Source organism: Lithobates pipiens, unplaced genomic scaffold, assembly GCF_037356315.1.
Source record: "Lithobates pipiens isolate NorthernLeopardFrog02 unplaced genomic scaffold, aLitPip1_a1.2 Scaffold_28, whole genome shotgun sequence".
Taxonomy (NCBI): Eukaryota; Metazoa; Chordata; class Amphibia; order Anura; family Ranidae; genus Lithobates; species Lithobates pipiens.
Window position 1 is genome coordinate 159,260,673 of NW_027507789.1, and position 576,716 is coordinate 159,837,388.

General features: G+C 42.4%; 1 protein-coding gene across 2 annotated transcripts; it reads right to left on the bottom strand.

Moving 5' to 3' along the window:
• Nucleotides 1–86,638: 86,638 nt before the first annotated feature.
• RIMS4 (regulating synaptic membrane exocytosis 4) lies at nucleotides 86,639–409,038 on the bottom strand. 2 transcript variants are annotated; one of them, XM_077459796.1, is made up of 7 exons: nucleotides 408,646–409,038; nucleotides 221,671–221,809; nucleotides 210,619–210,723; nucleotides 131,373–131,485; nucleotides 127,230–127,331; nucleotides 96,843–96,982; nucleotides 86,639–92,747 (listed from the first exon to the last, which is right to left on the bottom strand). In XM_077459796.1, the coding sequence occupies exons 1-7, from the start codon at nucleotides 408,746–408,748 to the stop codon at nucleotides 92,529–92,531; spliced, it is 921 nt and encodes a 306-aa protein (XP_077315922.1). In that variant the 5' UTR covers nucleotides 408,749–409,038; the 3' UTR covers nucleotides 86,639–92,528. The 2 variants fall into 2 exon arrangements, with proteins under 2 accessions (XP_077315922.1, XP_077315923.1); XM_077459797.1 differs by lacking the exon at nucleotides 210,619–210,723.
• Between the last annotated feature and the right edge of the window lie 167,678 nt (nucleotides 409,039–576,716).

Genomic DNA, 576,716 nt, shown 5'->3' on the forward strand with positions numbered 1-576,716 from the left:
GCTACCATCTCCTGCTTTGGTGCCAAGCTGCTTTAGTATCCTGTCCTGAGGACTGCGACCCCCAGCTTCATCCACCTAAAGAGCGGACTTCTCCAGCCAACTACGCCGGCACTTGTGCCACTCTGTGCCCTCACATTCCCAGTCTCCACCTTCAGGAGTGTTGGACAGGAGGTGCAAGAGAGGCCACCACAACATTACAGTCATCACCAAGTAAGTGATAATTAGTGTCATGGTTACTGGGAAGGGTGTTCCTTATATTTGTGGTCATTGGGAGGAATCTTCAGCTTATAGATTGAAAAAACAATATTTGCAATGGTGGTTGCTCATCTGAGAGGTAAAAAATGCTCATTGCTCATTGATCCCCTAATAACCTCTGGAGAAAGCCTAGAGTTACATGGAACCATGGATGCTCTACAGTGTTATCAGCTCTGTTTACAGTACATTACCTATGTATACTAAGTTAACAAGTCCACCTATTTTATTGAGATTGAGAGAAGGGAAGGTGTCATGATCTGGAGTCAGGCTTGGAGACCAGCAGCGAGGTACATATGGACCATCTGGATAAGTACACTGATGCCTCACCACTTCTTCTCACAACATTGACACATCACATCTGGTTGCCGCATTACCACGCTCAACGCGTTTCATCATATTTTACTTTTTCACACCATTGATCATTCCCTGCCAGTGCCATTTATACAGTGATCAGTGACTTTTTATAGCACCGGTCACTATATTGGTGTCACTGGTCACCAAAAAGTGTAATTTAGGGTCAGATTTGCCCATTGCCATATCATAGTCCCGCTCAAAATTGCTAATCTCCGCCATTACTAGTAAAAACAATAAAAAATAAAAATCCCTAAATCTTTCCCTCTATTTTTTAGATGCTATAACTTTTGCGCAGACCAATCAATATACGCTTATTGCGATTTTCTTTACCAAAAAATTGTAGCAGAATACATATTGGCCTAAACTGGTGAATACATTTTTTTTATATATTTTTTTTTGGATATGTATTATAGCAGAAAGTAAAAAAATATTGCTTTATTTTCAAAATTGTCAATCTTTTTATTCATAGCGCAAAAAATAAAAACCGCAGAGGTGATCAAATACCACCAAAAGAAAGCTCTATTTGAGGGAAAAAAAAGGACATCAATTTTGGACTTAATCATTTGTTGTATATTCTATATATATATATATATATATATATATATATATATATATATATATATATATATATTTGTTTTTGTTTTTATTATTATTTAACTATTCTGATTTTTGTATATATATATATATATATATATATATATATATATATATATATATATATATATATATATATATATATAGATATATATATATATATATATATATATATATAGATATATATATAGATATATAGATATATATTACATTACAACTTTTTTAGATTACTTTGTGCTGCTGTGAAATAATATTAGTATGCTATTGATTTTTTCACCTTTTTGTATAAGGTTTATATAGTAAGTAGCGGCACAATTATTACCACTTTTTTTTTTATCACCTTCTGTGCACGGTGGATCACATTCATTTATTGTGGAAAGAGATTGCCTGCAGAAAGGCAGCACTCACAACTTGAAAGGAGAATTTTTTAAGTAAGTTTATATTGGATTGTCAAAAACAACTATTGTTTGTATTGCTATTACAATGCTGATGTTAAATGAAAGCATATGCTATGACCACAGAGCTTCTTTAACCTCCTAGCGCCAAGAGTACAAAAATATGCGGCCTCTCGGTGAGTGGGCCATGATGCAGGGAGACCGCATATTTGCATACCAAACAAACCTGCACCGAGAGTGCACGCCCTATGTGCTCCCGACACAGTTACTGGACCCTAACTGAAAGCTTTCCGATCATGTGACCACTGTGACCGCCAATCACGGTGGGCACCTGATCATAAACCCTGGCCCGTCTACCGGCATGAGAAACCCCTTAAAGGGACGGGAAGCATTGGCATTAAGGGGTTAAATCAGGTCTTAGCACTCTGCTCTCTTACCTCTTCTTGTGCACTTGCTCCGTGTACAGATTGGTGGTGGAATGCTGGCAACTCACTGTTTGCAAGGGAAGTCCGGCTAAAGTGAGAAGGTTGGACAATCAGCTGAAAATTTTGAGATTGAATTTCTTCATGATGGTTGCGGCTACAGAGGTCAGTGAGGGCTTGTTTTAAAGCTTATTTTCTGCAAAAGGTCTGGTAAATATTTTTTCTACTTTCAAGGACTGACTCTTTTCTGGTTTTTCCCACCCTGCATAGCTTCACTTCACTTGACACTAATCATTTTTACCACAGTTTTCCATAAAATACTGCAGGGTTTTGCCTTTATATGTACAACTTTGGGGCTTAAAACATACGCTAAAATTCTGCAATTTGCAATCAAATCCCAACATAGATTGATAACTTATTGATAAACAGCTTCATATATATGGCGCTCAGTCTTCATTGTGAAGCAGCGACTAGCAGAACGAAGACTTTCCATATCAGTATATAGATGTTTGAATTTAGTGATACTATTTATTGGCAAAAGAAATGGATTGTATTGCAAACTCTCGAGAAACACTGGCCTCTCCTTCAAGCGGAGCTCCACCTTAAAAAAATTATTAAAAGCCAGCAGCTACAAATACTGCAACTGCTGACTTGGATACTTGGGCAAATGGACACTTACCTGTCCAGGGTGCCCCACGATGTCGGCAGCAGATGACGAGCAATCACTCGTCTCTCGGCTGCCCCCGCAGCCATCCTTGGTCACGGAATTAGGAAGTGAAGCGTTGCAGCTTCACTGCCCGGTTCCCTACTGCACATGCGTGAGTCGCACTGCGTGTCTTCACTGGTCCCCGTTGTGTTCTGGGAACTGTGTGTTTCCCAGAACATAACGGGGGGGGGCGCGGGCATCTGCAGATTTTCTGCGGCTACCTATGCCCAGAAGTGGGTGCAGATACCTGTATTATACAGATATCTACACCCCCTCCCTCCTGAAAGGTGCCAATTGTGGCACCGGAGGGGGGGAGGAATCCGATGAGCGGAAGTCCCACTTTAAGGTGGAGCTCCACTTTCAGTCAATATGAACTGATAACAAGAAAAACACATTTTATACATGAAGCAACAAAGAGATACAGTTGTTATCATCCTGACACACATCGAATGGCATTGGGTGCTAAACCAATATACTCTTATTGATCGCTAATGTGATACAACAATATGCTGCTGCCATTTCAGTATATAAAATGGGGATTACAACTTAAAAGTATAAATGGCCTATCAATATTGCTGACGTGTCAGAAGTAACATCATAATAAATTAGATGTTCCTACTGGTAAACTCACAGAAATGAAGGCAGAAGCGCTACTGATTTTTCTTTAGCTATTTGACCACCAACACATAAAAAAGCTACAAACCAGTAAGGAAAGAGAGGGGTTAATTTACTAAAGGCAAATAGGCCATTCACTTTGCAAAGGAAATTTTCCCTAGAGTTTAGTGAATGTGGTGAAACACTTTGCAAAGAATACCCAATCATGTGCAAGTATGATGGAAAAGCTGGAGTTCGCTTATAATTAAGCGAACTCCAGCTTCTCTTCACTTGCGAGCCAACCGCCTTCCCTTATGAGTGGATGAGCCTCCGTAATCATTCCAATGAGTACGGAAATGTTTTGATATTGCTGCACTTAGATTGGGGCTGCTGTTCTTTGTGTGAAGGGGTAGGAGAGGTGGACAACAACAGTCTTCATTTAGGAATAATTCACAACAACCTTTTCATTATAATTATGAGTCATCTCATAATTGGGAAAATAATTGTCAGTATTCAGAACCTTGTGTGAGTTATCCAAATAGAGAAAAATCACAATATTCACGAGGAGGACAAGTTCCCATTTCTAATAGGATTACACCCCTACAAAATCATGCTTCTATGAAGGGGGGGGGGGATTTTTCAGGGGCACAGAGTGGCCCAGGGAGGGGTACTCCACCATATCAGCTGAATCCGGGGGGACTGGTGGAGACAATCCCCTCAACAAACACCTCAAGAAACTGGTCAACTACACAAAAGAAAAGAAAGAGAAGAGGTAGGGGAACACAAAAGACCAAAACACCAGTAGGTTAGGAACAGGTATTTTTAATTTGAGTAGTAGAATGACGATGAGATGCGTCTTTTGGATAGAGGGCTTACATTTGCCCCCACACAGAACCTCAATAAATTGCAGACATATGTGAATATACACAAATACATAAGGAGCTTAAACATCAAAAAATACTTTCTCTCTAAACCTATTAGAAGCTCTGTGGTTGATGTAGGTGTTAATTCAAACCTCTGCAAAAAATCTAGCTTCAATTCCCTTAACACTGACAATAAATACTTGGAGGTTTTCAAGAACATAGTGTTTAATGATTTGGAGGGTATATTAGGAATCGTATGGAGTCACTGGGGAAATGGAAGAAAATCCTCATGCACCCTGCTGACAAGGGGGGCATTTAGTCGTCTTGGATAAAGCAACCTGGACACTTGACCTGGAGTAGAGAGACATCGCTGTTTCTATTCACTAGAAACAGCAGATCTCTCCTCTCCCTGACAAAACGGGAGATCTGTCTGCTTAAATTAACAGATCCCCTGTTCTCTCTGTCTCAGGAGCGATCGCGGGTGTCGGGTATATGCATCAGCTCCTACGTCACCTCCAGCGGCACATGCATCTCTGCTAAGACAATTTAAAGTGCCGACATACAGCTACATTGATTTTCCCAGGAGAGGCTAGTGGTTAAAGATACAAAGCATATCATACAGATACAAGAAGTTCTTAGGTGTACATCATCGAATATCCTTGTTACAGCTGACCTAAGCTCATTTTCTACTAGTATTGGACATGAGGATGCTATGGCATGAGTTCAGTGAGCGTTATCATCTTCATATCTCTCTAGGAAACACAAAAAGTTTCCTTTAAATAGTTTGAGCTTCTGTCTATCCAGAAATTATTTCTGATATGACAGACAGTTAGTTCTACTTACAGACTAGAGGGGTGGTGATGGGGGCCCCGTTTTGCTCCCAGTGTGGCCAACCTTTTTATGACGCACTTGGAGGAGGACGTCATAAAAAGTACGCCTGTGCACGGTGTACTGCCTGCAGGCATTCAAAAGTTAATACCAAAAAGCAGAAGGAGGTTTGGGCTTCAGTGACAAATACAAAGTATAAGATACAACAATTAATAACTTGGGCTACAATTGGTGTTGTTTACATGCTTGAATATGATTGTGGTCTGCAATATATTGGCAGGACCACCAGAACCCGCCATGTCCATTCAGGGGAACATGTTAACCACATCAAGAAAGGACTGAAGACCCATAATGTCTCTAGGCATTTTAGATTATTTCATAATCAGAACCCTAGGGGTTTGAGATTTTGGGGCATTAAGAGAGTCAGGAAACATTGGAGAGGAGGCAATTTAATCCATCAACTAAGCTGTAGGGAATCTTTTTGGATACATGAGACTAACGTTTTGGTATCGGCGGGCTTGAATATTGATTTTGATGTTAATTTCTGATCGATATGTTATTTTAATGTGGATGCAGTTCATGTTGGTTTTAATGTGGATGCATTTATTTTGTTATATTAAGGATCAATGATGGCCGCAGTTTGACATTTAGTAACTTAAGGACTTTAATTGATTTTAACAGTTTTTTTCGGTTTTTATTATTTAAGGAAAATTATATTATTTTTTATTTTTTTATGATTAACATTGGACATTTGTCTGTGGCTGGGAGATATAATGAATAACTTAAGCTGCTTTAAAGACTTCAACGTCCATATACAAGTGTGTAATATGCACTTTATTAGTCCTGTCAGGCTATGTTGCTGCAGACCTTTTTGTTTTTGTTTTTCTACAGGGCTAATACTTATGGTCACTGGCTGGTTTCGGGAGAGTGCAGGGTTAACATAGTGATATATCATGTGAAAGGTCTTTCTGCTTCCATAGTTACCAGCCTACACTATAAAAAGCGGGTGCATTGCGTCATTCCATATCCACTGATGAGGTCCCGCCGCCTGGGACGTAACGCACACAGAAGGAACTAAGTGAATAGCGTCACGTCACCCGCGTCCATCGTTGATCCTCGCGGATTTATTTTTTACATGCCCTTTCACTAAGCACTGGGTTTCAGTGCTATGCTTGTAAGTGGATTTTTTTCTTATCAATAAATGAATGTATATACAGAGAGCACTATATACTCCCGTTTTAATTACATGTATACTGTGAATCAGAGTTTTTGTGCAGAGCGTGTGATCATCTTTTACCAGCCCAGATCAGTGAATACTTTCTCTCAGTGGCTATTGCATCCATTGATCCAACATCTTATACCCTTAAGAGGGAAAAGCTTTTGTGACCTATCTGTTAAATCAGGGGTCCACACATCGAGGTGAGCTGCTAGCATCTTCATTGGTGGAGGTTGACATGGAATCACCATATTTTTTAGCATAGAAGCACCTTTTTGGCCACTTTTTGTTTCTATGCACATGTGTTCTGTCACATATCAACTTTACTAACTTTATGAACTTTTATTTTATTTTGTTTCTATTGTTACATTTGTATATTGTGCTGCACTACCTTTTATTTTATTCATGTTTAGGATGTGATATTTTTGACTCTTAGCGTTTACCGTAGTTGAATTGCGCTGATTGATTTTTCTTTTTATATAATACTTCATACTATCACATACCACATACCATCATATATAGTGGAGTAGATGATGACAGAAGAATACAAAACTGGGACCAGTTTACTTTATTCACAAGTGCACAGAGACCCTAGTATTTAGATTCAACATCAGCTAGTGAGTGATGACACATAGGAGGGGAGCATATATATATATTACTATACAGAATTTATATAACATCAACATACATTATATATATATATATATTGTAACATTGGGGTGTTTAGCTCAAATGGTTAGATGCATTTTCAGTCCACATCAGGCAGGCATTTATAGTTAAGGGCCTGGTAGCCCACGTTTATTAAAGGAAAAACAAAACAATAGTTCATCCAGGAATCCCGCGCAGGGGTTTAACTTCATTCAGCACATAAATGAAAACATACCAAGCCACCTGGCTCTCAATTGTCAGCAGTTCCTCTGCTTGCTCCCAACAGATTTATCAATTCTTTCCAGCCCCCTGGACTCACTGGCTTCCTTAGTCTTCCTGACCCTCAAGGCTGTCAGCCTTTCCCAGTCCCTTACACGGACTACAGTCTCCCACAGGGCAGACCACTCTCCAAACACAGACTTGTCTTCAAACAGCAGCAGAAAGCTGCTCACACTCCACCATCCTCCACACTCTACTCCCAACAGCCCCCTTGTTATATGGGCTGTGTGCAGCTGGGCACACACCCTGCTCGTCAAGAGCATGTATCGTCAAGACCCGGACACAGGGTTGGAGATCCCGTCCCACCCATGACTCTCAGGGATCTCCAAACTACAGAATCCCATCCGGAGCTAGCAAAACCTGGAGAAAACTGACAGAGCAGTTTACTCCATTTAAACACTACACTCTGTAGTCTTGCAGTCCGCAGATATGCAAACTCTGTGTCTGTGACTCTTTTTCCTCCAATTTCATAAGGACAGAGCCTCGCTCTGTCACAATATATATATATATATATATATATATATATATATATATATACACACATCATCTCACTAAAGTGAGTACACCCCTCACATTTTTGTACATATTTTATATCTTTTCATGTGACAACACTGCAGAAATGACACTTTGCTACAATGTAAAGTAGTGAGTGTACAGCTTATATAACAGTGTATATTTACTGTCCCCTCAAAATAACTCAACACACAGCCATTAATGTCTAAATAGATGGCAGCTTACCAGATTCAAAGATCCTAAAAGGATCTATAGGATCTATATGCGCATGTCTTCACAATGGGAAACCACTGTTAATGTTAATGATCACTTCACTTCAGTAGCAGGGGGCGTCTGTGTTCAGCCTGAGTTCCAGTCAGGCTGAACACAGACGCCCCCTGCTACTGAAGACATTCCAACAGGATCTTTATGTGTGTGTGTGTCCACCAGGGTAATTCAACTAATTATGATCAGTCGCTGGGATTCACATTAGACACCTGCTCGAAGTGCTCAAAAATAAGCATTTTGGAGAGGTAGAAAAAAGCTCACAGTGCATTCACTTTTTAAATAGATAAAAGTTTAATAAAAAGTTGCACTTACAAAAGATTTGATAAAATAGCATAAAAGTGTGAGCATAACTGCCTTTAGTACAGTATGTGCTCTAAAATGCCACACTGCTAGCTTCTTGTCCAGCGCGTTTCCCCTGAATAGGCATCAACTGGGATTGTAGGCTCCAGCTTCTTTAGCAAGGCAATGGTCGTCTTGGAAGTGTGTTTGGGATCATTATCATGTTGGAATACTGCCCTGCGGACCAGTCTCTGGAAGGGGGGGAACATGCCCTGCTTCAGTATGTCACAGTACATGTTGGTATTCATGGTTCCCTCACTGAACTGTAGCTCCCCAGTGCTGGCAGCACTCATGCAGCCCCAGACCATGACAATCCCAACACCATGCTTGACTGTAAGCAAGACACACTTGTCTTTGTACTCCTCACCTGGTTGCTGCCACACACACCATCTGAACCAAATAAGTTTACCTTGGTCTCATCAGACCACAGGACATGGTCTCAGTAATCCATGTTCTTAGACTGCTTTCTTCAGAAAACTGTTTACAGTCTTTCTTGTACATTATGCTTAGAAGAGGCTTCCTTCTGGGATGACAGCCATGCAGACCAATTTGATACAGTGTGCAGCGTATGGTCTGAGCACAGACAGGCTCACTCTCCGCCCCTTCAATCTCCCCAGTAATGCTGGCACCATTCATATGTCTATTTCCCAAAGACAACCTCTGGATATGACGCTGAGCATGTGCACTTAACTTCTGTGGTCGATCATGGCAAGGCCTGTTCTGAGTGGAACCTGTCCTAGTAAACCGCTGTATGGTCTTGGCCACCGTGCTGCAGCTTCGTTTCTGGGTCTTGGCAATCGTCTTATAGCCTAGGCCATTTTTATGTAGAGCAACAATTCTTTTTTTCAGGTCCTCAGGGAGTTCTTTTCCATGAGGTGCCATGTTGACTTTCCAGTGACCAGTATGAGAGAGCGAGAGCGATAACACCAAATGTAACACACCTCCTCCCCATTCACACCTGAGACCTTGTAACACTAACGAATCACATGACCCCGGGGAAGGGAAAATGGCTAATTGGGCCCACTTCAGACATTTTCACTTAGGGGTGTACTCACTTTTGTTGTTTAGACATTAATGGCTGTGTGTTGAGTTGTTTTGAGGGGACAGCACATTTACACTGTTATACAAGCTGTACACTCACTACTTTACATTGTAGAAAAGTGTCATTTCTTCAGTGTTGTCACATTCATAAATAAATATAATAAAATATTTACAAAAATGTGAGAGATGTACTCACTTTTGTGAGATACTGTCTGTATATATATATATATATATATATATATATATATATATATATATATATATAGCTTGTATTTATTTATATATACAGTTTGTATTATATTCTATTGATTTTTGTATTCACTTAAATTGCCATAGTGTGGGTAAAGATTAATTATTTAGAAGTAGCAATACAGGTTGTTCAACATCCACAGAAGGTTACACAATATATACAGAGATGACACCATTGACAAGAGTCACCAATGACAAAACATTGCTCTTGTTAAGGGTGTCATCTTTGTAAACATTCTGTAGCCTCCTGGGAATGTCAGACAGCCTGAGCCCCTCCTTCATCCAGAACTCAGTGATGACTTTGCTTCTGCTAGGAATCCATTATTTACTTGCAAAAAAAGATGTGTTACTTTAGATAAAAAAATATTATACCATGTGAAATTTGAACAACATATGTAAGTTGAATATTTTCAGTACAACTCTTGCATATACAGTACATAAAGAAAAAGAGGATAGATATTGCATACCCTCATTACCTTAGATACACACTGAAATTCACAAATCCAAAAAGCCCCCCATACCCCTTAAAACGTCCATACATGCCACACTTACTCTTAAAATTATCCAAGGCACAGGACTTTCCACTTTATGCCTGACAAGTTATACTAGAAAAAGGTACAGATTTAAACATAAGGGAGATCAATGGAAGCACTGTTTAATAGAGTTGTATATGGGCTATAATGGATCTAAAACTATAACATGATTCACACTCCGGGAGTGAAAAAAAAAGGCTCTATCAGTTATTTATAAAAAAATAACACTAAAATGGTAAAAAAAACAATAATGCTATGATGTTACATAATTAGGTTAAAAAAAATAAATAAAAAGATCTAGTTCAACTAAAAGAAAAAATACAAACAAATATAAAACCTCCATAAACACAATCCTATACCCACTGTTGGCCTAGAGCATTTATGGTGAACCTTGGCACCCCAGATGTTTTGAAACTACATTTCCCAGGATGCTCATGCACTCTGCAGTGTAGGTGAGCATCATGGGAAATGTAGTTCCAAAACATCTGGGGTGCCAAGGTTCACCATCACTGACCTAGAGGAAGGCAAAAAAACAAAACAATAAAGTGTGATCCAGTTTGTTTCAGCAGAGGGAAAAAAAATCCTTCATGATCCCCCAGGAGGTGTTGTCTTGCAACAGCATGGATCTCAATAGAAGGATTGCCATCAAATCTGGGGTTTTAAAATAAAAGCATCCTGTTTGTATTTTGACATGGGGTCTTGTTATATTCTTAATATCTACATTTTTATTTGGTCCTATAGTATATAGCTGAGGTTATGAAATCCCCTGTAATTATGTGTGCATGGAAGGTTTTTGAGCTAGTGAATAACAGATGTTGGCATTTGAACTGAGTTCTCAATTTCAAGAAGCTGTCAAGATATTTTGATTGATATTTCTTGTTATATTTTCTTAAAGGTATTCCTATGTTACTGATACTTTGCTTGAGAAATTATGTGTATATAACTCATTTTGTGGCAGGCAGACTATCAACCCCCACTTTGATAGCAGAAAACAAAAGCTCCAGCACATGAGTGGATAACCAGACAGTCTATGTATCGTGATGATAAATGTCACAGGCCTTGCTGCTCTCAAGGATAGGGGTATCCTAACAGTCAAAGAGAAAAAGAAAAAAAAGGGCGCACTAGCCTTGTGCATTATCCTTCGGACTTATTTTATTAAAAGTAGATAAAAGGAAAACTACTCACAAACATTTATAGAAATCTTGCAATGTAAATAGTTCCTGAATGACAGCAATAGGTCTAGGACAAATGATGAACTCCAGAGGTCACAGAGGAGAAAACAGGGGCCACTGCCGGCTGACGCGTTTCGAAGGGTAACCTTCTTCCTCAGAGCCCAGCTTGAGCTTCTATTATATCTACAGAAACTCAGCACACAGACATTTTTTACAGATATTCTCATAACAAAGGAAACAGTAGCCATCTGGAGCACGTCTTGAACTTATTTTTTGAAACGAACAACTTTATCTTATATCTTTGATCTTATTTTAAGCTACATTTATTTTGTATCTGAATCTGTAACTGTTGTACTTATTTTTGTAATTTTTGTGTGGAAATAAATCACACTGTTTGATTCAAGCTGACTCAGTCATACAACTAAGACATGTGTCTCACAATCATCCAGAAAAGGCAGAAGAGTCTTTTCACAACTAAAGTGACTTTACTACAGAACTCAACTCATATTGTTAGATCTAGGTTACTATATCACTAACACATCTATGTGTAGGCTACTATATCACTAACAAATCTATGCGTAGGCTACTATATCACTAACACATCTATGTGTAGGCTACTATATCACTAACACATCTATGCGTTTTAGTATTTTAAATGATTCCTGATTTCATATTTTTTTGCGGTTTCCAAAAACAAAGTTGAAATGAACAGGAATGAATGGTATTGCTTGTAAAATGCATGGAAAAGATATGTAATGCACTGCACCAAATGAGAAACCCAGAGTTGTAAATATGTCACATACTGTTTCAATAAAATTGAATTATAATGAAATTCTGATATTTCTTTGGTCAGATAGATTCCAGTTTCTGCCTGATCCAGTGCTATAAGATTTTGGTGTCATTAATGAGATTATCATACTAATAACATTGGTATTTAAAATATTCAAATCTTTGTTTCTTAAATGAAGTTTGATTATTTGATTTACATATTTCTATTTTTATTTTGTTCCCTTTTTAGATTCAATTTTAGCTGAGTATATTGCAAGCCTTTGTTTTTTTGGTCCCCATATAATATATCAATAAATCTTATGAATCCGTGTAACAGAAAATATAATTAAGAATCCCATTCTTTATTTATCAATGAATCTTAAAGCCCACAGTAATTCTTGCAATCACAGTACTGCTGATGTTAATGATAAAACAAAACCAACTTAAGGATGACACGTTTGCATCTGTATTAGCAAAGTCACATGATAGCTGTCCATGCTTTTATATTCTCAGTCGTCAAGAGTTGCTAAGCAACTGATAACCTGGGTCCTAGCTGTGATTTACTGCGCTAATAATAACATGACTATACGTTTTAACCAGCCACAATGTTGTTTTGAATTTTGCAACAATTCTGAATATGATAATGTCTATTTTTACTAATTCGATTCAGGATTCCCATATCAGAATTGACCTGTACTTTGTTATGTGACTCAAAGCTTTATTACAGGTACATAACAGAAGGTAAAACCCCTCTAAAGTAGTTGGTCATGCAAAGGCTATAGTCAGAGGCATGAGCAATGACCCAAAAGGACCAAAAAGACAAATTTTGCGTTGATGCAGAAATACTTTTTCCCTTGAAGAAAGGTGACTTGCATCAGGCTAATTAATCATGCTATATTTGATTTAAATGGGGTTTGTGGCCTTCTGTGGAGTGCTGAAGGTATAGAGATGTCACTTTGGGGAGGCCAGTGTTCCATGGGGGGCCACAAGGAATGCCTGTGAACCCTGTAAATGAGAAGCTACAGCAGCTGAAGGTTTTGAGAAGGACATGGCTGAAGGATCAGGAGCTGGGCCCTCAGGAGCTCATCCTACACCCCAGCAAACAGTGTGTGATGAAGAGATTCTGAAACAACTTCATGCAGAAAAAAAATCTCTGGAGGACCTATACTTTTTAGGCCTATAAGCCCTTGTACACACGGTTGGACATTCCGACAACAAAATCCGTCGGATTTTTTGCAACGGATTTTGTCTGAAACTGGTGTTGCATACACACGGTCGGACAAAGTTGTCGGAAAATCCGATCGTTCAGAACGTGATGACGTTCGTTCATTACGAAGGGACTACGTTCAGGCTAGTAGCCAATAGCTTTGGTCTCGTAATTTGATCTGAGCATGTATGGCACTTTGTCCGATCGGAATTCTCTACAAACCGTATCGTGTTGTGGGAAAATTTTATATCCAGCTCTGAAACTTTGTTGGTCGAACATTCCGACAGAAAAAGTCAGATGGAGCCCACACACGGTCGGATTATCCGACAACATGGTCCGATCTGACATTTTCCGTCAGAATGTCCGACAATGTGTACAAGGGCTAAGAGCCTCCTGGGGACCTATAATTTTGGAAAAACACACTCGAGTTTTAAACATAACATGGGTTGTATATTATTTCACAAAGTACCACCGGACGAACGCACCTTTCAAAAGCCTCACTTTTTTCCTGGTGATATTACCAAAGACACTGGGGAAATTATCCCATGAAAGGAGGAACCAACAGTCAGTCATCACACTACCACTATATAGAAACCTATTAGGTTCTCATATGAATGTGTGGTCAAAAGTATAATATAGAATGCAATATTAATTTTTTTCTTTTTTTGCAAAACATGATTTGTGCTTCAGTAAAGGTATTTAATAACCTTTTTTTATGCCCCAAAGAAATAATGAAAGCAATAGAGAGGGAAAAAACAGGTTTGCTTTAAATACCCATAATACAATTTTAAGGCGGGCAATACCTAGTCCTACTTGTCATGATAATGTCACCAGATAGGCAGTCAATAACAGACAACAAGTCTTGGTTGTCAGTATTACATTGGGGCTCAGTATTACTTTGGGATGCTGTGTATACACTCCAGGGCTGGGACAAGAAGTGGACACTGTGGTATTCCGTGAGGTTCAGGGGCAGCACAAGGAGACTGGGGGAGGGGGATTTGTGTTGGGAGAAGGACGGGGAGGATTTGTGCTAGGAAGGGGGGGTTTGTGCTAGAAAAGGTAATATGGTAATATGGTCCATGATGGTACCAAGAAAATCCTCACAAAATCGAATGTTTTTTAATGCCTTGTGTACAAAAGGCCTTAAAGTGGAGTTCCCCCCCCCCCCCCCATAAATAAAAAAATTATTAATGTGCTGTAAAAAAATAAATAAATAAATTGGATACAATTTTTTTTACTCACCTCTAAATGCCTGTTGGTAGGGGGTCCCTCGTAGTCTGCCTCCTTCCACACCTGGGCTCCTGACATCACTTTCCTCGGCGCAGGAAGGGAGATTGCCTCGCCCCCTCCCTCTTGTCAATCATCTGGGACACGTGACAAGTCCCAGATGATTGCGCGACCAGTGACGGCGCGTGGCTCACGCATGCGCAGTGGGTGCTCGGCTGTGAAGTCATCATAGCCGGACACCCACAGTTAAAATGCCGGTGACACCAAGCGGGTGGGAGACGAGCAGGGCTTCGATCCCCTGCATCGCTGGACCCTGGGACAGGTAAGTGTCCGATTATTAAAAGTCAGCAGCTGCAGTATTTGCAGCTACTGACTTTCATTTTCTTTTTAAGCGGATCACCGCTTTAAGCCTCGTACACATGATTGGATTTTCCGCAGACAAAATCTCTGACTTTTGTCCAAAGGCTTGTGCCTGGACTTTGGCATGCATACAAATGGCAAGGAATTGTCAGCCAACAAACAGGAACTTAGTGATGTACTATGTGGTTTTTCAGCTCTTTAGCGCCACTCTTTGGGCTCCTTTTGCTAATCTCATGTTAGTAGACGTTTGGTGAGTGTTGATTCGCGCTTTACATTTTGCGCTTTTCATTTAGCGCTTTTCGGTTTGTTTCTGAGTGGCCGTTCATCAACTAGCCATGTTGTGGAATCAGAGGAGATAACGTGTTATTTATTATTGGCCTTGGAGTCATTACTTTGACGCAAGTCCAGTCCAGGAACAAGAGTAAGAGGATTTCTTGGACTAAAAATTGGTTGCTTTATTAATGTGACCAATTATGTCATATGCCTTTCCTGCAGGAGCTCCAGGAGAATAATCCAGATGGTTTTCGGAATTACCTCCGGATGACGGACCCCTGCTTTTACCATCTCATGGCATTGGTGACCCCCCTATATTAGGAAGCAGGACACATGCATGAGGCTTTTAATTTATTTTTTGGTTGAATAATGATTTGATTAGTTATATTTTCTGTAATTTTGGATGCATATAATGCATTTTTGGTTAAGTTCTATTAGCGGATAGCATGTCTAATTTTATTTGTTTTCTTTTTTTAATGCACAATAAAAAAAATTGTGGAGAATAATACTTGGCTATGTGTTGGCAGTAGGCAGTTACATTAAGAAAATACAATGGGGTCCGGGGCTTTGGAGCAGAGGGTTGCTGTGGGGAATTGTTATTGTAATATTGTTATTTGTTTATAAAAAATTGGCAGGAATACATCATGTTTCTTTTGTTAAAATAATATGTTTTGCTTTGAAAAATTGACTTAATAAGTTGTCTTATGTAATTACTTTTAATGATCTATGTCATGTATTCCTGCAAAGAAATAAAGTATATAAAAAAATAAATACAATGTACAATACAATACAATGTAAAATTGACAAAGGACACCAACATAGTTGCATCTTTGATCTTAAAAAGTATGGGATAATGGTGTTGTGGTAACTTTCCAAAAAATAAATAAAATAAAAGCATAATAATATTATTCTTGATATCACTAGAAAAATAAGAGCCTTTTAAAATACGTTTGTCACTACTCCATCAGTATCACCAGCAAAGCAGCTTCATTATTATCCCATTAAAGATGGAGAATGTGCGCTGCATTTCGACATTTCATAATTTGCCAAATTACGAATGTTAATTCTCCATTACGAACGCTGGTTTACAAGACTGACCGCTTCCAGCTTGTCCTTGCTTCCCAGCATGAGTGTTTGTACTTTGGAATTTTGTCAGACGGACTTGTGTACATACAATCGGAAAATCCGACAACAGACATTTGTCCACGGAAAATTTTAAAGCCTGCCATCCAACATTTGTCCATGGAAAATCCGACACCAATTGTCCGATGGAGCATACAAACAGTCGGATTTTCCGCCAACAGCCTGTCATCACACATTTCCCGTCGGAAAATCTGATCGTGTGTACACAGCTTTAGGCTTTCAGGGCAAAGAAGTTTAGATCTAGTTTTTAGTACAAATAAGTACAAAGAATCCTTATGCCGCGTACACATGACCGGACTTAGGTCCGACAGACTTTCGACGGAGTTCTGACGGAGTTCTGACAGAGTTCTGACGGACTTTCCGAATGAACGGACGTGGCCACACACAATCACACCAAAGTCCGACAGATTCGAACGTGATGACGTACGACTGGACTAGAATAAGGAAGTTCATAGCCAGTAGCCAATAGCTGCCCTCGCGTCGGTTTTTGTCCATCGGACTAGCACACACACGAGCGGATTTCTCAGTAGGAACTGGGTCCGGCGGAGTGCTGTCGGAAAAATTTGAAACATGTTCTATTTCTAAAGTCTGTCAGACTTTTGCAAATCAAAAGTCCGCTGCAGCCCACACACGATCGAATGGTCTGCCGGAATCATTCCGTCGGACTTTTGATGTTGAAAAGTCTGGTCGCGTGTACGCGGCATTAGAGTTGTTTTGACAGGTTTTCATGGGTTACATTTATTTCTGTAGGCTGCATTTGTTTTTATATATATATATATATATATATATATATATATATATATATATATATATATATATTAGATATGTAAGGAACAAGATTATTTTCAACAGTATGAATCTTCACTATGCATAGTGCTTTGGAAAACTGTTTTGGAAAACTGCTGATTACTTATATTCAGGAGGGTAAGGTTAAGTGTAGGGTTAACAAAAAATGCAATCATGTCAGAGAGTAGTTTGAACTCATCCCAAATACTTTGCAGGCTTTGACAATATACAAAGTACAAAAACACACACACACTTGTTAAGGATTACCGGAGCACAGGTTACACCTAGGTAACCCTTTAACTGCCCTCAGCAACATGCTAAAATACAAAATGAAAAAATCACTCGGGGATGCACAATGCTTGTAAACCGGTTCTATATATAATTTATTTAGCAATCAAGCTGGTAAGTATTTAAAACACCTTTTTAGTTGCTTCCCAAAATAGCAAAAAATAAAAAAATCACAAGGTTCTAGTTAATAATTTGGCCAAAATATGTAAGCTTTCCACTAGGGATGAGCTTCTTGATCCCCAAGGGTTTTCGGAAAATCCTTTAAGTTCAAATTCTCTGAGAATTTAGCCAATGTGGTCCAAAGACCATATTCTTAGCTACCATAATGGACTTTTTGAACTTAGGTTACCTGCATTCGAAGGGTCAATAAGGCTGGATTCACACCTATGCATTTTTAGTGCTTTTTGCATTTTACAGCTTTGCACTACAGAACTTGTTCCATAGGAAACAACGTTAAATGGACTGTAGTGCAAATCTGAAAAATGCAAAAAGCACCAAAAATGCATAGGTGTGAATCCAGCCAAAGGGAGCTCTTGAATGAGCCAGCCTCTCCCTACTTAAGGGTGGAATCGCAGCAGCTATATTGACATTGTACTGCTGACAAACTGCATAGAGGAGTGTAGAGCTTGAAGATGCTGGCAAACTTTTAAAGTAGATGAAAACTCATGCTAAATGAGTTAGCATTATGCTGTGTGTATAAAGAGTGTGAGGTGGAAACGGCGAGCGCACCACAGATGTGAGCAATGATTTTAGCACCAGACCGCCTCTCTAACTCTGTAAAGGCTTTTAAAGTATTGCCTACCTACTGTATGGAGTAGTTTAGGATCATTCTACTAGTGTGCACAATTTTAAAACATGACATGTTAGGTATTCATTTCCTCGGTATAACACCTCTTTTATATTTCACCAAAAATTGTGTATTGTATTGTGTTTGTGTAAATTAAAATTTAACAAATTTTCCAAAGAAATTGCATTCGAAAAACCACTGCCCAAATATCATGTGACATTGTAAAACCCACCATTTTATTGTCTAGGGCCTTTGCCAAAAAATATAAATAATGTTTAGGTTCTAAGTAATTTTCTAGCAGAAGAAGCTGATCTTTACATGTAAACAAAAAGTGTCAAAAAAGGCCAGGTCTTCACACTTCACGCTTTCTTTTTTAGACTAAAGTAGGCATATTTTTTTCTGTGCTGCATAAATTTGAATTAATTTTTTTTGTATTGAAATCAATATTAAATTGTCTTTAAATAGCATTTAGTGCAAAATAAAATTTCCTATAAAGTTTCAAAACATAAAGATTTCCCAAAATGTCCACAATTTCTGCCACCACTGTTGTGTCCAGGATGGGAGATATATTTGTCCCAGGTTTAAGCAATATATGGATTGTTTTCCTTTTTGTGCTGATCAATTCCTCTGCCCATCATTGAGGTCCCTTTTGAGTACATCGCCATGGATTTGGTTGGCTCCTTGTTGAAGTCCACACCAACATGTCATGGTGATAATGGATTATGTTACCCGATACCCGGAAGCGGTTCCTCTCCGGAACACCTCGACTAAAACAATAGGCAAAGAGTTATTTTAGATTTTCAGCTGTGTGAACACTCATGAAGATGTAGTAACTGACCAAGGCACCCTGTTTGTTTCCAAAGTAAATATAGAGTTTTGCAAATGTCTTAGCCCTTGTACACACGGTAGGACATTCCGACCACAAAATCTGTCTGATTTTTTCCGACAGATTTTGTCCGAAACTGGTGTTGCATACACACGGTCGGACAAAGTTGTCGGAAAATCCAATCGTTCGGAACGTGATGACGTTCGTTCGTTACGACGGGACTATGTTTAGGCTAGTAACCAATAGCTTTGGTCTCGTAATTTGATCTGAGCATGCGTGGCACTTTGTCCGATCGGAATTCTCTACAAACTGATCATGTTGTCGGAAAATTTTATATCCAGTTCTTAAACTTTGTTGATGGGACATTCTGACGGAAAAAGTCCGATGGAGCCCACACATGGTTGTATTATCCGACAACACGGTCCGATCAGACATTTTTCATCAGAATGTCCGACCGTGTGTATGGGGGCTTAGGGTGACCCAATTTTGTATTTCAGTGTATCACCCTCAGTCAGATGGGCTAGTTAAAAGATTTAACAAAACATTAAAACAGATGTTGAGGAAGGTGGTCAATATAGATGGAAAGAATTGAGATTGCCTGATAATTTATTTGATGTTTACTAGCAGAGAGGTTTCCCCAATCGTCCACAGGGTTCTTTCCTTTTGCGTTACTATATGGGAGGCACCCATGGGGGCTATATGACATTGCAAGGGAAATATTGGAGAGTGAGAGTTCAGGCTGTGTTAGATTCTATCTGGAAAGCCAGGTTTACAGCCAATCCAAAAAAATATACCATTGGGCTAGAGGAGACCAAGTATCTGGGGTATACCACTGGGAGAGGTATAATAAAACTCCAGGTAAATAAAGTTGATATAGTAAAAGTGCAGCGCTCAGATAATAGTCCCAAGAAATAAATCAGGAACAGATGGTCGAGTGATGGTTCAATTCGTGGTGTTAAGGAATCCAATGTACATAATGATAATCAGAAAATGTCTATTTGCTTATGTGTATACATGTTCCCATGCTCCTTACTTATTATGTAGCATACAGATTGACCCTGTTCTGCGGAGCCAAGATGGCGTCTACACCCTACATCCCCTGCATTAAAAGAATGCATTCGAGATAACAGAACCAGCTTCAACCAAACTTCAAGCATCAAGTTTCTTCATTTCTCTTATATTGTAACCAATAAGATGTACCAATTAGACTGACATAGTAATGACGTATCTTTCTGTATAAAATATTAACACCGCCCATGAATAAATCAGTATTTAGAAGTAGCCTGAGCTGAACATATCTCAGAGAGTGTTTACTTCTAATGTGCATGCACATTTATACTTTTTAATTAGAAATAGCAGCAGATAACCAAGAACTAATTTATAGTTCTAATCCATCACAACGGTAAGTAAAAGATGTGGAGACCCATCACCAGCACCCGACAATGCAGCCGCTTACCCTATTTAGTGGACCCTCATTACAAAGGTTACATCAGCACATATGAAGTATATTGGAAGCCCCTCAATCTTCATTCATTCCTAGCAGCAAACCGACTAATGGATGCAGCAAACTTAGATATAAATCTCCTTATCCATGGTTCAACACCAAAGTGCTCCAGCGGTATTCACCACACATATAACATCACATGTAAACAAAAGGAAAGATGCCTCATTGTATAGTACATCTGGATAATGTTTAATCAAGTTAAAAAATAATAAAATTACACTTACATTGTTCACAAACAAGTCAAGTTCTGTTTGTATGTGTGCAGCCTTTCTCCACCACAAAGATGGCCAACGTGTCCCAGCATGCAGCAGCGTCTCATTGCCTACTCCTCTCTATGCCGTTTTGTCAGAGAATGACATCTTCAGGGGCGTGGCTAAACGGACGCTCGGCTGGATTATATATGCGCGACACACTGTTTGAAATTAGGAAGTAAGATGCGCTCCAAGCACCGGATGTTAAACCACTGCTCACAAACATATGGGCAGCACAATCTACACCCTTAATTGAACTTAGATCTATAAAGTTGAGGCTATTTAAATTGGGCTACGCCCCACCAATGAGAAGCAGGTTCAAGCCTTTTTAGGAATTGCTGGTTATTACCGGTATTTCATTCCCCATTTTGCTTCACATGCTGCACCTTTGACCAATTTGACAAGAGGCCTTGTGTAGTCAATCAGTGTTGTACTCTCCTGACTTTTCAAGGGACATTGTGGTCCAGACTGATGCATTAGATGTTGGGTTAGGAGCTGTATTGTCTAAGGTTTTCAAGGGGGAAGAACGCCTTGTCATTTACCTATGGAAATTGAAGCCCCATGAAGTATATTATGCCATCAGTGAAAAAGAGTATTTAGAAATTGGAAACAGATTAGAAATGGTGATGGATCATGCTCCATTAAAGTGGATGGAAGAAAACAAAGAGACCAATAGAAGAGTGAATAGGTGGTTCCTGGCACTTCAGGATATTCGATTTACGGTGAAACACCCAGGCGGTAGGATGAGGAATGCAGATGCCTTGTCCCTAGTTCACACATGCCTGGCAACCTGTGTTCCAACCCGAGGGTTGAAACATAAGGGGGAGCGGGTATGTGACAAAAAGCCAGGGAAAAACTACTGGTTGTGTCCAGGATGGGAAAAATATTTGTCCCAGGTTCAAGCAATAAAGAGACCGTTTCCCTTTTTGTGCTGTGTGATGAGCCTGCTTGGCTCACTGAGGGGTTAACAAGCTCAACTAAAGCAGGTCTGGGTACTCTGCTCTATAAAATTCCCAGGCTATTTAGAGAGGATACGCCATCCTGGGGAGCAGCAACTTGCTTGTGTGGTGAGATCTGCATGACTAAGGTCTATGATTTATTCTGTGTGACAGTCAGATGCCTGGGTAGCTGTAGGTTGCTCCAGAATGGGTAGTTAGCGGCCCAACGTGGCAAGGATTTATTTTCTGTTTTGTCTGATTTTGCTATTTTGATGCCTGTGTTTTTTGGGCACAAACTTTGTAAATCATGGGTGCCCAACTTTTTGAATAGCGAGGGCACCTTAAAGAGGTAGTAAATTCTGCTATATAATTTTCTTTTTAGAGACCCCTGGTGGGTTATACCATAATGTGCTAGTATGCACAGCATATTAGTACATTATGGCAGACTTACCCGTGAAAAGTTGCCCTTGAACGCTGTGGTGGGATTGATCCAGCTGGCCCCCTAGCGCTTCCATCTTCTCCTGGTCTTCCTTCCGTGTTCCGTGCCTTCAGCCAGTTGATAAGCAGGAGCACAGATCAGTGCCGTAAATCTTCACTGAGCTGTGCATGGCAGGTTTAGTGTACATGACAGCAGCTGACAGGGAGGTAGATGCATTTATAACCCCATTGGTCTCTTCTGTAATAAATACCCTGCCCGTAATTGTTAAAATATAAAGATAAAGATAGAGGGGGATTAGCAATGCCAGAGTTTAAAAAATATTATGGAGCAATAGTGATCTCTAGATTAAGGGATTGGCTGCATAATAAGACAGAGAAGAGCTCGGCGGAATTAGAAACCACGTTGAATAGAACAGACATTGGGAAAATAATATGGATACCATCTCAGCATCGAGATTTAGGAGGAAACACGAGCACCTTAACAAATAACACATTACAGATTTGGGAAAGAATAAATAAGAGACACAAATGGGACTATAACTCACCATTAATGTCACTTTTAGACACAAATTTTTTTTTTGCCTGGGAAGGAGGAGTGATTATACTTTAGTAGGTGGGCTAAAAGAGAGGAAATAGTACTATACGAAGTGATGAAAGGAAATAGAATATACACTTATAGCGAAATTACACAGGAATGGGGACATAAACCACTAGACAAATGGAGATACACTCAAATTGAACACTTTGCACAAGCTCTGCCCAGCCACTACGAGATAGGAGACAACTGAGACCTTTATAGAAACTGCTGAAGTCACCTCAATGCCTAGAGAGAAGGATATCAAAAATATACAAAATATTAAGGCAGGAGGCGGATCATGAATATCCAGCTTACCTGGGAAAATGGGAAAGGGAGATAGGCCCCTTAAGAAATGATAGGATAGGAACAAGATAATTAGGCAGTCTTATTCAGTAGCAAAAGATACATAAACGATTGAAATGTCATATAAGTTGCTCGCTAGGTGGTATGTGACCCCCCAGCACATAGAGCACAAAATTTAAGAGGAGATGTCCCGTCAACTTGCTGGAGGGGCTGCACTGCATTAGGGACATTTGCACACCTTTGGTGGGAATGCCCTAAAATACAATCCTTCTGGGATAAAATAATATAAATAATATTTGTAATAACAGGGGAAAGAATTAAAAAACATCCATGGGTATGCTTGTTTCATGACTCGGAGAAGGGGGTGGTACAATATAAATTGACAGTAATCCCATATTTCTTAAATGCAGCTAAGTCCTTGAGCCCACACCTCTGGAAAACCCATCAGGCCCCAACAATAAAAGAGTAGATGGAGAGGGTTGAGTGGATAAGAATCACAGAAGAGTCTATACATATTAAGGAAGAAATCGGGGGAAAATATCAAAGGGTATGGCATCAGTGGTTGGAATTCATGAAAACGGAAAGGTACACACAATTACTAGAGGGTTAACACTGACAGAGAGGGAAGAGAGTGAGAGAAGAGGAGAGTTGGGTATATTATTATTATTATTCTTTTTCTTTTTCTGTTTGGGAGGGTATAGAAAATGTTGTGTTAAATGTAATTGTAAGCATGTATGTCTAAAATGTATGAGTATAAGAAAGCATTTGTATCAATATATAAAAAGAAAAAAAATACCTTGCCCGTCAGCACATTTCCAAAAAATTGCTTTTACTTCCACTTTAGGTGACTTGGTAACCGGTTGCAGGCCACAATGAAATGAAAGGGTTCAGAATTACATTTTTAAAATTTTTAATAGCATAATGAAGATCTTAAACAACAAACAAAAATCTGCTGATCCCCCGCTGAGCGAAGCGGGCAGATGACCGGTCCATGTCTACTCTGAATATGAAGCGCAGATACAGACACAGCTCGTTCTACTCCATGGGCCCTTCAATCCACCCAGACGGAAGGGGACGGATCCCCTTCTGTTTTTTTTTTGTGGATAAGATTTGAGGTGGGGGGTGTAAATGGACACATGTCTGTTTTTTATTTTCAAAATGGTCTTTTTTCATTTATATCACAAAAATAAAAACCCAGAGGTAATCAAATACCACCAAAAGAAAGCTTTATTTGTGGGTAAAAATCTGCATTTTGTTTGGGTACAGATTTGGATGACCGCGCAATTACCAGTTAAAGTAGTAGCCTGGTCATGAAGGGTGTAAAATGTTACAGAGCTGAAGTGGATACTCCATATACCAGGATATGGAAGCTCCAACCACTGTGAAATGATGCCATACAAAGGATGATATAAATGTCCTCTGAATTTTTTTTTTTTCCAGTGATTTAAATTGCACGTATGTATTACAATTATTTAAACTCAATGAACAAATGCAGAAAAAAGCCACACAGATGAGAACAAAAATTAATTTATCTGTCGTGTACAAAGTGCCCTTATACATTCTCATTACTCTATACAGTTTACGCAATCAAAACGCTTATAGTTTGCCATCTGTTTAGCATATTTTCTGTTCTTGCCTGTACGGCGCATTTTTATTATTATCATCTGTTTGACGTATTTGAATCCTCGTGTTTGCCTTTTTATGCATTTATTCTTTGAATATTATATTATATTTCAATGGCAGAAATTGTAATGGTTTTACTAGTGACTTATAATAAGACTTCCAACAAGCAGACAGTATGCCACAGAACCCTCTGCTGTTAAGTGTCATAGAAGCATGTTGTATTAAATGGTTGTCAAATAAAGGTTTTATACAGGTCATTAAAATATAAAACATATGTTTTTAATAGAAGGGAGTGGGCATTTATTTATTATATTTAAAAAAATAAATGTATCTATCTGTGAGTCATAATAAACCGAATGCGTTTTTGCAGAATTGTTAAAAAAATGACAATACAACTGAACTACTAGTATGGAAAGCCAAAAAATGTTTCTTCTGATTAGCATTCAGCTTCTATCTTATCTGACTTAACTTGGCACAGTTACATAAATGATGGATCTGTCCCTCCTGTCCATTACTGAAATTCTATAGCTGATCGGTGTAGGACATCAGTACATGAAAACTAGTACAGGATGGGAAAGATCAACTTTTTTGTTCTGCGGTGGGCTATTTAGCTAAAGTCCAGTGAAGGAGTTAAAGAATGGAGGTGAGTTCAGCCTGGGCATACAACAAGGTGAGATCTAGATGAATGTATCTTCTTGGCCACTGTCACACAGTGACCTTATTCAATAAGGAAGTGCAAAAAAACAAAGTGTATAAGCAAAGTTTAATAACCCATAACAAGCAGAGCTCAGTTTATTATAGTACCTTATTAATTATCACAAATTGCTGTGTATAACTGTACTATGTAAATATGGCTTAGGTTTTATTCATCTATTTCAGGAGGGGAGTTTGGGACTTTAAATTTTCTTTATCTATTTCATTGTATGATAATTTTTTTCGTTTTATTCAAGTGAATATGAAATAATGCGTAATAATATTCACATTTACCATGATACTAGATAGAAGGGTAATTGTTGGTCTGGTACTCTAATTTTACAGATATTTGTAGAAGAGACTCAAGTAGCATGGGGGAACTAAGCTTCCCCATGCCTAAGCTCGGTGGGCGCCGTGAAATGTGTTTGGTGCATGGCCTGGTTGGAGTCTGGGCTGAGGCTCTCATACAGTATCTCACAAAAGTCAGTACACCCCCTGAAATTTTTGTAAATATTTTATTATATCTTTTCATGTGACAACACTGAGGAAATTACACTTTACTACAATGTAAACTAGAGAGTGTACAGCTTGAATAACCCCTAAGTGAAAATGTCCAAATTGGGCCCAATTAGCCATTTTCCCTCCTGTGTCATGGGACTCGTTAGTGTTACAAGATCTCAGGTGTGTTAAATTTGGTGTTATCACTCTCACTCTCTCATACTGGTCACTGGAAGTTCAACATGGCACCTCAAGGCAGAGAACTCTCTGAGGATCTGAAAAAAAAGAATTGTTATTCTACATAAAGATGGCCTAGGCTATAAGATGATTTCCAAGGCCCTGAAACTGAGCTGCAACATGGTGGCCAGGACCATACAGCAGGTTAACAGGACAGGTTCTAGTGAGAACAGGCCTCGCCATGATCAACCAAAGAAGTTGAGTGCACATGCTCAGCGTCATATACAGAGGTTGTCTTTGGGAAATAGACATATGAGTGCTGCCAGCATTGCTGCAGAGGTAGAAGGGGTGGGGGGGGAGGGTCAGCCTGTCAGTGCTCAGACCATACGCCAGACACTGCATCAAATTGGTATGCATGGCTTTCATCAAAGAAGGAAGCCTCTTCTAAAGATGATGAACAAGAAAGCCTGCAAACAGTTTGCTGAAGACAAGCAGACTAAGGACATGGATTACTGGAACCACGTCCTGTGGTCTGATGAGACCAAGATAAACCTATTTGGTACAGATAGTGTCACGCGTCTGTGGCGGCAACCAGGTGAGGAGTACAAAGACAAGTGTGTCTACAGTCAAGCATGGTGGTGGGAGTGTCATGGTCTGGGGCTGCATGAGTGCTGCCGACACTGGGGAGCTACAGTTCATTGAGGGAACCATGAATGCCAACATGTACTGTGACATACTGAAGCAGAGTATGATCCCCTCCCTTTGGAGACTGGGCCGCAGGTAATATTCCAACATAAGGACCCCAAACACACCTCCAAGATGACCACTGCCTTGCTAAAGAAGCTGAGGGTAAAGGTGATAGACTTGCCAAGCATGTCTCCAGACCTAAACCCTGTGGAGCATCTGTGGGACATCCTCAAACGGAAGGTGGTGGAGCGCAAGGTCTCTAACATCCAGCTCTTTGAGGTCGTCATGGAGGAGTGGAAGATGATTCTAGTGGCAACCTGTGAAGCTCTGGTGATCTCCATGCCCAAGAGTGTTAAGGCAGTGCTGGATAATAATGGTGGCCATACAAAATATTGACACTTTGAGCCCAATTTGGACATTTTCATTTAGTTGTATACTCACTTTTGTTGCCAGCGGTTTAGACATTAATGGCTGTTTGTTGAATTATTTTGAGGGGACAGCAAATTTACACTGTTATACAAGATGTACACTCACTACTTTCCATTGTAGCAAAGTGCCATTTCTTCAGTGTTGTCACATGAAAAGATATAATGAAATGTTTACAATAATGGGAGGGGTGTACTCCCTTTTGTGAGATACTGTACGTCTTCTTGCAGGGTTTTGCAGAGATATTCGACTTCCAGGACTTTTCCCTTTTCCATCAGATGTCTAGAGCTGGAGCAATTGCTACATCAGAGCACCTGGTGGAGCCTTGAGCGGCACCTGTCAATTTTCTGTAGTTTGGGTCACATGTTCTTATGTTACACACACAAACCTGTAGGAGTTGTTCGTTTTAGTCAGTACAGTCTGACCAGCATACTGAGTCAAACATTCTCATAGACAGACTCCTAGACCTTGTGGACGGCCTTCCCAGAGGAGTTGAAGCTGTTATAGCTGCAAAGGGTGGGCCAACTTAATATTGAACCCTACGAACTAAGACTGAGATGCCATTAAAGTTCACGTGTGTAAAGGCAGGTGCCCCAATACTTTTGGTAATATAAGGTATGTATACATGTTTGCTTCTAGTATTTTCATCTTACTACACCTTCTGTCTTCAAAAGAAAATGTACAGACTTTTTCTTCACTTCCTCTTAAAGTGTAAGTTCACCTTTGTTATAAAGCATACTATGCTGTCCGATACACGTATAGCAGCATAATTTGCTGAAACTACCTTCCAGCCAGGATTCCCTTTCAGTTCAAAGAATAAAGGCCAGAACTGCATGTAGCGCCCTCTGGGAGAGGGTACCGACGCCATTTTTTTTGTTTAGTTTTCCAGGGTCCCTGATCCCAACCCCAGGGCCCTCCTGGCCTGGGGTCTGTGTCGCATGGTTTTGCACCTTGGGCCGGCTGGCCTGAGGCTTTGCAACTGAGAGTGTAGGCCCAGGAATGTCTTGGGGCCTACTGATCCAGGGGTCCTGTGCTGTCTTGCCTGCAGGGAAAAGCCGAGAAAAGCTGGAGGATACAGGGGAGGACTTTTCCAGTGCCTGGACCGGACCCGGAGAAAGTGATCGCTCCCGAGGAATCCACTACAGGAATGGGTGAAAACTCTGGGGAAAATGTACCTAGTGGGACTGTTTGTAGATATTTACCAGCAGAAGAGTTACGGGACTCTGAGATAGACTCTTTGTCAGACATATCTGGGGACGATGACCTGTTTGAAACCATGTCCCAAGAGATGTTGTGGGAAAACGCTGATGATGTTGCCGCAAAATATGTAATGTGTCAGGTTGGCTAACCTTGAATTCGGGGAGTGCATCGCCTCGGACAGGGACTCCAGTGACCATTGCTGAGACTGTGTCCAAATACAATACTTTAGTCGGGTCAAAAGAATTGCCTGCCTATGCCATGGTACAGAAGTCACCTAACTCATGTGTGCCTCCTGGATTGGGAGTTGCTCGATCTTTGCTTAGACTCGCCTGATCACAGCGGCTGCTGAATAAAAGGGTAGCTCCTGAGTATGGGCTGGAATTTCCCTACGTACCTAAGGAAATAATGCAGGAGATTGAACAGCATAGAGAACGTTGGTATGCAGATGATGTTTGGGACTATTTGACAGTGCCAAAACCTTTTAGGAAACCAGGATGTTCCTCAACTACGGTTGATCATTTCACTGGGTGTCTTCAACACTGGAATTATGGGAGACACATTCATGCGGACAAAATAATGGGATTTTTATATACAGCTTACCTGTAAAATCCTTTTCTTGAGAGTACATCACGGGACACAGGAGCTTCATTACATAGTGGGTTATATAGGCACCTCTGGTGATTGGACACTGGTTGACCCCAATTAAGGAGAATTCCTCCCCTATATAACCCCTCCCATCTGGGAGGCACCTCAGTTTTGTAGCAAAGCAATAAGAAACCACGTAAAACCCAAGAGGGGCGTGAGCCCTGTGTCCCCTGATGTACTCTCAAGAAAAGGATTTTACAGGTAAGCTGTATATAAAAATCCCATTTTCTTGATCATACATCACGGGACACAGGAGCTTCATTACATAGTGGGATGTCCCATAGCAATGCTCAGATTGAGGGGAGGGAGACACAGATCATAAATATAGACCGCCAGGGACCGGAGGACCTAAACTGCAGCCTGCAGTACACTGCGCCCGAAGGCGATATCATCTTGCCCTCTGACATCCACCTGATAGAATCTGGTGAATGTGTGGACTGATGACCAAGTCGCAGCCTTACAGATCTGAGCCAGGGAGGCCTGGTGATGCACTGCCCAAGAAGCACTAACAGCCCCAGTAGAGTGCGCCTTCACCCGAAAAGGAGGAATCTTCCCCTTTAAACCATAGGCCTGAGAAATAACTGTCTGATCCACCTTGAGAGAGTGGATTTTGACGCTGCCTGGCCCTTTCTAGGGCCTTCTGGCAGAATAAATAAGCAATCAGTTTTCCTTATCTGAGTAGTTGCCTGAAGATAAATACTGATTGCTCTAACCACATCCAAAGTGTGTAAAGATTCTTCTTCTGTGGACTGAGGGTCCGGAAAAAAGGATGGTAGGATTACATCCTGATTCAAATGGAAACCCGAAACCACCTTAGGTAGAAAGGACCTGTTGGGACGCATGACCACCCGGTCCTTATGGATAAGTAAATACGGCTCCTTGCTGGAAAGAGCTGCCAACTCTGATACTCTTCTAGCCGTAGATATGGCTACCAAGAAGACCAGCTTTTTAGTCAGGAGAACTAAAGAAGCCAGATGCAAAGGTTCAAATGGTTGCCCCTGTAAGGCCAAGAGAACCAAATTCAGATCCCATGGGCATACCGGAGGTTTAACTGGCGGTTTTGTCCACATGGCCCCCTGGATAAAAGCCCGTACTAGGGAATGTGATGCAAGCGGCTTTTGAAAAAATACTGACAGGGCCGAAATCTGCACCTTGATAGTGCTTATGGCCAAATTCATTTCTAGGCCTGACTGGAGAAAGGCCAAGATTCTGTTAATGACATACTTCCTAGGATGCCATTTCCTGAGTTCACACTAGGAAACATATGTCCTCCAGACCTTGTAATAAATAAGCCTGGAGGCCGGCTTTCTGGCATTGACCAGAGTAGAAAGGACTGGCCCCGAAAGACCACGGTCTCTCAGAATGTGGGTCTCAGCAGCCAAACCGTCAAATTCAGACTGCGTAAAGCAGGATGGTAGATTGGACCCTGTGAGAGCAGATCTGGCCCGGAGAGGGAGGGTCCATGGCCTGCCTACTGTCAACTTCATGATTTCCGCATACCATGGTCGCCTGGGCCAAGCCGAGGCCACCAAAAGGACCGACTTTGTCTCCCTCTTGACTCTTCCCAGGAACCGCGACAGAAGCGGGCTCGGGGGGAAGGCATAGATCAGATTGTACTGATCCCAGGGAACTGTCAGAGCATCTGACCCCTGAGCAAGTGCATCTCTTGTCCTTGACACAAACTTGTCCAGTTTCCTGATGCAAACAGATCTACGTCCGGAGTACCCCACTTGTGACATATGTTCTGAAACACGTCGGGGTGCAGAGCCCATTCTCCTGGGCACAACTGCTGGCGGCTGAGAAAATCCGCCTGCCAATTTTCCACTCCTGGAATGAAGCCTGCAGAAAGACACGGAACATGCTTTTCTGCCCAGACAAGTATGCGATTCACCTCTTTTTGGGCCACCAGACTTCTGGTACCGCCCTGGTGATTGATATAAGCCACTGCTGTGGCATTGTCAGACTGAACCCAAACCGGGAAACCTCGCAGTCTGTAAGACCACTCTATGAGAGCCATGTAAACTGCCCGGATCTCCAAGATATTTATGGGCAGTAGTTTCTCGGTCGCAGACCAATTCACCTCTTTTTTGGGCCACCAGACTCCTGGTACCGCCCTGGTGAAAGATATAAGCCACTGCTGTGGCATTGTCGGACTGAACCCGAACCGGGAGACCTCGTAGTCTGTAAGACCACTTTATGAGAGCCATGTAAACTGCCCGGATCTCCAAGATATTTATGGGCAGTAGCTTCTCGATTGCAGACCATTTCCCCTGCGAGCACGTCTCCTCCAACACTGCTCTCCAGCCTGTTAGGCTGGCCTCTGTTGTGATAATCTTCCATGAAGAGGAAGAAAAGTTTTGCCTTTCAGCAAATTCTTGCAACCACCAGACGAGACTCTTGCGTGTCCCTGTGGATAGACGCATAGGAAGATCCAAGGATTGGGGCTTCCTGTTCCAAGCCGCAAGTATGCATCTTTGCAGAGGCCTTGAGTGGAACTGGGTGAATGGGACGGCCTCGAAGGAGGCGACCATTTTCCCTAACAGTCTCATGCACAACCGAATGGGGGAAGATCTTCTGCCCAGAATTAGGCGCACCAGATCCCCAATGGTCAAGGCCTTTAGCCTTGGAAGAAACACCTTGCCCTGAGCGGTGTCAATGATCCTGCCCAGGTATTCCAACCTGGTGGCAGGCTGTAGGGACGACTTTTTAGGTTTATGATTCAACCTAGGTGTTCCAGGTGTTCTAGCGCTTTGGTGACGCTGTGATTCAGGAACGCTGCTGTTTTCTCCATGAGAAGCAAGTCGTCTAGATAAGCCATGGCGGCTATGCCCTGAGCTCTTAGGTCTGCTAAGAGAGGGTCCAGAATCTTTGTAAAGACTCGAGGGGCCGTAGCAAGCCCGAATGGCAAGGCCACAAATTGAAAATGGCGCCGATCTACCGCGAACCTTAGAATTTTTTGGTGTGCGGAAAAAATATGGCACATGGAGATATGCATCTTTGATATCTATTGATGCCATGAATTCTCCCCTTTGCAGGGAGGAGACCACAGTGCGGATTGACTGCATTCGGAAGGACCGGATGCGTAAAAACCGGTTCAGATCCCTCAGATCCAGGATAGGTCTGACACTTCCATTTGCTTTGGAATGGTGAAGAGATTTGAGTAAAACCCTGAACCCTGTTCTTTGGGTTCACTTCTACTATCACCCCCTGGGATAGTAAGTGATCTAAGGCCAGAAATAGCGTTTTTGCTTTACTGGACCCCTGGGGATCCTAGACCTTAGTTACCCACTTGTCCTGGATCTCTTTCCGCCAGGCTCCTGCAAACTGCAGGAGCCTTCCCCCCACTCTGCCGAGCGGGGGGCGCCCCTTCACAAGGAAGTTCTTGGGCTTTGCTTGGCAGGCTTTCGCCCCCAAGTCTTTTCCTGCCCCTGGGCTCTGCCTTGAGCCTTTCTAGTAGAGGAGGGCTGAGAAGGCCGTCGCCACTGCTTAGAGCTTGATGCTTCGGGAGAGAGAGCACGCCTGAATGACGGACGTTGGCTCTTTTTGATTGGAAGGAGAGTAGATTTATCCAATTCTTCTCCAAACAAACGTTCCCCTTTAAACGGGAACCCAATCAAATGCTTCTTGCATGACAGCTCAGCTGCCCAATTCTTTAGCCATAGGGCCCTTCGCATGTGTACCAACATGAAGGACAAACGTGATGCTTGTTGGACAGAATCCAAAATCGCATCAATCATAAAGCACAGAATATGAGGCAGTTCTGCATAATTTTCTACTTCCTCACTGGGAAGGATCCCAAGCATCTGCTTAACCTGTTCCTTGAGGAACTGACACAACCCCACGGCTGCGACTGTAGGTTGTACCCCAGCGCTAGTCATGGAAAAGGAGGCTTTTTAATAAGGTTTCCAGCTTCTTATCAGTTGGATCCTTTAAATACCTGCGCAATATCCAAAGGACAAGTCAGGTTTCATTCACGCAAGAAACAGCCGCATCAACAGATGGGACCCCCCACTTCTTGGTGAAACTTTCCTCCAGAGGATAATGCAAAGAAAACCTTTTTAGGAGGAGCAAACAGTTTATTGGGATGTCCCCAATCCTTATACAACAATTCATCCATTAAGGGATGGATTGGAAAGGAATAGGCAGCCTGTGGGGCTTTCCTGACTCCCAGGGAAGAAACAGAGGATGTAGCGACTTCAGCAGCAGGCATTCTGAATGTGGTATGCACCAATTCAGTATAATACTGCACCTGCTTTCTGAGTGCCTGGGAGGAGGGGACTATCTCCTCTTCCTCTGATTCATCCGACTGCTCATGATCCCCATCCTAAGATAGGGATCTCTCCTCTTTTTCAGAAAAATCATCTGAGAGAGGAATCTCAGCAGAGGGAGGGGATCTACCCCTTTTCTTGCTATATTTCAGAGAAGCAGAAATAAAATTCATTATTTTCTCTTAAAAACCCTCCAATGTAGCCCTAAGGGAGTATCTCAGTGACATAAACCGGGGCTGACACATTAGGAGAGGCTGCAAACCTGAGAGGTGCACTGACTCGTCTTGAGAGGCTGGCTCCAGTCTTGCAGGGGGGGGATGGTAACTTACAGGCACTTTTTTAGAACCCCTGGACCTAGGCGGTGATTTACCAGTGCCTTTGCTACCTCCCCCTGAAACCCTCATACGAGGAGACATAGTCCTAAGCTATAAAGCAGAGGTACTAGTACAAGTGCAATCACTGTTGTGCTTAAAGTCTCACAATAAATATATATGCTTAAACTGCACAACCTGATGCTGAGTAGGTGTCTAGGTTTGCCTGGATCCAATTCCACGGATGCTTACTGCCCACAGCTCCTGTGTCTCCACTTACAGCCCCCTGACGCTCTGGACTTTTTACAAACTGCCGCCTGGCGCCTGTGTATTACAGCGCTGTGCACACCAACGTGCACGGCTCACAACCACACTCCCCCCTCCTCCATTAGGCCGGGCACGAGGACTGCGGGATCCAGGGGGGGAAGGAGAACCCCAAACGGGGCTGCGTGGGACCCCCAAACTACGTGGCACCTCTGTTTACCTTGATGTGGCAGGGACTGTAATGGAGACGTGAGTCGGCTGGAGAACCAGGATTCACTGAGCGTGTGTATTGAAAGGCATGTAAGTATGCATCAGGCTGCTCTTACTCCCTCTAGTGTTGGAAACCAGGTAAGACATACAACTACTCAAAATGAAGAAATCCATTCATATATTTATATATACAGGATTAACTTCCCTTACCTGTCCTCGCCGCAGGAATTGCTGAACCAGACAAATTCCAGCCTTCACCCATCACGGCGGGTATTGTTAGCCAACCTTCAGGTTTATCTGGGGCTCTTTCTCGGAAGAACCACCTACCTGGGCCATGTAGAAAGCTCTGCCAGAAACTTTTGTGCGCTCTGTATAAACAGTACACCAAGTCTGGTTTTCCCAGAGCCCAGTCTTCCAATGGAGAGGACTTAGGCCGCGTACACACGGGCGGACTGTCTGCCCAACTTAGTCCGCTGAAACGTGTTTCAGCGGACAATCCGCTCGTGTGTGGGCTTCAGCGGACTTTTTCAGCGGACAGTCTGGCGGACTAAGTCTTTCGGAATTTCCGTAATTTTGTCCGTCCAAACTTGGTTTCAGCGGACAGTCCGCTCGTGTGTAGGCAAGTTGGACGGACTAAGTATGGCGCATGCTCAGAAAGGATTTACACGCCGAAGGTTGCATTGCAGTGTATTGGACGTCGTATTTCTAGTCCCGTCGTACGTGCTGTACACGTCATCGTGCAAGCTTTCAGCGGACTGTCTGTTCATCGTGTGTGGTCAAGTCCGTTCATTCAAAAGTTGAACGGACTGTCTGTCGGATTGTCTGACGAACTTAGTTGGGCAGACAATCCGCCCGTGTGTACGCGGCCTTACAGGCAAAACCTCGCTTCTTCGGTTGACGAGGCCCGGGTACCATACCATCTTGGGAGTCAAATATCGGCCCGAGGTATGGATCCGGTTTGTTGTAGCCCTTAGGCCCTCGCAGGGACCTGCATAGAGCTAAAGTTTTACGTGACCATCACCATAGACACTGGCGAAAAAACTGAGGTGCCTCCCAGATGGGAGGGGTTATATAGGGGAGGAATTCTCCTTAATTGGGGTCAACCAGTGTCCAATCCCCAGAGGTGCCTATATAACCCACTATGTAATGAAGCTCCTGTGTCCCGTGATGTATGATCAAGAAAGTTATTTGCTGGCCTGGAAAGGACAACATTGTTTACTTTATAACTATGGTGGATGCCAAGGGGAAGGCCATAACGCTGCCAGATCCCCGGTTTTATTGGTGATGTATTGCATTCACTTTCTTTTTCATGCCAGTTCTAAAAGAGGAGAACTTCTTTTGTCTCAACAGGACTATGGGGACTAGCTAGATAGTGTCAGATCTCATAAAAGATGCTTCCGGTCAAGATTACCTACCGGTCACCACACTTGTATAAAGAACTTGTCCTTTAACACTTTCGCCACTAGGTGGTGAAGGTTTGCATAACAGGTTGGACTATTGCACTCAGACACGCAGTGAATATATTGGAAAGAAAGTGTAATTTCATTTTCTTTTGAAGTGAGGCTTTGCTTCCATAGTCGCACATTTTGTATGCTTCTGTTTTTTTGCTTATGTGTTTCGTTTCAGGAAACCACAAAATCTTCTATCAAGCTACTGGAGGATGGGTGGTTTAGATTATTCTAATGTGTGGAGTGTTTGTTTTACCTTCCCTTTTCCCTTTTACCTTCCCTGTCCAAGTTTTGAGTTCAGGTACCAGACTTTCAGGACCGAAAGTCTTCATATTTTTTTTCCCAGATGATGGGGACATTGTCTAATGCGGAGGGGGGAGTATGTAGCGCCCTGCTCCTGATGAGCAGACGCTATTTTTTTTCAAATTTAATTATCTGAAGCTGTAGTTTGGCTCAGACTAATTTCTCTAAAAGTTCTGATTTCTGTACCAGTCCAGCTGGGTTGCACTGATTCCCGTAGGTGTCGCTGTCACCGTTGGTGGGTGTGGAACAGCAGCAGGCTGGATGAATTGAATGCCGCCACTTGCTCAGAAATGGTTCAGTGGGTGTGGTTTCCCTGCTGTGCATTCTCTGGAGAGGGTATTTAAGGTACCGACACCATTTTTTTTGGTTCGTTTTCCGGGGTCCGTGATCCCAACCCCAGGGCCCTCCTGGCCTGGGGTCTGTGTCGCATGGTCTTGCGTCTCAGGGCCGGCTGGCCTGAGGCTTCACAACTGAGAGTGTAGGCCCAGGAATGTCTTGGGGCCTACTGATCCAGGGGTGGTCCTGTGCTGTCTCGCCTACGGGCAGAAGCTGAGAAAAGCTGGAGGATCCAGGGGAGGACTTTTCCAGTGGAGGACCAAGAGCAAGGCTGGTGTCTCTGGTTTCAGGACGCAACCCGGATAAATATCCTTACAGTATCGCCGGGTCGGCTGGTACTGTATGGTAGTTCTTCCTAAAAACTCTCAAAAAGCTCTAAGTTCAGTTAACAAGTCTGTGGCAGAGACTTTATGTGCATCTCATCGGCTGCTAGGTCAAGTGAGAGGGGCCTATCTGGTGACTGCTGGATCCAGTCTGCGGAGCTGTTTGTCCTCTGGATCTGACTAATACCTCTAACCTGCAATTACTAGGTGCTTGAACTCCCCCTTATCCTCTAACACTCTATTGGACTGTGTCTTGTGTCTTTCTTTGGTGTTACCCCTAAATAAATCTTCAAAAAGGACCACGTGTCTGATATATCTTCATTTGGGCTACTTTCCATGAGACTCCCCTAAGATGAAGAGGCGAGCAGGTGAGGTAACGGTAAGCCCAAATAAAACCAGCAGCTCCTTCAGGGGTTAATGCTACATGCATTAAAAATAATCCCTCCTAAATTGTAGGGATGGAGCAGCCAGTGGGATCAGCACCCCAGTGTGCCACAGGGTGGAGCACAATCTTGTTCTTTTGGACCACAAGTGTGCGGTGTGTGCTCTCCTGTTGCAGCCGCTGAGCTCATCATAGTACACATGGCACATGTGCTCACCAAAAGGCACAGGGTGCCTCTCCCTCCCATGGCAGTAGCGGGAGCTGGTCCCAACAGGTGCTCGGTCCCCACCACAGGCTGTAGTAGATTTTAAAGTGTTACTAAACCCAGTAATATGAAAATAGTTCATCTGCCCCCCCCCCCCCCCCCACAGTGCCCACAGCTTATAAATCATCTTTTTACATAAAATATATATATATATTTTCACTTCAGCCTGTATAAATGCCCACATGTGTGATGTCAATATCATGTGACCTGGCTAGTTCAGCTCAACAAGAAATATTCTCTACAGCATAAAAGACACAACTGAGCATGTGCAGGTTGGCTACTCTGCCTGTGTTAGCTTGCCTTCCCCAGATAGACAGTGCAGGGAGGGGAGGATCTATGCATATAGGATAAAAATAGAATTTTTATATACAGCTTACCTGTAAAATCCTTTTCTTGAGAGTACATCAGGGGACACAGGAGCTTCATTACATAGTGGGTTATATAGGCACCTCTGGTGATTGGACACTGGTTAACCCCCAATTAAGGAGAATTCCTCCCCTATATAACCCCTCCCATATGGGAGGCACCTCAGTTTTGTAGCAAAGCAATAGGAAACCACGTAAAACCCAAGAGGGGCGGGGGCCCTGTGTCCCGTGATGTACTCTCAAGAAAAGGATTTTACAGGTAAGCTGTATATAAAAATCCTATTTTCTTGATCATACATCACGGGACACAGGAGCTTCATTACATAGTGGGATGTCCCAAAGCAATGCTCAGATTGAGGGGAGGGAGACACAGATCATAATTATAGACCGCCATGGACCGGGGGACCTAAACTGCAGCCTGCAGTACACTGCGCCCAAAGGCGATATCCTCTTGTCTTCTGACATCCACCTGATAGAATCTGGTGAATGTGTGGACTGATGACCAAGTTGCAGCCTTACAGATCTGAGCTAGGGAGGCCTGGTAATGCACTGCCCAAGAAGCACTTACAGCCCCAGTTGAGTGAGCTTTCACTTGAAAAGGAGGGATCTTCCCTTTAACACTATAGGCCTGAGAAATAATCTGTCTAATCCACCTTGAGAGAGTGGATTTTGATGCCGCCTGGCCCTTCCTAGGGCCTTCCGGCAAAATAAATAAGCAATCAGTTTTCCTTATCTGAGCAGTTGCCTGAAGATAGATACTGATTGCCCTTACCACATCCAAAGTGTGCAAAGATTCTTATTCTGGGGACTTTGGGTCCAGAAAAAAGGATGGTAGGATTACATCTTGATTCAAATGGAATCCTGAAACCACCTTAGGCAGAAAGGACCTGTTGGGACACATTACCACCCGGTCCTTATGAATAATTAGATACGGCTCTTTGCTGGAGAGAGCTGCTAGTTCTGACACTCTTCTAGCCGTGGATATGGCTACCAAGAAAACCAATTTTTTAGTCAAAAGAACTAACGAAGCCTGATACAAAGGTTCAAAAGGTTGCCCCTGCAAAGCCGAGAGAACCAAATTCAGATCCCATGGGCATACCGGAGGGTTGACTGGCGGCCTGATCCGCATAGCCCCCTGGATGAAAGCCCACACCAGGGAATGCGATGCAAGTGGCTTCTGAAAAAACACTGACAAGGCCGAAATCTGTACCTTGATAGTGCTTACGGCCAAATTCATTTCTAGGCCTGACTGGAGGAAGGCCAAGATCCTGCTAATGACATACTTTCTAGGATGCCATTCCCTGAGTTCACACCAGGAAACATATGCCCTCCAGATTTTGTAGTAAATAAGCCTGGAGGCCGGCTTTCTGGCATTGACCAGAATAGAAAGGACTGGCCCCGAAAGCCCACGATCTCTCAGAATGTGGGTCTCAGCAGCCAAACCATCAAATTCAGACTGTGTAAAGCAGGATGGTAAATTGGACCCTGTGAGAGCAGATGTGGCCGGAGAGGGAGGATCCACGGCCTACCTACTGCCAACTTCATGATCTCTGCGTACCACGGTCCCCTGGGCCAAGCCGGGGCTACCAAAAGAACCAACTTTGTCTCCCTCTTCACTCTTCCCAAGAACCGCGACAGAAGCGGGCATGGGGGGAAGGCATAAATCAAATTATACTGATCCCAGGGAACTGTCAGAGCATCCGACCCCTGAGCGAGTGTATCTCTTGTCCTTGACACAAATTTGTCCAGATCTACGTCTGGAGTACCCCACCTGCGACATATGTTCCAAAACATGTCGGGGTGCAGAGCCCATTCTCCTGGGCACAACTGCTGGCGGCTCAGAAAATCCGCCTGCCAATTTTCCACTCCTGGAATGAAGACTACAGAAAGGCATGAAACATGCCTTTCTGCCCAGACAAGTATGCAATTCACCTCTTTTTGCGCAACCAGACTGCTGGTACCGCCCAGGTGATTGATATAAGCCACTGCTGTGGCATTGTCGGACTGAACCCGAACAGGGAGACCCCGTAGTCTGAAAGTTTATGAGAGCCATGTAAACTGCCCGGATCGCCAAGATATTTATGGGCAGTAGCTTCTCGATTGCAGACCATTTCCCCTGCGAGCACGTCTCCTCCAACACTGCTCTCCAGCCTGTTAGGCTGGCCTCTGTTGTGATAATCTTCCATGAAGAGGAAGAAAAGTTTTGCCTTTCAGCAAATTCTTGGTTTGCAACCACCAGACGAGACTCTTGCGTGTCCCTGTGGATAGACGCATAGGAAGATCCAAGGATTGGGACTTCCTGTTCCAAGCCGCAAGTATGCATCTTTGCAGAGGCCTTGAGTGGAACTGGGCGAATGGGACGGCCTCGAAGGAGCCGACCATTTTCCCTAACAGTCTCATGCACAACCGAATGGGGGAAGATCTTCTGCCCAGAATTAGGCGCACCAGATCCCCAATGGTCAAGGCCTTTAGCCTTGGAAGAAACACCTTGCCCTGAGCGGTGTCAATGATCCTGCCCAGGTATTCCAACCTGGTGGCAGGCTGTAGGGACGACTTTTTAGGTTTATGATCCAACCTAGGTGTTCCAGGTGTTCTAGCGTTTTGGTGACGCTGTGATTCAGGAACGCTGCTGTTTTCTCCATGAGAAGCAAGTCGTCTAGATAAGCCATGGCGGCTATGCCCTGAGCTCTTAGGTCTGCTAAGAGAGGGTCCAGAATCTTTGTAAAGACTCGAGGGGCCGTAGCAAGCCCGAATGGCAAGGCCACAAATTGAAAATGGCGCTGCTCTACCGCGAACCTTAGAATTTTTTGGTGTGCGGAAAAAATTTGGCACATGGAGATATGCATCTTTGATATCTATTGATGCCATGAATTCTCCCCTTTGCAGGGAGGAGACCACAGTGCGGATTGACTGCATTCGGAAGGACCGGATGCGTAAAAACCGGTTCAGATCCCTCAGATCCAGGATAGGTCTGACACTTCCATTTGCTTTGGAATGGTGAAGAGATTTGAGTAAAACCCTGAACCCTGTTCTTTGGGTTCACTTCTACTATCACCCCCTGGGATAGTAAGTGATCTAAGGCCAGAAATAGCGTTTTTGCTTTACTGGACCCCTGGGGATCCTAGACCTTAGTTACCCACTTGTCCTGGATCTCTTTCCGCCAGGCTCCTGCAAACTGCAGGAGCCTTCCCCCCACTCTGCCGAGCGGGGGGCGCTCCTTCACAAGGAAGTTCTTGGGCTTTGCTTGGCAGGCTTTCGCCCCCAAGTCTTTTCCTGCCCCTGGGCTCTGCCTTGAGCCTCTCTAGTAGAGGAGGGCTGAGAAGGCCGTCGCCACTGCTTAGAGCTTGATGCTTCGGGAGGGAGAGCACGCCTGCATGACGGATGTTGGCTCTTTTTGATTGGAAGGAGAGTAGATTTATCCAATTCTTCTCCAAACAAACGTTCCCCTTTAAACGGGAACCCAATCAAATGCTTCTTGCATGACAGCTCAGCTGCCCAATTCTTTAGCCATAGGGCCCTTCGCATGTGTACCAACATGAAGGACAAACGTGATGCTTGTTGGACAGAATCCAAAATCGCATCAATCATAAAGCACAGAATATGAGGCAGTTCTGCATAATTTTCTACTTCCTCACTGGGAAGGATCCCAAGCATCTGCTTAACCTGTTCCTTGAGGAACTGACACAACCCCACGGCTGCGACTGTAGGTTGTACCCCAGCGCTAGTCATGGAAAAGGAGGCTTTTTAATAAGGTTTCCAGCTTCTTATCAGTTGGATCCTTTAAATACCTGCGCAATATCCAAAGGACAAGTCAGGTTTCATTCACGCAAGAAACAGATGGGACCCCCCACTTCTTGGTGAAACTTTCCTCCAGAGGATAATGCAAAGAAAACCTTTTTAGGAGGAGCAAACAGTTTATTGGGATGTCCCCAATCCTTATACAACAATTCATCCATTAAGGGATGGATTGGAAAGGAATAGGCAGTCTGTGGGGCTTTCCTGACTCCCAGGGAAGAAACAGAGGATGTAGCGACTTCAGCAGCAGGCATTCTGAATGTGGTACGCACCAATTCAGTATAATACTGCACCTGTTTTCTGAGTGCCTGGGAGGAGGGGACTATCTCCTCTTCCTCTGATTCATCCGACTGCTCATGATCCCCATCCTAAGATAGGGATCTCTCCTCTTTTTCAGAAAAATCATCTGAGAGAGGAATCTCAGCAGAGGGAGGGGATCTACCCCTTTTCTTGCTATATTTCAGAGAAGCAGAAATAAAATTCATTATTTTCTCTTAAAAACCCTCCAATGTAGCCCTAAGGGAGTATCTCAGTGACATAAACCGGGGCTGACACATTAGGAGAGGCTGCAAACCTGACAGGTGCACTGACTCGTCTTGAGAGGCTGGCTCCAGTCATGCAGGGGGGGATGGTAACTTACAGGCACTTTTTTAGAACCCCTGGACCTAGGTGGTGATTTACCAGTGCCTTTGCTACCTCCCCCTGAAACCCTCATACGAGGAGACATAGTCCTAAGCTATAAAGCAGAGGTACTAGTACAAGTGCAATCACTGTTGTGCTTAAAGTCTCACAATAAATATATATGCTTAAACTGCACAACCTGATGCTGAGTAGGTGTCTAGGTTTGCCTGGATCCAATTCCACGGATGCTTACTGCCCACAGCTCCTGTGTCTCCACTTACAGCCCCCTGACGCTCTGGACTTTTTACAAACTGCCGCCTGGCGCCTGTGTATTACAGCGCTGTGCACACCAACGTGCACGGCTCACAACCACACTCCCCCCTCCTCCATTAGGCCGGGCACGCGCCCGGTGCACGTGCACACGCTCGCGCGCGTGCACGAGGACTGCGAGATCCAGGGGGAAAGGAGAACCCCAAACGGGGCTGCGTGGGACCCCCAAACTACGTGGGACCTCTGTTTACCTTGATGTGGCAGGGACTGTAATGGAGACGTGAGTCAGCTGGAGAACCAGGCTTCACTGAGCGTGTGTATTGAAAGGCATGTAAGTATGCATCAGGCTGCTCTTACTCCCTCTAGTGGTGGAAACCAGGTAAGACATACAACTACTCAAAATGAAGAAATCCATTCATATATTTAAATATACAGGATTAACTTCCCTTACCTGTCCTCGCCGCAGGAATTGCTGAACCAGACAAATTCCAGCCTTCACCCATCACGGCGGGTATTGTTAGCCAACCTTCAGGTTTATCTGGGGCTCTTTCTCGGAAGAACCACCTACCTGGGCCATGTAGAAAGCTCTGCCAGAAACTTTCGTGCGCTCTGTATAAACAGTACACCAAGTCTGGTTTTCCCAGAGCCCAGTCTTCCAATGGAGAGGACTTACAGGCAAAACCTTGCTTCTTCGGTTGACGAGGCCCGGGTACCATACCATCTTGGGAGTCAAATATCGGCCCGAGGTATGGATCCGGTTTGTTGTAGCCCTTAGGCCCTCGCAGGGACCTGCATAGAGCTAAAGTTTTACGTGACCATCACCATAGACACTGGCGAAAAAACTGAAGTGCCTCCCAGATGGGAGGGGTTATATAGGGGAGGAATTCTCCTTAATTGGGGTCAACCAGTGTCCAATCACCAGAGGTGCCTATATAACCCACTATGTAATGAAGCTCCTGTGTCCCGTGATGTATGATCAAGAAACAGTCTTTTTACACAATGCAGAAGATTAACTCCTTAAGTTCCACAGTGAGTATAACAAGCATGCTATGCTGCATATACAGGCATATTATACTGTTGTGGACTTAGTAACACTTTAAGAAGGCTTTTTTAAATGTGGTTTTGGCCTACATTCTTTGAACTGAAAGGGAGCTCTGGCTGGAAGGTAGGTTTAGTACACTATGCACACATATACTGTACCCATATGGGACAGCATAGTGCGCTTTTTAGTAAAGATGAACTTACACTTTAAGACCAAACCAGATTCAGTTCCACTTTCATTTGTCAATAAATGCTCAGTTATTTGAAATGTCTTCTCTTTCCAAATCAATAACAGGACCAGAGCTGCTAAATCTTCTGTGTTATTGTAAAGATGTTATAGGCAAAAGTAATTGCCATAGGAAATGTTCCTCTCTCCCCAGCACCACATAGCAGTGCAATGATATTCAGTGCAACATTCATATATTTTAAGACATAATTTATTTTATAGTACCCGTTTGGTTTTGAGATTGGTTTTAAGTAGAACGGATCCCTATTTTCCTCTTCCATAGCTGCTATTTTTAACTGGTAACTGTGATTAAAATGAAAATGACTTTCTTCTAGAATTTATCAAAATGACAGCTATTATTCCATTAGAATTTAATTATATAGGATATTAATAATTTATGTATGTGGTGTATTTTTTTACACACGATTTTACAGTTTAAAGAGAAAATCTATGCAGTAAGGTAAAGCAGTCAGTACACTGCTAATGCAATCCAGGAAACAACGCAACAATGCCATTCACAGCTTGAAGCTCCAAAATGCTGGAGGAGAAAAAAAATCAATTATTCCCTATGGAATTGGTTCACATCTCCACTCCAAGCCACCTGAAGCCAAATGCCTTAAGCTCAAAAAAGTTCTGGAGCTTTATTTGTATTTCAAATTGGGCAGATTGTCAGGTTTTTGTCGCAGTTTTGGTCCCAAAGAATTGAATGCAAATGTGCAATTTGCTAGTTTTTGTGCTTTTTGTCACGTAGCATAGAAAAAAAAAAAGAAAAAAAAAAAAACAATGAAAAAACACTCACCGACACTACGCAGCCTAAAGGCTAAGGCCGCATTTTAGACCTTGCTATATTTATATATTTATGGTGTAACATGGTGCATGGTCACATAAGTATGCTATCCCCAAAACCTGAATTATGCTTCTTTATGCAGGTCATCCAGGTCTTTGGTAGCACATAGTAAATAACTACATCCATGCGAACCTGAGGCTCAGGAAAAACAATGAAAGACTCTCTACACTGCCTGTGGTGCACTGATCATGTTTACAATACTTTGCAAGCTTCACTGCAAACGATGGTACATGCATATGGATCTAATGATTTCATGATCAATGTTGCTGTACTTACTACTTTTTACAAAAGGTGGACTAATGCTGCGTACACACGATCAGACTTTCCAGCAGACTTGGTTCGGCGGATTGGCGGAGGTCAGACGGACTTTCCAAATGAATGGACTTGCCCTCATACGGACTAAGGTCCGTTCATTTTGAACGTGACTCCAGGTATGATGGGACTAGAGAAGGAAGTCAATATCGCCGCTTTCATCTGCGAGATTGACATCTTGCGAGCCCCGTCGCCTGGTATGGATTTTAAGGGTAAACCCCTACGCCAAAAAAAGGCGTGGGGGTCCCCCCAAAGTCCATACCAGACCCTTATCTGAGCACGCAGCCCGGCCAGTCAGGAAACGGGGTGGGGTCGAGCGAGCGCCCCCCCCCCCCCCCCGAGCCGCACCAGGGCGTGGGCCCTCAACATGGGACCCCCCACCCCAAAGCACCTTGTCCCCATGTTGATGAGCACAAGGGCCAGGGTTGTCAGGGTCTGCGGGCAGGGGGCTTATCAGAATCCAGGAGCCCCCTTTAATATGGGGGCCCCAGATTCCGGCCCCCTACCCTATGTGAATGAGTATGGGGTACGATGTACCCCTACCCTTTCACCTGGGGAAAAAAAAGTGTACATAAAAAAAACACAACACATGTTTTTAAAATACTTTATTAGACAGGTCCAGGGGTCTTCTCTTCTTCCGTCTTTGGGGGTCTTCTCGCCGGACTCCTCCGCTATCTTCTGCTAGCTCTTGTACTAGCGGAGGAGCCCTGCTTTCTCCTTCGTCGCCGCCGCCGTCCGGGGGTCTTCTTGCGACTTCGGGGCTCTTGTCCCGCTCTTCGGGGGTCTTGTCCCGCTCTTTGGTTCTTCTTGCCAGGCCTCTGCTTTCTTCTTCCAGCTCTTTTACTAGCGTTGGCCCGGTCTTCTGTCACCGCCGCCGCATTCTGCTTCTTCTTCTTCCTTCTCGCTGCTTTCTGGTTCTATCGCCAGGCTCCTCCGCTATGTTCTGCTCTTTTGCTACTGGAGGAGCCTGGCTTTCTTTTTTGGTGTAGGGGTTTACCCTTAAAATCCATACCAGACCTAAGGACCTGGTGTACAGTATCCTGTAGCTGAGAACCAGCGCGTTAGGATCGCACTGGAAACATTCTCGCGGGCAGGTGCTATAGCTGCCGTTGCGTCGTAGTTGGTCCATCGGACGAGTGGACTTCCTGACAGGAACTGGGTTCGGCGGACTTTAGGGAAGAAAAAGTCCGCTGGAGCCCACACACGATCGAATTGTCCGACGAGCTCTGGTCCGCCGGATCAAGTCCGCCAGAAATTCAGAACGTGTGTATGTGGAATAAGCCTTTAGCCCTGGTTCACACTGCCATGACTTGCCATGTGACTTGAGTGTGCAATGGAACCGTTGTAATCGGTGCGACTCAAGTCACTCTGACTTGGAAAAAAGGTTCCTGCGCTATTTTTGGTGCGACTCTGTTAAAGAAGTCGTATGCAAGCCGCGATGAAGTCGTACAGGGATGTCGGCTTTGAAGTCTCGGCAGTGTGAACCAGGGCTTAATGTGTTCTCTTCCACCTCTGTTTGATTGTAGAGAGCAAAGAGAGAAAGTCCTGTATATGCTATATGTTGCATCTTGGAACTTACATTGAACTGAGGACTTTCTTCACACTTTCCATTGCTGGCTGCCTGAGTGACCAATCCCTAAGGAGCCACTCCATCATATTGGTGAAAGGGGAGCGAGTCACATACACTCAATAACTGCAAGTTTGGGGTATATTTTGCCACTCCCGGTGGTCAAATTAAGTTTTGGGGAAGTGAAGCATTAGATCTGTAATTGTTATTGTTCTATATGAATTACTGTGGGGGGAAAGCACAGAAAAGCAGGTGATAACTGCAGCCTGAGTTTTTTTTTTTACATTTTAACATTTTGAGGAAACATTTTGTTAAAAAAAAAAGCCTAAAGTTGGGCTTTATTGACCACCCAAATTCTGAATGCATTCAATTAATTTCATAATAAAGACATGGATATATATATATGTATGTATATATATATATATATATATATATATATATATATATATATATATATATATACAGTGGTGTGAAAAAGTGTTTGCCCCCTTCCTCATTTCCTGTTCCTTTGCATGTTTGTCACACTTAAGTGTTTCGGAACATCAAACCAATTTAAACAATAGTCAAGGACAACACAAGTAAACACAAAATGCAATTTGTAAATGAAGGTGTTTATTATTAAAGGTGAAAAAAAATCCAAACCATCATGGCCCTGTGTGAAAAAGTGATTGCCCCCTAAACCTAATAACTGGTTGGGCCACCCTTAGCAGCAACAACTGCAACCAAGCGTTTGCGATAACGTGCAATGAGGCTTTTACAGCGTCCTGGAGGAATTTTGGCCCACTCATCTTTGCAGAATTGTCCTAATTCAGTTACATTAGAGGGTTTTCGAGCATGAACGGCCTTTTTAAGGTCATACCACAACATCTCAATAGGATTCAGGTCAGGACTTTGGCTAGGCCACTCCAAAGTCTTCATTTTGTTTTTCTTCAGCCATTCGGTGGTGGACTTGCTGGTGTGTTTAGGATCATTGTCCTGGTGCAGAACCCAAGTTCGTTTCAGCTTGAGTACACGAACAGATGGTCGGACATTCTCCTTCAGGATCTCTTGGTAGACAGCAGAATTCATAGTTCCTTTTATCACGGCAAGTCTTCCAGGTCCTGAAGCAGCAAAACAGCCCCAGACCATCACACTACCACCACCATATTTTACTGTTGGTATAATGTTCTTTTTATGAAATGCAGTGTTCCTTCTACGCCAGATATACTTGGACACACACCTTCCAAAGAGTTCCACTTTTGTCTCATCGGTCCACAGAATGTTGTCCCAAAAGTCTTGGGGATCATCAAGATGTGTTGTGGAGAAATTGAGACGAGCTTTGATGTTTTTTTTGCTCAGCAGTGGTTTTCTCCTTGGAACTCTGCCATGCAGGCCATTTTTGCCCAGTCTTTTCCTGATGGTGGAGGCATGAACGCTGACCTTAACTGAGGCAAGTGAGGCCTGCAGTTCCTTGGACGTTGTTGTGGGGTCTTTTGTGACCTCTTGGATGAGTCGTCGCTGCGCTCTTGGGGTAATTTTGGGCGGCCGGCCACTCCTCGGAAGGTTCACCACTGTTCCACGTCTTCGCCATTTGTGGATAATGGCTCTCACTGTGGTTCGCTGGATTCCCAAAGCTTTGGAAATGGCTTTATAACCCTTTCCAGACTGATAGATCTCAATTACTTTCTTTCTCAATTGTTCCTGAATTTCTTTGGGTCTCGGCATGATGTGTAGCTTTTAAGGATCTTCTGGTGGACCTTACTGTGTCAAGCAGCTCCTATTTAAGTGATGCCTTGATTGTGAACAGGTGTGGCAATAATCAGGCCTGGGTGTGGCTAGAGAAATTGAACTCAGGTGTGGACAACCACAGTTATAGTATGTTTCTAACAAGGGGGGCAATCACTTTTTCACACAGGGCCATGATGGTTTGGATTTTTTTTCACCTTTAATAATAAACACCTTCATTTACAAATGCATTTTGTGTTTACTTGTGTTGTCCTTGACTATTGTTTAAATTGGTTTGATGTTCCGAAACACTTAAGTGTGACAAACATGCAAAGGAACAGGAAATGAGGAAGGGGGCAAACACTTTTTCACATCACTGTATACAGGGCTTTTTTCAGCTGGAACTTGGTGGAACTCAGTTTCACCACCTCTGACTCAGGCAGGCCCTCTGCTCCCTGCTCAGCACTCTGGCTTTTGTATTTACCAGTGATAGCTTGTCTTCCCACTCGGCTCCACAGATCTGATCTCCTGAGCAGCTCCCACTGAGTGCAGGATGGGAACAAGGAAGATGCAGGTGCCCGGGGTGCAGTGCGGATGCCGACACCTCCACTAGATGATCTCCCTGCAAGTGAGAGAGGAGGAGTCACCTACAGTGTGTGGGGAGTTAATAGAGCCAGCTGGGTGCTTCAGCTTATTACAGCAACAAAAGTAATATATGTGAAAGATGTGAAGCTTTTAAGGGGGGTGGGGGAAGTGAAGGGGGGTTGCATGCAGAAGTTAGAGTTAAAGAGGGGTGAAAGTGAGATAGTGGATGGGGGATGCAGAGGTAAGCAGTTGTGGAAGAAGCCTGCACACTGCACTCTTTATGTAGGGCACCTCTAAACACTGCCCCCTGTATGCAGTGCATCCCTAAACTCTGCACTATGTATGCACCATGTATATAGCACCCCCTATGCATGTAGTGCATCCCTAAACACTGTACTATGTACCAACTGCACCCCAGAAACTCTGCATGTATTGCATCCCCAAACTTTGTACTATGTACCAGTCGCCCCAAAGGACTCTGCACGTAGCACAGCCCTGAGGGGCGGGGGTTGTGGTTGAGTTCCTGCACATATTTTCTGAGAAAAAAAACCCTATGTGTATATGTATACAGTGTGTGTATCTATCTATCTATACACATATAAATATACACACACACGAACACACACAAAAACCATACCATTGCACATGATCTCCAAATGACAAAGTTCCACTAAGGCTTTTCTCCACTTTGGCAGTTGAATTTGAGAAAACCCAACTATATTTTTCCCATTGATGCAGCATATCCAATTTTTTTTTTTATATATATATTTCTTATGCCGCGTACACACGTAGCCAACTATCCGGCGGACTTAGTCTGACGGACTTCCCGCCGGATTTTCTGAACGAGCTACTTGCCCACACACGGCACTTTTTCAGCGGACTAATACGGCGTACTAAGTCCGCCAGATTATCCGCCGTACTTTTGAAATGAACGGACTCGCCCACACACGCGGAGGAAAGTCCGCTCATTTTGAGCGCGTCTCCAGGTAGCCGGGGCCAGCGAAGGAGGCGTCGCTGGCCCTGTCACCTGGTATGGACTTAAAGGGGAACCCCTACGCCGAAAAATCGGCGTGGGGGTCCCCCCTAGGTCCACATCAGACCCTTGTCCGAGCACGCTACCCGGCCAGCCAGGAAAGGGGGTGGGGACGAGCGAGCACCCCCCCCCCCTGAGCCATGCCAGGCCACGTGCCCTCAACATGGGGGGGTGCCTTGGGGAAGAGGGGGCCGCACGGCCCCCCCACCCCAAAGCACCTTGTCCCCATGTTGATGAGGACAAGGGCCTCTTCCCGACAACCCTGGCCGTTGGTTGTCGGGGTCTGCGGGCGGGGGGGCTTATCGGAATCCGGGAGCCCCCTTTAATAAGGGGGCCCCCGGATACCGGCCCCCCACCCTATATGAATGAGTATGGGGTACAATGTACCCCTACCCATTCACCTGTAAAAAAAAGTTTATTGCACAGCTCCGGGGGTCTTCCGTCTTCGGGGGTCTTCTCGCTGGACTCCTCCGCTATCTTCTGCTAGCTCTTTTACTAGCGGAGGAGCCTGGCTTTCTTCTTCGCCGCCGCCCTCTTCTTCCGACTTTAGGGGTCCTGTCCCCCTCTTCGGTTCTTCTTGCCGGGCCACCGCGCCTTCTTCTAGCTCTTTTACAGGCGGTCTTCTGTCGCCGCTGTCGCCATCTTCTGTTCTCTTCTTTTCTTCTCTTCAGATGTTGCTGGTCGATGCCTCCACTCACAATGGCAGGGACGCGGCGCACGGTGACTTATATAGGGACATCACCGGATGATGTCCCCGCCTATTATGATGTCACAGTCCCAGCATCCTCTGGGACTGTGACACCATAATAGGCGGGGACATCATCCGGCGATGTCCCTATATAAGTCGCCGCGCGCCGCGTCCCCGTCATTGTGAGTGGAGACATCGACGAGGTAACATCTGAAGAGAAGAAAAGAAGAAAAGAAGAGAACAGAAGAACAGAAGACGGCGACAGCGGCGATAGAAGACCGGGCCACCGCCTGTAAAAGAGCTAGAAGAAGGCGCGGTGGCCTGGCAAGAAGAACCGAAGAGGGGGACAGGACCCCCGAAGAGCGGGACAAGACCCCCGAAGTCGGAAGAAGAGGGCAGCGGCGAAGAAGAAAGCCGGGCTAAAAGAGCTAGCAGAAGATAGCGGAGGAGTCCTGCAAGAAGACCCCCGAAGACCCCAGAAGATGGAAGACCCCCGGAGCTGTGCAATAAACAATTTTAACCCTTGTGTGTTGTGTTTTTTTAAACTTTTTTTTACAGGTGAATGGGTAGGGGTACATTGTACCCCATACTCATTCACATAGGGTGGGGGGCCGGTATCCAGGGGCCCCCTTATTAAAGGGGGCTCCCAGATTCCGATAAGCCCCCCGCCCGCCGACCCCGACAACCAACGGCCAGGGTTGTCGGGAAGAGGCCCTTGTCCTCATCAACATGGGGACAAGGTGCTTTGGGGTGGGGGGGCGCTGGCACGGCTCAGAGGGGGGCGCTCGCTCGTCCCCATCCTCTTTCCTGGCCGGCCGGGTAGCGTGCTCGGACTCTGATGTGGACCTGGGGGGGACCCCCACACCGATTTTTCGGCGTAGGGGTTCCCCTTTAAGTCCATACCAGGTGACAGGGCCAGCGACGCCCCCTTCGCTGACCCCGTCTACTGGGAGACGCGCTCAAAATGAGCGGACTTTTCTCCGTGCAGGAAAAGTCCGCTCATTTCAAAAGTAAGGCGGACTAGCACACACGGCCATACTGTCCGTCGAAAAGCGAGTCCGGCGGACAGATTGGAGTGCGAAAATACTTTCTTAGTTTGCCGTACTTTTGGGTAAAAAAAGTCCGCCGGAGGCTACACACGGGCGGATTTTAGATGTTTCTCAAGAGGACGTGTCATGGTTGACTGCAAGGTTTTTTAAGCAATGTTAGGCCAGCTATAGATGGAGCGATTTTCTTTTCTGCGACCACAGTCAGCGTTGATGGGTAAATCCCTCCCACTGAGCTTTTGTGTTCTACCAGCGGAGGGAGCTGTCCCAGCCAGGAGAACACACAGTGATTAATGCTAGCAGCTGTAGCCGCTGGCAATACTCACATGAAAAATCTGACAGGCGGGTTGTACCCAAGTTGATCAATCAATCATCTTGGGTACAATCAGCCTGCTCATAAATGGTTTGCATCTCGGCCAGTCCCTGCTGAACCGCCTGAGATTTGAACCATCTATGACCTGCTTTAACTAGTTCTGGACCGCTCACTGCATATATATTGCGGCAGAGTGGCTGCGCAAAACAACATACAGTCGATCGGATTGTTTCAGAACCAATCAGTCTACAGGTACAGGCCAATGCTTTCTGGCCTGGCCTGGACCTGCTGATCAGTTCTGGTGAATGACAGAGCCTCCTCTTCCTGTGTAATGTAAACACAGGCAGAGAAAACAATGTCATCTCCCCTCCTGGAGCCACAGGGTTAGCAGGTCAACAGCTGTAAATTGTTCAATGATAGCAGTTACATCTTCCCAGAAATGTTGAATTTTAGGACATTCCCAGAAAATGTGGAGCATTGTCCTACCCACCGCGCCACAATGCCAACAGGAGTCTGGGACCTGGGGAAACATACAGTGAAGTTGGGTGGGGAGCCTGTACCATCTGGTAAGGAGCTTATAGCTAGTCTCCTGTACCCGCGGGGCAATGGATGACTTTTGAGCAAATTGGAGAATCTTTTGTCTTTGGACGGGAGTAAAACTCAGACACAAATGATAAATATTTGAAGAGAAATCAGCTAGGAGTTAATTCAAAGAAAACTCCTACCACATCCCATATTACAAAAAAATTTGGGGAAAAGGATGCCATTAAAGGATTGTGCGGGTAGGAGTGTGAGTAGGGGATGAATGCAAAAGTACCAAAGTGTAAAAAACATACAAATTTTATTACATGGTATCCAAATTACAATATACAGTCAAACATTCCTAAAATCAATAATTAGGACATATGATTCATATACAGTTGCTTGTTTGTTGGACCACATAGAGACTCCAGAGATGGGGTCATACAGATAGTGTGATCACAAAATATCCCAACATGTTTCGGAAAAATGGGGGGATGGGGGTATAAGTATCCATTTCCTTCCTCTGGGGTATAAGTATTCATTTCCTTCCTAAGGTGTTAAACGGAAGCAAACTGTTTATGTCTAATGAAGAAAAAGATTTGTTTAAGTATAATGAAACATACAGTAAAATATATATGTATATACTACAGTGGGTTTAGTGTAAACAAAGCAGGGCATGTCAGAACATGGGAAAAACGATACTCACAATTTCAATATCCTTTTTGGAAATAATGCGCAAGCCTCATTGAAGAGGGGTGGGGCCTCGGGTCTCAAGAGGAATGTTTGACTGTACATTGTAATTTGTATACCATGTACATTATACTAAAGTTTTACAACCCCCTCTGTGACTAGCAAACCCCCCCCCCCTCCATTCCATAGCTCTCCCTCTGTCTTATCTCACTAACTCTTCTGTTATCTTTATTGCCATTGATTTGTATGTTTTTTTTGTTGTTTTTTTTTTCTCTTCTTTTCCTCAGAGGTGTTTTTTGTTTGTTTTGTTTTTACATTCTGCTTAAAAATTTGTAAATCAGTACTGCTTGGACCTTGAAGAAGGGGACATACCCCGAAAGCTTGTCCTGAAAAACTGTATGTGCAAATAAAAAAAAATCACGGACAGTACTCAATTTTCTCTGTCACAATTGCACTAATACGGCTACAATCACATTAAGTATGATGGAAGATACTGCATATAGCCGCTTAAAGAAGCAGTTAACCAACCTGATCACAAAGGAAACACAGGTCAACAGTGACATCTTCTTTCTCTCAAGATGCAAAAAGAGGAATCTCATACCACAGGGTCTCCGGATTAAAAATCCTTGTGCAAATACACTGAACTCTCCTTATGCGGAAGGACTCTGCAGACGTACCAGTGACAGGTTAAGGAACAACCTCATTCATAAACTGTATGGTAAAAGGGAAACAATCCGGAAACAAAAGCAGTTGATGTTTGAAACCTCAGCACCATTGGACCCTACAAGCATCAACCAAATTAAGAATGAAATTTAAACTTTACAAAGACAACTGCAAAAACTTGCCATGAACAGGAAGGCAAAAAAACTCCAAAAGCTACACCAAGAGCAGACCTTTTGGATACAAGATAAACAACAAAAAACAAACACAACTTCTACAACTTCTGCTATCAGCAACTTGAAACCTGATCCAGAATCCCATGGTATCCCTTGTATAAATGCTGACTTGACAGAAAATATGGATATAACAGAGGAACTCGGAATCATAAATTTGTCAAATCATAAACTTTCTACACCAGAAACAACAGTCCTCTCCAAAGGCCTCCCATTCTGCCCAACCACCAAATTGGATAATTTACAGGTATGGTCAGATATGGAGGAATTCTTTAGGAGACTAAGGCTCAAAGAATATTTTCACAGTAATGAAAGGAATCCTAAGACAATAGGAAGTGACAAAAAGAAAAAGAACAGCAATTTTACACCCCCACAAGGATGCAACCCCAAACTGGATACCTATACTGACAGCTTCAGGTTACGAGTTACATCCCTGCTATCCACCCAGCAAAAGAAAATATTATACAACCTTTCCACACTGGAGCGAAGAGCTGTACATGATCCGTGCAATAATCAGGCCATAACCATCAAACCAGCAGATAAAGGGGGAGCAGTCGTTGAGATGGATACAGACAAATATATACAAGAGGGCCAGAGGCAGCTGGCAAATACTACTTACTACAAAAAACTGGATTATGATCCAACCCAGGATTTTACTAAGCAATTAAAAGATCTCATTGCGACAATACCAAGCCACCTACATTCAGAACTTATCAATGCAATTCCGGATAATCCAGAAATTGGAGACTTCTGCATGCTGCCCAAGATTCACAAGTCAGGAAATCCAGGCAGACCCATTATAACAGGTATGAATACACTTACCGAACATATCTCAGGCCTTGTAGAAAACATGTTAAAACCTTTAGTCATGAACACTGCGAGTTTCCTACAAGACACCACTGATTTTCTGATAAAGCTTAACAATATACAACAATTACCACCAAATACACTTCTAGTCACCATGGATGTAGAATCTCTGTACAGTAACATCCCTCACAAGGATGGGTTGACGGCATGTCACAGATTCTTATCATCCTCACCAAACCAGAAATACACTGCTGAGGATGTGACACAGCTCATCGAATTCATTCTTACACACAACTACTTCACTTTCAATAATGACATCTATCTCCAGTGTATGGGTACTGCTATGGGTAGCAAAATGGCACCCCAATATGCAAACTTATTTATGGCTGACCTGGAGGACAAATTTCTGAACAGCATACAACAAAAGCCATACAGATATTATCTCTATATTGATGATATCTTCATGATATGGACTGAAGGTGAAGAAAATCGAAACCAATTCTTCTCATTGATCAACACTTTTCACCCATCTATTAAACTAAAAATGGATTATTCAAACACACATGTCAACTTCCTAGACACTACAGTATACATCAGGGATCACAAGCTTCACACGTCGATATACAGAAAACCGACTGACCGATGCAGCTATCTTCACAGTTCCAGTTTTCACCCACAACACACTAAACGGGCCATCATACACAGCCAGGCCATCAGATACCACCGAATTTGTTCAGACCCAGAAGACAGAGATAAACATCTCAGAACACTGGCAGACTCCTTCCATAAGAAAGGTTACAAAGACAAAATCATCAACAACAGCATAAACACAGCCTTGAAAACCCAAAGAGAAAAGCTCCTCCAATACACAGAGAAAAAAACAAATAACCGAGTACCTCTAGTCACCACATACAACCCAGCACTAGAAGAGATCAAAAAGATAATCAAAGATTTACAACCCATTATAACAGAGGATGACACTCTGAAAGGAATATTCCAACAACCCCCATTATTGGCTTTCAGACAACCACCCAACCTCAGACACAAACTAATCAGCAGGAAACTTCACTCTGATTATGAAGTCACAAATAATGGAAGCAAACCCTGCAATAAAAAGCGCTGCAAACTATGCAACCAGATCAATCTATCCAAAAGTGCCACACACACAAACAGGACCTTCAATATCATGTGATCTTACAACTGTACCTCCAGCAATGTTGTGTACCTCATCCAATGCAAAAGGTGCAGCAAAGGATCTTATGTTGGTGAAACAGGACAGAAGTTGCAAACGAGGATGAATTTACACAGACATACCATCAAGGAACATAAAGAAGACAGTTTATGTACACCTGTGGGACATCACTTCTCACAACCGGACCACACTATAGAAGACCTCAATGTTTTAGTTCTTAAAGGGAATTTCAGAACTATCCAGGAAAGGAAAACCTTTGAACTAAGAATGATAATTCTTTTTGACACAAAAAATAATGGCCTGAATTTAGATATAGGTTTCCTTACTCATTATACTAAAGTTTTACAACCCCCTATGTGACTAGAACAGCCCCCCCCCCCCCTCCATTCCATAGCTCTCCCTCTGTCTTATCTCACTAACTCTTCTGTTATCTTTATTGCCATTAATTTGTATGTGTTTTTTTGTTGTTTTTTTTTCTCTTTTTTTTCTCTTCTTTCCCTCAGAGGTGTTTTTTTTTTTTGTTTTTATATTCTGCTTAAAAATTTGTAAATCAGTACTGCTTGGACCTTGAAGAAGGGGACATACCCCGAAAGCTTGTCCTGAAAAATTTAATGTTAGTGCAAATAAAAAAAGTATCACGGACAGTACTCAATTTTCTCTGTCACAATTGCACTAATACGGCTACAATCACATTAAGTATACCATGTATAAAATTTGTATGTTTTTTACACTTTGGTATTTTTGCATTCATTCCCTACTCATACTCCTACCCGCACAATCCTTTAAAGACTCAGACACAGATCAGTTTCCCATTTAGTGAGAAATGGAGGAACATGGTCTTTTCCAGGGTAAATCAGGGAGGAATATTTCAAAGAGAGAGAATGATGTATCGGTTCCCCTCTGTGATTCAAAACATGTGAGCAGGCGAAAGATACCTGGGGTATGGGAATAGCGTTGGAGAAAGCATCGCAGTTGAAAGCTGCCCCAAAGTCCAGAGGAGGGTCAGTAAGAAGGGCTAGGTCGGAGGAAATCAAGGTCCCTTTTGACGTAAAAGTCCGTCAGGTAAGTATAGCCACGAGCTTTGAAATTATGAAACTTCCCACCATGAAGCCCTGGAGTGAATTTGGGATTACTTGAGATATGAATCATGGGCGGGGGGAAATGGAGAAATTGAGACACTTTGAAACGCTTCCCGTGCAACCTGTAAGGTACTGCCTATAGTAGGATGAACGCACAGCTCCCTAGGTGGGGGGTGGGAAGATATCCATAGCCAACTCAGAGCTGTACCTTGAGAGTCTTCCAATTCCATAGAGACCCAGAGCTTGGCCTCCCCATGACAATGCAAATCAATAATCCTGTTGAAATGTGCGGCTTGATAATAAGCCTGAATATCCAGAAGGGCAAGGCCCCCAAAGAGCTTAGGTAAAGATAGACTCTGTGATGTCTGACATAGTTTCTGATATGACCAGACAAATTTCCAGAACTGTGAGCCAATAGTGCGAAAGAAAGAAGGCGGGAGATGAATGGAAAGGGTGTGCAGTAGAAAGAAGATTTGAGGATGAACTCTAATTTTGAGAGCATTGTAACAGCCCAACCATGTCAGGGTTAAAGAATGCCAATGCATCAAGTCTTCTTTCAGTTTGATAAGAAGTGGCTCAAAGTTGGTTTCATGTAGTTTGGACAAGTCGGAAGTGATGTTGGTGGCCAAGTATTTGATCACCCCAGAGGCCCACTGAAAGGGAAAAGAAGGCTGGAAACTTTGATGATGTCAGGATCTGCAGAGACATTAAGGGCAGAGGATTTTCCAAAGTTTTTTTTGAAATGGAACAAAGTCCCATACACCTGTAGAGATTTAGGAGTTTTAGTAGAGAGGTAAGTGGGTCCGTAAGGAAATATAACAGGTCATTAGCAAATGCTGCACCCTTATGTCCTGAGGGTTTATGATAACCGATGATAACCGATGATATTGGGTTTATCACAGACCTCGCAAAAGAAGGGTTCCAATGTCAGAATAAATATGAGGGGGGAAAGGGGGCAACCATGCCGTGTCCTGTTCGATATGTGAAAAATGTCAGATCTGGTGACTTACAGCCACGGAAGGTCGCACATAAAGAGCAGAAATCCAGCTAAGCATGGAGGTCCCCAGGCCAATATGTTCCATAGTCGCTCGTATGAAGGACCAGTGGACCCTGTCGAATGCTTTGTCTGCATCAGTCGAAAGCAGGATAAGCTGTTTCTTAGAAGTCCTGGCAGCATGAATCAGATTGATGACATAAATAGTATTGTCACGAGGCTCACAGAGTGGGACAAACCCTGCCTGGTCTTTGTGCATCAGACTCGGGAGATGGGGCAGCAGTCGATTGGCCAGATTCTTGGTAAAGAGTTTCAGATCTGTATTTAAACACGCTCTAGGATGATAGCTGCTGCACTAAGCTGGATCCTTGCCTTATTTAGGAATAAGGGAGATAAATGCTCTAAGAGCGTCTACCGGCATAGAGTTAGGAAAGGAAAGACATACAAAAGGATGCAATGTAGGGGCGAATGTTCATGGAGAGGAGAACATAAGTTCGGGCCGAACTTTCTTTGTTCAGTCGTTCGACAAACACCCAAACATATGGGTCGTCGACCGCTTGCTAGGCCCCCCGAACCGACCACAATGCATTGCGTCTCTGAATAGTGCATTGCAAGCCCTGATTGGCTGAAGCAGTGAAAGCTTCAGCCAATCAGGGCACAAAGCACTGTCAGAGTCATGACTGGACACTGTCATCATGATTTCCCGCCCCACAGTATAAAAGTAATGTTTCAATGGCAATTTTCAGTGTGATTTCGGCGTGGAGAGACATATAACAGGGCTCTGTTCAGTGATATTAGTTAGTGTGCTATACTGTACAATTTTGCTTCAATTATCATTATAGAATATTAGTTTAGTGTCAGTCTAGCGATAGTGACATAATAGGGACAGCTCAGAAAGTTTCACTGTAGTGAGACCGTGTCATTCATACATACATTAGTGTAGAGTAGGGACAGCTCATATAGTTCCAGTGTAGTTTAGTGAGATCATGTCAGTAATCTTTACATTAGTGTAAAGCAAGCCACTTTGCGCCTGCGCTATAGCCAAAAGATGGCTACAGAGCGGACGCTAACTGCCCTGGACGTCTTCCTGTTTACTTCCACAATGCACAATTCTGCGAGCGCGCATCGGGGAAGTTTTGTGCTGCCCGTGTCCCCTTGGACACAGCCAGTCACAGATCGCTGTAATTGGCCAATCACAGCGACCATTTACATCGCGATTGGCGTATCCAATGAGAGATGATCTCATAAGTAAACATATGAGATCATCTCTCATCGTCGGCTCTCCATCGGCTCTCAGAGACAGCGTGTGAGGAGGGAGAGATGAACCACTTAGTCAGAGATGCAGCGGTTAGTGGAAAAAAATAAAATAAAAATAAAAAATGAAAATAAAGTGCCCATCTGTCCCCACTGCCACCTGTCCCCACTGCCCCCACTGCCATCTGTCCCCACTACCACCTGTCAGTGCCATCTGCCCCCAGTGCCACCTGTCAGTGCCATCTGCCCCCAGTGCCACCTGTCATCAGTGCCATCTGTCCCCAGTGCCACCTGTCATCAGTGCCATCTGTCGTCAGTGCCATCTGTCCCCAGTGCCACCTGTCAGTGCCATCTGTTCCCAGTGCCACGTATAAGTACCATCTGTCATCAGTGCCACGTATAAGTGCCATCTGTCATCAGTGCCACATGTCATCAGTGCCACATAGTGCCATCTGTCATCAGTGTCATGTGTCATCAGTGCCACGTATTAGTGGCATCTGTCATCAGTGCCACATCAGTGTCCCATGTCAGTGCCACGTATCAGTGCCATCTGTCATCAGTGCCACGTCAGTGTCACATGTCATTGTCCTGGTGCTCCAGGGCCTTCAAAAGTGTAATAGTTAGTCAACAAGTTTGATGTGTAATTTATGTTCCTAGAACACCTGACGGTGCTCCCTGCATGTTGGGCCTCTCTAAGTGGCCAGGCTGTGGAAAAGTCCCACACATGTGGCATCATATTACTCAGGAGGAGTAGCAGAATTTATTTGTGGTATACACATACCAAGTGAGAGAAATTACAATGACAATTTTGTGGAAAAATAAAAATAAAATAAATCTTGATTTTGCAAAGAATTGTGGGAAAAAATGACAAGCACCAAAAAGTTCACCATGCCTCTTACTAAATACCTTGGAATGTCTACTTTCAAAAAAGGGGTAATTTGGGGGGTATTTGTACTTTCCCGGCTTGTTAGGGTCGCAAGAAATGGGATAGGCCGTCAGTACATCAGATGTGATCAATTTTGTATGATTTGCACCACAGCTTGTAGACTCTCTAACTTTCACAAAGACCAAATAATATCCACTAATTTGGGTTATTTTTACCAAAGATATGTAGCAGTATAAATTGTGGCCAAAATGTATGAAGAATAATTAATAATTTGCAAAATTTTATAAGTAATTGTTATTCAAAATGTGAGCGCATCGAAAGCTGAAAATGTGTCTGGGCAGGATGGGGGCTTAAGTGCCCAGTTGTCAAGTGGCTAGAGTAGGGACAGTTCAGATAGCGTCACTATAGTGAAGGTTTAACACTGTCTATTTGATTGTGTTACTGCCAGTTTAACACCATTTACTTCTGTGTGCATTTCTGCCAGTTTAACTCCATTTACTTCTGTGTGCGTTACTGTCATTTTAACGCCATATAGTTCTGTGTGCATTACTGCCAGTTTAACGCCATATAGTTTTGTGTGCGTTACTGCCATTTTAATTCCATATAGTTCTGTGTGCGTTACTGCCAGTTTAACACCATATAGTTTTGTGCGTTACTGCCAGTTTAACGAGCAGGGGAAGAAACTGAAGGTGAGATGGCACAACCCCCAGGAGGCTGACATCAAGAAAGAGTAGAGAGCAGCCACCCTATTCCATCACATTCTGCAGTTGTTATCTGCCGGCCCACTCCCCAAAGATCAGCTGTCTGAGCCTTTTTCAACACATCTGCAGCAGATCACACTGTTGCTATCTGCAAACTGTGTCTCAGGCACATCAAACGTGGGAAAAACACTAGCCATTTGGGTAAGCCACATGCTTAAAAAGGCACTTAACATTCAATCACTCAGCCCGCTGGCTAGAGCACCTAAAAGCCACACAAAAGGAGCACACATCTGTCCCTCCTCCTCCACTTCAGTGTGCCCCTGTTATACTGAATCATTACCTTTCAACAGCCTCCATGGAAAGGGATGATGCACAGGGTGTTCCAGGTCCTAGCAGCACATCTGCCAGCAGCACACCACCAGCTGTAGACTGTAGCCGGCAAATTTCTCTGCAGCAGAAAAAAAAAACACGCACATGCCATGGTCTAAATGCAAGCTTGTCAAAGCTGTTGGTTCCCCAACTTCTGCCTTTCAGCCTGGTGGATTCTGCCTCTTTCCGTGAATTTGCACAATGTGGTGTACCACAATGGCAGGTTCCCAGTCGCTACTACTTTTCATGTAAGGCCATTCAATCTCTCTACCATCACGTGGAAGGGAATGTTCTGACATCATTGGGCAAGGCAGTCAGCCATAGAATCCAAAACATCAATGGATTAATATGGCGCGCTCTGGATTTAGCTATATACATATAACTGAAAAAAGCTGGAAAAAAATAAAAGGGGGGGGGGGGGGGGAATTACAATCGGACAAAGGTGGGGGATGGGGAGACTTGTTGGTAATTATTAATGTTTCACTTCAAGTCCAAGCATTAGTCCATGTAAGGATAATAAAATGCTGAGTATCTAAAAGACAGCCAGTCCATGAAAGCTAGAAACAGCTCTGGAGCAAGACAAAAGAAAGAAGGACCTCGTCCTCTAAGTGCAGCGTGTTTTACGAAAAATTTACATTTTACAAATGGATGAAAAACACTCACATTTGAACATATAAATTCCAGCATATTAGGCAGAAAATTAGGTTCATCCACGTGTTCCCGAGTGACGTGGGTCTCACGGGCTGGTGGAGGGAATCCTATGTCCTACGTCTTATAGCTCTCTGGTGGTGCTGTGGGTACTCGGCGCTTTCCGGGTGGCTGGGACGCAGAAGGTGGATGCTCCATGATGCTCCATGTTGTTGTGGTGTCCTCACTTCCAGGAACTAGATCAGGTGGGTGGTGCTTTGCGTTTGGAGCATGCACGCTCCTTCATCAGGCTTTGCTCAAGCAAATCTGCTATCTGCTCAAATGTGAGTGTTTTTAATCCATTTGTAATACATTTTTCATAAAACACACTGCAGTTAGAGTTTGCCATCCTTCTTTCTTTTGTCTTTTAGCCATAAAAATTATATAAATCACAGAAAAAGGAGTGGAATTTCAGCAGCAATAGCATCTGATGTAAACAGTTTTTTTCCCCCAAAGATGAGGTGATATGTGGGATGTAAGTCTTTTTTTTATTGATATATGTCTCCCAGGGCAGGACCCGGACCCCTATAACAACTGTATGCCCAATTACTTGCATATAAGCCTTCAAAATGGGCCCTTTTGATTCTTGACGTTCGTGTCCCATTGACTTTAATGGAGTCCGATATTCGTGTCCAAACTTTCGCGTTGTTATAAAGTTCTGGTGCGAACCAAGCGGACGTCTGTTCGGCCCATCCCTATTGTTCTAAGTTATATAAATCACTGAAAAAGGAGTGGAATTTCCGCAGCAATAGCATCTGATGTAGACAGTTTTTTCCCACAAAGATGAGGTGATATGTGGGATGTAAGTCTGGGTACAAGGTCCACGAAGCGCCCTCACTAGGAGGGTGCCTGGTTTGTTTAAAATTTCTTACATACAGTATCTCACAAAAGTGAGTACACCCCTTACATTTTTGTGAATATTTTATTATATCTTTTCATGTGACAACACTGAAGTAATGACACTTTGCTACAATGTAAAGTAGTGAGTGTACCACTTGTATAACAGTGTCAATTTGCTGTCCTGCTCAACACACAGCCAATAATGTCTTAATCGCTGGCAACAAAAGCGAGTACACCCCTAAGTAAAAATGTCAAAATTTGGCCCAATTAGTCATTTTCCCTCCCCAGTGTCATGTGACTCCTTAGTGTTACAAGCTCTCAGGTATGAATGGGGAGCAGGTGTGTTAAATTTGGTGTTATCACTCTCACTCTCTCATAGTGGTCACTGGAAGTTCAACATGGCACCTCATGGCAAAGAACTCTCTGAGAATCTGAAAAGCAAGAATAGTTGCTCTACATAAAGATTGCCTAGGCTATAAAAAGATTGCCAAGACCCTGAAACTGAGCTGCAGCACGGTGGCCAAGACCATACAGCAGTCTAACAGGACAGGTTCCACTCAGAAAAGGCCCCGCCATGGTCGACCACAGAAGTTAAGTGCGCATGCTCAGCGTCATATCCAGAGGTTGTCTTTGGGAAATAGACGTATGCTGCCAGCATTGCTGCAGAGGTGGAATGGGTGGGGGGCCAGTGCTCAGACCATACGCCGCACATTGCATCAAATTGGTCTGCATGGCTGTAGTCCCAGAAGGAAGTCTCTTCTAAAGATGATGCACAAGAAAGCCCGGCACAAGAAAAACGGTTTGCTGAAGTCAATCAGACTAAGGACATGGATTACTGGAACCATGTCCTGTGGTCTGATGAGACTAAGATAAGCTTATTTGGTTCAGATGGTGTCAAGTGTGTCTGGTGTCAACCAGGTGAGGAGTACAAAGACAAGTGTCTTGCCTACAGTCAAGCATGTTGGTGGGAGTGTCATGGTCTGGAGCTGCATGAGTGCTTCTGCCACTGGGGAGCTACAGTTCATTGAGGGAACCATAAATGCCAACATGTGCTGTGACATACTGAAGCAGAGCATGATTCTCTTCCTTTGGAGACTGGGCCACATGGCAGTATTTCAACATGATAATGACCCCAAACACACCTCTAAGATGACCACTGCCTATCTAAAGAAGCTGAGGGTAAAGGTGATGGACTGGCCAAGAATATCTCCAGACCTAAACCCTATATAGCATCTGTGGGGCATCTTCAAACAGAAGGTGGAGGAGCACAAAGTCTCTAACATCCACCAGCTCCGTGATGTCATCATGGAGGAGTGGAAGAGGACTCTGGTGAACTCCATTCCCAAGAAGGTTAAGGCAGTCTTGAAAAACAATGGTGGCCACCACAAAATATTGACACTTTGGGCCCTATTTGGACATTTTCATTTAGGGGTGTACTCACTTTTGTTGCCGGCGGTTTAGACATTAATGGCTGTGTGTTGAGTTATTTTGAGGGGACAGCACATTTACACTGTTATACAAGCTGTACACTCACTACTTTTCATTGTAGCAAAGTGACATTTCTTCAGTGTTGTCAAGATATAAGTAAAGATATAATAAAATATTTACAAAAATGTGAGGGGTGTACTCACCTTTGTGAGATACTGTATACATATAAAATAAAAAAGCCAAAAATAGTTGTTTTATTGTTCTGTTTTACTATATTTTATGTTATACTGTAATGTTTTATCGTGTTTGCTTTGCAGTTTTGTCATTCTACTGTTTAACTGTACTGTTACTGTGCTTTATTGTTAACCATTGTTTGCGTTGCAGGTACATCATTCACCTGCAGCACTGATTTGTTTATTTTGACAGCAACTGGGTTTACTCTCATGATACGTAAATCAGCGACTCCAGCTCTGTAGGAGGTAATTTCACTACTACAATTAAAAAATTAGCATATATGCCTAAGCATGGGGCAGGGGTGGACCTAGAGCGAATCACTCCTATGCTTCGGCATATATTTTTTTACTCTTTTCTTGGCACAGATTGAAATAAAAAAAGTAGTTTTATTGAGTTAATGTTTTATTGATACAGTGATGTATTGTTAACTATTGTTTGCTTTGCAAGTACGCTATTCAGCTGCAGCAATGATTTATTTATTTTGACAACAACAGGGTTTGCTCTCATGATACGTAAATCCGCAACTCCAGCACTGTAGGAGGTGATTTCACCACCACAGTTAAAAAAAAGAACATATATGCTGAAGCATAGGGGCAGGGGTGGACATAGGGGCAGATCGCCCAATGCTTCTGCATATATTTTTATTTACTTTACTTGGCAGAGATTTCTTCATCCACGTTGATCGATGTGAATGGAGGAATCTGTTAGGTTCCATGGGCTGAATGAAAAAAAAAGAATGATGCATGTATGCCCTTCACTAGAAGTGGGTGGATGCAGGGCATTATTCTAATGGTGGGCATACCACCGATCAATGTGAATAGAGTAATCTGTTGGGTTCTCTTTTTTCAATTAACCCACAGGCTGCATGAATAAAAAGAACATTACAATATATGCCCAACAAGGACCAGCAACATACTGGTGATGTTGCTGGACTTTGAGTGGTTATACTGGAATGATGCCTGCAGGTTTAGGTATCATCTTGGTATAATTTTTTACAGCCAGTGGTCATCTTTCATGAAAAAGCAATCCTAGCGGTTAAATAGCCGCTAGACTGCTTTTACAAGCAGAGGGAGGGAACACCCCCCCTTCCCGCCGTCTTCCATGGTTTTCTTGGGCTCTCCCATCCCACTGGGGAACCTGAGAATGCAGCCAATGTTTCCAATAAAGCTGATTGGAGACTATAATAGCTCCAATTATCTCTATGGCCTAAGAAACTAGGAAGCTACGAGCATTTCATGACTTTGGTTTTGCCAGGTATAAACAGCGCCATTGGGAAATTGGGAAAGCATCTTATCAAATCAGATCTTGGTGTAGTCAGATGTTTTAAGGGCAGAGGAGAGATCTAACAGACTTCAAGTTTTTCAAAAAAGAGTACTTGTCACTATGTCACTACCAATTGCTATCATAGGGAATATTTGCATTCCCTGTGATAATAAAAAAAAAATGAAAAGGGACAGTGTAAAAATTAAATGAAAAAGCAAAAAAAGAAAAGGCGAGCGCAGGCATTGGTCTTGTGTCGTTGGAAAACAGCAATTGCACCATGCATGTGAGGTATCACCGCAAACGTCAGATCGAGGGCAGTAATTCTTTAGCAGTAGACTTCCTCTGTAAATCTAAAGTGGAAACCTGTAAAGGCTTTGAAAAGTGTATGTAGTTTGTCGCCACTGCACGGGTGTGCGTAATTTTAAAGCATGTCGTGTTTTGGTATCTATGTACTCGGCGTAAGATCATCTTTTTTTTACCAAACATTTCCAGTATAGTGTGTTTTTTGCATTAAAATTCAAAAAAGTGTTTTTTCTTCAAAATCGCTGCACAGATAGTGTGTGAAAAAATTGCAACACCCACCATTTTAATCTGTAGGGCCTCTGCTTTAAAAAAAATATATATGTTTGGAGGTTCAAAGTAATTTTCTAAAAAAAAATGAATATTTTTTTCATGTAAACAAAAAGTGTCAGAAAGGACTTGGTGGTTCAAGTGGTTAGTGGGTGATAACAGTGTGGCATAAGCTTCTAATGTTGGGCATAAAATTCCAGGACAGTTCAAAAACCCCCCAAGTGACCACTTTTTGGAAAGTAGACACCCCAAGCTATTTGCTTAGAGGCATGTTGACTCCATGGAAATATTTTATATTTTGCCACAATTTTCGGGAAAATGAAAAAAACATTTTTTACACAATGTTGTCACTGAAGTTATATATTGCTCACACATTCCATGGGTATATGTGGAATTACACCTCAACATACATTCTGCTGTTTCTCCTGAGTACGGGGATACCACATGTGTGAGACCTTTTGGGAGCCTAGCTGCTGGGCCCCGAAAGCCAATCATCATTTTCATGCTTTCTAAGGGCGTAAATTGTTGGTTTCACTTCCTCACTACCTATCACAGTTTCAGAGGCCGTGAAATGCCAAAATAGAACAACCCCCCCCCCCCCAAATGACCACTTTTCAGAAAGTAGACACCCCAAAGCTATTTGCTAAGAGGTATGGTGAATATTTTTCAGTTGTCATTTGTTATTGAAATTGAAGAAAGAAAAGGAATTTTATTTTTAAATTTTTTCAATATTCAAACCTTTGTGACAAAAAGCGAGATCTGCAAAATACTCAATACTCAAAATAAATCAACAATTTATGCCCTAAGACTGGATTCACACCTATGCAGTTTTAGTGTTTTTTTGCATTTTGTTGATTTGCACTACAGTCCATTTAACATGGTTTCCTATGGAACACGTTCTGTAGTGCAAATCTGCAAAATGAAAAAAGCACTAAAGATGCATAGGTGTGAATCTAGCCTTATGCCGCGTACACACGAGCGGACTTTTCAACATCCAAAGTCCGACGGACTGATTCCGTCAGACTATTCGATCGTGTGTGGGCTGCAATGGACTTTTGATTCGCAAAAGTCTGACGGACTTTAGAAATGGAACATGCTTCAAATTTTTTCGACGGAACTCCGCCGGACCCGGTCCCTTCGAAAAAATTTGCTTGTGTGTATGCTATTCCGACGGACTAAAACCGACGCTAGGGCAGCTATTGGCTACTGGCTATGAACTTCCTTATTCGAGTCCAGTCGTACGTCATCACGTTCGAATCCGTCGGAGTTTGGTGTGATTGTGTGTGGCCAAGTCCGCTCAGTCGAAAAGTCCGTCAGAACTCTGTCGGAACTCCGGCAGAACTCCGGCAGGACTCCTTCGGAAGTCTGTCGGACATAAATCCTCTCGTGTGTACGGGGCTTTAGAAAGCCTGAAGGCAGTGCTTGGATTTCGGGGGCCTGTACGCGGCTAGGCTCCCAAAAAGTCCCACACAAGTGGTATCCCCATACTCAGGAGAAGCAGCAGAATGTATTTTGGGGTGTAATTCTGCATATACCCATGGCATGTGTGAGTAATATATGATTTAGTGACAATTTTGTGTAAACATTTTTTTTTGTCAATTTTCAATCACTTGTGACAAAAAATTAAATATTCAATGGGCTCAACATGCCTCTCAGCAAAATTCTTGGGGTGTCTACTTTCCCAAAAAGTGGTAATTTGGAGGGGTTTTGTACTGCTCTGCCATTTTAGTACCTCTAGAAATTAGATGTCATAAACTAAAAGCTGTGTAAATTCTAGTAAATGTACCCTAGTTTGTAGACGTTATAACTTTTGTGCAAACCAATAAATATACTCTTATTGAATTTTTTTAACCAAAAATATGTGGCTGAATATATTTTGGCCTAAATGTATGACTAAATTTAAGTTTATTGGGTTTTTTAATAACAAAAATATGTAGAAAATACTTTTTTTTTTTTGCAAAAATGTTGTTGTTTTTTGTTTATATTGCAAAAAATAAAAATCCCAGAGGTGATCAAATACCACCAAAAGAAAGCTCTATTGTGGGAAAAAAACCACAAATTTAGTATGTGTACAGCATTGCGTGACCGCACAATTACCAGTTAAAGCAGCACAGTGCCAAATTGCAAAAAGTGCTCTGGTCATGAAGGGGGTAAAACCTTCCGGGGCTGAAGTGGTTAAAGTGAGCCTCTCCCAAGTCTATCCTAATTAACATAAAATTCAAGAAACACAGCATACGCCTTTAACTCTTTGGAAGATCTGCCTGCACAGTACAAGCATGGTTAATTATGGCAAACGCAACTGTCTCGTCCCCCATAAATTAAGAGAACTACTTAGGATTTTCATTGCTGGAGGGTCCAGAATAGAGCATTTAAAAAAAGGTAAGCTGCGATTTTTAAATATTTTTATTTAGAATATAAGTTCTGCTATGTGAATGGGGACATGTAACAAATATAAAGTACAGTGTCTTGAAAAAGTATTTATTCATGTTACACAAAAAACGGAAATGTATTTTATGTAATAGACCAACACAAAGTGGCACATACAGTAATTGTGAGGTGGAAGGAAAATGAATGGTTTTCAAAATTTTTTACAAATAAATATCTAAAAAAGTGTGGCGTGCATTTGTATTCAGCCTCCTTTACTCTGATACCCCTAAGGCTCGGTTCACACAGGGGCGACTTGTCCAGGCGACTTCGCCACCTGACAAGTCGCCCCCGTTCTGTACTACGGAACCGTTCTAATAGGAGCGACTCAAGTCGCTCCGACTTAGAAAAAAGGTTCCTGTACTACTTTGGCGGCGACTTCGGGCGACTTGCATTGACTTCTATACAGAAGTCGTTTTGCAAGTCGCCGCTGTCCTGTGTGAACCAAGCCTCACTAAAATCTAATGGAACCAATTACCTTCAGAAGTCCCTTAATTAGTAAACAGACTCCCATTGTGTAATTTAATCTCAATATAAATGCAGCTGTTCTGTGAAGCCCTCAGAGGTTTATTAGAGACCTTAGTGAACAAACAGCATCATGAAGGCAAAGGAACACACCAGACAGGTCAGGGATAAAGTTGTGGAGAAGTTTAAAGCAGGGTTAGGTTATAAAAAGATATCACAGGCTTTGAACCTCTCACAGAGCACTGTTTAATCCATCATAGGAAAATGGAAAGAGTATGGTACAACTGTAAATCTACCAAAACATGACCATGCAACTAAACTGACAGACCGGGCAAGGAGAGCATTAATCAAAGAAGCAGCCAAGAGGCCCATGGTAACTCTGGAGGATTTCACTTTTTGGCCTAAAAGCAAAACTCTATGTGTGGTGTAAAACACTGCATATCACCCTGAACACACCATTAACACTGTGAAAAATGGCAGGTCAGGAAAGGGAGGGGACGAGCGAGCACCCCCCTCCTGAACCATACCAGGCCGCATGCCCTCAAGATGGGGGATGGGTGCTTTGGGGCAGGGGGGAAAAGAAGAACACCGGACAAAGAAGATAGAAGAAAAGAGGAAGAAGAAGCAGGGGGAGAAGGAGAAGACCGGAGGATGAAGATGTGGGAGAAGATGAAGGAAGACCGGAGGAAGAAGCAGAGAAGAAGAAAATTTTGAATAAAAGACTTGTCAAAAACTGTCTACTGTATATTTTAACACTACACTACTTTTTTTAGTGAATGGGTAGGGGTACAATGTACCCCATACTCATTCACATGAGGGGGCCTTGTTAAAGGGGGCATCCAGATTCCAGGGCCCGCAGGTTGTCGGGGGCCCGAAGACCCCGACAACCACTGGGCAAGGGTTGTCAGGAAGAGGCTCTTGTCCCCATCAACATGGGGGCAGGGTGCTTTGGGGTGGGGGGACCGGGCTGCATGCTCGGATAAGGGTCTGGTATGGATTTTGGGGGGACCCGCACGCCATTTAAAAAAAAAATTTGGTGTGTGGGAGTCCCCTCCGAATCCATTCTAGACTCAAGGGCCTAGTATGGACTGGGGGGACCCCATGCTGTTTTTTTACATGATTTTTTTTTAGCTGGCATTTTTTTTTACATTGAGCGGGAAGCCAGCTGACTGCTGATGACTCATCGGTTGTTAAGGACATGGCGGCCGGCTTTCCGACCCCCTCCTTAGCAACCAGCTATATACAGTGTAATAAAAAGAAATGAAAAAAAAAACAAATCTGTCCTTTATGGAAGAGTGGTAAGAAGAAAGCCATTTTTGAAAGAAAGCCATAAGAAGTCCCGTTTTCAGTTTGTGAGAAGCCATGTGGGGGACACAGCCAACATGTGGAAGAAGGTACTCTGGTCAGATGAGACCAAAATTTCACTTTTTGGCCTGAAAGCAAAACACTATGTGTGACGTAACTAACACTGTACATTACCCTGAACACACCATTCCCACTGTGAAACATGGCAGGTCAGGAAAGGGAGGGGACGAGCAAGCGCCCCCTCCTGAACCATACCAGGCCGCATGCCCTCAGCACCTTACCTCCATGTTGATGGAGACAAGGGCCTCTTCCCGACAAGCCTTGCCCGGTGGTTGTCAGGATCCGTGGGCAGGGGGCTTATCGGAATATGGAAGCACACTTTAACAAGGCCCCCCATGTGAATGAGTATGGGGTACATTGTACTAAAAAAAAAGTAGTGTAGTGTTAAAAAATACAGTAGACAGTTTTTGACAAGTCTTTTATTAAAAATGTTCTTCTCTGCTTCTTCCTAAATCTTCTCCCACATCTTCATTCTCCGGTCTTCTCCTTGTCCCCTTGCTTCTTCCACTCTTCTTCTGTCTTCTTTGTCCAGTGTTCTTCTTCCTCTGCCGCCGCTCCCACCCAACGACCCTCCTCCGATTCTGCGTCCCGCTGATCTGACGGTGCCAATGTCCTGCATTTCTTAAATAACGATGGGGCCTGGCAATCGGATTACATCATCCGGGGGCACGGCCTCCGAATGATGTAATCCGATTGCCACGCTCCATCATTATTTAAGAAATGCAGAAAATAGGCACAGACAGATCAGCAGGATGCGGCATTGGAGGAAGGGGGCTTTTAGATTCCGATAAGCCCCCCACCTGCAGACCCCCACAACCACTGGGCAGGGGTTGTCAGGAAGAGGCCCTTGTCCCAACAACATGGGGGCAAGGTGCTTTGGAGTGGGGGGCACAGAGTCCCCCTTGCCCCAAAGCACACACCCACCCATGTTGAGGGCATGCAGCCTGGTACAGTTCAGGAGGGGGGAGCGCTCGCTGGTCCCCTCCCCTTCCTGACCTGCCGGGCTGCATGCTTGGATAATGGTCTGGTACGGATTTTGGGGGGACCCCCATGCCTTTTTTTTATTTTGGTGTGTGGGAGTCCCCTCCAAATCCATACTAGACCCAAGGGCCTGATATGGACTTAGGGGGACCCCACACTGTTTTTTTTCACATTTTCTTTACATTGAGCGAGAAGCCAGCTGACAGCTGGTGACTATTGGTTGTTAAGGACATGACGACAGGCTTCCCGGCCCCCTCCTTAGTAACCAGCTATATACAGTGTCAATTTTTTTAAAAAAAATGCAAAACACAAATTGCAGCAAAAACACGGTACTTGCATTTTGTATGCGGGTCCATTGAATTCTATTACATGCAAAATGCGTTATTTTGCGGGAAAAAAAGTCCTGACCCTTTCCAAAAACGCAGAGGCACAAAAATGCATTGATGTGAACATGCTCCACAGGAACCCATGTTAAAAAATTTCCCTGCATTTCTACAAAATGCAAAATGCATCCAAAAACGCATTAGTGTGAATCGAGCCTTAGAGTCTACAAAAGACTTGACACTGGGGCGGAACTTCACCTTCCAGCAGGACAACAACCCTAAACATACAGCCAGAGCTACAATGGAATGGTTTAGATCAAAGCATATTCATATGATAGAATGGCCCAGTCAAAGTCCAGACCTAAATTCATTTGGGAATCTGTGGCAAGACTTGAAAATTGCTGTTCACAGACGCCCTCCATCCAATATGACAGAACTTGAGCTATTTTGCAATGAAGAATGGGCAGAAATTTCACTCTCTAGATATGCAAAGCAGCTAGAGACATCCCCAACAAGACTTGCAGCTGTAATTGCAGTGAAAGGTGGTTCTACAAAGTATTGACTCAGGGGGGAGGATACAAATGCACGCCACAATTTTCAGATATTTGCAAAAAAAATGAAAAACTGTTATTTCCATATTTTTTGGTTGTAACATGACAAAATGTGGCCAATTTCAAGGGGTATGAATACTTTTTCAAGGCACTGTAGGTGTTATCTCAATTTGACTGCAAAAGTGGAAACATACTTTAAGGTCAACAGCCACTGTCTATTGTAATAAGATATCACCTTCTATTTTTGTGTACCCTATTTAAATAAGCAAACAAATAGAAAGAGAGCATCTTAAGAAAAAGTCTTTATTTTATTTTTTCTTGTGACTAGTATGAACAGTTTACTTCAAGAGCAACAATAAATTAAGGAATTAACCATTGCACAACTTCTGAATTAAATCTACAAACAGTAAAATGGCACGTTATGTATATTTTTTCCATGTATACAAATTGCAGTACTTCGCTAAATGTCCAGAATACTGCAAGCCAAACATTACATTAAACATACAGTACTATTTGATATGCACAGTACAATTCTACTTTGTAGGCCAAACCTAGAGCTACATGCACCCGACAACAATAAAGGTTTGTTTTAAAAAACAGAATTTTATATTTCACTGTCACCGTTTTGGAAAAAAAAAAACTTTAAATGACAGATCATGCGTTTTACTTTTTGTAGTAGTTTCCATCAGGGTTGTATGCATTTTTTTTTTGCATTCTTTATAAATCATGATGGTCAACAAAGTGTAAAAATTAAAAATGAATATGACTTGTGTATTAAGGCTAAAGAATTTGTCTAAATATGTGGTGAAATACATGAAGCTTGTATTTCCGAGATGTTTTTAATTTGCTGTATGTTTATTGAGTTCATATGATTTAATTATTTAATTTTCTTTGGATAAATGTCACTTTATGAAAAAGAATCTTTTTTTATTTCGTTTTTGTAATGCATATGTTATGTGGATATTTTTCAAGTTTTTGTTCTTATTTTAACCCCTGAGTGCTGTTTGCTGATGGGATTTTAGATGATGGTGGTTACAGTCTCAAGTTTTGAAACATGTTTACCTTACAGTATACCTTAATACTAATTTTATTACTGATTTTTTTTTTATGTGGATTAAAACCTGGAGCTTCACATTAAATATGCTATTTGGGGTGATAATGTTTTATTTGATATTCAAGGATTTGTCAAACCTTTCTAAGTATTACCCATGTAACTACACTACAATTGCAAAGGTCATCAACCATGCCTAATAGATTTGGGGAAAATATTTTTTTTTTTATTCAGATAGAATATTCATGTAAAGGATGAACAGCTTCAATGCGCTATTAAGGGCCTGAGGTTAAGTACTTTGCAATTCCTTTGAATGGCACCCCAATATGCATACACAACACACCTAAGCTTTACTACACCATAAGCAGTGTGAGTTGAAGTGCGCTGGGGTGAAAACAATGTCATAGATGTTGAATTTGCTGCATTGAGGCTGATTCATAATGAATGGGCTTGATTAAGGCAATATTGCATATTGCAATCAATCCCAGAGAAACATTGAGTGAACAGGCCCTTAATGAAAAAAACTATTCACTTATCAAATAGGTAACCTATGAAATATATTTTGTTCAAAACTTTATAATATATATATATATATATTTTTTTCTTGTATTAGCATATGTTTGTAATGTGACCAACTCCCTGCCAGTCCACTTATTTTGTGTTGTCACTTGTCACTATTTATAAAGAGGTGTTTCATCCCCTTAGACCTCACAAATGTGCTTCTGGAAGAATGGTCAAACATTCCCATAGACACACTCCTAAATCTTGTGGACAGCCTTCCCAGAACCAACTCAATATTGAACCCTACGGGCTATGACTGGGATGCCATTAAAGTTCATGTGCGTGTAAAGGCAGATGTCTCAATACTTTTGGTAATATAATGTATTTACAAACATGGGAATTTGGCACTCTAAGAACTCCAAGCTCTCGAAGTTCTAAACACTTTGCACAAAATGCATTTACTTTTTATTTTTTTTTGTGATTTTGTGTTTTTTTCATTTATGACTTTTTTGGTGGAAATTTTGGCCTTTGCCAAGTGGCAGGCTTTCAACGAAACATATGTTTATCATGAAACAACCTGACTTTAAATCTTATAAGTAAGAAATGAAATCTTTAGCTACAAGATGCAATTTTATTGAGTAATTTAGTTCTCAAGTTTGTTTTCATGACCTTCACAACTCATAAGCATGAGTCACATTACATTGTATCCTAGTACCTGTATTGGCGAGAAATGTACCCAGGAGCATAAATCTTCAAATATCTTTTCTAAATAGTTTTATCTATAAACAAAAATACCCATAGCTGCAGGACAATTTTCTAGTTAGTGACTCAGAAGAGATCTGTACGGTTCACTGGTCTTGTAATGGACTCAAAAGTAGAAAAATCTATAACTAAATGATAGCCAGCACTTATCAAGGTAAAGCGTTCACGTGACTAGTGAGCAACCTGGAACCAATTCTGAAAATTACAAGGTCCTATATTACCTACTGCATCCATTCACAAAATTTTCTCCTGCAGAGAAATTGCGGCTGTCACAATACCTGAACAGCAACTGTGTACAACCACTGCTCGGTTAAAAGGTTTCCAATAAGCCCCAAATGATAACAGCTGATCAAACAATCAATTTTTGTTGAACAGATTGGGGCCAGCAGGGTCACCCGCTGAGTGGATTCTAGCTGGGTCTTCAGGAACCGGCCGAAATTTTCATAGCATAAGCCCAGCTTTTGACCCTATGTCAAGTTTTTTTTGCGGCCTATATTCCTGATGGGGAGGTTTAATTGTCCTGGTGGCTATTGTCACTAAGAGGAAAAGTTAAAGTTCCAATTTGTCCTCAGAGCAAGCACAATCTTTTAGTGGAGATGCTTGTTCCTGTGACAGCTCTCTAAAAGTGATTTATTGTCCAAATCTCAGAGAATTCGGAAAAGATTTTCTCTTATTTCTTGTTGCATCTCCAGGGCTGACAGTAAAGAAAAGCCTCCTATAACCGGACATGGATAGCACAAAAAATAAATTTGATAGAGTTTTTAACACTCCCCCACGCTAACCAAAATGGCCTTACATTAGTATAATACAACAAAAAACTGTGCACAGGGACCCATAAAAATCTTGTATTGTTCTGACTGCTTTTAAGTTAAGGAAAGCTCAAATCTGTTTAAAATGATTTACAGGTTATTTATTATTGTTTTTACGATTGTTATATTTAATTTTGTACAGCTCCATCATATTTATGGACACATTTTTATTTATTTTTAGTTTTTTTTTATTCAAAAGATTGAGATGAGCTAAACGTTTTGAAACTTGGCTAAATCAACATATTCCATATTTTAATTGTCTGTTAAATATCCTACAAAAGAGGCAGATCATTTTGTTATAACGCTTTGAATAGTTTTTAAAAGAACCTGTAATAAAGAAATATACAGGCTTCTGCTCATCCCTCCTTCTGAAAATGCTAGTTACCTGGCTATCATACCAATCTTTTGAGATCAATACTTTCTGAGTTAGCTGAGTTCATGTGGGTGGCATAGGGATGGTAAAAAAAAAAGGCAGTTGATCTCCGTTTTTAAAGTGTTTGCATTAACCATTTTGAGTTGTGGGGCATGAACTATTTATAAGGTTGGCCCTCTCAACCACAAAAATGGTACATATCCAAAAAATACAAAAGACACATTCTCTCAAAATGTTATACCTTTGCAAAGGCATTTTCTTTACATGAATTTAAGGGGATGTCATCTTCTTGACTTAGTTTGTCAAATGTTATGTGTGAATATGTGTATTTTGGTTTGGTCACCATACATGAGATGATTGATTCCTATTATCACACCAGAATATGTTATATATGAATATATATTTCCACAATAATTTTGCTTCATACTATATACATAAGATGAAAATATGTGTTAATTTTAAGTTGTGGAAAGTCGTGCTTTATAAGCATGAAACTAGCCCTTAGTTTTAAAGTGCAACACATTTTTTTTTAACTACGTTCACTCAAACATAATGCATAAACTGAGCATTATAATAACTGTTGACCAATGACCAGCTTTGGTTGAAATAGTTTACATGAGCCAAATTAGAACAATATAATTAGAAAGACCATCTCATCAGTAATTTTTACACTAGCCTGTGCTCGCATTGAATATCAGAACAGGTTCAGGATCAATTTTAAAAACATATGTTATTTTAACAAAGACTGCCTAAAAATGACTTAATTTAGTAAATTAGACCAGTTGACGGATGTGCATTCATCTGAGTTTCAGTGTTAGCACCTATTTCTGAAAATGTTTACACTAGTCACAGGATTGGATGCATCCAGTTTACAGCCAATCATATTCTGTCCTCTGAGATACTTTCATCTACTTTGTAAGTCTCCGGTATTTAAAAGTGGCCCCAAGCATTAAAAACCCAGCACCTGTGCATATTGAGGAAATCTCAAATCTATTTTTCATTAAAATTAGTTTTGGAAAAAACAAATTTCTTCAAAAGTGTACATGTAATTTTGTAACAAGTTTAGCAGCTACCAGTACAGTTTAACCGGTAACAAAAAGCATAACTTCTGCTTGGGGTGGGTTCAGATGCTTAGCTCCTACTAAGTTCTAATGGTCATAAAGTAGGGCAGGCAAGGATAACCTCCAGGTGTTTGTCTTAGGAGATCAACTGATTTTCATATTAGCATATCCTGCTTCAGAGGGGGAGACAGAATTATCAGTAGGCTATATTTATTGATCCTAGCAGCTCTGCCAATGGAAACCATAAAAAAAAATTTTTTTTATTTCAACCAGAGTCCTCTTTATTAAGTGCAGTACACATTCTATGTTGTTATAGAGACAGCCTTAGAAACCAGATGAATTGTTTTATACAAAACAGCTTTATAGAGATTCAGTATTATAGTCCAACGACTAGTATAGTGTTAACCCTTTAAAGTTCACATTTTTCAATGAGTTAGCGTGACTCAAAATGTGCTCTACCAAACGGTGGAGCAGAACGTTAAAGGGTTAAGATTATCATTTACCAAAAGTGAAGATTGTTTGATTAATAGACCCATAGTTCTCATAAACTAAAAATATGTTAATATAATTTTGTTATCTTTGAAAATAATGATGTATTTGCATGACATTTTTCATAATTGTTTATTTTGCTTTAATAAAAGATATTTACTTCTAACTCATGGCAGCAGAGGGTAAAAAATCCAAAAATTCAAATTTACCTTATACAGAAACACAAATAAACACCTGTATTAATTGCATTTATGGGATAGACCACAGACCACTGCTGATTGCTTTTTTTCCTTGTATTGACTGCAACATTAAAAGGGAATCAGACACAAAATTCTAAGCTGTCTTGTGGTCTAATCATTGGTGTCCCAAAGTAGTCTACTGAATTTATTTCTAGCCAGTAAGCTGGAATTTTGCAATAGCATATCATACAGTTGACATTTAATGGATATGGTTTGCATAAGCAATGGGAACTTGCACTACAGTAAAAAAAAAATATCCTAAAATATTAAAATCTTCTTAAAATGCATATTCTATTTCTTAAAGACAGATGAAAGTGTATAATGATTTACTGTGGCTTTAATATGAAGCCGCAAAGCTTGTGTATCTTGTGGTACAGTACATAGAGTAAAATAAAACAAAAATCTCTGATGTCATGGTAATTTAGGTGAATGCTTCAATTTAAGTTTGCTCCCAGCACAATGTGTTAAGGTATCACTGCTGCTCTTCTTATCTTCAAGCTGACACAGAAATCTTTTCAATCTAGTCTGAATAAAGGCTCAATTCAAAAAGCTATCACACCAGCATTATTTATAAAAAAAATGACATTACTATTTGTGTAGCACTGTGCCGTAATATTGAAAGGATGTTCTTGCTTTTTAAGACACATGCGAAATGCGAAAACTGATGGGCCCTGAAAGGTTCCCAGAATATTGGCAGTAGGTAGAGTAAAGAGAAAACATCACCACAATTATGTTTCAAGTCTGGTGGGTATTATTGATTGCAGAAAGTATCACTTAAACACACAATGAGTTTCAGGGATTTACTAGCCCCTTCATCAGGGTCTGCAAATGACAGAACTCAACTAAACATGGATTTCTTTGGGGGTAATTGCTAGACAGTAACTTGGATTTTTCATGTAGTTGGTCTAACAATACTACTGGACTTAAAACATCATTGTGGTCTATCAATTTTCTACAATACTTATTTTTAAAAATGTGACAGTTATGGTTAGCCTATGGGATATTTAATAAACAGTGAACTGTTTGAAAATAAAGCTCCATATTAGAGGTTGACTAATATATCGGCCAATACTTGGTCTTTAAGAAATTGGCATCGCCGATTATTATGCTAATTCGGTTGATTACCACAGCAGTGCGAGGATTTGAGGTGATCACTCTCACCAGTGGTGGAATGGAACTACCTGGGCCCTGCCATTCCACCACTATTGGCCCAGGACGGTCAAATAGTGCTCAGGTTTTGACAGACTCTGGGGCAAGATGGCCATGTGGGAGGAGGAGGATAGGTCAGCGCACACCAATCCTGCAGCCGCACTCCGGCTGGCCTGGACAGGACATATCTCCATCAGCTGGAGCCCACACCCCTGCCAAACTAAAGTCTCCATTGCCGGCGCCATTTTGTTTACGTCTGCCCATATACACAGAGTGGAGTTGGTTTTCAACAAAATGGTGTCTAAAACCACAACTATGGGACAAATGTTATTTGTGAATGAGATAAACTACACTGAACGGGTGGGTGATATGAAGAGGGGGAGTGGGAGAGCTGGGAGAAGAATAGAAGAGGATCAAACATCAAAGCCAATGTCTGCCTGAGGCTGCCCTGCACCCGAGCAATGGAAGAGGTGAGGTCAGTTTGACAGCTCCAGCCACGGCACACAGAGTCTATGGGGGGGTCACTGGGGTCACCAGAGTACACCCTCCACATCATACCCTTTACAAAGTCTGAAGGATTCCCCCCTTGCAAGGGAAGAACTCTGTGGTCCCTGATGTAAAGAGTAAATCTGATGTAAGCTGTGGGGTTTCCAAACCCCAAATCCCTGCCTTCCTGCATTTCCCCACCCTAACACCCCACCCTAAATCAAACCCCCCTCCCTGCCCCTCCACCATAAAAAATTATCCCACCCCTCCCTGCCTCTCCACCCTTAACAAACTCCTCTCCCTGCCACACTACCCTAAAACGACCCCCGCCTCTCCACCCTAAACAATAACCTCCTCTCCACCCTAGATTTTATGAGATGAAGGGGAAAAAAAAATCGGCAACATAGATCACCCATTGGCCGCCAATGAAAAACCCATATCGGTCAACATCTACTCCATATCCTTGTGCTAAAGCTTTGTAAACAGTGGCAATTACATGCCATGCTCGTCTCCCAATTCCTGGTAGACTAGCAGGTAAACACAAGCTTTTGTTTGCCTACCACTGGTTCAAACTCCTACTAGTTGACTCTTACACTTCTTACTTCTCTCGGATTATCTGGAAGATCTACTTCTTGCCCTGTATTAGTCTTTAGGCCTCTGGATGAAGTTCAAAATATACATCAATTTTATTTTTATTTTTCTAAAGCTTGGTTTACTCCAAAGAGAACTAGCAAAATCACATCTCCAAAGCTGACAGACTAGCAAGGAAAACAAACTCTGCAGACCTAAATAGAAATGTGTGTGTTTATTATGGGTTACATTGGCCTCATTTTCATTTTTTTGCCCACATACTTAAAATCTTGCTTTTTTTGGTTACAACTCATAGCTTATGGCCTTTGGTGATCTTAAATTTAATTTAAGCCTATTTTGAAAAACTAGGTCATGGTTTATTACCACGGTCCTGGACACCTAGTGTGCCTTGCATTAATGGGACATTTAAAGTCAATAAAAAGCATAGCTGGTGTCTTAAACCTTAATTATCTTTGAACACTCTGAAACACTCCACGTTAACAACAAAAATTACACCAAATGCAACAAGAAAGGAGGCTCGAAAGTGATTAAGTGATTGCAAGTCAACTTTAAAATCTTATTTCAATAGTAAAAGATCCCCTGTCATAGACAGACACTATATAGAAAAATAAAACTGTATGATAATGTACTAAGACTTTTTGAAAAATATAAATGTTATTCAAGCCAAGATGAGCTCAATATATGTATGCAACATTACTATGTATTATTGCTTTCCTACATGTACATTAAGTTTCAAAAAATGCAGGTTAGCCTAACAACTACATTGGAATTATTAATATTATTCTAGTATAATACATTAACCTACGTACATAATAGCTTTCTAAGGGCCCTTTCACACCTATGCACATGCTTTAGCATAAGTGGTAGCGTAGGTGTGAATGAGCCCTTATAGTTTCCCTTTAAAAATACACTGCAACATATAAATGTGAACCAGCCACTTTGGAAATAACAGCATTTCTAATTGAAATGCTTTTTTCATGCAGTAAAATGTATGTCTTTTACCGCAAGAAACTAGGCAAGTGTCAACGGGCCCCTAGGGTTAGGGTACAATGGTGCTTACTGTACACATACCATGAATTGCATTTCTAACTGGATGACCAAACAAAACTTAACCACTGCTGTTCACAAATTCCAAAAAACCCTACAAGTGCAACTCCTAATTTATATTGTGACCCAATAATGAAGAGAACTTGGTGCAAATGGAAAACAAGCATACAGAAAGCACTTGTGGAAAATTTAAAGGCTTCCATTTACATATTTAAAATTAAATCTCTACTTACTAGCTCTAGGCCAGTTCCATTATTATCAGACACAGCTGTAAGAGGATGGGTGTGCATTTTACACAGGGATCAGCAGTGGGGACAGACTATCTCAGCATGAAAAAAATGACTTATGAAAAAAAATCCTTTTAACATGAAGGAATTAATATAAACCTCTGGTCTGGTGTCTTACTACTCATAAATAGAGATCATATATTTAATATATGGTTACTAATTACAAAACCCATAGATGTAAAAGGTTAATAGATTTGTTTTTAAACGTACACCATGGGGCTTCCTGAGAATTAAAAACATCTTTGTTCCCTTTTACACTCTATATTTTGATTGGTGCACTCATCACAATATTGATTTTTGCACAATGCGCATTCTAATACTCTCATTGCTTTGGTCTATCGCAATTTAAAATAATTACTCATAATATGTGCCTTTCAAAATAGCTTTTTACATTAGGTTGGTCTGAATTCACGCTATATTTTACAATAGGTTATAAGACCATTAAATGATAACAAAGAAAGAACATTCCAAACTATTAATTTGATTTCAACTGAAGCTTAATTAGAGTACTTGGTGTCTGAAGTTACATATATATTTTTTATATAAGTCCCTAACAGGAAGATTAAGCACTGTGAAATACCTTCATTGCTCTCATTGATGTGGTTGGTCATTGTGTCTTAAGAGTTTTCACTGATGTCAAAGAAGATGCCACATAATTCTGGTGGCTAAAGTCAGCTAATTTAAAGTGACACTAAACGCAATTTTTTAACTAAAACAAAAAAAGCAATATGTTTAAATATAATTAGAATGCACAATATGTACTCTCTCTCTTTTCCTTATTTTTTTTCTCATATGTGTCAGGGATCTCTTGCTGCAGGTGCTCATTCCCATTCAGCAAGTGCTCATTCTTATGCGCATGTGCAGAGTCATGAGCATAGAAGCCCAAGAAGAGAAAAGAATAGAATGCGCACACATGCGGGCATGTGCGCATACACATAGGCGTGCGCACTCATTCACAGATTCCAGCACCCAGCAGCCTATTTAAACTGAAAGTCTGCCTGGCTTCAGTGCTGGAGTGTCTTCAATGCTGGTTCCTGTGCTCCTGCTTCTAATCCAAGTCTGCTAACCTTGTCCCCAACCTAGCTACCTCTGACACCTCTCTTGGATCACTTCTGCCTGTTATATTTGCTGCTCGCTTATGTTACCAACCTCTGCTTCCTGATTCGGCACTCCATTGCCAGGACATTACCGACTTCTGTCTGTTCCCGATCTTGAACCTGATCCTGATTCTGCACCTGTCTGCCACTGAACAAGGCTTGTGACCAGACTCCATACCACCAGTGGAAGGACTCCTGTGTCTCCAAGCTACAGCTCACTAATAGAGCTTCCTGGCACCTGCGTCCTTCCACTGCCTTAGTAGTCCCTGTCTCCACTACCAGGGGTGCTTGAACAGGAATTGTGCAAGGGGCTACCCTCATCACCTTAAGCTCCACAGTAAGGAACGTGACAGTAAGCTTTTTTTCCTGCTGTTTTCAGACTCCCTGTTTCAGGGTGGCCACCCTTTCCTGTTCACACCCAAGATGGCCACCCTTTCCTGTTCACACCCAAGATGGCCTACACATCTACCTGCAGACACATTCAGCTCTATGGGCATTGTAGTACATATAGAGAAGAGAATGCAATTAGAAGTAACGGTACTGCTCACTCTACACTAGTAGAACAGAGGTGCATCAGTGGTAGATAGGGAAAAAAGACCCATGGTTTACTTGATATTTTGGAATGAATGATGTAAAAAAAAAAAGTCCTTTTTATGCCATACGCACTGTGTTTTTTCAAACACTCAGTTTTTTAATCTATTGTTAACTGATATGTATGGAGAACACTTAAAGAGCAAGCTTTAGTTAAGTAAAACACCCCCAACCCTCCTCTCCAGCCCTAACCTATCCTAAGCTAAAACTCTCCCACCTTTGATTTAAATGGGTCGTTGCTCTAACAGTACACTCCCATCAGAGGGGGTAATTTAAGCACCTGGGTGGAGAGATTCAGTTTAGGATAGTTAAGGGGGCTTGGGAGGGGAAGTTGAATATTTACTTAAAGGTGAACTTGTCCTTTTAAAGTAGGACTGCTTTTGTAGACAAACTGAAGGCAGACATTTTTTAGATTGGAGCAACATTCACATCAGAGTGCCCCATTGTGTCACTAGACATTGATTAACTGAAGTAAAAAGCAGCACCACTGTTTTCATCAGACAGGCCTAATTTAGGAGCTTTGAGTGTAATCATTTAAAATTTAAAATTTTCACATTAGAGGGAACCACAACATTTTCTTATCTTATCTGGATAACAATATTAAAATACTATGAGTTCAAGACATTAAACAGTATAAACAAAGTAGAAAGTAGAGAGGAAACTGAAAGTGACAACAGCGCAATTTGAAATATCATTATTTTGCAATCTTTATACTCTAAAATATAATTAACGCAAAGTTGCACTTTTTACAAAATGCTTTCATAAAATGTATCCAGTTCACTCCAATTTCCAGTCCCAAAACAAGTTATGACTAAACTCTAGATTAAATTTCACTTGGACATGTTCACATAACAATTATAATAATTATATACCATCTTATACCTTCATTTTGTGATAAAATAAAATTATATGAAAATATATGTACTTCAACTCTATATAAATTGCATCTAGCTTTTTCATTCATATATTGACAAAGTAGATGCTGAATTTATCCCATAGGTAGCAATGTCTGGAAGCCATCTTGCCTTTGTTTCTTTCAGCAATACAATATGAAAAATTACATTGATTCTAACAGTGGACTCTGTTAACATTTAGAAAAGCACAAACCAGCCAAAGAGTACTAAACAGACTGGAGAATCCATCAAGAACAAAAATACTTCTCTCTTTTCAGCTCACTTAGATGTTTGAAAATCTTCCCACAATGCCTTGTGTGAATATTCAATTTAATTATATAATTGTGTGAAAAGTAAATTCCTGGTCCATTATTTAATTTTCACAAAGTAAACTGGAATTTTCTTTTATTAATTATTCTCTTTTATTTCATAATTGGATAATCAAGTGAATATTTACATAATTTGTTGAGTGAAGATTCTCAACTTCTGTAGTAAATCAGCCTCACTGTGTCACTGGCTATTATCAAGCTCCCCTGACAAGACACAATGCTGTCAAGCGTAAGGCCGGCTATACATGGGCTGTATTCCAAAAAAAAAAGTTTGTTCGAAAATCTTATCAAGAAATTTTGAATTTTCGCACCATTAGTGGGCCGCATCAACAGCCGATTTTCACGCTGCCATCAAATCTGAGTGATCGGGCATGTTGGAAATTTGGGAGAATCATGTGAGAAATATAATCGAAAAATAAATGCGCATAAGCACAACAAAATAATTCCCAGAAAAAAAAAAATATTCCCGGAAAGAAAAGAAAATTCCCGGCCATGAAAATGAATTTCTGTAGCAACATGAGGTGAAATTGAAGGCTTGGTTGGTCGATTTTTCTAAATCAATGGTGGTACCATCGGATTACAATACGCACAAAATTTCAGATTTTCGAAAGCAAATTTGTTCGGTATTGAACCCATGTATTTCCTGCATAAGTCAAATTCAGACCACTAATCCAAAACAAGTGTGTGTTCTGATTTACTAATATGTACAGTACAGAGGAGTAGATGATGTTCACATGAATAAAACATAGAAACAATGAAGAGTGGTGGCAGGAAAAAACACCAAGTGGCCCATTTTTTTTTTAGTATAGGTCTATGTTTGTCCCAAGCACGTTTAAATCCACTTACTGGATCAGATCTACCAGATTTACCAAAGTGTAAGTTAAAACTGTGGTCACTTCAAACATCTAGTCTTTTCAAGAAGAAGTTCTTTTATGTTCAAATGTCTTTTTGCATGATTAGTTGCTTGAAGTGTCACTTTATTTCACTCTACGCTTCATAGAATATGATCCACGATTACTTCCCATCGTTGCATGTTACAGTTTAGTAAATCAGACATAGTGACTTGTGTTCATAGTACAGCTGAAGAATCATCTTAACCATCACAGACACTGTATCTTCTAAGGGGGGTTGGAAATAATTAGCTTTTCCTACAACTTACCACCGACAGATTCCCATTACCACAGATTTTATTACATATACAAAATACAGAATCAATTACACAGGACATTGCCTCAAATGTTCCGCATTATATAGGAATCTGTTTTAGTATTAACATTTTGCTTGAATTCATATTCAAATGAACTTTCTGTAGTGGCAGTACATTTTATTCTTGGTATTCTTATTTATTGGCCTTGCGAATTAAAACTAGAGGACGTGGAGGTGTTGACAAAGCAAACCCATCAAATACAAGCTTTTTGTTTACATCTCATTTTGGTATCGGTTAAAAAAAAAATTTAATTAGTTGGTCATGGCAACACTGCAATATTTCCTTTCATTCTGGTATTATGTATGTAAAATGTGTAACCTCTATTTTTTTTTTCAATCATTTAAATTATTTTGAGAACTTGCTTCCAAAGATTAATTAATAATGCCTTTTGAAGGTGTGGTGTAACTGAGAAGTTAAGACTACTGTATGTATTAGATATAGAGGGAAATTTTTTTTAAAAAGGGTCACCGTTTGCCTTTTTAAACCTGCACCAACAGTGAAAGCTTGAATTTGATTGGTGTTTGTGGCCAACACCTTCATTTGCCTTTGCCCTGACTCTCCTATAATTTATGAGAATTCATCCATTTCTACTTTATACACTTCATTATATAACGATATATATGTGATTATAACAAACTACCACTTTAGTGGTAACTCTAGCTTTCCATTTATGTCCCTACTAATTAAACTTTTTAAAATTAAAATATTTACTTAATGTCATGTACAAGTATTAGAATGTACTCTAAGCAAAGTCATATATATATATATATATATATATATATATATATATATATATATATATATATATATATATATATATATATACACTGTACAAATTTGTTGCTAACCTTTCCATCTGAATAACAATTGTTTAAGGCCCTCACATCGGTTCTGTATTATGGTATATTTTGCCTTCTAATTACTGAGAAGTTAACGGTAATGTACACTAAAATATATGTTCCAAAGACAATAAACTGTGCATGCATAAATAATTGTAACTATTTGTTAGATTTGGCCTACTCACAAAATATTACCCATTAAGGCTGTAGAGTTGGCAGAGGCAAACTATGGCTCTAAAGCAGCAAGCTGTTACTTGTAGTTCTTTAGAAACAGAGGCACCATATTTTGCCTACGCAACTGTAGCTGGTGAGTGCTTTATATTAGAGAATAAAAAAATAGCTATAAGCTTATTGTATGAAGTTGTCTAAAACTCCCCAGCTTCATAGTTCTCTATATATTAAAGACGCAAGTATTTATACAACTATTGTTCCATCTTTAATAAAAATCATTGGGCTAAATCATCCACTGGGTTTTCATAGTTCTTGGAGTCTCTGACTTTATTTCTGCTAGAGTTCCTGTTTTACCCTCTTCCATGGCTGTTGCAAAGCACACATCATTTATTTACACTTTACTAAGGCTTGAAAATACTTTAAAGAGGGTGTGCCAGTCTTGTAATGGGCATGGCGGGGTGGAGGAAACAGAAACAATAGCTAAATGATATTGTTCTGGGAGTGTCAGAGATAAAGGAAGTCAGTTGGTGATTCAACCCAACATTTAAGCTAAAATAGAATTCACCTTTTTTACTTTTTAAGTGGATATGTCCTTAAACACATGTGTCCTTTGAAGGCTCAGACAAGCTAGACTAGAAATAATAGGGGTATGTATATATATATATATATATATATATATATATATATATATATATAATGTATATATATACATATATATATAACACACACACACACACACACACACACACACACACACATGTATATGTACATACATACACACACACACACAAGGGCTATACTGAAAGTAATGCAAAACTGGATATAACTTTTATATTAACTAATATAGGTTGTTCAAATTTTCACATTGGTAAAGTAACGGTACCTTTATAGTAACTCTTCTTTTTCATTGCAGGTAAATAATGTACTCAATGACAGCATCTTACTTCAGTTTGGAATCCAGTTTACCCATGTAAGTTAATAGTTATGCCCCCTTTTGCATTACTGTTGGTACAGCCCATATATAGTATCTCACAAAAGTGAGTCCTTCCTCACATTTATGTAAAAAAAAATTATATCTCTTTATGTGACAACACTGAAGAAATGCTACAATGTAAAGTAGTGAGTGTGCGGCTTGTATAACAGTGTAAATTTTCTGTCCCCTCAAAATAACTCACACACAGCCATTAATGTCTAAATCACTGGCAACAAAAGTGAATACACCCCTAAGTGAAAACATCCAATTTGGGCCCAATTGGCCATTTTCCCTCCCTGGTGTCATGTGACTTATTAGTGTTACAAGGTCTCAGGTGTGAAGGGGGAGCAGGTGTATTAAATTTGGTGTTATCTCTCACTCTCTCATACTGGTCCCTGGAAGTTCAACATGGTACCGCATGGCAAAGAACTCTCTGAGGATCTGAAAAAAAGATATGTTGCCCTACATAAAGATGGCTATAAGAAGATTACCAAGACCCTGAAACTGAGCTGCAGGACCAAGACCAAGGGCCAAGACCATACAGCGGTTTAACAGGACAGTTTCCACTCAGAACAGGCCTTGCCATGGTTGACCAAAGAAGTTGAGTGTACATGCTCAGGGTCATATCCAAGGTTGTCTTTGGGAAATAGACGTATGAGTGCTGCCAGCATTGCTGCAGAGGTTGAAGGGGTGGGGGGTCAGCCTGTCAGTGCTCAGATCATATGCCGCACACTGCATCAAATTGGTCTGCATGGCTGTAGTCCCAGAAGGAAGCCTCTTATAAAGATGATGCATAAGAAAGCCCGCTAAAGACAAGCACTAAGGACATGGATTACTGGAACCGTGTTCTGTGGTCTGATGAGACCAATATAAACTTATTTGGTTCAGGTGGTGTCAATCATGTGTTGCAGCAACCAGGTGAGGCGTGCATAGACAAGTGTGTCTTGCCTACAGTCAAGCATGGTGGTGGGAGTGTCATGGTCTGGGGCTGCATGAGTGCTGCCAGAACTGGGGAGCTACAGTTCATTGAGAGAACCATGAATGCCAACATGTACAGATACATACTGTAGCAGAACATGATCCCCTCCCTTTCGGTGACTGGGCCACAGGGTAGTATTCCAACATTATTACAACCCAAACACACACCTCCAAGACAACCACTGGCTTGGTAAAGAAGCTGAGGGTAAAGGTGATGGACTGGCCAAGCATGTCTCCAGACCTAAACCCTATTGAGCATCTGTTGAGCATCCTCAAACGGAAGGGGGAGGTGTGCAAGGTCTCTAACATCCACCATCTCCGTGATGTTTTCATAGAGGAGTGGAAGAGGACTCCAGTGGAAACCTGTGAAGCTCTGGTTAACTCCATGCTCAAGAGGGTTAAGGCAGTGCTGGAAAATAATGGTGGCCACTCAAATAATTGACAATTTGGGCCCAGTTTGGACATTTTCACTTAGGGGTGTACTCACTTTTGTTGCCAGTGGTTTAGACAATAAAGCGGCGTTCCACCCAAAAATGGAATTTCCGCTTTAAGTGAAGGTGACCCCCTGACATGCCCCATTTTTTTGGGGGGGAGATATCCTCTTTTCAGAGGGATCCAGCTCCCACTTCCTCCAGGGGCAGCACGGCACCAGAGCTTCGTACGCCCGCATCGCTGGACCATGGGACAGGTGAGTGTCGGAATAATAACACTTTTTGTAGCTGCTGACTTTTATATAGTTGGAACGCTTTAATGACTGTGTGTTGAATTATTTTGATGGGACAGCAAATTTACACTGTTATACAAGCTGCACACTCACTACTTCACATTGTAGCAAAGTGTTATTTCTTCAGTGTTGTCACATGAAAAGATATAATAAAATATTTACAAAAATGTGAGAGGTGTACTCACTTTTGTGAGATACTGGGGTAGATTTACTAAAATTGGAGCACTCAGAATCTGCTGCAGCTGTGCATGGTAGTCAATCAGCTTCTAACCTCAACTTGTTCAATTAAGATTTCATAATAAAACCTGGAGGCTGATTGGTTTCTATTCAGAGTTGCACCATGTTTTGCACTATCCACCTTTAGTAAATAACCCCCCACTGTATATGTTTAGACACACAAACACTTTAGTGTAATGGGTTATTTTTTTGTTCTATAGAAAAGTATCATTATTGCTTTGAAAAGTACCTTGAGGAAGATTAGAACAGAACGTATGAGAATTACTTTTCAATTTCTTAATAGTGTTAAGTGAACTTGTGAGGCAAACGTTAGCACAAAATTAGCGCTATCATAATATAACATGCAATGGTTTCAGAAACAAGGCGATTAAGAGGAAATGTGAGACAATAATATTTGTTAAATATTAGAAACCACCTTTAGGGCAAACCATAAATTAACCACAAATTGCACTATTTCTTAGCTTAAATCTCAGAATCCTAAAAAAAAATGGTTGTTTGCAGCTAAATGGGGAATTGTACATGTTAAATTAACATGCTATTTAAGGGGTGTTGAAAACCTATGGCCTGTGTTATCATTTTATTCCATTTAGCTGCAGATCAATGGTTTAATTGTCTTTAAAAACAGGTGCAGCATTCTGGGCCATTTGTACATTTTTCAAGGAAACATGCTATGGTAATATTAAATAAACCTACACAGTACTTATGTACATATCCTGTGCATGGAAGTATTGGGGTTGACTCCCTAAAACAAAAGTGACTATTCACATGGCAAGGCAATTTTCCAGAGCTTAGTGAATGAGTTAAAGCTTTGCTGCCTTTCATCTTCCAATCATGTGTAAGAAGTACAATTTTTTTTGTTCCATGCACATGATTGGGTATTATTACATTTTTATCACCTTTATTACTAAATGCAAATTGTCTTGCAAAGTGAACAGCCTATTTTCCTTTTGTAAATCAACTCATTTTTTATATATTATTTGGTAACTTTTGTATAATCTTAAGAAATATTTTCACTGTGGTGGAAAAATATTGAATATCCGATAAGCATGAAAAATTGTATAACCAAAAGTGAATTAGATGTAGGCTTTAATTCTCTAAAATGCACCAATTTGTTTAGAATATGAGAGTTACAGAAGTTCCGAAATGTATCTGGAACTAAATCAAAGTTTATTTTCTACTAAATCATTTTTATTTACTGTAGCTTTACTACAGAGAATAATCAGGGTTTCTTTACTAAAGGATTAGAGACTGTTTATTTAGCAAAGTTACGATTTACTTAGTGAACATATGGAAGCTGTGTTCACTTTAAATATCCAATCATGTACAAATTAAAAAGGTAGGATTTTTGACAAATAATATATTTGGCAAATAATTTGGAGGATTGAAGTGAGCAATACATCTATTGAATATTCAGTTTGCTAAGTGAACAGTCACGACTCTTTTAGTAACTTAACGCCATTGTGTGATAAATAGGGCAAAATCATTATATGGTGATATAATAATAATAAATATATATATATATATATATATATATATATATATATACACCAAAATGCAAAATGGTTGACAGTTTCATTAAAAACTAAAATTATAAATTTGGCACTTCTAGTCAATTAGGCATACAAAAGCTCCATATTGTAATACCAAAACTGATAAGCCAAAGATTCTTGTGAATAACTATTCTTCAGTATTCGGTTTTCATCCTCTTTTTGTCTTTTAAAATGACTAAGACATTAGTGTTTAGAGAGGATGGCAACGGGAAAATATAAAAATAGTAGGAACATGGGAAATTACAACCAATCATTATCATTCAGTCTGTTTGCAGTAACAATTCTGTTGCTGTTGATGAGTTATTATTCAGTAGTAAATTGGCAGCTTTGGCAATTTGGCAATTAATAAAAGCTGTAAAAAAATGACTAGACTTGCTAGGGCTTTTAGGTAGGCTAGTCATCCTTCCAAACAATAAAACTATTAACATACTACAAAAAACAAAACAGTATTATTTATTTTTACCCACATGTTCGGTAACGTGAATTAGTTAAACAGACTGAAGACCATTTTCATATCTTTAGTCAATAGGTCTCTCTCATTCTTCATATATGAACTAGAACACCCTACTCTAAACTGAAGGGTCAAAACAGGTTTGCTAGCACAGGATGAGTCAACTGGAAGTACATTTATGTTTTAAATGCAATTTAAAAAATATCTAATATAAAAAATTGTTAAAATATGGCTATATTAGCAATTGAAAGAACTCATCAATGATTTTGTGATATCTATAGCTCACAGTTCCTCTTATTTCAACGACAAATCATTTTGTATGCAAGGCTACATTTAAAATATTTGCGAACATAACATATATACAAGTAAACGTGAGTGGAATTAAAAGGCGTAATCCTCCACCACATATACAATAAAACATGCTAAACTAACTAGATTTTACGCATATGGTTGCTAAAGTGTTCAAATGCATGACAAAATGCGCAAACTGACAATATGTCTAATGACATATGTTCTGAAATCTATGTACACTTATATAATATAAACTTCATCTCATAAACCATCACTATTTTGGTTTTGGGATCATTTAAAAACAGCAGCAAAACATCTCAGAATAGTTTCTATACTCTACATATTTTTTGCTCAATAAGCAATTTTTTTGCCTTTTTCAAAATTATGGTATATAAAGCATTCTTACCATACTGTTCGCTAATTACCTCCTTGATGAGAGGCTTTATCAGGGTTACTTTAACATATATGCTATATCACACATATTTTGGGAAATTATGCGATTTATAAATTTGCTACCTCATTACTGAATTCCCATTTTGACAAATTTATATTTTTCAAATACTCTAATTTTTTTTTTTAAACGAATTCAGCTATCCTAACACTGGCATCACTGTCCTTCTAAATAATTTACCATTAAAGTCAACTTTATTATTTCAAGCACTTTCTATTATGGTAATGGACAATTTAAAGCATATGTATTTTCAAATAGAATTTGTCTCATAGTACTAAACACATGCGCAAAATGTACATAGTTTGTATGCAATGAACTATGTAATGAAACTAGATGCTGGTATGCAATGGCTTAAATTTATATTGGTCAACAGCACTTTAAAAATACAGTGCTTCCCTGATCAAATTAATACTATCTATTTCATTACCTACTCTAATTCATTTATACATTTCATTCCCAAATGAATTATCAACTGCATTGGCCAAGTAGTAAAAGACACTTCCTGGTAGATTGGCACAGTTTTAAAAGCACAAAGATATAGTGTTACACATAAATAAAATATTATTCCCAAGATAAGTTGCAGTTCTTTCTAATGTATAGTCATTTTACCATGTCCATGTATGTGGTTTTAGGAATGTTAAAAAGTTCTCAATCCAAAGTTATGAAAATACCTTTTTGTAGATTAAAAGATACTGCAACTTTGAACAATTTTCACTCTCAGTTTAGGAATAAACGAGACATCAAACAAAGCGAGAATAGAGGTATTTGTACGATTGTAGACCCAGGATAGTCACCCAAGGTTACTTTCATACATTGAAAGAAACCACCCTTTCTCCTTTTCAAAGGTTGTTTGGTTAAGCTCAGGTTCCATAAAACTGGTCAAACATGCAAGATGTTTGAGGTCAGATATCCAAACAAAGCCTTAGCAACGGTTACAAAAAAGTCAAAAGGTCTTATTCTGTAATAGTTAAGATCTCTCACAGCATGGTCCCACAGTGCTTTCCAAAGAAAGTTGTGAAGCTTGACGGAGAAGTGGACCTGTTGATGGATCAACCATTGAAGAGGTCGGGAATAACTTGTACCAGCCGATAACCATGCTTGATAAATCCAATTCTTCCAAAAGTATTCTTGCCACACCCATGAAATGCTTTCGCTCCATCCTTCCATAGTTTCCCCAAACCATTACCTTCAAAAGACACAATGGGGTTAATAAACCATGATTATTAAATAAGTTAAAAAAAAGCGCAGTATCAAACTATAAGCTTTTCATTCCCTTTTCAGTTTGATACAAGGAATACTATCAATACATCTTAACTTTGTTTAACTTATGTTATCAAGTGGTTCTGGTTGCACATGTGGCCCGGGGTTATAGAGGATTGATTGAATGTCTCTGCCCACTATCCAATTCATTATTTTTGCATTTTTAATAAAATTGTGACATGCAGAGACATTCTGTTTTAGGAAGGCTCTGCTGTGCTTTGCACTGGTTAACTGGAAAGCTTTGTGGTTCCCTTAAGCATTACTCACCGTAACCTTTCAGGTATACTTTTTCTATGGATATGAAAATTTAATTCCTACATGAAATAAGAAAAATATTAAATCAAAAGAAGTCAAGTTTGCCTTATTACACTGTCCAATTCCAGGCCTGTTCGCTTATCAACTCAAACTTGCCTCCTACCTATTTCTTCAACCAAAAGAACAATTGCCCAAGCCTGGAAAAAAACATCTATCCCCTTTCAGGGTGTCAGGAAGATCCTGCCAGTAACAGGCATCCTGAGCTTGCTGCTGTGAGTTTGCACGCAGGTGTTCGTGCGGGCCAATGCGCATGTGCGCGTGCCTGTTGGCGCCAGACGGGCTATTTAAACCTGACTGTCACTCTGGGTTCTTGCTGACTGATCTACAGTGTGTGTGTGCTCTGATGCTGAAAACCCGTTTCCTGTACCTGAACTTTACTCGGCTTGTCTTTGACCATCCCTGTCTTCCACCTGCATCCGACCACAGCTTGTCTGACTACTCTGCTGCTTGATCCTCTGGTACCTCTGCTGCCCGCCTGACCCGGCTTGTCTGACTCTCCGCTCTCTGTATCCTGGTTTCTGACACCTGCCTGCTGCTGTGCTGCCAGTTTGTGGTCCAGCTCCTGCCTGCAGTCCAGTTCCAGTCTTAGGTCCGGCTCCAGTATCCTGATTCCTGGTCCCTGCCAGCTGCCCAGCTTCCTGCTCGCTGACCAGCTCCTGTCTGCAGCCCAGTTCCAGTCTGAGGTACTGCTCCGGTGTCCTGGTTCCTGGTGCCTGCAGCCCAGTTCCTATCTGCTGCACCTGCCTGCTGATCCAGCTCCTTCCAGACTCCTGCCTATCTTCTGATCCAGTCTGAGGTCCTGCTACACAGTGCTTCCTGGGTTCTTGATCCATCTTCTGCTGTCGATCCTGCCAGGTACTCGTGCCACTCCTGACTCTTCTGCTTCCTGTTCATACTACCAAGGCCCTCGAGGCGGAGCCGCAAGAGAGGTCACTCCCTGCAGGTCGGGCTCATCCACTAGGTACGTGACACAGGGGGTGAAAGATCGCATAACCATGTTGTGTTGATGTCTACTGAACAGATGTCGCGCATCCGCACCGACACTTATGCCAAGACTGTGAGACTTTAAATGAAACACATGGAAATATACATGTCCATTCCTGGAAGAGGCTTTGAGAGACTAGTTGCACAGATGGCAGGATATATAAATAAATAAATACAGTGCAGTCAGTGTAGAATATGAATATATATATATATATATATATATATATATATATATATATATATATAGTGCATGCAGTTTAGTGTATACATAGATATATCTATCTATCTATATATAGATAGATAGATATATTTATATCTATATATACAGTGCAAGCAGTCTAATATATAATATATGTATACGCAAAATTTGAAGAAAAAAAACAGCATGGGGTCCCCCACCAAAATCCATACCAGGCCCTTTGGGTCTGGTATAGATTTTAAGGGGAACTCCACGCCAACGTTTTTGAAAAAAAACATTGTGCGGTCCCCCCCAAAATCCATACAGGCCCTTTGGTTCTGGCATTGATTTTAAGGGGAACTCCACGCCAACATATTTAAGAAAATTGGTGTGTGGTCCCCTCAAAAATGCAACCCTTATCTAAACAAGCAGCCTGGCAGGCCAGGAAAGGGGGGGTGAGCGAGCGCCCCCTCCTGAACCATACCAGACCACTTGCCCTCAACATGGGGAAGGTGCTTTGGAATCCCCCCAAAGCACCTTGTCCCCATGTTAATGGGGACAAGGGCCTCATCCCCACAACCCTTGCCCGTGGTTGTGAGGGTCTGTGGGTGGGGGGCTTATCAGAATCTGGAAGCCTCCTTTAACAAGGAGGTCCCTGGATCCCACCCCCCATGTGAATGGGTATGGGGAACATTATACCCCTACTCATTCACCAAACAAAGTGTCAAAAAGTAAAAACCACAAAAGACAGTTTTTGACAATTCTTTTATTTAAAAAAAAAGTGTCTGAAACAGAAAAAAAACTAAAAAAAACTCTGCCTCCATGGAAGGCCTCCCGGTGACTGCTCTCTCTTGGCTGTGACAGCTGTTATAAAAGCCAGGGGTGGGGCCACCCGCTGACTTAACCAGATTACCCCACCCCCTCTGATGGCCAGAAGTGGCTGGGTCACTTGGTTATGTCACCGGGGACATCGCGAGACACTTTTTTTTAAATAAAGGAATTGTCAAAAACGAAATGTTTTGCGATGATCATCCATCTTCAATCACTCTACTCGATGGACCCAAAAAATAGAAAAAGAAAAAACCTTGATGGGAGGCGTCCTGCCGACTGCTGTCTTTTTGTGGTGACAGCTGTTATATAGGCAAGGACGGGGCCACCCGGTGACGTAACCGAGTGACCCGGCCACTGCTGACCTCATGTCGGGGAGTTCTTTCATTTTTTTTTCTATTTTTCAGGTCCGTCGGGTGGTGTAATTGATGATGGATGTATTGCAGGACACTTTTTTTTTACAATGTACCCGATATTTATTCACATGGAGCGGAGATCTGGGGGGCCCCTTGTTAAATGGGGCTTCCAGATTCTGATAAGCCTCCCCGCCTGCAGACCCCCACAACCACTGGGCAAGGGTTATGGGGATGAGGCCCTTGTCCCCATCAACATGGGGACAAGTTGCTTTGGGGGACCACAAGGCACCCTCTCCATGTTGAGGGCACGTTGAGGGTTCGTCCCCCCTATCCTGTCCTCCAGGCTGCATGCTCGGATAAGGGTCTGGTATGGATTTTGGGGGGGACCCCCACACCAATTTTTTTTTACATTTTGGTGTGGAGTTCCCCTTAAAACTCATAGAGACCAGAAGGGATTTTTTTGGGGGGGCATGCTGTTTTAAAAAAAACAAAATTTTCTTGATTTTTATCTATATTACTGGGAGCTGGCAATACATTACAGCCGCAAGCAAGTTTAAGTGACATTTTTTCCTTTAGAAATGTAATTTTGCTGCGAGACTGTAAAACACAGCACACAGCCACTTTACAGGCAGACTAAGGGGACCCCCAGGCACAATATTTAAAGGAATATTTCATTTTTATTGTTTCATATTAAGCATTATTATTATTATTATATTATATTAATAAAAGCACTGCTCCTGCAAAAACTAATTTTAAAACTTTTTTTTTGCATTGACACATGTTCCCTGTTCCATGTTCACTATTTATGGCAATAAGTTGCATATAAGCTTTTAAAATGAGCACTTTTGATTTTTCATGTTCATGTCCCATAGATTAATGGTGTTCGCACAAATTTTTTGCCTGTTCGCAGTGTTCTGGTGCGAACCGAACTGGGGGTGTTCGACTCATAGCTACTCAAGACTAAAATATCACGTGAGTTTATCTACTCAAGTGGCCATAAGTTGCCCCCAACACTCTGTGAATGTCAGTAACTGGGTCAGCAGAACTGATCTTCCAATTAATGAAATTCTCATTGTGTTGGAGCCTTGGCAGTATTCATTTGGTCTACCCTGTATACCAACTTGCACTTGTGATTATTAGGTGAATCTTTTTATCATTTATTAGGACATTTAAAACAGCAAAGTATACCTTGAAATTTTTTTTTTTTTTTTTACACCGTGAATGAATACATAATTTTAATAAATTCTGATGATCCAATGATTTATTAAGGAACATAGAGTTGCATTGATTTGGAACATTTATATCTGCCTAAAGTTTAGCTTTAAATGAAATATCAGATTTTGGAGGGTTTTTTCCTCACCTGCAATACTTTTCCTTGTGGACTTTCAGAAAATACAAGCACTTGATTGTATAATGGATCTAATGATTTCCGAGCAATTTTTGTTTTCTTCTTAGCGATGCACAGACCGTTCTCTAGCAGATAAACTTTTATGTAGGCAGCTGGAAAATATGAAAGCCAGACAATATGAAAACTGTTAACCATACATTTGGATAAACAGTTTGCACACTAAGCAGCATATGGGCAATGTTTATAGTAAAATGCTGAAACTAGATTTGAGATTTTCATAATCTTAAAAACATTTTCTTATTCACAGCACAAAAAACATATTTAAAACCTCACAAACTTTTTCCTTTTATTTAACCTCTTGCAGACCAACCACTGTACATAAAAAGCTGGGCTGCTACACTATTATTTCAGGAGAATGTGTTGGAATGTCCTTTGGGAACTGTGCTGCTGTGCACATCTGCATGCACAGTCATGTGATCCTACTGTGATTGGAAATGGTGGCTCATAGACAAAAGGTACAGAGCCCATGACAGCGGCTCTGTACAACGTGGTTGCTGAATGTAAACAAAGACCAATATTAGCAGCTATATCTCACTTATTGGCTGGTGATCAGGAAGCCCTCACACATTGAGATGTGAGAGGAAAGAAAATCTCCTGATCACCAGCCAGAACCAGCGTGATTCAGTAACAGTACCAACAGTAATACAATCCACACCTCTACTGTTATTCACCCCTTTACAGTATGGGGTTGATTTACTAAAGGCAAATAGACTGGGCAGTTGCTCCAGAGCTTAGTAAATGAGCAGAAACTCTGCTGAATTCCATCATCCGATCATGTGCAAGCAAAACTGCTGTTTGTTTTTTTAATTCTCCTTCCACGTGATTGGGTATTTTTTGTAAACTTTACCCCATTTACTGTACTAAGAAAGTAAATACTGTAAATACTGAGCAAAGGGTCTGAATACTTAGGATACTTAGGTGATATTTCAGTTTTTCTTTTTTAATAAATATGCAAAAATGTCAACAATTCTGTGGTTTTCTGTCAATATGGGGTGCTGTGTGTACATTAATGAGGGGAAAAATGAATTTAATGATTTTAGCAAATGGCTGGAATATAACAAAGTGAAAAATTGAAGGGGGTCTGAATACTTTCCGTCCCCACTGTACTAAGAAAGTAAAGGAACATTTTTGCTTTTCAAATTAATTGGTCTTTTTTCCTTTATATACAACCTAAAGTAAAAAAATAAAATAAAAATAAATCTGTGATTATTAGAACCACCAAATTAAAAAAACTATCTGTCTAAAAAAAAATATATATATTTAAAAACCATTTGGGTATAGTATTGCATGAATGAGTAATTGTCAGTCAAGGTATCATAGGCTGCAAACTTAAAATGGTCTGTAACTCAGGGGGGTGAAACATGCCGGGTACCAAGGTCAATTTAAGTGTTTATGTATTTTAATACCATATACATTTAAACAAGTCAGAATGGCTTAAAGTGGAACTTTACCACCCAAAAATCAATGGTGCATGCCATACTGTATGCCCATTCACAAACTTCATAAAGCCATTTTTCTTCTTTCAGGTTCCCTGAGGCACTGGGGATGTAGTTCTAGCCTTTCAGGTACACCCTAGGATGGCCACATCACCGGTGAAATCCAAGGAAATCTAGTCTGAGCCATATGAGATCTGTGTCAGCCTGTTGTTTAATAACAAGCTACCCTGCTCTCAGAAAAGAACATGAGCAAGATCAGGCATATCATTGGTGGCCTAGCATAAAAAAAGAAATTGGCCACCAATGATGTCTTTTTTTGAAAATGAAAACCTAAATGTAGCTTTTAGTCATAAACATAATTAAAAATATATATAAAACTCAAAGTATATACAAAACACTATATCCTTTGAAAGTGAAAAAGTGCTTAACCAGTTCAGCTCTCACACCTGTATACCCCTTTTGGACCAGAGCAGTTTTCATGTGTCAGATATGGGCCTATTGATTCAGCTATATATTTATCAATAATTAAGGTAATAGCTTAATACATACTGGGGTTTATTTACTAAAGCTGGAGAATGCAAAATCAGTAGGCCCAATTCCCACTGATGCGACACGACAGTCGTACAACTGTCAATCTGATTTTGCCCTGTGACTTTGGTCTGACATCGACCCGACTTCCATCTGACTTTTAATGAACAGGATAGGATTTTGATCCGACTTTAAGATAGTCTGACTTATCCTTTGACCAATCAAAACAATCCCGTGTGACAAAAATAACTTTCCTGAAAGGCTCCATGGCAGCATACGTGTGGGTAGCCCCGCCTCCACGATTACCCAATAGGACCCAACTCCCATAAATCTTTGCTCCTGGCTACTATCAGTGTTCCTTTTTTGTCCTCCCCAGTAGGACCAGATGGTTTCTTTCCTGGAAATAAAACTTCACGACGATCGATTGGCTGATTGACTGAGAATTTTTCCTCCGATAGGCCCTGACTGTTAAGCAGGGTATGGAGAGTATTTGCAGAGTAGCGCTGAAGAAAGGATTTCCTACCTGAGTGCGCACGGTCTGTGTCCCGTTGCTATGGGTGACCATTATCTGCTGGAGGTATGGCGTGTGTGTTCCAGTCCGTTCGGCCAGGTGATCGTTGGTGGAGTGGTGAGCCTTTTATCTATCCATGGCAGCATTGTATTTGTGTGTATTTCTTTTGTTTGTCTTGCGGTCTCCTCCATGCCGTTTGCGTTCGCTTCCGCGTTCCAGCAAACCTCTCTCCTACTTCCGGGTTATGCAGGTGTTCTGCGCATGTGCGAACCCGGTATGAGACCGAGGCTTGGTTCCCGCGCATGCGCGCGAGCGCCTCGCGTCTGACGTCGGCGATGACGTCACGGGCGCCAAATTTAAAAGGCTTTGGAAGCTGTCAGAACCCTGGGAATGTTTGCAGTGGTCGCAGCGACTTCCCGGGGCTGTCAGCGCGGCGGTTTAAGGTAAGAGCATGTCCCTTAGGCTGGGGAAATGCTTTTAAAAAAAAAAAAAAAAAAAAAAAATGTGTGTTTTATTTTTCTCTTTGGTTGCAGTGTTTCTTAAACTGTGGGTTTATTGTGAATATGGACGCCTTACTGCCTCCTAGTGGCCAGCCCGCTCATGTTAGGTAGGTCTTTAGTATTTATGCTTTTTATATATTGGAGAGAGTGTTTGGCATAGGTAGGATTGACTGTGTATCCTTTTCTCTCTCTGTCTGTTTTACCCTTACAGCCCTTCTGGGTCTGATCCACAACCTATCACTTCTAGACGCAGTGGATCATCAAGATCACACCGCCATAAATCCTCCTCAAGATCTAGCCAGCATAGGTCAAGATCTGAACAGCATAATAAGAATTATTCTCACCCCCCTGCTGCTCACTCCAGCAAGCGTACGGAAAAATCATGCTGGGGGTGCAGGATGCCTGTTCCTTCGGGCGTATCCTTATGCGATCATTGCTTCTCCAAAGCTGCAGATGAAAGGGATGATGCAGACTAGCGTTTGGAGTCAATAGTAAGACGGGTTGTGAAGGAGTCTCTGCAGGAGAGGGATGCTCTACAGCTGTGTGAATCCCCGTCAGAATTATTGGCTCCTCCACCTGGAGAGAACCCATTGCAGGAGACATGGGAATCCTCTCAGCCAAGCCGCCTATCTGCTCCCATCTCAGATAGTGAATCTGACTGTGAGGATCCTGGTTTAGGTTTTGACTATGGACTGGTGCCTTCATTGGTCAAAGCAGTGAGAGAGGCTCTGAAGTGGGAAGACCCTATTACTTCCCCACCAAAGCAGAGAAAGTTCTTTAAACAGCTCAATAAGGAGCGACAATTTTTTCCCTTCCTTTCAGAGTTGGGTGACATTATTACCGAGGAATGGAGCAAGGTGGATAAAAAGGGTTCCATGCAGTCAAAAATCCTGAAATTATATCCCTTTAAAGAAGAGGATGTGAAGCACCTGGAGTCAGCACCACTGGTGGATGCAGCACTCATGCGTTTGGTGAGATATGTAACCCTACCCTTAGAGGATACGGTATACTTTAAAGATCCTTTGGAAAGGCAGATCGATTCAGACCTTAAGAGGATATATCTGACTTCTGGAATGGCTTGCAAACCAGTGCTTGCAATGGCAGCGGTATCCAAGGCCATAGAATCATGGGCTGACTCTGTAGAGGAATTCCTGAGGGGTATTTCTATTGAGTCAGCAAAAGACTCCCCTATTCAAGAAATCAGGATGGCGTCTGCCTTTTTGGGGGAGGCATCTATTGATGTTATCCGCCTGATATCTCGGGATATGTTAGCAGCAGTCTCAGCTCGCCGTGCGTTATGGCTCCGTCCATGGCTGGCGGATCCAGCATCCAAACAGGCCTGGTGCCGTATTCCCTTTGAGGGGTCATCTTTGTTTGGTAACAAGCTGGATACTGCCATATCCCGGGCTACAGGTGGGAAATCTGGGTTTCTTCCCCAGGACAGACGTCTTCAAAATCAAAGGTGTCCATTTCCTAGAAGACAAGGCCCTGATCGTGCCAGGGAGGCGCGGAGCTATAGACCTGGTCGAGAATTCTCAAGGTCATGGAGATCCAGGCAATCTTCTTTCAAAAATACCTCAAAAGGGGGTTCGTCCGGCAAGCAGGATTCCGCGAAATCCTTTTGAAATTGGGCCCGCTCAAACTTGTCAGGTGGGGGCTCGTCTTCTCCACTTCAGGCATGTTTGGGCGGCCTCAATTCGGGATTTTTGGACTGTAAAAACAATTTCCTCAGGTCACAAGTGGGGTTTTATCAGCACCCCAAAGCTAAGATTTATTCCCACAAATCTTCCAGAATCAAAAGAGAAGAAACAAGTCCTATTGACCTACGTGAACTCTTTACTGGATCAAGGCGCAGCCGTTCCCGTTCCAGAAGAAGAACGTGGAGAGGGCATGTATTCCCCTTTGTTTCTGGTTCAAAAGAAAAACGGCACATGGAGGCCGGTAATAGATTTGACCCATCTCAATTCCTTCATTCGCAAAGAGAAGTTCAAGATGGAATCTCTGCTTACCATCCAGCAGTCCGTGTATCTGGGGGACTGGATGATATCAGTCGATTTGAAGGACGCTTACTTCCATGTTCCCGTGGCAAAGGAGTTTCAACAATACCTCCGCTTTGCAGTAGGCATTCAACATCTTCAATTTACATGTCTTCCCTTTGGGTTAACAACGTCCCCACGGGTCTTCTCCAAAGTTCTTTTGGCAGTTGTGGCCTTTCTCAGAGTCAAAGGTGTTCGTCTCCATCACTATCTCGACGACCTTCTTCTGCTATCCCAGAACAAAGATCAGCTCTTGGAGCACAAAGACCTAGTCATCTCCACTCTTCTAAGTTCAGAAGCCACCCGAACTCCTGTAAAGAGTCACCTAGATCCAACTCAGTCTCTTGTTTTCCTAGGGGCGCAGTTCAACACAGCAGAAGGTACTATCGCCCTTCCAGAAGAGAAGGTTGGAGTCATACGAGACAGGATTCATGCAGCCCTTGCAGCATCCCATCTCTCGGCTCTCCAATGTCTGAGGGTGATTGGCACAATGTCAGCCACCATTCCCATGGTAAAGTGGGCCCAGTGGCACACTCGTCCCTTTCAGAAGGGGTTTCTACAACAGTGGGACTTATCCAGCCAGACACAGCGCATATTCCTCACTCCAGCCATGAGGACGTCTCTTCTTTGGTGGCTACAGGGGAAGAACCTGCGCAACCACCATTCAATCATTCCCATCTCATGGGTCACGGTAACTTCAGATGCCAGCAACCGAGGATGGGGCGCTCACTGCCTTTCGGAGGTCGCTCAGGGCAGGTGGACGTTTCCATCACAGAGAGTCGTCTCCAATGTTCTGGAGCTAAGAGCGGCCTTCCAGGCGCTTCGGTCATTCCATCATCTGACAGCGAATGCCTCGGTCATGCTAAGGTTGGACAACACAACCGCGGTGGCTTACGTAAAGAAGCAAGGGGGAACTCGCAGCTGGTCCCTGTTACAGGAGACGGAGCCAATAATGAATTGGGCTCAGAAGAATTTGTCCAACCTTTCTGCAGTCTACATCCCAGGGGTGCAGAATGTTCAGGCGGACTTCCTATCGCGTGTCGAGTTGGACAACAACGAGTGGTCTCTACACCGGGAAGTATTCGATTGGCTCCTGACCTTAGGATTGTCCCTGGAAGTCGACTTGTTCGCTTCCCCGTGCAATCGGAAGCTTCCGAAATATTACTCAAGGTTCAGGGACCCCCAGGCATATGGGATAGATGCCCTCACAGAACATTGGAAGTTTCAGACAGCTTACGCCTTCCCTCCAGTTCCGGTGATCCTGCAATTCCTTCGGAGACTCAGGTCAGAGAAGGCGGAGATTCTCGCAGTGATTCCTTTCTGGCCCAACAGACCTTGGTTCCCTCTACTGCTGCTCCTCAGTTTTCAAGAGCCAGTTCCCCTGCCTCTCAGGTCGGATTTGCTATCTCAAGGCACAAGGTTACATCCATGCCCATCATGTCTGAACCTCAAGGTGTGGTTTTTGAGAGGGAAAGGCTAGAAGCTCTTGGTTGTCCGGAAGAGGTCATCCCAACCCTTCTCAATTCCAGACGCGGGAGTACTAATAGGGTATATGAGCGTATATGGTCCAAGTTTTCGGCCCATATGTCCACCAGAGAAAATTCTTGCAGTTCTCCAACAATACAAGACATACTAAGCTTTCTTCAAACAGGCCTTGATTTACCTCTAGCTATCAGTTCATTGAGAGTCCAAGTATCGGCTATTTCAGCCTTTACGGGTATTTCCTGGGCAAACCATGCACTGGTACAACAATTCTTCAAGGGAGCTACCAGGCTCAGACCCCAAAGAAAACCAAGGTTTCCTAAATGGGACCTCCCTTTAGTGCTGGATTTTCTCTCAAACCTTGGAAAGGATTCTACGGAGCCTCTGTCCATAAGGGATCTCACTCTCAAGACCATCTTCTTGGTAGCTATAACCTCAGCCAAGAGAGTTTCTGAGATTAGGAATCTAGGTTCGGAAGAACCCTTTCTGACTTTCTTTCCAGATAGGGCAGTATTGATTCCCATGTTGGGATCGCATCCCAAAGTAACCTCGGTCTTCCATGAGAATCAGGAAGTTGTGCTTCCCACTTTCAAAAACTCAGAGAGTCAGGATGTTCATCCTCTGGACGTAGGACACGCGCTTAAACAATATTTGGAAGTCACAGCTCCATTTAGACAAACGAAATTTCTTTTTGTTCTCCCTCATGGCAAGAATAAAGGATTGCGAGCTTCGGCTAGATCTATCTCTACCTGGATCGTTCAGATCATTCAGAGGGCGTACAGAGCAAAGGGCTTGGCTCCTCCTGAGGCATTAACGGCTCATTCAACACGGAGTATTTCAACATCGTGGGCAGCTTCTCGCCATGTGGCGCCTGAAGTTATTTGCAGAGCGGCCTCTTGGTCTTCTATTAATACCTTTGTTTCTCATTACTGTGTAGAGCCAGCGGCTCTGTCTTCTGTTAATTTTGGTTTGCAAGTTTTGTCGGTTGACAATGCTAAATAAACTTTTGTTCTTTGCTCGACATTTTGCCCACCCGGGTGTGTTTGGCGAGTTATTTCCCACACGTATGCTGCCATGGAGCCTTTCAGGAAAACGGAAAATTTATATCAAATACTTACCGTAATTTTCCTTTCCTGATAGGCTCCATGGCAGCAGGAGTTCCCTCCCAAATGTCTGGAGTCGGCTAGTTACGGAACACTGATAGTAGCCAGGAGCAAAGATTTATGGGAGTTGGGTCCTATTGGGTAATCGTGGAGGCGGGGCTACCCACACGTATGCTGCCATGGAGCCTATCAGGAAAGGAAAATTACGGTAAGTATTTGATATAAATTTTCCGTTTTTCTTGCTGCTGTAATCCAGATCGGATAGTTAAGATGGTGATCTGACTTCAATACGACTTCAGTAATATTCAATGGGCTGAAATCGGACCAAAGCCAGACCAAGGTAATGCAGGAATCTTTTCCAAAGTCGGACCGACACAAGTCGAACTAGTAAAGATGGCTCTCATAGGGAATCATGAATTTATATATGTCAAGCGACATGTGCTGTCAGCTTTCAGGTTTTATTGCCAAAGCTTAATTGAACAAGCTTAGGTTATAGGTTTCTCTGCAGAAATGAGACTGATTTTGCACTCTCCAGCTTTAGTAAATAACCCCAAAATTATATATTTTTTTTCAGTGTAAACAAGGCTTTTTCTTGGCATAATTGCCTTAAAAATATGCAATTTTAAACCAAGTGTCCTTGTTTCTAATAAGTATACATTTTATCCTAATATTACTCATGTGTATAATGAAACAAAAATGTTGTTTCTAATACAAATAAAAAAGGGACTTCTGGGCTCACAGGAAATGGACAGAATCATGGAATTTGATTGTGCCCAGAAGAGGACCTCCAGTGCCTGACTGAGGTGGATTTTCAGTGAGTATCAGTTTATACAGGGCAGAAAGATATGCTCCTGTATGAATAAAGCAAGTTCCAGCTGTAAACCTGACAGACAGAAATTACTGGAAAATGGGGTCAGAGAGCAACGTGGGAGGAGAAGGGGCTACACATGTCTGAAGTTATTTTTTTTAGCATGTGTAGCAAGCCCAATGTTCATAACTAGATAAATATTATTTTAGAAATGATCCAGACTATTTTCCCTTTTTTTATGGAGTTCTTTTTAAATTCTATATTTTATTATAAAATTTGCCACAGTGCAGCACTTGCACCTGGAATTATTGGCATGTCAGTGAGAAGGTTTATGAGCAATACTTTACATTGTGCTTACAATTTTATTTCTTTTTACAAATTTACACTCCCCAAATGAATCCCTTGGGCCCCAAAAAAATATCTCAATGACTTTAAGTTTACTGTTAAATGCTCATGTAAATGAACGTAATATCATTTAGATTTTCAGCAATTAAAAACCTGTGCAAAAAGTTTCCATTGTGCGAATGTAAGCACTCATCACACTGACTTATTCTTACCTAATGAAAAGGGCCCAAGTGGTTAATATTACACCATGGTGATATGGCAGTAGAATAGAATTACTGTTGCACTAGATACAGAGGGTTTGTATTACTAAAGACAAATACACTGTGCATTTTTTTTATTTTTTTTCCTTGCACGGGATTGGGTATTCTTTGCAAAGTGAAGCTTTACCTCATTTACTAAGATCTGGAGCAACTGCACTTACAGAGTGCACAGTCTATTTGCCTTTAGTAAATCAACTCCAGAGTTTTAAGGAACTTCATTGTGCTCTTAAATAATGGGATTAAAGATTCTAATCCATTTTTTAAATGTTAAACCTATGTGGACATATGACTTATGCCGCATACACACAATCGGAATTCTGGTCAGAAAAAGCTCTGATGGTTTTCCAGACGGAAATCCGACGGAATTTCGCTCAAACTGTATTGCCTACACACGGCCACACCAAATTCCGACAGTCAATAACACCGCGACAAACAACACGTTCACGGCACTATCAAAGGGAAGTTTAATGCTTCTGAGCATGCGTTGAATTGTTTCCGAGCATGCGTCGGAATTTTGCGTGTCGGAATTGCATACACACGATTGAAAAATCCGATAGAAAGGTTTTTCGTCTGAAAAATTAAGAACAGGCTCTCAATCTAAAGACTGTTGGAAATGCAGACAGAAAAAGACCGATGGGCATACACACAGTCGGAAAATCAGATGAAAAGCTCCCATCGGACTGTTTCCATCGCAAATTCGGAAGTTACGGCATTAAAGTAAAAGACTGGCTGTGTACGTGAATATAAGGATAGGATTGTAATAAGCCTGAGAGATGAGGCACTCCACGTTTTAGACATATTTTTGGATATATTAGTCAGTCATACATCATGAGTTACAGTGTTATTTGCTTTCAGATAAAATATTGAACATGAAATTAAATTAGGCTGGATGAAACAAACAAGGAATGCATTTAGAGATCAAGCACCACCAGGCAAGTTTGAATGACATTTATTATAGAGGCTCTACTCTTGTTGTGATAAGCTATGCTAAATGATAATTACCGTATACAGAAAAAAAAATATGTAGCTGAAGGTGGCTAAGTTTATATGCAGAGATGTTTTTATCTGCAATTTACAATATCAAATACTTGGAATCTGTATATTTACCTTGGCCTGAGTTTTTTTGGAGGAGTGAAGGAAATTGTGGAATGGGGTAAAATATGGTCACAGGTTAGCACCAAGTTTTCGTCACTGTTTAAAGCAGTGTTTCTCAATTCCAGTCCTCATGGCCCACTAACAGGTCATGTTTTCAGGATTTCCCTCAGATGAAACAGCTGGGGTAATTACTAAGGCAGTGAAACTGATCAAATCACCTGTGCAAAATAATGGAAAGCCTGAAAACATGACCTGTTAGTGGGCCATGAGGACTGGAATTGAGAAACACTGGTTTAAAGTAAAATGTCTTCATCCATTGGTATATACGGTGTATGTAAAAGATGATCTTGAGGGAGACTGGAATGACTCCCATATTTTTAGTCTTTTCCTCTAACACACCTGCAGGCTACTGTCAGCTAATTTCAGCTAGACTTTGCGACACCTCCTATGTGATGCACATGGTTCTAGCCACATTTAGAAGACTACATTCCAAAACCTTCATGTCTGCTAGTCTCCACTGCCCTGCCACCTAGACAATCTGCATCTCCATTCGCTCTCATCTTTCCGAGATCCCTTCTGCGTCCTAATTGGCACACCTTTTTTTAGGTATGCCCATATGATCAGGCATACCATACCACTACAAACAGAAATGTGGATGCAGAGAATTGCATTTGGAGAGACTAGTGACCTGTAAATGCAGGGGACCCAGGGGTGTATGAATATGTGAAGCTGTGGACTTGTAAGAGAGTGATCAAATGCGAATGAGCTATACCGTGTGCCACAGAAGTATGTTACATACATTGTAGTTAAAAGATAAAAGTCATGTTGAAAAAATATACTAATTTGCATAATGTCCGAGGATCAACAGAACCACATCCCAACAAATATAATTAGAAAATGTATATGAAGAACAGTGGGATTTTAAGGGTGCCATAATTAACATAATCACATTTTTTTTTAATATAAAATATCAAATGTTATTATAATATATAGATGTTAAAAACAACAATTTCATAAAAAAAATCAAAGAAAATCCATGCGGCAATGTTTATGTGCAGTGTTTATGTTTATATCCACATGTTTCGCCAATCACTGGTTTCGTCAGGAGATTTCCAAAGCGCTGCAAAAAATATTATTACATTATTACCCCCCTGGTGGTAATTCCAATGGTGAATGATTTCCTTCTTTGAGCATTGATTCATTATATACTTTTGAGCATCCCAGTGGCATGTTGAAAAAAGTCAATCTAGTTCAACCAATATAAAAAGTAAATAAATAGAAAACCTCCATATACAGAAACCTATACCCACAGTTGATCCAGAGGAAGGACACATAAAGCATGGTCCAATTTGCCAGTGGGGGAAAAATGTATGTTAGTAATACCTCCTCTTCGGTCATAGATTTACTCAGTTAACTGAAATTAATACGGTTTACAGCACCACATCCCGGGTAGTCTCCCCCATTTGTTATAAGTGTCAGAGAATCAGCAACATGTGATCTTTATATGAAAAATGAACTGCCACTGTTAACATATGTTCTATTCAAAAATTGTTTGCCCTATCTAAGTGGATACAGTAATTTGCCAACTATATGGCAGTTGATGCACGTGTCTACAACTATATATATTAGATCTTTTATAACGTGTGAGAGTTATACCCTACTAAGTTAAAGTTAATTACAAAGTTATCATTATTTTACAAATAATGAAGAGCAAATCTGACATACATTTTTATACATATCCAATAATTTTTATCTAATCATAAGCTATAAAGTGGTTCTAACGTCATTCTATGCATTAAAAAAAAAACCTTCTGTGTGCAGCAGCCCCCCCTAATACTTACCTGAGCCCCATCTCGATCCAGTGATGTTGTACGAATCTCCTCTGTCTGGCATTTTTCTTTCTCATTAGCTGAGACAGCAGCGGGGCGCCATTGGCTCCTGCTGCTGTTAATCAAAGTAAGTGAGCCAATGAGATAAGAGAGGGAGCAGGGCTGAGCTGCAGCTCAGTGTCTGTGACAGTGACACACACAGCAGTGGCTCGGCTCCGATGCCCCCATAGCAAGCTGCTTGCTGTGGGGCACTTGGCAGGAGGGAAGGGCCAGGAGCGCCAGCGAGGGACCCGATAAGAAGAGGATCCGGGCTTCTTTGTTCAAAACCACTGCACAGAGCAGGTAAGTATAACATGTTTGTTATTTTTAAATGAAAAAAATTAAATAAACAAGACTTTACTACTGTATCACTTAAAATAAAATCACTTAAAATACATTTGATTTTCTTTTTCTTGTTTTTTGGCTAGAACTCAGTTATCTGAGCCAGAGTTAAAAACTCAGAATTTACCTACAGCACACAATGTTAGTGAAGCTGAGTTTGCATAAAATAGGAACAAGGCCAGGCTTCTACCTTAGGGAAATTGTTTAACTGGAATGCATAGACCCAGCATCTCAGGTCTAACAGTTCTATTAATTTATTGATTGATTTTCTACTTAAACCATAGCAGTGTTCATTCCCTAGAGTTTCTTCACAAGCAAAACAATAATTATATTCTACTTGCTAACAGGTGGTTAATCAATGTCACTTGAATCTTTACTGACACGTATATTAGGGGTAGCTGTATCAAGAGCCTGACCTTGCAAAAACCTCTATCTTGTTTTCAGATAATACTGAATAGAAGAGATATCTACTAATGCGAATTTGGGTGTAAAGCTGATCTATATTTATCATTTAACAATTTGAATTTTCTTCTGTAGGCATGACATTGATTGGAGTTGCTGGAAAAATATGCTAAAACTGCCTCTTTATTAAAATTCAGTATTACTCTGCCATGACAATTGTATGTTGTAAGCATTGCCTGTGATGTGCCATGGCTTTTCCTGGAAAAATAGGTAACAGTTCGATGGGCATAAATTCTGAAGAACTAATATGTGTAGTGACTGGGTCTCACAGAATTTCCTACGGTGACAGCAAACATAATTAATAATAGGTCATATAATGCATATATCATTGTGGTGCTGACGGTTTTAATTACAGTGTGGACAGACAGAGTTGAGGTGGTAGCTGGGCATTATGGATTGGTGAAGTTATCTGGGTTTGGTTTGCGGGATGTTGGTCTAACCCACCCACCAAAAAGTGCAAACTTAAATCTGAAGTCTATAGCAGAGAGAATCTTAAAAATGATTTCTGCCCATTTTGAAAGTTAATAGCAAGGGATTTTCAAACAGAGGGCATGTGGAGCTGGGCACTGCCATGGTGGATATGTATGTATGAAATGAAAAAATATTGTACAGCAGGAAGAGGGTCCTCCTTTAATGTGACTTTGAGGGCGACATGGGTGGCGGTGGTACAGAACAGTGGGATTCTCACAGGCAGTGTCAGCAACACCATATTCTGGCATCACATTTTTCATGTGTAATAGATTTTTACTTTTATTGGCCTGGCCTAAATACAGCAGCAACTCCCTAATCTGGCTAATTACAGCTTGAAAAAAATACATACATTTTAGGTAGTTTTGCTGGGACACCTGTTTTTTCTTTATCTAGTGGTAATAAGCCTGAAATGACCTATTAAATTAGCAGCCACAATGGATATAGAATAATTGAATATAGAATAATAGGAAGCAGCAATAGGAAAATGTACACTTAAAAAAATACAGCCCTCAACTTTTTACCAATTGGTCAGTGCCCAATATAGCTGGTGACCTTTTTTTTCCTGCAGAATTAAAAGTGTAATACAAATGTTAAAACAGAGCGCACAAAAACTCTTCAAAACCACAATCCTCCATTCCAGGGATGGGGCTGTTTTTATTCTGAAATAACATTTAGAGTGTATTATTCCTGAGACAATAGCCACAAATATTGTACATTTAGGATATGTAAGCAGCTTGATTAAGCTACAGTGTAAAATGGAGAGACAAGGCAGTTTCTGTCCTAAATAAAAATTAGAATGTATTAGCTCAGAGATAATAGCCACAAAAATGTTAGTCACAGTATGGGCTCTTTCACACGGGATAAATCCATGATGATCCACCCCGTGGACATCCGCTTGCTCAGTGGGGATCGCTCCGTTGATCCCAGATGAGCAGGAAGCTGACAGGTTCGTTCCTGCGCAGTGTGTCAGAGCGCTGCTCTCCCCTATGGTAGATCGGATGACGGCAGAACACAGATGACGACGGACCGCAGAGTCCGTCGTCACTCGATCTGCAGACGGATGGAAAAGTAGGTTTTTCCTCCGTCACACTTTTTCGGACCGGAGCAGGTCGGATGTCAGCGGACATGTCACAGCTGACACCCGACACTCTATAGAGGTCTATGGAGCATCCGTTCAGGTCCGCCTAAAAAACTGACAGGCGGACCTGAACAGATCGTTTGTCTGAAAGAGGCCTAAGTTAGCAGCTTGATTAGGCTGCAAAGAAAATAGGTGCACATATTTTATATTTTGCTGGACACTATGCAAGCAGTTTGCTTAGGCTGCAATGTAAGAATGAGAGACAAATAATGTTTTATGTAAAAAAAAAACAATAAACAGTAGGCCACAAACTAGGAAAAACAGAGCATGATATACTCAGTAGAAAATATTCAAAATGTTGCAGCTGTGAGACAGTTGTGAAAACATGTGTGGCACCCTTATAGTGCAGCAGTACAGGTATAGGGCAAAAGAGGCCACAGAAGATAGCAATGGTGAAAGGTCAACAGAGGAGGGAGTATCTGGTACTGGTGGCAGTCCAGGAGAGGTGATAGAAACTGGCAATGGTGGCAGTCCAGAAGAGATGTAAGGAGCTGGTAATGGTGACAGACCAACAGAGATGGCAAGAGCTCACAATGGTAGCAGAAGTTTACAATAGTGTAAAGTAGCAGGCAGTATTACAAGGAACATTTTTTTTTTTCAGAAAAATCAGCTGCAGGAAATTTGGTAATCATTGCTTATTCAGGACTGGCTATTTTTTTTTTCTTTGTCTGAAAACTGCCTGCTGCACTGAAGGTTATCCCAGATAGCACACAGACCCTAGGGTAAGACTTTGAGAGTTTCAGCATATACTATTCAAGCTCTAAACAGTAGTCTAGTCTAAACATCCAATAGTTCATAGGGTCCTCACTTTGAACAGTTTTCACATCAACCCTAGACACCAAAGTAGTCAGCAATCATATTTACTCCAGCGATAAAACGATAATCCTGCCACTTTATAAAGCTCTGGTTCAGACACATTTGTAGTATTCTGTCCAATTCTGGTCACCAATTCTCAGGAGGAAGGTGCAGGAACTGAAGAGTGTCCAGAGAAGGGCAACAAAGTTAATAAGGGGACTGGAGGACTTCAGTTATAAGGAACAACTACAAGCACTGAAGTTATTCTCTCTGGAGAAGAGACGCTTGAGAGGAGATATTATAGCAATCTACAAATACCTCAATGGTGATTCTGGCACAGGGAATAAACTATTCAGTTTCAGGAAGTGTAAGAAAACGTGGGGTCACTCAATGAAATTGGAGAAGATTTTTAACTATAAACTGCATAGTTTAGGTTTTTAACTGTCAGGGAGGTAAGGATGCGGCGTTCACTTTCACAATCGGTGGTGTCAGCAGGAAGTATTGATAGTTTTGAAAACTCTTGGACATGTATCTTGGTGACGACAGTTTACAGGGATACGGGAAATGATCATGAACATGCACACCTGCACAGGTTAAACTGGATGGACTGGTGTCTTTATTTAACCTTGTCAACTATGTAACTATGTAATTGTATAGTCTAAGTTTTTGCTGTGATTACTGCCTGCCTGCTCTGGTTGGGTTGGGAAGGATGAAACATCTCCCTGGAAGCCTGCTGCCACATTTCAAACTCACCACTAGAGCCCAATCCTTCTCGTCTGCCTCCTGCTTATTCTGTCTTAGTAGGATGGACACAGTCATTCTCCCCTCCCCCCTGGTGCTGTATTTGGTCTACTATAAATGCATGCAGTGTGTGCTCCAGCAGGAACTGCTGTTTATCTCTCTGAATGATGGTGAATGTAAGATGTTGCACATTTTCTGAATCAGGAGCCACTGATCTTATGAAACAAACCCTAGCTCCCCAGAGCCTGCCCTCATCCCATACTTACTAATAGCTTGTTCCTGCAGCTGTTGCAGCATAGCCAAAGTTCCAGGGTACTGATGTATTGCATATCAGGCAGCCGGCAGGTGGTTTGTGTGGCCGCTGTGTTTGAGCTAGGTGAAAACTTGCTGGATATGACTGCATAAACTGACTGCACATCCTTCTAGCCTGCTATGTAACAGGGTACCTAACCAGGAACTGCTACACCACCAGGTTAAGGACATGTGTCAGGCAAGGTACAGTATCTCACAAAAGTGAGTACACCCCCTCATCTTTTCATGTGACAACACTGAATGACACTATTCTACAATGTAAAGTAGTGAGTGTACAACTTGTAAAACAGTGTAAATTTTCGGTCCCTCCAAAATAACTCAACACACAGCCATTAAGTGAGTATGTGTAAACCACTGCCAACAAAAGTGAGTACCCCTAAGTAAAAATGGTAAATTTGGGCCCAAAGTGTCAATATTTTGTGTGACCACCATTATTTTCCAGCACTTCCTTAACCCTCTTGGGCATGGAGTTCACCAGAGCGTCACAGGTTGCCACTGGAGTCCTCTTCCACACCTCCATGATGACATCATGAAGATGGTGGATGTTAGAGACCTTGCGCTCCTCCACCTTCTGTTTGAGGATATCCCACAGATGCTCAATAGGGTTTAGGTTTGGAGACATGCTTGGCCAGTCCATCACCTTTACCCTCAGCTTCTTTAGCAAGGCAGTGGTTGTCTTGGAGGTGTGTTTGGGGTCGTTATGTTAGAATACTACCCTGCGGCCCAGTCTCCGAAGGGAGGGGATCATGCTCTGCTACAGTATGTCACAGTGCACGTTGGCATTCATGGTTTCCTCAATGAACTGTAGTGCCCCAGTACCGGCAGCACTCATGCAGCCCCAGACCATGTCACTCCCACCACCATGCTTGTCTGTAGGCAAGAAACACTTGTCTTTGTACTACTCACCTGGTTACTGCCACACACGCTTGACACTATCTGAACCAAATAAGTTTATCTTGGTCTCATCAAACCAAAGGACATGTTTCCAGTAATCCATGTCCTTAGTCTGCTTGTCTTCAGCAAACTGAAGGAGGGAAAATGGCTAATTGGGCCCAATTTGGACATTTTCCTTAGGGGTGTACTCACTTTTGTTACCAACAGTTTAGACATTAATAGCTGTGTGTTGAGTTATTTTAAGGGGAAAGCAAATTTACACTGTTAAACAAGCTGTACACTCACTACTTTACATTGTAGCAAAGTGTCATTATTTCAGTGTTGTCACATGAAAAGATATAATAAAATATTTACAAAATTGTGAAGGGTGTACTCACTTTTGTGAGATTCTGTACATGTGTAAACTTTCTCTGCTGAAGAATGGCCAACAGGCAAGGTAATTGTCACACACGACCCTGCCTGGCACAGGAAGGATTGGGGCTTGCTACTTCTTGACTTGCCTATGAAAAAAGCTTCCCGAATCTCTGGACTAGTATGGATTTTGTCTCATATGCATACCATTTGTAAAAAAGTATGCCTGGGCCATTGCATAGGCTCTGTCACGTCGGAGGAGTCACCAAATGAGTCCATTGAAGAAGTAGAAATTGTGACTCTACCATCACCATTACCAAGATAAAAAACATGAAGCAGCATCAACAGCTCCAGTGGTGTGCCCCATGCTGTATTCTTCCCAGCTGCCAGTAAATTTACTCAGTGGGCTGTGAAGGAGATGTAAAATCCCTCACCATGCTTGATGGACCCCATGTCTTTGTTGTTGACTGTGTAATTCAGTGATAACAAAACATTACCTTCAGCATAATAGTGGAGGGCGGGAAAGGCCTTCTCAGCAAAAAAAAAAGGGACTGGGCACCTGCCATTGTGAAGCAAAACAAAGGTTATAAGCTCAATGAAAGAGGCTGACTCCAAAAGCTTGTGTAGTGCCCTTTACTTTTAGGTAGGGTCTCTATGGTATTTTTCTGTTAGTGTAGGATATAGAGATAGGCAAATTTAGCCAGGGCTGCGTTCTTTACTAGGCCTGGTTGTTGATTCATGGTTGGAAGTGTCAGAATAGAAGGGGGTGTGGTCGCCTACACCTGGGCTCAGGGATACCTTCTCTGCTTGACAGTGGATTGTGCTGGAAAGAGAGGATGGGCTGAGAACTGAGTGGCAGGAAACCTATGTGAGAGGATTGACCAATGGTTAATTTACTTGGTCAATGGGAGGTCTCTCATAAAAGGGGGATTCACATGTTCTAGGGAGTTCAGAGTTGGAGGTTCGGAGGTTCAGGTCCGGAGGCCCGGAAGTTCAGAGATCCCGGAGCCTCTGGGAAGCAGACAAGTCCAGGGAGGCCGAGAGTCTGGCCCCTTGAAACAGAGCTAACATGTAGCACTGGGGAAATACCGGACATCCCAATGCAGGGGATGTGCTGGGCAGCGTCGGAGGAGAAAGTAGGAGCAAAGCGGTGGAAGAGAACTGGGCGATCAACTTTCTGTGAGTAGAACATGGACTGTTGATTGGGAGAGAGCAAAGGGAGTGCAAACCCAGAGGAGCTAAGTCAGAACTTCATACTGTGCATCCAAGGAACAAAGTATCAAGCGCTTTCAAGGACTGAAGGAAGTTTAACATGCAAGTCATGGAAATAGGCAGCGATGGCTTGTGACTTTGAGTTCAACACCCACAGGATATCTATCAGTATGTCAGAAGGGATTAATAAGAGTAATGCTTACCTGTCTAACTTGAGAGTGCTGAATCATAAAGAGAAATGGAAGCAGGAAAGGATCGCTATAAGGGGTTTAATTAACAAAGCTACGGCTATAGGTTAACACCCTTTAAAGAAAATGGGATCAGAAGGGGCATCTCATATACCTCACTGAATATCCCCACAGTTTATTCTCAAATAAGGCAATATAAATCTGGAATTCTGACTGTTTTGTGTCATGTGATTGCATGGGGAATCGAAAGCGGAGTGATCGGCAGAAAGGTAATGAACAAAATCAGCAGCCCCCATGGGGGTACAGCTACACTGGAATGAGAACAACTGTAAAGCCAGCGTTTTTGCTAAACTGCCATTAAGTTGCTTGGCATGGGGGTATTTAAGTTACTTTTTTTCTTCCGCTGCAACTTCAGAACAAATATTTGCCTATTGCCTAGTCAATGATGATGATTGATATGGTGGGGTTAGAAAACCTATACTGAAGTTCCAGCCTATGCTTGGCCCTAATCAGTGTGGCCATTTGCTGACCCTCTTCCCTGCTTGATGTACCACAAGGCTGGGAAACCTGTTTTTTATAGTGAGGGGACTTGCATATAAGAGAACCTCTATTATTGGTCCTTCTCATCCACCTCACCACAAAAAAAAAGAAAAAAAAAACCCAGCACATTTTTGTCAATTGGTTTCTAAGAAATACAAATGGCTGGCTGCATTTGTCTGCTGTTTTCCTGAACTGCGAATAAGCTGGGTTCGATTGGAACCTGTGCTTGACCCGATCCCTACTAAGCATCAACAATGGCACAATGAAATACATAATTGCAATAGCACTAAGGGGAGTACTTGCTGCAGACCATGGATACTCACTGAGTCACATCTGAGGACATATTCATTATAGCATTGAGGGCTAGAAATGTTGTTGCACATGTCTGTGACCAGTGTGGCTAAAGGATATCTTCACTGCTGCCTATGCAAAAAAAAGCACTGAATGCTGACTTGAGAACAGTTTGGCTAAGTGTCAATAGCTCTCTCGGGAACAATCGTTCTCGATAGCACTGGAAGACCCTGACATAAATGTTTAACTAAGTAGCAATAGTATTCTTGAGCACCTAACATGAACCTCTCACTCTACATTAACGGCACTCTTGGTTGCATGCCAGGGGAGCTATTAAAGTGGCACTAGACTGCAGTCCTCAATAATTTTATAGTCTCAAAAAGGGAATGTTACACTTTGCTAGGTGCCTCTGTAGTCATGAAGTTCAAACATTTTTCAAACAGCTGAAATTAGGAAGCCACTTCTACTACAGAAATAAATTGGTATTGTGCAAAAAAAAAAAATGCATATACCGGTACATTTTTTTCTATGCAGTAGGTAGAGCTCAATGCTACATCTCATACCTTTACAAGGGTAACCTCATCTATTTAGCTAAAAAAATAACATTTTATGAAGCTGAATAGCTAAATCTCAGATTATACACAGTTGAATGACTTGGGAGAGTCACTCATTTAAACTCCTGCCTTACTTTCTTGATCTCTTGGTCCCTGTTGCACTCTGAAGTTTATCCTGATGATTACACAACAGGTTACAATGTGTGGTATAGAGGTTGGTGGGATCGGGAAACAGGAGATCTACACTGCTAGTACTATGGGTTCCTCAGGAGGCTTCAGAAGAAGATGTCTCTTTAATGGAGCAACATTCAGAAATGCCGGTAGCGAGAAAGGAGGCTCTACTATTTTATTTTGCACACAGAGCTTTTGGCTTATTTTAGTTTCTGACATTGTCAATTTAAAATTATTCTTTATCTCCTTACTAAACCTCAAATTATCTGTCAGACTGATATCATTGGTGCTCCCAGTATTACATTTTTATTTAGAAAAAAAATGGTAAATACTAAAATGATTTGACATCAGTTAAAAAAAATAAAAAGATCTATAAAACTTAAAGGAAAGGAAATGTAGTGGTCAGATTTTGTATAACTAATCTGTAAATAGGGTCTTGTAAAATTATATTCTGTATAGTGTGCCAGCCATTGCATTCCAGCTAAGATTTATAAGATAGTAACTATTTTAATTAAAATACCAACATTGTTTTATAATTTCTTTTAGCTGAATTATAACCTGTTATTTGAAAATGCGGTCTGAAAACAGCTTCTGCAAGCCTAATAATCATTATTTTCCATTTAAGTTTATGCTTCGGAGATCTAAAGCTCCCAAAAGATATGGGCTGAATGTCTGGCCACATGTGAGCCATGTTTTAATTGTTTGCTGTCATTCTGGCATAATGGGTGACTGTGGATATCGTTTAGTCAAAAATCTCACTTACATTAAGTAATGGCTTTATGCCAAGCAGTACTCCAGCCTTTGTCATATACTGCACCCTATATCAAAGAAGAAAGCTATATTGCCCCTCGGACTTTAATGAGTTGTGGCAATCATGACACATGCACGTTCATTCTTTTTTGCGTATGCGCCATCATGGTGTTGGTCGCGCCTCGCCGACGTCATGCGCGTGCACAGTGGTAGGCTCCACCATTTCATTGTGGAGGCGGCCTGCCGCTATTATTGGCACAGTTATCTAGGCCGGGTCTTCCTAGCCCCCACATGACATTTAGGGGGACAGGCACTTGGATCAGCAAACTCCTAAAGGGACCTCCACTTCCTTTTACCTTTCTCTCTGTATTTCCTCAAGGTCTTTAAGCACTCTGACCTGGCCACACTTCACCAAGATCTGGGTTAAAGGTAATGTACACATATATATTTTTTGCTATCTTCCGGTTGAGACACTGCTATAGTCAGCTGAGTAGGATTTTAAATTTTTTTATACACCAACTTTTGTTTTAGTTCTTCATTGATGCATATCTATGCATCATTTCCTTTCACTGTTAGTACATTCACTGGCTAGTACAACTTTACGTGTTATGTGATATGTTGTATCCTATTCAAAAAGGTGTGTTTTTTTTCAATAAAGGGTTCATATGACTGGGGGTGTGGTTGCCATCATCCCTGTTAAACTGATAAAGAAATTGTAATGCCTCTCTTTTTTGGGGGATTTTTAAGGCGACAATACAAAAAAAAAATATAAAAATGTAATTTCTTTATTGTTGTGTTTTGTTTTTTTTAAGAAAGGAAGACATTTCTTTAATATTGATGAAAACATCAAGAACATTCTTGATGTTTTTGTGAGTATTAAAGAAATGTCTTCCTTTCTAAAAAAAAAAAAAAACACAACAATAAAGAAATTACATTTTTATATATTTTTTTGTATTCAGTTTCTTGGCTGCTTTAAAATTCCCCAAAAAAGAGAGGATTTACAATTTCTTTGTCAAGGTTTTTTTTATCACTTTCACAGCACCCCCTCATTTGCCCCCCCCCCAGTTGTCACCTTCGGTGTCTGCCCTCATATCAGCTCCCGGACAGAGCCAACCCCTTTTGGTTTCTCCCTCATGCTAGACTAATCTATTACTTTTTCGCCTTGCTGGGACTGTTGTGTGCATTGATCTCTGCAATCTCATATGTGAGTATGGCCACTTAGCAGGTGAATTATACATAAATTTTGTCATTTTATATTATATATATTTCTGTTTATGACGTGGTCTTTCCACAGATGCAAAAATACTATGGTCGTCTCCTGATTAAGTGGACATGGTTCCACAAAACGCGTAGAGACAACCCATAAATGCTTCAACCTGAATGTATATTGCATATATATAATGCCGCGTACACACGACTGGACATTGAGGGACTAGGTTCGACGTTCTTTCCGACAGACTTTCAGCGGAGTTCCGACGAACTTTCCGAATGAACGGACTTGGCCACACATAATCACACCAAAGTCAGACGGATTCGAACGTGGTGACATACGACCGAGCTACAATAAGGAAGTTCATAGCCAGTAGCCAATAGCTGCCCTAGCGTCGGTTTTTGTCCGTCGGACTAGCATACACATGAACGGATTTCTCGGTCTGGCGGAGTTCCATTGGGAAAATTTCTAAAGTCTGCCAGATTTTTGGCAAGCAAAGGTCCTATGGAGCCCACACACGATCGAATTGTCCGACGGACTAGTTCCGTCTAACCTTTGCTGTCAAAAAGTCCGGTCGTGTGTATGTGGCATTACTCTCAGTAGTGCATGTATAATGTACTTTATGACACATACAGTGTCTACTTTGTTGGATTTGAAACTTTATGAGGAATAAAATGTATATTTTTTTTATTATTTGTTTGATTCATTTATTTTGGCACAACTCATTAAAGTCCCAGGGGTAATATCATTTTCTTCTTTGATTTATGTGTTAGGGACTGAGTTCTGCCATAGTCCCAACACTTCTGACCAGTTCTTTGTTATATACTGTACCCTGTTTGGACTCTACACAGGGATAAATAAAGTGCTGCCACGGCTGGGTTTCTCCATTGCTCAATATTCAAAAGATGATGTGTGATTTGGCTGCCAATGGATATTAAGAATCACAAAAGTGAAAAGATCTCAAGCAAGTGTCCAAGATGCCTTTTAAGATAAAGTGAGATAAAACTGAAAACTGAATAATTCGGTTTGCGTGGACCTACGCACAAAATGTGTTTTAAGATTAGTTTGACATACAGTATATAATTGCACATTTGCAATATGTTATTAAACATTTCATTTCAGTCTGCAGTGATGCAGTGCACTCAACTGTGATTTTTTTTATTTTGAAATGTCAAATTTTTTTTTTTTCTCTATTGCACCATGGCAGAAGCAGAGGGCTCATTCACATGTGCAGGCTTTAGCTCTAAAAATGCCAAACGCTGTGCTGCAGCCATGTGCAATCCATGTGGTTGCAGAGTGTCCCCATTACCTTGAACAGGTCGCATTTGGTGGTGGTACTGCCTGCCAAATATAACATGCCTTTCAACTTCTGACTTGGCCACAAAGCAAAGCATCACAGTCAGGACATGGGTACAACTCTGAGCAGCTGCATTGATGTGATTAAGTTGGCAGTTGAGGGGATAGTAAAGGGCCCATCCATTTTTCAGGCAGAAAAACATGCCTAAGCGCAGCATTTAGGAACATTTGACATTTTCAAGTGTACATTGATTATGATGAAAAATGAGCAGAGGTGAATGTTTTGGAAAAAATGCTTATAAGAGCAAATACCCATTAACGCTTCTAAACTCATATGCAATACGAGCTACTGTGAGCATTTTTATGCTACTTTTTCCACCAGGGGTTATGGCATTTTTTTTTTGCTCCTAGTGCACATGGACCCTAAAATCGCAGCTCAACTGTCTGCTTTTATGTCTCACTGGCCACCTTTGTGCCCAAACCCTTATAAAGGCCACTAGAATTTTTCTTACCCACTCATATAATTGGCACGCTTGCTATTGGCAGATGCCAGGTTAGAACTTGAGATTATATTTCCAGCATTACCAGCACTGCCCTTAGAGATAAAGTAGCAAGCCTTTGATCTTTGGTGATATTCTGGAAATTCATCTACAGAGGTGCTGAGAATGCACCAAATCTATAATTACAACACTGGGATTAAATGTGTGATCATTGCAGAAGGTCCTTATCACTAAGCACTCAGTCTGAGCACTGAGCACATACTGTATTTACTGAAAGAAACCAAGTCACAAATTTGTATTGGGGTTTTCTAAAATGCCAGGAAATAATAAAAAACATAAATACTCAAGCTATGTTAAAAAAACTAATAAATGCAAAACTCCTGCAGCTGCTGTCCACCAAGTGCTAAATCACTTAAAAAATCTATTAATTAATATTACAGCGCTTACAGTTTGTGATACAATACAGGATATTAATATATTTATTAAATATATGAAAAAGAAAAAGAAGAAAAAAGTATAATAGTCCAAAGTACTGTGAAAACTCCTATAAGGTGCTCAGTGCTCCAAATTCCATAAAGTGTCAAAGTTCAAGTAAACATACTGTGCAATGTGCCCCACTCCCCTCTTGTATCCCTACTCACCAGAATGGACCCTCAGTTTTTCAGTCTGGGGTCAGACAAACTTGTATCTGGTGGTGGGAATGCCACAACTCTTTGTCCTTAAAGGGTAATTTCACCTTACCCTTTGGCATCAAAATCTGTAAGGTGAACTTACACAGGATGCCCTCCTCACCCCCCAGTCCTGCCGACCTGGAGTGCAGCGATCACCCGCACTGACACCTTGGGTCGCCGTCTCACTGGTCTGGGGCTTAGAAATCCCCTCGACTTAATATCCAAAATGTACCTCATCAGGTGGTACGTTTAGGAGCATTCAAACTTGTTCAGCGCCATCACATGGGCAGCGCCGACCAATCAGAACCCACGTAGCCTGTCCCGTCACCACGGGCGAGGAGGAGAGAAAGCTGTGAGGATTTCAAATCCCCGGACTGGTACAGCGATACGATCTGTCAGTGAATGAATGAATGAATGAAATACTTGTATAGCGCACAATGCGAACTGAATCGTCTCTAGGCGCTGTGGCGAGCTTTGATCATCTGCTAAAAGAGGAAGGTCTTGAGTTTTTTCCTAAAAGCGAGGTGATTTTCTTCCAGGCGGATGTTGATTGGTAGAGCATTCCATAGCCGAGGCCCTTGGACAGCGAATCTCCGATCCCCCTTGGATTTATACCGGGCTTTGGGCACGAGGAGGAGGTTTTTGTTGGCTGGTCGAAGTCTGCGGTTTGGTGTGTAATGATTTATTTTCTCCATTAGGTATTGCGGAGCTTCTCTATGCACGCATTTGTGGGTAAGGCAAAGGGTCTTGAACGTGATCCGATTTTTTACGGTTAGCCAATGTAAGCTCCTCAGCGAAGGAGAGAAGGATTCCCAGGTTTTTTTCCTGTTATCAGCCTTGCCGCCATGTTTTGGATCAGTTGTAATCGCGCAAGTTGATATTGTGGTAATCCTATGAAAAGCGAATTTGCGTAGTCCAGTTGTGAATTAATGATTGTTCCAACTACCACTGCTTTGTCATTCTTTGGGATAAAAGGGACGAGTCTGCGAAGCATGCGCAGCAGATGGTGAGATCCACTGACTACAGATCCTATTTGAGCATCCATTGACATTTGTGCATCTAAAATAACCCCGAGACTCTTTGCTTTGGTCTTTGGGGAGATAGTCTGCCCAAAGACGGTTGGTGGAGACCAGGAGATTTTGGTTGCGGGCTTATGATTTGGGTGTAAGATAAGAAGCTCTGTCTTTGATTCGTTCAGCTGGAGGGAGTTAGTGGTCATCCAGTCCTCTATTGATTTGAGGCAGTTTTCAAGTTGTTGTTGGTGATCTATTTTTCCATTGATCCGGAAATAAAGGTGCGTGTCGTCAGCGTAAGTGTGGAAGCAGAGATCTGAGCATCTGATGATTTGAAGGAGTGGGCGAATGTAAATGTTGAAGAGAACGGATGACAAAGGAGAGCCTTGAGGGACTCCGCAGGAGACTGCCTGAGTTTCGGAGAGGAATTTTCCTAGTTTCACTGTCTGTGACCGATTTCCAAGGAAGGACGCGAACCATTGGAGATCTATGTCTTGGACTCCGGCTACTGTGATCTACTGTATCAAACGCTGCACTTAGGTCTAGCAGTATGAGGAGACATGGCTCTCCCTCATCTGCTGCTTCCAGGGCGTCATCCCAAATCTTGAGGAGAGCTGTTTCTGTTCCATGACCCGGGCAGAAGCCTGATTGCAGCGGGTCCAGGAGTTTGTGAGTATCCACGTGAAGTTGTAGCTGATGTACTACAGCTTTCTCCATGATCTTAGAAATGGTGTTGAGGCTTGTAATTGGCCTACGGTTGTTTGGATCCTGAGGGTCCAGGTTTGGTTTCTTGAGTAGAGTTTTGACGATGCCTTGTTTGAGGATGCTGGGAACAATCCCTTCGTGGAATGATCTGTTCATGAGGTGGGTTATGGTTGGAGCCACGATGTCGGAGCATTCTTTCAGTAGTTTTGTGGGGATGATGTCAATAGGTGAGGTACTGTCACGCAGTTTATTAATGATGTTTTTTGCGGTGTCTACGGTAATTGGGGATAGTGAAAAGTCAGTCAGTGCGGAGGATCGCCGGACACTAGGTTAGTGGGACCGGGGGGATAGGGAGGGGGTCGAGTGTAAGCTCACCTTACAGATTTTCTGTAAAGGTGAACTTACACTTTAATAGGATCTTTAAAATGATACTCCTAAGGAATCTCGAATTTCCACCAGGCTAAATTACACCCTGATCTAATTTTTACAATCCTGCCCAAGAGGGCCTGGTGGGAATTTGAGTTTCCTTAGAGTATAATTTTTAAGATCCTATTAAGGACAAAGAGTTGTGGCATTCCCACCTCTAGATACAAGCTTGTCTGACCCCCAGATTGAAAAGCTGAGGGTCCATTTTCTCTGGTGAGTAGGGATACAAGAGGGGGGTATGGCACATTGCATGGCATGTTTACTTGAAGCACTTTGACACTTTCTTTATGGAATTTGGAGCACTGAGCACCTTATAGAAGTTTTGGGAAAAAAAAAAATCGCATTGGGTTTTTCACAGTACTTTAGACTATTACACTTTTTTCCTCTTTTTCGAATATATTTAATATATATATTCATATCCTGTATTATATCACATAATGTAAGCACTGTAATATTAATTAATTAATTAAAATGCCAGGAAAAAACGTTTTTTTTCAGCAAAAGTATAGTTACACTTTAAGAAAATATCAGTATGCTGAAGCATCTGTTTGATACAGTTTTTAGACGGGGTTCAGACTGCCGTACGGAGCAGCTCACAGCAGGGGTCCAGTGCGTTCCTGTTCATGATTTAGGGTTAAATTTTAGTCTGAAATTTTGGCTGAATTTAGACCTGAAATGGACCAGAAGATACCATATAGAGCCGATCACAATGTCCTGAAATGGGTGAAACCCGCATTCAATTTGCAATAAAGTGAACCCAGCTTTAAACTCATAAGGACAGACATTTTGTAGTACTCGTTTTCTTAAATTGTAAGTAAACTCTAAAAATGTACTTCTTTTATTTGATCTCTTTTGGCCTTTTAAATATACAGTAAAACCTTGGTTTGAGAGTAACTTGGTTTCAGAGTGTTTTGCAAGACAAGCTACATTTTTTCATAAATTATGATTTGATATACAAGCGATGTCTTGATATACAAATAGCGTCATGTCATAACTGAGTATAAAGAGAGGCGCCTCTAAGTATGGCAATATGGTTACATTTAATGAAGGTACAACATTTAGCAACTCACATGGTTGATGATTAAAACAGGCACATCTAAGTATGCAGGCATCTGGGCTAAAGCTGTCCACATAGACCATCCTCCACACCACCATAGACATCATCCTTTCCACGCTGCTCTCAACAAGCTCTTCAAGCCTCACTTTCAGATTGCTCAACTGCCGGGTAGTCTTCCCGGTCACGATTGCAGATTGACAGCGGTGAGAGCCAATGCTGTGGAGGATGGTCTTTTTTGGACAGTTTTTCCCCAGATGCCTGCATACTTAGATGTGCCTCTTTTAATTGTCAACCATGTGAGTTGCTAAATGCTGTACCTTCAATAAATGTAACCATATTGCTACACTTAGAGACGCCACTCTTCTCTTTTATACTCTGTAGCTCCTGCTGGATTTTGCTTCTAATCCCCTTGTGGAGGCTGTCATTTGTGGATGGACATTTTATGGTTACAAAACCTATCAACTTCCTATAATCTTTTTATATGGACTATAAACTGATGGACTTATGAATAAATGGTTGTGGAACTAACCATCTGAGTTTCCATTATTTCTTATGGGGAAATTTGCTTTGGTATACAAGTGCTTTGGATTAGAAGCATGTTATCAGAACAAATTATGCTCACAATCCAAGGTTTTACTATACCATTAAAGAGGAAGTAAACCCTAATGGGTTTACTTCCTCTTTATCTCCCTGCAAAGGTAAAGCATAATGGACTACCATGCATTGCATAGTAGTCCATTATGTGTCACTTACCTGACACAGGAGCCAGCGAAGTCACCGCTGTCCCCTGTAGTTCTGAGCGTCCATCTACTTGGTGGGTCTCGCTGCTCCGGTGCTGTGATTCACCAGAGCAGCGATGACGTCACTCCCGCACATGCGCACGGGAGCCGACACTCACGCCATATCGCCGCGATCTCCGGCTTGCCCAGTGCGCCTGCGCGCCGCTGTCTACGGCGCATGAGCCGTAGACAGAGGTGGCTGTCTTCAGGTAAATATTTTCTAAACCGTATAGGTTTAGGAGATATTTCTTGGACCTACAGGTAAGCCTTAATCTAGCGTTGCCTGTAGGTCAAAGTGGTTTGTAAGGGTTTGCAACCACTTTAAAAGCATTGTGTTTTATCTGTTGTCTCATAAAAAAAAATGCCCATTTATTGTGTTAGACATTTGTAGCAGTAGGAGCCAGAGGAACCTCTAAATTACTGTGATCTGCGGACAATCCCTAGCAGAGGTTCCCATAGCAGACAAAATAGAATGATACTAGTGTTTTATAGTATACATTTTTATAGTGCTGTAGGGTACTATGAGAGGCAGGAACCAACCTTCTTTGTTTTTCCCAATTTATTTATTTATTTATTTATTTATTTTAGATGGCTTTAGGGAAATCTTGAGTTTTGTTACCTTTTGAAGGACATAAACTTACATGGAGGGAATAAAAGATAAATTTCACATTTATGTGTCTGTTTTTATAATAGAACTCATGAAAGACTGAAAAGGAGACCCAGTGAAAATAAGCTGAAATTGAATCAAATCATGGATAACGCCTCTCCTTAGTTTTGAGGAGGTCAAAAATCGGTTCCATGGCAGGCTTATTAATGAGAAGCTGACAGTAAAGTCTTAATTATATGCATGACAAATTTCTACGGGTTGACCAACCCTGGCTTGACCACTTCCTCTCCAACTCACATGACCTTCCATTTCTTAGAACTATAATTATTCTTTATAGGGCAGATATAAAACCCTGAGGTATTCTATTCCCTTTACCCAATCCCTTCTTCTCCCCCCCTACTTTTTTTTACTTTGTCTCCTTTCTATTGCTCTTGGACTTTCCTATTTTTTCTTTCTATTGCTCTTGGACTTTCCTATTTTTTCTTTCTATTGCTCTTGGACTTTCCTATTTTTTCTTTCTATTGCTCTTGGACTTTCCTATTTTTTCTTTCTATTGTTCTTGGACTTTCCTATTGTTTCTACCTTCTTTTTGGGTTTATGAAGCTGTGGATGAGCTCTCCTTAGGCCATGGACATTCATTTTCTTTTCTTTTTCTGTAGGGTGGACATCTACCCTAATGAAGGGTGAGCAGTGACCTATTGACAAGACTGGAATGATAGCAGAGGGGCATGGAGGTAAGGTTGGATAGAAAGTTGACATCCAGTCACCTTCTTGTGAATGTTAAGTGTGGGGACAAATGTGGGTGCACCAGCTTGAACCCATGGCTGGTCACTCAGTGTTACTTATCTTCATAAGTCTCCTCAGAAGTATAAATTATATCTGTCAACATACCTGGTGGTGTTTTAGAACCAGCCTTAGCTGTTAGACCTCGAGCTTGAATAATTTCCACTTCAAGTTGTCCATTTCTGTCCAACAGCCCAACTTCAACATCCCCTTAGAAAAAAAAAAATTGCATTAAATGTTATATATTCTGTTGAGAAATAAAACTATGGTGTGCTAAATCTGTTTCCTTTTCAACCCAAGACATCATGCTATCTTATGTCAAGTTTTAATTTAAGCAACTGATTCTACTGTTTCTTCAATTTCCTGAAAAAGTGTGGGTGCCTTTATGTTGTCCAGAAGTTGGAGAAATATTTATTTAGATATAGACTAATAAGAATGTTGGGGGACAGCACATTTCTCTTACAGATAGTAACTATTACTACATTTGTAATCAAATGGTCAGTTTTTGAATGTGTACTGAGGAGTTTTTGGTGCAAAAGTTAATCTAACTTAACCACTTGCTTACTGGGCACTTAAACCCCCCTCAGTCCCAGACCAATTTTCAGCTTTCAGCGCTGATGCACTTTGAATGACAATTGCGCGGGCATACAACACTGTACCCAAATGAAATTTTTATCATTTTTTTCCCACAAATAGAGCTTTCTTTTGGTGGTATTTAATTACAGCTGGGAGTTTTATTTTTTGCTAAACAAACAAAAAAAGATGCAAAAAAAAAAAAAAAAAATCATATTTAATAGTTTGTTATAAAATTTGGCAAACAGGTCATTTTTCTCCTTCATTGAAGTGCGCTGATGAGGCGGCACTGATAGGCTGCACTGGTGGGCACTGATGGGCTGCATTGGTGGGCACTGATAGGCTGCATTGGTGGGCACTGATAGGCTGCACTGGTGGGCACTGATAGGCATAGTTAAGGCGGCACTAATAGGCACAGATAAGGCGGCACCGATGGGCACAGATAAGGCGGCACTGATGGGCAAAGATGGGCACAGATAAGATGGCACAGATGGGTGGCACAGATGGGTGGCACGGATGGGCACTGATAGGTACCACTGATAGATGGGACTGATGGGCACTGATAGGTGGCACTGATAGGTGGCACTGCTGGGCACTGATGGGCGGCACTGCTGGGCACTGGTAGATGACACTAATGGGCACGGATATGTGGCACTGGGGTGCAGCACATTTGTTAAGGCAGATTGTGGGTACTGCTGGGTGGCACTGTGGGCACTGCTGGGTGGCACTGCTGGGTGGCACTGTGGGCACTGCTGGGTGGCACTGGGCACTGCTGGGTGGCACTATGGGCACTGCTGGGTGGCACTGACAGGGGCACTTACTTTTTATTAATGTGGCACTAGCAGGGGGCAGGTGGGCACTGGCAGGGGGCAGGTGGGCACTAGCAGGGCTGGCCGTGATCGGGACTGATGTCCCGATCACGGCCGCTGGTGATCGGCTCTTTTTTTTTCTCCTCGCGCTGATAGCGCGAGGAGGAATAATAGCCGATTACCGACTCCGTTATATCACATGATCAGCTGTCATTGATCACGTGATAAGGGGTCGGGATCGACCCCTTGCACGGATCGGTGATCAGGCGAGTCTCGTAGACTCGCCGATCACAGAGCGCGCCGCGTGCGCCCCTCAGGGGGCGCGCAGGCCGCTCGTGCACGGGACTACGTCAATAGCTGACAGCTGATCACGTGATAAGGGGTCGGGATCGACCCCTTGCACGGATCGGTGATCAGGCGAGTCTCGTAGACTCGCCGATCACAGAGCGCGCCGTGCGCGCCCCTCAGGGGGCGCGCAGGCCGCTCGTGCACGGGCCTACGTCAATAGACGTAGTCCCGGAAAAGGAGATCCGCGCTGTAGCCGTCATTCAGCTATAGCGCGGGTCTCAAGTTGTTAAAGGACTTTTAAAAACATTTAATGGTTAAAGCATCAAATAAAGCCAGAGGGGTTGATTTACTAAAGACAAATCCACTTTGCACTACAAGTGCACTTGGAAGTGCAGTCGCTGTAGATCTGAGGGGAAGATCTGAAATGAGGGGAAGCTCTGCTGATTTTATTATCCAATCATGTGCAAGCTAAAATGCTGTTTTTTATTTTCCTTGCATATCCTCCTCAGATCTACAGCGACGGCACTTCCAAGTGCACTTGCGGTGCAAAGTGGATTTGCCTTTAGTAAATCAACGTCAATGTGTTTTGAGGGGGGCAAAAGTCTACCCCTTCTTTAGCCCTCAGTGCTAAAAATATGCACTGTCACTGTATTAATAACACTGGCTGGGAAAGTAGTTAACATCAGGGACGATCAAAGGGTTAGCTGCTATTTTGCTGTAGCATAGGAGGGGCCTTTAGTAGGGGAAGTCATAGATCTGTGTCCCTGCTTTGCAGGAGCACAGGATCCATGCCTTCCCTCCTGACAGAATGATCTGCCTTGTTTACATAGGCAGATGGCTGCTCTGCCTGTTACCAAACGATCAGCGGGTGCCGTGGACTTCCGGTCAGCTCCTGCTCTGTAGAATCACATACCCTACCACATACCATAGAATACCCGGAAGTGCAGAATCACGTATATATATACATAATCCTGCACAGCACTGCCACCCTGTAGTAGTAAAACTGCTATATGGTGGTCAGCAAGTGGTTAAGTGAGATGAACCATTGTACTAGGTGTTCCACTGTACACATCCAATAATTTCCCTTCTGATGAGTGGTCACTATCAGAGAGTTATCAGCCTAGAACCAGAACAGGGTGCATCTGCACTATATTTTCTTCACTGATTTTCTTCTTTGAAGGGGAACGTACCTTACTGTATATCAATCAGAACAAATTTTCACTTCTATCGGTCCAGCACTATTGTACACACAGGTTCCCTAGTCAAAGGACAGGGAAGTGACATAGAAATCTGCAAAGTTTATATACAACATAATGGTGTCATTTTCCTGGCTGTGTAGTTTGGCAGAGGTGTGTGAATCATTAGACTGGCTGAAAAAAATGACAAATTCTTTGGCAGGTAGTCTACTCTATATGCATGTCAACTGCATAAGCACCCATTGCCTGTGTTCCATCAGATTAGGCGGCCTGTCAGATTTCGTAACAAATTTTTAGTGGTAAAAATAAGTGTGAAATGCAAGACTTTGGTGGGTGTAAAAAGATGCCCGCTTAGCAACTTCAGACTGAGATTATTGTGGCCGAGTGCGGGGTGAGCAAAGTTGGCCGTGACAAAACATCTCTTCCGTTACAAATTTTGATGGGTCGCCTAATCTGACGTTACACGTGCAATTCCCCTAACCTTAGCCATAAGATCACAGGAAGCCAATAGACAAAAATGGAACCTAATACAGATACTCCTCGTTTAATGACTTACCTGTTTAACGACCACTCAAATATATGACCAGCTCTCCCCACCCAAATGACGCACTATACATCATTGTATTGTACAGTACAGTATTTTCATTTTTTGTTCTGTACTTATGCAAATTAAAACAACGTTATTGAGCTGGAGTTTTGTGTTTAGACCCTTTTTTTTCATAATACAGTACAGTAGTTAAGAATGCTTAAATTATTGATTACTTGTGGCTCCTCGTTTAACGACCAATTCCTTTAACAACCTGGTCATTGGAACGGAACCTGGTTGTTAAGTGAGGAGTACCTGTAGACTATTCCCCTAAGAGAGACTTACTGGAGAGGGTTTATGCTAATACCCACATATAATGATCATTCCCCGGCCCATCGAGCACAGAGATCATACAGAGCACTATATATTACACTTTACAACACTTTTTGCTACAGATAAGTCTATAATAAGGCTTACCTGTAGCTACACTGGATATCTCCTAAACCTGCACAGTTTAGGAGATATCCCTGTATTTGCATGTGCCAACGTCATCGGCACATACGCACTGAAGCAAACTGAAGCAACGGCGCGTACGTGCCGTTGCTTTAGTTAGCCTGTGCCGTTACAGGGAGCGACGTCATCATGGCTCCGGCCAATCACAGCGCTGGAGCTCGCAATACCCGGAAGTAACTCCGGGAGTGATGTCGGCCGCCGGAGCAGTGAATGAGCACTGCTGCGGGGGCTTCGATCTCAGGTAAGTAATTCATAATGAGCTAGTATGCTATGCTGTTGGGGGGGGGGTTATTTTTAGGGTTTACAACCACTTTAAACATGGATTCCTTCATTCTGTGTCACTTACCCATTGATGTAGTTGCTAGTGTTTGCCGACCAACAAATTGAGCAGGGCCCATGCCAGAAAGGAAATCACCAAACTGACCATCAGATGCCAGGCACATTCCACTGTAGTTCAAGCTGTAGATCAGAGAATATATTAAGTATTTTACAGTATAATCTGATTACAAAACACTTAAAATAAATCTGGACTGTGAAAGTAGGTCATCATTGACCTCCCCTTCTGAAAAAACGAGTTACCTGTAAATTATATTAAATATAATTATTATATTTAATCTATGTTTATTGAAAGCTTTGTGCATATACAATTAGAATAGGATATATACACAAAAATAAAACAAAACAAAAAAACTGTGTTTGAGATATGCATTGACATAGACCAGTGATGGCGAACCTTGGCACCCCAGATGTTCCAGATGTTTTGGAACCACATTTCCCATGATGCTCATGCCTTCTGCATTGTTGAGTATAATGGGAAATGTAGTTCCAAAACATCTGGGGTGCCAAGGTTCACCATCACTGACATAGGCTATCGACCTTTACCAGACCTCCTGTAAAATATTATAATCCAAAGGTGTTAGTAGTTTCCACAACACTGAACAGTATACGTATGGAGAGTAGAAGGTTTTATTTCACCCTCCAGATCTACATTCTTATTCAGGGTCAGGATTTAGAAAGTATTGATAACAAAAACAGATAGGCAACCAGAATTTTCAGATGGAGGTCAGCAAAAGCAGCTTCCATATTACCCTCAGGATAGGTAACTTAAAGGCCGAGAGATATCTTCATAGACAACTCACATCTTGTTGATAAGCTTTGGAACAAACTATACGCCATCCATATACTGTTAACTATATACACAAACCTCTTTTTACTTGAATACTCTACTCTACTGGTGACGCCCTGTGCTTTGTATGCATCGGGACTTGGGTAAGCAGCCTTATATTTCCATTGTTTGGGTGCCACCATTGCAAGCTGCTTGCTCTGGGTGCACTCAACAAGAGGGAGGAGCCAGCAGCACCGGCGAGGGTCCCGAAAAGAGGAGGGTCGGAGCTGCTCTGTGCAAATCCACTGCACAGAGCAAGTAAACATGTTTTTTTTTTTTTTTTTTTAACACATTTTTGCAATTTTTGCCTTTAACCACTTGCTTACTGGGCACTTAAACCCCCCTCAGTCCCAGACCAATTTTCAGCTTTCAGCGCTGATGCACTTTGAATGACAATTGCGCGGGCATACAACACTGTACCCAAATGAAATTTTTATCATTTTTTTCCCACAAATAGAGCTTTCTTTTGGTGGTATTTAGTTACAGCTCGGAGTTTTATTTTTTGCTAAACAAACAAAAAAAGATGCAAAAAAAAAAAAAAAAAAAATCATGTTTTAATAGTTTGTTATAAAATTTTGCAAACGGGTCATTTTTCTCCTTCATTGAAGTGCGCTGATAAGGCGGCACTGATAGGCTGCATTGGTGGGCACTGATGGGCTGCATTGGTGGGCACTGATAGGCTGCATTGGTGGGCACTGATAGGCTGCACTGGTGGGCACTGATAGGCATAGTTAAGGCGGCACTAATAGGCACAGATAAGGCGGCACCGATGGGCACAGATAAGGCGGCACTGATGGGCAAAGATGGGCACAGATAAGATGGCACGGATGGGTGGCACGGATAAGTGGCACGGATGGGTGGCACGGATGGGCACTGATAGGTACCACAGATAGATGGGACTGATGGGCACTGATAGGTGGCACTGATAGGTGGCTCTGATAGGTGGCACTGCTGGGCACTGATGGGCGGCACTGCTGGGCACTGATGGGCGGCACTGCTGGGCGGCACTGGGGTGCAGCACCTTTGAGGCAGATTGGGTGGCACTGTGGGGTGGCACTGTGGGGTGGCACTGTGGGGTGGCACTGTGGGCACTATGGGCACAGACGGGGGGCACTTACTTTTACTTTTAGTTATACTTCAGGATGGCACTGCGGGAGGCAGGTGGGCACTGGCAGGTGGCATGTGGTGCCTTGCATTGCTGGCCGTGATCGGGACTGATGTCCCGATCACGGCCGCCGGTGATCGGCTTTTTTTTTTTCTCCTCGCGCTGTCAGCGCGAGGAGGAATAATAGCCGATTACCGGCTCCGTTCTATCACATGATCAGCTGTCATTGGCTGACAGCTGATCACGTGATAAGGGGTCGGGATCGACCCCTTACACGGATCGGTGATCAGGCGAGTCTCACGGACTCGCCGATCACAGAGCGCGCCGCGCGCGCCCCTCAGGGGGCGCGCAGGCCGCTCGTAACCGGGACGACGTCAATAGACGTAGTCCCGGAAATCTAGGTCCGCGCTAATGCCGTCATTCGGCAATAGCGCGGTACCCAAGTGGTTAATATCACTTTAAAGCAGGGGTCTCAAACTGGCCGCCCTCCAACTGTTGCAAAACTACAAGTCCCATAAAGCATTGCAAGGCTGAGAGGTACAAGCTTGGCTCCCACAGGTAGAGGTATGATGGGACTTTTAGTTTTGCAAAAGCTGGAGGGCCACCAGTTTGAGATCCCTGCTTTAAATTATTTTTGTGATTGTTTCAGTTGATTTTTTTTATAAAATAACAAGTATTGTATACTTACCTGCTCTGTGAATTGGTTTTACATAGAGCAGCACCATTTCTCCTCTTCTTGAGACCCTCGTTGGTGCTCCTATTGCCTCCTTCCTGTCGAGTGCCCCCACAACAAGCAGCTTGCAATGGGGGCACCCGCCCCCTCTCTCTCCTCATTGCCTCATTGACTTTTATTGACAGCAGTGGGAGCCAGTGAGTGCCCTCATAGCAAGCAGCTTGCTATGGGAAAACTTGTGCAAGCTTGATCTTGAGCCGCACTGTGTCCATCTATTGACACACACAGTGTGGCTCAGTGCTGCCCCTGCTCCTTCCTCACAGGATTTGATTGACAGTGGTAGGGGCCAATGGCTCCCACTGCTGCTGAGCCTCCCAGGAGAGAGGGCAGAGAAGAGCAGTGCTGCTGCAGATGAACACAATGTAGGATCGAGATTAGGCTCAGGTAAGTATTTAAGAAGGGCTGGGGGGGCTGGCATTGAAAACTTCTGGTTTGTAAAAATCATCCAGAAAACATTAAAATATATGGGGGAAAAAAAGAAAGTTTTTTTTTTTTTTTTTTACCTAATGCAGAGAATGCATTAAGGAAAAATAAAAATGACCTCTACAACCACTTTAACTTTACCAATCTTGGAGACCCTCAGCAGCTGCATCAGTGAGCAATAACCGGTGGCTGTTGTGGGTCGCTGCAACCTGTCATTTCAGGCAAATCGAAGGCTAGTGCCCTTGATGCAGTGGACCACTTTTCAAAGGACTTCGAAAAGCTGTGAGGAAGCAATTTGTTGCCTCCACTCCTCCCGTTTCAACCCAGCTGTTAGGGGCAACAATTCATTTATCTGTCAGTCACTCTCAGTCAACCAGCTTAGCATGCTCCTTGCACTGCAGCAACATTCATTGTCTCCTTGTGCTTCTTCTCTCTCCCCCATTCTGAGCTCTGCTGTACATGTATAGATGAGGCTGATATACCAACTCAAATTCAGGCACTTATACTAATTGCATTTTCAAGAACAGTTAATGAATCTAAATAAATCCTGAGCTGCATTAAATTTGTGTCTTTTGTATCTATAATCACACACATAGGTTGGACTTGATGGGCTCTTTTTTTCAACCTCACCTACTATGTACCTATGAAAAAATTGGGTGGCCTCTAAAAATAATATCAATAAGTATAAAATTTAGAACAGCGGTTGTTTTTTCACAGCCATTCAATTATATTGTTTGTTTTCACCATTTATTCACGGGTTGCACCACCATTTTTCCTCTTTTGGAATTTCTCACCTATTTTGCACTACTTCAATATCAATATTATTTAGTCACCACATCACCAGGCTATTCCCTCACTTGGTACCAAATAGTTTTGGCATATTTACCTTATGTACTCTATTCCACTCAGATTCTAGCCCCTTGACTTCTCAATTTCCCCCAGTCGCCGCGGGAGACTCTACTGGTGTCGGCCCTGTGCTTTGTATGCATCGGGACTTGGGTAAGCAGCCTTATATTTCCATTGTTTCTTTCCCCTCCCATATATATATATATATATATATATATATATATATATATATATATATATATATATATATATATATATACTTTTGAATTGTACCATTTATATATTTCTCTATATATCTTTGATTACATTGTCATTGATCTTGTGTCTATTTACAGATGTATTTCCTGATGAAGCGGTTTATCCCGCGAAACTAGTCGAAGTACTGTGTATGACCAAGTCACTTTTGTTTTAACTCTACTGTCATGTATTATGTACTAATACATTTTCTTATATTTTTATGATTGTCTATACCAGCCTCTCTCAACCTTTTCAAAACGGAGGAACCCTTGAAATAGTTCTCCAGGCTTGAGGAACCCCTGCTAAAAATTAGAAGTCTACAACTCGTGATACAATAGTGTGTTGGTCAGTGGGAAGAATGGTCCTTACACTTGTGGACATTGGGAAGAATTACCTCCTTACAGATAGCTAAAAAGATGAATGGTGTGAGTGGGAACTTATCTGAGAGGCAGAAATGACCCAATGCTGAAGGAACCCCTAGCAACCTCTGGAGGAACCCTGGTTGAGAATCACTGGTTTATACATTCCATTGTAACCTTCCTGTATTGTATCGCGATAGTCCACTTGTTCCTTTCCTTGTTCTTGGTGAGCCTTGGTTGGGGACCAGGCTCCCAAACCCCTATTTTACTATGTAACCATATCTGCCTAGAGGTCAGCTTTAATTGCTGTTACTTCCAAACCTCATCAAAATGCAGTAGAAGCATGGGCGAACCATGGCCATACAGTAGCATGAGCAAGAAGCAATCAAAACTCCAATACCAATATTTTTAAACACCATATTTAAAAAGTAAGCCACTGCTCTTCTAGAACCATTACTTGAGATCACACAAATTATGGCTACTACAATATATAAAAGTAAAAAATAAACACTGAAGTAAATAAAAACTACTTGGAATCTTCTATTTAGCCATATGAAATTAATGTAACACAAAAGAAAGAGGAAAACTGAGGATACAATATACATGGCTAAAATGTTAATTTTTTTGTAGAAAAAAAGATTAACATGAAATTATTAAAAAGGTTTCTAGCTAGCTAGGTTTTTATTCAATAGTTGTCCTGAGAAGCATCTATACTTAGATGAAGGCTTAATGGTTCAGAGATCCAAGCTTTTAAAGCCTTTAAAATGAAGAAAGGCTTAATGCCTTTAATTAAAAAAGATCCTTGCATCATTAAAGTGAAGGTTAGAAGCAAGATCGTGCTTCCCTGTGGCCTGCAATTAAGTTTGTATAGAAATATAGAGCAAGAAAGTGCATCATTCGTAACAGTTAGAGAGACGGCAGAAATAAAGCTGGCTGATTCAATTTTGGAGAAACTTCCGCGCAATAATAATTTGCTGTGACAGCTTTTCTGCACAAACCTACTCTCTTACTGTACATTGTAGTTTTATTTATTTATTTTGTGAATTTTAAATCTCCGTTTTAAAAGAATACGCTGCCCTTGGGCAGAAACCACCTTTCTCGGCTCCTTTGCCAAATGCCTCCTTGTGGTTTGCTTGGGCAGCATCCATAGTACTACTGGTCTCTACTAGATGAAAAATAACCAGGTCTGTACATTACATGAATCAGGAAAGAAAGTAGTATGCATCAGCAGAAAAATTGGTACCACTACAAGATTTCCCATGTGGTTGACATGTCCCTTAATCTACCTCCACCGGATTCTGTTGTTCATGTTGGATTTTCTTGAAAGATGGAGCTATTAATACATTAAAAATATTGCAACCGTCGGCAGAATGGATTGCTCAGCTTATAAAATAATCATTGAGCCAATGACAGTTCGAAAAAACAAGGCGCCATGATGTCATGGTTCTACAAACAAGGTTGTTTGTTAGAAACACATCTATGTGGGGTCATTTATATAATGTGATGTAATACAGTGACCTATGTGATATGGCACTGCGTTCTTTTAACTGACAATTGCATGGCCGAGCTATACTGTACCCAAATAAAATGGGCGTCCTTTTTTTATCACAAATAGAGGTTTATTTTGGTGGTATTTGATCATCTCTGTATTTTTATTTATTTATTTATTTATTTTTTGCGCTATAAGCAAAAAATTACAGACAATGAAAAAGAATTAAAATAAAAAGAATGAAAAAAAAAAATCACATTACATTTATGACAATATTTATTCTGCTACATATTTTTGGTAAAAAAAAATAAAAATGCCAATAAGCATATATTGAGTTAAAAAAGTACAAAAGTTATTGGGGTTGATTTACCAAAGGCAAATCCACTCTGCACTACAAGTGCACTGCAAGTGCACTTAAAAGTGTACTTGTAAGTGCAGTCGCTGTAGATTGCTGTAGATCTGAGGGGAAGCTCTGAGATGAGGGGAAGCTCTGCTGATTTTATCATGTAATCATGTACAAGCAAAAATGCTGTTTTTTATTTTCCTTGCATGTCCCCCTCAGATCTACAGCCACTGCACTTCCAAGTGCACTTTCACTTGTAGTGCAAAGTGGATTTGCCTTTCGTAAATAACCCCCATAGTGTCTACAAACTATTGAATTTTTATTTATTTTTACTAGTAATGGCAGTGATCAGCGACTTATAGCGGACTGCAATATTGCAGCAGACAAATCAAACACCTAACTGAAACTTGACACTTTTCAGTGCTAAACATATGCACTGTCACTGTACTAATGACACTGGCTGAGAAGGGGTTAAACATCAGAAGTGATCAAAGGTTTAACTGCATGCCTAGCTAGTGCGTTTATGTACTGTGGGGGAGGTGCCTTTACTAGGGGAAAGTATGGATCCATATCCCTGCTTTGCAGGAACACAGGATCCATGCCTTCCCTACTCACAGAACGATGATCTGCCTCTGTGTTGGATGATCGGTGGGTGTCAACGAACAGCGAGTCCGTGGTACCTGCATACAGCGGTAGCAGGTCATTGGCAGCGTGCATGCAAATCCCAGACCCGGAGGTGTTGGATCGTGTACTAGGGATATGATCCAGATCAGCAGTACCACCTTGCTGCTGTTATAGATTAAGAATTCTGTGGCAATGCCAATTGCTAAATATCTAGGCAGATGCCTCACTCCTCTGGTAGTTAACACTAGATCATACATTAAAGACACTCAAGATTTTTTGGATAAAATAAAAAATGTAATTCTTCCTCCGGGTGCGACATTAGTAACCTGGGATGTCACTAATCTCTACACAACAATCCCACATTCTTTGGGATTGGAAGCCTGTAAACGATTGTTGGTTGGTTCCAGATTTTATGACACACCGCAAGTGTCATTCCTTCTGGAATTACTTTCAATTGTTTTGGAAGATAATTTTTTCTTGTTTAAAGACACTTATTATTTGCAGTGCACTGGGACTGCGATGGGTTCTAATGTCGCCCCCCCCCCCCCGTATGCAAATGCTTATGGACATGCTTGAGAATGCATTCATATATTGTTGCAGACTGTTTATAGACAATTGTGTCGCTTGGTTTAGATTCATTGATGATGCATATGGGCGGGCGACCACGAATCATTGTTGTTAATTTTTATTTGAATATTCTAGTGCCCGGTTTAAAATGTAATATGTCCATTTCTGACACTACTACACCCTTCTTAGCCCTTGTACACACGGTCGGAGATTTCGACAACCAAATCCGTCGGATCTTGTCCGAAACTGTTGCATACACACAGTCGGACTAAGTTGTTGAAAAATCCGATCATTCAGAACGTGATGACGTCATTTCATTACGATGGGTCTACATTCAGGCTAGTAGCCAATAGCTTTGATGTAGGAATTTGATCTGAGCATGCGTGGCACTTTGTCCGATCAAAATTCTCTACACATGATCGGAGTATGTCCGATCGAACCAGTTGGTCGGAAGTATTTCCAACAAGTTGGAAAATTGGGTCCGACATATATTTCGACGGAATCAGTCCGATGCATACCACACACAGTCGGATTATCCGCCAACGCGGTCCGATAGGCACATTGTTGTATATACGGGAGGGCCATATTCTTAGCGACTTGTATCGCAAACCTACAGATTGCAACCAATTGTTGCATTACTCCAGTTTTCATCCGCCTGGGGTATTCAAGTCCATACCCAGGAGCCAACTGAAGAGAGTATCTAGAATTGTTAGTGAACAGGATATCAAGGAAGAACGGCTGAGTGAGATGGAAGACAGACTGTGCCAGCGAGGGTAACCAAGGAGTATCATACACCAGGAACGCATTAATTTACATTGTGATAGAAAAAGAGATACAGCGCACAGAATGCCCTTCATCTCACAGTTTCACCCGTTCTCTAATCGCATTAACAACATAATTTGGAAGCATTGGCCTATATAGAAATAAAATTTCCGACTGTCCCAAAATTCTATCAGCCTCCACTACCCTCTTATCGCAGAGGGAGATCGTTACGTGACAGATTGGTAAAATCAGATCAATATAGGACTTCTGTTCCACGTGTAACATTTTTAGGTCCTCCTAATTTTGGATCTTTCCCGTGTCTTTCTTGTACTCAGTATATGAGTATGATTAAGGGAAAAAGTTTTTGCCATCCACATAAAGGATACAACATCAATATTAAAGACCATTTTACCTGCCAGTCATTCTACGTTATATAGATCATTAAATGTCCATGTGGATTGATTTATGTGGGGGAAACAACTCAAAAAGTAAAAGACAGGATTGCAAGACACAAGTACTCTATTCATGATAAATTCGAGAAATTACCATTATCGAGGCATTTTTTGGAGAAAAAACACACTGTATCTCAATTAAGATATATGGTTATTGATGGAGTATCCGTAAATAGGCGAGGAGTAGACAGGGAATTGATTTTAAAAAAACGAGAAGTTTATTGGATCAATCGTTTGGACACGCTTCAGCCGAAAGGGTTAAACACTGATTTTGACCTGTACCTTTTTCTTTAATGAGTGCATGTCAAAATGAATAGTTAGCATATGTTAAGATGGTGCTGATATCTATGGTGGTTAATTGATTGCTCATTTTACTGACTTATGATTGTGATCGAGCATTCGATCGATTAATAATGTATCTTGACCTGTACCTGTTTCTTTAATGAGTGCATGTCAAAATGACTAGTTAGTATATGTTAAGATGGTGCTGATATCTATGGTGGTTAATTGATTGCTTATTTTACTGACTTATGGTTGATAGTAGGATTAAGGCTGGGTTCACACTGCTGCGGCTAGGAGAACCAGATGTGATTCACACCGCACTGCAGTGCAAATCACACCCGATCTCTGTTCAGCCATGCAGATAGTATGGCTGAATTTGCATCGCACCCGCCCCAAATTCGCACAGAACCTTTTTTTGGTCCGCAGCAGAATCGGATCGCATGGGTGTTCACACTATGCGATCCGATTCCTGTCCGAGTTTGCAGATCGCACTGCGATATGCGAACTGATCTGGGGGTGTCATTAACATTTCACTGACACTCCCAGCCATTCGCATAGGGCAGTGTGAACTGCCGCCGGGAGGTATGCGATGCGGGAACCTGCCGCGGATTCACTGCGTTCCCGCATCGCTGCAGTGTGAACCCAGCCTTAGATATATAGAGTTAAATGTGGTTTAAGTAATTACAGCTGAATCCATTATTGTGATTAAGGAGTCTGTGATTCTGATAAATGTTATGTGAAGTGTGTTACCAGTTGCAGACATGAGATTGTGAGAAAGGGCGGCTTCATAGCCCGAAACGTCGACTGCCAGTTGTACCTGGTACTTTTTTGATATTTCTATCTGATGTAATCCTTCTTGGAAATAAAAGAATTTTGTGCAGCAATCCGCATTGTTGTTTCTACATATCTGTCCGTGGGAAGGACTAGATTGCTTGCACTTCAAGGATCGTTCAGTGCATCTTACCTCTGCAATTGTGAGATATATATATACAGTGTCTTGCGAAAGTATTCGGCCCCCTTGAACTTTTCAACCTTTTGCCACATTTCAGGCTTCAAACATAAAGATATAACATTTTTATTTTTTGTGAAGAATCACCAACAAGTGGGACACAATTGTGAAGTGGAACGAAATCTATTGGATTTTTGAAACTTTTTTAACTAATAAAAAAATGAAAAGTGGGGCGTGCAAAATTATTCGGCCCCCTTGCGTTAATACTTTGTAGAGCCACCTTTTGCTGCGATTACAGCTGCAAGTCGCTTGGGGTATGTCTCGATCAGTTTTGCACATCAAGAGACTGAAATTCTTGCCCATTTTTCCTTACAAAACAGCTCGAGCTCAGTGAGGTTGGATGGAGAGTGTTTGTGAACAGCAGTTTTCAGCTCTTTCCACAGATTCTCGATTGGATTCAGGTCTGGACTTTGATTTGGCCATTCTAACACCTGGATACGTTTATTTGTGAACCATTCCTTTGTAGATTTTGCTGTATGTTTGGGATCATTGTCTTGCTGGAAGATAAATCTCCGTCCCAGTTTCAGGTCTTTTGCAGACTCCAACAGGTTTTCATCCAGAATGGTCCTGTATTTGGCTGCATCCATCTTCCCCCCAATTTTAACCATCTTCCCTGTCCCTGCTGAAGAAAAGCAGGCCCAAACCATGATGCTGCCACCTCCATGTTTGACAGTGGGGATGGTGTGTTGAGGGTGATGAGCTGTGTTGCTTTTACGCCAAACATATCGTTTTGCATTGTGGTCAAAAATTTGGATTTTGGTTTCATCTGACCAGAGCACCTTCTTCCACATGTTTGGTGTGTCTCCCAGGTGGCTTGTGGCAAACTTTAGACGAGACGTTTTATGGATATCTTTGAGAAATGGCTTTCTTCTTGCCACTCTTCCATAAAGGCCCAGATTTGTGCAGTATACAACTGATTGTTGTCCTATGGACAGACTCTGCCACCTCAGCTGTAGTTCTCTGCAGTTCATCCAGAGTGATCATGGGCCTCTTGGCTGCATCGCTGATCAGTCTTCTCCTTGTCTGAGCTGAAAGTTTAGAGGGACGGCCAGGTCTTGGTAGATTTGCAGTGGTCTGATACTCCTTCCATTTCAAAACGATCGCTTGCACAGTTCTCCTTGGGATGTTTAAAGCTTGGGAAATCTTTTTGTATCCAAATCCGGCTTTAAACTTCTCCACAACAGTATTACGGACCTGCCTGGTGTGTTCCTTGGTCTTCATGATGCTCTCTGCGCTTTCAACAGAACCCTGAGACTTTCACAGAGCAGGTGCATTTATACAGAGACTTGATTACACACAGGTGGATTCTATTTATCACCATCAGTCATTTAGGACAACATTGGATCATTCAGAGATCCTCGCTGAACTTCTGGAGTGAGTTTGCTGCACTGAAAGTAAAGGGGCCGAATAATTTTGCATGCACCACTTTTCAGTTTTTTATTTGCTAAAAAAGTTTAAAATATCCAATAGATTTCGTTCCACTTCACAATTGTGTCCCACTTGTTGGTGATTCTTCACAAAAAATTAAAATTTTATATCTTTATGTTTGAAGCCTGAAATGTGGCAAAAGGTTGAAAAGTTCAAGGGGGCTGAATACTTTCGCAAGGCACTATATATATACAGTTGGGACGGAACATATTCAGACCCCTCTTTAATTTTTCACTCTTTGTTATATTGCAGCCATTTGCTAAAATCATTTTAAAGAGGAGGGCCGTTTAAAAAAAAAAAAATTAATAAACACACTTACCTGTCAAGGGCGCCCGCGATGTCGGCCGCCCGAGGCCGACCCGTCCCTCGGCTCTCGGGTCCCGGCGCCACCATTCCCTCTAAGGGAAACAGGCAGTGGAGCCTTATGGCTTCACTGCCCGTTTCCTACTGCGCATGCGCGAGTCCCGCAGCACTTTCTGAATGGGACGCGCTGTGTTCTGGAACACACAGTTCCCAGAACACAGCGCGACCCATTACCCAGAAGACGCCGCGACGAGGAGAGAAGACAGAAGATCTCCGCGGAGGAGGAAGAGGAAGATTAGGATTATGTGCCTAGCAACAGGCATTTCTGGTAAGTAAAAAAAAAATAAAAATTTTCATTGACATTTTTGCAGATTTATTAAAAAAGAAAAACTGAAATATCACATGGTCCTAAGTATTCAGACCCTTTGCTGTGACACTCATATTTAACTCAGGTGCTGTCCATTTCTTCTGATCATCCTTGAGATGGTTCTACACCATCATTTGAGTCCAGCTGTGTTTGATTAAACTGATTGGACTTGATTAGGAAAGCCACACACCTGTCCATACAAGACTGAATAAGAAAGAAAAAGCACTCATATTGCCTCATCCGCAAATATTGGTAACAAAAAGAAAAAAAAAAGAATTCAAAGAAAACCTGTGGTCGGACTTTAAAGGCACAACAAACACTGGGAGTAAAAAAAAAATTATTTAACATTTATTGAAAAGTACCTATAGTATAAAGACCAGAGACATGAAAGAAATAATAAAATTCACATATACAAATAAGAATCGATACATGGTGTGAGCCCTAATGACGCATTATACTATATGTACTTTTCAATAAATGTTAAATCATTTTTTGTACTCCCAGTGTTTGTTTTGCCTTTAAAGTCCGACCACAGGTTTTTTTGAATTCCTGTTTTTTTCTTTTTGTCTATATAAGATCTTACAGCTCACAGTGCATGTCAGAGCAAATGAGAATCATGAGGTCAAAAGGAACTGCCTGAAGAGCTCAGAGACAGAATTGTGGCAAGGCACAGATCTGGCCAAGGTTACAAAAAACAAATTCTGCTGCACTTAAGTTTTCTAAGAGCACAGTGGCCTCCATAATCCTTAAATGGAAGACGTTTGGGACAACCAAAACCTTTCCTAGAGCTGGACGTCCGGCCAAACTGAGCTATCGGGGGAGAAGAGCCTTAGTGAGAGTGGTAAAGAAGAACCCAAAGATCACTGTGGCTGAGCTCCAGAGATGCAGTCGGGAGATGGGAGAAAGTTGTAGAAAGTAAACCATCACTGCAGCCCTCCCCCAGTCGGGGCTTTGTGGCAGAGTGGCCCGATGGAAGCCTCTCCTCAGTGCAAGACACATGAAAGCCCACATGGAATTTGCTAAAAAAACACCTGAAGGATTCCAAGATAGTGAGAAATAAGATTCTCTGGTCTGATGAGACCAAGATAGAACTTTTTGGCCTTAATTCTAAGCGGTATGTGTGGAGAAAACCAGGCACTGCTCATCACCTGTCCAACACAGTGCCAAAAGTGAAGCATGGTGGTGGCAGAATCATGCTGTGGGGGTGTTTTTCAGTTGCAGGGACAGGATGACTAGTTGCAAAAAGTGGTACATAATTGTGACATTAAAGGAAAATAATAAATGGTTTTCAAAATGTTTTACAAATAAATATCTGAAAAGTGTGGTGTGCATATGTATTCAGCCCCCCTTTACTCTGATACCCCTAACTAAAATCTAGTGAAACCAATTGCCTTCAGAAGCCACCTAATGAGTAACAAGAGTCCACCTGTGTGTAATTTAATCAGTATAAATAGTGTGTATGGCACTTTTTTCTCCCACATAAAATTCCAATAAAATACATTTATGTTTTTGGTTGTAACATGACAAAAAATCTGGAAAATGTCATGGGGTTTGAATACTTTTTCAAGACTGTGTGTATATATATATATATATATATATATATAAAGAGAGAGAGAATTATTTATGGATGTACTCACATGAAAACATGTGGTTTGCCAGGCATTGCGTATTCAAAGGGTAAGTATAGCCAAAACTATATTTTTAAGCAGGGAAGGGTTAAACTCCTGCCAGTTAATTTTATGTTGTAGATGTCTCTTTGGGTAGATTTGCTTTACCTCTTGTACCAGAAAACAACAAAAAGTAATAGGGCATATCCTAGAGCAGGGATATGCAATTAATGGACATCCAGCTGTTGCAGAACTACAAGTCCCATGAGGCATAGCAGGACTCTGACAGCCCCAAGCATGACACCCAGAGGCAGAGGCATGATGGGACTTGTGGTTTGCAACAGCTGGAAGTCCGCTAATTGCATATCCCTGGTCTAGAGTCACCTTGCAAACGCCAGCTTCAACAGATCCAATGCTGCTGGCAAATTCTAGAACAAATGTAACTCCATCTTTTCACATTCCCTGTAGTCACTTTGAGGGGTGTTTTATAGGGGGTGTAAGGGAAGCCCCCTAGTCAGTTCAGTCTCCATAAGTTTCCTAAGTTTTGCAACAGCTGGAGGTCCGCTAATTGCATATCACTGTCCTAGAGTGATTGGAATTCCCCTATGAGAGAGTTGTCCCCAAAACAAATGTTCACATTGGAAGCTTTCATTTCACTTGTTGTTCTGGGGACAGCTCTAAAACTTTGGGTTTACTCTTACTTTTTAATTCATGATGATGACAATAGTCACTAATGCATTTAGAAAGGTGAATCTCCTCCACAGGCACACAGACTGAAATACAAACTTGACAGAGGGTCTAACCCATCCCCACGCTGCCCTAAACTAAAGCACCTTTTCCACCAAAACCATAATTGTTACCTTCAGTTGGGAGACATCAAGGGTGACTGCCCATCCTCATAGGACTCTAAAGGTTTTCCATTTTTTCTTCTGTTTTTAAACATTCTTCTCTTCTCTTCCTCCCTCTACTCATCTCCACTGGGAAGCAATGATGTCATGATAAACACTCACAATGGGCCATTGCACTTGATTGTGTCAGAGCACTTGCGCCAAAATCACCCTCTATGCAGAAAGTGGCTAATAATGGTGCTGTGGCTGCTATACTACAGAGCTTTTAATGTGGTGCAACCTAGGCTATGATGAGACAAAATATGTAAAATATGTAAAAAGTTATGCAGCCCTGCATCACACTGCTCTAGGCTGAAGGTGCTCTCATTAACCAAATCAGGGGCCCTGTGTCCAGGTACTGAACACGTTCATGGGTTGTGCCAAAAGCACAGAAGACCACATGTAATGCAATGGGGTCGATTTACTTAAGGCAAATAGGCTGTGCTCTTTCAAAGTGAAGTTGCGCTCTCCATGTGCAGTTGCTCCAGAGCTTTTAGTAAATCAACCCCAATGTGCATATGAAAAGTATAGTAGAAATATAAGCAGCATATCACTATGTATATGGCACCCTACTCCTTTCTAAATAAGGCAACCTCCGTATATAAAATGAAACTGAAGTTGTAGGCCAGAGTTCTGCTCCACTTTCCATTTTTCAGTTCATATAATGTAGGGCTGTAGAAATTAAAGGTTAATTCTTCGATTAATCGATTCATTTTTTTGATCAATCAAAATTCTTTTGATCGGTACTCACCTCTCTGTCAGCTTCCGGGTCTTCAGGAAGTTCCGTTGCTGCCCTACGGAACTAACACGATTGTCGGCTTTAAATGCTGCATTTTTATCATCTTTATGTGAGTAGTTTGTGTTTGAACACAAAAATGAAATCTTATACTTAAGCGGTGAGCACTTAGATCTTTTCTTTCTACCCACCACCTGGCATCCTTGCTGAGATCTAAGGAGACGTGAGACAAGTTTATGGTCCGTTTATGAATCTGAGGGACTTGTGTGACACTGAGCCTAGTGTCTTTGCTTGAGGGAAATCGCCTATCAGAAGAATATATCCATAGGTTGAAAACTATGTCCCCAAGGAATGCTGGGAGATATTACATTTACTACTTTTTCTATGTTTAGACAATTCTATACCTTAAAAAGTAATGGTTATTGGTTGTTGACTATTGTACTTGTAGCGGTGGGCTTGTGAGAGCATGAGAGCATGTGTTTTCAAAATGTAACTTTACCCAAACTACAGTTTGGTTTGGGTCTATTTGTCTAAATTTGACTTCTGTGTCAGTCTGACTGGACTGTGAGATGTTCAGCCTGGCCGCGGGGGGCACTGGCTCTGGTTGCAGGCATGGAACTATGGTCTGGTCAGGCGCTTAAGTTACTCTCTTTCGGAGTCAGGTCAGTGGGAGTGGCCCTCTCGCTGTGCCCTCTGGGAGAGGGTATTTAAGATGCTGATGTCACGTGGTTCCGGTCCAGTATTCTGTGCTGATTACATGGTCCAGATCCTCCTGACCAGCCCCCAGGAAGGCTATGGCCTGGGGTGCGGTTCCACCTGACTTTAATGCCTCGGGGCTGGCTAGCCCAAGGCATGGAAACTAAGAAAGGATTCTGAGGTGGATGGGTGCCGTCCCCGGTCCGGGAGAGACCCATTGGACTTCGAGCATTCCAGGGGAGGACTCTTTAGAAGAACACCACGTGTGAGTTTGGTTTTCTTAACAAGAGCCTGGAAGGGCTGAAGTAACTTAATGAATCCGATCTTGTGGATATCGCCAAGTGGGCTGAAAGATCCAGGTATCCTACAAGTGTTCTACAGCTTAGTTTCCTACGTGTTCTACAACAACGTCTGTGACAAAGACTTTGTTCCTGAGTAAGCACCTTGTTGGCTGCTAGGCCTTGTGAGAGAGGGACTGTCCAACCTGAGTGTTCATCCAGCTGCGAATGGCTATTCTCTGGATGCGGTCAAAGTAAGCAAGTTCCTTAACGTTTATAGACTTTGACATTGAGAGTACCTGAATTCCTTCCCATCCCTCTGATCCCAAGTTAAAAGACTGTTCAATGGTTGAAGTTTGCAAATAAAATCCATTCAAGTGGCTCTATTGTCAGTCTCAAGTTACTGGGCCATCTACCACAGGACATCCCCTAGACGTGCAACAAGAAGAATGGAAGGTAACGGTAAGCCCAAATATAATCAGCAGCTCCTTTGGGGGTTAGTGCTACATACTGTTTGCCACTGAATAATTTAGAAAGCATATTTTTTTTGCGCTATAAACAAAAAATAGAAACAATTTTGAAAAAAAATACACATTATTTTTTACTTTTTGCTATAATAAATATCCCCAAAAATATATAAAAAAACATTTTTTTCCTTAGTTTAGGCCGATATGTATTCTTCTACATCTTTTTGGTAAAAAAAATATCAATAAGCGTTTATTGATTGGTTTGCACAAAAGTTATAGCGTCTACAAAATAGGGGATAGTTTTATGGCATTTTTATTAATAATTCTTTTAATAGTAATGGCGGCGATCAACGATTTTTATCGTGACTGCAACATTATGGCGGACAGATCGGACACAGCGATCAGTGCAATTAAAAATGCATTGATTACTGTGTAATTATGACTGGCAGTGAAGGGGTTAACCACTAGGCAGTGCTGTAGGGGTAAAGTGTGTCCTAGGGAGTGATTCTAACTGTGGCAGGGGGGGGCTGTGTGTGATACAACATTGATCGCCGCTCTCGATTACAGGGCGCTGTGATCAGTGACAGTGTCACTAGGCAGAACGGGGAAATGCTTGTTTACATCAGTATTTCCCTGTTCTTCCTATACGTGAGACAGACGCGGGTATCCCCACAGACATAGAGTCCGCGGGACCCATGATCACGCTCACAAAGCTCCTGGGGCGCGCCCGCAACCCGCCTCCTAAAGGGCAACGTACAGGTATGTGATTCTGCCTGTATGGGCCCTTCTGCCGTGGTATATCTGTGTGAGCCAGTCGGGAAGAGGTTAAAGATACAAGGTTTAATAAGATCCCTTCTTCAGGCTTTATACAGCCAGTAAAAAAAAAATATTAGCCAATAAATGATATCCTTTAATCTCCAAACTTCCTAAATAAAAAGGCAGAAATTACATCTCATTTTATTAAAGCAAACTGAAATATTATTACCGGTAAATGTTTTTTGTATAAAAATATTATACGAGGCTTCTCTTTTACTACTAAGGCCCCCGTCATGGATCCGAATAATGCTGAGCACGGTTCCTTCTCTGCACTGCTATGTAATTCAGTACCTTAATGATTACACCAATCACACATGCATCCTCAAAATTGATAAATGACTGCAAAAAGCCTATAAGCTGAGGATGGATGGTGTAAGGTGCACATTTGTTTTATCTTGTAAAATCCACTGCTGGGAATTTGGATGGCAATGATACATGATTATGCTTGTGGAGCCGGAACCTTGTAAAAATCCATCATTGGTTTTACATGGATAGTTATATGTCTTCAAAAGAGTAGTAACTGACTTAAAGAAAACCTGACAGCCATTTTTAACTTTTAAAGTCCAGCCTAACAGCAGGAATACCAGAAAAGTGCATCTGGTGGCCATTGTTTTTACTTTGTTATTAAGCATTTGACTTCCTAGACCTACACACAACCATCAAAAAAGTAAGCAACATTCATGTAGGACCAGGATTACTTTGGTAAAAATCGAATAAAGTAGACCTAAAACTAAACCTCTGATTTATGATGTTCTAAGGACAAAGACCAAGCCTTTTTTTCAGCAGGAACTAGGGGGAACTCAGTTCCACCACCTCTGGCTCAGGTCTTCTGCTCCCTGCTCACCACTATCACTTGGTAACACTGAAGTCCAGCTTCTGCGTTTACAAGGCTGAACCCTCCGTGGTCTCCATTTTTCCCTGGTGACTAGTTGTCGATGCTCCTACTGCATGATCTCCCTTGCAAGTGACTGTAGTATAGTATAGTATGCTGGGAGGTACTACAGCCGGATAGGTGTTTCAGCTTAACCACTTAACGACCAGCGCACGACGATGTACGTCCTATTTTTGAAGAGGGATATCTCGGTAACGGCAGCAGCTGCTGCCACAACCGAGATATCCATCTCTTCAGGCGCCGGTCGTCTGTACGATAACGGTGGTCTCCATGGCGGATTCGCCACGAGATCACCGCTATCGGTGGCGGGAGAGGTGCCACCCCCCCTCCCGCCACACTCCGCACCTTCCGCCGCTTACCGGAGCCGTCGGTAGCGGCGGAGGCGATTGGGTCCTTTTCCTAGCTGGGTATGGAGACGAGTGAGGCTAAGATGGCCCCCACTCGTCTCTATACCATAGGAGGGTGGAAGCAACGTCAAAACGTCACTTCCGCCCATACCTCTTAAAGGTATATTTTTTTTAAATGTAATTTTTATTTATTTTTATTTTTTTTTGCATTTTAGTCCAAATATGAGATCTGAGGACTTTTTGACCCCAGATCTCATATTTAAGAGGACCTATCATGCTTTTTTCTATTACAAGGGATGTTTACATTCCTTGTAATAGGAATAAAAGTGATCCATTTTTTTTTTAAAAACTGTGTAAAAATAAATAAAATCAATTAAAATATATAAGAAAAAAAAAGGTTTTTAAAAACACCCCGTCACGACGAGCTTGCGCACAGAAGCGAGCGCATACGTGAGTAGCGCCCGCATATGAAAACGGTAGTCAAACCACACATGTGAGCTATTACCGCGATCGGTAGAACGAGAGCAATAATTCTAGCCCTAGACCTCCTCTGTAACACAAAAAATGCAACCTGTAGAATTTTTTAAATGTCGATTATGGAGATTTTTGAGGCTAAAAGTTTGACGCCATTCCACGAGCGGACGCAATTTTGAAGTGTGACATGTTGGGTATCAATTTACTCGGCGTACCATTATCTTTCACAATATAAAAAAAATTGGGCTAATTTTACTGTTGTCTTATTTTTTAATTCAAAAAAGTGAATTTTTTCCAAAAAAAGTGCGCTTGTAAGACCGCTGCGCAAATACGGTGTGAAAAAAAGTATTTCAATGACCGCCATTTTATTCTCTAGGGTGTTAGAAAAAAAACAATATAAAATGTTTGGGGGTTCTAAGTAATTTTCTAGCAAAAAAAACAGTTTTAAACATGTAAACACCAAATCTGAAAAAGAGGCCTGGTCCTTATAGCGGAGGTACACCCTAATGTGGACCTTCCGCTCATTGCAATCCTCCCCCCCTCCGGCGCCACAATTGGCACCTTTCAGGGGGGTGCAGGTACCTGTACAGTACAGGTATCTGCATCCACTTCCGGCATAGCTATCTGCGGAAAGGGGCGTAGATTCTGCAGAATCTACGCCCCTTTCCGAAAGTCCCCCGCTGCCTGCTAGGAAACACACGGATCACAGAGACAGCGGGACCATCCTTATTGCGCAGCGCGACTCACGCATGCGCAGTAGGGAACCGGGAAATGAAGCCGAAAGGCTCCACTTCCTGATTCCCATACCCAAGATGGCGGCGGCAACACCCGAGAGACGATCAAGAGATCGATTTCGGGTGTCGACATCGCGGGCGCGCTGGGCGGGTAAGTGTCCTTATTTTAAAAGTCAGCAGCTGCAGTATTTGTAGCTGCTGGCTTTTAAAAAAAAAAAAAACGGCGGAACTCCCGGCGGACTCCCGCTTTAAGTGATTAATGTTGCAACAAAGGTAAGACACATGACAGATGGTGGGGCTTTTAAGGAGGGGGGAGAAGATGAGGGCAGTGGAGGGAGGGGGTTGTATGCAAAGGAAAAAGCTACTATTTGATGCCATTTGGCAGGTAGGTGTGGGTAGTGGGCATGGTTGAGTTCCTGCACCTATTCTTTGAGGGAAAAAAGCCCTGACAAAGACTGAAAAAAGCATGGGCTGTCTACAGTGCTAAGGAAGACTGTCCTTTCTTTGCCACCATTCTGCTTACTCTTAGCTAGGAGGACTGAGGTTTCTATGGGGACAGGGGATGTGGTTGAAGTCTCGTAGGGTGTGATCTGGTGATTGCTGGGCTTCGTTTTGTATCTTATGAGTACACTGTAATTAATAGGTGGAGAGACTGAGGGGTTACTGTCCCGGGTGCAGAGTTATATATCTGGGGGATCTAGATTGCCTGGTCCTGGACTCCAGGACAGGCAATTGTCCTATTATTAAAAGTCAGCAGCTTCTAGCATTTAATATTTGCAGTGGTGGGCGGACCTCTGCTTTAATCAGGTTGGATGGGGAGTGTCAGTGCACAGCCATTTTCAGTTCTCTCTAGAGATGCTCAATCAGGTTCAAGTCTGGGCTCTGGCTGGGCCACTCAAAGACATTCATGGAGTTGTCCCGTAGTCACTCCTTTGTTATCTTGGCTGTGTGCTTAGGGTCGTTGCCCTGTTGGAAGATGAACCTTCGCTCCAGTCTGAGGTCCAGACCGCTTTGGAGCAGGTTTTCATCATGGATGCCTCTGTACATTGCTGCATTCATCTTTCCCTCAATCCTAACTAGTCTCCCAGTTCCTGCTGCTGAAAAACATCCCCACAGCATGATGATGCCACCACCATGCTTCACTGTAGGGATAGCATTGGCCAGGTGATGAGCAGTGTCTGGTTTTCTCCAGACACGATGCTTGCCATTCAGGCCAAAGAGTTCAATCTTTGTTTCATCAGACCAGAGAATTTTGTTTCTCATGGTCAGAGAGACCTTCAGGTGCCTTTTGGCAAACTCCAGTTGGGCTGTCATGTGCCTTTTACTGAAGAGTGGCTTCCGTCTGGCCACTCTACCATGCAGGCCTGATTGGTGGAGTGCTGCAGAGATGGATGTTCTTCTGGAAGTTTCTCCTCTCACCACAGAGCAATGTTGGAGCTCTGTCAGAGTGACCATTGGGTTCTTGGTGACCTCCCTGATCACTCTGGGGTAGCCCACTCTAGGAACAGTCCTGGTGGTTCCAAACTTCTTACATTTACAGATGATGAAGCCCACTATGCTCATTGGAACCTTCAATGCTGTTGAAATTTTTCTGTACCCTTGCCTAGATCTGTGCATCAATAAAATCCTGTCTTGTAGGTCTACATGGAATTCTTTGGACTTCATGGCTTGGTTTGTGCTCTGACATGCACTGTTAACTGTGGGACCTTATATAGACAGGTGTGTGTGCCTTTGTAACTTATGTCCAATCAACTGAATTTACCACAGATGGACTCCAATCAAGTTGTATAAACATCTCAAGGATGATCAGTGGAAACAGGATGCATCTGAACTCAATTTTGAGTGTCATGGCAAAGGCTGTCAATACTTACGTACTGTATATGTGTTTTTTTATTTTTAATAGACGTGCAAAGATTACAGACAACTTTCATGTTGTGCTTATGGGGTATTGTTTGTAGAATTTTGAGGAAAATAATGAATTTAATACATTTTGAAAAAATTTGTAACATAACAAAACATGGAAAAAGTAAATCACTTTCCCGGTTCACTGTATATGGCTTCAGAAATACCACGTACATCATCAGATATATGCTGAAGAAAAGATAGACAGACAAAGAAAATAGGAAATCTGCCCAACCCCAAAGATCCTAATCATTTTGTAGATTGGTTTTATTTATTATAAATTTTTATGGTAATATTTATACGTTTATTATTTTTTTAGTCAGGTAAATATAACATATTACATGTTAAAGCGTTTGTTACCACAACACTTCATATTCCTGATATGTGCCTGCTGTACCATGTACTTATATGAAAATCTATCCTGTTCTCTTTGTATTGTTTCCTTTGTGTGAAAGTCCCTCTGCTTTCCTATTAAAAACTGACCACACTATGCAGGAGACCATAACATGGTTAATTCTCTAGCTGTGCTTGGGAACATGATCAGGCTTGTCCTGACATTCACTGGGAAGTTCAGTGTGCTGCTGCTTCTCCGGTTCACATACCTCTGCAGCGGCTCCGGTGCGAATTGCACAGAAATCTTGTGTGTCTTTTGGTCCGTTTCAGGTCTGAATTCAGCCCAAAATTCAGACTAAAATTGTTCCTAAAATGGACAAAATATTACCACAAGTCTACCCCAGCCCAAAGGACATATTTTAATTTAAATTTTAATTGAAAAAATATAAATATCTCCTTTGGGCTGGGCTGGTGTCATTGGCAGTCTAGACTTGTGGTAATATTTTGTATTCAAATTAACATAACATATGCTTTTTGATATTTCTATTGTTTGTATTATAATATTTTGTGTATTGCTATTTGTAGATAGTGCCTGTAAAATATCATTCTCCTGAGGAAGCTACTGGACATGGTGAAACATGTTGAGAACAATGCATCTTTCAGCCGCACTGTTTAATATTGTATTGTAATATTGGATGAATTTTAAATCATGCCTTTTATCAATGTTTTCTAAAATAAAATGATATTTTTTATAATTTTTGAGTTTTGAATTGCACATTGAAAGTTAATTTTTTTTCTCTTTTCTTGTTTGTTTACAATAGCTGGGATGTGGTGCCTATATAATTATTAGGTGTGAAGTAACTATTTGGATCTCTACATAGCCAAGTATTGTTCTCCACAATTTTTTTATTGTGCATTAAAAAAAAACTAATAAAATTAGACATGCTATCTGTCCATAGAACTTAACCAAAAAGTGCATTCTATGCATCCAAAATTATAGAAAATATACCAAATCAAATCATTATTCAACCAAAAAAATAATGTCAAAGCAATAACTCCAAGGCCAATAATAAATAACAGGTTATCTCCCCCAATTCCGCAACATGGCTGGTTGATGAACGGAAGTTCATAAACAAACTGAAAAGCGCAAAATGAAAAGCGCAAAATGAAAATTGTGAAATGAAAATTGTGAAATGAAAAGTGCGAAATGAAAAGCACAAAATGAAAAGCGCAAATCAACACTCACCAAACTTCTACTAAAACGAAATTAGCAGAAGGAGCCCAAAGGATGGTGCTAAAGAGCTGAAAAACAACGTAGTACATCACTACGTTCGTATTTGTTGGCCGACAATTCCATGACTTTTGTATGCAAGACAAGTTTGGGCCAACGCCCCTCGGACAAAAGTACATGGTTTTGTTGGCCAACAATCTGATTGTGTGTACGAGGCTTAAGTGTGATTTTAATTTATCTTAAGATCAGTGTCATCAATAAAACCTATTTACGTAAGTGCTATTTCAAAGGAGTGTAATAAAACTACACACTTGGCACTTGACTGGCAACTATTAATTAGGAGGTTGAATTGGCAGCACACTTAGCAAAACACTTAGCAATCCCCAAAGAGTGTACAAGTGTCAAGTGTTAAAATGAGACTAAATCAAGCAGGCCTGCCCGTCATCAGTATCAGCAATAGTACTCCTGGAGAATCAGACTATCTGCAGATGTGACTATCAGCAATAAAGAAAATAAGTTCAGTCCTTTTGATAACTGACAATCAACTTCTCAAAATAGGCTTCTAACATTCTTTCAGATTTTTTTCAACAAAATTAATGGTCTCAGGCCGAATAAGTTTTGATTGTGAATCATTACCGTTAGGTACTGCATCTGATCAGTGTCAACAGAGCTGGACATGAGATCTGTACATTCCTAAACTGGCCTCAAATGATTCCTTTTTTTTTTTTGCTCAGCCAACGGGCTAAACGAAAAAACCAAACAGATTCCTCCATCCACACGAACAAGGTGGATAGGGGAATCCTTACTGCTGAGACATTGTATTCTGGCGGTGGGACTCTCCACTGCCAAGTGGTTGACTCTTGTTTGGTCAGTGGTTGTCATTTAGCTTATTGAGTAACATTTTACAGCAAGCCGTTCGAAAAATCTCAACCAAACAATTGGCTTTTGTTGGGTAGGCAACACGGCCCAACATGGATCAAAATTCAGCCAGTCCCTGCTGAAGCAGTCGAATATCAATCCATCTATGGCCAGCTTTATGGTGAGAGGTCAGCTTAGTACAGGTTTTTCTTCAAAAATCCCTCTCCACCTCTGCCAGCAGCCCCTACATGTCTTATACTTACCCGCCCCATGCCTCTGATATCTCTTTTCTGAGAGCCTCTCAACTGGGCTCTGCGTCTTCTTTGTATCTCCACTGATTTCTATAGAAAGGCCATCCACCATTGGCATGAATGATTGTTGGAATTTCCATAGGAGTACAGGCGCTCTAGTGTAGTAGTTGCATAGCTGGCCAACAGACTTTCAGAAAGAAGACAAGATCTCGGAGAAGTAGGGAAAGGTATAAATAGTAGGTGAGAAGGCTTAATGTTACATATACTGCATGAGTTATTTTAATTTAATTCCTGAAATCGACTGTAAAAAAAAAAGAAGAAAGTTTGTGCAGGAGCATTGTCTTGGTGGAGAATCCACTTGTCAGGCCAGAGTTCAGTTTTTTTCCTCTGAACAAATTCCTGTAACTTTTTCAGGATTTCCAAGTAACAATGTTGGTTGACCATTGTACCATGTTCTATGAACTTGTAGTGGATTAACTGTGATGTAAGGGGCACTGTGCCATGCTCTGTCGGGTGGGCACTGTACCATGCTATGATGTCAGTCGGCACTATGCCATGCTATGATGTCGGGTCACTACTGTGCCATGCTCTGATGTATGGGGCAATGTGTCATGCTCTGATGTCAGGGCACTACTTTGCCAAGCTATAATGTAAGGAGCACTGTGTCATGCACTGTTGTCACGGCACTACTGTGCCATGCATGCTCTGATACCAGGGGCACTACTGTGCCATGCTCTGATGTCAGGGGGCACTACTGTGCCATATCCTGATGTCAGGGGGCACTACTGTGTCATGCTCTGATGTAAGGGGCACTGTGTCATTCTCTGATGTCAGGAAGCACTGTGCCATGCTCTGATGTCAGGAGGCACTACTGTGCCATGCTCCGATGTCAGGGGTCACTGTGCCACGATCTGGTGTCAGGGGTCACTGTGCAATGCTCTGATGTCAGGGGGCACTACTGTGCCATGCTCTGATATCAGGTGGCACCACTGTACCATGCTCTGATGTAAGGGGCACTGTGTCATGCTCTGATGCTGGGGCACTACTGTGCCATGCTCTGATGTCAGGGGGCACTACTGTGTCATGCTCTGATGTCAGGGGGCACTGTGCCATGATCTGATATGATGTAAGGGGCACTATGTCATGCTCCGATGTTATGTCAGGGGGCACTGTGCCATGCTCTGATGTCAGGGCACTACTGTGCCATGCTCTGATGTAAGGAGGCACTGTACCATGCTCTGATGTCAGGGGCACTGTGCCATGATCTGATGTGATGTAAGGGGCACTGTGCCAAGCTCTGTTGTTATTTCAGGGGGCACTGTGCCATGTTCTGATGTCAGGGCACTACTGTGCCATGCTCTGATGTAAGGGGCACTGTGTCATGCTCTGATGCTGGGGCACTACTGTGTCATGCTCTGATGTCAGGGGCACTGCTGTGCCATGCTCTGATGTCAGGGGGCACTACTGTGCCATATCCTGATGTCAGGGGGCACTACTGTGTCATGCTCTGATGTAAGGGGCACTGTGTCATTCTCTGATGTCAGGAAGCACTGTGCCATGCTCTGATGTCAGGAGGCACTACTGTGCCATGCTCCGATGTCAGGGGTCACTGTGCCATGATCTGGTGTCAGGGGTCACTGTGCAATGCTCTGATGTAAGGGGTCACTGTGCAATGCTCTGATGTCAGGGGGCACTACTGTGCCATGCTCTGATATCAGGTGGCACCACTGTACCATGCTCTGATGTAAGGGGCACTGTGTCATGCTCTGATGCTGGGGCACTACTGTGCCATGCTCTGATGTCAGGGGGCACTACTGTGTCATGCTCTGATGTCAGGGGGCACTGTGCCATGATCTGATATGATGTAAGGGGCACTATGTCATGCTCTGATGTTATGTCAGGGGGCACTGTGCCATGCTCTGATGTCAGGGCACTACTGTGCCATGCTCTGATGTAAGGAGGCACTGTACCATGCTCTGATGTCAGGGGCACTGTGCCATGATCTGATGTGATGTAAGGGGCACTGTGCCAAGCTCTGTTGTTATTTCAGGGGGCACTGTGCCATGTTCTGATGTCAGGGCACTACTGTGCCATGCTCTGATGTAAGGGGCACTGTGTCATGCTCTGATGCTGGGGCACTACTGTGTCATGCTCTGATGTCAGGGGCACTGCTGTGCCATGCTCTGATGTCAGGGGCACTGCTGTGCCATGCTCCGATGTCAGGGGCACTGCTGTGCCTTGCTCTGATGTCAGGGGGCACTACTGTGCCATTCTCTGTTGGGGCACTACTTTGCCATGCTCTGATGTCAGGGCACTACTGTGTCATGCTGCCATGCTCGGATTCAAGGGGGCACTGTGCCATGCTCTGATGTCGGGGCACTACTGTGCCATGCTCTGATTTAAGGGGACACTGTGCCATGCTATGATGTCAGGGGGCACTACTGTGCCATGCTCTGATGTAAGGGGGCACTACTGTGCCATGCTCTGATGTAAGGGGGCACTGTGCCATGCTCTGATGTCAGGGGTCACTGTGCCATGCTCTGATGTCAGGGGGCACTACTGTGCCATGCTCTGATGTAAGAGGACACTGTGCCATGCTCTGATGTCAGGGGCACTGTGCCATGCTCTGATGTCAGGGGGCACTGTGCCATGCTCTGATGTCAAGGGGCACTGTGCCATGCTCTGATGTCAAGGGGCACTGTGCTATATATATATATATATATATATATATATATATATATATATATAATTTCACACAAACACACAGAACTCTGTGTACATAGGAATACGTGTGGGAATACGTGTGTTTGAGCTTCTGTTTGGGGTACACAACCTAATGCAATAGGCTGCGCACACCTATGACTGTACCCATGTCAATATTATAACCCAACACCTTCTTTGGCTTTGCTGTTCACCAATATATATACCTGCAATAAATCCACACTACACCACGAAGGATGAATCTAGGAAAATCCCTAACCCCACATGTTTGGCTGTTCCCAAAACACTGTGGAGTAGTACCCACAAACAACAGATACAAACCATGGACACCAGGGGTTACAGAGATTATCATTATTATTATAATACATTATTTATATAGCTCCAACAGTTTGCGCAGTGCTTTACAACATGGGTGCAGACAGTACAGTTACAATACAATACAGGAGGGATCAGAGGGCCCTGCTCGTTAGAGCTTACAATCTAGAAGAGATAACTATAATGGGTGGTTAAGGATGGAAGACTAGAGTAGATTACATTTTTGTTTTAATTTTATTATTTAATTTATTTACATTTTTTTTACGCTGTCTCTTAAAAAAAAAATTTGATACATTTTTTAAACATGGGCCATGACAGGTCCTCTTTACCGAGACATCTGTGTTCTATGAGACCTCAGATCTCTCCTCTGTCCTTAAAAGCATCTGATCAAACCAAGATTGACGTGATCAGATGCTTTTCACAGGCCAGTAAAGGCCTGTTTACATTAGGCCAAAAACAGATTTCTTAGATCATATAGATGGTCGGGGAAGTTCCAGTCCTTGGTCACCTCTATGGCAAGCCGGCGGAAGCACCAGCAGGAGCCCCAGGCTCCCCGGTGGGAAGGGAGAGCCAGAGAAGCCCGGCAGGAGCGACGCCCGCCCTCTTAAAGTAAAAGTGATCCAGCAGTTATTTAGCTGTTCAGATCCCTTTTTTCTTATTCAGCATCGCCGGATGAAAAGATTGATACTGAGCTACAACCTGCACCCATGTACAGATGGACTATCAGTGTACAGATGAACTATCAGTGTACAGATGGACTATCAATATACAGATGGACTATCCGCTCTAGGACATATAAACAGTAATAAAGAAGTAGCCAGCATAAATTTGTTGATTCCGAATTAAAACATATATACAGGTGGTACGCAGGGCTTAATAAGCAATAAATAAATTCATATAAGAAGTCCATATGATATAGATGCCAGAAAGTAGAAACCCCACACTAGCTTCAGTGTGATAAAATAGATCCAGACGACACCACCGTGATATAGGCAAATCTTCTTACCAGAGAAAATGGACCCTCAAATTATACAGTAGTCAATCGCAGCTTGTAGTATCCGAAGAATAGACCTCTGCTTAAGGAACTACACCCCAGCATATGGCTATCTCCAGATGAAGCATCAGAAGTGGTGTTTATAATGGACAACCATAAAATATCGATAGAGACCAACAACTAAATCGGTATCTTCATCCAAGTCTGATAATAGTTACCTAACTCAAGGATGTTCGTGGATGATCTGCTGAATTTTAATTTTCCATACAAAACTTTTATAGATGGTGTTTATAGGTGGGAACCCAGACTCAATGTTTGTAAAAAGATATCGCTAAGACAAGACAACACCAGAACACAAATCGTAACTCAAATTCCATAGCACATTCCTTATTGCCCTTCTGATAAAAAGTGAAGCTGCCGATATACAGAGGTTTTAGAGGCCAATCCTGCACAGCAGATAAGAAAGCTTTTATTCTTTGGGCTTCAATCTCCCCTCAGTCCATATTCCATCCAGCATGGATTTGCCGGGTCTAGGGATCCAGGCCTATGGCTGTCCCAGGCACATGTGTGAAGCTAGGGGCAGGCTATGGCTAGACCCAGCCTGCTCCATGGAATATGGAATGAGTGTTGCAAGGTGGGAGGGTTGTCTAGCTCTAAGTATGTGCTGCAACTAATACATATAAAGTGTATCATGTTGTATATGTTGGCATTTAAAAAATATATACATTTGTACCAAAAGGCAAATATTAGTTAGGTCAGTGAATTTTGGTTATTACCCTTACAATAGTGATACCATGATGGAATTGAATTCTGAGTTTCCTGTCAGGCAAAGTAATAACCTTACGGGTAACATGGAAGTCTTCTAATTATTAATGACATACACTAAGCATCGTGTAAGACCAGGGCATGCCGCAACTGAAATGATCAAATACCTACAAAGCCAATTCCCGCCTCCTGCTCGATTGCAAAAAAAGCTGTAAGCACATCGTCGCCATGACAACACTAAATGGCCACTTGTCTATGACGGCTGGAAATACAAATGCGTGCCATGCACAAAAGAAACACAGGATGGGGTAAAGTTATCAGAAATGAACTGCAGCGGATGAAGAACAATACATATGAGATGTACCAGAGAGTTAAAAATAAACATGCATAACAAAAATAATCAATTGAGGATGAGTATACTAAATGCACATTTGTATCACACATTTGAATTTGAATCTGCAGCAATTCATTTCCTATATATATCATGAAAGAGCACAGAAAAATCAATATATGTAACCTTGCAGTTGTACTCTGGAGATATGATATTAGTGGTCTCCACAAATGGTTGAAATTCGGCCCCCCTGAAAAAACCTATAAGGTCTTGGGTCTTGTGTCAACCGCCATCAGTTGACATCATTTTCAGAATTTTTTTAGATCATTTAGAATTTATTCACACGTGCATTGGCATCATTCTGAAATGCATTTGACCTTCTTAAAGCAGGTTTGGCGTACCCATAGACGTAGGCTCTAAAGACAAAAAGCCAAGCCATAGACATAGTATAGTTTTATGTCAACAGACATTCCAGTCAAACACTGCATTTTCCACTTAAATGAAAAATAAAGCCTTTGACAAGATCTAGCTGTGTTTTGATGTGCTTTGCTTGGACCTCAACAGACATTGTAGGTGCTCTCCAGCTGTCCCTGGTAATTTTTTGCTCTGTTAGGGGACTACAGACATACAGGGCTATCTCCAGGCCACCTGCCCTAGCTCACATAGACCCATCTTCTCGTCTGCTCACTGCATATATAGGTGATAGGTTCATAACCCCAAAACACCACCTCCCTGATCCAAAGCACCAGCTGCTCCACCAGTTTGTAGTTACTCACTTGCAAGGCCTTGCATTTCTTTCATGGTGGCAGATAATGGCTCCAAAGGTCTCACTGTACACATGGGGCCCAGGTCACCTGAGGTGTGTTCCATTTCAGGAACCCTCTGCTCACTGTCAGTAGGGTAGACCTCTTTCCAATAGCCACCACCAACTCCTGGCCTGACCAGTGTAGCACCCTCTATTCTGCAACTAGTATTGGCAAATGTATTTTTTGTTGACTCATGGTAATTGTGTGAGTCTGTAATTGGGTTAAGTTACTCTAGGTCAGGATGGAGGGCTCTACAGGGCAGCTCTCTGGTGCCTGGTTCTAGAAGCTTGGAGAAGTTAATGGGCAGAGGGTATGCTTAAGGGAATCTTGCCAATCCCCAGGCAGAAGGCACTGGCATGGTGGTTGGATCAACCTTTAAATATTGTGGAGACTGAGCAGCAGGGGAGTTGGGTGGAAGATGGAGTGCTGAGGTTTCCATCGTGAGGCCTGGGAGCGGACCCCAGGGCTGGGGGCTCTGCCTCCAAGTAGGAGCTGAGGAAAGGAAGGAGAGGAAGCCTAAAAGAAGGCCTTTAGGTCTTGTGCAAAAGACATCCTGGCAGGCATGGGAGGATCTGGACAGTAGGAGGCATGAACATAAGTCTTGCCTGGGGAAGCACGTAGCAAGGGACAGTGTGAGTACCTCAACACACCCAAGGACATACAAGGGAAGAGGATGCCAGACATAGCATACTTTCCAGGAACAGTGTTGTGCTAAATCCAAGTCCTGGGGAATTCCTCAGAGCAGCCAGTTGGGCTGGTAGTATCTGCAAGCATCAGAACTGTGTGAGATTTACTGAGGAGACACTACACTCCTGCATACAGTTTGGAACGTTGTGCTATTTCACCAAAGGGGAACTGAGATCCTGGTTCATAAAGAACCTTTCCACTGATCCATAGAGACTGCGATTTCCGTAGGGAATACAGTGCAGGATCTTAATTTTTGTGTACATAGAGAAGGATATTTGCCCTCATATGTTCTTCAAGGTGAATTGGGCATCCCACAATCCCTATACCCTATCCAATTCCCCCCAATAAAACAACAAAAACAAGCCGATGGACTGATTTCTTGTGTCTGGCTGAGAGTTGGAAATGCGTATTGGCTGGCTGTGCAAGAATAGGGAGATACAAAATCAAGCTGGCTCCTGCGGGGGATAGCGCTACACCAGGTTTACACTAGTTACTTGTATTTAGGATCCTGTACACCAACACCAATGTAGCATATGGTGAATTTCACCTGTTTAGTCACCTGTGGTTTAACCATAGTGTACAGAAACACTTTACATACTTACACTCAAGTACACAGGCATTTATTAAGGTGCAGTGCTTTAAAAAAAAAAAAAACATGCTTGTTGCATCTTTGATGTGCTTTCATCACAATGTTGTGGGCAGGGCAGAGGTGCCCTAGTGGGGACAAGTGGAATTACATTCACTAAGGCCTAAACCCAAGGCAGAGAGTTGTCAACTGTCAACTTGTAGTAATTATTGGTTTACTTCATCTGTACTGATGAAACTTGAACACTTCAAACACACTCTCCGGTAAAGGACACCACTTCCTAGGTGTGCAGCATTTAGGGACCGCTGAGCCTGTACCAGTCTCCATCAATCCCGCATTACTGTCACCTCTCTCCCATTGACTAATCCCACGGTTGCTATGGGATACAGGAAACACTCCCACTCTCCGCACTTGCTCTCTCTGCTGGGCCCCTGTGCATTTCTTTATCCTCTGTACCATGGATGCAGTTCCATAGAATGGGGAACCGGATGCTAATGGAGGTGCCAAACACTTAAAAAGACACTCCTCAAGAAAGGCCACATGTAATTACGCCTGAGCTTTGCCAAAATGCACCTTGAAATTCTGAGGCCACATGGAAAAAGGTGTTATGGTCAGATGATACTAAAATTGAAGTATCAACATCAAATAATATGTCAGAAAATCCAATACAGCTTGCCATTCAAATAACATCATTCCTACAGTAAAGCATGGAGGTAGTAATATCCTGTTATGGGGGTGTTTCTCTGCAGCAGGGACTGGAGCACTTGTCAAGATAGAAGGAAAAATGAATGGGGAAAAATACCATCAAATTCCTGCGGAAAATCTGTTGTCCTCTGCCAGAAAGTTGTCAATGGGAAGATGATTTACCTTCCAATATGAGAATGACACAAAGCACACCTTTTGTATTCTCACCATACAGTGGGATAATGTACAGCAAGCATTGCCACCACTAGGGAAGGTTTTGATTTATTTATTTTTTCTGTTGAAAAGGTGTAAACCATATCAATAAAAGCTGACCATAAGCTCCTTTGGCAGTGTTAAATGGTTTGGCAAAATCCCTAGAGCCCTACACCCCTACAGCCAAGACACTTTTGCTGGACAGCATGTCCTGCATGGAAATGTGGAGAAAAATATACAGTAAACAGAGGAATAAAAAAGGAATTGATATATAATATATATATATATATATATATATATATATATATATATATATATATATATACAGTATATATATATATAAAGTTTATAAAACTGACACAAAACCTTATTGTTTCCCTATAACGTGGTTCGTAGAGTGCCAGATTTTGACTAATGATGTTCAGTCCAAGCATTGCTGGGGAAGAGGGCATAAAAACAAGTGATGTTTCCTAAGCACTACTTCCCCTGTTGTGATAGAAGGACTACTTCAATAAGATGAAAGTCAGTCATTCACAAAAATCAAAGAGATTTTCCAGCATACTGAAGTATCCATTTAACTGTGAAAATTCCCAAAGAGAATTGAATAATCTTCACGCTGCTTTGGCATGCATTCAAAACAAACATTAAAACTCTGAGGTTTAAAGTGACCATTTCACTTTGCCTATTCGGAGCAAAGTGACAGATTAATTTGCAAGAACAAGTTCCTACCCATTGATACTCACCTTCTCCATACACTACAGTTTTCACACCTTCGGAGCCAGGAATCCAAACTCTGTGTAAGCTTTGTGAGGTTAAAGACTCACTCCCCTCCTTCACATGACAGTGTTCTGGCTTGGTGATTTGCTGCTCAGGACCAAGCACTTACCCTTTGAAGAGGTTATATGCTCCCGCATATCTGGAAACACCAATATGGACTAACAGAGAAGTGGAGGAGTACAGTGAAGGTGAGTTTTAATGGGTGATGAAGGAGGAGGTGCTATTACAGGAGAACCTGTCATTTTGCCCTTTTCAGGGACTATCCACCTATGCACCTCCATAATTGTGCATTTCTGTAGTTCTGGAACACAAGTTCTAGTAGAATCTCTATTGTTGCTCAACCAGTCTTTTATGTCCTCATAGTTCTGAAACATGACTGCAGTGTTTTGCTATTACAACTATTATAGCCCTTGATTTTTGATGATTACATTTTTCAGTGGCACGGAAATTCTTGCTCACTAGCAAGCTTACTCACACAGTCAGGCAGCTCTTTGAGATATACTTTATATGCCCACATGGTTTGGACATAAAGCTACATGTTTCCAGAAGAAAATCACTTGCGTCTCCATTATGCAAAGTCCCTGGAAGTCAGAGAAACGTAGACAATTGTTCCTGCCTTCAATTTGTAAGAATGGCTGGTACTTGCTTAAAACGAACACATAGACATCTGTTATGAGATCATGGATGTTTCATACTGGATCAGTATGCCATTTCAAGATTTACTAACAAATGCTGCACACTGCACAATTTCTTTTTCACTTAATCAAGCACGCAGAGCAGTGTGAAAAAACAAAACGCTATAAGTGTACCAAAAAAGAAAAAAAATGTGAATACAAAAAAGTACACTAAGCCTTTGTACACACGGTCGGATATTCCGACGAAAAATGTCCCATCGGACCGTGTTGTCGGATAATCCGACCGTGTGTGGGCTCCATCGGACTGTTTCCGTCAGAATATCCGACAGACAAAGTTTGAGAGCTTGGCTATAACATTTTCCGACAACATGATCTGATCGGACTTTGTCCGATCGTTTGTAGAGAATTCTGATCGGACAAAGTGCATGCATGCTCAGATTAAATTCTGAGACCAAAGCTATTGGCTACTAGCCTGAACGTAGTCCCGTCGTAACTAAATTACGTCATCACGTTACGAACGATCGGATTTTCTGACAACTTTGTCCGACCGTGTGTATGCAACAACAGTTTCGGACTAAATCCAACGGATTTTCTCGGAATGGCCGACCGTGTGTACAAGGGCTTAGAATGTGTCAAATGGTTCCCTCCAAAAGAGAAAGGACCCTTTCCTGAACCCCCACAGGGCACCAGACTCCTGATGGGGGCAAGGCACACTCTGGTCCACCTAGCCAAAAGGCCCAGATGACTGCATTCCTCATGATCAGCCAAAGCCGACCACTGAGGACTAGGTGGGGGCTCTCCAGAAGAAATACACCCCCAAGTCAGGGGAGGAAGGCACCTAATGGCCACTGCACAAGTGGCTAACCGGAACTCACCTAAATAGCAATACAAACCCTTCATTAATACTAAGCTTCACTACAGGCTAACAGTTTAAATACTGCTAGAGATACACAAGAGGAGTATACCAGTTGATAAACTGCCAAAAACTCAACTAAACTATGGCAGCTCTTTAACTTCTCAACATCATTGGCTAAAGATCCAGTACAATGCCCTAAATAAATCTGAATATGAATAACACAAAAACTTTTTTCACTCATGGTCAGTGTTTGGCTGAAGCCATTTATTATCAATCAACTGTTTACTCTTTTAAAATAATAATGGCAATAGAAACTACCCAAATGACCCTGATCAAAAGTTTACATACCCCAGTTCTTAATACCGTGTATTGTCCCCTTTAACATCCCTTGTTAAAAAAGGGACGGCTTGAAGTCTTTTGTGGTATTTGTGGATGAGGCTCTTTATCTTCTCAGATGGTAAAGCTGCCCATTCCTCTTGGAAAAAAGCCTCCAGTTCCTATAAATTCTTGGGCTGTTTTGCATGAACTGCAGGTTTGAGATCTCCCCAGAGTGGCTCAATGATATTGAGGTCAGGAGACTGAGGTGGCGACTCCAGAACCTTCACTTTATTCTGCTGTAGTCAATGACAGGTCAGCCTTGTGTTTTGGATCATTGTCATGTTGGAATGTCCAAGTATGTCCCATGCGCAGGTTCCTGGCTGATGAATGCAAATCTTCCTCCAGTATTTTTTGATAACATACTGCATTTATCTTGCCAACAATTTTGACCAAATTTCCTGTTCTTTTGAGCTCACACATCCCCAAAACATCAGCGATCCACTTCTGTACCTCTTATCATAGGCCTTGTTGACTCCTCTCCAAATGTAGCATTTATGGTTGTGGCCAAAAAGCAAAATTTTGGTCTCATCACTCCAAATGACTTTATGCCAGAGGTTTAAAGGCTTGTCTCTGTGCTGTTTGGTGTATTGTAAACGGGATACTTTGTGGCATTTGCATAGTAATAGCTTTCTTCTGGCGATTCGATCATGCAGCCCATCTTTCTTCAAGAGCCTCCTTATTGTGCATCTTTAACACCACATGTTTTCAGAAATTCCTATGTTTCTCCTGAAGTTATTTCTCAGTTTTTCTTTGCATCCCGAACTATTTTCCTGGCAGTTGAGGATGAAATTTTAGTTGGTCTACCTGACCGTGGTCTGATTTCAACAGAACCCCTCATTTTCCAGTTTTTGATTAGAGTTTGAACACTACTGATTGGCATTCTCAATTCTTTGAATATATTTTTATATCCCTTTCCTGTTTTCTAGAATTCAACCTTTTCCTGCAAATCCTTTGACAATTCATTTGCTTTCCCCATGACTCAGAATCCAGAAACGTCAGCGCAGTACTGGATGAAAGATGCAAGGGTCTGTCAGGAGTCCAGAAACTCATTGACCTTTTATACATACACACTAATTACAAGCAAACAGATCACAGGTGAGGAAGTTACCTATAATAGCCATTCAAACCCCTTTGTGTCAACTTTTGTGCATGTTATCAGGCCAAAATCCCCAGGGTATGTAAACTTTTGATCAGTGTAATTTGGGTAGTTTGTCACCATTATGATTTAAAAAAAAGTAAACACAGTTCACTGATAATAAATGGCTTCACCAAACACTAACCATGAGTGAAAGAAATGTTTTTGTGTTATCATTCATATTCTCTGAAAAATGGCCAAGAAATCATAAATTCTGCCAGAGTATGTAAACTTATGAGCATAACTGTGTGTGTGTGTATATATATATATATATATATATATATATATATATATATATATATGTACACACATGTGTGTTTTTTGTAAATATTTTATTCTATCTTTTCATGTGACAACACTGAAGAAATGACACTTTGCTACAATGTAAAGTAGTGAGTGTACAGCTTGTATAACAGTGTAAATTTGCTGTTCCCTCAAAATAACTCAACACACAGCCATTAATGTCTAAACCGCTGGCAACAAAAGTGAGTACACCCCTAAGTGAAAATGTCCAAATTGGGCCCAAAGTGTCAATATTTTGTGTGGCACCATGATTTTCCAGCACTGCCTTAACCCTCTTGGGCATGGAGATCACCAGAGCTTCACATGTTGCCACTGGAGTCCTCTTCCACTCCTCCATGACGATATCACAGAGCTGGTGGATGTTAGAGACCTTGCGCTCCTCCTGGAGACTCTAGGCGTGGAGACATGCTTGGCCAGTCCATTTCTTAAGCAAGGCAGTGGTTGTCTTGGAGGTGTGTTTGGGGTCGTTATCATGTTGGAATACTGCCCTGCGGCCCAGTCTCCGAAGGGAGGGGATCATGCTCTGCTTCAGTATGTCACGTTGGCATTCATGGTTCCCTCAATGAACTGTAGCTCCCCAGTGCCGGCAACACTCATGCATCCCCAAACCATGACACTCTCACCACCATGCTTGACTGTAGGCAAGACACACTTGTCTTTGTACTCTTCATCTGGTTTCCGCCACTTATGCTTGACACCATCAGAACCAAATAAGTTTATCTTGATCTCATCAGATCACAGGACATGGTTCCAGTAATCCATGTCCTTAGTCTGCTTGTCTTCAGCAAACTGTTTGCAGGCATTCTTGTGCATCATCTTTAAAAGAGGCTTCCTTCTGGGATGACAGCCATGCAGACCAATTTGATGCAGTGTGCGGCGTATAGTCTGAGCACTGGCCCCCTCCCCACCCCTGCACCAATGCTGGGAGCACTCATACGTCTATTTCCCAAAGACAACTTCTGGATATGACGCTGAGCATGTGCACTTAACTTCTTTGGTCGACCATGGTGAGGCCTGTTCTGAGTGGAACCTGTCCTGTTAAGCTGTATGGTCTTTGCCACCATGCTGCAGCTCAGTTTCAGGATCTTGGCAATCTTCTTATAGCCTAAGCCATCACTATGTAGAGCAATAATTCTTTTTTTCAGATCCTCTGAGAGTTCTTTGCCATCAGGTGCCATGTTGAACTTCCAGTGACCAGTATGAGAGAGTGAGAGCGATATCACCAAATGCAACACACTCCTTCCCCATTCACACCTGAGACCTTGTAACACTAATAAATCACATGACACCGTGGAGGGAAAATGGCTAAATTGGGCCCAATTTGGACTTTTTTTTTAGTGGTTACATAGTTACATAGTAAGGTTGAATAAAGACACCAGTCCATCCAGTTCAACCTGAGTGAGTGTCTACAATTGTCCCTATCCCTGTACATTGCACACTCACATCAGTCCCTACCCTCAAGGAGCCCACAATCCAAGGTTCCCATTCTTATACTAGGGCCAATTTTGGACAGAAGCCAATAAACCTACCTGCATGTCTTTGGAGTGTGGGAGGAAACCAGAGTATCCGGAGGAAACCCACATAGGCACAGGGAGAACATGCAAACTCCAGACAGGTAGTATTGTGGTTGGGATATTAACCAGTGACCAGCTTTGAGTTATTTTGAGGGGACAGCAAATTTACACTGTAAAGCCCCGTACACACTATCAGATTGTCTGCTGAGTTTTTCCTTCAAGCCGCGTACACACGGGCGGATTGTATGGCCTACTTAGTCCGCCGAAACACATTTCAGCGGACAGTCCACTCGTGTGTGGGCTTCAGCGGACTTTTTCAGCGTGCAGTCTGGCGTACTAAGTATTTCGGAATTTCCGTAATATTGTCCGTCATACTTTGGTTTCAGCGGACAATCCGCTCGTGAGTAGGCTAGTTCGACGGACTAAGAATGGTGCATGCTCAGAAAGGATTTACACGGCGGAAGGTTGCATTGCTGTGTATTGGACTTCCTATTTCTAGTCCCGTCGTACGTGCTGTACACGTCATCGCGCAAGCTTTCGACGGACTGTTTGTGCATCCGTGTGTGGTCAAGTCCGTTCATTCGAAAGTATGACGGACTGTCCGTCGGATTGTATGACGGACTAAGTAGGCCATACAATCCGCCCGTGTGTACGCGGCTTCAGATTTACCAAAACCATATAATATGAGGTCAAACCTTAGGAGTTTCAATGTGTATGCAATCAGGCAGGCCCTTCTACTACATGGTTTTGGTAAATCTGAAGGAAAAACTCAGCAGACAATCTGATAGTGTGTACGGGGCTTTATACAAGCTGTACACTCACTACTTTACATTGTAGAAAAGTGTCATCTCTTCAGTGTTGTTACATGATAAGATAGAAGAAAATGTTTACAAAAATGTGAGGGGTGTACTCACTTTACGAGATATATATTTTATATATTATATTATATATTATATATATAAAATTACCAATGGGTCTTTAGCATAAATGCTCAACAAGCATTGTTTTTGTAATTATCACATTATCATGGTCAGAGACTGCAGACGTAGTATGGTCCCTAGGTAAGTAATGCATAATGGCCAACAGACCCTCTTACCAGACATAAGCGAAACTACAGCAGTGATCCCTCCGCCTGGACGATCGCTCACTCTGGGTTGCCCGGGGGGTGACTCTGGTCAGTAGTGTAGTGTTTCTGTACCCTGGTAGTGGCTCAGTCTCTCTCTCTGGTGGTGCTGGGCAGCGTGGCTCTCTCTAGTGGCGCTGGGCAGCGTGGCTCTCTCTGGTGGCACTGGGCGGCGTGGCTCTCTCTGGTGGCACTGGGCGGCGTGGCTCTCTCTGGTGGCACTGGGCGGCGTGGCTCTCTCTGGTGGCACTGGGCGGCGTGGCTCTCTCTGGTGGCACTGGGCAGCGTGGCTCTCTCTGGTGGCACTGGGCAGCGTGGCTCTCTCTCTGGCTTCCGCCCAGCACACTCCTTATTCTTTGTCCTGTAGCACACTCTCCCTCAGCTTTTTTTCCAGGCTGCAGTCTCTCAATCTCTTTCTTGATCGAGCTGTAGCCTCCTCCCTGTGGAAAATGGGGCCGCCAATCTTTGGGACTACATGTTCCACGATGCTCTCCTCTCCTAGTCTCCTTTGATTGGCCTCAGTTATGGCCAATAGGAAAGGAAAGGAGCAGGCAGGAAGCTGGGCAGGGAGAGCCACCATCTCTTTTCCCTGACAGGAGAAAGGGGGGGGGGGTAAGTGGGGGAAACCTCTTATAGCCCGCAGCTCACCTTTCTCCTGTCACAGTGCTGCTGAGTTCTCTGCTGGACTGAGCAGGAAAAAGAGCCCAAAGTCACACTACACTGATGGAGCACCTTAATGGTGACACCCCATTGATGGGTGACACCCGGGTGTGGACTGCCCACACCCTGCTAGCGACACAACTGTGCTTAATTTAAGATCCGATCCCTGATTCTGGGGGGGCACTTGACCCCCCTTGCCCCTACCTGTGGACGCCCATGATCTGATAGCTGCTGCACTTGTATATCATCATTTATGGCTTCTTACACAGCCTTACTACATAAAATGGATGCGTAAGGAACAAGAGTTTCATATACAGTCAGTGACACCTTAGAACAAAGCTACATGTAAGGAACATGAGCTGCATGTTAATGAGAGAATCAATACACTCAAGCACAGATCTGAGCCAAATAAGACTGTTTCAAATATCCTCAGATCTCTTTTTTTTTTAGGTTTTATTCTCTACTTATTTTATTAAGTATAAGAAATTTAAAAATGTGCCCATCCACTCTTAGTGGCTGGTGACACTGGCCGATATCACTACACATAGAAACTACGCAGGCCTTCTGGAATCCCATAAAAAGCCTGGCACAGAGGTAAAGAAAAGCCAGAGGGTAGAGGGTTTTTGTGAGTTCATGTTCCTATAAAGCTAGAGCTCCTTTTTTTTCCACATGTAATTACTTTAAATCTAAAACTTTATCAAACTAAAAACCATCCCCCCATTCATGCACAGCTTCATTCGTTTAGACAAGTTTAGACCAGCCATTGTCAAGCAGGGTTCCATGGGTTCCTTCAATTGTTGATAGGGGTTTCTTGAGATGTGGCTGATTGACCTCCCATTTGATGATGCCTGCATAGTTGCAGGGCCTATGGCACTTGGCACAGCCAGCGACATGTCACCAATAATCTTTTTAGCTATCTAGCATTCTGACCACCATTATAAGGGAGCATTCGTCTCACTGGTAATGCAAGGGAATTTGTTCAACTGACCCCAAATAAATTTAGCAGGCTTTTTTTTAAGGGTTCCTCTGTGGTAAAAAGGTTAAAAAAAAGGCTGGTTTAGACAGTTAAAGCAAGAGAAGTCAAAGTTTTTCTATGCTCTGTTTACTTACATAAAGACAACACATACCACATAACACAATGGCAGATACTTTAAACTTCATGAGATACTTATGTTAGGCAAAAAAAAAAAAAAAAAAATGGAGTACATCTCTGCTATACATACACATTTCCCCAATGTTTTATCCCTTTAATGATCCTGCAAGTACAGATAAACATAATCTAATGTGACAGAAATGCTTTCAATCGACTCAGATTGCAAGAATTGGTGTCAGCCCTGTTCAGTGGTCTGTTGTTCAGCTACTGAATCCCTCCCATTTCCTCATCGCCACAGCAGAGGAAATAATTATTCTGTAGTGCAAGATAAGAACTGGGCTCCTTGAGAGAACACAGGATGTGTGCACAGGACACAGGGCAGATCTGCATTTCTGACACAAACAGGTAGTCTTTTGCACTTTAGGTTGAACTCTGGGAAAAGTCCTAGGGCTAACTTCTCTTTTATGTCCAGGGGACCAGGCAAAGCACCTGATCATCCTTGCATGAAGGCTCCTCTGTACTGCCTGACCGGCCCCTGCAACCTCCACTTCCTCTGACTTCATTAATTCAAGACTAATGCAAAGACCATAGTCCCATATACGACATGAGGTTGCTGGGGGATATTCCACTGTCAGAGTGCAGGGGAGTGCCATTTGCCAAAAGAGTTAAAGATCTGGTAAGTAAAATAGGATTTTTTCATCATACTTACCTGTAAAATAGTTTTCTTTGAGTACATCACGGGACACAGAGTTAGGCTAATATTCATTACCTATGGGGTTATACGCCATCTCTAGACGAATGGACACTGGTAGAAAAAGTCTTAGCCCTTGTACACACGGTCGGACATTCTGACGGAAAATGTCCGATCGGACCGTGTTGTCGGAAAATTTCGACTGTGTGTGGGCTCCATCGGACTGTTTCCATCGTAATATCCGACGGACAAAGTTTTAGAGCTGGGCTATAAAACTTTCCGACAACATGAATCGATCAGACTTTGTCCAATTGTGTGTAGAGAATTCCGATCGGACAAAGTGCCACGCATGCTCAGATCAAATTCCTAGACCAAAGCTATTGGCTACTAGCCTGAACGTAGTCCCATCGTAACGAAATAACATCATCACGTTATGTACGATCGGATTTTCTGACAACTTTGTCCGACCGTGTGTATGCAACACAAGTTTCGGACAAAATCCGACGGATTTTGTTGTCGGAATGTCCGACCGTGTGTACAAGGGCTTAGACAGGAAGTGATCACCTATATAACCCCCCCACTCAGGAAGCACATCAGTTTTGTAGCAAGCACTGAATCCTGAAAAAAGAGGGGAGGTATCTCTGTGTCTCATGATGTACTCAAAGAAAAGGATTTTACAGGTAAGTATGATGAAAAAATCCTATTTTCTTTTTCATACATCATGGGACACAGAGTCAGGCTAATGTTCATTACTTACTGGGACGTCCCAGAGCAATAGCCTTGAGGGGAGGGAGACACCTTGCCAAACAATAGCCATCAGACCTTATACGGCAGCCTGCAGTACACTCTTGCCGAAAGCTGAATCCCCGGCTGCTCTAACATCCACTTGATAACATTTTGTGAACGTATGCACTGAAGACCAGGTGGCAGCCTTACAAATCTGAGCCACAGATACCTGATGGTGAAAAGCCCAGGATGTTCCTATACCTCTGGTAGAATGAGCTCTCACCCTAAAGGGAGGAGATTTAAGTTTCAGACCATAGGCCTGAATAACCAATTGATGGACCCAATTGGCAATGGAAGCTTTGGAAGCTGCCTGCCCCTTCATGGGTCCTTTTGGTAAAACATTGAGTAAAATATCTTCTTTCCTCTTGCTGTAGTTGGTCCCTTGAGTGCTAGCCCCTCTTTTCAGTTACAGGTGCACTCCTTTCCCTTGCTGGATCGCCTGAAGACACCCTTGCATGCACCTGCCAGGACTGGAGCTGAAGCTCTGTGTATTAGCTCAAACCCACAGCCCCACAATAACCCACACCCCTGCACCTCCCTCCTTAAATTTACTTGTTGGACAGATGCATCAGACTTCGCTGTCCCTTATTGCGTGTTGCACAGTGTGTGCGCTCCCCAAAAGGAAATTCAGGGAAGCTTTGGTAGGGTAGCTGCTGCTGGTGCTTTCAAAATGAATGCAAGGTGTTTGGATGAAGTGGAGGGGAAAAGCGGTGATGTCACAATCTCTGCCTCGTCCAACCACAGAACTCTTTGCTATCATTGAGAAAATGCAATGTTCTCTGAATGACGCCTGTGCCAAGTGAGGTGTTTACTAAGCAGCAGGGCAGCGGCTCAGCATGGGAACTGGTGGTGCCCACTACAGTGATTCACAGGGATCCCACAGGAATGGCACAGACATCCTTACTATGGTCCAAGCTGGACCAATGTAACTATGCAAAATAGTCCATACCTGAAGTTCAGCTTTAAGGAAAACTCCAAATAAAGATAGTGACACCCAAGAATTAGGCTGTCTAGACTGTGCATAAAGAACATGACTTGAGTATATACTCACTGACAGCTCAGCTCTAGGCTGTGTGCAAGTTGTATGGATGCTCACTGACATCTCAGCTCGGGGATATGTGTGCAGCTTTGATCACTGCTCTACAAGCTTTGTACAACCACTTTCCCAAACAAGGGTTTAATTTGATCTTTCAGAGAGTTTTCGGCTCAGAATAATCCAGCTTCATTAATTCCTCTCTTCATTACTCTATGTTAATTTATCCTATAGCTTGTGGCCACTTACACAAACACGGAGATCCCTTGATTGTAGACAGTAGAAAATTTACTGGAAAAACGAAAGAATCATCATTCGTTATTCTGCCTATTTTCCTTTGTAACACTACCCAGTAATTAAACATACAACTTAGGTATCCCAGCATAATCAAATCACTTACACTGGGTTGTACATACAAAGCACCATTTTTAATGGGGGCCTTCACCTTCTTTAAGCAGTTTACACAATGCCCCCCACCCCCCCTGTTAGATAATTGGGCACTGAAAATATTCCCCTCTTAATAACCTTTTTTAGAGAACTAAAGGCAAAACCTTTTTTTTTTCATTATGGTTTAAGTTCAGGAGGGTTAAAACCCCTGGCAGGTTTTTTTTCTTGCCATCTGTGTTCTTCCAGGGAGAGTTCCCTTCACTTGTTCCATAGCCAAAACAGGAAGTGAGAAGAAATTCCGCCAAAGTGGAGGAATCCTTGGTTGTCACCAGAAGCATACTTGTCAACTGTCCCAAATTTGCTAGATCAGTCCGTATTTTTTTTTTTGTTGTCCTGTGATGGCCTGGTTTGTTGGGGACACCAGTGTATGCTGCATCCAGTACCAATCTCTAGTACTGCTGCCATCACTTGCTTCAGGCCTATTTGAGCCACCACCTGTGTCAGCTACCTGCCAGTTTGCCACTCCTCCAGCAGATGTTGCCTAAGTCTGTGCTGTGAACCTCTGTGCCTTAGGATATACTGCTGTACAACTGCACTAGCCTAAAACTTCCCGGTATCAACCAGCCTAGCTATATTGCTCTGCGACTCCTGTGCCTTAAGGACTGTGTTAGCGTTCAGCTGGGACCGGTGTTGTGCCTGTGTGGAGTGATTATCTTACTGGTTCTTGAGAGAATTATTGAAATTGTTACTGAACCTGTTAGTGAGTGCTACTGAGCCTTTTACTGAGTCCTACAGAACCTGTTACTGAGCCTGTTACTGAGCGCTACTGAGCCTGTTACTGAGTGCTACAGAGCCTGTTACTGAGTGCTACTGAGCCTGTTACTGAGTGCTACTGAGCCTGTTACTGAGTGCTACAGAGCCTGTTACTGAGTGCTACTGAGCCTGTTACTGAGTGCTACTGAGCTTGTTACTGAGTGCTACAGAGCCTGTTTTACTAAGCCTATTACTGAGCGCTACTGAGCCTGTTACTGAGCGCTACTGAGCCTGTTACTGAGTGCTACTGAACCTGTTACTGAGCGCTATGGAGCCTGTTACTGAGTGCTACATAACCTGTTACTGAGAGATCCTAAGCCTGTTGCTGAGCGCTACACACCCACTCCCAATTGGCCAGATTGAGGACAAGTGTTTCAACAGCGAATATTCATTCGCTGTTGTAACACACCTGGGTGGGCTCCGAGCGCACTCTCTGCGACCCGAGCCCACCCTATTTTGAAGCCTATTAGAGCCTCAGGCACTATTAAAAAAAAAAAAAAAAACTGGCCGCTGTAATTCATGTGCCCGTTGTCCTGAAAGGGGCCGGAATGCATGAATAAGGGGCGGCCATGTCAGCCGTGGATAGATTTATGCTATGCATGAATCTATCCATTGCATTAAGGGGGTGGCATGGAGAGAGGGGCAGTGCCCGAGCACCCCTAATGGACTAGCTGTCACTGCTGAAAGTGTTACTGAACCTGAAGCCAATACTGTAAGAGCTCACATCTATGCTGTGCAATGATTATATTCGTGATAGAAGAATTTGCGCTCAAAAGTATGAATACATTAATGGCTTCTAGCAAACCAATGGATATAAACTGGAAAACAGGTAGAGACAAGTGTTGCGCTCATCAAACATAAAATATACAAAAATGAAAAAAAAGTTCAAATTTGTATAATAAAGTCCACCAACCACAGTGAAGTGAGCAGTGTAGAAATATAACACTTAAAATAGTAATATTGTGCAAGTCTTGTCACTCCAAGAAACCGCAGGACAGTGACTCTCCACCAAGTAACCAATGGACACGCTTACCAGAATGATATGACTCTCTAGTAAATAGAATTTAATTTGCACTTATATCTAAGGGATCCTCCTTGTCACCATATGACATTCAATGTATGCAAGTCTTTAAGTATCCTCCAAGACTCCAAATTTGTCATGCAAAGAAAGCCAAGGGTACCCCATAGTCAGTGGCGTAACTAGAACCTTCAGGGCCCCGATGCAAGAAACCATGAAGGGCCCCCCTGAACCCCAGCCAGGGCCCTTCCCTCCGAGTCCGGCGGTGGAACTCCAGGGCGTGGTCACAGGTATGACCTTTGTGAGCCCTGTAGTTCCACCACTGGTATCAGTCATTTATTTTATTTTATTTTTTACATTTTTAGGTGCCCCATTGGGGGACTGTCCCTAGGCAGGATGGGGTCCCCGTCCCCAGAAGAGATGAGGACCTTTTCTCCAGGGCAGATGAAGTTACTGCCCCCAGGTGAGAAAGGGTCCCTGTCCCCAGGGGAGGTGGGGGTCCCTGTCCCCAGGGGGAGAAGGAGGGGGTATGTAATAATGTGTGGGGGATGGGGTCCTCTCACTCACCATGACCAAGCTGTAGGCCGCGCACTCATCCATGTTAGCCTTAGCTCCATCCAGTGTGTTGGACGGGCGATCAGCATATCTCCCAGAAAGACCTTTCATCATCTGTGTATGAAGGGGGAGGAGGGGGGCTGGCAGACAAGCCTGCAGTGTCCCCCGGGGGGCTCTCATAGGGCTGTACTGCATCTGTGTGCTTAAAGTTTGTTTGCTCAGGAGAAGTATGTAGTGCAGTGTGGACCGGACTCGGGGGGGGGGGGGCGGGACTCTGGCTGGGGAGAACAGACATCGGACTGAGGGGCAATGCATGGAGCAGGAGAGGGGTACTCTGAGGAGCCGGCCGGGGACACAGGTCATGCAGGGAATGCACAACTAAAGAGCAGCCAGTGCGATAGTCGAGCATGGAGCTCTGCTAGTCACCCTCCACCTCCAGCCACCTGTGTGCATGGTGCATGGTGCACTGGTACCCCTAGCTGCCTATGCTGCTGCCGGCCATATGTAGAGGGGGCTGCATGGGCCCCCTACATCACAGGGCCCGGTTGCGGTCGCGACTGCTGCACCCCCTATAGTTACGCCCCTGCCCATAGTGTAAATACTCACAAAAGTAGACACACTAACATTTCTAATAAATATAGGCCGGTCCCAGTGATGGAACGGGCCACTTCTGGACTCCAAAGAGTGTGATAAGGTCACAGGTGGAGCTGATGTACTAATGCGGGATCTCTACTAATACCTACATCTAAACAAACAGCATTGCTGGATGCAGAACAAGGGTCCCCAAACTTTCTAAACTAAGAGCCAGTTTACTGTGCTTCAGACTTTAGGGGGGTCAGACCATGGCCAGTGGGATTAGAAAATGTCACAGCATCAGTGGGATGAAACAATGTCCCATCTTTGGTACTAGGGTAATTATTAGTACCCCATTGTTAGTGTCAGTGGAAGGAATAGTGCCCCATAATTGGTGTCAGTGGTAGGAATAGTGCCCCATCATTGGTGTCAGTGGAACAGTACACCGTTGGTAGTGTTAGTGGGAGGAATAGAGCTACATCATTGATGTCAGGGCAGGAATTATTGCCCTATTGTTGGTGTCAGTGGGTGGAATAGTGCCCCAAGGGCCAGATAAGGGCAGGCAAAGGGCCACAGTTTGGAGACCACTGATGTAGAAGAAAGGTCAGGGGTGGCTTATGAAGCAAACAAGCTTTTACTATCATTAACTTATTGATGTTTTGATGTATGCTGACATCTAGTGGTGGAGGTATGTGCCACTACAACTAGTTTATCTTCTGTATTTGGTATCTCCCTCTGTTATCTGCACCTGTTTAGTACTAGTTAGTTCAGTCCTAGCTAGAACCTCCCTGCTTCTTCAATGTTCCCTCAGTCAGTGTTCATCATTGAAGGGACAAGATGCAGAATGTGATTGTCTTTTTACACTGTAATTTGAGAAGTAAAATTGTGTTGGCTTAAACATTTTGTATGAAGTTAGGCAGCCTGTGAATTTGCCAAGTCAGCAAGTGGTCGTACTATTTGCACAGACTGGGTCTAAGAAGGTATGCTATTGCATATAATAGCATTTGAAACAGAACAAGATTTTTTTTGTTAACTTGAACAAATTTTATATGTAGAACAAAAAATTTATTTCTATTATTACCTTTAGTTTTTTCTAATATTATTATTATATTATAATATCTCCTTATTTAAATAAACACCATATACTACACCATGTTTGTAATAAGAGCATCATGCTAAATTAAGGACACCAACCTAAACCCAAAGGATTATGCAATCTATTTTCAGTCTCCCTGTTCATAAGAACAAAGACACAAATGTAGTCAGAAGTTAATTAATCTAAAAGTGTGTCTCTGAAACGTGACAGGAAAGCTAAATACAATAGCAAAGAGAAAAGGTACAAGCAAGACACATACTGTATGCAGGAGAGTTTTCAGGTTCATTTCTATCTGAGACATCACAAGACATCACAACAGTTTCCCTCAAATTCTTTCTCAAAATCCTCGCTCCCTATCAGTTCCAGAATTTAATGTATGGACACGGCGAAAGAATGATCATGAGAAAAGTGAGAGATAATCCCAGAACTACACGGGAGGAGCTTGTGAATGATCTCAAGGGAGTTTGGACCACACCAAACAAACCATTGGTAACACTAAAGATGGGTTTTGGATAGGCCTTCCAGCATGACAATGACTCAAAAAATACCGCCATTTCTGGCAAAACTTACAAAATCTGCAGAGGGTCAACTAAGTATTGTCCCCACTGTATATAGGATGATATTATCACAATGCCTGGTTGTATATTTAAAGCACCTTAAGGAAATAAAAAAAAGAAAAAGATGCTGTATCATTTGTATTCCACCAAAGCTCACACTATAAGCTGTTACAGTCTGCACAAACTCCTTTTCCTAACAGCTATGAAGTGGAGGATCTTGTCAGACTCAATACAAATTCAAAATCAGTGTTGCTGAAGAATTGGACCCAAAAGGTAATTATAATCTGGTGTGATTGCCAGTTTTAAGAGGCAGCTCTCTATTACAAGGGGCCCTAGTAAGTCAAAAGAACAGTGGGAAAGATTAGAGGCCACGTGACTTTATGATACATTCAGTACAAATGATTCTCGTATCAAAAGGTCAACAGGTAAAATCCAATGCGTTTTTCAGAGGCTTGCAACTTCCCATTGATCAAGACTTATGGTGGCGATGATAGAAAGAATACTGAACATTGAGAACCGAGGATCAAGTATTATGGTAAGGTAGTATTGTCCAAGAAAATTTGATACAATTTGGGCTACCTGTATTGATGCATAAGGTAACTAGCTGTAACTGTGAATAAGCTTAGTTGAAAAAGAAAACACATGTTTCTCCCTTTCTCTGTTATCTGAAATACATACCAGGCCTTCTTACAAGTTCTTTGAGGCTATATGAGCCCTACCTCATCTCTTTGTCTTTACCATATATCTGTTTTGCTTGTAAAGCATCCTGCCCTTTGCTCTATGTCACCCTCTAGAACGGTGGTGGTCAACTTTAATATGGAGACCTCAAGTGCAGCCCCCAACTTTACCAAAGGCCCATTTTAGGTTAATATTCTGTCTCTATCATTTAAAATACACCTATGATAAAAATTATAGACCCTTCAATTCTTCGTAAGTGGGCAACTTACAAAATCTGCAGGGGATCAAATAATTATTTTCCTCACTGTAAATGTCTAGCTAAATGTGCACACAATAGGCCTAAGAGAAAGAACATGTCTGGCTTCACGTACACACTTAAGAGAAAGAACAAGAGCAGTGACATGGAGGAGGTTAAAAGCCTGTTGGTAATCTGAATGGCAGAGGTGCCCGGTGTGGTATGTCTAAGGATGGGTTGAAGCCATCATATTTGACGAACATTAAACAGATTTATTTAACCAAATAGCTTTATTCACTTCTTGGTGAAATAAAGCTATTTTGTTCAAATATGATGACTTCGACCAATCCTTATGCCGTGTACATACTATCAGACTTTCCAGCAGACTTGGTCTGGCGGACCGTAATTCGATCGTGTGTGGGCTCCAGCAGACTTTTTCCCCAAAAGTCAGACGGACCTAGAAATAAAACATGTTTCAAATCTATCCGATGGACTCAGAAGGACTAAAAATGGGGAAAACCGTTCGTCTAGGTGCTAGTCCGACGGACCAAATATGATGCAAGGCCAGCTATTGGCTACTGCCTATTGAACTTCCTTGTTTAGTCCCGTTTATGTCATCACCTTCAAAACTAACAGACTTTTGAATGGACTTAGTCAGGTCGTGTGTCGCCAAGTCCATTTCATTCAGAAAGTCCGTCGGACCTCTGCCGGAAGTACGTCGGGAAGACCGTTGGACCTAGTCCGTCGAAAAGTCCGGTTGTGTGTACGCGGCATTAGACACACCACACTGGACACCTCTGCCATGTGGATTACCAACAGGGTTTTTATCCCACGATTGCAACACCTGCCTGAGTATCCTAGAGGATCCAGGATTGGGACCCCCATGGCATTGAGAGTGACCAAATTCATCCTGCATGAAGACAGGGTTTTATATACACCTGCATTTAACCAACTGGGTCACCACAACCTCAGCCTCATGTAATTACTATTTTATTCTTCCTTTATTTCTTTTTGTGAGGTATTTACTTTATTTTAGATACATGCTACATTTGTAGGGCTCTCCTGCTTCCCCACTCTTTTTCCAGTAGAGACCTCAAGCTTTTCTATGGATCTTCAATCTATTTTTTCATTCTGACTCCTCGGACCTTCGAGGACCACCACCACCTGAATCCAAGAGTAGGGACAAATTGCTATGGCATGCTTGCACTGCAGGCTCAAATCGGCTCATTGGATTTTAGCAAGCATAGCGAACACAATCCCAGAACCTATCTAGCAAATAGCACACTGATGTTTAGTATGTACAGTGCAGCCCTGCTTTCCTTTAATGTGTATATTTTCTGAATAATGCTGCTTTTGTGCTTTCTCTTCTTCTAAGCTCTAGCTCTTAGACTAGCTCTACACATCAAGAAAGGTTCAAGTCGACATTTTACGAGACAAACAAAAAAAAAAAAATCTAAAAAAAATAATAATAAAAAAAAGTCAGTCTATGTACAGATTTTTATCTTTTATTGGAACCTCCATTCCTAGCAGCAGTTTAAATTGTGTACATTCGCTTATCGTGACCACATTGTGTTCATCAGTACTTGCGCACAGTGAAGCTACCAATTACTCTTTTGTGGTGGGACATATCTTACATGCTGACGAAACTCTCAGAGGTTCCCATTATCATATATAACAATAGAACCCCCCTCATATAGGGGTAAGCACAAAAAAGCTGAATTTCAAATGTACCTCCAGAGAAATTTTTCTTTAACAGACACAATACTATATAATCTATAAAAACATTATTTATAAATATCTCTTTAAAGGACAAATTTAGACCATTAAAACATATAATCAATCAGACTTCATAAATCTGTAAAAATCTCATAAAACTGTATAAATCACTTAAAATTTAAAAAATTTTTTTATCTGTAATCATTTCTTTAGGATATGTTCTGAGGGATGTGTTTGTCCTTTTTGTCCAATATAAAGTCTCAAATATATCTGCAAACAATTATATTGCATGATATTGACATATATTATACAATATACACTCACTGGCAAATTTATTAGGTACACCTTGCTAGTACCGGGTTGGCCCCCTTTTGCCTTCAGAACTGCCTTAATTCTTGATGGCATAGACTCAACAAGGTGTTGGAAATATTCCTCAGAGATTTTGGTCCATTTTGACATGGTAGCATCATGCAGTTGCTGCAGATTGGTTGGCTGCACATCCATGTGAATTTCCTGTTAAACCACATCCCATAGGTGCTCTATTGGATGAGATCTGGTGACTGTGGAGACCATTGGAGTACAGTGATCTCATTGTCATGTTCAAGAAACGAGTGGAGAGAGGATTTGAGCTTTGTGACACGGTACATTATCCTGCTGGAAGGAGCCATCAGAATATGGGTACACTGTAGTCATAAAGGGATGGACATGGTCAGCAACTGTATTGTAATACAAAACAATAAAGGCTTTGGTATATAAACAATGCTCAATTGGTTCTAAGGGGACCAAAGTGTGCCAAGAAAATATCCCCCACACAATTACACCACCACCAGCCTGAACCTTTGATACAAGGCAGGATGAATCCATGCTTTCATGTTGTTTATGACAAATTCTGACCCTACTATCTGAATGTCACAGCTGAAGGCTGAGACTCATCAGTAAGGATGAGCTCAGGCGTGTTCGCACAGCCCACGCGCAGAGCCCGCCAGGAAGTCGGCACTGCGCTGCACTAATCACAGGCAGTGAGACATTGTCTCAATGGATGGCTGCAGAGATCGGGAAATGTTTCACTGCCAACTTCCTGGCGGGCTCTGCACATGGGCTGTGCAAACACGTCGGAGCTCATCCTTACTCATCAGACCAGGCAACATTTTCCCAATATTTTATTGTCCAATTTTGGTGAGCCTGTGCAAATTGTAGCCCCAGTTTCCTGTTCCTAGCTGACAGGAGTGGAACCCGGTGTGGTCTTCTGCTACACTAGCCCATCTACTTTAAGGTTCGATGTGTTGTGCATTCAGAGATGGTATTCTGCATACCTTGGTTGTAACGAGTGGTCATTTTAGTTACTGTTGCCTTTCTATCATTTCAAACCATGGCTCCAACCATAACCCACCTCATAAACCGATCATTTCACGAAGGGATTGTTCCCAGCATCCTCAAACAAGGCATCGTAAAACCTCTACTCAAGAAACCAAACCTGGACCCTCAGGATCCAAACAACCGTAGGCCAATTACAAGCCTCAACACCATTTCTAAGATCATGGAGAAAGCTGTAGTACATCAGCTACAACTTCACCTGGATACTCACAAACTCCTGGACCCGCTTCAATTAGGCTTCCGCCCGGGTCATGGAACAGAAACAGCTCTCCTCAAGATTTGGGATGACGCCCTCGAAGCAGCAGATGACGGAGAGCCATGTCTCCTCGTACTGCTAGACCTAAGTGCAGCGTTTGATACAGTAGATCACAATACTCTACTCGTCCGACTCACAGAAGTAGCCGGAGTCCAAGACATAGATCTCCAATGGTTCGCGTCCTTCCTAGGAAATCGGTCACAGACAGTGAAACTAGGAAAATTCCTCTCCGAAACTCGGGCAGTCACCTGCGGAGTCCCTCAAGGCTCTCCTTTATCACCTGTTCTCTTCAACATTTACATTCGCCCACTCCTTCAAATCATCAGATGCTCAGATCTCTGCTTCCACTCTTACGCTGATGACATGCAACTTTATTTCCGGATCAATGGAAAAAAAGATCACCAACAACTTGAAAACTGCCTCAAATCAATAGAGGACTGGATGACCACTAACTCCCTCCAGCTGAACGAATCAAAGACAGAGCTTCTTATCTTACACCCAAATCATAAGCCCGCAACCAAAACCTCCTGGTCTCCACCAACCGTCTTTGGGCAGACTATCTCCCCAAAGACCAAAGCGAAGAGTCTCTGGGTTATTTTAGACGCACAAATGTCAATGGATGCGCAAATAGGAGCAGTAGTCAGTGGATCTCACCACCTGCTGCGCATGCTTCGCAGACTCATCCCTTTTATCCCAAAGAATGACAAAGCAGTGGTAGTTGGAACAATCATTAATTCACGACTGGACTACGCAAACTTGCTTTACATAGGATTACCACAATATCAACTTGCGCGATTACAACTGATCCAAAACACGGCGACAAGTCTGATAACAGGAAAAAAACCCTGAGAATCCATCCCTCCTTCGCTGAGGAGCTTACATTGGCTAACCGTAAAAAATCGGATCACGTTCAAGACCCTTTGCCTCACCCACAAATGCGTGCATAGAAAAGCTCCGCAATACCTAATGGAGAAAATAAATCATTACACACCAAACCGCAATCTTCGATCAGCCAACAAAAACCTCCTCCTCGTGCCCAAAGCCCGGTATAAAGCCAAGGGGGATCGGAGATTCGCTGTCCAAGGGCCTCGGCTATGGAATGCTCTACCAATCAACATCCGCCTGGAAGAAAATCACCTGGCTTTTAGGAAAAAACTCAAGACCTTCCTCTTTTAGCAGATGATCAAAGCTCGCCACAGCGCCTAGAGGCGATTCATTTCGCATTGTGCACTATACAAGTATTTCATTCATTCAAACCAGTTTGCCTATTCTCCTCTGACCTTTGACATCAACAAGGCATTTTCATCCACACAACTGCCACTCACTATATATTTTCTTTTTTTGGACCATGCTCTGTAAACCCTAGAGATAATTGTGCATGAAAATCCTAGCAGATCAGCAATTTTTTAAATACTTAGACCAGCCCGTCTGGCACCAACAACCGTGCCACGTTTCTTCCATATTCTGATTCTTGGTTTGAACTTCAGCAAGTCCTCTTCACCGTGTGTCCAAATGCATTGTGTTTCTGCCATGTGATTGGCTGATTAGCAATTTGTGCTACCAAGCAATTTAACAGGTGTACCTAATAAAGTGGCCAGTGAGTGAATACATTACAACATAATAAATTAATGGTAAAAATGCTACCACTAGGTAGCCTCCTAGGGCACACCGCCACCTAGGGCGCACTGCCCCTTAGGGCGCAGCCATGGCCAGTGGCACATTCTTCTCCTGTCACCTCCTCATCCCTGGTGGATGTCACTTCTAGAGCCACCGTCCCTCCCCCCACACGCACCGGTGCACCTGCACACATCAGAAGTGAGCTGAGATCCGGACACCGGAAAGGTTATTCACTGGATGATGGTGATCGCCGGCTCGCTGCAGCTGAAGTCAGCCCCAATCATTGCTTATCACTGGCTGCCAGCATGTAGCTTGGGGTGGAGACGTCAGGGTGGCCGGTCTGCAGGAGTGTACTGGAGAATAAGGCATGTCCGCTATGGAGGCACAGGGTGGAAAGGTAGCTGAAGGATGTGCTGCACCTGGCGGGGCACCTCTCCCATCATCGACCTGCAGCATGAGAACTGAAGGCTGCAGGAGAAGGTGGGTGAACTCTGCTGTCAGGTGGAACCGTGGAAGCACTGAGCTGGGTGGGGAGACAGAGTGGGGACTGACAGATCAGCTACTTCAACCATGCATTGCTCGCTGTGTCTGGCAAAGCAGCTCAGGTCAATTTAACGAGGGGGCAGTACACATTACAGGGGGTATAGTCTGTACAGGGCAGTGTGTGCAGGAAGGGTGGCAGTATGTGTGGGAAGGGGGTGTAGGGTTAAAGGGGGGCAGTGTGTGTAGGAAGGGGCAGTGTATACAGGAAGGGTGGTGTAGGGTAAAGGGGAAAGTGTATACAGGAAGGGGGTGTATAGGGTTAAAGGGGGGCAGTGTGCACAGGAAGGGGGCAGTGTATACAGGCAGGGTGGTGTAGGGTTAAAGGGGAAGTGAATACAGGAAGGGGGAGTGTAGGGTTAAAGGGGGAAGTGTATACAGGGAGGGTGGAGGGCTAAAGGGGGGCAGTGTGTGCAGGGAGGGGGCTGTAGGGCTAAAGGGGGCAGTGTGTATAGAAAGGGGGTGCAGGGTTAAAGGGGGGCAGTGTGTGCAGGAAGGGTGTGTAGTATTAAAGAAGGGCAGTGTGTGCAGGAAGGGGGTGTAGCGTTAAAGGAGGACAGTGTGTGCAGGAAGGGGGTGTAGCGTTAAAGAAGGGCAGTGTTTACAGAAAGGGGGTGTAGCGTTAAATGGCAGTGTATGCAGGAAGGGGGTGTAGGGTTAAAGGAGGGCAGTGTGCGCAGGAAGGGGGCATAGCGTTAAAGAAGGGCAGTGTGTGCAGGAAGGGGGTGTAGCGTTAAAGAAGGGCAGTGTGTGCAGGAAGGGGGTGTAGGGTTAAAGGAAGGCAGTGCGTATAGGAAAGGGAGGTGTATGGTTAAAGGGGGGCAGTGTGTGCAGGAAGGGGGTGTAGTATTAAAGGGGGAAGTGTATACGGGAAGGAGTAGTGTAGGGCTAAAGGGAAGCAGTGTGTGCAGGAAGGGAGCTGTAGGGTTAAAGGGGGGCAGTGTGTGCAGGAAGGGGGTTTAGCATTAAAGAAGGGCAGTGTATGCAGGAAGGGGGTGTAGCATTAAAGAAGGTCTTGCCTAGGACGCAAAAAAATCTAGCACCGGGCCTGAGTCTGCAAGGATAGGATTTAAGTGCCTGCTTTTGAAGAATGTGCAAAGTACATACATAAGCGTTAGTATTGAAGGCTCAGTATATATCCTGTATATGATTTATATCCCATAACCTAGTTTTTAGGCCATTTTTTTTAATTCACGCATAACCCTTATACTGAATGTGATAAATGGCCTGTCAATTGAGTCCCCAAATACTTACTAATTTATTTTGTGTTTATGTAGGAAGCAGTAAACTTAGGAGCTAATATATCACTCCTGTCACGGATGCTGAGCTCACAACTCTTGTATAATTCACATGCCTGTGTAGCTCCCCAAGGAACGACACAAGTGATGTATATATAAATATATATTTTATATATATCATGATGGGTTAAAATAGACATATATCTATCTATTAGATTTTTACATCAGTTGTGTACTTCTGGGAAAAGTACCTCCATTTGTTTGTGATTCGGATTATTGAGATTTACTTGGCGTTGAAAGACAGGAATGATAAAAACGACATTTAAATGACATTTTAGAAGAACATTTTGCATGCTGGTGTAAGCTCGAAATCAGCAAAATTGATATCGCTGACCAAGAAGTTTAATCTGTTTAGCTAGCAGGTTCTGCTGGAGTGGTCAAATAAAAAAGATTTTTTTTTAAACTCAAGGGAGAACAAGTTCCCCATAGAGAAATGGATTTATTGTTTTGTATTGGCAGCCATCCTTTGAAGTACCACTGACAAGCATCTTAAAAGGGAAAATGTACTGAGGAAGTATGGAGGAGGCCATTTCTCATATCTCCTTGTGAAAATGCTAGCTCACGGAGCTACCATCCTGATCCATCCATTGGATGTCATAATTTCTGGGTGCAGAAAGTATGTAATTAAGCAACTCGGGAGTTTTGACTTCACTTCGGCACAACAAAAACATTTTCAGAAGGAAGATAGAAATAGCTCTTTCATTATTGAGGGTAATATCTAATGATTCAATAAAATATAAATAAAGTGCTTCAAGTGCTGGTCACCACCGTGATATCACTCCATGACAAGTAGCTAAATCAGCCTCTTAGCAAACAATATTGACCAGTAAAATAAAATGGTCAAGAGCGCTTGATACTATATAATCAAAGTCTCCCCATGTCGCTTGTCTTCCCATTGCTCCTATGTCAACCAGTTGCAGAATGTAAAGCGACAGAGACAAACGTCATAGCGTAATCTGTTTCGGTCTCCAAATACTGATATCCCGGCAGACAGATAGCATGATGGCGTCACATTTAGGCCACACTTAACACATATAGACCCCTTTCACACCACACCGCCTTTTGCGTCGGCGGTAAAACGCCGCTATTTCTAGCGGCGTTTTACCGCCGGATTTGCGCCGCATTTCGCCCGCTAGCGTGACGCTTTTACCCCCGCTAGTGGCCGCGAAAGGGTTAAAACCGCCGGCAATACGCCGCAATAGCGGCGTTTTGCCAGCGGCATTACAGCGCTGCCCCATTGATTTCAATGGGAAGCAGCGGTGGAGGAGCGGTAAACACACCGCTCCTTCACCGCTCCAAAGAAGCTGCTGGCAGCACTTTTTTCTGACGTCCTGCCAGCGCACCACTGTAGTGTGAAAGCCCTTGGGGCTTTCAAACTACACACAATAGTGAAGCTTCTTTAGGGCGGATTGCAGGCGCTATTTCTAACGCTATAGCGCCTGCAAAACGCCCTGGTGTGAAAGGGGTGTTAGTCAGAAGATGACATCTTCAGGGGGATTTTTTTTCGGCCAATCCCTCTGAAGACATCTTCTGATGAAACGTGTTGGGTGTGGCCTATATGTAATATCATCAAGCTATCTGCCGGGATATCAGCATTTGGAGACCACCTGCTTGGAAATAGCTCTCAGGATGTTTTAGTGATATTGTACTGAAGATCTTGTAAGTGCATTTCTATTATTAAGAAGGCATTGTTTTAACATGTTACGCTACAAAGTTTGTCTGTTGCTTTACATTCTGTAGTTTACATTGGAGCAATGGAAAGACAAGCGGCATGGGGACACCTTGATTTTAACAAATATGCCAGTTTTGCAATGTTCCCGTGCATATGCAGCTTTTCAATGTCATTATCCAGGTGCCCTTCTGCACCCACTCATGCATGTTATGATTTGCGAAGACATAATTATGGGGGGGGGGGGGGATTTCCCAAGCATGCGCAGTTAGATGTTAAATGCTATTGCCACCATATATGTGCAGTAAATCAATACCGTATTACTATTCTTATTTCAGCAGTGAGCGTGTGAAGGTCGTTGACTACAATTCTGGTACTTAATATCATCAATATGGTGGTTAGACCCCGTGCATGCACAGTAGTGAACATAGAGACTAGTTGCTACAGCACAGGACCTTGCCACCAAATTGCTTTACAGCGTTGGAACACATCAAGCATGCAGGGCTTCTTCAATGGGGCAGTCCATTTTAGGGCTTCTTCAATGGAGAAGTCCATTTTTATGTGTGCGGGGCTTCTTTAACCCTTTAAAGTCCACATTTTTCAATGAGTTAGCGTGACTCAAAATGTGCGCTACCAAACGGTGGAGCAGAATGTTAACCACTTCCCGACCAGCGCACGACGATGTACGTCGACAGAATGGCACGGGCAGGCATATTGGCGTACATGTACGTCCAATATTCGTTGCCGCCGTGCCATCGGGAGCGCGCCGCCGGCGGCGCGCTCCCGCGCTGGTCGGGACCCCCGTGAGTCCGGTCGCGGGACCCGCGGACTCGATCGCCGCATCCCCGCGATCGTCTCACGGAGCGGCCGAATGGAGGAAATGCTGTATAAACAACATTTTCCCATTCTGCCTAGCAACTAGTGACGCTGATCTCTGCTCCATGTGATTGGAGCAGAGATCAGTGTACACTAAATGAAAGCCCAACCCCCCCACAGTTAGTAACACACCCCTAGGAACACTTAACCCCTACACTGCCACCCACAGGTTAACCCTTTCACTGCCAGTGTCATTTACACAGGAATCACTGCATTTATATAGCAGTGATTACTGTATAAATGACAATGGTCCCAAAAATGTGTCAAAAATGTCCGATGGGTCCCCGACAATGTCGCAGTCACAATAAAAATCGCAGATCGCCGCCATTACTAGTAAAAAAAAAAATAATAAAAAATTATTAATAAAAATGCTATAAAACTATCCCTATTTTGTAAACGCTATAACTTTTGCGCAAACCAATCAATAATCGCTTATTGCGATTTTTTTTACCAAAAATATGTAGAATACGTATCGGCCTAAATTGAGGGAAAAAAATGTTTTGTTATATATTTTTGGGGGATATTTATTATAACAAAAAGTAAAAAATAATGCGTTTTTTTCAAAATTGTCACTCTATTTTTGTTTATAGCGCAAAAAATAAAAACCGCAGGGGTGATCAAATACCACCAAAAGAAAGCTCTATTTGTGGGAAAAAAAGGACGTCAATTTTGTTTGGGAGCCACGTCGCACGACCGCGCAATTGTCAGGTAAAGCGACGCAGTGCCGAATCGCAAAAAGTGGTCTGGTCTTTGACCAGCAAATTGGTCCGGTCTGAAAGTGGTTAAAGGGTTAATGGGGCAGTGCATTTTTATGTGTGAGGGGCTTCTTCAATGGGGCAGTCCATTTTGGGGCTTCGTCAATGGAGAAGTCCATTTTTATGTGTGCGGAGCTTCTTTAACCATTTAAAGTCCACATTTTTTAATGAGTAATGCCGCGTACACACGACCGGACTTTTCAACATCAAAGGTCCGACGGAACAATTCCGGCAGACCATTTGATCGTGTGTGGGCTGCAGCGGACTTTTGATTTGCAAAAGTCTGACAGACTTTAGAAATGGAACATGTTTCAAATTTTTCCGCCAGAACTCCGCCGGACCCAGTTCCTACGAGAAATCCGCTCGTGTGTATGCTAGTCCGACGGACAAAAACTGACGCTAGGGCAGCTATTGGCTACTGGCTATGAACTTCCTTATTCTAGTCCGGTCGTACGTCATCACGTTCGAATCCGTCGGACTTTGGTGTGATTGTGTGTGGCCAAGTCCGTTCATTCAGAAAGTCCATCAGAACTCTGTCAGAACTTCGTCAGAACTCCGTCGAAAGTCTGTCGGACCTAAGTCCGGTCGTGTGTACGCGGCATTAGCGTGACTCAATATGTGCACTACCAAACGGTGGAGCAGAATGTTAAAGGGTTAATGGGGCAGTGCATTTTTATGTGTGGGGCTTCTTCAACGGGACAGTCCATTTCGGGGCTTCGTCAATTGAGAAGTCCATTTTTATGTGTGCAGGGCTTCTTTAATGGGACAGTGCATTTTTATGTGTGTGGGGTTTCTTCAACGGGGCAGTTCATTTTTATGTATAGATTTCTTATGTCTAGTTATAGATGTGATTGAATTGTGGAAACTGTGCAACCTGAATATGCAGACCTAGAAGTAGTGATGAATTTTACATTTTACTCGGACTACTCAAGATACTAGAGGTATAGTGCTCTGCTTTAGACTTTGTCCCTTTATGCTGGTAGGCAGGGCCGGGACAAGAGGTGGGCAGGAGGGGGCGGCTGTCCCTGGCGCAATGGTTTATTGCAGGGGTAGGGGGCACCCTGACCCTAACCCTAAGGGGAAGGGGGGCGCAGTTTGGCATCTTTGCGCTGGTCGCTGGATGACCTTGTCCCGCCACTGCTGGTAGGTTCCTGCAATCAAATGGATCATGGTGGCATATTAGTCCTATGTGTAGAACACTAATTTATATACAGGAGGAAGAGACAATTCTCCTGCTTGGAAGGACTTGTTCCCCAGGATTTATCCAGATTTCATATATAAGCACAGCATGAATGCCTTAAGCTTATGTGATATTCTTTATACTTGGTGGGATATGTGAAGTCTTTAGTTGTCATTTCCTTGGGATCTACTGTATATGCAATCAACTATTATACTCTGCAGCTCTGTGCAACTGAGGATTTATCCCCTGCAGTTTATGCAACTGAGGATTTATACATAGGAACATCATATGTTTCAGTTCAAAGACTACTTACAAGTGATTTTCGATGTGAGATTTATCTCATGAAGCCCTTGTCTCATGTATGGATTATTGATACAGCGCTATTTCAGATTATGTGATTTCATTCCCTTTTGATGGGTTTGGACATTGTAAAGTAAGGCTGTTCTATTTCCCTTTCTTGCTGACCTTCAGTTTGACTATTGTCTTTTGGACATATTTACAGTAGGTGGATACAGCGTTTAAGTCCTTTTTGAACTTCCATGGGCAGTTGGCACGTGGAATATTCTGGATTTATTAACCACTTCAGCCCCTGAAGATTTTACCCCCTTCCTGACCAGAGCACTTTTTCGGCACTGCGTCGCTTTAGCTGACAATTGCGTGGTCGTGCAACGTTACACCCAAACAAAAGTGATGTCTTTTTCCCCCCACAAATAGAGCTTTCTTTTGGTGGTATTTGATCACCCCTGCGGTTTTTATTTTTTGCGCTATAAACAAAAAATGATTGCCAATTTTGAAAAAAAAAAAACGCAATATTTTTTACTTTTTGCTATAATAAATATCCCCCAAAAATATATAAAAAAAACGATTTTTTTCCTCAGTTTAGGCCGATACATATTCTTCTACAAATTTTTTGGGAAAAAAAAATAGCAATAAGCGTATATTGATTGGTTTGCACAAAAGTTATAGCATCTACAAAAGAGGGGATAGTTTTATGGCATTTTTATTAGTAATTTTTTTATTAGCGGCGATCTGAGATTTTTATCGTGACTGAGACATTATGGTGGACACATTGGACAACTTTGACACTATTTTGGGACCATTGTCATTTATACATTGATCAGTGCCATAAAAATTCACTGATTACTGTGTAAATGACACTGGCAGGGAAGGGGGTTAACCACTAGGGGGCAATCAAGGGGTTAAGTGTGTCCTAGGGAGTGATTCTAACTGTGGGGGGGATGGGCTTCAACTCACATGACAGCTATCACTGCTCTCGATGAAAGGGAGCAGTGATCTCTGTCATTTTACAAAGCAGAATGGGGAAATGCCTTGTTTACATTCACTTTCCCATTCTGCGGCTCCATGACATCGAGTCCGCTGGTCCTGTTGGCACGGTCACCTGCTAGCCCCACCCAATTAAAGGGGATGTACAGGTATGCCCATTTGCCCACTGCTGCTATTGTGCCAACATATATCGGCATCGGCAAGTGGTTAAGGAAACACAGTTAGGGCCTATGCAAATGGACACTTTCGTCCATAAAGCGTAAACACGCTGGCGTATTGTGTAAAGTGGTACATGTAAGTAACCTTTGCGCAAAATACACCAGGGTTGAGTTTTTTCAATGTTTTGGAAATGTAGTGCTAATTTTTCGGCATGGTTTTTTGCATAACAAGTTTGGATGTTTACATTCCTTGTGACAGCAATAAAAGTGATCAAATTTTTTTTTTTTTTTTTAAACACAACTTAACAATATAAAAATAAATAAGAAAAATACATTTTTTAAAGTGCCCCTGTCCCAGCGAGCTTGCACAGCAAAGAAAATGCATACGGAAGTCGCGCCTGCATATGTAAACCATGTGCAAATCACACATGTGAGGTATCGCCGCGATCGTTAGAACGAGAGCAATAAATTCTAGATCTTCTCTGTAACTCTAACCTGGTAACCGTAAAAAAAAAATTAAGCATCGCCTATGGAGATTTTTAAGTACTGTAGTTTGTCGCCATTCCACGAGTGCGTGTAATTATAAAGCGTGACATGTTTGGTATCTATTTACTCAGCGTAACATCATCTTTCACATTATACAAAAAAATTGGGCTAACTTTACTGTTTCGTTTTTTTTAAATCCATGAAAGTGTCCCTTTTCCCAAAAAGTTGCGTTTAAAACACCGCTGCACAAATACCGTGTGACATAAAATATTGCAAAAATCGCCATTTTATTCTCTAGATTCTCTGCTAAATATATATATATAATATTTGGGGGCTCTAAGTAATTTTCTAGCAAAAAATGTAAACACCAAAATGTCAGAAATGGGCTTAGTCATGAAAGGGTTATAGATGACGTTGTGTGCTTTGGATCATGAGCTGTTCCAAGCCTTCTCCACACTTTTTTCTTCCCACCATTCAGATACAGATTAATCTTAGTTTCATCCGTCCAAAGAATGCTTTTCTAGAACTGGTTTGGCTTTTTTAGATTTTTTTGGCAAAGTCTAATCTGGCTTTTCTATTTTTCAGGCTTATGAATGGTTTGCACCTTGTGGTGAACCCTCTGTATTTGCTCTTGTGAAGTCTTCTCTTGATTGTAGACTTTGACAGTGATACACCCACCTCCTGGAGAGTGTACGTCACTTGTCTGGTTGTTGTGAATGGGTTTTTCTCTACCATAGAGAGGATCCTGCGATCATCCACCACTGTTGTCTTCCGCAAACGTCCATGCCTTTTTATGCTGCTGAGCTCACCAGTGCGTTCTTCTTTCCTCAGAATGTACCAAACTGTTGATTTGGCCAATCCTAATGTTGCTGCTATCTCTCTGTTGGTTTTTGATTTGTGTTTGAAGCCTTAACTCCTTTTATTATTAAAATGACTATTCTGAATTCAAAAGTTTTGCTTGAAGCAAAACTGAAACCAATAACAAAAAATGAATAACCCATTGAAAAATAATGCAATATTCACCTTCAATCCAGATTTGTCCCTTGTATTAAGTACTTAATTTCTGCCGCAAGATGTTCTCAGCCTTCTTGATTGAATGATGGCTAATATCACTCAACACACTTCACCTGAGCCTAGGCTGCTGTGGACCCCAGTCTCTGGATGGACAGTAAGTCAGAAGCAGCACAGTGATTAGGTCACCTCCTAAGCTGGCCATACTAGGATCGAAATTTGGCCAGTTCGGCAGGGACCGGCTGAATTTTGATCCATATATGGGTAGGCCGGTTGTACAAAAGTCGATCTATCGATCGCCATTTTTAACAACCAACCTGCCAGGTTTTTCCCGAGCAATCAGTGCTGCCGGCTATAGCTAGAAACACTGATCATTGTATTCAAATGGGGGAGGGGAAGTCTCCCTGTTGTCAGAATACAATACCACAGCAGGAAGGGATTCTTCCATCCACATTGAATGCGTGGATGAGGAATCAAAGCATTTTGTTTCATTCAACCCACTGGTTGAATTAAATAAAATACATAATGTATGGGCTTCCTTAAAGTGGATGTAAACCCGATTCATGAAACTTGCTATCTGCAGTGTTTTGTTATCTCTCTTCAAATCACTATGTACCGTAGCTTTGTCCTGCTCCATTCTTCTGTTATGAGCCTGATAACTTTTAACAATCTCTCCGAGACAGGAGATAGAAGTGTGTGTCAGGGGAGTTTGCTAGAAATAGATTAGCAGCATGCTAAACTATTCACAGGCAGCCTCTGCATGTGTGGGAGGGGGTGTGTGCTTGTCCTTCAATCAGCTGTCTCAGTGTCTAACAATAATCCACTCCTACAGGGGAACCAGGAAGAGAAAATTCTACCACGATGTGCACTTTCTAAACCGTATATGAAGGTGAAGACAGAAGATATACATGTAAAACTTATGTAGGGAGATTTGTTTTATCCCTGTGTATCATCTGAGGGTGTTCACTCAGCTTAATTGATGGGGAAATAATGAAGGAGTAGCCCACACCTGGCCATGAAACAGCTTTTGGTTCAATTGTCAAATTACTTTTGCTCCCTTGAAAAGGGATGGCTGGCTATTCTTAAGAGATGTAATTCCTAAACCCTTCCTCCGATTTGGATGTACATACCCTCAAATTAAACCTGAGAGTATGCCCTTTCAGCCCATATCCATTATATAAATATAGCTTGAATATGTTTTGGTAAATACCTGAAAAAAAACTAAAATGTTGCCTGTGTCCAAATATATATGGACCTAACTGTATATTCTGTTTCATTAAACAAATAAATGCATCTCTGTAATGGTTAATATAATGTTAAATGCATTTTTTTTCAAAGCCAGCAATGTACAGTATATCATTAAATTTGACCTGGCCCAGTCCTCTTGCTGTCCCTGTGCAGCAGAGCTCAGACTGAGAGAGCAAGAAGCAGCAAAAGGAGTCAAATGGGTTATGTGCTGATAAGGGCACACTGATCAGAGAAGAAAACAAAGTGACTTAAAGTGGATGTAAACCCTCCATATACCCAGTGAAGTGAACACCCTCAGATGATACACAGGGATGAAACAAATCTCCCTACATAAGTTTTGCATGCATATCTTCTGTCTTCAACTTGATATACTGTTTAGAAAGTGCACATCGTGGTAAAACTTTCTCTTCCTGGTTCCCCTGTAGGAGTGGATCATTGCTAGACACTGAGACAGCCGATTGGAGGAAAGGCACACACCCCCTTCCACACATGCAGAGGTTGCCTGTGAATAGTTTAGCATGCTGCTAATCTATTTCTAGCAACCTCCCCTGACACACACTTCTATCTCCTGTCTCAGAGAGAATGTCAAAAGTTACCAGGCTGACAACAGAGGAACGGAGCAGGACAAAGCTACGGTACATAGTGCTTTGAAGAGAGATAACAAAGCACTGCAGATAGCAAGTTTCATGAGTCGGGTTTACATCCACTTTAAGGCAGGACATACATTATGTATTTTATTTAATTCAACCAGTGGGTTGAATGAAACAAAATGCCTTGATTCCTCATCCACACATTCGATATGGATGGAGGAATCCCCTCCCGCTGTGGTATTCTATTCTGACAACAGGGAGACTTCCCCCCGTTTGAATACAATGATCAGTGTTGCTGGCTATAGGCAGCAGCACTGATCACTCGGGAAAAACCCGGCCGGCTGGTTGTAAACAAGGTGATCTATAGATCGACTTTTGTACAACTAGCCTGCCCATACATGGATCAAAATTCTGCAGGTCCCTGCTGAACTGGCCGAATTTTGATTCTGGTATGGCCAGCTTAGGAGGTGACCTAATCACTGTGCTAAGTCACTGACTTACTGTCCATCCACAGACTGGGGTCCACAGCAGCCTAGGCTCAGGCGAAGTAGGTTGAGTGATATTAGCCATCATGCAATCCAGAAGGCTGAAAACATCTTGCGGCAGAAATTAGGTACTGCAAGGGTCAAATCTGGATTGAAGGTGAACATTGCATTATTTTTCAATGGGTTATTAATTTTTTGTTTTTGGTTTCAGTTTTGCTTCAAGCAAAACTTTCAAATTTAGAAAATCAGCTTTTTTAATAATCATATGATTCAAACACAAGCCATAACCCTGGAAATGTAATCACAGTGAAAGGAGAGAACATATCAGACGACTCCTCTTTGTATAGCTAGCAGGCTAAGTAAAGGATAGCCACTTGTTAAAGGAGTCATTCTTTATTGTCTGTAATAATGAGATTTAACGTTTATGCCCTACTTCGTAATAGAACCAGCTTCATCACTATTGATTAAGTTGTCCACAAATTACAACAGAGGCAATAAAAGAAAATAAATATACAGAACAGAAAAGGCACTCCAGCTATAAAGTGGTAACTCTTATCCAGAACTTAGACTAATACACAGCAGGCAGCATTCCTCTTCCTTTATATAAACATACAAGGAACATTGCATGCTTAGATGTGCCCAATAATGGCAGCTGGTAAGAATCAGAATTGTCATCCCTAGTCTATGTATGGGCCGCTAGCATGCTTACATGTTTCAGAAATCATTTCAAAACCACAAGCTTCCAAAAAGCTATTGCATAAAAGCATGTTTTTATTGTGTACACTCACCAAATGTGCATTATGATTAACATACGTGGTGGTTAGAAGTGCGGAGGGGTTGTCCACAGATGCCACCACATTTCAGTAGTTGCAAAACTACCAGGGGTACAATCACTTCAATTTTGGGGTCCAAGTGAGCAGGTGTAGCTACCACCCTACACAAGCTGTAGACAGGACCATCCATCTTTAGGGACACTTGGTATGACTGTGCTTTCGATGTTAACAGGCAAGGTAGGTACTTAGGTAATGCCCTTCTGGCCAGATCCTTAGAAGGCTGAGGATGCCAAGTCTCACAAGAAGCTAGATAGGGGGAGGCCTGTGGGTGTGGTGTATCTGGATTTTGAAAAAGCATTTGATACAGTTCCCCATAGACGCTTAATCTACAAGCTGAGGTCTGTTTGCATTCAGACTCATGGGCATCTGCAGAACATTTTTCGGGGGGGGGGGGCATCATTTTAGAGTCACCCATGCACCTTCCCTGTTCGACAATGTCATTATCACATTATCATGGTCAGAGACTGCAGAGGTAGTACAGTTCCTAAGATAAGTAATGGATAATGGCCAACACACCCTTTTACCAGACCCAGCGAAACTACAGCAGTGATCCCTCTGGCTGGACGATCGATCACTTTGGGTTCCCCGGGGGCGACTCTGGTCAGTAGTGTAGCATGTCTGTACCCTGGTCTCTCTGGCTTCCGGCCGGCACACTCCTCATTCTTTGTCCTGTAGCACTCCCTCAGCTTTTTTCCAGGCTGCAGTCTCTCAATCTCTCTCTTGATCGAGCTGTAGCCTCCTCCCTTTGGAAAATGGGGCTGCCAATCTTTGAGACTACATGTCCTATGATGCTCTCCTCTCCTTTGATTGGCCCTCTGTTATGGCCAATAGGGAAGGAACGGAGTGGGCAGGAAGCCCCGATAGCGACGCAACTGTGCTAAATTTAAGATCTGATCCCCAATTTCCGGGGGGGGGGCATTTGACCCCCCTTGCCCCTACCTGCGGACGCCCATGCTCGGACTGGTCTGGAGTGGTAAGTGGGGTACCCCAAGGCTCCATCTTGGGACCAATTTTGTTAAATTTATTCAGAAATGATATAGAGGTTAAGATAAATGTTTCAATGTCAGTTTTTGATAAGCAGGGCAATAACTTCACAGCAGGATGCAGACATTTTACAGAAAGACCCAAACAAAATAATGGAGTGGTCAACTAGATGGCAAATGAGGTTTAATGTTGAGAAATGTAAGGTTATGCACTTGGGGGCTAAAAACACAAACGCAAACTACTCATTAGGGGGAGAACCTCTGGGGGAATCAAGTAGGGAGAAAGATCTGGGGGTCCTAGTAGATGGCAGACTGAGCAATAGCATGCAATGTCAAGCTGCAGCTACCAAAGCAGGCAGAATATTAGCATGCATAAAAAAAAGGATATACTCCAGAGATAAAACTATAATCCTGCCACTTTATAAAACTCTGGTTAGGCAAGTTCAGGTCAGGAGTATTCTGTGAAGGGCTGGTCACCAGTCCTCAGAAGGGATGTGCTGGAGCTCTAGAGAGTCCAAAGAAGGGCAACAAAATGAATAAGTGGATTGGAGGAGCTTATTTACGAGGAAAGACTTCAGACACCAAATTTATTCTCTCTGGAGAAGCGACGCTTGAGAGGGGATATGATAGCGATTTATAAATATCCTAATTGTGATCCGCGAGTATAAGAGGACACGGGCCACACAATGAGATTGGAGGAGAAGAGCTTTAACCTAAAGCTGCGCAGGGGGTCAGGGCAATAAGGAGGTGGAACTCTCTTTCACAATTGGTGGTATCAGCGGGGAGTATTGTTATATTTAAAAGACTCCTGGACGTGCATCTTAGGGAACATAATATACAGGAATAAGCAAATTATTATCGACACTGACACACGTACAACTACACCGGTTGAACTGGATGGACTAATGTGTTTATTCAATCTTACCTACTATGTATTTATGTAAGGTTCCCCAGGATCTTGTCAAAAGGCCCAGTGATGTCACCCTGTTGTCTAGGCACAGTGGGCAGAAGCCAGGGTAAAAGGTAGTCCTGATAATATTCAAATTTACTTGCAATTTTAATCCAGAAACAAAGCTAAGCACTTGTCAGCCAAGAATGGGGACATTTACTAAGACTGGAGCATCTGGTGCAGCTGTGCATGGTAGCCAAACAGCTTCTAACTTCAATTGAATGAACTGGCCATGGACATTTTAGGCACTAACACGGGCTATGTATAAAATTAGGCAAACAAATTCATCATAAAATCATATAAACACAGATATACTAAATAAGCTACTATAATTGTCAGAGGACCCACACCAATCCTACACAGGTGTAATCATCTCAGCCAAAAAGCAGTAAGGCTGTCACTGTCCAGGAAGAATTGGCATGTATAGGCTTATTGAAGCTCAACATGTTTCGCGGAAAATCGCTTCCTCGGGAGCTTGAATGTATACTCTAGTCTAGATAAATAAAAATACATAATAAAAAACTGGTACAAAACATGTAGTAAATACATATGTTTAACATAGTAAAGTCCATGGTCTATTCATTCAATTGGTTTGTAATTTTGGGATGTGGCACTTTCATACCATAAGATACATCCACAGTACCACCCTGTGACACTGCAGCCTCTTCTCATGTTGACATGCTCATGGTTGACTTCTTTATACAATCAAAACTCCAAATTCTCATTTTTAATCTTTCACCAATCTATGACAGAACATCACTATGAATCCCCCCTGTGATCTCTGTTTGAAACAAAGCCTGCTGCTTTGTGCAAATTCAAATATTAATAATCACATTAGCAAAAAAGAAAAAGGCATAATTTTCCCAAATGTAATGAAATTGTCAGAAACGTATGAACAAAATGTTAAGAAGCCCCAAAACTCTGAATGATAAGCGCCAAGTAATAAATAATTCATGTGTCTAATTTATTCAGCCCAAGCAACGAATTGCAAAGATATTAACTTGATTCGTAAAAGAAATTCAGCATCTTTACTATATATAGGGTTTATTATAATGAGAGCAAAAGATGAAATATAAAAATAAGAAACTAAAAGAAATATAATAAACTAGGAACAATAGAATGCTGTGCTCTGAAGTACAGATACAATGGCTTGGTGCTACTGGGCTCATACAACCTCAGTGATAAAACATTTGATGCAATAAGCCCCAAAAATAAAATTCATTAAAATCGTAATATATTGCCCTGAAAATATCTGTCCAAAAACATTCTGGATTTACAAACCATTAATCTGGTAAGTGTTCAAAATCAAACACATCAACTGTTCTGTTCAGGAATACTGCAAAAAACAAAACAAAAAAAAAACTTCATACCCAACTGGCAAATACAATAGAAACATTTCTTCCTGACCCCTTGCTAATACATACCTAATCTTATATCTGGAAGAACACAATGAACTAAAGCGCACATGTAATGGCCATACACTGCTTGGTAAATGCAAGCAATGTGGAAGATAAATGGACGTTCTGGGGGCTGTAACAAACCAAAGGTAGGTGCTTTCAGTGTTTTAGGTGGGAAGATTTTCCAAGATGTCCTACCAAGATCTGCCAAGGTGCAGGAGAATTTTTCACATGCTTATAAACTGTTCAACAAGTACATCAGAATGGAAGAGTGTGGTGGTTCTTGGCAGCACAACATTTAAAGTCTAAGTGTTGAGGTTAAAAAATTTTAATTTCAGTACTCTCCAATGTTGTCACCTGTAATACCTCAATCCATCATTCAACAATGAAGACATACAGTGAGTACAGAGCATCATGGACCTACCTCCCAAAAAGGTGTTGTGTCACCATGGCACTATGTATTCACTGCATCATCAAGGACCACCCACTGCTGCGGAAAGACCTAACTCTGCGCATCATGTAACTGCATTGTTAAATTCGGAAAAGGTAAATATATGAGCAACAGTGTTTAATTTGAGGACAGCAATCACTTTTAGCAGCTGTCCATCCATAGAAAATAATTTATGTATGGCTTCCCTTTAAAAGTTCACCTTTACAAAAAATAATAAGTGCACATAAATTTTGCAGGTACAAAAATGTGCATTTATTATTTTTTTTGTTGGGAGCCTGGAAAGCATTGCACCCAGGATCAGCAGACCGTGGGTGCTATGCAGGCTCTTGCAGACTCTATGTGTAAACTGTTGGTCGTACATCGTATGGCCTGGGGGTTCAGGGGGAGCGGGGGCCAGTGCATCTGTAACATGTTACACCCTGAATACGGGTGCAACATGTTACAAAAGGTGAATTTATCCTTTAAAGAGAATGTGGCTTTTGTTTCAGAGTGGTATTTTGGGGTTTTCATTTATTTATTTTATTTTCATTTTAATTTCATGTTGATAAGGCATTTTTTAAGACTGAGGTGCTCAAAGTGGAGCAAGCATTCGCATGTTACTGACCATCAGTTCTAAGCCCTTGTACACACGGTCGGACATTCTGCCAACCAAATCCGTTGTGTCTGAAACTGTTGCATACACGCGGTCGGACCAATTTCTCTGAAAATCCGTTCATTCAGAACGTGATCACGTTATTTCGTTACGACGGGACTACATTCATGCTAGTAGCCAATAGCTTTGGTGTAGGAATTTGATCTTAGCATGCGTGGCACTTTGTCCGATCAAAATTCTCTACACTTGATCGGAGTATGTCCGATCGGACCAGTTTGTCGGAAAATATTTCCAACATGTTGGTCTGACGGATATTCCGACGGAATCAGTCCGATGCATACCACACACAGTCGGATTATCCGACAACACGGTCCGATAGGACACATTCCGACAGATTCTCCGACCGTGTGTACAAGGGCTTAGAGATGCTCCTTGATTGCAGCTTGCCACTGCATTACCTCACCTATCACCCCCTCCCCCCATGCCTAGTTTGGTGTTTATAAGGAGGGGGCTTCTGGCCTATAAGGGAAGTAGGTGGTCATCTCCTCCAAGTAAACAGGTTTTAGGGATCCTTTCCATGTCACAAATGTATGTATGTAGACGGTCTCCTCAGGCACAGGATCCCATAAAAGAATGCAATCTCGACAAGTGGGATCCTACCATTGCAATTGTTTCAGCTGTACCTCTTCGGCATTACTTGTGATATCACTATCCAAATATGGGCAATTATGTAGAAGGCCAGTGCCAATTAGGATCAGAAATGTCAGGAAGGTCCAGGTAATTCCATTGTAAGGAGACCAGTGTGGGCACATGACCACTTGCTTATTAAAGCATGTGGCCATGTAATTTCAGCATGCATGTCTTGAGAATTGGGCATGGGAGTGCATGCATGTTCAGCATGGATGTTGGTGTCAAACCACCTTCATAAACTGGGTCTCCCCATGAAGTGATTGCGGAGTGGTTTTCAATAAAATTCTGTGTTTGACCTGAGTTGCCTAGTGACCAACTTCTGGCCAATGCCTATTAATTGTGACCTTTTTTCTGTCAACATTCCTGCCTTTTTCTCTGGTACCCTGGTGTTTCCTCATTTAGTTCCTCTCCAGTGGTCTAGAGCAGCCATTTTTAACCAGAGTGCCTTCAAGTTTCTTCAGGGGTGGCTTGGCAGACTGCCTAAAATTTTCCCAAAAACTGTATACAAGCCAGTGGGTGGCTCAAGCCTGCCTTTTAGTTATACAAAGCCACAGGTTTGGCACCATTATAACCTTCTAGCTACTGGCGTTTAATAAGGGGGATGTTGGGTGTCTGCACAGAATCTTTTGCCCCTCCACTGCCCCCCTACATCAGCACTGGGGTCCCATTAGCTGAGTGAGGGAGAGGAGAAACATTGGAATACTAGTTGGTATCAGTGTGCAATGGTATATATATGCTTTGGAAGAATAAATTACCTCTCGCATTGGGTGTCCCACATGCATGGATGTTGCTGCGGTATGTTAAACTATTTGTTTTGTTTTTACATTTTAAATTGGGTGGCTTGAGATTGTGCAGAAATTTAAAGGGTGTCTTGGCCGAAAAAAGTTTGAGAAACACTGGTCTAGAGCAGGGATATGCAATTATCGGATCTACAGCTGTTGCAGATCTACAAGTCCCATGAGCCATTGCAATATTTTGACAGCCACAAGCATGACACCCAGAGGCAGAGGCATGATGGAACTTGTAGTTTTGCAACAGCTGGAGGTTCGCTAAATGCATATCCCTGGTCAAGAGTCACCTTGCAGTCGCCAGCTTCAACAGATCCAATGCTGCTGGCAAATTCTAGAACAAATGCAACTCCATCTTTTCACATTCCCTGTAGCCACTTTCAGGGGTGTTTTATAGGGGGTGCCGTGCAAGGGAAGACCCCTAGTCAGATCAGTCTCCATCAGTTTCCTATTTCTTGGGGAACACCATTAAGGACACTCTCGCTCTCACTCGCTGGGCAAAAGCTGCTTTTTTTGTATTTAAAGCTCACCTACCGGTAGTATTCACTCTAATATGGCTGCATGTCAAAGGGTGAACTGTCCAAAAAGATTTACTGGTAAATCATTTATAAATATACTAAGCGTATTGTATATTATGTCATGGGTGCTGGTGCAAAGATGGATCTAGACATGGGCTGGATTACTGTTTTTTGTATTGGATTGGATTTTCAAGAATACAGCTAAATTTCAAAATCAATCTTGTATACATCAGTACATGAAATGAATGTTACAGATTGGCAAATATAGCAAATAAACATAATGGTATAGTGAAACACAAAAACAAGCATACTTTAGACAAAAATAAGCATACTCTAGGCATCGCCATGTCATACCTAGTTATGTTGGTCAAGCTTGGACCAATGCATCTATTTATGGACCACCACACATGGCCGATGCCACTGGAAGCTGGAAACCACTAAAGTAGACACTGTTACTCCAGTGATTTCCACTTGCTGCCAAGTGCCATGATGAGTGGCTGGGCTGATGCATTGTGAATACAAGAGGTCAGCTGCTCAGCATGGGCACCATTCTGAGAACTCTTTGCGGGAATCCAGCACTGAACAACGCGTGCGTTTTTCCTCTGTGCAGGAACTTCCTCCTGCTGTTCTCTCACATAGTGCAAGGTGACAGGTCTTGTATCATCCTACTTGTAATAATCTGCAGGCAACCTGTAGTGGGAGGACCTGCTGGGTCACAATCACTACTCTCTGCACAGGTTGCCAAATGATAATGTCAAGGGTTTGCAAAGGCATTTTGGTGAACACGGTTAAATAATATCCTTAGTGGCTATTGAGGAATACGTTCACATTAAAACATTTCTGACATCTTTCATTTTGTTTACTATTGGGTAACACATGTGGCTTCTTGCACCATGTTAATAAAGGAGCACAGGCTCGAGACGTGGTATTTCCACATAATAGCTTAGGGCTAAGCAGAGCCATTTTGATTTCTTCAGGAAAAAGTGGATAGAAAGACATGAATTTTGCACACAAGGGAAGCTGCTCATAAATGACAAATGAGACTTGATGGTGGCACAAATTTATGATTACATTCATATCTACAGCCTCCCCCAGGACAGACACCGTTAATGGATCTACATGGAGCATCGCAGATTTTGACGTTTATTTGTGAAAAATGGCTTTTTAGACAGATGAATGGATTTTTGGCGCGCAATAAAGCCTACTTTGAGCAATAGTGTTTTAAACTAACATGTTTTGGTCCTACACAGATATAAAATTGTCTGTAAGCCCTTGTACACAGGGTCGGACATTCCGACAACCAAATCCGTCGGATTTTGTCCGGAATTTGTCAGACGGATTTTGTCCGACGGATTTTGTCCAAAACTGTTGCATACACACAGTCGGACAAAGTTGTCAGAAAATCCGATCGTACTTAACGTGATGACGTTATTTCGTTAGGACGGGACTACGTTCAGGCTAGTAGCCAATAGCTTTGGTCTAGGAATTTGATCTGAGCATGCGTGGCACTTTGTCCGATCAGAATTCTCTACACATGATCGGACAAAGTCCGCTCGGATCATGTTGTCGGAAAATTTTATAGCCCAGCTGGAAAACTTGGTCCGTCGGAGTATCCGACGGAAACAGTCCGATGGAGCCCACACACTGTCGGATTATCCGACAACACGGTCCTATCTGACATTGTCCATCGGAATGTCCGACCGTGTGTACAAGAGCTAACAGTTTAAGGAGATTTGGTGTCCTTTCTTCCTCTGGGTTACTAGATTATACAAAAACAGCAAAATTGCATCAACATAAATAAGAGTAGGAATGATTGTGCTTATCTATATAAATCTCAAAAAGTGTAAACTGAAAGCGTTTAAAATGATTGCAAACCCATCATTATTTTTTTGTTTAATAACAAACATGTTATCTTACCTGCTCTGTACAATGGCTCCTCCTCTTACCAGGTCCCCCCCTCTGCAATGCTGGCTCCTTCCCCCGACCAAATGCTCGCCATAGCAAGCAACTTGCTATATAGACACTTGTGTTAGCTTGGTCCCGCCCCTTCCTCACTGTTAATGATTGAGAGCAGAGGGAGCCATTGAGCCTATAAGGAGCAAGAGAGAGCTGCTACTTTTGTTCATAGTGTTGGATCGAGATCGGGCTCAGGTAGGTATAACGGTTGGGGGTGGGGGGGAGAGGGGTCAGGGGGGGAAAGCAGCACTCGGAAGTTTTTTTTTACCTTAATGCAAAGAATGCATTAGGGTAAAAAAACCTTCAGTCAAATATATTTTTATTTGAAAATATAATACTGCATACATGTATCAAATCTCAGGGCATTTATTTAACTAGAGATCCAGTAAATCCAAAACTGAAATCCGCTGGATGCCAAAACATCGCACAAGCATGAAATAAACTGAAAAAGGGTGATTTAAATCCCTTACCCGTTTGTTTCCATTCTTTTTGTGGTATAGGCATACTGAACCTTCCGATGTTTTGTTGTAACGTTATATGTAAAATGTGGTCCTTAAGGCTGCTCTCCAACTGTGGTGTCCTACTGGACATGGACAGATGGAAGTTCCACACTAAGTTGTACAGTACAGATTTTATTCTGAAAAAAAAAAAATCCAACACATTTTGAGGGCTCAACCCTTCATCAGGGCTACAATCAAGATCAAGACAATAAAAGAGGAAAGGTTCTAAAAATGATTTAAATATGTTCAAAAACTCTATCTATATAGATACCTAAATATTTTATTATTTAAAAAAAAAACATATTTCAAGAATTCTGGATTTTTTATAACCCTTCCTCTTTTCTTTTGTGTTTTGGTTTAGCCCTGATGAAGGTGGTTGTGGAAGAGACTCCCTCAAAAGGTGGTTCTTGCAATCTTAGTAGATTGCTTTAAAAAAAAGGCCTGGGTATTGACATTGATTTATAGGTAACGTTGACTCTCGGGGGATCAGGAAGGAATTTTTTTATCTTGTTGTAGCAAACTGGAGCATGCTTTGCTGGGGTTTTCACCTTTCTCTGGATCAAATGTGCTGGGAGGGTGCAGATCGGCTGGGAGTAAAGATGGCCAAAAAGTTAGAGGGGTTTTTAAAAATGGCGATGGGGGGAGGGTCCAGAGGTAGAGATAGTCAGCATGGAACATAGTCCAGAGGGTAGTATTGGGGGCATTAGTGATAGGTTGACTAAAGCACATAAACCCAAGATAAGTATAGCAACAAGTCTTAGTTGCAAACCCAGAACACCCAATAAGAGGATAGTATGCGACCGGTCTAAACAACATGGCAAATTCACCAATGCCAGGAGCCTGGCGGACAAGATGGGTCAACTAGAGATACTGTTTTAAGAGGAGGATTTGGATTTTGTGGGAATTTCAGAGACCTGGTTCAATAGCTCTCATGATTGGCTGGCAACCATTCAAGGGTATACCCTTTATCACAGGAATAGAGAGGGTAAAAAAGGGGGAGGGTTTTGTCTATATATCAAGAATAATGTACAAGTGAATGTGAGAGATGACATCACTAAGAGAGCTAGGGAGGAGGAGGAATCCTTATGGGTAGAGGTCCAAAAGGTAAGGGGAAAATAATACTGGAATTATGCTATAGGATCCCTAAACTGAGGGGGGAGGGGGAGGGGGAGACGGACCTCCTTTCACAATTTGGATTAGCAGCAAGGATGGGAAGTGGCTCGCCAGTTCCTAAATGTCTTGCAGGACAATTTCATGGGTCAGATGGTAGACACACCAACTAGAAATAAAGCGTTACTAGATCTACTGATTTCCAACAATACAGAACTGATCACCGATTTGGAAATACGGGGCAATTTAGGAAACAGCAAACACAGGTCAATTGGCTTCAGTATAAATCACACAAATAGGAAATTTCAAAAGAGCCAACTTCCCTAAACTACGAACCTTGCTACAAGGCATAAATTAGGATAAAATCTTAGGAACAAAGAACCCGGAGGAGAGATGGGTTTGCTTTAAGAGCATATTAAATAAGGGCATTAGCCAGCGCATACCATTGGGTAATATATTTAAAAGAGTAAACAAAAGTCCTGGATGGCTTAACTCCAATGTAAAAATGCATATAAAAGCAAAAGAAGGGATATACAATGTAATACTGACATATAATCACACACATAGATTGGAGTTGATGGGCTTGTGCCTTTTTTCAACCTCACCAACTATGTGACGGTGAGTGAAGGATTGTGTATATGGGATTATATTATTTTATTTTTTTGGTTGACTTGAGTCTTTTTTCAACCAGACTAATTCTGTAACTGTTTTGAGCCTCTGTAATGGATTTTGTTGCAGAATAAAAAAAAATGTATGGAGATGTGCTGCCATCTCCTCAATTTCTCAGTTTGTTTCCACATCCTTTGCTCTCAATGAGGAATAGTGCATATCCTTTCCTCTGTGTGAAGTGACCTCCAGTCACCAAGTAAATAACCTCGTAAGTGAGCATACCATTTGGTGACATGCTCCACCTTATGGGTAAGTAGGTGTGAAAGGGTAAGGTAAGGGTAAGGTAAGGTAAGGGTAACTGGCACTAAATAAAAGGAATGCATCCAGTTGGCACAATCAGACAGTACTGATGCCCAGTGGAGCAAATTAATGTGAATCTGCGTTTAGGCAACCTGCTTCATTTATTACTTATTCTTTCATTAACTTTGACATTTTCTACAATGTAGAATAGTATTGTGCCTTATCACCTGCATTTAGATTCCCCCTCTTTATTTTCTCCAATCCTCCTCCCTTGCCCTTCTATCTGGGTAATTTTCTTTCGCACTGATTGAATATATACATACACTATATTGTCAAAAGTATTGGCACACCTGCCTTGACACACACATAAACTTTAATGGCATCCCAGTCTTAGTCCATAGGGATCAATACTGAGTTGGCCCTTTGCAGCTGTAACAGCTTGAACTCTTCTGGGAAGGCCGTCCACAAGGTTTAGGACTCGGAGTGTGTCTATGGGAATGTTTGACTATTCTTCCAGAAGCACATCTGTGTGGTCAGGCACTGATGTGGAGGAAAAGGCCTGGCTCACAGCCTCTAATTCATCCCAAAGGTGTTCTATCGGGTTGAGGTCAGGACTCCGTGCAGGCAAGCCAAGTTGCTCCATCCCAAACTTGCTCATCCATGTCTTTTTGGGCCTTGCTTTGTGCACCGGTGCGCCATCTCCAAAGTTGGGAACATGAAATTGTCCAAAATGTCTTGATATGCTTATGCCTTAAAGCAGTTGTATACCCCGCTTTCACATTTTTACCTACAGTTAAGCCCATAATAAAGCTTACCAGTAAGTAAAATGAATATTTCCTAAACCTTTATGGTTTAGGAGACATTCACCTTGCATGCAGACACTGACGTCCGTGGTGCATGCGCTCTGAAGGTTTGGCAGATGCTGCTGGAAAATCAGAGCTCCCTACCGCAAAAAGGAATCCCGTGTGCATCCCAGAAGAGTTGAAGCTGTTATAGCTGCAAAGGGTGGACCAACTCAATATTGAACCATACTCACTAAGACTGTGATGCCATTAAAGTTCATGTGCGTGTAAATACCTATAAGGTACAGTTATTGCTCTCAAATATAGGGTCACTGCAATCTAAACTGACTCCTCTTGAAGAAGCTAGTTACTATTAAAAGGCTGATACAGACACTGACGTCTCTATCTCTCAGAGTTATTGCCACTTACTTGGCTGATATTAAAGTACTATTAGATGGCTTTACGCTTAAAGGGTTATTAACAGTCCCACTACTATTTTAGGGCATCCTATGCACCTAACCCTCTGTCTATGGGTTTATGGAGTGAAAAAACAGAGGAGAATATAGTAACAAAACAACACAAAAAGACACCTCCAAGGGGCCATTACAGATGCTGGAACCATCAAGACAGTCACTGGGCCGTCACCGACCTTACAAGTCCTACCATCGTTGGAGGGTCCGCAACAGGACATATGTCTATATAATAAAATACAAAACACAAGAAAACAACAGAAGAAAAACATAAGCATAAAGCGCCTCAAAAGAAGAAGACAAAAGAAGAGAGACAGTCATAAAATGATTCCAGGAGCTATTATCATTATTACAGTCACAATATAATACAAAGAAAGCCCCGATGCTAGAGCAGTAGACATGCTAGAAAGCCAGAGGAAGTCAATATATTCCCGAGGCATATAAAAAAAGGGGGGGGTAAAATGTGGAAGGAAGGGAGTATTTAGGGGAGCATGAAAGAGGGACAAAGGTATGGGAGGAGGAGACTGGGGAGAAGGGAAGGTAGAAGTGGGTGCCATTTTTGGCCCGGCAGCGGCACACCACAGATGAAAAAAAAAAAATTGTAATGCTTCATAAATTTGTGTGTCATCCTTGTACAGGGGTCAACTGTTTGTTTTTACCCTACAATAAACCAAGGATCCACCCTGAGATGTTAAATGTTCACCCGTCTCACTGTTTTGGGAGTCATCCTATGCTTCCCATGTGGGAGAAGGACTACACTATGAATGAAAGATATTTTTTTTTGCCTTTTGTTTTCTGGAAGACACCCACCTAGCTTTGGCCATCGTGCTGTTACGTGTGAGGAAATGTGGCAATAACTGGAAGAAGAATAAAAAACACAAGCATAGATATGGTCTAGTGTGCTACTTGTATGAGTGCAGAAAAATGTATTCTGAATCATGCATAAACAATCTTAATTGGGTCAGGGTTTACTAGAGTTCAGGGCTGGGTGACTTATACAGACAGCTCTCTGGTGCCTCCCCCTGGTTCTGGAAATTTGGAGAACTTTCTGGAAGCTGGAGTGTGGAGGCCAGGAGGGATGTTAGGGGCCAATCGCAGGAGGTGGGCCTGGCATGGGGCTAAACCAACCCTTAAATATGGATGAGTCATGCTGGCAGGGCTGTTGGGGGAGATGGAGTGCTGAGGGGACTGTCAGTGGCCCTTGAGGCAAACCCCCTAGTCTGTGGGGGGGGGGGGGTGCTCTGCTTCAGTTTGGAGCTCAGGTGCTGGCTTGGGAGGATCCTGACAACAGGAAAAGCTTGGAAGGAGTCTTCCTTGAGAGGCAGCGGGAGCAAGGAGGACAGTGTGAGTACTACAGCCCAGTGCAGGAACTTACAAGGGTTGAGGTTGCCACATGTAGCAGGTCTCTATGGAAGATAGCGGTGTGCATAAATCTTCCCTAACCTTGCCCTGGGAGATCTCCGGAGCAGTCAGGCTGGTGGAGAAGCAGCCAGGTGGACTAGCATTTCTCGCAGTTGGTAGAAATGGGATCAGTGTCTACAAGGGAGTTGGAGGTACTCCAGGATGCAGTTCACAACACAATTGTGTGCTATTTCCTAAAGGGTCTGACAGTTTCTAGCCTTTAAGGGGCTTTTGCTTTTCTAACAAAGACTGTTAGCTGCCAAGACGGGAATCAATCAGAGCTGTACAGTCTAGAAAAAGAATCAATTGGAGTTGTACAGAGTAAAAAGAAGAATCAATTGTAGTTGTACAGAGTAAAGAAGAAGAATCATTTGGAGTTGTACATAAAGAGGAAGCTGTCCCTGGTTTTGTTGCAGTCAGACATCAGGCATTCCATAATCCCTATTCCCCATCCAAGTTATCACCTATAATAAAACATAAAAACAAAGCTCAAAGACCGTTCCTTGTCTCTGGAGAAAGTGTGGAAGTTATTTGTTGCCTGGCTGTGCAGCAGTGGGAAACCCTGCCATCTCCAACCCCTACGGGGGTAGTGCTACAGTTCCATAAACATTGGGAAAAAATTGGAAAATAAACATTGGAAAAAAAGTAATAGGTTCTTTCGTTAACTCACAACTACTGATGCTCATCTTTGAGGCATTCCACCATCAAAGCCCTAAAAAAACTGGGTGTGACAGATCACGTGACTTTCCTAACGAGATGTAGTGTTTGGGCCTAAAGGTCAACCACCAGGCCCACATTGTCCCACTTGGGAGGGAAGCAGTTAGATAACTCTGCCTAGACCACAATGACAGTTAATCAGTGAGTATGATAAATGAACAGAGATGTGGGGAAAAAGGGGAAGGTGGGTATCAGTGGGATATTGAACATTTAAGAGAGCTTGAATGGACAAAGTCATAGATTCTCTTTAAGCAGGAGAAATAAAAGGAAATACAGATTATCACATTTCTTTTGTTCACCGCAGTTTCTTTTCAATATCACCTTTGTTTGCACTGCTTCAAAATCACTTGCCTTTAGCTTTGACAGGCAAACTGATGGCATTAGGCCATCAACAGTAAATTGTGGTTGTTAAAATTATTGCTTTACTGGATGTCTGACAGGTCAGAAAAAAATACTTATCTTTATTTTGAAAAATAAATGTTTTGTGAGAAGGACCTGCTCGATGGCATTAATGGGTCTCATCTAGCAACACACTGAAAGGACAATAACCTATCAGAAAAATGTCAGACATTATAATATTGTAACATTAAAGTTATCATCATAAGAAATCAAGAGGTAGAACCCTGAAAATTACATCCAAAAAAGCAAATAACGGAGATTCGGGAAATGTTTCTGGTTGTGGCCAAATAGTAAAAGGTCAATTGCGAGTTTACATCAAGTAAAGATTCGAGAAGAAGGGGAGAAAAGTGTAATTTGTAATGTACAATAACTTATTTTACCTGATCTCCTAAATTCTTTTAATCGGTGTGCCTTCTAGGGATCGGTGGCCTGTGTATATATATATATATATATATATATATATATATATATATATATATATATATATAGCCCTCTATGGCATGTGAGTTACAAACTGTGTTTGTGAATTGAGTGAATTAGTGGAGATAAGTCTGTTAAGATCGGAATGTGTCTGCATTTTTTTTTTCTCAGCAGGTCAGTGTGTAGGCAGGTGCAATCTGTCTTCTCCACTGTAGGTGTCGCTCTACCGCAGCGACAATGCAGGTTGGGGAGGAAGTTGAGAGGAACTTGGTTCCTCTATGATATCCTCGTCACAGGGAGGCAACTATCCGATTGGATGCTGACCCCCCATGTGACTCTGGAGGCCAACTTGGGTCAGACCCATGTCACGCTTTATGGGAGAGGTTAACGTTGGGAAAGGATCCCCGTCTGTCAGGAACAGTACTTACAGTAGAGACAGGGAAAGATTCCATAGTATTAGGGACAGTGCAGAGACTACCTTCATCTGAAACCTTTCCATTTGGGTGTGGACCTGACAGGCCACATTCTGCTCCTCATTGCAGACGCTGTCCACATCCTCCATTCTGCAACGCATTGGTCCACCACTGTTTAAGTTGTAAGTGGCTCCTGCGAATGTTGTATTTGCTGAACATTTCTACAGTACTGCCAAACTTGGAATCTGTGTGTTCATTGCCAGCCGCACGATGCTGGACCTAACCCACAGGCGGGCAACATTCACTGTGATTGACTTGGATCTACATCACAGGATAATGTGATCTATGATGGATTTTCATCTTGAGACATGTTTTTTTGTGGGGGGTTAATAAAGGACTTGTGGGGGTGCATATATGCAAGTACCCCTTTATTTTAAAGGGTACTTCCAAATTCTGTAAAGTCCTGCCCCTTGCAGAACCCCATCTCAACTGGGGGGGGTTATGATGAAGGGGCCCTAGTCCTCAAGAGGGAGCATGCCTACATGGGTTAGGGAAGGTTTGATGAAGTTCAGTGAGTGTCTGAATGGGAAGTTATCCTTTTTATATCTATAGGGAGTCTGATAAAAATGAAAAGACGCCAATCAGTGTTCCCCAATCCCAGGGGAGTATGGCACCATTGGCGGTGCTTACCCTAGTGTGCCTCCTTTGTGGAACTGATGTGCAGAAGGAAAGTTTTGGTCCTCTGTGTGAGGTACAGCCTTAAGGTAAAATGCAGTGGTTATCACTACCATTTGTTTTGTAATACTAATGTTTAAATCAAAAGATGAAAGAACATAATGTTGAATTATGGAAACAAAAAAGCTGCTATGGGGCCACAGGCTGGGCACTAGGGATCTTAATTAAATGCATGAGCACATGGAAAGCTTCTCCATTTTTTTCCTAGAAAAGCACATTTTGGTAAAAAAGCCACATCCGAGGGAAATTGCATGAAAAAAGGTGAAGGGTCAGCTAGCATCCGGTCCTACTTAACTACAGGACTTTAAAGGCTTCAACATGGGAGACAACAACAACATCTATATAAAAGTAACATCTTATTTAACCAATTAAAAAAATCAATGAATAAAACAAGGGCTTAGCAGCCTTAACACCATCCAATAATTACTGTTGCAAATAAATGATACAGGGATGGTAAGACTGCAGTAATTATGAATTAGCATAGTAGTGAAGTAGAGACTATATGCTTCCGATAACCGAGTATGCCAGGTCTATGTTTTGCCAATCAAATGGCTTCTTCAGGACCCGATAAGTCACATTCGAGCAACAGTAGTTGTGACGGATCATGCAGCGTCCTTCAGCTTCCCTTTTCTTGCCCCTGTGCCCGCCTCCAGGCTACTTTTTAGACGCCGCATGATCCATCACAACTACTGTTGCTCTACTGTGTCTTATTGGGTCCAAAAGAAGCAGTTTAATTGGCTAAACGTAGACCTGGTGTACTCGGTTATCAGAAGAATGCAGTCTCTGCTTTGCTACTATTATAACCCATACTTACCACAGTCTTTTGATACCTGTATAATTCATATGCAACAGTACTTTTATGTTATCGTTGAATTCTATAGCAAATCATTTACATTAACCTGATCATATGTTCATATACAGTTGTGCTCATAAGTTTACATACCCTGGCAGAATTTATGATTTCTTGGCCATTTTTCAGAGAATATGAATGATAACAAAAAACTTTTCTTTCACTCATGGTCAGTGTTTGGCTGAAGCCATTTATTATCAATCAACTGTTTACTCTTTTTAAATCATAATGGCAACAGAAACTACCCAAATGATCCTGATTAAAAGTTTACATACCCTGGTGATTTTGGCCTGATAACATGCACACAAGTTGACACAGATGGGTTTAAACAGCTATTAAATGTAACCATCCTCACCTGTGATCTGTTTGCTTGTAATTAGTGTGTGTGTATGAAAAGGTCAATGAGTTTCTGGACTCCTGGCAGACCCTTGCATCTTTCATCCAGTGCTGCACTGAGGTTTCTGGATTCTGAGTCATGGGGAAAGCAAAAGAATTGTCAAAGGATCTGCAGGAAAAGGTATTTGAACTGTATAAAACAGGAAAAGGATATAAAAAGATATCCAAGGAATTGAGAATGTCAATTTCAGTAGTGTTCAAACTCTAATCCAGAAGTGAAAAATGAGGGGTTCTGTTGAAATCAAACCACGGTCAGGTAGACCAACTAAAATTTCAGCCACAACTGCCAGGAAAAATTTTCGGGATGCAAAGAAAAAAACACAAATAACTTCAGGTGAAATACAGGATTCTCTGAAAAAGTGTGGCTGTTTCAAGATGCACAATAAGGAGGCACTTGAAGAAAGATGGGCTGCACGGCCGAGTCGCCAGAAGAAAGCCATTACTATGCAAATGCACAAAGTATCCTGCTTACAATATGCCTAACAGCACAGAGACAAGCCTTAAACCTTCTGGCACAAAGTAATTTGGAGTGATGAGCCCAAAATTGAGCCACAACCATAAACCCTACATTGGGAGAGGAGTCAACAAGGCCTATGATTAAAGGTACGGCGGTGGATCGGTGATGTTTTGGGGATGTGTGAGCTATAAAGGCACAGGAAATTTGGTCAAAACTGTTAGATGAATACAGTATCTTATCAAAAAATACAGGAGGAACATTTGCATTTATCAGCCAGGAAGCTGCACATGGGACGTACTTGGACATTCCAACATGACAATGATCCAAAACACAAGGCCAAGTCGACCTGTCATTGGCTACAGCAGAATAAAATGAAGGTTCTGGAGTGGTCATCTCAGTCTCCTGACCTCAATATCATTGAGCCACTCTGGGGAGATCTCAAACGTGCAGTTCATGTAAGACAGCCCAAGAGTTTACAGGAACTGGAGGCTTTTTGCCAAGAGGAATGAGCAGCTTTACCATCTGAGAAGATAAAGAGCCTCATCCACAAATACCACAAAAGACTTCAAGCTGTCATTGGTGTTAAAGGGGGCAATACACGGTATTACGAACTGAGGAATGTAAACTTTTGATCAGGGTCATTTGGGTAGTTTTTGTTACCATTATGATTTAAAAAGAGTAAACACAGTTGATTGATAATAAATGGCTTCAGCCAAACACTAACCATGAGTGAAAGAAAAGGTTTTGTGTTATCATTCATATTCTCTGAAAAATGGCCAAGAAATCATAAATTCTGCCAGGGTATGTAAACTTATGAGCACAACTGTATATACTGAAAAATCACTATAAATATGTTAACAGATAAAAGGACAAACTACTGATTAGTAAGATAAGGCAGAATACATATGCCATGCAGTACACGAACCATAAAAAAAGCTGCTGCTTATGGATGAATGGACAACTCTGCTTCATAGTCTTCTTTTAACAGAAAATCTTAGTTTTATGCTTTATAACACCCAAAGATGTTCCAAGATCGGTTCACTGAGCATATGAAATGAACAATGCTACGACTTACTTCTGCTCCAAGTCTATTTCATGCTACATTCTGCAGACCGGGCATTAATCTAATGAACAGATATGTCTTTTTTTGTGAAAAACACAATTTTTTTACTGAATGATGTTTAAATAAACAGAAGACATAAGTGATTCCAGGGCAAGGATCCCACTTCCTGAACCCAGTTCTTTTTGTTTAGAAGAAGATTAAACGTGCAACTTCAGCCTGAACTTTTTAGTAAATATAAACGGCTAATTACCTTTTCTCATTAGCAGTATATAGCATTCTTGTGACATGTGCGAGTGTCTGGTTAAAACTTGTTGGAGGAGTTTTCATTCTACTCTGACTGTCCCATGACCCTCTGTCTGAACAGTGCTGATTGGCCCTGTGCCGATCCCATGCACCCTCCCAAGAAAAAACAAAAACTCTAGCAATACACACCAAACTGAGCATGTGCAGAGTGCCCCCAAGGCTCTGTTCTATCAGGAGATGGGTTGGGGACTGTGGAAGAAGGGGAGGTTCAGAGAAGACAAGATCGAACAGCCTTTTTACACAATGAGCAGCCCCTTAGGTTCCACAGTGAGTCTATCAAGCATGCTTTATCCCCTTATACAGAATGATTTTACTGTTGTGGGTTTAGTTACACTTAAATCTTTTCTAAGAAAGACAGTTTTCATGGTAATCCAGGGGTGTCACACTGGCAGCTCTCCAGCTGTTAAGAAGTTAAATGCCTCATGGGACTTGTAGCAACAGCTGGAGGGCCACCAGTTTGACACCTGTGTGTTCACCCATATCTTCACTATTTTGTGTTGCCAACCCTGAACACATACGCAAATATTGACTTCTGGCCTTACACTGATTTACTTGATCTATATACTTGTTCAAGGTCAGTGAAGTACTGAAACCAGAGGGTTGGTATAATAAATGAATACAAATCCATAATGAGGTCCATAAAGGCAGCCCCCATATTTCTTTAAAGTGTACCAGTGCAAATATTATGGAAAATAGATTTACACATTCTTATTAACCACTTAAAAATCAGCGCATCTTGGTCTTTTAAGAGGTTTTAAAATGCCAGGAGGAGGGGCAGGGTTTCTGATCATGTGACCACTGTGATTAGCTGTCACAGCGGTCACATGATTGGAAAGCTCCCGATCGCAAGTAGAGATCGGAAACTTTCCATTAGCCCCTGGTAACTCTGCCGGGAGCGTGCAGGGCGTGCACTCTTGGCCCAGTCCTGTTTACATTCTGGTACACACATATGCAGCCTCTCAACATTAAGGCCCACCTACTGATAGGCTGCATATATGTGTTCCGCCCGCACAAAGGGGTTAAGAAGTAAAATAACTTTAAATAAGCCCTCACTGACTTCTCTATCTGTGGACATTGTGGATAAATTCATCCTCTGCTTAGCTTCTAATGCAATGCATGCAGAAGCCGTAACAGAATTTCTGTTGAGATCTTTAACCCCTTGCCGCCCGCCCACCGTCAAATCACGTCGGGGTGATGCGGCTCTTGTTTTGGGTGGATGTCATATGACAAACCTCCAGAACGACCACTCTCGTGCACCCGTGGGGGCACGCAATGTGGCGATCGGTGGTGTGGTGTGTCAGTATGACACACCACTACACCAATGTCAGTAAAGAGCCTCTAAGAGAGACTCTTTACCACATGATCAGCCGTGTCCAATCACGGCTGATCACGATGTAAACAGAAAGAGCCGTTGATTGGCTTTTCCTCACCCGTGTCTGACAGGCGTGAGTAGAGGAGAGCCTATTGGCTGCTCTCCTGACAGGGGGGGTCTGTGCTGATTGTTTATCAGCGCAGCCCCCCTCGGATGCCCATCCAGGACCACCAGGATGCTGCCAGGACCACCAGGGATTGCCACCACACTGGACCACCAGGTATGCCACCCTAGACAACCAGGGGAATGCCAATCAGTGCCCAGGCAGCTGCCAATGACTGCCCACCCCCAATGCCTGCCAGTGACAGTGCCATCAGTGATGCCTATCAATTCCATCTATCAGTGCCGCATATCAGTGCCCATCAGTGCCGCCTATCAGTACCACTTATAAGTACCCATCAGTGCAGCCTTTTAGTGCCCATCAGTGTTGCCTATCAGTGCCCACCAGTGCCACCCATGAGTGCCCATCAGTGCTGCATATCAGTGTCACCCATCAGTGCCGCCTGGCTGTGCCCATTAGTGCCGCCTATCAGTGCCCATTAGTGCCACCTCATTGGTGCCACCTTATCAGTGCCTGTTAGTTCCGCCTTATCAGTGCCCATCAGTGCCCATCAGTGAAGGAGAAAACTTACTTATTTACAAAATTTTATAACAGAAACAAAAAGAGAAACTTTTTTTTTACATTTTAAAAAACCCAGAGGTGACCAAATACCACCAAAAGAAAGCTCTATTTGTGGGAACAAAATTATAAGTTAGTTATAAAATTTGTTTGGGTACAGCGTAGCATGACCGCGCAATTGTCATTTAAACAGCGACAGCGCTGAAAGCTGAAAATTGGCTTGAGCAGGAAGGGGGTGTAAGTGCTCGATATTGAAGTAGTTAAAAATGAATTTGTCCATAGTAGCTGCAGATATAGGGACAAGTCAGGGACTGTTTGAAAACTTTCTTGCTGATTGCACAATTCATTATTTACATATTTGTTAGCAAAGTCTGGACACAAACGCACTTTAACCAGTTTAAATAGAGAGAACACAAAGTAAGCAGAGGGAATTTGTGTTATGCCATATTAAATCTATTACAGAATGCTAGTTCTTTTATGCTGTTGGTTTGTGTGACCTAAAAGTACTTAAAGCTCAGCTCAGCGAAACTTAAAAATGATCTCTTGCAAGTGGAGTTTTGCATACACTGCAAGGGTTAATTGCTTGTTTAGGTAAAGCAGACATACAAAAGAAGATCTACTTACCAAATGCTTCGCACTGCAAGTACACTATATTGCCAAAAGTATTGGGACACCTGCCATTATGCATATGAACTTTAATGGCATCCCAGTCTTAGTCTGTAGGGCTCAATATTGAGTTGGCCCACCCTTTGCAGCTATAACAGCTTCAACTCTTCTGGGAAGGCTTTCCACAAGGTTTAGGAGTGTGTCTATGGGAATGTTTGACCATTCTTCCAGAAGCACTTTTATGATGTCAGGCACTGATGTTGGACAAGATGGCCTGGCTTGCAGTCTCTGCTCTAATTCATCCCAAAAGTGTTCTATCGGGTTGAGGTCAGGACTCTGTGCAGGCCAGTCAAGTTCCTCCACCCAAAACTCGTTCATTCATGTCTTTATGGACCATGCTTTGTGCACTGGTGCACAGTCAAACTGTTCCCACTAAGTTGGGAACATGAAATTGTCCAAAATGTCTTGGTATGCTGATGCTTTAAGAGTTCCCTTCACTGGAACTAAGGGCCAAGCCCAACCTCTGAAAAGCAACCCCACACCATAATCCCCCCCTCCACCAAATGATTTGGACCATGTACACAGCAAGGTTCATAAAGACATGGACGAGCGTGTTTGGGGTGGAGTAACTTGACTGGCCTGCACAGAGTTCTGACCTCAACCCGATAGAACACCATCCAATGTCAGTGCCTGGCCTCACAAATGTGCTTATGGAAGAATGGTCAAACATTCCCATAGACACACTCCTAAGCCTTGCGGACAGCCTTCCCAGAAGAGTTGAAGCTGTTATAGCTGCAAAGGGTGGGCCAACTCAATATTGAACCCTACGGATTAAGACTGGGATGTTATTAGCTCTTGTACACATGGTCGGAGATTCCGACGGAATGTGTCCTATCGGACCGTTTTGTCGGTTCTTCCGACTGTGTGTGGTCTCCATCGGACTGTTTCCGTCGGAATATCCGACGGACCAACTTTTCCAACTTGCCGGTAAAATTTTCTGACAAAATGCTCCGATCGGACATACTCCGATCATGTGTAGCCTACTCCGACGGACAAAGTGCCACGCATGCTCAGATCAAATTCCTAGACCAAAGCTATTGGCTACTAGCCTGAAGGTAGTCCCGTCCTAACGCAATAACGTAATCACGTTATGTACAATCGGATTTTCTGACAACTTTGTCCGACCATGTGTATGCAACAGTTTTAGCCAAAATCCGTCGGATTTGGTTGCCGGAATGTCCGACCGTGTGTACAAGGGCTTAAAGTTCATGTGCGTGTAAAGGGAGGTGTCCCAAAACTTTTGACAATATAGTGTATTTTTACAAAGTGTTCTCATACTTTAAAATATACTCTACAGCAGAAATGCCATAAATTAATACTTAACTGGTAGAACAAAAAAGATAGGTGACTGAATAACTTACTTTCCTTCTGATCCATAGCTGTTCATACTATCTTCTATAGACTCATGGCTTGCTTGGCGTACCGTCCGACTAGGCATCTCAACAGCAAGCCCAGTCTCTGTACTCCGCTGAATAGCACCTTTAAGTTTCCGTCCATCTTCTGGAAAACACAAAATTTTTACAAATTTTATAACAATTATGTGAAACAGAGGGAACATATTCAAAAGAGCTAAGGTTGTCCTAAATTCCTGGATAGCTCTATAAAGTAAATATCTCCCGCTAGTAATATCCGTGTAATACAAGTCATCAGAGCTGAAAAAAAGGTGCTTCTAAGCAATGCATTTTCCACTTAAAATACTATCGTTCTTGAAAGCTGCTCAACTGCAGTGCGACAAATGCTGGCATGCATGCATGCAGTGGAGGTATGCATATTTTCCATTGCAAGAGAAATAAATTGGATTTTGTCACATTTCTGGACAGCAGCCCCTTTAAGATGCAATGATCAAATTATGTATATTGTGATAATTGATTTTAATGAAATGCAATTATGTTTTTACGGGATAGCATACAATGTGCAGCCATCCCCTGCAACCCAATCATTTCTGACTTGTCTTACGTTATTCTTGACACTGTCATGACTTCTCAAGTTCAAGTTTCACCATCACCGGGTTAAAAGGAATATAGTATTTATTTAAACCACTCAGCTTAACCACTCGGCATCTGGGCCAATTCTGACTCTTCGCTTCTGCGTGTAAAAATCTACTTTTTTTTTTGCTAGAAAATTCCCCCAAACATTATATACAGGGGATTTTACAAGACCAGTGGCCAGGAGGAACAGCAGGCACAGCCACCACCGGTCTTATTAACAAGGCCAATTCTGACATTTCTCTCCTACATGTAAAAATCTGTATATTGCTAGAAAATTACTTAGTGCCCTCAAACCTTATATATGTTTTTTAGCAGAGACTTTAGAGAATAAAATGGCAATCAGTGCACTCTGTTAGGGTATTTACGCAGCAATTTTTTCTTAGATTCCCCCAAACATTATATACAGGGTATTTTACAAGACCAGTGGCCAGGAGGAACAGCAGGCACAGCCACCAGCGGTCTTATTAACCAGGCCAATTCTGACATTTCTCTCCTACATGTAAAAATCTGTATTTTGCTAGAAAATTACTTAGAACCCCCAAACCTTATATATGTTTTTTAGCAGAGACTTTAGAGAATAAAATGGCAATCGGTGCACTTTGTTATGGTATTTACGCAGCAATTTTTTCAAACGCAATTCTTTGGGGAAAAACTACACTATAATGAATTTTAATGCAAAAAATCACAATATATATAACCCATTTTTTTGTAAGATATAAAAGTTGATATTACGCTAAGTAAATAGATACCCAACATGTCAAGCTTTAAAATTGCACATGCTCGTGGAATGGCGCCAAACTACAGTACTTAGGCGACACTTAAACATGGTTTACAGGTTACATGTTTAGAGTTACAGAGGAGGTCTAGTACTAGAATTATTGATCTCGCTCTGACGTTCACGGCAATATCTCACGTGTGGTGTAAATCGTCACTCTTTTTTTGTTAATAGCGCAAAAAATAAAAACCGCAGAGGTGATCAAATACCACCAAATGAAAGCTATATTTGTGGGAAAAAAAGGATGTCAATTTTGTTTGGGTGCAATGTCACAGGACTGCTCAATTGTCAGTTAAAGCGACGCAGTGCCGTATCACAAAACGTGGTCAGAAAGGGGGTAAAATCTTCCGGGGCTGAAGCAGTTAATTTTGATTTTTAATTTATTATTTTATTTGTATTATTTTTTATTTTTTTATTTATGCACTGTCCCTTTCATTTTTTATTTTGATCACTTTTATTCCTACCACAATAAATGTAAACATCCCTTGTGATAGAAATAAGGCATTAAGGTCCCCTTTATGGGGAGATCTGCAGTCTATAAGACTCCAGATATCTTCGCTACCCTGGAAAGCATGAGAGCAAAAAAACAAAAAAAAAAAACATTGATCTCTGCTTTTAGGGAAAAAATATAGCAGTATTTAAATCTGCTATTATATATATATATATATATACACATACATATACACACACACACACAGTGCCTTGAAAGGGTGTTCATACCCTTTGACATTTTGTCATGTTACAACCAAAAATGTATGCGATAGACCAACACAATGGCACATAATTGTGAAGTGGAAGGAAAAGGATAAATGGTTTTGCAAATTTTTTACAAATAAATATGTTGCAATTTCGGGATGTCTCTACCAGCTTTGCACATCTAAAGAGTAATATTTTTGCCCATTCTTCTTCTTTGAAAAATAGCTCAAGCTCTGTCAGATTGGATGGAGAGTGTCTGTGAACAGCAATTTTGCCACAGATTCTCAATTGGATTTAGGCCTGGACTTTGCCTGGGCCATTCTAACACATGAATATGCTTTGATCTAAACCATTCCATTGTAGCTCTGGCTGTATGTTTAGGGTCGTTGTCCTGCTGGAAGGTGAACCTCTGCCCCAGTCTCAAGTCTTTTGCAGGCTCTTATAAATTTGCCCTGTATTTGACTCCATCCTTCTTTCCATCAACTCTGACCATCTTCCTTGTCCCTGCTGAATAAAAGCATCCCCACAACATGATGCTGCCACCACCATGTTTCACGGTGGGGGTGGTGTGTTCAGGGTTCTTTGGAGAGGTGAAAGAGCGTGAACTCACAGCTCCTCCACCGCTCCTCCCTATTGATATCAATGGGGCAGCGCTGCTATACCGCCGGCAAAACGCTGCTGTGGCGACATTTTGCAGGCGGATTTAGCTCCTTTTCGGCCACTAGCGGGGGGTTTAAACTTCCCCCGCTAGCGGCCGAATAGCGCGGCTACAATGACGGTAAATTGCCGCTAAAAGCTAAAAGCTTTACCGCCGACACCCTAGGCGGCACAGTGTGAAAGGGCTTTTAGTGGGCCCTGAGGACAGGGTTGATGGCCACTGCTCTAACAAACCAGGACTTCACAGAACAGCTGTATTTATACTGAGAATAAATTACACACAGGTGGACTCTATTTACTAATTGGGAAGGCAATTGATTCCACTAGAATTTAGTTTAGGGGTATCAGAGTACACAAAATGTGGAAAATTTGAAGGGGTGTGAATATTTTTTCAAGGCACTGTATATATATATTGCTTGACAACACAAATTTGGCCAATCACATGGTAGCAACTCAATGTATTTAGGCATCTAGACGTGGTGAAGATGTTCAAACAGAGCATCAGAATGGGGAAGAAAGGGTATTTAAGTGACTCTGAACGTGGCATGGTTGTTGGTACCAGAAGGGCTGGTCTGAGTATTTCCGAAAAAGAGAAAATATCCAGTGAGCGGAGGTTGTGTGGACGAAAATGCCTTGTTGATGTTAGAACAAAATGGGCAGACTGCTTTTAGATGATAGAAAGGCAACACTAACTCAAAAATCCACTTGTTACAACTAAAGTATGCACAATACCATCTCTGAATGCACAACACTTATTGATTACCGTATATACTCGAGTATAGGCCGACCCGAATATAAGCCGAGGCCCCCAATTTACCCCCAAAAAAACTGGCAAACTTATTGACTCGTGTATAAGCCGAGGGTAAGACATGCCTGTCCATCCCTGTGTGTGTGTCCGTCCATCCCTGTGTGTCCGTCCATCCCTGTGTGTCCGTCCATCCCTGTGTGTCCGTCCATCCATCCCTGTGTGTGTGTGTCTCCATCCATCCATCCATCCCTGTGTGTGTGTGTGTGTGTGTGTGTGTGTGTGTGTGTGTGTGTGTGTGTGTGTGTGTGTGTGTGTGTCCAGCCTACCTGTGTCCTGAGCCTTTGTCCCGAGCCTCCGTCCCGTGCCGAGCCTCCTTGCCTCCGTGCCTCGCCGCCGTGCCTCGCCGCCATGCCTTGCCTCCGGTCCCGTCCCGTCCCGTCCCGTGCCGTGCCGTCCTGTGCCTTGCCTCCGTCCCGTGCCCTCTTCGTTCGTCGGCGGCCATTGTAAAATTCAAAAGCTGCGCCGCCGCCTTCGCCTGTGATAGGCGGAACACTGAATTTCCCAGCAGCCTGTGTTCCGCCTATCACAGACGTCGTATCATCCTCGTCCGTAGTACGAGGATGATACGAAGTCCGTGATAGGCGGAACACAGGCTGCTGGGAAATTCAGTGTTCCGCCTATCACAGGCGAAGGGGGAGCCGGAGGCGCGGCTTTTGAATCAGAATGGCCGCTGTCTGTCTGCTCGACACGCTGATCGAGCGGGCAGACAGCGATGACTCGAGTATAAGCCGAGGGGGGCACTTTCAGCCTCAAAAAAGAGGCTGAAAATCTCGGCTTATACTCGAGTATATACGGTACTAACAATAAGCACAGGGGTGCTTTTTTGACTGGAGTGTACCTTTAGGCCTCATGCACACTGGATGTTTTTGGACGTTTTTACAGCAGCTGTTTTTGGCAGTAGACGTTTTTTTCAACAGTCATTAAATATGTTATCTTATGTGTCCATGCACACACAGGCTGTTATCAGCAGTTTTGGGCAGTAATGTTTTTGAGCAGTAAAAAAAACAAAAAAAACTAGTGGGTTCGGAGAGACGTTTTTCAGCTGTAAAAACGCCCTAATGCTGATAAACATCAATAAACGCTCAAAAACGTCACTCGCCAGTTTTTAACGTTTTTGATCCATTGTTAAAAAAAAAAATTAAAAAATTAAAAAAAAAAACGCTAACATGGGAAAAACAGTAAAAAGGCTAAAAAACGATATTGCAAAAATGTTGAAAAAAGTTGAAAAACTCACTGCAAAGTTACTGACATTTTTATAACGTTATTTTAACGTCCAGTGTGCATGAGGCCTTCAAGCGTAACTCCACTTTTGTTGAGAAAAAAACATTCCCCTCTGGGTGATCAATGTACATTGCAAGGATTATAACAAACTTTGTTGCAGATTCCTTGAAAGTATTTCCTTGCAGATTGTATTGAAAGTACCGTATATACTCGAGTATAAGCCGAGATTTTCAGCCTCTTTTTTGAGGCTGAAAGTGCCCCCCTCGGCTTATACTCGAGTCATCGCTGTCTGCCCGCTCGATCAGCGTGTCGAGCAGACAGACAGCGGCCATTCTGATTCAAAAGCCGCGCCTCCGGCTCCGCCTTCGCCTGTGATAGGCGGAACACTGAATTTCCCAGCAGCCTGTGTTCCGCCTATCACGGGCATCCGCTCATCCTCGTACTACGGACGAGGATGATACGACGTCCGTGATAGGCGGAACACAGGCTGCTGGGAAATTCAGTGTTCCGCCTATCACAGGCGAAGGAGGAGGCGCGGCTTTTGAATTTTACAATGGCCGCCGACGAAGAGGGCACGGGACGGAGGCAAGGCAACGCACGGGACAGGACGGGACGGGACGGGACGGGACGAAGGCAAGGCACGACACGGGACGGAGGCTCGGGACAAAGGCTCGGGACACAGGTAGGCTGGACACACACACACACACACACACACACACACACACACACACACACACACACACGGATGGAGACACACACACACGGATGGATGGATGGATGGAGACACACACACACACAGGGATGGATGGATGGATGGAGACACACACACACACAGGGATGGATGGATGGATGGATACACACACACACAGGGATGGATGGATGGATGGATGGAGACACACACACACAGGGATGGATGGATGGATGGAGACACACACACACAGGGATGGATGGATGGATGGAGACACACACACACAGGGATGGATGGATGGATGGACACACACACACACAGGGATGGATGGACGGACACACAGGGATGGACGGACACACAGGGATGGACGGACACACACACAGGGATGGACAGGCATGTCTCACCCTCGGCTTATACACGAGTCAATAAGTTTGCCAGTTTTTTTGGGGGTAAATTGGGGGCCTCGGCTTATATTCGGGTCGGCCTATACTCGAGTATATACGGTATCTCTCAAAAAATGACATTTTTGTTGCAGAGGATGCCTGAATTCTGACTTGTATCTTAGGCAGACTTCTGGGAAAATTGGTGAGCCAATCACACAAGCAGGAAATGATGTTTCTGGGGAGTGGTCAGTACACACTCAGTGTACAGAACAACTCCAGGTAGCCATATTGCAATATATTCTCAAAAAATTACATTGGCTGCAGATTGAAAAGGAAAGGTAATTTTTAATAACATTTGATTACAAAATGATTAGTGTTGCAATCATATGCGCTATATTCTTTTTTCTTTAGTTTCTATTTTTTTCCCCCCATGAAAATGGAGTTACCCTTTAATGTGTAATCACACGTTTGGGGCAGTTATACTTATAACAGAGCTCAAACTCTAAAGTCCTTAGTGATGAATAAGATTACAGAGTTCATGCACCATATATATATCCCCCCCTTCCCCCTTTCTTCCCTCCCCCCCCCTTTTTTTTTTCTCATATTCCTTGTGCAAGCCTTGTAATGAAACCCATACGATATTAATTCTTACCTTGTTTATAATTTTTTAGTCCTTTTTAACACAACCCCCCCATGTCCGCCCCCAGGGGGAACACCCATCCCTGGGTGTTCCAGCTATGCTGTCTGTTGCCCTAGTGGGCTTCGATTGATGAGTCGTACTGGTTTAACTTAATACTCCAATATCAATGTGCCTTTCACATTTCAGTTGTTTTTTTACCTTTTTTGTTACCATAATCCTGTATGGTATCTTTTATAGATGTTTTGGTTGACACCTCCTGAGGAAGGCACTGGACGCGAAACTAGTTGAGGTTCACGTCTATACCAACGTCATTGTGCCTCTACGTACCTGTGGGGGTTATATATTAAGGATTTTTAACTGTTTCGTTATTATGGATTTTGCAACAATTGCTTTGATGTTTTTGTTAATTAATTAATTAATTTTGTTAATTTATGTATGTTTTTTTTGTATATTTTGTAATAAATACTATTTTTATAAATGTCCTATTGTGTAATTGGGTACCGTGATAGTCCGATTTATTTTTGGTGATTGAGGGCAATTTTTGGAGTAGCCCTTGTTCAATCCCTTCTTTTTCCACCATATAGAAATTACATCTCATCTTTAGTTCACCTCTACATGGGCATTCCACTGAACATTCCATTTTTCATCTATAAGATGTCTATCTAGAAAAACACAAATTGATGCAGACTCATCTTCATCAGCCAGGGAAAAAATTCTCCCAATTTGTACAAATAGAGCTGTTTTCGACTCAATTTGCCTTTTCCGACACCTCCAACAGATGACCACGATAATACTAGTTTTTAATACAACGTGTGGATGCTACATGAGAATTTACAGCAAAGAGAAGAGCTAAAAATCAATAAACAGGAGGTAGAAACATGATAGTTTTGTTAAAATGAACTGACGCGGGTCGAAAGTGAACATACAGAGGAAAGCACTAAGACTAGCAGTGTCTGGGGGGATGGCGGCACGATGGCCTAGTTATGTCACCTTCAACAATTTATAACCAAGTTGGAGAGAACAAAATATCCTTTTGTTGTAACTGCTGGTTAAAATATGCATGAATCAAGGAAATTGGAACTAAAGAACTCGAACAAAGCATATTTTACAGTCTTCATGCAAAATTCTATCAGTAGAATTCGAGATGGCATTGTGTTGCCATGTGTCTAGGAATTGGCAGGTATTGCAAGGGACAGATGGAATGCTGCATCCTAAGTGCTGACATAGCAGGGAAAACAGGAGCACAGTGCACTCATTACATGGGCTGCTTAGCAAGCAGTAATACTTTACCAGTCACATGGTACTGATGAGTAATATCTCCCTGGTGCATATTGTAAGTGCTTTTTTTTTAAACCACCAATGAAATACACTTAAATTAATTTAGCAAATTTCACCTGTCACCCGAAAATTTCAATATTTAACTGTTCTCTAGAAATTCCCTTCTGCCATTTTATTCACCTCCCTCCAGGGTGCTGAAGTGTGGTAGAGGGGGTGAACTTTACAATATGCTATGCACCAATACCTGTTTAGAACTGATTGTACCCATGTTGGATGTATTATGTGTAGCACTGACCCCCGAAGGAGTGGCTGATTTTATTGGGCTTACCGTTACTTTCTTGACCTCGTGTATGTCTAGGGGTTTCCCGAGGTAGATGGCCCAAATGATTGCAGGAACTGACACTGGATCCAATTTAAGGATTTTTATTTTCAAAAAAGAGTAGACAAAGAGGGTTTTAGGTAGAAAGTTCAGGTACTCTTGGAACTTATTCAAAATAGGTAGTCTCTCACTATAGCAATCCAGAGAATAGCCATTCACAACTGGATCCGCACTGCTACCGGATAGACCTCCTCTCACTAGGCCTAGCAGCCGATAGAGTATTCAGATAAAGCAAAGCCTCTGCCACAGACTTGCACATAGAACATTTGAATAAAGTCTCTGCCACAGACTTGTTGTAGAACACTTGTAGTAAAGTCTCTGCCACAGACTTGTTGTAGAACCCTTTTAGTAAACTGAAGCATATAGACAAGTTTAGAGAGCCCTCATACGGTACCAGTATCTTGCAGCCGGTCCGGCGATACTGTACGAGTGTAGATTCACTTGGGGTCTTTCAACTAAGCCTCCAGGCTCTTTCTGAGAAGCCAGCCATCAGCGTGGCCTTCTCCCGAAGAGTCCTCCCCTGGTTGCTTCTCCAGTTGCTGGGCCTCTCCACAGATGAGACAGCACCGGACCACCTCCGAATCCTCCCTCCAGTTACTTTGCCTCGGGCTAGCTAACCCCCCAGACTCGGAATTGGATGGATCCGTGCCCCAGGCCATGAGAGCCATGGGGGCTGGTCAGAAGGACCAGGACCAAACAGACAGAAAGACCTTCTGGACCAGAACCCCGAAGCACGTGATGCCAGTACCTTCTCCCAGAATGCACAGCAAGAAGACAATCCCACTGGGCTGGTTAAGAGAAAAAATGGCACTCAATGCACCCAGCTGAACTGCGTTCTCACACTTGCCAGTGATGACAGCGCCACCCGTGGCCAAGCAGAACACAGTGCAATCCAGCCAGACTGGTACTGAAACCATATTTTGGTATAATTAAACCCAAAACCAAACTACGGTTCTAGGAACTTTTAAATAGAGAAAAACACATAGCACGTGCTCTTCGGGAGCCAGTGCTACATAATGTAATTTCTGTCACTATGGGGAAAACTTATAAATAATTAAATACAATGTATCATTGACACTTCTACACTGATAAAAACAGGGCTTTCTTTCAATGGGAACATGGTGTTATGAAGTTCCCGGCACCTCCAGCACTGAATATATGTACTGACTGTATGTATACCCCAGGGATTCTGGAGTGTGTTGAAGGGTCTATTAATGCTTACTGCTGGGGGATCTACTGTATTGTTGCTGGAGGTAAAGTGTTGCTGGAGAAGGAGGTCTATTTTCCTGGAGGGGTCTATCATTGCTGGTGGGAGATCTAATGTTGCTTTGGGGACTTATGTTGCTGAGGGGGGGTTTACTGTTGAGGGGGGTATATTGATACTGGCCGCTGGGGGATTTATCGTCGTTGGCTTATTTTGTTTCTGAAGCATTCTATTGTTGCTGGGGGCAACTGTTGTTGCTGGGAGGGATCTTTTTTTTTGCTGTGGGAGTCTATTATTTCTGGGGAGGCCTATTGTTTTTGGGGAGATCTACTGTTGCTGGCTGCAGGGGATCTCTTACTGCCTTTCTTGTTATTGTTAACAAATTCCATAGACGTTACATAGTACCACAAAATGGTACAAGATTCTGCATTCTCTAGAAGGGGTGGTACTGGGAGGTGGGTAGGGGTAAGAGATGAAGGACGGTGCTCGGAGGTGGGGAGGGAGCAGGGACTAAGGGTGACTCAGGCGAGAGGGGATTACCTGCACCTATTTTTTTTAGAAAAAAGCCCTGAACAAAAATAAAGGAGTTTAGTGATATTGTTTTGGGTAAGGACCAATGTCATAATTCAGGACTCAAAATGGATTGCACCATTTTGGAAATTAGCAGTTCAATGCAATATTAGGTACGTCTTTCAAACATGCTAGAATTTCCAATGTAAATGTTAGCATTAATCAATGATGAAAGTGATGGCAAAGACATTGTCAGTGCACAAGCATTATAGTAAACCCACAACAGTAAAATCAGCCTGTATATGCATTAAAGCATGCTCGTTATACGCACTGTGGACTTATTACTGTGTTACTATAGAAACAGGAGTAAAGCAATTCAACGCAACTCCTTCAATCCAACCGGGTTCTCCTGCAGCAACCTAGTTCCCCAGAGAGAGACATTTATTGGATTCCAGAACTGATGACAAAATCCAGTAGAATATTTCTAAATATTACAATGATCAGAAGTCCTCAGAGTCACATTCATAATATTGATTGGATATATATGCTGGATGGGTGAAATGAAAGGGACTAAATATTTTGAAAAGGACTTCTGATCATTGTAATATTTAGAAATACTCTGCTGGATTTTGTCATCTCTTCTGGAATCCAACAAATGTCTCTCTGTAGAACCAAGTTGCTGCAGGAGAACTCGATTGGATTGAAGGAGTTTTGCGTTGAATTGGTGTACTCCTATTTCTATAGTAGCACTAATAATTCCATAATAACTTTTAGTCATCACTCATATATTTACAACATGTTGGCATCACCCATAAATTTATGTAGCGGTAACCCCCTGAGTGTAGTAGTTCCACCTGTCATCCTGCCCGGCCTGGCATTCACTTCCAGTCACTCTCCAGACAATGAACAGTACATCAGCTTTGTTTTTGTTATTTTATTGAGGGATTAAACCTGGATGGGGGGTAAAGGGATTATGGGATGCCCAGAATTAATATCGAATCGATGAGATGATTGATTGGAACCTCTATTCGCATTCTCTAAAGCTCCAGCCTCCTCCAGCACAACACTTATTTGTAGACTGTTACTTCCTCTCCTGTGCAATACTTGGTTCCTGGCACAGCTAGCACATGGTTAGGCCCAACTCTGAATTAAGCCCAACTTTAAGGATTTGCCATTTGCTGGCAGAGACCGTGTGCTCCTTTGGTGTAGCAACCGAAGAAAAGTCTTTAGTGCTAGCTGTATCAAGGTGGACTAGTGGTCCTAGTCAGTTCTGTGCAGACTCTGCCAGCGCTCCTGGCTGCAGCAGCCCAACTTCACCACCGGAACATCACAGTCTCACCCACTGGCTCTACATCCACTCCTGGCATGTCTCTCCCAGCTCTCCCGACTGTGCCTGTCACTCACCAACACCTGGTGTATCCCTCCTGAAGAGCTGCCCAGCAGTGTTTTCCACTGTCCTCTCCTGCTCCCATTCAGGATATCCCTTGGGTTGTATAGGGTTCCTTCACAGCTCCGAGCCTCAGGCCCAAGGTCACCCCCCCCCAGACTGGCAACCATTGCAAAGTGGGTAGTAGTCAACCACCCTCCGCCATCTTCCGCTGAGTTGTGGTGTCTGCTGCTAGCAGGAAACTTTTGGTCTCCTCCACAGCGTGGCACGCCTCCCTCGCTACCAGTCGAGCAGTCGCCAGCAGAACTGATAAGCACATTCCTCCCTGGGCATGCTGCTGTAACCCCTTGTTAGACAAACTGAAGTTTGCAGGCATGCTGATGCTAGCAGGACTTGTCCAGGCATGTCGTTTGGCACAGCACCCAAGCAACTGAAAGCAGATGATAGCTTAATTGTCCAGTGGTTGCCAGTAGCAACAATAAATATAGTAGCTAATGGCCCCTGTAGAGAACTGATATAACATAGTCCTGCCCACAGGCACCCACAGGCTGCTTCCGATCATCCTGAGCAACAGTAGACATTCTCAGACATTCTCTTTACTGTCTTTAGCAGGAGTTTGAAGCAAAAGTTCAAGATGTTCAGCATTAGTAGAACGCTGGACATATTTGTAATCCACAGTCACGGCTACCCAGCGTGGTTGCCATGAATAACGGCACATAGTGAACGGCTCCTGAGTTGCAGGATTGGTACATGTGTCTGCCCCAGTACTGGTTAGGGTAACTGGGTAGCAGAAACAGTAACTAAGGACAGTCCTTGTTGGTTGCTATGGATAACGGTACTTGTTAAAACGCTGAACAATAGGCAGAGCACACAAGTCTTTACCCTAGGTTTAATCCTCAATGATGGCAGAACAAAACAGAGTTCCCTGGCCTCCGTTGCTAGGGGCAATGACTAGCAGGTTACCCCTGAACAGGTGGATCTCATGGGGCCTCCAAATGTAGTGGTACCCCCGTGGGGCTACTGAGTGTAGTAGTTCCACCTGTCACCCTGCCCAGCCTGGCATTCACTTCCAGTCACTCTCCAGACAACGAACAATCCATCAGCTTTGTTTTTGTTATTTCATTGAGGGATTAAATTTGGATGGGGGTAAAGGGATTATGGTGAGATGATTGATAGGAACTTCTAATCACATTCTCTAAAGCTCCAGCCTCCTCCAGCACAACGCTTATTTGTAGACTGTTACTGACTGTGTCTGTCACGCACTGACACCTGCTGGATCCCTCCTGAAGACTTGCCTGACAGTGTTCCTTGCTGCCCTCTCCTGCTCCCGTTCAGTACACCCCTAGGGTTGTGTGGGGTTCCGTCAAAGCTCTGAGCCCCTGGCCCAAGGTCACCCCCCAGACTGGGGGGTTCTCTCCAAGGCCCCGACAGCCTAACACTCCATCTCTCAGTTTTTCCACCCGAACAACTCCTCCCTAGCTGAGCTGACCCAAGGTATTTAAGGAGGCCTGCCTCCTACCAATCCTAGTTGGTAATTGGTCAAGGCTCCTTACCACACCCCAGACAGCTCCACCGCTCTTCCCCTCTTCTGCTTCAAGAATCTTCTGAGAGCCAGAGGGAGGTAACCAAAAGGTGATGCTATCTGTGAGTCACCAGCCTACCAGCCTACACTAAACCACTCCCCAGCCCCCAGATCAAAACAAACAGGCCTAGCTGAAGCCTGTCTAAATTCACCTGCACTGGCCAAAAAAACTCTAGAAAAAAAATTATAGAACCTACTAAGGTAGAGGGTGCTACACTTACAACAACTGGATCTCTGGATACCATAATAATCATACACCCCAACTGTAATGGATTCCTCTGACAATAAGGATAGCTGGTTAGCAGAAAAAGTAGGGTAGATTACATGATAACAATCACTGATATATGTACTCAGACCAAAAAGGTAACAGGAAAAAATAATCACTTTTCTATGTTTCAATCTGAGTAATAACACTTCATTTTTTTGTAATATGTATTACTAGCGGGATATTTGACATTGTTTTTGATAAATTAACACATCAATATCTGGTGTGATGGCTGTAGCAGCAATCCTCAAAGAATTCTCAAGGTGCTCATCAGATATTTTGGTTTTAATTTTGCCCTTTGAGTGCTTTATCTTTAGGTGCTGCCGAAAACTGATGACATTAATAAGGCGTGATTGTGAAAAGTGGGATATTTTTCGGAAGATAACATTTCTAAAATTCCAATAAAGAGACACTCAAATTTTTCTTCAGACTCATGCGTTTGCTAAGTGTAAACACATTTCTACAAAAAAAAAATCAACATTTTAAGTTAACAATTTTGTGTTGGACTACATTCATAGCCGTCTTAGGCCGCAGGTTGGACACACCTGGCCAAGACAATTCCAGTGGAAGTGGGAGAGAGTACTCGAGAAAACTACGTACCTGCTCCCCTCCAAAAAAAGAAAAAAAAAGTTCCAAAAGAAGAAGTGGAGGGGGAGGAGGACACAAAGTGGAACTTTCCCCTCAGGGTGAAGTTCCACTTTAAGGCCGCGTACACACGCGCGGACTGTTCGCCCAACCTTGTCCGCTGAACAGTGTTTGGGCGGACAGTCCGCTCGTGTGTGGGGCTTCAGCGGACAGTTTCAGCGGACAGTTGGCCGAACAAGGTCTTACGGAAATTCCGAAAAACTGTCCGCTGAAACAAGGTTTCAGCGGACTGTTCGCTCGTGTGTAGGCTTGTTCGGCCAACTAAGTCTCGCGCATGCTCAGAAAGGATTTCCACGTCGGAAGGTTGCATTGCAGTGTATAGGACGTCGTATTTTTCGTCCCGTCGTACGTGCCGTTCACGTCATCGCGCACGGTTTCAGCAAACTGTTCGTCCGTCGTGTGTGGCCATGTCCGTCCATGCTAAGTTTGAGCGGACTGTTCGCTCAAACTGTTGGATGGACAAAGTTGGGCCAACAGTCCGCGCGTGTGTACGCGGCCTAAGGCTCTAGGTCTGTCGGTGCTGGATCCAAGATGGCACTAAATAAGCAAGAGGTCAAGGCACCTTTCTTTAGAGACACAAAAGGTAAGTTGGCAGAGTAGGAAAAAATATTGAAATCCCTTTTGTTAAGGGGCAGTTTTCTCTAAATATAAAAGCTGAATTGTTTTTTTGTTATGCAAATTGCAGGATGCTACTTCGTATGCTTTGCAGACTTACTGATTTGCTTGCTGATTTCCGGTGTTAAGGACATTGTTTTCAACACTTGATACTGAGATCACCATAGGAAAAGAAGTTTAACCACCTCAATACAGTGCAGTTACACCCCCTTCCTGACCAGACCAATTTTCAGCTTTCAGCGCTCTCACAGTTTGAATGACAATTACTCAGTCATCCAACACTGTATCCATATGAAACTTGCGTCCTTTTTTCCACATAAATAGAGCTTTCTTTTAGTGGTATTTAATCACTAGTGGGTTTTTTATTTTTTGTGCTATAAATAAAATAAAACGTAAATTATGTGAAAAAAATGCCTTTTTCTTAGTTTCTGTCATAAATTATTGCTAATTAGTAATTTTTCTTCATAAATTTTGGCCAAAATTTATACTGCTACATATCTTTGGTAAAAATAACCCACATTAGTATATATTATTTGGTCTTTGTGAAAGTTATAGAGTCTACAAACTATGGTGCCAATCACTGAAAATTGATCACTTCTGATCAGGCCTTCAGTACATCAGGTGTATCTCATTTCTTGAGACACTAACAAGTCAGGAAAGTACAAATACCCCCCAAAATGACCCCTTTTTACAAAGTAGACATCCCAAGGTATTAGGTAAGTAGCATGGTGAGTTTTTTTAAGTTGTCATTTTTTCCCACAATTCTTTGCAAAATGAAGATTTTTTATTTTTTTTATTTTTTTTTTACAAAATTGTCATATTATCAGGTTATTTCTCACACACAGCATATGCATACAACAAATTACACCCCAAAATACATTCCGCTACTCTTCCTGAGTACGGCGATACCACATGTGTGAGACTTTTACACAGCCTGGCCACATACAGAGCACTAACATTGATGTAGTACCTTCAGACGTTCTATGAGCAAAAATGACGCATCTCATTTCTCAACCACCTATTACACTTTTGAAGTCCCTGGAGTACCAGGACAATGGAATTTCCCATAAAATGACCCCATTTTGGAAAGCAAACACCTCAACGTATAATCTGTGAGGCATAATGAGTCTTTTGAATGGTTATTTATTTTCCAGAAGTTTTGGGAATATGTGGAAAAAAATTAAAACGCATTTTTTTTTACACAAAATTGTCAATTTATAAGATATTTCTAACACATAGCATGTATATAGCAAAAATTACACCCCAAAATACATTCCGCTACTCTTCCCGAGTACGGCGATACCACATGTGTGTGACTTTTACACAGCCTGGCCACATAGAGAGGCCGAACATTGAAGTAGTACGTTCAGGCGTTCTAGGAGCATAAATGACACATCTTATTTCATTCCTACCCATCACACTTTTGAAGGTCCTGGACCACCAGGACAGTGAAATTACCCACAAAATGACCCCATTTTGGAAAGCAAACACCCCAACGTATATTCTATGAGACATGGGCTGCAAATAGGTACTCGGGTACTCTGGTGGGCTGGAGATAGGTACTCGGGTACTCTGATGGCCTGGTGAAAGGTACTCGGGTACTCTGATGGCCTGGTGACAGGTACTCGGGTACTCTGATGGCCTGGTGACAGGTACTCGGGTACTCTGATGGCCTGGTGACAGGTACTCGGGTACTCTGATGGCCTGGTGACAGGTACTCGGGTACCCTGATGTGCAGTGACAGGTACTCGGGTACTCGGATGTGCCGTGACAGGTACTCGGGTACCCTGATGTGCCGTGACAGGTACTCGGGTACCCTGATGTGCCGTTACAGGTACTCGGGTACCCTGATGTGCCGTGACAGGTACTCGGGTACCCTGATGGGCCGGGACAGGTACTCGAGTACTCTGATGGGCCGGGACAGGTACTCGGGTACTCTGATGGGCCGGGACAGGTACTCGGGTACTCTGATGGGCTGGGACAGGTACTCGGGTACTCTGATGGGCCGTGACAGGTACTCAGGTACTCTGATGGGCCGGGACAGGTACTCGGGTACTCTGATGGGCTGTGACAGGTACTCGGGTACTCTGATGGGCCGGGACAGGTACTCTGATGGGCTGTGACAGGTACTCAAATACTCTGATGGGCTGTGACAGGTACTCTGATGGACTGTGATTGACAGGTACTATGAGGGGTGGTGACAGGTCCTCTTTATTGGGGGGGGGCAATCAGTATGTTTGGTGTACACTGTATGCTGTAACGAGATGTTACCGCAATCTCCTCCTCACACACGATCGGTGTGTGAGGAGGAGAACCCGGTAACATCCCGTTACCGCGGTTTGTTTACATTTGAGTGATCGGCTGTGAAAGGATCACAGCCGATCACGTGCGTAAACAGCCGGCCAATGGCTGTTTACCAGCGTCGGTGACGAGCAGTGTTCCCGGGGAACACGCCGCCACCGACGTGCACGCGCAGCGCGCTCGCGCGCATGCGCCGTGCACGTTCGGGGTGTTACCATCTGTGATCGGCCGTGACTTCATCACGGCCGATCACGTGGTAAACAGCCATAACGAATGGCTGTTCACCCCCTTCGGTGGCGAGCAGTGTCTCCGTGACACGCCGCCACCGAAGAAACAGGGATGCGCGCGCACGATCGCGCGCATTCCCTGTTTAAACGGGAGGCCGTCATATGACGGCCTCCCGCCACAATAGCTGTGCCGCCTGGCCATCATTTGACAGTCGGCGGTCAGCAACTAGTTAACATAATGGGGTTGATTTATTAAAGGCAAATATTCTAAACACTGTAAGTCCACTTGCTGTAGATCTGAGGGGAACATGCAAGTAAAATAATAAAACAGCATTTTTGCTTGCACATGATTGGATGATAGAAATCAGCAGAGCTTTCGCTCTATTTCAGAGCTTCCCCTCAGATCTAGTGCAATTGCACTTGCAGTGCACAGTATATTGCCTTTAGTAAATCCACCTGAATGTTTGCATAATCGCTTGGTTCCTTTAGTTCCTATAGGACTGACAGACATGCCTATTGAGTGATAGGGGGCCAGAATCCACATTGTTTTATCTATAAATCGCTGACTTAGTGTCGTACATCTTTTAGAAGGTGTTGGTTTATATAATTCCTAAGTGGAGTTTCTCCAATAGTATTTTTCATATATTGTTCTCAATAAACGTTTGTATATTTTAACTATACTGCTTGGGAGACCATCATTACCTGCTTTTTACAGTCTGTTCTTTATAGCTGTAGTTTTTTTTGTAGGTTGCCATATTTCGGATAGTTGCACCCACACAATATTATTGGTGAGTCAGTGAATTACAAGTTTTTTTTTTTGTACCTTCAAAAACTGTAGATTATTCGACCTTTGCAGTTACCAATCAAATTTATTATTCCTAAGAGTATAGGCAATGGTTGGAAACTGGTAGGTGTTGGATAAGTTGTACTCAAGGGATTCAATAAATCCCACTGAAATGAAACAATGTTTGCTGGTATACCCTGCAGACTAATTCGTAATGTCTCATTTTTTTCTGTTGCTAAAGAACAAATAAGTGATTGATGAGTGTCTACTATAAAATGTAATGAACAAATGTTGCTAGCAAAGATCTTCAATAAACCATTCATAACAGCCATGTCCGTAAACCATTGGAAGCAATCTTTTCCTGGTCATGTTTGGGACCATTATTATTCCCATGGACAATGTCAATCCAAAGAGTCTGCCTAAAACACTGTGGGGAAGATAAAGGAGTAAGAGATAAGAACTTTTACATCAAATATATCAGGCCAGGAGATATAGAACGTAACCTAAAGTAGAACTAAACTTTCACAAAAGAAGACTTTGTTTTGTAGAACACTGTATGTAAAGAACGATTGCATTATTTTGAATTAAAAATGAGTTTTCTCCATACTTTGTCCATGTTTTTTTCTCCCTTCTATAAACCATTTACTATAAAGTGCCATGTAAGTAAATTATTGAAGGCAATCATACCATTATTCCCATGGACAATGTCAATTTAAAAAGTCTGATGCCGCGTACACACGACCAGACTTCGACGGACTAGGTCCGGCGGTCTTCCCGACTGACTTTCGGCAGAGGTCCGACGGACTTTCTGAACGAACTGACTTAGCCACACATGACCGGACTAAGTCCCTTCGAAAGTCCGTTCATTTTGTGCGTGATGACGTAAACGGGACTAAACAAGGAAGATCAATAGCCAGTAGCCAATAGCTGCCCTGGCATCATATTTTGGTCCGTCGGACTAGCACACAGTTTTCCCGATTTTTAGTCTGTTGGACTTGAGTCCGTTTGGATAGATTTGAAACATGTTCTATTTCTAGGTCCGTCCGATTTTTTTAATAAAAAGCGGTCGGACTAGCCCACACACGATCGGATTGTCCGACGGACCCAGAAAGTCTGGTCGTGCGTACGTGGCATAAAACAATGGGGTCAAGATAAAAGGAATATGAGGCAATGAATGTATTTTATATTGAATGTAACTATGTTAAAGTGGAAATAAACTTTTACAAACTAATTCTTACTTTTTATAAAGCACTAAGTAAAGCATGATTGAATTGTTTACATTAAAACATAGTTTTCCTCTATACTTTGTCCAGGCTTTCTTTCACTGATGTTCCATAAATTATTCAATATAACCTGTCATGTTAATAAACCATTGGAAGCAATCATTTCATGGTAATTTTGTTACTATTATTATTCCAATGGACAAAGTCAATCCAAGAAGTCTGCCTAAAACAGTGGGGTCAAGATGAAGGAATAAACACCACGAGATATAGAATATAACTACTATGTTAAAGTAGAACTTTGTTTTATAAAACACTGAAAATAAGATACAAATGTATTATTTTTTATCATTAAAAAATGGTTATCCTCTACACTGTCTTTGTTTTCTCTCCTTTAGGCTCTTGTTGTGTACTTCCAGTGCACTCTTGCGCAATCCAGGGTCGACTGTACAGCAGTTCTACTCTGACTACGGTAGAATGTGCCAACACACGGCATTGGCAATGGACATGAAAATAAGCATTGTCACCCTAAGGAAGGAAGTGTCTGTGGATACACCTTTCCTATAGGATTTATTTAAAAATCAAAACACATACAAAATATTAGCATTTATGATATTAGTGCGACATTTGTAATAATATGTGTCCAAACATCCTGATTTGGACCACAAACCCCTTTCCCTCCTTTTATTTCCAAAACATAACAAGGAGGTAGGTGTACTGCTGTCCACAGAAGAGAAATGGGTAGGGATGATAACACTGTCTGAGATTTCAGTCCAGTACAAACTTAGAGGCAAATTGGATTTCTGGAAGGTATTTTTCTGTGCTTGCAGAAATGTATTTAGCCTGAGAAAATAAAATGAACACAGCCACCACATCTAAGAACTGGTAAATTGCAATATATTAATTTTCTGCTTTTGTATATATACTGTACTTTAAGAAAAGCTGAACTCTGGGCATGTATAACATTCTAGTTATGGATTTATTAAATATATTAAATGTGTACACCTAGACCTAAACTTAAACTAGCTAAAGACCTAAAGAGGAAGCTGATGTGGCCTTGCTGGATATGTTTTTATAGCATTTGGCAACTAAAAGACCTAATCATATGAGCCCTCCCTGTAGTTCTCAATAATTCAGAAGCACACTTGGCACATGCTCTTGGGACCAAACAGTTTTTGATATTCCCGGAGGCCCACAATTTATTCCCCCACCTACCTATCCTGAAAATGGCCAAATCAGTGTGGATTGAGGTTAACCACTTGCTTACTGGGCACTTAAACCCCCCTCCTGCCCAGACCAATTTTCAGCTTTCAGTGCTGACGCACTTTGAATGACAATTGCGCGGCCATATAACACTGTACCCAAATGAAATTTGTATAATTTTTTTCCCACAAATAGAGCTTTCTTTTGGTGGTATTTAATTACAGCTGGGAGTTTTATTTTTTGCTAAACAAACAAAAAAAGATGCAAAAAAAAAAAAAAATCATGTTTAATAGTTTGTTATAAAATTTTGCAAACAGGTCATTTTTCTCCTTCATTGAAATGCGCTGATGAGGCGGCACTGATAGACGGCACTGGTGGGCACTGATAGGCTGCACTGGTGGGCACTGATAGTCAGAGTTAAGGCGGCACTAATAGGCACAGATAAGGTGGCACCGATAGGCACAGATAAGGCAGTACTGATGGGCACAGATAAGGCAGCACTGATGGGCAAAGATGGACACAGATAAGATGGCACTGATGGGTGGCACGGATGGGTGGCACTAAGGGGCACTGATAGGTACCACTGATAGATGGGACTGATGGGCACTGATAGGTGGCTCTGATAGGTGGCACTGCTGGGCACTGATGGGCGGCACTGATGGGCACTGGTAGATGACACTGATGGGCACGGATATGTGGCACTGAGGTGCAGCACTGTTATTGAGGCAGATTGTGGGCACTGATAGGTGGCAATGTGGGCACTGATAGGTGGCACTGTAGGCACTGATGGGCGGCACTGTGGGCACTGATGGGTGGCACTTTTTTAATATTTAGGTGGCACTGGCGGGGGGCAGGTGGGCACTGATGAGCTGCCTGTGATTGGGACTGAAGTCCCTCTCACGGCCGCCAGTGATCGGCTTTTTTTTTCTCCTCGCGCTGTCAGCTGTTACCGGCTCTGTTGTGTCACATGATCAGTCCCGGATCGGAAGTGACGAACGAAACACCTGGCTCCTCCCTGATGCGTGACTTTTTCAAAGGGTACAATACACATACCTATCTCCTGTTTGACTGCACTACATGGGATGCATTGATACCCACAACTGTTTACAATGTAATGAACTCAAGGCAGGTTTCATGCACCTGTACAGCTGACGCCTTTTTATTTGGTATACTAGACCAGAAGAATGTTAGCCATAATATACTAGAATATTCTTGCAAGCAATTTGTTTATGGCTAGTGTAGGGATCCACTGCCCTCTACTGTCAGCTACTAGTCACACTGTAATGCATAATTATGTATGTAATTTCCTTACTCTGGATTTGTTGGGAAACGATACTGGAAGAAGGAAGTGGAAAGAGAGAGAGAGAGAGGAGGTCTCAGGGACATGTCCTGTCCATGCTACTAATACCAGATCAGAAGAGACAATAATGCAATTCCAGATAACTAGGACTGTATTCCAGGCTGGTTGGGTAATGGCTAGAGGGTCTCCCCATCTTATTTTCAGGTCCCTGACACAAAGACAGACACTGCATCATTCTCAGGGGCCCCTGCAAGGGGACTTTGCTGCAACATTCATTCAGCGGTATCTCTAGTAATAACTATATATACCGAGGTATTAGTGCACAATTCCACCAGGACTCCCATGGGGCCCTTTGTTGCTAATACATGTTTGTACACTGAATGTATAAACTGTTATTAATCTCTTATATAAAGCTTGTATTATTTTTTTACTGGTGTGCAACTATATATGTATTGTTAATATTATATGCTGCCTTCAGTAGTTTATCTGCTTCCAATTACTTTGATTAGATTATTGGTTCATTTCCTGGGAAGGGAATCGGTATTTCTATCGGAAAAATCTTGGATGGTTTTTCCGACGGAATTCCTCTCAAACTTGGCTTGCATACACATGGTCACACAAAAGTCCTCTGAACTTTCGACCGTCAAGAACGCAGTGACATACAACACTATGACGAGCCGAGAAAATGAAGTTCACTGTTTCAGAGCATGCGTCAAATTGTTTGAGCATGCGTAGGAATTCTGCACGTCGGAATTGGTACAATCGGAATTTCTGATCTGAACTTTTTCTGATCGAAAAATTGAGAACCTGTTCTCAATCTTTTGCTGGCGGGAATTCCGCCAGCAAAAGTCTGATGGAGAATACACACGGTTGGAATTTCCAACCAAAAGCTCACATCAGACTTTTGCTGGCGGAATTTCCGATCGTGTGCATGGGGCATTACTGAAAGGTTCTATTTTTCCTTTTTACCTATAGGTTTGGTGCAATATCCTGTTTGGGGAGGGTGATTTCTCATAACACCTATCCCAAAAGAGAGTTACACTTGCAAAGCCATAAATATTAAATGGATGAGTACATCATTCCCTACAGTAGCCCAGTAGAAACCATTGATTAATCATATCTCCTATAAAAAAAAGTTATACACGGGAATAGAAATTGCCCCCTAAAATACCATCAATTTTCAGATCAATGGTGTAATTCTACTCTCACATTAAGTTTGGAGTGACCTCCCCAACATAAGCACACAAGTCACTATTTCATTTATGAAACATATTTGTACTCACTTGTCTTTTATACAGTTACTGTAATTGTGAAAACATATGTACTTTTAGTTTAAAAAAAAGAATTAAATGTATTTAGAGCAGTGATTCTCAACCAGGGTTCCTCCCAGGGTTGCTAGGGGTTCCTTTAGCATTGGGCAATTTGTGCCTCTCCGATAATTTCCCACTGACACCATTGATCTTTTTAGCTATCTGTAAGGAGGTAATTCTTCCCAATGATCACAAGTGTAAAGACCATTCCCCTCACTGACCATCACACTAATGTATCATGAGTTGTAAATTTCTAATATTTATCAGGGGCTCCTCGAGACTGAAGAACTATTTCAAGTGTTGAAAAGGTTGAGAAAGGCTGATTTAGAGAGTTTGAATAAGTACCTGAAATCTCTTCTTCTATTAGCATTTTTTAGTCCACGATGCAACATCCAGACGAAGAGTCAATATGGTGAGCTAGTCAAGGCTCTATTGATTTGCACACTGCTGTTAGTCTAATAGTCAGTGATCAGTAAGTGCACATACTGTACTTACTGAAGGAAAAATCCGAGAGATGATCTCTATTCTGGGGTTCATTAATTGTCCTATCACAGGCTCAGGGGGTCCTAGACTGCACTGCTTTACTGCACTGACCCAGGACCATATCGTGTCTTCTGACAAGGGTGCTTGGAGCACCCCTGATCTCTGCATTCTCCTGTGAGTCCACGATGGGGGGGGGGGGGGGTAATGCCTTGACATCCCTGCCTTACAGAAAGTAGGTGAAATGCGTATTTTCCCATGATTATTTTGCCATTTTGACCAGAGTGTATCTTTAACCACTTCAGCTCCGGACCAATAAATACCTTAAGGACCAGAGGTCTTTTTGCAATTTCGCACTGCGCTGTTTTAACTGGTAATTGCGCGGTCATGCAATATTGCACCCAAACGAAATTTGCGTCCTTTTCTTCCCACAAATAGAGCTTTCTTTTGATGGTATTTGATTGCCTCTGCGATTTTTTTTTTTTGCGATATAAATGGAAAAAGAGCGAAAATTTTGAAAAAAAAAGATATTTTCTTCTTTTTGTTATAAGAAAAATCGAATAAACTAAATTTTAGTCATACATTGAGGGCAAAATTTATTCAGCCACATGTCTTTAGTAAAAAAAATGTCAATAAGCGTATATTTTTTGGTTTGCGCAAAAGTTATAGCGTCTACAAACTAGAGTACATTTTCTGGAATTTACACAGCTTTTAATTTATGACTGCCGATCTCATTTCTTGAGGTGCTAAAATGGCAGGGCAGTACAAATCCCCCCCAAATGACCCCATTTTGGAAAGTAGACACCCCAAGGAAATTGCTGATGGGTATGTTGAGCCCATTGAATATTTATTTTTTTTGTCCTAAGGGATTGAATAATGACAAAAAAAAAAAAAAAATTTTTTTTTACAAAAAGTTGTCACTAAATGATATATTGCTCACACATGCCATGGTTATATGTGGAATTGCACCCCAAAATATATTCCGCTACTTCTCCCGAGTATGGGGATACCACATGTGTGGGACTTTTTGGGAGTCTAGTCGCGCACGGCACCCCGAAAACCAATCACCACCTTCAAGATTTCTAAGGGTGCAAATTTTTGATTTAACTCCTCACTACCTATCACAGTTTCGAAGGCCATAAAATGCCAAAATAGAACAAAACCCCCCAAAATGACCCCATTTTGGAAAGTAGACACCCCAAGCTATTTACTGAGAGGCATGTTGAGTCCATGGAATATTTTATATTTTGCCACAAGTTGCGGGAATATGACAAACTTTTTTTTTTTTTGCACCAAGTTGTCACTAAATTATATATTGCTCACACATGCTATGGGCATATGTGAAATGACACCCCAAAATACATTCTGCTGCTTCTCCTGAGTACGGGGATACCACATGTGTGGGACTTTTTGGGAGTCTAGTCGCGCACGGCACCCCGAAAACCAATCACCACCTTCAGGATTTCTAAGGGTGCAAATTTTTGATTTAACTCCTCACTACCTATCACAGTTTCGAAGTCCATAAAATGCCAAAATAGCACAAAACCCCCCCAAATGACCCCATTTTGGAAAGTAGACACCCCAAGCTATTTACTGAGAGGCATGTTGAGTCCATGGAATATTTTATATTTTGCCAAAAGTTGCGGGAATATTACAAACTTTTTTTTTTTTGCACAAAGTTGTCACTAAATGATATATTGCTCACACATGCTATGGGCAGAAGTCAAATTACACCCCAAAATAAATTCTGCTGCTTCTCCCGAGTACGGGGATACCACATGTGGGGGACTTTTTGGGAGCCTAGCCACGTACGGGACCCCGAAAACCAAGCACTGCCTTCCGGATTTGAATATAAAATGCTACCAAAAAACCTGTTAGCGATGGCAGGGATCAGGCCTGACTCTGCGATCGCTGCAGTTATGTGTTTAGTGTTTTGTAAGTGACAGTGATCGATCGATACTGCACTTGGGTGGGCTGGGCAGAGGGGCAAAACGCAGGTGCCAGCAGGTATTTGGGCTGATCCCGCTAACAATGCGTTTTTTTGGAACCCTAAACTGCTGGGGACGCTAGTATAGATCTGATCAGATCAGATATTGATCTGTTCAGATTCTATACCACTACGGGAGGTGTATGCTTTGCGTGTGGGTGTTAGCGGTACTGGCACTAACCTAGCGCTGCCTGGGGCGACGCAGACCCTGACCCTAAAACCTAATTGATATCACCCGCCGGGTGATCAGGGGGTTAAACCTTTATTGGGTAATAAATGGTGGGTGCCCTGATGCTATAAAAAACAAACTAACCAGAGTCACCCGTAACACTTATACGGTGATCAGTGGTGAAAGGGTTAACTAGGAGCAATCAGGGGGTTCAAATTTTTATTAGGTAGTATATGGGGGTCCCTGGCGCTATATAAAAACCTGACGGGGAACCTAAATAACTAACTGGCTAACCAGCGTCACCAGTGACACTTATACTGTGATCGCTGGTGAAAGGGGGTGAAAGGGTTAACTAGCAGCAATCAGGGGGTTAAAACCATTATTGGGTAGTATATCGGGGTACCTAGCGCTATAAAAACCTGGCGGTGAACCTAAAAAAATAACTAGCTACCTAGCGACACTGATGCAGCGTTCAGAAAAATTATCGCTTAGTGACACTGGCAAAAGGGGGTGAAAGGGTTAACTAGCGGAAATCAGGGGGTTAAAACCATTATTGGGTAGTATATCGGGGTACCTAGCGCTATAAAAACCTGGCGGTGAACCTAAAAAAATAACTAGCTACCTAGCGACTGTAGCGACACTAATGCAGCGATCAGAAAAACGATCGCTTAGTGACACTGGCAAAAGGGGGTGAAAGGGTTAACTAGCGGCAATCAGGGGGTTAAACCCATTATTGGGTAGTATATCGGGGTACCTAGTGATATAAAAACCTGGCGGTGAACCTAAAAAAATAACTAGCTACCTAGCGACACATGCAGCGATCAGAAAAATGATCGCTTAGTGACACTGGCAAAAGGGGGTGAAAGGGTTAACTCTAGGGGCAATCAGGGGGTTAAATCTTTATTGGGGGGTGATAGGGGGCTACCCTGGACCTAACACTAACTGTCCTGACAGTTTTTACTGTCACAACTGACACTGAATGCATTGATCAGTAAAGAAATGATCAATGCAATCAGTGACACTGTGACTGGGGGGGGGAGGGGGGGCGGGGGGGATCGGGGGGGGGATCGGGGGGGGGTTTGTGTGCCTGTGTGTACCTACATGTCAGTGTAGTGTTGGTGCACACTTACTTTTACTCTTCTCCTCGTAGTCCGGTCAAAAAGACCACCCCGAGGAGAATGACATCACTTCCTCCTTCCTGTGTAAACAATACACAGGGGAGGAAGCTTCTCATTGGCCAGGAGCGATCCAGAGGGGGTGGCCGAAAACCAACGGCCATCCCCTCATCACGGAGCGCTCCTGGACCGAATCGGACCGCCGTAACCAGCGGGAGGGGGTCCGATCGGACCCCCCACCCGCTGGAAGGCAATCACGTAGATGTACGTGATTGTGCCTGCCTGTGCCATTGTGCTGACGTACATTGGCAATACGGCGGTCCTCAAGTGGTTAAAGTGTGGTTACACTTTTGGTGCAGTATGATTATATCAGAGCTCATACCCAGAAGGACTTAATGATGAATGTAACAGCACATATGCGTGTGCTCAGACAGGAAGATATTTTAGAAGAAAATGGACGATGTAGTCAATGATATTTTGCTGGAACAGAGACATGTGAGTAAAAAAATGGAAGGCGGGTTGGAGGTTGCTCTGCTAAAAATGGAAGTGCACTATAGGTCTAGTAAAACTTTAAGCCTAGTAAATTGCGGCACTGCTGAATTATGTTGTAATGGAGAGGTACTGTGCAATAAATCCCCTTGTCAAACCCACAAAAGTATACTGCATTATATTGGTCGATACATTTATATATTAAGACAAAGAAGAACTAGATACTTTAAAGAGCGAGACCTTGCCTAGATCAGTCTATCTCAATATATCATTATTAAAAATTACTCCTGTAGCTTTCACCTACACCAACAGCTGTGTCATAAAGCATTAGGATATTGTGGTTTTATTTGCCATGTTTAGATATCTAGACGATAACTATAACTATTCTCTCCTTCTGATGTCCAGCACTGTTTAAAAAAAGCTAAATTTCTCTTAGAGAAGATCTCTTTGTGACTCATTTGGCACAGCTATACAGTGCTGATTGCCTTGCAATGAATAATTTTCAAAGCTATAATTACTAAATGCTAATAGAACAATACTTTGATGCGGTGGATTGATCCAAATGCCCTTGGGTGGTCAGAAAAGAATATACATTTACAGAGGATATAAATCAGTTCTATCCCCTAAAGGAGCTCACAGTCCATTGTCGCTTACACATTCATGAGTATACCAGGGCTAACCTCCCAGCAGGTTTTTGGATTATAGGAAATAACCAGAGCTTCTGATAAACCTCACACAAATATGGGGAGATTGTACAAACTCCCTGGAGATGTAATTAAAACCCAGAACCAAAATTCTGTAAGATGAGCACAATAACCACTTAACCACCATGGAGCCCACCATTATTGGTGCTCTGTAGTAAAGAAAGCACCAGGAAATTACAAGAGACACAGGCAAATAACTAATGAAAACTAAACCCAAAAATATATTGAAGCCTACCAGTGTGGTGACTGAATTTGTTTTATTTTTTTGGCATCACAAATGTACAACCCTCTACCATAGGTAGGTGCTAGCATAGGATTTTTTGCTAGGGAAGCTGTCAGGACAGGTAAATTTAGGCAGGTCTATGCTGAAAGCTAGGCCTGTTTGTTTTGATCTGGTGCAGGGAGTGGTTAGTGTAGCAGTGGGTGTGACCACCTGTACTTTAATTCTGAGGCATCTCCCCTGCTTCCAGTGAGAATGTTCTGGAAGAAGGCCAGGGCCTGGAACTGGAGTGGCAGGCAGCTCATGTGAGGATTGGCAGGAGGCAGGCCTCCCATATAAGCAGAGGTAACAGGCCACTGGGAGGAGTTGTCGGCCAGAATAAGTGGAGAATTGCGTACTAGACAGCAGCAGGGCACCCCCACCGGGGGGGGGGGGGTGCTTCGATCGCGGGAGGAGAGCTGTGAGGGAACTTCACCTTTACACGGTCATTGGTGAGGTCTTCATCATTACACGGTCATTGATGAGAAATTCCTGGAGAAGAGGGGCAGGAGAAGCTGTCGGAACTTACAGTCTGGTTAAGTTCTCCATCATGTACTTGGGGCACAGAAAGGTCGATGAGTGTACCACACTTGTGGAGGGCTGGATGTGGAGACATGCCAGGAAGTCTGTGAGAGAACTTCACCTTTTACACGGTCATTGGTGAAGTCCTCATCATTACATGGCTATTGATGAGGAGTCCTGGATCAGAAGAGAGACTTGGGGAATAGTGTCAAATTGTTGTGGCCCGAGGGCGCAGGATTTGCAAGCTGGGCTAGAGGGGAACAGGACTCCACCATTCAGCACATGCTATTAACCCGTTCATGACTAAGCCTATTTTTGGAATTTGGTGTTTACAAGTTAAAATCCATATTTTTTGCTAGAAAATTACTTGGAACCCCCAAACATTATATATATTTTTTTAGCAGAGGCTCTAGAGAATAAAACGGCGATTGTTGCAATATTTTATGTCACACGGTATTTGCGCAGTGGTGTTTTAAACGCAACTTTTTGGGAAAAGGGACACTTTCATGAATAAAAAAAAAAAAAAACAGTAAAATTAGCCCAATTTTTTTGCGAAATGTGAAAGATAATGTTACGCCGAGTAAATAGATACCAAACATGTCACACTTTATAATTGCGCGCACTTGTAGATTGACGACAAAGTACGGTACCTAAAAATCTCAATAGGCGACGCTTTAAACATTTTTTACGGTTACCAGGTTAGCGTTACAGAGGAGGTCTACTGCTAGAATTATTGCTCTCGCTCTGACGATCGCGGCGATACCTCACATGTGTGACTTGAACACCGTTTACGTACGCGGGCGCGACTTCCGCATGCGTTTTCTTTGCTTCGCGAGCTCGCGGGGACGGCGGGCGCTTTGAACATTTATTTTTTTTTTTTTTTTTATTTAATTTATTTTTAAATGACTAAATTGTTTAAAAAAAAAAAAAAAAAATTGATCACTTTTATTGCTGTCACAAGGAATGTAAACATCCCTTGTGACAGTAATAGGTGGTGACAGGTACTCTTTATGGAGGGATCGGGGGTCTAAAAGCCCCCACCCCTCCTTTACACTTCAATGTATTCAGATCGCCGAAAACGGCGATTCTGAATACCGGATATTTTTTTAAAACCGGCGCCATTGGCAGCCGAGTAAACGGGAAGTGACGTCATGACGTCGCTTCCGTGTTTACGATGAGGAGACTGGAACGAAGCCGATTACGGCTTCGTTCCAGTTCCTCCCCAGCAGCCAGAGCCGACGGATCTTTAATCGGTGCTCCCGATCGAGCGGGAGCACCGGTAACAGCGGCGAGAGGCGGCGGGAGGGGGGGACGTCCCCTCCCGCTCCTCCGGCATAACAGCCGAGCGGCTTTTAGCCGCATCGGTTGTTATGCCTGGATAGCCAATCGCCTGCTGTAAAAAATGGTACCGGGATGATGCCTGCAGGTGCGGGCATCATCCCGGTATAACCCCCGGAAGCCGAGTACGCAGATGTGCGTACGCTCGGCGGGAAAGGGTTAAACTACTAGGCCTCCAGGGAGAGGTACTGCAGGAACTAAACAGAGTCAGCATTAGAGACTATTGAGAGTGGGATCTTTTGCATATAGAAGATGTAACAAGAAATGAATGTGCTACAGTATAGTGCCACATAGACACGACCAGACTTTTCGACGGACTAGGTCCGACGGTATTCCCGACGGACTTTCTGAATGAACGGACTTGGCCACACACAATCACACCACAGTCTGAAGGATTCGAACGTGGTGACATACGACCGGACTAGAATACGGAAGTTCGTAGCCAATGGCTGCCCTAGTGTCAGCTTTTGTCCATCGGACTAGCATACACACGAGCAGATTTCTCAATAGGAACTGGGTCCAGCGAAAAAATATGTACGCAGCATAAGTCTGTGCAGAAGGGAAGGATTCTTGGGAGCTTCACCCTTACATAGTCATGGGTGAAGTCCTCATCTTTACATGGTCATGGATGAGGAGTCCCTGGGAGCAATAGTCTGCAGGAGTTACGCAGAGGAGGAAGAATAATCTGCATGGTGATGCAGGGAAAAGACTGTAGATGTTATACATGCGCATCAATTGTCAGGCTCAAATGAAGCTATAATATATAAATATGATGGCAAAGTAAACTGATCTATGGACATCCCATATACCCCTTTTCCCAACCAAGTTATGCCCCCCCCCCCCCCAATAAACAAACAAAAATGACTGGTCATTGTCTCAGAGGTGATATATGGAGGTCTGGCAGCGGGGTGACTGGTGGACGTTAGTAACTAGTTGCAACACACCACTACACCAACATAACATGTGTGTGTGTTATTGATGTGTTCTTGCTGCATTTTCAATGCATTTCAGTGGGGAGGTGCACTTTTGCACGCTGCTCACTCCCAATTTCCTCACCCTCTCAGGTTAGGGACAGACCCTATCGAGGACCTACTTTCACTGGAATCCCTATCCAAGCCCCTCTTTCCTCTCTACTTAACTCTTCTTAGTGAGGAATCCCACAAAACGGATAAGCTGTGGAAGCAGTGGAGGGCTGACACTCCAACCTTGGACAGAGATGACTGGGAAGACTGTTTTGAGGAAAGCTCAAAATTTGTCATCTCCTCTGGGGATAAATTGAATCAGACAAAGTTGCTTCATCGGGTGTCCTACACTCCCCAGTGCTCAGAATTTACTCTCAACCATCCGCTAGCTGCCCACGGTGTCAAACAACTATTGTCATGTATTTACACATGTTCTGGAGTTGTGCTAAAGTTGGACAGAGGATTTTGACATTATTAATGTTCATTTTCAGCTGTCTCCCCTGCTCTCTCCAGTTGAGTTGCCATTATTGGGCATTCACAATGTCGTCTAGATATACTAAGTTGTTGATTTCCTTTTTGATGCATTATGCCAAAAAGGAGATACTATGTAAGTTAACTGCACCCTCTGCCCCCCTCTGTGACCTTGTGGGAGACTTTGATTAATTCTGGTCTGCCTATGTACTGAGTTGTGTATATTAACAGACAGTGTCATAAGAATTATAATACAATTTGGCAACTATGCATGGCCCAGTGATTACCTTCACCTTCCTTTCTAAAGGGTTGGGCCATGGCTGCCATCTGCACATGTCTGACTTGATTTTTATGGTTTAGGTTGTCCTACTCTTCTGTGCTTACTTTGTGGTTCTTGATTATGTCTACTTTTGCATATGTGAACTTGTACCAAGCTCTTTTTTGATTCTCCTTATTGTGACTCCTTGTACCACTGTGCATTTTACTTTTATTGTGCTATGCCTACGTTTCAATAAAGAACATCCTGGTTGCTTAAAAAAAAGAAAATATACACTGGTCATATCTCTACTGTAGTTTACTACTGTAAAACTGAGCATTACATTTTTCCTTAATCTTAAAGATTAACTGTAGTCTTCTCACATAATTTGTAATAAAAACATCTTTTCCATTCTGAAGCTTCCCTTCAACCACTTTGCTGATCATTTTATATATACTTTGATTCTGTACTTGCCAAATATGCTGCAGAAATCTCCCTCCAGCCTGGCTGCAACCATTTTAACTGTGGGTAGCTGAAGCTGCTGCCTATTCACTTCCTGGATTTACACAGACACACAGAGGCACACCTCCAGCTCTGCACCTCTCATTGGTCCTCTTATGACTCACCCCCCTTCCTGGCAAAGCTGTGCATGCCATAAGCCTAGGCTTGTTACCAAACAAGAAACAGGAAGTGGGCTGTATAAGGTATATACTGGCAGAATTTTTTTTTTTTACTATCCAATGTTCAAAAGACAAGGGCAGAAGATTCAATAGATGGAAAGATGCAAAAATGACTGAAGTTCCACTTTAAAGAGAAGTACGGGAGTATACGAAAATAAAAATCCATTCTCACCTAGGTCTATCCCCCTCCACCTGTAAGACCAAGAACTGAGTGATCAAAGACCACAGATCTCAGTCTTCAGTGAGCAGAGAGTTGGTGACTCAGGTTCTCACTGGAGCACTGGGCTGTGGAGGGGACAGGAGCGGCTGGCTCAGCCTCTCAGCGGTGCGCTGAGAGGCTGAGCCAGCTACTGATCCAGGATTCTATGTTGATCCCAACATTAAAGTCAGGATCTCTCCAGAGCTTGGACCCACTGAGTAACATCATCTGAGAGCGGACTTTAGCCCACTGTTGGCTGAATACGGGTCACAGGAGTGTTGTGACCCACAGGATAAGTAGGGCCAAAAGAGCTTTGGCCCCACTTCTCCTTTAATATGTCTAGGTAGAAAACAAAAAGTGATGCAGATTCATCTTCATCAGCCAGGTAACATAAATTGTCAGAAGTTGTACAAATAGTATCGCAGAGGTTTAGACATCCATTGCCTTTACTAGCAGCATCAACAGATGACCACATAGATGGACCATCAAGAGATGGACCTACATAGAAACTTAGAGCAAACAGATGATCTAAAAATCAATAAAGAGTGGTAAGAATGAAATCGTTTTGTTAAAATGAGCTGACACAGGCCAAAAGTGAACATACAGAGGAAAGCACTACGGCTGGCTGTGTCTGGGAATGGCTGCACAATGGCCTAGTTATGTCATCTTCAACAATTTATATCCAAGTTGGAGAGAAAAGATATCCTTTTGTTGAAACCGCAAGTTAAAATATGCATGAATCAAGGCAAAGGGAAAGAAAGTGGAGTTTGAACAAAGCTTATTATCCAGTCTTCCTCCCGAATGCTATTAGTAGCGCTGTATGGGGAAGAGATGGCATTTTGTTGCCATGTGTCTAGGAATTGGCAGGTATTGCAAGGGACAGATGGAATGCTGCATCCTAAGTACTGACATAGCATGGACAATAGGAGCACAGTGCACTCAATACATGGGCTGCTTAGCAAACAGTAATATTTTGCCAGTCACATGGTACTAATCAGTAATACTTCCCTGGTGCATATTGCAAGTGCTTTTTAAGAACCACATTTAGAGGAGTTTAAAGATATTTAAGCACTTGGACTTTCTGTGGTACATACAGCATTTTTGGGAAAGGACCAAGGTATTCATTTAGGACTAGTGATGAGCTGAAGTGCCTTGGGTTCGGCAAACTTCAAAGGTTTACTGAAATCAATGGAAGGTGAATCTGTCAAATTAAAAATGCCTATTTTCTGGACTAATAGACTAGGGGGTGTACACTGCCCTAGGAAACATGAACCAATGCAAATATATAAAAAAAATTTATTAAAAATTCCAATCGGCTGAGAGCGGTGATTTAAAGAATAGATATTTACAAAGGAAAAATAATTTAAAATTCCAAGCAAATTTTATCTCCATCCTGGCTTTTTTTTTTTTTTAAGAAAAAAACGGCAAACAGACCCCCAAAGGTCCCTCAAAACTCATAGCAGACCCCAAGGATCTGTTATGTATTTTAGAAGACCTATGGAGGAGTCTGAAGTCTGGTCAAGGGACCCGACTGTTATCCAGTGGCTCCTGCTGGGGAGAGGAAGGAACACCGACAACAGATGGGCCATAGAAGCCTTTGGGTGAGATCACAGCTCCCAGGCATTGCCAGCCAGTGTCCAGCACTCTTTCCTCTCTCCTGCAGCCAGCGCTGGCTGACACAGAGGATATCACATGCCCGAAATGGAGTGGCCTGAATATTGGTAAGTATACAGATCTTTCTAAAGCCCCATACACACGATCGCACATTCAGCCAGCAAAAGACAGACGAGAGCTTTTGGTCAGAAAATGTGACCATGTGTATGCTCCATCGAAATTTTGCTGGCCGAATTCCTGCCAGTAAAAGATTGAGAGCATCTTCTCAATTTTTCGGTCGGAAAAAGTTCTGATCAGAAATTATGATTGTCTGTACCAATTCCGACGAGCAAAATTCCTACGCATGCTCGGAAAAAAAAATTGACGCATGCTCGGAAGCATCGAACTTCATTTTCTCGGCTCGCCGTAGTGTTGTATGTCACCGCGTTCTGGACAGTCGAACGTTCAGTGATTTTTTGTGTGACCGTGTGTATGCAGGCCAAGCTGAAGAGGAATTCCGTCCAAAAAACCATCCAAGATATTTCCGACGGAAATTCCGCTCGTGTGTACGGGACATTACACAAGTTAGTCAGAATAAGCGTTAGAAGGGGGGGAAAGCATTTTTAAGAGTAGTTAGACTTTGCCAGGAATTCTACTTTAAATGGTATTATTTTTTCATGTTAGTAAATGTTCCTTTCACTTTAGCCCATCCTACAGTAACTATATGAGATTTTAAGGGGGTACTTCATGCCAAATAAAATAATAAATGCGTGTGGTTCTCCAAGAAAACCCATACCAGACCCATCTCGGCATGCAGCCTGGCTGGGCAGAAATACAGGGGGGAACCATACTAGGCCACCTGCCCTCAAAATATGGTAGGAATAACTTAAGACCCATCTCCCTGCTCCTATTTGCCTCCAAGCTCATCAAATGCCTTGTCCATGACCGAATGAGTCACTACCTCATGGACAACAACCTTATCGACCCTCTACAGTCCGGCTTCCGTCTACAATATTCCACTGAAACTGCCCTACGAAAACTCACCAATGACCGAAAAACTGCTAAAACCAATGGCCATTACTCCATACTCATACTCTTAGCCCACGTACACACGGTCGGAGATTTTGCCAACCAAATCCGTCGGATTTTGCCCGTTGGATTTAGTCCGACGGATTGTGTCCGAAACTGTTGCATAAACACAGTCGGGCCAAGTTGGCGAAAAATCCGATCTTTCAGAACGTGATGACGTAATTTCGTTACGATGGGACTACATTCAGGCTAGTAGCCAATAGCTTTGATGTAGGAATTTGATCTGAGCATGTGTGGCACTTGGTCCGATGAAAATGCTCTACACATGATCGGATTAGGTCCGTCCGGCCCAGTTGGTCGGGAAATATTTCCAACATGTTGGAAAATTGGGTCGGACGGAGATTCGGACGGAATCAGTCCGATGCACCACACACAGTCGGATTATCTGACCACACAGTCCGATAAGACTCATTCCGACAGATTCTCCGACCGTGTGTACAAGGGCTTAGACTAAATCCGACGGGCAAAAACCGACGGATTTGGTTGGCAAAATCTCAGACCGTGTGTACGTGGGCTTAGACCTCTCTGTTGCCTTCGAAACAGTTGACCACCTGCTCCTCCTCAGAAAACTATACTCCCTTGGCCTCTGTGATTCTGCTTTATCCTTGTTCTCCTCCTACCTATGTCAGCGCACTTTCAGTGCCACTTACAACTCCATCTCCTCCGCTACTCTTCCTCACTCTGTTGGGGTGCCCAAAGGCTCCGTCCTTGGGCCCCTCCTATTCTCGCTTTATACCTCTTCCCAGACCCAGTTGATCACCTCCCATGGCTTCCAATACCATCTCTATGCTGATGACACCCAGATCTATCTCTCCACTCCTCAACTCACCCCCTCGATTTCCTCACGGATCTCAAACTTTCTGAATGACATATCGATATGGGTGTCACACCACTTTCTCAAACTCAATCTTGCTAAAACTGAGCTTGTTATATTTCCTCCTTCCAACCCCCCCCCCCCCATGACTTTGCCATTAAGATCAACAGCACAACCATTGGTCCCTCCACACATGTCAGGGTGCTGGGTGTAATCTTTAACTCTGACCTCTCCTTCAGCCCCCATATCCAATCACTGGCTAAATCCTGCCGCCTTCACCTCCGCAACAGCTCCAGAATTCGACCCTTCCTGACTATTGACACCACAAAGCAACTTATTCACTCCTTGATTATTTCCCGCCTTGACTACTGCAACTCTCTCCTTAATGGCCGACCCTTACGCAGGCTATCCCCCCCTTTAGTCTATTATGAATGATGCTACTAGACTAATACACCTCACTAACCGATCTGTGACTTCTTCCCCTCTCTTCCAATCCCTTCACTGGCTTCCCCTACCCCACCGTATAAAATAAAACATTTTAAGGGAGTACTTCATGCCAAATAAAAACATGCGTGTGGTTCTCCAAGAAAATCCATACCAGACCCATCTCAGAATGCAGCCTGGCTGGCCAGAAATGCAGGGGGAACCATACTATACAATATACAAGGCCATCCACAACATCGCCTCCAGCTACATCACCAACCTCATCTGCAGATATTACCCTAATCGTCCCCTCCGCTTCTCCCAGGACCTCCTGCTCTCTAGATCCCTTGTTACCTCCTCTCATGCTCACCTTCATTACTTCTCCAGAGCCTCTCCCATCCTCTGGAACTCCCTGCCCCGATATATCCGATCAGCACCTAACCTGTCCACTTTAGGAGATCCCTGAAAACTCACTTATTCAGGGAAGCCTATCCCACACCCACCTCCCTGAGCCATCCCCATCAAATCATTCCCCGCATCTATTACCTTTTGTGCCACCACCCCCTCCATTTAGAATGTAAGCTCTACAAGTAGGGCCCTCCTGTCCCTTCTATATTGAACTGTACTGCAATTGTGCTGTACCCCCTCTACATTGTAAAGCGCTGAGTACACTGTTGGCGCTATATAAAACGTGTATAATAAATAATAATAATGAATGATTATATAATGAAATAAGAATACTTTTGTATGTGATTTTATCAGTATAATTTTTCAATAAATTACTTTTATTTATTACTGTGTGCTCACATCAGTGTCAGCTCTACATCTTGAAAAGCCCTTTTTTATGGGGTCTCCCCTTTCCACACATCATTTATTATAATTATTATTATTAATATTATTATTAGTAGTAGTAGTAGTAGTAGTAGTAGTAATAATGCCCTAACGGTAACAAAAATAAATAAATAAAAAACCCTAATCCTAACACTAACCCCAACTCCTAATCCTAATCCCAACCCTCTCCTAACCTTAACTTTAATGCTTTACCCTTACGAAAAAAATAAAATAAAATGAATAATAATAACTATAATAAAAAAAATAAAAGCTAATGGAAAATCAAAAATACCTAGCAACAAATAAAAGTTTTCTCCATTGCCTAATAAAAAAAGCAGCCAAAGCTAAAAAACACCGTATACAAATGTGCAAGTCACGCTTCAAAACATGCCAAAATCGCGCATAAATTAAAAAAGAAAAAGCTGGAGAAAAAAACACTCAAAGACGCCACGCTCACGTGTGAATGCAGCCTGAATGATAAGGACAGGACTGCTGCAGACTGCTCTAGGCATGATACAGACATCTTCTTCTGAAACCTGGAATGATAGGGCAAGTAGGGGCTTAAATGCCCCCCGGTTGTTTATTAATGACATGAATATATAAATATTTATAGTGTATTCTTTTTTCGTTTGTAATGTATTATGATTTATAATATTTTTAATATCTAATTTATTTACAATATATTCCTATAATTATAATTGAATTTGAACAATGCAGTTCAATCTTGCAGTGCAGAAGTACACAGAGATGTGATGGAAAATCACTGCAAACAAAGCTGTAGCCATTTGTCTTGCCCATACACCTTATTGATCGTTTGTTAAATCTATACTATGCAATCATCTCCTGAGATACTAGAACCAATTACTAGTTGCATCTTTCTAGCAACACTTGACATGTGGTTGACTGACCTAACCTACCAATATAATAACAGGAAATAGTTAAAGTATAACTAAAGGAAAACTTTCTTTTTTAGTTTTAAATAGAGTGGAAAGGGATTAGAACACCTATCAGTTTTTATTGCTGTCTGTTGCCCCCCTAAGTAGATTAATCCTCTCTATTTGTCCCATTTACCATTATCATTGAAAGTGGAACTTAAAGAAAATTCAAAATTTGGGGTTGTCCCCAAAAAGTAATAGAGGGGAAATCTTCCAATGGGGACACTAGTTCTTATGACCTGGGGGGCCCCAAAGAATTCCCTTAAGTTGTAGGGATTTCCTCTCTTTCTGTTTGGCTATGGGATAGGAAGTATAACTGACTCTCCAAGTGTTTTCTTAAAAAGATGCTTCTAAATAACTTTTTCCTGGGATCTTCAGGCCAGTCACGTGATTCCCCGCCACTCTGCTACTACGATCCAACTATATGCTACAGTGGGAGGTGCCGTGTGGCTAGCACAGCGACCACATGACTCCCGGCCGATGTCAGAGGGAGATTTCAGCTCCTCACGCTGTAGCCCTGGATCGCAGCAGCAGAGCACCCGGGAATGACCTGACCGGCCTGAAGATCACTGGAAAAAGGTATTTAGAGGCATCTTTTTTAAAAAAAAAACACTCGGGAGAGTTCGTTTTTGCCAGATAAAGTAGAGGGGCTGCCAGTAATAGCCATTTTTGGGGTTACAAACACTTTGAGGCGTAAAAAGGAGAACAAATATAAAATTACATCTTAAGGAAACAATTTAAAGTGGAGCTCCACCCAAAAGGGGGTTTGCACCCTCCCTCCATCCAATGCCACCTTTGGCACTTCTTGGGAGGTGCGGGTACCTGGTTTTGACAGGTACCCCCCTCCCACGTTAAGCTCAGATTGCCGCAGTGATTTCAGCCAGAAGTTCAGCCCCCTCCATCCCCTGCAGTCTTCTGGGACACATCAAAGGTTTTAGAAGAGTATCATTCACAAGGTGCAGTAGGAAACCGGGTGTAAAGCCACAAGGCTTCACTTCCCTTTTCCCGTATTTCAGATGCCAGCACCTGCACCCAAAGGTGAATGAAGAATTGGCTTGAGCGACGACATCACTGGATCCTTGGACAGTTAAGTGCCTATATATTAAAAGTTAGCAGCTACAGTATTTGTAACTGCTAAATTTTCTTTTTTTGAGGAGAGCCTGGAGCTCCACTTTAATTTCACTGCTCTTGCCATAAAGTGCAAGAACGTACAGCATATTTGCACATATTAGGGAACTCAACTGGCTGTTTTCCCCCCTCAGTGTTGACTGTTGGCAGGATTTCCTTTTTGCTTCTCGGCTACCATCTTCTCCTGATCCTCTTCTGGGTTCCCATTGCTCCTCTTTACCATTGGATGGTAACGAATGAAGTAACTCTTTTTGACATCACTCCATTCTTGGCATCTAATGCCACGTACACACGACCAGACTTTTCGACGGACTAGGCTCGACGGTCTTCCCGATGGACTTCGGCGGTGTTCCGACAGACTTTCCGAACACACAGACTTGGCCACACACAAGCACACCAAAGTCCGATGGATTAGAATGTGATGACATACGACCGGACTAGAATAAGGAAGTTCATAGCCAGTAGCCAATAGCTGCCCTAGTGTTGGTTTTTGTCCATTGGACTAGCATACAGACAAATGGATTTTTCGACCAGACTCGAGTCCGTCGGAAAGATTTGAAACATGTTTTAAATCTAAAGTCCGTCTGATTTTTAGACAGCAAAGGTCCGATGAAGCCCACACACGATCGAATTGTCCGGCGGATTCGTTCCATTGGACCTTTGTTGTCGAAAAGTCCGGTCGTGTGTACGCGGCATTACAGATTCTGCGATTGGGCCGGCAGTATACTGTACATTGTCTGCAGCAAAAAAATTGCTAGGAGATAACTCTATATTGTAGTATTTAAAAAAAAAAAACAAATGCTGGTCTTACTTGTGTAGAATTTTGTTCATATGTTCGAACGTGAAAGTATAAAAAAAATCATTCATCCACCATTCAATGCTGCCTTCATGGATGCAACTAATTTTGTAAAACTTTTCGCTCAAGTGCTATATCAATGTCTAGATTTTCACAGATAAATGCATGCACAAAGGACTACTTATGATTTTTTTCCACCGGGAGTGAATTCAACCATTAGAAATGTGTTTGCCCCTACTGGATTTGATAAAGATGTCCCATACCTGTGCTTAGATTTTTTGCTTTCTCTGGATAAAAGTGATTGTCAAGTCATTCCCTTTAACTCTTTTTAATCATATTCTGCATGTGTAAGGCCAGTTTAGGGTTCCTCTTCAAAAGATGAACCTTGTAATCATTATAGTCCAAAGTAGTAGCGTAGCCCATCTGCTTAGGTAAATGCCACAGTGGTATTGCAGTAGTAGATGGAAGCAGCCCCAATTACAGACTGCTCACATTATAATTTATTTTCTGATTTGTTACTTTGACAAACTACAAATGTTCACATCAATACATGATCAGATGTTGTCAGTAAACATCATCATCATACCCTGTTCTAGTCTGATCTACTTTATGTGCAAATAAACAGCCAGACAATTATCTAAAATGGTTAGAGCTGCTTGTCTCAGTCACTACACTTGGGAATTGTGAAGTCAGAGATGGAATCTGCCATTGCTAATTTGCTTTTAAAGTATATCCAAACCCAAAAAAACAAAACAAATGTAACATATTGCAGCTTACCAGACCTTATATGTGATGGCTGCATTTGTTTTCTTTTTTCAGACTTTCTAACCCGTGATCTGCAGTTATCTAGCCAATGCACAATACAGCTATAACAGATCCAGTACTACCTGCAATATCGGTACATGTGTCACCCGTGTCTTCACATTCCCTGTGACCACTTCCAGAGGTGTTGGACAGGAAGTGCAAGAGAAGCTCTTTCATGAACTTTCCACTTAACAAATAAACTATGAGCTTGCTTTCTTATGTTTTATGTGCTTAACCACTTCCCACCCGGCCAATGCATATATACGGCCGGGTGGGAGCCGTCTACTCCTGATAGGACGTTCAGGAACGTCATTCAGGAGTAGCGGGATCGCGCGCGCGCGTGCCCGCGCAGCGGCGCGATCCCGATGTGCTCGTGTCACCCGGACACGGCACATCTCAGATCGGCAGGAGGGCTCTGTGATTGGCCCTCCTGATCACATGACGGCCGTGTCCAATCACGGCCGTCATGTGATGTAAACAAACAGCTGGTTGCTAGGCAATCGGCTCTCCTCTCCTCACACGGAAGTCACCGCTGAGGAGAGGAGAGCAGAACGCTGCAGCCGGCTGATGATCAGTGAGTATGGGCTGCTTTTTACAGCTTTTTACTCACTGATCATCAGTGTAGTGTAAACACACAACACACCACACAGTACAAACACAGTCCCCACATATGTCCCCAAAACACACATGTCCCCAAAACATACATGTCCCCAAATAATAAAAACACATGTCCCTAATAATAAAAACATGTCCCCCACATATGTCCCACTAAAATCACATGTCCCAATGATTATCTGCACACATATGTACGTGATCACCTGCACACATATGTACATGATCATTTGCGTACATATGTCCGTGATCACACAAACCAATTATTATACACTTAACGAAATTTTTTTTACCAAAAACATGTAGCAGAATACATTTTGGCTTAAATTTATGACAAAATTTGATTTTATTGGATTTCTTTTCAAATAGAAAAAAGAAAATATAGTTTTTTCCCCAAATTTCCGCTTTTTTTGCGCTTATATCGCAAAAAAAAAACGGAGTCGTGAATAAATAACACCAAAATAAAGCTCTATTTGTGCGAACAAAATGATAACAATTTCATTTGGGTACAGTGTAGCATGACCGCGCAATTGTCACTGAAAGCGCTAGAGCGCTGAAAGCTGAAAATTGGGCTGGGAAGGAAGGGGGTGAAAGTGCCCTGTATTGTAGTGGTTAAACATCCAATGATGATCTTGGGTATTGGATTATAAAGATTCAGAAGCCCTTTCAATGACATTTAGGATTGTCCACCCCAAACTCGCTCATCCATATTACATAGTTACAAAGAAGGTGAGCCTGAAAAAAAGACACAAGCCTATCAAGTCCAACCTGTGTGTGTGTGATTATATGTCAGTATTACATTGTATATCCCTGTATGTTGCGGTCATTCAGGTGCTTATCTAATAGTTACTTGAAACTTTCAATTCCCCCCACTGAGACCACTGCCTCTGGAAGGGAATTCCACATCCTTGTCGCTCTTAGAGTAAAGAACCCTCTATGTAGTTTAAGGTTAAACCTCTTTTCTTCTAATTTTAATGAGTGGTCACGAGTCTTGTTAAACTCCCTTCTGCAAAAAAGTTTTGTCCCTATTGTGGGGTCACCAGTATGGTATTTGTATATTGAAATCATATCCCCTCTCAAGTGTCTCTTCTCCAGAGAATAAGTTCAGTGCCCGCAGCCTTTCCTCATAACTAATATCCTCCAGACCCTTTATTAGCTCTGTTGCCCTTCTTTGTACTCACTCCATTTCCAGTACATCCTTCCTGAGGACTGGTGCCCAGAACTGGACAGCATACGCCAGGTGCGGTCGGACCAGAGTCTTGTGGAGCAGGAAAATGATGGTTTTATCTCTGGAGTTGATCCCCTTTTTAATGTATGCCAATATTCTGTTTTCTTTGTTAGCAACAGCTTGGCATTTCATGCAATTGCTGAGCCTATAATCTACTAGGACCCACAGGTCCTTTCTCATCCTAGAGTCCCCCAGAGGTTCTCCCCCCAATGTGTAGATTGCATTCATATTTTTGCCACCCAAATGCATTATTTTACATTTTTCTACATTGAACCTCATTTTCCATGTAGTTGCCCACCTCATTAATTTTTTCAGATCTTTTTGCAAGGTTTCCACATCCTGCAGAGAAGTTATTGCCCTGCTTAGCTTAGTAACATCCGCAAATACAGAGATTGAACTATTTACGGACCTTGCTTTGTGCACTGGTTAAAATCATTTGGTGGAGCGGGGATTATGGTATGTAGTTGTTTTGCAGGGGTTGGGACTGGTCCATTAGTTGCGGTAAAGGGAACTCTTAAGACGTCAGCATACCAAGACATTTTGGACAATTTCATGCTCCCAACTTTGTGGGAACAGTTTGGGGATAGCCCCCTTCTTGTTCCAACATGACTGCGCACCAGTGCACAAAGCATGGTCCATAAAGACATGGATGAGCGAGTTTGGGATGGAGGATCTTGACTGGCCTCCACAAAGTCCTGACCTCAACCTGATAGAACACCTTTGGGATGAATTCGATCAGAGACTACGAGCCAGGCCTTCTGGTCCACATCAGTGACTGACCTCTCACAAATGCGCTTCTGGAAGAATGGTCAAACATTCCCATAGACACACTCCTAAACCTTGTGTACAGCCTTCCCAGAATAGGTTGAAACTGTTATAGCTGCAAAGGGTGGGGGAACTCAATATTGAACCCTACGGACTAAGACTGGGATGCCAATAAAGTTCATGTGCATGTAAAGGCAGGCATCAAAATACGGCATCCCAATACTTTTGGCAATATAGTGTATATAACATTTTTGTTTTTGGGATTTGATGTGCTTTAAAAATGAAGGCTCTGTGGCTATCATGCTCTTCCTGGCTTTAACACCTTGAGTCAATTCCATCACTTACTGTAAACTTGTAGCCAAAATGAGGATGACATGCACATTTCAAAACAGGGACATAACTGATCATAATGTACATTTTATTTTGCTTTTGTGAATGGGCAAGTCCACCCAAAATTGATATTTCAACTATTGGTAAATGGAGAGATGAAGCCCATCTCTGGGTAAAATCTGAAGCCACTCCCACCATTTTTCAAATTGTCCTTTTTTTGCAAAATGCCTCCAAGGCGGTTTTTGTTCACCTAAGTCTGCTATTGAGTGACCCCTCGGGAGTGATGCCTGAACCAGTCTGGGCACACTGCCAACCAGTACTGTTACTGCTCCCTTCATGAGTTGGAGTCATCAGAACCTGTGCGGCCCCCACCCTGAGACTGTAAATGGGAAGAATCAATATCACCAGGCAGCTGCAAAGGCACCAGAAGAAAGTCTCTTCCATACCTCAGTAAAGAACAAAGAAGACAGCAATAAAAACGGTAAGTATTTGGGGGAACTCAGTTTAGTTTTTTTAATATATGTAATTGAGTAATTAGTTAACTGTGGGTGGAAGGTGAAGCAAACTTCTAGTTAGTGGGAGATCTTGCTGTTGGAGTATCTTATACATATAAAAAGGGTAGGCGCTAACTCAACCCAACAGGCTCCACATTAAATATGTCACTTTTGCATTGACTGATGCTTTAAGAATATTTCTAACTTCGTTATGCTTAGCAATTATGTGTTAGCTGTAGAGCAAAAATATAGATACAACTGTAAAAAATCTATTTTATATACAAATGTACCACAAAGCAGTCAATCACTCCAGTCCTGACTCCGGTAGGTACCTGACAGACAGCAAATGCTGATATGAACAGTATTAAGGTGATTAATGAAATACTGCTAGGAGCGAAAAAGCATCAAGTCTGCCACATTCTCAGTGGTCCTGTGCATGACACTGAGTCACTCAGCACATGAACTCCTGGCTCCACTAAACATGTAAAGCACTAACAGATGGGCTGTAGGAAAATACGCCTAATTTATCCATCATACTTGGAATCACTCCACGGTAGAGCTACTGATTTAGGATCAGTGCTTGTAAAATTTTAATTGGTACGTATATATGAAAGGAGGCAACTCATTTAGAAAAAGTACAGCGATTATGTCACTGGAAAATATTTTTATCTCCTACCACTTGCATCCAGCTAAGACATTTTTACAATCGTGTAGAAAAAAGAAAATGCAGCTTCCATCAGGGGCCTTCTTGGCCATGGGGTTAAAGGATACTGAAAAAAAGGCAACCAACGGATGTAATCAGATTTTACCAAACATCTGCACTGGGCACAAGCACTGGCTAATTTATCATGGTGCAAAACACAAAAACCTCGCTAGGGCCTGCAGCATTAGGTCAAATCCAACCTGACTTTTTCTATAATGTTGAAGATGTGTCACTAGAGATGTGAAAAAATACTACTTGCATGAGCCGTGAAAATGTCTTCAACCTACCAGAAAAAGTCCATTCGAATAAAGTCTCATACATACGATCGGACTTTGTACAAATTTCCCGTGGATTTTTGTACAAAGGGCGTTGGCCATGAACTTGTATTGCATACACGCGGCAGGACCTTTTCAGCCAACTTTCACCAAATCACGTGTTTTTCTGCTCTTTACCACCACCTTTGGTCAACTTCTGTATTGTTGTCTGATCTTTGCATTGGTCCTGAGCATGCGTGTTTGTACTTTGTACAAAAGTCCGATGGTTTTCTGTACACACGATTGGACTTTGCTCCATCAAACTTTTGTTGCCGGAAAGTTTGACCGTTCACACAGCCAACAAAAGTCTGATGAAAACTGAAAAAGTCTGTCCGATGGAGCGTACACACGGTCGGATGTTGCCTTAAAACAGCTAATTTGCATGTTTGTTGTCAAAAAGTCTGATCGTGTGTATGGGCCTTAAAGAAGAAGTAAACCCCGATGGGTTTACTTCCTCTTTGTCTACCTGCAAAGGTAAAGCATAATGGACTACTATGCATCGCATAGTAGCCCATTATGAGTCACTTACCTGACACAGGAGCCAGCGATGTCACCGCTGTCCCCTCTTTCACGGAGCATCTTCTTCCAGGTATCGCTGCTCTGGCCACTCACAGCGCCAGAGCAGCGATGACGCCACTCCCGCACATGCGAGCCGCCACTAACGGCATATCACCTTTAGCAGCGGCATGCTCAGTGCGTAGACAGCGGTGCCTGTCTTTTTGCAAATATCTCCTAAACTGTGTAGGTTTAGGAGATATTTCATGGGCCTACAGGTAAGCCTTAATCTAGGCTTAGCTGTAGGTCAAAGTGGTCTGTAAGGGTTTACAACCACTTTAAGACTAACTACTTCAAGCTATACCTGATCTAGCTGACCTAAAACAGCCTGTCTCAACCAGGGTTCCTCCAGACGTTGCTAGGGGGTTCTTGAGCAAGGGGAAATTTCTGATACTCAGATAAGCTACCACAGAAACCAAAGATCTTTTTAGCTATTTGTAAGAGAAGGATTATTACCATTGACCCTGAATGTAGGGAACATTCTTCTCCATGACCATCACAATAATGTGTTCCACCAGGGACCCTCTCATGAAGGTTTGGACTTAGCTGTGTGCTGACCCCAGGTCACAACCCCCGGGTTCACCCTGCTCGCTAGGGAAGTACCAGAAGACACTGTAGACAAGGATGGATGGATGAAGCAAGGAAATCCAGGTAGTGAGCCAAGGTCAGGGCGGGCTGCAGACAACAAAATCAGAACAAGTCGGGTCGGTACACAGAAGATCAGTTCACGAGAAGTCAGGTAAAACAGGTTGCACAGGGGAGCTTCAGAAACAAACATTGCTCAAGCAATGGTAGCAAGTTAGGAAGGGATTTAAATAGAGAAGCACATGAGGGGCTGGACAGGAAGTAGCAGGAAGGAAACATATATCAGGCAACAGGTGAAGGGCGTCGACGCCCATAGCTGCAGAGTGCACAGAGCTGAACACCTGACAGTGGACAACAGATGCCAGCCGACCCATTGCAGTGAAGGTGAGACACAGATCAGCTCCGCAGCTGATCTGTGACACAGATGGGCTGAGTATTTCAAAACCTGCTGATCTACTGAGATTTTCACGCACAACCATCTCTAGAATAGTCTTAAAAATAAAAAATATATTTTTTTGAGTGAGTGAGTGGTAGTTATGTGGAGGAAAATGCCTTGTTGAGGTCAGAGGAGAATGGGCAGTCTGGTTCAAGATGATAGAAAGGTAACAGTAAGTCAAATAAGCAATCGATACAACCAAGATATGCAGAATACCATCTCTGAATGCACAACACATCGAACCTTGAAGGAGATACACTAGGCTCTACAGCAGAAGACCACACCAGGTGTCACTCCTGTCAGCTAAGAACAGGAAACTGAGGCCACAATTCGCACAGGCTCACCAAAACAATGGACAATAGAAGATTAGAAAAAAAGTTGCCTAGTCTGATGAGTCTTGATTTCAGCTGTGACATTCAGATGGTAGGGTCAGAATTTGGTGTAAACATAAAAGCATTGATCCATCCTGCCTTGTATCAACAGTTCAGGCTGGTGGTGTAATGGTATGGGGGATATTTTCTTGGCCCACTTTAGGCCCCTTAGTATCAATTGAGCATCATTTAAATGCCCACCTGAGTATTGTTGCTGATCATATCTTTATGACTACAGTGTACCCATCTTCTGATGGCTCCTTCCAGAAGGATAATGTACCATGTCACAAAGCTCAGATCATCTGAAACTGGTTTCTTGAACATGACAATGAGGTCACTGTACTCCAATGGCCTCCACAGTCACCAGATCTCAGTCCAATGGGATGTGGTGGAATGAGAGATTCACATCATGAATGTGCAGCCTACAAATCTGCAGCAACTGCATGATGCCATCATGTCAATATGGACCAAAATCTCTGAGGAATGTTGAGGAGAATCTGATCACAGGAAAACTATTAGCCGTGCACTCCACAAATCTGGCCTTTATGGAAGAGTGGCAAGAAGAAAGCTATTTTTAGAAAGAAAGCACACAACAACCATGGGGAAGAAGGTGCTCTGATCAGATGAGACTAAAATTAAACTTTTTGGCCTGAATGCAAAACGCTATGTGTGGTGGAAAACTAACACTGCACATGACCCTGAACACACCATCTCCACCATGAAACATGGTGGTGGCAGCAACATGTTGTGGGGATGCTTTTCTTCGGCAGGGACAGGGAAGCTGGTCAGAGTTGATGGGAAGATGGCTGGAGCCAAATACAGGGAAATCTGAGAAGAAAACTTGTTAAAGTCTACAAAAAAGACTTAAGACTGGGGCGGAGGTTCACCTTCCAGCCAGAGCTACAATGGAATGGTTTAGATCAACACATTTTCAGACCTAAATCCAATTGAGAATCTGTGGCAAGACTTGAAAATTACTGTTCACAGACGCTCTCCATCCAATATGACAGAACTTGAGCTATTTTGCAAAGAAAAATGGTCAAAAATTCACTCTTTAGATGTGGAAAGCTGGTAGAGACATCCCCAAAAAGACTTGCAGCTGTAATTGCAGTGAAAGGTGGTTCTACAAAGTATATGGGCTGAATACAAATGCACGATTCTGACCAACATGAGAATCACAATTTTTTTGCTTAGAATAAAAAGATCACAATTCTTGTAAAATCTTTCACATTATCCCCAAAAAATGGGCTAACTTTACTGGTTAGTTTTTTGTTTTGTTTTATTAATTAAAGTAAGTTTTTTTTTAAAAAATTGCATTGTGCAAATACAGTGCGACAGAAAATATTGCAACAACCACCATTTTATTCTCTAGGGTAGGGATCCTCAAACTATGGCCCTCCAGCTGTTGCGAAACTACACATCCCATGAGGCATTGTAAAACTCTGACATTCACAGACATGACTAGGCATGATGGGAATTGTAGTTCCTGAACAACTGGAGGGCCATAGTTTGAAGACCCATGCTCTATGGTGTCTACTAAAACAATATATATGTTTGGAGATACTAAAGCAGAGCTCCACCCTAAAGTGGAACTTCCGCTCATTGGAACCCCCCCCCCCCCCTCCGGTGCCAAAATTGGCACCTTTCAGGGGGGAGGGGGGTGCAGATACCTGTATAGTACAGGTATTTGCACCCACTTCCAGCATAGATAGCCACAGATTCTGCGTGTATTTACGCCACTTCCTGCAGGTCCCCCGCTGTCGGGGACTATCCTTATTGCACAGGGGGCTTCGGGTGCCGACATTGCGGGCGCGCTGGGCGGGTAAGTGTCCTTATTTTAAAAGTCAGCAGCTGCAGTATTTGTAGCTGCTGACTTTTAAAAACAAAAAACTGAGTCATTAAGTCATTTTCTAGCAAAAAATGTTATTTTAACTTGAAACCAACAAATGTCAGAAAAAGGTTTAGTGTTTAAGTGGTTAAGTTTTTTTCACTTACACACAAAGTCTACTCCATTGACAAATTGTTACAAAGTTTAAACTTAAAGAGGAAGTAAACCCTGATGGGTTTACTTCCTCTTTCATTCCCTGCAAAGGTAAAGCATAATGGACTACTATGCATCGCATAGTAGTCCATTATGTGTCACTTACCTGACACAGCAGCCAGCGATATCACTGCTGTCCCCTGTAGCACGAAGTGTCCATCTTCTTCCGGGTATCGCTGCTCTGGTGCTGTTATTGGCCGGAGCAGCAATGGTGTCACTCCCGCTCATGCGCACGGGAGCCGCCACTAACGGCGTTTTGCTGTTAGCAGCGGCTGTTAGCAGCGGCATGCTCAGACTTGCTGTCTCTTTGGAAATATCTCCTAAACCGTGTAGGTTTAGGAGATATTTCATGAACCTACAGGTAAGCCTTAATCTAGGCTTACCTGTAGGTCAAAGTGTGTTGTAAGGGTTTACAACCACTTTAAGACTAACTACTTCAAGCTATACCTGATCTAGCTGATCTAAAACAGCCTGTCTCAACCAGGGTTCCTCCAGACGTTGCTATGGGGTTCTTGAGCAAGGGGAAATTTCTGATACTCAGATAAGCTACCACAGAAACCAAAGACCAAAGTTCAGCTCATAATGAATGTTGTGATTCTTGGCAAACTGCCCAGTTTTTCTCTTCCTTTCTTTTGAGGGCTGTGGCTTCAGAAGAGCAGAGAGAATTCTTTGCATAGAAAGAATTGTGAAACACTTTAGTCAAGATCGCGATAACGATTCTAGACGATTAATTGTGCAGCTCTAATGCACGCCACACTTTTCACATATTTAATAAAAAATTAAAAAAATTGAAAACCATTTTTCATTTTCCTTCCACTTTACAATTATGTGACACTTTGTGTTGGTCTATCACATAAAATCCCAATAATTACATTTACATTTTTGGTTGCAACATGACAAAATGTGCAAAATTTCAAGGGGTATGATTCATTTCTCAAGGCACTGTATACTGTATATGCCTATCAATGCCAATATGTACCCATTATGTTTTGTTTCTTTTTTTATACAAACCTCTTTATCATTTCAGAGACTAATTGATATTGCTTGTCTTCCTGATGAAGCGAGCCTAAGACCTGTGAAATGCGTTGAAGAATTAACAAGCAACCCATCACCCCACTTTTATGATGGCTGATGAGGGTATTGTAGAAGATAATGGCTGTTGTAATTGACCATCATATTTAATCACATGCATGTGTGATTTTATACATTATGTATTTTAATACCATATACAAATAAATTGTAATGTAAGTGTACTGTCTGCCCTCATGCTGTAAAGCGATGCGCAAACTGTAGGCGCTATATAAAACCTGTATAACTACTTTCCACCCGGACCATTTTGCTGTCTTAAAACCAGACCACTTTTTGCGATTTGGCACTGTGTCGCTTTAACTGACAATTGCGCGGTCGTGCGACGTGGCTCCCAAACAAAATTGAAGTTTTTTTTCCCACAAATAGAGTTTCCTTTTGGTGGTATTTTATCACCTCTGCGGTTTTTATTTTTTGCGCTATAAACAAAAATAGAGCGATAATTTTGAAAAAAACGCATTTTTTACTTTTTGTTATAATAAATATCCCCCAAAAATATATAAAAAAAATATTTTTCCCTCAGTTTAGGCCGATACTTATTTTTCTACATATTTTTGGTAAAAAAAAAAATCGCAATAAGCGATTGATTGGTTTGCGCAAAAGTTATAGCGTTTACTAAATAGGGGATAGTTTTATGGCATTTTTATAAATTTTTTTCTTTTACTAGTAATGGTGCCGATCAACGATTTTTATTATGACTGTGACATTATGGTGGACACATCAGACATTTTTGACACATTTTTGGGACTATTGTCATTTATACAGCAATCAATGCTATACAAATGCATTGATTCCTGTGTAAATGACACTGGCAGTGAAGGGGTTAAGTGTTCCTAGGGGTGTGTTACTAACTGTGGGGGGGCTGGGCTTTGTGTTAGTGAACACTGATCTCTGCTCCAATCACATGGATCAAAGATCAGCGTCACTTGTTGCTAGGCAGAACGGGGAGATGCTGTTTACAACGGCATCTCTCCATTCAGCTGCCCCGTGAGACGATCGTGGGTATCCCCGCGGCGATCGAGTCCGCGGGACCTGCGACCGGACTCACAGGGGTCCCGACCGGCACGCGAGCGCGCATGCGATGGTAGGGCAGGATATTAAAATGGACGTACCTGTATGCCAATATGCCTGTCCGTGCCATTCTGCCGACGTATATCCGCGTGCGCCAGTCGGGAAGTGGTTAATAATAATAATAATAAAAACTTGACACTTTCTTCCTTCTGTTTTATGGTACCGTTAGTCCTGTCAGTTTCCAGTAGTTAGGTTTTTAGGCAGGTACCTGATACGTTTTTGGAAAGCATATAAAATGCTTTTCATAATTTAGCAAAATGTGAAAGAACGTGGTGTAGTACGCATTTGAGTTGGAAACACGCGCTTGCGTTGCTTTATGTATTTGTGCTTTGATTTGGACTTTACGAGTACGTTTGGCAGGTGTTGAAACCTACTGATGCCTGCAATAGAAGTCAGTGGGATTCTCAAAGTCTTCTCAAAGCCAAGATGATGTTTGAATCATTTCTGATGTTACTTTTTATGATTCTGGGTGCAATTTTCAATGTAGCTAGCTGTTGGTCGACATAAAAAAAAAAATCTGTCAAGTGTTTGCTTTGCACGTGTTATGGCTTCATAAAAACATTAGGCAACCTCTCAGATACCAAGCGTCCACGCGAACTAACCATTAAAAGCAGTACGGTATTCCCGTATACGGCAAACGTTTACAAATCTCCTACGCAGCTGAACCAATTTATCAATAAACCTGATTCTGCGTGAATAGACTTAACTCCGATGGCACGGGCCTGCTGTGACAGGCTGCAGATGGCTTGCCACCTACAAAAGAGTCTGAGGACATTAACCTCAATTGTATCCTGTTTCCTCTTACAGAACATTCCCACACAGCAGATGTGCTTACTAATTGCTGCTTGCATGGATCTATTTTTCAATTACGCTGTGTTTGGCTTTGCTGAATACTTCAAAGAAATAGCTTTTTAGAATTGTTGGATTTGGTTTTACCACCAAGTGTCATCTCGAGAGCGTAGAGATGATGAGACATAATTATTTCAACCTCAAATAAAGATTACGGGGTTAGTAGTTTCTAAGCTTACAAAGGGTGGTGCCAAGTCTCAAAGTGTCCTTAGAGGAGGACTTACATTCACCGGTAGTATTTCAAAAACGGTTGATCTACTGGGATTTTCACGCACAGACAAGTCTAGGGTTTACAGAGAATGGTCTGAAAAAGAGAAAATATCCAGCGAGCAGCATTTATGTGGACAAAAATGCATTGTTGATGTCAGAGGAGAATGGGCGAAATGGTTCTAGATGATAGAAAGGCGACAGTAACTCAAAATGCAGAATACCATCTCTGAACACACAACACATCGACCTTTGAAGCAGATGACAGCAGCAGAAGACCACACCGTGTGCCACTCCTGTCAAAGAAGAACAGGAAACTGAGGCTACAATTCGCACAGGCTCACCAAAATTGGAAAATAGAAATTGGAAAAAAGTTGCCTGCTCTGATGTATCTCAATTTCAGCTGTGACATTCAGATGGCAGGGTCAGAATTTGGCGTAAAAAACATGAAAGCATGGATCCATCCTGCCTTGTATCAACAGTTCAGGCTGGTGGTGGTGTAATGGAGTGGGGTATATTTTCTTGGCACACGTTGAGCCCCTTCGTACCAATTGAGCATCGATTAAATGCCATGGCCTAACTGAGTATTGTTGCTGACCATATCCACCCCTTTATGACTACAGTGTACCCATCTACTGATGGCTCCTTCCAGCAGGATAATGCACCATGTCACAAAGCTCAAATCATCTCACCACTGGTTTCTTGAACATGATAATGAGTTCACTGTACTCCATTGGCCTCCATGATCACCAGATCTCAATCCATCAGAGCAACTTGGTATGTAGTGGAACGGGAGATTTGCATCACGGATGTAAAACCAACAAATCTGCAGCAACTGTGTGATGCTATCATGTCAATATGGACCAAAATCTGTGATGAATGTTTCCAACATTTTGTTGAATCTATGCCATGAAAGATTAAGGCAGTTCTGAAGGCAAAAGGGGTTCCAACCCGGTACTAGCACGGTGTACCTAATAAAGTGACTGGAATAGTAAAACATGACAACAATGCGTAGCAGGCTCTCCTAAGGGACTGCTTGGATTTACCTGCTCATCTGCACTGCCATGACCTGATGAACATTCCAACCCACCTGACACTCTGGGTTTAGACCTTTTTGCACCACCTTAAAGCAATAAGTCAGACAACTCTGTGAGTTTATGTTCTGATAATGTTTACTAGAACAGTTCAAAGAAGATATTGCCACAAAGAGAAGGTAATAGATCTGTTCAGGTCTGCTCAGAACTCAGATCTGCTGAGTTTTAGGCAACAGCACCAACTCAGCAAAGAAATTCCTTCAAATAACACAAGCCAAGATATTTGCAGATAAAATAGTCTATTATATACACAAATAAAGTGGAGTTCTGCTTGCACCTGATAGGATTAACACAGTTAAATGGTTATACTGACAAGGGGAAACCTCAGCCAGCCTATGAACCTTTAACCCTAATGAGAGGTCAGACTTAATGGCAATGGTATAAGGACTCTTGTAGCAATAATGATAGTAATGTCCCCATTGCAGATCTGATGGTCTTCACCGGCAGTAGGAGCTCATCAATTGTATACAATAAGGTGTAATAGCAAGCAATAAGGTTTCTTGAAATGGTAGAAGCTACTGTAAAGGTTTCCATGCACAGGGTTCAGTTAAGTACTCCCAAGGTAAAGATGTCTGTGCAAAGTGTCTCAGTGAAACCGTGAGAAAAGGATTTGTAAAGGCTGGCGATTTCCCTCTCACCAATGACCAGGCCAATTTAATTCCCTCCGGACAGCAGCTTCTGTAGTGACACACGGATCTGCCTTGTCGATCTCCCAATGCAAAGCTCAGAACACAGGTTGGCAGGCGACCGAAGTGGGGCTGAATGGATTTCTGACAAACAGCAAGCAGTGCTAGGCCCTCTCATCCAGGTTTTGAATGTGATACACTGCATGGTAGGCCGCGACCTCTCTCTCCATGCATGGAGAGGTCTGTCTCGCATAAGGCCAGGAGGAAGAGGCTGCAGAGCAGGGCTTTAGCCTCTTATATAGTTCCTCCCAACAATCTCTCCGATGGTAGCAAAGATCCCTGGGGTATGTAGTCCAGATACAGAGTCATGCCAAGCAATTATCAGTCTGAGGAACTAGTCATCCCACAATCCCTTTAGCTTGGCTCACAAACATGATGTCAGTTGATTACACTGGGCACTAGAGCAACATGCGATGCAAAGTAATACCGGAGGATCACTGTACTTTATAATTGTAGTTTACATTGCTACAAATGCAATTGGTCAATATTGGAGTGTATGCTAGGGGCTGTAAGGCATTTCGAGAGTTCTGTAAAAAGCCGAACTTACAGGCAGCAGTGTGCTCAAGAAGTGATCCTTTAACAGGTCTACTTGGCTGACATATCGTGAGTGGCCTCACTGCAAACTGCTCAGGTGTCAACTGGACCTCATTCGCTGAGGCTGTTTAGACATGCCCTGCCTTGTGCTTTTCAGCCCACATCCACCTACTTTGTGTAGAAAGATTCTAATGCGCCTCTGTTTGCTGTCAAAATGTTCTTTGATGCTGACCCGAGCTGAGTATTCTGTGCAGCCTACATTAACAACAGCAGTAAGCTATTATATACATGCTAATGTGCATATGAGAATGTGCTGGCCTTTGACTGTTCTCTTCCATAATACCATATTACATTTTAAAAATATATACTTATATATGACTAAACACTCTTTATACTTAAAAAGGCAAAAAATATTTACTTAACAGCATGGAAATTGCTGTAATAAAACCCGTTGCACACCTCTAGTACCTTAAAGTAACCCAGTGCTCTGCTCATGCATGGAGAAGCAACAGGTTTACTTAAAAAAAAAAAAAATGAATGGGCCGACCATAAACGGTATTGATAATGGAAAATTTTCTATCAAATAATACCATAATTTTCCTTTCCTGATGGACTCCATGGCAGCATACGTATGGGTTAACCCCGCCTCCACTCTCCCCCATAGGACCCCATTCCCATAAAACTTTGTTCTGAGCCAGAGGCTGAGTTCCATAACTAGCCTCCTAAAACCACTGGGAGGGGTTCCTGCTGTCATGGAGTCCATCAGGAAAGGAAAATTACGGTAAGTATTTGATAGGAAATATTCTGTTTTCCTGATTAACTACATGGCAGCATACGTATAGAAACTAACTCGCCATACAATGCTATCCCAAGGCTTTAATTTGTACCATCAACAGACAGGACCTGCAATCCAAAATAAACAGAGGATAAGGAAGCAGACTCTACACAATAATGATCCATAAACGTATTGATTGAGGACCACAAGGCTGCCCTACAGACTACTTTGGGAACCACATGCTGCAAGGCTGCCCACAATGTAGACCCACTCCTGGTTGAGTGAGCAGACACTACTTCCAAAGGAAAACCCTTGGCTCTCTGAGACTGCGGGATGGCATAGGCAATCTTTGCCACAATCACCCTAGATGAGGCACGTTCCTCTGTCCTTTGAGGCAAAAGAATGAACAGGCTTTCTGGAGCCTTTACTTGTAGCTTTCTAGACATAACTTTGCAGTGTCTGAGGAATTCCTAGAACTGAAGGAAGGCACTGCTGGGACTCAACTCAGGGCTCCATGCTCTTAAACCAACAAAGTCACAGAGCAGCCAAACCAGTCCTTTGGTGGAGGACAAAAAAGGAATGCATCCTCTGGGTCAGAGCAAAGATTTATGGGAGTGGGGTCCTATAGGGTAAGAGTGGATGCGGGGTTAACCCATACGTATGCTGCCATGGACATGGAGTCAATCAAGAAATTTGTATTTTCCTGGTTTCCACTCACTCTTGGGTCCTAATGGGCATATGGGCAAGTGTGTGCATATGATTTTTTATTTTATTTTTCCTTTAGTAAATGTGTATTTTAGGTTACTGTTACATTATTACAAAATACATACATAAACACCAATATTGCATGCCTCAATTTAAAATATTAACTTATGCCCATTATTGATTTGCCAGACTGCGTCATCAAACGCATCAGTCCATGTTTGCCAAATTTTGTTACATTTTTGGGGACAGGCTTTGTAAAAGACTATCAACAATCTTCATTAGCTGAGAAAGTTTAGCACTGCTGCATTTTTCCACTTGAGAAAGAAGTACTAAAAGAAGCAAGTTTTTAAAGACTTAAAGAAGCTTTTACAGCTTTTCCTCCCCAACGCAACAAATGTATTGTGCATGTAAATGAATCGCAACCCCAGTGTCACTTTGTGTGTAACTTACCTCCTTTAGCTGTATACAGCAGGTTTCTATGTCTGTGATGTCACTCCTCCTCCGGGCTGAATCTCTAAGTGACCTGGCTTCCTGCTTCCTTCCCATTCCAGTCCTGATACTACATGTCCCATGATCCTTTGAGCCTCTGAAGTTTCAAGGCTATGGGCATCACTTACAGTTCTGGCAGTTGATGTGGGTGGGTCCTACGGTTACTGTGGGTGTTTCTGGGCCTTCATGTGGGTGGTGAAAGGTGTAAATGTGTGATAATAATGCTGAGATCTGTGAGACGGGACTTAGGAGGATTGGACTCTTCCTGTAGGTGTGACTGGGCGGGATTCATTGCTAATTAGAATGTGTTCAATCCCATACCTCACAACTTTTTGGAATTGGAATGAGGGACACCTATTAGCAAAAGTATGTAGGCATAGGACACACCCCTGCCACACCCCCTTAAAGGAGAATTATACAAAATAAATAATAGTTTAACCCACGAGTGCTTTTTTTTTTTACAACTACAATTTCTTTATACTAGCTTTTGAAATGTACAAATGCAGCAATTTAGAAATCAGATGAAAGGTTTAGCACTGGGAAACACCTTTTAAAAGATAAAAAGTGTATTTTATATACAACTATATAGATCAGACCAAAATGAGGGACACAAGGGGAGGAATGAGGGACAGAGGGACATTTTTCCGAATCAAGGACAGTCCCTCAAAATCAAGGACAGTTGGGAGCTATGCAATCCAACCCACCATCAGAGCTATGAAGGAATTTACATGATTTGCAGAGTCTGAAAGACTACAAAGGGTTACAGACTATAGCTGCTGCAGGAAGTGGTTGTGGAAGGGACAGAGTCTATCAGCAGGATATACAGTGTGTCACATGACAAAACCACAACTAAACCCAGAATATCAGGGGATCTGCAGACAACAGAGCAACATGGTACATAAGAAGGATCTATGCTGGGATTCAGTTCCAGTGAAAAGAAAGTTGGAGCTCAGCTTTAAAGACCTCTACCAGACCAACCTCTGGGGGTTTTGGGTCCCCTCTAGTCTAGAATAGCCTCTAGTGGATTTGAATTCAGAACTAATGTTGACCCATTGTTGTTACCCTCCCTTTGTCTCCCTGACATTCCTAGGACTTTCTGCCTCCACAGTAGTGGGAGCCTGAGCAACTAATTGCCAATCACTTGTGTTGTCACATAGGAGGAAGGAACGTGAGTCATATGCTTTCCTTTCCCAATAGGTACCGACTGGTTTTTTTTCACAACTAGTGGTTAAACTGAGCAGCACAAAAGCAAAGGAAAGTGGAGTAAATGCTACTGGTGGACCTGGCCCGTAAAGTGAACCTATTGTTTTTACTTGCATGGTTAAAGGAAAGGTTCGCTTTCACCTATTCAAAACCATGCCATAGCCGAATGACGGCTACATTGCAGTTGCACTTTGCTGGGAGGTTATCATAAAACATCCTGCCGTGCTTGCACTGCCTGCAAGCCCCCTACAGCGTGCATCAGCAGTGATCTATGATCGGTATGAAGAGCCAATCACGGAGGCTCTTTACCACATGAACAGCTGTGTCCAATCACACCTGGTCACAATGAAAACAGTATTTGCCAGTTATCACCAATCCTCTCCTCATGCTGAGAGCACGTGAGGAGAGGAGAGCCGATAACTGTCAAATCCATACAGGGGTCACCTACACTGATAATCAGGGCATTGATTATCAGTGCAGTCCCTACAGTGCCCACCAGTGCTGCCAACCCGTGCCCACCACTGCTGCCCATCAGCGATGCCATCAGTGATGCCTGTCAGTGCTGCCTATTATTGCAGCCTATCAGTGCCGCCTATCAGTGCCCATCAGTGCCACCTATCAGTGCTGCCTCATCAGTGCCCATCAGTGAAGGAGAAAAATTACTTATTTACAACATTTAATGACAAAAAATAAAATATACTTCATTTTTTTCTAAATTTCTGGTCTTTGTTTCGCAAAAAAACAAAACCTCAGTGGTAAATAAATACTACCAAAAGAAAGCTCTTTCTGTATAAAAAAAATTATAAAAATGCTGTTTGGGTACAGTATTGTATGAACGCGCAATTGTCATTCAAAGTATGACAGGCTGAAAGCTAAAAATTGGCCTGGGTAAAAAGTAGGTGAAGGTACCCAGTAGGCAAGTGGTTAAATTGCTGTTTTAGTTATAAATGGAGTCTGATAGACTCATTCAGCTCCAGGCTTCTGGGATATTCCAACAGTAAGTCCTCTCTGCCATAGTTAACATCTCAAGAATTGAAAAAAACCCACTAGTTTGTACAGTCTACAAAAGATTTTATTCTGCAACGCCATCTAACGCATTTCAGAGACTTCATCAGGGATAAAATAATCAAGACAATAAAGAAATGAATCTAAAAAAATCACTGAAAAAAAAAAAAAAAGAGGAAGATAAATGGTTTTCAAAGATTTTTACAAATAAATATGTGAAAAGTGTGGCATGCATTTGTATTCAGCCCCCCTAAGTCAATACTTTGTAGAACCACCTTTTGCTGCAATTGCAGCTGCAAGTCTTTTTGGGGATGTCTCTACCAGCTTTGCACATCTAGAGAGTGACATTTTTGCCCATTCTTCTTTGCAAAATAGCTCAAGCTCTGTCAGATTGGATGGAGAGCGTCTGAACAGCAATTTTCAAGTCTTGCCACAGATTTTCAATTGGATTTAGGTCTGGACTTTGACTGGGCAATTCTAACACATGGATATGGTTTGATCTAAACCATTCCATTGTAGCGCTGGCTGTATGTTTTGGGTCGTTGTCCTGTATTTGGCTCCATTCATCTTCCCACCAACTCTGACCAGCTTCCCTGTCCCTGCTAAAGAAAAGCGTCCCCACAACCTGATGCTGCCACGACCATGTTTCACGGTGGGGATGGTGTGTTCAGGGTGATGTCAAAACAATGATAAACAGTGGCACTAAAAAGGTGATAGCATGAGGTAGTATGGCAACTGGAATATACACATGTAGATACATAAAATTATGTGTGTGAATATGCACACATGAATATGATAAAACAGTCCATAAAAGTCAGTTGTGGTATGATCAGCACCTGAAGACAGCACCCTTAAAGTGAAGCAGTGAACACTGTATTGAAATGGTAAACAGAGGGGTGCCAGACTTAGTGCAGTATTCATCATAGATTTAATAAAAACAAGTAGTAACTCACAAATGAGATGTATATAATCAGCATGTAGTATAAATCGCCAGTCCTGCAAACTCTGGAGAATGTCCTATTAGCCTTGGCAGCCTGGGGCACTGATCGTGTGATGCAAGGGTCCAGGAAGAGCCGGGAAACGAGGAGAAGCCGATCATAGCTGTGACCAGTCTGGACTGTAAGATGGCGCCAGGCCGGATGTGACGGCACAGGAACAGGATGTTCAGCATTTCACAAGTACAAAGGGGTGGTAATGCATTTTAAAGCTACTGCTTCTTCTTCAGACTGTGATTTGCCAACATATCTGACAGTCTTATAATACAGGAAGACTAAGAAAAGAGTGATGTAGGTTGGTGGACCCATCAATCAAAAAACAAACCAAAAGTAGATGGTTTTAAAACAGAATATAAAAGCAAATATAAAAACGCTTGCTGTTGTAATAGAGATGATTAATTATTGTGTCTAAATCACTTGCTCACTAACAATAATGATTCATAGTATTATAGCGCTTTGAAAGAACACTAATAAATTGATTCAATGATTAAAATATAATTAAAATATAAATGGTTGAAATTAATAATAATAATTCTCAAAGAAAAAGTAGAAGAGGAGAGGGAGGGCTACATAGTGGATGTAATATCAAATATTAAAAAGTATACCTATCTTATAATACAATAGAGCCAGAGGTACCTCTTAGATGAGAAATAATCATGATTCTAATATCTATATACAAATTATGTATTCGTTGTGAGTGATCTTTTCTTTACTATACTCTTCAGAGAATGTGTGCATCCCCTGTTATGTGGATTATGAGTTACGTACTGGTTTAGGTACTACATAACATGCAATAGATGGACATGCAGCCCCAGTGCCTCATCGCTGGAGGGGAGGCCTCCTTCCTTGAGGGTGGCACTGTTTATCCCATTGAGCATTTAGCATTAGCCTCAGGTGCCCCTGGCTTGTGTGGAGGGCTGGAGCAGTTTAGTTTGAGGCTATTTTGGCCCCCCTCCCCCAGTACCTAGAGCCAGCTAGGTGACCCTGTATTTATTGTGGAATTATTGATAGCATCCGCTGGCTATCATGCAAAGGCTCTTTTATACACATTTCTATATTCTTAAAGATTATGTTCACAGATGCCATCCCCACTGAGGCTCTCCTAAATCCCTATTGGGGAAATCCCTTCGACTACTTAGCAAAATGTTTTCCGTTGTTATTCCTTTCTTTTCTGTAAAGACCCTGGGTGACCAGTCGCCAATCACTGAGCATCCCACTAGGATATGATCGGGGAGATCTTACCAGCCCTTTTAGATAACAGTCCTGATTTCGATCTTATTGTTCATTCCTCTAGGTGACAATGTATCTAAAGTGAAAATCCAATACGTTTCCTGGCGACACAAACTTTTGAAATGTTCCCATACCCATACTTTTAAATCTTTGGAGGACTGTTTGTGGTAGTCCAAAAAGTGTCAAGAAACGCTATGTTTGGGGAACTCGGCATCTACAAACCTGCTGTGTTCCCTAAATCTGGCACAAAGTGCCCTAATGGTATGGCCCACATATAACATGCCACAAGGACAAGATAAACAGTAAACCACAAACATGGACGAACAGTTGTGAAAAGTGTTGAATGTGTATGTCTGTTTCTTGTGGACGAAGGATTTTTGGCCATGTTGTATATGAGCACAAGTCAGGCATAAAGATTTTTTTGCACTGAAATATGGCCACCCGAGAATAAATGTCAACTGAATTTTGTCAGATGTAGATTGAACGAAATTGGTTTTGCTAGGAGCGACTTTCCCTTTGACATTCGGAGCCTTCCTATAAGCAAAATGTGGCACTGTGGAAATGGTGGTTTGTAAATGTAGTATATACCAATGCTTTGGATTTTCCTCTCCATTTTCCAGTGTTTATTGTGGTATTGGGTTATGAATCTTGCTCCTACATTTTCTTGTGGTTGCTGTTTGGATTTGGGGATGTAGTTAGTATAGTAAACATGAGCCTGATCAATAAGGTCTGAAGGGTAGCCCTTTTCTATACATTTCTGTATAAAGGGGACACTTTGTATATTGTAGTCCTCTAGCCTAGTACAATTGTGCCGTAAACTGCAAAATTGGCTCTTGGGGACATGTTTAACCTATCTAGGGTTAACCTATTCTATGCATTAAGCTGAAAAACCTCAAGTGATGCAGCTGCCCCCCCAGAGCCCCCCTTTTACTTACCTGAACCCGTTCTTTCCAGTGACGGGGACAAGCACATCAGCTCCAGCCGGTGTCTCAGGTCCCGATTGGATAGATTGATAGCAGAGCAGCAATTGGCTCCCACTGCTGTCAATCAAATCCAATGATGTGGGAGTCGGGGGCGGGGCTGAGTCCTGCTGTCTGTGTCAATAGACGCAGCAGCAGGACACGGTGGTGCACCCGCACGAGTACCACAAGGGTGACCGGCTCCCCAACTGGGCACTCGAGAAAAGGAGGAGTCGGGAGTGCCGCTGAGGGACTCCAGTAGAGGAGGATCGGGCCACTCTGTGCAAAAGTAAATGCACAGAGGAGGCAAGTATGACATTTTTTTTTAAAAAGGAACCTTTAGTTATCCTTTAAAATCCAACAGGGAGGATAAGACCCTTCATAATGGTCACAGACGGTGTGCACAGACCAAGAACGTCAAGTACAGAGATCTCACAAATAGAGTCAAGAAACTGGCAGGTTTTATAACTCTCCAACATCTAAAAAATCTGAATCAGTCTTGGTTAGAATGACATGATAAGGGGTTAACACAGAGGCCCAAGGAGCAATGATATTATACCCATCTGATTAGCCTATTAAACATTTAGATCAGTCAGCTCAGTGATGTATGACTGTAATTGGGTTGCTAATGGTTAGTCTTATTAATAATCCCACTTGTGGATTCCATTGTAAGAGCAGTGCCCTATGGCATTGCTGTAATACATTTGCTAAGAACTTGTGTTTTCCAGCCATACCGGCTCCGCATACAACAGCACTTTTTCAACTTTGCCCGACTTGCCATTCATCATTAATAAAACGCCGTTCAGGACACTCTACGTGAAGATTTGTTTGTGTCAACACATCAGTTTAAATCAGACACTAATAAATGCATACATTCTGGGCATCTAGTCAAGATTCACAGATCTTATTATGAAAATCTGGAACTACTTACTGAATATTTGTTTACTGTCTAAATAACAAGCCATCTGGTCATCAGTCATGTGGCATAAGTTAAAGAGGACCTGCTGGCTTCAGCGCAGAGCGGACCTGTGCATCAACAAGCACAGCAACGTGCCTGCCTGACAGCTCGCTTTAACGTTCGGAGAATGGAAAGCTTCAGTGCTAGACAAAAGCCTCTGGCTAAGTTGGCAGTAGCCATCCTGTCATGTCCGCTTTGAGTACTCTCTCATTAATATATGTGGAACGATGAACATACTGATCATGCATGCACAGTAATATTTTACATGGTTGAGCTGCGATGCCTAGAAAAAAAATTACATTTTACAAAACAAAGTAAACAGTTCTCTGCACTTTATGAGGGCAAGGCACCACCAGCAGGAACGCCAACCAGAATGGACGCATCTTGTGACGTTTTACAGTTCTAGTGCTCACCGCTGAAGGAGCCGCTGGAAACAGACAGGTTCTCCCTAAATAGTACAGAGACCACCGGTCACCCAAGCACACCAACAATTACAGCTCAGTCCAGGGAGTATATTTTTAGGGTTTATTGCTCAAATACTTTGGCAGGAGAGGGGTTTAGGGTCATCGGACACTCCAAATGATTAGCAACAGCAGCAAAAGAACAAGCTTCTCTTTAGTCCAGTGATGGCAAACCTTGGCACCCCAGATGTTTTGGAACTACATTTCCCATGATGCTCAACTACTGCAGTGTGGGTGAGCATCATAGAGAATGTAGTTCCAAAACATCTGGGGTGCCAAGGTTCGCCATTACTGCTCTAGTCTCTCAATAGCAGCTTCTTTGGAGGATATTTCCAACCGCGTGTGGGCTCCATTGGACTGTTTCCATCGGAATATCCGACCGACAAAGTTTTAGAGCTGGGCTATAAAATTTTCCGACAACATGATCCGATCGGACTTTGTCTGATCATTTGTAGAGAATTCCGATCGGACAAAGTGCCACGCATGCTCAGATCAAATTCCTAGACCAAAGCTATTGGCTACTAGCCTGAACGTAGTCCCGTCGTAACGAAATAACGTCATCACGTTCTGAACGATCGGATTTTCCGACAACTTTGTCCGACCGTGTGTATGCAACACCAGTTTCAGACAAAATCCGTCGGACAAAATCCGGCAGATTTGGTTGTCAGAATGTCCGACCGTGTGTACAAGGGCTAAGGCACCACAGCTGTAAACCATAGGACAGTCATTAGCAAATGATTTCCTTCTACTTCTGTGCAACTATCAATCCCTAGTAAGATCTTTACTCACTGGAGCTCTCTGCCATGGGTAGATCCTTAAAGTGGATGTAAACCCACTCTCATCCTTTCTAAACTACTGCAATATCGGTTATCTAGAAGGATATACAAATGTCTCCCCTCTGTCTGCTATGAGACCCAAAAAACTGCAGATTTTGTGGGTGGGTCTGTTTTTCAGGGCTCAGTGGGTGGAGTCGTGATGTCAGTAGACTCCCCGCCCACCTCTACACTCCCCTTGTCAACATGCATTTTCTCCTGTGTATTTCTTACACTGAACTTCTGCTATGATCACTAACATCCAGTCAAAACCCAGAAAAGTCCCCATACGAGTACCGATACTTTTTTGTAAGTACTCAGCGATACCAATTACTGATATCTATCGTGTAGGTAGGGGGGTGGTTTGGGAGGGGGGTTGTTAGGGAGTTGGGCGAGGCTGGGGTGAGGATAGGGTGGGAAGTAGAGGGGTAAGTGAGGGCAGGGTAGTTGAGGGTGGAGTGAAATAGGGATTGTGGGGTGGGAGAATTAAGAAGAAAAAGGCTGTGATTGCTGAGGGAGGGTCATTGAGAGACATAGGGGCAGAGGTGGCAGCTGGTGGGGGGGAAGGAGGAGGAAACACAGGGAGAGCACAGTACAGGGCGTTAGGAGGGTGTTAGGAAGGCGCAGTACAGGGTGTTAGGAGGGTGCAGTACAGGGCGTTAGGAGGGCGCAGTACAGGGCGTTAGGAGGGTGTTAGGAGGGTGCAGTACAGGGCATTAAGTACAGACCAGGCTGTACAATGACACTGTCCCTTACATTATTTACAGACTGGTGTGTGTATAACATATACAGTACAGTGTTGGGGTACAGACTGGTCTGTATATACTGTATGGCGCTAGTGTATAAGACTGGTCTGTACCCTGCTGACACGGTCCTGTACATACTACACTAACCTGTTTGCGGGACTCGCTCTCCTCATTACTCGGTTCTGCTTTCAGGGTTCTTCCACAGCTGCCTCACATAGAAACACACGTGCTGATGCTGTCCAGCCCCTTGCCCTTGGCGACCCGCCCACTCTCTGTTATTGAATAGCAGCCAGCCATCCAGCTAGCTCTCTCTCTCTCTCTCTCTCTCTGTGCAGGAACAGGATGGGAGGAGTCATGACATCACCCACCCTCTTCTTGTTTACCGAGGCAGGGGAGGATCGCAGCAGTGCTGCATAATGAAAAAAAGACAGCCAGGAGCAGGAGTGTCAGTGTGACCAGCTGTCAGCCTTTTCCCACTGTGCTGTGGATTTTCCTGACCCCCCTCGTCCTGGTGCGCACTGCTCCGAACCCCACTACCGGAGGGGAGTAGGAGGTGTCCCGCCCCCAACTGACGTCACATCCAGTATCGGTTTTCGGTATCGGAGCATTTTTCTGAGTACTGACACTCGTGAAAATGCCTAGTATCGGCACTAATACCGATACCAGTATTGGTGCATCCCTACTTGACTATTCAACTAAATAGCATGGATGGACAAATCAGCAGCGTCGGCTATTGTATTCTGACAGCTGACATCTGCAAACCCAAACAGTTCCTGCACTTGATTGAATGCAAGACCGGGCTCTTGCAACAAAAGTCTGTTCATAAATTAACTTTTTTTCCTAACGTTCCCAATGTGTGCAGGCCCTACCTATCTCACCCAGACACAATGGGGGTTATTTACTAAAGTCAAATCCACTTTGCACTACAAGTGCAAACTACGAGTGCAAAGTGCACTTGAAATTGCACTGAAAGTGCACTTGGAAGGGCAATCGCTGTAGATCTGAGGGGTAGATCTGAAATGAGTGGAAGCTCTGCTGATTTTATCATTCAATCATGTGCAAGCTAAAATGCTGTTTTTATTTCCCTTGCATGTCCCTCTCAGATTTACAGCGACTTTACTTCCAAGTGCACTTTCAGTGCAATTTCAAGTGCACTTTGCACTTGTAGTTTGCACTTGTAGTGCAAAGTGGATTTGCCTTTTTTCGTAAATAACCCCCATATTCCCATATTAAATGGGATTGTCCACTATTGTCACACTTTTGGGATGTGGTCTTTAACCACTTAACGACCGCCGCATGCCATTGTACGTCATCACAATGGCATGTACAGGCACAAGCACGTACATGTACATGCTTGCCTTCCAGCGGGTGGGGGGTCCGATCGGACTTCAGGAGCGATCCGGGATGAGGGGATGGCCGTTGGTTTCTGGCCATCCCCTCTCGATCGCTCCTGGCGAATGAGAAGCTTCCTCCCACTGTATATTGTATACACAGGCAGGGAGGAAGTGATGTCATTCTCCTCGGGGCAGTCTTTTTGACCGGACTACGAGGAGAAGACTAAAAGTAAGTGCACCAAACACTACACTGACACTAACACACAGGCACACAAACCCCCCCCCCCCCAATCATCCCCCCGATCGACCCCCCCCAGTCACAGTGTCACTGATTGCAGTGATCATTTATTTACTGATCACTGCATTCAGTGTCAGTTGTAAAAGTAAAAAATATGTCAGGGCAGTTAGTGTTAGGTCCAGGGTAGCCCCCTACCACCCCCCAATAAAGATTTAACCCCCTGATTGCCCTTAGAGTTAACCCTTTCACCCCCTTTTGCCAGTGTCACTAAGCGATCGTTTTTCTGATCGCTGCATTAGTGTCACTGGTGCCGCTAAGTAGCTAGTTATTTTTTTAGGTTCACCGCCAGGTTTTTATAGCGCTAGGTACCCCGATATACTACCCAATAACGGTTTTAACCCCCTGATTGCCCCTAGTTAACCCTTTCACCCCCTTTTGCCAGTGTCACTAAGCGATCATTTTTCTGATCGCTGCATTAGTGTCGCTAGGAAGCTAGTTATTTTTTTAGGTTCACCGCCAGGTTTTTATAGCGCTCGGTACCCCGATATACTACCCAATAACGGTTTTAACCCCCTGATTGCCCCTAGTTAACCCTTTCACCCCCTTTTGCCAGTGTCACTAAGCGATCATTTTTCTGATCGCTGCATTAGTGTCGCTAGTGTCGCTAGGTAGCTAGTTCTTTTTTTAGGTTCACCGCCAGGTTTTTATAGCGCTAGGTACCCCGATATACTACTTAATAATGGTTTTAACCCCCTGATTGCCCCTAGTTAACCCTTTCACCAGCGATCACCGTATAAGTGTCACTGGTGACGCTGGTTAGCCAGTTAGTTATTTAGGTTCCCCGTCAGGTTTTTATATAGCGCCAGGGACCCCCATATACTACCTAATAAAAATTTGAACCCCCTGATTGCCCCTAGTTAACCCTTTCACCAGTGATCACTGTATAAGTGTTACGGGTGACTCTGGTTAGTTAGTTTGCTTTTTATAGCATCAGGGCACCCACCATTTATTACCCAATAAAGGTTTAACCCCCTGATCACCCGGCAGGTGATATCAATTAGGTTTTAGGGTCAGGGTCTGAGTCGCCCCAGGCAGCGCTAGGCTAGTGCCAGTACCGCTAACACCCACGCGCAAAGCATACACCTCCCGTAGTGGTATAGAATCTGAACAGATCAATATCTGATCTGATCAGATCTATACTAGCGTCCCCAGCAATTTAGGGTTCCAAAAAAACGCATTGTTAGCGGGATCAGCCCAGATACCCGCTAGCACCTGCGTTTTGCCCCTCCGCCCAGCCCACCCAAGTGCAGTATCGATCGATAGCTGTCACTTACAAAACACTAAACACATAACTGCAGCGTTCGCAGAGTCAGGCCTGATCCCTGCGATCGCTAACAGTTTTTTTTGGTAGCGTTTTATATTTAAATCCGGAAGGCAGTGCTTGGTTTTCGGGGTCCCGTACGTGGCTAGGCTCCCAAAAAGTCCCCCACATGTGGTATCCCCGTACTCGGGAGAAGCAGCAGAATTTTGGGGTGTAATTTGACTTATGCCCAAAGTGACAACTTTGTGCAAAAAAAAAATTTTTTTTAATATTCCTGCAACTTGTGGCAAAATATTAAATATTTAATGGACTCAACATGCCTCTCAGTAAATAGCTTGGGGTGTCTACTTTCCAAAATGGGGTCATTTGGGGGGGGTTTTGTGTTATTTTGGCATTTTATGGCCTACGAAACTGTGATAGGTAATGAGGAGTGAAATCAAAAATTTGCACCCTTAGAAACCCTGAAGGAAGTGATTGGTTTTCGGGGTGCCGTACGCAGCTAGACTCCCAAAAAGTCCCACATATGTGGTATCCCTGTACTCAGGAGAAGCAGAAGAATATATTTTGGGGTGCAATTCCACATATAACTATGACATGTGTGAGCAATATATCATTTAGTGACAACTTTTTGTAAACTTTTTTTTTTTGTGTCATTATTCAATCACTTGGGACAAAAAAAATATTCAATGGGCTCAACATGCCCCTCAGCAATTTCCTTGGGGTGTCTACTTTCCAAAATGGGGTCATTTGGGGGGGGGTTTGTGTTATTTTGGCATTTTATGGCCTTCGAAACTGTGATAGGTAGTGAGGAGTGAAATCAAAAATTTGCACCCTTAGAAATCCTGAAGGCAGTGATTGGATTTCGGGGTGCCGTACGCGGCTAGACTCCCAAAAAGTTCCACATATGTGGTATCCCCGTACTCAGGAGAATCAGCAGAATATATTTTGGGGTGCAATTCCAGATATAACTATGGCATGTGTGAGCAATATATCATTTAGTGACAACTTTTTGTAAACTTTTTTTTTTTTTTTTTTTTTGTGTCATTATTCAATCACTTGGGACAAAAAAAAAATATTCAGTGGGCTCAACATGCCTCTCCACAATTTCCTTGGGGTGTCTACTTTCCAAAATGGGGTCATTTGGGGGGGGGGTTTGTACTGCCCTGCCATTTTAGCACCTCAAGAAATGAGATAGGCAGTCATAAATTAAAAGCTGTGTAAATTCCAGAAAATGTACTCTAGTTTGTAGACGCTATAACTTTTGCGCAAACCAATAAATATACGCTTATTGACATTTTTTTTACTAAAGACATGTAGCTGAATAAATTTTGCCCTAAATGTATGACTAAAATTGAGTTTATTCGATTTTTCTTATAACAAAAAGTAGAAAATATATTTTTTTCTCCAAATTTTCGGTCTTTTTCCATTTATATCGCAAAAAATAAAAATCGCAGAGGCAATCAAATACCATCAAAGGAAAGCTCTATTTGTGGGAAGAAAAGGACGCAAATTTCGTTTTGGGTACAACATTGCATGACCGCGCAATTACCAGTTAAAGAAGTGCAGTGCAAAATTGTAAAAAGACCTCTGGTCCTTAGGCTGAAAATTGGTCGGGGGCTAAAGTGGTTAACACCTACTCATGTGTGACTTCACTCACAGTCCCTTAATCCCCACAGATAGCTCTTCTTTCTATGATTTATGGAACCTTATCCTCATTAAAGAAGGGTGTCCAACGTTTTTTCCTCCTAGCTGCAAGAGTTGTTATTCCGAGGCACTGGAATAAATTTATGACCCCACCAACAGTGACAGATTGGGTTGATGAATTAAAACTATTGCTGTGAATAGAAGAGTAAAAACTCAATTATATGACAAATATCCCCAATTTTGACCATTTGGCTTCCTTGGTTTCTCTTTCATGACAATCAGGATTTTTGCACATTGCTATCTTGATGACACTTGCGCTAAGTATCTTATGGGTATCCATGAATGTGGATTGTGCTTTCTCATGCCTCATGAACATCTGTCAATTTGTTCTTTCCCTTTCCTCCCGCGCCTATCCTTCTACCAATTTTTCTCTTCTACACCAGAGCTGGGTGGTGCCTATATGTCTACCCCTGGAATTAATTTTGGACAATTTAGTGGGAACTTTGGCCTGTGTATGACCAACTTAACACTGTAGACATGTTTGTAGAAATGAAGAGGTATAGCATTACCCTTTCAGCTTTCAGTGCTTCATCACTATCCAATCAGAAAGTTGAAGAAGCAGAAAAAAGGCAACCAAGAAAGCTGTATTTCTGCAGGCACCGTCACAAATCCGATGGTCTATAAATTATTACCATGTTGAAATTTGCACTTGAAAAATGCTTGTAGCTGTAACAGTAAAGCAGGGCATATAGTTGATTTCCCAAGATTTGGTTTTTTGTCTGTAATTCTAAATTTTTTTCTTTGTTTAACTACAGAACACCATCTATATCAAGAATTTAAAACACCTAAAAATACATATTGATCAATCGCTGGGAAACACAAGAAAAAAAATTAAACAGCCCAACATGCCTTATTCCACTTAAGAATATTTTTAGATACTTACATTGACACTTGTGAATACCCACAACGTGACATTAACAAAGCTCCTTGAAATAAATTGGCATCATGCTACTTTTCCAATGTGAGCCACAGGATGCATCAGATTTACTAACCAGTGGGCTGAAAATACACAAAAAGGGAACCTTTTCTAGGCTTACATAATGGTGATCAGAACAAGCTGTAATTATTATTATTGTTTCTTCATATCTGAAAATCTGTAATTATGTGAAAATAATTTAAAGGAAAAGGTCAATTCTAGTGGACATTTCCTAGTCAAACAGGGTCGGGCCTCTTCAATAAAAGAAACATGCTGGAGGGCTTTACGGTACATGTTGCAGGGTGGAACTGCCAAGTCTGCCCTGTGGGCACAATCCTTTTTTTTCGTCTGATGAACTGAGAAATGTTAGGTGCCAGTGATGTCAGGTGTACAATCGTTTCGTGGCCTGGCCAATCACAAGCCAAACTGCATCTGATCCAGTGTCAGTGTGAATGTACCACCAAGGCATTGCACCTGTCAATCAAGGACAGACAGTGCTGCTGCACATGATAACATTCTATACAAGCCCTATGGTAGGAATCTTTTTTGTAAAAGTACTTTTGGGTGGAACAGTGAGGGTTCATTCACACCACGTGCGTTGGCACATTTTTTTCAACACGTACCAACGCAAGAACCTGTAAAAAATTAAGGTATGTGAATGAAAACAATTTCACAATGTTGCATTGCACTGATATGAATTTGTTTAAAGTAGAAGTGCATGGCGACACTTGTCAGTGCAACATGCCTCAACAGATGGTAGAAACAGCAGGTCAGCGCAAGTTTGGTTTCTCTGCTGTTCTGTAGACCCTTTGCATGTTCCACAACACAGCATGCCAACACATGTGTGTTTACCTGTGCTCAACGCACACTTTTTTTTGTATTTGTGTGAGTAGATCCAGAGGTAGCTGGACTGAAATGGCAGCAAGAGCTGGTCCCTTCATTGCCACATCGCAGGCCTACATAATGTGAAGTGAGAAAATATGTGAAGGGTTACTAAAGGAGCACATACAAGAATAGAAAAAGTCATAGCCAGCTTGTATTCATGAAAGATTAAAGTGGCCAGTTTTCCTATTAGTTATCAAAAACATATGTATAGATGGGCCGAACACCCCCCTGGTTCGGTTTGCACCAGCATTCCCAAACACGGAAAAAGTTCAGACCCCAACCACGAACCCTATTAAAGTCAATGGGACCCAAACTTGAAAAATCAAAAGTGCCATTTTGAAGGCTTATATGCAAGTTATTGGCTATAAAAAGAATATGGGAGCCCGGGTACTGCCCTAAGGGACATGTATCAATGCAAAAAATGTTTTTTTAAATATCGTTTTTAAGGAAGCAGTGGTTTTTAACCAGTTAAGGACTGAGCCTCTGAGATTTTGTGTTAAAAACATTTTTATTCTAGAAAATTACTTAGAACCCCCAAACATTATTATATTGTTTTTTTCTAACACCCTAGAGCAGTGATGGCGAACCTTGGCACCCCAGATGTTTTGGAACTACATTTCCCATGATGCTCAACTACACTGCAGAGTGCAGGAGCATCATGGAAAATGTAGTTCCAAAACATCTGGGGTGCCAAGGTTCGCCATCACTGCCCTAGAGAATAAAATGGCAGTCGTTGCAATACTTTCTATCACACCATATTTGCGCCGCGGTCTTACAAGCATACTTTGGAAAAAATACACTTTTTTTTAATTAAAAAATAAGACAACAGTAAAGTTAGCCCAATTTTTTTTATATTGTGAAAGATGATGTTACGCCGAGTAAATTGATACCCAACATGTCACGCTTCAAAATTGCACCCGCTCCTGGAATGGCAACAAAAATGTACCCTTAAAAATCTCCATAGGCGATGTTTAAAAAATTCACTCTAACAATCGCGGCGATAACTCACATGTGTGGTTTGAACACCGTTTTTATATACGGGCACTGGCTTGGCGGGACAGTGTGCGTTCAATTTTTCTTTTTTTTCTTTTTACACTGTCCTTTTAAAAAAAAAAAATTTGACTTTTATTCATATTACAAGGAATCTAAATATCCCTTGTAATAGAAAAAAAGCATTACAGGACCTCTTATTCTTATAAATATGATATCCGGGGTCAAAAAGACCTCAGATCTCATATTTACACTAAAGTGCAATAAAAAAAAAATTTATTTGAAAAAATAAATAAAAATGTCCCTTTAAGAGCTATGGGTGGAGGTGATATTTTGACGTCGCTTCCACCCGGCAATGGTATGGAGCTGGGTGGGGGCCATCTTCCCCTCACTCAGCTTCATACCACCTGATCAGGTGAAGGACCTGATCACCTTCACCGCTGCCAGCGGCTTCGGTAAGCAGCGGAGGGCACCGGAGCGCAGCGGGCCCTCTCCTGTCACAGATAAAAGTGATCTTGCGGCAAATCTATCGCAGAGACCACTTTTATCTGAGACCGGACCGCTCACTGAAGAAGTGCCAACGTATATCGCCATGAGCTGGTCCGGAAGTGGTTAATGATGCTTAAAGTGAAACAGCAAAAATGAAAATTTTCTTTAAATATAGTGCCTGGGGGGGGGGGGAGGGGGTTGGTCTGCTTGTAAAGTGGCGCATCTGTACCTGTTGCAGCAAAACTGACATATATAAAGGAAAAAAAACATTGCCGGCTATCTAATGTATATAGACGCTATGGTAAGAATCTTTTTTTGTAAAAGTAACCTTGGGTGGAAGCCCGCTGACTCCTCATCCGTTGATAAGGACACGGTGGCCGGCTTCCAGGCCTGCTCCTTAACAACCAGCAGCTATTCACTGTGCACTCAGCGGGTGAACATCCTGCCGAGCTCTCCAGAAATTCGGGTGGTCACCAAACACCCCAACAGGTGCTGTTTGGGCCCGAACTGATGCTCAGCCTAAACAGTTCACCCATCTCTAGAAGTATGTATGGCCTTTGCTAAAACATCTGAAAGAACTCCACAGATTGTTTATCTATAAGTTCAACTATATCTAAACCCAAAACTTTCTTTTATTTTGGATAGAGTAGGGAATGGATAAAACAACAGTCAAGGGGTGGAAAACCGGCTTAAAGACTACATTTAGAGAGTGGCTATCAATATTTCAAACTTGGAATGGTTGAAAGTTGTTAACAGTGTTCCCCAAGTTTTGAGACTCACTTTTGTATATACTGTAAATTATAAAGAGTTTGGGATTAAAAGTAAAAAATGTTGTGCTTGCAGATAACACGATAGTATAAAAAGGTCCCTACACCATGACAAGCTGGCCCGTATGTACCGTTTATTTGGGCAACTACATGGTGAATAAGGTTTAATGTTGATAAATGTGAAGTTATGCAACTGATGGCTAAAAACATGCATGCATCATACATTCTAGGGGGAGTAAAACTGGGTGAGTCAATGTTGGAGAAGGCTCTGGATGTTCTGGTAGATCAATTAATAACAGTATTTAATGCCAATCTCAGCTTGTTACGAGAACTGGATATTTTTTGTAATACAAAAGGCAAAGAAGAGAAAGAGAGAGAGAGAGAGAGAGAGAGAGAGAGAGAAAGCACCTATCTTGCCACTGTACAATACCATTTGTAAAATGCCGAAGAATATACAAAGTCTAGTTTTGTTTGTGTAAATGCCAATCAGTAAGTAAACCTTTGCTTGCCAACATCCTCTAAGGAAGTTGTATATTGTGGTGAAATGCATCATCTGATAGTTCAGCCTACATCTATGCAGGTCGAATCCTAAATGTATATTATCTCTATGTACTTATGGAATCTCAAATAACGTCTACTTGGTAAGACGCTTTCAGTTTATTCTTTAGTTGCATGTTGGACTTGCCTTATGGATTGTTTATCTGTAAAAATGGCTGATGCAGACATTATTCCTCCACAGTTATTAGAAGCTACAAATTAGGGGTCTGCCATTTGGAAACAAGTAGAGCATTTGACAGCCCTTAGAAGTAATGGCATGCCAATACTTGAAAATGCAATAAAAAGAAACACAACTTTGAACAGCTCTGGTCTGTCAGTGATAACAATTGTGAGGACAAATACTGACATGGGCAGCTCAAGTCTTTGGAGGCCAGCAATTTTTTTTTTTTTTTTGCAAACAATAACCTGCGTTATGCTTTTGGCAGCCTGCCAAAAAAAATTCTGAAACTGTTGTTAGGTAATTACATAAAATGGAAGGTCTCAAAATTCATGAACTGATGTTGTTTAACAAGGTAACATGTCCAAGTAGCAAGAAATCTACTAAAGGGGACAATTCTGTTTTCTTTATTTGAGCTCCAAGTGGATATTTTTGTAATTCTGGACTTTTGGTAATGTAAAGCCGCGTACACGCGTAGCCGTCTGTCCGACGTACTTAGTCTGGCGGACTTCCCGCCAGACTGTACATCGGACTTTCCGAACGGGCTACTTGCCCACACACGGCACTTTTTCAGCGGACTAATACGGCGTACGAAGTCCGCCGTACTATCCGCCCTACTTTTGAAATGAACAGACTCGCCCACACACGCGGAGGAAAGTCCGCTCATTTCGAGCGGGTCTCCAGGTAGGCGGGGCCCACAAAGGAGACGTCGCTGGCCCCGCCGCCTGGTATGGACTTAAAGGGGAACCCCAACGCCGAAAAAAATCGGCGTGGGGGTCCCCCCAAAGTCCACAACAGACTTTGGTTCTTCTGCCGGGCCACCGCGCCTTCTTATAGCTCTTTTACAGGCGGTGGCCCGGTCTTCTGTCGCCGCCGCCTTCCGTTTTTCTTCTTCTTCTTCTCCTGGAGATGTTGACTCGACGTTCTCTCCGGCTGCAATGCCAGGGACGCGCTGCGACTTATATAGGGACAAGGGGCGGTGTCACATGGGTTGATGTCACATGGTGACCCCGCCCCCTTACGATGTCACAGTCCCGGAGGATGCTAGGACTGTCGCCATGTGACATCAACCCATGTGACCAACCCATGTGACATCAACCCATATGACACCGCCCCTTGTCCCTATATAAGTCGCAGCGCAGCGCGTCCCTGGCATTGCGGCCGGAGAGAACGTCGAGTCAACATCTCCAGGAGAAGAAGAAGAACGGAAGGCGGCGGCGGCGACAGAAGACCGGGCCACCGCCTGGAAAAGAGCTATAAGAAGGCGCGGTGGCCCGGCAGAAGAACCGAAGAGGGGGACAAGACCCCCGAAGTCGGAAGAAGAGGCCGCGGCGACGAAGAAGAATGCCGGGCTCCTCCGCTAGTAAAAGAGCTACAAGAAGATAGCGGAGGAGTCCGGCGAGAAGACCCCCGGAGCTGTGCAATAAATTATTTTATCTTGTGTGTTGTGTTTTTTTTTGTACTTTATTTTACAGGTGAATGGGTAGGGGTACATTGTACCCCATACTCATTCACATAGGGTGGGGGGTCGGTATCCGGGGGCCCCTTTATTAAAGGGGGCTCCCGGATTCCGATAAGCCCCCCGCCCGCAGACCCCACGACAACCAACGGCCAGGGTTGTCAGGAAGAGGCCCTTGTCCTCATCAACATGGGGACAAGGTGCTTTGGGGTGGGGGGGCCGCGCGGCCCCCCTTTCCCCAAGGCACCCCCCATGTTGAGGGCACGCGGCCTGGTACGGCTCAGGAGGGGGGGCGCTCGCTCGCCCCTCCTTTCCTGGCCGGCCGGGTAGCGTGCTCGGACAAGGGTCTGTTGTGGACTTTGGGGGGACCCCCACGCCGATTTTTTTCAGCGTTGGGGTTCCCCTTTAAGTCCATACCAGGCGGCGGGGCCAGTGACGTCTCCTTCGCGGGCCCCGCCTACCTGGAGACCCGCTCGAAATGAGCGGACTTTTCTCCGGGCGGGAAAAGTCTGTTCATTTCAAAAGTCGAATCAGACTTTATATATAATTTGATAAAAAAACTAAAATTGGTGCAAACAAACATTACAAATATATGCACAAACAGTGCCTTGACCCTGAACATACAGCCAGAGCTACAATGGAATCGTTTCGATTAGGGGTCTCCAAACTACGGCCCTCCAGTTGCTCAGGAACTACAATTCCCATCATGACTAGTCATGTCTGTGAATGTCAGAGTTTTACAATGCCTCATAAGACGTGTAGTTCTGCAACAGCTGGAGGGTTGTAGTTTGGAGATCCCTGGTTTAGATCAAAGCATATTTATGGGTTAGAATGGCCCAGTCAAATTCTAGACCTAAATCCAATTGGGAATCTGTGGCAAGACTTGAAAATTGCTGCTCACAGACGCTCTCCATCCAATCTGACAGAGCTTGAGCTATTTCTCAAAGAAGAATGGGCAAAAATGTCACTCTAGATGTGCAAAGCTGGTAGAAACATCCCCAAAAAGACTTGCAGCTGTAATTGCAGTGAAAGGTGGTTCTACAAAGTATTCACAATTAGGTGCCACTTTGTGTTGGTCTATCACATAAAATTCCAATAAAATACATTTAAGTTTTTGGTTCTAACATGACAAAATGTGGAAAATGTCAAGGGGTATGAATACTTTTTCAAGGCACTGTATGCAAGAAATATAATGTTACTATAATTTAGGCTAATTTGCTCACCTGAACATTTTTTTACATAATTTTTTAAGGAAAACATTGTTATTTTATACTTCCATTTGTTTACAGTAGCTGTACTTGAAGTTCAACACTTCCTTTGTTTATGCCCCTTTTGTACCTTAGAATACACCTGGACAAGGATTGAGTCATATATATATATATATATATATATATATATATATATATATATATATATATATATATATATATATATATATATATATATATATATATATATATATAAGAGGTTTTCCTGCCCTTTTGCCTCTTGAGCAAGTTGCTTGAGAAAAACCTGCAAAATCCATACTTTAACAGAGTCGCCATACAGTTACATCAAAACAGAGTCACGCTTCTGATATAGACTTTGATAAAACACCCAATATGGAAAATAAAAAAGATTTCTTGTGATAAAATATATAAAAAGTCCAAATGTGTGAAGGGTACTCCTCTTCCACGTTCAAAGACTCTTAAATATGTAATTAACCTCCATCACCAATAAGGTAAACAGTCAAGTTGTGAGGCCACCACCAAATGGGAAGTATAAGCGCTTACCAGCTATAGTGTGACCCCCTAATTTAAGAGAAGTCAAACGATCTTGTAATGGGGCACCTGGCTCTGGATCACCTTATGATAATTCCTCCGGCTCCTCCAGTAGCTGATGGTTATGACTGGTTATCACCACATACATATGACATGAGAATAAAAGAAAGATGCTCCTATAGTGTAAAACCTCATGGGCACAATTATTGAATCAATTAAAAATTCAGCAAGGTTAAAAAGCGCTTTCAAACTAATTCTCACTGGCCAGATAAATAGCACCTTCAGGAACTCCCAATGACATCAGCACGCCAATCCGCCCTTGCTGTTTCGTCACAGGTGACGTCCTTCAGGGCACTTTTAACCACTTGCCGACCAGCCGCCGCAGTTGTACTGCGGCAGCATGTCATGGCTGGGTGAAACATTATGTTATGTTGCTTCACCCTGTGGCAACTACTGGCACGGCCTGCTGTTCGCCCCCGGAGCCGATGCCAGTGCCCGGCGGTCACGATCGCCACCAGGCTCCCGCGATCAGTGCTGACACACGGAGAACGGTAAACACACGGTAAACACACAGTTTCTGGTTCTCTGAGGGGAGAAGAGACAGATCGTCTGTTCGTACAGAGTATGAACAGCGATCTGTCATCTCCCCTACATGGCCCCCTCCCCCTTCAGCTAGAACACACACTAGGTAACACAATGAACCCCTTGATTGCCCCCTAGTGTTAACCCCTTCCCTGACAGTGACATTTTTACAGTAATCAATGCATTTTTATAGCACTGATCGCCGGATAAATGCCAACGGTCCCAAAATTGTGTCAAAATTGTCTGATGTGTCCGCCATAATGTTGCAGTCCCGATAAAATTCGCAGATCGCTGCCATTACTAGTAAAAAAATATAATAATAATAAAAATGCCATAAAACTATCCCCTATTTTGTAGACGCTATAACTTTTGCGCAAACCAATCAAGCGATTTTCTTTACCAAAAATATGTAGAAGAATACATATCGGCCTAAACTGAGGCAAAAAAAAAGTTTTTTATATATTTTTGGGGGATATTTATTATAGCAAAAAAAAAATTGCGATTTTTCAAAATTGACGCTCCTTTTGTGTTTATAGCGCAAACATTTAAAAACACAGAGGTGATCAAATACCACCAAAAGAAAGCTCTATTTGTGGGGAAAAAAGAACGCCAATTTTGTTTGGGTACAACGTCGCACAACAGCACAATTGTCAGTTAAATCAACATAGCGCTGAATAGTAAAAAGTGCTCTGGTCAGGAAGGGGGTAAAATCTTCCAGGGCTGAAGCGGTTAATATATTTTCTCACAAGAATTTTTTTTTATTTTTCATATTGGCTGTTTTATTTAATTCTATATCACAAGCGTGACTCTGTTTTGATGACAGGTTGTTTATCCACCAAAAATGTACGTCTTTACCGACCAACAATGTAAAATTGTATTAATGCTGACGACCAATGTAATATTGGATTCTACACTGGCAACCAATGCAAAGGATATTCTGTGTTGACCATCAATTTAGTAGGTGGCAATGTAAACAGGCTTGTATATAGGTGGTCTTGTTCCTTTAACTAGCCACCAATGTACAAAAAAACTGTATGCAAATGGAGTGAAAAGAAGTGCAAGCATGTAGAAAGCCACAGGCAAGAGGTGTAAATGTGTGCAATATAGACCACTGGCCACCAGGAATAAAGTGGCTTATTATTAGGAGCAGAGGCATCGCTAGGGGGTGGCTATTGGGGCTAATACCCCGAATATGGGGCCCATAGCCCCGAGTCCCTTGCTGCAGGATCCCTGCCTAACCAGCAGGCCACAGCCATGACTGTGACAGTCAGGCTGGCTGCATGAGAGAGTCGGAGGAGAGGAGAGAAGCAAGTGGGCGGACAAGCAGGGATGACATCATCTCTCTCTCCGATTGCTCTACATCAGCACTCTTCACATCTGGGCCTCTCCAAAATGGGAGCAAGGTGCAGAGAGATGACATCATCTCTCACTGCCCACCACACATCAGCGCTCTTTCACCCTCACAGCGCGGTGGAGTGGAGGTCACATGACATCATCTCTCACTGCTTGCCCCGCATCACCGCTCTCCTGCCCTCACTAAATGGACCAGTGCTGCCACTGGCATGACATGGCAAATTACAATCACCATCAGTCGGCAAGTGACAATCCACATCCGGTGCCAGGTGACATGTCAAGTGACAACCCACATCTAGTGGCAGGTGACATGGCAAGTGACAATCTGCAAATGGTGGCAGGTGATGTGGCAAGTGACAATCTGCAAATGGTGGCAGGAGACGTGGCAATCTGCAAATGGTGGCAGGTGATGTGGCAATCTACAAATGGTGGCAGGTAACATGGCAAGTGACAATTTGCAAATGGTGGCAGGTGAAGTGGCAAGTGACAATCTGCAAATGGTGGCAGGAGACGTGGCAAGTGACAATCTGTAAATGGTGGCAGGAGACGTGGCAATCTGCAAATGGTGGCAGGTGATGTGGCAATCTACAAATGGTGGCAGGTGACATGGCAAGTGACAATCTGCAAATGGTGGCAAATGACATGACAAGTAAAAATCCACAAATGGTGGCAGGTGACGTGGCAAGTGACAATCCACATCTGGTGCCAGGTGGCATGGCAAGTGACAAAACCACATCTGGTGCCAGGTGACGGTGGCAAGTAACAAGCTGCATCTGGTGACAGGCAATGGTGGCAAGTGACACGCTGCATCTGGTGACAGGCAACAGTGGCAAGGGACACGCTGCATCTGGTGACAGGCAACGGTGGCAAGTGACACGCTGCATCTGGTGGCAGGTGACATGCCCAGGCACATCTCCCAATATTTTGGAGATGGGAATGAGTGACACCTATCGGCAACAGTATGCAGGCATAGGACCTCCCCCCCCCCCTTGCCATACCCCCTCAACAGGAGAATTGTACAAAAAACAAGATTTGTTAAACCCACAAATGTTTTTTTACCACTACTATTCCTTTATATTGGCTTTTGGAATTTACAAATGCAGCAATTTAGAAATTGGATGAAAGATTTAGCTCTGGAAAACACTTTTTGATAGATAAAAAGTGCATTTTATATACATCTATATAGATCAGACCAAAATGAGGGACAGATGAGGAGGAATGAGGGACAGAGGGACATTGCTCGAAATCAGGGACAGTCCCTCGAAATCAGGGACAGTTGAGAGCTACGTGCCCAGGGCTCCCACTGATTCTGCATTATTGTGAGTTGAACCACTTGCATACCACTGGTGTATGCCCCCCCCCCCCCGGGGGCCTGCAAAAAGGTTGGTGACTGCTGCTATGGGCTCTAGCCCCAGATCTATTGCAGACCTAACAACGCCCCTAATTACAAATGGCAGGTTCCATCAAGATTTTACAGTGAATAGGATGCCATGCAGTGGAGAAGCTGCATCAAAATATTGGTACGAGGCTACTCAAAGTATAGCTGTGCCCCTAAATCGTGCACCTTCACTTTAGATCAGAATGTATCTTTATTGCAGTATGATGTTTCCTCTAGTGTTTAATTGTAAAGTTAACTGAATCAATGTAGTATTTAGTGCATTTACTCACAGCACTAAGCTATTTTATTCTCATTGCAATAATTATTTCCATCATTAAAACTAATTATTGAACCTGTCTACACATTCTTTATCACTTTTGCCTTTATTATCTGGGAAGGCTCATTTATTTTTTATTCTTTGTCTTTTCTAATTACAAAGACAACAAATAACATCTGCGTTTGAGAGTTTCATAAACAGAGGATAACAAAAATAAACCAATCAATAAAATGGAATACTGGAAGTCAGACTGGTAGCACAAAAATCACTTGCTGCCAGCGTTTTTAGGCAAGCAAGCGTTTTTATTTTTTTACTGTTTTAAACGCAGCCTGTTGTTTTCACACAGGTGCGTAAAAATGCGATGCGTAACCGGTATCCTCTTCTTCAGTGGGCGGTCCGGTTTCCGATAATAGTGGTCTCTGCGGCGGATTCGCTGCAAGATCACTTTTATCAGTGGCTGGAGAGGGCCACCCCCCTCTCGACATTCTCCGGTGCCCTCCACCGCTTACCGAAGCCGTCGGCAGCGGCGAAAGCGATTGGGTCCTCTTCCCTGGGTGGTATGGGGATGGGTGAGGAGAAGATGGCCCCCACCCATCTCTATACCATTGCAAAACAGAAGCAACGTCAAAATGTCACTTCCGCCCATAGCTCTTAACCACTTACAGACAGGACCATTTTGCTGGCTTAAGACCAGACCACTTTTTGCGATTCGGCACTGCGGCACTTTAACTGACAATTGCGCGGTCGTGCGGCATGGCTCCCAAACAAAATTAACGTTCTTTTTTTCTCATAAATAGAGCTTTCTTTTAGTGGTATTTGATCTCCCCTGCAGTTTTTTTTGCGCTATAAACAAAAAAAGAGCAACAATTTAAAAAAAAAAAAACGCATTATTTTTTACTTTTTGCTATAATAAATATCCCCCAAAAATATATAAAAAAATGTTTTTTTCCTCAGTTTAGGCCGATATGTATTCTAATTATTTTTGGTAAAAAAAAAAAAAATCGCAATAAGCATATATTGATTGGTTTGCACAAAAGTTATAGCGTCTACATAATAGGGGATAGTTTTATGGCATTTTTATTATAATTTTTTTTTACTAGTAATGGCGGCGATCTGCGATTTTTATCATGACTGCGACATTATGGAGGACACATCAGACACTTTTGACACTATTTTGGGACCACTGTCATTTATACAGCGATCAGTGCTATAAAAATGCACTAATTACTGTGTAAATGACACTGGCAGGGAAGGTGTTAACCACTAGGAGGCGACTGTGAGGGGGATGGGCTACAACTCACATGACAGTGATCACTGCTCCCGATGACAGGGAGCAGTGATCTCTGTCATGTCACAAACAATGCCTTGTTTACATCTCCCCATTCTGCGGCCCCATGACACGATCGCCGGGAGACCGGCGGACATTGAGTCTGCTGGTCCCGCGAGCAGGGTACCCTGTACGAGGCGGTCGTGTCCGCTAGCCCCACCAATTTGCCCACCACTGCCATTGTGCCAATGTATATCGGCGTGCAGCAGTTTGCAAGTGGTTAAAGGTGGCCTCTCAAGTTCAACTATACACTGGGCATGCAGGTCACAGTATGAATGAATGAATGAATGAATGAATGAAATACTTATATAGCGCACAATGCGAACTGAATCGCCTCTAGGCGCTGTGGCGAGTTTTGATCTTCTGCTAAAAGAGGAAGGTCTTGAGTTTTTTCCTAAAAGCCAGGTGATTTTCTTCCAGGCGGATGTTGATTGGTAGAGCATTCCATAGCCGAGGCCCTTGGACAGCGAATCTCTGATCCCCCTTGGATTTATACCGGGCTTTGGGCACGAGGAGGAGGTTTTTGTTGGCTGATCGAAGACTGCGGTTTGGTGTGTAATGATTTATTTTCTCCATTAGGTATTGCGGAGCTTCTCTATGCACGCATTTGTGGGTGAGGCAAAGGGTCTTGAACGTGATCCGATTTTTTACGGTTAGCCAATGTAAGCTCCTCAGCGAAGGAGAGATGGATTCCCAGGTTTTTTTTCCTGTTATGAGCCTTGCTGCCGTGTTTTGGATCAGTTGTAATCGCGCAAGTTGATATTGTGGTAATCCTATGTAAAGCGAGTTTGCATAGTCCAGTCGTGAATTAATGATTGTTCCAACTACCACTGCTTTGTCATTCTTTGGGATAAAAGGGATGAGTCTGCGAAGCATGCGCAGCAGGTGGTGAGATCCACTGACTACAGATCCTATTTGCGCATCCATTGACATTTGTGCGTCTAAAATAACCCCGAGACTCTTGGCTTTGGTCTTTGGGGAGATAGTCTGCCCAAAGACGGTTGGTGGAGACCAGGAGGTTTTGGTTGCGGGCAGTATATGGGGAGAACATCGAGACCCTTACAAGTTCGCTTGGCAGTACATTAATAATATCAAAAAGGCTTAACCGATAATATGTTTGTAGAATTTTAATGAACATAATGAATTTAATCCATTTTGGAATAAGGCTGTAACATAACAAAATGTGGGAAAACTGAAACGTTGTGAATACTTTCGGGATGCAATGTATCTTTTGCTTTGCTTTAATTCAATAAGCAGCTGCAGCCAATTGGCTGCATTGCTGATCAGTGTATTCTGTCAAGGGAGGAGACCCCATTGTCAGAATAGTGGGGGGAGATAAGCTGACCAGCTTCTAACTTCAGCTTGTTCAATTAAGCTTTGACAATAAAACCTGGAAGCTGATTGGTTTCTATGCAGAGCTGCACCAGGTTTTTTGCATGCTCCAGTTTTAGTAAATCCCCCCATACAATGTCTCAGCAGGGAGGATTGCTCTATCCACCTCGATTGTGTGGATGGAGGAATCGCTTTGTTTTTTATTTTCTTTGCTGGCTGATAAAGAAAAAAAGATCCATCTATGGCCAGCCTAAGATATCACTTTTGGGTGATCCTTTATTTATCCCCTCCCCCAACTATTAATTGCAACCTGTGATTTTCACAGGCTCGTCTATTGGCAGTTGTTATTAAAGCAAGTAATACACAAAGGTAATACACAAAGCCACAACTAGAGAAAAAATCTGTTGGCTGGAAATTGTTGCTAAATATGCCACTATTAATGAAATATGCATTGAGTGACAAACCATTTAATAAACTAGATGCTAAAAGGCACCATTCAATAGTAAGTTTTCCTTTATTAAAAGACCGAATAGAGTGGTCTTTAGAGACCTACAGACATCGGAGTTGATTTACTACTTACACATAGGTTGTCCAGTTTGCAAGGTAATTTTCCCCTAGAGCTTAGTGGTTGGGTATTCTAAGCTGTGGGGGGAAATTCTCTTGCAAAGTGCAACTTCCCTTGAAAAGTGAACCTCCTATTTGCCTTTAGAAATCAACCCCATTGTATGCCAGTCTCCATTCTCATTTAGAATACTGGGGTTGATTTACTAAAACTAAAACTGGAGACTGCAAAATCTGGTGCAGCTGTGCATGGTAGCCAATCAGCTTCTAACGTCAGCTTGTTCAATTAAGCAAAAAACCTGGAAGTGGATTGGTTTCGATGCACCAGACATTTCACTTTCCGGTTTTAGTAAATCACCGTTTCCAACTCTTAAGACCTTACTTACAAGAAATTGAGAAGATAGAATGAGTCCAGAGATGGGTAACAAAAAAAAGTCTGTGAGATAAGACATATCAGGAGAGACTTCGGGAACTTAAAGAGAAAGTCCAGCCCTCTAACCAAAAAATTCAAAGTCAGCAGCTACAAATACTGCAGCTGCTGACTTTTAATATTAGGACACTTACCTGTCCAGGGATCCCGCAATGTCGACACCCCAGCCAATTTTTCAACAGGCACTGAAGCCTTGCAGCTTCACAGGCTGTCCCCTGCTGCGCATGTATGAAGCACCCTGCGCTTTCTGAATGGCCCGTCGGCGGAGGACGGAGGAGGGGGACCGAACTTCTGGGGGACCTTGCAGTGGCAAAAAACAAAAACAGGTACCTTCTCCCCTCCCCCAAAAGGTGCCAAATGTGGCGGCGAGGGGAGGGGGGGGGGGAAGAAAAACAATCAGAGCTTCCCTTTTTGGATGGAGCTCCACTTTAATATGTACAGTCTGAAGGAAATAAGAGAAAGGGGAGATTGCAACTAGAGCTGCACAATTAATCGTTAAAAAATTGTGATCTCGATTCACCCCCTCTGACTCTCTCCTGCAGAGGTTGCTGATTCTTTCATAGGACAAGAGGAGAAACCATCTGCTCACTCAGCTGTCAAAAGAAAACATCTGGGCAGTGCTCCAAGTTTTTTTAACTTGCAACACTGTTACTAAGCTTCCTTCTTAGATCAAAGGAATAGAACTTCTGTTTAAATAAATAATCTGGGCAGATTGCCAAGTTTTCAACAACTTGTAAATGCAGGAAGTTTAACCACTTAAAGTCTAAATCTTTTTCTGACACTTCTGTCTTAAATTAGAATATTTTTTGCTAGAAAATTACTTGGAACCTCCAAACATTATATATATTTTAGCAGAGACCCTAGGGAATAAAATGGCAGTTGCTGCAATATTTTATGTCACACTGCATTTGCCCAGCGGTCTTTCAAATGCAATTTTTTGGGGAAAACAAAACAGTAAAGTTAGCCCAATTTTTTTTGTTTTAATGTGAAAGATGATGTTACGTCGGGAGAATCGTGAGAGAATTGTGATCTATCTTCTAAGTAAAAAAATGTATATTCTTATTTTAGCCAGAATCGTGCAGCTCTAATTGAAACCTTTGAATGTTTTAAGGGGGTGCATAAAGTTTAAGAGGGCAGCATTTTCAATGTAAAGCTAAGATGAAGAACACAAGGAAATAACCTCAATCTAGCAGGAGGAAAGTTCAAAACTAATCTTAGAAAGTATTAATGTACAAAATATGTTCCAGTTGGGAAAAACAAATAATCTGTACTCTATACTTGATGAATGATGAAAAAGTAAAAAATAAAATATATATATATATATATATATACACACACACACACACACACACACATATATATACATACATATATATATATATATATATACACAAATATATATACACACACACTTATACACACACACATATATTTATTATTTTATTTTTATTTACTTTTTCATCAAGTATAGATTATTATTTGTTTTTCCCAAGCATGCCTGAATCCACCTTCTGTAGATTAACTCAGTATCTCTACTGGAAGTCCATTCCAAGCATCGACTACTTTTTACTACTTATACATACACACACACACACACACACACACACACACACACACACACAGCTTTTTTTCATAAAGAAAAGATGCAGGAACTCCCCCTTTCAAGTCACCCCTTGTCCTGGCCCCTTACCCACCTCTGAGCCCCACCCCTTGATTCCTCACCCTATCCACCTTCCAGTACCACCCCTTCTAGAGAGTACAGAACCAAGTATCATTTTGTAGTACTCATTTGTATGGAATTTGTTGATAAGCTGTAAAATATATCCCCTGCAGCCAGCAACAATACACCTCCCTTTCAACAATAGTTCCCCCCAGCAACAAAAGACCCCCCCCAGCATTAATAGACCTGCCAAAAACAATAGATCTAGCAGCCAGCATCAATAGACCCTCCATCAGCCAATAGTAAACCCCTCCCAGCAACAAATGACCACCCCCAAGCAACAACAGATCATCCAGCATCAATAGATGCTCCAACACGCCTCAGCACCCCTTGCCATTACATAAATTCAATGCTGGAGGTGTCAGAACTGTGTTCCCCCTGAAAAAAAAAAATAGATATATATCTATGTAACGACAGGCTCCTGAAGAGCACGCGCTATGTGTTTTTCAAAGTTAAAACTTTACCCAAGCTACAGTTTGGTTTGGGTCTATTTTTCTAAATTTGACTTCTGTGTCAGTCTGACTGGGCTGTGAGATGTTCAGCCTGGCCACAGGGGGGCACTATCTGTGGTGGCAGGCGTGGAACTATGGTCTGGTCAGGTGCTTAAATTACACTTCTTTCGGAGCCAGGTCAGTGGGAGTGGCCCTCTCGCTGTACCCTCTGGCAGAGGGTATTAAAGATACAGACGTCACGTGGTTCGGGGTTCCGGTCCAGTATGATGTGCTGACTGCTTGGTCCTGGTCCTCCTGACCAGCCCCCAGGAAGGCTATGGCCTGGGGTGTGGATCCACCCAGCTTTGGTGCCTTGGGGCTGGCCAGCCCGAGGCAGGGAAACTAAAGGAGGATTCTGAGGTGGTTGGGTGCCGTCTCCGGTTCGGGAGAGACCCATTGTACTTCAAGCATTCCAGGGGAGGACTCTTTAGAAGAACACCACGTGCGAGTTTGGTTTTCTTAACAAGAGCCTGGAAGGGCTGAAGTAACCGAGAGAATCCGGTCTTGTAGATATCGCCAAGCTGGCTGAAAGATCCAGGTATCCAACAACTGTTCTACTTAACGCACAACCAGATTTTAGTTCTAAATCATTCTTTGTCATTACACTGAAAATATAATTGGACAAAAAATAAATAATAAAAAAGTCATCAAGTCCCTTTGAGACACAGGGTGACCGAGCCTAACCTGTACGCCTACCATGCTAGGAAGAAACCACACATCATTTCATTAAAATGTAATTGAAAAAAAAAAAAAAAACAAAGAAAAACAAACCTAAAAAATAACATAAAACAGCAATTGGAATGAGTCCGGCAATTATTTTATTGTTGCGGTCTGCACAATTTGCCAGTGGAGGAAATAAACGTATAATACAGGTGCCCTCAATATCATTTTTTTATTGCTTTTTTCTTAAATCTCTCTCTTTTTATACACACACACGCACATACACAAATATATATTGCTGCCTATGCATTTCTAAAGTCAGCTCTTTTTCCCTGTGATGCACACTTGGGAGTGCAGAGACCTAAAATGAATGTGGAAGGCGAACAGGGAGCCGCGTTAAATATAAACCTAAAGTGTCCTACATTCTTTTCCAGCTCAATATTCTGCACACCTGAAGGTCTGACACATCATAAATAATGATATAAATAGGACTGTGATATCTCAACTGTACTTGGCAAATGTAAATTGCTTAAGAATATTGTTCTACTTTTGGCTCAAGCCAGTTGTCCCAGAATACACCGCGCCAATCAATGTGTGGGGGCCACAGACCCATACCGCGGCTCTGCCATTGTTAAGGGTGGCTGCTGATGCAGGATAATAGAGCAATATGTTGTACAGTTTGTCCTCGGCATGGTACAGTGTGCGGTGGAAAACATAAGAACCACGAGAATAAAAGTATTGAGCTAAAATTAATTAGGAATTTCCACGGTAATTAAAGGAAAGATCCAGGCTAGAAAACCCTACGCAGAACTTATTGACTAATAGAATGTTTCAGGTTTTCTTAGCCCTAGCTTAATAAAATGCAAAGTATGCATTGTTCCTATTGCTGTCTTGTTATTGAATATTCCCCATGCTTTAGGACCTTTGACAGCAATGTGTTTCTTGGCTCACCATTAGTTATGCTATTAAACATCAGGACCATATGTGACTGTTGACCAGGCACCTACCTAGGTATTTAGGAGGTAGTTGTGAGTGAATCAGCCTGGGTTTAATACACAGGATGTTTGCAGAACCCAGCCTGAAGTCCATGAACTCAGGACACCTACATCTATGGGAAACATATCTCGCTATTTTTTTTCAAGGCCAATTTGCAAGCTTTCGTGGGGCGGCGGACAGAGAAGTAGCTTGGCACTGTAATGCATTCACCATTGCAATAAATAAAAATAAAATATACTGTTCAGTGGGGATCTTTTTTTGGCAGGGTTTACTGGGTGACCACATGCAAGAAAAAAAAAAGCGCGACCATCCTTTTTTCCTGAGCAGCCGGGCTTCAGGCTTGGATTAGGGTCTGATATGGTTGTTAAAGCGGGGAACCCTGCACAGTTTTTTAGTTTTGTTTTTTGTATGGCACCCCCCTTAAAATCCAAGCCCCCAATCTAGGATATAGATCTGTGAGGGATTTTGGAGAGAAATTCACTTTTTTTCACAGCATCATTGGATGCTAGGATGCAGGCAACCACACAAAGCTACTTGTTATTAAGATGCAACATAGCAACTAATGGCACTGTCCTTCTGTCTGCATTCTAACAACCAATGACATAATTGGATGCAGGCGGTGGCCTGCATGATGTCCTTGGTTCATGCGGCAGCCTGCGTGATGTTCAGGCAGGGTGGCCAATAAAAGGGTTGCACCAGTCCTGAGCCAGTAGGGTGGCCTGAGCATCAGGGGGAATTGGCTGTGGGTAGGAGAAGGGCTGATCAGTGAGGCGGGTGGGCAATAACAGGAACCGATCCCACTGTGTGTCTCTTCCTGCAGTAGCTGAAAGCTGTTTTTTCCTCCTCTCCCTCCAGATAGCTTTCAGCTGCTGCAGAAAGAGACACACAGGGGGATCGGTTTCTGTAATTGTACCCTCCCAGCCAGCTTTCAGCTGCTGCAGAGAGAGACACACTGGGATTGGTTTCTGTAATTGTCCCCTTCCTGTCCTGGATTCAATTCTCCCTGCTGCCTGGGCCCTTGTGTCCACCCCCCCCCCCTCCATTCTGCAGTTTTGCCAGCTTCCCTCCACCTCTCTGTCCTGCTGGCTGCTGCTTGTGCTTTCAGAATAGGGAGTGGGAGAGGGGTCGGTAAGTATGTAATTTACCGACCCCTTCGTTTTGTGAATGAACAATCTATGAATTGTGTTTGGTTCCGATCATTCACTGTGTCTATTCATAGCTGAAGCATAGCAAACTGTTTACTATGCTTCAGTTTGTGAATGAACAGGAGCCTCTCTACAGAGCGCTTTCTATTCATTCACTGTCCAGTGCTGTTAAGGCTGCAGAGAAAGAGATGGTGGGATCTATGTCCTCAGTCCCTTTCTCTGTCTCAAATCTCACATCTGGGGTCTGTTTAAACCTCTAAAATTTCACCAAAGCCCCTTTTTTTTGTGAAAAAATAAATACATTGAAAAAAATATAAAAAAAAAAAAACCCTGTAAATATCAATAAAAAAAATTGTAATAAAAATTGCAAAAAATAATAAAAAACAAATGGCTCATTCACATGGGTTATTTGGCCCTTACAATGAGCAGTTTGTTTATGTGGCTGTTTCACTCTTGAGCAGTAAATATACAATATGGCTTATTCAATGTGATTAATAACGACATGTTTCTTCAAATTTTAAATATATGTCATATCTTCCAGATCCATTTGGCCCCCTGAAGAGACCGTATAGGTCGAAACGGGTCGGGGCTCATATACTATACAACATTATGTAATGAAACAATGTGCTTAAATGTGTTTAATTGGATTGTGGAATTTATATTGTATTCTGTACCAGATTTTATATTGTATATACTGTATTTAATTATACTAGATATTGGACATTTTTCTAAATAAATTACTCTTTATATATCAATTAAGAATAACTAATCTGACCTTGTCATATTGCTGTTTTAAAGCCCTACTGGGGAAAACTCTTCCATAACATTTTCATTTTCGGGGTATGCAGCTTTTTTCATCTCTCTCCGATGTGTCGTTCCCATATTGTTTGTGTGGCCGGAGCCACTAGTTACTCTATAAAAGGCTGTAGCTACTGTCTGTGTTTGGGGCCATACACCTGTATCCATACACCTATCAAATTGGGACCTGTGTTCATACAGCTGCCGCGTCCCCATAGCATAAAATAGGATCTACAGCTGCCCAATTATTTTTACAGTGCCCCCCGCCACACTACCCAAGCAGCCCCCTGCCACCTGTATTGTTTCTCTGACTCTACCGTTCTTCTGGGGAGCCTGGGACTGCAATAGGCAGGATGGCTTCCCACAGAGGAGACGGAGGAACATCCATTCCCTGATCTCCTCTGTGATGAATGATCCCAGAAGCGACGAGGATTTTGTCATTTTTATTTACAGCGCTGTTATTCCCTAGCTATTACAGCCAGGAAGCAGTTAGCAAGCACAGATTTGCTTTGCTGGGGAGAGGAGACATCAAGGGTCTAACAAACATAAAGATTACCTGTCGCCTGCCCAAACCTATCACAAGGGGGCTTGATAACCACTTGTGATAGCAATGAAGTTCGTTAAAAAAAGTGTAAAAAAATAAATTTTGAATAAATAAAGATTAAAAAAAACTTCAAAACACCCCCATAAGCCATGCTGTGCTTTCTAAACGGTCTTGGCCCTTGTACACATGGTCGGACATTCCGGCAACAAAATCTTTTGGATTTTGTCTGACGGATTTTGTCCGAAACTTGTGTTGCATACACGCGGTCCGACAAAGTTGTCGGAAAATCCGATCGTATGTAACGTGATGACGTTATTTCATTACAACAGGACTATGTTCAGGCTAGTAGCCAATAGCTTTGGTCTAGGAATTTGATCTGAGCATGCGTGGCACTTTTTTTTGGAATTCTCTACACACAATCGGACAAAGTCCGATTGGATCATGTTGTCGGAAAGTTTTATAGCCCAGCTTTAAAACTTTGTCTGTCGGATATTCCAACGGAAACAGTCCGATGGAGTCCACACACAGTCGGATTATCCGACAACACGGTCCGATTTTCCATCGGAATGTCCAACCGTGTGTACAAGGGCTTGCAGCTTTATGAAACATGTGATGTGTTCCAGAGGACTGCGGGCAGGGAGGAAGGTGGAGGAGAATTTCCACTCGGATTGCCTAGGCCAGTAATGGCAAACCTTGGCACCCCAGATATTTTGGAACTACATTTCCCATGATATGCAACTACACTGCAGAGTGAATCATGGGAAATGTAGTTCCAAAATATCTGGGGTGGCAAGTTTCGTCATCGCTGGCCTAGGCAATCCGAGCAGAAGTGGGAGCGGGTAGCTGTCAAAACCAGGTATCCGCTCCCCCCACAAAAAAAGTGCCAAAATAAAGCAGAGGAAGGGGGGGAACAGCAGAACTTACTCTTTTGGGTGAAGTTCCACTTAAAATATATAAATGAATGTAAACATTGGTCAAACATAAATGATTAAATTAAAGTGAGAAAAAATGTACCCAGTCTAACCTTGCTAAAGCCTGGTACACACGGGCCGAATGTCGGGTGGCATTGTCTAGTTCAATAGACACCGGACGACATTGGGCCTGTGTGTACTGCAGCCGGTCAAACTGAAGCTAGCCATTCGGTCGGCTTCTGTCAAAAGGGGCATGACCAAAAAAGGTCTGCCGATCGGAGCTCTTAGCCAATGGCTGAGGGTGCTGACCGCAGTGTTCTGGCGGAGGGGTCACCCCTGTCAGAACAGAAAAGAACAGCAGAAGAGATCACTGTATTAACATTTGATTGTTAGTACAACAGCTCCAACCTGAGCTGTCAGATTTTTTTTTTTAGTTCCGCCCGCTGGGTTGAATGAAAGAAAAAACTTGTAGTGTGTACTAGACTTAAGAATCCTATCACACTAATTGCAAGCAATACCTTGGTGAACCGTTCTTTTTTGCCAACATAGAGATGAGACTTCACACTTAATAAATAAAGTTCACAAGCTGTCTTTCTGACAGACATCAAATGTTGAAAATAAAGCAGATCTCTTCGTAGCCATGACAGACGAAAGACGATTTTTTGGTTTTAGGACATGGAAGTCAAATAATGTAACAATGTCAGGGAGAACTCAATGTAGACAGCTTGCCAGCACAAGAATTGTCTTTGAGAACTGTATTTTCCAGACATTAGATGTTGTAGCTCAGTGACCTGGATTTGCGGACTCATAATCTTTATGTATGACATTGCTATTTATTTAAAGCTGAAACTTACCTTCAAAGACAGTTGTACAGGCTCCTTTCCTGTACTAGGGATTTCATTGTATACTTTTAACAGTGTGCTGCAGAAAGTCAGATGAACCCCAACTTCTTTCCTGGCAGGAGAACATTAAACATCATCTAGTCTTTTCCTCCCCAGCCTTTCTGCTCCTAACTCACTCCTCTCGTTCATTAAAATGCATTGTCTTCAATCATAAAGGCTCAGCATCATATATGGGCATTACCAATGGAGGTCCACATACAATAAAGCCTGCCTATGAATGTCCACCCAACCAGACTGACATCTTCCCATCAAAGCATTTTGATACTTGGTCTAAATCAAGCCCACTGTTTGCATCAGGGCTGTGAGATCTCAATAGGAGTACTGAAGAAGGGCGTTGTGATGTTTCTGAAAGCTACGTACAGCACTCTGCTCCACCAGCTATGACCTGCGTGCATTGCATACAGAAGCATTGAGACCCATTGATGACATCAGTGAGTCTAAAATAAGGAGGGCTTCCTCCTGCAATGAATTTCGTAATAAAATAAGGTGGGCAGAACAAGTAACAAATGCAAAGGTGATATTGTATCTCCCATAGGAGATGAGACACCTGTACTGAACAGGGACATAAACTCAATTTATCGACAGGCAATTCTTGGTTCTGTCTGAGACCCTGCTAGAGCAGGGGTCTCCAAACATTCTAAGCAAAGGGCCAGTTTGCTGTCCTTTAGACTTTAGGGGGGCCAGACTAACTAGTGGGAGCAAAAAATGGCAGCATCAATGGGCATAAACAATGTCCCATCATTGGATTGAATAGAAGGAATAGTGCCCCATCAATTCTGTCAGCGGGAGGAATAGTGCCCAATCAATGGTGTCAATGGGCGGAAAAGTGCCCCATCGATGGTGTTAGTGGGAGGAAAAGTGCCCCATCGATGGTGTCAGTGGGAGGCATAGTGCCCCATCGATGGTGTCGGTTGGAAGAATAGTCCTCCATAGATGGTATCGGTGGGAAGAATAGTCCCCCATAGATGGTATCGGTGGGAAGAATAGTCCCCCATCAGTGGTGTCGGTGGGAAGACTAGTGCCCAATCAATGGTGTTGGTGAGAGGAATAGTGCCCCATTGATGGTGTCAGTGGGAGGAATAGTACCCCATCGATGGCGTCGGTGGGAAGACTAGTGACCCATCAATGGTGTTTGTGGGAGGAATAGTGCCCCATCAATGGTGTTGGTGGGAGGAATAGTGCCGCATTGATGGTTTTGGTGGGAGGAATAGTGTTCCATCGATGGAGTCGGTGGGAGGAATAGTGCCCCATCAATGAAGTCAGTTGGAGGAATAGTGCCCCACAAAGGGTGTTGATGGGAAGAATAGTGCCCCATTGAGGGCCCCAAGGGCCAGATAAAGGCATGCCAAAGTCCACATCAGCCCGCTGGGCCACAGCTTGGAGACCACTGTGATAGAGGTTCATGATAGAGGCACCAATTATCGTTGCAAATCTCAGTTATGACTTACCTGATTTTTTGCATCCATAACATGATCCACTTCCGCGTCTATATATGCTTTATGGACTAACGCAATTTTTAAATTTTGACTATGGGCCTACTGATTTGGCAGTAAGGTTGTCATTATTATAACAATGATGTAATAAATATTTTATTTTTCAGAACAAACAATGCTTTTTGGCAATATTGTCTTGCAAAATCGTTTTTATGGAATCTACAGGCAAAAAGTAACAAATGATTGAAATTTTTATTTTTTTTCTATTGGACCGGTAATAACTATATAGATAGATAAAAAGTGCAATTTTTTTCCCCAACCCCACCATAGGTCCAGATCCCCCAACGCTTCAGTCTTTCCAGATATCGGAGATTTCTCCCCAAAGATTTCACCTTATCTACCGTCTCTAGTCCATCCAAATTTCCCTATCTACCTAATCACTATCCTCCCTAAGTGTAAGTTTGTACAATTTGTTCTGGTTTATCCACCAAAATACATGAACAATATATATTTAATTCCTCGCCAAAGGATTTTGTGTTTAATTCCTGGCTATGTGTTATATTGTGTTATTGATTTCGACTTGACTTCTTACTACTTGTATGACTGATACCTTGTGCAACTGAAACAACCTCTTAAAATAAAGATTTTTTTTTTTTAAGTGAAAATGTTATGTTATCATTTTTCCCTTAACAGTAACACTTAAAATACATTTTCTAGTATAGTGTACAAGGAAGTCATTTACAAAGTAAAGGCTTTTTATTGACTATATTGGAATTCAATGCTATAAGAACTAAAAAAAAAAAAAAAAAAACACAAAGAACAATGTGAATTATTTCTGTATTTTCAAGAACGTTTACAAAGACTTGTTGCAGTGCGTTAAACCTTTTTTTTTTTTCTTCACCGGTAACATTATTTATTTGGAAATAAAAACTATATAGCACCTAGATAAAACTGTTCATCGTAGTGGTAAGTGTGAAAAATGTTCTGGCTAAGCCTGTGAAGTGGAGACGAAATGACCCCATCTTTCATGGAAAGTTGTCTTGTTTTGCTTTCCCTGAAGAGGACACACTTGTCATGGACAAATCTACACTTTTCTGGAAATGACAAAGCTTTCGTAGTAATAGGATTGTTATAGTGCTGAAAAAAAAAAAAACTGCTTCATAACACAATCCATTTTGATTTGTCACTTCGGCTTCCCAAAGGAGGTAAAAACCAAGCCTAACCTAATTATCCACTATAATACAACATTCTTCGAAGTCCTATCTTAATATGTTCATCCCGATCATTTGCAGCCTTTTGTTATTTCCGCTCTAGCAATTTTGAAACAGCCAACATTGTAATCCAATATATTTGCCTGATGAATCGAAGCTCAAGAGCAAGCAGAGGGAAGATGTATTTCTCCGAAGTGTCACAAATCAATTTTACTTTACCAGAAATATACTGTAACTCGTGGCATATAGATATATATATGTCCGGGAGGATTCAGGATATGGGTTTGATGTGGGATTAAACTGGGTTAGATGAGAGCTTCTAGCATTAAAAAAAAGGGGAAATAAAAGAATATATCACTTATAAGCATATTTTATTACATTTGCAAGAGCATTTCATGGCTCATCCTCATAATGCCATTCCATACATCTCCACTACTTAACCACTTCAATACCGGGCACTTTCGCACCTTCCTGCCCAGGCCAATTTTCAGCGCTGTCACTTTTTAAATGTCAATTGCGCAGTCGTACTACACTGTACCCAAACTAAATTTTTATAATTTTTTTCCCACAAATAGAGCTTTCTTTTGGTGGTATCTGATCACCTCTGCGTTTTTTTATTTTTTGATAAACGAATAAAAAAATACTGAAAATTTTGAAAAAAAAAAAGTTTTATTATAAAATTTTGTAAATAAGTAGGTTTTCTCCTTCACTGATGGGCACTGATAAGGCAGCATCAATGAGGTGGCACCAATGAGATGGCACCGATTAGGTGGCACTGACGATGGACACTGATAGGCAGCAATGTTAGGTGGCACTGATATGCGGAACTGATGGGCATTGATAGGCGACACTGATGGGCTGCACTGATTGGTACTTATGGGTGGCACTGATGGGCATTGATGGGTACTGATGGCTGGCACTGGCTTTCACTGATAGGCATCAATGGCACTGATGGGCATTTTTCAATGGCACTGATTGGCAGCTGCCTGGGCACTGATTGGCATTTCCCTGGTGGTCTAGGGTGGCATATCTGGTGGTCCAGTGTGGTGGCCATCCCTGGTGGTCCTGGCGGCATCCTGGTGGTCTTGGGCAGGCATCCGAGGGGGGGCTGCACTGATAAACAATCAGCACAGACCCCCCCCCTGTCAGGAGAGCAGCCGATCTGCTCTCCTCTACTTGCGTCTGTCAGACCTAGACCGCAACAACATTTGTCGCGATGTGCGATCCCAGGGGTGCGCAGTGGCTTCATATCCAGGCAACGTCATATGATGTCCAGTCAGGATATTGCAACCACTTTGCTGACATCATATTGCTATATGGAGCATGGCAAGTAGTTAAAGGTTAACTCCACCCTTTGAACCATGCCCAAACCTACAATACTACAATACAATACTATAATGACTGGTTGACGTGTTACTTTGCATAAAGCAGAGATTTCAGGTTGCATTTATTTTTATTTTTGGAGCATGCCTTTTTAATCAATTAGAGTTTATTCGATTTTGGTAGCTTTATGGTAATCCTAGCTACAGTATCTCAGAAAAGTGAGTACACCCCTCACATTTTTTTTTTTATATCTTTTCATGTGACATCACTGAAAAAAGTACACTTTGCTACAATGTAAAGTAGTGAGTGTACAGCTTGTATAACAGTGTAAATTTGCTGTCCCCTCAAAATAACTCAACACACAGCCATTCATGTCTAAACCGCTTGCAACAAAAGTGAGTACACCCCTAAGTGAAAATGTCCAAATTGGGCCCAATTAGCCAAAGTCAGTACACCCCTAAAATGTCAAAATTTTACACCAGTTAAAATGTCCAAATTAGGCCCAAAGTGTCAATGTTTTTTATGGCCACCATTATTTTCCAGTACTGCCTTAACCCTCTTGGGAATGGAGTTCACCAGAGCTTCAAAGGTTGCCACTGGTGTCCTCTTCCACTCCTCCATTAGACATCACAGAGCTGGTGGATGTTAGTCTTGCACTCCTCCACCTTCCATTTGAGGATACCCGACAGATGCTCAATAGGGTTTAGGTCTGAAGACATGCTTGGCCAGTCCATCACCTTTACCCTCAGCTTCTTTAGCAAGGCAGTGGATGTCTTGGAGGTGTGTTTTGGGTCATTATCATGTTGGAATACTGCCCTGCGGCACAGTCTACGAAGGGAGGGGATCATGCTCTGCTTCAGTATGTCACAGTACATGTTGGCATTCATGGTTCCCTCAATGAACTGTAGCTCTCCAGTGCCAGCAGCACTCATGCAGCCCCAGACCATGACACACCCACTACCATGCTTGACTGTAGGCAAGACACACTTGTCTTTGTACTCCTCACCTGGTTGCCTCCACACACTCTTGACACCATCTGAACCAAATAAGTTTATCTTGGTCTCATCAGACCACAGGACATGGTTCCAGTAATCCATGTCCTCAGTCTGCTTGCCTTCAGGAAACTGTTTGCGGGCTCTCTTGTGCAGAGTCATTAGAAGAGGCTTCCTTCTGGGACGACAGCCATTCAGAGCAATCTGAAGCAGTGTGCGGCGTATGGTCTGAGCACTGACAGGCTACCCCCCATCCCTTCAACCTCTGGCAGCACTCATACATCTATTTCCCAAAGACAACCTCTGGATATGACACTGAGCACGTGCACTCAACTTCTTTGGTCGACCATGGTGAGGCCTGTTCTGAGTGGAACCTGTCCTGTTAAACCGCTGTATGGTCTTGGCCACCACGCTGAAGCTCACTTTCAGGGTCTTGGTAATCTTCTTATAGCCTAGGCCATCTTTATGTAGAGCAACGATTCTTTTTTCAGATCCTCAGAGTTCTTTGCCATGTGGTGACATGTTGAACTTCCAGAGACCAGTATGAAAGAGTGAGAGCGATAACACCAAATTTAACACACCTGCTCCCCATTCACACCTGAGACCTTGTAAGACTAACGAGCCACATGACACCAGGGAGGGAAAATGGCTAATTGGGCCCAATTTGGACATTTTCACTTATGGGTATATTCACTTTTGTTGCCAGCGGTTTCGACATTGATGGTGTATTGAGTTATTTTGAGGGGACAGCAAATTTACACTGTTATACAAGCTGTACACTCACTACTTTACATTGTAGCAAAGTGTAATTTCTTCAGTGTTGTCACATGGAAAAATATAATAAAATATTTACAAAAATGTGAGGGGTGTACTCACTTTTATGAGATACTGTATGTGACTGGACGACACACCTGGGGTAATTACTTTGGAATCATGTTTACAGATATTTAAACTTCCTACTTCCCATCTCTTCCTTTACCTACTCTGTCTTTGTGAACAAGCCAGTTGGGGTGAAACACATATAGGGAGTATGGTTTTCAAGTGGGCACAAAGGGCAGCACAGTGGTGTAGTGGTTATCACTCTCGCCTAGAAGTAAGAAGGGTCGCTGGTTCAAATCCCAACCACGACACTACCTGCCTGGAGTTTGCATGTTCTCCCTGTGCCTGTGTGGGTTTCCTCCAGGTACTCTGGTTTCCTCCCACAATCCAAAAGACATGCAGGTGGGTTAACTGGCCCTAGTATATGAATGGGGTTCTTGGATTGTGGGCTCCCTGATGGTAGGGAGCAATGTACAAGGATAGGGTCAATTGTAGACACTCACTCAGGTTGAACTAGATGGACTGGTGTCTTTATTCAACCTTACTAACTATGAAACTATGAGACACTGCTTTGATGGGGCATAGGACAATGTTGTGGGGTTGCAGGGGGACAGAGGAAACTGCAATAGTAGGAGGGGCAGAGGACCCTGCTTTGGGGTGGAGGGGTGTAAATACACTATAATGGGGGGGGGGGGGTTAAGGTGAAGACAGACAGGACACTGATAAGAGAAGGCAGAGGATGCTACTGTATGGGGGGCAGAGGTCCCTACCATGGAAGAGGTGGGGAGAAATGCTACTGTGGAGGGGGGGCAGAGGACACTACTGCGAGGAGGATGATGTGAAGCGGAGGACATTAGTGTAGTGGAGGGGGGCACAGGGGGCTGTGTTTTTTATTGAGCGCTTGAAAGTTATTTTTGTTTAAAGGCCCCCTTCCCCTGGGGATCTTTGATTTCCTCCACGTTGTCCAAGTAGATCTCAACCTCTAAAGGTTGCCTGCCCCTGCCATAGATGGATCCAAATTTGGCTGGTCCCTGCTGAACTGGACGAAATAAGATTCAGGTATGGACAGCTTTAGATGTTGTGTGATCACTGCCAAGGGCCTCAAAAAAAGCTGATGGTGACAGATTTGTCAAATATAACCAGGTCCTTTAGGAACATTCACCCATAGCACACTTTAGTACATTTTGTTAACCAACAGAGATATGTCCCTACAATGAAAGGGCCTATGATTGTGCTTGTTCCCCAGAGACCAAAGGTTCCTCGTTCTTCGATGCATCATGGAGCATTTATACAGCACAGACTGAAAAGAGTTTCCTACAACCCCAAGTATTCTAAAGGGAAGAGTTTCTGATGCATCTAACAGCCAACAATTGTTTTCTTTTCCCACCTCTACTAGAAAGATAACAGCTGTAAGCCAATTGTTTTCTGTGGTTTTTGGCTACTCTTTAATTATAAAGTCTATTTTTTTTTTTTTACTATCTTGGATATCATACATAAAACATAATGCAACAGAAAATACCTTGAATTCTCTGTTTGCACACCGAGGACTCTAGAACATTTTAAAGCTATTTATGGGAAAAAAATGATAATAAAAAGGACAGAATGTGCCTTGCTTTTTCTATACAGACAGCAAAAGAAAAAGCCATTGAGAGCAAGGTAGAGTATGAGAGTACATGAAGAATATAAATCACTTTTAATGCCATATCATTTTGGTTTTGTGTGAAGAAAAACGGATCTCAGCCATTTACATTAAAGAGCTTATTGAACAGTTCCTACACACAGCTGCTGAAGGCAAAAGTGTTCTAAAGAATTTTTTATTTTATTTTTTTCACAAAGGGAACGATTTTACTTGAATAAATGTGCTATGGATGTTTTTGACTGCCGCTCTCAAGACCGCTTATTATACATACAGCTAAATGAAATGAGCTATTCGTCACAATAATCCAACCTGACTTAGCTAGAAAGTAGCATTTTAAGAGTCTAGCTGTATGCCATTGAAGACCTCATGTGTTAAGGAGTTCTTACCATGAATTAATATTAGTTCTCAGTCGAAAATCTGCATCAGACCTGCCCCCAAAGATTACATTTGGATGACTTTGGGTTGAAAAACGTCCGTTTTTTAGTACAATCATGTCCTCTTATTATTTACCTGTTACCTTGGCAATGGTAGAGGAGAAGTGTTTTAGGGTTGCCAGAACAACATTTTTTTTTCCCCCTAGAAATGTACATGAAATCCCAGAAGAAATTATTACAGACTCTTAATAAAACTATATAAAATGCCTTGGAAAAGCATTCATACCCCTCGAAATTTTCCACATTTTGTCATGTTACAACCAAAAACGTAAATGTATTTTATTGGGATTTTATGTGATAGACCAACACAAAGTGGCACATAATTGTGAAGTGGAAGGAAAATGATAAAAAGTTCAACATTTTTTACAAATAGATATCTGAAAAGTGTGGTGTACATTTGTATCCAGCCCCCTTTACTCCGATTCCCCTAACTAAAATCCAGTGGAACCAATTGCCTTCAGAAGTCAACTATATAGTAAATCAAGTCCACCTGTGTGTAATTTAATCTCAGTATAATTACAGCTGTTCTGTAAAGCCCTCAGAAGTTTATTAGAGAACCTTAGTGAGCAAACATCGTGAAGACCAATGAACACACCAGACAGGTCAGGCATAAAGTTGTGGCGAAGTTTACAGCAGGGTTATGTTATAAAAAAAAGCCAAGCTTTGAACATCTCATGGAACAATGCTGAATTCATCATCCGAAAATGGAAAGAGTATGGCACAACTGCAAATCTACCAAGACATGACCGTCCACCTAAACTGACAGGCCGGGCAAGGAGAGCATTAATTAGAGAAGCAGCCAAGAGGCCCATGATAACTCTGGAGGAGCTGCAGAGATCCACAGCTCAGGTGGGAGAATCTGTCCACAGGAAAACTATTAGTCGTGCGCTCCACAAATCTGGCTTTTATGGAAGAGTGGCAAGAAGAAAGCCGTTGTTGAAAGAAAGCCATAAGAAGTCACGTTTGCAGTTTGCAAGAAGCCATGTGGGGGACACAGAAAATATGTGGAAGAAGGTGCTCTGGTCAGATGAGACCAAAATGTAACTTTGTGGCCTAAAAGCAAAACGCTATGTGTGGCAAAAAACTAACACCGCTCACCACCCTGAACACACCATCCCTACTGTGAAATATGGTGGAGGCAGCATCATGTTGTGGGGATGCTTTTCTTCAGCAGGGACAGGGAAGCTGGTCAGAGTTGATGGGAAGATGGATGGAGCCAAATACAGGGCAAGGAAGAAATACAGGAAGAATACAGGAAGAAAACCTGTTAGAGTCTGCAAAAGACTTGAGATGGGCAAAAGTTCACCTTCCAGCAGGACAACAACCCTAAACATACAGCTAGAGCTACAATGGAATGGTTTATATCAAAGCATATTCATGTGTTAGAATGGCCCATTCAAAGTCCAGACCTAAATCCAATTGAGAATCTGTGGCAAGACTTGAAAATTGCTGTACACAGACGCTCTCCATCCAATCTGACAAAGCTTGAGCTATTTTGCAAAGAAGAATGGGCAATCATTTCACTCTAGATCAGTGATTTTCAACCAGGGTTCTGTGGAACCCTAGGGTTCCTCCATAGGTTGCTGGGGGTCCTTCAGCATTGGGCAATTTCTGCCTCTCAGATAAGTTCCCACTGACACCATTGATCTTTTTAGCTATCTGTAGGAGGGTGATTCTTCCCGAAGACCACAAGTGTAAGGACCATTATTTCCACTGACCACTGACCACTTTAGCAGGGGATCCTCAAGACCAGGGAGCTATTTCAAGGCTTCCTCTGTGTTGAAAAGGTTGAGAAAGGCTGCTCTAGATGTACAAAGCTGGTAGAGACATCCCCAAAAAGACTTGCAGTTGTAATTGCAGTGAAAGGGGGTTCTAAAAAGTATTGACTGGGGGGGGGGGGGCTGAATACAAATACACACCACACTTTTTCACATATTTATTTGTAAAAAATGTTGAAAACCATTTATAATTTTCCTTCCACTTCACAGTTATGTGCCCCTATGTGTTGGTCTATCACATAAAAAGCCAATAAAATGCATTTACGTATTTGGTTGTAACATGACAAAACGTGGAAAATTTTAAGGGGTATGAATACTTTTTCAAGGCACTGTATATATGACAGTGCAAGCCCTGCCAATGGGTTGAAAGAGATAAAGGTCACACAGGGTTTTCAAATATACAGTTTGAGGGGCTCCAGAATGACGGTTCTGAGAGGAGAAAATTGTTTTTTCATTTTTCTTCAGCTTTTGTAATTCCTTGACTGGATTCTGGAGTTCAAAATCTTCAAAGAGTCTTGGGTGGGATGAAGCCTTGATATGGTTTTATCAGAAGCCAGCAGGCTGTGTGTGTGCACAGGTGTCCACAGCCTTTATATTCAAAGGCCTGACAGAAATTTAGGGCTCCACCATCCCAAGGAGTCGGTGAGCAGGCAAAGGAGCAGCCAGAAATGATGTCTGCACACCGAGCCCAGTGAGTGTGCAGAGAGAGCTGTGAAAGTTGTACATTAGTACAGGTGTGCTGTGAGTTGGTCTGTGGGACCAGACCAAAGGCCTAGGCTTGTGGCCAGTTTTCTTGAACAAAAGCCCTGAAATACCAGTTGGTATAGAAAAGAATCACCCCCTTTAAAATAATCACATTTTGTTGCTTTGCAGCCTAAAATGAAGACACCGTTCTTGTATCATCCAGCTGTATTTTCTGTAACATCCCTGTGAAAGATATAACACCAAAATGTCAGAAAAAACGAAAGAAAATTCAAAAACAGAATCACTGAGTTGGAAAAAGGATCACCCCCTTATGTCACGATTTGGTTGAACCAATTTTTGCTTTAATTCCAGCCTTTAGTCTGTTGAGATTTGTCTCTACTAACTTTGCACTTCTAGACTTTGCAATATTTGCCCATTCTTCTTTACAGAACTGCTCAAGTCCATATAAATTTGATGGTGGCCATTTGTGGACTGCAGTCTTCAAGTCATTCCACAGATTTTCAATTGGGTTTAAGTCTGGGCTCTGATTAGGCCATGCAAGGAGATTTACTTTTTTCTCCTTCAACCTCTGTGTGGTAATTTTTGCTGTGTGCTTTGGGAAGGTTGGAAGGTAAACCTTTTTCACATTCACAACTTTCTGGCAGAGAGCAGCAGATTTTCCTCAATAATTAGACAGTATTTTGCCCCATACATTTTTCCTTCTATCCCGACAAGTGCTCCAGTCCCTGCTGCAGAGAAACACCCCATAACAGGATATTACCACATCCATGCTTTACTGTAGGAATGGTGGTATTTGGATGGTGAGCTGTAATGGATTTCCACCAGACATTGGTTGGTGTTGAGGCCAAATAATTCAATTTTAGTCTCATCTAACCATAACACATTTTTTCATGTGGCCTCAGAATCTTCAAGGTGAGTTTTGGAAAAGCTTAGTCATGACTGCATGTGGCCTTCCTTGAGAAGTGGCTTTTTTCTTGTAACCCTCCAATACAAGCCACGTGTGTAAAGAATTTGTGATATTATTGTCACATGTACACAATGACCACTATTTGTCAAATTCCTGCAACTGCTTCAGCGTTGCTGTAGGCCTCTTGGTAGCCTCTCTGATCAGTTTCCTCCTGGTTCTTTCATCCAGTTTGGAGCAACGTCCTGATCCAGGGAGGGTCTGTGTTGTACCAAATACCTTCCACATCTTAATAATGGATTTCACTGTGCTTCTAGGCATTGATAAATCCTTTGACATTTTTGTTGTATCCATCTCCTGACTTGTGCCTGTCCATAACTTTATCCGGAGATCTTTTGAAAGTGCCTAGCCCCCCATAGTTGATTGTTTGCTTCAGTTGCACTACCAGGGAATGGAATGCTCCAAGAAAGCTCTTTTAATGCTGAGCTAATCAAAATGGCCACAGCTGAATGTCAAATGGCTTTGTGCGCCATTGAGAATGTGATTAGCTGCACCTGATTGAGATTACAAGTCACTTTAGGAGGGGGGGGGGGGGGTGATCCTTTATCCAATTCAGTACTGTTTTTGAATTGTTTTTTTTATTTTTTCTGACATGGTGTTACATAGTTACATTGTAGGTAGGTGAGGTTGAAAAAAGACATAAGTCCAACCTATGTGTGTGATTGTATGTCAGTATTACATTGTATATACCTGTATGTTGCGGTCATTCAGGTGCTTATCTAATAGTTTTTGAAACCATCAATGCTCCCCGGTGAGACCACCGCTGAGGGAATTCCACATCCTTGCTGCTCTTACAGTAAAGAATCCTCTAGGTAGTTTAAGGTTAAACCTCTTCTCTTCTAATTTTAACCACTTAAGGATCCAGCCTCTTTCTGAGATTTGGTGTTTACAAGCTAAAAACTGTTTTTTTTTGCTAGAAAATTACTGCTCGTGGAATGGCGACAAACTTAAAAACCTCCATAAAAATCTTCCAAAAAATTCTACAGGTTGCAAATGTTTAGAGTTACAGAGGTGTTAGAGAGGAGATCTAGGGCTCTACCGATAGTGGCACTACCTCACTGTTTTCATATGTGGGCGCTGCTCACGTGTGCGTTCGCTTCTGCACGCAAGCTCGGCGTTTAAAAAAAAATTCTTATTTCTTTTACCTTTTATTTTTACACAGTTTTTTTTTTTTTATGTAAACATCCCTTGTAATAGAAAAAAAGCATGACAAGACCTCTTAAATATGAGATTTGGGGTCAAAAATACCTCAGATCTTATATTTACAATAGAATGCAATAAAAAAAAATGAAATGTCAATAAAAAAATACAATTAAAAAATCCCTTTAATAGCTATGGTCGAAAGTGACCTTTTGACGTCACTTCAGCCCTGCAATGGTATGGAGAAGGGTGGGAGCCATCTTCCCCAAGCCAGAAAGCAGAGCCGATCGCCTCCGCCGCTACCTACGGCTCTGGTAAGTAGCAGGGGGCACTCTCCCCCCCCCCCGCGATAAAAGTGATCTTGCAGCGAATCCACCACAGAGACCATGTTTATCGGTAACCAGACCGCTCACTGAAGAAGAAGTGCTGACGTACATCGGCATGAGTGGTTAATGAGTGGCCACGTGTCTGGTTCCATGAAAAAGTTTTATCCCTATTGTGGGGACACCATTATGGTATTTATAAATTGAAATCATATCCCCTCTCAAGTGTCTCTTCTCCAGAGAGAATAAGTTCAGTGCTCTCAACCTTTCCTCAACTAATATCCTCCAGACCCTTTATTAGCTTAGTTGCCCTTCTTTGTACTCGCTCCATTTCCAGTACATCCTTCCTGAGGACTGGTGCCCAGAACTGGACAGCATACTCCAGGTGCGGGCGGACCAGAGTCTTGTAGAGTGGGAGAATTATCGTTTTATTTCTGGAGTTGATCCCTTTTTAATGCATGCCAATATTATGTTTGCTTTGTTAACAGCAGCTTGGCATTGCATGTCATTGCTGAGCCTATCATCTACTAGCACCCTCAGGTCCTTTTCCATCCTAGATTCCCCCAGAGGTTTTCCCCCCGGTGTATAGACTGCATTCAGATTTTTGCCACCCAAATGCATTATTTTACATTTTTTACATGAAACCTCATTTACCATGTAGTTGCCCACCCCATTCATTTGTTCAGATCTTCTTGCAAGGTTTCCACATCCTGCGGAGAAGTTATTGCCCTGCTTAGCTTAGTATTATCCGCAAATACAGAGATTGAACTGTGTACCCCATCCTTCAGGTCACTTATGAATAAATTAAATAGGATTGGTCCCAGCACAGAACCCTGGGGGACCCCACTACCCACCCCTGACCATTCCGAATATTCCCTATTTATCACTGTTATAGCTTTCATTTGGATGTTATAACTCGCACTAAGTAAATACAGCTGGATAAAACAAAAACTATCTGTCTTCATTTCAGACTGCAAAGCAACAAAATGTGATTTTAAAGGGGGGTGATTATTTTCTATACCCGCTACATTTCCCAACTGCATTGAACTTACTGAAAAGCACTACACCTTGAGCAATACTCCCAACATCCTTCCTGTGCCTTGGTGGCTACATTACTCCTCCAATGTATCTATGGAGGGAGTCATGGTTGTCACCCTAGGCTGCTTTCCTGATATGGACAACAAACATGTCCGTGATTATTCATCTCCCTGGGGGGCAATTGGTATTTTACAGAGCAAAGCTCACAGGAAGTGACAAGGTTACTGCATTTCTGGAAAAATCAACAGGTATTTTCTGTATTTGCCGAAAATAATCTTAGCTTGAAAAGATAAAAATGAATGCAGCCACCACACCTAAGGACTGTAAGCTACAATATATTACATTTTTGTTCTTGGGTTTAGTTATCCTTCAAGTGTGCAGCTTTTTGCATGATAAAACAGTGAGACTGATACAAAACACTTTAAAAAAAAAAAAATTTCATTAATTATCTAAACTACATAAATCATTTTATGGAGGTTCTGTGGATGTTTGAAATGTTAGCAATCCCTGCGAGTCTGTAGATAAGGTGTATGATACAGAGTCATTTGTCTTTTAGCAACTTAGAAGGCTGAATAGTTTCACAAATCAGCTGCCTTACATCAACCAGAAAACAGGAGAAGCTTAAAGTATAGGCAATTTTTTTTTCATTTTGGATAGAGCAAGGAACGGTTATAGGCCCGGTCCAATTTTTTTTCACCATCTGTGTGCCATAGCGGAGATTTACCTTCACTTCCTGTCCCATAGCCAAACAGGAAGTGATTTCCCAAGCGTTAAACATCCCAAGGAGCACTGTGCAAGCGATCATTTTGAAATGGAAATCTACCAAGACCTGGCCGTCCCTCTAAACTTTCAGCTCAGACAAGGAGAAGACTGATCAGAGATGCAGCCAAGAGGCCCATGATCACTCTGGATGAACTGCAGAGAACTACAGCTGAGGTGGGAGAGTCTGTCCATAGTACAACAATCAGTCGTACACTGCAAAAGAGCTGCTATAAGATAAATACACATACACATTAATGGTTACATAGTACTCAATAAATTTTGAATGTATGAAAGATATATATGGGCCAGTGAATAAGTAATGAGCCAGACTTGACTGAGCACCCCAAACTCGACACGTTTCATGGCTATATGCCATTCATCAGGAGTTGGGTACAGAAGTAAACTGTAAATATAAATAAATGTAAAGTATTAGTAAATATGTTCTACCCCTTTTAAAGGGAGAAAAGACCTCATGGGGGTAAGTAATGCTAGTAATGGCAGCAATTTATGTGGGACTGAGATACTGCGGCAGAGAAATCGGACACAAACTGACACTTTTGACACTTTTTTTTGGAAACCAGTGACACTAATACAGTGATCAGTGCTAAAAATATGCACTTTCACTGTACTAATGACACTGGCTTGGAAGGGGTTAATGTCAGGGGCAATCAAAGGGTTAACCATGTGCCTAGCTAATGTTTCAGTGTAGTGGGGGAGGTGCTTTTACACGTGGAAGGCATGGATCAGTGTATTCTGTACTGACATAACAGCAATTTGCCTTGTTTACATAGCAAGACTGTCGTTCTGCCTCTACAGAATGATCAGCGGGTCCCGGTAGACATTGCATCCGCAATCGGCCATCCTGTCGAAGACCGATTGTGTCGAAACACGTCGGGAAGCATTTCTTGTACCCCACATTGCTTTTATATGTTTGATTTAGTGATCACTTTTTATTTTGAGTCATTTGTACATCGTATATTTTTATCAATAAACCCACCGGTTTGTTTTTTATCTGAACCATCCGGAGCTTTTTTGCTTTTTCTTTTACCTATATACCATTTATATGAGCACCATTTGAAATTTGATTTTGGACATACCTGGTCCTCAAAACATTGTTTTCTCCTGGAATTCGGAGACCACCAGACAGTGATTGTCAGGATTGCCTATCTACATCTGAGGTCCATGACGAAGAAATGAGGATCACATACCACCGTATTGAAGGCCTGATTGCAACCTGTTGTGATTACAAGCCTTTTCGACCCACTGTCGTACGACAGGTGGGTCCAACAACATTGGTAAGAGTACCCATCTTACATCTATAGAAGATTGTTTATAGACATTGCTTCAGTCAAATAGTCCGTTGTTGATTCCATCCTCTCCTCTCTTTACATTTTGGGATGAGAAGATTGCTTTTTTCCCTACCTCTATATTCAGCACGATAAGAGGACAGTGTATAGTTGGACGAACTGATAAAAGTCCTTTTCTAACATTCAAGATATAAAGCTGAATTTGCTCTATATTGCACAATAATTGTTGTATTATATATCCCTTTATTATTCATTTTATTTCTATTTATTTGCTTTTTTTTTTACTTCATGCACACAAATTGTTTATACAATTTTAGCGCTACACTATTTGTTCTATATTGCATCCGCTGGACCCACTGATCAGCTCCCGCTGTGTAAAATTTTACACAGCAGGAGTGAGTCACTGCTGGCGCGCACTCACGCCTGATCCCTGCAGGATCACATATTTATGCACACGTGATCCTGCGCAGCGCGGCCACTCTGTAGCATTAAATGTAATATGGGGTGGTCAGAAAGTGGTTCAATCAGATTTTATTATTCAAAAAGAGACTTTCCATTTTATCAATTCAGACAAATCACAGATCACACAACAAAAAGAAGTAACACCTAGCAGTGCTTGAAGGCACACATTTGTATGGAGATGACAAAGCAAACCCGTAACTTCATTACAAAAAAAATGAAACAAAAGCCATAGAAAGGCATATATATATATATATATATATATATATATATATATATATAGTTTTTTGGATGAAGACCTGAATAATATTTATCTTTTCAACATTTCTATCCTTGGTGTGTCCGTGTTAGTGTGCCATGCATAGGCAAAATGTCTTGCTTTTATGTGACTTGAACTATAATACATTAGTGTGTCCCACAGGTGATGTTATACATTGTTTTCTAATGTGCCATGAATACATATTTCCCATCAAGGTGTATTTTTCAGGATCTGTTACATTGTGTGAATATAAAAAGCCTGCATCACATAGAAGAACTGGGTTGTACATCACTGATTGTAAACTATACTAATTAGGTGAGCAAAATCAATGAGTCTTTCTCATCATTGCTTAGAAATCCAATCAAGTCTTTGCCTCATTTATTGTTAATGATGACTATGCCTCATCCTCCCTGTGAAAGATGATGAACCACACTAGTAAACAGTTGGCAATGCAAAATATGTTAATCACAACAGACATCGCCATTTATTTAATGTGGATATTTTACAAATGTGAGTGCCTCTTTTGTATTAGGTTATGAATAGATGAATATAAGTTAATTAAAGAGGATATACACAATAGATGGTAATCAACTGTCCAATGCAACCTTTAATGTGGTTGTAAACCTCAGACATGAAATATGAACAAAGCATATCTCTCTCTCTCTCTCTCTATATATATATATATATCTATATCTATATATCTATATATCTATATCTATACACAGTGTACTTTTCTCCTGGTGTAGAATTATATGCATTATCTTTATAAGCCCTTTTCCCTTATAGAAAGCTTAACTGGACTTAAAGTGTTTGTTACCCCAGCACTTCATATTCCTGATATGTGCCTGCTGTACCATGTACTTGTATGAAAAGTGATAGGCTGCACTGATGGGTACTAATGGGCACTGATAGGCTGCACTGATGGGCACTAATGGGGTGGCACTGGTGGACACTGATAGGAACTCATAAGCGACACTGGTGGGCGTTCACTGGAGGACGTCCATGTGCACCCTCCTGGCAAAGTAAAGTAACACTACAGGCATCCTTCGGCTATAGGGTGGCGGCGGGAACTGGTTAAACTGAATGGGTTATAATGCATGGTAGATGTACATTTTGGCCTAGCGTTAACCACAACATCAATTATATATTTTGTAGATGGGAGTTTTTGTAATCTCGTTATGATATCCATGGGTAGAGATCTCGGGGTATACAATGAGCCAATTACTGAAGAAGTGTAAGTTTTACATTTGTGTGTGGCCTGTCGGGCCTTGGTTGTTCGTGTTTGTATATTTGTTAGTGCACAAATTGATAAATAATGGGTTGTTTTGATCATTTACAATCACTTTAAGTCAGAAGTTTCCATACTCATCTCCTCCCTCACAGTATTAAAGTGTTACTAAACCCACAACAGTAAAATCATACTAGCAGATCAGCACATGCAACGCTGGTGGATGGGACTGTGGGAGAAGCCTCCGTGAATTGCCAGCCTGCTTTTCTGATCTCTAATAATCTTGAGACCCAGAAAATGAAAAGGTTGAAGTGACTGGGAAAATGAATACACAAAACTTAAATTCTAAGGCCGCGTACACACGGGCGGACTGTTCGCCCAACTTTGTTTGTCAAACAGTTTCGGCAAACAGTCCGCTCAAAATTAGCATGGACGGACATGGCCACACACGGCACTTTTTGAGCGGACTGTTTCAGCGAACTGTTTGCCAAACAGTTCGCTCAACTTTTGAAATGAACGGACTCGCCCACGTAAGGCGGAGGCAAGTCCGCCCATTTCGAGCGCGTGTACAGGTAGGCGGGGCCCGCGAAGGAGACGTCGCGGGCACCGCCGCCTGGAATGGACTTAAAGGGGAACCCCAACGCCGAAAAAAATCGGCGTGGGGGTTCCCCCAAAGTCCACAACAGACCCTTGTCCGAGCACGCTACCCGGCCGGCCAGGAAAGGGGGGGGCGAGCGAGCGCGCCCCCCCTCCTGAGCCGTACCAGGCCGCGTGCCCTCAACATGGGGGGTGCCTTGGGGAAGGGGGGGCCGCGCGGCCCCCCCACCCCAAAGCACCTTGTCCCCATGTTGATGAGGACAAGGGCCTCTTCCCGACAACCCTGGCCGTTGGTTGTCGGGGTCTGCGGGCAATGTACAATGTACCCCTACCCATTCACCTGTGAAATAAAGTACAAAAAAAAACACAACACACGAGATAAAATATTTTATTGCACAGCTCCGGGGGTCTTCCGTCTTCGGGGGTCTTCTCGCCGGACTCCTCCGCTATCTTCGTGTAGCTCTCCATGTGACATATACCATGTGACACCGCCTCATTGGCACTATATAAGTGGCAGCGCAGGGCGGCTCTGGCATTCCGGCCGGAGAGAGCGACGTGTCAACATCTCCTGGGGAAGAAGAAGAAGAACAAGAAGAAGAAGAAGAACAAGAAGAAGAAGAAGAACAAGAAGAAGAAGAAGAACGGAAGGCGGCGACGGCGACAGCGACAGCGGCGACAGAAGACCGGGCCACCGCCTGTAAAAGAGCTACAAGAAGGCGCGGTGGCCCGGCAGAAGAACCGAAGGCGGCGACAGAAGAACGGAAGGCAGCGGCGACAGAAGACCGGGCCACCGCCTGCAAAAGAGCTAGAAGAAGGCGCGGTGGCCCGGCAGAAGAACCGAAGAGGGGGACAAGACCCCCGAAGTCGGGAGAAGAGGCCGGCGGCGGGGAGGAAGAAAGCCGGGCTCCTCCGCTAGTAAAAGAGCTACACGAAGATAGCGGAGGAGTCCGGCGAGAAGACCCCCGAAGACGGAAGACCCCCGGAGCTGTGCAATAAAATATTTTATCTCGTGTGTTGTGTTTTTTTTTGTACTTTATTTCACAGGTGAATGGGTAGGGGTACATTGTACCCCATACTCATTCACATAGGGTGGGGGGCCGGTATCCGGGGGCCCCCTTCTTAAAGGGGGCTCCCGGATTCCGATAAGCCCCCCGCCCGCAGACCCCGACAACCAACGGCCAGGGTTGTCGGGAAGAGGCCCTTGTCCTCATCAACATGGGGACAAGGTGCTTTGGGGTGGGGGGGCCGCGCGGCCCCCCCTTCCCCAAGGCACCCCCCCATGTTGAGGGCACGCGGCCTGGTACGGCTCAGGAGGGGGGGCGCGCTCGCTCGCCCCCCTTTCCTGGCCGGCCGGGTAACGTGCTCAGACAAGGGTCTGTTGTGGACTTTGGGGGAACCCCCACGCCGATTTTTTTCGGCGTTGGGGTTCCCCTTTAAGCCCATTCCAGGCGGCGGAGCCCGCGACGTCTCCGTCGCGGGCCCCGCCTACCTGCACACGCGCTCGAAATGGGCAGACTTCCCTCCGAGCGGGAACAGTTTGCTCATTTCGAAAGTAGCCTACACACGAGCGGACTGTTCGCTCAAACACAGTTTCAGCGGACAGTTTTTCGGAATTTCCGAAAGACTTTGTCCGTCAAACTGTCCGCTGAAACTGTCCGCTGAAAGCCCACACACGAGCAGACTGTCCGCCCAAACACTGTTCAGCGGACAAGGTTGGGCGAACAGTCCGCCCGTGTGTACGCGGCCTAATTAAAAAGTGTTCTGACTTGTAACATGAAGGTTAATTTGGGTCATCACATATGGCTGATTTATGATTCTTTGCCAGTCTGATCATTTTAAAGTCAGCAAATACTACCAGTGGATCAAAGCAACAATTTAAATTGATACTTTGGAGAATACTGCAAACGCTGGGAATGCAGAGAATTTCCTAGATATTAAAAAAACACAATTGTGGTTATTAGCTCCCAAAACAGTTAACATCATATGACTGATTATCATACAAATACATTATTTTAAAAAAAGAACACATACTTTTGCACCCACTTTTCTGAGTGCACACGTTTCATATATGTACCCCACAATCTCAGCCCACTCTCTCCTTTTGCTAACAGATGGTGTCATTATCAATCACCAAACCAAAAACCAAACTGATTTCCAATGGTCAGAACACTCAGTGAATGGAATATAACTCACCAGATCATTAGAACCTTTAAATTGATTGACTGGAAGTATTTGAGGGCTGAATTACCAAATAAAAGGTGTTTCTCTCATTTTTGGGGCTAGAAAGAGGAAGAAAATTTTTGGCAGATAAGACTTTACATATCTCTTGGCAAAAAACTATTGCGAAGCAAGTTCTTTACTTTGAGTTTAGTTGCTGCAATAGAAATATTTTTTTGGTGTACCAGTTAGTGGCACTACAAGGTCCTTTGGTACCACTTACTGTACATGTAAGGAACTTTGCAGCATATGAAATTACTCAAAGTTGTTTTTCATGTCCTCCTCAGTGGGAGTATATGCAAAGAGAATTAATCTGGCTTCTACACATATGGTGCTCTACTGCATGGTCTGAGCACCTCAATCATTGCTAGACTACTCCTCAGTCTTCAGACAATGCAAATATTAGCAGGGTTGAATGGGCTTTCACAGTGACATTCTTTTTTATTTTAAATTCTTTATTTAAATTGTTGAATTTACATAGCAAAGTTGAAATCAAGGGGACCTCCTAATTAGGGATCTCATCGCCTAACCATAGAAGGTTACATAGGTGTACTGTAGAGCAATGTTTCTCAACTCCAGTCCTCAAGTACCCTCAACAGCTACTTTTCAGGCTTTCCATTACTTTGCACGGGTGATTTGATCAGTTTCGCTGCCTTAGTAATTACCACAGCTGTTTCATCTGAGGGAAATCCTGAAAATGTGTCCTGTTGGTGGTACTTGATGACTGGACTTGAGAAACATTGCTGAAGAGCATCTCTGCTCCAACTAGATTAATTGTTTGGTTTAATAATTTTGGCACCAGACAAATGGTACAGGATGGGGTTCTGGAAACCCTTTGCCTCCTACAGCTTTGGGTTTGGGAAGCAAGTATAGTGAAATGTATAGCATTTATTGGTCCTGAGAAAATCTGTAAACTTGGCATGGACTAATTGGAGAAACAACTGAAACAACGCAATTGGCAGAGCTTGGAGCAGGTGCAGCAACCTAGGGAGGGTTCCTTTTTAAGATGTTGTTTTGTCCAAACCATGAGAACCCCATGCAGTCCTAACATTGTAAGTCTTATCTAATGATAGTTAAAAATGGTGGAAAGTTAGCTGCAAAGGTAGAATCTAGGGTGGAAGACGCCTAAGTATCTAATAATGTGTTGAACCTATTTAAATGAGAAGTTAGCTACGATGGCCCATGGTTGGATATAAAGAATGTTTAGGTTTATGTTTAATGCCTCAGATTTTCATTGGATAGCTCTCTGAAAAATTATTTTTGTTAAGGTCTGGCGGCTCTTACGTTTGCCTGTAAGATCTGTATTATTGAGAATATTTCATATAGCTTCTTTTTGAAGTCTGGGACCAAATAGCTCTACCAGCCTAGGAAATTAGTGCTGTACTTTATGAGTAGAAAAGGCCTCTGTTATAAACCTCTATTATAAATCTCGTGACTGACACTTGGCAGACTGTACGTATACTGCCAAAAGGTGAAAAACAAACAGATTGGCTCTATAGGAACAACAGAACAGTGTGTACTGCCTGGTTTTGTGAGGACTCATTTTGTATTTCTACAACCATCCAATTCAACATCAAAAAACATAAAAACTAGAGTTGCTACTGATCCCAAGACCAAATTGTGCCTGGCAGGCCAATATGAAATTATATATCTAGTTTTAATGTGTCTACAGACATTTCAGAACATTCACCTAATTGGGCTGTGTACATTTGTACCAGGTAACCTTCATATACTTGTAGACTAACCACTTGCCAACCACAATACGTATATACAGTGGTGTGAAAAAGTGTTTGCCCCCTTCCTCATTTCCTGTTCCTTTGCATGTTTGTCACTGTTTCGGAACATCAAACCAATTTAAACAATAGTCAAGGACAACACAAGTAAACACAAAATGCAATTTGTAAATTAAGGTGTTTATTATTAAAGGTGAAAAAAAATCCAAACCATCATGGCCCTGTGTGAAAAAGTGATTGCCCCCCTTGTTAAAACATACTATAACTGTGGTTGTCCACACCTGAGTTCAATTTCCCTAGCCACACCCAGGCCTGATTATTGCCACACCTGTTCACAATCAAGGCATCACTTAAATAGGAGCTGCTTGACACAGTAAGGTCCACCAGAAGATCCTTAAAAGCTACACATCATGCCGAGACCCAAAGAAATTCAGGAACAATTGAGAAAGAAAGTAATTGAGATCTATCAGTCTGGAAAGGGTTATAAAGCCATTTCCAAAGCTTTGGGAATCCAGCGAACCACAGTGAGAGCCATTATCCACAAATGGCGAAGACATGGAACAGTGGTGAACCTTCCCAGGAGTGGCCGGCTGCCCAAAATTACCCCAAGAGCACAGCGACGACTCATCCAAGAGGTCACAAAAGACCCCACAACAACGTCCAAGGAACTGCAGGCCTCACTTGCCTCAGTTAAGGTCAGCGTTCATGCCTCCACCATCAGGAAAAGACTGGGCAAAAATGGCCTGCATGGCAGAGTTCCAAGGAGAAAACCACTGCTGAGCAAAAAGAACATCAAAGCTCGTCTCAATTTCTCCACAACACATCTTGATGATCCCCAAGACTTTTGGGACAACATTCTGTGGACCGATGAGACAAAAGTGGAACTCTTTGGAAGGTGTGTGTCCAAGTATATCTGGCGTAGAAGGAACACTGCATTTCATAAAAAGAACATTATACCAACAGTAAAATATGGTGGTGGTAGTGTGATGGTCTGGGGCTGTTTTGCTGCTTCAGGACCTGGAAGACTTGCCGTGATAAAAGGAACTATGAATTCTGCTGTCTACCAAGAGATCCTGAAGGAGAATGTCTGACCATCTGTTCGTGTACTCAAGCTGAAACGAACTTGGGTTCTGCAGCAGGACAATGATCCTAAACACACCAGCAAGTCCACTACCGAATGGCTGAAGAAAAACAAAATGCAGACTTTGGAGTGGCCTAGTCAAAGTCCTGACCTGAATCCTATTGAGATGTTGTGGTATGACCTTAAAAAGGCCGTTCATGCTCGAAAACCCTCTAATGTAACTGAATTAGGACAATTCTGCAAAGATGAGTGGGCCAAAATTCCTCCAGGACGCTGTAAAAGCCTCATTGCACGTTATCGCAAACGCTTGGTTGCAGTTGTTGCTGCTAAGGGTGGCCCAACCAGTTATTAGGTTTAGGGGGCAATCACTTTTTCACACAGGGCCATGATGGTTTGGATTTTTTTTCACCTTTAATAATAAACACCTTCATTTACAAATTGCATTTTGTGTTTACTTGTGTTGTCCTTGACTATTGTTTAAATTGGTTTGATGTTCCGAAACACTTAAGTGTGACAAACATGCAAAGGAACAGGAAATGAGGAAGGGGGCAAACACTTTTTCACACCACTGTATATATGTTGCGGTTTGCAAGTGGTTTACTGGGATTATGGCTGAAGATATCAACCATAACCCCAGCACCATTTTGTGCAGCTGCAGCTGGCGGCTGGCTCTCTCATGAAAGCATTCTCGCCTGAGAAATGACAAATGTCATTTTGTCACTACTGTTCTAGGCTGAAAGTAATTTTTTTTTTTTTTAAAGCAAAAATCTTTTGCTTTTAAAAGGTAAAGAAGAGATTTGGGCCCAGATCTCTCTATTAAGAAGACCTGTCATCCTAATTTATATTACAAAGGATGTTTACATTCCTTGTAATAGGAATAAAAGTGATAAAAAAATAAAATATTTTAAAAAATAAAAATTAAAGGGACAGTGTAACATGTTGTTAGGTATATGTTTACTCTGCGTAACATTATTTTTCACATTTTACAAAAAAAATTTGGTAAATATTGTGTTTTTTGTTTGTTTAATTCATGAAAGTGTATTTTTTCCCAAAAAATGACATTTCCTAAATGCTGCACAAATACCGCATGACATAAGAAATTTGCAATGATTGCCATTTTATTCCATAGGGTCTCTGCTAAAAAAAAAAGTATTATGTTTGGTAGTTCTAAGTAATTCTCTAGCAAACAATACCGATTTAAACTTGTAAACCAAAAGTGCCAGAAAAAGCCTGGTTAAAATGAAACAGTGGAAAGTGTGCTGCAAAAAGGCACGCAAAGGAAAACAGTCTAGTCACCAATATTGCCTGTGGTCTTCCTGCAGCTGATCTTTTTCACATTAATGACTTAATATGCTTTGCCTGCATTGACTCCATGTGGAGGCAGTCATCTTAGTATAAGCATATGTAGCCTTTTTTGGTGTGTCTAGGGGGGCGGGTAAAATGAGAAGAGCCTAACAAGTGCCCTGGTGGAATTGTACAGAAATACCCAGATATATACTTATTAATAAAGATATCTCCAGATAAATGTCTCAGTAAAGTTCAGTTGCAGGGGCCCCTGAGGATGATCGCGATGTGGCATCCATATTTATGTTGGAGACCTGAGGACAAGATCAGTGGAGATGGGGAGATCCTCCAACTGTTGTCCCACCATTTGGAACACAGATTCTCACCAGCAGAAACAATGGCGTTATACTGTAATTTAGAGTCAGACTAGATATTCTTTGTTATAGTCCCTAGTAGTAATCTGTCATGCAAATGGAATTCTAACTAGTAGCCATCAGATGCCTAAGCTGGCTCTAGCCAATGCTGGTTATTGAGCCTTGAGCTAAACCTAGCTATCCCAGACCAGATGGAACAGGGTAACTAAAAAACGAAGAGCTACAAAAAAAATGTGTTGCAATAAACAAGTTCACCTACTAGAAACCTGGATGGTGGCCAATATACACATACAGTAGCACAGACCTAGCTATTTAGCACTGTGCATGTGAGATAACAACATGACAGAGATACATCTGTCACAATGATTTATATAGACACTGAAGAAGCTCTGGGCAGCTGCTATTAAACTATTTGAACATAGGAATACTTGCCTAATAGTCTCTGCTTCTGACCTGGGTAAAATACAGCAGATCATGTGTGTATAAGGTCATATAGCCAAGTTCTGTGTCTGCTTCCTGGAAATTCCAATTTATATAGCATCAAAGTCCTCCAAAAAGTTGCTTACAACTAAAGTTGCTTACAAATACAGACAGTAGAGGGCAGCAAAACCATATATAGGACTTTGCCTCCTCATGTCAGAACTGTCCTCCTGATGACTAGTGGGGGAATATTCAAGAAGTATACAGAGGTGAAAGAAGTGTAGATCCGTAAAATGAATTGTTTTCTTGACAGCAAGGAGTACAGTGAGCAGAACAGTAGTGGCATCACCAGATCTCTTGAGACTAGCAGTAACAGGCCAGTGCTGAAAATTCACCCTGCAAATATACAGCTATGCAGTTGTAGAATGAAGAGTGCCTAGGCACAGGAAGCGCACTGCTATTTTTCAGCAGAAATTAGGATCAAAAAGAAGATTTTCAAGGAACTGCCTCAGCATAATTAAAATTTCTATATGTTCTAGATAGTAAATTCTACTTTTTGAGGTCAACTTTAATCATCGCCCAATGACCAAGCCTGCAGGACAAATCAACATGCAATTGGAAGGGTTTGGAGAATGTATAGCAACTTAGGGAGGATGTTCATTTTTAAGATGCCATTCTGCCTAAATCATGAGAACCATGTGGAGTTCCAATATTGTAAGTCTTGTCTAATGATAGCTAAAAACAGTGGAAAGTTATCCAGAAAGGTAGAATCTAGGGTCTTAGACTGAAAATTTATTTTTTAAGGTCCACGCTAACCAATGCCTCATGACCAAGACTGGAGGACAAATCAACATAAATTGGCAGGGTTATTAAGATATCAAATTTCCACTTTAAAAAGCACTGGGAAGTGAGGGATCAAACACTGCTGATCGCTCAGTGCTCTCTGCTCTGCCCCTCCAGCGCTCACTGGAATACTAGGCTGTAGAGGGAGTGGAAAGGGCTGGCTCAGTCTTCCATAGGCTTGAAAAGAGGTTGAGCCAGCTGGCAGTCCAGCTGGGTGGGCCCTGACTGTAAAGCTGGGCTTGATCCAACATCTGGATCGGCTGAGTGATATCAGCCGACAGCGGACTTCAGCCCGCTGCTGGTTTAAAACAGATCACAGGAACGCAGAATGAAGGGCACTGTAATCCGTAGGAGAACTATAAAAAAATTCTTGACCCTATTTCTCCTTCAATTAATGCATGATGACCAAGCCTAAAGGACAAACTAAGCCCTTCCTGTCAACTGCACACAAACATGCGGCCTCACGGAAGTGTTTTTTTTCTAGTATATCTAGGCTCTCACGTACTAAGTATTGGGACCCAGGACATTCAGGTCCGGGGTAAACCTGATCACTTTGATTGGCTATCACAGCGAACAGTCACTGTCAGCCAGCCCCTGTGTTTACTTCCTCTTCTCAATGAAAAGAAAGAAACGTATCTTCCTTTTCTTACAAGAAAAAGTGTCTCCCACTGTGTCAGAAACAGCAGTGTGGTGGTCTCATCCCTGAATATAGAACAAGAAAAAACCCCTATGTGGGACTTTGGCAGACCACCGACACATACAATGCAACTGTTAAAATATAATGTTTTATTCATACAAAAAAGTAAAAACAGACGACTAGCATCTGAACAAATACACAGTACAATGCAAGAAAAAATGTTAATGGAACATCACAACACTTGTGCTCTCATGAGGGTAGGACACCCCAAAACCAGACGCGTTTCCAGTTTTGCTTGAAAATTTTAATCAGGGGTAGAGAGTAAGATGAGATGCAGTGTAATTAAAGCTCATGATAGAACCAATCCTCAGTAGGATGTGGGCATATGAAATGCAGCTGCAGCTGGGTCCCAAGGACACGGTCCCTAATGGGGACGTTAATGCACCCCTCCACAAGTATACAGGCTGATGTGAATTATAAGTTAAGAATCAACCACCTCCCAGTCAATTGTAGGGAGTAAAGTAAAACTCCCCACCAACGTGGATCCGAACCACAAATGTGGCCCCCAGGATGTACCCTGTTTGTTAGGATCCCTAGTTGGAGACACCATCAAAGAGGTCCTGTGAAGCGTAACGCCAGGTCAGATGCTGTCCTTTTCTTACAGGCACGGAAAATTTAAACAGTGTGTAAAAAAACATAAATAAATCAAATAAAAATAAAGAATAAAAAACTAAATAAAAACATAAAAAAAATACCAAGATCAAGCTTTGCCAGAGTTAGTGTTAGGGTCAAGGCTGGGGTCAAAGGTCATGGTCAGCATTTTTTGGGTAGAATTTAATTTGTTATTATTATTATTATTATATGCAATGTATATAGCACCAACATTTTACACAGCACTTTACAATGTATAGGGGGGGGGGGGGCAAAACAATTACAGTACAGTTCAATACAGAAGGGACATACAGTATACGGTATATCCAGTAATACTGTGTGAGCAGCTTGTTATGTCTTTTTTCTTTCTATTAGGCTAGGTTCACATTGCTGCGATGCGGGAACGCCGCAAATCCGCGGCGTTTTCCCGCATCGCATACCTCCCGCCGGCAGTTCACACTGCCCTATGCGGACGGCTGGGGGTGTCAATGTTATGTTAATGACACCCCCAGATCCGTCGGCATATCGCAGTGCGATCTGCCGACTCGCACAGGAATCGGATCGCATGGTGTGAACCCCCATGCGATCCGATTCCGTTGCGGACCCAAAAAAGGGTCCCGTGTGAGTTTGCTGCGCTGAAGTAACTTTAATTTCACATGGTTATTGAACTTAAAAGGTAAAATTATACTCCAGCGATCCGCAGCGAAAAATAATCTTTTTACACCGTCCACTCCTCCCAATCTGCATTATAGCAGGTTAATAAACCTTACTTGGAAATTCATTAGTATGATGAAGATCACTTCTAAAGCTGGCTTTAGTTTCTGTGTATCACGGTACGTTTTTAATCATCCATCATTTATTTGCCCAATTTATACTCTATGCTTGTCGGTAATCTATTTAAATCTTCCCCAGTTTTCATCTGAATCCAACAAGTTCAGACAAGCGTTGGTAATTTTCATTTCATTATCTCCTCGGCAGCTGTTACAGTGTTGGAGCACAGGATTTCTGAGTCACTGAGCAGAACATGCTCTCAATACACAGACCAGGTACCTATCCCCATTAAGTGGCTTGGCTATTTCTTCTAAATGTTATACTGATTAACATCCATTTGCTAGCATGCAAAATATATACAACAAACATAAGCAGCCAATCTGAAAAGATGTCGCCCACTAATCTTTACTGAATGAGATTATTAGAGTAAAAGAGAGGAAAAACCTGGTCAAGGGAACGGAGTAAACACTAAAGCTGGAATTCACGCTTTAACGGTTTCAACCCTGGAAGATTTTACCCCCTTCCAGACCAGAGCACTTTTAGCAATTGGGCACTGCGTCGATTTAACTGACAATTGCGCGGTCGTGCGATGTTGCACCCAAACAAAATTGACGTCCTTTTTTTTCACACAAATAGAGCTTTCTTTTGGTGGTATTTGATCATCTCTGCGCTATAAAACAAAAAAAGTGTACATTTTTAAAAAAATAAAAAACGCAATATTTTTTAATTCTGCTATAATAAATATCACCAAAAAATATCTAAAAAAAATGTTTTTTTCCTCAGTTTCAGCCGATATGTATTCTTCTACATATTTTTGTTAAAAAATCTCAATAAGCGTATATTGATTGGTTTGCGCAAAAGCTATAGCGTCTACAAAATAGGGGATAGGTTTATGGCATTTTTATTATTCATTTGTTTTTTTACTAGTAATGGCGGCGATGAGGACTGCGACATTATGGCAAACACGTCGGACAATTTTGACACATTTTTGGGACCATTGGCATTTTTGCAGTGATCAGTGCAATCAAAATACATTGATTACTGTAAAAATGTCACTGGCAGTGAAGGGATTAACCACTAGGGGGCGATCAAGTGGTTAATTGCGTTCCCTAGTGTGTGTTCTAACCGAATGGGGGATGGGACTGTGCAGGGGAGGTGACAGATCGCTGTTCATACACTGTACTCTGTACCCCCTCCCTTTAGAATGTAAGCTCTATGAGCAGTGCCCGTCTGTACCTTTTGCTTTGTACTGTATTGGTGTTGTCCCCCCCTTTACATTGTAAAGCGCTGCGTAAACTGTTGGTGCTATATAAATCGTGTATAATAATAATAATAATAATAATACAGATGATCTGTCTGTTTTCCCCTCAGAGAACTGGAAACTGTGTGTTTACACACACAGATCCCGGTTCTCGGGGTGCCCCGAACGATCACGGGAGTCCGGCAGTGATCGCTACCGCCGGGCACTCGCATCAGCTCCGTGGGCGAGCAGGGGGAACGCACACGCCCCCTAGTGGACGAATATGTTACCGACGTAACATGACGGCGATCCGCGCAGCCGAGCCATGTTGCCGCAGTATAGCTGGTCGGCAAGCGGTTGACAGCTAAGCACACAGATGGGATACATACAAGGAGAGGTATTTCACCTACCAATTTGAATTTCTATCTATCTAGTCCTGAAATGTACACAGGCTAGCCACAATACTGTCTAGCAGAGTCTTATTTCCCCTCTGCCTGTGATTGGACAGTAAAAGGAGAAGCAGCGGATTGGTGAGCTCATCTCTCTGTCACTTTGCTTTCTTGTCCTATCAGCATATGCTTTGTTAAAGGCCAAGTTCACCTTTAAATAATACCATGTAGCAGCACTGAAAAAAACGCGACCAAATAAGTGTAAAATAAAAAAATAAAAAAAAGAATTAGTCCAAATCAATGGTTGTGTATAAATGACATAAGTAGTAAACTGTCCATATATAGCACATAAAGTGAATTCTTAAGAAAAACACCTCTTGGCAACAGTGTACCTCCACCAGATGAATTGTGCACTTACCAGAAGGCAAGCTTTAAGGAGCCTGCGGCTAAATACCCAGGTAGGGCCTTTATCCAAAGGGAAGACGGTAATCCACCGCTAGTATTGGGAAGGGGGTTATAATGAGCACCAAAAGCCTGTAATTCTGACGTCAGCACGTCTACCTCCCTACGTGCGTTTCATTACAAACTGACGTCGTCTCGGGATCTCGTTTCGTCTTTAACCTTTGTTCGCATTTTTTTATTCTAAATTCCAGCTCCCCTCTGTACCAATACAGCGTTAACGTCTTTGCATAAATAAAACAGCTTTCCATTTATTCAACACACTTACCTCACTCTTCCAATGGCTGTTTAAAAACACTGCTGCCTTACTTCTGCCTCACTTCCTGAACAGACTTTTGGTCATGACACAGGAAGGAGTTGACCAGCTGACCTCGTTAGGACACACCCTGTGTCCTGTCAGAAAACCACTACCCATCAGGAAATGCAAATGAAGTGACGTTCCATCGCGACCATCTTGGTACACCTGCACTCACCTGTAGTAAGCCTACAGTCAGAAGGCAGCAAGCGAACATCTTTTTACACTCACCGAAGTCTTGCATTTCACACATATTTTTACCAGTTAACTCTGCTTATATAGTGAAATACAGTATTCGGAAGTCTGACACTGTTTTGATGCTGAATTTTTAAATCATCAGCAAGCCGGCTGATCTCACAGGTTTGCTAATCTGACAGAACACTGCTGCTTTTAAGATTTAACGTCTAATTTAAAAATACTGAAGGGTAAAAAGGGAAGCGCCACCTGAGTGTTTTAATGACACAATGTATGATTACACTTACAGGACAACAAAGATAAAAAGGCTCATCTGTTATTCAGTGGTCCATGGAGATTTCCTCAATTCCCAATCCGGCTGACACTGCAGAGATGTGAGGCTGCGGCCCATCCTGTGGCCATCAGGAAGACGCTGGGGCCGGCATGGAACACTTCCGGGGGAGGGCTTCCAACAAGGAGACAAGCTGGTGCTGGATGGGAGGATAGGCCTAGTTTGTTTTACTCTATTATATTATATTCTATTATATTATATTACATTTTTTTCTATTCTATTTTATTCTCTTCGGAAATTCAAATTTCAGATGCATTCAGATTTGGATGCGAAAAATTTGTCTGAATTTCAATTTGGAACGAAACAGACCGCACATGTCTAATGCCGCGTACACACGGTTGGATTTTCCAATGGAAAATGTTCGATGGGAGGTTTTTGTCGGAAATTCCGACCATGTATAGGCTCCATCGGACATTTTCCATCAGAATTATCAACACACAAAATTTAAGATCTGGATCTCAAATTTTCCGACAACAAAATCGGAAAATTGTCGGAAATTCCGATCGTGTGTACACAATTCCGACGTATAAAGTTCAACGCATGCTCGGAATCAAGCAGAAGAGCCGCACTGGCTATTTAACTTCAATTTTCTCGGCTCATTGTACCATCACCGCGTTCTTCATGTTCGGAATTTCCAACAACTTTGTGTGACTGTGTGTATGCAAGACAAGTTTGAGCCAACATCCGTCGGAAAAAATACCATGAATTTTGTTGTCGGAATGTCCGATTGTGTGTATGCGGCATTAATGTGTCAGCTTAAGGATCCTTTCACACAGGGTGGAACCTGTCCAAGTGGAGCCGTCTGCTCCAGGGGATCTCTCCACTGATCCCCGCTGACCAGGCGGATGACAAGTCCGTGATGATTCCGCTATGCACAGTGGACACGGAAACAGCCCACTGCTCTCTTTGGGGCAGTCGGATGGAAATGGATGGTTTCCACCCTATTGTCATCCGATCCGCCTGAAGGATGGCAAATGTATCCCCATATGTCTGCTTTTAGTGGACCGGATCAAATCAGATGCTTGTGGGTGACAGAGGACATATCCGCTGACATCCGCCGCCCCATAAAGAACATTGGGTGGTCTGATCCCATTTTTTAGGCGGACCCGATCAGACCACCCATTGTTCTCTATGGGGCACAGGATGTCATTTGACATGTCCACTGTCACCCACTGGCATCCAATCCAATTGGTCCGGTGGTGTGAAAGGGGCTTAAGACGTGAGATTTAAATGACTGATTTTGCTCCATTCTTGAATATTTGGGGGAAAATGAAGGTGGCACATTATGACCTCTCTATAGTCACCAGCACTTGCTCAGATCCACAAGTCATATAAAATGGCAGCTGTGTAAGCCGCTGATTTTGGGACCATTGATGTCCAATACAAAACCCTACTTAATGAGGAAGTAAACCCTGATGGGTTACTTCCTCTTTTTCTCGTTGCTGCAGCCTGCAAATGAAAAGCATAATGGGCTAGTATGTATGTGCCACTTACCTGCAAAAGAATCCAGCAATGTCCCCTGTGTGGGCAGCGTTCATCTTCTGGCCCTCTTCCTTCCGGGCCACGGACTCCGGCTCTGTGATTTGCCTTAGCCGCGTGATGTCACTCCTACGCATGTGCATGGGAGCCGTGACTAATGGCACCAGCCAGGGAAGAAACGGCACTTAGTTTGGTTTCTTCCCCGCACATGCGCCGTAGGAATTTTCGGTAGATTATAAGTGAAATATCTCCTAAACGGCGCACCTTTAGGAGATATTTCCACTACCTATAGGTAAGTCTTACTCTAAGCTTACCTATAGGTAGAAGTCCAAAAGGTGGGTTTATAACCACTTTAAAGCAGTGTTCCGGCCGCAAAAATATTTTTTTTTAAAGTCAGCAGCTACAAACACTGTAGCTGCTGATATTTAATCAAGGACACTTGCCTGTCCAGGGAGCCCGCAATGTCGGCACTGAGGCTGATCCGTCCATCGGATCGGGTGCAGGCACCGCCATTCCAGAGGGGGGGATTTGGGACTTTAAATGAAGCACAATAAAGTGCCTTCATCCCTGGTTCAAATTGAGATAAAAATGGAAATTGGGACTTTAGATGAAGCAATGCAATAGTGGAGGTAAAGATCAATATAAATTGGTTTATTGAGATCATGAATATAAAAATAATGGCAGAATAATTTCATATATATACATAAAGCGTGCACAAGGCATGAACATGATAGATAAATGAGTACCTACATAACGACACATGATTATAACGAATACATGGTAATTAATGTAAATATATACAGTAGCATGGCATACGAAAGTTGACGGCTACATGCCCGATACTGGCATCTGTGCTCACAAGATATGTGTACATCTACTGAATGGTATAATGACAGCATCATCAAGCATGATAGGTATTAGATAAGTAGCATTCCATATGTGGTATAGCTGTGCATCAAATAGAGCTTGACGTGTTTCGTGGATGTGTCCACTCATCAGGAGTAGATGCGACAGATTCACACAGACAGCGAATGCGGCATTTAGTAATTGGCACAAGGTGAGCTTCAACACAGCTTCATCATGGGAACTGAGACAGCAATATATAAGGATGCAGCACCGGACTGTGTTGGGGAGTGCAGAATGTAACAATCTCCAATAGTGATGATGTATAACTCATCAAGCAGGGGTATCCCAATGCCTCATCAATGCAACACCAGCAATAAATGTAGCTAGTGTGCGAGAACCCCAGGAGGAGACTGGCTGTGTTCCAACTAATGCCCTGTACAAACGACCGGACTTTCTGGCAGAAAAGGTCTGACGGAATATTTCTGCCGGACATTCCGATCATGTGTGGGCTTCATCTGACTTTTTCTTTCTAAAATTCTGACGGACCTAGAAATAGAACATGTTTCAAATCTTTCCGCCGGAACCAGTTCCTATCAAGAAAACCATTCGTCTGTATGCTGTTCCGACGGACCAAAAACGACGCAAGGGACCTATTGGCTACTGGCTATTGAACTTCCTTTTTTAGTACCGTCTTACGTCATCACGGACAAAACTAATGGACTTACGAATGGACTTAGTCCGTTCGCGTGTGGCCAAGTCCGTTGGTTTGGAAAGTCCGTTGGAACTCAGCCGAAAGTCCGTCGGGAAGACCTAGTTTGCCGGAAAGTCCGGTCGTGTGTGCGCGACATAAGGGAAACCTGGCAGTAGAGCCTTTGCGACTTCACTGCCGGTTTCCCACTGGGCATGCTCGAGTCACGCGGCGCTTTGTGAATGGCCGGCTTGTCTTCTGGGACACACACACAGGTCCTAGAAGACAATGGGGGGCTCGCCACAGGAGAAGACATGATGTCTTCGGCCGCAGTCCGGCTGGATCGGAAGTACACTCCAAAAAAGGTACTATAGAAGAAGAAAAAAAAAGTTTTAAATATCCAAAAAATGAGGGGTAGAGAGGCAGTCTTTCATTTAAGACCACCTCTTAAAAGTGGGTGGAACTCCGCTTTAAAGATATGACACTCCAAGCTTCTACCTCAATCAGGTTTAAAGCCTCTCTGTTATTACTTACCTGCTGATTTATCAATGTGCATTTAGCTAGTACATCTGGTTGACAAAGCCTCTTGTCACCTGAAAGTTAAACAGAGCACCAATCTAATCCAGAGCATGTGCAATGAATAAAGAGCGGCTCTCTGCCAGCTCTGCCTCCTCTAGGAAGCAGCCAACGTACATTTATAACAGCAGACAGCTCTGTGCTTAGGAAACTGTGCGCTAATGAAAAAACAGCAGGATGATTCAAGAGCTGCTGTACAAACGGGGTACCAGGGACATGGGGAAGAAATAAATGAGAGGAGGGAAAGTAGGACAGACACACATCAATTTATTATAAAATAGTGAGGGCCATGTTAACCTGCAATAACACAATCCGCTGAGCTGTCGTTAAAAAAGGTAACAAATATATAACACGTGATTTCAATTGTTTAGGTCTGCAACCTGACGCTGCTCAACTATGAATACCACAGTCCCCTGCCAGCTGTCTACTTCTAAATCATGGATGGAACGGGTATTGATTATTGGCTATAAAATAGAATGGATCCCTATGAGAACCACTGGATTTCACTTCAGTCCACCAAGTAGTGAAAGCAGCAGTGGGACAGGCAGTGGTGCATTTTGGTTTTAGGCAAGACTACAATCTGGCGTTTGCCCATGCAACACAGAAAAAGTGACGTCGATTTTACTATCTATAGGTAGTGCTTTAAAAGCCTTTACAGGTTACCACTTAAGATTTACATAGGAGTTATGGTGGTATAATTAATACCTATGATCTGAAGTTTGCGGTGATACCTCACATGTGTGGGACGATCGCTGTTTGCAGGACCATCACGTGCGTTCACCTTTGCATGCGAGGACAGGGGGCTTTTTATTTTTTTCTATTAATTTCTTTTTTTATTTTTATTTTTTACACTGTTGCTTTTTTTTTTTTTGACACTTTTTACTGCTGTCACAGGGAATGTAAACATCCTTGTTATAGGTACTCTTTATGGAGGGATCTGGGGTCAAGACCCCAAAGCCCTTGAAAGCATTGAAAACACCAAGATCCATGTTTTTGAATGCTTTCGATTTTAAAAAGTGTATCCACTCAACTTCCAAAACAAAAGAACAAAATATATAAAAATATAAGTGCAGCGCAATCACAAATTTAAATAAACATAAAACATAATACCATAGCTAGAATAGCTAATGTAGTATAAACAGTGTAACAATTCCAAATATAAGGATTATACCATAGTGAAACAATCAAAGTGACAGTCCTTAAACCCTTCCCGACTGCCAATATATACATCCATCCTAACTGTAGGGGGGATGGGCTACCACTGACATGAATGAGATCGATGCTCCCGATAACAGGGAACAGAAGATCTATCATTGTACTAGGCAGAACAGGGAAATGCCTTGTTTACATAGGCAATTCCCTGTTCTGCTTCTCCTCGGCGTGATCGCGGGCTGCCGGTAGACATCGAGTCCACACTCCCGCACCGCCAGCGGCTCACACACGCCCGCTATCCTGCTTTTGCGGACTGACGTACAGGTATGTCAGTTTCCACAGGCGTGCCATTCTGCTGACATATATTAGCGCTAGCCGGTCAGCAAGCAGTTACATTTCTGAGGACTACATATCCCATGGTACCTTGCTGCCTGCAAGAAGAAATTCCTGTACTGACTCCGCCTCCTGAAACTCCTCCTCTCAGAACCTCTGTAATTCATAAGGCTGGCCCTGTGAAATGTATGACACATCAGTGCCTACTCACAGGGCGTAGTGACTACGTGTCACAGAATTCAGGGGGGAAAAAAAATTTGCAGGATACTTCAAAAATTATGTTTTTGAAACTACGGGCTTATTAAGAATATTAGAAGTAGGCTAAAAATAATTGAAATACAATGTGTAAATTAATATATTCATTAAAATGTTATTTCTTAGACATACTGTATGCTTTAACTAGGACTAAGAATGATATAAGGAATAATTTCACCACAGTGCTTGCAGCTACAGAGGTCAGAGGAATTTTTATTAAATGCTTGAATGTCAACAGCCTGGCCACAGGTTTACTTTAACTCCTTGGTGTCGGCCATACGCAAATATGTGGCCTCTCGGCAAGTGGGCCTTTGCGCCGAGCGGCCACCGATGTACGTGAATTATTGTAAATATAGCAGTGCCAAGAGCGCATGCCCTGCATAGTTACTGGTGGCTAGGGGAAAGTTCCCGATCACTACTTGCCTTGGTCTGTTTATACCCCTGATATTTCACAAAAACCCCAGCCCCCAACAGTGTTGTAAAAAAATAAAAATAAAAAAAATAAAAAAAGAAATACAAAAAATTAAACATTGAAAAAAATAAATTAAAAAAGTGTGAACAAAAATAAAAAAATTAGGGGTTCATCCAGAACAAAACCAGTAGGGGTTCTCGCATGGCATACAACTCGAAGGCAGTTGACACTACCCTTTGCTAAACACTACAGGTGTCAATACAAAGCTAAAGGAGAAGTCCAACCTGAACTTTTTAGGATGGGCTTTTTCTCTGGGTCCCTCCTGTGACCCATTTTCACCAGAGAGCAGTCTAAAGTCCGCTCTCTGATGACGTCACCGCAATCAGTCGAGGCAGCACATCATCCCGACTGTCGAAGTCTGGACCTGCCAGCTGCCTTGACTGATGGAAATCTTAGCGAGCCCCTCCACAGCTCAGCGCTCCAAAGAGCGTGGAAGAACAGAGCAGGAGAGATGCTGACTGACAAGTAGCAGCTCTCCGCTCATGGAGTAGTGAGAACCGAGCCATCGACGATGTTCGGTGGCTCAGTTCTCAGTGCAGAGACTCCGGGGTACAGATGCAGCATCGGTCTGATGCTCCATCCACCAAGGTAAGTATGAATCTCAAAAAAACAAACACAAAAACCCCACACTTCTCTTTTAATGACACCCCCATATTGGTTCGCATATCGCGGTGCAAATTGTCAATTTGGACAGGAATTGTATCACCGTTACGTGAGTTTTGATGAGAAGGTTGGGTGAGATATGGATTAATATCTATGTCTGCCTCAACTTGCTATCTCTTGCATCTTATTTGGAGTTTCATTTCCTCCACATATTGTGGTCTTTTTCGAACATTATCTGATGGGATGTCGTTAAAACCCTGAAGGGTTCACTGCTGTCTTTGCCAAAGTGTGGAGGCAACTTGAGTCGGTGAGTGTACATCTGATTGTGGGAAGCGGTGGCACGCTTGCTCACGTGGTGTGGTGTCCGATCAAGCCTAGCAATGGAGTCTCTGAATATGATATTATTTATATCATCAGCAATATTACACATGGACTATTAGGTCAATGCTCTTGCACCTTATCACTTTATGGGTGTGTTTTTGTATATATGTGTATAGATTATTAATACATTCAGCGCTGTGATTTACCTTTCTTTGTATGCCGGTAGATTTTATATCCAATGTTTTTTTCTCCTTAAAGTGGGTGCTAGTTATTTATACTTCAATTTTATTCATTACATTTACTGTTGAGCCTCTCTGTGTTGCAGTGTTTGGATCTCTGTTAGTGGCGCATATTGTGATCTTACTGTTTTATCAAGAGAACATGTTCTGTTGCACTAAAATGAACAAAATTACAGGTTCGCTTTGTTGTGGACATTTTATTAGGATGTATTTAATATGTATTGTCATAGTGTCTCCCAGTGTTAGATCTCCCGCAGCCCACTCTAAAGAGCTGACGGGGGCAGATGGATGCTGGTTGAGATCCATCTGGTAGTGAAAAGCTTCTTGGGGATGTAGAGAAGTGTTTGCAGAGTGGGGATATGTCCGCCAGCGAAGGGCCCCTGTGTGATGCACAGCCGATCGTCTGGGGGGGATGTGTTCACTCTGCAAAGACATTATCAGTTATGAGCGAATGTGCTCTTGTTTCACCCCTGTGTGCCTGATCAACACATTTAGGGGGGGCATGGCGTGCCCCTGCAGATAATCTCCCATCCACAGGAACGGTAGTATAATCCAGGTTTGCTTTGTTCTCTGAACAATGCAGAATAAGGATTCACGGCAACTGTAAAAACTGGAGCTTTTGAATTGTTATGGTCGGGGAGAGCATCCATGATTTCAAGCCATGCGGCTTCCTCTGTCTTACTGGAGAGCATGGCTTCTGGGTGCAGGGGGCAGGAAATTGTACATGCTGCCCCCGCCCAGACACACCCATATGAGTCCCCTAGTCATTGTGCATTGGTTGTTGTATAACCCCTCCTGTTTGAAGGAATGACTGTGCTTGATTGGCCGATTGTGAAGCCACCAAGCTCTATTGATATATGAATAAGATTGCTCCCAGGATCAGGTCATTTTGTCGAGAGATGGGGCTAAAAACATGAGGATGGTGACTATGTCTGATTACTTGGGGAAATGTGGGAGATACGGGTTTAGTGAGATGCATTATACCAAAAGGCTGAAAGGGCGCTTATTTGCGCGGGAGACATGGCTTGCACATAGCAGATAGCGAAATCTCCATGTCAACTTAAAATCCTGATGGTTCACCTCTGTCTCACTGCCAGGGCTGGGCTCCTGCTATTAACGAGTGCATAGAGGTGCTCAGCTGTCGGTTAATTACCAGCCACTCATTGTTTTCCCAGTGACTCAGCTGGTTACCTGCCTCATTAATCCAGCCTACAGCCAGCCCCCCATTTAAACAGCTTTGCTTATTTCCTCCGTGCTCTTGCCTGGTCTATGATCTCGAGTATGTTCCTGCCTGTGTCTCTGTGTATGACTTGGCCTGGCTGACTTCTCTTCTGATACCTGTTCCTGTTTTTTCTCCTTACTACGCTGACTTCTGGCTTCCTGACCCCAGCTCGTCTGATTACCTGTTCTGGCAATCTTGGCTTCTGTTTTTGACTACTTTCCTGAAATGTGTTATTTTTTGCTATTTAATTAGCAGCTTCCAGACTGCCCACTGTATATATACTGTGGCAGGGCTGTGCAAAATCAACTACCTGCACGTAATTTCGAGCACGAGGTCTGGGGCGCGCGGGCGCGCTGCTGACAACCTGCTCCCACTGTGATTTGACTCAGTGGGAGCTAATCAGTGGGTCCGGTGCCTGCAATGGCCTCTGGTCACCTGCGATCGCTCAGAGGACAATGTAATCAAGGCAGACCGCCATTCTGTGAGGGAGGAAAATGGATATTTTGTGTTTCTGCTAAGCAGAAACACGGATCTCTGTTTCCTCCAGTCACAGCATTCCCCCCACGGTTAGAAAGCACTCCCTAGGAGCACACATAACCCTTTGATCACCCCTAATGGTAACCCCTTCACTGCCAGAAAGCCGGAGGGCTTTCACACTGGAGCGGTGCGCTGGCAGGACAGTAAAAAAGTCCTGCTAGCCGCATCTTTGGAGTGGTGAAGGAGCGGTGTTTTCACCGCTCCTAAACAGTTCCTACCCATTGAAATCAGTGGGGCAGCGCGGCTATGCTGCCGACAAAGCGCAGCTGCAGAGGCGCTGTGCGAGCAGTTTTAACCCTTTTTCAGCCTCTAGCGGGGTTAAAACAGCCCCACTAGCGGCCAAATACCACTTCTAAAATGACGGTAAAGCGCAGCTAAAAATAGCAACGCTTTGCCGCCGAGGCCGCTCCTGCCCCAGTGTGAAAGGGGCCTTAGTGTCAGATTTGTCCGATGTCTATCCAATGTCGCAGTCACTCTTAAAATCGCTGATCACTGCCATTACTAGTAAAAACTACTAATAAAAAGTCCATAAAAATATCCCATAGTTTGTAGACACAAACTCATCAATATACGCTTATTGGAATTTTTTGACCAAAAACATGTAGCAGAATACATATTTGCCTAAATTGATGAAGAAATTCGATTTTTTACTTTTTTTTTTATTTGATTTGTTTTATAGCAGAAAGTACCAAATTGTTTTGTTTTGTTTTTTTCAAAATTGTCTGTCTTTTTTTGTCCATAAAATAAAAACCGCAGAGGTGATCAAATACAACCAAAAGAAAGCTCTATTTGTGGGGGGAAAAAAAAGACATACATTTTATTTGGCTAGCTGCCATAACCCCGGTATCCTCTTCTTCAGCCGACGGTCCGGTTTCCATTAACCACTTTCAGACCGGACCATTTTGCTGGTAAATGACCAGAGGTCTTTTTACAATTTGGCACTGCGCTGCTTTAACTGGTAATTGCGCGGTCATGCAATGTTGTACCCAAACAAAATTTGCGTCCTTTTCTTCCCACAAATAGAGCTTTCTTTTGATGGTATTTGATTGCCTCTGCGATTTTTATTTTTTGCGATATAAATGGAAAAAGACCGCAAATTTTGAAAAAAAATGATATTTTCTACTTTTTGTTATTAGAAAAATCCAATAAACTCAATTTTAGTCATACATTTAGGCCAAAATGTATTCAGCCACATGTCTTTGGTAAAAAAAAGTCAATAACTGTATATTTATTGGTTTGCGCAAAAGTTGTCACATCTACAAACTAAGGTACGTTTTCTGGAATTTACGCAGCTTTTAGTTTACGACTGCCTATCTCATTTCTTGAGGTGCTAAAATGGCAGGGCAGTACAAAACCCCCCCAAATGACCCCATTTTGGAAAGTAGACCCCCTAAGGAAATTGATAAGTGGCATGTTGAGCCCATTGAATATTTTATTTTTTTGCCTCAAGCGATTGAATAATAACAAAAAAAAAAAGTTTTTTTTTTTTACACAAAGTTGTCACTAAATGATATATTGCTCACACATGCTATGGGCATATGTGAAATGACACCCCAAAATAAATTCTGCTGGTTCTCCTGAGTACGGGGATACCACATGTGTGGGATTTTTTGGGAGCCTAGCCGCGTACGGGGCCCCGAAAGCCAAGAACCACCTTCAGGTTTTCTAAGGGCGTAAATATTTGACTTCACTCCTCACTACCTATTACAGTTTTGAAGGCCATAAAATGCCAAGATGGCACAAAACCCCCACAAATGACCCCATTTTAGAAAGTAGACACCCCAAGCTATTTGCTGAGAGGCATGTTGAGTCCATGGAATATTTTATATTTTGCCACAAGTTGCGGGAAAATTACAAACTTTTTTATTTTATTAATTTTTTTCACAAAGTTGTCACTAAATGATATATTGCTCACGCATGCCATGGGCATATGTGAAATGACACCCCAAAATAAATTCTGCTGCTTCTCCTGAGTATGGGGATACCACATGTGTGGGATTTTTTAGGAGCCTAGCCGCGTACGGGGCCCCGAAAGCCAAGAACCGCCTTCAGGTTTTCTAAGGGCGTAAATATTTGACTTCACTCCTCACTACCTATTACAGTTTTGAAGGCCATAAAATGCCAAGATGGCACAAAACCCCCACAAATGACCCCATTTTAGAAAGTAGACACCCCAAGCTATTTGCTGAGAGGCATGTTGAGTCCATGGAATATTTTATATTTTGCCACAAGTTGCGGGAAAATTACAAACTTTTTATTTTTTTTATTTTTTTTCACAAAGTTGTCACTAAATGATATATTGCTCACGCATGCCATGGGCATATGTGAAATGACACCCCAAAATAAATTCTGCTCCTTCTCCTGAGTACGGGGATACCACATATGTGGGACTTTTTGGGAGCCTAGCCGCGTACGGGGCCCCGAAAATCAAGCACCGCCTTCAGGCTTTCTAAGGGCGTTACAGTTTTGAAGGCCATAAAATGCCAAGATGGCACAAACGCCCCCCAAATGACCCCATTTTGGAAAGTAGACACCCCTAAATTTAGGGGTACACTAGTGAGACTAGGTAATAAATGGCGGGTGCCCTGAAACTATAAAAAAATAACTAACCAACCAGCGTCACCTGTAACCGTTATATGGTGATCACTGGTGAAAGGGTTAACTAGGGGGCAATCAGGGGGCTTTATGCGGTAGTATATGGGGGTCCCTGGCGCTATAAAAAGCTGCGGCGAACCTAAATACCTACCTGCCTAACTAGCGTCACCTGTGACACTAATACAGCGATCAGAAAAACGATCGCTTATTAGGCTGGGTTCACACTGGAGCGATGCGGGAACGCCACAAATCCACGGCGGGTTCCCGCATCACATGCCTCCCGGCGGCAGTTCACACTGCCCTATGCGAACTGCTGGGAGTGTCAGTGAAATGTTAATGACACCCCCAGATCAGTTCGCATATCGCAGTGCGATCTGCAAACTCGGATCGCATGGTGTGAACACCCATGCGATCCGATTCTGCTGCGGACCAAAAAAAGGGTCCCGTGCGAGTTTGCGGCGGGTGCGACGCAAATTCAGCCATACTATCTGTATGGCTGAACTCGAATCACACAGAGATCGGATGTGATTTGCACTGCAGTGCGGTGCAAATCACATCCGTTCTCATAAACCGCTGCAATGTGAACCCAGCCTTAGTGACACTGGCGACGGGGGGTGATCACGGGGTTAAACCTTTATTGGGGGGGTTAGGGGGGTACCTTAGAACTAAAGGGGGCTAACCCTAACTGCCCTAACAGTTATTACAGTCACAAATGACACCCGCCGGGTGATCAGGGGGTTAAACCTTTATTAGGTAATAAATGGCGGGTGCCCTGAAACTATAAAAAAATAACTAACCAACCAGCGTCACCTGTAACAGTTATATGGTGATCACTGGTGAAAGGGTTAACTAGGGGGCAATCAGGGGGCTTTATGCGGTAGTATATGGGGGTCCCTGGCGCTATAAAAAGCTGCGGCGAACCTAAATACCTACCTGCCTAACTAGCGTCACCTGTGACACTAATACAGCGATCAGAAAAATGATCGCTTATTAGGCTGGGTTCACACTGGAGCGATGCGGGAACGCCACGAATCCGCGGCGGGTTCCCGCATCGCATGCCTCCCGGCGGCAGTTCACACTGCCCTATGCGAACTGCTGGGAGTGTCAGTGAAATGTTAATGACACCCCCAGATCAGTTCGCATATCGCAGTGCGATCTGCAAACTCGGATCGCTTGGTGTGAACACCCATGCGATCCGATTCTGCTGCGGGCCAAAAAAAGGGTCCCGTGCGAATTTGCGGCAGGTGCGGCGCGAATTCAGCCATACTATCTGTATGGCTGAACTCGAATCGCACAGAGATCGGATGTGATTTGCACTGCAGTGCGGTGCGAATCACATTCGTTCTCATAAACCGCTGCAATGTGAACCCAGCCTTAGTGACACTGGAGACGGGGGGTGATCACGGGGTTAAACCTTTATTGGGGGGGTTAGGGCAGTGGCGGAATTATCACGGTCGCACCAGTCGCATTTGCGACTGGGCCCTTGAGTTCCGCCACTGTGGGGGGGCCCGCTGCCGCCCGGGAGATAGTAATTTACACGGAGTCCCGGTAAGCTCCGCCCACCCTTTCCAGCTGCTCCGCCCAGCCTCCCCTCCCATCCTCTGCTCCAGCACCACGGGGACAGTCCCCGTCCGCTTCGCCCATCCTCTCTGCCCGCACAGTCTCCACCCATCTTCTCTTCTCCGGCCACACCTTCACTCACAGTCTCCGCCCATCTTCTCTTCTCCGGCCACACCTTCACTCACAGTCCCCGCCCATCTTCTCTTCTCCGGCCACACCTACACTCACAGTCTCCGCCCATCTTCTCTTCTCCGGCCACACCTTCACTCACAGGCTCTGCCCAGCCTCTCTGCTCGCCCAAGCAAGACCGAGCAAGGAGGAGGAATGAAGTGATCTGCAAGTGAGTGGCACCATCACTTAATAACAACACTGCCACTGATACCCCCTCCACACCACTACTGCCACCGATACCCCCTCCACACCACTACTGCCACCGATACCCCCTCCACACCACTACTGCCACCGATACCCCCTCCACACCACTACTGCCACCGATACCCCCTCCACACCACTACTGCCACCGATACCCCCTCCACACCACTACTGCCACCGATACCCCCTCCACACCACTACTGCCACCGATACCCCTCCACACCACTACTGCCACCGATACCCCCTCCACACCACTACTGCCACTGATACCCCCCGCACCACCACTGCTGCCACTGATACCCCCCGCACCACCACCACTGCTGCCACTGATACCCCCGGACCACCACTGCTGCCACTGATACCCCCCGGACCACCACTGCTGCCACTGATACCCCCCGCACCACCACTACTGCCACTGATACCCCCTCCACTGCTGCCACTGATACCCCCCGCACCACCACTGCTGCCACTGATACCCCCCGGACCACCACTGCTGCCACTGATACCCCCCGGACCACCACTGCTGCCACTGATACCCCCCGGACCACCACTGCTGCACTGATACCCCCACACCACCACTACTGCCACTGATACCCCCACACCACCACTGCTGCCACTGATACCCCCACACACACGACCACCACTGCCACGATACCCCCCACACCACCACTGATACCCCCACACACCACCACAACTGCCACCAATACCCCCCACACCACCACAACTGCCACTGATACCCCCACACACCACCACAACTGCCAATGATACCCCCACACACCACCACAACTGCCACTGATTCCCCGTCCCCCCCACCACCACCACCACCAATACCCCCCAAACCACCACAACCACTGATCCACCCCATGATGACCACTACTGTCACTGATCCACCCCACCATGACCGCTGCTGCCACTGATCCCATCCTGCAACCACCATCCTTGCCACTGATACCATTCCCCTCCCCACCACTCATCCCATCCCACCCCCCCAACGACCACCCTCACCACAGATCCCATCCTCCCACCACCACTGCCACTCATCCCATTCCATCCCCCTCCACCCCCCCAACCATCACCCTTTCCACTGATCTCATTCCCACCTCCACATCTGCCATTCATCCCATTCAACCCCCCTATCACTGATCCCACCCCCCCCCAACCACAACCCTTTGCCACTGATCCCACCCCCCCTCACCACTGACACTCATCCCATTCCCCCACCACCACAGCTACTACTGATCCCATCCCCACCAAACCACCACCGCTGCCATTGATTCCATCCTCCCCACCTCTGCCACTCATCCCATCCCCCACCACGGATGCCACTGATCCTATCCCTCCTCAACCACCACTGCTGTCAATAATCCCACTACCACCACTGCCACTCATCCCAGGGGTGTAACTACAGGGGTCACAATTGCCCATGAACACCTGGATGGGGGCAGGGGGCATTTAGAGGAACAAATCCCCTCAATTTTTCTACTGTGGCCACTAAAAGTCTGCTTCTCCTCCTGTCTCTCTGATGGGCATTAAGTGACTGCAGGAGGAAAATGGAGGGGATTTGTTCCCCCTGCTATCCAGGTCCTGCTACCCCTGGGATCAGTCGGAAGAGCCCTGGCTGGAGGTCAGGGGGGCCCTCCATGGTTTCTTGCACCGGGGCCCTGGAGGTTCTAGTTACGCCACTGGGTTAGGGGGTACCTTAGAACTAAAGGGGGCTAACCCTAACTGCCCTAACAGTTATTACAGTCACAAATGACACCAATGCAAAAAAAAAAAAAATGCTATTGGTGTCACTGTGACTGGGGGGGGGCAGGGGTAATTGGGGGGGTGATCGGGGGGTAAAGGGGGGGGGTGAGTGTGCCTGGCATGTTCTACTGTACGTGTGGTGTGTTGGTGCAACTCACCGATCCTCTCTCCTCGGTGGCGGAACGAAAAATACCGACACGGAGGAGAGATTACATCACTTCCTCTCCTGTGAGGAGAGGAAGTGATGTCAGGGAGCATTTCTATTCGTCGGGAGCGATCGCGAGGGGGTGGCCATGAATGAATGGCCGCCCCCTCATCCCGGATCGCTCCCGAAACAAATGCCGACCGCCGCAGGCACCGGGGGGCCCGATAGGGCCCCCCACCCGCGGGAAGGCAGGGACTTATATATACGCCCATATGCCTGCCCGTGCCATTCTGCCGACGTATATCGTCGTGCGGCGGTCGGCAAGTGGTTAATAGTGGTCTCTGCGGCGGATTTGCCACCAGATCACTTTTATCGGCGGTGGGAGAGGCTCTCCAATGCCCTCCACCATTTACCGTTGCCCTTGGCAGCGACGGAGGCAATCGGATCCTCTTCCTTGCTGGGTATGGAGAAGAGTGCGGGGATCATGGCCCCCACCTGTCTCCACTCCATTGCAGGACGGAAGCGACGTCAAAAGTCACTTATGCCATTAGCTCTTAAAGGGCCATTTGGGCATATGAAAACGGTATTCAAACCACACATGTGAGGTATCGCCGCTATCGGCCGAGCGAAAGCAATAATTTTACCCCTAGACCTCCTCTGTAACTCAAAACATGCAACTTGCAGAATAGTTTAAACGTTGCCTATGAGATTTTTAAGTGTAAAAGTTTGTCATTGTTGATGGGTTGGGTTTCAATTTACATTATCTTTCACAATAAAAAAAAATTGGGCTAACTTTACTCGTCTTATTTTTTAATTCAAAAAAGTGTATTTTTAAAAAAAAGTGCACTTGTAAGACCGCTGTGCAAATACGGTGTGACAGAAAGTATTGCAACGACCGCCATTTTATTCTCTATGGTGTTAGAAAAAAAACGTCTAACGTTTGGGGGTTCTAAGTAATTTTCTAGCAAAAAAAAAAATTTTTTTTTTAACTTCTAAACAACAAATCTCAAAAAGAGACTCGGTCTTTAAGTGGTTAAGAAAATAGAAACCTGGAACTTGCATGCATTGGGAATGTAAGCACCATAAACAATTATTATTTCAGTGCGTTATTCCAAAATCACAGCAACTACGTCATCGGAACGGCCACCAAAATAGCTCTTTATAGAACGCCGCAATCACCAACCTCTCAACAAAATCAGGACGATTACAAAAAAAAAGTGCCATGAAATTAACAGGAGAGCTTAACGTGGATTTTTCTCGGGTCCAGGCATTACATACTGCGAGAGTTATTTTCTAGCCACTGGCAAGCAGTATCACAAAATAGGTTTATGGATAGTGACATTTCTTCTGACAATACATGTGGGCTGCAGATAATCTCTCTGCTGTAACAGGATTGGACTGCAAAGCTGGCGTATTGCAGTAATTATCTGAACAAGCAGAGTGTGGGCAGAACAGATCCTATAGAACCATCATTTGGTTATGAAAACATTCTACCCATTCAGATGATTAAAAAGTCCCTTGCTGTTGGCTCTGGCAGGCACCGTACCGTGAGTAAGACACACTGACCTATATTTCTACGTGTCGGAATTTTACCTGCTTCCGAGCAGCAGCACCCTATATTTACCATTAACCACTTCCGGACCGCCGCACGTCGATGTACGTCCTCACTTTCAAAATGATGGATATCGTTGTTATGGCAGCAGCTAGCTGCCATAACCCCAGTATCCCAGTGTCGGGCCGGCACAAGATAAAAGTGGTCTCTGCAGCGGATTCGGCACGAGATCACTTTTATCTGGGGCGGGATCCCAACACGATCCGTCGCTTACCGGAGCCGTCGGCAGCAGCGGAAACAATCGGATCCTTCCCATGGCTGTGCATTGAGACGAGTGAGGGGAAGATGGCCCCCACCAGTCTCCATGACACTGCAGGGCGGAAACGATGTCAAAACGTCACTTCCGCCTATAGCTCTTAAAAGGGACATTTTTTTTTTTTTAAATGACATTTTTTTGTATTGCATTTTAGTGTAAATATGAGGTCTTTGACATTTTTTTTTTTTAAATGACATTTTTTTTTATTGCATTTTAGTGTAAATATGAAGTCTTTTTGACCCCAGATCTCATATTTAAGAGGTCCTGTCATGCTTATTTTCTGTTACAAGGGATGTTTACATTCCTTGTAATAGGAATAAAAGTGACACCATTTTTTTTTTTTTAAATAGTGTAAAAATAAAAAATAAAAGGTAAAATAAACAAGAAAAAAAAAAGTTTTAAACGCACTCCGTCCCGCCGAGATTGTGTGCAGAAGCGAACCCATACGTGAGTAGTGCCCGCATATGAAAACGGTGTTAAAACCACACATGTGACGTATCGCCGTGATAGTCGGTAGAGCAAGAGCAATAATTCTAGCCCTAGACCTCCTCTGTAACACAAAACATGCAACCTGTAGAATTTTTTAAATGTCGCCTATGGAGATTTTTAAGGTTAAAAGTTTATCGCCATTCCACGAGCGGGCGCAATTTTAAAGCCTGACATGTTGGGTATCAAATTACTTGGTGTAACATTATCTTTCACTGTATGAAAAAAATTGGGCTAACTTTACAGTTTACTGTATTTTTGACCCCCAGATCTCATATTTTTTTATTGCATTTTAGTGTAAATATGAAGTCTTTTTGACCCCAGATCTCATATTTACGAGGTCCTGTCATGCTTTTTTCTATTACAACGGATGTTTACATTCCTTGTAATAGGAATAAAAGTGACACATTTTTTTTTTTTTAAAACAGTGTAAAAATAAAAAATAAAAGGTAAAATAAATAAGAGAAAAAAATTTTTTTAAACGCGCCCTGTCCCGCCGAGCTCATGTGCAGAAGCGAACGCATACGTGAGTATCTCCTGCTTATGAAAAGACTGTTAAAACCACACATGTGAGGTATCGCCGCGATCGGTAGAGCGAGAGCAATAATTCTAGCCCTAGACCTTCTCTGTAAACGCAAAACATGCAACCTGTAGAATTTTTTAAATGTCACCTATGGAGATTTTTAAGGGTAAAAGTTTGTCGCCATGCCACAAGCAGGCAGAATTTTGAAGTGTGACATGGGTATTGGGTATCAATTTACTCGGTCTAACATTATCTTTCACAATATAAAAAAAAATTGGGCTGATTTTACTGTTGTCTTATTTTTTTATTAAAAAAGTGTATTTAAAAAAATGCTTGTAAGACCGCTGCACAAATACGGTGTGACAGAAAGTATTGCAACGACCGTTTTTTATTCTCTAGGGTGTTAGAAAAAAATGTTTATTGTTTGGGGGTTCTAAGTAAATTTTCTAGCAAAAAAAAATGTTTTTAACTTGTAAACACATCTAAAAAAGAGGCTCGGCCCTTAAGTGGTTAACCATCCACCGCTTATCATTTCACAATTTAAGCTTCATATTGCCTCTAATCTTGACATTAGGATATGGGTAGAAAAGATGAAAAAATAAAGGCTTACACGCTGAAGCTTTAAGCTTAGCTATACAAATCAGATATAGGAAATTATATGACTAATTTGACCACTCCCGGTGGTAACTACGTGGCAGAAAGATGCAAGCAAAATTTCATTGACATTTGGTTCTTTTTTCACATTAAGAAAATGGTTTATTGAGTTACCAACAAAAACGGAAAATTTATGTCAAATACTTACCGTAATTTTCCTTTCCTGATGGACTCCATGGCAGCCTACGTGTGGGTTTAGTCCCGCCTCCATTACCCTATAGGACGACACTCCCATAAATCTTTGCTCCCTGCCACAGGCCGTGTTCGGTAACTATCCTACTCCAGCCATTTGGGAGGGAACTCCTGCTGCCATGGAGTCCATCAGGAAAGGAAAATTACGGTAAGTATTTGACATAAATTTTCCGTTTTCCTGACAGACTCCATGGCAGCCTACGTGTGGGAAATAACTCGCCAAGACACACCCGGGTGGGCAAAAATGCTGCTTAACAAAGATTTATTTGACACCGTCAACTGACAAAACTTTAACACCAAAATCAACTGAGGATAAGGCCGCTGGCTCAACACAATAATGAGACATAAAGGTGTGAATGGAAGACCACGAGGCTGCCCTGCATATCACGTCAGGGGCCACATGGCGAGAAGCCGCCCACGAGGTCGAAAGACTTCTGGTCGAATGTGCCGTCACCGCCTGAGGAGGAGCCAAGCCCTTATCTCTGTATGCCCACTGGATTGCTTGAACTATCCATGCTGCGATTGCCCTGACTGATGCTCTAGTGCCCTTGTTCTTACCACAGAACAGAACGAACAGGAAGTCCGACTGCCGGAACGGAGCTGTAGCTTCCAAGTAGAGCTTTAAAGAGCTTCCAACGTCAAGAGGATGAATATCTGAGGAATCCGAGGATCTGAATAAGGGTAGAGAGATTTCTTGATTATTATGAAAGACTGAAGTGACCTTAGGGTTTGACCCTAACATTGGAACTAGGACCACTCTATCCGGAAAAAAGGTTAGAAAAGGCTCCTTGGCTCCCAGAGCTTGGATTTCCGAAACTCGTTTCGCTGAGGTGACCGCTACCAGGAACGCGGTTTTCAAGGTAAGTTCTCGGATGGAGAGATCCGTACTGAGCAGAGAAAAGAAGTCCAGGACTAGAGGAAGATCCCATTTGGGGAATCTGGGTTTCCTTTGGGGTCTCAATCTTACTGCACCCTTGAAAAATTGCTGAATGAGGGCGTGGCTGGCCCACTGAACCCCTGTAAAAGCGGAAATAGCTGAAACTTGAACCCGAAGGGAGCTAACTGATAAAGGTAAGTCCAAGCCAGATTGCAGGAACCCCAACACATCTTGAACCGTGGGTGAAACATAGGAACTGGTTCTGGAGGACATATAATAAACAAACTTGGCCCAGATTCGTTCATACACCTTATTAGTGCTTCTTCTCCTTGCACTTAGGAGAGTAGGAATGGCTTCCTTAGGACACCCTAGAGCTTCCAGCCTTCCCCTCTCAAGAACCAGACCTTCAACCGGAGCTGAGCCGGACATGGATGGAGAACCGACCCTTGGGAGAGAAGGTCCCGTCTGGACGGAAGAGGAACCGGGTCCCGAAAGCTGAGGAGGGATAGGAGAGGAAACCAGGGCCTGTTGGGCCAATACGGAATTATTGCCAATACTTCCACTCCTTCCCATCTGAGTCTCTTCAGGAATTGGAAGATGATTGGCGTTGGGGGAAAGGCATAAGCCTTGTGGAATCGCCACTGCTCTGTTAGGGCACCTATCCCGTAGGCCTGCGGATCCTTGAACCTCGAATAGAACTTTGTTAGCTTCTTGTTGAAACGAGAGGCAAAAAGGTCCACTTCTGGAGACATCCCCAGGGATAGAACCCACTGAAACACCTCTTCGTGAAGGGTCCATTCGTTGTTGTCCAAGTGGACTCGTGATAGAAAGTCCGCCTGGACATTGAGGACTCCGGGTACATAGGCTGCTGTTAGGTTGGACAGGTTCCTCTGAGCCCAATGCATTATTGGCTCCACTTCCTTCAGCAAAGACCGACTTCTGGTGCCCCCTTGCTTCCTCACGTATGCGACCGCAGTCGTATTGTCCAGCCTGAGGACTACGGATGCACCCACTATCAGATGTGGAAACGCCAACAGCGCTAGGAAGGCTGCTCGTAGTTCCAACACATTCGACACTATTCCCCGAGAGGGAAAGTCCCAAACGTCCTGGGCCACTTCCGAAAGACAATGTGCCCCCCAGCCTTTGTTGCTGGCATCTGATGTTACTGAGATCCATTTGATTGGCAGAAGAGAGTGACAATTCAGTAGATTCTCCCGACGAAGCCACCAAAGGAGGGAACCTCTCATGGTCTGAGTAACTACGATGGACTGAGCCTTTTCTCCCGACCATTGATGGAGAAACCCCACCTGAAAGGGGCGCATCCTCCATTGTGCCCACTTCACCATGGGTATAGTAGACACCATGGTGCCTATGATCTTTAGGCAATGAAGAGCACTGAGACGAGAAGAGGAGAGAGCTAGGTGGATCCTGTCTCGTATTACTGCAATTTTCTCCTCGGGCAGAGAGATGGTACCTCTTGCTGTGTTGAACAGGGCACCGAGGAACACGAGAGACTGCGTAGGAACCAACTGGCTCTTCTCTAAATTCAGGAGCCAACCGAATTCTTTGAGGGTTGCGATGACTTGATCCCTGTGGCTCAAGAGACAATCCTTGTCCTGAGCGAGAAGAAGCAGATCGTCTAGATAATGATGAATCCGGATCTTTCTGATTCTCAACAAGGCTACGACTGCCAGAAGGACTTTCGAGAAAGTGCGAGGAGAGGTTGACAGACCGAAAGGAAGGCAAGTAAACTGTAAATGGAACTGGCCAATGGAAAAACTGAGAAACTGTTGGAACTCTGCAGCCACTGGGACGTGAAAATAGGCGTCTTTGAGGTCTATTGAGACAAGCCAGTCCCCTGGCTGCACTGATTGTTGGATCGTGGACAGCGTTTCCATTTTGAACTTCTCCTTTTTTATGTAGCGATTTAGACGCGTTAGGTCTATTACGGGTCTCCAAGTACCGTTCTTCTTCTGGACCAGGAAAAGAGGTGAATACATTCCCCTGCCGCGTTGGACATCTGGAACAGGAATAGCGGCGCCTTGATCCAACAAAGATTTTATGTAAGCTAGAAGAATTTGCCTTTTTTCTTCTGACTTTGGAATGGATGTGGGAACAAACTTGAGTTTGGGTACACTGCTGAATGTCCACGTGTGTCCGGAAGAAACCGTCTTGACGGTCCAAAAATCCTGGATCAAGGCCGCCCAAACGTGTCGAAAGTGGAACAAACGTGCTCCTACCCGAACCGCCTGGACGGGCTTGATCTCAAAAGGACTTAGTCGGCTCCTTTTCCCCCATTGAACTGCCTTTCGCAGACTTCTTGAGAGATGTCTGTCTGGACCTCCAAGATCTAGAAAATTCTCGTCCAGGCCTGTAAGTGCGCGCCTCCCTAGCACGATCTTGAACCTGCTTCCTAGGGAACGATCTTCTTTGACCCTGCAGGCGTCTATCCTGAGGAAGGAACCCCGACTTACCTCCAGTGGCTCGAGTTATGGCACTATCCAGCTTATTGCCAAAAAGGGAAGAACCATCAAAAGGAATACGGCACCAAACCTGCTTAGAAGCGGGATCGGCTAACCAAGGACGGAGCCAAAGGGCACGTTTGGCAGTTACAGAGGAGAGCATAACTCGAGCCACCAGACGGATAATGTCGATCGAGGCCTCTCCCAGGAAAGCTGAAGCTAGTCTCAATTCCTGAATGGGAGAACTCCTGGCCAGATCTTCAGAAACATTTCTGAGTGAATCGTCAACATTATTGGACCAAACTTCCATTGCTCTAGACAGAGCCGCTACAGCCAAGGCCGGCTTGCAGGCCATCCCGGCCGTAAGGTAGATCCGCTTTAGGTCAGAATCAACTCTTCTATCCAAAGCGTCCTTAAAAGAGACTGTGTCTTCCAGGGGAAGGGTAACATGTCTGCCCAATCGCATTACTGCTGCGTCCACTAGAGGAGGAGACTCCAAATTCTTAACTTCTTCTTCCTTGAAGGGATAAAGTCTCTGAATTTTAGATAGAAGAGAATTCTTTTTCTCTACCTTGCTCCACTCATCTGAAATCACTTCTCCCAGTTCTGAGAGGAAGGGGAAGCTAATACGCTCTTTCTTCAATTGTTTGAAAAATTTTCTTTGTTTTGCCGGGGCCACTACCGGCTCTTCCCAGCTCAGTGTTTCCTTAATGGCTTTGACCAAGGGAGGGAGCAGGGCAAAGTCAAAACCTGAACCAGACTCTTCCTCTTCAGATTCACTCTCTGAAAGGACAGCAGATGGATGGCTAGGCGGCGAGGAATCCCAAGTGTCCTGGGCCTGAGCATCCCTCCCTGGAGACCTTGGAGACTCTATGGGAGACAACTGGGGGGCTTCAAACTTCTTAAGACTGTCCTTAACCAATCTTTCCACCATAGACCTTAGCTGTTGGTCAGAGTCACTCCTTTCACCCGTCGCTTTGATATAACAGGCATCACAAAGGGACTTGTCAGCAGGAACCTGCGTCTTGCACCCCCAGCATACACCTTCAGCTACGTGACTTGGGTGAGCTGATGAAGGGCGGGAAGATTCCCGGCTACGGAGACTGGTTCTCGCAGGAGAATCATGTCGTCTGGACCTGGAAGAGGAATGCCGGCGGTGGGACTTAGACGAGTCACTTCCTCGGTGAGAACTTCGTCGTTGAGTAGACCTAGAAGGGCTGTAGAACAAACCAGCAGCGTTAGCGGAACATTCCCTAATGTTCCACTGCTTCCCCCCCCCCCCGGTAGGTAACCCCGAAAGAAGTACCTTCTCCGAGAGGGCTGGCCACTAGCAGGCGGTGAGGCATCCCCAGGATCCATAGGGCTGGAGAAAGAAACAGCCTAATTTAAACACAGAAAAAACAGCTAAGGAGGCAGAGGAAAAACTGATCCCATAAAGACACATACCTTAACACTGAAGAAACAGAGCTCAGGAATGATGTTGCAGGCTTACAAACATCCCAGGCATACTACCAGCTGTTTTCTGTTTTTAAATTCGCCGCCAAAGTGACGTCACGATTTTCGTCACTAAAACGCTAGTGCGCATGCGCGAAGCCCGCATCGCGCATGCGCGAACCAAGCCTCGTCTTCGCTCCGGTCTCGCGCATGCGCAGAACGACCGAGCGGCGAAACAAGGAAGTAACTGGGCGGCTGGAACGCACGGAAACCAGCCGCCCAAACGGCCAGATACACCGCACGGCGCTGTATGGGGGAAACGAAGGGACACTGCAAACCTGCAAAGGAAAGCAACAACAAACAAATACAGGCTGCCATGGAAAGAAAACGGCTCACCACTCCAGAAGACGGACACCAGCCGAGGTAGGTCCCCACACACGCCGGACTTCAAGAGGAGGAGGAGGGGGGGACGTTGGGGGCGAACAGTCACCTGCTAGTAGCAAGGTTCATGACTCAAACGCGGTTTCACCTGTCAGTGACTAGGCATACACCTCTTCAGCGCCTCTTCCACATGCCCCTTTTCCATACTCCGCTAGTAGCTAGAGCTTATCGGAAATCTGCGACTTCCAAGTCGCACGGCCGGTCCGTAACGTAGAAAAAAGTAAGTCTTCAGGGTAAAAAGACACATGTTAAGTCCTATGGAGGAGGACAAAAAAAGAACACGGCCTGTGGCAGGGAGCAAAGATTTATGGGAGTGTCGTCCTATAGGGTAATGGAGGCGGGACTAAACCCACACGTAGGCTGCCATGGAGTCTGTCAGGAAACAAAAATTGCAGCAATTTTGTAAGATACAAAGTGCTCTTGTACAATAATCATCAAGAATTATTCTAGCTCTATCACATAAGGTACTTAACAAACAAGATGGTTTGCAAAAAAAAAAAAAATGTATTCAAGTGTGGTGACACAGTCCGTAGAATACAAAAAAAAAAAATCGGGTATTTACACTATAGTACCAAAAGTATTGGGACACCTGCCTTTACGTACATGAACATTAATGGCATCCCAGTCTTAGCCCGTAGGGTTCAATATTGAGTTGGCCCACCCTTTGCAGCTATAACAGCTTCAACTCTTCTGGGAAGGCCGTCCACATGGTTTAGGAGTGCCCTTCATTGGGACTTTGTAGGCAACAACCACACATAAATGGATTAGAAAATATATTTATTATGTGTACATAAAATCGTTCAATCATGAAATGATCATTTGTTTAAAAAGACATATGACAACATTACAAAAGAAACATAAAAACACACAAAAAACACACAACAGGTTACATGGTTTGCATGACATAAAAAATGTTACTCTCTGGTATAAAGTGGTCTCCGGTACCCAACGCGTTTCTGGTTCAAACACCTTAGTCGGGGATATTTGGTAAGAGTATATACAGTCATAGTTTTGTCTTACATGCAAAATGTTCCATCATGCAACTTGAACAGATAAACGAGGCACTGCCAGCAGGGGTGCCAATAGGTGCCCACCAAGAGCACCAGTATCGCACAAAAGTATTAGAAAGAAAAGCTTGCCTATTTAGTTTTCCGTGATCACATGAAATCATATGTAGCAGATTGCCAACTGCAAGGCCTGTAGATATAGGGGTTGACGCTATCCGAAGCCACAATATGGCTTCCTATCCCCCTCTAAGTCATATAATATTGGACCTCCATATGTGAAGGGAAAACCTCCGTCCCAGCTTCACCCTGCTCTGCAGCAGCTCTGCACCCAAAGTTGCTCGGGTTGAGGTCAGGATTCTGTGCAGGCCAGTCAAGTTCCTCCACCCCAAACTCGCTCATCCATGTCTTTATGAACCTTGATTTGCGCACTGGTCCAAATCATTTGGGGGAAGGAGGATTATGGTGTGGGGTTGTTTTTCAAGGGTTAGGCTTGGCCCCTTAGTTCCAGTGAAGGGGACTCTTAAGGCGTCAGCATACCAAGACATTTTTGACAATTTCATGCTCCCACTTCCTGTTACAACATGGCTGCGCACCAAACAAGGTCCATAAAGACACGGATGAGCGATTTTGGGGTGGAGGAACTTGACTGGCCTTTGGGATGAATTAGAGCAGAGACTGCTAGCAAGGCCTTCTGGTCCACATAAGTGCCTGACCTCACAAATGCGCTTCTGGAAGAATGTCTATGGGAATGTTTGACCACACTTCTAAACCTTGTGGACAGCCTTCCCAGAAGAGTTAAAGCTGATTATAGCTGCAAAGGGTGGGCCAAATCAATAATGAACCCCGATGGACTAAGACTGGGATGCCATTAAAGTTCATGTGCGTGTAAAGACAGGTGTCCCAATACAATAGTGTATAACAGGGATCCTCAAACTACGGCCCTCCAGCTGTTGCAAAACTACCCATCCCATGAGGCACTGTAGAACTCTGACATTCACAGACATGACTAGGCATGATGGGAATTGTAGTTCCTGAACAACTGGAGGGTCGTAGTTTGAAGACCCATGGTGTATAATATGCCTCCAATTGTTAAATGTCTCAAAACAGGGAACAAAGGTCTCACAGGTGTAACCAGTGCTGGACTCCAGCAATATGGACAAGGAGACATTGCCTTTTATTCTTCTCTCTATCTACAGATACTGGTATGGTGCACCAATCTCCTCAGGCCAGCAGGGATAGTGCTAAAGTTAAACAAGCCCACAGACTTCTATGCAGAGTGCTGAGAATCTTGGGAGTTGTAGTTTGAGACAACACCCATATATTGGAACAAATAGACTCCTTACACCAGGGGTCCTCAAACTATGGCCCTCCAGTTGTTCAGGAACTACACTTCCCATCATGCATAGTCATGTCTGTGAATGTCAGAATTTTCCAATGCCTCGTGGGACTTGTAGTTTGGCAACAGCTGGAGGGCCATAGTTTGAAGATCCCTGCCTTACACTATAGATCCCAATAAGCACTGTGCAGTAGGAAGAGCGGAAAGATGATTTTTAATAAATTTCCCAGGAAAGTTCTTCCTCTTAGGCACTTAGGGAGTTAAAGAGAGAGCACCTCTGTCTGGATATTCATCTGCCAGTGGGAGATCACACCAGTGAAGATCTGAGCCTAAGACTGGGAGCTAGGACACCCAGGGGCATCTCTGCACCACCCACATTGAAGCATCTGCACTGTTGCCAACGGGAGACTGGGGCATCCACTCACCCTCTGCTATCCAATGCCGGTCACTGGGGTCCTTCAGGGAGGTCACCACAACATTCCAGGGACTAGTTATCGGGCTATTCACCCACTGCTGATACTGCTAGCAGGATCTGAACCACCGAGAGCAGAATACCAAATGTACCCAATCCATAATGCCCCCACATTTTACTCTGTACCACAATTCCAAGCTTAGACTGCACCTATACCATTCCAATACTGCAATATACAGAACCATTACCGCATCTTTACCAGATCTACCTTGCACCTGTGCCGAGACTATACTCTACGTTTACTGTATGCTGGTTAACTGGGGCTGGCATTAAGTGCACCACGCTTTTAAAGAGTCCCAATGATAGCCGACCAAAATTCATCTGAAAGGACTGCCCCTCTCATAATTATTTTGCAAGTTCCCTTTGTTCCCTTGCTCGCTCACCATCCTCCTTTTCTTTTGGACAGTGCATACCCAGTCATTCTGGGACAAGCATCTGCCATAAATGCCCTCTGGCAGTATAGTTCCAGAACTCAGCAGATGAAACTTTACTACTGCTCACTGCTACACGTGAGAAGGTCTGTAGTTGTATGCTAACATCTACAGAATTTATTATAGCGTATTGTTCATAATCTATGGCTTATAAAGTGCATGAACCCAATGCTGTTGTCCTTTCCTATGGGGTAAGGGGAAGAATTTTTATTTAGTGGTATATTTGTCATGTGTGCTTTTATCACTTACTTTCTTGTTTATCTAGTTCAGGAGTCTCCAAATTTTCTATACAAGGGGCCAGACTTTAGCAGTGCCAGACTGTGGCCATTGGGAGTGGAAAATGTCCCAGTAACATTCGGAGTAAACAATGCCCCATTGTTGGTGTCACTGGACCCCGTTGTTGTTGTCATTGGTAGGAATAGTGCCCCGTCGTTGGCATTATTAGTAGAAATAGTGTCCCATTATTGGTGTCATTGGTAGAAATTGTTGCCTACCATTGGTGTCATTGGGCCCCATTGTTGGTGTCAGTGAGTGAAATAGTGCCCCAAGGCCGGGATAAAAGCAAGAAAAGGGTCACAGTTTGGAGACCACTGATCTAGTTATTAAGGCAAACCTAACATATGATTTTACAGTATAGTCACTGTTTATCTGGTGTTTATCTGGTGCTCCAGATGGAGTAATCCTTAGGGGCAAGGCTCGACAAACCCCAGGCGCCAGGTCGCCATGACCACCAGAAATCGCACCCTGGCGCCTAGGCTGCCACCAGCCCACTCACTATAACTCCCAATGCCCCAGACATGCAGTGCATTAACATTGACCTCTGTCCTCCTCCCTTCTCCGCACTCAGCGGGACGCTTGATGCTTGCCAGAGCCGCTGAGTGTGTGAAACTAACAAGTAACTGAGAGGGGAGAGAGGATGATTTGTCAGATTTGAGCTTGATGTCGGGGGTGGGCAGGACCCAGTAGCTATCAAACACCAGCCAGTGGGATCTGGGTGGGCCGCTACATGTATATGGCCCCCGCCCCTTTTCTTAAGCAGCCCAATCATTGGCTGGTGTTTGATAGCTGCTGGGTCCCGCCCACCCCCTGGTCCCGTCCACCCCCAACATTAAGCTCAATTCTGATAGCTCCTCTCTGTCAGTTTCACACAGTTACTGAGTGCTCAGTGTGAAACCTGCCAGTGCCAATCAGTGCCATCTGCCACCACCAACCAGTGCCACCTACCAGTGCCTGGCAGTGCCACCTGTCCCCACCAACCAGTGCCACCACCAATCAGTGCTACCTACCAGTGCCATCTGCCAGTAACAACCAGTGTCACCTGCCACCTCCAACCAGTGCCACTGCCAATCAGTGCCACATGCCACTGCCTATCGGTGCCACCTGCCAGTGCCAACCAGTGCCACCTGCCATTGCCAACCAGTGCCACCACCAATCAGTGCCACCTGCCAGTTCCAAACCAGTGCCACCTGCCAATGCCTGCCAGTGCCAACCAGTGCCACCTACCAGTGCCACTGCCAATCAGTGCCACCTGCCAGTGCCATCTATCAGTGCCACCTGCCAGTGCCACTCGCGTCTGATTGGACCTAGGCAGGGCTGGAATCTTGTCAATCAGGGCTGCAGTGATAAAGATTCCAGCCCTGCCTAGGTCCAATCAGATGCGGGTGACATCACTTCCTGTTCCATGGTCCATGCTGGTCTGTGTGGAGCTGCTTGGTTCCTTTGCTCCTGGAGAAACACTGATCCATTCCAGGCAGCTTCTCAATCCTTTCCAGCTACCCAGAACAGAGGTAGGACCCACAGAGCCATGTGGAATGTCAGGGCTGCACTTTACTTTGACGAGCATGCATCTTCTATCATCTTGTAAGTGTTTTTAATCTTATCCTATTAAAGTCATCATTTTAATTCTACACTCAGGTTGGCGCCTCCTCTCTGTTTTTTCCTTAAATATATGATTTTACTAGCCTGATTATATTAGTATGAACAAAGACTGTTTTAAAAAGGTAAGCACCCTTCAATAAAAAAAAACAAAAAAAAAAATCACCATTTCACTGGTATCTGCACCCGAAACTGCAGACAGTACCACCACTTAAAAGAAACAGTCATCTTAGATGCCCCACCTGCCCAGGGCTGACATAGTATTTATCAGGTCTGGTGCTCTACATTCTTGGACTCCTTTCAGACGCGCAATCCAATCAGATCTGAACATATGCTTCATGTTGTTCTATGAGCAGACAGATGTACCTCATAATCTTTGTAGGTCAAAAAAAAAAAAAAATTAAATAAAAAAAAAAAAAAGGAACAGGTTTGCGTTATTTTAATTTTTTTCAGCCCTAAATGTGACAGATCATAGTTAAAAGGGAGTAAACAGATGCACATCTGTTCACATCTGCCTGCCCATAGAAATAACATGGGTTCGCTACAAGATACACTGAGAAATGAGCTAACACGGATATCATAAAAGTGACATCTGTTCTGTTCCTTCCATTTAGCTGGGGATCTGTTCTGTAGAACGGACGCAGCCCATAAAAAATGTCCCTCAACCACAAAGGGTCAAAAAAGGTGAAATCAAGATTTAAATTTATATATATATATATATATATATATATATATATATATATATATATATATATATATATCTATATCTATCTCTATATCTATATCTATCTCTATATCTATCTATCTATCTATATCGATCGATCGATCGATCGATCTCTATATATATATATATATATATATATATATATATATATATATATATATATATATATATATATATATATATATATATATATATATATATATATATTTAAATATATATTAATAAAAAAATGAAAGCAAAAAAAATAGAATTGTTTATGACAACACTTTAGCAAATTAAATGTCATTCATTTAAGGTTTATATCTACTTTAAAGTGAACCTGTGTTTTTTTTTTTCCCCGTGGTTCCTATGTATTGTCCTTTATGTCTTTTATAACTATATGCGCCGAGTTGCTATGTCAAATAATTGCATGTGCTTGGGGTTACCATGGCGACATATCATGAATGGTAAAACTGACAGGCTTTTTAAAGGCTGCATGACACAAGCTTATAATACTACAACAACCTCCGTTCCTGGAATAGCGAGTTGACGTAGTCAAGCCAAGTAACGACGCAGCTATGACCAATTCTGTAAATTCAAAAAGAAGGCTCTCCAATATATAGGTCAACAAAATACAGCAAAATATAAGGATATTGAAGCCATAATATTCCTTTCCAATTAAAAAGCTGACAATAGACAATTAAAGGGTAATTCCATGTTTATGCAAAACATAAAGCAAAAAATTGAATACCGAATAAACAATTGCTACACATGCCGTGTTGTAATTTAAATTATAAGTTCACTTTAAAAAAATTAAAATAAAAATAAATACACATTTTTTGCAGGTAAAAAATGTGCATTTATTTATCTCTTTTTATTTGGGATCCTGTAAAGCATTGCACCAACGATCACTGGTGCCAGGGAGGTCTCCAGCAGATCTACCAGCGTATCTGCTTCCCCATCCATCCCGTACGGGCAAACAGATACAATCTGACAGGAAGAGAAAAAGAACTACCACAGAGCTCCGCAACGCCGCGGTAGTTCACTGATAACTAAAAGCCAACAGCCGTCAAAGTTTTGGTGAGATACTTTCCAAGGGATACCTATTTCTTAATGTGATGCAAACGCTGCAGTTTTTCTCATTATAACACTATGACTGCAGCAGGTGATTATAATAAACCAGCCGCTCCCATTCAGAATCAGTCCTGCATATGGGTGGATCTGGATATTAAAGTCGGGATCCTTGCAGAGCCTGTGAAGTAAGCCGACAGAGTGTTTTAGCTGTCATTCAGGAGGGAAGTATGGCCAAACAAGCTTTGGCTGTACTTCCCTTTTAAGATATCAGTTTATAATATTGGATTGGTTGCACTCGGGGGTTTCATTAAACGGTAGAAAAAAGTACCTCCATGGAATGTTACAAAGGTCACAGCAAATAAGGAAAAGTAATGAGGAGAGGTAAAGGTTTTACTGATGGAGAGATACATTCTGACTCATACATCAATGTTCCTCCCATACTGGGCAGGTGGGCTAAGACATAAGAATGAAATGTCACCCTGGGTGTCCCACAGAGTCACTGACATGAAATGTAAGAAAATTCACTCAAGCGTCTACATCTGCAGCAAACAAACAATACAAAATGTCATTATCTGGAACTCAACTTGTGTACATAGGTTTCAGCTACTCGTTTCTAAATTAATTGAGCAACTGCCATATTCTGACTTTCCTGTGCATGTGCACCAAATGTCTTACTATAACTGTCAGGGGCATGCTGGCCATAGTGTAGTCGAAGCTCCAAGGCAAAGGCGAATGCGCATGCATGGCCCTGCAGGTGCCTGTCTTGCTGGGCACAGGCACACAAATATGCTGTTCGCCATTAACGCTAGCACCAAATGGCCTATATAAGTGCAGAGGCTGCACCATTGCTGTCTGATCTGCAGCTTTACCCGTGTTCCTGATTCCTGTGTTTGACCCAGCTTACCATGACCACGATTTAACTCCACCCGTTCTGATCTTGGCTTGCCTTTAAGACTTTGATTATCTCTACACATCTGCCTGATATCCTATTGCCAATATCTGCCTGCATCCTGACCATTCTCTGCCTGCCGTTTATGCTGATACTAGATCACCCATTGCTGATCTGGCTTGTCTGAACCTAAATCCGGTTATTGGTCTGTCCTACTCTGCACTGTGGCTGTTTACGCTCCATCTGCTGTTTGCTGCCAGTCTTACTGCATCTGCTACCAGCTGCTGTCTACCCAACCTGGGGTCTGCTGTTCCTGCTGCATCCACTGCTTCAGCTATCCAGCCCAACTCTGGTGACGCACCTGCTACACACCTCTGCGACCAATGGAAGATCTTACAAGCACTCTTACCTCACCAAGCTCTTGCAGCCATTGTCCAAACATCAGTGGTCCTTGAGCTGGGGTCCCTCTACCTGTCAGGCTCTGCCACAAGGTACATGACAGTAACTCTACACTTCATGTCTTCCCTTCTTCCAGAATAAAGCGGACTGAAATTTTTCTTAGCACACAGGGCTCCAGCAGCTTGCCCCAAGTCTATGGCCCCAAATCTTCCCTGGTCAATCTCTGCTGCTTACTGCTGACTCATAGGACTCCTTCCTTTACCCAACAACAGGGACCAATTGCCCTTAATCACTACAGCCTTCCAGGGAGTGTAAACCAGCACCCACTAGGTGTACCAAACAGACACTGAGAAACATCACCAAGTCTCTACCTGGTCCAAACCCCAGCCCTACTCCCCTGAAGAGGAGCCCAAGTCCCTACGAAACTTCACATTTTAAAGTGGTGTCATGTCTCTTCAACGTGAAGAGTCACTCCTTAGCATGATCCTCTGTGGCGCAACATCCTACAGACTTCCTCCACCCTTCTTATATGTGCCCTATCCAGGAATGCTGGGCGACAACCAGATTCCCATGACAACAACCGGGGTAGCGACCATTCCTTAAAGGACCGTAGATGGCTAGTTTACTGCAACAAACCCACTGGATTGAAGTGCCAAAGAACCATAATTTATGGAATATAATTCTTTCCACTGCATCCAAAGTAGTCACTTTATATACTACATACTTATACATGCATTTTGTTTTTTTGCTAGCAACCTTCTTTCATAAAATATTCCAATCCCACCACACAGCATTTATTAGCTACATATACTATATATAAAATCAAATGGATCTCACGATCTGTGAATAGTTGTTCATGCGTATGCACATTTTACTAAGTATCAATACTCATTATCATCAACAAATAACATCCCTTATGGGCAGGAAGCAGATGCCATTAATACAAATAAGATGTGTGCTTTCCCTTTCAATTACTATGTATAATAGTAGTGTCAATAGGACATTTGCATCACTGTCTGCTCATAGTCAGACATACTGTATTTAGATATTTAACTTGAAAGAATGTCCGATTATAAATAAACTGCATGCACTTTTATATTACTCCTTAGTACAGTTTATAGTGACATTCAGCGATTTGCTTGGTTCTTCTTACTGACGCTTCTCTATATTTTTACATTTGAAGGCTCTTTCAAAGTAGGGTTGGTGCAAAATAATGCCATATTCCCATTAAACCACCATTCCCTAAGACAGCCTTTTTCAACCAGGGTGCCTTGAGGGTTCCTCAAAGATGCCTTGGCAAAATTACTAAAATTTGTTCATATGGAGGATGTCAGTCATCTGCATAGCATCCTTGTATCCCCCACTTCTGCCCCTCTCCATCAGCATTGGGGTCACATAAGTGAGTGATGGAGAAAAACTGAGGGAGAAGAGAAACTTTGGAATACTAGTCAGTACCAGTTTGCAAAAGTGTATTTGCTTTGGAAAGAATAAATCCCTTATAACGTTGGGTGTCCCACATGTGTGCTGCATTATGTAAAACTATGATGCCACGTACACACGATCGGAAAAAATAAAAAATAAAAAAAATCTGATAAAGCTCTGATGGTTTTCCCGATGGAATTCCGATTGGATTTCGCTCAAGCTGTCTTGCATATACACGGTCACACCAAATTCCGACCGCCAAGAACACGTTGACGTACAACACGTATGACGAGACTAGAAAAAGGAAGTTCAATACCCAGTAGCCAATAGGTTCTGTCTCGTAGTTGAATCTGATCATGCGTGAGTTTTTGCGCATCGTTATTGCATACACACGAATGCATTTTCGCATAGGAACTTTTTCTGACCGAAAAATTGAGAGCATGCTCTCATTTCGGCCAGCAAAAGTCCAATGGAGCATACACACGATCGCATTTTCCGACCAAAAGCTCTCATCTGTCTTTTGTGGCTGAATTTCCGGTCATGTGTACATGGCATTAGAATAGTTTTTACATTTTAGAACGTGCCTCGAGACTATCGATAATTTTTTAAGGGTGCATCGGGATTGTGCCTTGAAAACACTGCCCTAAGGCTGGATTCACACCTACGCATATTTAGTGCTTTTTGCATTTTGCGGATTTGCACTACAGAACGTGTTCCAAAGGAAATTATGTTAAATGGACTGTAGTGCAAATTTGCAAAATGCAAAATTCACTAAAACTGCATAGGTGTGAATCCAGCCTAAGATACTGAGATCCATCACACAGCAGATAAAGCGGCAGATAAAGTGGCAACGGGTCTAAATGCGCTGATTATGGGTGGAAGATGGAGAAACGATGGTCTTGTATGCAAATGTAAGCAACTGCCTAAAGCCAGCTTAAGAGGGAAATGTACACATGACCTCCGCAGTTATCATTAGGCCAACTGCTCTCAGAGGTGGAAAGAAAAATCAGTCATCAAAATGCATTTTTTCCAAGCTATCACAACTGTTCCCTTGAGAAAGTGCCAAAGGGGCTTTGTTGGTTTTAGGAGTTGAGACCCTAACATTTGATGGTACTTCCTAGAGGGATTTTAGCAGTAAAGAGAAATGTAAAAGAGACTCCCCGAGCCCTGAATTGGCAAAGAGACTTTTTAAGTACCAATTGAAAAAGTGGTCTGCCAATTTCTATTTCTTGTGTCCATAATCTATACTTTGGTACTAGACCAAACAACTTGCACTGTGATCAAATACTGTCTGTGGGGAAATCTTCATAACATCGGAAATTAAGTTCTAAAGCCTGAGCCATAGTTTGGTCCTTTATGACTTTCTTGAGCAGTGAACCACTGGCTGAGATGGATCTTCCCAGCTGATTACTACTGGTTCCCCCCCCCCCCCCCCAAGATAGATCAGCTCTTGGGATATCAACAAGGCATTCCCTTTCCCTTATCTAGAGGGCTAAGCATGTGTGTTTGCCCATCTCCATTACTGCTGGGAAAGTGAGATTATTCTCACCTTGACTTAACCAACCTAACCATTCAGTGCATATGGTGAAGGGATTGTTTCCTTCTATGGGGAAAACAAACTAAACTGTAATCAATCACATATTTTCCAATGTTGCAAAACGTACAATATTTCCAGTGCTTGCCAGTCACATGGGAAATTTACTAGTTTGACATCAAGTGTAATGTTAAATAAATCATTGCATGGCTTCAAAATCGATCTTACTGCATGACCATTCCTACTTCTCATTCTCTTCTGAATGCTCTTACATTCATTGCTCACTGCTATATTTTGTAGACATGTCCACCATAAAGGCAAACATTGGTGGAAACCTAAGACAAGACACAATGGCACTATGCTGACCACTAGACTCTATTCTCTGCTTTGGGTATAGTGTCACTAGAGTTGCAAGAGTAATTGTTACAAAACTGTGATCTTGATTCAACCCCCTCAGGATCTTAATCTTCCTTCTTTCAACGATTATATGTAAACAGTGCAGAGCCTTCTCTGCCCACAACTGTTGAAAAAAAAACAAAAAAAACTCAGCCAATGTTTAACAGCGCTGAGCTAGAGAGAAACAATGTATCTCTTGGTTATTTTAGATCAGTGGCCTCCAAACTGTGGCCCGGGGGCCAGATGTGGCCCTTTGCTTGCTCTATCAGGCCCCTGGGACACTACTTCTTTAACTGGCATCAATGATGGGACACCATTCCTCTCACTGACAGCACCAATGGGGGACTATTCCTCCCACTGATACCAACCAGAGGAACTATTTCTCCAATTAAAACCAATGATGGGACACTATTCCTCCCACTGATACCAACAAAGGGCAATATTCTAAAACTAAGGATGGGGCATTGCTTGCTTCTACTGACCACAGTTCGGCCCACCCAAATCCTGAAGGACAATAAAGTGACCCTTTGCTTAAAAAGTTTGGAGACCCTTGTTTTAGATCAAAAGGAATGAATTTTGGTCTGCAAATGAGTGTAATTTACAAACCTAGGCTTCATGTACACGGGACGTTTTAAAACCTCTCCTGAGCAATGGAACTTGACAGCTAGTAACCAATGTTTAAAAACATCCATGTACCACGTTTAGCCTCATTTTTTTGCATTGCAAATGGTCAAAATGTTATCTCCATTAAAAATGCCTTTAAACGAAACGCAGCTAAATGCGAGTTACCCCATTTACAAGCTGTTAAAGGCAATTGGTATTTCAAATGCCTCTGAACATCTGTTCTGAACGCATTTTTTTGCTTCTAACCTCAACTGCCTGGAAAGTATAAATGATACTGTTTACATGTACTGATAAGAAAACAGAGGAGAGTTCAGGCACAGCTGAAAAAAAAAACGCCCAACTGCTCCTAATTGTCCATTTACCAGTAGCAGTGTATATGAGGCCTAAAAGACTAAAACCTTTTTTTGACACTGTATTTTTTTGCTAGAAAAGTACCTAGCACCCGAAACATTATATATATATTTTTAAGCAGAGACCCTAGAGAATAAAATGGCGGTCGCATTTTTTTGCATAATGTGAAAGATGAAGTTAGGCTGAGAATTGTGAAAGCAAAAAGAAAGCATAAAAATCGTGATTCTCATTTTAAGCAGAATCCTGCAGCTCTAGTGGTCACCAATGTATTAGTAAGTATTGTCATCCACGAATGAGAACAATTGTTTCTCCAGTAGGTTTACACACTATCAGTGGAAGACTGGGACTATAATGTATCCCAGCATGTGAAGTACATCAGACAGTATGTGTTTGTGAAAAAAAAAAAATGGCAGACTCGATGGACTACTCGGTCATTTTTCTGCCATCACTTTTCTATGTTTACCTGTCAGCATCTCTGTGACGCCGGCCCCTGTGTTTCTCTCTCTGCGAATGGAGGGGAGAGATACATTGTATCTCTCTTTTTCTTTCCTTGCAGAGAGAAAAAATAATAGTAAAAAATAAAAATAAAAAATGCCAGATCAAGGTTTGATCTAGGTCAGTGTCATGCCCTGTACACGTGGTCAGAAATTCTGATGGAAAAAGGTCGATCGGATTATGTTTTCGGAAAATCCGATTGTGTGTGGGCGCAATCTAACTTTTTCTGTCGGATTTTCTGACACAAAAAGTTTGAGAGCAGGATCTAAAAATTTTCCAACAACAAAATCCAATTGCATGAATTCCGATCATGTGTAGACAATTCCGACAGACACAGTGCCACGCATGCTCAGAATAAACTAAGAGACGAAAGCTATTGGCTACTGGCCCATTTATAGTTCCGACGTACGAGTTTGACGTAACCTTGTTCGGAACGATCGGATTTTCCGACAACTTTGTGCGACCGTGTGTATGCAACACAAGTTTCAGACAAAATCCGTTGGAAAAAATGCGACGGATTTTGTAGTCGGAATGTCCGACCATGTGTACAGGGCATTAGTGTTTGGGTTAAAGGTTAAGGACAAAAGGCCATGGTCAATATATTTTGGGCAAGATTCTTTTTTACATTTTTTTAAAAATTAGTATTAGTGTCAGTGTGTTTTAGCGAAGTTAAAAAAAAATGCACATTATTGTTTTTGGACTGTACTACGGGTACATCCAACAACTAACATACACATATGTGATATTGCCGTGATTCCTAGGAGCAGGAGAATTTATTTTGGGTTGTTCTTTAGTGGTAGGTTATGGTAGTAACAAGAAATATAGAGATAAATTGAAAAAAAAAAAAAAAGATTTTTATTTTTACTATTTTATTATTTTTTATATTTTTTATATTTTACTATTTTCCTATGATAAAAAAAAAAAAAAGAAAAATCAGGCGATATCCATTACTATTTGCCACGTGAATGATTTATTTTTTGACTATTTTGGGCCAGTTTTCCTTTGATAACAAAAAAGAAAAAAGAAAAATCAGGCGATATCCATTACCATTTACCAAGTGAAAGCCCAATTTGTCCTGGAAAAAACAATATATACTCCACCTGGATGCACAAAGTACTTGTGATGATATGTAAAACCTTACATACATATGATATATGTATGTAAGGTTTTACTAACACATGTCAAAATTCCCAAATTGTGCTTAGGCATTAAGCTCCATTTTACTGTTAGGTGTGAAGGGGTTAAGCTTTGGCAATAAAACCTGCAAGCTGATTGGTTGCTGTGCAGAGCTGCACCAGATTTTCAACACTCCAATTTTAGTAAATAACACTCGACACGTTTTCTGGCAAGCACAAACTTTACTGGTCAAATGACAGTCCGCGCAGCACATTGGGTCATTGGTTTCTCTGTACAAGCCCTTAGAATATTATTCTACTTTTTGTACTGGGTCCTTCATCAAAACCTATTTTTATTGGATAATAGCAACAAATTTTTTTGTTTTGTTGGAAAAATAGTCAACTAGGAAACACAAAAGAATATGGAAAGAAAATACTTAACTATGCTGCCCCTTTAAGACTATAAAATGCCCAGGAGCCAGTAATTTGGACCATGGTATGGTACCATAAATCAGAATACTGGCTGACAGCTTTGCAGCTTCGTCTATGATATGAATACTTATCAGAAAAATTTCCAGCAAGTATGCAAATACTTACTAATGAGGCATTGCATATTCATTTATGTTTTACATGCATCTCATTACATGATATTCAAATTAGATTTTATTGTCTGTTCATATATTTAAATGGTGTATAATTTTCTCTGATCATATGCCATAAGCGCACTGACTGTCAAAGGAAGACTACTTGAAGGAATGCGGCTTTGTTGCTGACCGAACAGCAAATTTGGTTAATTTATTTCCCAACTCTTGTGGACTTAATGATAATAAATAATAATTAATATTAATAGTAAAAGATGAGGTGCACAGTACACAACTGCATCCGAGCCAGTAGGTAACCAGGCTAACTGCCAGGCACCTAGCATTTGAAGAAGGTGGTCGGCAATGGAAGTCCCTATATGTCTCTTCTCTTGGGTGTGTATGGAGGAGCACATGGTACAAAAGCTCGGCTCACTGAAAGGACTTTTTAAAACATTTATTGGTTAAGAGCATCTAATATAGCCAACGCATTTTGAGGAGAAAAGCTTTCCCCTTCTTAACGGCTTGAGCAGTCAATGTTAATAGAATCTTAACAGAGCTCCCGAAGGGACTTGTGATAAGACTTGATGAAGACTAGACAGTGCTAAAGGCAGTCAGCCGCCACTTCTATCGGTCCAGTACTATGATATACACATTAGGCTGAATTTATGTCATGACAGCTTTATTTTTATTTCTTCTTTGAATCTTAAATCATTTCTGATTGCTCATCATATGTGCCTTCACACTCTTGCTCTTAGTTGTTAAAGGGGACCTTGTGCTGCAAGGCCTAATACATCAGTCACCTAATCTCAAATTGCTCCATTTTGTTCTGCACTCCGGGGACCAGTTTTCAGCTTTAGGCCAATGTCAGCTGATGTCACTCAGCCGGTCCAGGCTCGAGAAAGATCCTGAAGATATGTTCTGGACCGGCACCTTGTTCATCCTCTCAGCGACTCACAGAGCCTGAGCCAGCCACTCCCGCCCCCTCCACAGCCCAGCACTCCAGTAAAAGCTGGAGGGACAGAGTAGAGAGCTGCTGACTAACAGTCAAGGCTCTCTGCTCAGAGTGGAGGTGGAGAACTGATTGATTAGCGGTGTTTGATCGCTCAGAGCCATCCACCTTGGTGAGTATAACTGTCTTTTTTTAATCCCAAATTTCTGAAACAAATAAAAAACTGTGGGAATTTTTTTTTAAATTGCCTACTCTGCAACATCAAGCTGCACCCCCCCCCCCCCCCCCCCCACTCCCGAGCACTTCAGCTTCCTCCATCCTCACCATCTAATCAACTTACTTGACCTAAAGAACCAACTTTGCAGTTGTTCTAAGTTCATTTGATGGAGTTATCACAATCTCCTCTTCTGGCCACACTCAACTCTATAGAAAACCTCTGCCTTGCACGCTATCACCATTATGTTGCAATTCTTGGAGCCCAGCTGTCTAAAACCACCCAAGCACTTATATACAATATACATTTTTTTAAATCATTTAAAGATTTTCATTTAATCGAATCGACTTTTGCTCTTAGTGATAGGGCAGTAATTTTGTTATTACTTAAATTGGAATTTATTTATTATAAAGTACTTAAATAGCACTGTCAATTTACACAGTGCCTTACACATATATTGTACATTTGCCTATCACCTAACCTAATGCTAACCTGTGTAAGAAAGATGTATATAATTACCTATTGTCCGATCTCCCCTGTGTCAGCCAGCAGTAATAGAAGCACATGGCCTAACAATATAACAACATGTCACCATGGTGGTGTATCTGTAAGTTGCACTGTAGTTGTGGAATCAAATTTTAATGTGGATATCATATTTTGCCAGAACCCCCTATCCCACGCCTACCATCTTTATTCCTGCTCCTCCTTCCTTCCCTGATCTTCTTCCTTCTCCTTCAACTATTTCTGAAATATAGGAGGTATCTCAGTATAGTTCCTAACCCAACAAAGCTAGTGTACCTTGTTTACAAATGATACAAATAGGACTTAGTTACATAGTTAGTAAGGTTGAATAAAGACACCAGTCCATCCTGAGTGAGTGTCTACAATTGTCCCTATCCCCGTACATTGCACACTCACATCGGTCCCTACCCTCAAGGAGCCCATAATCCAAGGTCCCCATTCATATACTAGGGCCGATGTTGGACAGAAGCCAATTAACCTACCTGCATGTCTTTGGAGTGTGGGAGGAAACCGGAGTACCTGGAGGAAACCCACACAGGCACAGGGAGAACATGCAAACTCCAGGTAGGTAGTGTCATGGTTGGGATTTGAACCAGTGACCCTTTTTACTGCTAGGTGAGAGTGCTAACCACTAAACCACTGTGCCACCCGCTTGTGTCTATCTGCCCCATATTGGCACTATATCTACTGGAGCATTTGCATATTGCAGAGCAGAGTAGGGACTGGCCAGAGAGTGATCGCTTTGATGCAGTTGGGCAGCCTTAATACGTATTGCAATGTATGTGAAAAAGAAATCCTTGTTTTTCTGCAAAGTTTGCTAGAAAGGGCATGTAGCAGTGTGCAGAGAGTTCATCCAGAATTTTCTTAGGCCGCGTACACACGGGCGGACTGTTGGCTCAACTTTGTCCGCTGAACAGTGTTTCAGCGGACAGTCCGCTCGTGTGTGGGGCTTCAGCGGACAGTTTCAGCGGACAGTTTGACGAACAAAGTTTTTCGGAAATTCCGAAAAACTGTCCGCTGAAACTTGGTTTGAGCGAACAGTCCGCCCGTGTGTAGGCTACTTTCGAAATGAGCAAACTGTTCCCGCTCGGAGGGAAGTCTGCTCATTTCGAGCGCGTGTGCAGGTAGGCGGGGCCCGCGACGGAGACGTCGCGGGCTCCGCCGCCTAGAATGGACTTAAAGGGGAACCCCAACGCCGAAAAAAATCGGCGTGGGGGTCCCCCTAAAGTCCACAACAGACCCTTGTCCGAGCACGCTACCCGGCCGGCCAGGAAACGGGGGCGAGCGAGCGCGCCCCCCCTCCTGAGCCGTACCAGACCGCGTGCCCTCAACATGGGGGGTGCCTTGGGGAAGGGGGGGCCGCGCGGCCCCCCCACCCCAAAGCACCTTGTCCCCATGTTGATGAGGACAAGGGCCTCTTCCCGACAACCCTGGCCGTTGGTTGTCGGGGTCTGCGGGCGGGGGGCTTATCGGAATCCGGGAGCCCCCTTTAATAAGGGGGCCCCCGGATACCGGCCCCCCACCCTATGTGAATGAGTATGGGGTACAATGTACCCCTACCCATTCACCTGTAAAATAAAAATACCCAAAAAAAAACAACACACGAGATAAAATATTTTATTGCACAGCTCCGGGGGTCTTCCGTCTTCGGGGGTCTTCTCGCCGGACTCCTCCGCTATCTTCTTGTAGCTCTTTTGCTAGCGGAGGAGTCCAGCTTTCTTCCTCCCCGCCGCCGGCCTCTTCTCCCGACTTCGGGGGTCTTGTCCCCCTCTTCGGTTCTTCTGCCGGGCCACCGCGCCTTCTTATAGCTCTTTTGCAGGCGGTGGCCCGGTCTTCTGTCGCCGCTGTCGCCGCTGTCGCCGCCGCCTTCCGTTCTTGTTCTTCTTCTTGTTCTTCTTGTTCTTCTCCAGGAGATGTTGACACGTCGCTCTCTCCGGCCGGAATGCCAGAGCCGCGCTGAGCGGCCACTTATATAGTGACAATGGGGCGGTGTCACATGGTATATGTCACATGGGTTGGTCACATGGGTTGATGTCACATGGGGACTATGACATCGTAAGGGGCGGGGTCACCATGTGACCAACCCATGTGACATATACCATGTGACACCGCCCCATTGTCACTATATAAGTGGCCGCTCAGCGTGGCTCTGGCATTCCGGCCGGAGAGAGCGACGTGTCAACATCTCCTGGAGAAGAACAAGAAGAACAAGAAGAAGAACAAGAACGGAAGGCGGCGGCGACAGCGGCGACAGAAGACCGGGCCACCGCCTGCAAAAGAGCTATAAGAAGGCGCGGTGGCCCGGCAGAAGAACGGAAGGCGGCGACAGAAGACCGGGCCACCGCCTGCAAAAGAGCTATAAGAAGGCGCGGTGGCCCGGCAGAAGAACCGAAGAGGGGGACAAGACCCCCGAAGACGGAAGACCCCCGGAGCTGTGCAATAAAATATTTTATCTCGTGTGTTGTTTTTTTTTGGGTACTTTTATTTTACAGGTGAATGGGTAGGGGTACATTGTACCCCATACTCATTCACATAGGGTGGGGGGCCGGTATCCGGGGGCCCCCTTATTAAAGGGGGCTCCCGGATTCCGATAAGCCCCCCGCCCGCAGACCCCGACAACCAACGGCCAGGGTTGTCGGGAAGAGGCCCTTGTCCTCATCAACATGGGGACAAGGTGCTTTGGGGTGGGGGGGCCGCGCGGCCCCCCCTTCCCCAAGGCACCCCCCATGTTGAGGGCACGCGGCCTGGTACGGCTCAGGAGGGGGGGGCGCGCTCGCTCGCCCCCCTTTCCTGGCCGGCCGGGTAGCGTGCTCGGACAAGGGTCTGTTGTGGACTTTGGGGGGACCCCCACGCCGATTTTTTTCGGCGTTGGGGTTCCCCTTTAAGTCCATTCCAGGCGGCGGAGCCCGCGACGTCTCCGTCGCGGGCCCCGCCTACCTTGACACGCGCTCGAAATGAGCGGACTGTTGCCTCGTGTGTGGGCGAGTCCGCTCATTTCAAAAGTTGCGCGGACTTAGTACGACGAACAAAGTTTGCCGTATTTGTCCGCTCAAAAATGCCGTGTGTGGGCGTGTTCGTTCATTCAAAAGTTTGAGCGGACTGTTTGACGAACTTAGTTTCGGCAGACAGTCCCCGCGTGTGTACGCCGCCTTAGACTTTCGACTTTAGGTCTGCTTTAAGACAAGATGGTATTTTTTCATGAACATCTATTTTCTTGTTCAATCTAAACCTTGAGAAATGTGGAATGCTGAAAGTATTGCCACGTTCGGTGCACATCTGTGTAATTTTTTTTTGGAATTGTCCAACATAAAGGGCATGCCTGCTAGCCTACAAGGTTTTACACAATAGCAACTCGGTGCCATTTCCGAACTATACAGCTACAGAGACTACATGTACTCAATAGGAGATCTCGCTCTTTATAAATGACATATGTTTGCCCTACAGACGCCGGACTAGCCATTATACTGCATAGACAGTATGGGGCATCTCATCCTGTGTATGCCACAATACGCTGACATTTAAAAGAAAAATTCTTTGCACTAAACAAAATGCTTGAGAACCCCATGATATATTTAGCAACATTTTTGCAGCCATTATCGAACACTGGGCCACAGATATAAAATGGAAGAGAAAAATGTTTTTGCCACCCATAGTATATCAGATGTGTAATTCAGAGGCAGAATTCTTTGTTACCGATAGTTAAAAAAAAATAAAAAATAAAGCTGAACACCAGAATGAGCAAATATTGTCTAAATACAGTCATCCTCTGTACTACTACTTAACCATGTGCCCTCTGGAAGATTTACCCCCCTTCATGACCAGGCCATTTTTTGCGATACGGCACTGCACTATTTAACTGACAATTGCGCAGTCATGCGATGAAGTACCTAAATAAAACTGATGTCTTTTTTTCCCCTAGAGCTTTCTTTTGGTAGTATTTGATCACCTCTGCGGTTTTTATTATTTGTGCTATAAACAAAAAATAGACAATTTTTTAAAAAAATATATTTTTTTTTACTTTCTGCTATAAAACATATCTAATAAAAAAAAATTGAACGAATCTAATTTCTTCATCAATTTAGGCCAAAATCCCAATAAGTGTATATTGATTGGTTTGTGCAAAAGTTATTGTGTCTACAAACGATGGGATTTTTTTTTTTTTTTTACTAGTAATGGTGGAAATCAGCGACTTATACCACTAACAGTGTACATGAGGCCTTAGAGAAAAATCACCAGTGACTATTAAGATTTTGTCACAAGCTACAAATTGCTGTTAATGCCTTTAGCAATTTGTATCAGCGATTAATTGTTGCTACAAAATCATCAATCTGCCATGGCCTGAATTAAAATGTATGTAAACCCAAGAAAAAAAAATGAAGTCATTTATCGCACCTTACAGTCCTAAGATGTGGTGACTGCATTCGTTTCCATTTTCTCAGACTTTTTTTCCCTTTGTTTTCACCTGGTGATGCAGCCAGTAACACATTTCCTGTCCAAGGGTTACAATGCTTGCTTGCTGTACTGTATGTATGGGTTGTGAGTGTGACCCCAGGCTGCTTGCTCCTGATTTGGGCTACAGAACACTTCCCCTTCTCCTCATCTGGGATTATTTTTTTTTTCCCCATTTTCAATTTTTGCCTAAGGACCACTCTTGTTATTGCTAACATTTTACATGTATACAACTTTGAAATTAATGGTGGCTAAAAGCTCCCATATGGCTAAACAAGTCCTAAATCCAGTTACTATGTGTGTAAGTATACTCCCTTTCCCAGGACACTGAAGCTCACAGTGGGAGGTATTCAAGGGCAGTCGCTTTCTGATGACATCCTGAATATGATGAAATGTGTAGAGGTGAGACCTCCAGTTGTGATGTCACTTCCACCATTTGAAGCGCACCCTGGCTCCAGAGTGGTATGGAACAGCGGAAATTAGAGTCCACAAACTATGATATATATAGTACATCTAAAAACTGATCAATACTTATGTACTATCTCATTTCATGACCCTACAAATACCATTAAATGATCCATTTTTTGAAAGAAGACAGTCCAAGGTATTTAGTAAGAGGCCTGGCAATTTTTTTGAAGCTGTACTTCTTTATCACAATTATTTTGAAAGTAAAGAAATTGAAAAAAAAAAATTCACAATTGTTTTTTACATACTGCCACCAGCGCAGTACAGTTTTATCATATAACTGGTGTGGCGGGATACAGACTGGTGACCGTATATAAAAAAAATGATTTGTTATTACTGTGACCAGTGCAATCCAATGTTACCATAGGGGAAGTGATCAGGATTTTTTTTTAAATACCGTATTTATCGGCGTATAACATGTGCCGGCGTATAACACGCACCCCAAGTTTAGGAGGAAATTTTAAGGAAAAAAACTTTTAGGAGGGAAGTTTAACCACTTGAGACCCGCGCTATAGCCGAATGACGGCTACAGCGTGGATCTCCTTTGCCGGGACTACGTCTATTGACGTCGTCCCGTGCACGAGCGGCCTGCGCGCCCCCTGAGGGGCGCGCACGGCGCGCTCTGTGATCGGCGAGTCTATGAGACTCGCCTTATCACTGATCCGAGCAAGGGGTCGATCCCGATCCCTTATCACGTGATCAGCTGTCAGCCAATGACAGCTGATCATGTGATACAACGGAGCCGGTAATCGGCTATTATTCCTCCACGCGCTGACAGTGCGAGGAAAAAAAAAAAGAGCCGATCACCGGCCAGCCCTGCCAGTGCCCACCTGCCCCCTGCCAGTGCCCACCTGCCCCCTGCCAGTGCCACATCATTAAAAAATAAGTGCCCTCCGTCAGTGCCAACCAGCAGTGCCCACAGTGCCACCCAGCAGTGCCCATAGTGCCACCCAGCAGTGCCCACAATCTGCCTCAACAAAGGTGCTGCACCCCAGTGCCACATATCCGTGCCCATCAGTGTCATCTACCAGTGCCCAGCAGTGCCGCCCATCAGTGCCCAGCAGTGCCACCTATCAGAGCCACCTATCAGTGCCCATCTATCAGTGGTACCTATCAGTGCCCCTTAGTGCCACCCATCCATGCCACCCATCTGTGCCACCCATCCGTGCCATCTTATCTGTGCCTATCTTTGCCCATCAGTGCCGCCTTATCTGTGCCCATCGGTGCCACCTTATCTGTGCCTATTAGTGCCGCCTTAACTATGCCTATCAGTGCCCACCAGTGCAGCCTATCAGTGCCCACCAATGCAGCCTATCAGTGCCCACCAATGCAGCCTATCAGTGCCGCCTCATCAGCACACTTCAATGAAGGACCTGTTTGCAAAATTTTATAACAAACTATTAAACATGATTTTTTTTTTTTTGCATCTTTTTTTGTTTGTTTAGCAAAAAATAAAACTCCCAGCTGTAATTAAATACCACCAAAAGAAAGCTCTATTTGTGGGAAAAAAATGATAAAAATTTCATTTGGGTACAGTGTTGTATGCCCGCGCAATTGTCATTCAAAGTGCATCAGTGCTGAAAGCTGAAAATTGGTCTGGGCAAGAGGGGGGTTTAAGTGCCCAGTAAGCAAGTGGTTAAGGAAAAAAAAAACCACACACATTTAAATGCCCATCAATGCAGCCTTATCAGTGTCCATCTGCAGCCTTGCCCAGTGTCTTTGCAGCCTTGTTTCATTGCAGCCTGGTGTCATTGCAGCCTTGTTATTTAAATTTGGCGCCAATCTCCGGTGATTGCGAGAGGAGAGGAGCCGAGCGCCACCGACATACACAAAGCCGAGTGTACTCGGCTAGGCTCGGCTCCTCTCTCAGTCCCGCCCTATGATGGACATAACACAGGTCCAATGGCAGGACTGTGAGCAGAGCCGAGCAGAGCCGAGATATACATAGCCGAGTGTACTCGGCTAGGCTCGGCTCCGCTCACAGTCACACCCAGTCCCTGTGTTATGTCAATCATAGGGTGGGACTGGGAGTGACTGTGAGGGGAACCGAGCCTAGCCGAGTACACTCGGCTATATGTATCTCGGCGGCGCTCGCTCCTCCACTCACAATCAGTGGGGGATTGGTGGGGATCGGTGTATAACCCGCACCCACGATTTCCCCCTGATTTTAAAGGGGAAAAAAGTGTGTGTTATAGGCCGATAAATACTGTATATTTCATGGCTATAAGCAATCATTTTACTGAATGAAATTGATTAATTCAGTTTGTTTTGTTGTGATTAGCCAGATCTAATCACATGATACAATTGGGCTGTGATTGGCCCTGTCTGTACCATGTGATCACTGTGAGCAATCACAGCTAGCAACATATTTGTATATAATGAATGGCATGAAAGAAAGCCATTGTTTACAACTGTCATGTGATCTGCTGTGATTGATCCAGTGGATAGGGCCGGTGACAGATTGTCAATAGTGCTCCCGCCCGGCAGTCATTTTACTATAGACCAGGGGGGAAGGTGTTAAATTTAAGTTCACTTAAAGATATTCAGCAAAGAGATATGCTCTAAAGAGAACCTGTTACTTTGCTAGTTGGCATTAAACTGACATACCTTTCTGCATTTTAAATTCTGACATTTCTTTTTCACTTAGTCACCTAGAGATATAATCAGCTTGCAGTCTTCGGTCTTCGTTGGAGTATGTGTTTAATTAAAAAGTCAGCAAACTCATTATTTTCTCTCATTAATACCTAGAACACATTGATGTTTTATTATATTACCTTAATACCCAGAATGCAATGCTTTAATTGAAACCAATTGCGGCATCTTAAGGTTTTATACATGCCAGCTATTTACTTCTGCATGCCCTGTATAGAGCCATCATATATTATTACTAATTAAAATTTGCAGTAGCAGTCCAATAATTAGTGAGCGAGTACAGTCTGACGAGGTTATAATAATCAAGACAGGGAGGTTATAATAATCAAGGCCAGGACCCCTGAGGGTTTCCAGCTTCCAATGGTGATATGTATATTTTTGCCGGGCCAATAATCTATAATTAGTTACTATATATATTTTGTTATGCTACAGAACCAATAAAGGGAACACAAAAGCTGGTTTAAGGGAAGCTATCATGTATTTTGTGCCTTTTATTAGTAGTGTAAAATCTTTATGTGGGAGCATGGCCAAGCTGGCATGGAGAGTAGACATTCACCAACTGACCTCCACAATATAATGATTCACTAAACAGCCTGAAATTAATAAAAAACATCTCTCCCAACTCATTGTATCTTCTAAACTGAGACTGGGTGCTGGAGGTGCCACCTACAGCATAGTGTAGAAGACCAGGAATGGGTCATCTTGGAGCTAGCCCCTCAAGTTACAATGGGGGGGGGGGCCTGCCTGGGTGCACTGAGGAAGAGCTAGTCGAAGCTAGCTATGACACAAATGTTAGGAACTTGTTTGGGGTTATTTCACCCTAAAACCGCATAAGCCAAAACCTGGCTTTATCCCAAACATAGAAGTAACTCTACTAAATGCACAGGAGGAGACAGCCATCAGCAGATCAGAAGGCAATGCACAGTTAGCCACTGTTAGGTGAAATAGAACAATACATTTTTACCTGGGTAGGATGAGTTAAAATACTTCTGCAGTTTCTACACCACTAACCTTCCTAAAGTTAGAGAAAATGGCAAAGCTGTAGTCCATTTGAAGGCATTAGACTGGCATTTGCACGCCGCTAAAAGAGATAGTTCCAGAAGAATATACCCTTATTAAGAACCACTTCAATTAGACTTGCAGTTACCAAGCTCGGCCTGCCACCTAAGCAAGACCAAATTATTCTAGTTGAGGTAGGCCTTACGGGCCTGCAAGGGCCCAATAACTACCTTTTGATATTTAATTTGCCATGCCACCCCAATACAAGTTGATAGCTCTAACATGTTTTGTCATTCAGCACATAAAAGACTTGTTAGCCAGATGGCCGGCAGCCCTAATATGCCTGCATCAAATATGGCCTCAAATATCACACCACTGCTGAAAAAACTGCAGCCAAACGAGTTCAATTAGTTACATTTGGGGTCATTCTCTGTAATTCAAAGATACTAGAAAATAATAATAATACAATGTTAGTGACACCATCATGGACACCAGCGTGGTTTGGATGGATTGCTGGAATATTTCTTTCCAATACACTCAATCCTTAGATAGCCACTAAGAGAAGACTCTCTTCCCATTTCTTAACCACTTCAGCCCCGAACCATTTTGCTGGCCAAAGACCAGACCACTTTTTGCGATTCGGCACTGCGTCGCTTTAACTGACAATTGCGCGGTTGTGCGGCGTGGCTCCCAAACAAAATTGAAGTCCTTTTTTTCCGACAAATAGAGCTTTCTTTTGGTGGTATTTGATCACCTCTGTGGTTTTTATTTTTTGCGCTATAAACAAAAATAGAGCGACAATTTTGAAAAAAACGCATTATTATTTACTTTTTGTATCCCCCAAAAATATATATATAAAAAAACATTTTTTTCCCTCAGTTTAGGCCGATACGTATTCTTCTACATATTCTGGTCAAAAAAACGCAATAAGCGATTATTGATTGGTTTTTGTGCAAAAGTTATAGCGTTTTACAAAATAGGGGATAGTTTTATGGCATTTTTATTAATATTTTTTTTTTACTAGTAATGACGGCGATCAGCGATTTTTATTGTGACTGCGACATTATGGCAGACACATCGGACATTTTTGACACATTTTTGGGACCATTGTCACTTATACAGCAATCACTGCTATATAAATGCAGTGATTCCTGTGTAAATGACACTAGCAGTGAAGGGGTTAACCAGTGGGTGGCAGTGTAGGGGTTAAGTGTTCCTAGGGGTGTGTTACTAACTGTTGGGGGCTGGGCTTTCATTTAGTGAACACAGATCTCTGCTCCAATCACATGAAGCAGAGATTAGCATCACTAGTTGCTAGGCAGAACAGGGAGATGCTGTTTACAACGGCATCTCTCCATTCAGCCGCCCCGTGAGACGATCGCGGGTATGCCCGCGGCGATCGAGTCCGCGGGACCCGCGACTGGACTCATGGGGGACCCGACTGGCAGGGTGGCAAATTTAAAGGGACGTACAGGTATGCCCATTTGCCTGCCCGTGCCATTCTGCCGACATACATCGGCGTGCGCCGGTCGGGAACCGGTTAAAGGCAGTAAAATGCCTAATTCCTAAATACTGAAAAAAGCACAGAGCCCCTATCATAAAATAATGGCCAAGAACAGTAGACCATTATGGCTTGTTGGAAGAATTTTCACACGGTAGATGCACCTTCTTAAATTTTACAACTCTTGTTCATCTTGGTTGGTCTACAAAAACTCAAAACAATGATTTACCCAGACGAGAAGATTTGCCCCCTTAATGACCAGGCCATTTTTTGCGATATGGCACTGTGTCACTTTAACTAACTATTGCGCGGTCGTGCGACATTGTGCCAAAACAAAAATTGACGTCCAACTGACGTCCAAAAATTTACGTCCTTTTTTTCCCACAAACAGAGCTTTCTTTTGGTTTTATTTGATCACCTCTGCGGTTTTTATTTTTTGTGCTTTTTGTTATCATAAATATCCCCAAAAATGTTTTAAAAAAAATAATTTCTTCATCAGTTAAGGCCAATATGTATTCTTCTACATATTTTTGTTAAAAAAAAAAAAAAAAAAAAAACGCAATAAGCTTATATTGATTGGATAAGATTTATGGCATTTTTATATACCGTATTTATCGGCGTATAACACGCACTTTTTCCCCCTTAAAATCAGGGGAAAATCGCCGATTGTGAGCCTCTCGTCCGGTCTCTGCGGCCTTCGGCCGGTCTCGCAGTTCCACGTGAGCCGCCGAAAGCCGCAGAGAACGACCGAAAGCCGGCGAGAACAGCCGAGTGCTACCGAGCGCCGGCCAGATGCACAGGACATCTGCTCTGTATCTCGGTGGCGCCATTTTTAAACAGCAAGGCTACACGGACAAGTCTACAAAAGACACTGACAAGGCTGCAATGACAAGGCTGCAAATGACACTGACAAGGCTGAAAATGACACTGACAAGGCTGCAGATGGACACTGACGGCTGCAATGATGGACAAGGCTGCAGATGGATACTAATAAGGCTGCATTGATGGGCATTTAAATGTAAGATTTTTCCTTAAACTTCCTTCCTAAAAGTTTTTTCCTTAAAATTCCCTCCTAAACTTAGGGTGCATGTTATACGCTGACGTGTATTATACACCGATGAATACGGTATATATATTTTTATCCGCCATGCAGTGTGCCTGCTGTGTCTCTTAAAGAGGCGGACGTACCGGTACGTTGTTTTACGGTAACTAACCACCTTGTCGACGTAAATGTGCATAGGCAAGTGGTTAAATGTTACGGGAGCAGTGCCATGCCAAGCTGATCCTAAATGAGGAAATGAAATTAGATATAGGCATAAATCAGGTAAGTAAACAGAAAAAAAGAATAAATTGCCAATTCATTTTAAGGATGCACGGTGCTGCGCGGTGAGGAGTGAAAAATGAGGGTGGAACTCCGCTTTAACAATAAACACATAACAAACAGTGATCCCACCCCACCTCAGACTACAACAGTCTAGGAGAAAAACTCATAAAATGTTCCAGCAGTCTGAAAAGTTGGAATTAATATATCTTCATAGATTTATAGAGGGATATTGTTGATAAATGTTTCTGTCCCAGGTGAAGGAGCCTCTCCAACCCACTCTGCAGGAGGGCCAGCATATTTCCTCTGACCATTAACCTGTACAAATTTAATATTACACCTTTCGATCCACTCCGCAAGGGAAGCTTTATTGTCCTTATTCCAGGGCTCAAGTCCTGCGGGAACGCATGGGAACGGAGTTCCTGCACTTTTTCCACAACAGGAACTCAGTTCCCATTAGCAGCCATGTCCTGCAAGACTTTGAAGTATGCAAGCTGTGTGGCAGGTGCTACACCAGCAGCTGCCGACACAACTCGCAATAGTAAGTGCCGTACACCAGGGGTGGACTGACCATTCAGGCATTGCCAGGTCCCTGCTGCTAAGAGATTGTATTTAGTCAGACCTCTCGTGATGCGCTCCTCCCCGCCAGCCCCTCCTGATTTTCTGTCTCCTCATACATGCATACTTGCTCTGTGTGTCCCGCTGAACCCCCCCCTCCTCTATCTTCAGTGCCATATGATGAGAGAACCCAGAGGAGGAGCACAGCTATTCTGCTCACAGGACATGCAGGGAGAGAGGTGAGCTGAGGGAGGAACATCAGTTTGGGGAGGTAAGATGAGCACAATACCTGGCAAAGTTTAATGCCAGGAGGGAAGTTTATATGGAAATATGTGAAGGGTTGGAATAGCAGCGAGTGTGTGTTGGAGCCCTGTAGAGTTTGCAGCCCCCAATCTAACATACATCTCCTAAGCAGGAACACATCACTATCTCCCCAAGCATTCTGTCCAGATAATGTGCAGTTAATTTATGACCTTTCCGTTTAACCCTGTGTTATCCCAACTCTGTTCAATGAAAAGTGTAAACTCACCACATAAACACTATATACAAAATAAAATTCCCCAATAAAAATCAGAATATGATGTTCACATTTGCATGGAAGCACAATTGAATGAATGCTGATTATTCAGAGAATTACCATATTTATGTTTATTGAGGATTGTTTTTTTTAATGCACTAACAGTTAAGCTTCATACACACAATACGAAAATTGGATGAAAAATACCACTTTTGAAGCGTTCGTGCATATGAGCGTATCATTATTTTTATTTTTTTTGGTGGGGGAGTGGATCTTGGGTGGGAGTTCCCACACTTTTTTCCCCAGGACTGGACCCCTGCCTTATTCAGAGAAGTAATCCAAGCCTCGCTCTGAGCGTGCATTACGTGGTTGTCCATCATTAGAGAATGATCTGCTCTGTCCATGGAGCATAACCAGTGGGTAGGAGGCTTGCCCTTAGTCTACTCCAAAAGCCGCTGTCCTGGCTGGGTCTATCACACAATAGATCTAGGTAATGCTGGGCATCATTCATCCCAGAAGAGGGCATTTTGTGGCAGAACAGAAGTACTGTGGGGGATAGCTCTGGGTTGAAGGTGAATATTGCACATGTTTTCTCTTTGTACCCTGTCTGGAGGCCCATATTAAAAAAAAACTTTGGGCTTTAAAAGGAAAATATGGGGGCTGGGACCCATTTTCAGTACGGGTTTTTTTCTAACCTTGCTACTTCTCAATCAATCAGTTTTGTTAACCTTAAAATTATTTTATCTTTCTCTGCCCACACAATGTCCAAAAGCCTGAAAAAAGTTTGTGCCTTTATCATAAAATCATATTGCAATATACATTCGTTTTTCATTTCTACTTCAAGTAAATCAAGTGAGCTAAATATTCAAGAATTTGTTTGCATTTTTGAATGTGATCATACGGTTCATCAATCAACAAATCTACACATCTTCTGGAGCATCTGTAAAATTGAAATAATTATGGGTTGAAAATGAATGCAATCAGACAAGAAATAAAATGTAGGAAACATCTGCATATCGAAGACTTAAAATGTATCAGCTTTTTTTTTTGTGTAAAAGACAAAATCTTGCTTCAAGCATTTTAACTTTATGCAATTTTTCATCCAATTATTTGTTCTATAGATATTGCTAAAATGTTCAAAAATCGAAATGCAGTATCCATTGGTGGACATAGAAATACTCATATAAATCTGTAACCAACAGCAACTAAAGATGAACTGTCACTGATCTTACATGGAACTGTAATTTGGTTGCAACATCATCACTATTGCACTGTCTGGTAAGCCCCATGGGCCTAAATAATCAATAGTAACTAAGAATGAGTAATAAATATCTGTAAGAGTTGAGTATACCTTCTGCAAACCTTTATTAAAATTGGTCTCTGACTGCTTCCAATAAATGATGCCAGAAATGTCCTGAAATGTGGCCAATGGTATATGGTATAGCCAAGTTTGAGTTTTTCCCTTAAGAAAAATTATTGGCACCAATTGGGGGCCCAATTTTGTTAACTATTATCTGTAAACAGCTCTGAAGTAAACGAATGGGAGCCAATCAGAAATTACATTATATACACATATACACACATATATACACACATATATATATACATATATACACATATATATATATATATACATATATACACATATATACACATATATATTATTATTATTTTTTAATTAGCATAATCAATATATACACTATATTACCAAAAGTATTGGGACGCCTGCCTTTACACACACACACACACAAAAACTTTAATGGCATCCCAGGCTTCATCGGTAGAGTTCAATATTGAGTTGGCCCACCCTTTGCAAAGCACATCCAAAAGCACATTTGTGAGGCCAGGCACTGATGTGGATGAGAGAGAAGGTCTGGCTTGCAGTCTTTGCTCTAATTCATCCCAAAAGGTGTTCTATCGGGTTGAGGTCAGGACTCTGTGCAGGCCAGTCAAGTTCCTTCACCCCAAACTCACGCATCCATTTCTTTATGGACCTTGCTTTGTGCACTGGTGTGCAGTCATGTTCAAACAGAAAGGGGCCATCCCCAAACTGTTCCTACAAAATTAGGAGCATGAAATTGTCCAAATTGTCTTGGAATGCTGACGCCTTCAGAGTCCCCTTCACTGAAACTAAGGGGCCAAGCCCGACCCCTGAAAAACAACCCCTAACCGTAATCCCCTCTCCACCAAATGATTTGGAATAGTGCACAAAGCAAGGTCCATAAAGACATGGATGAGCGAGTTTGGGGTCGTGAAACTTGACTGGCCTGCACCCAACAGAGCACCTTTGGGATGAATTCAAGCGGAGACTGTGAGCCAAGCCTGCTCATCCAACAACAGCCCGTGACCTCACAAATGTACTTCTGGAAGAATGGTCAAACATTCCCATAGACAGACTCCTAAACCTTGTGGAAAGCCTTCTCAGAAGAGTTGAAGCTGCTATAGCTGCAAAGGGTCGGCCAACTCAATATTGAATACTACGGACTAAGACTGGGATGCCATTAAAGTTCATGTACTTGTAAAAGAAGACATCCAACACTTTTGGTAATATAGTGATTATATCTATCTATCTATCTATCTATCTAGATAGATATATATATATATATAACATCTATCTATCTATCTATCTATCTATCTATCTATATCTATCTATCTATCTCTATCTATATCTATCTCTATCTATCTCTATCTATATCTATCTCTATCTATATCTCTATCTATCTCTATCTATATCTATCTCTATCTATATCTATCTCTATCTATATCTATCTATATCTATCTATATCTATATCTATCTATCTCTAGATATAGATATAGATATAGATATAGATATATATATAGAGAGAGAAAAAAAATCTAAGTAAAATGTTTTTATATTTTTTCTAGTTTACTTGTGTGCTAATAGGCCTTTTTTCTTAGTTCCCATAATAATTTTGAAAAGTAAATGCTGCACAGTAAACAGCCTATTATTTGTATATCATTCACTGATTCGGGACGGGTAGACAAGGGAAATTTGTGCTTCATACAACAATTTTATTTTATAAGGGCCGGTTCACACTGCGACGCGAGGCGAGGCGACACGGCTCGCCTCGCCTCGCTCCCGCAAGTCGCCCCCATTCAGTACTATGGAACCGTTCTGAGAGGAGCGACTCGAGTCGCTCCGACTCAGAAAAAAGGTTCCTGTACTACTTCGGGGCGACTTCGGGGGCGGCTTGCATTGACTTCTATGCAGAAGTCCTCTGCAAGTCGCCGCTGAGCTCCCTGCAAGTCGCGGCGAGGTAAGTCGGAGACGCCTCGCCGCGGCTCGCTGTGTGAACCGGCCCTTAGTCTAACTACAATATACAAAATCGCTGGTTGCTGTGTAACATTAGGCTTGACTTGGCAAAGTGTGTTCCTGTGTAGCACAGTTCAGGGCCAAGCACACAATTTAGAATTGTTTTTTTCTATTATTGGTATTTACTAAATATCAATATCTTCCATGAAATGTAACAGAAACACAGTAAAACTATATCATGCACACGTACTAGCTTAGGGTGTATTACATTTAAAAAAAAAAAAAGCAGCTAGAACCTGGAGCAAAGCACTGGAACCATTTATTTTAAAGCTAGTAATTTATTATAAGCATGGGGACCTGCATACAGGCTTTAGAACATATGATTTATTATCGCTATAGGCATATAGGTATGAGTGATTTCTCCTAAAATGCAGCATGAGGGTAAGGATAGATAGATAGATAGATAGATAGATAGATAGATAGATAGATAAATTTCTACATTTATTTTTTTCAACCAGGTTACAATACATCAGGAAAGTAAAACGATTGTAGGACGATAATTGTGCTCTACCCAATTATATGAATATGAAAAGTACTGAGCACAGCAAAGGCCTCTGCATAATAGGTATCATCACTAATCATCATTGATAAGAAAGTAGCCATTGTGAGGTTGAAATACCACCATTTAAAATACAACACACAAATATATAAAATACAATGCATTAGATATTCATTTTAAACCATGGCCATGTGCTACAAGAGGCAATGAGATAATAAAATAATTCCATTTATTAAATATCTGATATCCACAACCCAAAATCAGAGCCTGACAAACACATAACCTGTTTGCACAAAAGGTCTGTTGCTGTTCTCTAATACCTCTGCTAGCCACCAGCTATTGAAACACCCATCTATACATCTATTGTTCTACTGAAATGCTGAATGTAAATCTCTATACCCTGCATATAGATGGAAAAAAAGAATGCTAGTGATAGGAAGACAAATAGCATTATTAAGAACTTTAGACCTACTGCATATCAAATAGTACAGCCCATAAAATTGGTTCTTTGTTACAACTACCTACTGCTGCTTGTGTGTGAGACACAATGAGGCCTTGTTTGCATTGAATAGAAGAAAGATCAAATATTGAAATACAAAAAAATCTGATGTTAAGAAATGATTAAGCCTTAAAGTTTCTGATAGTCAGGACTGAGCTCCTAGTCAATCATCTAGCAATCTGACCATGATTTGGTAGTCACGATGACATGCTTGGTGAGTAATTAGTTGCACCAGTTAGGGGTTCACATATCTTGGTCAGTGCACCCGAAACTCATTATCCATTTAAACTGAGAAAACCAATGCATTGATCTTCTTAACCATTATGAAGATGAAGATATAGAAGAAATGTCTTCTATACATTAAACAGAAGAAAGATAAAATATATGAATGCAAACCTATATAAAATTTACCGTTAGGAAATGTTGACACATTAAAGTTTCTGATATTTAGGATTGAGGTTTGTAGTCAATCATCTACTAAGCTGAGCATCATTTGGCTGTCTAAATGACATGCTTGATGATTAATTAGCTGTATCATTTAAGGGCTCACATATATTGTCCACAGCATTCCTAAAATTGGACAAATCAAAGTCCTAGTGATCGTCCTATTATTTATTAAAATGCATTATTATGCATTAGACTGCAGAAAGATAAATTATAAAAAAAAATAAAAAAATAAAAACGAAATCTGGTGTTACATAGTAGGTGAGGTTGAAAAAATACACAAGTCCAACCTATGTGCGTGATTATATGTCAGTATTACATTGTATATCCCTGTATGTTGCAGTCATTCAGGTGCTTATCTAATAGTTTTTTGAAACTATCGGTGTCCCCCCCGCTGAGACCACCGCCTGTGGATTGGAATTCCACATCCTTACTGCTCTTACAGTAAAAAACCCTCTACGTAATTTAAGGTTAAACCTCTTTTCTTCTAATTTTAATGAGTGGCCACGTGTCTTGTTAAACTTTCTTCCGCAAAAAGTTTTATCCCTATTGTGGGGTCACCAGTACGGTATTTATAAACTGAAATCATATCCCCTCTCAAGCGTCTCTTCTCCAGAGAGAATAAGTTGCTTGCGACCTTTCCTCATAACTAATATCTTCCAGACCCTTTATTAGCTTTGTTGCCCTTCTTTGTACTCGCTCTATTTCCAGTACATCCTTCCTGAGGACTGGTGCCCAGAACTAGACAGCATACTCCAGGTGCGGCTGGACCAGAGTCTTGCAGAACGGGAGAATTATCGTTTTATCTCTGGTGTTGATCCCCTTTTTAATGCATTACAATATTATGTTTTGCTTTGTTAGCAGAAGCTTGGCATTGCATGCCATTGCTGAGCCTATCATCTACTAGGACCCCCAGGTCCTTTTCCATCCTAGATTCCCCCAGAGGTTCTCCCCCCAGTGTATAGATTGCATTCATATTTTTGCCCCCCAAATTCATTATTTTACATTTTTCTACATTATACCTCATTTGCCATGTAGTTACCTACCCCATTAATTTGTTCAGATCTTTTTGCAAGGTTTCCACATCCTGCAGAGAAGTTATTGCCCTGCTTAGCATCGTCCACAAAAACATAGATTTAACTGTTTACCCCATCCTCCAGGTCACTTATGAACAAAATAAATAGGATTTATCCCAGCACAGAACCCTTGGGGACCCCACTACCCACCTCTGACCATTCTGAGTACTCCACATTTATCACCAGCCTCTGAACTCGCCCTTGTAGCAAGGTTTCAATCCCTGTACTAACCCTATGGTCCATGCCAACAGACCTTATTTTGTACAGTAAACGTTTATGGGGAACTGTGTCAAATGCTTTTGCAAAATCCGTCTACTGGCCTTCCTTTATCTAGATGGCAACTCACTTCCTCATAGAAGACTAATAGATTGGTTTGGCAAGGACAATTCTTCATGAATCCATGCTGATTACTGCTAGTGATACTGTTCTCATTACTAAAATCTTGTATATAGTCCCTTATCATCCCCTCTAAGAGCTTGTATACTATTGATGTTAGACTAACTGGTCTGTAATTCCCAGGGATGTATTTTTGGCCCTTTTTAAATATTGGTGCTACATTGGCTTTTCTCCAATCAACTGGTACCATTCCAGTCAGTAGACTGTCAGTAAAAATTAGGAACAATGGTCTGGCAATTACTTGTCTGAGTTCCCTAAGTACCCTCGGATGCAAGCCAATCTGGTCCCGGTGAATTATTAATGTTAAGTTTCCCAAGTCACTGCAAACACTAACACAAACACTGCAGTTTTGGTTACTGAAGCCCCCCGTTTCCATAAAAAAGGAGAAGCAGAAGAATAAATTCAATACCTTCGCCATCTCCCCATCCTTTTAACCAGATGTCCTTCTTCATTCTTTATGGGGCCAATATGGTCTGTCCTCCCTTCTTTTCTGTTTACATACGTAAATAATTTTTTGGGATTTTTTTGCTCTCCTCCATGTGTCTTTTGTGCTCTATCTTAGCCGCCCTAATTGTGCCCTTACATTTCTTGTTGCATTTTTTATAAAGTCTGAATGCTGATGATGATCCCTCAAACTTGTATTTTTTGAAGGCCTTCTCCTTTGCTTTTATATGCATTTTTATTTTGGAGTTAAGCCATCCAGGACTTTTTTTCGCTCTTTTACATTTATTACCCAATGGGATGCTCTTATTTAATATGCTCTTAAAGCAAACCCACCTCTACTCCGTGTTCTTTGTTCCTAAGATTTTAGCCCAATTCATGCTTTCTAGCAATGTTCGTAGTTTACGGAATTTGGCTCTTTTGAAATTCAGTGTCTTTGTATTCCCCTTATGTTTCCTATTTGTGTGATTTATACTGAAGCCAATTGACATGTGATCGCTGTTTCCTAAATTGCCCTGTATTTCCAGGTCCGTGATCAGGTCTTTATTGTTGGTAATCAGTAGATCCAGTAACGTTTATTTCTAGTTGGTACGTCTACCATCTGGCCCATGAAATTGTCCTGCAAGACATTTAGGAACTGGTGAGCCTTACACAAATGTGTGGTTCCCTCCACCCAGTCTATGTCTGGATAACTAAAATCCCCCATTATGATAACACTTCCCATCTTTGCTGCTAATCCAACTTATGATTGGAGATCTGTCCCCCCCCCCCCCCCCCCCCCGGCCTATGGAATACTCCCAGTATTATTTTCCCCTTAGCTTCATCCCTTTGGAGCACTACCCATAAGGATTCCACCTCCTTAGGGGATGTTCACACATTAAATAGAAGATAAATATAAAAAAATCTGGTGTTAAGAAATAACCATGCATTAAAGTTCCAGGATTGAAGTCCTAGTCAATTATCTACGTATATTACATTAAAAAATGGTATTAATAGATGATCACACCTTAAAGTTTTTGATATTCAGGACTGAGGTTCCTAGTCAATCATCTACTACTCTGACTATGATTGGGTAGTCTCGATGACAAGCTTGGTGAGTAATTAATTGCACCTGTTAACGGCTCACATATCATGTCCACAACATCCCTCTAATTGAAGAAACCAATGCATTGATCTTCTTAACCCTTTGAAGATATGTTTTTAAGCTTCTATGTATTAATCAGAAGGAAGATACGTAATATAAAAAAAATGTGGTGTTAAGAAATGATCACACATTAAAGTTTTTGATATTCAGGACTGAAGTCCTAGTCAATCATCTACTAATCTGACCATGATTGGGTAATTGATTGCACCAGTTAATGGCTCATATATCTTGTCCATAGCATTGCTTCAATTGGAGAAACCAATGCACTGATCTCCTTAACCCATATAAAGATATGTTTTTTTTGGCTTTTATGCATTCATTAGAAGAAAGATATATAATATAAAAAATCTGGTGTTAGTAAATGATCACACATAGTTTTTGATATTCATGATTGAAGTCCTGGTCAATCGTCTACTAATCTGACCATGACCGGGTAATTAATTGCACCAATAAAGGGCTCACGTATCTTGACCACAGCATTGCTTTATCAAGATACAATGAAGATATATAATATAAAAAAAATCTGGCGTTAGGAAATAACCATGTGTTAAAGCTTCAGGAATGAGGTCCTAGTCAATTATCTACCAATCTATTAGATAAAAAAAATTATATTAAGAGGTAATCGCACCTTAAAGTTTCTGATATTCAGGTTCTTGGTCAATCATCTACTGATCTGACCATGATTGGGTAGTCTCAATGACATGCTTGGTGAGTAATTAACCAATTAATTAACCAATTAATTAACCAATGCATTGATCTTCTTAACCTTTATGATGATGTTTTTGGCTTCTATGCATTCATTAGAAGAAAGATAAAAAAAAAGTATAAAAAATCCAGTGTTAGGAAAGGATCACACATTAAAGTTTGATATTCAGGATTGAAGTCCTAGTCAATCGTCTACTAATCTGACCGTGATTTGGTGAGTAATTAATTGCACTAGTTAATGGCTCGCATATCTTGTCCACAGCATTGCTTTAATTGGAGAAACCAAAGCATGGCTCTTAACCTTTATCAAGATACATATTTTGTCTTGTAGAAGATAAATGATATAGAAAATCTGGTGTTAAGAAAGAACCATGCATTAAAGTTCCAGGATTGAGGTCCTAGTCAATTACCTACTAATCTATTAGATTTAAAAAAAAATGATATTAAGAGGTGATCACACCTTACAGTTTCTGATATTCAGGATTGAGGTTCTTGAGCAATCACCTACTAATCTGTTAGATTAAAAAATTAGAGATGATCACACCTTAAAAGTTTCTGATATTCAGAATTGAGGTTCTTAGTCAATCAACTACTAATCTATTAGATTTAAAAAAAATGGTATTGCGAGATGATCACACCTTAATGATTCTGATATTCAGGGTTGAGGTTCTTAGTCAATTATCTACTAATCTATTCGATTAAAAAATGGTATTTACGAGATTATCACACCTTAACATTTCTGATATTCAGGATTGAGGTTCTTAGTCACCCATCTACTAATCTGACTATGATTGGGTAGTCTCAATTACATGCTTGGTGATGGTGAGTAATTAAATGCACCAGTTATTGGCTGTCATATCTTGGCCACAGCAGCCAAGACTCATCAGCAGTGGAGAAACCAGTGCATTGATCTTCACAATCTCTTAACCAACAGCCATGGTGTTTAGAAATCTTTGGTGGATGGAATAAAAAGCCCTCCTATCATTTTATTTGATGGACCATATGAGATCAGCCCAACTGGTTACCCCACCTGCTGCTGCAATGGTATGGTCCAGCCTCCAGCATGCCTGGACCATACCATCACCTCTAGGGGTGTATTCTTAATAAAAAGCACAGTAAATCAAAATGGCATGTGAGTCCTTACCCCCGTCTTCTTCATCGAAAGAGTTCATGCAGGGGAAATAGATAGCCAGAGCCTCGAACGATGCAGACAGGCTAAGCCGGCTCTGTGACCTCTCCATAAACATGCCCGGGGCTCCCCCGGGGTCAGAGGGGGGCTTCGGGAGCTTGGACGCCCCATTTTTCACTCGGAGCACTGCACGAGGCGTCTTGGCAGCTGTAACGGAGCTGTAATAGGAGAAAACAAAGCCCCCCGATCACCTGCTGCACCCCCAACAAGTGTCCCTCCTCAGCACAGCGCTCCCCCTTGTAGATGGTGCATTCAGAGACGGAGGGGGTCCATAGTCCTTGGTCACCGATCCGGGGAATTGCAGCTTCTTGTCTCCGGCTGGCTGCATGCACACAAATCTCTGGCTGGAGCTTCATTCACAGAGATGACAGGAGGGGGCTGAATGAAGTCATTATTAGGATGCGTCCTGTCCAATCAGGGGGAAGGGGAGGCGGGGCCAGTGTCAGAGCATCTCTAGGCTCGCTGGTACCATCTGAGTCATGTCTGCTCTGAAGACTGGGCAGGGAATAGAAGTCCTCACCGATCTCTACCGGCCCATAGCATGGCACCAAGTGCCAGCACTACGCTGCTTTTTACAGTTTTTATTATTTACTTATTCATTTCTTTTTTACTCATACTTGCGGCTCCGTTCACATCTGTGAACATGCAGAAAACGTGCAGCGCGCTTGCTGTGCCATTCATTGTTACTGGAATTCCAAAACGCGCTTCTTCTTCGCTGCATTTGTCTCACGTGCAGCGCGAAAACGCACACCGAAAAAAAGGGGAATAAACGCGCATTCAAGATACGCTAGCCTTATGGTATTGTTAGATTATTGCACCATTCCTTCAAAACAATTTAATCTTCAAACAATCGAATAGGCTTACAGCGGTGCAATCAGGGCTGCCCATAGGATTAGGGTGACCAGATGTCCCCGGTTTCAGGGGACAGTCCCCGGATTGAGGACACTGTCTCCGGACCAAGTCTGTCCCCGGTTTCAGGGGACAGTCCCCGGATTGAGGACACTGTCTCCGGTTTTGTCCCCGGATTTGACTTCAGCAGGAACTGGGGCAATTTTTAAAGACAGTCAGCGCAGAATAAAAAAAAACTATTTCTGAATTACACCCCCCCCCCCCCCCCCCGCTCATACTAGTTTAGGGGGTGTATTTTTTCCATTATCTGTGTCCCTTTCGGATGATGATGTGCTGGTCAGAGCGGATGGACTATTTCTTCAGTTTCCAGCACATGCCCATTCAGCTCCGCTCACATGTTCTTCTACCTTAGCTCAAATCCCAGCCGGCCGATTGACTGCTTATCTCCTTGCCTTCCCCCCAGCAGAGTCATTTTCCTTCGCTCCCCACCCAGTAGTAGCCGGGGCCCGGAGAGTGAGACCTGAGAGGCTGTGAGGCAGGTGGCAGCAATGGGCAGAGAGAGGCAGCTGAGCTCAGATGATGATGTCCAGCGGCAGGAATAGAGGGGGAGGGGATCCAATCGTGGGGCTGCCACTGCCTTCAAGGCTTCAACACAGGTGTGCTTTGGGGGTGTCTGTGAATAGACTACATTGCACTGTGTCTGTCTCTCTGGCATAATGGATGGTATCAGAACTCACAGGCAGCGGGGGCACTTATTGGTCAGAAGTTAACAATATCAGCACCCAGCAGCCATGTTATGTGACACACTGTGACAGAGCCGGCCAGAGCCATGATAGCGTGCCTGCTGCCTGTGAGTTATCATAATTCTGATGATCTTAAGCAGTTTCCGATCGCCTGATAGCATATTTACTGCTACAGGGCAGTGACGCTGCACAGGATCACGTATATACGTGAGCCTGCATTTCTGGGTGTCAGAGCCAATCAGCGGATCCGGAGGACTCACCTAGTGGTCTGCCTATGTAAACAAGGCAGTTACAGGGATCTATGTCTTCCCTTGGTAAAAGCACCTCCCTCACAGTGAGAAAACACTTGTTAGGCACACATTTAACTCATTGATTGCCCTAGATGTTATCCCCTTCCCAGCCAGTGTCATTAGTACAGTGACAGTACATATTTTTAGCACTGATCACTGTATTAATGTCACTGGTTTCCAAAAGTGTCACTTAGTGTCCGATTTGTCCACCGCAATATCGCAGTCTCGCTATGTGTCGCTGATTGCTGCCATTACTAGTAAATAAATAAATGTCCCTGGATTTCATTTTAAAAATCTGGTCACCTTACATGGGGGGTACCACTAGGCCAGCGTCCTGATTATCCCAACAGTGCACACTAGTGCTGCCAATAAGTGACCATCATATTATTATTTATGGCACTTATATAGCTCCGTCAATTTACACAGCGCTTTACATATACATTGTACATTATACATTGTACATTCACACCTGTCCCTACCCTCAAGGAGCTTACAATCTTACAATTTAAGGTCCCTAATTAACATTCATATGCTAGGGCCAATTTAGACAGGAGCCAATTAATCTAGCAGCATATCTTTGGAGTGTGTGAGGTGGAAGAAAACCCACGCAGGCACAGGGAGAACATGTAAACTACAGGCAGGTAGTGTCCTGGTTGGGATTCAAACCTGCGACCCTTTTTACTGCTAGGCAAGAGTGCTACCCACTACACCACTGTGTATAGCCTACTAGTGCCCATTAGGGCCACCAATTAGTGCCCATCAGTGTTACCTATCAGTGTCCATCAGTGCCACTTATCAGTGTCCATCATGTTACCTATCACTGGCGTCACTAGGGTTGGTGTCACCTGGTGCAGCAAAACATGGTGGCACCTCCATCTTGCCCAGCGCCCTGCACGCAGTGCTTGGTCACGGGGTGCACCCCCAAATGGCCCCTGTAAATCATAATATAGGGTAGTATAGGGCAGGCTGGGGTGGTATAGGGCAGATTAGAGTAGTATGGGGCAGGCTAGGGTGGTATAGGGCAGGTTAGGGTGGTATAATGGCAGATTAGGGTGACATAGGGCAGCTGTGGTAGAATAGGGCAAGTTAGGGTGGTATAGGGCAGGTCAGGGTGACATAGGGCAGGCTGTGGTGGTATAGGGCAGGTTGTGTGTGCATAGGTCAGTTTGAGGTCGCATAGGGCAGTTTGTAGTGATATAGTGCAGGTTGGGGTCATATAGGACAGGTTGGAGTGGTATAGGACAGGTTAGGGTGGCATAGGACAGGTCAGGGTTGCATAGGGCAGGTCAGGGGGGCATAGTGCAGTTTGGGGGGCATAGTGCAGTTTGGGGGGCATAGTGCAGTTTGGGGGGTATAGGGCAGGTTGGGCTGGTATAGTGCCACATTGGGGTGGTATAGGGCAGGTTGCGGTGGCATAGGATAAGTTGGGGTGGTATAGTACAGGTTGGGGTGGTATAGGGCAAGTTGGGGTGGTATAGTGCCAGGTTGGGGTGGCATAGGGCAGGTCAGGACTGTGCAGTGATAGTGTGCACTGTGCAGTAACTTACAGAATCATTCCTGCAGATGAATACCCGTGTGGGCGGGCTGGGCTGCTGAGTCCTCGCCTCTATCTCCTTCAGCTTGGGGATCAGCCATAGTGAAGCAGTCTGTAGGAGGAGTGGTAACAGCATCCATACCCCCAGCTCCACCCACCAACTCCGGCCTCGGGACTGATATTGGAGATCCCGGAGAGGCCAAGTGACAGCTTAACCTGACGGGGGAGTGTTATAGGCAGCCTCGCTTCCCTGTATGGCTTGCAATATAATTATATACTGTTAATACAGTGTGTAGCGCTGGGCCCAGTGCCACCCCTCTAGCAGGTGTCACCCGGTGCGGCCCGCCCCCCCACCGCACCCCAATAGCAACGCCAGTGTTACCTATCATTGCCACCTATCAGTGTCCATTAGTGCCACCTATCATTGTCCATCAGTGTTACCTATCAGTGCCACCTATCAGTGTCCATTAGTGTTACCTATCAATGCTTATTAGTGCCACTCATCAGTTTTCATAATTGCCACCTATCAGTGCCCATCAGTGTTAACTATCAGTGTCCATCAGTGCCACCTATCAGTGTCCATCAGTGCCACCTATCAGTGCATCCCATAGGCGTGCACAGGGGGTGTGCTGGGTGTGCCTGGGCACACTCTAATCACCCGTGAGGTGCAGATTCCCACAACAGAGCTTCTAAAAAAATAATAATAATAAAAAATACTACTGACATGTCCACTGCTCTACATACATTTTAAAATGTTTTTACGTGTGTACGTGTGTGTGTACGTGTGTACGTGTGTACGTGTGTACGTGTGTACGTGTGTACGTGTGTACGTGTGTACGTGTGTGTGTACGTGTGTACGTGTGTGTGTACGTGTGTACGTGTGTGTGTAGAGTCTTCACTTGGAAATGCAATACCCTAACTGAGGTGTGCCTTGGTCTAGCTGGTCAGTACGCCAGAAAGAGAGGGCATACCGTGCATGTATGAATTTGAAGAAAATATGAAGTAAATTATGATATGTATGAGTAAATGTGAAAATTGGGGGGGAAACAGGTGAATACGAGTCGACACATAATCAGGCAGCAGAGAAGGGATATGTACCCCCAAACTCCTCCCACAAGTGCAGGCTAGCCTACATTGAAGCGCAAATAGCGATAATAAATACCCGCATATGTAAACAGCAACTGGCACTAGGGTAACTGCGGTTTTCTCATTGATAATAGCGCACGCCCAATACAATTGGTTAATTTAATCTCATTGGATGTGTCTTGTTAGACAATTAGTAGGTGCACTCAGTTAATTAACCCTTTTAATGCTAATCTCATTCCTTCATTCATTAGAGTGATCAGGAATCTTCAAACTACGGCTCTCCAGCTGTTGCGGAACTACACATGCCATGATGTAAAACTCTGACATTCACAGACATGACTAGGCATGATGGGAATTGTAGTTCCTGAATAACTGGAGGGCCGTAGTATAAGACCCCTGTGCTAGACCATTATTATGCCTGAAGAATTGGGAGTACCAAACTTCTCTCTGCTGGTGGACACAAGAACCTACATCTATAGATATATCTATATACACACACATTGAAGCAGGAAGCAATATACATGGGCCCGGAAGTGAATCTGGACACAGGAAGTAGGTGTGTGTTTTGAGGCCAAATCATTTAGACTCACACATGACCCTCACAAACCCCACCCTAAAAATAAATCAAAAATCATATTAATTTGCAAATAAGGATCATCTCTTCCTCAGAACAGTGAGTGGGGCATGGTGGTTACAGCAGGAAAAGCAGCTTCCTGGAGGGGCGTGATGTCATTCCTGCGTGCTGGCCACCGATTCCGGGAACCAGATATGCGCCACGGGTCCATCCTGCCACGCACACAGCAGTTGAGCACACCTTACATACACAGCGGTCACGCATCTACAGTGGTGTGAAAAAGTGTTTGCCCCCTTCCTCATTTCCTGTTCCTTTGCATGTTTGTCACACTTAAGTGTTTCGGAACATCAAACCAATTTAAACAATAGTCAAGGACAACACAAGTAAACACAAAATGCAATTTGTAAATGAAGGTGTTTATTATTAAAGGTGAAAAAAATCCAAACCATCATGGCCCTGTGTGAAAAAGTGATTGCCCCCTAAACCTAATAACTGGTTGCTAAAAAGCGCGTGACCTGTTTGGACCCCAATGCAACATAAGCATGCCTCCATCCCTATAATGATAAAAGAAAAATGAAAGTGGGTTGTGGGACTTTACATGAGGCATGGATATGTATTTGAAATGGTCTAGGATACCTGAAATATTATTCATTGTCACTGTCCCTGCGGGAAAATCTGTATACCCATAAAGAATTGCTAATCAATCCAATAAATTAAATACAAATACTGAATAGTAGGTATATATAACGTATCATAGTATATAATACATGGATCATGCAACAAGAAGCATAATTAATTGTAGTAATAATCATATTGACATATTTAAAGAGGAAGTAAACCCCTTCAAACCACTTTGACCTACAGGTAAGCCTAGATTAAGGCTTACCTGTAGGTCCAAGCAATATCTCCTAAACCTATATGGTTTAGGAGATATTTGCCCGAAAATGGGCACCGCTGTCTACGGCGCATGCGCCGTAGACAGCGGCGCGCAGGCGCACGAAATGCGGCAAGTCCAAGAATGGATTTGCCTAATTTGTCAACTCCCGTGCGCATGCGCGGGAGTGACGTCATCGCGGCTTCGCCGAATGGCAGCGTCGGAGCTGCGAGACGCGACTCCCGTGCGCTTGCGCGGGAGTGACGTCATCGCGGCTTCGCCGCTGTCATTGGTCGGAGCTGCGAGACGCCACCAGCAAGATGGACGCGGCGGACTACAGGGATCAGCGGCGACTTCGCTGGCTCCTGTGTCAGGTAAGTGACACATAATGAGCTACTATGCGATGCATAGTAGTCCATTATGCTTTACCTTTGCAGGGAAAAAAAGAGGAAGTAAACCCATCAGGGTTTACTTCCTCTTTAATGTATATAATGGATAGACATAATTGGTACAAGCAATCACAATAAAAAAATTGAATGGACATACAGAACAGGTGAACATGGTTATCCTAATAAATATAACAATAAATTAATAAAAGAAATTCATGATTGTAGCAAACTTGGCTTGGCATCCCTGAGTATGGACTCTACGCGTTTCATGGCGATTTCAGCCAATCATCAGGAGTGGGATGCATAAAAAAAAAAATAAAAAATAAAAATAAAAAAAAAAAAAAAAAAAAATCGCTAAATAGAGAGATGAAATAAATGAGTAAATTGGTCGGTCACAGTCTCAAATGAAAAATTATTGCTTTCTAAAAGAGAGCAGGTGTTGAATGTGAATGCATTACCTTTGGCCACGTTCAGATAAGTCACCCAGCAGACCCAAAAAGGGAATAGGATGGTAGCACTGAATGAACCGTCTCCGCCAGGGTTGAGGCAGGGACACATCCCCCTCACCCTAAGCCATAGCTCTCCAAGGAACCTGGAGGAATGGAGAAGGGGCAGTGGGAAACAGCGGCCAACGGGAGAAGCGAACAGCCACACCACAATGCCAGAGTATGAGATATGCACATATGGGCCACAGATCAGAATCTAAAAGAGTAAATAAATAAAATGAATGAAAAAATAAATATAGTGAAATAAAATAAAAATTGGATGATAAAAGCCATGATGAATGACGTTTTAAAGGGAGGGGAAAAAAACAAACCGTGTTGTAAAATGTGTGTGAAGTAAGAGGAATTGCAAAAAACAACACTGTCCACCTTGGCTTAAACACCTATCAAGAAGTGACTAGGTGATAAACATTACAAATAGGTGAGTGTATATATAATGAAATAAACTAAGAAGTAAGTGATAGAAAAAAGGGTTAAATAGCCTATATATACAAAAAGGTCTAAGTGTTATGCAAGCATGTGTCTAGATTGATCCTTAAATAGGACCTCCTAATTACCTAGAGTGTAGATCAGAGCCCATAGAACCTCTCCTCCTGATGGAATGTGTGAAGTGAGCTGCTGGCCTGACCCTGCCTTTGTATCCACAGATATGGGGCGTGTCACCGCCAACGTCATGCGATTGGACAGAGTGGACACCCACCCGTGGTGCAGAGACCACAGCTGTAGTCCATCCCGTCCATATAGCCTAGCTAGATGGAAAAAGCACTGCCACACAAACCGGCATCAAGCAAGATGCCGAGCATGCAGCGTGCTGGCATGACGCCGAAGCATCAAGGTCCCACTTTGCCCCCATCATCTAACAGGGATGGGCAGGGGAGAGGGAGCTGGATGCCTCGCAACCCCAGGAGAGAAATACCAAAATAAAATGTATTTATTTATTTAAATTTATTAATTTATTGTTATATTTATTAGGATAACCATGTTCACCTGTTCTGTATGTCCATTCAATTTTTTAATTGTGATTGCTTGTACCAATTATGTCTATCCATTATATACATTAAATATGTCAATATGATTATTACTACAATTAATTATGCTTCTTGTTGCATGATCCATGTATTATATATTATGATACATTATATATACCTACTATTCAGTATTTGTATTTAATTTATTGGATTGATTAGCAATTCTTTATGGGTATACAGATTTTCCAGCAGGGACAGTGACAATGAATAATATTTCAGGTATCCTAGACCATTTCAAATACATATCCATGCATCATGTAAAGTCCCACAACCCACTTTCATTTTTCTTTTATCATTATAGGGATGGAGGCATGCTTATGTTGCATTGGGGTCCAAACAGGTCACGCGCTTTTTAGTATACATATACCAGGGTGGAAGACACCCATTCCCCTTGTGACCTGCTATGGAAATACAAAAACCCAATATATCCAAATGATTGTATACCCTCAGTTTTTAGATTTCTGAGTTAATTTATATTTTTGGCATCTCCCCCCACTAGTTTGTATCATCATTAGGATCTATATTAATATTTCTCTTTTCATTAATGGGTCATTATATGAAAGTCTCTTTTTATTAATGTTCTGATATTTCAGCTAATCAGCTTCCTCTTTTCATGCCCTTTGGCTCGTCCAGCCCACTGGATGGGTGGTCCTGTTTATTTTGGTCTTTCTCTCCTGGGGTTGCGAGGCATCCAGCTCCCTCTCCCCTGCCCATCCCTGTTAGATGATGGGGGCAAAGTGGGACCTTGATGCTTCGGCGTCATGCCAGCACGCTGCATGCTCGGCATCTTGCTTGATGCCGGTTTGTGTGGCAGTGCTTTTTCCATCTAGCTAGGCTATATGGACGGGATGGACTACAGCTGTGGTCTCTGCACCACGGGTGGGTGTCCACTCTGTCCAATCGCATGACGTTGGCGGTGACACGCCCCATATCTGTGGATACAAAGGCAGGGTCAGGCCAGCAGCTCACTTCACACATTCCATCAGGAGGAGAGGTTCTATGGGCTCTGATCTACACTCTAGGTAATTAGGAGGTCCTATTTAAGGATCAATCTAGACACATGCTTGCATAACACTTAGACCTTTTTGTATATATAGGCTATTTAACCCTTTTTTCTATCACTTACTTCTTAGTTTATTTCATTATATATACACTCACCTATTTGTAATGTTTATCACCTAGTCACTTCTTGATAGGTGTTTAAGCCAAGGTGGACAGTGTTGTTTTTTGCAATTCCTCTTACTTCACACACATTTTACAACACGGTTTGTTTTTTTCCCCTCCCTTTAAAACGTCATTCATCATGGCTTTTATCATCCAATTTTTATTTTATTTCACTATATTTATTTTTTCATTCATTTTATTTATTTACTCTTTTAGATTCTGATCTGTGGCCCATATGTGCATACCTCATACTCTGGCATTGTGGTGTGGCTGTTCGCTTCTCCCGTTGGCCGCTGTTTCCCACTGCCCCTTCTCCATTCCTCCAGGTTCCTTGGAGAGCTATGGCTTAGGGTGAGGGGGATGTGTCCCTGCCTCAACCTCGGGGGAGACTGTTCATTTAGTGCCACCATCCTATTCCCTTTTTGGGTCTGCTGGGTGACTTATCTGAACGTGGCCAAAGGTAATGCATTCACATTCAACACCTGCTCTCTTTTAGAAAGCAATAATTTTTCATTTGAGACTGTGACCGACCAATTTACTCATTTATTTCATCTCTCTATTTAGCGATTTTTTTTTTTTTTTTTTTTTTTTTTTTTTTTTTTTTTTTTTTTTTTTTTATGCATCCCACTCCTGATGATTGGCTGAAATCGCCATGAAACGCGTAGAGTCCATACTCAGGGATGCCAAGCCAAGTTTGCTACAATCATGAATTTCTTTTATTAATTTATTGTTATATTTATTAGGATAACCATGTTCACCTGTTCTGTATGTCCATTCAATTTTTTAATTGTGATTGCTTGTACCAATTATGTCTATCCATTATATACATTAAATATGTCAATATGATTATTACTACAATTAATTATGCTTCTTGTTGCATGATCCATGTATTATATATTATGATACATTATATATACCTACTATTCAGTATTTGTATTTAATTTATTGGATTGATTAGCAATTCTTTATGGGTATACAGATCTTCCCGCAGGGACAGTGACAATGAATAATATTTCAGGTATCCTAGACCAGTGATGGCGAACCTTGGCACCCCAGATGTTTTGGAACTACATTTCCCATGATGCTCAACTATTCTGCAGAGTGCATGAGCATCATGGGAAATGTAGTTCCAAAACATCTGGGGTGCCAAGGTTCGCCATCACAGTCCTAGACCATTTCAAATACATATCCATGCCTCATGTAAAGTCCCACAACCCACTTTCATTTTTCTAATAACTGGTTGGGCCACCCTTAGCAGCAACAACTGCAACCAAGCGTTTGCGATAACGTGCAATGAGGCTTTTACAGCGTCCTGGAGGAATTTTGGCCCACTCATCTTTGCAGAATTGTCCTAATTCAGTTACTAGAGGGTTTTCGAGCATGAACGGCCTTTTTAAGGTCATACCACAACATCTCAATAGGATTCAGGTCAGGACTTTGGCTAGGCCACTCCAAAGTCTTCATTTTGTTTTTCTTCAGCCATTCGGTGGTGGACTTGCTGGTGTGTTTAGGATCATTGTCCTGCTGCAGAACCCAAGTTAGTTTCAGCTTGAGTACACGAACAGATGGTCGGACATTCTCCTTCAGGATCTCTTGGTAGACAGCAGAATTCATAGTTCCTTTTATCACGGCAAGTCTTCCAGGTCCTGAAGCAGCAAAACAGCCCCAGACCATCACACTACCACCACCCTATTTTACTGTTGGTATAATGTTCTTTTTATGAAATGCAGTGTTCCTTCTACGCCAGATATACCTTCCAAAGAGTTCCACTTTTGTCTCATCGGTCCACAGAATGTTGTCCCAAAAGTCTTGGGGATCATCAAGATGTGTTGTGGAGAAATTGAGACGAGCTTTGATGTTCTTTTTGCTCAGCAGTGGTTTTCTCCTTGGAACTCTGCCATGCAAGCCATTTTTGCCCAGTCTTTTCCTGATGGTGGAGGCATGAACGCTGACCTTAACTGAGGCAAGTGAGGCCTGCAGTTCCTTGGACGTTGTTGTGGGGTCTTTTGTGACCTCTTGGATGAGTCGTCGCTGCGCTCTTGGGGTAATTTTGGGCGGCCGGCCACTCCTGGGAAGGTTCACCACTGTTTCATGTCTTCGCCATTTGTGGATAATGGCTCTCACTGTGGTTCGCTGGATTCCCAAAGCTTTGGAAATGGCTTTATAACCCTTTCCAGACTGATAGATCTCAATTACTTTCTTTCTCAATTGTTCCTGAATTTCTTTGGGCCTCGGCATGATGTGTAGCTTTTAAGGATCTTCTGGTGGACCTTACTGTGTCAAGCAGATCCTATTTAAGTGATGCCTTGATTGTGAACAGGTGTGGCAATAATCAGGCCTGGGTGTGGCTAGAGAAATTGAACTCAGGTGTGGACAACCACAGTTATAGTATGTTTTAACAAGGGGGGCAATCACTTTTTCACACAGGGCCATGATGGTTTGGATTTTTTTTCACCTTTAATAATAAACACCTTCATTTACAAATTGCATTTTGTGTTTACTTGTGTTGTCCTTGACTATTGTTTAAATTGGTTTGATGTTCCGAAACACTTAAGTGCGACAAACATGCAAAGGAACAGGAAATGAGAAAGGGGGCAAACACTTTTTCACACCACTGTAGCTGCAGGAACCCAATTTTTATGGAAATTAATAGTAAATCAGATGCAGATTTTTAGGACTGGACTAACAAAGGTTTATAGTGAAAGGCCACTGGTGTTTTCTATTAAACAAGATCTAAATGGGTCATTCACATGCATCACAGTTGAACTTAGTAATGTGTCTTTGCAAAGTTAAAATAAAATTAAATCCTTTCTTATTTTTGCTTGGGGATAGAGTCCAGAGGCATTAGAAGTCTTGTCAGTTTTGGGGAATATCTGCACCCCTGAGAGGGTGAAGACACCTCCCAAATTTGCCACTTTCTCCTTCAAATTGTTTCACTTCCTGTCACATAGCCAAACAGGAAGTGAGGGTAAAACCCTACTAATGTCTTTCCTTGGGGACACACAAGTCAATCTAAATAGTTTCCCCATTAGGGAAATTGCACTCTAGCATTTTGCTGTGTACACCCCAAATTATTACGTATGTTGGACTTTCACTTTGCACTACAAGTGTACTTGGAAGTGTAGTTGCTGGAGATCCAAGGGGGACATGCAAGGAAGAAAAAAAAAACAGCATCTTTGCTTCTACATGATTGGATGATAAAATCACCAGTGCTTCCCCTCAGATTTACAGCGAGTACTCTTGTATTGCAGAGTGGATTTTCCTTTAATAAACCCCAAAAGACCTAATAATTTGTGTACACAACAAAGTGCTAGAGTGCAATTTGCCTAATGGGGACACTAGTTAGATTGACCTGTGTGTCCCCAAGGAAAGACATTGGTAGGGTTTTACCCTCACTTCCTGTTTGGCTACGTGACAGGAAGTGAAGCCAATCTTCAGAAAAGGGATACAAAGCCCAACCTAAAAAAAGAAAAGCGGGGAGCTAACACTCACTTAGTTTCCCTCAAATGCCCACAATTAGAATAGGATTGTCTTGAGCTAGATTTTAGCTCAGTATTTTAAATCAGTGGTTCTCGGCCTTGTCCTCAACTACCCCCAACAGGCCATGTTTGCAGGTTTTCCTTCATGTTGCACAGGTGCTTTAAATCATTGTCAATGGCTTGGTATTTTGGACAGCTATTTAACTAACATAAATTCCCACAATATGTCCTGTCGGGGGTATTTGAGGACTGAGGCTGAGAACCACTGCGCTAAAAAGGAAAATTTAATACTTACCTCTCTGTAATTTTCCTTTCCTGGTGCTTATCCACTAACAGAATATGGTTTTGAGGTCTGACCATTTTGCAGAGGAAATGAACAGGAGTTAAAAGGACTGCACCCAGAAATGGACTCTGGACTCTTAAGAAAAGTCTCTTAATTATTTAAACAACAGATTGAGGAAGATTTTGCAAAATAATGCAGCACAGACAATTAAATCAAAGTGAAACTAAAAACCTACAAACAACACAGATTGACAACATCAAAAACATTTCAGTGAAAAATATCCCCCCCCCAAAAAAAAAGTAAAAAATACTTGCTCTAAAACACATCTGTTTTGAAAAGACATAAGAAACAAAATACAAAGAGAAAATACATGTGTCCCAACTCTATAAGGACACCCAAATGTACTCTCTTGCCGGTGTTCTGTCGAGGTGCCCCCCATCAAATAGTGCCCGCGCATGCGCAGGACAGAGCCGCACTTCAGCTGATTTGCTGATCAGCTGGAGTGACATGACCAGGGAGCAAGCGCATATCGTCGGAGGCATCTCTCGATGGGAGATACCATTTCATGCCCACAAGTGAAACCTACACAAACAGCGGGGGGGGGGGGGGGGGGGTAGACTATCGGCTGATAGTTGGCCTTTTTTAAGAAATCGGCATTGACCGATTATTATGCAAATTCAACCGATTAACACTGACCGCACTGTGCCCCATTGACCCAGAAGTGTTCCTCCTCCCTTCCCCACACTCCATTGACAGAGTGGTGCTTGACGCTTGCCAGAGCCACTGAGAGTGTGAAGCTCACATATGTAACTGAATGCAGAGAGAGAGGAGCTGTTAAAATTCAGCATTGAATGTCAGGGGACTGCGGGACCCAGCAGCTATGAAACACAAGCCAATAGGATTGGACCTGGTAGGCCGCTACATATATGTGGCCCGCCCCTTTCTTAAGCAGTTATTGGCTGGTGTTTGATAGCTGTTGGATCCCGCCCACCCCCGGGTCCTGCCCACATCACCGCTGAATTTTGACAGATGGTCTCTTTCTGCATTCAGTTACATGTCAGTTTCACATAGTTACACTATATCGGCTCAGTGTGAAACCTGCCAGTGCCACCTGCCAGTGCCCATCAGTGTCAACCAGTGCCACCTACCAGTGCCAATCTGTGCCACCTACCAGTGCTAATCAGTTTCAACCAGTGCCACCTGCCATTGCTAATCAGTGCCAACCAGTGCCACCTGCCATTGCCAACCAGTGCCACCTGCCAGTGCCAATCAGTGCCAAAAGCCAGTGCAGACCAGTGCCAATCAGTACCGTCTGTCAACCAGTGCCACCTGGCAGTGCCATCTGTCAGTGCCAAACAGTGCCAAGCAGTGCCACCTATCAGTGCCCATCAGTGCCACCTGCGAGTGACAATCTGTGCCAACTGCCAGTGCGAACCGGTGCAACCTACAAGTGCCAACCAGTGCCACTTGCCAGTGCCAATCTGTGCCAGCCAGTGCCAATCAATGCCAACTGCCAGTGCAGACCAGTGCCAACCAGTGGCACTTGCCAGTGGCAATCAGTGCCATTTTTCAGTGTTACCTATCAGTGTCACCTGTCAGTGCCACCTGCCAAAAAAAGAGAAAATTGGCATATATATCAGTTTGGCAAAATCGGCATCATATATCGGCCATTGGCCTCCCCGATTTCTAAATATTGGCATTGGCATCGGTCAGAGAAAAACCCATATCGGTCGACCTCTAGGGGAGACCGTAGTTCTCACATTGTGCCTTGCTGTTGCGGGCAGCTTTACAGTGTGCTGATGATCCAGTTTTGTCTGTGTTGCAGGGTGGGTTTGCTGTGTTGAATGGCTGATTTTGCCTGTGTGAAAGGTCGGGTTGCAACACAGACAAAACCAGCCACTAGCCGCCCTCCAGCAGCAGCGATGCACAATCTGAGAACTACCGTTTCCCCTGCTGCATAGTTGCCAATAGTCCCGAAAATCGTGGGACAATCCCGAATTTTCGAGCCTTGTCCCGATTTTAATTTGTCCCAAATTTTGCCGCTTGTCCCGTGCATCTGAAATTTGGGCAATCAAGTGTTAAATGTTTTGCCGCTTTGAGAACAGCCTGGGTCCTCCCTCTACCCTAGAGTGTCCCCCCTTGCCTCATTTTGTCCTCCTTGTCTCTATTGGACAAGGAGGACACATGATATTCTCATCATGTCATTTATTTGGCAATACTGCAAGCGGGGGCGTTGCTAGCTAAGTGACTACGCCAGCCCGCCCAAACGAGATCGCAATCCACGTGGATCGGGAAGAGGAGTGTGTGCTGCTCAGTGCTGTCACACTGCTGCGCCAGAGCCAGAGAGCAGGCAGAGCTCGGGGGAGGGTCTTGCCTCTACAGATTCTGCCGGCTCCTCCTGAGAGGGACCGAGGAGGAGGATGAGGAACGAGAACAAGTGTGTTGCTAGCCAGGCTGCAGAGACTCTCAGGCCAGGCCGCGGACACTCGGCCTCCGCCGTGGACGACTGGAGGGAGGGAGGGAGCGAGTGAGGAGACTCTGACTCAATACTGGGCAGGTAAGTGCTCGGTTCAGCCTCAGACTGTGTGCTCTCTAGGGACCATTTTTTATAAGTAAGCAAAAATTGAGCAGGCCGTGGCTCCTCCCTTGAATCATGTCTGTGAGTTATTTATTTTTTTTTTTTTTGAGAGATCTTCGGCAGTGGGGGACAAATAGCTGATGTTTGCCGTGTTAGGCCGCGTACACACGGGCGGATTGTCTGCCCAACTAAGTTCGTCAGACAGTCCGTTCAACTTTTGAATGAACGGACTTGACCACACACGATGAACAGACAGTCCGCTGAAAACTTGCGCGATGACGTGTACAGCACGTACGACGGGACTAGAAAAACGACGTCCAATACACTGCAATGCAACCTTCGGCCGTGTAAATCCTTTCTGAGCATGCGCCATACTTAGTCCGTCCAACTTGCCTACACCCGAGCGGACTGTCCGCTGAAACCAAGTTTGGACGGACAAAACCAAGTTTGGACGGACAAAATTACGGAAATTCCGAAAGACTAAGTCCGTCAGACTGTCCGCTGAAAAAGTCCGCTGAAGCCCACACACGAGCGGATTGTCCGCTGAAACACGGTTCAGCGGACTAAGTTGGGCAGACAATCCGCCCGTGTGTACGCGGCCTTAGTATTTTAAAAAAAGGCCACCCACTGCTGCTTCCTATTACTGCTCCCACCAACTAATTAATTTTTTTTTCTGAATAGTACATAAAATCTAGGGCGTGGGGGGCGGTAATAGGAATCGGCAGAGTGGGTGACTTTTATGGGGTTGGATGCTTGAAGGTAGACTTTAAAAATATATATTCAATTTTGGTGGTGTGTGTGATACTAGTAAATGACAGTGAGTGAGCATGGCCTCGATGGGGGGGGGGAGGAGGGTGTAGATGGGTAGTGGCAGTGGGTGACCCTGTTAATTTTTTATTTTTAAATACACCAAAATCTAACAGGGTTACCATCAGCTATTTGTCCACATAAGGGGGTCACCCACTGCTGCTTCCTAGCTTCCCATCTCCCCCCCCCCCCCCCAAGAAAAAAAAAAAACATCAAGATGCTCACTGTCGCTTTCTATCACACTCGCCCCCCAAATGGGGGTGGTGGGTAGAAAAGGAGGGGGTCCACCTTCAGCCATCTGTCCAATAAAGGCCACCCACTGCTGCTTCCTATTACCGCCCCCCACCCTCTCATTTTTATTTAAAATACACAAAAATCTAGGGGGTGGGGGCAGTAAGAGGAATTTTATTTATAGGAAGCGAAAGTGAAAACAGCCTTGAATGTGTGGGGCTTTATGTTTTTTTTTGGGGGGAGAGATGGAAAGTGGCAGTGGGGTGACCCCCCTTATGGGCACAAATAGCTGATGGTGACCCTGTTCGATTTTTGTGTATTTAGAAAAAATAGGCCACCCACAGCTGCTTCCTATTACTGCCCTCACCCCCTAATTTTTATTTTAAATACACCAAAATCTAGGGGGTGAGGGAGGTAATAGGAAGTGGCAGTGGGTGACCTTTATGGGGTTGGATGGCTGAAGGTGCACCCCTCCTTTTCTGTTATATATTTTTTTCCTATGGTGGGGTTTTTTCTTCCCATTTGGGGGGGTGGTTGACAGGAAACAGCAGTGGGTGGACAGTATGGGGGGACACATGGCTGATGTGGGGCCTGTTTCTTTAACCGCTTGCCGCCTGCCCACTGTCAAATGACGGCGGGGAGGTGCAGTTCTTGTTCTGGGCCACCATCATATGACGGCGGTCCAGAACGGCCGCTCTCGCGCAGCTGCAGCGCACTGATCATGGCCTCGCTGTGTTTCTGAGACACGGCACGACCCCGATCTGTGTAAAGAGACACATCTGCGGCTCTTTAACCATGTGATTCGCTGTTTCCAATCACAGCTGGTCACATGTAAACACAGATGCTAGTTATTGGCTCTCCTCACACTGACAGAGTGTGAGGAGAGCCAATCAGCATCTCCTCACAGGGGGACATCTAGGGAAGTAATCGGGGCTCTGATCATCAGTGTCCTAATACAATATAGAAATAAAGTGTAAAAACAGTTCCCGCCAATGCCAGTGATCAGTGCCACAAATCGGTGCCCATTAACGATGCCAATCAGTGCTGCTTATTCATGCCACCTATTAGTGCCAATAAGTGTGTCACATTAGGGCAATCTGCTTCTCCTCCTCAAGCTTATCTGGAGGTGACTGATCTGCCTGGCAAGTAGTGTTATGTACTAAGCCAGGCTTTGCTTCCCCCACCTCTGATGACTTTCCCTGAGCCTAGTTTTACACTGACGCAATGCTTGACCAGCGAGATTACAGCTCTGGTTCCTTCATCTCTCCTCTCCCATAGACAGTTCACACTGCCTTCTGCAAACCACTGTGGCTACAATACATTGTTAATGACACCTCCAGATCGGTTTACAGATCGCATTGCTAACTCGCACAGGAATTGGTTTGCATAGGTGGGAACAGCCATGCGATCTGATTCTAGTGGGGGGGGGGGGGGGGGGAACAAGTCCCTGCACTTATTTCTATGAGAATCTCATGGGAGTTCAGCCATACAGTTATATGGCTTAACTCGCATGCCAATCACATGCGATGTCTGTGATTGCGCTAGTGTGAACCTGGGCTGAGTGTCTCAGCTGCTGCAGAACTTCTTGGAGCAGGAGCAGTGGTGGCCTGTGCATTGTGGGTGCACAGGCGCCACCCCCATCCCTGTCGCTGACACCTATCCATGCACCCTGCTCCTTTCAGGATGCCGGACGCATGGATTCTTATGGCGGGGGTGTTATTTTTATTTTTTTTACCACCTGATCGGAGCCAAAGGCTCTAAATAGGGTGGACATGGGGGGCAGAGATTCCCCCGATCCCACCCAATTGTGTCACAATGGTAAATTAATTTTAGCTATTTGCACACTAACATTCCTCCCCCGCTAATCAGGATGGGGAGGAATGTTAGACCTGTTTCCCGATTAGCCAAAGCGCCAGGCGATCTGATTGGATGCTGGGCACTTGGACCCCTTTCACACAGACACTTTGCAGGTGCTATAGTGCAAAGAGACAGCCTCTCCTTTCACACTGAGGCAGTGCGCTAGCAGGACGGTAAAAAAGTCCTGCTAGCCGCATCTTTGAGGTGCTGTAGGTGCGGTGAATACACACCTCCTAAAGCTACCCTGCCCATTAAAATTAACCGGGTGGTTTTAACCCTTTTTCGGACGCTCACCGTTAGCGGCCGCTAAAACGGCAGTGAATAGCCACTAAAAATAGCAGTGCTTTATTGCCGATGCCACCACTGCCCCAGTGAGAAAGGGGTCTTAAGAGGAGGCACAACCAGAGGAGACGTGTGCTGGACTTGAGGAAGGACACCACTGCTGTTGCTTTGCAGGAGACAGGACAACACAGCCCGGTGGTAAGTGCTGCAAGCAGTCAGTGCTAATCTTTGAGGCTGAGCTGGATCTTGTAGTGCAGTGATTGGCAGCTGTAGGGTTCCCAAATACCCCCTTTCCCCTCCCTTCCTGTATATTCCAACAATCACCTACCTACCTTCTCCATCCTAAATGATAACCTGCCTCCCCTCCCCCACCTCAAATATTAAAGGTACAGCATTACAAAGTAAAAATGGGTATCAGTACTAGTACTCGGTCTAACAAACTAGTATTGGTGTAACCCTAGTATGTGGTTGTAGGATATACCCCCCCCCCCCCATGTGCAGTGCTAGCAGTCTCTCTCTTTCTCTCTCTCATATGTGTAATGCCTTGTTTCATCCTTTACCCTCAGGTTCCAAGGCTCGTACAAACCAAAAGATCTGACGGTGCCAAACTCTGCTGTTGCTGTGCAGGAGACAGGACAACACATCCCGGTGGTAAGTGCTGCAAGCGCTAACACCAGGTGTTTGGGGTTTCTTTATCTGCTAATTGTTAAACTCTGGAATACACATTTCTATTCTGGTGTAGGATCTGGGGCTTCTATCCCACCCCCTTTCCCCCTCCATCCCTCATTTATATCTGACTCTAAACACGCCCCTTTGAGACACACCCATTTGAGACACGCCCATTTAAGCCACACCCATTTACGTAAACCCCACCCATTTTCACCGCGGCGTACGATTCACGACGATTTATTTTTTATCACGACTAGAGACGCATGCTCCGCCCCCTAATTGTCATACAACTCCGCCTACTGCCAAAAAAGTGTCCCGATGGGAATGTTGGCAACTATGGCTGCTGTTTGTATAAGTTTAAATTGTGAATGTGAAATGGTATCTCCCATTGAGAGATACCTCCTACAATGTGTGCATGCTCCCTGGTTACGTCAGGCCAGCTGATCGGCAAATCCCCAGTCCATGAAACACGCGAAATGCAAGTTCAGCCAATGTAGAGACAAAACTTCAAAGTGGGTACACCTGTTAAGGATGTCCTTAAATTACTAACCCAAAAAACACACTCTCTGATCATGCCCAGAAAAATCCAAGTGCTGTTCACACACATAAAGCACATAAAAAACCAAAGTCCCTGAGCATGCCCAGACCAACACAAATGCATTTCACACACCAAAAGCCACAGCAAAAAGCCAAAGTCCCTGAGCATGCCCAGAACAAGCCAAATGCAGCTAGCACAAAATAAGCCATCCCCTGTCCAAAAATTAAGCACATCATCCAGAATGCTACAAAATTACAGATGGGACAACCCCCCCCCCCCCCCCCCCCCCAGGTCAAGGGGGCAAACAAAGAGCTTAACATGGGCAAAAGTTATATAACAAATACCATTGCAGTCTATGGGAACTGACATGTTAATTTTGCGAGTCCCCACTTGGCTGGCTTATCTTCTAGTTATTGGCTTTAAAATGGGTAGGGGGGCCCAGGTCCCACCCTGAGGGACATATATAAATGTCACCAATTTGGACTACCCCAAAAACGAAACAAGGAGAAGTGCCTTTAAAAATGCAAAATTGCTTAAAAGCTAGTAACTTGATGGGGGGGGGGCTTACTCTGCCTGTAAAGTGGTGCATTTATAGCATGTATTGCTGCTTCAAAGATGTACGGCTTTAGAGAAAACTTACAAATCTACATTGCAGCTGCAGGATTTTAAACCCCCAAAAAATAGCCTGCCCCCCAATACATACAAGGTCATTTGGGTCTGTTCAGGCTTAAAATGAGAACCCCCCCATGTGAAAAATACCCACCTAAACTAAAAATATTGTGCCCCTCCCACACACTAACAAGCCCCTAGCCAAACACACAGCAAGCCAGCCCATGAAAGGGGAGTGGATGCTTGGGGGCAGGTGGGGCTCGGGCACCCCAAAAGTCAACCACCTTGTTCCCATATTCAGGGGGACAAGGGCCTTTTCCACACAACCCTAGGCTGGGATTGTGGGGTGCTGCGAAATGTGGAAAGCCCCTTTAAACCAGTGGGTACAAGGTGCTTTGTGGTTGGTATTGGGCTGAGCCTAACATGCCCCAAAGGCAGCCAGCTATGTTGAGTGCATGTGGCCTTGTATGGTTCAGGAGAGGGTTGGGCGAAAAGCTAGCCCATGCAAAAGTTAGCCCATGGAAATCCAAGGGGTTGGGGGGGGGGGGGGGGGAGAGACAAGAGCATGGGAGAATGGAGTGTGGAGTTCCCCTTTAAAAGCAAAAGCTAGCCCAAGGAAATCATATGCATTAGAGGGGGAAGGTTAAATGCCCTTTTAGGAGGAGCTAGAGGAGCGAGAGTGATTTTACATAATTTTAACAAGGTGCATGTCACATGTTGGCAAGGTAACATGCTAACATGACCTGTGTGCAAAAATACATAAAGGTGAACTAGTGTAAAAAAAAATTGGCAAGTTTATAGGTGCGCCCGTTCAACCTATGCAATTGCATGTATGTTGCTTAACATTTACTAAGATTTTGGCTGTGTAGTGAAAAAAACGCATGTGAATGAAGTGCAAGAGCCGCTTGCGCATGCGCAGTGCCTACATTGATCTCATGCAGTTCTAAATGTACTTGCAAGCACAGAAGGCTTTCTCTGAAAAAGTTAATTTGTCATTCTTTTTTTGGGCATATTTGTTACTTGGGCAGTTGTTACTAAACTCCCTCACATCACCCCATAATATTGGCACCTCCATCTTCTGCTAATATTGAATTGAAGATGCCGTGCGCCATGTCCATAGTGGCGTACAGATTGCATTCTCCTGTGTGCCAAGATCACTATAATAAATGAGGGATTTGCACTCCGTTCCCAGTGCACCGTTTCGTAAATATGGAAATGTGCGCTACGCCTCGCGCACGGCGAGGCGTAGCGCACATTTCCATATTTACGAAACTGAAAAAATCTGCTGATGGCGCGCGGCTTTCATAAATCAGCCGCTGTGTGTGTTATTAGAGTATCCTTTCGAAATAATGCTGTTTTTGTTAAACCAAAGGTGATTTGAAGAGTCCTTATAATCATTTGATAAAGGTTTTTATTATTTTTTTTTGTTCACTTTGCCACATTCGAATCGAAAAAATTTAAAATCTAAAGTTTTCGATTCAACCGATTCAAAGTTTATTAAATCAAACGAAAAAGATTGGTAAATTCTAAGAATTTAAAAAAAAGACATAAAATGAATTCTGAATACGAATTGAACGACTCAACCAAATTTAAGTAAACGTAATAACTACTAAATAACTAGATTAACGAATCAGTGCAGCCTCATTAGCATGCATCAATAAGGGAGAAAAATTACCATTTTTTTTTTTCAAAATTTTCTGTCTTTTTTAGTTTGTTTAGCAAAAAATAAAAACCCAGTGGTGATTAAAAATGCACTGATCAATGTAAAAATGATACTGGCAGGGAAGGGGTTAACTCTAGGAGGCGATCAAGGGGTTAACTGTGTTCCCTCAGCGTGTTTTAACTGTCGGGGGGATGGGCTCACTGGGACATGACAGAGATCACTGTTCTGGATCACTGGGACATGACAGAGATCACTGTTCCCAATCACTGGGAACAGTGATCTCTCACACATTCCCTGTCAGAATGGGGATCCACCTTGTGTGTCTGGTTTTACCTATGGCGATTTTCCCTGCTTTTTTTATAGGTTGACATTACCTCTTACATCACATGTAGGTCTGCAAGCCATGCCTCTGACCACCTTCAGAATTAACGGCGTTATATGGTTCGACCAGACATCTGAAGTCCCTGGAGAAAAGGCCCTGGCTGGGTATTAGCCACAAGTGTTAAAACTTGTGCAGCTTGGGCTCACACAGGTCAGTCTAACTAGTGTCCCCATTAGGCAAATTGCACTCTAGTACTTTGTTGTGTACACCCCAAATTATTAGGTATTTTGGGGTTTATTAACCACTTACCGCCCGCCATATAGCAATATGATGACGGCAAAGTGGTTGCGATATCCTGACCGGACGTCATATGATGTCACCATTATATCAAGCCGCTGCGCGCCCCTGGGGCAATTTCTGACAGAGACTCTTTACCATGTGATCAGCCGTGGCCAATCACGGCTGACCAAGGTGTAAAGAGGAAGAGCGGTTGATTGTTTTTTCTTCACTTGTGTCTGTCAGACACAAGTAGAGAAGAGCCGATTGGCTGCACCTCTGAGGGGGGGGTCTGTGCTGATTATCAGTGCAGCCCCCCCAAGGATGCCCACACTGGACCATCAGGACCAACAGCGAAGCCCCCACTAGTTACCACCAGGTATGTCCCCCTAGACCAAAGGCATGCCAATCAGTGCCACAATGGATGCCAATCAGTGCCCACAATGGGCATAACTGATTGGCAGGCATTATTGTTTGGCATTGATTGGCATCCATCAGTACCAATCAGTGTACACCAGTGCCACCCAGCAGTGCCAATCCATGCCACCTATCAGTGCCCATCCGTGCTGCCTATCAGTGCCCATCTGTGCTGCCTTTTAGTGCCCATCAGTGCCACCTATGTGTTCCCATCAGTGCTACATATCAGTGCCACCTATCAGTACCCATCAGTGCTGCCTATCAGTGCCCCATCAAAGCAGCATATTAGTGCCCATCATCAGTGCCCATCACTGCCATCTCATTGGTGCCACCTCATCTGTGCCTATCAGTGCCGCCTTATCAGTGCCCATCAAGTGCAGCCCCATCAGTGACCATTAGTGAAGAAGAAAACATACTTAAGCGGGAGTCCGCGTTTTTTTTTTTTTTTTTAAAAGCCAGCAGCTACAAATACTGCAGCTGCTGACTTTTAAAATAATGACACTTACCTGTCCAGCGCGCCCGCGATGTCGGCACCCGAAGCCGATCTCTAGATCGGTACTCGGGTGCTGCCGCCGCCATCTTGGGTATGGGAATCAGGAAATGGAGCCTTTCGGCTTAATTTCCCGGTTCCCTACTGCGCATGCGCGAGTAGCGCTGCGCAATAAGGACGGTCCCCGCTGCCTCTGGGATCTGTGTGTTTCCCAGCAGGCAGCGGGGCACTTGCGGAAGGGGGCGGGCACTTGCGGAAAGGGGCGTAATCTACGCCCCTTTCCGCAGAGAGCTATCCCGGAAGTGGGTGCAGTTACCTGGATTATCCAGGTAACTGCACCCCCCTCCCCCCTGAAAGGTGCCAATTGTGGCGCCGGAGGGGGGGAGGATTCCGAAGAGCGGAAGGTCCATTTTAGGGTGGACCTCCGCTTTATTTAAAAAGTTTTGTAACAGAAACAACAACAAAAATAGTTTTTTCTAAATGTTCAGTCTTTTTTCTGTTTTTTTTGTTTTTGTTTTTTATTTAGCAGAAAATAAAAATTGCACAGGTGATCAAATACCATCAAAAGAAATCTCTATTTGTGGGAACAAAATTATAAAAATTTAGTTTGGGTACAGTGTCGTATGACCGTGCAATTGTAATTCAAAATACGACAGCACTGAAAGCTGAAAATTGGCCTGGGCAGGAAGGTGTATAAGTGCCCGGTATTGAAGTGGTTAAAGGCAAATCCACTTTGCAATACAAGTATGCTCACTGTAAATCTGAGGGGAAACACTGGTGATTTTATCATCCAATCAAGTAGATTTTATTTTTCTTGCATGTCCCCCTCAGATCTCCAGCAACTGCGTTTCCAAATGCACTTGTAGTGCAAAGTGGATTTGCCTTCAGTAAATAAACCCCAAAGTCCAAGATACCTAATAATTTGGGGTGTACACAGCAAAATGCTAGAGTGCAATTTCCCTAATGGGAAAACTATTTAGATTGACTTGTGTGTCCCCAAGGAAAGACATTGGTAGGGTTTTACCCTCACTTCCTGTTTGGCTATGTGACAGGAAGTGAATCAATTTGAAGGAGAAAGTGGCAAAATTTGGGAGGTGTCTTCACTCTATCAGTGGTGCAGACATCCCCAAAAACTGACAAGACTTCTAATCCCTCTGTACTCTATCCCCAAGCAAAAATAACAAAGGATTTCATTTAATGTAACTTTGCAAGACACATTCCTAAATTCAACTGAGATGTCAATGGTCCATTTAGACTTTGTTTAATAGAAAACACCCGTTGCCTTTCACTAGAAACATTTGTTAGTCCAGTTTTGGAAATCTGCATCTGCTTTACTATTAATTTCCATAAAAATTGGGTTCCTGCATTAGGATGCACGACCGCTGTGTATGTGAGATGTGCAACTGCTGTGTGCGAGGACCTATGTACCCGTAGTGCATATCTGGCTTCCGGAGGCGGCGGAATGACATCACGCCCCTCCAGAAATCTGCTTGTCCTGCTGTGAATCTCTTCCCACCACCATGCCCCACTCACTGTTCTCCAAGGAAGAGTACACACAATATGAAAATTGGATGAAAAATACCACTTTTGAAGTGTTCATGCATATGAGGGTATCATTTTTTTATTTTGGTGGGGGAGTGGATCTTGGGTGGGAGTTCCCACACTTTTTCCCCCAGGACTTGACCCCTGGAGGGGGACTGACATATATACAGGTGTGAGGGGGGCTGACATATATACAGGTGTGAGGGGGGCTGACATATATACAGGTGTAAGGGGGGGCTGACATATATACAGGTGTGAGGGGGACTGACATATATACAGGTGTGAGGGGGACTGACATATAGACAGGTGTGAGGGGGACTGACATATAGACAGGTGTGAGGGGAGCTGACATACTGACATATATACAAGTGTGGAGGGGGCTGACATATATACAGGTGTGGGGGGGGCTGACATATATACAGGTGTGGGGGGGGGCTGAGTGCGCACAGGTGGGGTGGCCAGTGTCTGGATTCGGTGGCATGGCCCGTGGGCAGGCCCTGGGGAATGTTGGTGGTCAGGCTGGTGGGGGGGGGGGGGGGGGGCAGGCCTAAAGCTGTGTAAGGGACCCAAAAAGGTCTGATGGCTGCCTTGGCTTGGAGCATGTGTCACATACACTATTCCAAGCATTAGACTGCAGGCTTGGCTGGCTTGAATCAAGTTTGTTCTCCACCCAGAGACTGGCTACATCAATCACCTGCCAGGTGGACAGATAGACAAACGGGGAGAATGCTTCACAGCCAAAACCAGGATGCTGGAATGAGACCAGCAGCTGTGATGGAGCAGGAACGCTACATACTCCTGACACAAGTACACAGTATTAACAATCCTTTCACTCCAACATACCTTAATAATTTCCAATACGGGCAAGGAGAACCAAGGCATCCCACCATAGACGTGCGCAGGGGGTATGCCAGGTGTGCCTGGGCATACCCTAATCACTATGTGTATTGCTTATTCCCCCTAGTGCCCGGGCTTCCCCCCATGCTGGCCACCCCGCCCTGCACTGCTGCTGGCTTCTCTCCTCTCCCCCCGGCTGCTGCGGGGGATGTTTTATGATGGTGAGCATGGGAAGGGGCTAGTGAATATGTAATTTACTGGTCCCTTCCTTTTCTAAATGAACATACTGAACACACTCGCTCACTGTGTCCATATATAACTGAAAAAGCACTTCCCATTCATTCAATGCCCCATGCAGCTAAGGCTGCAGAAAAAGGCATGTGCGTTTCAACAATAGGCTGCGCACACCTACTGTATGTATCCCACTAAAGCTTAATGTTAGGTAAATACTCTTCGTACAGCTCTACGCGGCATACGCATTTGCTTGTCTGTACCGTGTTATCGAGTATGATGTCGCAAGTTGTTTGTTTCATTGTTTTACATATTTTGTTATACCGAAACTATTTTAACAATGTACTGTATATTCTGTATGTGAATTGAGAATAAAAAATTTTGAAAGAAAGCTTAATGTTAGTCACAGGATGGAGTAGCCTTTACAAAATGAAAGCCAAATAGGAGAAAAATCCAGAACTCTCACTTTGTTATGTGTACAATAGACATACTTTAAAAGCAGTGAAGAACCCATCATTAAACATAAGCATTGACGGCAGTTTTTTATTTAGTTTTTAGTTTTTTGGGGTTTTTTTTGTTTATGGCAAATGTGCCCAAAAAAAAGTAATGGTAGCAATAAAAACCACATTAACCTTTGAACTGATTGGACCCCTTTGGACGATTTATAATCCTAGTTTCTAAAACGAACCATATGAAATTTCCCATCGTAAACCTACATTATATGTTATCAATAAAAGACAACACTGATTTCTAAAATGAACTATTCAGATTCTGACAAAAGGTAATTTAGGGGTATGTATAAATAGGACAGACGAAACAAAGACCTGATGTTCATTACTGGATTTATGATTATAGTAATTTATTCCTGCCAGACATTACAGGTAACAAATGTCTTGGGATCAATATTGTTATATACAGTATAGGAAATGACCGCTGTTACTGATGTATTTTTTCCATCTTGTTAATTTTGTTGCCCAGATGATGTAAACAGCAAAAGGCATAAGTGACTGAAGGTTTGTCATCATTACCATATAGTTCAGTGCCTGAAGATATACAGGCATTGCACATTTTCCACTGTATTCTTTTTCTAGAATACTTGCTAATATTATGATATGCTCTTAGATTTCTAGTTTAAACTTTGAATTCAAGAATGTGATGAACGTAAAAGCAAATCATGTGACTGCAGATGGCCCAGTGCTGCCTTCTATCATTATTAGGGATGGGCCGAACGACCCCCTGTTCAGTTCGCACCAGGACTTTCGAACATCGCAAAAGTTCAGAACCGAATAACGAATCCCATTGAAGTCTAAGGGACCCGACCTGGAAAAATCAAAAGTGCCCATTGTGAAGGCTTATATGCAAGTAATAGGGCATATAATGGTTATGGAGGTCTGGGTACTGCCCTGGGGGACATGTATCAATAAAATAAAAGTTTTTAAAAGAAACATCATTTTTTAATGAGCAGTGATTTATTGATGCTTATAGTGAAAAATTAATTTCAATATATTGCTGGGGGAGGGGGGGGGGTGCCTTAATCTATCTGTAAAGTGGCACATCTGTTCTGTGTATTGAAGCTGCTGCAGCAATAATTGCATTTATAACCACTTTCAGACCGGACCAATTTGCTGGTCAAAGACCAGACCACTTTTTGCGATTCGGCACTGCTTCGCTTTAACTGACAATTGCGCGGTCGTGCGACGTGGCTCCCAAACAAAATTGACGTCCTTTTTTTCCCACAAATAGAGCTTTCTTTTGGTGGTATTTGATCACCCCTGCGGTTTTTATTTTTTGCGCTATAAACAAAAATAGAGCGACAATTTTGAAAAAAACGCATTATTTTTTACTTTTTGTTATAATAAATATCCCCCAAAAATATATAAAAAAACATTTTTTTCCCTCAATTTAGGCCGATACGTATTCTTCTACATATTTTTGGTTAAAAAAATCGCAATAAGCGATTATTGATTGGTTTGCGCAAAAGTTATAGCGTTTACAAAATAGGGATAGTTTTATAGCATTTTTATTAATAATTTTTTATTATTTTTTTTTTTTACTAGTAATGGCGGCGATCTGCGATTTTTATTGTGACTGCGACATTGTCGGGGACCCATCGGACATTTTTGACACATTTTTGGGACCATTGTCATTTATACAGTAATCACTGCTATATAAATGCAGTGATTCCTGTGTAAATGACACTGGCAATGAAAGGGTTAACCAGTGGGTGGCAGTGTAGGGGTTAGGTGTTCCTAGGGGTGTGTTACTAACTGTGGGGGGGTTGGGCTTTCATTTAGTGTACACTGATCTCTGCTCCAATCACATGGAGCAGAGATCAGCGTCACTAGTTGCTAGTCAGAATGGGAAAATGTTGTTTATACAGCATTTCCTCCATTCGGCCGCTCCGTGAGCCGATCGCGGGGATGCCCGCAGCGATCGAGTCCGCGGGTCCCGCGACCGGACTAACGGGGGTCCCGACCAGCGCGGGAGCGCGCCGCCGGCGGCGCGCTCCCGATGGCACGGCGGCAATGAATATTGGACGTACATGTACGCCAATATGCCTGCCCGTGCCATGCTGTCGACGTACATTGTCGTGCGCTGGTCGGGAAGTGGTTAAAGCCAAAAAAAAGCTTTCTTTATTTTGTAAGCAACTGTTTGGTGAACCAGTATGCATGAGGAGGCCACAATATAGTGTACTGGGAATAAGAATAGATATTTTTTGGATAAATTCTGGTGTCTCTTCCACAGACTTTGGAATGAAGTAACAGGTGCCGAAAACTTGGACCCTGTGGAAGTACTCTTGATGAAAGCAATAATTGGCCTTGCTGTTAAAAACTGAAATGATATGCACCTGTCCAACAGGAAACTGTAACCTACCAGAGCCGGGAAAACCATTAGATAAACTCCTCTTTAAGTTATCCTCAAGAGATTTCATCTTCTGCACTCTCTGTGGGGACGGGATGAGTTCTGAGACTTTCCTCTTGTAACAGTGGTCAAGGAGGGTTGCCAACCAATAGTGATCCTTCTCCTTTATGCCACAAATTATTGGGTCCTTTCGCAGGCTTTGAAGCATGAGGGAGCCCATGCACTGCAAATTTGTGGAGGCTTGAGAAACAGACTCCTCTGGGTCACTTAGGATTATAGTATCTGGAACTGCCTCCTCTCAACCATGTACTACTCCCAAGGGTTTGGGAGATGGAAACCCATTTCTTACTGTTTGATGTGTCTCTTCCTGTCCTTCAATGCCTCCAAACCTGTCAGAATCCGCCTCCTCCTCCTCCCTCTCCTCTTGTGTGTTCTGTGACATAGGAACAATGATGTCTGCATAAATTGGGCCTTGAGAGGAAAGGAAGTCCTCCTCTTCCTCCTGCTGCTCTGCTTTGAGTGCCCTGTCCATAATGCCACAAAGAGTCTGCTCCAGCAGGAACACAACATGGATTGTGTCACTGATGCATGCATTGCCACAGCTCACCATCCATGTGGCTTCCTCAAATGAGTGGTGGGAGGAAAAAAAACTTGTCAAGCATGTGGTTCCCTAAAGGGCTGGTGTTTTTGTCACACTCGATGTGCTTGAGACAAAATTGCAACCAGTGTAATTGGCTGCATATGTGCTAAAAAAGGTGAGGTGGGAAGTGAGTCGGGAGATAACAGCAATATTGATGGAATAGGATGGCTGCTCTCTACTCTTTCATGATGGCTTCATTGTTGGGCTTGTGCCTTACCCTCACTTTCCTCCTCTGCTCTATCTGGCACCCAAGTCACGTAATCATAATCTCCTCCATCCTCATTACCACTGGAGACAACTTGGCAAAACGCTGCGGCTGGGGGAACATAACTGACAATTTGTGTACCAGTATTCTCCCCTTTGTAGGCTCATGTTCCTGCCTTCCTCAACCTCAGAACCAACATCTGGATCAAGTAAGGGCTGTGCACCCTCAAGACGCAAGTGGCTAACGCTGTGTTCAAATAACTCAGCTGACTCCTACATGCCTGATGCTGGGGCTATGGCAGGAACAGCTGTGGACAAGGAGGAAGGTTGAGTCACTCTGGCAGCTGCACTAGTCTCTGCTTGGGTGACGGAGGAGGATGAGGAGGATGAGGATCGTTTAGTAAGCCAGTTCACCACCTGCTCTGAATGCTGTGGCTGGATAGCACAGGCAAGATCACTAAACAGAGAAAATGATGCCCTGCCTGAGGACTGACCACATCCACCTTTGCCTGTGGACACATATGCTGCTGGCCCCCTCACGGTGCGATGGGAATGTCTGCCTCTTCTTGTTGTCCTCCCAGACATGATGGGGGGGTGCTTATTAACAAAATGTAATAAAGATGTGGAAATGTGTAGGTGGATGCACTTTAATCAATGGAAAGTGGTGTTTGGTGCACTTTAACTTGAGTACTCACTACACAGACAAACTCCACTGATACACTATAATATACTGCAGTAAAACTACACTGACACACTGCAATATACTGCGTCAAATGTGCAGTAACGCACTGAAATATACAGTTTCAAACTTGCAGTAGTGCACTGAAATATACGGCGTTAAACTTACAGTAACGCACTGAAATATACTGTGTTAAATGGCACGTAATACACTGAAATATGTGGCGTAAAACTTGCAGTAACTCACTGAATTATACTGCGTTAAATGGCACGTAACGTACTGAAATATACTGCACAAACACAATTAAATATACTGCATAAATGCCACGTAAGGCACTTAAATATACTGTGTTAAATGTGCACTAATGCACAGAAATATGCTGCGTTAAACGGCATGTAACGGACTGAAATATACAGCGTTAAAATTGCAGTAACACACTTAAATATACTGCATTTAACGGCACATACCGCACTGAAATTTATACGGCATTAAACTTGCAGTAAAGCACTGAAATATATTGCGTTAAATGTGCACTAACCCACACAAATGTACTGCGTTAAACGGCATGTAACGCACTGAAATATACAGTGTTAAACTTGCAATAACGCACTGAAATATACTGTGTTAAACGGCACGTAACCTACTGAAATATACTGCATAAATGCAATGAAATATACTGCGTAAATGGCACATAATGCACTGAAATATACTGCGTTAAATGTGCACTAATGCACAGAAATATGCTGCGTTGAACGGCGCGTAATGCTCTGAAATATACGGTGTTAAACTTGCAGTAACGCACTGAAATATACTGCATTTAACAGCACATAATGCACTGATATATACGGCATTAAACTTGCAGTAACGCACTGAAATATATTGTATTAAACGTGCACTAATACAAACAAATATACTGCGTTAAACGGTACGTAATGCTCTGAAATGTAAAAGTGTTAAACTTCTAGTAAGGCACTGAAATATACTGCGTTAAACGGCACATAGTGCACTGAAATATATGGTGTTAAACTTGCAGTAACACACTGACATATACTGCGTTAAACGTGCACTAGCGCACAGAAATATACTGTGTTAAATGGCACGTAATGCACTGAAAAACACAGTATTAAACCTGCAGTAACACACTGAAATATATGGCATTAAACGCGCACTAATGCACACAGATATACTGTGTTAAAAAAAACTGCCACCGATCCGCCTCCATGGGAGGCTCCCGCCATATGATGCTTCAGCGCCTTTGACAGTCCTTATATAACTGAGGGCGGGCCACAAAGTGATGTTCCCAGGTGACCCCGCCCCCTCTGACTCATGTGGTTTTCCCCATGGCTTTCCCTGATGTCAGAGGGGACGGGGCCACCCGTTTACGTAACCGGGTGGCCCCGCCCCCTCTGATGCCTCTGATTTTTTTCCTATTGACTGAACTATCACTAGATTCACACTAAACTGATAATCTACACTGACAATTGAATCACAATAGCACACTATAGCACACTAACTCTCTAATAGCACTGAACAGAGCCCTGTTCTATCTCTCTCCACACCGATATAACACTACAAATGGCAGCTATTAAAAGAATACTTTTATACGTTGGGGCAAAACTAAGAGCAATGAGCCATGATTTGATAGAGTCATCATAATTGCATCCATTCATGGCTCTGACAGTGCTCTGTTCCCTGATTGGGCAAAGCTTTCATTGCTTCAGCCAATCAGGGATACCAGTTCACTGTGCTGCGGTGCAGTGCATTGTGGTCAATCTGCGGCCTGAACAAATGGTTAAACGCCCATCCCTGGTCATTATGATTACTCCAAAGAGAGGGGTGTTACTATGGTCCTAAAATGTCAGTTGGGAGGCGCTTGATTTGTTTATGTGTCAGTCACAGAGCATTGGTTGATGACTAAACCTTGGGAGCTCTACCACATAATGTCCCCCCATCAACAAAAAAAGAACAATGGTCTCCACCTAGAAATCCAAGGGAAATAGACAAAAGGAGCACTAGCTGGTCATTTTAAGAGTCCATCATTTATTGTCGCTACAACTGAGACAAAAGGAAGATGTAAGGTAACCAATGTGTTTCAATGTGTTTTGGGGGTCAAACATATACTTTCATCAGGACTGAAACAAGACACATCAAGAATCATAGTAAATATGATAACATGAATTAAGGACATGATGCTAAAAATAAAACCCCAAAACAAGAATTTGATTCTATTGATATAAATGATTGATTTAAAGTATATGTATTCCTGTTTCTAATGTTTTATTTTTAGGATCATGTCCTTGATTCATATTTCCATATTTACCATGATTCTTGATGTGTCCTGTTTCAGCCGTTATGAAGGTGGGTTGTTTCGCCCCCCGAAATGCATTGCATGCCTTATATCTTTCTGTTCTCTCATCTCAGTTAACAAAAAAAATTACGGGCTCCTAACATGTCAATTGACGCACTTTTTTACATTTCACTAAGGTCCTAAAAGACACTGTTGGCTAACATAAAACTGGAAATGTTGTGGTGCACTAAAGTGGATGTTAAAGAGTCATTGTCAGGGCCTTGACTTGAACGTGGGACTTCTGCTGTGTCTGGAAATGACTCTTCTCACTGAGCTACCTGAAATGCTGGACAGCACCCTGTCTGATCCATTGGACAACCCTACCTTGTATTTGGAACTTCCTGATTTAAGCCATGTCCTGTTTGCCAGATTAGTGTGCTCTCCAGCCAGTATCTCGCTTTTGTCTTCCCTGCTGACGACAATATCTTTACTACCACTCGTTGCGGACCCTTGGCTTGTTCCTCAAATATGCTTCAGCTTGATCCCAATCTACAACTACTTGTTACTGACCCTTTGCTTGTTTACTGACTATGTTTACTTTACTGACTTCTGTTTGTTTACCTACTATATCCACTACTGGACCACAGCTTTCCCACCTCCTGGTGGGGAAATCCTGAGGACCACAACCTGGTACTAACATGCAGCCAAACCCATCTCTACCATCAGGCGCTCTGGTGAACACCGGTTAGTACTTAGGTCACCTCAGGTGAGTCTGCGTTATTTGCCAAAGTGACCTGTTTATATAATTATCCTGCTGGTCAGTGGGAGTCCCTCTTCTACAATAGCTACTGGTCTCTGCGCCTGACCCCTGACCGTGACAGTCATTCGAGGCAATAAGCAAAATTAGGGAGCCGTTAATATTATCTAGCAAACACTGCAGCACAGTGCTATAGAGGAGTATCTCTTAAGCGTTTTTGTAGTCATGGCCTTCTTTAAAGTATGCAGAATCTCACGGCACCCCAGTCTAAAATACAAAAAATGGACAGTAGTTGTTACTTATCAACAGGAAACCTGAGCTTGGGATGATGCACCTAATCATCTTGAAATTAAATCAACTTCATATCAGAAACCTACTTTTACATCAGAGGTCCCCCTATCACATCAGAGCCCTCCCTTTCACATCGGAGGTCCTGCTATCACATCAAAGTTCCCCCTATACATCAGAGGCCTCCTATCACCACAGAGACCCCCCCCCCCTTCACATAGTCAGAGGCCCCCAATCACATCAAAGTCCCACCTATACATGAGATCCCCATTCACAGCAGAGACCTCCCATAACAGAGGCCAAATCACATCAGCAATCCCTGTATCAAATCAAAGCCCCCCAATAAATTACATCAGAGGCCCTTATCACCACAGAGTCCCTCATCATATAGTCAGAGACCTCCCATTACACCAGAGTACCCCGCAAAGGTCCATAAAGACATGGATGAGCAAGTTTGGGGTTTAGGAACTTGACTGACCTGCATAGAGACCTGACCTCAACCCAATAGAACACCTTTGGAATGAATTAGAGCGGAGACTGTGAGCCAGGCCTTCTTTCCAACATCAGTGCCTGACCTCACAAATGCAGTTCTGGAAGAATGGTCAAACATTCCCATAGACAAACTCCTAAACCTTGTGGGCAGCCTTCCCAAAAGAGTTGAAGCTGTTATAGCAGCAAAGGATGGGGCAACTCAATATTGAACCCTACGGACTTGGATGCCATTAAAGTTCATGTGGGTGTAAAGGCAGGCGTGCCAATACTTTTGACAATATAGTGTATTTCCCCAACACTGACAGAAGTGCAATATAGAAAATTATACTTTGGACTCCACTCACAGAAAACGGGAAAACATCCTTGTGTGATAATAAACACCTCTATCTGACCAAGGCACTTTTTCACCCTCTAGCAGAGTAGAAGTGGTCCAATAATTACAAACCATTGCTCAACAAGTTGGCTTATACATGCAGAAGTACTGAAAATGATAAAATCGCTCTGATGGACTAGTTCCTCAACCAAGAACAGTATTCATTTGTCAGGTAAGAATGTATCATTGTGTTTGCTGTCATAATGATAATCCTTTTTTGCCGCACGGTACACTACTCCTTATTGCTCCATCTCTTCCCTATTTTTAAATCGAGCTGTTAATGTTACCCTGCATGACATGCCTCCCAGCTTCAATTTGTTATCAAAAGCTGTTCAAAATCCAACAATGTTTATGAATGCAGGCATTTTTAATGAAATACCCTGCTGTGTTTCAAGCTGCTCAGTTCTTTTCATAAATGAACTGTTAATCTACCTCTTCTAACCCATGCTTTATTAATCAATTGGCAAATGTGGCTTTCAAACATATGTCACCTTTAGATACATTTATCAGATGCATAAAACTGCATTTCATTGGTTTTCTTCACCAATATTATACACGTGGTTTTATAAACACATTTTTTACACAATATAATTAAAGGGATATGTTAGTCATACCTGTTGTAAACACATTGAATGACCAATACTTACTTTAATTAAAAGCCATTTCATTGGACGTAAATTGAAGGCAACAAATTGATTCTAAGATTGATTGTAATAGTTGTCAAGGAAGCCCAGTTGATCATTAAAAATGTAAAAATGTAATTTGCATTCATCCAGTGCATGGTTTTCATCCAATTTGCAATAGATTTAGATTTTCCTCCTGTTTATTGTTATAAAACTGTATTTTTTAATTACAATGTCAGTACTTTTCATTTTCTGATAACAGTAAGAAAATAGTTGCGTTTCATGAATTATGGAGCATTTTGTTGTATTATTTTCTACCAAAATGTGATCAAATTAGTATGTTACCATATAGTCTATAGCAGTTTACACATTTTTTCCATCGGTTTACTTAGGTATACTTATGAATGATTCCACAAGAAATTCACCAGACATTTGCTTGTTTTTAATCACAAAGGAACCAAAAGATTTTCCCCCTTAATGACCAGGCCATTTTTTGCGATATGGCACTGTGTAGTTTTAACTGACAATTGTGCAGCCGTGCGATACTGTACCCAAACAAAATTGACGTCCTTTTTTCACACAAATAGAGCTTTCTTTTCGTGATATTTGATCACCTCTATGGGTTTTATTTTTTTGCACTATAAACAAAAAAAGACAGACAATTTTGAAAAAAAAAAACCAATATTTTTTGCTATAATAAATATCCAAAAAAATTATAATTTTAAAAACAAATTTCTTTATCAGTTTAGGCCAAGCGTATATTGATTGGTTTGTGCAAAAGTTATAGCATCTACAAAATAGGGGATAGATTTATAGCATTTTTATTATTTTATATTTTTTTTACTAGTAAGGGCTTGTCTCTTGAATCTCTTGTATCATGTCTGCAGTCTCTAACCATCTCTTGTAGTATGTCTGCAGTCTCTGACCATCTACTGTATCATGTCCGCATTCTATGACCATCTCTTGTATCATGTCCACAGTCTATAACCATCTCTTGTATCATGTCTGCAGTCTATGACCATCTCTAGTAGTATGTCTGCAGTCTCTGACCATCTCCTGTACCATGTCTGCAGTATGTCTGGGGGCTCTTTCTAACAGAGACTCTCTAAAAGAAGCCCTTTCTGTGTCCATTAGAGAGACCCCCCCTCCCCTGGTCTCATTAGTGTACTCTCTTCCTGTATTTTGTTTATTGTTAAGAGATCATAGGCATGGTAGTGGCATCACAGTGGCATTTATACAGTGATCAGTGCTATAAAAATGCACGGATTGTGGTATAAATTACACTAGCAGGGAAGGGGTTAACACTAGTGGTGATCAAGGGGTTAAATGTGTTTCCTGGGAGCTGTTTCTAACTGTGGGGAAAGGGGACAGACAGGGAGTACAGAGAGATCGCTGTTCCTAATTACAATCAGTCTGTACTCCCCTGCAAGAACAGGGATCTGTTTGTTTACATTGACAGATCCCTGTTTCGGCTCTCTGCGGAGCATCGCAGGTGGCCATCGGACATCGTGGTCTTTCACCGCACATCAGATCCTCCACCGCGCAGCAGGCGCAAGTGGCCAACCTGCCGCAGTATAATGGCGGTGGCTGGTCGGTAAGTGGTTAAACAAGAGTTGCCAAGTGAAAATTGTATAAAAGTGGTTCTAAAGGCAGAAGATCATTCTATGCATTAAGGAAAAGACCTTCTGGGTCCAGTCCCCCCCCCCCCCCGGCTACCCCTTATACATACCTGAGCGATGTGCATGAGAGCAGCGTCTCTCCCAGGTCTCTCTCTCCTTATTGGCTCACACAGCAGCGGGATCCATCGGCTATCAATCACAGCCAGTGAGCCAATGAGGGGCGGGGCAGGGCCAAGCCATGCTTTGTGTGTGAATGGACAGTGTCCATTCACAGGAGCATGGCTCAAGAGGCTTACTAATGGGGGGCACTCAGCAGGGGGCAGGAGCCAGGAATGCTGGCCAGGGACCCTAATGAAGAGGATTGGGGCTGCTCTGTGGTGGTGTGTGGTTTTACACAAAGCAGGTAAGTCTAAATTAATACCTTTAGAATCACTTTAAACAGGATTTGTGCAACATATTTTCTTCAGTGGAAAACCCAGATAGCAAGCTGCAAATTTGAAAAAGACTTGCTAAACTATTGCTAGACTCACCAGGCTTCACAAGTTTGTTGCACAATTGCAGCAAGTCAGCATTGAATGACTCCAGATCAATTTTCTTTGCAAACATTCTGCAAGTCTGATGCAAAATCTGGTTCCGTTTTGTTGTGCAACAGTCACCCCACCACAGGAGTCACTGTGACTTTCAGAGCTCTTGCTGCACACTCATCACTGCAAATTTGCTCTTGCTAGAGACTCGCTACCAAGGTGGGAACAAGGGGTGGGCAGGAGGGAAGCTGCCCTGTGCACAGACGAGCAAAGGGTGCAAAGAATAGACACAAGGTGGTACACCCATACTGCAGCATGTATTAACAGGGGGGGAGGGGGTCTAAAATTGTGGACCCTTGCCCTGGGCGCTACACCACCCTGTCCCAGTACTGCTTGCCACGCAAATTTGCAACAAATTTGAAAAGTGTTGAATAGAACTTCTGCTTCACGTGATCTACAAGTGTATAACTTGCCAGTAAAAATGCGCAGAAAGTTAACAACACCTACAATTCACCGCTACCACAAATTTGTGGCAAGTTATCCTTGCTATCTGGGAAGTGCTTTAATTTACTATTCTAGTTATTTTTCAGTGAATTTGCTCTAAAATTGGCCCAACATTTGCCTATGTAATCTGAATTCTAGCTGATAACTACTGCGGAACTTCTTCCTATGTTGCTTCTGCATTATTCTTTTGCAGTGTGAACAGGGTTAAACTGAATATTCATTACTGCAGAAGCACAGCAGATATCTTTAAGGAGACCAGTTTGTAATGATCGTCTATGGAGTGTCTCTAGTTCAGGGGCAGATATCTTGGCTGGGTCTTGATCAATCCCAGGGAACTGCGAATGGCTGATGCAAGGTAGGAAGGAGGGGAGTCAGAAGAGAAGGAAAGAAGCAAGCAGATGTGGGTGTGCGGCTGGCTCTCTAAAGAGAAAAAGGAGTGTTGGAAAAAACTGAGCTTCTTCCTGGATAGAACTTACCATAGCTGACCACAATTGGGTGAGACCTCTGAGTAGTAAAGAGATTGTTCTTCATGCAGAACCTTGCCTCAGAGACCGGGAACGTCCTCCCTGGGAGGGTGTGAAATGTGATTTGGATTCTGGTGTGATCAGGCTGTACTAGAGAGCACTCCCATCACTTGTAAGGGAGGAAAAGATAAACTGTCTCCAATGTCACTTCCCGGGATTAAAGTCAAAGTGTCAAAATGTTTTTTTGCTTTTGCTTTTAAGGGTAAATGAGAGATCTGGGGTTTCTCAATAAAGAGGACCTGTCATGCTTATTTCTATTACAAGGGATGTTTACAGCTTTATCCTTGTTTTTTTTTTTGTTTGATGATACTTAGGTGACTCATGCTTACACTCATGTATGGATTTGGTTGGCATGCCCTGGTATGATATGCTGTCATTTGTCATTCAACTACTAGATGTCGCTATTACATGGCTCTATTGCACTACCCGACACACAAAGGCTCCCCTGGCCCTAGAAGCACGGGATCCTCTCGGATGGCTTTAGAGATGGCGGCCTCTCACCAAGTGTGTACGCTGTAGGGTGATGGATGCAGTGTTGACCCCACCCTCAACTATTGATGTGTCCACTGGTGATGACGTCACCGTGCAACTCCGAGAGCGGGCAAACCACCGGCGAGGATCATGATAACCCGGGCAATGGCAGAAGTCTCAGCCTCCCTCTCCTGGGTAAAGTGCTAACTTCTCTGCACTTCTCTTTTTTTTCCCCCCTTTCCGTGGTACAGTCCAGTAAGGGGGAGGATTGGCTGCATAGATAAGAGGGGGCAGTAATACCATCACCTAATATGGCAGCTCTCCATCAGCCAACACGCACATAATGGATGACCCTCTGATCAGAGTAGGTGTCCAACCTTTATGCAGCATTTTTCGATATATATATACATTTTTTGTGCACTCAATATTACTATACAAAACTATATTTATTGGCGTATAACACACACTTTTTTCACCCTGAAAATAGAGTGCAAATAGCATGTGCGTGTTATACGCCAATTCAATTTTCAATTTTAGCTGCCTCGGAGGGGACAGGAAAGGGGGCGGGACGAGCGCCGTCAGATTACATACAGTGAGAATCTCCTGTTTACTTGGTGGCCCTTGTAATAGGAAGTCACGTCTCCTGGGCCACCATTGGACCACTGTTTTGTCTATCATAGGAGATTCTCACTGTATGTAATCTGTCCCGCCCCCTCCCTGTCCCCTTTAGGCTGCAGATGGACATCGATCAGGCTGCACTGATGGCAATGGTGAGGTTGCTGCATTGAAGGCAATGGTGGGGCTGCTGCATTGATGGCAATGATGAGGCAGCTGCAATCGTGGCCAGGGATGGACTGGCCATCGGGACTACTGGGCCGGACCGGGATAGCTCAGTGGCCCAGTTCCAGTGGCCTCCTATTGCTTCAGAGGTCCACAGTGATCTACCCTTCAATCGCTGATACAGAGTAGCACAAGAAGCATCTGTCTGTAATAAGTTCTCTCTCATGTCATGCAGCGCTGCTCGCTTCCTGGTGGCCCCTCCTCTCTTCTCGTCTATCCCCATTGGCTTGTGACATCATCTGGGATAGACGAGACGAGAGGAGGGGCCGCTCGGGAACAAGCAGCTCTGCGTGACATGAGAGAGAACTTATTACAGACAGACACTTCCTGCGCTACTCTGCATGCTGGCCAGGCTAGTAAACAAACCCATAATGTGCCATGTGCCTCATAATGTGCCATGTGCCCTGATGATGTGCCCCCTAATGTTCCCTGATGTGCCCCCTAATGGGCCCGAGCCCTGATGAGCCATGTGCCCTGATGTACTATGTGCCCTGAAGTGCCCCGTGCCGTCATGTGCCCTGATGTGCTATGTGCCCTGTGCCCCATGCCCATATGTGCCCCATGCCCTGATGTGCCATGTGGCCTGATGTGCCCCGTGCCATGTGCCCTGATGTGCCCCTTGCCTCGATATGCCATATGCCCTATTCCCTGATGTGCTATGTGCCCCGTGCCCTGATGTGCCATGTGGCCTGATGTGCCCCATGCCCTGATGTGCCCCGTGCCCAATTTTGCCATGTGCCCTGATGTGCTATGTGCCCCATGCCCTCATGTGCCCCATGCCATGTGGCCTGATGTGCCATGGGGCCTGATGTCCCCCGTGCCCTGATGTACCATGTGCCCCATGCCCCGATGTCTTGTACCCAAATGTCCTGTGCCCTGATGTCCTTTTTCCCCGGTGTGCTGTGTCTCAATGTTGTGTGCCCTGATGTACTGTGACCTGTGCCCTAATGTCCTGTACTCTGATGTGCTGTGTCCTGATGTGTTATACCCTGATGTGCTGTGCCCTGTACCCTGATGTGCTGTGCCCTGTACCCTGATGTGATGTGCCCTGATGTGCTGTGTCCTGTACCCTGATGTACTGTGCCCTGATGTGCCCTGTACGCTGATATGCTGGGCTCTGTACCCTGATGTGCTGTGTCCTGATGTGGTATACCCTGATGCGTTGTGCCTGATGCGCCCTGTACGCTGATGTGCTGGGCTCTGTACTGACTGTCTTGTACCCTGATGTGCTGTGTCCTGATGTGCTGTGCCCTGTACCCTGATGTGCTGTGCCCTGATGTGTTGTGCCCTGATGTGCCTCGTGCCATGATATGCTGTACCCTGATGTGCTGGGCTCTGTACCGTGCCCTGATGTGCACTGTACCCTGATGTGTTGTGCCCTGGGCCGGTCTTGATGAAGTCCAGGGCCACATTTTTGTCCCAGTCCAGCTCTGTTCATGGCAATGTTGAGGCTGCTGCATTGATGGCACTTGTGAGGCTGCATTGATGTGGACTGATGAGGCTGAATTGATGTGGACTGATGAGGTTGCATTGATGGCACTTGTGAGGCTGCAGATGGGTATTGATCAGGCTGTATTAATAGCAATGGTGAAGCTGCAGATGGCCACTGACCCTTATTTTTCTTCAAAGATCCTTATTTACATTGTAATTTTTTTCCTAAAACTTCCCTCTTAAAATGAGTGTCCATGCTATTCGCCTGTGCATGTTATAAGCCAATAAATATGGTATTTACATTCATACTCCCCTCATTGTGGGTGACACACACACACCCCTCATCGTTTTACAGTCATTGTATGTGCAGGAGCCCTGTGATTTAGCCACATCTGTTTTGGCTTGTAGCATGCCATTACTATACATATTTTCTTTATATTCATGATGATGCTGTGTATGTATGTCTACAGGCACAATATATTTAGCTATCTGCCATTCTGTAACTCATCTGTTGTTAATGAAATATCGTACACTGTGTTATGATCTTTGTACTATTACATTATAGATATGTGCACCCATTTCTCCCCCTGAAGAAGTAAGGAATATATATTTCTGAAACGCGTAGGGATTCTCAGTGAACACCCACAAGGATTTTTGCCTTTTCACCTCACTAGGCCAAACGTGGTTTCCAGCATATCCGAGTCTCAGGGTGCTCTATGTAAAACCATGTCATATGTCTTCATGTTATGGATTTTATGATGTAATGTATTCTTGACCATCTGGTCAGTTTTTAGAATGTCTAATAAAATTTTGTTAATTTTTAAACATTGTTATATTGTTATTTCTACTATCTCTCCCATTCTGCCTTTAAAGTCCCAATTGGGGCAACAATATTCTATATTTGGACATTCCTTGTAATAGGAATAAAAATGATAAAAAAAGGGTCAGTGTAAAAATAAAAAGTAAAACAAATAAGAAAAAAAAAAGTAAGGCCCATCCCTCCCTGCTTGCGCACAGAAGCGAATGTATAAGGAAGTCACGCCCGCATATGTAAATGGTGTTCAACCCACACATGCGGTATTGATGTGATTGTTTGTTTGAGCAAGAGCAGGAATTATAGTGCTAGACCTTCTCTGTGACTCTAAACCTTTAAAGAAATTTAAAGCTTTGCCTTAGGAGATTTTTAAGTACTGAAGTTTGTTGCCATTCCAGGAGCGTGCGCAGTTGAAAGCGTGACATGTTAGGTATCTATTTACTCGGCATAACATCATCTTTCACATTATACAAAAAAATTGGGATAACTACTGTTTTTTTGTTTTTTTTTATTCATCAACCACTTAAGCTCCGGGTCATTTGACTGGCCAAAGACCAGACCACTTTTTGTGATTTGACACTGTGTCACTGACAATTGCGCGGTCTTGCGACGTGGCTCCCAAACAAAATTGACGTCCTTTTTTTTCCCATAAGCCTTTCTTTTGGTGGTATTTGATCACCTCTGTGGTTTTTATTATTTGCGCTATAAAAAAAAAATTGCGACAATTTTGAAAAAAAAACGCATTATTATTTACTTTTTGCTATAATAAATATCCCCCAAAAATATGTAAAAAAACATTTTTTTCCTCAGTTTAGGCCGATACGTATTCTTCTACATATTTTTGGTAAAAAAAAATTGCAATCACCTTTCTTACTTCCCTCTACCTCTTCTCGCTTTCTCCTCCCCCTCCCTCCCCCCCTGCAGTTCCCTTTCTACATAGGGAACTGGAATGTACCTTTAACTATAAGCACTTATCTGAATATTATGCTCCCTGTCACTGTGGCTTATTGACATTGTAGCTTACCTGGGATATGTCTGTAATCCCTTTTATATGTTTCCTTCTATTCTTTTTTTCTCATGCCCTACTTTGTACTCCATTTCTTATTTTCAATAAAGCTTTTTGAAAACCAAAAAAAATAAAAAGATAAAAAAAATTGCAATAAGTGTATATTGATTGGTTTAGGCTAAAGTTATAGTATATACAAAATAGGGAATAGTTTTATGGCATTTTTATAAATATTTTTTTTTACTAATAATGGCAGCGATCAGCATTTTTTTTATCCTGACTGCGACATTATGGCGGACAAGTCGAACAATTTTGACACATTTTTGGGACCATTGGCATTAATACAGCGATCAGTGCAATTAAAATTGCATTGATTACTGTAAAAATGTCACCAGCAGTGAAGGGGTTAACACTAGGGGGCAGTGAAGGGGTTAATATGTATCCTAGGGAGTGATTCTAACTTAAGGGGGGATGGAATTGTGCAGGGAAACTAACAGATCGCTGTTCATATAAGAAAACAATGCTGGATTTGACATGACGGATCATCTTTTATTTTTGAATCTTCTTATCCAAGCATAGAAAATACAGCAACAAAAATGTGCATGGTAGAATATCTGCGCTAACCTAATCAAGTGAAATGACAAACTGGTGCTGCCTCTAAAAAAAGCCCGAATATTCAGCTAATACTAATGTGTATAGAGTAAAGTGTGCAACCAAATATTAAAGCTCCCTTAATAAAAAAAAGTGTGATTTTTTTTTTTTAAGTGATAAACAACAAATAATGTTTTAGCAAAGTAATAACAAATATAATAAAAGTCATAAAGTGCTTCAGTGGTTGCAAATTTTGTCGAAGGACACTCAAAAGATCACTCTGTGTTTCTGTTCATGAAAACAATCAATACATTCAAACAGCCGCGGCTCAAGCCAGCCAGCTGGTGTGTGGTGACGTCAAGAACTGTAGCTCCACCCAACGCGTTTCCCCATACAAGGCATCGACTGGGAGCTACAGTTCTTGACGTCACCACACACCAGCTGGCTGGCTTGAGCCGCGGCTGTTTGAATGTATTGATTGTTTTCATGAACAGAAACACAGAGTGATCTTTTGAGTGTCCTTCAACAAAATTTGCAACCACTGAAGCACTTTATGGACTTTTATTATATTTGTTGTTACTTAGCTAAATCATCATTATTTCTTTCATCACTTTTTTTTCAAAATCACCCTTTTTTATTAACCACTTACAGACCGGACCATTTTGCTGGTCAAAGACCAGACCACTTTTTGCGATTCAGCACTGCGTCGCTTTAACTGACAATTGTGCGGTCATGCAACGTGGTTCCCAAACAAAATTGACGTCCTTTTTTTCCCACAAATAGAGCTTTCTTTTGGTGGTATTCGATCACCCCTGCGTTTTTTTTTTGCGCTATAAACAAAAATAGAGCGACAATTTTGAAAAAAAATCATTATTTTTTACTTTTTGTTATAATAAATATCCCCCAAAAATATATAAAAAAAACATTTTTTCCCTCAGTTTAGGCCGATACGTATTCTTCTACATATTTTTGGTAAAAAAATCGCAATAAGCGATTATTGATTGGTTTGCGCAAAAGTTATAGCGTTTACAAAATAGGGGATAGTTTTATGCCATTTTTATTAATAATTTTTTTATTATTTTTTTTTTTTACTAGTAATGGCGGTGATCAGCGATGGCAGGGCGGCATTGAAGATTGGACGTACCTGTACGCCAATATGCCTGCCTGTGCCATTCTGCCAACGTACATCGGCGTGCGCCGGTCGGGAACCGGTTAATACAGCAAAAAAAAGAGAGAAACACAACATAAGATGTATTGTATAGGCGAAACCCACATGCAAATGAGATAATAATATTGTGATGCCGCTTAAATTTAGAGCTTTAGTGTCTTGCTCTGATCAAGGTACTTAGGACTAGACTTACATTTGAAGGGGAATGTTTAGACATTTCTGAACCCTGGACCAGGTAACCCATATAACCAGTTCACTTGGGAGGGAGAGACTGCTACTGTCACACAGAGCACAGCAATATGGGTCCCAAGTGGTCTGACACTTCCCCTGCACAGTGCTCCTATTAGTATTGCTGCTCAGGATGCAGCAGCATTGTTCACTAGGAGGAGTGCCAGACCACTGGAGACCCCTAAATTTTGAAGCTAGGCTTTCAGGGACAGACATTCCACTGGTACCCCCCACTCTTCACTCTCAGAGCTGCCAGCCCCCTCCCCCCCCCCTTTTTTTAAGCTGACCTGCAAGGCTGCCCACATTACCTTCCTTTTTTATTCTTTTTTATTTTTATTTTTATTTTTCCTCCCTGTGTTAGGCTGGATTCACACCTACGCATTTTTTTGTGCTTTTTGCATTTTGCAGATTTTCACTACAGATCAGGTTCCATAGGAAACCATGTTAAATCAACTGTAGTGCAAATCTGCAAAAAGCACCAAAAATGCATAGATGTGAATCCAGCCTTAGGAATCATTTATTTTGTATAAAGTATTATCATTCTGTAACTTTTTTATCATCTTTTTAGATTTCTTGCATCTACTCCTGAAGAAGTGGACAGTGATCTACGAAATGCGTAGAGTTTTAGGATGCTAAGAAATGTGTGGATCGCTATGTACTATGTATTTTCATTTTACTAATAATCATGTATTTCTATCTGCTAAAATATTATATCTACATTGTACGTATTATCTACATTATATCTACAATCTAAAATATATCTACGAATATCCAGATCTCATGAAACTATATTATTATTATTATGTTAATTTATTAGGAATCAGCTCATTATATCTCTATGATGTATATAAATTGTGAATATGGAATCTGCTATTATGTAATAAACTTGTAATGATATGTACTATTATGTTTGAAGTGATCTGCCTCAAATAAAGTCCAGCAACCAATGTATCTTTTTAGAGTATATTCGTGTAACCTATCCCTAACAGTGAACCTCACCATAACAATTATATTCCAATTGAAGCCAGGAAATATTTGGTGGTTGATATAGTGGTGACATTTGACAAGAGTATTTGTATGATTATTAAAGTGGAGGGCCACTCTAAAAAACAAAAATCGAAAAAAAAACATCTGAAAATTTTTTTTTTTTTTATTTACCAGAAACCCCTGTTGCTAGGCAGTCTTCCTAATCTGCCTCTTCCTATTCTGCTGCGCTTCCTCCTCTTCGGCGAGCGGCCCTGTTGTCTCCTGGGATATGTGTGTGTCCCAGAAAACAATGGGGCCAGTCACAAAACGCCGGCGACTTGCGCATGCCCAGCAGGAAACGATCAGTGAAGCCACAAAGCTCCACTGCCTATTTCCCTTCGTTAAGATGGTGGCGCCAGCACCCGATCCGATGGACATCGCGGGCTCGCTGGACAGGTAAGTGTCCTTATTAAAAGTCAGCAGCTACAGTGTTTGTAGCTGTTGACCTTGTTGATGTCAGAGGAGAATAGGCAGACTGGTTCAAGATGATAGAAAGGCAACCTCTGAAGCAGAAGGGTAACCTAGGGGTTGCACAAGGTCGTTTTTAAAGTATAAAGGCATACTCTTAGCCCTTGTACACACGGTCGGAGATTCCGACAATCAAATCCGTCGGATTTTGTCCGTCGGATTTTGTCCGAAACTGTTGCATACACACGGTCAGACAAAGTTGTCGGAAAATCCGATGTGATGACGTTATTTCGTTACGATGGGACTATGTTCACGCTAGTAGCCAATAGCTGTGGTGTAGGAATTTGATCTGAGCATGCGTGGCACTTTGTCCAATCGAAATTCTCTACACATGATCGGAGTATGTCCGATCGGAGCATTTTGTCGGAAAATATTTCCGGCAAGTTGGAAAAGTTGGTCCGACGGATATTCAGACGGAAACAGTCCGATGCAGACCACACACAAGTCGGAATATCTGACAAAACGATCCGATTGGACAGATTCCGACGGAATCTCCGACCGTGTGTACAAGGGCTTAGCAAAAATAAAAATAGTCTTTCCTTCCTATGCAGCCTGATTGAATAACAAGAAAAGAACTTCTGGCTTTAATTGGGTTTTAACCCTTTTTATTCCACACCATTAACATATATCCTAACCTTTAAAATATAATAAATGTGTTCATGTCGGATCAGCAGAGTGATCCCCCGCTGAGCAAGTGGATTCAGCTTAGCGGAGGCGCCCGTGTGAAGAGCCTAAGTTTTCTCATTGGATATATTCTAAAATTGGGTGACAAAATCCCTTTTCTTACTTATGCTCCTGCATTGTCACCTCGTTACATGAGCTTCCTATGGGGACTACAAGTAGCCGTTTCATCACACACTGTCTGAGGGCGTGAATATGGTGTCTTTGTCTTGAGTGCCAATGGATTTTGCCTCAAAAGCATCTGCAACATCAACCAAATGATGAGTCAACAAGATGGATGTGACAGTCCAAGCTCAGCGTACTTATCAGGTACATAAGACCCTTTAACCACTTCAGCCCTGTACCATTTGGCTGGCACTGTGTCACTTTAACTGACAATTGCACGGTCCTGTGACGTGACTCCCAAACAAAACTGATGTCCTTTTTTCCCACAAATAGAGAGTTCTTTTGGTGGTATTTGATCACCTCTGTGGTTTTTATTTTTTGCGCTATAAACAAAAAATAGCGACAATTTTGAAAAAAACACCTTTATTTTTACTTTTTGCTATAAATATCCTCCAAAAATATATAAAAAACATTTTTTTCCTCAGTTTAGGCCGATATGTATTCTTCTACATATTTTAGGTAAAAATAAAATCGCAATAAGCGATTATTGATTGGTTTGCGCAAGAGTTATACAAAATAGGGGATAGTTTATGGCATTTTTATAAATTTTTTTTTTTTACTAGTAATGGCGGCAATCAGCGATTTTTATCATGACTGCGACATCTGAAGACACATCGGACAATTTTTACACATTTTTGGGACCATTCAAATTCATGCAGCCATCAGTGCGATTAAAATTGCATTGATTACTGTGTAAATCTGACTGGCAGTGAAGGGGTTAGCACTAGGTCGCCTTGTAGGGGTTAAGTGTGTCCTAGGGAGTGATTCTAACTGTGTGTGACAAATCACTGATCACCGCTCCCGATTACAGGGAGCTGTGATCAGTGACAGTGTCACTAGGTAGAACAGGGAATGCTTGTTTACATTAGCATCTCCCTGTTCTTCCTCTCCGTGAGATGATCGTGGGTATCTCTGTGGACATCAAGCCCTGCGATCCTACTCACGGAGCTTGCGGTGGCCGCTCACGCGTGCAGCAAATTCAAAGGGACATACAGGTATGCCCATTTGCGCAGCCGTGCCATTCTGTCGACGTACATTGTCATACGCCGGTCGTGAACCGGTTAAACCAACAAACTTTACTTTAGCCTTATTGCCCTCAAATTTTCACTGAAAAAAAATAATATTGCCATTGTATGTATGTATTGTGGTGCTGATTTTAAAAGATCCTTTAAAAAAAACACTAGGTATCCATATCCAGCCATATGTTAAAAGTCTTAAAACCGTAACAGATGGACAGTAATGCACAAAAGCATCAACCAGATGTAGAGAAGTCTAAAAAAAACTTCATCAAAAGTACTTCAAAATATAATTTTCTTTAACCACTTCAATACCGGCCACTGCTCCTGCCCAGGCCAATTTTCAGCTTTCAGCACTGTCACATTTTGAATGACAATTGCGCGGTCATGCAACACTGTACCCAAAATAAATGTTTATCATTTTGTTCCCACTTTTAGAGTATTTAATTACCACTGGGATTTTGAATTTTTTTCTAAATAAACAAAAAAAAAATAAAAAAATGTTTTTCTTGGTTTCTGTTATAAAATTTTGCAAATAAATAATTGTTCTTCATAAATTTAGCCCACAATTTCTAAATTTTTGCTAAATTTCTTTGGTGAAAAGAACCCAAATCACTGTATATTATTTAGTCTGTGTGAAAGTGGGACATATTTGAAAATTTATCAATCCTGATGTACTGGCAGCCTATCTCATTTTGGGAGGCCTTAAAATGCCAGGACTGGGACCAAAGGACCCCTTTTTAAAAAGTGGACAGTCCAAGGTATTTAATAAGAGGCATGGTGGGTTTTTTGAAGTTGTATTTTTTGTCATAATTTTTTGGGAAAATTAAGAAATACATTTTTTTTTTCTTTACATATGGTCACCAGTGCAGTACAGCATAATCATATAACTAGTGTGGCAGTGATCAGGGACACTGACTGGTGACAGTACCAAATATATATATATATATATATTTTTTTTTATTATTACATTTTTATTTTTTTTTACAATTTTATTTTAACGCACTGTGACCAGAGCAATATAATGTATATAATAAATAAATAAATATAAATAATAAAAAAAATAGTAACATTGTACTGCTCTGGCGAAGTGATCAGGATTTTTTAGTTTTTTTACACACTATGTTTGCATATAACATTGCTATAAGCAAGCATTTTACTGAATGAAACTGATTCATTCAATCTGTTTCATTGTAATTAGCTGTGATTGGTCAAAGCTAATCTCATGGTACAGATGGGCTGTGATTGGTCCTGTCTGTTTCATGTGATAAAATTTACCAATCACAGCTAGTAACACAGTTGTGCACATTGGATGGCATGAAAGAAAGCCATCCATTGTGTATAACTGTCATGTGACCTGCTGTGATTCGTCACGGCGGTCACATGGTATTGGCAAAAAGCAGATATATATTGATCAGTGACAGAGCATGCTGCAGCGCGGCCCAGCATGACATCCTCCCGGATTGACAAGAGACCAGTGCCGGCGTCAATTTACCATAGACCGCATGGGAACTGGTTAACATTCATTTTTGGAATGCATGGACTTTCCCAAATTAAAATGACATACCCTGTTAGAAACTTTTTCATTTGAAAAAAAAAAATGTCATCCTGCTCCTTCAAACGTTATTATCACTGCTATTAAAAAACCATAAAAAAAAAACCCATTGATTTGACCCCACTATCGATTAGAGATATGAAATAATGCTCCTCAAACAAAAAATGTCAAATTGAATTCTACTAATGCATCACCAGCTTTAGTAAAGTCAAATACATGTCAAATTGAAGGAGGGTAAGAACTGGTAACGTATCATTAAACCCAGACTATGAAAAACTCACAAAACCACTACAGTATTTGTTTTGTGTAGAGTGAAATATACCTGGTTGATCCTCTCTTAAGCTGTCCCTCCCATCTTCTCTGTGGCCCCATTGCAGCCTGAGATTGTGTAGACCAGCTGATGTCCTCTAAGGAGCATGCTCAATTTCAGTTCCTTTCTAAGCTCTTCATTTCCTCCCTTTTTCTGTGCAGCCCACATGACTATAGAGTCACACATATGGGTGTATGCACAGTGGTAAATTACACTCCCCTCCCTCCTTTTTCCCCTATGTCCTCCTATTGCTAAACACTATGGAGGAGGGATATATTATGCTGATTGATTACATTCACTAAGGCTCAAAAAAAATTTTAGTTTTAATATAAATCAGTATTAAATATAATCAAATGTAATTGCTAATACCTGTAAAGTAAAAAAATAAGATCCTTGGATGCAAAATGCTAGTGTTGTAGATCTCTCACTAAACATTTATTGGGAACTTTATTATTACTTTTTTTTTTTTGTCATGTGACTGGCACAGCACACCAATCAGGGCTGGCCAGACACAGAGAGCATACGTCAGCAGATTAGGCCCCATTTACACCTCAGCATTTTGTTGCTTGAAGCTCAAAGCTCCAAAATGCTGGAGAAAAAAATCAATTATTCTCTATGGAGATGATTCACATCTCCAATCCAAGTCGCCTAAAGCCAAACGCCTGAAGCTTAAAAAAGTTCTGGAGCACTTTTTTGTAGCTCAAATTGGGCAGATCTGCACATTTTTTGGTGCATTCTTATTCTCATTGAAATAAATGAAAACGCACATTTTGCGTGTTTTTGTGTGCTTACGTATGTTTTTTTCATGCATTTTTGTAAAATTTTCTTCTAAAATGCAAAATTTTAAAAAATAAATAGCAATAATATATGAATAAATAAATGTTAAATGAATACACAAATAAATACAAATAATCATATATAAATAATAAACAAATAAATAAATAATATGTAATAATAAATAACAACGAACTCTTAACCTTAAAAAATATACTAAATATATTATTATTATTATTATTATTATTATTATTATTATTATTATTAATAATAATAATAAAAAAATATTATTAATAATAATAATAATAATAATAATAATGATAATAATAAAATAATAAACACCCAAACCTGAACAAATACATTATTATTATTATTATTATTATTATTATTTTGTGCTATGGTTGGGGAGTTTATTCATAATTTGTTTTTCTTAAGGGTTAGGGGCTAAGGTTAGGAATTAATTATGTATTCAAAATGACTTAGTCTTAATTTATTTTATTTATTATTTATGTATGATTATTTTTATTCAGTTGTTTTCAATTACATTTTATTCAGTTTTTAACATATTTATCAAACATCACATTCCATAAAAAATTCAACATTCAAAATTTAATTCTTATTCAATACTGCCCAACAATAATATTTAAAAAAATGGCAGTTTTTGGAAGAAGCACTAAAACAGATAGGAATTGGGCCTAAAATGTTAGGAAGGATTATAGCTTTATATATTAATTCAAGAGCTAAAGTTAGAGTTAATGGAATCTTATCAGAATACATTAAGATATCAAACGGGACCCGACAAGGGTGTCCCTTGTCCCCATTGTTATACATAATAGTGATGGAACCTCTCATGGAAGCCATAAGAGGAAATAAAGATATTAGGGGGATAGAAATTAAGGATAGAGAATATAAAATAGCTGCGTATGCGGATGATATACTGTTATATATAACAAATCTGATAATAACAATCCCTAATATAATAAAAGAACTTGTAAGATATGGAAAAGTAAGTAATTTTAAAGTAAATTATGACAAATCTGAATTAATGAATATAACGCTTGAAGAAAGAGTACAAAAACTACTTCAGAAGGATTTCCCTTTTAAATGGAAGGAAGAAGTAATTAAATATTTAGGAATTTATATCCCGAAAGATCTGAAGCTACTGCAGGAATTAAACTACAACACGACGGTTAATAGAATAAAGAAAATATTAAATTCATATGATAATATAACATATTCATGGATGGGGAAAATTAATATAGTAAAGATGGAAATATTACCAATACTGCTATATATATTTCAAACTATACCTATAATACCATCAAAATTTTTTTTTGAGAGATTTGAGAAAAATAGTTGGAAGTTTAATTTGGTCACATAAAACCCCGAGAATAAATAGAGAAATTTTAATTAGAGCAAAGAAAGATGGTGGACTGGCTCTACCTGATTTTTCTAAATATTTACAAGCAGCATCATTGACCAGAATAATAGACTGGAATCATAATATGGAAAACGCCTAGAGGCGATTCAGTTCGCATTGTGCGCTATACAAGTATTTCATTCATTCATTCATTCAAAACAAGCAGTGGATTAGTCTCCAGGAAGATATTGTAGGGACAAAAATAAAATTTTGTACCTTGGATAAAACCTAATTTATTTTTGTAAAGTTTACTTTCAAAATATGGGATATCATGCTGAAAAAAGGAAAATGATCTACTAGAGTGGGACCCATGACTCCAATATTTTACAATCCTGAATTCACTCCAGCTTTAAAAGTTACAAAATATTTAAAATGGAATATCGTAGAAGACAAATGGGCATCACAGTTTTTAGTGGATGGGAAAATGCCAACATTTCAGAATATGGGGTATAAATATAGAAATAAATGGTTCCAATATATTCAATTGAAAGCATTTATTGAACCAATTGAATCGGTAATAGATCGACCCAAAAATAAATTTGAGCAAATGATTATGGAAAAGGATAAGCCGACTAAAAAGTTATCTAATAATCTATAACAGCAATAAAAAAATGGGAGGAAATAGAGAACCCATTAATGGAGGAAGAATGGGAAAAAGTCTTTAGGAGAATACATAAATTATCAACTGCAACTAAATACCAAGAAAAAAATGATAAAATTGCATTAAGAGGGTATAGAAGCCCAGTGATAATGAATAGGATAAATAAGGAGAACACGGAATTATGTTGGAGATGTAAGGTAGAAAGAGGAACACTAGAGCATATATGGTATAGTTGTAATAAGGTAAGAATATTTGGGAATATGATAATGCAAATTTATCAGGAAGTGGTTGGAATGGAAATAAAATAAACTTAAACGTAGTTACTGCGAGAGAGGAGGGGGAGGGAAATTTAAAGGGAAAAAATTTTTTTTTTTTTTTTTTATTTATTTGTGTATTTATTTTATATTTATTTATTCATATATTGTTATTATTGTCATTATTATTATTATTATTATTAGTAGTAGTAGTTGTAGTAGTAGTATTACCACCCTAACAAAAAAATAATAATAATAAGACAATAAATAAAATATTAACCCCCTAACTTCAACCCCTAATCCTTGGGAAAGGAGCGTGGCCGTCGCGCTATTCACGGCCTGCCAGATCGAGAAACGCGTTGCATTTCCAGTGACGTCATCGCCCTTCTCCTGGATTCCAGTCTGCATCCCAAGCCTCATTTTGACGCCAATTCCCCGCTTCCGGCCGAAAAAAACCATCCAGCGGTTTTGGAGACGAGCTCTGAGACAGCACATCCATTGGCTTCTTAGGGACTGATGCCCTTCCCTTATTTCACTGCTAAAATGTGAGTTTTGCTTACAACTTTTGTTTGATTAAAAACTTGCGTTACAGTCTGCGCCCAGAGGCGTCACCTTTTCTTGTCTTTTCCTAATCCTGACCTAACCTGAAATTAAACCCCTAACTTAACAGAAAAAAATAAATAATAATAAATAAGTAAATAAGTAAACAGAATAAGAAAAATGAAAGCTGATGTAGAAACTAAAAAAGCGGAAAAACCTAGAAACCAATGATGCAAGAGATGATAGTTTCTCTATTGCCTAATAAAAAAAAGCTCAAAAACGCTAAGCAAAAACAAGCAAAAATATGCATAAAAACACCCCAAAATCATTAAAAAAAGCCCCAAAAAATTCGAAGTCGCTACACTCAGGTGTGAATGCAGCCTAATAGAAGCCCCCCGACCCCCCATGGATCTGCAGATGCCAACGAACACGGAAAGATCATGTGACCACACAACATTAATAAACAAATAAAACTAGAAAAGCTACAATTTCTGGGGAAATTGTGTGAAGTGTTCTTGCCTCCACCTACTGGAGTGGGCAGAGTAACTGGGTGGAGTGGTTTGAGTAACTGTTGTGTGTTTGGAGTGGCTGAAGTAACTGTGAAAAGTGTTAAAAAGCTTAATATTTTAAAAAGTATAAATAGTAGTAAAAAAGTTGAAGTCCCACCAGTAGCTGAAAGAGCTGAACAGTTTTTTAAAAAAATATATTTTTCCCCAAAAAATTTTTCCCAAAAAATTTAAAAATATTTTTTTTAATGTTCTGTTTTACTCTATTATATCCTATTCTTTTATCTTTTATTTTCTTTTTTCTATTATATTATTTTCTATTCTATTCCTTTATTTTCTATTCTATTTTATTCTGTTCTTTTATTTTCTATTCTACATTATTTTTCTATTCAATCCCTGTATTTTCTATTCTATTTTTATCTATTCTTTAATTTTCTGTTCTGTTTTACTCCATTATATCCTATTCTTTTATCTTTTATTTTCTTATTTTCTATTATATTCTTTTCTATTATATTCCTTTATTTTCTATTCTTTTTTATTCCGTTCTTTTATTTTATATTCTATCTATATTTTTTTCTATTCCATCCATGCATTTTCTATTCTATTTTTATCTATTCTTTTATTTTCTGTTCTGTTCTGTTTAACTCTATTATATCCTATTCTTTTATCTTTTTTTCTTCTTTTCCATTATATTCTTTTCTATTCTATTCCTTTATTTTCTATTCTATTTATTTCTGTTCTTTTATTTTCTATTCTATAATTTGTTTCTATTCCATCCCTGTATTTTCTGTTCTATTATTATCTATTCTTTTATTTTCTGTTCTGTTTTACTCTATTATATCGTATACTTTTATCTTTTATTATCTTATTTGCTATTATATTCTTTTCTATTCTATTCCTTCATTTTCTATTTTATTTGATTCCATTCTTTTGTTTTCTATTCTATATATTTTTATTCTATTTCGTCCCTGTATTTTATATTCTATTTATATCTATTATATTATTTTCTGTTCTGTTTTACTCTATTATATGATATTCTTTTATCTTTTTTTCTTCTTTTCTATTATATTCTTTTCTATTCTATTCCTTTATTTTCTATTCCATTTTATTCTGTTCTTTCATTTTCTATTCTATATTTTTTTTCTATTCCATCCCTTTATTTTCTATTCTATTTACATATATTATTTTATTTTCTGTTCTGTTTTACTCTATTATAGCCTATTCTTTTATCTTTTATTATCTTCTTTTCTATTATATTATTTTCTATTCTATTCCTTTATTTTCTATATATATTTTTTTCTATTCCATCCCTGTATTTTATATTCTATTTTTATCTATTCTTTTATTTTTTGTTCTGTTTTGTTTTACTATATTATATCCTATTCTTTTATCTTTTATTTTCTTATTTGCTATTATACTATTTTCTATTCTATTCCTTTATTTTCTATGCTATTTTATTCTGTTCTTTTATTTTCTATTCTATATATATTTTTTTCTATTCCATCCCGGTATTTCTATTCTATTTTTATCTATTCTTTTTTTCTCTGTTCTGTCTGTTTTACTCTATTATATCCTATTCTTTTATCTTTTATTTTCTTCTTTTCTATTATATTATTTTCTATTCTATCCCTTTATTTCCTATTCTATTTTATTCTGTTCTTTTATTTTCTATCCTATATATTTTTTTTCTATTCCATCCATGTATTTTATATTCTATTTTTATTGATTCTTTTATTTTCTGTTCTGTTTTACTCTATTATATCCTATTATTTTATCTTTTTTTTCTTCTTTTCCATTATATTCTTTTCTATTCTATTCCTTTATTTTCTATTCTATTTTATTATGTTCTTTTGTTTTCTATTCTATATGTTTTTTTTCTATTCCATCCCTGTATTTTCTATTCTATTTTATTATGTTCTTTTGTTTTCTATTCTATATAATTTTTTTTCTATTCCATCCCTGTATTTTCTATTCTATTTATTTATATTATTTTATTTTCTTTTTTGTTCTGTTTTACTCTATTATATCATATTCTTTTATCTTTTTTTCTTCTTATCTATTATATTCTTTTCTATTCTATTCCTATATTTTCTATTCCATTTTATTCTGTTCTTTTATTTTCTATTCTATATTTTTTTTGCTATTCCATCCCTGTATTTTCTATTCTATTTATATCTATTCTTTTATTTTCTGTTTTGTTCTGTTTTACTCTATTATAGCCTATTCTTTTATCTTTTATTTTCGTCTTTTCTATTATATTATTTTCTATTCTATTCCTTTTTTTTCTATTCGATTTTATTCTGTTCTTTTATTTTCTGTATATATTTTTTTTCTATTCCGTCCCTTTATTTTCTATTTTATTTTTATCTATTCTTTAATTTACTTCTTTTCTATTATATTCTTTTCTATTCTATTTCTTTAATTTTAATTCTATTTTATTCTGTTCTTTTATTTTCTATTCTATATGTTGTTTTTTCTATTCCATCCCCATATTTTCTATGCTATGTATATCTATTCTTTTATTTTCTGTTCTGTTCTGTTTTACTCTATTATATCCTATTCGTTTATCTTTTATTATCTTTTTTGCTATTATATTTTTTTCTATTCTATTCCTTTATTTTCTATTCTATTTTATTATGTTCTTTTGTTTTCTATTCTATATTCTTTTTTCTATTCCGTCCCTGTATTTTCTATTCTATTATTTTATTTTATTTTTTGTTCTGTTTTACTCTATTATATTATATTCTTTTATTTTTTTTCTTCCTTTCTATTATATTCTTTTCTATTCTATTCCTTTAGTTTCTATTCCATTTTATTCAGTTTTTTTATTTTCTATTCTATATTTTTTTTTCTATTCCATCCCTGTATTTTCTATTTTATTTATATCTATTCTTTTATTTTCTGTTCTGTTTTGTTTTACTCTATTATATCCTATTCTTTTATCTTTTATTTTCTTATTTGCTATTATATTCTTTTCTATTCTATACCTTAATTTTCTATTCTATTTTATTCTTTTATTTTATTTTATTTTTTATTTTTTTTAAATCTTTATTTAACCACTTTCAGACCGGACCATTTTGCTGGTAAATGACCAGAGGTCTTTTTACACTTTGGCACTGCGCTGCTTTAACTGGTAATTGCGCGGTCATGCAATGTTGTACCCAAACAAAATTTGCGTCCTTTTCTTCCCACAAATAGAGCTTTCTTTTGATGGTATTTGATTGCCTCTGCGATTTTTATTTTTTGCGATATAAACGTAAAAAGACCGCAAATTTTGAAAAAAAATGATATTTTCTACTTTTTGTTATTAGAAAAATCCAATAAACTCAATTTTAGTCATACATTTAGGCCAAAATGTATTCAGCCACATGTCTTTGGTAAAAAAAAAGTCAATAATTGTATATTTATTGGTTTGCGCAAAAGTTGTCACATCTACAAACTAAGGTACGTTTTCTGGAATTTACGCAGCTTTTAGTTTACGACTGCCTATCTCATTTCTTGAGGTGCTAAAATGGCAGGGCAGTACAAAACCCCCCCAAATGACCCCATTTTGGAAAGTAGACCCCCTAAGGAAATTGATAAGAGGCATGTTGAGCCCATTGAATATTTTATTTTTTTGCCTCAAGCGATTGAATAATGACAAAAAAAAAAATATTTTTTTTTTTTACACAAAGTTGTCACTAAATGATATATTGCTCACACATGCTATGGGCGTATGTGAAATGACACCCCAAAATAAATTCTGCTGCTTCTCCTGAGTACGGGGATACCACATATGTGGGACTTTTTGGGAGCCTAGCCGCGTACGGGGCCCCGAAAACCAAGCACCGCCTTCAGGCTTTCTAAGGGCGTAAATTTTTGAGTTCACTTCTCACTACCTATTACAGTTTTGAAGGCCATAAAATGCCAAGATGGCACAAAACCCCCACAAATGACCCCATTTTAGAAAGTAGACACCCCAAGCTATTTGCTGAGAGGCATGTTGAGTTCATGGAATATTTTATATTTTGCCACAAGTTGCGGGAAAATTACAAACTTTTTTTTTTTTTTTTTTTTTTCACAAAGTTGTCACTAAATGATATATTGCTCATGCATGCCATGGGCATATGTGAAATGACACCCCAAAATAAATTCTGCTGCTTCTCCTGAGTACGGGGATACCACATATGTGGGACTTTTTGGGAGCCTAGCCGCGTACGGGGCCCCGAAAACCAAGCACCGCCTTCAGGCTTTCTAAGGGCGTTACAGTTTTGAAGGCCATAAAATGCCAAGATGGCACAAACCCCCCCCAAATGACCCCATTTTGGAAAGTAGACACCCCTAAATTTAGGGGTACACTAGTGAGACTAGGTAATAAATGGCGGGTGCCCTGAAACTATAAAAAAATAACTAACCAACCAGCGTCACCTGTAACAGTTATATGGTGATCACTGGTGAAAGGGTTAACTAGGGGGCAATCAGGGGGCTTTATGCGGTAGTATATGGGGGTCCCTGGCGCTATAAAAAGCTGCGGCAAACCTAAATACCTACCTGCCTAACTAGCGTCACCTGTGACACTAATACAGCGATCAGAAAAACGATCGCTTATTAGGCTGGGTTCACACTGGAGCGATGCGGGAACGCCACGAATGCGCGGCGGGTTCCCGCATCGCATGCCTCCCGGCGGCAGTTCACACTGCCCTATGCGAACTGCTGGGAGTGTCAGTGAAATGTTACTGACACCCCCAGATCAGTTCGCATATCGCAGTGCGATCTGCAAACTCGGATCGCATGGTGTGAACACCCATGCGATCCGATTCTGCTGCGGGCCAAAAAAAGGGTCCCGTGCGAATTTGCGGCGGGTGCGGCGAGTGTGGCGGGTGCGGCGAATGGCTGAACTCGAATCGCACAGAGATCGGATGTGATTTGCACTGCAGTGCGGTGCGAATCACATCCGTTCTCATAAACCGCTGCAATGTGAACCCAGCCTTAGTGACACTGGCGACGGGGGGTGATCACGGGGTTAAACCTTTATTGGGGGGGTTAGGGGGGTACCTTAGAACTAAAGGGGGCTAACCCTAACTGCCCTAACAGTTATTAGTCACAAATGACACCCGCCGGGTGATCAGGGGGTTAAACCTTTATTAGGTAATAAATGGCGGGTGCCCTGAAACTATAAAAAAATAACTAACCAACCAGCGTCACCTGTAACAGTTATATGGTGATCACTGGTGAAAGGGTTAACTAGGGGGCAATCAGGGGGCTTTATGCGGTAGTATATGGGGGTCCCTGGCGCTATAAAAAGCTGCGGCGAACCTAAATACCTACCTGCCTAACTAGCGTCACCTGTGACACTAATACGGCGATCAGAAAAATGATCGCTTATTAGGCTGGGTTCACACTGGAGCGATGCGGAAACGCCGCGAATGCGCGGCGGGTTCCCGCATCGCATGCCTCCCGGCGGCAGTTCACACTGCCCTATGCGAACTGCTGGGAGTGTCAGTGAAATGTTAATGACACCCCCAGATCAGTTCGCATATCGCAGTGCGATCTGCAAACTCGGATCGCATGGTGTGAACACCCATGCGATCCGATTCTGCTGCGGGCCAAAAAAAGGGTCCCGTGCGAATTTGCGGCGGGTGCGGCGGGTGTGGCGGGTGCGGCGAATGGCTGAACTCGAATCGCACAGAGATCGGATGTGATTTGCACTGCAGTGCGGTGCGAATCACATCCGTTCTCATAAACCGCTGCAATGTGAACCCAGCCTTAGTGACACTGGCGACGGGGGGTGATCACGGGGTTAAACCTTTATTGGGGGGGTTAGGGGGGTACATTAGAACTAAAGGGGGCTAACTCTAACTGCCCTAACAGTTATTACAGTCACAAATGACACCAATGCAAAAAAAAATAAAAAATGACATTGGTGTCACTGTGACTGGGGGGCAGGGGTAATTGGGGGGGTGATCGGGGGGTAAAGGGGGGGGGTGAGTGTGCCTGGCATGTTCTACTGTGTGTGTAGAGTGTTGGTGCAACTCACCGATCCGCTCTCCTCCGTGTCGGAACGAAAAATACCGACACGGAGGAGAGAATACATCACTTCCTCTCCTGTGTTTACATTACAGGAGAGGAAGTGATGTCACGGGGGATTTCCATTCGTCGAGAGCGATCGCGAGGGGGTGGCCATGAATGAATGGCCGCCCCCTCATCCCGGATCGCTCTCGAAGGAATGCCGACCGCCGCAGGCACCGGGGGGGGGCCCGATCGGGCCCCCCACCCGCGGGCAGGCAGGGACTTATATATACGCCCATATGCCTGCCCGTGCCATTCTGCCGACGTATATCGTCGTGCGGCGGTCGGCAAGTGGTTAAGGAATGCTGAATACACAAACATGTCATACAAACGACAAAAACAAACATCTGTAACTATTGATAGGTATTCGTAGCATTGTTCTTTTATTTTCTATTCTATATTTTTTTCTATTCCATCCCTGTATTTTCTATTCTATTTTTATCTATTCCTTTATTTTCTGTCCTGTTCTGTTTTACTATACTATATCATATTCTTTTTTCCTTTATTTTCCTCTTTTCTATTATATTCTTTTCTATTCTATTCCTTTAATTTCTATTCTATTGTATTCTGTTCTTTTATGTTCTATTCTATATATTTTTCTATTCCATCCCGGTATTTCTATTCTATTTTTATCTATTCTTTTTTTTCTCTTCTGTTCTGTTTTACTCTATTATTTCCTATTCTTTTATTTTCTTCTTTTCTATTATATTCTTTTCTATTCGATCCCTTTATTTTCTATTCTATTTTATTCTGTTCTTTTATTTTCTATCCTATATATTTTTTTTCTATTCCATCCATGTATTTTATATTCTATTTTTATCAATTCTTTTATTTTCTGTTCTGTTTTACTCTATTATATCCTATTATTTTATCTTTTTTTTTCTTCTTTTCCATTATATTATTTTCTATTCTATTCCTTTAATTTATATTCTATTTTATTCTATATATTGTTTTTTTCTATTCCATCCCTGTATTTTCTATTATATTTATATCGATTCTCTTATTTTCTGTTTTGTTCTGTTTTACTGTATTATATACTATTCTTTTATCTTTTATTTTCTTTTTTTTCTATTATATTCTTTTCTAGTCTATTCCTTTATTTTCTATGCTATTTGTTACTGTTCTTTAATTTTCTATTCTATATATATATATATATATATTTTTTTTTTTTTGTCTATTCCATCCCAGTATTTTCTATTCTATTTATATCTATTCTTTTGTTTTCTGTTCTGTTTTGTTTTACTCTATTATATCCTATTCTTTTATCTTTTATTTTCTTATTTGCTATTATATTATTTTCTATTCTATTCCTTTATTTTCTATTCGATTTTATTCTGTTCTTTTATTTTCTATTCTATATTTTTTTTCTATTCCAACCCTGTATTTTCTATTCTATTTTTATCTATTGTTTTATTTTCTGTTCTGTTCTGTTTTACTATATTATATCATATTCTTTTTTCCTTTATTTTCCTCTTTTCTATTTATATTCTTTTCTATTCTATTCCTTGATTTTCTATTCTATTTTATTCTGTTCTTTTATATTCTATATTTTTTTTCTATTCCAACCCTGTATTTTAAATTCTATTTTTATCTATTCTTTTATTTTCTGTTCTGTTCTGTTTTACTCTATTATATCCTATTCTTTTATCTTTTATTTTCTTCTTTTCTATTATATTCTTTTCTATTCTATCCCTTTATTTTCTATTCTATTTTATTCTGTTCTTTTATTTTCTATCCTATATATTTTTTTTCTATTACATCCATGTATTTTATATTCTATTTTTATTGATTCTTTTATTTTCTGTTCAGTTTTACTCTATTATATCCTATTATTTTATCTTTTTTTTTCTTCTTTTCCATTATATTCTTTTCTATTCTATTCCTTTATTTTCTATTCTATTTTATTATGTTCTTTTGTTTTCTATTCTATGTATTTTTTTTCTATTCCATCCCTGTATTTTCTATTCTATTTATTTCTATTATTTTATTTTCTTTTTTGTTCTGTTTTACTCTATTATATCATATTCTTTTATCTTTTTTTCTTCTTTTCTGTTATATTCTTTTCTATTCTATTCCTATATATTCTATTCGATTTTATTCTGTTCTTTTATTTTCTATTCTATATTTTTTTTGCTATTCCATCCCTGTATTTTCTATTCTATTTATATCTATTCTTTTATTTTCTGTTTTGTTCTGTTTTACTCTATTATAGCCTATTCTTTTATCTTTTATTTTCGTCTTTTCTATTATATTATTTTCTATTCTATTCCTTTTTTTCTATTCTATTTTATTTGGTTCTTTTATTTTCTGTATATATTTTTTTTTCTATTCCATCCCTTTATTTTCTATTTTATTTTTATCTATTCTTTAATTTACTTATTTTCTATTATATTCTTTTCTATTCTATTTCTTTAATTTTAATTCTATTTTATTCTGTTCTTTAATTTTCTATTCTATATGTTGTTTTTTCTATTCCATCCCCATATTTTCTATGCTATGTATATCTATTCTTTTATTTTCTGTTCTGTTTTACTCTATTATATCCTATTCGTTTATCTTTTATTATCTTATTTGCTATTATATTCTTTTCTATTCTATTCCTTTATTTTCTATTCTATTTTATTATGTTCTTTTGTTTTCTATTCTATATTCTTTTTTCTATTCCGTCCCTGTATTTTCTATTCTATTTATTTCTATTATTTTATTTTATTTTTTGTTCTGTTTTACTCTATTATATTATATTTATTTTTCTTCTTTTCTATTTTATTCTTTTCTATTCTATTCCTTTAGTTTCTATTCCATTTTATTCTGTTTTTTTATTTTCTATCCTATATTATTTTTTCTATTCCATCCCTGTATTTTCTATTCTATTTATATCTATTCTTTTGTTTTCTGTTCTGTTCTGTTTTACTCTAGTATATCCTATTCTTTTATCTTTTATTTCCTATTGTATTATTTTCTATTCTATTCCTTTATTTTCTATTCTATTTTATTTTCTTCTTTTATTTTCTATTCTATATATTTTTTTTTATTCCATCCATGTATTTTCTATTCTATTTTTATTTATTCTTTTATTTTCTGTTCTGTTTTACTCTATTTTGTCCTATTCTTTTATCTTTTATTATCCTCTTTTCTTTTGTATTATTTTCTATTTAATTCATTTATTTTCTATTATTTTTTATTCTGTTCTTTAATGTTCCATTCTATATTTTTCTATTCCATCCTTCTATTTCTATTCTATTTTTATCTTTTCTTTTTTTTTTTCGGTTCAGGTTTACTCTATTATATTCTATTCTTTTAGCTTTTTTTCTTCTTTTCTATTATATCCTTTTCTATTCTATTCCTTTATTTTCTATTCTATTTTACTCTGTTCTTTTATTTTCTATTCTATATATTTTTTTTGTATTCCATCCATGTATTTTCATTCTATTTTTATCTTTTCTTTTTTTTCGGTTCAGTTTTACTCTATTATATCCTATTCTCTTATCTTTTTTTTCTTCTTTTCTATTATATTCTTTTCTATTCTATTCCTTTATTTTCTATTCTATATATTTTTTTGTATTCCATCCATGTATTTTCTATTTTTTTTAATCGATTCTTTTATTTTCTGTTCTGTTTTACTCTATTATATCCTATTCTTTTATCATTTTTTTCTTCTTTTCCATTATATTCTTTTATATTCTATTTCATTCTGTTCTTTTTTTTTCTATTCTATCATTTTTTTTCTATTCCATCCCTGTATTTTCTATTGTATTCTTATCTATTCTTTTATTTTTGGCTCTGTTTTGTTTTACTCTATTATATCCTATTCTTTTATCTTTTATCATCTTATTTGCTATTATATTCTTTTCTATTCTATTCCTTTATTTTCTATTCTATTTTATTCTGTTCTTTTGTTTCATATTCTATATTTTTTTTTCTATTTCTTCCCTGTATTTTCTATTCTATTTATATCTATTATTTTATTTTCTGTTCTGTTTTACTCTATTATATCGTAATCTTTTATCTTTTTTTTTCTTCTTTTCTATTATATTCTTTTCTATTCTATTCCTTTATTTTCTATTCTATTTTATTCTGTTCTTTTATGTTCTATTCTATCTTTTTTTCTATTCCATCCCGGTATTTCTATTCTATTTTTATCTATTCTTTTTTTTCCAGTTCTGTTCTGTTTTACTCTATTATATCCTATTCTTTTATTTTTTTATTTTCTTCTTTTCTTTTATATTCTTTTCTATTCTATCCCTTTATTTTCTATTCTATTTTATTCTGTTCTTTTATTTTCTATCCTATATATTTTTTTTCTATTCCATCCATGTATTTTCTATTCTATTTTGATCGATTCTTTTATTTTCTGTTTTGTTTTACTTTATTATATCCTATTCTTTTATCATTTTTTTCTTCTTTTCCATTATATTCTTTTCTATTATATTCCTTTATTTTATATTCTATTTTATTCTGTTCTTTTGTTTCATATTCTATATATATTTTTTTTCTATTCCTTCCCTGTATTTTATATTCTATTTATATCTATTATTTTATTTTCTGTTCTGTTTTACTCTATTATATCATATTTATCTTTTATTTTCTTCTTTTCTATTATATTATTTTCTATTCTATTCCTTTTTTTCTATTCTATTTTATTCTGTTCTTTTATTTTCTGTATATATTTTTTTTCTATTCCATCCCTTTATTTTCTATTTTATTTTTATCTATTTTTTAATTTACTTCTTTTCTATTATATTCTTTTCTTTTCTATTCCTTTAATTTCTATTCTATTTTATTCTGTTCTTTTATTTTCTATTATATATGTTGTTTTTACTATTCCATCCCCATATTTTCTGTTCTGTTCTGTTTTACTCTTTTATATCCTATTCTTTTGTCCTTTATTTTCTTTTTTCTATCATATTCTTTTCTATTCTATTTCTTTAATTTTAATTCTATTTTATTCTGTTCTTTTATTTTCTATTCTATATGTTGTTTTTTCTATTCCATCCCCATATTTTCTATTCTATTTATATCTATTCTTTTATTTTCTGTTCTGTTCTGTTTTACTCTATTATATCCTATTCTTTTATCTTTTATTTTATTTTTTCTATTATATTCTTTTCTATTCTATTCCTTTATTTTCTATTTTATTCTGTTTTTTTAATTTTCTATTCTATGTATTTTTTTTTCTATTCCATCCCTGTATTTTATATTCTATTTTTATCTATTCTTTTATTTTCTGTTCTGTTTTGTTTTACTATATTATATCCTATTCTTTTATCTTTTATTTTCGTATTTGCTATTATATTCTTTTCTATTCTATTCCTTTATTTTATATTCTATTTCATTCTGTTCTTTTATTTTCTATTCTATCATTTTTTTTCTATTGTATTCTTATCTATTCTTTTATTTTCGGTTCTGTTTTGTTTTACTCTATTATATCCTATTCTTTTATCTTTTATCATCTTATTTGCTATTATATTCTTTTCTATTATATTCCTTTATTTTATATTCTATTTTATTCTGTTCTTTTGTTTCATATTCTATAATTTATTTTTCTATTTATTCCCTGTATTTTCTATTCTATTTATATCTATTATTTTATTTTCTGTTCTGTTTTACTCTATTATATCCTATTCTTTTATCTGTTTTTTTCTTATTTTCTATTATATTATTTTCTATTCTATTCCTTTATTTTTAATTATTTTTTATTACGTTCTTTTATTTTCTATTCTATATATTTTTTTCTATTCCATCCATGTATTTTCTATTCTATTTTTATCTATTCTTTTATTTTATGTTCTGCTTTACTCTATTATATTCTATTCTTTTGTCTTTTATTTTCTTCTTTTCTATTATATTATTTTCTATAATATTCCTTTATTTTCTATTCTATTTTAGTCTGTTCTTTTATTTTCTATCCTATATATATATTTTCTATTCCATCTCTGTATTTTCTATTCTATTTTTATCTTTTCTTTTATTTTCTGTTCTGTTCTGTTTTACTCTATTATATCCTATTCTTTTATCTTTTATTTTCTTCTTTTCTATTATATTATTTTCTATTCTATTCCTTTATTTTCTATTCTATTTCATTCTGTTCTTTTATTTTCTATTCTATATTTTTTTCTATTCCATCCCTGTATTTTCTATTCTATTTTTATCTTTTATTTTATTTTCTGTTCTGCTCTGTTTTACTCTACTATATCCTATTCTTTTCTATTTTATTTTATTTTTTCCATTATAGTCTTTTCTATTCTATTCCTTTATTTTCTATTCTATTTTATTCTGTTCTTTTATTTTCTATTCTATATATTTTTTTACATTCCATCCCTGTATTTTCTATTCTATTTATATCTATTCTTTTATTTTCTGTTCTGTTCTGTTTTACTCTATTATATCCTATTCTTTTATCTTTTATTTTATTTTTTCTATTATATTCTTTTCTATTCTATTCCTTTATTTTCTATTTTATTCTGTTTTTTAATTTTCTATTCTATGTATTTTTTTTTCTATTCCATCCCTGTATTTTATATTCTATTTTTATCTATTCTTTTATTTTCTGTTCTGTTTTGTTTTACTATATTATATCCTATTCTTTTATCTTTTATTTTCGTATTTGCTATTATATTCTTTTCTATTCTATTCCTTTATTTTATATTCTATTTCATTCTGTTCTTTTATTTTCTATTCTATCATTTTTTTTCTATTGTATTCTTATCTATTCTTTTATTTTCGGTTCTGTTTTGTTTTACTCTATTATATCCTATTCTTTTATCTTTTATCATCTTATTTGCTATTATATTCTTTTCTATTATATTCCTTTATTTTATATTCTATTTTATTCTGTTCTTTTGTTTCATATTCTATAATTTATTTTTCTATTTATTCCCTGTATTTTCTATTCTATTTATATCTATTATTTTATTTTCTGTTCTGTTTTACTCTATTATATCCTATTCTTTTATCTGTTTTTTCCTTATTTTCTATTATATTATTTTCTATTCTATTCCTTTATTTTTAATTATTTTTTATTACGTTCTTTTATTTTCTATTCTATATATTTTTTTCTATTCCATCCATGTATTTTCTATTCTATTTTTATCTATTCTTTTATTTTATGTTCTGCTTTACTCTATTATATTCTATTCTTTTGTCTTTTATTTTCTTCTTTTCTATTATATTATTTTCTATAATATTCCTTTATTTTCTATTCTATTTTAGTCTGTTCTTTTATTTTTTATCCTATATATATTTTTTCTATTCCATCTCTGTATTTTCTATTCTATTTTTATCTTTTCTTTTATTTTCTGTTCTGTTCTGTTTTACTCTATTATATCCTATTCTTTTATCTTTTATTTTCTTCTTTTCTATTATATTATTTTCTATTCTATTCCTTTATTTTCTATTCTATTTCATTCTGTTCTTTTATTTTCTATTCTATATTTTTTTCTATTCCATCCCTGTATTTTCTATTCTATTTTTATCTTTTATTTTATTTTCTGTTCTGCTCTGTTTTTCTCTACTATATCCTATTCTTTTCTATTTTATTTTATTTTTTCCATTATAGTCTTTTCTATTCTATTCCTTTATTTTCTATTCTATTTTATTCTGTTCTTTTATTTTCTATTCTATATATTTTTTTACATTCCATCCCTGTATTTTCTATTCTATTTTTATCTATTCTTTTATTTTCTGTTCTATTTTACTCTATTATATCGTATTCTTTTATCTTTTATTTTCTTCTTCTCTATTATATTATTTTCTATTCTAGTCCATTCTGTTCTTTTATTTTCTATTCTATATTTATTTTCTATTCCATCCCTGTATTTTCTATTCTATTTATATCTATTATTTTATTTTCTGTTCTGTTTTACTCTATTATATTCCTATTCTTTTATCCTTTTATATTCCTTTCTTCCTTTCCTTTATTTTCTATTATTTTTTATTCTCTTCTTTTATTTTCTATTCTATATATTTCTTTCTATTCCATCCCTGTATTTTCTATTCTATTTTTATCTATTCTTTTATTTTCTGTTCTGTTTTGTTTTACTCTATTATATCCTATTCTTTTATCTTTTATTTTCTTCTTTTCTATTATATTATTTTCTATTTTATTCCTTTATTTTCTATTCTTTTTTATTCTGTTCATTTATGTTCTATTCTATATTTTTTTTCTACTCCATCCCTGTATTTCTATTCTATGTTTATCTTTTCTTTTTTTTTCTGTTCTGTTTTGTTTTACTATATTAAATCCTATTCTTTTATCTTTTATTTTATTTGCTATTATATTCTTTTCTATTCTATTCCTTTATTTTGTATTCTATTTTATTCTGTTCTTTTATTTTCTATTTTATATATTGTTTTTTTTATTCCATCCCCGTATTTTCTATTCTATTTATATCTATTCTCTTATTTTCTGTTTTGTTCTGTTTTACTCTATTATATCCTATTCTTTTATCTTTTATTTTCTTTTTTTTCTAGTATATTCTTTTCTTGTCTATTCCTTTATTTTCTATTCTATTTTATTCTGTTCTTTAATTTTCTATTCTATATATTTTTTTTTCTATTCCATCCATGTATTTTCTACTCTATTTATTTATATTATTTTATTTTCTGTTCTGTTTTACTCTATTATATCCTATTCTTTTATCTTTTATTTTATTTTTTTCTATTATATTCTTTTCTATTCCTTTATTTTCTATTCTATTTATATCTATTCTTTTATTTTCTGTTCTGTTTTACTCTATTATATCCTATTCTTTTATCTTTTATTTTCTATTGTATTCTTTTCTATTCTATTCCTTTATTTTCTACTTGATTTTATTCTCTTCTTTTATTTTCCATTCTATATTTTTTTTTATTCCATCCCTGTATTTTCTATTCAATTTTTATCTATTCTTTTATTTTCTGTTCTGTTTTACTCTCTTATATCCTATTCTTTTATCTTTTATTTTCTTCTTTTCTGTTATATTCTTTTCTATTCTATTCCTTTATTTTCTATTCTATTTTATTCTCTTCGGAAATTCTAATTAAAAAATGTATTCCAATTCGAATTTCGTCCAAAATGTTGTTCATTTAAATATATCACTATTTTCGAATAATGAAAAATTTGTCCGAATTTCAATTGGTAACCAAGACGAACCGCACCCGTCTAGCTCTGGGAAAGGAGGATTTGTGGCTCTCAACTTTCATTGGCTGCCTTTTGTTTATTTGTCAAGTAAAAAAAAAAAAAAAAAAAAAAAGACGTTGGACCCCTAAGTCATATGTTTGGTGCTCACTTAGGCTCAGCTGTACATGGATTTCTCAATTTGTGTGACCCCCATTTATTGGGGAGGCCTCTGTTTTGTGGAGCTGCCAAACACAAGCTATCAGGCTCGAATGATGACTTTTTCTATTGGCCGAAAAATGATCGTGCAGCACCTCGTTTCTACTCAACCTTAATGCTATTACCAGGCAGCGTCATATGTCATTATTTTATATTGAGTTCAATGTAAAAACCTAGAGGGTTGAGCATTCAGTTACAGGGCTGCCATGTAACAATGTCAGTTATTTCTCCAAGTGTGACTTTTTTTTTTTGTTAAACCAAATCCCATTTATTACCATTCGAAATTAGGAGTAATTAATATGTTCTAGTGTATACTGACATGTATACTCCCACAGCCCCCTATAACATTCTCTGGCTCCTGAATGAGCTGTCATTTTTCTTTCTTCTGCCAAGAAATGACAGTTCATAACTATTCTCTACTTCTGTGAACTACAGCTGAAGCTTCAATTACTAGTCATGACAAAATGAAATACAGAGGTAGGACTTATCACTGTTGGGACTTCAGTACAGTAATGTAACGTTGGACAACATTTCTTTTCTGCTCAGAGGACTAATGCCGCCTACACACGACCGTTTTTTTACGTCGGAATAAACTCTGAAGGTTTTTCCAACAGAGTTCCGACGGAGTTCTGCTGTAACTGCCCCAAAGCACCCTCCCAATGTTGAGGGCATGTGGTCTGGTACGGTTCAGGAGGGGGGGGGGGCGTTCTCTCGCTCCCCCCTCTTTTCCTGCGGCCTGCCAGGTTGCATGTTCGGATAATGGTCTGGTATGGATTTTGAGGGGGGCCCCCATGCCATTTTTTTTTTTAAATGATGGCACCGGGGTTCCCCTTAAAATCCATACCAGGCCTGAAGGGCCTGGTATGGATTTTGAGGGGGACCCCCACGCCATTTTTTTTTTATTTTGCGCAGGGTTCCCCTTAAAATCCATACCAGGCCTGAAGCGCCAGGTATGGAATTTCGGGGGACCCCCACGCATTTTTTTTTCTTAATTTAGTTTTTTTTCTTAATGCTGTCTTTAACAATGAACTTTTATGTGTATTGCCGGCTCATCCCCAATGCTAACATGACCTGTGTGTAAATATCCTTAAAAAAAAGCATAAAAGTGAACCAGCAAAAAAAAAAAGTCAAGTTGAGAGGTGCGCCCGTTCAACCTATGCAAATGCTTTTATGTTACTTGACATTTACTAAGATTTTGCCGGCGCAGTGAACTAAAGCATTTGAACGTGCGCAAATGCCGCTTGCGCATGCGCAGTGCATAAATTGACCTCACGCAGTTCTAAGTGTACTTGCAGGTGCAGCAGGCTTCTTCAGAAAAAGTTACTTTCTCATTCTATTTTGGGCATATTTGTTACTTGGGCAGTTATTACTATAGTTCCTCACATCACCCCCATAATATTGGCACTTCCAGCTTCTTTAAATTTTGAGTTGAAGAATGCGTGCGCCATGTCTATAGTGGCGCACCCATCGCCGCCTCCTGTGCGCCGAGAATATTATAGTAAATGGGGAATTGCGCTGTGTTACAGGCGCAAATGTTTTGTAAATATGAAAACAGCCGTTGCGCATCAGCGTGCGCCGCAACTCATGGCGCAAACCGTTCTTAAGTCAGCCCCATTGTGTCATGTTAAATATATATCATGAGTATGGACTTAGCTGTAAAATACAATTTTGAGTTCAATGTTGGACCTTGTTTGTGCACTTGTGCGCAGTCCTGTTGGAACATGAAGGGGCCATTCCCAAACTGTTCCCACAAAGTTGTCCAAAATGTCTTGGTATGCTGACGCCTTAAGAGTTCCCTTCACTGGAACTAATGGGCCAAGCCCGACCCCTGAAAAACAACCCCACACCATAATCCCCCCTCCACCAAATGATTTGGACCAGTGCACAAAGCAAGGTCCATTAAGACATGGATGAGTGAGTGTGGGGTGGTGGAATGAGAGTGGCCTTCAGAGTCCTGACCTCAACCCAATAGAACACCTTTAAGATGAATTTCAGTGGAGAATGCAAGCCAGGCCTTCTCATCCAACATCAGAGCCTGACCTCATAAATGCGCTTCTGGAAGAATGGTCAAACATTCCCATAGACACACTCCTAAACCTTGTGGACAGCCTTCCCAGAAGAGTTGAAGCTGTTATAGCTGAAAAGGGTGGGCCAACTCAATATTGAACCCTATGGACTAAGACTGGGAGGCCATTAAAGTTCATGCGTGTGTGAAGGAAGGCATCCCAATACTTTTAGTAATTTAGTGTATGTAGCACATCCCCGTAGGGACTGTTGATGAACTGGATTCCCCTCTTCTGCACAGCCAGGCAAACAGAATATTCACAAGCCCCCGGAGTCAGAACAGTCAGTGACATTGTTTTTGCTATTTATTGGGGGTTAATAACTTGGATAGAGATGGGAGTTTATGGGAGGTTCTGAGATGCCAACTTGACCTCAGCAAACTTTCAGCAAAACTTCAGGAACATCTTCCTATATACAGTCTATATGCAGCCTTCTTTACTTGCCTCCTGTACACACTGCCTCAGCTGAATTACTGTAGCATAATCTAACTGGCTCCCAGTGAGATTTTAGCAATAGCCCTTTACAGGCAGGAACTCGTAGCCCCCTGTTGTGTAGCAAAAAATGTGGTAAAACAGCTTCCTCTAAGGCCACTGATCCTAGCACCACCTCTTCAGGCACTGCCAACCCACCCGGCTGCAGCTTCCCCTTTCTCTAGACCTCCAGGCTAACTCTCACACCAGTCCTCCCGACTGACTCTTCACCAGCCCACCTGGCTGCAGCTTCCCCTTTCTCTAGCCCTCCAGGCTAACTCTCACAACAGTCCTCCTAACTGACTCTTCACCAGCCCACCTGGCTGGCACTCAGGAGATCTCTCAGGGAAGGATGAAGACTTAAGCACACCGCTGTCTTCAGGGAGACTGGCTACATGTGGCTGTCTCCCACTTGTTAGTCCCCAACAGTGTTGCTACTTACTCTGTCCTCTCTTGCTCCTGTGCCTCCAGGAAAGACTCCTACTTTGTGTTGTAGAAGGATCCTTCCAACACCCGAGCCCCGGCCCAAGGCAGGACACCTCCTCAGACTAGGGGGTACCCCTCAGGACCACTGACAGCCTCCTCAACGTTGTATCTCCATCTTCCACCTAACTGCCCTTGTTGGTATGTCCCATGTCTATTTATGAAGTGGTCTTAGCCCCCTGCCAGCCTGCCTCTGGGGATTGCCTGAGGCTAGATAAATATTCAAGGCATCTCCTCCTAACCTCCTCCCACTAATTCTAGAAGATTATCCAACCTTCTAGACCATGGGGGAGCACCAGGAAGCTGCCAGGGTGAGTCATCCAGCCCTGAACTTCACTGAACCCTGACCCAGATGCCATATCTCAGGCTTAGCCCTGAACTAAACTAAAATGTACTTACTCTACTTCTAGCACATGCTAGAGGGTTCTACATATATACATGCCTCTGTTATTAACATACAGACCATGGGCGTCTGCAGGTAGAGGTGCCACCCGCCAGTGGGGTGCCATTATTAAGGTGCTGTCAAGCCCCCCCATCAGTGTAGTGTGACTTCAGGCTCTTTTCCCTGGTCAGTGCAGCAGAGAACACGGTAATGCTGTGAAAGACGAGCTGCGGGCTATCAGAGGTTTCCCCCCACTCACCCCCCCCCCCCCAGAAGAGACGGCGGCTCTCACCAGGTTCCCCACCCAGCTTCCTGCCCACTCCGTGACCATAACTGAGGACCAATCAAAGGAGACTAGGAGAGGAGAGCATCATGGGACATGCAGTCTCAAAGATTGGTGGCCCCGTTTTCCACAAGGAGGAGGCTACAGCTCCATTAAGAGAGAGATTGAGAGACTGGAAAAAAGCCTGGAAAAAAGCTGAGGGAGAGAGTGCTACAGGGCAAAGAGCGAGGAGTGTGCTGGGCGGAAGCCAGAGAGAGAGCCACGCTGCCCAATGCTACCAGAGAGAGAGCCACGCTGCCCAATGCTACCAGAGAGAGAGCGCCACGCTGCCCAGCGCCACCAGAGAGAGCCACGCTGCCCAGCATTACCAGAGAGAGAAAGACTGAACCACTGCTAGGGTACAGACATGGTACACTACTGACCAGAGTCACCTCCGGGGGAACCCAGAGTGAGCGATCGTCTAGCTAGAAGAATCACTGCTCTAGTTTCGCTGGGTCTGGTAAGAGGGCCTGTTGGCCATTATCCATTACTTATCCTAGGGACTGCACTATGTCTGCAGTCTCTGACCATGATAATGTGATAATGACATTGTTTAAAAGGGGTGGTGCATGGGTGACCCTAAAATGATGCCCCTAAAATGAAGCACTTGAATCAACATATAAGGATATATTCCAATTGCAAGGTCAACAGAAGTATCATTTTGTTCTTTTCGGATATATATTTTAAAATCTCATAATTTAAAAAAAATTCATAGCATGGACCTCTTTAATTTGGACTCACCTTCTAGGACAAAAACATAAATATATGCCTGATGTCAAACTGGAAGTGTGTCCCTACATCAAATGTAATGATGTTGAGAACAAATGGAATCAGACTATTTGCTTGGCACAGACTGTGCTTACAGCCTAGCTGTGCCATGCATTATCAAATTATTTTGTCAGATTTAACGTTTAGAAGACAATAACCATGTCTAAATTTCAGCTGTGGCTAGTACACAGAATATTCTGTGTAAGAGGCAAAATATTCTCATTATTTAGAAATATAAAGTACAATATGTGATGTACTGTATTTATAAAGATTTCCTGCCAGTACATGGACAGATTAGTCACAAGCTTGGCTATAGCAACAAAAGAAATCTACCACTTATCAAAGTAGTTGAATAATAAAGTTCAATGTCGTTACTATGCTTGCGAATTCATCTCTGCAGAAGAAGTGAATTGCAAAATTACATCAGTTATTCAAAAATTTACTAAATTGCGTTTCATCAGTTGTTTTCTATTACCAATTAATTTGATTTATTATATACAGATACAAGGTTGTTTTTTGATAAGTCACGTGTGAGTCACTAACTATGGCAAAAGAATAAAATATTGTATACATAGAGGGTTCACCCACCCATGCCTGCATGCTTTGTCTTACTCATGGTAAGCGTGGTGCATGTCAATTATTTAAACAAGGTTCTTCTTTAGCCTTGTGGCACCATCACACACGCCACACTTTGATTATTTATATAGCATATACATACAGGTGCATCTCAAAAAATGTGAATATCATCAAAAAGTGGAGTTCCACCCAAAAGTGAAAATTCCGCTTATACGCTTCCTGCCATATTTGACTCCTTTCAGGGGGGACAGGGGACCTGTTTTGACAGGTTCCCTTTCCCGCTTCTGATGACGGGGCCATGGCCCGATCTCCTGGAACTTTGCCCCCCCTCCTCCTTCCCCTGCCACCAGGCCATTTAGAAATCACAACGAGCTACACACATGTGCATTAGGAAACCAGCTATGAAGCCGAAAGGCTTCACTGCCGGTTTCCCTTACCAGGAATGGTGGAGTCAGCACCCGGGAGTCGATCCGAAAATAGGCTGGGGTGCTGACATTGCAGGTTCCCTGGACAGGTAAGTGCCCTAATATTAAAAGTCAGCAGCTACAGTAATTTGTAGCTGCTGACTTTTATTTTTTTGGATGTAACTTTTTTTTTTCATCACATAGGGGACAAACAGTCCCCTATGTGATGATTTTTAGGTGACAGGTTCTCTTTATTGAGATATGCAGGGTCTAGACATGTCAGTCATTAGGTGACTGACATGTACTTCAGCTCTTGGGCGCCTCCTCTTTTTCCAGGGATAATGTTCTGGAAAAGGGGCATGGCAGAGAGCTGGAGTGATGGTACATGTGAGGAGCTCTGACCAATCCCCAACTAGGATTGGCGGGGGCAGGCCTCCTACATATACCCATGGCCAGCCTGCTGGGGGGAGTTGTTGGCTGGATGAACTGGGTGATGAAGTGTTAGACTGTCATGTCTGAGGGAACCCCCCTTTCTGAGTGAGGGGGTGTACCTCAGGCGGGGAGCTGGGGGGGAGCCTCTCTTTACAAGGTCATGGGTATGTGTCCTGGAACAGGAGCTGGAGGAGACAGTTGGTCCGCACGTCCGGATGTAAAGTCATTCAGGAAGGATCCAGGGCAGGAGTCGGTGAGTGAAAAGCACAGTGGAGAGATCTGGAAGAGGCATGCCAGGGGAGCTGGATGTAGAGCCAGAGGGAGAGACTGTGAGAGAGTGAAGTAAGAGAAAGGAAAGGAAGGGGTTTAGGTACAGTGCTAGCTGCTCCTTTTAACCTCTTGAGATCCGCGCTATAGCCGAATGACGGCTACAGTGCGGACCTCCTTTGCCGGGACTACGTCTATTGACGTTGTCCCGTGCACGAGCGCCCCTGAGGGGTGCGCGCGGCGCGCTCTGTGATCAGCGAGTCTATGAGACTCGCCTGATCACGGATCCGAGCAAGGGGCCGATCCCGACCCCTTACCACGTGATCAGCTGTCAGCCAATGACAGCTGATCATGTGATACAACGGAGCCCCGTTACATCAGTCCCGATCACGGCCAGCATATAAGTGCCCACCTGCCTCCTGCCAGTAACCCCCAGATGATTAAAAAAGTACCACACAGCAGTGCCACCCATCAGTGCCCATAGTGCCACCCAGCAGTGCCATACATCAGTGCCCACAGTGCCATACATCAGTGCCCACAGTGCCATACATCAGTACCCACAGTGCCATACATCAGTGCCCACAGTGCCACCTATCGGTGCCCACAATCTGCCTCAAAAACATTGCTGCACCTCAGTGACACATATCCGTGCCCATCAGTGTCATCTACCAGTGCCCATCAGTGCCGCTCATCAGTGCCCAGCAGTGCCACCTATCAGAGCCACCTATCAGTGCCACCTATCAGTGCCCATCAGTCCCATCTATCAGTGGTACCCATCAGTGCCCCTTAGTGCCACCCATCCATGCCACCCATCAGTGCCACCTATCAGTGCCCATCTTTGCCCATCAGTGCCGCCTTATCTGTGCCCATCAGTACTGTCTTATCTGTGCCTATCGGTGCCACCTTATCTGTGCCTTTTAGTGTCGCCTTAACTGTGCCTATCAGTGCCCACCAGTGCCGCCTATCAGTGCCCACCAGTGCCACCTCATCAGCGCATTTCAATGAAGGAGAAAAATTACCTGTTTGCAAAATTTTATAAAAAACTATTAAACATGATTTTTTATTTTTTTTTATTTTGCATCTTTTTTTGTTTGTTTAACAAAAAATAAAACTCCCAGCTGTAATTAAATACCACCAAAAGAAAGCTCTATTTGTGGGAAAAAAATTATAAAAATTTAATTTGGGTACAGTGTTGTATGGCCGCGCAATTGTCATTCAAAGTGCATCAGCACTGAAAGCTGAAAATTGGTGGGTTTAAGGGGGGTTTAAGTGCCCAGTAAGCAAGTGGTTAAACAGTTTCAGATACAGATATGGCCCTGTGGGAGCATGGTTTTGTTCGATCGTTATGAGGTGTGGGAGGACATGGCGTTTTCAAAATCCTGGGAATATTTAAAGACAAACCAGGGTTGCCAGGTCTTGTGAAATCTCTGTACACCTCCTGTATCTTGCGCCAGGGTATCTTCCATATCAAAAATGTCTTTGACCTTGTTTAGCCAGTCTTGGATGGATGGAACACGGTAGAGTTCCAGTGTAGAGGGATCAATGATTTGGTCACATTTAATAGGTGTTTAGTTAAGGAGTGCTTATATCTTCTAAATGAAAAATGTAATAAGCAGTAGGTTGCGTTTAAATGTAGTTTGGTTTCTGAAATTTTTTTAATCAGTTCCCTGACTCTATCCCCAAAGGATGAAATCAAGGAGCAATGCCACCAGATGTGGGTCAGTGTGCCTTTGTCTTTTTGACACCTCCAGCAAGACTTTTTGTGGATCCCATCTCTGTAGGTTATCCGGGGTGTAGTACCAGTGTGTCCGTAACTTATAACTTGTTTCCTGCATTGTTGTGCTTATGGAACACTTATGGGCTAATATGCAAGCATACCTACATTGATTATCTGTAATTTCCTCCTGTAATTCATCCGACCACTTCCTTCTATGTCCATCTGTCCCAGCTACCTTAGAATGCTGTGGGCATGAGTAGGCGATTGAAGTGGCCTTGGTAAGTGGGGTATTACTATTGAACACCGACTTTGTGGGTTCCCTTTCTTTACCAAATGCGTAGTTGAAGGGCCATTGACGCATATGGGGAAGGTTGTTTTCTAGCTTAAGAGTGACCACTCTTTGATTTTTGCCCCAGTAACAGTCACCTGCCAATAGTGGGGTGCCATGCTGTATTGGTTAAAATATTGTGCTCTGAGTACCCGGTACAATGTCAGGGTTGTCTTTCAGAGGTGTCAGTTGGCTAAGAGAGGTGGTGATGGATTTATGTTTAGTAATGGAGTGCAAAATCTCCAATGTGTAAGGGGGTGCCGGTGTAAACTAAGGGGATAACTGGTCCATGGGATCCAAGGAGAGTATTTCAGCGGTATCGGGTTCAAGTCTACTTCTAGTGATATCCACTAGTGGCCATGGCCATGCCAATCAATTACTCTAGCAAGGTGTGAAGCATGGTAGTAATGTTTGAAGTCCGGTAAGCCTATCTCACCTAATGCCTTAGGTTTAGTCAACACATCATGAAATCCCAGGCAATACGATCAAAGGCCTTCTCCGCATCAGTGGAGAGGAGAAACCCTTTGATGTCCCGCGTTCTTTCTGCATGAATTTGAAGGAGGGCTTTAGTTACGTTGCCTTTGGCTTCTTTACCAGGCATGAAGCCCACCTGTTCTAGAGCGATCTCCGAAAAAAGTTGTCCCAATCGTAGAGTGAGAATTTTTGCGAATAGTTTAACGTCCAGATTTAACAGGGAGATGGGACAATAACTGATACATTCCATGGGATCTTTACCTATTTTTGGTAACACCACAATGTGTGCTGAAAGGAAGTCTGGAGTTACTTCCTTGGGTTTGGACATGGAATTCAGGGCTGCAGTAAGTGGTTCCATGATAATGTTTATGAAGGTTTTGTAGTAAATGGAGGAATAATCATCTGGTCCTGGGCTCTTCCCTGATTTTAGTTGTTTGATAGCTTGTCTGTGCTCCATAGGTGAGATTGGTGCTTCTAGTAAGGAGATGTCAAGGTCTTGTAGGGTCGGGAGTCTGCTCTTATTTAGGTATTCTTGAATAATTTGTGCCCTACCTCCATACTCTCTTGTCTGTGTTGTGGTGGTAAGTTATATACGCCACATCAATTTTGCCTTTCTCTTGTTTGATACCGGCAATATTATTGGCATGGGTTTGTTCCCTCAAGGCCCTAGCCAGAAATCTACCTGTCTTATTTCCCAACTCATAATAAAGCTTCTTTTTGAAAAACAGCATTTGTTTGGTTCTGGAGTTGAGTATGTGTTGCAAATCCTTTCGGATGTCTAATGCCCCGTACACACGACCGGACTTTTCAACATCAAAAGTCTGACGGAATGATTCCGGCAGACTATTCGATCGTGTGTGGGCTGCAACGGACTTTTCATTCGCAAAAGTCTGACAGACTTTAGAAATGGAACATGCTTCAAATTTTTCCGCAAGAACTCTGCCGGACCCAGTTCCTACCGAGAAATCCGCTCGTGTGTATGCTAGTCCGACGGACAAAAACCGACGCTAGGGCAGCTATTGGCTACTGGCTATGAACTTCCTTATTTGAGTCCAGTCGTACATCATCACGTTCGAATCTGTCGGAGTTTGGTGTGATTGTGTGTGGCCAAGTCCGCTCATTCGGAAAGTCCGTCAGAACTCTGTCAGAACTCCGGCAGAACTCCTTCGAAAGTCTGTCGGACATAAGTCTGGTCATGTGTACGCGGCATAACAGTTTTTTTTGCTGATTGTACTGAGAGTGACTGCTTGTGGAGGGATTCTAATGCACTGATTAGTGCTGTCAAGCTTCAAATATTATTTTTAGGCTTGTACAATTCGTTTCGCAATGAATCGAAATTCGGCCGAATTTTGCATCTTTTGGACATTCGGATGCACCGGAGCCCAACATAGTGGTCACAGCATGATCTAATGGACTATGTGTATACCAAAAGTGCATGGTGTTCCTAGAAAAGTGTGTCAATAAAGGGATTAGTTAAATGTGTAAAAATGTGAAGGTAATGGGGTAAAAAAGTCTGTGTTCCCACAAGGGGAATACATGAGGGGGTGTATGTGAGGGGGTGTATGTGAATACATGAGGGGGAAAAAAAGAAAACACAAACCATACCAAAAGAGGATGGCTGATCTCCCAGCAAAGATGATAGCCTGTGTGTGGGATCAGGGTGTGCTTCCTTGTGAGTGAATCAAGCAAATGAACCACCAGCTGCTCCAAGGCTGCTATATACTCCCATTCCCAAGGAGGGGCCCTATTAATGTCATTTCTGATTGGCCAGTCCGGACAAGAGAGCTGGGGAGGGGATTCCCAGCTGCATATGGAGGAGCCATCAGCAGTCGGTCTCCTCTTCTCTCGTGGGTGGCTAAGGATGGAATTGAAATGACGTTAAATCAACATCAATGACACTGCTGGTTGCAGCGTTGAAGCATTACTCCGATGAGTAGGAGGCCAGGCCCTGACCCCACCTAAGGGTAAACACAAGTTGATGAAGTGTATAAGGTGTGACAGGTCACTGTGAACAGGTGTCTTCCACCCAAACATTTGGTATACAGTAAATGGACGTGACCTGACACACACTATATGAAACACATGGTGGCCTCCATCCCTGATTTGGTAAATAGAAAGGAGGAATTTTGTGGGACTTTAAATGAGGGTACACCATGTATAGGAGAAAATGACAACATGAAATTACAGTACATGATTTATTTATTACAGTTTAGAATACATATCAGATATTTTGTATCAAATAGATAGTCCAGACTTACACTAAATATGCTGCTCATAGCATGCAATACAAATAAAAAGTAGACATGGCAAATATACATGGTATAGTAAATCGATGGAAGACAAATGTAATAAGGACAAGTAACTGTTTTCATCTTGTGGCACTCATTTCCTGGCATTACAGCTATTCATCAGGAGTGTTATGAAGTAATAAACTAGGAAAGAAAGAACAGGGGTTAATGATAATTAGTGATGGACGAACTTCCGACGGGACGTTTCGCGAAAGCGAAATGCGAACGGACCCAAACGTTCGCGAAACCGAACGTTCGCCGCGGGCCCCATTGACTTCAATGGGAGGCGAACTTTGCAAACCTTCATGTCGAATTTGCGGCCACGTGGTAATTATTAGGGGGTAAAACGTAGTCCCACCATCTGGACAATGACATAATACATGTATGAGGTGAATTTGGGATCGATAACTACAAGCATTTTTATTTTATTTGGGAAATTGTTCTAACAATTCAGGACTATGGAGCTAATGAAGGCAATGGAGGAGAGGGAAGGTCAGGGACCAGGGTAGGCAAAGAAGAGGGTGCAGGAGATGATCACCAGCAGCGTGACATACCGGAATGACACATGCACCGTGATAGAGGCATCTGACAGCAGCACCGTAATACAGAGCACTGACAGCAGCACCGTGACATACAGCGCTGACAGCAGCACCGTGACATACAGCGCTGACAGCAGCACCGTGACATACAGCGCTGACAGCAGCACCGTGACATACAGCGCTGACAGCAGCACCGTGACATACAGCGCTGACAGCAGCACCGTGACATACAGCGCTGACAGCAGCACCGTGACATACAGCGCTGACAGCAGCACCGTGACATACAGCGCTGACAGCAGCACCGTGACATACAGCGCTGACAGCAGCACCGTGACATACAGCACTGACAGCAGCACCGTAAGCAGCCCCAGGAGGAAGTCAGCACAGCACAGGGATGGTGTGATCCCCTCATAATAAGAACCCCCAGGAGGAAGTCAGCACAGCACAGGGATAGTGTGATCCCTTCATAATAAGAACCCCCAGGAGGAAGTCAGCACAGCACAGGGATATCATAAGCAGCCCCAGTAGAAATATGACACCGCTCAACCTCTTCAAAGAGGAGGGTAGGGGCATATAGTACGGTGTGCTTTTTTGGGTCAAGGAAGTGAGCAGACTGTACGTCAGTCCCTATACCGCTGAAGGACTGCTGCAGTATAGGGCAGCGGTCAGCAGTGGTGCACGTCAACCCTATCTATTGTGGACCGATAGCGGTCCTTACAGAACAGCAGACTGTACCGCACTCAAGCCTATGTACCGTAGCACCCTATACCAAGTTACCAGTCCTTATAAGAACTTTTGTGGACCAAGCAGGTTGTGTATTAGTGTTTAGCAGACTGTACGTCAGTCCCTATACCGCTGAAGGACTGCTGCAGTATAGGGCAGCGGTCAGCAGTGGTGCACGTCAACCCTATCTATTGTGGACCGATAGCGGTCCTTACAGAACAGCAGACTGTACCGCACTCAAGCCTATGTACCGTAGCACCCTATACCAAGTTACCAGTCCTTATAAGAACTTTTGTGGACCAAGCAGGTTGTGTATTAGTGTTTAGCAGACTGTACGTCAGTCCCTATACCGCTGAAGGACTGCTGCAGTATAGGGCAGCGGTCAGCAGTGGTGCACGTCAACCCTATCTATTGTGGACCGATAGCGGTCCTTACAGAACAGCAGACTGTACCGCACTCAAGCCTATGTACCGTAGCACCCTATACCAAGTTACCAGTCCTTATAAGAACTTTTGTGGACCAAGCAGGTTGTGTATTAGTGTTTAGCAGACTGTACGTCAGTCCCTATACCGCTGAAGGACTGCTGCAGTATAGGGCAGCGGTCAGCAGTGGTGCACGTCAACCCTATCTATTGTGGACCGATAGCGGTCCTTACAGAACAGCAGACTGTACCGCACTCAAGCCTATGTACCGTAGCACCCTATACCAAGTTACCAGTCCTTATAAGAACTTTTGTGGACCAAGCAGGTTGTGTATTAGTGTTTAGCAGACTGTACGTCAGTCCCTATACCGCTGAAGGACTGCTGCAGTATAGGGCAGCGGTCAGCAGTGGTGCACGTCAACCCTATCTATTGTGGACCGATAGCGGTCCTTACAGAACAGCAGACTGTACCGCACTCAAGCCTATGTACCGTAGCACCCTATACCAAGTTACCAGTCCTTATAAGAACTTTTGTGGACCAAGCAGGTTGTGTATTAGTGTTTAGCAGACTGTACGTCAGTCCCTATACCGCTGAAGGACTGCTGCAGTATAGGGCAGCGGTCAGCAGTGGTGCACGTCAACCCTATCTATTGTGGACCGATAGCGGTCCTTACAGAACAGCAGACTGTACCGCACTCAAGCCTATGTACCGTAGCACCCTATACCAAGTTACCAGTCCTTATAAGAACTTTTGTGGACCAAGCAGGTTGTGTATTAGTGTTTAGCAGACTGTACGTCAGTCCCTATACCGCTGAAGGACTGCTGCAGTATAGGGCAGCGGTCAGCAGTGGTGCACGTCAACCCTATCTATTGTGGACCGATAGCGGTCCTTACAGAACAGCAGACTGTACCGCACTCAAGCCTATGTACCGTAGCACCCTATACCAAGTTACCAGTCCTTATAAGAACTTTTGTGGACCAAGCAGGTTGTGTATTAGTGTTTAGCAGACTGTACGTCAGTCCCTATACCGCTGAAGGACTGCTGCAGTATAGGGCAGCGGTCAGCAGTGGTGCACGTCAACCCTATCTATTGTGGACCGATAGCGGTCCTTACAGAACAGCAGACTGTACCACACTCAAGCCTATGTACCGTAGCACCCTATACCAAGTTACCAGTCCTTATAAGAACTTTTGTGGACCAAGCAGGTTGTGTGTTAGTGTTTAGCAGACTGTACGTCAGTCCCTATACCGCTGAAGGACTGCTGCAGTATAGGGCAGCGGTCAGCAGTGGTGCACGTCAACCCTATCTATTGTGGACCGATAGCGGTCCTTACAGAACAGCAGACTGTACCGCACTCAAGCCTATGTACCGTAGCACCCTATACCAAGTTACCAGTCCTTATAAGAACTTTTGTGGACCAAGCAGGTTGTGTATTAGTGTTTAGCAGACTGTACGTCAGTCCCTATACCGCTGAAGGACTGCTGCAGTATAGGGCAGCGGTCAGCAGTGGTGCACGTCAACCCTATCTATTGTGGACCGATAGCGGTCCTTACAGAACAGCAGACTGTACCGCACTCAAGCCTATGTACCGTAGCACCCTATACCAAGTTACCAGTCCTTATAAGAACTTTTGTGGAACAAGCAGGTTGTGTGTTAGTGATTAGCAGACTGTACGTCAGTCCCTATACCGCTGAAGGACTGCTGCAGTATAGGGCAGCGGTCAGCAGTGGTGCACGTCAACCCTATCTATTGTGGACCGATAGCGGTCCTTACAGAACAGCAGACTGTACCGCACTCAAGCCTATGTACCGTAGCACCCTATACCAAGTTACCAGTCCTTATAAGAACTTTTGTGGAACAAGTGAGTTGTGAATGTTTAGCAGACTGCAGCAGAAGGGCAGCAGTCAAGTATAATATCCTTTCTATATTTGGAAGAAAGAATATTATACATGTACAAGCCTATTACTGTACCACTGATACCAGTCCTGAAAAGAACCTTTGTGGAACTAATAATAACAGCAAGTCTTTAAAATTACCCTCACTGCCTGACAACACTGCTTCCTTCCTGTCCCTATACAAATTGGCAAAAAAAGAGAACGATTAGTGGTTACTGGAACAGCTCTTTTGTGGACCTTGATAGTAACAGCTAATGATGATGATGATGATGATGATGATGAAAGACTAATCTGGCTGTCCCTGTAGCATACACCGTCCTTTCCCTTTCTCTAAACTAACAAAAGACACTCAGGCTGCTGCAAGAATCAGCAGCACAGCAAACCTATCAACACCTAACACCTATACCAGTCCTGAAAAGAACTTTTGTGTACCAAATAGCTAGTGGTTTATCTCTCCCTACTCCACACAGGAACCTGTCCCTATCGTAACAGAAGAAAGAATGTAAAATGGCCACCGGATCGGGTGTATTTATAGGTTAGGGGGAATGTCCAAGTGTCCATGTGCTGTCATGTCTCAATTGGCTGTCCTGTATCACATGATAAACGTGTCACCAAAGGTTAAAGTTCTTGTATACATTAAACACGTAAGTCCGCCGCGGCGAACGACGGAAAAAGGCGTTCGAACGTGCGGACCGCGAATGTCGGAAATTCGCCGCGAAACGACCGCCGGGCGAAACGTTCGTCCATCACTAATGATAATGTCCTAAGATTAAAGGAGGACAGGGGAATTATGTCCCAACATTGTGGAGATAGATTGGGAACAGCCTCAAGGCCAAGTCCGGTATTACAGGGGTAAGAGTCATGATGTCTCCCCCCGGAGTTGAAACGGAGGAACCCTCCAAGGACGGAGAACAGCGCCTGGAGCCCAACATAGTAGTCACAGCACGATCCAGCGGACTATGTGTATACCAAAAGTGCATGGTGTTCCTAGAAAAAGTGTGTATATAAATAAGGGATTCGTTATTAAAGGGATTAGTTAAATGTGTAAAAATGTGAAGGTAATGGGGCAAAAAAAATCACATAATTCTCTCCTTTTTATGTTGGCTAATTTATTTTATAATATACTATATATTGATTAATTGATTACGTTTTTTTATGATTATTTATTAATATATTAATATATTGATATTAAAATTAATATATCACATTATGAAGTCTATGGTACTAGTCATTTTGACACCGTTTTTCATTATTTTTTTCATAATTTTTTCATTTATACATTTTTTCATTTTTTTATTATTAATTATAAATTATTTTTATTTTGCTCATTATGAAATTACAGTATATTGAACTATTTCTTGTTTAGTGGTCCTTTTCACAGTCATGTATTGCCATTGTTCTTCATTTTGACTCCACCCCCGCTTTATTATATAAATACTGCCCTCTGATTCCATACCCTATGCTTGAGAAAGGAGCACGGCTATCATACCATTCATAGCACGCGCGCTCTGAAAACTCCTGCTTGACAACCATAAAGGGAGAGTGAGAATGTCGACTGTTACTCCTATTAGAGGAAGGCAGCGTATCTGTGGATGGGACTTTTCTATGCTGGTCCTACACAGGGAGACATTGGAGATTGACTTTATTGTTGCCAAGGGCAACCACTGTACAGTTTGCCTGCTATCAGTGTTCAGCTAATGTGGCGCAAGTGTGGAGACCCATGTCTGGACAGCACTAGCTAGCACCAGCGCGCCTGCTAATCCCAGCTTCTACCACAAGGGGTCAGTGCAGTGCATGCAACAACACACACACATATATATATATATATATATATATATATATATATATATATATATATATATATATATATATATATATATATATATATATATATATATATATATATATATATATTTCTGGAACATATACCGTGACCCACCTCCATCCCTATATAAAAACAGGAAATGGTCATAGGACTTTAAAGGAGGTAGGTTCCTAACTAAATACAACTTGGATACAATTGATGGTTTATTATAAATTTACGGAATACAAAAATACATGAAAAAGAAAATCGTGCAAACATTTATAGTAAAACGGTCATCAAAAAATCCATATTTGATGAAACACCACACGTACGTTGATAATCATGAAGTATCATAATAAGGTACACAATTGGTCTGTGCATAAGCATAGCATCTATGGAGCTCTATGGGTTCCGTGGATCCCACTAGGGTCCATTCCATGTTTGATGCAACAATTAATATATGAATATAAATTCAAAATATATAATAATCTAAGGGGAAAATGTATATAATGATATACGATTCTCCCGCAGTGAACGAGTAGCCTTACTGCTTTCATGTCAACTCAAATATTGGGCCCAGCGTCTGGGAGGAGATATGGAGGCGCCAAGACAAAAGTCTACCCCGGGGTTGTGGCAGGAATATGCTGCCCAAATCTGGCTGAAGGGGAAGACATTCGGGGCAAAAAGACAGGACAATTGATGAACTATATGAACACATATGGACCAGATAATTGTGGAAGAAAAAAGTGAATTTGAGTGTATAGCATGACAATGTAATGAATGGGTAAGTCTCATATTGTGTTCAATGAGTACAAGAGAATCAGTGAAAGTGGAAAGTGAGCACGTGAAAAGAAAACAAAAAAGACTCAAACCAATCAGCTTGGTGCCAAAACAACAAAGTGAAAAAAAGGTGGGGGGAAAACACAAGTGAATAGATATCAGGAAAACAAAGTGGTGGGAGTGTGAAAAAAACAGTCAGAGTAATACCTGTAATTAGTGGCAAGTGCTTAATGTAGAGCCTAGTAACCACCGCAAAAGGGGACCATGTGCAAAATGGGCGAACCCTGCCAACACTATTATCTGGTCCATATGTGTTCATTTTTTTTATTATTATTTATTTTTCCGTATTCAAAAAACATTTTACAAAATAATTAATATAATTGCATTCCCGCCCTAAACCCATCCCCCTGTTTTTCCCAAACCCCACCCCCATTGTGCTTACATTTCCTTTTCCCTATCCCTTTGGCCCACTCAAACCTTCCCCTTCCAGTTCTCCACCTGTCCTTGAGTAAATTTCCTTGTATTCTTAAAAATATCCCACTTTTTCCATATATTTTCAAATCTTACTATTTGTTCTTCCTCTCTACTACTCAGATATTCCATACTGTGTGTATATATCCAATCCTATTACTATCCTATCCACTCTTTTACCGAGGGTCTTTCTTTTTCTTGTAATTTTTTTGCGGCATTTATTATATATGGTAGTAATAAGTTCTGATATTTTGCCCTTTCCATATTAGTAACATGGAATAGACAACTCCATGGGTCCTCTGGGATCTCTGATCCATGTTCTCTTTTATATATTCTCTTACTACCTGCCAGAATTCTCTAATCTTCAGGCATTCCCCCCAAATATAGGAAATAGTTCCCCTTTGGCTACACCTTCTGTAGACTTCTCTGATTGATATTTTTGTGCCATAACTGGCGTTATATACCATCTAGTTAGACATTTATAATCAATCTCCACTGTTTATATCTGTTGCAAACCTATACACTCCACTCAATACTTTATATTTGTGGGTGTCCCACGATCCATCCACAGGGGGGTGTGAGCAGGGTGTCCTGGGAGGGACACTGGCAGCATTTGATGGGCACAATGGCAACATTTGATGGCACAGTGGCAGCGTTTGGGCACAGTGGCAGGATTTGATGGCACAGTGGCAGCGTTTGGGCACAGTGGCAGGATTTGATGGCACAGTGGCAGCGTTTGATGGGCACAGTGGCTGCAATTGATGGCACAGTGGCTGCATTTGATGGGTACACTGGCAGTATATGATGGGCACACTGACAGTATTTGATGGCACAGTGGCAGCGTTTGGCACAGTGGCAGCGTTTGGCACAGTGGCTGCATTTAATGGGCACTATGGCAGCAATTGATGGCACAGCGGCAGCGTTTGATGGGACAGTGGCAGCGTTTGATGGGCACAGTTGTAGCGTTTGATGGGTACACTGGCAGTATATGATGGGCACACTGGCAGTATTTGATGGCACAGTGGCAGCGTTTGGCCAAAATTATTTTTTGAAATTATTTTTTTTCAAAAAAAAATGTTTCAAAAAAAATTTTTTTCAATGATCTTTTTTCAAAAATTATTTTTTATTCAAATTTTTTTTTTTTTTTTTTTTAATTATTTATTTTTTCAAAATTTGTTTTTTTTTAAAAAAAAAATTGTTTTTCAAAAATCAGATGAAAAAATTTGTATGATGACCTGTCTGATGATTTCTGGATCGTTAGTTTGGTGCTTTCAACATTTTTTTTTCCAAACATTATTTTTTTTAAATGATTATTTTTTTCAAAAATGATTTATTTTATCAAAATTTTTTATTTTTTTTATTTTTATTTAAAAAAAAAATCAGATGAAAAAATTTGTATGATGAGCTGTCTGATGATTTCCAGATTTTTGTTTCATTAGCATGGTTTTCATATGAAACACATGCTCAGAATCGAAAGAATACATACACAACTATTTTCTTATTGTCACTTTCGACATAAGACTAGCATGCCGCAAAAAACGGACTTTCGTTTGTCCAAAAATCTAAGCGTGTGTACGGGGCTTAAGAGAGACGTTTTTTTGTGTCTATGGTGATATATGGGGCTCGTTCATTAGTGGTTATTTGTGTCCACATGGATGACTGTATCCATATCACATATTTTTCAAAAATGATTTTTTTTTAATGATTTTTTTTTCAAACATTTTTTTTCAAAAATTGTTTTGTTTTCAATGATTTTTTTACCAAATTTTTTTTCACAAATTTTTTTTTTTTTAATTGACTTTTTCAAAATGGATTTATTTTTTCTAAAACATTTTTTCTTTAATTTTTTTTTTTAAATAGATGAAAAAATTTGTATAATGAGCTGTCTGATGATTTCCGGATCGTTAATACGGTGCTTTCAACAGCCGATTTCGCTTTTTCATCAGACAAAAGCTGGGTGTGCAGACTATAAAATTGTTCTTGAATGTGAACTCAACATCAGATTTTTGTTTCATTAGCATGGTTTTCATATGAAACACATGCTCAGAAATGAAAGAATACATACAAAACTATTTTCATATTGTGAGTAACTTCTTCACTTTCGACATAAGACTAGCATGCCACAAAAAATGGACCTTCGGTTGTCCGAAAATCTAAGCGTGTGTATGAGGCTTAAGAGAGAAGTTTTTTGTGGCTATGGTGATATATGGGGCTCGTTCATTAGTGGTTATTTGTGTCCACATGGATGAGTGTATCCATATCGCATATTTTTCAAAAATGATTTTTTTTCAATGATTTTTTTTTCAAAAATGTTTTTTTTTCAAAAATGTTTTTTTTTTCAAAAATGATTTTTTTTTCAAAAATGATTTTTTTTCAAAAATGATTTTTTTTCAAAAATGATTTTTTGTAAAGAGATATTAAAAATTATATTTATGGCCATTTAAGACCATTACATGCTTTTAGGATAAAAACATTATATTAAACTAGAAAAGCTACAATTTCTGGGGAAATTGTGTAGTGTTCTTGCCTCCACCTACTGGAGTGGCTGGAGTAACTGTGAAAAAGCTTAATATTTTAAAAAGTATAAATAGTAAGTAAAAAAGTTGAAGAAGTCCCATCATTAGCTGAAACAGCTGAACATTTTTTTTCAAAAATTGTTATTTTTTTCAAAAATGATTTTTTTAAATATTTTTTTTTAAATATTTTTTTCAAAAATGTTTTTTTTTTAATGTTTTTTTTAAAAATGATTTTTTTTTATTTTTTTCAGAAATTTTTTTTTCAAACTTTTTTTTTTAAATGTTTTTTTTTATGATTTATTTTTTCAAAAATTATTTATTAAAAAAAAAAAAAAAATTCAGAATTTTTTTAGTGTTTTTTTTCAAAAAACATTTTTTTAATAACTTTTTTTCAAAAATTATTTATTTTTTCAAAAATTATTTATTTTTTTCTTCAAAATCAGATGAAAAAATTTGTATGATGAGCTGTCTGATGATCATTAGTACGGTGCTTTCAAGAGCCGATTTCGCTTTTTCATCAGACAAAAGCTGGGTGTGCAGACTATAAAATTGTTCTTGAATGTGAACTCAACATCCGATTCTTGTTTCATTAGCATGGTTTCCGTATGAAACACATGCTCAGAAACGTTCTCGTCTCATAGCACAAACAGCAAGTCACACAACAGTTGCAGGTTTTCTGGGTGCCTGGAGTTACGTCACCTCTTGAAGGATCCTAGCATTGCTCCTGCTGTTGTGATCGCTATTGGCTCCTTGGGGTTTGGGGATTCCGGGGTGCTGTTTTCATGATTTAAGAATGCAGGTTGGAAGTGCCTGCTATCAGAATAACGGTGCACTACTTTGGGAAGGTTTTCATTAACTACTTGAGTCCACAGTACTTTTTCTAAATGGGGCCAGCAGCTATTTATCCTAGTGCTGTTTAAAAATGGCACCTTGACTCAGTGGGTTTAGGTGAGTCCAACGCTGTTAATGCCACCTGTTAATGACCACCGTAGTCCAGTACTAAGCCTTGGAGAGGAACAAATAAGCTCCTGGGACAGTTTATTCTGCTACAGAGTTCTACATAACCAATCAATATACGCTTATTGTGATTTTTTTTTATTGGCCTAAACTGATGAAGCTATTTTTTTATAGCAAAAGCAAAAAATATTGTTTTTTTTTTCAAAATTCTTGCTCTTTTTCTGTTTATATCGCAAAAAATAAAAACCGTGGAGATGATCAAATGCCACCAAAAGAAAGCTCTATTTGTGGGAAAAAAAGGACATCAATTTTATTTCAGTACAGCGTTGCACAACCGTTCAATTATCAGCCAGTCAAAGTAACACAGCGCAGTATCACAAGAAATAATCATACATAATGGCACACATGTATTTTGCGATTTTTCGCATGACATTCATTCATACTTTTACTCACGTTTAGTCAATTATTTTGGTACTCTGGTGAGCGGAGGGGTTCCCATGCAGGAGCAATGGAGTGGAGATGGATGGGATGGATGGATCCAGTAATCTTCTCAATACTGTATTCTATTCACTCTCACTCTGCAGACTGCGGCACTGCGCAAGGTGGAGAAGATGGAGGAGGTGGGTGGAGCTAACACTAACTCAGGGGCGGCGGAGTGGAGGACTGTAGCTTGGACAAGATGGAAAGGGAAGGAGGGTGCCGGTGGGTGGGGCCAACACAGTCAGGGGCGGACTCGAGAAATAAGAATGTGTCATGGTTATGCAATAGTTTGTCTGCTTACCTGTTTCCATGTGTTCATCTCTAGAGACCAGCCGACCCTCACCTGACTGCTTTTGTAATCCATCCTCTGGCATGACTCCACCCTAGCTCCTATCAGAGAACTCTATATTAACCTGTGCACTGCAGGCCAACCCTGCTGATCAACCATTCTGTATTCCTTTGTGTGTTTAGCTTCCTGTTACCTGCCGTGTGCTCTTCTGTTGTTCCATTACCGACTTTGGCGTGTCCTTGACTATCCCTGTTTGCCTGTGATCCTGACCTTTTGGCGTGTCCCTGACTATTCCTGTCTGCTTGTGGCCCCGACCTTGGCTTTGTCCCTCACTATCCCTATCCTCCTGTTGCCTACTGTGGGTGTAAGCTGGGGGACCCTGGGGGTCGCGACCTGGAGCCAGTTGCAGCCAAGTCCATCCTCACCACTAGAGGCGCTGGTGAACACCTGCTGGCTCTTAGACTCCGCGCCCCAGGGAATCTTACGCTCTAACCCCAGTGGGATCTGTCTCCCGTCCGCAGCAGTCAGCCGTAGGGTCCACAACCTTGCGGTGCACTCCCGATCCCTACGGTGTGCATCTGTCAGACTCTTCCTGTTAAGATGTCAGTAGGGACACTCCACCAGGAGTGGATATCCTTCCTTGTCTTACCTAAGGCTTCATCTCCTATCATATTAGGTCTTCCTTGGTTATGGCTCCATTCTCCACACGTTGACTGGTCTGCTGGACAGATCCTGGCTTGGGGTTCCTCCTGTTCCTCTTCCTGCCTACTCAAGGGTACACCAAAAGAGAAACTTCCTGTTACGACCATCCCAGTATCTTCTGCTCTTCCTGCTGTATATAGCGATCTCTGGGATGCGTCCTGCAATAGTCAGACTGATGCACTCTCTAGGTCATGTGGTACTCTGGATGAGGGGCCTACCTATGAACCTGAGTCGATCATTCACTCCAGTTTGCATAACCATTTACCTTTGCCTGTCCCTAATCTCCCTTGGACGCACAGCCAGGCTAACTTGTCTGCAAGTTCCACAGTTGCTATGCCCTGTAATGTGATTGAGAGGGTCGCTACACCTGACAATACTATTCAGTTGTCCTCTGCACCAGTTATGCCAGTCCAGCCCATGCCCAATGAGCTTCCTGCTTCTTGTTCAGGACCTTCGTTGACCCGGCCTCACCCTACTGCTACTATGTCCGTTCAAACCCGTTTAAGAGGCTCAATCCATCCTTTGGCTAGACTGCCTCATTCGGCCAGGTGGGATTTTCAATCTTTTTCTCAGGGTTCTCTGCATTCTATTTGTGTTTCAGCTATCCAGCTTGACTCTTGTGACATGTCACCTTCTAACCAACCTGACCTCAGGGATCCACTGACCTCTACCCAGTCTGGTGGTCCTGTTCTAGATGCCCAGCTCATCTTTAAGGGCCCGGGGGACCCTGCTCAGGCTCCTGATCTTCTAATGCCCTTACCCATTCCTAAAAAGCCTTTAGTCCTCAAGTCCTCTCGTCCTCTTCCTACCTCGGTTCCAGTCTCTGAGGATAATCTAAAATACAAGGTTATTTAAGTTTTGGATTCCCGGCTCCGTAAAGGCATTCTTCAGTACCGCGTACATTGGAAAGGGTCTGGCCCTGAGGAGAGGTCTTGGATCACTGCATCTGAGGTCTTTGCTCCTAGTCTGTTGAGGAGGTTCCATCTGGAGTTTCCCTTTAAGCCTGGACCCTGGCGGGGGAGGGGGAGGACTCGTAAGAGGGAGGGTACTGTCATGGTTATGCAATAGTTTGTCTGCTTACCTGTGCCCATGTGTTCATCTCTAGAGACCAGCCGACCCTCACCTGACTACTTTTGTAATCCATCCTCTGGCATGACTCCACCCTAGCTCCTATCAGAGAACTCTATATTAACCTGTGCACTGCAGGCCAGCCCTGCTGATCAACCATTGTGTATTCCTTTGTGTGTTTAGCTTCCTGTTACCTGCCGTGCGCTCGTCTGTTGTTCCGTTACCGACTTTAGAGTGTCCTTGACTATCCCTGTTTGCCTGTGATCCTGACCTTTTGGCGTGTCCCTGACTATTCCTGTCTGCTTGTGGCCCCGACCTTGGCTTTGTCCCTCACTATGCCTATCCTCCTGTTTCCTACTGTGGGTGTGAGCTGGGGGTCGCGACCTGGAGCCAGTTGCAGCCAAGACCATCCTCACCACTAGAGGCGCTGGTGAACACCTGCTGACTCTTAGACGCCGCGCCCCAGGGAATCTTACGCTCTAACCCCAGTGGGACCAGTCTCCCGTCCGCAGCAGTCAGCCGTAGGGTCCACAGCCTTGCGGTGCACTCCCAATCCCTACGGTGTGCATCTGTCACCTCGCCTCAAGGTGACCTGACAGAATGCTAGTGCTCTGCCTCACAGACTGGACATGCTGGACATGTTAGTTAGCGCGGTGCGGGGGTTGGAATGGTATCACATTGACTTTCACAGTCTACTACTACTCCTCCTCTCTAAAGACTAAACTGTCAGTTCTCTTCTCTCCCTGGTGGCCTGGCCTGTTCTCCAGCAGCTCCACCTCTGTCACGTCGGCTCAGTCTGCGAGTGAGACTCGAGTCCCACTCCCACGTGACTGACTGTGACTGACGTCACTCATTGCTAGACCCCAGGCAGCCCAGGCGTTAGCAACGAGTGCAGGAGAGAGGCTCCACCCACCTGTTCCTCCTCCTGTATCCTGGTCGGTGGGCGTAACTACAAGTCTCTCTCTCTGTGCCGCTGATCGGCTTATATGAGAGAGACTCGGGCAGAGGAGGCAGCGGCATGGCAGCACAGACTCGCAGAGCAAGTGAGAATGTGACAATGACATGTCACTGTCACAGTGTCACTGCTACTATTTCAGGGGAGTAATTGCCCTGTTGCCCCCCCCCCCGGATCCGCCCCTGGGTGAAAGTGTTGTGGTCAGATAAGACCAAAATCGAGCTCTTTGGTATCAACTCAACTCGCTGTGTTTGGAGGAGGAGGAAAGCTGCCTATGACCCCAAGAACACCATCCCCATTTTTTTATTGTTATTCTATCTCTCACTGTTAAAATAAACCTACCATTACATTTACAGACTGATCATTTCTTTGTCAGTGGGTAAGCAGAGGAATGAGATACCTTTTTCCCTTACTGTATATATATATATATATATATATATATATATATATATATATATATATATATATTGTAGAGGGTCAGCCTGGGGCAGGGTTAAGAGGGGGTTAATTGAAGAAGGCAGGTACTTCCCCTTCAGAACTGCTTATTATCAGGTGTGCTGAAAGAGTCAGTGTGGAGTTATTGAGTAGGAGAGAGAGAGACACAGCAGCACGCTGTGTGGAAACGTCCATTGCTGGATGGTGTACCTGCTGGGTGAGCTTAAACCACAAAAAGACTGTAGCTGTGTTTGGAGCCATGAACTGTTACCTCTAAGCCTGTGGGCTGATGAACTGTGAGTTGTAACTGTGTGCACATCCGTGTGATAAGACAAGTCACTGGCTAAAGGAGATGGGGGTATAGGTTTGCCCGACTTCAAAAAGTACCACCAGGCTACCCATGTCACAAGAGTTATAGACTGGCATTGCCATGGCCTGAATAAGGATTGGGTCCAAATAGAAAACAACTTGGCGGGTCGCGGCATCCTCTACCTCCCATGGTCGTTTCATGCCAGACCGCCCAAACTTATAGATCACCCACTAATTGAAACAACAATTAAGATCTGGCAAACACTGGTAAAGTCACAAAAGATCGCAACATATCCAGGTCCCCTGACGCCACTCGCGAATAACCCCGACTTCATTCCAGGCCTGCACCATAATCTACCACAAAACTTCCTAGTGCATACATGTATATCAGGTACACAAGTTAAGTCATTCGAAACTTTGACCGAGGAGGTGGGGGAGCTGTTTCCTGGAAGTTGGTTCTACATCCAATTGCAGGATTTCCTGGTAAATAACAAATATAAAAAGCAATTCCGCCTTCCATTGACTCAGATTGAGAATATATGTTTACAGAGATCACCGATAATGAACACCACATCTCTTGCATACTCATTGCTAATTCAAGCATCACAAGCTGACAAAAACAAATTCAAAACAAAGTGGGAACGTGATCTCCAGACTAGCATATCTGAGGAGCAATGGAATAAGGCATGCGTGTTGGCACACAAGTGCTCCTTAAGCTCCAAATACCAGGAAATATCCTACAAAATTTTAACTCAATGGTATATTACGCCACAGCGAACCAGGAGATGGTCTCCCTCCACCTCAGACTTGTGCTGGAGATGTAAGACTCACAAAGGTACCTTTCTGCACATATGGTGGGAATGCCCGCTAATACAAGCCTATTGGGATGCGATCAAATCCTGGATAAAACACATAACAGAAACTCGCCTAGAATTGAACGCGGCTATGTGCCTGATCAATCTGGTCCCCACCAATCTAAGCCGCTACAAAAAATCATTGTCCAGACACTTACTCACGGCCGCTAAAACACTGATACCAATACATTGGAAAACAACCAAAACACCGAGCATTGCAGACTGGTTAGACAGAGTGCAATACATCTACAAGATGGAGGAGATTGTGGCTACCAAACATGAAAACAGCACGAACTTTATTAAAACATGGCAGCCATGGCTGATCTTCACACTCTCCCCTGAATTCCACACGCTTAGAGATTAAACTTTTTAGCATATGTTGATCATTATCACGGTGGGAGCAAAGCTTAAACAGTCATAGAACCTTTCTAATTAATGGAGCTATGAATGATAGTGATGGGATGATCACACCCCACACCCCCCTCTCCTTCCCCCTACCTCCCCCCCTCCCCACACCCTTCATACCGCTCTCATCTATCCCCAAACTTCATACACTACTTTACGTCTTCAATTGTGTCCTTACCCCAACCTAGCCGCTAACAGAATCTGAATACAGTGGAGATGTACTTATATGTTATGTTTTGTTGTTTACAGTTTGATTGCAATGATATATGTATTCAGACATTGACTGTAAACCTGATCTTATTTTCAATAAAATCTTTGATTGAGAAAAAAAAAAAAAAAGACAAGTCTGTCTGATCTTATGTTTTGTTTCGCTGAATAAAAGCCAATTTTATTTTACTGGACTGCCTCTGAACCAGCTCTTCACCCCCCTGATCCCCTACAATATATATATATATATATATATATATATATATATATATATATATATAGATAAAGGTCCATAAAGACATGGATGAGCAAGTTTAGGGTGGAGGAACTTGACTGGCCCCAAATCTTTGCAGGCTTTCTTGTGCATCATCTTTAGAAGAGGCTTCCTTCTGGGATGACAGCCACGCAGACCAATTTGATGCAGTGTGCGGCCTATAGTGTGAGGACTGACAGGCTTACCCCCCACCCCTTCAACCTCTGCAATGCTGGCAGCACTCATACGTCTATTTCCTAAAGACAACCTCTGGATATGATGCTGAGCACATGCACTCAATTTCTTTGGTCGACCATGGCAAGGCCTGTTCTGAGTGGAACCTCTCCTGTTAAACCTCTGTTTGGTCTTTGCCACCGTGTTGCAGCTCAGTTTCAGGGTCTTGGCAATCTTCTTATAGCCTAGACCATCTTTATGTAGAGGAACAATTCTTTTTTTTCAGATCCTCAGAGAGTTTGTTGCCATGAGGTGCCTTGTTGAACTTCCAGTGACCAGTATGAGAGCGCAAGAGCGATAACACCAAATTTAACACACCTGCTCCCCATTCACACTTGAGACCTTGTAACACTAATGAGTCACATGACACCATGGAGGGAAAATGGCTAATTGGGTCCAATTTTCACTTAGGGGTGTACTCACTTTTGTTGCCAGCGGTTTAGACATGAATGGCTGTGTGTTGAGTTATTTTGAGGGGACATCAAATTTACACTGTTATACAAGCTGTACACTCACTACTTTACATTGTAGCAAAGTGTCATTTCTTCAGTGTTGTTTCATGAAAAGCTATAATAAAATATTTACAAAAGTGTGAGGGGTGTACTCTCTTTTGTGAGATACTGTGTGTGTGTATATATATAGATATATAGATATATAGATATATACTGTACTGTGTATTCCAGAATAATCCCAGATCAATTAAATTTAAATTTTGGTAATTGCGAGTCTGTGAAAATGTAATCGTCATGCTAATATGTATCCATGCAAATCAGGCTTGAATTCAAAAGTGGGAAAAAAAATCTCCCCTAAATTAAAAAACAAACCTTTATTTTTTTTACGTGGGGCATCACTTCTTCACCTTGCACCATGTGTCTTTTTTTTTTCAATAAACTCTGTCTAGCGTTAAAAGCTTTGGGTAGCAAAACCCACAACTACTGTCTGGAGCTTCCAGCCACAGAATAAATTAATGTCACGGATAAACATTATAGCAGTTTGAGCGTGGAATTCTGGGAGATTGCCATGCTCCATTTCTGTCTTGGTTAATAATTAAATGTATTTATTAGAAACAATTGTAACAAACTGTAAAATTGTTTCCTACTACATGAATTAGGTTTCTGAGTCTAAATTAGCATCTAGCAGAAGCCAATACATTTTAAAGTGACTGTAAACCCTTACAACACACTTTGACCTACAGGTAAGCCTAGATTAAGGCTTACCTGTAGGTCCAAGAAATATCTCCTATACCTACACGGTTTAGGAGATATTTTCCGAAAGACAGGCACCGCTGTCTACGGCGCATGTGCCGTAGACAGCGGCGCACTGAGCGCGGCACCGTCAACGGCAAATATGCCGCGCGTGGCAGCTCCCGTGCGCATGCGCGGGAGTGACGTCATCGCGGCTTCGTCGAATGACAGTGGTGGAGCAGCGAGACCCACCGAGAAGATGGATGCGCCGGACTACAGAGGACAGCGGTGACATCGCTGGCTCCTGTGTCAGGTAAGTGACACATAATGGACTACTATGCGATGCATAGTAGTCCATTATGCTTTACCTTTGCAGGGAATGAAAGAGGAAGTAAACTCATCAGGGTTTACTTCCTCTTTAACTATATCAAGAATTATTTTACAGAAACCTATACCCACAGCTGATCCCAGGGAACCCCCCCCAAAAAAAAAAAAACAATACATGATGGTCCAATTTGCTACAGTGAGGGAAAAAATACCGTAAATTCCTTCCTGATCCACCATGAGGCTTTTAGATATCCCCTGGATCAACAGTCTATGGTGTTTTTACTTATAAATGTTAAGCCGAACTTCACCCAAAAGGGGAAGTTTTGTTCTCCCTCCTCCTTTACATTTGGAGGGGGTACCTGATTTTGACAGGTACCCACTCCACCGTTTCCAGTCAGATTGCTGCAGCGGTTTGCCTTAGTGAAAATGCTGGCCCCTGGACCCAAAGCTGATTGACGAATCTGCTCAGGTGAGGACAGCACTGGATTCAGGGCAAGGAAAATGTCCTTATATTAAAAGTCAGCGGCTACAGTATTTGAGTATTTGTAGCTGCTGAGTTTTAATTTCTGGGGGGAGACTGGAGCTCTTCTTTAATATTCAGTTATAATTTGGGCACGTAGGAATACATTCAGTTTTTAAAAACAATCTATCATATTTGCCAGAACTAGTTCTTGAGGGAGTCAATTCCATATTTTCAGAGCTATAATGCCTGGTTCACACTACTGTGATTTCAGATGCATCTTGAATTCCACAGAATCGCATGACTAGGAAGACCACATTGTTTTCCTTGGTAACCGTTCACATTACTGCAACTCAGCTTGGAGCGATTTTGGAAAAGGTTCCTGTACTACTTTGGTGCAATTCCAGTGCGTATTTGACCCCATAGAATATACAAACCTTATCAAAGTTGCGATCAAGTAGCATTATTTAATCGCTCTGAAATCTGTTTAAAACCATATCGCAGTAGTGTGAACATAGACTTATGCCCCATACACACAGTCTGACATTCTGACTACAAAATTCATCGGATTTATTCAGACAGATTTTGGCCCAAACTTGTGTTGCATACACACGGTCGCACATGCGTGACACTTTGTCCGTCTGAATTTTCTAGACACGATCGGAATTTAAATGATCATATTTTGTTGTCGGAAAATTTTAGATCCTGCTCTCAAACTTTGTGTGTCAGAAATTCAGACGGAAAAAGTCAGATGGAGCCCACACGCGATCGGATTTTCCGACAACAAGATCCGATCGCATGTTTTTCATCGGACCGCGTGTACAGGGCATTACTGTGAAGAAGCCTTTCCATATTTGGAGATTAAGCCTCTTTTCCTCTAGACATAAAGAGTGCCCCCCTGTCCTCTGTGATGACCTGAAAGTGAATAACTCAACACCAAGTTCACTATATGGACCTCTTATATATTTATACATGGTGATCATATCCCCCCTTAATCTCCTCTTCTCAAGAGAGAATAAATTCAGTTCCTCTAATCTTTCCTCATAGCTGAGCTTCTCCGTGCCTCTTATCAGTTTGGTTGCTCTTCTCTGCACTTTCTCCAGTTCTCCAATATCCTTTTTGAGAACTGGTGCCCAAAACTGAACTGCATATTCCAGATGAGGTCTCTCTGGAGTCTATGGGGTTGATTTACTAAATATAATTAGACCAAACTGGTGTGCCGTCAGAGGTTCTCAGGTGTGCCGTGGGATCAGAGGAGAGAAGGGCTGTCAGGGAAGAAGCTCCATCAACCTCAGCAAAGGGAAAGTAAAGGGAAGGGGAGTGTGCTGTGCTCTCTGCTTCCCCCTACAATGCAGTACCCGGCTGAATGAGGAAACTGGAAAGGTACTGTGCTAGAAGCTAGATTTGTTTTAAAAGGGCTTTATATATATATATATATATATATATATATATATATATATATATATATATATATACAGGACCGGACTTTCAATAGGGCTTGACGGGGCTCAAGCCCATGGGCCCCGTCCAATAGGGGGCCCCGCGAGCCCATACTTTGCACTAGGCGTCCGCGCTATAGCAGGCTACAGCGCAGACGGCAGTTGCTGGGAGGACGTCTTTGTTTACTTCCCCTGATGCGTGCCGCGGGCGCGCATCGGGGAAGTTCTGTGTCGGCAGTGTCCCTTGGATACAGCCAATCACAGATCATGCTAAATGGCCAATCACAGCGGCCATTTAGCACTGATCTGTCCAATGAGAGATGATATCATGAGATCATCTCTCATCGCTGGCTCTCCCCCTCACAGAGACAGCCTGTGAGGAGGGAGAGCGACGTGCAGCCTGTCACTGTGAGTAAAAAAATAAAAAAAACAATGTAAAGTGCTGTCCCCAGTGCCACCTGTCCCCAGTGCCACCTGTCCCCAGTGCCATCTCTCTGTCCCCAGTACCACCTGTCCCCAGTGCCACCTGTCCCCAGTGCCATCTGTCCCCAGTGCCACCTGTCCCCAGTGCCATCTGTCCCCAGTGCAACGTATAAGTGCCATCTGTCATCAGTGCCACCTGTCCCCAGTGCCACCTGTCCCCAGTGCCACCTGTCCCCAGTGCCATCTGTCCCCAGTGCCACGTACAGTACAGACCAAAAGTTTGGACACACCTTCTCATTCAAAGAGTTTTCTTTATTTTCATGACTATGAAAATTGTAGATTCACACTGAAGGCATCAAAACTATGAATTAACACATGTCCAATTATATACTGGACAAAAAAGTGTGAAACAACTGAAAAATATGTCTTATATTCTAAGTTCTTCAAAGTAGCCACCCTTTGCTTTGATTACTGCTCCGCACACTCTTGGCATTCTGTTGATGAGCTTCAAGAGGTAGTCAGCCGAAATGGTTTTCACTTCACAGGTATGCCCTGTCAGGTTTAATAAGTGGGATTTCAAGCCTTCTAAATGGGGTTGGGACCATCAGTTGTTTTGTGCAGGAGGTGGATACAGTACACAGCTGATAGTCCTACTGAATAGACTGTTAGAATTTGTATTATGGCAAGAAAAAAACAGCTAAGTAAAGAAAAACGAGTGGCCATCATTACTTTAAGAAATGAAGGTCAGTCAGTCTGAACAATTGGGAAAACTTTGAAAGTGTCCCCAAGTGCAGTGGCAAAAACCATCAAGCGCTATAAAGAAACTGGCTCACATGACGACCGCCCCAGGAAAGGAAGACCAAGAGTCACCTCTGCTGCGGACGATAAGTTCATCCGAGTCACCAGCCTCAGAAATCGCAGGTTAACAGCAGCTCAGATTAGAGAACAGGTCAATGCCACACAGAGTTCTAGCAGCAGACACATCTCTAGAACAACTGTTAAGAGGAGACTGTGTGAATCAGGCCTTCATAGTAAAATAACTGCTAGGAAACCACTGCTGAGGACAGCCAACAACAAGCAGAAGAGACTTGTTCGGGCTAAAGAACACAAAGAATGGACATTAGACCAGTGGAAATCTGTGGTTTGGTCTGAGTCCAAGTTTGAGATCTTTGGTTCCAACCACCATGTCTTTGTGCGACGCAGAAGAGGTGAACGGATGGACTCTACATGCCCGGTTCCCACCGTGAAGCATGGAGGAGGTGTGATGGTGTTAGGGTGCTTTGCTGGTGACACTGTTGGGGATTTATTCAAAATTGAAGGCATACTGAACCAGCATGGCTACCACAGCATCTTGCAGCGGCATGCTATTCCATCCGGTTTGCGTTTAGTTGTACCATCATTTATTTTTCAACAGGACAATAAGCCCAAACACACCTCCAGGCTGTGTAAGGGCTATTTGACCAAGAAGGAGAGTGATGGGGTGCTGCGCCAGAGGACCTGGCCTCCACAGTCACCGGACCTGAACCCAATCGAGATGGTTTGGGGTGTGCTGGACAGCAGAGTGAAGGCAAAAGGGCCAACAAGTGCTAAGCATCTCTGGGAACTCCTTCAAGACTGTTGGAAAGCCATTTCAGGTGACTACCTCTTGAAGCTCATCAACAGAATGCCAAGAGTGTGCGGAGCAGTAATCAAAACAAAAGGTGGCTACTTTGAAGAACCTAGAATATAAGACATATTTACAGTTGTTTCACACTTTTTTGTTCAGTATATAATTGGACATGTGTTAATTCATAGTTTTGATGCCTTCAGTGTGAATCTACAATTTTCATAGTCATGAAAATAAAGAAAACTCTTTGAATGAGAAGGTGTGTCCAAACTTTTGGTCCATACTGTATAAGTGCCATCTGTCCCCAGTGCCACCTGTCCCCAGTGCCACTGCCATGTATAAGTAAGTGCCACCTGTCCCCAGTGCCATCTGTCCCCAGTGCCACGTATAAGTGCCATCTGTCATCAGTGCCACCTGTCCCCAGTGCCACGTATAAGTGCCATCTGTCATCAGTGCCACCTGTCCCCAGTGCCACCTGTCCCCAGTGCCACTGCCATGTATAAGTGCCACCTGTCCCCAGTGCCACGTATAAGTGCCATCTGTCCCCAGTGCCACTGCCATGTATAAGTGCCACCTGTCCCCAGTGCCATCTGTCCCCAGTGCCACGTATAAGTGCCATCTGTCATCAGTGCCATCTGTCCCCAGTGCCACCTGTCCCCAGTGCCACTGCCATGTATAAGTGCCACCTATCCCCAGTGCCATCTGTCCCCAGTGCCACGTATAAGTGCCATCTTTCATCAGTGCCACCTGTCCCCAGTGCCACGTATAAGTGCCATCTGTCCCCAATGCCACCTGTCCCCAGTGCCACATATAAGTGCCATCTGTCATCAGTGCCATCTGTCCCCAGTGCCACCTGTCCCCAGTGCCACGTATAAGTGCCATCTGTCATCAGTGTCACGTGTCATCAGTGCCACCTGTCCCCAGTGCCATCTGTCCTCAGTGCCACCTGTCCCTAGTGCCATGTGCCATCTGTTATCAGTGTCACGTGTCATCAGTGCCACGTATTAGTGCCATCTGTCAGCAGTGCCACATATTAGTGCCATCTGTCATCAGTGCCACATCAGTGCCACGTGTCATCAGTGCCACATCAGTGTCACGTGTCTTAGTCCTGGTGCTCCTGGGCCTTCAAAAGTGTAATAGGTAGTCAAGAAGTTAGATGTGTAATTTATGCTCCTAGAACACGTGATGGCGCTCCCTGCATGTTGGGCCTCTCTAAGTGGCCAGGCTGTGGAAAAGTCCCACACATGTGGTATTGTAATACTCAGGAGGAGTAGAATGTACAATTTATCTTGCACTACTTTGTTCAATGAGTTATTTTGTTATATTCTTGCAATTGATTTGTTATGATTGCAACCTTACAAGGTAGTTGGATGTTTTTCAATATGTTTTCCAGGTAAATAAGTGTTTTATGTTCTCATTCTGACCAAGATATTTGTAGATTGCAATAAATACTTGATCACTTTGAACTTTTTTAATCATTATTTATTTATTGGAAAAAAACTTTTCAAGCTTAAATCAGTAATAGATTATTACTTTGTTTAGCATTTAACACTGTCTACGGTACCAGTCACCTTTTAAAAGTAGCTTGGCACTTCAAATAACGATTGGATCGGATATATTGTTACGACACCAGATGGCGACAAATTAATATAGAAGGTAGGGCCCGAAAGTGACTCAAGCCCAGGGGCCCCCAGCACCCTAAGTCCTGCCCTGTGTGTGAGTGTGTACATGTGTCTGTGTGTATGTGTGTATGTGTACATGTGTCTGTGTGTGTGTGTGTGTGCATGTGTCTGTGTGTGTGCGTGTTTACACACAGATATCCACGTCCCTGCTCTGGAACAAGCAATCGTGGGGGCCTGGCAGACATCGCAGACACTGGACATACACATCACTCCCAAGTGATGAGGCGCACGCGCCCTAGATGGCCGGGAAGCCAAGGACGTCATATGATGCCGCCCAGGATAAGAGAGCCAACTTGCGGCCGTCATATGTCTGTACGTGGGTTGGGAAGTGGTTAAAGAGTAGCTTGCGCTTTTGATGTGAAAAAAACATCAATGTACATTGCAAGGATTTTAACATACTTAGTAGCAGATTCCTACCTTTAATTGCTCTGAAACAATAGCTGTTTGTTTTTCCATGTCCTTTGCTGATGGAATCTGAATAGGAGGGTCTGTTTCATTATAACTACCTGGTGCACTAATGAGAAAAGCTGCAGTGTCTGCATCCATTTAGAACAATTTAACCTTTGAGGTGTAGCTCCCCAAAACTGAAATTACTACTGCAGAGAATGCCTAAAATTTTACTTGTATCTTATTGGAGACTTTGGTGAAAATTAGTGAGCTAATCACCCAAGCAGGAAATTACATTTATGTGTTCAGAATGCCGCCAGGCCGCTATATTGCATTGGATTTTACTGGAAATTTCAGCTGCTGCAGATTGAAAAGGTAATTTTTAAAAACATTACATCACAACATGTTTTTTTTAGAAATTGTATATGCTATATTATTTTTTTTTCTTATTTGCTATAATTTTTTCCATTTAATTTGCTGTTGGGGAAATTGCATATTTTATATTTCCTTATTAATAATGTGGCTCACTAATGAATTTTAAGCCTCCAAGTCTTGGTTAAGGAGGTCATATAAGAACATAAGCATGGCTTTATCTTACATCAAAAGGAATGTTATTGTTAACTGAGCAGGATGTGGCCGAGCCCACTTTCTTCACTATGGCTGTTTCCTTACATTCAAGTTCCCCATTACCACAGCCAAAACTGGTAAGACTTTAGTCTTGTAACAGAGCTGCCATTAGGCACACGCCTATCTGATCATCTGGCCATGCCGTATGAAAAACGGGTGGGGACTCCATGGCGAAACAGCATCTTTACTTAAGTATTCTTGTCATATTTTCTTTATCTGTATTTGCCATTCTCGTTAATAAATATTGTATTTATAAATATTTGTGTGATCTCTTTTTGCACATACAGTATCAAATTTAAAAACCTAAAAGACGTGATCGTTATACAACACTTACATATTAGTAATAGTATGTGTTCTCCATTGTGTGGGGAATGGTGTCAAATGCTTTTGCACAATCCATGTATACTACAGTATATGCACTATATAAATACTGTATATTATATTAAATTATAGTAAAAAATATAATATTGTTTTATAACAAAATCTATTCTATGTGCTCTTTTATCAAATTCCCCATTATCTTCCTAACTATAGAAGTTAAACCGACTGGTCTGTAACTACTTGGTAAAGACTTTGACCCCTTTTTAAATATAGGCAAATTCAATAAAGTGTACAAACACCTTTACATTGACCTCTTATTTTCTCCATTTTGGTTTTCTAAATATACAGCTGAAAGTGTTTTGCAGCAAAACCTGTTGATCCTGCCAGAAATCCAGGGATCCCCTCATTTCTGCCCTGGTATAAAATTATAACTAGTGTACTACAGAACATAAAGGAAAGAGAAAGGTGACTCTAAGTGCAGTGGTTAAAAGATTTATTACAGGCACGATGGGATTAAAAACACTTACAAGATAGTAAGAGGTCATAGGCATATAATGATTTGTCCTCATGTGGATCGCTGTAATGCCGCATACACACAAGCGGAATGTCCGACAGAAAAAGTCAGATGGAAGCTTTTCATCGTTCCGATCGTGTGGGTGACTTTTTTTTTCGAAAATTCTGATGGACCTAGAAATAGAACATGTTCTAAATATTTCCTACGGAACCAATTCCTATCTGGAAAACCGCTTGTCTGTATGCTTTTTCCGACAGACCAAAAATGACGCATGCTCTGAAGAAAGTACGAGACGGTAGCTATTGGTTACTGGCTATTGAACTTCCTTTTTCTAGTCCCGTCATACGTGCTGTACATTACCATGTTCTTGATGATCGGACTTTGGTGTGATTGTGTGTACACAAGACAGTTTCAGCGGAATAGGGATGAGCTTCATGTTCGAGTCGAACGTACGTTCGACTCGAACATTGGCTGTTCGTCCGTTCGGCGAAATCCGAACTCTTGGTCCGTTCGCGTCAAAATTCGTGTGGCGCGCACGGCCCACAATGCACTGCGATGGCGCAGTGCATTGCTGGCTCATGATTGGCCAAGCATGCACTGTGACCCCGCATGCTTGGCCAATCGCAGCGCCAGCAGCGAGGAGAGCCATGATTGGCCACAGGCAGGATGCCTGTGGCCAATCATAGCTAAGGCTGTGTAGTGCACGCCCCACACTATATAAGGCCGCCTTTGAGGCAGCCTCGTGTAGTGTGTTGGCATCTGAAGCAGTGGGTGTTCTGTGTACCTTCAACACAGTTACACACCGATCGTTTTTGGCTGATTTCCTATCTTGCTCTTGTGTAGTGGTTATTGTCTGTCCCCTGACCACAGTATACACCACTATATTCACCTCACCTATATAGCTAGTGATCTATCTTTAATAATAGAGCTTGCAGTCAGTAGTGTTAGGAGATAGTGCGTGCTGTCTGCGTGCTCTGTACCCAGTACATACCGCTATAATCCACCTACATAGCTGTTCTCTATTTGAGCCCAATTGCCATCTGCAGGAGTTATTGGAAGTTGTGTGTGCCTCCAGCACAGCACAGTATACATCTGTATATACCCCTTTATCTCTGCTGTTTTCTGGTTATTGTCTGCGTGCCCTGACCGCAGTATACACCGTGATATTCACCTCACCTATATAGCTAGTGATCCATCTTTAATAATAGAGCTTGCAGTCAGTAGTGTTAGGAGATAGTGCGTGCTGTTTGCGTGCTCTGTGCCCAGTACATACCGCTATAATCCACCTACATAGCTGTTCTCTATTTGAGCCCAATTGCCATCTGCAGGAGTTATTGGAAGTTGTGTGTGCCTCCAGCACAGCACAGTATACATCTGTATATACCCCTTTATCTCTGCTGTTCTATAAAAAAGGCATCTGCAGGAGTTTTTTGGTTCTGGGTGATGCCAGCAGCCCAATTTTTCTGCCCCTGTTTAACAGGGGCGTTTAATTACAATTTTTGATGCAATGCTTTGCAGCAGGGCTAATTCCTGCAATAAAACTAGAGTATATGGCAGAGGTTGCATTGTGGTGGCACCAGCACCAGTGCCTAAGGCCAAATTTTTCTGCCCCTGTTTAACAGGGACATGTAATTACAATTCTTGATATAATATTTCACAGGAGGGCCCCTTCTCCACTTTGAGGGCTTACAATGTTGTGGCAAAACCAACACCTTGTTCTGCCATTTCTGCAGAGCATATAGGGCAGGCCCCTACTTTCAAACATCCAACTTACAAACATCAGACAGCAGCGAAGTGAGATGAAAAAAGATGGACGACAAAACAAATTATACAGGGGTGATAACCCTTCCCTATGTTTTCCAAAAAGCTTAAAAATAGTTTTTTTGACTGGAGCTACACTTTAAAAATGTACCAGTTGAAAATTACAAACAGATTCAACTTAACACAACAAACCTACACAGTCCCTGTCTTGTTTGCACCGCCTGTATACTGCTGTTCTGAGTATATAGGGCCTGGGGGCCACACGCATTTCCTTTTTTTAATATGGGTACGGGGTTCCCCTTAATATGCGTACAAGACCCAAATAGGCTGGTAATGGGCAGGGAGGGCTACCCATGCCATTTTTCTGAATGATTTTCAACCATATTGCAGGAACCAGATATAACATTAAAACCGCAAGCAGTTTTAAATGGTGTTATTTCTGTTTAATGTCATTTTGTGCAGGGACTGTTCTAAACACGGGAAACACGTGGCAGTTCACAGGCATACTACAGACACCCCCCCAGGCACCATATTTAAAGGAATATTTCACTTTTTTTTTTCACTTTAATCGTCATTAAAATCAGTGCTCCCGCCAAAACGGCCGTTTTTAAAACTTTTTTTTGCATTGACCCATGTCCCCTGAGGCAGGAGTCAGGTCCCCAAACCCTTTTTAGGACAGTATCTTGCATATTAGCCGTTAAAATTAGCACTTTCCATTTCGAACGTTCGAGTCCCATAGACTTCAATGGGGTTCTAACGTTCGTAACGAACGCGGGGTCCGTTCGAAAGTTCTAGTGCGAACCGAACCGGGGGGTGTTCGGCTCATCCCTACAGCGGAATTCCGTCTGAACCTTCAGAGATTATTCCGGCCGTGTGTACAGGGCATAATTCTCATCTGTCTGGGGGACTGACAGAGCCATCCTGCAGCTGTCAGAGTCCCTGGTGACATGGATTGGTGAGGAGGTGAAGATGCAATGATGTGGCCCGGGTTCTGGAACCAAGCTGAAACGCACACGACCGATGTGACATCATGAAGGTGGTGGGCGGTAATGCATTTTGGAGCATGCACAAATACTCCGTCAGGCCTGATGAAGGATCTGTGCAAGCTCCGAAATGTGTTAGCGCCCACCACATTCACCTGCTGTCACATCGGCCGCATGCATTCCAGCACCAATCCACATCACCAGGGAATCTGACAGCTGCAGGACGGCTCTCTTTCTCCCCCAGATGGACGAGGATTACAGGGATCTACATGAGGACAAATCATTATATGCCTATGACCTCTTACTATCTTGTAAGTGTTTTTAACCCCATTGTGCCTGTAATAAATCTTTTAACCACTGCACTTATGCCGCGTACACACGGGCGGACTGTATGGCGTACTTAGTCCATCGAAACACATTTCAGCGGACAGTCCGCTCGTGTGTGGGCTTCAGCAGACTTTTTCAGCGTGCAGTCCGGCGTACTAAGTATTTCGGATTTTTCTAAATTCTGTCCGTCATACTTTCGTTTCAGCGGACAATCCGCTCGTCAGTATGCTAGTTCGACGGACTAAGAATGGCGCATGCCCAGAAAGGATTTACACGGCGGAAGGGTGCTTTGCTGTGTATTGGACTTCCTATTTCTAGTCCCGTCGTACGTGCTGTACACGTCATCGCGCAAGCTTTCGACGGACTGTTTGTGCATCCGTGTGTGGTCAAGTCCGTTCAGTGGAAAGTATGACGGACTGTCCGTCGGATTGTATGACGGACTAAGTACGCCATACAGTCCGCTCGTGTGTACGCGGCATTAGAGGTGCCTTTCTCTTTCCTTTATGACCCTCCAGAGCTTCTCTGCAAAGTGCTGCATCAGTGCTATCTCTCCACTGCTACTAGAGACCGGATACCCAGCCTCAACAGAGCGCCCTCATCTCTCCCTCCTTTCTGTACTACAGAACATATGAAGAAGAGGAAAGAGAGAAGCATTCTTGGGCCATGGGTGACAACACCAGTCCGAAACAGATAACATACCATCTAAAAGATGTATTTTGTAGTTTCGTATGCAGCCATCTTCCAGTTTATTCTTACCTACTTAAGCTGTCCAGCCCAGATAATCTCTGCCTTCACCTTGGTCAACATCACAGAGACTATCTCCTGCATTCCTGTTAAAGACTTGCTTGGCTAACATTCCTTCTGGCTCCAGATTCTGCTTGCTGTTCCACTACACTGATCTCTGGCTTCCTGACTTTCTGACTTGTCTGACTATCTGTTCCGTTTACCGAACTTTGGCTATGTTTTGATTAAGTTTGTTCTATTCACTTTTATTATTAAACAAGTGTCATTTAGATGTACATCTGTCTCGCTCTGACTCATGGTTTCTGACACATCCCAGTCTTAGTCCATCGTGTTCAATATTGAGTTGGCCCACTCTTTGCAGTTGTAACAGCTTCAACTCTTCTGGGAAAGCTGTCCACAAGGTTTAGGAGTGTGTCTATGGGAATGTTTGACTATTCTTCCATTTGTGAGGTCAGGCACTGATATTGGACGCTTCAACATGAACAACACATATCTCCTGCGCTCGAAGGTGGGCCCCACAGTAGTATTACTCTGGCAAATCCGGATAAATGTCATCTTGCTGCCCTCATAAGACTGGGGGTGTCTAGATGCACTAGCATCAAAAAATAAACAGAAGGTGCACCATCTAGTGCATTATCCTCCATAATTTTACTTTAATAAATAAAAGAATGATACTTACAAACATGCACTTGATAACAGCATATCAAATATTAAGCAGCTTAACATCCATGGTTTCACTCAACAGATGTAACGCCCCTCAGTAGGAATGTCTGATGTGTTTCGAGGTAGCACCTCTTCCTCAGAGCCAACTTTTTTTTTTTTTGATTCTATTGATATTAGACGAGAAGGCCAGGCTCGCAATCTCCGCTCTAATTCACCCCAAAGGTGTTATTTTGGGTTAAGGTCAGGCCAGTCAAGTTCCTCAACCCCAAACTCGCTCATCCATGCCTTTATTGGATTGTATTTTAGAACATAAGGGGCCATCCCCAAACTGTTTTCAAAAAGTTGGAAGCATGAAATTGACCAAAATGTATTTGGATGCTGACGCCTTAAGTGTTCCCTTCATTAGAACTAAGGGGCCAAGCCCAACCCCTAAAATACAACCCCACACCATAATCCTTCCTCCACCAAATGATTTGGACCAGTGCAAAAAGCAAGGTCCATAAAGACATGAATGAAGAAGTTTGGAGTGGAGGAACCTGACTGACCTGCACAGAGTCCTGACCTCAACCCGATATAACACCTTTAGGATGAATTAGAGCAGAGAATGCGAGTCAGGCCTTCTCGTCCACGTCAGTACCTTATCTCACAAATGCGCTTCTGGAAGAATGGGCAAACATTCCCATAGACCCCCTCCTAAACCTTGTGGACAGCCTTCCCAGCTGCAAAGGATGGGCCCCTGATGTTTCAATAAAGTGAACCTGACAAAGTTAACATTCTATCAAGTAGGAGGCTACTGGTTCGCTATGTGATAGCGATAAAGTTAAAGTGGAACTTAACAACTTGATAAAAAAAATTATGTTCTTTTTGCTGATGATCAGACAGAGCAAAATTCGTACGGTTTCTGCTGAACCAACTGATTTTATTTCTGTGTATATCAACCTTTTTTCTCAAACTATAGGGTTAATTTACTAAAACTGGGGAGTGCAAAATCTGGTGCAGCTCTGCATAGAAACCAATCAGCTTCCAGGTTTTATTTCCAAAGCTTAATTAACCACTTCAGGTCTGGAAGGTTTACCCCCTTTCATGACCAGGCCATTTCTGGCGAAACGGCACTGCATCACTTTAACTGACAATTGCGCGGCCGGGCGATGAAGTACACAAAATTGATGTTATTTATTTCCCACAAATAGAACTTTCTTTTGGTGGTTTTTGATCACTTCTGCAGTTTTTCTTTTCTGCGCTATAAACAAAAAAAAAAACGGCCAACAATTTTGAAAATTTTGAAAAAATCTATTTTTTTCATCAATTTAGGCCAAAATGTATTCTGCTACATATTTTTAGTAAAAAATAAAAATCCCAATCCCAGGAGAGCCTCCACTCCACAGTATATGAACATGGGTTGGTCGGCAAGGAGTTAAACAAGTTGAAGTTAGAAGCTGATTGGTTTCTATGCACAGCTGCACCAGATTTTGCACTCTTCGGTTTTAGTAGTAAATCAACCCTTATATGTCACTTTCTGCAATTAAAATGTGTGCATTTTCAGCCTTGATTGTACTATATGTCCTAAAACTAAAGGCGAAGGCTGCAGTAGCTGACAGTGCGCTGGTTCACAGCTGCACAATGCTGATGCTGAGAGAGAAAGGAGAGAATACCAGGGAGAAAACATAAGACACCATCCTCGAACGTTTAACTTTTTTGTCTCCATAGCAGCAGAGTTTGTCTTGTTCCTGCTCCTGCTTTTCTTTTCTCCTTCCCTAATCTGTCCTCCATCGGCTCAGTCTGTGTTATTCCTGTTGTTTACTCCTCCCTCAGTAGCAGTAAATCTTGAGTGTGTCAGCAGATCAGCCTCTAGTGGCTCTCTGATTATTGGCACAGTGCCAAGAATAGGAGCAACTGAGATGGCCGCTCCAGAACCTTCACTTTAGTCTGCTGTAGCCAATGGCAGATCGACTTGGCCTTGTGTTTTGGATCATTGTCAATTTGGAATGTCCAAGTACGTCCCATGTGCAGCTTCCTTGCTGATGAATGAAAATGTTCCTCCAGTATTTTTTGATAACATAATGCAATCATCTTGCCATCAATTTTGACCAAATTTCCTGTGCCTTTGTAGCTCACACATCCCCACAACATCAGCAATCCACCTCCGTGTTTCACAGTAGGAATGGTGTACCTTTCATCATAGGCCTTGTTGACTCCTCTCCAAATGTAGTGTTTATAGTTGTGGCCAAAAAGCTCAATTTTGGTCTTATAACTCCAAATGACTTTGTGGCAGAAGGTTTGAGGCTTGGTTGCAACTTCTCGTATCTGTTTATGGTGATGGTGGCAAGTTTTGGAAATTTATCACAGAAGAATTCATGGACGTTTAAATGACTATGTTCACTATGTTTATTGATGTATATGGAATGTAATATTCTTTTGCAGAGAGCACTATATTTATACCTGATTGTATAATCATATCTTTTATTTTATTTTTTAGTTCATTAATTAATGCACTAGCGCCCCCTACCACTTTTCACTGATATTTCTATATGTAGCTGAGGATATTAAATAAAATGGCGAGACCCCAGGCATATATCTGAATAAAAAGTATTCATGTATCGAAAAATATATACATACACATCCAAAAGGTTTCTCCAACTAATATGCAACAAAAACAAATATATATAGACAAAGGACTCAAACTAGAATCTATAGATCTACAGAAGGGTATTGATATCATATATAAATAAACAAACAAATCAAGAGAACTTTGTACAAGTACCATAATGCACTCATGAAATACCAGCCAAAGAATCCCAAAATGCTAAACTACTCAACTATGTATCTCTACTATATCATCGACGCCACGCCCCACACGTCGTACGCATGACGTCACTATTGGCGTCCTGCGTCGACGTGCTGGTTTTTCCACCCACAATCACTAGGAGGGAGGTTTGCATGCCAATTGCCAAATGCTGTTCAGACGTTGGCGCTGCCTCCCCCCTCATTATATCGCGTGACATTGGCGGTACACTGCGGGTGTATGTTCACAGTTAGCACACGTTGGTATGGTCTGCCACTGTGTGGCGACTATAGCTTCAGCTCCCGAGGAGGGTTGTTCCCATGGCTCCCTCAGCTGTCAATATTACTTTTTGAAGTTTACCTGTAGGTAAGAGTGATTGGGGAATTTATGTTCCCCCTCTTCCTTCTTCCCCCTCGTGCCAGCTATTTGATCTTTTGGCATTCATTTATCTTTTATAGATATTTTTAACTTCAAATTTCTCCTGATGAGTGGATGAACTCCACGAAACACGAAGAGCCGCTATATGCTACCCCTTGCAATCTTGTTCTTAAGGGTCTGTTCACACAGGGGCAACACGACTTGTAGGCGACTTGAGTGAGGCAACTTGGACACGACTTGAGTTAAGATCACAGCGCGACTTGGGACGACTTCAACACGACTTGTGATGACTTCAACCTGACTTGGGACGACTTACAAGTCGCCCCAGGCCAGGCGACTTTTGCCGTGGCCAAGCAGAGAATGAGCTCAAGGGGGAACTCCACGGCAAATTTCTGAAAAAAATTTGGCGTGGGTTCCCCCTCCGAGAGCATACCAGGCCCTTAGGTCTGGTATGGATTCCAAGGGGATCCCCCTACGCCGAAAAAACGGCGTAGGGGTCCCCCCAGATCCACACCAGACCCTTATCCGAGCACGCTACCCGGCCGGCCAGGAAAGGGGGTGGGGACGAGCGGGCAGCCCCCCCTCCTGAGCCGTACCAGGCCGCGTGCCCTCAACATGGGGGGTGCCTTGGGGGAGGGGGCGCCCGCTCGTCCCCACCCCCTTTCCTGGCCGGCCGGGTAGCGTGCTCGGATAAGGGTCTGGGGGGACCCCTACGCCGTTTTTTCGGCGTAGGGGGTTCCCCTTGGAATCCATACCAGACCTAAGGGCCTGGTATGCTCTCGGAGGGGGAACCCACGCCAAATTTTTTTCAGAAATTTGGCGTGGAGTTCCCCCTTGAGCTCATTCTCTGCTTGGCCACGGCAAAAGTCGCCTGGCCTGGGGCGACTTGTAAGTCGTCCCAAGTCAGGTTGAAGTCATCACAAGTCGTGTTGAAGTCGTCCCAAGTCGCGCTGTGATCTTAACTCAAGTCGTGTCCAAGTTGCCTCACTCAAGTCGCCTACAAGTCGTGTTGCCCCTGTGTGAACGGACCCTAAGAGTCTCCAGGACTATGCATTTCATCAAAAAAAATGTATCTTCATTCACTTTAAGATCCCTTATGTCTACCTCTAAACAAGGTACTTTAGATCAATATGTTTATCACGATAATTGTGGATCATGTTGATATATGATATATTGATATATGTGTATATATATATATATATATACAGCTGGCACAAGGGGGCAGAAGGAAGACTATTGCAACTCCCTTCTCATTGGCCTGCCTCTCCAAGGCTATCCCCTCTTCAGTCTATCATAAATGCTGCTGCCAGATTTATCCACCTTACCAACCGCTCAGTGTCTGCCAACCCTCTCCTCCAATCCCTACACTGGCTCCCAATCACTCAGTGAATTAAATTCAAAATACTAACCACAACATACAAAGCCATTCACAACTCTGCCCCGAGCTACATCACCAATCTTGTCTCCAAATATCACCCAAATCTTCCTCTCCGCTCTTCTCAAGACCTCCTACTCTCAAGCTCTCTCATCGCCTCCCATGCTCGTCTCCAGGATTCCTCCAGAGCCTCCCCCTTCCTCTGGAACTCATTACCTCCACTGGTCCGGCTATCCCCTACTCGTGCTACCTTCAGGTGATCCCTGAAAACTCATCTCTTCAGGGAAGCCTATCATGTCTCCAACTAATCTCCTACCACTTCCATCAGCTCATTCCCCACAGTTATAACCTTTTGTACCACCTGCCCCACCCTATTAGATTGAAGGCTCTTTCTGGTGCTCCAGGGCCTTCAAAAGTGTAATAGGTAGTCAACCAGTTAGATGTGCAATTTATGCTCCTAGAACATGTGATGGTGCTCCCTGCATGTTGGGCCTCTATGTGGCTAGGCTTTGAAAAAGTCCCACACATGTGGTATCGCCGTACCCGGGAGGAGTAGCAGAATGTATTTTGGGGTGTCATTTGTGGTATGCACATGCTACGTGTGAGAAATAACCTATTACAATGACAATTTTGTGGAAAGAAAATCTTAAATTTTGCAAAGAATTGTGGGAAACAATTACAACATCAAAAACCTCCCCATGCATCCTACCTTGGAATCTCTACTTTAAAAAAAGGGGTCATTTGGGGGGTATTTGTACTTTCCTGGCTTGTTCGGGTCGCAAGAAATGAGCCACCAGTACATCAGGTGTGATCAATTTTTTATGATTTGCCCTACAGCTTGTAGACTCTATAACTTTCACACAGACAAAATAATATCCAGAAGAAAAATTTATAATTTACTAAATGTTATCACAGAAACAAAGAAAAATGCGCTTTTTTAAAACATTTCGGTCTTTTTTCATTTATAGCGCAAAAAAAAACAAACCCAGAGGTGATCAAATACCACGAAAAGAAAGCTCTATTTGTATGAAAAAAAGAACAAAAAATGTATTTGGGTACAGTATTAAATGACTGAGTAATTGTCATTCAAAGTGTGAGAGCACCGAAAGCTGAAAATTGGTCTGGGCAGGAGGGGGGTTTAAGTGCCCAGTAGGCAAGTGGGTAAGTGGTTAGCTATTCGTTAGTCCATCAAGAATTCATTTTGTTATCCTTGCAATATGTTTTGACTCACAATTTCTGTGTTTGTTATGCTATGGGACTGCTATCTCCAGAAGTGTGGGGCATCTATGGGGGCTAAGCTTTCCCCCTGCCTGGCCAATCTCTATATGGGATGGTGGTAGAGGTCCCATAATTTTGGACCTAGCAGTCCCCTGTCGGACCAATACCAGGTTTTATTGTTGTTATATAAACTATCTGCTCTTTATCGTTTCTAGTGAAGTTAACAATTTGGACGACTGGTTACAATATATGAATAACAACAATTTAAATTTGTGGTTCACTGTATATTGGAATTCTAAGACTCGGTTCACACTGGGGCAAATTGTTAGGTGACATAGCCGCCTGAAATTCACGCTCCATTCTGTACAATGGAACCATTCTAATAGGAGCAAAACAAGTCACTCCGACTTAGAAAAGGGTTCCTGTACTACTTTTGAGGCGACTTCAGGCGACTTGCATTGACTTCTATACAGAAGTAATTTAGCAAGCCGCCGCTGAAGTGGGATGCAAGTCGTGCTGCCTCAGTGTGAACCGACCCTAAATCCATTGAATTTCTAGATGTCATGTTAACAGGTGAGGATAGAAGAGTAACCTTCAGTCTATATAGAAAGCCATCTGCTGGTAACTCACTTTAAGGGCTGATTCCAGTCACCACAAACACACTATAAAGAGTATTCTAGCTATTTTAATTGCCATAATATTTTCTGTATGTGCTCTATTGGCTACAAACGGTGATACTTAAAGGGGTTGTAAACCCTCTTGTTTTTTCACCTTAATGCATACATACTTCTGGCAGTCACCGGCCCCCAACCCCCCCCCCCCCCCCGTTTTACTTACCTGAGCCCTGTATTTCACTTGGCTGGGGTGCGCTGTCCCTCTCTGCACGTGGTCCTGGCTCTTGATTGGATAGATTGATAGCAGTGCAGCCATTGGCTCCTGCTGCTGTCAATCCAATCCAATGATGCAGGCACCCAGGGGGGGTGGCATTCATGTCTTTGCCGAATGCTGGACTCCGGAGAATGTCCGCAAGAGAGCGCTTCTCCTAGGGGGTTATCCGATAAGAGGAGGAGCTGCGAAAGCCGCCAGGGGGATCCCAGGAGTCGAGGATCAGGGCCACTCTGTGCAAAATGAGCTGCGCAGTGGAGGTAAGTATGATATGTTTTATATTTTACATTTAAAAAAAGATCCTTTACAATCACTTTAGGGGGACATATTTAGTCATTTGTCCTATATATATATATATATATCCATGTTTGAGTGTATAATTTTAGCTATGACTAAGCACCAGTGTGCGAAATGCGTCAGGAAAGCTGTTGCCTGCACTTCTATGTACTTTATGAACTGTTTTTATACAAATAAGGGTGATTATTTTGGAGTGTGGCTATCCGTAAATTTTTCACTTTATTGGAATGGCAGGTAGGTAGGCAGACAATGGGAAATATAAGGGAGTTTGCTCTCTCTGTGCTCTTCCCCTCCAAGAAGGGGGTGGGGAGTTTGGGGCCTGGTAATTCCTTGAGATATCAACAATTGTTGTGAGTAAGATTGTTGTAGATCAAGTACTCACCATGTCTAGGTGCAGGTACTCCTTTAACGTATTTTACCACAACTCCCTGGGTTCTTGGACACAATCCGGGAAGATATGTTTCCTTGCTCCCTTTCCTGCTGATCTCAAAGAACTCAACCTGATGAGGCAAAGGTAGCTGGGTGAGTGATCCGCAGCCAGGTGGGAAGCCCTCCTCTGTCAGAACATGCATGCGGGCAACTGGGGTAAAACCTAAAGGCATTCAGCTTCTCCAAAAAATCCAGCCACAGTGGGGAGCATGTGCCCGTTTGCTACCAGTACGGAAATACTACCAAATCTCACAGATTAGGAATGGGCTCACCCTAAAGGAACTAATGATGTTGCCTACATGATTAGGGTCCTCATGGAAACCAGGAAGTGGACAAAAGAAAAGTAAGTAAATCAGAAAACTTGTGAATCCCTTTAAAGATTAACAGTGCAAGGTTTCTGCTAATCTAGGTGGGAATCTATTTAAGACTAGTGTGCCCCAGTAGACTATGATAATTTTATGTTGGATATAGATGACTTATTATTGTTATATTATCCACATATTAGACCTGAGACTATCATCACAATGGTCTCCTCTAGCTCCCCCAGACAACTGGAATATCGGAAACATAAGTGGTTATAATGATTTTTAAACATTAGCTGGTTTGGAACAATATTATATATATATAAGTATAGGCAAGCTTCTGTTTTATACATACTGTATAAGTGATCTGTACTCTGTTATAATAATATATTTGTATAATTGTAGATATATACCTCCTGCATTTTCCTAACGAAGTGGACCTTTGGTTCATGAAACATGTTAAAAATTAACCGCCTCTTGTTCATTGATTAGTGTATGGATATTGCTTGTTGCAATCAAATTGATGAACTGAATTGATTAAGATTTGTGTAAACTAAACATACTGAATATGAGTGAGATATGAAGGTATAAATGAATGCAAAATCTTAACAAGTATCAGTTGTTTATATGGTTTAAGGTGGATTGTTAATAACAGTATACCAGCCTTAGCTGTGAAATTAGAAATTTGTCTGTATCTATGAAGTCCCATATGGTCCTTGAATAGCAAAGTTGTTAATAAAGCACTGAGATGCAAATGGGAGAGTTTACACTTCCACCAGTTTGCTTTCATATGTGTGTCAAAACTGCATTAACTGTGTAGTAAATAACAGCAATGGCAAATTTTATAGTTCTGTCTCCACTAATAGCACACTCAGCAAAATATATATAATATATAAAAACTTAAAATTTAAAAAAGCACACCTCCTAAATAATTGTGTATCCATATACAGAAAACATAAACTCAGTCTGGTTTTTGAAGGATTCATTTATTGGTAAATAGAGTATGTAGGATCATCAATGGAGGAGGCATCATCATGCATACTCTTTCATTTTATACAAACAATAATTATATTTGACAATATAATCTTATTTGAAAAATTTCCTTTCATGTTGTGAGTGCTGCCTGTCGGCTGGCCATCACTTTCCACAACTTCCTGGATTCCCTGCACACTTTGCAACTTCTTTGCTGTTTACTTTTCATTTCTAAGGACTACATATCCCATGGTACCTTGCTGTCTGCAAGCAATGATTCCTGTAATGACTCCGACTCCTGGAACTCCTTCTCCTGACACCTCTGTAGTTCAGAAGGCAGGCTCTGTGAATTATGTGATACAGCAGTGCCCATCAACAGGATATAGTGCAGGGGTCTCCAAACTTTAGAAACAAATAAACAATTGCCCATCAGACTTTTGGAAGGCCGGACTTTGATCAGTGAAAGAAGAAAATGGTGTCAGTGGAAAGAATAGTGCCCCATCTTTGGTGTCAGGGGGAAGAATAGTGCCTGATTGTTGGTATTAGTGGGAGGAATTGCCCCTTATCATTGGTGTCAGTAGGAGGAATTGCCCCTCATCATTGTCAGTGGGAGGAATAGTCCCTCATAATTGTTGTCAGTGGAAGGAATAGTGCCCCATCATTGGTGTCATTGGGAGGAATAATCTCTCAACATTGTTGTCGTTGGTGTCCAGTGGGAGGAATAGTGCCCTGAGGGTCAGATAAAGTGAGGAAAGGGCTGATGTTTGGAGATCTCTGGTATAGTGAATAAGCGTACAGATTTCAAGGAAGTAAACAGATGAAGATCTTCACAAGGTAATGTAGCGCCGGCTCCTGAAGAGCACGTGCTATATGTTTTGAAAGTTAATGTTACACCCGAACTGCAGTTTGGCTTGGGTACAATTCTTCCAAATTTGGACCTCAGCTTCATTCTGACTGGACTATAGGATGTTCAGCCTGGCCATAGGGGGGCACTGTCTCTTATGGCAGGCATGGAACCACAGTTTGGTTGGGTGCTTTAAGGTTACTTTCTCTTGGAGCCCGCCCAGTGGGAGTGTCACTCTTGCTGTGCTTTCTGGGAGAGGGTACTTAAGATGCGGATGTCACGTGGTTCGGGGTTCCGGTCCAGAAGTATGTTCTGACTCCATGGTCCTGGTACTCCTGACAAGCCCCCAGGAAGGCTATGGCCTGGGGTGCGGATCCACCCGACTTTATGTCTCCGGGCTGGCTAGCCTGAGGCAAGGAAACTAAAGAAGGGATTCTGAGGTGGTCCGGTGCCATCTCCGGACGTGGAGAAGCCCAGTAACTACGTAGCTATCCAGGGGAGGACTCTTCAGAAGAAGGACACGTACGGATTGGCTTCTTAGCAAGAGCCTGGTGGGGCTGAAGTACCTAAGTGAACCCAATCTCGTGGGTATCACCAAACTGGCTGAAAGATCCAGGTATTACACGATTGTTCTACAAGTTTTAGTTTCCTGCATGTTCTACAACAACATCTGTGGCAGAGACTTATTTCTACATGTTCTACAACAATGTCTGTGGCAGAGACTTGTTCCTGGGTTAAGCGTTAAGCACCTTGTTGGCTGCTAGGCCTTGGGAGAGAGGGACTATCCAACTTGAGTGAACATCCAGTTGTGAATGGCTATTCAAAAGCACCTTGTCCCCATGTTGATGAGGACAAGGGCCTCTTCCCGACAACCCTGGCCGTTGGTTGTCGGGGTCTGCGGGCGGGGGCTTATCGGAATCCGGGAGCCCCCTTTAATAAGGGGGCCCCCAGATCCCGGCCCCCCACCCTATGTGAATGAGTATGGGGTACAATGTACCCCTACCCATTCACCTGTGAAAAAAGTAAAAAAAAAAACACAACACACAAGGGTTAAATTTGTTTATTGCACAGCTCCGGGGGTCTTCTTCCATCTTCGGGGGTCTTCTCGCTGGACTCCTCCGCTATCTTCTGCTCTTTTGCTAGCTCTTTCACTAGCGGAGGAGCCCGGCTTTCTTCTTCGCCGCCGCCCTCTTCTTCTGACTTCGGGGGTCTTGTCCCCCTCTTCGGGGGTCTTGTTCCCCTCTTCGGGTTCTTCTTGCCAGGCCACCGTGCCTTCTTCTATCTTTTTTACAAGCGGTGGCCCGGTCTACTGTCGCCGCTGTCGCCATCTTCTGCGCCCCCCCCCCCCCTCCCCAAGGCACCCCCCATGTTGAGGGCACGCGGCCTGGTACGGCTCAGGAGGCGGGTGCTTGCTCGTCCCCACCCCCTTTCCTGGCCGGCCGGGTAGCGTGTGTTTGGATAAGGGTCTGATATGGACCTGGGGGGGCCCCCACGCCGTTTTTTTGGCGTAGGGGTTCCCCTTTAAGTCCATATCAGGTGACCAGCGAAGGAGGCTACCTGGAGACGTGCTCAAAATGAGCGGACTTTTCTCCGGGCGGGAAAAGTCCGTTCATTTCAAAAGTGTGGCGGACTGGCACACACGCGGCCAGATTGTCCGCCAAAATGCGAGTCCGGCGGACAGATTGGAGTGCAAAAATACTTTCTTAGTCCGCCGGACTTTTGGGTAAAAAAAGTCCGCCGGAGCCCACACACGCCGGACTTTTCCACCGGATTGTTTGATCGTGTGTACGAGGCATAAGAGTACCTGAACTTTCCTCCTAACCCTCTGATCCTATTTTGAGAGACTGTTCGTTAACTACGGTTTTTACAAATAAAAATCCCTTTAAGCGGATCTGTCGTCTGTCTCTAAAGTTACTGGGCCATCTACCACGGGAACCCCTAGACACAAATCGAGGTGAAGAAGGTAAGGATAAGCCCAATCAAACCAGCAGCTCCTTTCGGGGGTTAGTGCTACAGTAAGTTTAGAAATGTCAAGGTCATTCAGATGAATAGGAGTAAGCTAGAAATAATTTAAATTCAATGTCAAAATTAATATAATGATTAAAATTCTTGATCATTGGTCTGCTGTATATATTAACACGTTGTCAAAGTTATCTGGTGAAATCAGGTTTTGTTTTGTTTTTTATATAGTGACCCATTCTAGATAAAGATATCTCTTAAGTCTATGTATGTGTCATGAACAGGGCTTTTTTTCAGCTGGAACTTAGTGGAACTTAGTTCCTTCTCTGGCTCAGGCTCTCTGCTTACCACTATCACCTGTAAACACAGAAGTCACTTACAGTGGAGGTACTAGAGCCGGCTGGGTGCTTCAGCTTAGAACAGCAACAAAAGTAAGATATGTGGACAATGCTGGAGTTTTTTAGGAAGGGGGGTTGCATGGAGAGGTCAGAGCTGAAGATGGGTGAAAGTGGGATGTGGATGGGACATGCAGAGGTAAGCGGCTGTGAAAGAAGGCTGAACTCTGCACTCTCTTTGTAGGGCACTCCTGAACTCTGCACTCCTGGTGTTTCATGTCCCTTAAGACCCTTCCACTGTTAGTGAAATGTAACCACACTATTAACCCACTATATAATGAGGTTTGGAGGGTGTGTGTGTGTATGTGAGGGGGTGTCGGGGGGGGGGGGGTTGTGATTGAGTTCCTGCACCTATTTTCTGATAAAAAAAAGCCCTGGTCATGAACCTACTGGAAACTAATGCATAGAAGGAGAGAAAGTTGGGACTTTGTATGAGACCATGACCATCCGGTACACAGGTCTCCATCCCTGTTTATATGAAAACATAAAGGGGAAGGGGGGGGGGAATTTGGGACTTTAAACTACTACTGGAAACTAAGATGAGAAGGATGGCCTTTCTTTTACCTACAGTCCAACCACCCTTGGATAAGTGCTGTGTGGACAGTTGCGTGTTGCAAGTGCCTGTAGGAAGTTGTAGGTACAACTGGAGCATTGTCGAAGAGCTGTACAAACTTGGCGCTTCAGCACTCAAACCTTGTAGGTAAGTTTGCCATCAATTAAGCAAATGGCATGGCCACTGTGCAACTCAGGTTAGATGATTGAGCCCTCCTCAGATTGGGGAACTCGGTGCTTCACAAACAACAAAAAGGAAAGAGGGCACACGTGCCTACTACATTACCTCAAGTGTTTTATTAAGGGTTAAAGGGAGACAACCAAAGTGTAATTTATGATATATCAAAATAACAGAGTCCAGAAGTCCACTCCCCAAACTCCAGGGAATTGTACGAATGACAATGCCAACTGATGTGTTTTGGGAGACCGACCCCTTCCTCAGAGCAATGGCTAATATATACTTCTTTTATCTATTGATAAAATGCTTGAGGTAATGCACTAGACCTGTGCACCCTTTGTTTTTTGTTGTTGGAGCATTGTCATTCTGATAGTACACCAACAGTAGTTAAGCAGTAGACAACAAATCAATACCCCCTCAGCAGATGGCTTCTTGCTGGCAACATATTGTCCTGTGACCATTTACTGGTCTCCTGCACAGAAACAGAAGGCAGGTAGTCAGAAGAACAGGCCAAAGTCAGTAGCATGCCCAAGCTGGCGTTGAAGGCGAGAGAATCAAAGGCCGTAAAAGATCTGGGTCTTAAATAGCCCACTTGTATCAACATCAGAGTTGGACATACCCATGCTTGCAGAAATGCAGCCGGATTTTGACCCCAATTTCTCCTGAGGCCCTTCACAGTAATCAGAACACGTGTTCACTTGTGTAAACGTCCCAGAAGGTAAACTTCAGATTGCCATCAAGGCAAGCTTCTCCAGGAGAGCGTGATAGAAGTCTTGAACCTACAACGTATTTTTTTTCATTATTGAGGCAGAGTATTTTTAAAGCCTTATTCCTTCAAGCAGACCGCAATTCATACAACTGTATTTCCTTTCTTTACAATGTGATCTTGGTTTAGTTATATCCCTGCACACCCACTTATATTCATGAATCACAGAGAAACCTTTATTGTTCTGTCAGATAAAACTCTAAGTGCATTTTATTTTCACATGAAAGAGTACTAGTATTTATATTCAGCTTTAACATTTATACACATTGTTATATTTTTTGATGAAATGTTCCCCAACCAGGGTTGCCAATAAACTGTTACTTTATAAACAATTTGTAAAAATTTGCTCTGGTCCATGAATGACCAGGATGAGAATAAAGTGGGGTACACACAATAAGAAAATCGGGCGAACGCTCGTCTGATTTTCCTCGTTGTTTTACAGAAAATCGGAACCGATGAATGAAAATTCATACGAAAATTCTCGTACGAAGGCTTTTTTTCTGTTTTTTATTGTTTCTGATCAAGCGTAGTCCTTATTTTCTGTTTTTTCTTGTACGAAAATCGTTCTTTCCATTTCCGTACAAGAAAAATTTTGGAGTTTGTCCCTTTGGGAATTTTCATACAAAAATTCAGAATCGGCTGTCAAAAGTTGTGTACACAATATAGGAAGATTGTACGAAAATACTTTGGACGAAATTGTTCACCCAATTTACTTATAGTGTGTATGAGCCTTAAGTGTTTGTAAAGATACTGATCTGTCAGTCCCCTCCTGCTTTATGAGCGGGTGTGGCCACCTACACATCGGCATCCTGTATATGCGCCAGCCACGTGACGTCCGCGATTTTGTTGCGTCAGCTTGGCTAGATGTACAGTGGTGTGAAAAAGTGTTTGCCCCCTTCCTCATTTCCTGTTCCTTTGCATGTTTGTCACACTTAAGTGTTTCGGAACATCAAACCAATTTAAACAATAGTCAAGGACAACACAAGTAAACACAAAATGCAATTTGTAAATGAAGGTGTTTATTACTAAAGGTGAAAAAAAATCCAAACCATCATGGCCCTGTGTGAAAAAGTGATTGCCCCCTAAACCTAATAACTGGTTGGGCCACCCTTAGCAGCAACAACTGCAACCAAGCGTTTGCGATAACGTGCAATGAGGCTTTTACAGCGTCCTGGAGGAATTTTGGTCCACTCATCTTTGCAGAATTGTCCTAATTCAGTTACATTAGAGGGTTTTCGAGCATGAACGGCCTTTTTAAGGTCATACCACAACATCTCAATAGGATTCAGGTCAGGACTTTGGCTAGGCCACTCCAAAGTCTTCATTTTGTTTTTCTTCAGCCATTCGGTGGTGGACTTGCTGGTGTGTTTAGGATCATTGTCCTGCTGCAGAACCCAAGTTCGTTTCAGCTTGAGTACACGAACAGATGGTCGGACATTCTCCTTCAGGATCTCTTGGTAGACAGCATAATTCATAGTTCCTTTTATCACGGCAAGTCTTCCAGGTCCTGAAGCAGAAAAACAGCCCCAGACCATCACACTACCACCACCATATTTTACTGTTGGTATAATGTTCTTTTTATGAAATGCAGTGTTCCTTCTACGCCAGATATACTTGGACACACACCTTCCAAAGAGTTCCACTTTGTCTCATCGGTCCACATAATGTTGTCCCAAAAGTCTTGGGGATCATCAAGATGTGTTGTGGAGAAATTGAGACGAGCGTTGATGTTCTTTTTGCTCAGCAGTGGTTTTCTCCTTGGAACTCTGCCATGCAGGCCATTTTTGCCCAGTCTTTTCCTGATGGTGGAGGCATGAACGCTGACCTTAACTGAGGCAAGTGAGGCCTGCAGTTCCTTGGACGTTGTTGTGGGGTCTTTTGTGACCTCTTGGATGAGTCGTCGCTGCGCTCTTGGGGTAATTTTGGGCGGCCGGCCACTCCTGGGAAGGTTCACCACTGTTCCATGTCTTCGCCATTTGTGGATAATGGCTCTCACTGTGGTTCGCTGGATTCCCAAAGCTTTGGAAATGGCTTTATAACCCTTTCCAGACTGATAGATCTCAATTACTTTCTTTCTCAATTGTTCCTGAATTTCTTTGGGTCTCGGCATGATGTGTAGCTTATAAGGATCTTCTGGTGGACCTTACTGTGTCAAGCAGCTCCTATTTAAGTGATGCCTTGATTGTGAACAGGTGTGGCAATAATCAGGCCTGGGTGTGGCTAGAGAAATTGAACTCAGGTGTGGACAACCACAGTTATAGTATGTTTTAACAAGGGGGGCAATCACTTTTTCACACAGGGCCATGATGGTTTAGATTTTTTTTCACCTTTAATAATAAACACCTTCATTTACAAATTGCATTTTGTGTTTACTTGTGTTGTCCTTGACTATTGTTTAAATTGGTTTGATGTTCCGAAACACTTAAGTGTGACAAACATGCAAAGGAACAGGAAATGAGGAAGGGGGCAAACACTTTTTCACACCACTGTATTGTGTCATCTGGATGACCTAGGGGAGTGTCTGCGCGCCTACTGATGACGGTGGGAGTTTTCGGTGCTCGCATGTCAGTCATCCACACATGGCGTTGGGGATATACATCGGAGGTTCAGCATGGCATGGACCTTTCTGGGTTTTTTTTTTCCTCACTGTGGAAGTCCTCTGCTGTGACTTACCAACCATACATATATACATTCACCTTACTCAGGTATACTCACATGTTTTCACATGGCTAACTCAGAGCACCCACCTCTAGCCTGTCTTTTACATTACAGGTTCCATGATACATCCGCACTTCGTTTCATCTTCTACTTCTTTTCTTCATTTGTTCTTTTTCTATTTCCTCAGTGTCACTCTTGTTAGCATTTTGTATGTCTTTACCACTTCCCCCTATGGTATCCTTGTCCTTACCATCCTTGGCTCAGGACTTTTATTCTTACATAGATACATATATGTTACTACATACTTACCTTACTCTGTTACTATAGACTGTCTGACATACATATTTATGTTTATAGCCAATACTTTCGATGGACACCGTGAGACTTTTAGGGATACACAATTTCTATTCGTGCCATCTTTTTAATCTGTTTGGCCCTGGGTGGGGTCTTATCTGGCTCCGCCTCCTCAGCTCCCTGTCGAGATACCTGCTGCTGCCATCTGGGAGTTATACATCCGCTGTTTTGGTCATGTCTAGTGGGATTTCTTTACCAAGGCCCCTCTTACCTGGTACCTATAGGATCAATATCACATTATACACCAAATTTGTATCTTTTCATCTTAGGTATGTGTTACAAGCATCTACCCCTGAAGAGTGAGCTGGGTCTCGCGAAACGCGTTAGTAACACTTGATGCCTGTGTGTTATATGATTGTTTATACATATATGTACCATAATTTATTTATATATATATCTCGCATTTGTTAATGACATCAATGCATGTACTACTTGAATACATTTTATACTGTATTTACTGTTGCTACGGCTATTGGCTAAACTGTGCCCACCTCACTCAAAGTCCCAGGACAAATTTTCTGTTTTGTCTGATCTGTCAGTATGGACAGCCAATAGATGTAGCAGTAAATAGCAGGAACCAACCTTACCCCGACCATAACATTGCCCAGCATGAGTTGGGCAGAAGGAGAAAAGAGGGAACCACAACTACAACTGCTATGCCTACCGCTGCCTCCTCAGCCAGTAGGCAGTTTAACCAACTCTCTTCCCCAGCCCACTACATTTGACTGAAAACAGAGGACGCCAGCCTGGAGCAGGAGAAGGCATAACACCGAAGTGGCATGGACCTAGGAGAAGGTAAGTTGAAGTATGGATATTGGTTTAGATTGGAGTATTGGTTTGGCATGGGAGTATTGGTTTAGTTTGTTTTGAGAGTTTCTATCATATTTTAGGTTGTCAGTAAAAAATGTGCTGTGTCAGTATATTTTCCCTATTTGTCAGTGTAGCGCCAGCTCTACCTTTTAAATGTGCCCAGCAGCAGTAAAGATCCTCGCTTCTGCATGAAACTGTGTTTTTCCCCCTCTCCCCTGCAGGGCTGGACTGGGACAGAAATTTGGCCCTGGACTTCATCCAGACTGGCCCACTTACATTTTGAGTGTCCCATCAGCACTCCCTTACATCAGAGTGTCCCATCAGCACTCCCTTACATCAGAGTGTTCCATCAGCACCCCTTACATCAGAGTGTCCCATTACCAGCCCCCATCAGAGTGTCCCGTCAGCACCCCCTAACATCAGAGTGTCCCATCAGAACCCCCTTACATCAGAGTGTCCCGTCAGCACCCCCTTACATCAGAGTGTCCCGTCAGCACCCCCTTACATCAGAGTGTCCCGTCAGCACCCCCTTACATCAGAGTGTCCCGTCAGCACCCCCTTACATCAGAGTGTCCCATCAGCACCTCCTTACATCAGAGTGTCCCATCACTAGCCCCCTTCCATCAGAGTGGCCCACTGAGCCATCGGCCCACCAGGAAACTCCCGGTAGTCCCAATGGTCAGTACATGCCTGCTCCCCTGTGATAGACAGGCCAGGGAGGGGGAGACGAAGAAGATGCTGTACACTAATTGGCTGTCAGTAGATCTAGAAAACTGGACCCACCCCTAGTAGCATAGCAGGGAGCAATTTGATTGGCCATCTAAGCCAGGAAGACTGTTATTGGCTGCAATATCAGGAGTAAGCACCACCCACTCTCCAGAAAAACACTAGTAGTGGGACAAAAAAGCACTCGTGGGTTTAACTAATATTTTTTTTTGTATAATTCTTCTTTAAGGGGGGCGTGAGACATACGCTTGCTAATAGGTGTCCCTTGTTACCTATCTCAAAAGTTGGGAGGTATGAGTCCCCCAAGGCCACATGTGCTGAACTGTGCTACTATTACAGTGTCCAGTTGTTCCTGTGTGCACAATGTTCCAGTATTCCTGTTGTTCCTGCATCCTATCGTGAGAGAACTTCCATCTAATACAGGCTTGAGATGTAGGCCCATGGCCAGGGAGGATACCTTTCACTGACTCCCCTCACAGGCTGTGCTTTTATTCTATTCCACGATCTGGGACCAGATGGCCACCAGGAGGACTTCACCACAGATTCAGATTGCTGAGAGGTCTACTGGCCACCATAGTGTGTTACTGTGAGTGTTGTTGCTGCCCGCAAGGAGGGGACTATGCTTTCTTTGTACAGTGATATACTAATTTCCTTGTTGTGTAAAGAGCATCCACCATGAGGAAAGGGCCCAACACCAGCAAGTCTTTATCTAGTAAAACTATGGTCAGTGATGTAGAAAGGGTCTGGTATTGCAAGACAAGCCATAAGTATCCTAAATTTTGCTGATTGTATCTATATTGTGCTTATTGTTGATTCAGATGGTTATAACCCACCCTTTTTTCAGAGCTTTGCCTTTTTTTTAAATAACACCCACTGAAACATTACAGGTGCCTCAATGGTCCCTCAGGTACAGATAAGGGCAGGTGATCAATAGTGGAGGGCAGGAGGTACCCAAACAATCCAGAGCAGTAAAAACAAGTTACAGGGGTTAATAACCATGTCCCCAGTGCTTCTAATGTTAGCTAGTCTTCTCACAAGAACAACAGTAGCATAATACAATTTTAGTTGGGTAGTTGACTCCAAGGTATGGTTGCCACCTCATCCCTTTAAACCCAAACACATATTAAATTACACAGGTTCTGTGGCTGATTAAGATGGTAATTAAACTCACTTGGTGCCTTATCTGCATTTAATTAGCATACAAAAAAAAAGAAATAAAAATAGAAACCTCGTCAATTTGGTTAACTAGACAAATTGTTAAGATGTACCATCATCCAAAATTGTAAGGAATATAGGCTGGGAGGCCTGGTTCCCACACCAGACCTACCGAAAACAAAAATGAGCTAGTGTGCTATTACTGTACATGTTGAAACGTCAGTACAAAGTGATTAGGCCAGAGTTAAAAAACAGACAAAGTTTATTCAAATAATAAAATCATTTAACAATTCACAAACTGGTACAGGTGGTGACGTATTTCTACTAGTTTCGCTCTAAATGAGCTTCTTCAGGAAATACATACATCTGTAAAGAAGTATAAATATACATAATAAGATGACAAAAAAGATCATTTGGGGTACAAAATAATTTAATTAGCCTCAGAACCTGTGTAATTCACAGGTGTTCGGGTTTAAAGGGATAAGGTGGCAACTCTACTCCAAGGTAAAGACTTGTGGGATTTTGTCTTTTGTGAAAACAAAGATACTATGTAAAATATCTATTTTTATTAATATTTTATATATTTTTTTTTCAGATCTACCTGGATGCATCTCTTAAATGAAGAAGAGAGTGCACTGATACAATCTCTATGCAGTGAAGCATCAAAAAAAAAAACTAGCTTCATGAAAAATATCTGGTCCTTCATCAGAAGAATTAATTGTGTGTAGATTGTTTATAGACAGAGATTAATTTGAACCATGTCCTCCACACTGTTTGGAAGTTTAGAGCTTACACCAGGTGAAAGACCTTCCTTTTGTTGGAATGTGGCAGTGTTGGGGCCTGGTGTCTGGCTACTCCAGCACTGCATTGTAGGAGGAGAAGGGCAGAACCACAAACACATACATACCCATAAGTACAGGATCTTTCACAGGGTACCACTGAGAGAACAGGGTGGTGGGGGAGCACAGAGAAGGTACAGTGCATCCAGAAAGTATTCACAGCATTTCATTTTTTCCATGTTTTGTTATGTTACAGCCTTATTCCAAAATTGATTAAATTCATTATTTTCCTCAAAATTCTACAAACAATACTCCATAATGACAACATGAAAGAAGTTTGTTTGAAATTTTTGCAAATTTATTAAAAATAAAAACCGAAATAAATCACACGTACTTAAGTATTGACAGCCTCAAAATTGAGTTCATGTGTAGCCTGTTTACATTGATCATCCTTGAGATGTTTCTGCAACTTGATTGGAGCTCACCTATGGTAAATTTGGTTGATTGGACATGATTTGGAATTGCACATACTGTACCTCTCTATATAAGGTCCCACAGTTAACAGTGCATTGTCAGAGCACAAACCAAGCCATGAAATCTAAGGAATCATCTGTAGACCTCTGAGACAGGATTGTATTGAGGCACAGATCTGGGGAAGGGTACAGAAATAGTTCTGCAGCATCAAAGGTCCCAATGAGCACAGTGGCCTCCATCATCCGTAAATGGAAGAAGTTTGGAACCACCAGGATTCTTCCCCGAGTGATTGGGGGAGAATGGCCTCAGTCAGGGAGGTGACCAAAAACCTAATGGTCACTCTGGCAGAGCTTCTGCGTTGGAGAGAGGAGAACCTTCCAGAAGAACAACCATCTCTGCAGCACTCCACCAATCAGGCCTGTATGGTAAAGTGGCCAGGCGGAAGCCACTCCTCAGTAAAAAGCATATGACAGCCCGCTTGGAGTTTGCCAATAGGCACCTGAAGGACTCTCTATGAGAAACAAAATTCTCTGGCCTGATGAAACAAAGATTGAACTCTTTGGACTGAATGGCAAGCGTAATGTCTGGAGAAAACCAGGCACCGCTCATCACCTGGCCAATACCATCCCTACAGTGAAGCATGGTGGTGGCAGTATCATGTGGTGGAAAAAACAGTAGCCTTTGCGCTACTATGTATAAACAATATGGATAAACTATCAACGATAATAACAAAGATTGAACAAAAATTCCCCTGATGAAGTCACGTGGTTGACGTAACGCGCAGGGAGTGGCCGGAAGTGGAGCTTCGTAATACCGGAAGTGACGTGAGACTGGCGGAAAAACGCCAGACAGTTACTTTTTCATGCTTTTGACTATTTGTTCTATGTAAGAGTTCAATTTGGTTTTTAACAATACATTGAATCAGTTGTTTTAATATACTACACCATTTGAGGCATTCTTTCCCTCTTTTTTTCCCTTGGTGAGTTTTACACACTGAGACCCCTTTCACACCAGGGCATTTTGCAGGCGCTATAGCGTTAGAAATAGCGTCTGCAATCCACCCTAAAAAAGCTGCACCATTGTCTGTAGTGTGAAAGCCCCGAGGGCTTTCACACTACAGCGGTGCGCTGGCAGGACGTCTGGGAAAAGTCCTGCCAGCAGCTTTTTTGGAGCGGTGAAGGAGCGGTGTATTTACCGCTCCTTCACCGCTGCTCCCCATTGAAATCAATGGGGCAGCGCTGTAATACTGCCGGCAAAACGCCGCTATTGCACAGGGCTTCACTGAGAGTACAGGTTGGTAGAAGAGCACAAAGAAGATAAGTACTAGCATCAGAGAGAACGGGCAATAAATGACACCTATAACTTGGCCATGAAGTACAGTTTAGCTTTAAAAAAAAAGAACATTTAAATCCCTAATCTCCTATCCAATGTCCCTTCCCTACCTTCTCTTCCTACTACCCCCTATTGTGAAATTACTATTTACAATGCATTCCCCACAGCACATGTTATACGTTTTGATGCTACTTTGGTTCAACATAGACCTAGTTTGTATTTATCTACCTTTGCATTGATGACTGTTCACCGTTCTTATATCTTAAGGTGTCTAACAGAGGGCCCTCTGGTATTAAGTGATCTATAGTTGATGATTTTTTAGATCGCTCTTCTAAGCATCATTAATGTACATGTATTCTTATAGCTATGCAGTGGCGGCCATAGGGGGCACATGGGCACCACCCCACCTCCAGGCAGTCACAGAAAAAACAAAAAAATGTAAAACATTTTTTTTTAAAACTGGCCCTTTAAAAAAATAAAATGGTCCTTAAGTGCACTGTGTTCGGACGCCGGACACAGTGCACTATGGAAAGCGCCATGTCTATGCAATCACGAGATTGTGGACGCTGCTTTTCCTTTGCAGGCTTTTATCTAGCCTTGAGGCGCTTTCCGAAGCGCCGAGTAGCTTCTGTCCGGCGCTCATAGTATCTATTACTGCGGCCGTGCAGTTTGATTGACATCTGAGCTAGATGTCACTTCCTGTTTTCTCTCTCCCATTGCGCCCGGGAGAGAGAAAACCAAAAGTATGCGGAGCGGACCCCCCCTTCAATGCTGCTGCCTGTGGAAGGAGACACCACTGGAGAGGCCAATACAGCAAGGTAAGGATGAGAAGGGAGGGGGTTTGATGGGACACAGGCTGCAGTCTCAAGGCTGCCTTTATTTCTGCTCCTGTGTTGGCACATCCTGATCCTACGTTACCTTTTATCTTTGAGGTTGATGCTTCTGAAACTGGTGTTGGCGCCTTCTGTCTCAACGTCCTACCTCTGAGAGCGCTATGCATCCGTGTGGCTACTTTTCCAAGAAATTGTCACCTGCGGAGTACAATTATAAGATTGGTGACAGAGAGCTGTTGGCAATCATTTTAGCCCTGAAAGAATGCAGCAGTGGTGTAGCGTGGGTTGTCAGCACCCGGGGCAAGGCAAATAATTTGCGTCCCCTAACCTGCAGACTTTTAGCACTCCCCGACTCCCTTCCAATACAATAGTACTGACCTACCTGATTCCTATACTGACCACTACACTAACCTACTTGATTTCAACACTGACCAACCTGATTCCTTTACTGACCATTACACACTACACTGACCACAATACTGTCCACTACACTACACTAACCACTATACTATAATGTCCACTATACTGACCACTACACTGACCATTATACTGTCCACTACACTATACTGTCCACTACACTGACCACTATACCATACTGTCCACTACACTATACTGTCCTCTACACTACACTGACCACTATACTATCCACTACACCGACCACTGTAGTGTCCACTATACTACACTATACTGTCCACTGCACTATACTGACCACTACACTGACCACTATACTGTCTACTATACTACGCTATACTGTCCACTACACTATACTGACCACTACACTATACTGTCCACTACACTACACTGACCACTATACTGTCCACTGCACTATACTGACCACTACACTGACCACTATACTACGCTATACTGCCCACTGGGCTACATTGACCACTATACTGTCCACTACACTGACCACTATACTACACACTACACTACACTGTCCACTATACTGACCAATACACTGTCCACTATACTATGCTATACTGTCCACTACGCTATACTGACCACTGCGCTATACTGTCCACTATACTATACTGTCCTGTCTTCCTATACTGACATATACGGTGCCTCCCCCCAGTCCATCCATTCCTCATCTTCTTGTCCTGCATTGGTCCGGACTCCGGAGGATAGGAGGAGGAGAAGACAGTGGTCCCGGCAGCTCACATGTTCCAGTGCTTGTTTCCTGTGTCCCCAGCGCTCCGGCCGCTATGTTCAGTGTTTCCCAGCACACTGTGATTGGGCGAATGGGGGTCATATGCGGAGGCGGGACTTCAGGAGCAACTGCGATCATGGACAGGCCAGCCCCACGCCGCACATGACCCCCATACGCCCAATCACAGGGCACTGGACACCGGAGCGTGAGGGACACAGGAAAATAAAATTAGGAGGCAGCACTGTCTGTGACACAAAATTGCGCCCCCCCCCCCCCCAAATGTCACGCCTAGGGCCACGGCACCCCCCACGCTACGCCACTGGAATGCAGACACAGCTCCTCTAAGGTACCACTGTGCCGGTTCTCATTCTTACTCTCTCCCAGAAGGGCGTGATCAAAGGCGGATCCAGAGTCAAGTCTCGGGAGGGGCACTGCCAAAATTCTTGCTCTTTTTCTGTTTATATTGCAAAAAATTAAAAACGCAGAGATTATCAAATGCCACCAAAAGAAAGCTCTATTTGTGGGGAAAAAAGGACATAAATTTTATTTTCGGTACAGCGTTGCACAACCATGCAATTATCAGCCAGTCAAAGTAACGCAGCGCAGTATCACAAGAAATAATCATACATAATGGCACACATGTATTTTGCGATTTGTCACATGACATTCATAATGTGCATGGATGGATGGCGGCAGCAGGGATTTGGGGGGCGGTTCCCACAATACATGGGCTGCTACATTTGTATTGTTGCCCCACACAGCAGATCAGGGGGTCTGTGACTAGTAACCTGTGGCTGACCATGTTGCTGCTTCCAGAAAAGGGTCATCACCTTGCTCAGCTGCAGTGTCTTACCAGCAGGGAAAGGGGAAATAGTTCTTCCCTCTCAGGCTCCCTCCAACTCGTACTCACCGCCTCATGATCCCTTCTCATCTCCCTCGATGTCCTTTGCAGCCTCCTGGTGTTCTCTCCCCTCCCCCTGTGCATGCTGCTGGCTACAATCAATTCTTAGGCAATCACCATTTTTCCACTGGTACTTGGGACTACATATCCCATGATCCTCTCCTACTTGGACACCTCCCTCTCATTGGCTCTGGCCAGGGCCAATGAGCAAAGGAAGAGAGCAGACGAAAGGCAGTGTCTGTGTGAAGAGGAAAGGGAGGGGGAGGAAATCCCCCCGCAGCTGAAGGTTATATCCCTTCACCTAGCCTGTCAGTATCAGCGCCGCTGCTCTGTGGATCCTGTGGCAGCGACAGCTGGTAGTATGTCCGCATGGGGGCCAGACATGGGTTATAAAGCTGCCACCTGATGGGGTTGTACTCAGCCAATTGGGGAACTGCACATGCGATGTTCACCACTGGCAGCACACTAGCACATCAGCCTTTTTCTGGGGAATCAGAGCGTTGACTATCCTCTCCCTGGCTGCCTGACCTGTTCTCCAGCAGCTCCTCCTCCGTCACGTTGGCTCAGTCTAAGAGTGAGACTCCCTCCCACGTGACACACTCAGACTGACGTCACTCGATGCTAGACGCCAGGCGGCCCAAGCGTTAGCAACGAGTGCAGGAGAGAGGCTCCACCTACCGCTGTTCCTCATCCTGGTCAGTGCTGGGCGTAATGACAAGTCGAGTTTCTCTCTCTCTGCGCCGCTGATCGGGTTATGTGAGAGAGACTCGGGCAGCAGAGGCAGCGCAGACAGAGCAAGGGAGAATGTGACAATGACATGTCACTGCTACTATTTCGGGGGGGGGGGGGGGCAATTGCCCTGTTGCCCCCCCTGGATCCGCCCCTGGGCGTGATGGGCTCTTTTCTTGTCAAGTTTCAATTACAATGTCTCATTCTTAGAGTACTAAGAATGTAAGGTCTGACGCCTTGTCACAACAATTTTCCTCCACTTCCAAGTTGGAGTCGGTTCGGTTCCTGTGATTCCTCCTGATTGTATTCTGGCTATGGTTTGCGCCAGTCTCACTTCTCCTTTGGGACAAAATTCTTGCTGCTCAGGTCCATGCTCCTCCTGAGAAACCTTGTGACCGCTGCCTTGTCCCAGAGAGTCTCCATACTGCAGTGCTCTAGACCTACCATCAGGGCTGGACTGGGACAAAAATGTGACCCTGGACTTCATCCAGACCCGCCCAGGGCACAACACATCAGGGTACAGTGCACATCAGGGCACGGTACAGAGCCCAGCACATCAGGGTACAGGACATAGCACATCAGGACACAGCACAACAGGGTACAGGACATCAGGACACAGGTCACAGCACATCAGGGCACACGACATTGAGGCACAGCACACCGGGGCACAGGACATCATGGCACAAGACATCGGGCACGGGGCACATCAAGGCACAGCACATCAGGGCACGGGGCACAACAGGGCACAGCACATGGGGGCACAGCACATCAGGGCACATAGCACATCAGGGCACATAGCACATCGGGGCACATCAGGACACATGGCACATATCGGCACATCAGGGCACGGGGCACATCAGGCCACATCAGGGCATGGGGCACATAGCACATCAGGGCACGTGGCACATCAGGGCACATCAGGGCTCAAGGCACATCAGGGCACATGGCACATTATGGGATCGTTTACTAGCCTGTCCAGCATGCAGAGTAGCGCATGCTAGCTAAATCTCGATCTACCCGTCAGGTGCCAGCTGTCGGTGATTGGCGGGTAGATCGCAGCGGACCTCCAAGGCAATAGGAGGCCACTGAAACCAGCCCACTGAGCCATCGGCCCACCGGGAATCACCTGGTAGTCCCAATGGCCAGTCCATCCCTGCCTACCATTCTCCCAAGGCTGCTGGCCACCCTGGTAAAAATCAACTCTTTTGAGCCAATTTCCAACAATTCTGGTGGACTAGTCTACGTACATTCATAGCTGCCTGTTCCATGTGTGCTCAGAGCAAGACTCCACGACACCTTCCAGTGTGCCTCCTATAACCCATACCCAGAGGAGAGAGGCCCTGGACCCATCTGTTTATGGATTTCACAGTTATCCTTATGGGGGTTGACCGATCCTCAAATATGTGTCATTTTACTCCACTTAAGAAGTTGCCCACCTCTAAGGAACTGGCTTCCATTTTTGGTAGGGAGATCTTTCGCTTACATGGGCTACCCAAGGTGATTGTCTCGAACAAGGGTAGTCAGTTTGTGTCCTGGTGATATGCAAATTAGCTCAATATGCACTTTCATGTTTGGAGAAAAATCTTTCAAATGTACTGTATCGCTTCAATGGCACCCACCAAATCGCTCTGGGAGAAGCTAAACAAGGAACCCAACAGCAATTGTTGAGGATAAATTAGACTTTGATGTAATGCAGATTCAGTTATTTTTCTAATAAAAGTGAGGTAATTTGGCCTATATAGGAATGTGAATTTTTAGTTATAATAGTTATTTGGATCTCCACGGTGAACAAGAATAAGTATAAATTATGATTATATTGCTTCTTTTGCACTGTGGGAATCAAGAATTTCTTCTGTTGTCTGCCCACTCACAATGTTGGGATATTTCTGTTGACCTTATTTTTTTTTGTATAATATATTTTGTACGCCGCTGTTATTTGAAGTGCTGGTATATTGTTCTATTTTCTGGTATATTTTCCTTTTTATCCTTTTCTGTGTTGTCCGTTTTCTCAGTTCTTCTTTTTTTAGTTTTCATCAATATTTCCTATTTAGTTTGCTCACCACCCTTTATCTATTATAGAAAGGTAATTTAAGAAGTGACAATAATGACAATAATAGCACACAGACGGTTTCCTTTTTTGCATAGTGCTGTACTCATTACAGGTAAGGATGCACCTATCACTCTCTCTGTACTCCCAATCCCGAATTTAGGCAGAACTTCAGAACAGGTGCAGAACTTATCTCAGTCATATGGCTGCTATCATGTACCTGGTGGAGACCAAGTAGATGAGAGGGCTCCTCTTGAACCTCCTGCTCAACACTGAAGGTAAGGAGTGGCATGAGTGCTTGAATTGCATGCTGTACCAGATCTGCCGCCAGATGCGTGCAACAGAGAACTGAAGATTATGGAGCAATAACCAAGTACAGAAACGGCTTGGTACCGGTGCAAATTACAGGAGCCACGTTGAGGTCTTTGCCAAGGGCAGACATGGTCAATCAGTGGGGTACTCGATTAAGAGACAGAGCCAAAGTTGGGGCACAAACCAAAGGTGGGAACAGCTGAGCAGCACAGTACCCAATCAGGGAGCAAAGGCAGGCCAGAAAACAAGAAAACGTTAGTAACAGACAAGCAAACAAATGTAAAAGGCAGAAGTCAGTAAGCAGAGTCCAGAAGGAAGGTCGAGGTCACAAAGAAGAGGTAAAAGACAAGTAGCAGGTCAGTAGGCAAGTTGGGTCATGGCACGGTAAGGCAGAATCTGCAGATCAGGTCCCAGATAAACAGGAATAAGTTGAAAATTACCCAATAACTTCCTTCTGCAGTGTTTCATTTTACTGTATATATGCCACTGGATGCCAATACCAGTGCCAAGCATGCATGCTAATGCATATCTGGCAGTTACCCTCAGATTAGAGGTATGGGCATGCGAATAAGCCTGCATTGGCTTTCCTTACATTGAAGTGAATCCATCCTTCCTTACACCTGCTCGGGTAAGGACAATGGATCAGACAATCATGCAGGGAGTGGAGCGAATTTTTATGCTGTGTATTTTATTAAAGCTCAGATAATATTCAAACAAACTTTTTTTCTTCTATGGTTTTGACGCATTATCCCATTGGAGCCACCAGTTACTAAATAGATAGTTGACACCAGTTTGGGATAGTCACAAGTCTCCGGAGTCCATCCATTCCCTTTACGATTGTCTGATCCATCCTGCTTACTTGAGCGGGGATATTGGGAAGGCCGGCCATACACAGTTTGAATCTCGGCTAGTTCAGCAGGAACCGGCCAAGATTTGAACTGTTAATGGGGCAGGCTGAATGTACCCAAGTTGATTGATCGATCAACTTGGGTACAACCAGCCTGCAGGATTCTCTTGCGATTATTTCTAGTGGCTGCTGTATCCACCAGAAATAATCACTCACGGCGGGAGGACAATTGCTCGGCAGGAGGGATTTCTCTGTCAGCACTGAATGTGTTGATGGGGAAATCGTGGTTGCAGAAAAGAAATTCTCACTGTGTATGGTCAGCCTTAGAAGATCTGATTGATTGGGAGCACAGAGAGGGCGAAGCAGGCACACCTGTAGTGGGTACAATCTGAAGTGGAACAGCAGGTGATCCAGGTGCAATATTCTTACTGAGTGGTCACTGAGTGTCTGGTAAATGTATTTGGCAGAGGTGGAGCGTCATTATTATTTTTTTAACATTAGTAAATAAAGCCTCTTCAAGGTAATATAGGGATAGGGGTGGGTACCAGCATCCTTAATTATGGATATTGGAAAGAGGGGAAGTGCATTGAGCTGCTCCAAACATACTCTATAGCACTAAAACGTTGAGGACTATCTCGGTACCCAAGGATTGAACCAGTTAAAAATAAAAATTTAACAATTTATTGGAAAATAGACATAGTTAAAAACAGTTGGTACAGAGGTATATACACTGTGCACATAGCACCGTGCACGGTAATGAAAACAGGTAATGGACACATAGGTCCTAATACAAGAAAACTTGGATGTATATCCTGACAGGGTCCTCCACGTGTTTCGTGGTATCCACTGCTTCTTCAGGAGGGGGGTCAGTCAAAAACATCTACAAGAATTAATAAAGTTTCATAATTGAACAGTTATAGAAATTTCAAGATTAATAAGTTTGACATTTCTATAACTGTTCAATTATGAAACTTTATTCATTCTTGTAGATGTTTTTGACTGAACCTTCCTGAAGAAGCGGTGGATACCACCGCAAAACATGTAGAGGACTCCGTCAGAATATACATCCAAGTTTTCTTGTATTAGGACCATTACCCTTTTAAGATTAGTGTTGTCATTCATAAAGTATTATTTGGGAATCTTGATTTTTTTAGCCTTGCTTTGAAAAGAAAGCTTATTTTTTAGCAACATAAAGAACATAATATTGCAAATGCAACTAAAAAGCAGTTTTCATTTTCTTCTCTATGAATGCATTTAAGTAGGAACTTAAGGCTGTGCCCCAAATAAATCTCTGCATTGAAACTTTACCATTAGCTTACTGTGCAAGAAAAACTCTGCTGATGAGCAAAATCATTTTTCATTCTGAGTCAATGCACACATGAAAATGATATAATTAGAATGAAAAAAAAAAAAGAGTGGAAACAGAGTGACTCCAGATGCAGGTGTTCACAAGAGATCTGTGCTACGGCTACAAAATCAGAATTAGAATTGAAATGGGAGAAGCATTAAAATATTAACCTAACAAGATGTAATGCTCCCAATGGCTGGGGATAATACATTCACATCTATGCAATCTATATAAAAAAACACATTTTAAGCTTGGTATGTGAAATTGAAAAAATCATTTAAATGCGCAAGGGGAATATTCATTCCTTCATATATATAATTAGTCCGTTGGTCCACAAGTCATATTATGTTATACATGGAGCCTTTTAGACTGGAGCCTGTTAGATGAGTCAGCCCTGGCTTCTCATAGGTGTTGGGTTTTTGTACAGTGAGATCTTCCTGCCATAATTCTAAACATCCCCACCCAAGAGTTCAAGGCTTTTCTACCTACCTTTCTTTATAACGTAGCACCCAGGGGCGTAACTATAGGGGGTGCAGCAGTTGCAACCGCAACTGGGCCCTGTGATGCAGGGGGCCCATGCAGCCCCTTTACATATGGCCGGCAGCAGCATAGGCAGCTAGGGGTACCAGTGCGCCATGCACACGGGTGGCTGGAGGTGGAGGGTGACTAGCAGAGCTCCATGCTCGACTATCGCACTGGCTGCTCTTTAGTTGTGCATTCCCCGCATGACCTGTGTCCTCGGCCAGCTCCTCAGACTACCCCTCTCCTGCTCCATGCATTGCCGCTCAGTCCGATGTCTGTTGTCCCCAGCCAGAGTCCCTCCACCCTCCCCCCCCCCCAGTCCGGCCCACACTGCACTGCATACTTCTCCCGGGTAAACAAACTTTAAGCACCTAGATGCAGTGCAGCCCTATGAGAGCCCCCCGGAGGACACTGCAGGCTTGTCTGCTAGCCCCCCTCCTCCCCTGTCATACACAGATGATGAAAGGTCTTTCTGGGAGATATGCTGATCCCCCGTCCAGCACACTGGATGGAGCCCAGGCTAACATGGATGAGTGTGCGGCCTACAGCTTGGTCATGGTGAATGAGAGGACCCCATCCCCCACACACCATTACATACCTCCTCCATCTCCCCCTGGGGACAGGGACCCCTTCTCACGTGGGGACAGGGACACCCACCTCCCCTGGGGACAGGGACCCCTTCTCACCTAGGGGCAGTAACTTCATCTGCCCTGGAGAAAAGGACCTCATCTCTTCTGGGGATGGGGACCCCATCCTGCCTAGGGACAGTCCCCCAATGGGGCACCTAAAAATAAAAAATAAAAACTAATAAAAAAAAACTACTGATACCAGTGCTGGAACTACAGGGCTCACAAAGGTCATACCTGGGCCCTGGCTGGGGTTCAGGGGGGCCCTTCATGGTTTCTTGCATCTGGGCCCTGAAGGTTCTAGTTACTCCACTGGTAGCACCCTTTCAGGTAGGTACTATAGAGAGTATAGTTTTTGGGTTTCCCTGCTTACCAGGGGGCTGTCAGGCAAATGTAGGTGCTCTCTGCCTAACAGGGAGCAGTGATCCATGAGGGTCTGCTCATTCTGCTCAGATGCTACTCATGTTGCCTGCCTGTTTCACACTGGTCCAATAAGACGGGGCATAGTGGATGGTGGAAGAAAAACTGAAAAATGGGAGCATAGGCATAGTTACAGCCCTGGCCTTTGGTAAAGGAAGGTGCCTCAAGGCATGCTGGGTGACTGTATATATGGCCAGTGCTTGGGGTTTTCGACTAGAGAGGGGGGCCCCTCCTCTATACAGGCTTCCATGCGGCCTCAGGTGGCTGACCACAGAAGCTGCAACTTAGATGTCCTGCAGAGCTGACTAGTCTAGGAGGATCTGTTCCTGGCTACGGAGTGTACAGATCTGCGTCTAGGGGCCTGTTCTTTGAGGACCATCCCTTCAGGCTAGTAAAGTCAGCTGATGGGTATCAGCCAAAGGGGATACTGGAGAGTGTGCCAAAGAATTATATTTCATGGAGTTTGCTGCCAAAGCAAGCAAAGGACTTATTCTTCTGTAGAATTGTAGTGTGGTTCAGCAGGGAGTCTGCTATTCAACGCAACCACTAGCCAACCAGCGTAAGATGATGTACGTCAGCATAATGGCACGGCTGGGCAAATGAGCATACAGGTACATCCACTTTAAATCGCGGCATTGTGCGCGTACCCACCGTGTACTCCGTGACCGTGCCTGCGGGTCCTGTGGACTCGATGTCCGCCGGGGGGCACGCGATCATGTCACGGAGTGGAAGAACAGGAAATGCCCTTGGCATTTCCCCATTCTGCCTAGTGACACGACGGGGATCTACTGCTCCCAGTGGTAGCCCATCCCCCCCACAGTTAGAACACCTCCCTAGGACACACTTAACCCCTTGATCGCTCCCTAGTAGTCATTTACACAGTAATCAGTGCATTGTTATAGCATTGATCGCTGTATAAATGACAATGGTCCCAAAATGGTATCAAAAGTGTCCGTTGTCTTCACCATAATGTCGCAGTCATGTTAAAAATCACAGATCGCAGCTATTACTAATAAAAAAGCCATAAATCTATCCCCTATTTTGTAGACACCATAACTTTTGCACAAACCAATCAATATACACTTATTGTGTTGTTGTTTTTTACCACAATGTAGAACAGTGATGGCGAACCTTGGCACCCCAGATGTTTTGGAACTACATTTCCCATGATGCTCATGCGCGCTGCAGTGTAGTTGAGCATCATGGGAAATGTAGTTCCAAAACATCTGGGGTGCCAAGGTTCGCCATCACTGATCTAGGCAAACATAAGGAGAGGCTCTCCTAGGTTTTGCATTTCCTTTTTTCTGTATCAATTGAGGTATAGCGCCACGCCTACCCATACTTTTTTCTCATGGTTCTATTCCATTCATTTTGGCTGGAAATATAAGGTAGAGGCAGCTCTTACTTTTAAACATACACCAATTATCCATAGCGCAACCCTACCTCCCCCCTTGTTTATGCTTTTTTTCTATTGCAAGGTATGTTTACATTCCCTGTAATAGGAATAAAAGTGCTCCTTTCTTTTTTTTTTTTTTTTAACAGTGTCAAAATAAATACAATCAAGTAAAATAAATAAGAAAAAAAAAAGTTTTTTTTAAATACACCCCTTCCCGACCAGCTCGCGCCCAGAAGCAAACGCATATGTGAGTAGCGCCTGCATATGAAACCGGTAGTCAAACCACACACGCGAGGTGTCGCCGCGATTGGTAGAGCGAGAGAAATAATTCTACCCCTAGACCTCCTCTGTAACGCAAAACATGCAACCTGTCGAATTTTTTAAACATCACCTATGGAGATTTTTGAGGGTAAAAGTTTGACGCCATTCCACAAGGCGGCGCAATTTTGAAGCGTGACATGTTTGGTATTAATTTATTCGGTGTAATATTATCTTTCACAATATAAAAAAAATTGTGCTAATTTTACTGGTGTCTTATTTTTTTTTTTATTAAAAAAAGTGAATTTTTTCCAAAAAAAAGTGTGCTTGTAAGACTGCTGCGCAAATACTTCGTGAAAAAATGACCGCCACTTTATTCTCTAGAGTGTTAGAACCCCCAAACATTATATATTGTTTTTTTTTCTAAGTAATTTTCTACCAAAAAAACGGCTTTAAACATGTAAACACCGAATCTGAAAAAGAAGCCTGGTCCTTAAGTGGTTAAAAATGACCCTTCCTATGCTTGGTTTATGTTTTTGTTTGTTTTTTATTAGACTTTTTACTTGATGATATGATATAGATTAATTTGTTATATTTTATATTAATTTGTTATATTTGTTTATATGTTTTTTGCAACACAAAATAAAAAAAAATTATTTGATAAAAAAATAAAAAAAACGACCTTTCCTTTTCAATCTGCAGCCACTGCAATTTTCTGAGAATGCATTGCAATATGGCTACCTGGAGGTGTTTTGTACACAGAATGTATACTGACCAACCCCCAGAAACATCTTGTGTGATTGGCTCACCAATGTTCCCAGCAGCCCGCCCTAAGATACAAGTCAGATTTCAAGCATCCCCTGCAACAAAAAATGTCATTTTTGGTGAGAGACTCCCAATAGGAACACGTCTAAAGGGATGCAGGCCCAGCAGCTTTCCTCATTAGCTCCCTGCAGGTGCACAGCTGATTGATAATTATGAAACCACTCCCATTAGACCCACTGAGGCTCAGATGAACACACAGGGATTACTTCAGAATAACAAAAGGTAGAAATCTGCAACAAAAGTTGTTGTAATCCTTGCAATGTGCATAGATCACCCAGAGGGGAATGTTTTTTCTCAACAAAAGTGGAGTTACGCTTTAATTCAAAAAAGAAGTTTGGAGTGCTGTTGCTATCAACCAGTTAATTGTAAATAAAAAATGTAATATACACCACCAAAGTATGCTGTTGCTGATGCTGTCCCTGAAAACTGTTGCACCATATACAGTTTTAGGCATTCCTAAGACCTGTAATTTAAATGATATATGTACAGTTTTTTGAGTTCCATTCAATTTAAATTAATAATTCAGTTTTGTTTTTGTTTTGTTTTTTTATTAAAAAAATTGCAATTTAATCAAACTTTGTCACATGTGCTCATCACTACTGCAGACCCCATTGTATTGGGTACACAACTCCATCACTTAGCCTTTAGCACAGTTCACTGATTATTTCTTACAGCCCTTAACCGCTTCAGCGCCGCAAGATTTTACCCCCTTCCTGACCAGAGCACTTTTTTTGCGATTCGGCACTGCGTCGCTTTAACTGACAATTGCGTGGCTATGCGAAGTTACACTAAAACAAAATTGACATCCTTATTTCCCCACAAATAGAGCTTTCTTTTGGTGGTATTTGATCACCTCTGCATTTTTTTTTTTTGCACAATAAACAAAAGAAGAGTGACAATTTTGAAGAAAAGCAATATTCTTTACTTGTTGTTATAATAAACATCCCCAAAAAATATATAAAAAACTAATTTCTTTCTCAGTTTAGGCCTTATATGTATTCTTCTACATCAGTGATGGCGAACCCTGACACCCCAGATGTTTTGGGACTACATTTCCCATGATTCTCATGAACTCTGCAGTGTAGTTTTGCATCTTGGAAAATGTAGTTCTAAAACATCTGGGGTGCCAAGGTTCGCCATCACTGACCTATACCTTATTATTCAAACACAATCGCACAGTTTTGTTAGCAGTGCCAATAGGACAAAATGTAGAGACAGATCACAGGGATACGTAGTCCAGACCTTCAACCCTTTTTTATTTATTTTTAGTTTTTACTAAAGGAAGAAGGAGACGGTGGGAAGGTGCCCATTCTTAGCTCTGCTGCCATTTTGGGGATATTTGCAGGTATCTCCTCTAATTGGGTACTATGGGGAAAGGAGGATGCAAGAGATGTCAGGAGTGTGAAGTATTTTTTCTCTAAACCGTGGCTACCCTTTTTTAATTTTAAATGAGGATGATGGCATTATCTTTCTGCTTTGAGACAAATTACACTAACATATTTAATCATTTGAAAAACAATTTTTTGATTAAATTTTTTTTTTGCTGAGCTGGTTTTACCGTCTACCGTTTTCAGTAAATCTGTCATCTGGGTGTGGGTTGGTGGCTACTGAATTATTGGGAAGTTGGATAAGAAGAGCACCTCATTCTAGCATTCCCTTGGCCTGGTTCACACTTGTGCGGGTTATTCCCCACTGCAACCACCTGCATGGAAAACACAGGAGATGGGTGCAGGTGTCATTACTTCTACCCCCCCTTGGGGCACCCAAATGTGTCCCAGGTCTTTTATAATCCTATAGTGTTTACTGCATACCTCCCAACATTTTGAGATAGGAATGAGGGACTCCTACTAGCAAATGTATGTAGGCATAAGACACGCCTCCTGACACACCCCCTTAAAGAAGAATTAGCCAAGAAAAAAGGTTAATTAAATCCACAAGGGCTTTTTTTTACCACCACTACTCCTTTATATTGGCTTTTAAAATTTACAAATGCAGCAATTTCGAAATTGGATGAAAGGTTTAGAAATGGGAACTATTTTTTGAAAGATAAAAAGTGTATTTTATATGCAACTATATAGATCAGACCAAAATAAGGGACAAATGAGGAGGAATGAGGGACAGAGTGACATTGCTCCAAATCAGGGACAATCCCAAAAAATCAGGGACAGTTGGGAACTATGTTCACTGCAAAAAAAAATTGCCCTGTGCCGCAAAAAGTGTTCGGGTTTGGCTTGAAGAAAAGGTGGCAACCCTAGAAACACCCGCTGCTTCTAAAAGCTAATTAGCCGTTCAGATCACTTTTATGAGAAACCCAATCTCCAGATGAAAAGAAAAATACTGGGGTTTCGGCTAATAGCTTCAGCCATAATGTCAGTAAACCACTTCAAAGCCACAGGGTATATATATATATATATATATATATATATATATATATATATATATATATATATTACAGTTGCTTCCTGGTTTCTGGCCTAGGCAAAAATTATGTAATACATCCCAGAAGTTTTTATTGGCATTTGTTTCTCTGGATGGAAGGAGGAGCTTTCCCCAGCTAAGCACACCCTTCTGCCTGGGCTAAAGGCAGATGGATTCCAGGAAATAAATGCCACATAAATCGATTGCCCTTACTCAAGATGGCCCCTGCTACAGAATGTTCAAAAGTGATTTCTCAACGAAATAAAGCACGGAGACATGGATGGATTGGTTTGCTTTAAACAATAACATTTTATTAACCACTTCAATACAGGGCACTTTCGCCCCCTTCCTTCCCAGCCCAATTTTCAGCTTTCAGCGCTCTAGCGCTTTCAGTGACAATTGCGCGGTCATGCTACACTGTACCCAAATGAAATTTTTATCATTTTGTTCGCACAAATAGAGCTTTATTTTGGTGGTATTTATTCACGACTCCGTTTTTTATTTTTTGCGATATAAGCGCAAAAAAGCGGAAATTTGGAAAAAAAAAACAATATTTTCTTTTTTCTATTTTAAAAGAAGTCCAATAAAATCAAATTTTGTCATAAATTTAAGCCAAAATGTATTCTGCTACATGTTTTTGGTAAAAAAAAATCCGTTAAGTGTATAATAATTGGTTTGTGTGATCACGGACATATGTACGCAAATGATCATGTACATATGTGTGCAGGTGATCACGTACATATGTGTGCAGATAATCATTGGGACATGTGATTTTAGTGGGACATATGTGGGGGACATGTTTTTATTATTAGGGACATGTGTTTTTATTATTTGGGGACATGTATGTTTTGGGGACATGTGTGGGGACATTGTGTTTATACTGTGTGGTGTGTTTACTGTGTGGTGATTTGTGTGTACACTAGACTAGTGATCAGTGAGTAAAAAGCTGTAAAAAACAGTTCATACTCACTGATCATCAGCCGGCTGCAGCGATCTGCTCTCCTCTCCTCAGCGATGACTTCTGTGTGAGGAGAGGAGGAGCCGATTGCCTAGCAACCGGCTGTTTGTTTACATCACATGACGGCCGTGATTGGACACGGCCGTCATGTGATCAGGAGGGCCAATCACAGAGCCCTCCTGCCGATCTGAGATGCGCCATGTCCGGGTGACACGGGCGCATCGGGATCGCGCCGCTGCGCGGGCGCGCGCGATCCCGCTCCTCCTGATGGACGTTCCTGAACGTCCTATCAGAAGTAGACGGCTCCCACCCGGCCGTATATGTGCATTGGCCGGGTGGGAAGTGGTTAAATAGCATTTTCATTTTGCGGTACACAGATACAGTTTAGTTAGACTTTAACTACTTGCCAACCGGCCCATAGCCGAATGACTTCTACAGGGCGGTTGGATAAATCTGGGAGGACGTACTATGACGTCCTCACAGAATCTTACTCTCGCACGCCCCCTGGGGCGCTCACTCGAGAACATCCGTGACCGCCTGGTAGCGGCTGTTTACCACGTGATCGCTCCGTCAAATGAGGGAGTGATCCCATGTAAACAAAGCAGCGTCATGACGCTGGTTCCTCTCTCCCCTCTCTGTACCGATCGGTACAGTGTGAGAGGAGAGGGGAAGAAATGGCAGCAGCGCTGTGGGCTGGATCTGTAGTGCCCACAGCACTGCTCTGTGACAATTGCAGTCACATCCAGCCATCCATGCTCAGCCATCCATCCATTCTCAGCAATATCCTGTGATACTCTGCAATACTTGGTGACACCCAGCCATACTCTGCCATGCTCGGCCAGGCTGTGGAAGTCTCACACATGTGGTATTGCAGTACCCAGGAGGAGTAGGAGAATCTATTTTGCGGTGTCGTTTTTGGTATGTACATGCTATGTGTTATATTGTATAAACGGACAACTTTGTGTTAAAAAAAAAAAGTGTTTTAAACACCCCCCCGCGCCACCGCCACCCTCCGGTGCTTCTACCAAATCACTGCTACGATCGAAGCCAGGATCGTGTTTTTTTTTTACTTCAGGCTAGAGGTGAGATGTGGGGTCTTATTGACCTTATATCTCACTGTAAAGAGGACCTGTCACACCATATTCCTATTACATGGGATGTTTACATTCCTTGTAATAGGAATAAAAGTGATCAAAACATTTTTGGGGGGGAAAAAAGTGTCAAACTAAAATAAAGTAAAATGAACAATAAACAAAAAAATATTTTTTTTTAAAGCGCCCCTGTCCCCATGTGCTCGCATGCAGAAGCGAGCGCATACGTAAGTCCCGCCCACATATGAAAACAGTGTTCAAACCACACGTGAGGTATCACTGAGAACGTTCGAGCGAGAGCAATAATTTTGACCCTAGACCTCCTCTGTAGCTTAAAACATGTAGCGTCGCCTATGGGGATTTTTAAGTAGCGCTGTTTGGCGCCATTCCACGAGCATGTGCAATTTTGAAGGGTGACATGTTAGGTAACTATTTACTCGGCGTAACTTCGTCTTTCACATTATGCAAAAACATTGGGCTAACTTTACTGTTTTGTTTTTCTTAAAGCACAACATTTTTTTTTTTTAAAGACACGTTCGAGAAATTGCTGCGCAAATACCGTGCAACAACTGTCATTGTATTCTCTAGGGTCTTTGCTAAAAAAAAACATATATAATGTAATGTAAAATGACAACTTAAAAAAACTCACCATGCATCTTTCTAAATACCTTGGAATGCCTTCTTTCCAAAAGGGGTAATTTAGGGGGTATTTGTACTTTTCTGGTATGATAAAAAATTACTAATTTGCTACATTTTATAACAGAAACAAAGAAACATTTTTTTTAACAGTCTTTTTTCTTTTATAGTGCAAAAAATTTAAAAACCAACAGTGATTAAATACCACCAAAAGAAAGCTCTATTTGCGTGAAAAAAGGACAAACATTTCATATGGGTACAGTGTTGTATGACTGAGTGATTGTCATGCAAAATGTGAGAGCACCGAAAGCTGAAAATTGGTCTGGTTAGGAAGGGGGTTTAAATGCCCAGTGGTCAAGTGGTTAATGACAAATAAAGGAGAACTTAAAAATGGCTGAGATACTGTCAAATCATTATGTAATTTCTAAATTTCTATCAGCTACAACCTTATTGGCTGATTATATATATATATATATATATATATATATATATATATATATATATATATATATATATATATATATACATATATATACAGCACTGTGCAAATGTTAGGAAGCTTTTAAAAATATATATATTTAAATTGTTTATTTTTATCAATTTACAAAATGCAAAGTGAGCAAACAGAAGAAAACTCTAAAGCAAACCAATATTTGGTGTGACTACCGTCCCCTTAAAACCAGCATCAATTCACACTTTATATACTTGCACAAAGTCAGGATTTTGTAGGCTTAGAGTCAGGTGTATGATTTTCCAATTAAATCAAGCAGGTGCTAATGATCACGAATTTCATATGTAGGTTTAAACACAATCATTAAGTGAAACAGAAATAGCTGTGTAGGAGGCTTGAAACTGGGTGAGGAACAGCCACACTCTGCTACTAAGGTGAGGTTGTGGAAGACAGTTTCATGTCACAGATCATACGTCATGGCAAGACTGAGCACAGCAACAAGACACAAGTTAGTTATATTGCATCAGAAAGGTCTCGGCCAGGCAAAGATTTCAAAGCAGACTGGGGTTTTTAAGATGTGCTTTTCAAGCTCTTTTGAAGAAGCACAAAAAACGGGCAACGTTGAGGATCACAGATGCAGTGGTTGGCCAAGACAACTTAATGCAGATGAAAGGCACATCATGCTTTTTTCCCTTCAAAATCGGAAGACGTCCAGCAGTGCCATCAGCACAGAACTGGTGGAAACCAGTGGGTCCCAGGTACACCCATTGACTGTCTGGAGAGTGGTCTCCTTTGAAAAATTGTGGCCATAAAGCCATACTTCCTACATGGAAAGGAGAGTAAGCAACTCAACTATGCACAAAAACATAGAAAAATGGCAGCAGGCGTCCTGGACTAATGAGTCAAAATGTGAAATATTTGGCTGTAGCGGGAAGCAGTTTGTTGATGAAGGGTTGGAGAGCGGTACAATAATGAGTGTCTGCAGGCAAAGGTAGGTGAAGCATGGTGGAGGTTTCTTGCAAGTTTTGCACTGCATTTCTGCATATAAAGTTGGAGATTTGGTCAGGATCAGTAGTGTCCTCAATGTTGAGATATACAGGCAGATACTTATCTATCATACCATCAGGGTGCATGGGATTGGCCCCAAATGTATTCTGCAGCAGGACAACGACCCCCAACAGTGTTTTTTTGGGGGGGCACAAACACCCCCGCCCACCTAGGTTGAAGGCAGGTTGCGGGCTCCAGTGGACAGTGGCTCCTGTGTCCTCTGGCTCTATACATGTGTTTAAACCTCCCCATTGGAATCCATGGTCCAGCGCCCTGCATGTAGATCAGGGGGCCAGATGCAGGGATAGGGTGGTGGCGCCTGTGCGCCCCTAATGTACAGGCCACCATTGGACCCCAAACATACAGCCAATTTCGTTAAGCACTCAGTGTATCTTCAGTGTAAAGAAGAACAAAGAGTCCTGGAAGTGATGGTTTGGACCCCCACTGTGCCCTGATCTCAACATCATTGAATCTGTCTCGGATCACATGAAGAGACAGAAGGATTTGAGGCATCCTACATCCACAGAAGATCTGGGGTTAGTTCTCCAAGCTGTTTGGAACAGCCTACTTGCCGAGCTCCTTCAAAAACTGTGTGCAAGTGTACCTAGAAGAACGGATGCTGTTTTGAAGGCAAATGGTGGTTACACCAAATATTGATTTGATTTGGATTTCTCTTATTTACTTTGCATTTTGTTAATAGTTTTGTTTTTTTCCATTAACACTATTTCTGAAACTTCCCTTGAGCTCAATCACCAAATACATTTGCCATACTGTTTGTGGATTTTAACCTTAAAAGTTAGTAAATTACCACAAATTCTATGTTCATGTATATGGATTTGACCTCTATATAATAAAATCCTTCATTCTTCATATTTAGACACCCAATACAAAGTTATCTGCTTGCCTTGTAGTTGTATTTGTCTCCCTCTAGTGGTATTCCTAATTGTTACCATTCACTGCTTTTGTTCCAAATATTTAGTATTATCTTTTAACACTAATTTAGTGTATTTCGTTTATTACTAGGTTATTTATATAATGGCTGCACTCCTATTATGTGATCCACAAAAAAATTGTATTTGCAGAATATATATATATATATATATATATATATATATATATATAATTTTTTTATTTATTTATTATAAAAATTGTGGCATATGCACTGCACATCCGAGAAATCAGTGCTAACCAAATGAAAGCAGTATTACACCTTCAGTGTTTTTTTGATTAACACATTGGGGTTGATTTACTAAAAGCAAACAGACGGTGAACTTTGCAAGTGCAGTTGCACTCATTTTCCCCAGACCTTAATAAATGTGGTAAAGCTCTGCTAATTTCCATCATCCAATCATATGTAAACAAAAATGTTTTTTTTCCTTGCACCTGATTGGGTAGTCTTTACAAAGTAAAGCCTCACAACAAGTAATTTGAGTGCAACTGCACAGTCTATTTTTCTTTTGTAAATAAACCCCATGGAGCACAATACAAAAAGAAAAATTCCCAGTAAAAATTCCTACCCCAACAATTTAAAACTTTCAGAAGAGTTTGGGGGAGGGGGGGGGAGCAGGAGAGTGTCCTGCCATCCTAGGCTATGAGGTTGTGTGTTTCTATTGATGCACACAGGGCAGAGAGACCCAATCCTAGTTCCTGCATGCAAGGGGTCCTCCATAGCACACTGCAGGAGAAAGGAGCCACCCTCAAACAGATAAACCAGGGAAATGTCATGGCCCTAGCCTAAACAGGAACATAGGCAAGGATTAAAAAAAAAAAAAAAAAAATGTGGATTACTCAGTGGGTGATTAAATCAGCTGCTGAAAAATGGTTAGGGCATACTATCACTTTATTAAATATCATGGCATAAACAAATGTTTATAATTTTTAGGTAATTTTAGAGCATTTTACTTGATAACTTGTAACTACAGACAAATTTACAGCTTATGTAAAATAATTAAAAATGACAAATATATATATATATATATATATATATATATATATATATATATATATATATATATATATATATATATATATATATATATATATGGCACAGAGTGTCAGTAACTTTATAACATGTACTGTATATAACACAGGACCCAAACACGTCTTACACTGGTATTTTTAAACTTTTTTTTTTTTTTAGGTATTTTTAAACTAAAAAACATTTTATGTACACTTTTTTGTCTTTTTTCCCTTTTTTTGTTTTTTTCTTATTTGTCAACTTTTTTATACTCAAGGCTCCAAAATGCTGGAGAAAAAAAAAAGGAAAATTGTATCATACTTACCGTAATTTTCCTTTCCTGGTGCCTATCCATGGCAGCATACCTGTGATAGAGCTCCGCCTCAACTCCTCCCTCAGGACTAGTGAATAGCATAAATTAAAGCCATAGCCCCTCCCAACATTCTCCGTAATATAGAATACCAAGGGTGGGAGCGTACGCTGCCATGGATAGGCACCAGGAAAGGAAAATTATGGCAAGTATGATACAATTTTCAGTTTTCCTGGTGCCTCCAACCTGTGATAAATAACTAGCTCACACGGGTGGGTTTAATGCTATAGCCTCCCTAGCGGTAATCCGAAGTCTGGCTGGTTGGGAATTTACTAGCAGGAGCGGTAACCCCGATCCAGACTCGGGATCGCATCGCTGGATGCAGGGGAGGACCTTGTCCCCTGCATCCAGCGATGTCCCCCACGATGTGTGATCGAGCTGTCCTCCACTCGATTCACAGTGCCGAATGCCGCCGAGCTCCGTTCCCTGCGACGTTACGGCGCACGGGAGCGGAGAACGGCGGCAAATTCAAAAAAGTAAAAAGACACAACACCCACAGCACTGTAATCTTACAGATTACAGTACTGTATAAAAAAATTACACATCCCGTTTGTCCCTAGTGGTCTGTGCAGTGCCCTACATGCACTTTTATATTATAAATACTGTTTTTTCTGCCTGGAATTTGGAGATTGTCCATAGCAACCAAAAAGTGTCCCTTTTTCAGTGTTTTAGGATTTGATTACATTATTGAATAATTTTTATTATTCTTTATTATATTATAAACTTTATCATACCCGGGATGTCTGCTAGACTCTGGTTTGAAGAGATTTAAGAGCGTTATTCCTAAAGCCGCGTACACACGGGCGGACTGTCTGTCCAACTTAGTCCGCCGAAACACATTTCAGCGGACAGTCCGCACGTGTGTGGGCTTCAGCTGACTTTTTCAGCGTGCAGTCTGGTGGACTAAGTATTTCGGAATTTCCGTAATATTGTCCATCAGACTTTGGTTTCAGCGGACAATCCGCTCGTGAGTAGGCTAGTTGGACGGACTAAGTATGGCGCATGCTCAGAAAGGATTTACACGGCGGAAGGTTGCATTGCTGTGTATTGGACGTCCTATTTCTAGTCCCGTCGTACGCGCTGTACACGTCATCGCGCAAGCTTTCAACGGACTGTTTGTTCATCGTGTGTGGTCAAGTCCGTTCATTCGAAAGTAGGACGGACTGTCCGTCGGATTGTCTGACGGACTAAGTTGGCCATACAGTCCACCCGTGTGTACGCGGCTTAAGAATTACAGGACTACAAAATAAAACGCCAGATTTCCATGCAAAATAATTGTACCGCTTTCAGCACCTAATTCCAGACTGAATCATACCGCCAGGGAGGTTAATGAAAAAAAAAATTTAATTAGACATAGAGGCATTGAAACTTTACTGTTAGAGCCCCGGGATCAATACGGTACTGTTTAAGAAATGTGTGCCAAGAAGCCCAAGTGGCAGCCCTGCATACTGTTTCTAAAGAAACGTTCGCTCTCGCTGCCCAAGATGCTGACACTGCTCTCCTCGCATTCACCTGAGATGGAGGTTCCAAGTTCTTCACCCTGTAAGCTATTTGTATTAACTTGACAACCCAGGATGCCAAAAGTTCTGGCTTCTTCCTCTATTTTTGCCCCATGGGATGAGGAATAAACTTTCAGAGTTCCTGAATATTGCTGTAACTTCCAAATAGGTCCTGGGGACTCTGGATATATCTAACTCATGGCAGGAGTTTGATTTTGAGTCAGAAAAAAATGATAACGCCCATGGCTCCAATAGATGTGCTGTTGTGGTAACTTTAGGTGTGAACCCTTGGATAGGGTGAAGCTCTAATATGTCTGGGAAAAAGGAAATATGTTTGTTCCCCATGCCCAGTGGAGTTCTGAAATTCCTCTGCCGGATGTGATAGCCAGAAGAAAAGTTGTTTTTTAAGGCTAGATCCCAAATTGAGATTTTTTTCTACAGGTGTGAATGGATGCGAGGATAAGACTTCTAGTATTAAAGGAAGATCCCATTTCAGAAAGGAGCGCCTGGCAGACGGAAGTATCTTCTCTGAAGACTTCCCCGAAGGATCTTCATGAGAAGAATGCCTAGCTGTGCTTCCTGATGCAGGCAGCGGCGTACTAAACAGTACATAACAGTTGAGGGCCCCAGAGTGCTGGGGTCTAGGACTTGCATTTGAACAGTTTGTGGAACCGCATGGGTAGGAATTATGGTTGCCAGTTCTGAGGAGGAGTCTTTGCCTCCTTTACATTTGTCTCCAAGCTTTGCAGTCCCACCCTTGCCTTTCTCACCTCCCATGCTTCCTGGTACTAAGTCGGTTATTGAATCCATGCACTTGGGCATCACGTGTCTCTCTGCAGATGAGAGAACCCTTAGGAGGAGGGAGAGATTGTGCCTTTGTGGCCAGGCAGGTCACTTTTTGAAGTCTTTTCCTACCCATCCAGGGAACGCCCGAACCTTGAGGTCCTGTCACGGACAGGCCTTGGGAGGTGTTGTTTCGTCCCCAGTTATCCTGAAGGATAAACCCCTGGTTTTGGTTACCCTTTCTTAGGCTGAGTCGTCCGTCGAGATGCAGGCTCTAATTGACTCTGGGGCTACAGGCCTGTTCATTGATGCTGCCTTTGTATTGAAGCACTCGATTCCGCTGAAGCTGCATGACACTCCACTTGCCATTGAGGCTCATGACGGGAGACCTCTACAGCCTGCCCATGTGACTCATGAGACAGTTCCATTGTCCATGGCTGTAGGTGTTCTTCACCATGAGATAATCCAATTCCAAGATATTTCAACACCTAAAGTTTCCGCTGGTTATTGGTTATCTTTGGTTACAAAGGCACAATCCCTCTTTTGATTGTCTCCGTGCTGAGGTTCTCTCCTGGTCATCACAATGCAGCAAGACATGCTCCCAGAAGGTAGCCAAGGTCCTGTGCACTTCTTCTCTCCTCCCTGCCGGAGGAGTACCGCGATTTTAGTGATGTCTTTGACAAAGGTCAAGCTGGTAGTTTGCCTCCACACTGGTCGTATGATTGCGCAATTGACCTTCAACCTGGTGCCATACCCCCTCGTGGCCAGGTTTACCCTTTGTCGGTCTTGGAGGATAAGGCCATGGAGGAGTATGTTGCAGATGCGCTTTCTCGGGGTTTCATCGCAAATACTTGTCTCCTGCTGGTGCTGGGGTCTTCTTTGTGAAGAAGAGTGGTGAACTGAGACCTTGTATTGATTATAGGGGTCTCAATCGTTTCACAATTAAGAATGCCTATCCGATTCAGGCAGCAACGGTTTTCACAAAGCTTGATTTGAGAGGGACATATAACCTTGTGAGGATTAAGGAGGGCGATCAGTAGAAAACTGCGTTTAATACCACAACAGGCCATTATGAGTACCTAGTAAAGCCTTTTAGCCTTTGTAACGCACCAGCAGTTTTTAAGGAATTTATTAACAATGTCCTCCAAGATTTGTTGCCGTTAGTTGTGTTTGTGTGGTGGTTTATGTCGATGATATCCTCATATTTTCCAAGTCCCTGGAGAGCCACCACACAGATGTCTGTCGTGTGCTTCAGAAACTAAGAGAGCAATCTCTATTGTAAATTGGAGAAGTGTGAATTCCATTGTGAACAGGTTAAATTCCTGGGTTATGTCATTTCCACTGCTGGTTTTTTGATGGACCCAGAGAAACTTTCAGCAGTCCTACAGTGGCCCTGACCCATGGGTTTTTGTCCTCTGCAGAGTTTTCTTGGCTTTACCAACAATTATCGGAAGTTTATTCAGAACTTCTCGTCTCCAGTCAAGCCCCTGACTGATATGACCAGAAAGAACGGTAACCCACAGAGTTGGTCTCCCGAGTCCTTTAAGGCCTTTGAGAGTCTCAAGGCTGCCTTTCTTTCTGCTCCAGTGTTGGTACATCCTGATCCCACGTTACCTTTTATCCTTGAGGTTGATGCTTCTGAGACTGGAGTTGGCGCCCTTCTGTCTCAACGGCCTACCTCTGAGATCGCTATGCATCCTTGTGGCTACTTTTCCAAGAAATTGTCACCTGCGGAGTGCAATTATGAGATTGGTGACAGTGAGCTGTTATTGACCATTTTAGCCCTGAAAAAATGGAGGCATCTCCTCAACGGTACCACTGTGTCGGTTCTCATTATTACTGACCATAAGAATCTCACATTTTTGTCTGAGGCTAAACGCCTCGCTCTTGTCAAGTTTCAATTACATTGTCTCATTCTTACCCTGTACTACAAATTTAAGGGCTAACGCTTTGTCATGACAATTTTTCTCCACTTCCAAGATGGAGTGGGTTCTGGTTCCTGTGATTCCTCCTGATCGTATTCTGGCTACGGTTCGCACTAGTCACTTCTCCTTTGGGTGACAAAATTCTTGCTGCTCAGGTCCATGCTCCTCCTGAGAAACCTTGTAACCTCTGCTTTGTCCCAGAGAGTCTCCGTACTGCTGTGCTCAAGACTTACCATTCTCCCAAGGCTGCTGGCCACCCTGGGAAGAATCAACTCTTTTGGGCTATTTCCCAACAATTCTGGTGGCCTAGTATACATGCTGATGTAACCACCTTTGTAGCTGCCTGTTCTGTGTGTGCTCAGAGCAAGACACCTTTCACTGGGCCTCCTACAACCCATACCCAGTGGAGAGAGGCCTTGGACTCACCTGTCTATGGATTTCATTGTGGAGTTACCCAACTCCCATGGCAACACAGCTATCCTTATGGTGGTTGACCGGTTCTCAAAAATGTCTCATTGTATTCCACTTAAGACGTTGCCCACTTCTAAGGAACTGGCTTCCATTTTTTGCTTGTGAGATCTTTCGCTTACATGGGCTACCCAAAGTGATTGTCTCAGACAGGGGCAGTCAGTTTGTGTCCTGGTTCTGGCGAGCCTTTTGCGCACAGTTGAATTCAGCTTGCTTTCTCCTCAGCGTATCACCCGCAGTCTAATGGGGCCGCTGTTGCTGTTCTCTGGCTCCCTGATGTTTTGGCTTGTCTGACTATCTGATCCTGAACTCTGGCTATGTTTTGACTACGTTTACCTTTTTTTTTATTATTATTATTATTAAACATGTGATTTAACTGTACTTCTGTCTCAGTCCGATTCATGGTTTCTGACAGCCCCGAAACACGCCGTTTGGTGTCAGGGAAGTTGTCACCCCTGCTCTCTCTCGCCTGTCTCTCTCCCTTTCATCTGTATAGTGAGCGTGAAACGAGAATTGTCAGTTCTCTGGCCACAGAAAAACTTCCAAACACCCCGAAACCAAAAGAAAAACAGGCGGAGGACACTATTCCCCGTGACTCTGGCTCAAAGGAAAAGACTGGGCGGATTGGCCGAGCCGCACATGCGAACCGGGAACAAAAAAGTCTTAAAAGATAAAATTATTTTATTTATATTATTATTTCTCTTAAGAAATAAAGAAGAAAAATCTAACCTGACCAGGGAAGAAAGGAAGCTGATCCACCAGCATTCGTTTGTTCATGACACACCAGCAGACTGCGTTCCTGTGAGGAAACTCTACAAGAGCCCAAAAGATCAGCAAAAGGGTTCCAAGTCTTATTAGCACTAATAGCAGCCCAAGAACAGGGACTGCACATGGGAGAGGCTGAACCCAGGGGACTCTGCCAAAGGCAGAGGTATGGACATACTGCTACTCTTCACCAGCTCAAGAGCTATAAAAAAAAAAAAAAAGAGAATGTTGGGGGAGGGGCTATGCCGTTAATTTATGCTATTCACTAGTCCTGAGGGAGGAGTCGAGGCGGAGCTCTATCACAGGTATGTTGCCATGGAGGCACTACGAAAATTAATTATTCTCTATGGAGATGGTTCACATCTCCACTACAAGTTGTTTTATAAAGGATAGGGACTAGGATAGTTCAACACTTATATAATTCCACTTCCCCCTTCTGCACATTATTGTGTTTTACTCATCACTCACATATCCTTCACTTTTACCTTCTCCTCCCCCTCCCCTTTTCCTCCCCCCCTTCTTTTCTTCCCCATTTCTTTTCTTTTCTCTTTCCCCTTTCTTCCCCTTTCATATATATATTTTATTCTTCCCACATCCTTGTACATATCTATGTAATTCCCTACTTGGGTTTTCTTTATTCCCCCCCCTTTTTTTGCCCCTTTCCCTCCCCCTTTTCCCTTCCCCTCCGTTTCTTATTTTCACTTCCTTTCCTTCCCCTTTAGAATGTCCCTGCGAGTCGTCCACCCTGGGTATTGCCCATATCGGTGCTGGATGTTTGTCCACCTCAGCTCCCGGTTGGAGCTGTTCTCCGGACCGCTCTTTCAGTCCTACTACCACATTGGCTACACAACGAATTCCAGTGAGTCAGCCTTGGTCGGGGTGATTATTTATGTCGCTCCCCAACCCTGTTTCTCTAGTCATTTTTATATAATTTTTTTTCCCTATATAATTAATTAATTTTCTTATTTTCACAAAAATTCCTTTTAGATTCCATATACGCTTTCTCCTGATGAGTGGCGGTTAAGCTACGAAACGCGTACAGCTACTGGTTTCCATGTATTTACCAATTCGTATTCAGACCTCTATATTATTATAGAATTCTTACTCCCCCTTCAGGTTTAGTGAGGTCATAGATCCTCCAGATTTTACTTCTTAAGTACTGTCATATACCATGCCTTTTTGAGACGAATGAGGAAACGTTTTATTGTTTACATCATATTAATGTATTATTTTTATCCATATTTATATTGTTTTGTCCATCTTTATTAATGCACCTAATTAGAGTGTATTTAGTGAAATCATTATCATATGTATTATTATATGTATGTTATTTTGCATTACCACTTTCTATTTATTAAATTGTACTATTATTATGTAATTTTGTATATTTTGATTGATGTATCAATAAAACTCCTTTACATTCGCCCTTTTATCGTTTTGCTTCCATGTGCTGCATTTAAAGTCCCATCTCCCTTGTAAATTATTCCCCCCCCCCCCCCTCTTTTTTCCACTACAAGTTGCCCGAAGCTCAAAGTTCTGAAGCTTTTTTTTTAGCTTGAATTGGGCAGATTTGCATGTTTTTGGAACATTTTTATTCCCATAGAAATGAATAGAAACATGCGATTTGCACATTTTGTCACATGTTTTTGCCCAATTTTCTGCTCCAATGGAAAAATGGAAAATAATTAAAAAAGTAAATACATAAATAATATGCCATAATAAATAATATTAAAAGAGAAAAAGAAAAAGAAGAAAATAATAATTAACACCCAAACAAAAGAATATTTTTTATTATTATTAATAATAATCCATGTAGTTATTTTGTGTAAGGGTTAGGGTGTTTTTTCATTTTTATTTTTTTGTTGTTTAGGTTTTAGGTAATTATTTACGATTACATAGTACTAATTTATTGTATTTATTTATGATTATTCTTATTTGTGTATTTATTTATTCATTATTAGTAATAGTAGTAATTGCAGTAGCATTAACACCCTTACTAAATAAATAAGACAATACATAAAATATTAACCCCTAATCCTAGCCCTAACCTAACCTAACAGAGTTGTAAAGGCAGAAGGTTTTTTATCTTAATGCATTCTGTGCGTAGCAGCCTCCCCAGCACCCCTAATTACTTACTTGAGCCTCATCTCTTTCCAGCGCTGTCCACAAATGCCTAAGCCATTCGGGACACTATCACACAGATTCTGTTGGCTAATGAAAAAATGGCAAAGCTCAAAAACATACATAAAAAGTAAGCACAGAAAGTTTGGAGGTAAGGGACTTTTACGGCACCAAGTATTGTAAAAGAAAAAATGATAAATAAAGAAAAATATTCTAAAAATATATACAAATTTATTTCACATAAACTTCACAGAATGTAAAAATAATCAAACCCTCAATACAATTCCCTATGGTCTATGATTGACACCTAGTACATAAACGCAGGTGACATTCTCTTTGAAGACCAGCAGAGGTTCCACCCCAATATGTTCGTCATGTTTCGCCTTAATCGGCTTCTTCAGGAACACGGGAATAGGAATATTCATGTCATACAAGAACAAATATGTTACTCTTTAAACTATACATAAAAACAAAAAAGAGAGAAAATCAATTCACCAAGAAAGCACATCTAAAGTACAAAACTTTATAATATAAATAACATGGCAATAACCATAAAATACAATAATACAGCAAAAGTTGCAAATGCATGAAAGGGGAAAAAAAAAAATTTAATTCAAGGACAAATTCATTGTAACTCCAAGAGTCTACATCACGTTCTTTCAAAAATTCACGAATCACCTCCACGCCCCTATGCGGTATTGAGTTATACAATGCCTCAATATCTATCGCAACCAACCAGGCGTTTTCAGGTATTGATAGACCATTGATGATTTTCAACAACTCGATCGTATCTTTTACGTAAGACGGTAACCCTTTGACATGTGGATATAAATAATTATCAATGAGTTCACTTGCCTTTTCCGTGAGTGAACCACACCCTGATATTATCGGACGCCCTGGAGGGCAAACCAAACTCTTATGCACTTTAGGAAGTGCATAAAAGGTCGGGGTAGTGAATTCATTCATACCAAGGTATTTAAAAGTTTTTGCATCAATAATGCCCTTCAAGCGTGCTGATACTATGATGTTATAATTGATTTTTCTCTCTTTTATCTTTTTATGTATAGTTTAAAGAGTAACATATTTGTTCTTGTATGACATGAATATTCCTATTCCTGTGTTCCTGAAGAAGCCGATTAAGGCGAAACATGTTGAACGTATTGGGATGGAACCTCTGCTGGTCTTCAAAGAGAATGTCACCTGCGTTTATGTACTAGGTGTCAATCATAGACCATAGGGAATTGTTTTAAGGGTTTGATTATTTTTACATTCTGTGACGTTTATGTGAAATAAATTTGTATATTGTTTTAGAATATTTTTCTTTATAATTTTTTCTTTTACAATACTTGGTGCCGTAAAAGTCCCTTACCTCCAAACTTTTTGTGCTTACATTTTCTTGGGATGTGGGTACCATTATTGTATACTACTTGAACGGATCCCTGTCAGAGTATTGTTTCTATATACATAAAAAGTGTCAAAATCAAGCAAAAATGTACTTGAGGCAAAATGGACTTTCTTATATTATGTAGTATAACCACTTCAGCTTTGGAAAATGTATTCCCCTTCCTGACCAGGCCATTTTTTGCAATACGGAACTGCGTTACTTTAACTGGCAATTGGCCAGTCCTTTATTGCCCACAAATAGAGCTTTCTTTTGGTGCCATTTGATCCCCTCTGCGGTTTTTATTTTTTGTGCTATAAACAAAGACCTACAATTTTGAAAAAAAATATATATATTTTTTACATTCTGCCATTTAATTTAGGCTAATATGTATTCTGCTACATATTTTTGTTTAAAAAAAAACCAATAAGTGTATTTGGATTGGTTTGCGTGAACGTTATAGCGGCAAACTATGGGATATATACTGGAATTTTATTTATTTTTTACTAGGAATGGTGGCGATTAGCAACTTACAGTGGGACCACGATATTGCGGTGGATACACATGTGGTATCCCCATACTCAGGAGAAGCAGCAGAATGTATTTTGGGGTATAATTCTACATATAACAATGCCATATTTGAACAATAACGGAAAATTAATTATCAAATACTTACCATAATTTTCCTTTCCTGATGGACTCCATGGCAGTCTATGTGTGGGTTAACCACGCCTCCTCTCCAATGCTTTAGGCCCTCATTCCCATCTGCCATGGAGTCCATCAGGAAAATGACCGTGAGTATTGGATAATACATTTTCCGTTTGCCTGACAGACTCCATGGCAGTCTACGTGTGGGAAATAGCCAGACCACACGGATGGGTAGGCTGATCAAAAAGAAATTTCATTTGGCGAATCAATAGACATGATTCTTAAACCAAAGTTCACAGAAAATAGAGAAGCAGGTTCTATGCAGTAATATGACAAAAGTATTAATGGAGGCCCATGAGACCGCATTGCAGATGGCATCTGAAGCCACATGCCTGGCTGCTGCCCACACCCCTGGTGGAATGTGCCATCACTCTGGAGGAGCCAAGCCCTTAGCCCAATAAGACTATCGGATGTACTGGACGATCCAGACCGCAAACGTAAGTTTGACTCGAACATTGGGTATTCGCCGAATAGAAAACAATTTGGGGTGTTCGCGGCAAATTTGAAAGCCACGGAACACTCTTTAAAAGTCTATGGGAGAAATCAAAAGTGCTAATTTTAAAGGCTCATATGCATGGTATTGTCATGAAAAGGGTTTGGGGACCTGGGTCCTGCCCCAGGGGACATGTATCAATGCAAAAAAAAAAGTTTTAAAAACAGCAGTTTTTTCGGGAGCACTGATTTTGATAATACTTAAAGATAAACAATAAAAGTGTAATATTCCTTTAACATTCGTACCGGGGGGGGGGGGGGGGGGGGGTCTATAGTATGCCTGTAAAGTGGCACATGTTTCCCGTGTTTAGAACAGTCTGAGAGCAAAATGACATTTCTAATGGAAATAAAAGTTAATCAAAAGTACTCACGGCTATAATGAATTGTTGGTTCCGGCAATACACATAAAAGCCATTGAAAAAAAACGGCATGGGATTCCCCAACCAAAATTCCATACCAGGCCCTTCAGGTCTGGTATGGATATTAAGGGGAACTCCACACCAAAATGTAAAAAAAAAATCGTGTGGAGGTCCCCTCAAAATCCATACCAGACCCTTATCTGAGCACGCATTTTTTTTTTAAAGGCATGGGGATTCCTCTCAAACCCTTCAGGGCCCCGCCCTCTCTGACGCTACAGGAAAGCCATAGGGATGTCCCCTTGCGTCAGAGGGGGTGGGGTCACCTGGCGATGTCATCATGTGGCCCGTCCTCAGTTATAAAAGAGCTGTCACCTGAGAGGCGGTCATTACAGCGGGTTCCTCCAATGGAGGCAGATCGGTAGTGGCTGCGGATTTTTCTCTGGTTCAGGAGAGGGGGGCGATCTCGTCCTGGGGCCTGCCAGGTTGCGTGCTCAGATAAGGGTCTGGTATGGATTTTGAGGGGGACCTCCACGCCATTTTTTTTTTACATTTTGGCGCGGGGTTCCTCTTAATATCCATACCAGACCTGAAGGGCCTGGTATGGAATTTGGGGGGACCTCCACACATTATTATTTTTTTTTAATTTTGGTTCGGAGTTCCCCTGTAGGGGTATCCCATGCCATTATTTTCAATGACTTTTATGTGCATTGCCGGGACCGACAATTCATTATAGCCTTGAGTACTTTTAAATTACTTTTTTTTTCCTTTAGAAATGTCATTTTGTGCAGGGACTGTTGTAAACACAAGAAAACTGCACCACTTTACAGGCATACTATAAACAACCCCCCAGGTACGAAATTTAAACGAATATTTCACTTTTATTGTTTCACTTTAAGCATTAACCACTTGCCGCCCGCCCATTGTCAAATGATGGCGGCAAAGTGGTTTCAAAATCCTGACTGGACGTTATAGGACGTCCTTAGGATTTTGAGCCGCTGCGCGCCCCCGGGGAGCGCATCGCGGCGATCATTGTTGCGGGGTGTCAGTCTGACACCCCGCAACTATGATCTTGGTAAAGAGTCTCCGACGGAGGCTCTTTACCACGTGATCAGCCGTGTCCAATCACGGCTGATCACAGTGTAAATAGGAAGAGCCGGTGATCGGCTTTTCCTCACTCGCGTCTGTCAGAGCCTCCAAGTGTGCTGTGTTCCATCCAGGTCCTGTTGCCGCTGCCCCGCTGTCCGCCAGTCTCCTGGTTGCTGATCCACTGTCATCACTGCCATCTCCTGCACTTCCAGCTATCCTGAGCATCATCACTCCACGCCACATCAGCCGCTGCAACCTGCTCAGACACTCCTACCCCACTGTGCTCACAGGACCACTGTCTCCATTCCAGTGGGCCCTGAACTAGAGACGTAAAAGGTCTTCTCCTGCCAAGCCAGGTTCACCACCAGGTACGCTGGATGTAGGTCCATGAAGGAGGACAAAAAAGGAACGCAGTCTCTAGCGGTGAGCTCAAATTTATGGGAATGGGGTCCTATAGCATTGGAGAGGAGGAGGGGTTAACCCACACATAGACTGCCATGTAGTCTGTCAGGAAATATCATTTAGTGACAACTTTGTGTATATAAAAAAAACAAAATGTAAAAAACAAAACAAAAAAACATTACATTTTCCCAAACCTTGTGGCAAAATCTAAAATATTCCATGGACTCAACATGCCTCTCAGCAAATAGTTTGAAGTGTCTGATTTCCAAAATGGGGTCATGGGGGGGGGGGGGGTTGTGCTATATTGACATTTTATGGCCTTCAAAACTGTGATAGGTAGTGAGGAGTAAAATCAAAAATCTACGCCCTTAGAAATCCTTAAGGCGGTGATTGGTTTTCGAGGGTCCCGTACGTGGCTAGGCTCCCAAAAAGTCCCACACATGTGGTATCCCCATTAGGGATGAGCTGAACACCCCCCGGTTTGGTTCACACCAGAACTTTCGAACCCCATTGAAGTCTATGGGACTCGAACATTCAAAATAAAAAGTTTTTTAAAAACAGCCGTTTTTTTCGGGAGCACTAATTTTAATGAATATTAAAGTGAAAAAAAATAAAAACGTTATTCCTTTAAATATCGTGCCTGGGGGTGTCTACAGTATGCCTGTGAAGTGCCACGTGTTTCCCGTGTTTAGAACAGTCCCTGCACAAAATGACATTTAACGGAAAAAAAGTCATTTAAAACTGCTTGCGGTTTTAATGTAATATCTGGTTCCGGCAATATGGATGAAAATCATTGAGAAAAATGGCATGGGTAGCCCTCCCTGCCCATTACCAGCCCCTTTGGGGGTAAAGGGGTACCCCCGTACCCAAATAAAAAAAAAAGGAAAGGCTGGGGGCCCCCAGGCCCTATATACTCAGAACAGCAGTATACAGGCGGTGGAAACAAGACAGGGACTGTGTAGGTTTGTAGTTAGGTAGAATCTGTTTGTAATTTTGAACTGGTACATTTTTAAAGTGTAGCTCCAGTCAAAAAAAAACTATTTTTAAGCTTTTTGGAAAACATAGGGAAGGGTTATCCCCCCTGTATAATTTTTTGGCCATCCATCTTTTTTCATCTCCCTTCCTGTTGTCTCCTTCCGTTTGCAAGTAGGAGACGTTTGTAAGTTGGATGTTTGAAAGTAGGGGCCAGCCCTATATGCTCTGCAGAAATGGGTGTTGGTGTTGCCAATAAAGGGTAGATACAGGTGTATACTGTGCTGGAGGCACACAACAACCACTAACTCCTGCAGATGGCTGTATTAGAGAACACCAGCAATAAAGGGTAGATACAGGCGTATACTGTTCTGGAGGCACACCCACTTTAACTCCTGCAGATGCCTGAGAAAAGAACACACTGTCCCTGCCTATCTAGTTATTTCCCTTCATGCCGGAAAAAACACTACACAAGGCCTTATATAGTGTGGGGCATGTACTAACCCCCCCTGAGCTATAATTGGCCACAGACATCCTGCCTGTGGCCAATTATGGCTCTCTTCGCTGCCAGTGCTGTGATTGGGCAAGCATGCGGGGTCACAGTGCATGCTTGGCCAATCATGAGCCAGCAATGCACTGCGATAGCACAGTGCATTGTGGGCCGTGAGCGCCACATGAATTGGGTGTGAACGACCCATAACGTTCGGTATTCGCCGAACGGCCGATGTTCGACTTGAACACCAAGCTCAGTCCTAATCCCCATACTCAGGAGAAGCAGCAAAATGTATTTTGGGGTGTCGTCCCACATATAACCGTGGTATGTGTGAGCAATATATCATTTAGTGACTTTTTTGTCATATTTCAATCACTTGTGACAAAAACATAAAATATTCAATGGGCTCAACATTCCTCTCGGCAATTTTCTTGGGGTGTCTACTCTCCAAAATGGGGTCATTTGGGGGGGGGGGGTGTACTGCCCTGCCATTTTAGCACCTCCAGAAATCAGATAGGCAGTCAAACTAAAAGCTGCGTAAATTCCAGAAATTGTACCCTAGTTTGCAGACGCTATAAAACTTTTGCGAAAACCAATAAATATACACTTATTGATTTTTTATTTTTTTTTTACCTGAGACATTTTGACCTAAATGTATGACTAAAATTGAGTTTCTACAAAAAGTAGAAAATCTTTTTTTTTTTTTTTTTTCGGTCTTTTTAAAATCGCAAAAAATACAAATCGCAGAGGCAATCAAATATCATCAAAATAAAGCTCTATTTGTGGAAAAAAAAGGACGCAAATGTCGTTAGGGTACAGCATTGCATGACTGCGCAATTACCAGCTATTACCCTATAGCAAGGGTCTTGCTTTGTAGGCATTTGCAGAAGAGGAGGAGAAAGGAGCCCCTGCGGGAGTCCCAAGAAGAGGAGGTTTAGGGCCACAAAGGAATCGCACAAAGCAGGCTGAGTTGGGGTTGAGTAGCAGATATAGCAGGTAGGGATTAAGCCAAAGCATAGTCAGTAAACAAGATAAAAAGGTCAGTAACAAGTGGTTGCAGGTTGGGATCAAGCAGTAAACATAGCCAAAGAACAAGCCAATGGTCATTGTGTTCTGACCCACACTGCACCCATGGATGACCACATGCCAGGTGCAGGGGCGGACTGAGGCCAGTAGTGGCCCGTCCCTGCTCGGTACTTCCTGCAGCAGGGAAATTTGACAGTCGGGGCTGATCAGTGCAGCAGGGGGGGCAGTTACAAGCGCCAATCTCCCTGTATGGATAATATAAAAATAAATAAACTACTGACACGATCCACTGCCTCAACTTCTCCCCCCAAAAAAT

Bases quoted from the DNA above. Each gene is read 5' to 3' on its own strand.
- RIMS4 (XM_077459796.1), bottom strand. From the start codon at position 408,748: ATGTTTATGGAGAGGTCACAGAGCCGGCTTAGCCTGTCTGCATCGTTC. The intron at 210,724-221,670 runs GTAAGTTATTCA...TTTATTATATAG, and splicing joins AGCTATGGATCAGAAGGAAA to ACATATGTCCTGTTGCGGAC. The intron at 131,486-210,618 runs GTGTCTTTTTGT...TCTGATCTACAG, and splicing joins TCTGTAATGGCCCCTTGGAG to CTTGAACTACAGTGGAATGT.